This window comes from Rhinolophus ferrumequinum, chromosome 14 (genome assembly GCF_004115265.2).
Source record: "Rhinolophus ferrumequinum isolate MPI-CBG mRhiFer1 chromosome 14, mRhiFer1_v1.p, whole genome shotgun sequence".
Lineage (NCBI taxonomy): Eukaryota > Metazoa > Chordata > Mammalia > Chiroptera > Rhinolophidae > Rhinolophus > Rhinolophus ferrumequinum.
The window spans coordinates 56,354,325-56,884,840 of record NC_046297.1 but is presented as its reverse complement, the minus strand read 5'-3'; the positions used below and the strand labels follow the sequence as shown (position 1 = coordinate 56,884,840).

General features: G+C 41.7%; 2 protein-coding genes across 2 annotated transcripts; one reads left to right on the top strand and one right to left on the bottom strand.

Moving 5' to 3' along the window:
- Positions 1-66,570: 66,570 nt before the first annotated feature.
- LOC117033734 (homeobox protein Hox-D9-like) lies at positions 66,571-67,491 on the bottom strand. The gene has a single exon (XM_033125996.1). It carries the CDS (start codon positions 67,090-67,092, stop codon positions 66,571-66,573), a length of 522 nt encoding a protein of 173 aa, XP_032981887.1. The 5' UTR covers positions 67,093-67,491.
- EXT1 (exostosin glycosyltransferase 1) lies at positions 66,648-335,295 on the top strand. The gene is made up of 11 exons (XM_033126112.1): positions 66,648-68,221; positions 301,401-301,494; positions 302,996-303,103; positions 307,901-308,020; positions 315,345-315,477; positions 317,880-317,998; positions 319,285-319,380; positions 324,012-324,101; positions 329,340-329,500; positions 331,760-331,931; positions 334,761-335,295. The coding sequence occupies exons 1-11, from the start codon at positions 67,260-67,262 to the stop codon at positions 334,944-334,946; spliced, it is 2,241 nt and encodes a 746-aa protein (XP_032982003.1). The 5' UTR covers positions 66,648-67,259; the 3' UTR covers positions 334,947-335,295.
- The last annotated feature ends 195,221 nt before the right edge of the window (positions 335,296-530,516 follow it).

Here is a 530,516-nt window from a genome sequence, read left to right as displayed (position 1 = left end):
AGGAATATCAACCTTCTGTGAGAATACAAACTCAGGATAAAATCCTCAAATGGATTTCCCCCCTTGTTACTTCCAAATGCTTTCTTTGCCTGCAAACGTCACAGAATTGATTTTGGATAGGAACACTAAAAGACTCACAAAAGAACAGTTTTCAAGACCCCCTGGCACTTTAGCTTCACCAAGAACTCCTCTTTCCAGTGCATTTGTAGCTTCATTCTTTGTGATGTTTTTCTCTACATTCTTCAGAGTAATTTTGTTACTTGACAACTAAACTTAAAGCTGCTGTAGTCTCTTTTTGAACATCTAATCTTTGAAAATGACATATATTTCTTTATGCCTTAAAGGCTGTTTTTTATTCACCTTTCCCACAGCCCAGTTTCCCACCTTTCCCACCCCAGTTTTTTGCTTTGTGGATTTTTTTTTCCTTTTACTTTCTTCTTTTAACAAAGTTCTATTGGTAGATTTCAAGTATTCTGTAAAGAAGTCAAACAGAAAAGCGTAGTTATCTCCTTTTTTCCCCCAGTATTGACTATTATTCCTTCTGAAGCTTGATCTTGGTGAAAGCTTGATGCCCAAAAGCCTGTGGGACATGGATTTTCACCTCCAGGGGGTGACTGGTCAGTGCTACTAATCAAAATGAGGCCCAGGGGGTCATGAAGGAAGACAGACCAGGAGATACATCTGCTCAGGGCACAGCTGGGGACTCTATTTCAAAGACAAACACGTCCTGCCCCTTAGTCTCCTTGGATCACATCGAATCCTGTAGCCATAGAACCATTTTAGAAATTCTGCTTTATCGACGTGCATGACTGCTAGCACCATTGCACAACTTCAAGGTCAAAGACGGCCTCATTTCCATTATTTTGCCCTGGTGACTTATTCTAGGGTAGACACAGGGCGCATTGTTTCGAAAGCTATCAACTCGTGGGAAGTTTAAGGAGAAGTTAGCCCAGGGCACAGGGAGGTTCTGCCACAAAAAAGCAAAATGACTTGAGATCCTCATTTGGGAAGATGGCTAAAGAGATGGTCTCAACGCTGGTTTTCTTCTGGCCCTCATCTTGGCCGTGCAGGGAAAATTCTGGGCCATGGGGAAGAGCTGTTTGTCAGATCCAAAAATTTTAGGCTGAACTTCACCAGTGACAAATACAAAGGGGATGAGCCTTTGAATATGGGTCCAGTTTTAGACCAACAGCCCCAAGACCGAGAGAAATGACTTCCACAGAACAGCAAAGACATGGGTGTAAGAGGCTTTGGAAATCTGGAGTTTCATTAGCCACATAGGGCTACTTCAAAATCTTAAAAGAGCTCTAAGCATTCTTACTTCAGAGCCTCCTTTCCTCAACGACATCACACACTAAAACGGCACCAGCAGCACACGCCTAATAATAGAATTTCACAGTAACCATATGACGTGTGTTGAATTGAAGTTGACTGGTTGACCATATTACGTGTTGCAGATGTTGAGACATGATTTCTGATTACACAATGTTCATTTCATATTTGGAGTTCATGGTTTGGGGGTTTCAACTGTTTTGTTTTGTTGTTGTTGTCTTCCCAACCTCAAATCTTTACAGAAGCCTTAGAGAGGCTCTTCAATCCAGGCCTTTTTGCATTAAAGTACAGAGACAGAAAAAGCCCTACTGTCGAGAATGACAAGGTGATGGTTAAATTAATCCAGCGTTGGAGATACTCAGACCTAAAACATTTAAGTCACTGAAGATTCTGCTGGTTGCCTTGTGCATTGTGTGTAGCCTTTTAAATTTCAATCGTTTGGAACCAAGGAAATAAATAGGCTGCTTTCACATGGCTTTGCCACATTATCGTGCGCGCACAGCTACCCAATGCAGAATTCAAAGCGGGGCTGATGTAGCAGAGCACACAGACCTGTTTTGTGTGATTGCATTTAATCACCACCAGCACCCAAATTCTATAAAAATGGATTCAAATGCTTTACTCTAAAAGAGATTCTGCAACAAGAGATTCTTATAGATCATTACCTCTCTCAGGGTGGAGGAACCGATCTTGGTGACATAACCTTGAAGAAAAAATTGCTTGCCATTTAATGCCTCAAGCATCTGGTGGTGTTTGGTCCTGTGCCGTTTCCACCACCTGATGGGGGTCTCCTCCCATCTGCCCTGAGCTTAGCCTGGCCTCCCTCCACAATAGCACAAATACCATGAAAACACCTTTTTGAAGCTCTAAGTAGACTCGCTATTCAAGCATAATTCCGACGCTATGATTTGGATTGAGCACTATCATGAACCTAAATCAATTCTAATTCTTTCTATGTATTTCCGGTATATATATTTTTTAACCACAATCAACTGCATTTATGTTTGCACTGGGAGCTGCCTGCCAACACTGTGGCACCTTTTGACAATTCCCAGGCCTAGTTCCCGTACAATGTATTGGAGAGTAGACCAAGAATATGTTTTTGAAGTGCATACCCAGGTTCTTTTTCCCATCAAAAGGCCGCTATTTATACGTGTAAATTTAAAGAGAATGGGGGAGGGGGGAGGTATTCATGTTTGAACACTGGAACTTTGTCTTTTTTCATTGTAATTCAACTTCCACCTCAAATCACCAGAGAGAGAAGCTGTACCCTCTTCAGTGAGTGTTGGCCTCCACTGGGAGTAGTTGGGGTTCCACTTGCTTACTTCCACTCATACGCAGGCAATTTGAAATCTCTCTGGGGCTCTGAATGATCTCTCTACCACTACCTTTCCTCCACCAATAGAAAAATGCTCTCCTTCCAGGGCCATGTTTGAGGAGACTGTGGATGAGTTAGTGAAAAGAGTTCACAGTGCAGAGAGCTAAATAATGCCTGGTTCTTGACATTTCCCTGTGTGGGTCATGGTTGACACAAAGGCAACAAACTCGTCGGCTGAAAAGCCAAGCCAGAGCACATGTTGTGAAACTAATTCCACCAAAACTCTTACACCACTCAATCCTGCTACTGTAGTTCCAATTAATCCACCTATTTGATATCATTAGGCAATAAATTAAAAGCCTCATACAGAAGTTTAGAAAAGATTAACATTGTAACAAAATTACATACTGAGAAAAGAAAATATTGATCTGCTGTGGTTTATAGACTCGGGTTATTCTTAGGACTTGGTGGACACTGGTACTGCTCTGACGAAAGGGAAGAGACGTTTTTAATTCAAGAATACTTGAATTCAGTAGCAATTACCCATCTCTATGGGCCTCTGCTTATCTGTTTGGGTTGCTAGCTGTCCTGTCTTAGCAGATACGGTTGCTTGGAGGCTAAAATGAGCGAAGGGGAGAAGCTGTCCTAGACCACCAATATCTGCGATTATAGTGGTGATGATTATGGGTGTTGGTCAGGACGGCTTTTCCATTACTTTACACCCTCTCCTCACAGCTGTTATTGCTAAGACTCCATTCTGGGATTTTAAAAAGTAAAAGAAAGAATATAAAAAAGTAACAGTCAGCATTTTGTGCGCACACATAAGTACTTATTCCGTTATATGGAGGCTGGTCTGCAAAACCCACAGCCAAGACACACTTTTGTCTCCACTTCTCCACCTCCCAAAGGTTTGGAGCATGGTGACCTGGCTAAGTGACAGAGTCTCGGGCTTGGCAGGTGAAGATTGCCAGTCCCAAGGTTGGAGAAGACCAATGAAAGTGAGAAGTTAACAAATTGAAACAGAGAGCCATATCGAACTTCTTGATGAGCTACTGTATATGACATAATATTTCTTCTAGGAAAGGAAGAGGAAGAAAAATCACACTTGAGTATAAGACCAGTGCTCTAAATAGCCTATGACGGGAGGAAAATCTGATTAAAAATAAAAAATGGTTCACTTTTTTACAAACCCTAACAAACGTGGCTACACAAGCACATTCCATAACACAAAAGCCTATGTAGATGGTAGACATTTTTATAGCTTCCTTAAGTGAGTAGTTAAACCAGCAGTCTGAATTCTCTTAGTCCCATAAGAGTGGTTAATTAAATAAGTCTTTTCCTTATTCATTGCCCACAATTGTGGGGCTTTTTTTTTTCTCTATGCACCCTAGAAAAACCCGCAAGACTGGACTTAAGAGGACACAAGCAAGTTACGTGGTTAAATAAGAGTGCCTTTTCTGTTGGATGTTCATTTTAGTTCCCTGGATTCCCAGGGCATACAATGTTTAGAAACTTTTTTCTCTAAACGTAAGAATTATTGTGCACCACACTTTTGAACCACCGATTTCCATATCTTAAGCAGCTGTCAACTTGCCAATTCACTTTGGGTCTCCTTTATATTTTCTTATAATGTTTCCTTCTTTTGGGGTTGTCCTCAAAAAGAATGGGGGGCATGATGCTTTTTAAATTGATCGAAATGAAACTGTACAGATTTTTGCCCCCTTGTATCTATGGGCATGATCTCTATCAGGCTTGAAAATCTGCTTTATCATTTTGTACATTTGACGATTTTGTATTCAGCATTACTTGATTCCTTCTGTGCATGGCAATGTATTAAAATGTGGGATTTCTATTACCGTGTAAAAGTGTCTTGATTCTGATTTTCAACATATATCCTTGGAAAGAAATTACATTAAAATTTTTATTTCTATTTTCTTCAGCTCATCAGCTTTGCAGAAGAAAAAGAAAAGTTAACCGCATTTCACTTTCCCTGAGTTAGCTAATGATGCAATTCATGGTGGAAAATTGTCCTCAATTATGCTGTGTTTCCTGGAGAAATAATATATATGAAATGAATTGGTGGCCTCCCTCCAGCTCCCAGCACACAGAATTCCCCCAGCACCAAATCCCACCAGTGAGATGTCTATTACTGTTGAATGCTTCAGTGTTGAGCACAGCTGGGCAAAACACACAATTTGCTTCATCCCCAGATATGGTAACACCGTAGAAAGAGATGGGACAACCGTTCTTGGCCCACCAATTTGCTCTCACCCTGGAGAGCTTTAAGTGCACATAATGGCGTGATTAATGGCATTTCCCAGCACTTCCATGTCCCTCTCTCTCGACGGTAACCAAGGACAAGCTATCTGTACTTTATCAGTAGAGATCCTGACCTTCAAATAACACCTGCCCAGTAGATCTGGGATTAGACACCAGTTTTCCCGAACAGATCTGGCACAGCTCATTCCCTAATTCAGCAAACATCTGGACACACTCCTCTCAGCCATATATCTAAAAGATGCCAAATTTTTTTTTCTCAAATTGCACATACACACACACACAAATCCACTGATTAGTACGATGCACCAAATATGAACAACAGACCATTTTACCCACTCTAAACTACCGTTTTCACCTTTCCTTTCTTAAGGAGACATTGTACTTCAGGCCACCGTGACATTCCTGAATATGATGAATTGCCTCAACTTGTACTAGAGACACACTTCTTTCCCAGAAAGGAAGAGACACTTATAAATTGGCTGAAAAAGAAAGAAAACACCCATTACCTTTTTTATTACATGTTTACTGTAAATCTAATTTTGGGTTTTGTTGTGTGTTTTTTTCCCGGAAAAAAGTTCTAAAAATCATTCCAAAGCAAAACCTGTGATAACCTTTTACTTTAACTCAATGATTTAAAGTATAAACTTTCTAAATCTGTCTATATAACTTGTAAATTTACTCCCAGTTTCTATTCATACAGACTAAGAACACAGGAAAAATGGGGCAACCATTTTATCAGTCACCCTCTTTAGAAGATGTAAAACAAGAGCCCCAACACCCAACATTCTCTTTGTCTTGACCTTTCTTGGATCATTTCTGAGCATTCCTTCTCTTCTTCTTGTCTCCTTTTCTTATCATTTTCTTTGTTTCCCTCTGTCAGTTCTCTGCCTTTAACTTAACCACTCCCTTTCGGTGTTCTTGTCTTGATACTTTTTTCTGCCATACTTTCCACTCCTTCTTCTCATCCCCTTCTCCTTTCCCTTCCCATCTCAATCTCTCTCCTCCAAGCCATCTTATCCTTCTCTTTATTTTTCCTCTGTGTAGGGCAGGGCACATGTTATTTGTATTTGACCCTCATCTCTTGGCACATAATAATTGCTCAATAAATGTTAGGTGAACTTGTTGCCACATTCTTCCCAGCTCATTTTCCTTCTTCTATTGAGCCTAGCAACCCCTACTAACACTTCGTTAAGCAAATTAACTCATAGTAATAAAGACTAAATCCAGATTCATTTTCTGAAGTAGGTGAAAGCTTTAGATAGTAGGTTATTTAGGTAGCTTTTAGCCCATGCTAAAAGTAGGCAGACTCTCCTAGATACCACTTTGCCAGTACAAATAAAAGAGTTCCTGCCATCTCAGTGTTTTGGGAACTCTTACTTACCCGAGTAAACCTGATGGCCATATTTGGATCAAGGACAGTGATGTTTGTGAGAGGCTCAGATGAGGCCACCAAAAAATTTTGTTGACCTAAGATCATTCAGAATCTTAGGATCTTATAAAAATCCCTCCTTGAAACCTAGTGATGGAGGAATATTTTTCTGTGAGTCCCCAAATGATGTAGATGATGCTGGATCTGCCGGCAGTTTCTGGGTGTGGGCCGGGATCAGGTGTCGTGAGACCGAAGAATGGAAACACGGACCCAGGAGAGGCAAAGAGTTTTAAAAAGAGGATAGTTTATTGAAAGCAAAGGGTTAGAGCTACCGAACGGGAGGGGGTCCCGAATGGGAGTGGCCCCATGACTGAGGCAAAAGCTGCTACTTCCCTTGCCTGTTTGGGGAAGGGGAACTGTTTGAAGAAGGGAACTTGTTTGAAAAAGGGAACTGACACCTTCTAATGAAATTCGTCTACCAGGTTTGTTCTGTTTGCCCATCCTGGAGGGATTAGCAAAGTAACCCACTCTTATCTATCAGGTCTGTTTCGTTTGTCAAGCCAACAGGAATTTTATGATTAACCTCAAGGCCTTGTTGCATTTTGTCCTGGATCAAAGGAGTGATTTCAAAACCTGGAGTTTTAGGATATGGCTGTCTTTGTTTATTCCACCAGGGACCTCCCTGTCTACCTAGGGACATGCCAGCTAACCTGTATCACTAGTAAATGTACACTGCAGTGCTAGATATTTTGTGTCGGAGAGTGCTGTCCCCAGTGGAGAAGGTTTCTTATGGTAATTGTGAAATCATTTGGATTGTTAATACTCTCTTTCATATAAATCTATTTTTATGGCTTATAGGTATCGTATTTCTCCGAAAATAAGATCTAGCCAGACAATCAGCTCTAATGCATCTTTTGGAGCAAAAATTAATATAAGACTTGGTATTATATTATATTATATTATATTATATTATATTATATTATATTATACTATATTACAAGACCTGGTCTTATATTATAGTAAAATAAGACCGGGTCTTATATTAATTTTTGCTCCAAAAGACACATTAGAGCTGATTTTCCGGGTAGGTCTTATTTTCAGGGAAACATGGTATATGTACGTTGTAAAATAGCTTTTCATTACCGTTCATGATTGTGTACCTATGTTGAAAAATCAACTACAAAAAAAAAGCTTTTATAAAGGCAACCGCATTCTTCTGTTTTTGTATACAACTCAGGAGATGTAAGGTGGGAGAGGGTAATGAGAACTGTATATAGTTGTCTCACAAGAGATGATGTCCTCATTCTCATGAGAAATGGAAAACTTGCTAGGGTCTCTTTTTTTTTTTTCTCTCGTATCTCTGTCCTTTTGGTAGTTTAACCCAAATATGATTAAGTTCCCCCATTGCTGAATCCCTAGAGAGAAGTCCAAGAGGGAAATAAAAATATTTCCAGATTTTACTTTGTCCTTCTTGAAACTCCCAAAGCAGAATATGTGGGGGTGGGTGTTGTATGTTACACAGAAAATCCTTTTAAAATCTTTCTCCCCATCTATTCCACCCTCATTATTCATCCAATGGCAGTTGCTTTCCTTCCTTACCTCAAATCTTTCTCCCTCTGCCGCTCCCAACTCCCAACCAAGAACTGTCCCATCCACCAGACTTTTCTGGTTCTCATCTTCCTCTATACCCTCTTTCTTTCCATTTCCATTTTTCTCTTCTCACTCTCAGTCCTTTTCCATGCAATTTTCCCATTTGGCTTCTCCAGCTGTGTTTTTCTATATATTGCCCTGATTCTGTCTCCCAAAAGCTAGTAAATATTCATTTTTCTTTAGTGAGCAAGAGAGGGGAAAAGATGTGGTAATACAATATTTTTTCTGGATAATTTTCTTCATCAATTTTTCTTACTAGCCATTGTCCCAGGACTGTAGTCTAGATGATCAAAAAATGAAAAGTAGTAAGTTAATGAGGTTGCCATCGATGACTGAATCTCTCCCTCCAGAAAGTAAGTCTTACGGGCTTGAAGTCTTTTTTTGTTTATTCATTTCACAAACACTGATGGATCTTGTGTTATGTGTCCTGTGTGCCAGGAACTGGGCATGGTCTGGTCACCAGCTAAGTACTGGTGACTCAGAGATGAAGGACATTTTTCCTGTCCTTAAAGATCTATCATCCTAAGATAGAGAAATAAAGAGCTCTACAAGCCATTTCTTCTTTAAGAATCCCTTATTAAAATGCAAATATTTTGGAAGAATAATATTAGGTTGGTGCAAAAGTAATTGTGGTTTAAAAGGTTAAAAATAGTTGCAAAAACCACAATTACTTTGCACCAACCTGATAATTTAAGTCCCCGGCTTCCTGAGGTGCTGGGACTGGGGAGATAAGCAAGAACGTCCCATGTTGAGTAAGCTCTGACACCACAGTACAGCGCCCTTACCCCACTCCCTGAGCACCTAATGCACATTAGCATATTAAAGGCTCTGAGAAGTCCTGCCAGAAATAACCCTACCCATTTTTTCAGTGCAGCATTTTCAAAATTCATTGAAGCATCAACTATTTTCCCCAAGAGAAGACCAACAAACAATCCATAGAACAAGCACTTTTGCAAATGCTGTGCTAACCCAATCCTTAGCTTGACAAGCAAATATGTGATCTCAACCAGGTGCGTATAAGGTCCCTCAGGGAATCCGTGGTGCAATAAACGGACTCCGAGAAGGTCCGTTGGAGGAGGATGGAGGCCCATGGCGAAAACAATGGGCTGAAACCAAACTTGCTAATTTCTATGAATAAAATTAATTATGGAGCAGCTACTACATGGTCACCTCATAGCTCTGCCTCCAGCCATGGATGGGAGAGGAGACAACAAGAGGGTGACTTTGGCCCAAGCTCATCTACCTCCGGAGTTTAATTTTCTTTGTTGGAATATTGTGGCTTGGGGACAGATGGGCTCCAGTATCCCTTTGCAGAACAAAATGTTAAGCCCAATTATAACTTTGTACCACCTTATCTCCAATTTTGCTTTCAAAGAGAACTAGGCACACATTTAAAAATCTAGAAGCTCCAGTCCACTGCAGCTTACTTTCCTTCTTAACGCTGAAGAAGACTTTTTATTTTACATGTTTTTGTCTCCCAAAGTGTTATGGCAGATTTTCAAAGGAAACGACAACTTGGGCTACAATTTGAGCAATCACACAAGCACAAAGGCCCCACTGTGGGTAACTTCACCGACACAAAAAGGTATTGACTTTTATTGGTTAAGCCAAAAATCTTAAAAAAATTTTTTTCTTAGACGCAATGAAACTAGGAAAAAAAAAGTCATTCAAAGGATTTAAGAATAGAACTTGTGGTATTAAACTTGAAACTCTGGGTATTCTTCCATTAATGACACTGTATTGAAAAATGAAATTAGGGGAGTTAGAGAGAGGCTGAATTCAGAACTGTACTTTAAAGAAGGATTCAGAAAGATTCCCACTAACTCCCAGGAGATGATATTTCTGAAAGTGTGTTGGTGTGTGTGTATACATGCACAGATGTGTGAGTGTGTGTGTATGTGTGTGTACATGTACAGTATTAAAGATGGGGGATGGGAACAGAGGAGGAAGAACTGGCAAAGTTTCAAACAAAGACCTGATTCTCCTTCAGTCAGGTTGACTTCCTCTCTGATACTGGGCAAGACAGGGAAATCCCTGCCTTTATTTTCCCTTTGTAGTTGCCTCCATCACATCCCAAAATCCTTCAGTGATGTTGCTGTATGAAAGTCATCTTTTTTCTAAGTTTTTGTATGTTTTATTTCATTTCGAAGAACAAAAATTGTTATAACGAGAATTGGTCCTGACGAGCATGTGATGATGTCTCTGAAATACGGTTTGACTGACTCACACAAAAACAATGGCTATGTTATCTGAGTACTCACTGTAGGTCAAAGATTCTTGACATTACCTCACTTAATCCTCACTATATTCTGTTAGATATTACTATTCCCATTTTACAGATGAAGAAATGAAGGTTTATAGGGATTCGCTTGTTAAGTCAGATCCCATAGCTAACTCAGCCATTTCTGATAGGGAAACACAGAATCTCAACCATTAGACACACACATTTACTGAGCACCTACTATACACAAGGCACTACACTAGACAGTCCCTTGCATCAGTGGCTCTTGACCTCTTCTAGGTCACAAGTACTCATTTGCCAAAACAGAGTATTGTTTGTGCTCCGTTTCAGAGGTGACATTCCACACTGCAATGCCTTTTCTTAGCTCCAACTGTGTAGGAAAAAAAAATGTTTTAATTAAAACAGTAAAAAAGAATAATAAATGATAAATTGTACCACATTAAAATTAATAAATTCAGTTCACAAAAGAAACCATTAAGAGAGTGAAAATGTCAGCTGCAGAGTAGAGAAAGATATTTGCAATTACATATATTACACAAAAGACTTGTATCTGGAAGATGCAAACAACTCCCACAAATCAATAAGACAGAGACAAATAATCCAAGAGAAAGATTGGTTTTAACAAAAAAAAAAAAAAAAAAAAAAACAACGAAAAGATCACAAGTATTTTTGGAACTCTACTGAAAGCTAGTGATGCTTTCATCAAAAAAATGTACCCAACACAGACCTTTTCAGTGGGTTCAAGGACCTTGAGAACCCCTTCCCATTGTAAGAACTCCTGCCTTAAGTAACAGCAAAAAATTTAATTGGTGAAGAAGAGATGGTAGCAGAAGAAATAGAGCCAGAAATGACTTGGCCCTCAACACACAGCAAAGCTCCCCTCATAGGAAAAGGGGAGAAAGTCTTGATGCACTCCACAGGTAGTTACTGGGTGCCTCCTGTGGGAAGTGTCATGCTAGGCCGGGGACATGGCAGGAAACTATGCAGACACGGTCCAGACCTCATGGAGAATGTTGTTCAGAAGGGGAGACAGGTAAATAAGCAGGCACTAGATTTGTCATCCTAATTTTGCATTTTAGAGCTTCTCAATGCTTCCAAGGGCGTCCAAAAGACCAGCTAACTCAGTTCTGGTTGGATATAGTAAAGATATTGGTATTCCCCTTTTCTGTCTCAATGTGTAAAGTTGAAAATATAATGAGCACTTCTGTTAACAAAAATGTATTTTTTGTATTGCCTTTGGTGAAAAAGGAAGCACATAGACCCGTTCTTTCAAATGCTGATCCCAACATCTGTCCTCCAAAATTGTAGGAATGTATTCTCTTCAAATTAGGACTCTGGATTTTCTGTGGATAATAAGAATATCAGCTATGCCTGTTTGGGGGCCATTTCTGTTAAAATTTGAAATACCTTCTTTTTGTTCAATGTGTTAATTCAGCTGAAGTGGGGGGTAAGACGTCTATTCGTAGAAAACCAACGACACATCCTGTCAATTCTTTTTTTTTTTGTAATGTTTATATGAATGCTTTTACTTATTCATAACCCATTTATTTCCACAAAGTCGTTGAAGCAATTCACAAGAAAATACGCCATAAAGTAGAAAGCTATAAATATACTAACATCAGTATCAGAGAAATTGCAGAGCAATTAGAAGACGAAAACAAGGATGTAGGTTGTAGCCTATCTACTTTGGCCATCATTATTAAAGAGGAGCCATAAATGTCACGTCAGCCTTGGAGGCGCTCAAAGTGACCTGATGCAGGATTTCCAACATCCATAAAAATAAACATGGTGTCTGGTGGAGCAGGATACCACAGTCACATGAATTTTTAACTTAAAAGAGAAGAAATTATGCTTACCGTGCTTAGGACTCGACCTCCAACCCCCGGGAGTATGCATTCAGTCTTCTCTGATGACGGGAGGAAAACAGTTGGAGAAGAACCACCTTGGAGGAAGTCAATGATTCCTTCGCACTCAAGTCTGAGGAAAATGTCATTCATGTATCTTTCTAGGTGGGACCCTGAGTGAAGTGGTAGTTGGTGTCCCAGTGGCATGTGCAGTAAAGGTTTTCCAGCAGCTGCCTCTTATGATGTCCCTCAAAGGCAGCAAAGGGCACAGCAACTACGTGCCACCAGGTGGAAAAAAGTTCTACGAGGCCCAAAGTCACGTGGTCTCCACTTATGAGCTCATCAAATCTTAAGGGTACCTAAAGGATTGAGAATGAGAAATAAGCAAGATGATGTGCTTATGGCTGGAGCTCCCTAGCAACCAACCTCAATCATAGTATAACAGCAATCATGGTTGGAGCGTTTGCAATGTGGCAGGCACTTTAATGCCTTGTTTTATTTAATCCATACAATGACTCTTAAGGTAGGGGTGATCAGGACTCTTTCAGTTGCAAGCGACTAAAGCCCAACTCATACTATGAGAGAGAGAGAGAGAGAGAGAGAGAGAGAGAGAGAGAGAGAGAGAGAGAGAGAGATTTTTATTTGATGATGTATTGAATATTCCAGGGCTACCATGTTTCCCCGAAAATAAGACCTAGCCGGACCATCAGCTCTAATGCGTCTTTTGGAGCAAATATTAACATAAGACCTGGTCTTATTTTAATATAATAGAAGACCGGGTATAATATAATATAATATAATATAATATAATATAATATAATATAATACCAGATCTTATATTAATTTTTGCTTCAAAAGACGCATTAGAGCTCATGGTCCGGCTGGGTCTTATTTTCGGGGAAACATGGTAGGTGGAATTTGTGCCTCTCTCAAGATCCACTTTCCACTCAGTGTCTACTTTCTTCTATGAGTGGGTAAGATGACATCTCATGCGCCCAGGCTTACACAGAAAGAGACCATCTCTTACACCATTCAAGCCAATCCTGAAAGGAGACTCTGATCAGCCATTTCTGGGTCACTTGCCCACCCATTGGCCCGGTCAGTGTGTCCGGAGGATGTGGCCCTCATTGGCTGGCCCTGGATTGACAGCCACCTAAGAATCTCATGGAGTTAGAGGATGAGGAGTGTTGCCCAGAAGGAATGGACGCAGGGGAGACAAAAATGCCAGTCAGTCCCTGCAGTACGTAGTATTATCCCCGCTTTCCAGAGGAGAAAATGGGGACCCAAAATGGCAAATGGCAGAGCCAAAATGAGAGTATAATCATAATAGGTTGGGTTGTTCTGTGGTAACCAGAACTAAAACCTGAAATGTTAATGGCTCAGTGCACCAAAACATTAATTCTTCCTTACCTTCCACACCTGACTCGGACGGCGGGGAGGGGAAGGGAGGCTCCTCACAGAACTCAGGGACCCAGGCTGACAGTGAAGGTTCTAGCATGTGGAAAACTTGGATTCTGGGCCCATGAAACAGAAAAAGAGAGAAACGTGAAGCACTGCCATCGCTCACTAGCTAGAATTGGTCATGTGGCTCTGCCTAAGGCAAGATGTTGAGGAAATCACTAGGGCGAAGGGGTGCGAAGGGTTGTGGGTCCACATGGATATTTGTGAGTATTAAGTATCTCTGTTGTGTAGGTCTGTACAGCTCCAGACCTTTGTCTCTTAGCTGTTATCCCTCAGTCGCATATCCCTCAGGTGCCACAGAAGCAAATGTGAGTAGTAAGAATTTCTAGCCAGCTTTCCCTGGAGCAGCCAAACGTGAGAATAAAAAACAGATATTCTCATTGCTCAAGTGAGCCTAGGAGAAAGGAGAATAGCTTCAGTACACAGCAGTCTTACAAAGCTGGCTAGCACACTGTCCAAAGGGCCACGTCAGCACCCGTGTCTTCCCCTCAGGAGCCACAGAGCAGGGAGCTGACATGGAGACTGACCGCTGCCTAGAACTGAGTCCAGCTGAGCGAGAGCCTCCTTTAGGCTGCCAGGTACTGGGACAAACCTCCAAAGCAATTGTGCTTCACAGCCAAGAGTTATGTTTCTGAATTTAGCATTTCCCATGACTTGAATTCTCGACTGCAGTGACAACAGCAGGCTGTCAGAGAATGGCCCGAATACACCTGGATTGCCAGAAGTAAACTCCTGGTGGACGCTCAGAGCACTGTGTGATGGCTTCCAGTTTTCCCATTTCTTCAAGTTTGAATTCAGCAGAGGAACAGTGGTTGAGAAATTTCAAGAAAAGTGCACGGCAGTGTGGTGACAGCAGATGGGAGTATATACGCTGGCATGAGTGGCTGCCAGCTGGGCTTCTGGAAGGACCTTCCTGCTTTGCTGTTCTGCATGCTGAGAAGGCTCGTGCATCAGATTGTCACAGAACTATTTCCTGCTCACCATTCCAGTGTTTCCTGAAATGCCAGGTATGTAGAGAAGACTTTTTTCATCACCCAGCTAACCACTCTCCCACACAAACAAACCATAACAACAGAAAGCTATGACGTATTTCTCGGTGGGGGGACAAGTGAGGACAATTTGAATTTCACTCCACATTAAATAGTAGTATGATACACTACTACACTTTTTTGAGTCACAATGGCATTGTCGCTCTATGGGTGACTGTCGTGTTTTGGGGAAATCTTTGCTGGACTATTTAGAGATGGTTTCATGATATCTGTAACGTCGTCTAAATGGTTCAACCACAGTAAGAACCCACACATGTGTATATGCATCATAGAAAGACATGAACACGTAGACAGGGGAGAAAACGCAAGTGTGGCATAACGTTAATAATTGGTAGATTTAGGTGACGAGAAATGGGTGTTCGTTGCATACTGTTATTTCTACTTTTCCGTAGATTTGAACTTGTTCAAGGGAAAAAGAGAAGAAACAGAAAAGAGCCCCACTCCCACTTTCTATCCTTTTATCTTGCTTTATTTTCTGCAGAGCACCTACAATTCTCTGAAATTATGGATTTATTTACATTATTGATTACTGCATCTCCTTCTTCCCCTGGAATGTAAGCTCCTGAGAGCAAAGCTTTCATCAGTCTAGTAAACCACTTTATCCCAAGCCCCTGGACCACAGTGGCACTCAACAAATAGCTGTTGAATGAATGAATGGATGAATGATCCATCCAGTACCCTTGACCATGCCATATCCCGGTCTCCTTAGGGATGAGTCCGGGAAATGTGCTTTGAGCACCTCCCATGCCTCACAACCAACCGGCCCCCCAGATGACCATCGAATCAGCAAATCTGCTGATTTGACAGGCAGGGCATGTAGACCGAGGCACGATGCAGTGGAAGAAGTGTGGTGATGGGGATAAAATAAAGTAGAGGTTTTAGAAGCTACAGAAACAGGGTCTCAATGGGGACATGAGACGGGTCCACACAAAACAATAATGACGATGAGACCCCTGTTCGCTTTATGAAGGCACTTGGGCAAACCTCGGCCTAGTGAACCCTCAGATTCATCCTACAAGACAGGTAAAAGTATTAGCCTATTGACAGAGGAAGGGCCCAAACCAGAAAGGGTTACATGACTTGCCCCAGCTCCAACACTTTTAACTGGCAGAGCCAAGATTTGAACCTTGCTTTTCTGACTCAAAATAATTTGCCTTTTTCACTACACAGTGAACCATTTCAAAATATTATTCACAATGACTAACAGGCAACATTTTTAACGGCCAAGTGAGTTATATATGTATATACCAGGGATGCCAAAAAATGTATACAAGTGAACACTTTGGTCAATGTTACTCAAGCAATAGTTCGTCGTAATCAGAAGTGTCTGGATGCTGATGGTAACCGCTTTGAGCACCTTTTGTCATTGCAGAAGTCAAACGTGACTTGTATTCATCTTCTGTTATCAGTTTATATTGAGTATTACAATTTTAATACAGTTTTCCTTTCTTAAAATGTGTATCCGTTTTTTGGCACCCTCTGTCTATATACATACACGTACGCACATATATATACACACATACACATGCATATACTATTTGAGGATATATGCAGTAGTCAAAAGCACATGTCCAAATAGCTTATCACATAAAAGAAAAACAGAGATTACTTGTCTAAAAGAGAGAACCTTGTAATGTACAATGACAACTACTTATTTTGTCATTGAGATGAAGGTTCTAGACATACTGGTTTTGAGCTAAGCTTCTGGGCACTTTACGGCAAGTGCTTCTGTTTTTTAATCCACCTGCTTGCCCTTCTGCACTTCCACCTCCAGAAAGACAGTCAGCCCACCACAGTGGGTGGCCTCTGAGCTGTGACATCGCGCCCTGACAACGCCTAACACCTTGTAAGCTACACAGAGCCCTGCCTCAATCGATACTTGAAAAGAAAGCAAAAACAGAAATTTCGAGCATTATAAAAAACAGTGTTGTTCACTCAGGAGGTTGTACTCTTAACCATGAGTCAATACTACCACTTGCCCAATAGGAAAAGAAGGCTGGTTGGAAATCATCCTTCCTATCTGATGCAAGGAACAGAAAGACTGATTCCTAAGCAGTGGCACTTATTAAAAATCCAATGGTACCTTCTAGTTAGATTAGAATGCCTTTTGATCAAGGTTCAACTCAGGTAATTACATTTCCATCCAAATTTCCAATGGTCTCCAATTTGCTCAAACAGGCTTCCAGACTTTGACGGCTATAAAATATAGTGTTGAGCTAAAGCAAGGCAATGTTCAAATATGTATTTTATATTTTAGAAACCTAAGCTGAGGGAACTGACTATAAAGTCTACATTCAAGAGCTGTTGGGTTTCTTTTTGAGATATAATTAATATACCACACAATTCACCCATTTTAAATACACAATTCAATGTTTTTAAAAATACTCACCGGGTTGTGCAACCATCCATCACAATCGAAGTTCAGAATATTTTCGTTATCCAAAAAGAAAAGTCTGTACCCATTTGCAGTCATTTCCTGTGCCTTCCATCCTTCCTCTCCCCCAACCCCTCGCAACTACTGCTCTTCTTCCTCTCTCTATAGACTTGCTTATTCTGGACATTTTATATGAATGAAATCATACCCTATGGATCTTTTACGACTGACTTCTATTCACTTAGCATAATGTTTTCAAGGTTCGCCCATGTTGGAGCATGTATCAGTACAGTACTTCATTCCCTTTTATTGCCAAACGAAGTTCCATGATATGCGTATACAACCTTTTTATCCATTCATCACTGATGAACCCTTGGGTTGTTTCCACTTTTTTTCCCCCCACTTTTGACTATTATGAATAACGGTGTTACACACCTTTGTCTACCAGTTTTTGTGTAGATATATATTTTCATTTCTCTTGGATGTATACCAGGACTGGAATTGCTGGCGCATATGGTAACTGTATGGTTAACGTTTTGAGGACCTGCCACCCTGTTTCTCAAAGTGGCTGAACTATGTTACACGCCCATTAGCAATATGTGAGGGTGGCAATCTCTCCACATGCTCACCAACACTTGTTCTTGTGAGCATTTCTGAGGCTAGCCATCCTAGTGGGTGCGAAGTGGTGTGTCTTTGTGGTTTTGATTTGCATTTCCATAAGGACTAATGGTGTTGAGCATCTTTTCATGTGCTTATTGTTCATATGGATGTCTTCTTTGGAGAAATGTCTCTTCATATCCTTAGGCCATTTTTTAAATTTGGTTCTTTGTCTTTCCATTGAGTTGTAGGAGTTGTTTATGTATCTTGGAGGCAAGCCCCTTGTCAGATACAGGATTTGCAAATATTTTCTCTCATTCTGTCTGTGGGCTCTTCACTTTCTTGATACTATCATTTGCAGCACAAAAGTTTTAAATGTTGGTGTAGTCTAATTGATCTATTTTTTTCTTTTGTCACTTGTACTTGCACTGTTGAGTTGGAAAACCTTGCTTTTCCTACTGTGCTTTTTTTTTTTTTTTCCACTCTCCTACCACATTCACAACACTTCTGACACCAGATACAATAGGGTTTTTTCTCACACCAAGCAATGCTCTGACCCCAAGCAATTCAACTCAATTCTGATACCATCTACCTGGACATAATGTCAGATTCCACTAGCCAAGGGCTCAGTCTTATGAGACTGCCCCTACTTCAGATGCCAGTCGCAAGTCCAGGTTGCTACCTATGCCTCTGACTGGCTATAAATTGGAGGTTCCCACAATCCCCTCCTTGGGTTCAATCAATTGGCTAGAGCAGCTCCCAGAACTCAGAGAAACATTTACTTACGTTTGCTATCTTATTATAACAGGATATGCTAACGGATACAGATGAACAGCCAGATGAAGAGGTGCGTACATGAAAGGTGAGGGCTGAGAGGTGCCCAAGCACAGGAATTTCTGTCTTCATGGGGTTGGGCTGTATCACCATCCTGGTATGCGGTGTATTTATCAACCTAGAAGCTCTCCAAACCCTATACTGTAGGGATTTTTATGGAGGCTTCAACACTAGGCATGGTCAATCATTAACTCAATTCCGGCCTCTTTCCCCTTTCTGGAGGACAGAGGATGGGACTGAAAGCTCCAAGATTCTAATTATGCCTTGACATTTCTGCTGATCAGCCACCATCCAGGAGCCCACCAAGCACTGCCTCATTAGAACAAAAGATGTTCCTATCACCCAAGAAATTCCGAGGGATTTAGGAATTCTGTGTCAGAAACCAGGGTCAAAGACCAAACATGAGAACAAAAGATGCTCCTAGTACTTTTATCACCTAAGAAATTACAAGAGATTTAGAAGCTCTGTGACTGGAACCCAGGGGCAGAGACTGATACATACCTGGAGTGCCAAAAAAAATGTATACACAGTTTAAGAAAGAAAAAAAAAAACTATATTAAAAATGTAATACTCAATATATACCAATAACAAAAGATGAATACAAGTCATGTGTATACATTTTGTTGGCACCCCCATACATATATTTGGGGGAGGGGAAACTTTTCCCCTTCCCTCTTAGTTCTTCTGGCTGGTAGAATTATTTAAATGACATAAGGCAAATTAGCCGAAGAAAATCAAGTGTTAATACCTGCACAGCGGGGAATTCACATGAAAATTCCAAAGGCTGTAAGGCAAAATGAGGTATATATGTCATTGCGGACCAAGGAGGGGGAAGCAGGGGGTGTCTAAGACTTCAAAGGGAAGTAAGACAAATTTACAAGGGAATGAAAAAGAGTTAATGTTTAGTAAACAAATGTTTGCTGGGCTATCTTGAAACAATGGGGCGGGAGGATTTTGGTCAGATGGGCTGTGCTAGGTTCCTCCCTGTCTCCCGTCCCTAGCTCACGTGCATGTCTAGTTTTCTGCCATAGGAGCTCCCTTCCTGGAACAGGTCCTTCAATTCTTTGAGGCAGTAAAAGGGGAGGCTAAATATCTTTTTGAGTTTTCTGAGCTTTGATTATTTTCAGCTCAAAATAATGTTGCATGTCACCGGAGGTGCCAAAAACATGTATACACATGACTTGTATTCATCTTTTGTTATCAGTATATATGGAGTATTACAATTTTAATACAGTGCTTTCCTTTCTTAAAATGTGGCTACATTTTTTGGCACCCTCTGTGTGTGTGTGTGTGTGTGTGTGTGTGTATGTATGTATATATTCTGTTATTTTATAGCTGTACTATCCAAGAAACTATTGGCAATAGCCCTGAAGCTTGACTCTTATATTAGCTTCAAAGACTTTTTTGAATTTATTTTTCAATTAGAGTTGACATATAATAATTAGTTTCAGACATACAACAGAGTGATTAGACATTTATATACCTTAGGAAGTGATCACCACAGTAAGTCTAGTACCCATCCGGCACTATATACTTAGCTATTACAATATTTTTGTCTCTATTCCCTACGCATAGGTGTATGACCCACTTTGAGTTCATTTTGGTGTATGATGTGTGGTAGGAGTCCAATTTCATTGTCTTTCACGTGGTTATATAGTTGTCTCAGAACCATTTGTTTAAAAGACTACTTTCTCCATTGAACAGCTTTGGCGTCCTTGTCAAAATCAACCAGAGATGTAAGGATTAGGCTTATTTTTACATTCGCATGCCTTGCACACTCCTCTACAAGTTACAATTAATTAAATTGATGTATTTTAATTATTTGGGAAATACTTGATGTGCTCCTAGAAAATTTGCAAAGTGTACATAGACCTGTTAAAGATGATCTTAAAGATGACTTTAAGCCCCCTCCATGGTTTACAAGAAATATTAGTTTTCAAATAAGAATATTAAACTAATATATCTGCAATAATTATAAGAATAGTAATAGCTAGCATTTATTGAGCCTGGAGCTGTGCTAGCTCTGGAAGTATGTATCGCATTTAATCTTTATAAAAATTCTAGGAGTTCAGTGTACAATTCATTCCCCAGATGTGGACACTGAGGCTTACAGGTGTTAACAACTTACCTCACACAGCTAGTGAGTCATCTGTGAATCTCAAAATCTCAAATGCACTGATCACTCTCTGTCTAATGGGTATAACTTGTAGGTATTGACTGATACCAGATCTGAAAGTCTAAATGTTCTTTCAGGGTCTGAGAGAGTACAGTCCAAAGCAGCCCACTACAAAGTTGAAATTTCCTTGAAGGCCCCATGTTTAATCTTTACATTCATGCAAGATTTTCCATCTCCATAATAGGTGTATTTATTTAAACTACATAATATGTGTTGCTTATTTTAAGTAAAGCTGGCTCCTATAGGTCACACATTAGAAGTAGGGGATTCCTTTCTTTTTAAACTACAATCCTTTCTCCTGATCCTTTCTTTTTAAACTACAATTAAAATATTTCAGAAACTGTATGTATTCCCTCTTCTAAAACCCGCTAAGACTACTATATCCTTAATCTCCCCCCGAAAGAGCCCTTGGGGTCACGGATTCTGCTGATAACATTGGTGAGCTGACTGCTAGACTCCACGTGCTTCTGAAACATAGCCATAAAGCAATTTCCTTCAAGCCAATCTTATTTTCATACTGACTTACGTTATACAAGTGAAGATGTATTCCCACAGGGACAAAAAAATGTAGCCCCGACATGTAATTTTGAAACAATTGCATCTGCAAGAAAGCTTTTCCAATCACATATTTTAAAAGGAAATGTATCATTTTTGATGAAACGATAATAAAGCCAAACTAAGTCACAAGGAGAACAAATAATGTATTAAAACTTTAAATGCTGTGCCAGGATCTGCATTCCCTTGTGGAGTAGCTTCCATGAAAGGAAATGTGCCACCCATGTTCCCTGGGCTTTATAATGTCTGTTACTACTTTTAAAAGAAAAAAAGAACGTGTTCAAATGCTTAACGACTTAACGTGTGTTGATTAAGGATGATGTTTTAGGCAATTCATGGTTAGAGTGGTTGATGTGTCTGCTTAATAATTTTTGTATTTTCTTTACGGTGAAAATGGGTTCGTTCAATATATATTATGTCTTCATAATCCTAAATTTTCCTCTGGAAATTGATTTCCACAATGGGTGTTCAGTTTTCTGACATTGCAGTCAGAAAAGGAAAGACCTGCCAGTCCACTGATCTTAAAATTTAATAATTTCTGAAGGTCTTTTCTAAACCTATTAATTCAGCTTGATAGGGCAGCAAAAGGGAAAACTTCGTCAAGTATGCTTCTGCCCTATCTGGAACGTGCCTGACAAATGGGTGGAGCAAGCAAGCCAGAGGTCTATTTGCAAGAGGACTGAAATATATCTCAGAAAGAACCCATCCTAAGAGAAAAGGGTCAGAGCATAATGAGGAGAATCCAGTCAGAAAGGTTTGGTCCCGGCAACAAATCGACAGCAGTCTCAAATTGGATCGTTGAAGAGTTTTTAATAAAGACACTATCTACAAAAGTGTGGTCCAAATTTAGGGGAACCAGCAAGATCTGGTACCATGTCTCAGAGCTAACAACACTGAGGGAGGCCGGTCACTGGAAAGAGGACACAGTTGCTGGAGAGAGGAGGATGAAAGAATAAACATCCTGACCTCATTCTTCTCTTACCCTTTGTCTTCCTCTCATTGGCCAAACCCAACAAAACACCAGAGGGGAGGGGAGCACATTATTATGTCCACTTGGGTGGCAATGTCCTCCAGCCAAAAACCTCCAGAAACAGCTGTAATTGAACAGTTGGGTTTATTGCTCATTATAGTAGAACAAGAATGCTCACCACACAGATTCTTGAAGAGTCTCAGTAAGGGGACGTTAGAGAGGGCTTATTTCTAGGATCTGGGGGGATGGTGGGTAATTTGGGGAAGAGCTGTGAAGGGAGAGGCTTCGCTCTAAATTGGACACTGTCAGAAAGTGAGGCAAAAGCAGCTTCTTTATCAATTACAGCTTTTGCCTCACCTCATTGCTCCCGAATTCTAGATAAGATTTATTCAGATACCCAATCATAGAATTGCCACCCGCCCGCCTGACAGCATCCCTCTCTTGTAGCCAAAATGGTTGGCCATGTTTGTGGCTTGGACAATGTTCACGTTTTTCTCTGTGCTCCCTCGTGATTACCGAGTGGTCTGGCAGTCCCAATCCAACCTGTCACAGAGTCTTGTCTGGTGTTGAGTGCTGTGACTCCCCACATCCAGTCTGGCGTGTACTCAGGGAGGCTGATCCATGAACCAGAGGAAAGCAGCGCCTCTCTTCCAGGACGTAGTATCCGCGAGGCCTTGGGATTCTCCTGTTGAACCTAAAATTGTCACAGAACCTCAATACCCGATAAGACCACTGCAGATGCAAAGTTCTGCATGCAACATGATATCCGTGATCAGGCCTCATCTCTGAGCCCAGCTCTCTGTGGGGAAAAGTAGAAAGCGATAGAACTCATGGAAAGGAAAGCCACTAACAAGATGCTCTGCCTTGGCCTGCCTCCTAACAGAACATGACACAAAGGGAAGAGGGCCTTCTCTGCCATGTCACTACAGATCCCCAGCCCAGGGATGGGGGTGGGGGTAGGGCAGGTTTACCTTTGTGTAGGTATCTGGCAGAACTCTGGGGAGAAACTGCATTCCAGCACCTGATTGGAAACTGATCCTCAGGGAAGCAGAGAAGGCCCAGCAATTATCAATGGTCCATGAGCACAGAAGAGAATCCCCCTGGGGACAACCAGACACAATCACGGGCCTTTGCAAGAAGCTGAGGGTATTGAATTACATAGGAGGGAAGGACCAGAAAAACTGGGGCTTATAATTATTATAACTTTGTTAATATCCGTGGTCTGTGGAAGCCTAGAGGCTTACTATACATATTTTTAAACACCAAATAAACTAATTTTATAGGCATTTAATCAAAACGAGCTTCTTCTTGAGTTTGGCACCAGCGCACAATGCACTTTTAACAGCTTTGTGCATCATTCCCAACCTGTAAATATGCAGAATCATGCTTACTTGTTTATAAACTGCTTTGAGGTTTTTGGATGAAAGTCTCTTTTAAAGTACAAAGCATTAATTTTTGTGGGTGTGACAGAGCACTAGAGGAGAAATGAACATAAAGCAATATAAAAAATTTTGTGTTCTTCCTTGCTTTAAGTTGTTCGTTGCTTTCTTCACAGAGACACAAAAGCCCGTCTCCAACAGGAGATCTGGGGTTTGAGATAACAGAGCTAATACCGTGCTGTAAGTATGAAATCATAGGCTGGAATCGGCTACTCCGTACTTGAGAGTGTGAGGAATAAATGAACAGACAAAGCAGTTCATAGACATGAACTCCTTTCAGTAAGTTGCACTGATAATCTTGAGTATGTAAATGGACCTCTATTTATAGACCCGTTTTACCCATTTTGACCAGCACGAGCCAGGAAAGCCATAGCTAGAGTCAGTCATTACAAGTAACTAGACCACAAGAGAAAAATGTGCCAGTTGCTAGATGATGACTTTCAATCTATCATTTTAGGCAATAAATATAAGATGAAGTTATGAGGAGGTTTCATAGCTAAAACGGCTATTATTTATTGCACGGAACTGAAATCGGATGAAGTTGAGAAGCCGAACCTACCAACCCAGAAGCCAAGATACTACACAAGCAGACATAGTTCAAGGACAAATCCAAAGGTAAGTAGAGAGCAAGGATTTAGGACGAGGGTGGAGAGGATAAAAGGTTTAAAGAAGAAAAACTGGACTCGACTGTGTCACTTGGTATTGTGTTTCAAACCATAAAAGTAGAAAGGAAAAAACATTTTTTAGAATGTTCCCATTTCTGAGTAAGAACAAGAAAAATCTGTCAGCACCTATCAATCAATTACTTAGAGGTGGCAATAAGGTCTTTGGTACAATGGCATATGCAAATGCCACGTGAGACCTTGTGCTCCTGCCCTCTGAGAGCATAGAAATTAGTTTGGAAATATAGATAAACGCAAAGGAAAGGACCTTAATAACATCAGGCATTAAAATCTATGGGTAAAAAAAAAAAAATCTATGGGTTAAAACCTATGCCTGGCAAAAAATAAGCAGTCAATGCAAGCTAAATACCGTGTTTTCCTGAAAATAAGACCTAGCTGTACAATTAGCTCTAGTGTGTCTTTTGGAGCAAAAATTAATGTAAGACTTGATATTATATCATATTATATATATTATATTATATTATATTATATTATATTATATTATATTATATTATATTATATTATATTATATTACATTAGAACCGGTCTTATTTTATATTATATAACACTCGATCTTATATTAATTTTTGCTCCAAAAGATGCATTAGAGCTGATTGTCTGCCTTGGTCTTATTTTCGGGGAAACAGGGTAATAAAGAATTTGTATTAATTAGTGTAGTGTGTACTATAAGGGACACCTGTGGTTGGTTCTACAGGGTGGAAACTTTAGCTATCGCAAACCCAGCTGAGAATTACAAAGCATGAGAAAAAGCTCTCCCTCATTACTCATTTACTTTAGCAAGCCCAGTAGTCCACAGCAGCGGCTCTCAGACTTCAGCGTAGAGCAGAATTACTTGGAGAACTTGATAAAACACAGATCCCTGGGTCCCACCCACCCACAGAGTTTCTGATTTTGTAGATCTGAGCAGAATAATTTGCATTTCTAACGTGGTTCCAGGTGATACAGATACTTTTGATCTGGGAGCACAGTTTGGATTATAAGTAAATTTAAAAGCATGAAAAGAGGATACTACATAATAACAGTTAGCATTTACTGTGTACCCACAATGCCACTATGTTTCAATCCGATGTTCGATCGATACTCATAGAGAGCGTTTCTAATTTTCACGTATGCACAAACAAAACTAGGTATTATTTATTTCTATTTTACAAAGAACTAGAACTAGGCTCAGGGAAGTTAAAACATTTCCCCACAGCATGTAAAAGGAAGAACACAGACGTGAGCCCTGGTCTGTCTCAATCAAAGCCCAAGCTCTTTCCACCAGAACATTCTGCTTCTCTGCGAGGCAGCCAGTCACACCCCGGCTCACAGCAAAAAAAATCAGCTTACGGTGTTGAATGAGCTTGGACGTCAACTAACACACCAGAGAAAAGAACACAAAGTGCACAGCAGCCTGGGTCTTTAGGACAAAACAATACAGCCTGACTCTCGGCACACTGGAGGTAAGGGACCAGTGTTCGGGTGCGCGGTTTTATTGCTTGGGATGACCCTTGACAGTGGTGTGGCTGGCTGGGCCTCCCTGACAGCCCTGAATTTGTCACAACTGAAGCAGAAACTGGCTGGTGTGCCCTCCAAAATCCAGACAAAGGACAAGAGGACATACTTCAAAATGGCATTTTCTCTTTGAAAGACTCACATTTCCCCCATTGATCTTGACCCCAAATAATAATCCTACGCGTGAGCTGAGGGGGTAAAAACTGTAGAAATGTCAAGTCTCCTGACCATAACAAACACCAAAAAATAAGAAAGGAGTTTTTCCTCTCCCCACCATCCTCCTGCTTTCTTCCCTCCTCTTCTTTCTCCTCTTCCTTACATGAAGACGAGCCATTTGTATATGGTTGGAGGCATCGATCGAAATTGCTTGTTTTTGCTTTTGCATGTGCACAGTGAATTGTTGCACACCATTTGTTGGAAACTCCAATGAAACTCTTCCTCCACTTTGTTGAAATCAATTGACCGCGTGTGTGTGGGTCTCTCAGTTTGGGTTTCTGGACTCTCTATTTTGTACAATTGATCAAATTTGTCTACACTGTTGTTAGTATGACATTGTCTTGATTACCGTAACGTCATGATAAATCTCGAGATCAGGTAGCCTAAATTTTGTTCTTTATTTTGAAAGTGGTATCGGCTGTTTTAGGTATGTTGCATTTCCATAAAAGTTTCATGGATTTTGACTGGGATTGTGTTGAATCTACAGATAAAGCAGGAGAAAAACTGATATATTAAAAAATACCAAGCCTTCGGCTCTATGGGCATTATATATCTCATCATTTTCTAGTCTGCTTTAATTAACCTCAGCAACATTTTGTAGTTTTCAGTGTAATAGTGCCCCCTTCCTCACGGTTTTGCTTTCCAAGGCTTCATTTACCGATGGGTCAACCTTGCTCTGAGATTATCAAATGGAAATTTCCAGAAATAGACAAGTCCTAAGTTTTAAATTGTGCTCCATTCTGAGTAGTGTGTTGGAACCTCGCGATATCTGATCTGTCCCGCCCAGGACGTGAGTCCTCCCTTGGTCCAGCGTCTCCACACTGCGGACGCCCCTGGCCTGTTAATCACTTAGTTATCTAGCTGTCTTGTTTGTTGGATTGACTGACGTGGTATCATAGTGCTTGTGGTCATAAAACTCTTATTTTACTTAATAATGGCCCCAAAGTGCAAGAGTAGTGATGCTGGCATCTTGGATATGCCAAGGAGAAGTTGTAAAGTGCTTCCTTTCCATGAAAAGGTGAAAGTGCTTGACTTAATAAGGAAAAAGAAGGTGCACTGCACAATGGCTAAGCTCTGCATTAAGAACAAATCTTCTATGGTGAAATTGTGAAGAAGGGAAAAGAAATCCGTGGTAGTTTTGCTGTCACACCTCAAACTGCAAAAGTTACGGCTGCAGTGCATAAGTGTTTAGGATAAGACAGGCATTAAATTTGTGGCTGTAAGACATGAACAGAAAACGTTCTGATTGACGGCAGTGTGTTGTGCCAGAAAGCATTAAGCCTATGGGAAGACTTCAGCGAGGGATTCTCCTGAAATGAGTGACACCAAGCCATTTACTACAAGTAAAGAGTGACTACACACATTCAGAAATAGGTTTGGCATCCTATCGTCTCACGTCATCACAAGAAGAAGAAAGGTGAGTACAGTACAATGAAATATTTTGAGAGACCACATTCACCTAACTTTTATCACAGTATATTGCTATAGTTACTCCATTTTATTATTAGATATTGTTGTTAATCTCTCACTGTGCCTAATTTATAAATTAAACTTTATCATATGTATGCATGTATAGGAAAAAGATAGTATCTATATGGTTTTTGTATTATCTGTGGTTTCAGGCATCCACTGGGGGGGTCTTATCCCCCTCAGATAAGGTGGGTCTACTGTATACAAGTATCTTTTGTTAGTTTAGTCCCTAAATATTGTGAGTTTTATTTTGTTGGGTTCTATATATTTTCATGTTCCTATAAATACTTGCGAGCTTTGTTCTGGAATATGGTTAAGTTACTTGGAAATTGGAAACAATTTGATTCTTGTGGGTCTTGCTCTAAAGCTGTGTTATGCCGTTAGTGCAGGATTAATTTTTCCCCACTAGCGAAGTAAAACCCTTCTGAGCACTCTCTGCGTTATTACAGCATTTTCTATTCTTGCTGGTGAGAGCCTGCAATCTTCCTGGCCCTGTGTGAGATCTTAAGGGCTGTTTCCTGTAATCCTTTCAGATGGTTCTTTTCCCAGCCTTGAGTAGTTTTCTTACATACAGGTGCCGATCGTTACGCAATGGAATAGGTAAGGGATATCCTCCATAGATGCCCAGCGTGCTCTCTCTGCAGCTCTCTTCTCTTCTCAGGGATTCTCCCATGGAAACTCTAGCAGTTTGGGAACTTGGTTTCCCTGAACTCCCATGTTTGTCTCCTCAACTCTAGGAGACCACTGGCATCCACCTGAGTGGATGCTCCATTTCCTGCTCCAAGGCCTGGAAAGTCCAAGCAGTAAGCTGGGGCGATCACAGGGTTCACCTCGTTTGTTTCACATCTTTCTGGGAACGCTGCCCTTCACGGTCTGGTCTCTACTCTCTTGCCAAATTTTGTTTCATAGATTTGTATTTTTTTTTTCAGCTCTTTGAAGTGGGAAGACAAATCTAGTCCCTGTCATTCCATCTTGCCTATAGGTGAAAGTCTTCTCTGCCCTATAATTTGATTGTGCTATTTTTCTTTCATCCTATATTTTCTGTTTCACCACCTTCATTGTAACATTGTAAAAGCAATGATGAAATAGCTTGCCTTCATGAAACCCTGCTGTGTGCAAGGGCCTGTATCACGCACTTGATAAATATGATGTCCAACAACCATGACTGCAAGTTGGGATTATTATTTTTTTATTTATGAAATATCTCAAACATTTAGAAAGGTTGAAAGTAATATAAATGTCTCAATGCCTAGAATTGACAACACTGATCGCTGGCCGTATTTGCTTCAGCAAAAGCTGAAGTTTCCTTTGTACCCCTCCCCTGCCCCACATGCATTTCCGACTTCCTCTTTCTTGAGGTCGCCATTATTCTGGAGTTGGTGTTCTTCCCATCCATACATTCAAGGTAATACATTCAAGGTAGGCTAATTATCTCCATTTTACTGATGAGGAATCTGAGGCTCTGAGAGATTAGGTAACATGCCGTGGGTCCTTCAGTTTATAACTGGCAGAACTAGTTTTGGAGCCCAAGTCTTTGTCACAAAGCCATGTACTTCACTGGAAGATTATATTCGTCTTCCTGAAGTCCTATTCAGGTCATATCATTTCCAATTTTGATTGCTACCCCTGAATTAAATATATGTTTCTTATCTGGACTTCATAGGCCTGACAAAGCATGACTTCGGTGGACCTGGGTCGCTCCTACTCTACGTAAACCTCTTCAAATCATACAAAACCATTTGTTTTCTCCCAGTATTACCGTGAATTTTCTTGCTGCTGTGTCATGGCCTATATTTTTTTTCTCCACCTGGAATGTTCTCTTCTCCCAACTTCCGTAGGTTAATATCCATACACATCATCGATTCATTCATTCACTCATTCATTCACTCATTCACGTCAAATATTGATGACTGCAAAGAGTAGATGACCAATGGCTGTTTGAGTCTTTGCTCCTTCTCTCCATCTGGGTGACAGAATTGTCACTCAGAACCCTCTAGCAGAGCATTTTTTAATCTCTACCCCCAACATTTTGCCATCTTTTATAGTATTTTGTATACTTGCCCTCCCTCTTCTATCTGGTAACTTTCTGTATTACCATGAATGTCTACCGCAGCACCTCTGTACGTAATGGGTGCCCAACAAATACTTACCAAATTGAATGGCACACTCAAAATCTGGATATCCTGGGACGTGTAAGAAGATTGATAAATATAGTATTTGGTTTTAATTTACTTTCAGCTATTTAAAAAACATTGAGTACAAGGATTTTCTTAGACTAGTACATCCATAGAGCTCTTGTAAAACATCCAGTGTTTTTTCCCACATGGAGCCTTGATATCCAGTGTTTCTCCAACAAACCTCTGAAACACAAAAGGAAATCTCAACTCTGTCCTTCCACCCACAAGAAATGGCATTAACATCTTAAAGCAAGTTGACTGAAAGACATTTGGATCTAAGCAAGTGATATTAGGCCAAATTTTCATTCTGGTACAATCTGATGTTATCTTATATCACAGGTGCTTTGTTCTTTTTGACTTGAATGATTGTATGTTGTTATTATTATTGCTATGGAAAATGGCACTGAAATTAAAGGAGTGGCTATCAATGGGTCTTTTGTGGTTACTGACCTGAGGAACAACCTGCTTGAGCTGGAATAAAAAGTACAGTAGATTTCTCAGCTAATCCCATGCAAGTTTAGTGCCAATTTAGAGTTCCCTTTGCCTTCAACTAAAACAGAATAGTGACTTTGAGATTACTCATTACATAGGGCTGAAAATAAATCAAGTATTAATACTACGAAATGTTAATGTTAAGAAAAATTAATGTTAAGGAAAAAAGTATGCTTTGCAATACAAGAAGAATTGGTGGTGGATAGAAATGCTTGGATTTACTTCTATGCTTGTGACACATAATTTCACTCAACTAGGTGGATTAATTAAAGAATAAGAAGAAAAAGAAATAATCTAAAGGCAGAATAAAAATTCCAGGCTGCTTTACCTTATTCAACTCTGTGTGCCTGGACGGACACTGTTGATTGAGACACATACATTTTCGTTATCTATCCTTCTGGAAGCTGGACAGACTAGAAATGTGCTAAGGTATATTGTGACAAAGTAATGAAATCTCTGCCATTCGCACTCTGTCCACCCCGTGCTCCATTCCCTAGGTGTAGCAACACAGGCACACCTGGAGGCTCTTTCCCAAGGAGCAGCCTGGCCTCAACCTCCGTGAATCACATCTATTTTCAGTCCAGACCAGGGTGCATCACTGGGCATCTTTCTGGTGCCAATGTCATTTAGATCAGTGAGCACTGACTGAATATTTAATTGAGTACCAGATACAGCACTAGGTTCTACAGTGGAGACAATATGGTGCCTTGTTTTGCAGCTCTCACAACTGAATAGAACTATAAAGAACTTTAAGATACTCTATTAGGAGCCGTCATTCCATGGGACCCATCCCCTACCAAACTCCCCCAAAAAAACACAACAGGTTATTCAGTCACCTCATTCTGTAGTGATGTATCATCGGGTCTGTGTACTCTGACCATGAAATTGTTATTTTAATTTAGAGTTGGGTCCATGCTAACATTGGTAAAATTCAACAGGGTTTTCTACCCAGGACTTACTAGAAACAACGAAAAGGATCAAATGAACCCACAGCTTAAAAAATATATTAGACAAGATATACTAAATAGATACTAATAAATAAATAATGTATTTATGTTGTGTATACATTATACACAGTATTAAAATTTAATAACAGCCATAACTAATATGCAGAGCTAACTAAAATTTAGTCGAAGGTAAGCCGTCATGTGAGCAGTGACACCGGAAGGGATGTTGCCATCATGGTGGGGTCTGGTTCTTCTCAGCTTCTCTCCAGGCTCTATGTCTGTCTTCTCAGTTCCTTTGGTGTCCAAAATCGGTCCTATGTTAAGCCATTTGCTTCCTTTTTTATTCTGAGACTAACATACCATTACCAGAATTACCATTTTCTGTCATTGGTCTCAAGATTCAGGTTGTAAGCCTTCACTAGATATTTTATGATTCCCCAAGCTATTATTGGTTCTAACTTGCTATTGCACAAGTGTGTGCAGTGCTAGACCATATGGTCCAGCTTTGCACTACCATCTGTTACAGCCATATAGATTCCTTGTCTGTACTGAACTTTAGTGGTATAAGGAGTTCTATACAACACCCTGGATCTCAGGGAGGGAAAGAACAGCTTCCAGGCTAAGTACTTTCTGGAAAGTTTTCTGCATTGTGCAAATTGCTGATGCTCTTTTGCTTCCTGGGGTTTCTGTGAGTAATCAATACACGCACGTTTATGTGAGATTTGCACGATGACGACATAATGGACAAAGGCATCGTGGGAGAGAATGATTAATTTTGAAAGGGCAGTGATGTTTTATGGCAATAATTAGAAATTTGGGTCTGACAGAGGACCTATGGAAGGGCATTCCAGGCATAGAGAATAACAGGGACACAGACAATCATTTATTGAAGTGAGTGGCATGTGTAGCCAGTGTGATTGGAGCACACGTGAGTGGAAACGAGATGAAGCTGGAAAGGGAGCAAGATTTTGGAGTTCCTTGAACGCCATGATAAAGATTTGGGGATTTGTCTTTTTGAAAAAAACAAAATCTATCTTTTGACATTTGCTTAAGCAGGTTTTGACATGATTTAATTTGCCTTTTTCGAAGGAAATTGACTGCAGTGGAGTTGATGAACTGAGGCGGTAAGGGACAGTGGCAGGCAGACCAATTTCGGGTCAGTGGAATAATCCAAGTTAGAGACAAAGAGGGTCTCAATGGGGAAAGTAGCAGAGGGAGTGGAAGAGTACCAGTATGTCTTTTCGGATGTAGAGACAAATACCATGTGATTTCACTTATATCTGGAATCTAAGAAACAAAATAAACAAAACAGAAACAAACTCATACGGAGAACAAACTGATGGTCACCAGATGGAGAGGTGTTGGGTGAAAAGGGTGAAAGGGATTAAGAAGTACAAATTGCCAGTTATAAAAATAGTCACGGGGATGTAAAGTACAGCATAGGGAACATAGTCAATAATATTGTTAAACTGTGCATGGTGCCGGATGGGTACTAGACTTATCGGGGTGATCACTTCGTAAGGTATATATATGTCGAATCGCTATGTCGTGCACCTGAAACTAATATAATATGGTATGTCAACTGTAATTGAAAAATACATTTGAAAAAAGTGTATGAGGGATGAAGAAAAAGGAGGAATCAGGGTAAAGTTCAGGCTTCTGAATCAGATGACTGGGTATGTTGTGATATCCTTAATGTAGGAGGTGGATGAGTTTTTGCTTTGGGGGAATATGGAGGAAGGGGAAATTTAGAAATGCTTCTCTAGCCTAGAGTAATCCTTGGCTCATGTCCTGGCCTCTGGTCATCCCCTTTCTTAAGCAGTAACAAAGGGCAAGTTCATTTCCATGGTCAATGTGGGAATCGAGCTTAGCTCAGCCGATGCTAGGCAAGAATGCATGTGAACATGAGCCATCTGATAACAACCAGCACCTCAGTGCCAAGTCTTCCAGGTCTAAGTTACTTGTGTAAATTGACCTTTCTTTTCTCTGCAAGAAATAGATGGGATTATTGCCCCAGTCCTTCACTCCTTTCTGCATCCACACCCTTTGTTGTGTATCTCTGCAGTGCCTCCCACAAAAGGCAGAGTGTACTTTCCTTTTTCTTGCCTTTCAATTTGACCAATGAGATGTTAGCAGGTGTGACACAAGCAAGGGCCTGAAATGGGCATGTGCAGTGGGGCGTGCTTGCTCTTTTGCACTTCACTCATCACCATTATGAGAGCTTTTCCCTGGGTCGCCTTTTCCTTGGGTCGCCTTTTCCCCTTTCCCCAGGTTCAACAATGAACATTCATGAAGCAGAGCCACCCAAGTCTACATGAGGAAATGATTCTTTTATGCCGATGAAGTTTGATGTGTTTTGTTACACAGCGAAAACTAACTGATACAGCCAGCGAGTGAAAAATATGGTTATGGGTGGGGATTCTCTCAGCTTCTTTTCAGCCAGTTTAGGGTTGAGACAATCTGGCATAGCCCCATAGCAGCTGTAGCAACAACGATTGAGATTAGACAGATCTATTCACATTAATGATTCATATTCATGGATTTTCAGCCACCATTTTAAAAACCTCCACTTTTGATCAAGAAAGGCACTGTGCTTTCCTTCTACAGATCACTAGGAACAGAAATTTTACTACCAGTGGCAGACCTTTGCAAACCTTAACTACTCTTAAGTCAAGAAATTCTTGTTATTTTGAATCTCAATTTCTTATTCCACCCTAAATTCTTTCTTTGGGGCTGGGAGGGGGAGTTAGTTTTGTTTTCTGGGGATGGAGAATATCTGGTCAGATACCAACTTTAAATTCTTGAAGACAAGTATTAAGTAGACCTTTGGCCTTTCTTTCTCTGGGTAAACAATACAAACTCATTTAACCTTTCCTCAGAGGTTCAATTTGCCAATTATTTGAATGTTTCTCTGCTCTTTTCTGAACGCTTTTCTACTTTGTTATATCTCTTCTAAGTTGTAAAGACCAAAATTGGATATGGTCTTTACATCTGAACTGTTGCTAAGTGTAATCCCTTTATTTGGGGGCCTTTGAGAAGGTGCCAGGTCAGACACCTCAGGGTTGAATGAGCTTCCACTGCATAGTTACAGAGGGTCTGTGCTCTTCTTGGATTTCCCAGCCTCCTCTGGGGCTCCCCTTCTTGTATTGTTGGCATTGATTATTGATACCTCAAAGTTTTCATCTGTACTTGGTCCTTGCCATGGTCACTCCAAGTTGTAGATGATTTTTTTTTTTAATTCCTTCTGCTGAGACTGTGATCTGTATAATCTGGATCTGTGATTTCAAAGTTAAAGTAAAGAGAGCCATATTATGTAATTAAGAATGGACACACACCATTCTTGTAATACTAATCAAAGTTAGTATTATACTTAATTACTAAGTATAAATGCTAAGATAGTTAAATGATAGTTATAGCCTGCCCAAAGGAAAACTACAAAATGGTATAATTTCTCACTTTTATAAAAGGTCCCCCCCAAAAAACAATGAGGTGAGGAAAATTAACAACAACAACAACAATAATAATAACTAAATTTATTGTGTACTAACAGTGTTCCAGACACAGTACTGTTTTCATGTCCTAGATGGGCTCCCCACAAAATGACAAATAGGTAAGGAATTAGTGTGAATGGTTTCTTAAGTTGGGCTCCCAGGATAAACCAGGAAGGGAGTGGAGAAAACAGAACAGGGAAGGGCAGAAGTCAAGCAATTGTGCAACTTCAGGCATAGTCCCACAGTGGGAGCAAAATCACTTCTAGTTGAGAATTACTGGGATAAAGTCATCAAGACAGTGTGGTATTGGTGGCAAAATGGACAAATAGATCAGTAGTACAGAAGAGAGAATCCAGAAATAGACCTGTATATACAAAGGGTGCCAAAAAATATGTATACGCATTTTAAGAAAGGAAAAAACTGTATTATAATTGTAATATATACCAATAACAAAAGATGAATGCAAGTCATGTGTATACATTTTTTTGGCACCCCCGGTATATGGTTAATTGATTTTCAACAAAGGTGCAAAAGCAATTCAGTTGAGTGTGATAGTCTTTTTAACAAATGATGCTGGAACAATCGGTTGTCAGTGTGCAAAATATAAATAAATACATACATATATATATATACATACCTACATACATAATAAGGAACTTGGGTCCATACTTCACATTATATACAAAAATAAATTAAGTAAAAATAGGTCATGGGCCTAAGTGCAAATCTTAAAACCATGAAACTTCTAAAAGAAAACAGAAGATAATCTTTGGAACCATGGATTAGGCAGATTTCTTAGGTTAGTTATCAAAAGCACAATCAGTAGAAAAAAAATTGTATTACACGTCATCAAAATTAAGAACTTCTTCTGCTCTTTGAAAGACTTTGCTTAGAGAAGGAAAAGTCAGGCCATAAAATGAGAGAAAATATTTGTACATCGCATATCTGATGAAGGACTTGTACCTACAAGATATACAGAACACTCAAAATTCAACTATAAGAAAACAACCCAATAAAAAAGGAGAAAATATTTGAACATATGTAGAAGGCAAATAAACTTATTTTAAAATGTTCAACATCATTAGTCTTTAGGTAAATGCAAATTAAAACCACAAATTGCTATCACTTCACATCTACTAAAACGGCTATAATAAAAATACACACAATTAAAAGTGTCAGGGAGAATGTGGAGAAACTGGAATCCTCATAAATTGTGGGAGTGCGGAATGGGACACCCCTTTTGAAAACCAGTTTGTGCTTTCTTAAAAAGTTAAACATACGTTTACCATATTACCTAGCAATTCCACACGGAGCTATTTCCTCAAAAAAGGAAAATAAAGACTTGCACACAAATGTTCATAGCAGGATTATTTATAATTGCCAAAAGTAGAAATAGTCCAAACAATGTTCACCAACTGGTGAGTTGATAAAATGTGTTATAACCATACAATGGCATACGAATTAGTACATAAAAGTAACAAACCGTGATTCAGGCAACAATATGGATAAACATCAAAAACGTTATGCTAACTGAAAGAAGGCAGATGCAGATGGTCACTATTATCTATGTGAAACGTCCAGAAAAGGCAAATCTGTAGGGAAAGTATATTAGAATTGACTATGGCTGAGGGTGCGAATGGGGATTCACTGCAAACAGACATAAGAGATTTTTTTTTTCATCGGGGGAATGGTGGAAATATTCTAAAACTGGATTATGGTAATGATTGCATAACTGTAGATTTTCCAAAAATCATTGAATTGTGCACTTGAAATTGGTGAATGTTATGTATATAAATTATACCTCAGTGAAGCTGGTTTTTAAAAAGATCATATTGCATGTACAATTTTGCATTCCTCTTTTTCCCCTAAAAACTAGACCCTAAATGTTTTTGTTGGTGTCATGCAAGACAATTTGAAAGCATCTTTCTAAAACTACTTAATATTTCTTGATATATGCATACTCAAAATGTATCTAATAGTTTCCCTTTAGATTGTTTATGATTTTTTTGAAAAATAATGTTTTGTTACACCTCTTTGTGACTATTAACTGAATAACCTCAGACATGTTATTTAACCTCTCTAGGCTTCAATAGGAAAATTGGCATAATGAACAGTTCCTACTTCTTGAGTACAATATGGTTGTTCTGAGCTTATATAAGCACTTAGCATATGGTGATAGAAGACACCAACTAGACGTTAGCCATCATTGCTCTCATCAGCAATCATTATAAAACTTTAAATTTATGACTATTCTTCAGGATAGAATCATAGAAGTGAAATCTCAGGACTCATTTTTTAACAACACTGCTCTCTAAATTGGAAGTAGGCAAAACACATTCTTGGCTCTTTTCCTCCCTCTTTTCTGAAACTGGAAACTCAAAGTGATTCTTTAGATTCTCACTCTGATACCATGGTCTGATGCCTCTAAGATTCCATGGCTTTAAGCTGCTCAATCTCTCCAACCAAAATCCATCAGTCCTGTGATTTCTCCCCTCGTGGGGGGTGGAGCAGATGGCCTTGGATAAAAATACTGGGCAAAAGCAAAAGAGGGTAATGTGAATTATATTCTTCCTCAGAGGTAATATAATTGCCTTTTCATAAAGATCACTAGTATCTAAACAGCACAAAGAATTGGAACATTGGGGTCTTAAGGATTCTTTACTGATACGGAAGAAATGTTGGTAATTGTGTGTTCAAATCGCAGAGCACTTTTCATGTGGTTATGCTGCCTGAAATCCATAGCATGGTGTACAAGACTCTTCATTACTTACCGCCTATTTACTTCTCTTGCTTCATCTCTTGCTACACCTCCCTCCAATGTGATACTAAAATCAAACTGCAGACCTTGCCATTCCCCCCAAATCTGCCATCCTTTCTGCCCCTCAAGGCTTTAACCATCATGTTTTCCTGCCTTGAACACTCTCTTCCTATCCCTACCCACGTCATTTGACTAACTCCTACTTGTAATCCTGGCTTCTTCTTAAATGCTTGGAAGTGTTTCCCTGTCCCCAAGATGGAGACTGGTACTCCATCTTTAAGCTCCCATGGCACCCTGTCATTACTTTACTGGATTTAAATTCCCTGTTCATTTGCCTTCTTCCTGCTCACACTATGTGGCAGCCATGGGGTTGCATCACTTTGATCTCCCTTCAGGAAAGAATTTGCTATTTAACTGCAAGGAGTGAAGTTAGCTGACAGCCTCCAGCTGCTAATGCCTTCAAAGCTGCCTCAGCTTTCAAGTTGAGGCCGTAGTCTTTTAGGGCAGCCCCAGCCAATGACTGAGCATAACAGTGGTATGAGTGCTCACTCAGGACTTTTAGTGGGAAATCTTTGGGTTGGCTGAGACTTGGTCAGATCTGCATTATGATCTGAGGCTCTCTCTACCTCATCATACTTCCTCCCTCTTTCACGGATGTCCTATCTGCTTTTTGGTATAAAGGATTTCCCTGCCCAATCCTGCTTCCTCATCCTTCCACTTTGATGGTGTTACTCTCCAGTGAACTTCTCACACTCTTGGGTTTGACTCTGCATCTGTTTTCTGGTTAACCTAATTAAACACACTATGAGCTCTTTGAAGGGAAGGGCCACATTCTTATTCAAATGGCATCTTTAGCTCCCAGGACAGCCCAGAGTAGGATCTCAGTAAACAACCAGGAAGTGATGAAAAGATGCTCAAAGTCACTAATTGTCAGAGAAATGCAAATTAAAACCACAATGAGATACCACTGTGGTTCCTGTCAGGATGGCCATCATCAGTAAATCAACAAATAAGTGTAGGAGGATGTAGAGAAAAGGGAACCCTCCTGCACTGTTGGTGGGATTGCAAATGGGTGCAGCCACTATGGAAAATGGTTTGGAGTTTCCTCAAAAAAAAAAAAAAAAAAAAAAAAAAACCTACCTTCTGACCTAGTGGAATTCACTTCTGAATATTTATCCAAAGAAATCCAAAACACTAATTCGAAAAGGCACATGCACCCCTATGTTTACTGCAGCACTATTCACATTAGCCAAGATATGGAAACAACCAAAATGCCCATCTATGGATGATTGGATAAAGAAATTGTGTTTCATTTATACAATGGAGTATTACTCGGCCATAAAAAGGAATGTGACAACATGGATGAACCTAGAGGACATTATGCTAAGTGAGATAAGTCAGAGAAAGACAAATACCATATGATCTCACTTATATGTGGAATCTAAAGGATAAAATAAATGAACAAACGAAACAGAAATAGACTCATAGACAAAGAAAAAAAGTGATGGTTGCCAGAGGGAAGGGTGGGTAGGGAGCTGGGTGAAAAAGATAAAGGGATTAAGAAAAACATATTGGTGGGGCGGCCGGATGGCTCAGTTGGTTAGAGCACGAGCGCTCAAAAATAAGGTTGCCGGTTCAATTCCCAATGAACCAGCAATGGGATGATGGGCTGTGCCCCCTGCCACTAAGATTGAAAACAGCAACTGGACTTGGAGCTGAGCTGCGCCCTCCATAACTAGATTGAAGGACAATGACTTGGAGCTGATGGGCCCTGGAGAAACACAGTGCTCCCCAATATTCCCCAATTAAAAAAAAAAAAAAAGAAACAACTCAACTTTCAAGAAGTTTATTAAAATAGAAATACATATTGGTAATTGCAAAATAGTCACGGGGATGTAAAGAAGTACAGCACAGAGAATATAGTCAATAATGTTGCAGCAACTATCTATAGTGCCAGGTGGGTACCAGACTAATCCGAGAGAAATATGTAAATGTCTAACCACTGTGCTGTACACCTGAAACTAATATAAAATAGTATTGAATGTCGACTGTAACTGGAAAAAATAAATAATTAAAAAAAATAGCTATGGAATGGATGCATGTGTTAGTGTTCAACCCCGAGTGATGTCTTAATCTTGTATAATTCACAGATGCTGGTTAACATTCAAGAGCATTTTGATTTGAAGACTCAGATCCACTTATGAAATGCACTGTAGGAATGACATAATTGTGCATTTTCAAGTGGGTATTTTCCCATGGTTAAGTTTATGCCAAATATGTAATTTATCCCTTAGGATACTCCCATGGGCTAATGTAGCTGAGTATGAGTCATAATAGATATTTGTACTTGAAATCATACAATAGCTATAAAATTGTTATTTACTACCAAAATAGCAAATTTTAAATATTACTCCTTATGCCTGGAAATCTTATCAAAATGTCGCTTTATAGAATAAAATCCAAAGGCATTAAAAATCTTTCAAAATCTGGGCACTATTGCTGTGGCACTTGTCATACTACCATCTGTATGAAGTTATCTCCTTGGCTGGCTCCCACAGTAGACGGTGAACTCCTAGAGGGCGAGCATTCCACGCACTTCTCTCTACTTCATCCCTCCCCACTCTAACCTAATCCCCAGCATCTGAAAGAGCTGCCTTATACTGGAAAGCAATGGATTTCAAATACCTCAGTCAAAATACAAGCTCCATCTTATTGTGATGAAGGTCACTAATTGTGACTTCCACCTGCTCAATTTTATCCTTGTTTTCCTCACCTTTAAGAGATTTGGAGCTATTTCCTCTCTTCTCCTTTCTCTCTCTTCTTGTTCTCACTTGCACTCTCCTTCCCTCCCCCCACCTTCGTCCTTCCCTCTCTCCCTCCCTCCCGTGCTCACCCCCTTACTTTTCTTCTTCATCCCTCCCTTCTTTTCTTCCTTCCTTCCTTTTTTCCTTCCTCCTTTTTATTCCTCAAACTTTTATTAAATGTCTACTATCTCCTAGGTACTGTGCTAGGTCCTTCCTTTCTTCCTTCCTTCCTTCCTTCTATTCTTCAAACATTCATTAAATTACTACTGTTTCCCTGAAAATAAGACCTAGCCAGACAATCAGCTCTAATGCATCTTTTGGAGCAAAAATTAATATAAGACCCAGTATTATATTATATTTTATATTATATTATATTATACCAAGTCTTATAGTAAAATGAGACTAGGTCTTATATTAATTTTTGCTCCAAAAGACACATTAGAGCTGATTGTCCGGCTAGATCTTATTTTGGGGGAAACATGGTATCTCCTAGGTACTGTGTTAGGTCCTTCCTTCCTTCCTTCCTTTCCTCTTGCTTTTATTCCACAAACATTTATTAAATGTCTACTATCTCCCAGGTACTACACTAGGTACTTTGGAAGCAGCAGTGAATAAGGCAGACAAGACTTATGTCCTCCTGGACCTCATAGTAAGGGTGGAGGTTATAAAAAATAATTACCCAAATAATGACAATGTGCAATACAGTTAGAAGTGAAGGGTACAGTGGATGAAGAATGCCCCCTCTCAAAAGATAGCCTGTGAATTGAAGCCTTTTTATTTGTGAGGGAAAAAAAGGTATTTGCAGATGAGATTAAGTTAAGGATTTTGAGATGAAGAGATAACCCTGGGTTCTCTGGGTGGGCCCTGCCGACGCTTAGAGTTTGGATTTCTGGCCTCCAGAGCTGTGAGGGAATACATTGCTGGTGTTTGAAACAGCAAGTTCCTGATCTTGTTACCCCAGCCACGGGAAATGAACACAAGGGGGTATGTAAACAAGGTGCTCTAACCTAGGCCAGGGGATCCAGGAAACGACCGAGCATAGAACCTTGGTCTTCCATGTTTATCTGCCTTCTGTGTTCCACAGCACATCAGAATACTGTCTCACTTTCCGGACTCTCCATTCTCTCCTCTCTGTTTGGCACAGACTCACCTTCCCTTACCCAGAGAGTTGGATATTAAGTTTGATTTTTTACAGGTTTGATTCGAACAGCCCTGGCTGTAGATTTTGTGAGGTCTGTCCTCCACGTATCTAGAAGCACACCATTGAACTTCACCAGCCTGGGTATTTATAATGACAGACAGAGGGAGGCTGCCATGGCCCCCTCTGTCAGCAGGGGTTACTCCCTAACATAGGGCACCGTGATGTGATGTCACGTGATGTGATGCAAAGGGCACAGATGAGTCCCAGGAGTTTTGCATTTTACTTCAGCTTCTGATACCAGTTGATCGTGTGATCTTTGGCAGGTCTTCTAGGTTTTTGCACTTCAGTTTCCTCGTGTAAAGTGAGAGTTTAGGATGAGTTTCACCCAAAAGTTCTCTTCTGGCTCTAAAAATAATCGTAATTTCATAGTCAGACATTTTTATACTTGTGGGGGAAAATTATGTAAATTGACTTGGGGTCCTGTACAACTAATTCTGTAAATAAGAAGTTCTGCAAAACACATTATCTAAAAGGAAGAGGATCTGAACACTTAGGTACTGTGTGTCTGTTGGTTTTACCCAACTCAGATGATTCCCAATATTAGATACACAGGTAATTACAGGTCTCGACTTGGCCCCCAAATCACACAACTCAAGCTTTGGAAATTCACTTTTTTTTTTTTTTTAAATATATGAGTGTCATATCCATGGGTAAGCTTAAACAAGTAGTACAAGCAAAGTTATTCAACCAAAAGAAGTTCACCATCATACTTAATGAGATTGGCAATAAGCAGGCCCTGGCTAATGCCTGTGATGGATTATTCATCATGCTAACAAATCTCTGGGTCTGTGCTCTAGGCAGACCAAGTCTAAACAAGCCTCCTCTTCCCTCACTCTCACTCCCCACCCTACCGCCCGCTGTGTCTCTCCCCTACTATATGACACAGAATAACATTAGTCACTTATATACATCAATAGATATTCATCAAGCAGCCCACTTCTTTGCTTGTCACTGCAGGGATCAGAAATGTACAAGATATGAATGGTCCCTGCCGTAAAAGAGCTTACCTTTACAAAGGTACTCAAGCCTTCATGTCAGCAGTGTATTGTCAGGGCCAGTATGGGAGTACTTGTATTTGCTGTAGAAGCAGAGAGCAGGAAACAAATATTCTGGTCTGTTACACTGGAAGCTAGCCCATGGATCTAAGCTGTCCAACTTACCATGATGTTCCCAGTCCCTAGCACAGCCTGTTCAAGAAAGCAAGTACTCAATAGATATGACTTGAATGGATAAATGTATGGTCTGAAATGGGTAGAGATGGCCAGGGGAAGGTTCCCAGAGGAGACCAGAGTTAGTGTTTGAAGGATTGAGAGACATCAGATGATATGAGGCAAGAGGAAACTTCAGAGCAAAGATAAGCGTTTATAGAAGTGGACTCTGCATAGAGAGAAAAGTAGGATTTGGATGAAAAATGAATGCTGAGGTTGATTCTTAAACAGTTAAGTGTCATTTCACTTCATGGCTCATACATTGTTGAATAGTCACAGCCTGCTTCAACATTTGTCCATTTGGGAAGTGGAAACAAGAGGGTCAAGGACCTGAGAGAGAGGCATGGTCTCCCTCTGCGACTGACTTGGAGAAAGCTTTCCCAATGATATGGGCCAAGGATTGTGTATGTCCCTAAAACCTCCAAATACATAGTAAGCCTCTTTATTTGGGGCTCCAAAATTTGTGGGGCTATCAGCTGCTGAGCATAAGAAGGTATTGTTTCACGGTACAATGAGCTTGGGGTGTCATCCTAAGATATATGTCGTTGAGAATTGTCCCAGGGAAAGGCTATTTTTCAGAAACAGTCACAAGGGGTGGCCAGGACCATGTTCTCGATCCTGAGTCTCTCTAGCTTTCCTTTATTCTTCTCCTTGGGTTTGGGCCTCTAGATCTGAAAGTCCAGAACTAGTCGTTCTTCTTTGCTCACGTCCCAGTAATTGTCATGGAGTCAGGGTGGCATCAGTGAAGTATGAAGATGCTCCATTTAACCTCCATATGGCTTCTATCACTCACTGAATCAGAACTAACATTCTTACTCTTTATGTCAAAACTCTTCATCAGAGTTCTTTGGGTTACCTCATTGCTTCCCCCTTAACCTACATCTCAGTTTTTGCATTTGTAGTTCTGCATCATGGAAAATGAAACGTCAGACTGTCTGTTGGGAGGCAGCTTGGTGTATAAGGCATTAGCTTCTGTCACTGAGGAGTTCCCTGGTGCTCACCTGCCTAAGCTTCGTATTCCACCATGGTAAAAAGGGAGCAGTAACACCCAACCCGTCATACTCATAGGATGCTGGAGAAGACTTTGTAAAATATAAGGCAAATAAAGATGCAAGGAATTGTTTTCATTTTTGAGCCTTCTCGAAGCATATGGCATTCTCACATTACCAAGTATTTCTGGGCCATTATACAAATAGCTACTCAAATCCCAAGACTTTCATAAAACCTGAGTCAGGAAAGTGTTGACAATGTCTCTTGAATTTCACATTCTCTTAGAAGTTGCTTCTATAGCTTCTTATCTTTTTTGTCAGTCTCTAAATTTACTTCTGCCCCTGTGACTAACACTCTGGAGTTCTCGATAAATATCTGTTCAGTTCATGTCGGAATGACTGAGTGTTTATTAGTCAGGATAGCCTTGGCTGTACTGCAGTAACAGATAAACCCTGAAATCTCAGGGAGTTACCCAACAACACTATTTCTCATTCTTGTAAAATCTGATGCAGATCCTGGCGGTAGGAGCTGGCCTCCAATGACTCAGAGGTCCAGGGTTCTTCTGTATCGTGAACCAAAACATGGTTTCCAAGATTGCTGCAAGGAGGGAAGAGACGATGGAGAAAGCTCAGAGCTTTTAAATGACCCAGAAGTGGTACCTGTCATTTCCACTCCCAACCTACTGGCCAGAAGTAATAATACAGCACAACCGGACTGCAAAGAGGCTACAGAATATAGGGGAGCAAATGCTGAGTGTCAAAATATTTGCTGAGTGTCAATGATACTTTTCTGTGACATATGAGGTGTGACCAAAAAAATACGGTCAATGTTTAAATTTAAAAAACGTATTACAGTAAAAGACACATTGCCATTAATCCACCTCAAAATACTCCTCCTCGCTTCAAACACACTTATCCCATCAGTCTTGCCACTTTCTGAAGCAGTTCTGGAAGTCCTCTTTCGCGAGTGTCTTTAGTTGTGCTGCCTCGATGTCCTGAATCAATTCAAAATGTTTTCCTTTCATGGTCATTTTGACTTTGGGGAAGAGCCAGAAGTCGCATGGTGCCAGATCCAGTGAATAAGGTGGATGAGGACACACCGTAATGTTTTTATTTGACAGAAATTGCTGTGCCAGAAGTGATGTGTGACATGGAGCATTGTCATAATGGAGGATGAAGTAAAGACACGAAAGAGGACTTTCATATATTCACCGTATTTTTTAATCACACTTCGTATGTCACAGAAAACACCGTGTAAGGCCCTTCCTCTCAACAAGACTCACTGCCTATTACATCCCAGAGAGTGTTCTAGGCACAGGGAAACATAGCAATCCAGAAGACAGAAAAAGTCCTTGATTTTGTAGAGGGTACGGAGAGGTGAAAGAGTGAAAACATTTTGGCCTCACTCTGGTTTTATAATATCATGTACTGTTTATTCTTCCACATTGATTATTATTTCTTCTTCTACTTCAACCATGCTATTTTCAAAGGTGTCTAAGTTTTGAAAGAAAAGGACCGGGACCTTCTCAGAGCTCTGTGCTCCACCCCAGGGAAGTGAGACTTACTTCTGTTGTTTTAGCTCATGTCTGCTGGCTGTGAGGCTCAAAGCCCCTGTGGTTTCAGCTGGGAGGAGGGAAGAGGGAAGGAAGGCTTGGAAGCACTGCCTTCCAGCTGGACTTGTTTGGATTGGCACAGTCTCTGTAAGCAGCCGTGACTCCAGAGCTGCTGCAAAATGTGCTTATCACCCTAGGGGGTTGAGTGGGAAGGGGAAGGTCCCAGCTGATAGAAATTATGGAAAGGGGGGCCTCAGCCTTTTGGTGGGTAAGCAGGAGGAAGATATGGGGTCCAGCTTCAGGGTATGCGCAAGCTGTGATATTATCTTCACTATCCTTGCCAGATGGAATGGAAGCTATTGTTAGTTTCCATTGGCTGAATGGGAGAAATATGCAATTATGCTTCCTTCTTTGCCAGTTTCTTGTGATAATCCTTTCCTTCTATCACTGGAGCTTCAAAGAAATATATATTTTTGTAATTATCTGCCAAAATCCTGACACCAATCCCTGGGCTGACGTCACCCAATGTGGCTTGCTCCTCTAATGCAATGAGCATTTCTGGATTCTCTGCACTGCACTTGATACTCACGCTAGATAGTCTTGGCACCCATTTCCACCACCTCTGCCTCCAGTTTGCCTTATAGCACAGGGACCAGAAAGCTAAAACCTCCATCCCCCAGTCTCTCCTTGCAGTGGCCAGGAAAGCTGACCTGGGGACCAGATCAGAGGCTGTGGGGCAGCTGTGGGGATGAGAGTGGTTTCCTGTGGCATCCTGCACTTGGAGTGGCAGCTGCAAGGGAAGCCTTAGAGCCTAGTTGTGCCCCCTGTTTCCAGGACCTGCCGTCCTTCCTATAATTTTGTAAGTAATTTCCCTATTTTAAATCCTATTCTGCACAAAATACCTGGTTTCTGTTTCCTGACCTATGCAATGCTTCTATCCACTATGTCCCATGGATCGTCACAGACTACCGCCTGGCCAGTCACTCACTCACTAAGGGGTAGTCAGTATACTTCCAATTAAGTTTGCGAACTCATCCTAGAAAAAGTGCTACATACCTCATTACCGAATATCACCACAGTCACCTTTGAAGTACTCCCCTTGGGAAGTTATGCACTGATGCCAGCACCTAGTCCACCCTTCAAAGGAATTCTGGAACTCTTTTTCTGGAATGGCCATCAAAACTGTCGTCGTATTACCCTTGATGTCCTGAATGTCATCAAAATGTCTTCCTTTCAATATTTCCTTTCTCGTCGGGTAAAGAAAGAAGTCATTGGGGGCCAGATCAGGTTAGAAGGGAAGGTGTTCCAATACAGTTATTTGTTTACTGGCTAAAAACTCCCTCACAGACAGTGCCCTGGGAGCAGGTGCATTGTCGTGATGCAAGAGCCATGAATTGTTGGTGAAAAGTTCAGGTTGTCTAACTTTTTCCTTGAAGACTTTTCAGCACTTCCAAATGGCAAACTTAGTTAACTATTTGTCCAGTTGGTACAAATTCATAATGAATATAAAAAAAAATGTTAGCAACATCATTGCAGCAAGTTCACGAACTTAATTGTCCATTCTCGTGCATATTCTAAGACCCATGCCTTTATCACTATTCCCATTCCAGCTCCTTCCTTATCCTTTTAAGGCCCAAATCTAGTGATACCTCCATTCTCACCCTGACACTGACTCCTCCATTCCAAGCGGATGTCTATCCCGTACCTCTTCTTGTTGACTCATTTTGCCAAATATCAATATTTAATTTCCCCCTCTAATCTCAGCTCCACAAAAAGAAAAGGAAACATGTTAGCTCTTATGGGCAAAAGAAATGCTTTCTACTACATCTGCAGCCACCCCTCCTGTGTATTCTTAATATTTGTGGGATGGCACTGTGCTAATTTGTAGAACACAGCCCAGAAGGAAAACCTCCGTTGTTCAATTTAAGTTGATACTTCTCCTCCCGTCCGTATAACTCAGTGTCTGTAGGGCAATTAAACCACTACTGAGAGATGGGGATGCACATTCTGGTGGAGGAGGAACCCCTGTTACCAAAGAAATGGGGGAGAAAGAGGAAGCAGAAACTGTCTAGGAATTTGCCCACACAGGGAGCCCTGGTTTTACTTCCTTGCGTGCTGATATCACGTTCACTTTATTTTCCACATCTAAAGGCTCCTGCCATTATTTCACAGTACACATCAAAGTGACTCCCTGTCCCCCAATTTACACATCTGCAGCTGGGCGAGGGGAGCTAGTTCCAGGAGCAAAGATATCAGCTGTGCATATCACCAGCTTTCCTCAAAGGAAATCTTCGAAGTAATTTTCAAAGGTTAAAGAAAACTTGCCAGCCTGGAAGCTGCTGGAACAATCCAACGCGTACTTCATTTCTTTCCGATCTAAGGAGACAGCCTAAGGGATAGAGAAAATGTAGCTCCCTGGGACATCAGAACTCGGTGGTGAACATCTGGGTTTGCATCAGGAGAAACTTCTCTAGGTGGTAAAATGAGGTCTTCTCCTTAAATTCCACCTTGGGAACACTGGATCCAGTCCAGACCAGTTGAGGTATGGGTCTGGCTTATCAGTTCATGGGAATTGATGTGAGCACGAACAAAGAAGTCAGCTTCAGTTTGAAAGGACAAGGCAGGTGAACAAAATGTGAGTGGGGGTGGGGGAAGGAAGAAGGAAGGTGTCCCGTGGGAGGAGAGGGGGAAGGAAGAGTGGGGTCCCAGGGAACTGAAGGAGGAAGAAAGCAGAGATAAAGAACTTTTCTACAGTAGAAAGATCCTTGTTCAAGCCCTGTAAGGCCCAACTTTATAAACTCTTATAATCTTCAGTGGTTAGTCCTCTCATGTTGTGCTGGCCAACTGGCAAGTCCTTTAGAATTGTTGTAGTTTTTTCCTGTGTAGGTATACAGCAGGTCCTGAAATAATGTTTTCCTCAATGTCATTTCACTATATCATTGACGAGATGTTAGGAACTTAACTCTTGTTTAAATCAACTAGCCCATGGTAACATTGGTTAAGTTATACGTCGTTTTGCTAAAAGTCACAGAAGCTTTTGATGACGTTAAGTGGGGACTTAGTGTCCTTGGTTTCACACTTAGACTGCCAGCTCCTACATTCACGTCTCCAGTCATTTCTGTGTGGTCTCTGGACCAGCAGCATCACTGGGGAGCTGGTTAAAAATGCAGAATCTCTGGTCTCACATTAGCGTGGCTAAATCAGAATCTGCATTTTTAACAAGGTCTCCATAGGATTCAGTGCACATTCAAGATTGAAAGTCAGTTCCCTAAAACTCCAGAACTGAACGAGGAAGAGAGGACAGGGAGTGAGGGAGTGAGGGCGGAGGCTGGTGTAAAGGAGTGTGCTCTCACCGTAGGTGCTGTTCCTTGGAAGGCTAATGGAGGTTAAGCAGTAGATGAGCGCGTAGTGCGCTGCCACAAACCAGGAAAACTCGGCTATGCTGTAAGCCAGTGAGTATCCCGGTTTAGTGTACATCAGAATCACGTGGAGGACTTGTTGAAACACAGAATTCCTGGGTCCACTCCCTTCCAGAGTTTTCAACTCATTAGGTCTAGGGTGGGCCTGAGAATCTGCAAGTCTAACTAGTTCCTCGGTGACGCTGATGGTGCTGATTCAGGTACAACACTTGAGGACAACTGCCCTAAGCAATTAAGATACTGAGATAAAAGAATCTCCTTTCCATAAATTATTTGGGATAAGTATGGTCTCAAATCCCCTATTGGATTTGCCATTGGAGACTAGACCACTTTACAGTGACTTCCAGAAAGAGGTCCTCATGGGAAAACCCTGATGCATTTGGACCAGCTGTGTTGGGTTGGGAGCTAATTAAGAGGGATGCTAGAATGGTCCTGTTTTCCCAGCCATGTTATCCAGCAAACCCAGAGACACTGGGTTATTATACAGATGAGACCCAGAAGCTACCATTCATTGAGGGAGGTTTTGCCTTTTCATTACAAGGGAAAACTAACATTTCCCATCTTTCTTTCCACCAAAAGTAGGCAACCATAAAACCAAAGTCGATTTCTTAAAATTTAGTAACCTCAGTACCAACCAATTATATTCTGGGACATGAGAAACAGCTGTTGTAACATTAGGGCTTGAACAGTTTCATCTCAGCTATTTAAAGGGATAAAAGAGCCAATATTTTCATTCCCTTGTGATATTATCAAGACATGATAAACAACCAAGACTATAGTATTAATTACATTAATTTGGAGAGGAGCGAGACCACTTTAATTGCTCCAAGCTGGAGAATAATTTTTTATGGGCACACAATCATTCCATAAATTCACATTAGAAAGGGTACTTTGTCTTTTTCTATCAGCGGTAAAACTTCTGGAGACCAAAAAAAAAAACAAAAACAAAAACAATAACCACCCCCTTTTTAAGGTGGATTTCAATAGAAAAACAAATTCTCACTGTTGCCATGTGTCATTTATTGAACCCTGACGTGTTGAGCTATTTGATAGAAAGAAACATAAGAAAGGTATTTTTCTTGAGATTCATAACCTGAAAGAGGAAGTAGGATTGACAGCTGGATTTCAATATTTTCTCATACATAGAGTGGATATAGAGTGGGCCGCCTCCCTCTTAACGTTAAGACCAAATGAATGGTGGACATCCAAGTGCTTTGTAAGCTGTAACATCCTACAAAAGCAGAAGAGAAAAGAAGACTAGTATTTACTGAGTGCCTTTTACTTAGGGCACCGAGCTAGGTGCTTGACTGATCCTATTTTAATACTCCTAAGAAATCTTAGAGAAGTAAAAACATAGAAAGGAGAGAATGTACCAAATAGGTCATGAAAATGCCAATTTTGTCAATGTGGGAAATTGTTCAGAAAAATTGTATTGCTCAGATTAACGCGATGTATACTATGCACTGTAGCTCTCTCACCCCCAAAACACACAAGAAATACGTATAGACAAACAGGTGGTCACATTCTGCAATCACCCAAACATATCCTATGGTTTGGGTCATGAAAATATACCTAAGTAAATCTATCTACTAAGGCTCCCAGGATTAAAAACTCCATTTGCCTCCAATGGTTGCGATGGAAGGGGAAAATTTGGGTGGTCCCAGGAAATAACCCCCCTAAGAACTGTTGAATGTAGTGAGCGTTACTGTGGCTTTGGACTAGCATTTTATTTGGGGCCCAGGATATTCCATCCAGGTTTCTAGAAGTACTTGTTCTAGAAACTCTCTTTGAGCACAGCTAATAGTGTTGCATTTTGCCTGGTTTCCCTGCAGATGCTTCGCGAGTTACTATGGATCAGTAATAAGGAATGGGTTTTCCAATCCTCTCAATACTCTGGAAACTTATTGGAGGATAAGAGCGAGTCAATAGTCGACTAATAATACTCACGTTAAGGAAGAAGGGACTTGAAGAAATCAAACAAACGTGTAGGATTGCACATTCCTCCTTTGCTGGAATTATAGATACCGCATCCAACGGAGAGCACTTCCTGCAGTATGGTCACTGAATATGGTAAAGTTCTGAACCACAGGATTCTTTTTTATGTAGACATATTCTCCTAACTCAAGTGTCCAATAGGAGATAGCTTGAGTAAAATGTGGAACAGCCTATATGAATACAAAAAAATCCTGCGTTAAAATTGTATCTATCAACATGGGATAATGCATGAAATACATTGTATGAGAAAATTTCAGTTTCAACAGTGTTATTCAATTTGATCTCACTTTTATTAAAAAATGTATAAATATGAATGGAAAAATGGTGGAAGTGTTTATATGGAAATCTTAACATTGGTTATCCCTTGATAGTGGAATTACAGGTTGTTTTTATCATCTCTTTGCTTATCTACATTTTCTAGATTTTCTACAGTAACATATAACTTGTGAAACTAAACTTTTTTTCAGAACAAGTATGATTTTTCTTATCAGCATAGTAATAACTAATATTTATGGAAAGCCTACCCCTGGTCACTGTGCTTTACCTTTGTTAGGTCATTTTCTTCTCACAGTAGCATTCTGAGGTTGTTCTTTCATGGGAGAAGGTATTAGTCTAACAAAGCAAACAAATCAATATTAGTTGTTGAGTTTCATTTCTTTCTCCTACTCCTCCGTCAGCTGGAAATTCAGCTCTTCCTGCCTTCATTCTGGAGACAAGCTATCAAATTAGGACGAGGATGATCTGGGGAGGATACTGGTATACATATAAAGAAATGATTTATAGATATAGACACAGGTATATGCTCATTGCTGTTCCAGAGTTCAAGTTACCTTGGCCAAAAAAATCCTTTTCTAAGTGAAGGCAAATGGAAGCTATATAAATACTAAAACTGCTTCCAAAGAAATACCTTTATTTAAATTTAAATATACAAAGAAGGATGAAATAGAATATACCAAAAAAGATAGCCACTCTGTAAACCTGGAAAGCAAATAGGTCCCAGGCTAACAGATCTTCCAAAAGTCCTTAAGCATGTTCGTACACAAATGATCCTCCCCACATGCCATTTACTCTTGTTTTACGATGACTCAGAGAGATGATGGTATGACTGGTATCCACATTTGTTTTGGGTTTGCTGTTAACCAGTTGATAAAAGCTTAATTTTAGTAAACCCAGAAACCACGGCAGAGGAAACTTTGTGGCCTATTCCGTTTCCCACCTTTCTTCCTTGCGAACACAGTCTAAGTTTTGTTTGGGTATTGAGCAATAAGCTATTAGGGAAAGCAGGCTGACTTCTGATGGGTTATTATCGGTCTAAGCCAACATAATGGTTAATTTTATGTGTCCCCTTGACTGGGCCATGGGGTGCCCAGATGTTTGGTTACACGGACGGGGTATGTCTGTGAGGGTGTTTCTAGAGGAGATTACGTTTTGAATCCATTGACTTAGTAAAGGAGATTGCTTTCTCCAATGTGGATGGGCTTCGTGCAATCTGTTGAAGGCCTGAATAGAACAAAGAGGCAGAGTTAGAATAGATTTTCTCTCTGCTGATTGTCTTTGACCTGGGACATCAGTCTTCTCCTGCTTTCAGATGCAGGCTGAAACTTAGACCATCAGCTCTCTTGGGTCTCTAGGTTGCTGACTACAGATCTTGAGACTTCTCAACCTTCATTATCTGTGAGTCAATTCCTTATAATAAATCTCTTTCTCATAATAAATCTCCTCTTGGTTCTGTTTCTCAGGAGAACCCAGACTAATACAGCCAATCGTAGTCATTGGTCATTGTTTCTTTTTTGCTGGTGATTGATAGCTCTATGACCCACTTGTGGTCAATAAAATGTAAGAGGAATGCTGGGGGAGGGGATGTCCTGGAATAATTTTCATCTTTAATAAGGAGAGTGGCACAAACAGAAGCTGCTGTGGCTTTCCTTTCTCCCTGCTTTTGATCGGGGTTACGTGAGAAGCTGCCTGGAGCTGGGGTAGCCATATTGCAGCATTATTGCAGATGTCACTGACACATAAAAGATGGCAAAATGGGAAGCCGGGAACACCCTGGATTCATATCGAGATTGCTGACCTACTTCACCAACCAAGGCCAATTTCTAGACCACCTGATAAGTGAGGAAGCTAATGATTAGACATCATTAGAGCACTTTGAGTGGTGCTGTTTCTTGCATCAGACACTAGCCAAACAAAGAAAATGTATGAGTCTCTGCTATTGTTATATTTTGTTATTCATCTGTTTTTTAAAGTTTCCTCTTTATAATTCAACCACAAAATTAGAAACTGTTAAAAAAAATATGTCATTTGTTGTGTGCCGATGGGACACTGACAGTAGTCCCTGCAGAAGGACAAGAAATACAGAGAAATCTTGATCCCTTCTGCCAGTTAAATTATAGTCACATGGTGGTTGCTTAGTACATACTTTAGGTGGCAGAGGGAGAGGGAGAAGACACCCTCTTTTCTGTTAACCACGGGTAATATCAAGGCTGTTGAATCACTCTTAGACTTCAGTTGTTGGGGAAAACAATCATTCCAGCTTTTCCAGGGTAAAACTGGCTTTCTTTGGCAGGATGTTTTTATAGTAAAATTTATCTTTTCTTGTCTCCAACAAGAGAAAACTTTCTTTTAAAAGGTGTAAAGTGGGAAACAGTTTATGGATGGCATTGGCTGTGAAGCCCGAGGAGACAGGCATGCACACACAGCCTTGGGCCTCGGCAGCTGGCCTCCAGCCCCACCACCTCAGGAGACATGAGGCAGGGCCAGGAACATGGCTGGAATGGTTGCTGGGCCATGGGGTCCCTTCATTACCATAGGGCCACTCATTCTGGGACAGTTAAGGACTTCTCGTTACAGTCGAATAAACTGAATACTTGGGTGAAGGATTTAGTCCTGAAAATGGTCCCCAGCCAATAGGAAACCTATTGAGAAGAGGCAAATGGCTTGCAGAAATAATACAGCCATTGTAAATGTGTGCTTCCTTTTCCTGATTATAAGCACCACTGGAAAATGAATGAAAATCAACTTATTGTAAAGGAAATTCCATTCACCTATCGGCCTGTATCATATCAAAGATGATTTATCAGGCCGATTAATTTTCAGGTGGTGTTTATTTCTCATCTTTAACTTTAAAATGTTCTTCTCTCTTCCCAAACCTCTTAGTAAATTTACATTACATTACATTATATTAGGGATTGACACACTCCTTCATTCATTCATTCATTCATTCATTCATTCATTCAACATAAATTTAACAAGCACTTAACAGTGTGTCGTGCCCTGTGCTAGGTGCCCAGGACACAGGGGTGAAAATAGATCCTCCGGGTCCTTACCAAGCTATTGGTCCTTCTGAGACTTTTAGTGTGTAAATCAACAATTAAAATAAGATGGGGGCAACATCACTATAGGAGTATGGACAAGATACAGGAATGAGTCACACCGGATGAAATGATCACCTTCACATGGAAATTCAATAAAGGAAGACTTTCATTTCCTACAGATTCCTCCTACGGCATTAATAAACCTTGCGGAAGTGGTCCATTTTTGGTCAGATTTCAATAAACCCTTTTGTTTTAAAGCAAGACTCGGCTTAGACAACTTACCTGTGTTATTTTAATTAGCTTTTCTTGAGAATATGGGTTTATCTATTTAGCCATTCACTCAACAGAAATCACTGTACTCCGTTATGTACGTGTTGGCTAGTAGGGAAATTCCAGATCCCATTGTGAAGAAAGGAAAGAGAGGTAAGGACCGGCTTCAAGGGAATGAAGCAAACACTTGTGGGACTAGGTCAGTTCCATATTGGTGGCTTAGACAATTTAGGAGCCTGGGCGTCATGAATTGAAAATCAATTTCCTACCTTAGATGAAGAGACCAAATGGTACACGCCATTTTCTTTTCAATTAAGGGAAAGATCTCAGATCTTGGTGCTACATTCAAATCGGTAGCTGAGGTGCTAATAGAAACATTCCAATCAACCCAATATTGATGACCTAATTTAAGGCCATACCTCTGTGTGCCCATACAGACACGTGCACATCACCTATGTTCATGGTTTTCCAGAAATTGATTTATGGTTTAGCCAGACACGACCGAAAGCACTGACACTGTGATAACCTGCCGGCATCTTGAAGAGACTTCCTCCCTGGCAATCTCAACCATGTTACCCTGCGTTCCACGCCAAGAAAGGCTGATGTGGGAAATAAGCCTGGAAGGCCATGAGACGCAGAGACCCCAGCGGTGTGTCTAGTGGGAGAACGCACCAGAAGCTGTCAGCATGTGAGAAGCGGACATTTATTTTTAAGGGTGTGGGGAGAAAAATAAATTAGGCTTTGCGATGGGATTCTTCATTTGGGGGCAGGAGTTGAGAGGTGCCCTGTGCTTGTGTAAGGAATTTTTTAAAGAACACCCAAGTGGAGAACAAGGAGATATAATTTTTCTTGACACACCAACGTACAATAAGAACATATATTTAGTAACACTCGCCTCCCTGCGCCCTGAGCAGCTGTTCAGCTCCAGCAAGCACTCCTCCTTCCAGGCAGGGAAGGGAAGTGTGCTGCACGAAGTGGCTAGAGTTGCCAGTAGAGCTGGGGCCAGCATTCCAGAGCCCGCCCCCTGCCTTCCAGGCAGCAGGGAGTCAAACACAGCCAAGGGTTAGGAAGCAAGAGCAGAGAAATTGCTCCAAGGGAAGACCAACTGGAGAGCTCTGTTTAATTTAGGCAGGAAGAGCAAATCTGCTTTAATTTGGCAGTCACTCTCCGGTCAGGTTCTTAACGGCCCCAGTGGAGTTGAAGTTCACAGTTCTTACCATACCTCCTTAAAAGCAGGGAGCTGGAGAGAGAATCTCTTAAAATTATTCCTCTTTGCTCTGTGAGACTGTAACTCACTAGGCAAGGATTTTGACTGTCAGGGAAATGTTTTCTATCCCCTGGAGGAGAGACTGATGGGAAGTGGAAAACAGGATGTATCCATTTCAAGTCAGGCCATTGTTTTCCAAGGAGTGACATAGTGGACATCTGGTTTCCTCGGTTCATACTTACCTTCTTGCTAATTTTTTACGGGAGTCTTGGGCTTACAGGTGGCAGTGAGGACTGGCCAGGGTGGAGAAAGGCCATATGTAAATGTAATATATGATCCAGTGAAGGATAAGTTTTCACTGGTTCCTTCCTTCCCCCATCCCTTTCTCTCTCTCTTCCTCTCTCCCTTTTTCTCTTCCTTCCTTCCTTCCTTCCTTTCTTCCTTCCTTCCTTCCTTCCTTCCAGTATAATGTCTTGGTTACCCTCAAAGTGTGATTCTCTACTGGCAGCAGCACTGTCGCCTGAGAGCTTAGTAGAAATACAAATTGTTGGGCCCCAAACCGTCCGACTATGATAGGCAATCTCTAAGACTGAAATAATGGGATGTCACTTCTTAGATGAAGTTACCAAAAGACTTGTCTACAGTCTCGGGTGCACTCGCTCATTCACTTGCTAAGAGGGAAGGCAGCGGCCATGTTGAAAACAGCCTCTTCGGGAGGCTCACGTGGCAAGGAACTGATGTCTCAGGTCAACAGCCAGCACAGACCGGAGGTCTCCAATAGCCACGGGAGTGAGCATGAAATGGGATCGTCCCCAGTCAAGCCTTGAAATAACAGCAGCCCCTGACATCTTGATTGGAATCTTGTGAAAGATTTTGGGCCCAAGAAGTCAGCCAAGCTGTGCCCTGATTACTGACTCACAGAAACTAGAAGATAAGTGTTTGTTGTTTTAAGCCTTGAATTTCGGGTGACTTTGTTATGCAGCAATAGATAAGTAATACCACTAGTCAATCAGAAACTCCGTAAGTGGGGCCCCAAGGTGTGTATTTTAACATGTCCTCCAGGTGATTTTCATGCACGGTGGTTTGAGAAGCACTGCTGTGACTCAGTGAAGAGTAGAGGCTCTGGAGCCCTGTAAGAGATTGAGTGGTTTACTTAACCTCTCTGTGCCTTCATTTCTTCTGTATAATGTCTCTAACAATAATACATACGTTTAGCTAATGCAAAGAGGATTGAATTACTATATTTAAAGACCTCAGCATGTTGCCTCCCAACAGCAAGTCAAATAAATTTAGTGCTCATTCCTTCATTCAACAAACATAAGGCACCAACTAAGGGTCAGGCATGGTGTTAGATGCTGGGGTTACAAACATTAGTAAAGTGTAGCCCACTTCTCCTGGGACTCTTGTTGTGGGGGCAGAGTCCCAGAGAGTGGTTTCCAGGCTCTCGGCCTCGCGTGGAAAGGTGCTGGCTCGGTTATTAGATGGCCATCCGCTGTGATCAGATGGCCATCCGCTGTGGCTGGGTGGCCGTCAGCTGTTACCGGTTAGCCATTAGCCACTAACATAACTGCCGTGGCTGCGCTCGGGGGTGTGTTGGTTGGCAGAGCAGAAGATGGCCAGTTGTGGTTCCTGCTTCCCGTGTCTCCAACCCAGCCGCCAGCGAGAATATAATAGTCTGAGGCCCCCGTCCATGGCTCCGTGGGTGTTCCTTTATGGCCACACCATATCCTACGTTCTGGTGTGGGGAGCAGGAGCTGAGACCCCCACATGACACTTGTCCTGTACGGGAGATGGGCACTGAAAGAACAGACACAGTACAGGGTTGCCATGCCGGTATTGACTTCTGGAGCTCAGAAGATGTCAACTCATCGATGAAGGCATTAAAGAGAGACTTAATGAATGGCGTAGTTGGAGGGTTGGAAAACAATCGAGGCCACGGGCTTGATTCCCCCACACCTCACCTCCGTCCTGAGCCTCTCTAGCTTCCTCTACATGTGGAAAACTGATGAACCTACCATCACTAGCAGCCTCTTCAGCCCCGAGCTGCTTGAATGCAGGGCCATTTGGTCCTGTGTCCGGCTCCTAGATCAGGTAGCCTAGTGTACCTGGTCTTCAGGAGTTGGTATCCGCTCTTCCTTCTCTCTGAAAGCGTCTTCCCCTTCCCTTGCACTCCTTGCAAGGCAGCCTCCTTCTCGTCTTTCGTGTCTCTGTTGAAACGCCTCCTCAGGGAAGGCTTCCTAGTCACTCTACTTAAATAACACCTGCATTCCAGTGCATGTGTGACTTCCTGAGCAGCACTGGACTTCGGCACCTGTTCACCAGGTCTCCCATGAGCAGTCTTGACCACCTGTAAGGGCTCACACGGGTCTGTGCATCTCACGGGGTGCACACCAGTGCCCAGGGCACTCCCTGGGACGTGGGAGGTCTTTACGAAATATTTGTGATTGAATGGATAAGTGAAGAAAGGAGCATGTCCTTCCACAGCCCCTGGAACACTTCAGCATGATTTGCTGAAATGTCGATCTTAATCACGAAGGACATTAATTCAAATTCTGGAAGACAAAACTGCTGATAAACAGAACGTGAAACCAAGTCGCTGTAAGGAGCTGCTAGAACACTGGGAAGGGGTGGACGAGTGGGAGGCCATTACACCCTTTAACAGTTGCTAAGGACCGCCTCCCAGGTGCTGGGCGCTGTATTAAAAGTTTTATATGCATTATTTTATGTACGTCTGAACTAGTTATTATCGGGGGGGGGGCGGCAGATGGGGAAACTGAGGCTTAGAGCCCTTAATTAACGCGACTAAAGTCACAGCCGGTGTGATGTAGAACCCACGACTGAACCCACGTGGTCAGACTCCACAGCGCTTATGTTTAACCACTCCACTCTCCTGCCTCCAGTGGAATACAGCTCATTAGTAAATATTCTGCAAGATTAAACGTGTACACAGTTGAACAGCTATACGACACACTAACATGAGACTAGACGGGGAAATATCAGAAAGCTTTCTCAGGAGACCATCTGCATGGATGTGGGAACCGGGGAAGATTGAGCAGTCGCTCAGTGACAGCAGCCCCTTCCCCAACCCAGGGGTCCCACGTTGCTCCGAAGAGAGGCGCTGAGGACTGCAGTAGAGGGTCCCATCACCTCCAACTGGCAGGAGTCCTCTCACCCTCCAAAACAAGTGTGGTGGTCCCTTCCTAAATCCCAAAGGATTCCCATTCTCCTCGTTCAGGCAGGCGTAATAATTTACAGCAATTGGCAGTTCCTGTTGCAAGGAATTCCAGGATCAGACAGGCCAAGGAGGGTGACAGGTCAGGCCAGAGCTTAAATGGAGAAGTTGGGGGGTGGAAGGCAAGAATGGGGAGAGGGGAAATTTTACAAAGCAGTGGGGCCTGCTTGTATTGTGCCTGGAGCAGTCTTCAACTAGGGGTACCCATTTGCAACACGTCTCTACAGGCCTAAAAGAACAAGAGAGGAACCGGGCGTATCCAGTTTTAAACAGGACTACGGTCTGCATTTTTCTCATGTGATACGGAATTCGTGGGCCAGTAGTGAGGGTGAGTTACTCCCCAGTAGGGGAGAACAATTAGGGAAATTGAGAATTATGCTTCTGTGGGCAAACCCCTTCTCAAGGGTTACTTAAAGCCAGAATATATATTTTCAGTCTGCTTTTGCGGCATTTAAATATTCAGATTTTCAGAGAGACAAAGCCTACGCTGCAATTTACATAGAACTATACTGAAATATATTTAAATATTTGGCTTCTTCATACCTTTTCCCTTAGAGTCCCTGAGCTGTCTGCCTTTCTACCACAGAATCAGTCTCTGGGAAATGACGGATACAAGTGTCTGAAGAGACAGAAGTTGAGACAGGATTGCTGGGAGGGTGGTGTACTAGGGTGGACCTAAAGTTATGTATCGTTTTATAATTTGAGGAATAGTTTTCGTTGTTTACATTTCAAGTTTTCAGAATGATGGCTTATGTGGGCCAAAGGGGAGTCCCCGGTCACGCAGATTTTTGTGGATGTATGTGTGCATTTTTACTTATTTATAAAAGCTATAGCCTCCCTGAAACTAACCTGGAGACTTCCTATTAAAACATCAAGAATCCAGGATTCGTGGAAACAGGGAAAATTTGACTAAAGTAACCACCTTGGAGCGTCCAGTGGTCCGTTGAATAACTAGCTCTGTAGTCCATCGTATCATCCTGCCAAAAACAAGGTACCGCATATCCTATACACAGATCCACAAATTTAAATGATTTTGACAATCACAAAATGCACTAAATCACTAAAATTGGACTTTGTGTGATTTAACCTTCCTTAAGTGAGTTGGCAGGTACGTAAGTTTCTACAAGTTCTTGTGGTTATCATCATGCGTATCACACTTATTGTACCAGAGCAGCAAAGATAGTGCCAGGTGATAAAAAATGTCCAGTTGAGAGAATTGAAGACAAACTTGATTCCCCTGGGTATCAGAAGTTAAAACACAGAAAAAACAAAAGTCAAGGGAGCATCAACCGGCGATTGCGTAACAGAGTGTTACAATCTAATGGGGACAATTGGCTTGCATTGTGGGTGACTCCCTGATTTCATCACCTTCAATAGTTGACATCTTCATGTCTCCTCTTCTCTGTTACTCATCTATAAATGGATCTGCAAAGGTTAATAGGAACCACACAATTTTGACAAATTTAACCACTTCTCCTCTCTTAAATTACACCATGGAGCCAGTTTTATTACGATCGTTCTTTCCATGTCTGTTTCTCTCCCTGAAGTCTGAGTCCCCAAAGGGCAGGGCTGTGTGGCACATACGTGGTTAAAGGAAGTCTTTGCAGAAAACAGAAGCTAGCAAGGCAAGCAGGGTAGAGCGGCTGTGTCTTCCACCAGGGGTCAGTAAAACTTTTTTAAGGCTCTTAAGATGGCATCCAGACTTAGATCAGGGCAACTTCTTTGTCACCATTTGTCCCTTAGAAAACACCAAAAAGGGGGTGGCCGATCACTGAAAATAGCAGCCAGTCCCATGTTGTTAAACGCACACAAAAGGCATATAGCTAAATGTAAATCTATACGACTTGTACAATATCAAGCATTAGAGGTAACATCATACAGAGAATATCAATATATATCAAACACTGGAGGTAAGGTGATAGAGAGAATTCTCAATTTAAATGTGCAATTTTGATAAACACTAAGGCAAGCTGTCTCGCCCAATTAGCAATAACAGGCTAATTGTCCTCTGACTAGGGCTTGACTCTGATGGTTATAATTTCTGGAGCAGGAAAGCAGGACTTGAAGTTTCCCCTTTCTTCCTGGCATGCTATCCTGACTTACAATCATTGTTTTGGTAAGAAATAAAGACTTTAAAAAATATGTGCTAGGTATATAAACTTGACGCCCTGCTTTTCACTTTGGCCCTATTATCAGCTAGAGGGAGCTGTTAAAAAAAAATGGAAACCAGATCGTGTCACTCCCCTGCTTAGAAGCCCCCCCCCCCCCAAATCCTATTGACCCCACCAAAATAAGATTCCACCACTTCGCCGGCCTGCAAAGCCAGGGCACGCTAGAGTTCCTGCAGCTTCTCACCTCCCGCCCCTTTCCCTGGACACAGCACTCTCCAGAAACAGTATCCTTTTGCTAATGCTCCAACTCAGTGGTTCTCAGAGGGTGGTCCCTGGATCTGCAATATCAGCAACACCTGGGACGTTGGGAGAAACGCACATTCTTGGGTCACACCCAGACCTGCTGAATCAGAAACGCTAGGGGTGGGCCCCAGCAATCTGTGATTTAACCCACCCAGCTAGCATCTTCTGATGCCAGCTGAAGTCTGAAAACCACTGTTCTAATTCTTCCAGCTCACTTCTGCCTCAGGACCTGGGTGGTGGCTGGTACCAACTGGCCTGGTACACTATTCCCAGCACTCTTCCGTCATCAGTCAGACACCAGCGGAAATTTTAGCTCCTCAGAGAGTCCTTCTCTGATCACCCTATTTAAAGTGAGCCTGCCTGCTCCTTTTCATCCCGATCGTGCCGTTATCCTTTCAATTTCTCCATTAGACTCTCTGAAATTATCTTGTTTCTTTACTTGTTAGTTTATTATCTCTCCCATGAGAATGAGAGCAGACACCTTATCTATTTTTTATACTGTGGATCCCAAGGGCCTAGAACACTGCCTTGCATATACTAAGTTCTTAATCTTCTTCAATTAATGTCTATGAGGTTTTTTGATCTGCCTGCCCTGCGGAACAGAGAGGAATTAGATTCTCTATGTGAAGCTGCAGTGCTGTGGCAAAGCTCTGGCGTGGAGTCAAAAGATGAGGGTCAAATTCTAAAGTTTCCACTTGAAAATCAGCTGACTTTGGGTAAGTCATTTAACTAGATTAGTGGGTCTCAACCTGGGGTGATTTTGTCTCGTAGCGGCACTGAACAATGTCCGGACACGTTTTTGGTGTCACACTGGAGATGCAGGTGGGAGTGGGGAGTGCTATTGGTCCCTAATGGGTAGAGTCTAGGGATGTGGTTAAACATCCACAGTGCACAGGCCAGGCCCAGCCAACAAAGAATTGTGCTGAGTGAAATGCCAATAGTGCCCAGGCTGAGAAAGCCTGAGCTAGAGCCTTATTAGAGCCTTATTTTCTTGTTCATAAAATAGAGATAATATTCTCTTCCTAATTCATAGGGTACTGATGACACTCAAACAAAATTCTTCTCATGAAAGTATTTCGTAAATGACGAAGGGCTGTAGACGAGTACCCTCCGTGTCTGGCCCTAGGCCTTATCCAGAGCAGCTGCTCCATAAATATTTGTTCAAGGAATGAATGAATGAATGAATGCTCAGGAGCCCCTTCCCAGAACTGAATTTCTGTTTCCTCATTTGTGTCAGGGAATAAGGATAGTATTTGTGTCCTAGGAACCTTGTGAGGATCACAGAAACAATGTGTCTAAAGCACCTGGCTCAGGATTTGACACAGCCATCTAGATTTGTCCTTCTATCACCCTTGGTTAGCTTTCTTGCCTGGCTGCCAACCGGACGCCTGAGAGAGGCCCTCACTTCCACTCCAGTTTTCCTCCCTTCTCCATGGAATTTCCTTTTCTTCCCTCCAAGTCAAGTCATTTTTTTCAATCTAGTGGTGGAGGGCGCAGCTCACTGGCCCATGTGGGAATCGAACTGGCAACCTTGTTGTTAAGAGCACCCACTCTAACCGACTAAGCCAACTGGCGGCCCCCTAAGGTTACATTATAGATCTTTTAAACATTTATAAATTTCAATACTTTGTTTCTACATTTTAGAGTTAATCAATTAATCTTTCCTCTAGCAAATATAACTGTAGCCCCTTGCAAACCACGTGTGCCTTTGGTGCTATATACATGAAAAGTCTTCTTTGCTTTTTGTCTATTGGTGAGTTTTCCTTCTTCTCTTTTCCTTGCTGCTTATAATAGTCAATGACCATTCCAGAGTCTGTAAAGCATCTGGAAATGGTTGTGTGTTTGGTGGGTGATATTTCATGTATGTAATGCTGTTGACTTGCAAACATGACCTCATGCACTTGTGTCCATGTTTGTCCAAGAGTGTGACAATCAAATCTTACATTTGCCATGTGCACTGTGGATCGCAAAGGGCTTTCTCATGTATGATCCATTGGTTCTCATGGCTTTTCAGTAACCCAGTGAACTGAGCACAATATATATTATTTTGGAGTTACTCTTGGTTTTACCAGTGAGAATCCAAAACTTAGGAAGGTGTAGTGCCTTGCTCAAGGGTACAGAGTAAGTGGCAGAGCCACGATGAGAATCCACATCTTTTGGGTTTAATGTGTGCCACGCTATTTTCAGGTCTTTAGTCGGCCCTGGGGAAGAATTATTCCTGGAAAATGAAATTAAGCATGGCTTGAATCACTGGGATAGCTTTAGCTCTGTGTGTGTGTGTGTGTGTGTGTGTGTGTGTGTGTGTGTGTGTGTGACAGAGAGAGGTAGAAAGAGCGAGAGAGAAGGAGAAAGAGAGAGAGAGAGAGAGAACGGAACTCTAGCCTTTAATATCCTCTATTTGCCCTACAAACAATAGGATCAAATTGATAAATTAGTTCAACAAATACTCTACTTATTTAGTGATGGGCATTGTTGTAGCTGCTAGGAACATAATGGTGAACAAAATGATCATGTCCTTGCCTCATGGAGCTCACAGTCCAGCTGTAATTGATAAAGAATAATTAACAAGTCAATATATAGTATGTTAGATGTTGATTAGTGCTAAGGAAAAAATCAATCCGGGTGAGGGGATAGGAAAGTGGGAGAGGGGTTACTATTTTATTTAGGGTGGTCATAGAAGGTCTTAATAATATGGCGGCATCTGAGAAGAGAATTCAAGGAAGTGAGGAAGTGTGTCATATGGATGCTGGCAGAGGCAAGCATGTGCAAAGGCCCTGAGGCAGGGACATGTTTAGCATGCCTGAGAAACTGCTGCCTGGCTGGAGAAGAGTGAGTAGACTGGGATAGAGGGAGAGAGTTTTGGCAGGAAATAAGATGAAAGGGGTCTGGTGAGGAGAGGTGGTGGGCAGTTAGGGAAGATCCTGCAGGACCTTATATGTAAGGACTTTGGCTCTAATTCAGAGAGAGAGGGATCCTTTGATGGCTTTGAGCAGAAGAAATCACCATCTAATGTACGCTGTTAAAGGATTTATGATGAACTGATTTGCCTTCTGTTAACGATATTCCTCGATAGTAATATTTCCACCTCGAATAAGAGACTCAGTCCTACTTTGAGACAACCATGGAGTCTTTCTTTTCAAGCATGTTCAAGTGCTGTGAAGTTGAATTTTAGTCATTCATTCATTCAATTCATTCATTCCAATCAGTGATTGTGTTCCACCTGTGTCAGGAACTACCCTGGGCCTTGGGGATTCAGAAGTGAGTAAGGCAGGCAGGGCTCCTGCTCCTAGCCAGCTCCCCTTACCAGGGAGAAATACAGACAGTAAACCAGCAACCAAATTACAAGGGATTTCAGCGCATGTGAAGGGCAGGGAAGAAAATAAAACAGAGGGAGATGCCATGATGGTGCCATTGTAGGGGCTACTTTAGATTCCAGTTATATTTTGAAATGTTACACATGTAGAACAATTTACAGTTTACAAATTCAAAGAGGCTGGCAAGAAAAGTATTATTATTTTGACTTTTTACATGAGAAACTGAGGTTTCGGTGAGAGTAAGCCACATGCCCGAGGCAATAGTCAGTGACACATCTGGGATCTGAATCCAAGTTTTCTCTAATTTTCAGTACCAAAGTTTTTCTCACAATATGCACCGCTGTGGAATGTGAGAGGAAGCCTGGGGAGCAGTCAGGCGTGGGATGAGGCCATCAGCAATGCTTAGGCAAGGCGAGGGAGAGAATGCAAGAGAACAAGGACAGTAGCTGGCTCCCCTGAAAGTCACACAGGACAACTGGTGGGACATAGAGGGGCTGCAATCCCCACAACCCCAACTTCCACAGGTCCCAGATGCTCTGTCCTAATCTTAGCAGTCCCCTGCGTGTCATGTGCTTTCCATCACTGCATTAATCTGCACTGTAGCCATCGTATCTGGAAGATGACTGGATCCTCATTTCAGTCCCAGGCCTCTCCAAACTGTGTGGGGGTACAAGTCAGATCTGGAAAAGCTACCTCATCTTTGGCACAGCAGAAATAGGGAGAGGCTTCAGGAATGTACAGTAATGTCCCAACCATGCCCCTTCCTCACTTTATTAAAATAAATCTGAAACAACAAATGTCTAAAATTTTCCACTCAATCTGCCTTGTTGTAACTTTGCCCTTGGTCCACACCCACTGGGCTGTGCTTTTTTTTTTTTTTTTTTTTTTTTTTGCAGCCTGAGGGAAGCTGGGAAGTGTCTGTCCCCAGCTCTCAGACACTCCCATAATAAACAATCACTAAACAGCTTGCTGCCCTAGGCAACTGTTTGTCCAGCTTGGCGGGGCCATTTAGGCAACGGGGTGGGAGGTGTTCTCTGTAAAGCAGAAGTCAGGCTGGAGGCCAGGGGAGCTCAGCTTGGACCTGAAACAGTTTGGGAGCCTACACATCTTTATGGTCCTGGAACACCTTTAGAGGGACTGCAGGTCTTCATCTGAAATGTCCAGTGAAGTTCCCTGGGGGTGTGGAAGGACAGTTGAAGGAAGGACCAACCATCTTGCACTAATTTTAAATAAAATCATTTCCTGCTTCAAGTTTCCCTTGTACAGCTGGGACAGTTGGCAGTTCTAGTCATCCATCCTAAGAGACATCTTAAAAACCACCATCACCACAAAAAGAGTAACGTCACTTTAGGGAGTGGGACAAATTAACCAGTTTCTCCTCAGCCATTAGAAAATATATTTGTGTGTGTGTGTGTGTGTGTGTGTGTGTGTGTGTGTGTTTCTTGGATGCTTTCTACAGAATAGACTTTCTATAAAAGGGGCTTGGGCAAGTGAGGAAAGGACGCTCAGGAAGATAATGAGGATTTAGGATAGGTGTTTTCTCTCAGCACAGACACGAAGAATTGTAACAATGGGATCAGTCCTTTGGATTGTAACATTTCCTCTTTATTCTTGGAGTTTGGGGTGTCTCTTTGGGGGAAGGAAAAACAAAGGATGGGTTATGTAGGGAATAAAGGACCTATTTAAATGCTTGGTAGGAAATAAAAAATACTGGGCCTCGAGGGTAGAAGGTGGGCGGGGAGAGGCATATTTCTGGTTGGCGATCGCTTTCCATGAAGTCTTTTTTTTCTTCCTCCACCCCTCGGGCTCGTCCCACTGTTCCATTTTCAAGCATCCTCTCTAGGATCCCGCACACTCCCAGCCGCCGGCTCGGGGAGGCGCTCTCGGCAGGGAGCCGAGGAGACGGGATTCTCCAGGGCGCCCGGGGCAACCCGAGCAGCGGGGCCCGGGGGAGCGCCGGCCGGTCCCGGGCTCCTCGGCCGCCGCGGGAGCCTCCTCCGGGCGGCGCTAATTCCCGGCGCGTCCCAGGCCGGGGACCAGGCCCGGGTGACCCGAGGGGCCGCGGGGCTTACCCGGGGCCACCCCACGACCATCCCTCCCGACCGCCGCCGCCGCCACCACCGCGGCAGAGACACCCAGAGTCCCCGCGCCCCCCGCGCCGCGCCGGCGCCTCGGCCGCCGGCCGGGGGTTATGAATGGGCGCAGCGGAAGCACCGCCCACCCCGGACGTGACGCTCGGCCAATGGCAGCGCGGGCTGCGTGGATGGATGAGGTCAGCGCTGTCGTGTCGGGAATGGAATGTGTAAGTGTAACATTCAGAACCGGGTAACATTCGGCGACCGAACGCGGCGGTCGGCAGCGATCGCGCGGGGCCCTGCGAAGCGCCGCTCGGGGCCGGCACTGCCCGCGGGGAGGACGCGCCGCCGCCGTCACCCAGCGCCGCCGCCGCCGCCGCCGCCGCCGCCTCCAGCCGGGCCGCCGCGCGTCCCGGGGGCCGGCCCCGCGAGCGCAGGAGTAAACACCGCCGGAGTCTTGGAGCCGCTGCAGAAGGGAATAAAGAGAGATGCAGGGATTTGTGAGGTTACGGCGCCCCAGCTGCAAGATGCACTAGCCGGCTGAGCCCGGGGCTCGGCTGACTTGTTGGAACCCGAGTGCTCTGCACGGGAGTGCGGATGAGTTGAAGTTGCTTTCCCGGGGCTCGTTCTCCACGCTGCCGTGAGGAATCCGAGAGGCAAGGAAATCACTTCGTCTTGCCATTGATTGGGCATCGGGAGCTTTTTTTTTTCTTCCCCCCCTCTCTTTCTTTTCCTCCGTCTTGTTGCATGCAAGAAAATTACAGTCCGCTGCTCGCCCGCCCTGGGTGTGAAATATTCAGCCCCGCTGTCTTGCGTCCATTGTGCAGCCCAAAGATGAAAGACCGAAGGGGAGAAAGTTAAAGAAATCGCCCACATGCGCTGGATCAGTCCACGGCTTGGGGAAAGGCATCCAGAGAAGGTGGGAGCGGAGAGTTTGAAGTCTTTACAGGCGGGAAGATGGCGGACTGGAGCTGAAAGTGTTGATTGGGAAACTTGGGTGATTCTTGTGTTTATTTACAATCCTCTTGACCCAGGCAGGACACATGCAGGCCAAAAAACGCTATTTCATCCTGCTCTCAGCTGGCTCTTGTCTCGCCCTTTTGTTTTATTTCGGAGGCTTGCACTTTAGGGCATCGAGGAGCCACAGCCGGAGAGAAGAGCCCAGCGGTCGGAATGGCTTGCACCATCCGAGTCCAGACCATTTCTGGCCCCGCTTCCCGGACGCTCTGCGCCCCTTCGTTCCTTGGGATCCATTGGAAAATGAGAATTCCAACGTGCACATTTCCCCCCGGCAGAAGCGAGAGGCCAACTCGAGCATCTACAAAGGCAAGAGGTGCCGCATGGAGTCCTGCTTCGATTTCACCCTTTGCAAGAAAAACGGCTTCAAAGTCTACGTATACCCGCAGCAAAAAGGGGAGAAAATCGCCGAAAGTTACCAAAACATTCTAGCGGCCATCGAGGGCTCCAGGTTCTACACCTCGGACCCCAGCCAGGCGTGCCTCTTTGTCCTGAGTCTGGATACTTTAGACAGAGACCAGTTGTCACCTCAGTATGTGCACAATTTGAGATCCAAAGTGCAGAGTCTCCACTTGTGGAACAATGGTAGGAATCATTTAATTTTTAATTTATATTCTGGCACCTGGCCTGACTACACCGAGGACGTGGGGTTTGACATCGGCCAGGCCATGCTGGCCAAAGCCAGCATCAGTACTGAAAACTTCCGACCCAACTTTGATGTGTCTATTCCCCTCTTTTCTAAGGATCATCCCAGGACAGGAGGGGAGAGGGGGTTTTTGAAGTTTAACACCATCCCTCCTCTCAGGAAGTACATGCTGGTCTTCAAGGGGAAGAGGTACCTGACAGGGATAGGATCAGACACCAGGAATGCCTTATATCACGTCCATAACGGGGAGGACGTCCTGCTCCTCACAACCTGCAAGCATGGCAAAGACTGGCAAAAGCACAAGGATTCTCGCTGTGACAGAGACAACACAGAGTATGAGAAGTAAGTGGCTGGCTGAGGGGGTCTCTGCCGGATCAGCCCTGGGCCCTGCCCACCTTGTCCAGGTGTGAGATTGGGGCATTCGGGTGGGGCGTAGGACCCCTCTGTACTCGTCCTTCCTGTTCTGAGCCTGGCACTCAGCTGCCGGTTCAAGGTGTGAGCTGGCAGCTAGGAGCTGGGGACCCAGAGTTAGAGCTCTTGGGGCAAACAGAAAAGCCTGGAGCACTTTCCTGGGCCAAGTAGGTGACAGTGTCTCCCTCTTGCTTGGAAAACCTTCAGGGCCATGTGTCTCCTGTGAAAGGTGTGGGTTTGACCCAAGTTTGGAAACTGCTTCACCAGCAGGTGCTGGGAAAGTGTTTGTGGGGGGGAGGGGGGCGGGTGGTATCTAGGGACCCCAAGAGGCTCTGAATCCACCCACAGTCTGGAGACCTTCCCCCAAGATTGATGCTTTCTTTGCCTTTCTCACAAGCAGGGGGAACTGCTTTCCCTGGGATCTTCCTAGGCTCCAATTGTTATCTTTACTTGAGCCTTATATTTCTGTTAGCAGTGGAAATGTTTTGATTTTAGCTACTAAACTTTCTGTGCCTATCTCTTCCTACCCCCATGGCATTGACTTTTAATGAAGGGAGAATATAAGTTGGTTGGGGTGGCCTGTGAGTCTGTCTTTCTTTTCTTTCTTTCTCTTTCTTTCTTTCTTTCTTTCTTTCTTTCTTTCTTTCTTTCTTTCTTTCTTTCTTTCTTTCTTTCTTTTCTTTCTTTTCATTCATTCATTCATTCATTCATTCATTCATTCATTCATTCACGTCTATTTGTTTGTATGCATATAGCCTGTCCCCTTCCTAGGAGAAGCTGTTTTTAAAATCTGGGCCTCAGCCCCACTGCTGTAAACTCCAGTTGCTAATTTAGATTTCCCTATCCCTTTTGTCTGTCTATTTGCATGTAAATCGGAGACTGTTACTCTTTGAATGGGCTTGTGAAGCCTCCTTTCCCTCTGTAGTGAGGCACGTTTTGTCCCAGTTGCTAAGTCACTGAGTTGCTTACTTTGTAGCCTTTCTCACTCTTCCTTTTTCCTTCTCTTTGACAGTAACTGACACACAGGATTTGGGGTCAAACCTAGTCACAAACTTGCTTTAACTTGAGCTTGGCGGGTCTGTTTCCTAGTAGATGGGGTGGGTACCCCAGACTCACTTGTATCTGGCTGTGAAAGAGGTAGTGAGTTCCTGCAGTGCATTTCCACGTTACGCCAGTTAAGAACCAGAGCAGCCTTGTGCTACCCATGGAAGGAAGGGGAACCTCTCAGCTGAGTACAAGAGGAACTGGCAGAGGTTGGCAGATTTTGCAGTTGATTCATGAAATGTAGAATAGGGGAAACGCTTCACAAACCTGATTGGAACAGGGAAGCAGGAAGGGGTATGATGGGATAGAGGCCCTGAAATGAAAGGTTTATTGTTGTCTGTGGATTTCCTCAGACACTCGGGCCTCTGTAGGAGTGCTTGGAAGGGACATTAAAGTCCTCCTGTACTTGATCGGAGACAGTGGAGGAGAAAGTGTCCCACACTCAGATTCCCCAACTCCCGACACCTTGCTTTTCAAGCATAAGAGAAGCCTAAGGCTAGTGTCAATTAGGAATCTGTATGTTACTCTTCTTCAGGGGAAGTTATATGTGAATTTTGAGTGCAGTTGCAATGGATTAAAATTTTGTCACAAAAGAAACAAACTGGTTCGTGATGAACTGCTTTGTTTACACGACGTTTACATTGACCTATCCCGGTGGGTGCTTGTAAGAAAAAAAACGCTTATAGCCTTTCAGGAATTTCTTTGTCTGGCTTATGGTGGAGTAACTCGAGATGAAGTCTAACCTTTCTTTCAGTGTCTTCTAACGCAAGTCTCACCGACTTTTGTAGCAAGATCCTGGTGGTCTTCATTTTTCTAGAGGCGCTGGAGTTGAGCTCTTCCCGTAGGAAATTTGAAATATACATTTATTTGGGAAGCACCCTCAATCCAAGAAAAAAGTCCTACCTCCTTTACCCTCTTACTCCCAAAATAAATATTAAATCTCTACAGCCTCTGCTGAAGCTTTTTCTAGAGATTGGCAATGAAAGAAGGAGGAGTTGGTTTCCTAGAAACTTTAATTTTTGCTAATTAAATTTAATTTTTGATTTCTTTGTGATTGAGCCAAGAAATCTGACACCCACACCCTACCCTTGTTTTGGTTGATGTTTAAAGGCCACAAGGGGTCAGGACCTCAGACTTGGGCCTCATCAGAAAAGTGGCATTGAGTTAGGAAAGCAAGTTTTCTCTCTTTTCTCCCGAGCAGGGGAGCGGGGATTTCTTGAGTGGAGTCTCTTCTGTTTTTCTCACTGTCCGCCTTTTGCACACTCTCCAGTTCTAACCTTGTTTACTAGGATAGGATGGTGCTGCAGAATGCCTGGTCTATGTGCAGTTTTAACTCATTCCTCTTATTGAGTTGTCAGAACTCTGTGAAATGGTGCTTGCAAACATGATGTCCTTTTACTGTTGACTTTGGGATACACGAAGGTGAAAAATGAGCCCTGAACCTTGAGATTAGTATGCTAAGTGAAATAAGTCAGACAGAAAAAGTCAAGAACCATATGATTTCATGAACTGTGGGATATAAAACTGCAGGCAAAAAAGGAACAAGGCAAACAAATAAAGAAACAAAAACTCATAGACACAGACAACAGTTTAGTGGTTACCAAGGGGTAAAGGGAAGAGAGGGGTGGTAGAAGAGGGTCAAGGGGGTCAAATATGTGGTGATGGAAGGAGAACTGACTCTGGGTGGCAAACACATAATGCAATAAACAGATGAGGTGTTATAGAAATGTACACTTGAAACCTATGTAGTTTCGTTGGCCATTGTCACTCCAATAAATTAAAAAAAAAAGAAAAAGAAAAGAAAAGCAAGAAAAGAAAAGAATGAGCCCTGTAATGTGGCCAGAATGCTCTTGAAGAGGAAGTAATGCCTGTTGTGTTCTCCAGGGAGAGCAGCTACTATGCTTCCTATGCTGATGTTTTCTGTAAGTCTGCCTCGCATCTACGAGATGCAGAACTCCAGAAATCCAATGCTGATCTCTCCAGGGCTCTAGAGAAGGAGGTGATGTTGAAGGTAGTCTGTAGCAGTCGTTGAAGTTGGACTTTGCACAGAGACGCATTGTGTGACTTTTGATGTGTTACCTTGAATATTAGTTTATCCTTTCGCGGAATGGGTTGTAGACTCCTTCAGGGGTGCTCTAAGCATTCATCTGGTTGTGGCGTGTAAAAACACGATCAGTTTTCATCTACTTCTTTTTTTTTATTAGCAAGTACCTCTGAAAAAGCTTCAGTTTAATTTGCTGCCACAAGCAACCATATGTAAATTTGGTTTGGACTTACGGGGTCTGATAATTAGATTGAACATTTAGGATATCATGGCTCAGTTAGGATACTATAGGACATATGCAAGTGTATCAACTAAGAAAAAGTTACTTTTAGTGAAATTTAATGTTATGTGACAATAAAGATCTCGTGCTAAATGGTCGAGGACATTCATCTCACCTGCACTTTTGTGAAAATCAGACATTTGTTATTAAAAGTATAGAGAGCGACATGGAATAAAGAAAAACACTTTTGTAAGAGAGCAGTACGTTTTATCCAGAATTCCAGAATTATGTTAAAACATCCATTTTTATGACACTGATAATTAATTTTCGTCAGGTACGTATATTAACAGATGTACATGACACTGAGTAAAATAAGTTGCTGCAGTGATTAGATGATTCGTAATGAGGCTTTACAGAAATTCTTTCTATTTTACGTTCTTGGAGTTTCTTATGCATCCTGCCAGAATCACTGTATTTTTGGCATGAATTTCATCGTGCAATCCTTTCACAGGGCATTATTGTGACACTTCAAATTCGGCTTTCTGAAATAGAAGAAAGAGAAGGAAATGAGAGGTGGCTTCTATCTTTGACCCCTCCAAGGAAAGCAGTCGTGAATATTTTAAGCAGCTCTTCTGGGAACAGGCAGGATTCTGTGCCAGCCTTTTGGACATCTTTTCCTGTGTTTGTTGAAACTACCTCACTATCTTGGTATTTTTAAGGGTCTTGACACTAAGTGATCATTCAGCTCCAACATCCTCATCTTCCAGGTTTGGAAACTGAGGGATTGAATGTTCTTAAGGGATTTGCTTCAAGTCAGAAAGCTAGGTAGAGAGAGGCAGGGGTAGCCCTAGCATTCAAACCTTCTGAATTGTTCCCTCTGACCTACAATCTTCCACTGTCTGTTACAGACACACTTGCAAGTTCTGCAGACACTAGACTCTTATTGATGGTGATTCTTAGGGAATTTCTCTGGGAATCCTTTGGGAAGCTGATGAAGACTTTGGACAAACTTTGCAAAACAAAACAAAACACACATGTAACAATTTGTTATAAAGTTTTAGGAGTTGACACAGCCCCTACTAAAGAAGGGCATCCTCCGACAAACTCTTGCTCTAGGGCTTACGTTTTGCTTTTCATTGCTAACGAAGATGTCAAGATGTCAGTCCCGGAGCTTTTTAGTCTAGGAGTTTTTTGGACCTTTCAGTTTGGCCCTAAGAAGTTTAGGGACTAAGCTGGGAATTGACTGAATGGTAAGTTGCATTCAGGTGCATTTACAGCTAAAAGAAATTGTGCACAAGACACAGTAATTTTTAAATGATTATTTGCTTATTCCTCATTATCCCAGACTGTATTAGCAGACACCCTGAGCAAGTGCGTGGTCCAGCAAGGAACCTTAGAGGACGGTTTTCCTCCTCCAAAATGAAAGGTAGAAATTGTACTTCTCAGTTTTTGTTTGTTTTGTTTGTTTGTTTCCAATAGTTTACTTACAATTTTTTTTTAATTTTAATTTTTTTATTTTTTATTGGGGAATATTGGGGAACAGTGTGTTTTTCCAGGAACCATCAGCTCCAAGTCAAGTTGTTGTTTTCAGTCTAGTTGTGGAAGGTGCAGCTCACTGGCCCATGTGGGAATCGAACCGGCGACTTTGGTGTTACGATCACTGTGCTCTAACCAACTGAGCTAATCGGCCGCCCCATATTTCTCACATTTTAAATGTAAAATATTAGCACCTTTTCCCCAACAGGTGTATCAAAGCATTTCTAAAATAAACCACATAAGCACAGTTTAAAAACAGATAGGGCCACTCCTGTGCAAAAGTATGAAGTTGGCAAGCACGTCTCTCACTGAGGTTCTAGTTCTCTCTGCTTCCCCCTTTCTCACCTCCTCTGAACTCGCCTTTTTGAGAATACATGAGAGCCTCAGGTATAAGGACCCTACGAGTATAGGTTGGGGGGTTGTGTGCTACTTCTAGGGACGTTTGCATATTGATTGAGTGCAGTTCACCAAACGAAGGTTTAGAGTGGAATTTGTGACTTAAGTGAGGAGCCTGCAGGATTTTGTCATATAGAAAATGGCTTGCTACTACGGCTTCCACAGGCCCTGTCTCTGGGAGGCCACCTTTGGTCCCCATGACTGTGACAGCAGCTTTGGATGGGACAGACTTGGCAAAGGAGGAGCTGTCACACCCTCAGGTGGTGTTTGTTCTCTTTGTCTGAAGGCAGATGTGCCTCTCCAGAACACTTGTTAGAAACACCTGCCAGCAATGACCTTGAGTACCCTAATGTCACATCAGAGGTTGTGTTTGATAGGGTCTGGCTGCTGTGCCTCACACCCATCTTGCAGGGTGTCTTGACAGGCCATTTTACAGGTGTGTAAACTGAGGCCAGTTGTGGTGAGGTGCTTTGTCTAAGGCTGCCCAGCTTGCAAGTGGCTGAACTAAGGCCAGGTTTTCTGGCTCCCAGTTCTCCCATTTTCACTGAGGCTTGCGTCTACCTCATGACATTCACTTTTCAGCACAGCCTCTTCAGAACAAGCCAGGTCAGGCTAAGTGGTCATTGGATTCTGCTGTCTTCTGAACATGTTCCATGTTCAGACATGAACATGGGAGCTGGTGTTCCCCATGAGCTTAAGGACAAAGCGCTTTTACTTAGAGCCCTTTCACCTCTGACCATGTTCCTTTAATAAACAGGAGACGCCCTCAAATCCGGAAGCCTTATCGAATGCCTGTTACTTAAATTTACCTTCATTGGCTCTTTTAAGCCTTTCAACAACAGTATGAAGTGAGTTAAATCCCCATTTTACAGATTGAAATGCAGGCCCGGAGACAGTGAAGAGTCCCAAAGTCACATCTAGGGAATCCATGGCGGTGTTCTAACCAGGGTCTTAGATTCCCGAGACCATTCTCTTTCTTCCACAAACTATTACCATCTTAAAGAATCAAACAAAATGTCTACCTGTTTACATGGTAGTTATTAGTGAGCTCAGTGTAATTCATGTGTTTGTGTATCCGATCTGATTTCCATTGCTGTCCCTTATAAGCATGTTTCCCTCGAGGGGGTGGGAATTGGCTCAGAGATGTGATCAAGATGCACCTAAGTCTGACAGTAAAGCATTGAGCTCCTCCAACTTTTCTACTCTAGGAGCTTTATAACCTTGTCTACGTAGATTCCGCTTTTGATTCTCTCCTAGAACTCCTCTAAGAAAAGTGGGCATGGGAACCAACCGTGTATGACCTTGCCCTTGCTGATCGCACCGTGCAGGGGTGCCCTCTGTAGTTGTAGGTGAATGGTGAGATGGGATAGCAGTGACTCTTGTCCCCGGTGGACAGTGTGAGCCACCGGAAGCGGTAGAACCGCGGGAAGATTCCATTTCTGACAGAATGGGCCAGGTTTCTGGAACACACCCCACCACGCTGCCAAGTCCTCAGGCTCCCTACAGAAAAATGGTGCTGAGAAAACTATCAACATTATATGCAAAGCCTTTGTGGAAAACTGGGGAAACTCAGACGATGTGAATATGAACATAAATTTCTTCTTTAATCCCCATGGTAAGCGCTCCCTACTATTATTATTAAATGGTGTAGTCGGCCTGTTATAACACATATATCGGGAATGCCAAAAAAAAAAAAAATGTATACAAGTGGACACTTGGGTCAGCGTTGCTCAAACAGTAGTTCGCCGTCATCAGAAGTGTCTGGACGCTGATGGGAACCACTTTGAGCACTTCTTGTCATTGCAGAAGTGCAATGTGACTTGCGTTCATCTTTGGTTATTGGTATCTATGGAGTATTGCAATTTTAATACGCTTTTTTCCTTTCTTAAAATATGTATACATTGTTTTTGGCACCCTCTGTATATAGACTGCTCTATGATTAGATCTTTTTATTGCTCAGATCCAAGTGCCTTTTATAGATATGGTAATCACTACTTAATTAATAGTAAGTAAATAATGAATTCAGTACATTTTCTTTAAGTGCCTTGTTTGTGCCAGACACATAGGCTCAGGATCTGGGGCCACCGCAGGGAGCAAACTCCTGCTCGTTCTCACCTTTCTTGTCTGTTGGTTTTATCAACTTGAAATCAGGCTTTAAATGTATTTTTGAATGTTGCTTTTTTTCTTAACAGTATCCAAAAAAGCATTTTCCTCATTGACTAAATAGGAAAATCCTCTTAAAATATTAAAATATGATTTTTAAGGGCTGCATGATGCTTTTTTGTTTATAACTCATAGGTTTGTTCATAACTCATTATTTAACCATTGACATTTTCTTAGAGATTTAACTTGTTCATCATCCTTTTTTTTTGGTTTGTTTTTAATAAATAAGTCTGTGATGAATCTTACTGTATTGAGTATTTGTTTTCTGTTGGAGCAGGATCTCTCTCAGAAACCAACATAGAACTTCCTCTCCCTCACCCCCAACCCAGTCTTTTGGGAAGAATAGCTATTTTTTGAGGTGAGGCCAAGCACCCATTTCAGTGGAGTAGCCACCATTAAATGGCTGCTTAGATAAACATTTGTAGGTGTTAATTGGTCCTACATGGGGTCTTTGAAGCTCCCACAACTTCTGTTTCCTTTGAAGTTTTGTTTTTGTTGGAGCCATAAACCTCCATGCCTTTCTTACTGAGCATGCGTTTTCTTTCTCCCTGCAGTATACAGCCTTTCCTGGGTTTCAGAACCTGCAGGCTTAACCTAGGTTGATGTCATTCTTTTAGCTAACTGTGTCAGTTAATCAAGGCCCTCTTCCTATTTTCTCTTTGATTGTTGACTCCATGGTCCATTGGCGGTGAATTGGGGCATGGCTTCACCTCTGGGCATCCAGGTAAGGAAGGTCTGGGATTCCAAGTGGAAATGAAGCCCGATTGCAAGTGATTAAAAAACTGAGACAGAAAATAAAGGGAACCTACAGTGTATGCCTCGTTGTGTCAGGGCTTTTGCACTGTAATTGCCTTGAATGGCAGTGAGATTTGTGGGGCTGTACTTCCTCATTTTATGTGCCCTCTTGTCTTCTGGGAATCTCATTAGAAGAGAGCCCGCGACCCTGCGTCAGGGAAGGAACTGACCCACACGGAGTCCTGTAGGCCTCACTTGCCACGTCTGCAAATGGGGATCACAACATTCGTGCACAGGGTCGTTCAAATGAAGTGAAGGGTGTGAATGTACCTAGTAACTACTGATGTGGTCTACAAGGTGTTGTTATTATTAAAAACCATCTTCCAGCCGTTTTCTAACCAACCTCCGCGGTTCGCTTAGTGTCACAACTTCGCTGTTATCAAATAGGCCACAGAAATGACTCTGCTCATCTCTTCCTTGATACTTAATCCGCAGGACATTGTGGCCGGTGCCTTGGAAGCCCAGCCCTTGTTTGTGGGGGCCGTGGAAAGACCTACCTGGGTCCTTCAAGCTGGAGCTTGCAGGTGGGGTGGCGCAGGGTGGGAGCAGGTGGGGGCAGTCAGGCACTTACGTGACTCCGTATCTTCCAAGTTCCCTGGTTGACTGCTCTAAAAATGCAGGTTACCCCTTTTGCAGTTGACTTTGATGCCTTCATCAGTTGAGGGTGACCTTTGGGGGGACACCTCATCCGCAAGGAGCTCAGGTACACAGTAGCCTCACAGGCTCTTAGGTTGCAAAGAGCAGAAAATCACTCAGGCCACCTTAAGTACGTCACAGGATCGATTGTGAGGTGACATGGAACATAGTGAGCTGGAACTGGTTCCAGGACGTTCTTAGGATCCAGCGCAATACCTGGGGTTACTGGCTCCTTTCTTTCCCCTCTGGGCCTTTGTAGCTCCCTTGTCTAGCACTAGTGTTCCTGGGTGTGTCTTTCAACCCCTGGCCAGTCTTTTCTGAATCCTCTCTTCCAGGCCCTGGAGGAAGCCATCCTGATTGCTTTGCTGTGACCACGACTCCTTCTGGGAGAGCCATTCATAGGAGGCCAGGTCTTAGGTGTGATGTGACCTCATCATTGAAAAGATTGCCCCGTCACATGGCCATTCTTGATTTAATTAGTGGCAGTCCTTTTGCAAAGAACAGCCTCAAGTGGCTTCCTGGAACAGGGGACTGTGGTTGGGGGAAGTTGGCTGTGGCAGGTGCTGTTGAAGCCATATCCTGTTGGCACTGACCTGTGTGAGCCCCGTTGATGATGGTAACAATAACAGCTGGTATTTCTTGAGCGTGAACTGTGTGTGTTGAGTCATGAGCAGGAGTGTCTTCTGTAATCTCGGTGTCCACCTTCGCAGGAAGATACTCATTTTAGATGCAAAATGGAGGCGGAGAAGCTTTAAAAGTGATTTTCCTAAGAGCACGCACCTCGGGTATGCCCCGAGATCACCTGACTTCTGAAGCTGCATTCTTCACCGTAGCTTCGGCACAGCTGGAACTGATGTCAGGAAGGCCACACAATCACAGTGTGATTGACGGATAGAGAGTATCGTTTGGGTTTCTCACCTAGCATTTATTTCATCTTAAGTTTAGAGGGACACAATTCTCACCAGTTTGGCAATCTGGTTTCGCCGGGCGCAGTAGATGAGAAGCAGTAAATTTAAAGAGAGAGGGATTCTTGTAGACAGATCTGGGAAGAAGGGACAGCTGGCAAGCCGAATGCAAGGAAGCAGGCCAGGAAATTATAAATGTAACGGCCAGAAGAACGAAAGAAGCACTGCCATTTAAGAACAGCTGGCCCGGAGCCCGAGAGTGTGTCTGTCCTACAGACACTTCTGGAGTCTGCCTGTAAATCCCACCACCTAGCCCCGTGCCTGTCACCAACCTGAGCTTCTGTAAATATTTAATGGACTACCCCACAGTGCCGTGTTGACCCTGCGTGATCACTTGTGTACACTGTCCTTTGTGGAAGAAAGCGGAGCAACAGGAATGCAGTTTACAACTCCTTTTCCCCAGACGGTGAACAGGAAAGTGTTCTGGGGACTCCTAAGAATAAATTCTCCATTTGAAAACTTTCTACCAAGCTTAGCAAGTTCTCCCGTGGCTCCGTCTCCTTTGAGTTAGCATTGGGGTCCTGGTGCTGGCCGCTGACTCAGATTTCTGAGGTTTTATGGCACCTCTCAGCACTTGTGAGGAGAAGTCAGGTTTCCTGGTATTGTGGTGCATGCTTGTGATGCCAGTGATTCTTGATTGACAGGTGCCCAGAATGAGTAGGGCCATGGGCTCAGGTACAGAAAATGGCCCTGGATCAGTCTGGCCCGCCTGCCTGAGGTATTGGGGCATATGGCGGTTGGGGATTGGAGAAGGGAGGTGCCCATGAGAGGGCGAGGGGACATCTGATCTGTTACTGAGGGGTTCCCCGGGCAGGTCTGCTGGGGCGCATGTCATTAGCCTGCGTTTTCCACCTTCCCAGGGGTGCCCAGGATGGAGGCTGACGGGAGGAGGTATAGAATGGATTGCACACTTCCTAAATATATTCCAGAACCCTGACAGATGGGTGGAAATCATGTACAGCTCAGCTGATAAAAGATGTGACCATGCCGCCGGTGTACTTGAACTAGCCCCGGAGGCTTCTGGTAGTGCGTCACAGGACAGCAAGGTGAGAGTGCTCCCGCTCAGCCTGCCTGTCCATCACCAGCCTAGTGGCAGAGCCACATTGTTCCTCTGTCTCCCTCGGCTCTCTTTTTTGAAAAGCTGCACCCCACCCCCCAGCTCCATATGTTACCTCTTCCAGAGTCACTTCCTTGATAGCCTCAGACGTGGACAAATTCTCCTGGTATGTGCTCTTATAGAACGTGTAATACTTGCTGCAGCTGTGGTTTTCTATTCATTTAGCTATTTGTTTTTCCGTCTCCCCAGTAGATTGTACAGGTCCTGAGGGGAGAATTCATGTTGACTTTTCATTAGTTTACTAAACAAATACTTATAGAGCACCTACTATGTGCAGGCACTGCGGATGGGGATTCAACAGTGAGCAAAACAGACACATCCCTGCCTTCAGGATGTTTATTGCCTAGTGGCTGGAAGCTGATACCACGCCACTGATGGCTCATTAGAAGGTGCTAGATGCTGCGAAGAAAAGCATCTAATGGAAAGCGTTTAAGGCAGTGGATCCCTATCTAATGCGGCCCAGGCCTTACTCCCAGCCAGTCAGACTCTCTAGGCATAAAGTTTCAGGTTTTTAAAAAGCTTCCAAGGTGATGTGGATGCATGATGAGAGTGGAGGTGAAGGTTCTGCAGTTTAAACTATGGAGGGGAAGGGAAACCCAAATGTCATTGGGAAAGTGACATTGAGCTCACTCCCCAATGTATTGTCACAGCCTAGCACTGTGCCGAGGTATCCAGTGTGAATAAATGAAAAAAGAAATTACATTTATTTAACCAGTGGAAATGTTACCACTGTTGATCATGTATTCAAAGGATGAATTCTGTAGATATCACTGTCTGGTTTATAGCACAGACCTCCCTCGCATCCTCTAAGTTCTTTTGCATCATTTGCTGATTCACCGAGAGTTTTTTTTGTCTTCAAATGGGATGTTTCTGCCAATAAACCTTTTTTCCCCCAAGATAGTTTCTTTCTTTTTTCTTTTTTCACTCTTCTGTTGGATATGAGTATCAGTGAAACCAAATTAAAATGAACTGAGGGGGTTTACTGCATAATATGAATCTAAAGAATTTCTTACAGGGGAAACCATTATGGTCTTTTTATCATTTAATTTTAACAGTCTGTAGATATTGGGACTTTTTGTCCCTCCTTAATTGCAACTTTTTCCCCAAATGGTTGGTTGCATATAACTTTTGGCTTACATTTTTTTTTTTTTTGCTCAGGTTACATCCAAGCAATGTTAACTGATATTGAAGCATTGCTCCAGAGTATATAATAACATAGTGCTTAATTGAGCTATCAGACTTCTGATGAATTCATATTGAGATTTACCATTTAATTAAAAAGCAAAGGGGAAGAAAAAGCAGAGGGAAGGTGTACGATTGTTTCTCCCACTGGCCTCCATTTTCTGCCTTTAAAACCTGGCTTGTTTGTGTTAGCTTGTATGGGATTTTGCATCAAAGGACTCAAGGTATGTAGATAAAATGGAGGATATATCTCTATCACTTGGCTTCTTAGTAGGTCTTTATAAAATGGATTCAGATTTGGTAGCAATCCTGTGACACTTGATTAAGTCTGAATTATGTTTTATGTTTTTACAAAGCTTGGTAAGGTCATTTTCCCAAATGATTTTTAGGTCTGTGTATCTGCACCAATCTGAAAAATCTAATCAGAGGGGTTCTAATACTGTAATGCTTTTGCTTTGCTGAGAGGCAGAGAATAAATTTTTCTTGAAAACACCATTTCTTATATCCTGCATGCTCCTTTAAAATTCACACTGCATTAAAAAAGCCACCTTTAAGCAACACCTTTTATAACTGCATTTTTAAGTATGCAAGTGCAATGTTGCAAACCTGTAGGGCAGTCAGTCTTTTATTGATTCAAAAAGTAGAAATGTATAATATTTTCTGTACTTAGAATGTAGAGTTATATTACATATTTTTAAAAAATTGAACAGTATTTTATGTTAAGATAAAATTATATTCCTGAATGTTTAGTACAGTTGAAAGATAGAGTAGTATTTTTCCTGCACTTATTTTAAACTTAGCTATGTCTGAATGTCGCTTGTAGGATGAAAGAGGGCAAAAAAGATGAACTATCAAAGTAAATCATTTTGTATTGATACTGTTGACGTGTAACATTGTATTAGTTTTAGGCATACAGCATAGTGATTTGGTATATGTCTGTCTATATTGCAAAATGCTTACCTCAGCAAGTTTAGTTAGTATCCACCACCTCACATAGTTACAGTTTTTTTTCTTGTGATGAGAATTTTCAAGATCTGTTCTCTGAGCAACTTTCATATATAAAATACAGTATTATTATCTGTATAGTCAGGTGTTTCTGAACGACTGGAATTGTTCTGAGAAATGCGTCACTAGGTGATTTCATCACTGCGAACGTCAGCGCGCTTACCCAAACCTAGATAATATCGCTTTCTATACACACCTAGACTACATGACATAGCCTATTGCTCCTTGGCTACAAGCCTGTACAGCCTGTTACTGTACAAAACAACATGAGATTAAATCAAGCACAAGAGAAAAGGATGCAACAAAGAGACTTGGTAAACACGAGATGTGTGAGGCTGCTACCGGTGTAACACGGTATACTGTTTTACAGTAACCTTTTTTTTTTTTTTTAAGTAGAAAGAGTACACTATAAAATAATGAGAAAAAGTATAGCATAGTAAATACACAAACCAGTAACATAGTCGTTTATTGTCATTATCAAGTATTATGTCCTGTACGTAATTGGAGGTATTCTAATTTTATACGACTGGCAGCACAGTAGGTTTGTTTGCACCAACATCACCACAGACATGTAATGCATTGCGCTACAATGTTACAATGGCTACTGTGTCACTAGTTGATAGGAACTTTTCAGCTCCGTTATAATCTTATTGGACCACTGTCATAGGTGCGGTCTGCTGTTGACTGAAAACTTGTTGTGCGGTGCCTGAGTGTAGTTACCATGCTGTACATTTCATCCCCAGGACTTCTTTATCTTATAACTGGAAGCTTGTACCTTTGGACCACTTTCACCTATTTCGCCCATCCCTCCACCTCTTGCCTCTGGCAACCAGCAATCTGTTTTCTGTATCTATGAGTTCAGTTTTTTTGAGATTCCACATATAAGTGAGATCATGCAATATTTGTCTTTCTCTGTCTGACTTATTTCACGTAGCATAATTCCCTCAAGGTCCATCCATGTTGTCACAAATGGTAGGATTTCCATGTTGTCACAAATAGTATTCTGTGTATGTGTGTGTGTGTGTGTAATGTGTATACATAAATGTGATACATGTTTTCTTCATTCATCCATTGGTGGATACTTAGGTTGTTTTCATGTCTTAGCTGTTGTAAGTAATGCTGTCAGAAGAAATCTTAAGTTCCCATAAAAATAAGCTAAGAAACAAGCAGCCTTCAATTCAAAGTATGAAGTAGATATTCTAGGGCATGTTGGCGACGGAGCCTCTTTAGGCCTCAGCTTTCCTCGTCTGCTTTTCCTGTGCAGAGACCTATGAGCGTATTGCTGCTTGTGTACATACAGCGTATATCTTTATGTCTGTTGTGTGTTTGTCTGAGGAGTGAAGCGTGATGTTCAGTCATGTTATGATGGTGTCAGATAGTTTTGTCTGGAGGGAAAAGTAATAAGAATGTGGAAGTGACTTTGACGAGTTAGTGTAATTCTTGCATCATATAGATAAAGAAATGAGATCCAGGGAAATTTGGCAACTTGCCCAAGGTCATGTGGCCCGTGTGACAGAATCGGGAATAGAACACACATCTCTTGACTTCCAGCCATCCAGTGCATGGCGTTTATGCACATGGGCTCTGGAGATTGGTCGCTTGATTTGCAATAGAAGCTCTGCCATAGCTGTGAAATCTTGGGGGGTCTTACTTCTCTGCTTTCTTCCCTTGTAAAGTGGAGATAATAATAATTCCTACTTCACAGGGTTGTTACTGTGAGGATTAAATGAGTAATATTACATGTAATATACTTAGAACAGTGCGTGGTACATAGTAAGCACTCAATAAATAACCATTGTTACTGTCATTATTTTGTCTGTTCCGTTATACCACGTTAGACTTTTAGACTCCGATAATTTCAGACTTACCACTTGTGTGTGTTTACCATTGTTTTCATTTCATTTCTTTCATTTGACCTATCTGTTTACAGCTCATTATAATTGTAATGTGCAATATGATACAGTAGCTTGCCAGTCATATAGAAGCTCAAGGTGGTTTGGCAAGTGCCCAGAATTCCAACCACCTGTTGTAACTGTTGCCAAAATGCAATAGATTTTCATTTCCCGTTAAGATGTTCAACCAAGGATGCACATCACCCATATGACTTTGTTTTTTTAAAAAAAATTCTTTCTCCTTTTGCAAAAGTATCATGTTTCCCACCAGTTCTGTGAAGCTGAGTAATCACATGGATCTTCTTTTTCCTGCCTGTTGAAAACGCATTAGAAAGGTGGCAGATGTGCCAGTGGGATCACCTGAAATGACTTTCTGAGATAAAACGGAGCAAGATAGGAAGATAAAACTAGTTTTTTTTCTCCGGTACCAATTCAGGTAGCCAAACTGGGTGATCCCATCATGATGGGGCACTTAGCAAAGCTGGAAGCGATAGCAGGGAACAACTTGCTACTTTCAACAGTTCCTGCGGCTACTAACAATTGACGACTTTTAGGATGGCGTTATCAACAGCCGCTGGTGCTAAACCTCCATACCATGTTACGTGTAAGCAGTGCGTGACTATCCTTCATGATAAACTTCTCATCGCAGTCAGGTTGAATGTCAGGGGGCTAACTTTTAGCCGGTGTTGTGAAGACCTGGGAGGGTTCCGACACATCCTAACTTACGTTTTCATTCTTTTCTCTCAGGGGTCACAGCTGCAGTTATGAACAAACACATTGTAAAAGCTTTCTTGTAATACCGTGTCTGCCACCAAATCCAGATGTGATCTGATTCCTACTGGATTCCACACTGGAGCAGGGCTTATTGTGATGGGGGTGTGTCACAGGTCAGCCCTTGTCCCTTGAAACGCCACCATATCCAAAAAAGAAGAAAAAAGAAAAAGAGCATGTTAGAACAGGATTACATCCTGTCGTAAATCACAGACTCACAGAGAGTGTTCTTTAACAGCAGCTTTTGAAAAGGAGACTCTAGTGAATGGTTCATCCAGTAAACTGCGACTTCCTTTTCCTCATTTCAAATTTGATATTACTTCAGACAAGAAGCTGGTGTATATTTTCTGCACAACAGTGACGTATAGGCCTGTGTTTGCATGTGGAATAAATATTTAAAATCCAATTTTTTTTTTTTCCTGGGAACATTATTGGGTCAGTATTGGATATTATTTTCTACCAAGAATCAAGATGCTCTTTTTAAAAGTACTACTTATCTTTCTTTTTGGTTCCCCTCTTCTTGTCCCAAAGTCCTCTTATTGCTTCTCCAATAAATACAAAATAGCCCTTCTTTCTCCCAGTAAGCTGACTTGTAGAGTCACATAGCCATGAGATGAAACTACCGTATTGTATTTCCAGTTAACTCATGTAATTAGGTGAGGTGAATTAATTGGATTTTTTGGACATGTTTCTGAAAGCCTAAAAGACTCCGTTTTGGAATTCCCAGGTATGGTGGCTTGCGAGCTCCCTCTCTCAGTGTAATCCTGTTCAGGACGTGGCACAAGACCTATCATTTGAAGCCTGTCATTTGAGTTCCCCTTGGGGGTATAAAAATGGTCTAGTAATTTTTCAGAGAGCAGAGCATAAATCAGTAGGCTATTTGGCCTGCCCTTCAGCCCAGGGCATTCTTTGGTAACCGCCAGCCTCAGCGGCCAAAGCGTTGAGTAAGCCTTTCTCTGTCCATACTGTGCAGGTGAAATGGTGTCTAAGGGTTAGTTTCCAGCACCTGTGGAAGGACTCACTGAAGTTGTTCTCCCCGCTCTGGTCTCTCACCCAGTATAATTTTAGGGGTCTGGGCATGCAGGCTTTATGTCCTGTGGATCAGGGGATGGGGAAATTCTGCAACTTAGACTGGGAGCAGTTTTAAACCTTAGAGCATTCTACCTTGTGCTGTAATCATTTAGTTTTGATCTCTCTAGGTGTAGACACCTTCTGAGGGAAAGCTGGTTCGTTCTCTCTGCCTGCCAGAGTTCACCCCCCACTGCAACCGTGTGCTCCACAGGTGCTGAGTTAAGTGTTACTATTTTTGTTGATGAGCCCGTCCTTTCTTTAATATAGAAATTCTAGAACCAGAACAGATGGAAGCATATTCTGGAAGTTTCCATGTCCTTCTTTAGTTTTCTTTGGCATAGTCTTTGTCAAACATAGATCAAGGAAGTCAGACCAAAAAATCTTGGTATCAAAGTACACAGTACTTCCTTTCATGGTAGGAAAATTCACCTGGTAGCTGCTTTCTCTCTACCAGTTGCCTCCAGATAGCTTTTAATCACAGTTATTTGGATGTTTCACAGTTTTTAACTATGTGGACACAAATCGGTTAAATCTTGTCTCGAGACTTCTGTATTTGTTTTTAATCTGTTTCCGAGGCACTAGCACATCCTTAAGAAATACTTGTCAAATGAGTACCGTTGGTCATGGTGGCCAGTGAGTGCAGAAAGAAAGACTTTTGGAATTGAATTATTAGAATTCTTTAATTTTGTTTGGAATCAGCAGTCCAAAGGGCATGTGGGCATGTTAAATAGAAAAACGAGAGAGAGGAAAAAAAAAAGTTTAGAAGGACCCCGCCTCCCTTGAGGGTCAGCGTAGCATGCATCAAATTAGAGATTCACCAAAGTTAGATGATTTGCAATTTTGAACCAGTTTGCACTTTTGATTGTCATTTCTGTTCCGAGGAGGTTCCCAGTTGCATTCTGTAATATCCCTAAAAGCCTGCTTTATGAGCTTGAACTCCATGTATTGTGTAAGAGGGGCCTCAGTGCTTGGCCAGCTATACAGTTGTTTTTTAAAATTTTTCGATTATAGTTGACATTCAATATTATTTCATGTTCATTTTGGTATGGTTTCTAGTACTTCGAATCTTGCTTCTTTTTGGGGTGCAGGCTGAGAGAGTAAAGTCACTGAAGAGAATCGTGGTGGAACTCGCCAGGCATCTCCACAATAGAAGAACCCTCTGTTCATGCCTTTGGTGCTTCAGTTCCCCCTCGAAGGAGGGGACCAATTGTGCTGTGGGGACCAGAACCTCAGCCCTCACTGTCTGCTGATGAATGGGGCTCCAGCATGCTGTGCTCAGCCAACCACTTGTGGAACAATCAGTTTTCCTGGACTTCAATCCCGTAGCATATACGTATGCAGGAGGGGCAGGGGTACAATTCTGTGGCCTCATCCACAGGGGACATGGTTTCCCACAGGCTGATTTCAGTATCCACACATCATCCCTAGACCACTTCGTCCTTTTTTGCAGGCCTTCGGCGGACACTTCTCTGCAGAGCCCCACCTGGCACCTCCCACTACCACTGGCAAAGGATGGATTTTACACACCTTTTTTTCCTGGATACTTTCTAGCGGGTTATCAGGGACCATCAGAGGCACTTTGTGGCTGTTCTGAAAGCCCTCCCTCCATTATGAGTCACACCACCCTGTTCTTTGCTTCTTCCTTTTAGTTACTCTTTTTTTTTTTTTTTTGCTGTAACCCTCCCTTCTTCCTGTGAAGGCTTATGCTCACCTGGGTGCGCACGCGCGTGCACACACACACACAGAGGCACGCACGCACACTCTTCCTGTCTCCTGACCCTCCCGCATCCTACCTCAGACCTCCAGCAGCCATTCAAGTCATGTGGTTCTAGCTCATAAGCGTTCTCAGGTCAGAAGCTTGATTTTACATGAAACTTTTAAGATACAGCCACCCAAGAGTTGCAGCATCAACCACAATCTCATGAATGTTTCGAAAGAAAAAAAACTTTTTTTTTTTTTAAAATCCAGATTGCAGATTGCAGAAGTCATACCTAAGCCTTGTTCAAAGTTCCAGCATTACAGAAAGTGAAAGTTACCTACGTCTCCCATTCACCGCCTTTAACAGTTGAGTGTTTGTTTCTTTTTTCTAGGCAGGTAACATATTATTTTCTTGAAAAATAGGATCATTTTGTAATTTCTTTTTTCAATCACTTAATTATATCAAGCATGGTTCCATGCCAGTATAGATGTATCTCTCCCTTATTTTAACAGCTATAAGCTTATGAAAGTAATCATTTGGTTAGGTTATAACAGAGTGTAAAATGTGACATTTGATTTTGGTTACAGTCTCTGTATATTCACTCCTGATTCTTGTCCTGAGAACGAGGTGTACCCTAAATATTTTTTTTTTAGCAAAATGAGGTGTTTTTTTGTGTGTGTGGGGGATAGCTAGTTTAAATGCTTTACTTTCTCAGTTGCCCATTCCTGTTGAAAAATCTATTTTAAAGGCTGAAAGAGCATTTGGATTTTAATTGCTTTTTTTTTACTGCGAAAATAATATATAGTTTATCTTTTCCATGTAGCCTGAAGACCAAAGTCCACTATCCAAAAAGACTATCAGCCTTACGTAAAGGAATAAATGAAAGCTTTCCCTGAATCAGAAATACTCTGAGGTTCAGAATTGCAGATAGCCGAAAGTGAGCTATGACCCCTTATGAAAGTGTGATTGGAAAAGGTTTGTTGATATTCTTTGTGGAAAGTTGGTTGCCAGATACAATTGCAAGCTGTTTTACATTCCTGCACATGGTACTTTCAGAAGGTCTGTTTATTTTCTCTCTTGACATTAGTGAGTACAGACCATAACTGGCTAGATGATATCAAAGTCTAGGACCCGCCTGGAGAGTGGGTCTTACTATGATGTGATCAAAAGCAAACAAGAAAGCAAAAGCAAAGGACGAAAAAAAAAGTAAAAGGATACCACATTTTTCTCATTGTGGGACTAAAATGCTGCATGCTGAATTTTCACTTTCTAATTAGAACTGACAGTTGAACAGATATGATTTATTTCTTTGAGGTCTGGAAAAAATGGTTAAATTTTGTTCTTTTCTGTCTCCCCCCACTTTTTTTTTTTTTTTTTAAAGAGCATGGGTGTATTAAGTCAGATAGCCACTTAATGACATGTCTTTCTATGATAAGTGGTTGCAGGTTAAGTCTGAACCATGCTAGAAATTACTTTGTGCTTTTCTGATATAGCAGAAATGAACCCGGTTCATTCCATCTCAACAGCTTTACCCAAATGGGTCAGAATGGACTGGCCTGATTTCATACAGGAGGGCTAATACGGGGTCTGCTTTAATCCAGGTGCCAGTAAAACACATTGATTTTTTTTTTTTCCTCACCTCCAGCCTTTATATTTCCATGAACATTGGCCTTAATTTCCCTCCAGCAAGTCTATGAATGACCTTGTTCAAGTATCTCTTTCTGATTTTAGCTTCCAAGTAGTAAGCCTGGCAATGTTTCCTTTCTCAGCTCAGCCGGAGGAAAAAAGAGGTATTCCGCAGTTGTTGCTCGATACATTTACTTTCTACCTGCTGGCTTCAAAGAGTATTAATTTTTATGTGCTCCTTGTGCAATGTGTTTAATTAAAAGCAGTTCTATTCACAGAGGTACTTGTACAATTTTTTTCCCCCTGAAATGAATAAAACAAATAGGCATCTGGTATTTGTTTTGTATAACACGATCCCCATAAAATGAAGAATAATAAAACATAATTATCTGTAAAGGCTTGTTTTATAAGTCTGAGAATGGGCTTGTTTCTACCAGGTTTTTAAATTCTACTTGTACGATAAAGAATCTCTTTGTCCATTAATACATAACAGCATTAACAACAAAAGCTTCCCAATACGTACATGAAGCCAACTTACCTTTTATTAAGCAATTTTTTTTTCTATTACAGTGTACATGATGAAAGCTTGTCACCACATTCCTTCTAGGTAAACACATTAGATTGAAGGAAAATACTTATTTTCTGTTCTATATATTCAGTTCAATTGGTATAGCTTTATTTCTGATTTCCCCCCATAATTAATGAAACAATTCTATAGTCAGTTGCTGAATGTATTTAGGCCACAGACCACTCCGTGGATTCTAAAACCTCCTTTTGGAAAAGTAAACACTTTCAACTTTTACATTGGTTTGTGTAGGGTGATAGGCCTTTTGATCCTTGGTTCCAAAGCCCTGGCAATACCTGATAGTTATTTTGAAAACTTCATCTGAAGCTAAAGTTTTAGCGTTAGTATATGGTTAGCTGATGAAAGCATTTTGCTCAGTGGTATTGTAGTACTGGATTTGATGTCAGGCTTCGACTCCTTCCTAGAAATGGAGGTATACTCTCCTCTGAGGTTTTAAAAAAAAAAATCAGATGGTGGGCGGTATACAAATTATTAATTTCAGAGGTGGATTTGCTGTCAGAGGTGATGGCAGTGCCTGCATTCCTGGGGGTTCCTGTTCCCAAGACTTTTTATGTTTATCCAGCGCTAGGCACGAGCCTGGAAGTGGCGAATTTATCCTCTGAGGTTGTGTGTCCACTGCTGCAAGAATAAAAGAAGCAGTAACAAAGTCATGCAGTGCAGTATTTCAGGATGACAGTTTTATGTGCTTGTGTGATGTTGCAGAGTCTTGTATGTGATATCGACCCTTTTCTTTTGAATCAAAGCACAGGGTTTTACTGGAGAAGGGAGGCTTCAGAAATAACTGAGTCTAGCCCCAAATCAAGCCTCGAAAGAATTATCCCATTTTGTCTACTATTAAGCTAATTGCTTACAGGAGGTAAAAGTACATATATCTAATATTTATATCCAATGTGAAGAGTGGTTTCTAATTTTAGACTTCTAACCCCTTTTTACCTTATCTTTTTACGCTGAAACATTCATATTGTTATGAATGCTAGCTGAATAAAGTGGACATGGATACTTGGTTTCCCCTTCACGTTACCATCTATTGGAGAATGGCTAGCTTAAAATAAGCACATCCTCATCCAAAGGGAGCCTAAATATTCCAATTCCAGATCTGTAGGCACTTTGCATGCTTATTTGAAATACCATTTTTGAACATACTTGGCAACTTGAAAGTGCCCAATTAAAAAGCTCTGTAGAAAGAGGAAGTCTGCGGATGTGCAATTAGTCTTTAGGATTCAGAGTGTTTCCTTTATGTCTTAGAAGGCCATAATACGAGATCTCTGGACACAGTAGTTTTATGCAGGTGCTTAGAATAGAAAGCATTTCCGGGATGGATTATTTTTGTACTTTTGCCCCTAAAATGGTTTATATAAAGAGACTCCCAACTCCATCAAGATACTGGTGGTGTGCAAAAAAAAAACTGGTGGTGTACTTTCCAAAATTTTACGCAACTGATAACTATAACTAGCCATGTAAGTGATAGATAATACCTCACCATTATCCAAGAATGCTTAAGTTCTCAGACTCTGTATTCTGTTCGATTGACAGCCTTACCTCTCCCATTTTTTTTTTCTTTTAAAAGAGATGCAGATTGGGTGTCAGAGAATATGCCCAATATTGTGCTGTTCCTTCCTAAAAAATGAAGCCTCACCAAGTAGAGCCAGATGAGCCGTAAATTCTGAGATTATTTATAGTGTTTATTACAGAGAGACCAAAAACACTAAGCACTTAATAGCTTTCCTTATTTACAAGTCAGATTCATCTAAGGGATATTCTTCTTTTATTTTTCTGGTGCTCGAAGTGTTCCTTTAAAATAGATTATCAGGGAGGATACACAGTGACACAAAGTTTGGTGGCTGTAAAATGCAGAATGGATGAAGCTTTCCTTTTTTAATGCTCTGCAACAAAAAAGATCCATTTTTATTTAAGTAAAAACACTGCTTTTACCTAAGTGAAGCCTCTCTCTCTCTCTCTCTCTCTCCCTCTCTCTCTCTCCCTCTCTCTCTCTCCCTCTCTCTCTCTCTCTCTCTCTCTCACACACACACACACACACACACACACACACACACACGTAACAGGACAGATAAATGTATGGGAATATGTAGCTCTTATTTCCCAATTATATAATGGATCCATTCCATTAAAGTTTGCGGTAAAGTGAATGTCTATTAATGTCTGTTAAGTGAATTATTTTCCCCCTGTGACTTCTGTAGAAATGGTGTTGTCTTCCACTAGGCTATGAATATAAAATGTTTTCATGTAAGAATGCCAAGAAAAAGAACAAAAGAAAAGAAACAAAGAACACCCCTTTAAATACCATAAATCTAAAAGAAACACTAACTTTCTGATGAAGCTTCTGATGACTCTCAAAATATTGCCTGTCAGTGAAACGATGGAAATGACTTTAATAACAAAATGGCAGTATAGGAGAGTATCACCATGCTGAAAGTGTAACTTTTTTTCCTCACCCTTGACCCATTGTTCCCATGGGAGAGAGAACTGTGACCAAAGCTTTAGTAAATAGGTTATTTTCATAGCCTCAGCATTCTTGTGTCCATACTATATAAACTTGACATCCCAAGTTTTCTTTTGTTAACTTAAATATATAAGCTGAATATACTCACGTCTTTTTAAACATTTTCTCCTAACCCTTCACCAACTTGTTACAATGTCCTTGCAGGAAGATACATAATGCTTAACAATGTAAACTTTTACAACTCGTTAGCAATTAAGTATCATCTGACTTCCTTTCAATTAACCTCTATTGTGATGCAATATGGATTGTATAGGACACTGTGCTTTGGGCCCCCAGCCCAAGCACCTGATGTATGTTAAGAACTAACTGTCTAGGGGTGGCCGGTTAGCTCTTTTGGGTAGAGCGGGGTGCTAATAACACCAAGGTTGCTGGTTGGATCCCCACATGGGGATCTGAGCTGCACCCTCCTTAAAAAAAATAAAATAAAATAAGAACTGTCTATCAGGAAGTTACTGTGCTTAACACACACTATCTTAATTAATCCTTGTTTAAGCTCTGTGTGGTATATATTAGACAGATCTCCATTTTATAGATGAGGACCGTGAGGCTTAGACTTGTTAAATAACTTGTTCAGAGTCACTCAAAGAATAAGGCAGAGTTAGCATTTGACCCCAGCTCTGGAACGTGGATGCTTACATCACGCCATGCCCTGGGTCTAGCCTGGGCTGTGCTTTCAGAGTCATCAGAGACTTTTCAAAACACTGATGTGCATGGACTCAGCCTCTCGAGGACCTGGGCTCTGGGCTTCTGTGTCTGGAAGATTATACACATGACCCTGATGCCTGAATTCTATAGTATGTCCAGCTTAGTTTCTCACTTGGTTGTTGAATTGTTGAATGAAGATCTGACACCGTCTTTGAGCTTGCCGTCCCGTGAGGGAGATGGATGTGTGCATAACCAAGCCTGAGCAGGATGTGTTATGATAAGTTCTCTGGTAGTGTCTTAGTTGGTTCGGGCTGCTATAACAAAACACCACAGTCTGGGTGACTTATAAACAACACGGATTTACTTGTCATATTTCTGGAGGCTGGAAGTCCAAGATCAGGGTGCCGGCATGGTTGGGTTTGGGTGAAGGTCTCTGGGTTGTAGACTGCCGACTTCTCCTATATCCTTACATAGTGGAAGGAGAGGGGAATATCTATGGAACCTCTTTTGGAAGGGCATTAATCCCATTTATGGGAATTCCACCCTCATGATTACCTCCCAAAGGTCCCATCTCCTAATTTCATCACCGTGGGGGTTCAGTGGTTAAGTTTCAACTTACGAATTTTGGGGGTACACAAACATTCAGACCATAGCAGATCGTATAGACTTTATGCTCTGTAATAATCTAGAGAATAGTCACTTCAGCAAGTCCTGTTGATTCTAGTTCAGAAAAGTCCTTTGCATCTTTTACTACGTAAACCCTCTAGTTACCAGATAACCTTGGTCTAGGTTCTCCTGAAAGTTCAAGTTGGGGATCTTGAATCTTCCACATTCAGTGTGTCTAGGAGAACTTGTCAAATACAAAAAGACCAGTCATTTGTATTCCTTCAATTTTCTCTCCAAACTAATGGGTACATTCCTGAGGGGCCATCTTAATAGGGTTATTCTGTCTCAGTTCAGGGAGAAGGCATCCGCTAGGGCCAACCAGGCTGGTGTGATGGTCTTTGTTCTCTTTCACCTTTTTCTTACTGAGACCCATTGAGCAGAAGCTAGTGCTTGATTCCTGAGTTTTAGGAAACCTCTGTTGAGCTGCATACTATGTACTGGGCAGTGAGAACACCAGCATGAGAATGGCTAGTTAGGAGGCAATTAAACCAATCTAGGCTAGAAAGAGGGGTGTCGAGGTATCAACCAGAGCATAGGCAGAACACTTGTCTGGTGCGTGACCCTGGAGTTTAGTTCTTGAGTTCTTTATATGCAGAATGTAGGATTTACGGCCAGGCTGGCTTTGAAACCAGGTTCATTAAACACTTGGGTGACTGGCCACTTTATAAGAAGATACATTCATGGCAGTGGGGGTGAGATGGAGAGTGTTTAATAGAACAGTGTTCTCCATACCTGTTCTTTAATTGTGGAGGACTGTTCTGTGGATTTATATATTCATGCATTGAATACGCACTTATTAAGTGCTTTCAGTGTGCCACCCTCATTCAAAAGTCTAAATTTCAGGGGTAGCCGGACGGCTCAGTTGGTTAGAGCGCGAGCTCTGAACAACAGGGTTGCCGGTTCGATTCCCACATGGGCCAGTGAGCTGCACCCTCCACAACTAGATTGAAGGACAGCGACCTGGAGCTGATGGGCCCTGAAGAAACACACTGTTCCCCAATATTCCCCAATAAAAATTTTTAAAAAAAGGTCTAAATTTCAAACATGGTTCTTAGATTGCTCAAGTTCAGAGTTTAGCTAAAAGCACTGTTGTATCCTGAGAAGGAATTTTATCAAATTATAAGCTTAAAATAAAGGGGGAGTCTGTCTTTCCATCCCCCAAGCCCCACCAGTTCTACTTTTGGTTGCTCTTGTCAGTCTGCTCTAGGAAGTATAAAAATTTCTTGAGCCATAAGTACCATCCTCCACAGGGTGTCTTGATAACATAGATGGAGAAACTGGAAGAATTTAATCGTTCGTGCTAGCCTCACTGTTCTGAGATTTCAGACTTCTGTCCCTCACCACAAGCTTAATTCTTTATTTTCTGTTTTCAGTTTCAGAAGAACTTTAGAATGAATGAGGGAAATTCATTGAAGTTGGGGAGACTAGCAAAGATGTGATCGGTGATATAGATAGGGGCGACTTGTGAGAAAGTTATTTGAAGTTGAATTTTAAAAAACAGGGTCAGCTCACTCCTGCAGCTAATATAACATTGTACGTTAGCTATATCTGAATAAAAATCTTAAAAGAAATAAATATGGTCAGCTCAGTATTAATTGCGTTTAGCCCAAAATGGTGTTTTGGGGTGCATTTTCTGTAAGTTTGGAATGTTTTTGTTATAGAGAATATCGACACCCACATTTTCCTAAATTAGCCCATCCCTTTATTGCTGAAAAACCAATGCTGTGGACATCTGATAAAATATCCTTGTTTTAGCATATTTCGTCTTACTGTGACTTGATAATGGTTTTATTTCTAGAGAGTTTTGTTCATATTGGTTTGATTGAGAAAGAGCAGACAGATCTTAGTAGAAGACAATTTTAGAATTTTCCAAATAATAAAGTGAAAGGTTTACAGTTGTAATGTTAAGATGTCCTCTCAATGTGCACAGTTTTAGAAACATTCTTTTTTCCCAGGTGTGAAGAACAATGATTCCTAGGACAATGGTGAGATTTACCACATGAAAATTGTCCTTTTTGCATTGTCTTATACGTAGTGCATGATGTAAAGAGTTAGAAATAAATACACCCCTGGACACAACAGGCCTCAGCTAAAACATCTACTATTTTTAATACATTTTGCTATTTTTGGCCTGGCACGGTGTCTTAGGGTGAGAAAAGCCATCCACTTGCTTTGGTCTGAGGTCATATGTCGCTGTCAGTTCTCGATAACGGAGGTGATGATGTCATAGTTCTAAAATAAGTGAAAATGGACATTTCTTGCCTCCATGATTGGGGCTGCAAGCATACTACCATTTTTACGCTATTAATCACACTCTTCTTTTAGAAGAATTCCCTTCCCTTCCTCCTCCCCCTGAAATTAGATGCCATGATGTCATACACCTAACTAATCCATGGCGAAAATCCTGTCATTTTTGTTTTGTTCTCCGGCTTTTGTGACACTGTTGCGAGGCAGCCAAGTAGTGTAGGGGTTGGATTGAAAGAGAAAATGGAGCCGTGGTAATCCCCCGGGGACGAGGTAAGAGACTGTTAATACATTAATGGTAGGAGAGCTTCTGCAGAAAATCGGAAGGTACAATTAAATGGGGCTATTAAAAGCACGCCGGTATCAATTCATTAAATGATGGTGGCGATGTCAGTCTACTCCTGGGACGCAGTGTTTTCAGGGAGAAGAGCAGAAGCACAATGACAGGAAGACTACCAGGGAAGAGACATAGTTCCTTGGATGTCTGCTCCCCTCACTCCTTGCTTCAGGGCGGATTCCCTGATGAAAAGACTTATGGAAGGAAGGGTCCCCAAATACCCTTCTGTTCTACAGACACTGGGACTGAAAAATGGGCCATTTTGGGGGTGATCTGGTATTTCATTCTGAAGCACCCCTGATTTTATAGCAGATACCTGTGTAGACTACACCTGCTTGGATTAGAATATTTCTATTCCAAATGGATACTGAATGCACACCTTGCAATCTTTTGTGAAAAACTGCCAAAAAAAAAAAAAGTTTCTTTTTTCAGGGAAACAATGTGTTTTAAAAATCACTTGGCATCTGATTACCTGAGTGATCTCGTGAGAAATGTCAAGGCTTGAGTTTAGCCGTTCAGCGTGTTTGATGTCAAGCAGTATAGTTTGTAGTGTGGTGGGAATTCTGTCCTGGCATCTCCTCATGTCACTTAACTATCTCAGCCCCCTGTTTCCTCATCGTTAAAATGGGGAACCAAGTATCTGTCTTATTACAGTTGCTCTGTGAGATTAAATGAGATACGGAATGGAGAGCCTTTAGCCCAGTGCCTGGCGTAAGATAAACACCCCTCCCCCCAAATATTAACTAGTTTTATTATCAATTTAATTTTAGGACCAAAAATATATATCTAAAGACTTTATGATCTGTCTACTGAAGGGTTAGCCTTTGAGGAAGCTGAGCCCCAGGGGGATGAGTTCATTAGTGGAAGAGCCAGGATTAGAACCCACATCTTAGGACTTTTCACTGGATCTCGGTGCCTCCCCCATTGTATGGGGTTGTTCTGCATTTTGTAAAGGTGGATGTGCCCGTAAGAATTTTCTGTCTCACGTCCCGGGCCTTACACAGCTCAGAGGGACCACGTGAACGTTTCCATTTGGCCTCAGCACCTCCTCTGACCCCTATTATTGTATATGATGTATGACTTTTATATGTTGAAGAATGTCGTTTTCAGTTCTCCATTGCTCAGGTTCTTTTGGAGGCAAAAATCCATGCAATTTTGCAGGCAGTCTCATTGTCTGAGTTTTAAAGATCTACCTTCTGAGAAAAATTCGTATTTTTTTATTGTGCTTGAGGCCTGCAGAGCACCAGTGATAAAAGAAGGGCAAGTATTTGATTAAAACCAATCTCTCTTCAAGACTAATGTTTCGGTCTCCATCAGACCTTCTCCAAGGGAATGTCAGTATGGTTTTGCTGATGGCTACATCCAATGGATGGGGACGTAAAAGAAAAGTCAGTTATTTTCTTAATTCATCTATTAGCTTCCAGACTTATATGGGATCTAAGAAACGGTGTCAGATAGTAGAAGAAGCCGGGTGCTTAACAAATGGATGACAAGTCTTGTACTTCTAGGAAACCGCTATTTGATCAGATTTCAGGATGGTAGGAAGTTCCCATTGGGTACAGGCAAGTGGCGTTTATCAGCTGAACAACTCAGGAAGCATAGATGATTTGAAGGAGTGGAGGCGTCCTCTATGCAGCTTTCTGCATTGCCTTTGTGCCTCTCTGACGTCTCTGGGATAGTCACATTTTCAGTTCCAGTTGTTGCATTGCTATTTTCATGGCCCCGTGTGTCATCTACCACGAGCCTCACCCTCACCTAATGTTTTACTCACCTTTCTCTTTTTCAAGATTCGGCTATGGCACTACCTCTGAGGAAGAGCTTCTTCCCTTCCTCTGTCCGTCCATCCATACTGGCTCAGAGGCCCCTCTCTTTGGGATCCCACAGCACCCTGCTTTTGCTTCTTCTCCCACCCTTTATGATGCAGCATTATAATTGCATTCCAATCATCTGATTAGGGGGTCTCTCTTTCATATTACACTGTGAGCTCTCTGCAGACAGGGACCACTTTCGTATTTTCATCCAGTGCCAAGCGGGGTGCCTGGAGACAGCCAGTAGTGACTGTTCATTGAATATGTCAATGGATCCCTTTCTGCCCAAACCTGGCTTCCCTGAATTTGTATGCCCTGGTAACCTTTTGTAAATGAAACTATTTTGATATAATTAGCCATTTCTATTCTTCTTTTTTACTGAAATAATTTTTATTTTCACATCAATCTTGTTATGTCCACTCCCCACCCTCTCTACCCCCCCTGCACCTCACGTGGCTTATGCTTTTCTTTTTTAATTTTTGGAGGGGTGCGACGTACAAGACAGAATATAATGCAAGCTAAATCCAGGTCTATTCAACTTGGCTGGACTCTTTTAGCCTTCTAGAATGTTGAGAAGGTAATTAGTGGTGGTGGTGGCCGCGGCGGCAGCGGCAACGGGGAGGGTTTGAGGGGAGGGGAGGAGGTGTTAGAAGAAATGACTGAGATTCTTTGTATCCAAAAGAATGTTTCTCCTTGGTGATGAGGTAGACATTGTCACCCTTCTGAATACGTCCTTAAACAAAGTATAAAAACACCAGCCAGTGAAACAATGACCAGCTGCTCTCCCTTTGGGATTGCAATATCTTTATGGGTAAGTTTGAAATGGGTTTCCTGTTCAGGTCTTTGGCGAATCATAATGTTGAGTGGCAGGCTAACCTTTGAACTTTCTGTGGTTTTGACATCAAAAGAAATTCTGTGCTTCACCAAAAAACGTTTTAGTCAAGGAATTAATACTCTTAACGGCACAGAGTGAAGTTAGCATCAGACTTGTAGATGTGGTGGAAATTAGTATCTTTCATTTGCTCAGTTTATTTGGTTTTTTAAAAATTGATTTTTTTTTTTTAAAGCCGGGGAGGTCAAATGTCTCTAATCTTTCAGTACGTTGGCTTTAATACCCATAACATTATTTTTCCTATGCAAAATTGGATTTGATGGAAGGTTTTTTTTTTGATGATTTGAATATTCCCCTGATTATCCAATACATCTCATGGTGTTCATTTTACTCATGAAAAATCTCGACTATGAAGGAAATGTTTTTCGTAACATTTTTACAGCATATGACAACTTGAATAGCAAAAACTAGAATCTGTGTGTGCTTTTTAGCATAACTTTTAATGAAATTCAAAATCTTAACTCTTGTTTTGGCAGCAAAATTTTGCACAGAGTAGATTCTTAATAGTGAATTGAATCCAGTGTGACTGTTTTTTGTGGTTTCAAAATCTAATCTATGTTTCAGTTTGGCCTTCACGCAAGCGGTGTTTTTTTTCCCTGTGCACATGGAGATATGTCATGCTTGATTTTCCTATTCTTAATTATAAAAAACTAAACATCCATTGCTCAGTGTTTGTGAATACGAGTGATTTAAATCTTTCCAACATGGTGTATGTGATGATATGTAGTGTAACCTCAGGCCACCACTTGTCACCTTTATTTCTTTATTCACCCTTCATTTTTAGAAAGATGACTTACTTATTTATAACGTGCCATGTCTTTCATAATGACCTTTGGGACTGAGACTTTTTTTTCCCCCCTATACTGACCTTGATCTAGGAAGTCTTATTATTAAAATCTAGTCAAATGCCCCTCATTCTTCAACAGAAAAATAGTAAGTTATAGAAAGACAGGATTGGAAGGGAGAACTTGTAGAGTCAAAGTGACCTAAGAGGCATAACAAATTTTGTTTGAAAAAATGGGCAAGACTAAATCATAGTGCGTAGGGAGTCACGCTTAGGTGATAGAACTAGAAAGAAATGCAAACTAGGAGTACTATTAAAAGCAGTCTATAAATATATTACCAGTAGTACAGAGAATGAACACTCAATTTATGACAGAAGCATTTTGGTATTTATAAATGCTGTCTCTAAATTTTTAAGAAACCACGAATGAAATCAGATTGTAGGCTATAGGTACAGATTTTAATTATAGCTAATGTGAAAGTGCTGAGTTGTTGATAAAAATGTAAGGAATATTTTCTGAAGTGTAGACCTTGCACGAATACTAGAAAGAAAAGTGTCTCTTTTTTTTTTCCAGTTATGAGGTAAATTTATTATTGTTTTGTTTGCTATTTATTCCCTATGTTAATTTTAGTTTCATTGCTTTTTGGAATAAGACCTAACTCTTCTGCTCCATTCTGCTTGATGCTGTTATTTCTTTTGCCTTGTTCATTCATTCCACAAAAATTATCGAGCATTTCACTGCCATACCTTGTCCCGAGGCTACATAGATTAAATACCATGACGTATCCCTGCTTTTAAGAATCTCCCAGGATCTAGTCTTGAAGAGTAGTAGTAAGGACTCATTATTTTGCCAAGGTTTCTGAAGGCTATGGAGATCCATCTACAATGCCATTACTGGAGGACATGGCTTTTCTTGTTTGGTTAAAATATGCATTTTGTCCCTTTTTGGTGAGAATTGGCCCAGGGTGGTCTCAGTTGAATCTTCAGGAGGGAAGCCTCTGAGCTAGATCTCGGGGGATTGTGTAAAGCCTGGTGGTTGTCTGGGAGGGCTTGAGAATGCCCGAAGCCAGAAGCTCACTGCTCTTTGGTGACCTTTTGCCGTGGAGAGCAGAACCCTTGGCATTCCTAGCATACTACCTTGAAAGACAGTTTATTGCATCCTGGGACTTCTGGACATTGCAGGAATCATTTGTGTATGTTATTTTTCACAATCTAAACTGCATTTCTTGGAAGCAAAATGAACCTGTTTATTTAACTGCAACAGCTTGAGTATTTCTATACTATTTCCTTAATTGAAAATTCTGTGTGGAAACTGAATTTCATCTTCCTTTCCTTCTCCATATTTTTAAAAGAGGGGAAATTGGAACATTGCTTTCCAAACATTTTAGTAAAAACAGCCCTGAAAGTGAAATCTGTATTAAGTCTTTTATTATTTTTATTATTATTATCATCCTGTTTTTATTTTTCTATTAACATGACTTGATTTTCTGCCTGTATGAAGTCAAACGACAATTACTGTATAATTTCTGTTTGGTTGCTCCGTCAATACAAGATAAAAGTAATTTCAGTGAATATTTTTCTAGAAGGGCATCTCTATCTACTAAGAATTCCATCAAGTATTCATTCAACAAACACTTCTTCATAAGAGTAGCCAACATTTGCCGAGCACTTACTTTGTGCCAGGCATTGGGCCTCCTGAGGAATCTGTAAGGCATGAGGGCTGTGTAACTCAGCCCTTTGCCTCCAAGAGCTCAGAGATGGACGGACGGCGCACTGTGGGGAACGGGGCCAAGGCAGTTACATTCACAGGAGGAATAGTCACTGAGGGAAAATGGCAGTGCGGACAGAGACTCCGAGAGTAACAAAGAGGGGCTCATTGAAAATGTTTCAATGTTTGCATTGGTTGTTAAAACCCATCCAAAGCTGCCAATCACATCTACATTCTCTGGAACAAAAATAAAAAATGAATACAACGGACAGTGTTCAAAACTCCACAATTGACACCATTCCCTTCGCCTTCTAGAATGGGGATGTAAGAAGGTGGAATTTGTTTTTGAAACCTTATCAGAGAGGATGCCTCACATTTACATTTCAAAGCAGCCAAGTTTGTGTTCTGTGGTCTTTGAGGTCCCACATTGTTATATCATCAACTGGTGACTTCTCTGGGAGGTTCTTTGGAATTGTTTTTTTGTTTTGTGTCACAGATGGGCTTCCCTCACTCCTGTGTTACAGTAGTGGGGATATGCAAATGTACCGCCAACCTAAAGCATAACCTTGGCTGTATTTGTTTTCTCTTTTCAGCATCTAAAATGTCAAAGAAAACAAGAATAATGACCCCCTAAAGTACAAATAACAGCTCCTTCTTCCAAAGGAACTTATTTCTTTGTTTAAATAAAGAGAAACGGGTGTCCTTAGGAACATTATGTCGTATGCAGTGTCCTCTTACAAGAAACATTTCCCTGCCTCCCAGTGTGGGTTCCCTCCTGACGCTTCCTGAAGATGAATAGATCAGTTTCTCTTTTTTATGTACAACCAAAGTGTGAGACAAGGGGACACATCCCAACCGGGGTTCCACAAAGTAGAGGTCTTGCCAAGCCAAGCCTTGATGTGAGAATTCCCTGGCCCTGTCCTTTATCCGTCAAACACTGCACAGCCTGATCTCAGAGCCCAAGCTTTGGGTGTTTCTGAAAGCTTATTTTGCAGATGCCACTGGAAAGACGTCTCAGGTCAAAGATTATTGTACGTCCATTTTCTTAATCAAGATAGATGATCTGTTTCAAGAATTTGGACCTGAGTTTGCGCATGTCTCAGAACAATAACATCTGTCAAATGTTAACCATGTCATTAGAGTTGAGGGTTTAAAAAAAGAGACAGAAACTTTTAGGAGAAAAAATGTCCTGTAGGAGTGTGGAGTAATTGAAAGCCCACTTTCAAGTAGTGTTTTATTGTAGGCGTTGCAAATGACTAGGACGGTATCCATACCTACTGGAATGGGGCTAAATAAAACCCGTAGCCAACTCTCTCTTCTCTCCCTGAAATCCCAACCGCCTGTGGTCCAGATTTTCATGTTCCTCCCAATTTGCCCCAGAGCACGCTGTGACCCTCATCCATCTTTTTTGCATTTAACAAAGTTGTAAAGGGATTTATATGCTTTCCATTAGCCTCAGCAAAGCTGCTGTCATGAATATTTAATGGCGCACACAGTTTGTTTTCTTTTTCTTTCTTTCCCAGCCTCTGCCACCTCCCCACCCCTCCACTCTCCTTTAGCTTGCTAGGAGAAATGTAAATATCTCGGCCCCTCACCCCTGGCTGGGTCCCAAAGCCGCACTGGGCTTTCTCAATGCAAAGCCTTGACCCTGTAAGGCAAGAGATTTTTCTTTTTCTTCTCCGTTTCCCCTTCCTCCCTCTCTTTGCTGGAGTTGCGGTCTGCCTGCGTGGTGGCTTGGCCCTCTGTGGCGCGGGGACGGACTCACGTGGGGCTCTGCTCGGCCCCGGGTCTCCCGCACCCCCAGCTTTCCCCCAGCCTCCCCGGACGGGCTTTTCCTTTGAACTTCACTGAAGCACAATAGCTGCCCTGCAACTTAGCTGGGGCTCCCTCGGATGCATTCCTGACACTTCACGGGTCGCTGGTCCCTTTCTCTTTGCAACAGCAAAAAGGGGTGAATGTCTGGGACAGAAAATGACTTTTGAAGACACTGAAAGATTTACCGTGTCTAGAGCAGCTTCTGAACTTTGTGGTTGTTATCTCAGAAATATGCACTTTTCCTGTTGGGAACAGGTCATCACTCTCTTCCTCTCTTTCCCTCCCTCCCCTCATCCTAGCATTTACTTACGGAATTTCCCTTTCTCCTTTATGCTTTGTCTATTCCTGGGCCAGGGGAGTGAGAGAATCCTAACGATGAGGATCTGAGGGAACTAAAGAGCTAAATTGTTAACTGAGGTCTAAGGTTAAAGGCTGTGGAGCCCCCCTCCCCCTCCTAATGAAGAAAGAGCTGCTTGAATACACGGTCTCCAGGTACCTGCCCTAAGGGATTATTTGAAAGCTTAGATGAGGAAATCCGCAGACAATGTTTAACACAGTATTTGGCTACAGTAATTGCTCAATAAATATATGTTATAATTAATGTTATATACATGTACTCATTTTTCTGAAATTCCTGTGTAGTCTCAAAAATTCATACCTAAATCTTCCCCATTTAATTAATTGCAGAATAGAATAATGTTTGCGCTACTGAACTAGATTCTGTTTATCTTTTACATGTACAAATACAGCTTTCTTTTTCCATTGGTTAAACAAAGTGAAGGAGTATGAACTTGTTTTTTCTTTATTGGCTTCAGACGTTTACATTTTGGCTTTTTCCTTTCTCCATGTATCCTGGGCTTCTCATCAAACTTTAATCTTAGTTCCTTTGGATGTGATTTTACCCACCAAGCACATTTTTTAAAAACTTCAAAAGTAATGTTTCTTCCTGATCCAGAATGCAGGGTATTCTGCTGGCACTTCCATTGGTCTCCATACCTCTCCCACTTCCTCTGCTTATAACAGTAAAAACTCACTGGACCTCCCCCGACCTTAAATTGCAGACACCAGTGTTAAAACAAATATTGTAAGGTCACAGCAAACAGTGTCCCAAATGATATCTAACTTTCCTTTTAGTCTTCTTGGTGAAACTTTGAAGAGGAACTAGATGTGTGTAAGTCAGATTTATCCTGGGATATCCAGGGGTTATTTCTAACAGGAAAGAGTGAAAAAAGATCACTGCAGTTTAGGAAAGTCACCAGACAAATTTTATAGGACTCTGTGTTAATCTACCCTTAGGCTCTTATAGACTCATTCTCTTTGCTTTCCAGATAGGGTACTAGTGCTAACTGTTACCTGATGAGTTCAGTGCACTAACTGCAGGAATGAATGCATGTGGCTGTTGAAAGAACTGAAGGGGAATGCAAGTCAGATTTATCTTCTGGGAGCTTATTTATTTGCAGAAAGAAAAACATGTGACAGGCGTTGGATGTGAGGGGTTCCCTCTCTCTGCACAAATTATTTTTTACTAGATCCCTCTTAAGTGCTTATCTATCTCTGATGGACGCCAACCACAGCAAGCTTGATCGATGTGTCTGCTGTTTCATTTCTCTTCAGGTAACGTGAAACTGAACTAGGTAGCTTGTGGGTAACCTTCTCTCACAAATTCATAGTGGAGTTATAATCAACTAAAATACTGTCTGAAAGATTTCTGCATGGGCTACTGATTAAACATATCCTCTTCTCTCCTGTGAGGTGGATTTAACGACAGTGTTTACATATTTCTTTATTAAATTTCTTCCTAATGGATTTGACCCCAAATGCCAGCTGAAGAGATAATTTTGAAGTCTGCCCGTAAAGTCTATTAGGTCACTCTTGCCCAGCTTCAGACTTCCCTCAGGTTGGATACGCCTATTACCTGTGTCTTTTGCTGGTTATGTTGACAGAGCGTAGCAGGTAGGAACGCTACGGGTTAAACCCACTTGCCTTGAGTTGACACAGACCCATTAGTAGGTCCCTTTCGGTAAGAGGTCCCACCAACGGTGTTTTCCTCTCCATTTCCTTCACATGCGATGAGGCTGGCTGCAAAGATCTTGTCAAATGTCTTGCGAAAATCCCAACGTTGACGAACAGATCAACATTGGTGTGATTAGGCTGGATGAACAAAAAACCAATGTGTAGCCAGATCCATCTCCAGAATAAACCGATTTCCACATTGCTTTTGATCTTACTTATCCTGCTATGTATTCTGTAAGTAACACTTTTATTGCAAATATTAATTGATATTAAGTCAATGAGTGCTGAAGGCGTGATCACAGGGGCCCAGGGAGGATGGAGAGAAACAGAAGGGGTGTCTCCCTCGGAAGCTAGAGGCTGGCTGGTTCAAACAATTAGGTTACAATGTAAAGCACTGTGTAATTAATTGCTAAATTATGCAGAGCAGATTTTAAGTGTTATGGAATGGGAAAAATGACGCTTACCACATTTTTAATGAACAGGTTTCAGAACTGTTTCATGCCAAGTCTCTCTATTCTGAGGCAATTCACTACCATTTGAGACGTCCCTGTTTTCTAGAAGCAATGGTAATCGTTAATACTTTCTGAGTACCTGCTATAGGTCAGGGGACTGGTCTAAGAACTTGACTGCTATCAACTAATGAGCCTTACTACACAGCTCTGAGGTAGATATGCGTCTTTTCTCCATTTTACACACGAGGAAACCAAGATTGGGGAGGCTCATACCTGCCCAGCATGAGCTGTGATTAATTCCTTTGCCTTGTTGCCGTGCGTGGGCCTGTGGTGAGCATAGCTGGGGAGAGGCAGGGCTGCATTCTGGGAAGAGAACTTGGATTTTAATTCTGGCTTCCTTGGCCTGCTTACCTGTGTAGGTAGGACCTCGGGCAGGTTGCTTAACTGTCAGAGCTTCTCAACTGTAAAATGGGGCAGAATTGTTTGAAGGATTTAAATGCCCCCATGTGGTAGATGCTCAATGAATGGGAACTGTTATTTATTAAAAATAATGATATTTACTAACAATTGTCACCCCAATAAATTAAAAAAAAAAAAAGAAAAAAAAAGTAATGATAAAATCATTATCATATTCTCCATTCAAAGAGACCTGTTAGAATGGTACAGAAAAGGGACGTCGCTGTCTTGACCAGTATTTAAATGCCAAGTGCAATATGAGAGCTTAGTGGCATATTTGTGGAATAGATGGATGGCGGGCTGGAATAGGACAGGGATCAGAAGCATTCTTGCAGCAAGCGGAAGCAGTATCATTTTCCAATGGAGTTATTCTTAGCCTTACTCATCATTTGTTAATCGAAACAGTCCTTTTCTTAGCTGTCCCCTCTACCCTTTGTGCGGGCAATGGTCACCACGTGAGTTTTTTTCTAGGGAAAACACAAGCAAACACAACTGTCTCTTTCTGTCATGGAGATTTGAACAGTAAAAACTCACTGCATCATTATTCCAGACAACAGTAAAGGACACTGAAACATTGTGTCAACACAAAGACAGAACTATGTCATTTTATCCTGTATTAATACATTGTTGTATGGCAGGTACTATCATTAGATGGCAATCTATAAAAATGGCCCCTGAGACCAAGCACTGGCACAATTGTTTATTCTTCAATTATTTATTCAGTCCTAAGGTTCCAAATGCTGACAGACACTCCAAAATGCACTGCCTACCAATTTAGAGAAACCGAATGACGAAATCACTTGCAGACTGAAGTAGCTTTTTATTGACACTCTCTTGATTTATTTAAATTCTTCCTTTTCCAGCCTAACGATGTTTACTCTACCCACTTAGATGACTGAGACGAGAGACTGTTTTGTTCATAAAAACTACTTCAAAACAAATAAATAGTGTTTAGCCTGAAAGGGTCAGATCAGAAAGGGAGGTTTTAAAACAGCTTCTGGAACATCCAAATCACATTCTTAATATTTTATATGGTTTTATATTTAGATTGGATATTTTATGTAAAGTCTCTATTCCCTTTTTAGTGCTTCGACCTCTTGAGACCCCATTTCTAGCTGGGTTGGAGAGAACAGTTACACTTAGGCTCCATTTGCAGTAAGTAATTTCAATTTAATTTATCTCAAGGGAGATTACCAGAAAGATCCTGCCCTTCTCTCTTTCTTCTCAACATAAATATATTGATAGGTGCTGTTGTTGTGATTCCAATGTATTATTTGTACACGATAAAATGTAATTCCTATGAAGTTGCACTTAGCAGTCATAAAAGAATTAGTCTGGACTTACCTCCTAAAGTTTAAGAAATTGCTTGTATTTGTATTGACACTGAAGTCCAAAAATCAAATCTTTTCCCAGATTATATGGCTTTCTTCAGAGATCAGTTTCAGTTTTTCTTTAATCAGTTATTGTCACTTTTGATTTTTCGGTATCTTGGGTAATCCCCAGATGATCTCACCATCTAAGATTTCTAAAAGAAAAATAATTTTAAATTTACATTGACTTTAAAATACCCTTATGCCAAACACTTAATTGATTTGAGGGGACTGATTACATAAACAGAAATCCTAAGAGAGATAGAGAACTTTCAATGTTTTAGGAGGTATTTTTTTGAAAGAGCCACAGTGCTTACTCTAGGTGTGTGTATGTGTATGCATGCATTCATTCATGATACACACAGACACCCATATAGAAATTTATGGTGTGTGTTAAGAATATTGAGAATGCTAGATACAAGTAAATCAAATTTAAAAAAATTTTCAAAACTATATGCCTGGAGTAAAAGTGCACCATTCATGTTATTGTGTATAAATCACACTTACTGAACTTTAAAAACAATCCAAAGTTTTAATGATTATTTTAAACTTGGATAGAATCAGTTACATCTACTGTTGACACCAGTGGCAATATCAAAATGATTGCGTTTTTTGCAATCATTCTCATGGGTAAAATGGTGTGTAAGGATATCACATAGTTCATAAGGGTCTTGTCAGAATTAAATTAGCTAATACAGAGGGTGCCAAAAAAAAGTATGCACATTTTAAGAAAGGAAAAAACTGTATTAAAATTGTAATACTCAATATATACCGATCACAAAAGATGAATACGAGTCACATTTTACTTCTGCAATTACAAGAGGTGCTCAGAGTGGTTACCATCAGCGTCCAGACACTTCTGATGACGGCGAACTGCTACTTGAGCAACATTGACCGAAGTGTCCACTTGTACACATTGTTTTTGGCACCCCCAGTATAGTGCAGACCTTTGTTGGGAGCCTGGGTCATATAGCTCACCTGTATGGAACGATCATTATATTACTACATTATTGCTAGAGGTAGGCTTTCATCCTGAGTCTTACGAATGGTTTTATAGTACCATGGGTGGTGCAGAGCAGATGACAAAAACCGTTGCTGGTGCCAGTGCTATTGCTACACAGTATCTTTCAACATGCGACCTTATTTCCTGGAGGTAAAGTTGGTCACTCCGATGCCCTTTGGTGTTAATTTGATTTCTGCAATACCTGTCTTCCTGTCTGTCTCCACGAACTCTACCTATAGTCCTTCCAGAGACACACCTCACCATTCGGACTCTGCCAAAGTGGACTCTGTTTCCTTTTCAGCTAAACCCGTGAATTTTATGATTTGCAAGTGGGAGGAGGCGCTAGGTTTACATGATTGACCTGCAGCAGGAGTTCTGAGATAACCCATCTAGAGAGGAGAAAATGGGTTCAAGATAACAAAACAGGAACAGGCAGGGTACTGGGCAGCAAAAACACCTTGCTGGATAGCTGTTAGTGATTGACACTGCCCGAGTGCCAGGTACGAGACTGCCTTTTGGTTCTATTTGCAGAAACCTTAAGCTAAAAATGACAGGTTGTTGCCTCCCTGTGTGTAAAGCATTACACGCGGGAAGTTAACTTCTGCCACATAATACTGACAAAGACGAGTTGTGGGCAGATAGAAAAGATCTACTGTGTTTCCTCGAAAATAGGACCAGGCCTTATAGTAAGGTTTGCTCCAAAAGATGCATTAGGGCTTATGTTCAGGGGATGTCTTCTTGAAAAATCATGCTGAGGCTTATTTTCCGGTTAGGTCCTATTTTCGGGGAAACACGGTGAGTGCTTACTTCTATACTCCTGGTGTCTCATTCTCTCTTGTTACTTCCCACGACGTGCTTCTTCCACCTCCTCCAAGCTGTTTCTCTAAATAAGAACTGCCATTTCATGAACACTTGCTCTGAGCCAGACCCTGTGATGGGGGCGGGGGTATCCAGGGAGAAAGTCTTCCCGCAGGTAAGCTTGACTTTGTTCACCTAGCAGCAGTGTCCCAACAGGGCAACAGTGGAAGCTGCAAGACTTCTCAAACCTTAGCTTAAACTTCACAAAAACCAACAGCAGCAAACCAACAATGGCAATAGTAATAATGAAAACAGCGCTTCTAGGAAATTTGAGACCAATCTCTTGTGCATTGACCATCAAAAATATTTATGCTTAAAGATTATTTTAAAAATACTTGAGTGTGGTTTATCAGGCCTGGGCACTTGGGATAAGGTATTTTTTGTAACACATTCTCCCACCGAAGAAAGAGGCACTATGTATTTGGACCACAGGTGTTACACAACTTTATCAATTCTAGTTTCTATTTATCTTTCATGTTCCTGCTTTAGCCAAACTGTTTCACATGCGGATGAAAACCGATGTGACCTTTCAGACGAGGAAGATTTTAGAAGTGTGTCTACATTGTTGAGCTTTCTTTCAAGATGCAAAGAAGAGGCTGACTAAATTGTGTGAAGACTTGTTAAAGCATTCAGACTTTGAGTCAGGGAGACCTGAGTTCCAGGTGCAGCTCTGGCATGTATCATCTTCGTGACCACACACCTTGCTGCACCAATTTGCTTAACTACAAAATGGGAATAGTGATATCTCCGTTGCAGGCCGTTAGGAAGAGTAAATGACGAGAGTGTGTTTCTAGAGCTCTGACTACAATGGTGCCCATCACAGGTAGTCAGAAAGTTGTAGTTTGGTTATTCTTATAGTAAGTGCTCCGAAAACAGAACTCAGTGGCTACTTCTCGTAGAGGGTGTTACGCTCACCTTCCACACTGAGGAAATAAATGATTTACTTCCCTTTCATAGTTGTCACTTGGTTGATTCCACCCTGCAAAGCTTACATGCAGCACAGGGCTTCCGAATCGTGGATCACCACAGATGTTAGCAAGCTAAACGAGAATTGAGCAGAAGTAGCCCGCGTTAAGATAAGGTCTCTGATTTAATGTGCAATTTCTAAAAACCAACCGGCATTTAACGGACCGTAGCCCTGTTGAGATAAGACCTCTGGATAGTTACTTTGCAATTTTGGTAATTGGAGGAGGATAATTCCCATAATTTCCAATTAGTATTGATCTGACCGCTGCTTTGGTCTGGGATGAACCCCCTTTGTGTCAGTCCCGTTTCTTCAGCTGTGGTTTGCACGGTCCAGTTTAAAGCTAGGCTGTTGTGTGCTATGTCCACACGGGAGGGTTCACTGGACAAGGAATGGAGATTAGTGGGTCTCTCAGGCAAAACTGTCAGCCCGCCAATGAATGCCGCAGAGCTTACTTCCTTCCTGCTAGTTCCTTTCTCACTCTCGTTACTTCATCCCACTTGCTTCTTCCAGCTGGTCCAAGCTATGATTATCTAAGAACTGCCATTTAATGAACACTTACTATGAGCAGATGCTTTGCTGGTCGGGGGTAAGGGTACTTCAGGAGGAAGGTCTCTCCAAGAGGCTTGAAAGTCTCGGAGTGTCATTTCCACCACACTCTTGGTCAAAGCATTGGCCTGACTGAACTCAGAGCCAGTGAGGGTTGGGACTTCTGCGGCTTTCGTGTAGGCAGAGGATTATCGTGCCCTGTGGCAAACGATCTGCCAGAGACTTAGAGATGGCAGGTATCTTTTCCCCATTTGTCTTTATCACTTATGAGCAGACATTAATCAAAAAGATATTGGGTGGCAAAGCATTGAGTTTTTTAACTTTTTTTTTTTTTTAACGTTTTCTTCATAAAGTTTAGCTTCATGGAACACATATCCATAAAGCTCTAATTTTCAAAGAGGTGTGGTGGGTAATGGAGAAAAACTTTTAAGACAGTTCAGGACGGTGGCCTATTAGACCAGGAATGCAGAACTAGAATAGTCTTTAGCATCTCTGAGTCCAGTTTCTTCTCACTCCCTTCTCCTGATCTCTCCTCTCCAAACATGACAGCTGAGACTGAAACAGATTTCAGTCTCACGTCCAAAGAATGGGAGATTTTAGGGACAGACCAAGGACTGCAGCCCCACTGTCCAGTTGGAAGAATTTGGATGACAGGAGTGTTAAGAAATGCCCACCCACTAAATTTTAGCTGCCAAATTTTCACTACACACAGCTATGCCCAAATTCTTAAAAACTTTTCTTCGGTGGTGTTTAGTTTGCAAAATGTATGATTCAAACCCCTCTTTCTTTAGCCAATTCCCAAGGTGTAAGCTCAAATGTAGAAGTATTTTGTTTTTCCTGAGTACCTTAACAAAGTATGTAGTCTTATGACACGCACCAGCTTCTTAAAATTCATTTGATGAAGCCTCTGAATGAAAACCCTTAATTTTTTTTATTTTTCTGATTTGAAGCCAGAGAAGAAATAGAGAGTTTTTGTAGACAACTTTGTGAAATCATGGTTCCTGGTTTTTCTGGTCTCTTTGTTTCCACCATTTAATTCCTCACTTGATGTGTCCTCGTGTGCACGTTAGAGAGTTTCCGTTGGCTCCTGGGGAATCGAGGGCCTTTTCAAAAGACTCCATCTGGAGGCATACTTGAAAGCATATTTAAAAGTGTGTAGCTCCAGTCTTACTAAGTGTATGATATTTGTCTCCATGCAATAACAGTAACGTAAGAACTGAGAAGTTAACACTTCAAGTAACACCTACGGCAAAACAGCCTCCTGAACTTGGCTTGCCGTCTCACAGGTGAAGTCTAATTGGAAACTGAAGGCCAGAATTTGTCGTGAATGCTGCAGTGCTACGGATTTGTAAGAAGGTTTGCCATCTCTCACAGTTGGAATTGCCACAGAGAAGTGAAGCAATTTGATTCAACACCCAAAAGAGCAAAACATCTGCCTGTGTTAGAAAAATCAACCCATGTAGTGAACTTGGCGGTGACATTCATTGCCATGTTTCAATAGTGTCCAAACTGTGATTGTATGATTAGCACTTCAGCAAGCTTAGGAAAATGCCTCAGCTGCTTTTGTGAGAGGTAGAAAAATAACTAAGTAGCTGCTTTCAGTGAATACAGCAAGCCTTGTTGAAGTGTACACCTTTCATACAAAAACCTCTAGATGAACTGCAATGGAAAGTATGGGTTTGTGATAATTCTGAATGTTGTGTGATTGCCTTGATTAGCACCATAGTTACTAAGCAGATACGCACTTCTTTGTTTTAAAAAGGAACTTGAGTTGCTTTTTTTTTTTTTTACTGTAACTGTCAGTCGCTTAATCTCTACCGTCTTTCGTCTGTTTTTTTTAAAAAAATTTTTCCGCCTAATCTGTGCTTGTCAGTGATGGCAAGTTTTAAAAGTAATTCAAGTTAGAAAAAGAAAAAAAACAACTGTACAAGCCATCATTTGTCAAAAGTTTGCATTTAATTATTTTCTTTCAGGTGGAGGTGAGACATTTCCTTCTGCTTTCCAGATTTGCATGCTTGATGTTCCAGAAAGCTAGGCATCGATACATTGAGTTTATGAATTTATAATGACCTGGTAATAATTATGGGCAGTTGGGGAGTGGAGGAGATGAGTAAGTCACAGAAAAAATCTTAAGCAGAATAAATTGTGCATTCTTATTTTTGATAAGCAGCCTAGCCTGCAGTTTCCCTGCTTTCTTCAGTCCACATAGGGAACTTCTCTTTCTGAAACACCGATCCAATTAGGCAAAATTCATGTTGAAGAGCTTTATGTTCTTGCCCCTTTCCTATAGGCAAAAAAAATTGAGCTTTGAGGCATAGTTCTTTTTAAAATTGGCCCTATTCATTCTTCCCAGGTCATCCTTACTTCTATTACTCATCAGTATTTCACACCCCTGGGCTGGTACCAGGCTGTTTCTTCTGCTTTGAATGTCCTGAAAATCCCCTCCTTCCACTGGCTGGCAACAGTCCATTGATTTACATAGACTTAGATCAAAGGTCCTCACTTTGTTGAGTCTTGGGATAATGCCCTCCCCAATCCTCCCCCCCTACACACACACACACATTAGGTTGCCTATCTCAATTCCTCCTCTGCTTCCTGAGTTCTTGAGCAATCCTTTGGTAAAGTGTGGCGCGCCCTGTTGGTTGGGAAGCCTGAGTCTCCAAGTATCTGTCCCTCATACAGCTTACTCATCTTGGGACCTCTCGGCTCACCAGGGCTTGCCACGTAATAGGCCTGTGCCTAAAACTATCGAACAAGTCCATGAATGAGCATTGTTTAGCAGGCAAATCATCCTTTCATGGAACCTGTGTCAACTGGGGAAGGATTGTTGAGATGCAGAGACCATAATGCCGTGGAAGCTAGAAAAAAACACGTCATTGACTATATGTAGGTGGCCTTTCAGTTAATCTCTAAAAATGAATGAAATGCCACCTGACCACTGGTTGTGTTTGTTTTTTAATAAACCTCTACCACGACGAGCCATTTCCCCTCTCTAACTTTCCTGTGGAATGTCTTTCCTTATCAAGGTAATCATACTTTGGAGTTTTGAAATTTTACAATTCAATCGAAGTATTTTGTCATTTTACTACCTAAGGACTCCGACGCTTGCCCTATAAAATGGGGACAATGTCCTTGCTATTAATTTATCGCGAGGGAGACAGCATGGAAAATACTATGTGAGCTACGAATCTTCTGCATAAATGCACATCACTGTTTCTTGGACTGTTTACTAGAAACCAGCCGCTGTTTTTTAAAATCTGGGACTGTTATTTGGCTGACCAACTAAACCTATACGTATTTTACTTCGCTGGCCCTCTTTCCAATGACTTGTGGTTGAATCTTGAGGTTCAAGTTGAACAAAGTGCTTTTCAAACCACCACGGAGACCTAGCCAATCCTGCCTCTCACCCAAGAGTGTGCTGAACCCGTCATGGGGCAATTTACCTTATTTTATGTGTGAACAATTGGGTAGAAAGCTTGGGGTGTTGAACCTTGTGGGCTATGAAATGGTTTTAGGTGTGTAATGAGCCACGCCATGATTCTACACAGATGAGCAATTTTATTAGCACATTTTCTGGGAAATGTATTTGCTGGTTACTCTTGAACCAAACCAAACACAGTCTCCAACCTGCGTCACATATAACCCCCACTTTAAAGACCCTGGATTTACAAATGTCTCCCTTTTTTATTGTAGTGGGAGCCAAAGGAATCCCCTTCCCTGTTTGGCTTGAACGTGCTTTTAATTTAGGCATGGATTGTCTTGGTTGGTAATAATAGAACAATAACAGTAATTTGAGACTTTTCTGAGGGTGTATGCCAGCCCCCCTGCCAAGTTGCTTTGTATGTAGCATTTCATTCTTTCTCACTACAGTGCTATGACTGATTCTAGATGAGAAAACCAGGGCATTGAGGAGAGAAGTACCTTATCCCAAGTCCCCTGACCACAGTTTGCAGAAACAGACTTTATGTGGAGTTTCTGTGTGTCTCTCTGACACTGCTGTTTCCTCCTTTCAGGCTCAGGCACCGTGCCTGCAAATCACTTTCTCTTGAGAACATCCACTGTGCAGCCACTTCTGCTTTTCCTCTCACCTTCTCATGATGTCAAGGAAGAGAAAACGATACTAGGCACTATTTTTAATCATAGAAAGCAGATGCATAAGTGTCTTCCTCACTGCTTCCCTTGATGGAGAGTAACAGACGTGCTTGGAAGGTATGATTTTCACCTGGAGCAGCCGAGCTGGGTGGTGTTACAGCTTGTTCTTGGACGTGTTGATACAGCCCCTTAATTGCTCAAAGTATGTAGTTCTTCTTAATCTCCTTTAACCTGAGGGCTGTGCTACACCGTGACCTGGAAAACAGAGGCATTTTCAGCAACCCCAAATGTAAATGGCGCTTACCAGCAGGGGCCACTCAAAAGCACAAGACACCAGCTGAGAACCATCCTATAGCATAAAAGAGTTGAGAAAACTCAAACATCTCACAAAGGCCACCTCTTCCAGCCGAGCCTTGAGCCTCGAGCCTCAGAGGCCACTGAGAACTAGCCTCCTAAGATTATAGGTAGGTGGTTGCAATCTTGAATGTTTTCGGGGCCCAAACAGGTATTTGAGTGGAGCCTGAGTGGGGACTCTGCTACGCAGAAAAGTGGGGCTGGGTGTGGGGACAGAGCCCCAAAAAGCAGTTTCCAGGCTCTCGGCCTCACATAGAAAGGTGCTGGCTCAGGTAGTAAATGGCCATCGACTGTGATCAAATGGCCATCAGCTGTGGCTAGTTGGCCATCAGCTGTGGCTATATTAGAGCCATTGGGCACTAATATAACTGCCGTGGCTAGGCTAGCAGCAAATGGGGGCTAGCAAGAAGATGGTGGCTGAGTCTGCAAGCGGCACAGTGAGGGTTGAGAATTGTGTTGCTCCTGGTTCCTGTGTCTCCAACCCAGCCGCCAGTGAGAGTATAGTGGTCTGACTCCCCTACCTATGGCTCCGTGGGTGTTCCTTTTTGGCCTCACCATGTCCTGCGTTCTTATGTGGGGAGTGGGACCAGAGACCCCGCAGGCCGTCCCGCATGACACGGGGGCTAGGGACGGGGGTGGGGGTGGGACGTGAGATCATCAGATCTTTCAGGAGAAGGTGGGAATGTGGAATTTTAGGGGCAATCTCCCAGGTTTCAAAATTCGGAACCAATTTGAAACATTTGAAAAACCCCGAGGGCCAAATCAAACACTCCTGTGAGCACAAATCAGCTTGCAAGGACCCAGTTTGTGACCACTGGTTTAAGGCATGTTGATAAATGGATTTATTGGTAGTTGACTAAATGGAATCTGGGACTTATTTTATTTTGGGGGTGAGAACATAACTTACAAGAAGGAAGTCACTTCATCATCATTACTCAAGTCATTTGTTCATCTTGGAAAATACTGGAAACTTAGCAGTCTTGGTGGATGGCAGAGCCATCTCCAATGCTGGGAACGGTTGCTGTGAAGATCTGCAGGGATTCTGTGTGGTTCTAGTGTGTGGATGGGTCATATGTGTGGGGTTATAGACATGTTCTTCAGTGATCAGTGTTTGGGCCCCTGTGTCTGGTGAACTGAGATAGCCAGTGATTTCATAAGTAGGTCAGTAATATCTAGGCCAGGAGCTATGAACTGAGGTCTTTTTGCTGTGCTATCCTGTTTATCAGCCAGATTTCAAAGTAGTAGAACTATGGCGAGTGCGATGGGATTAAGAGATTTATGATGGCCATTGGCCCTTACACATGAGAGGAGCTGGAGACTTGAAGGTTTTATGGGGGGAGTCAGAGGATTAGAGAAAGTCCCACCTAGAGGCCACCCAGTAGGGACCACAAGGGGGAAGCACATGAGTGGTATCTCCAAGCCTTTGCTCTGTGCCTGTGTGGTTCCCACGCCTGCAGTCTGCAGCCCAGTGGCTAGTGGTGGCTGGGGCCACTGTCGGTCATCAGGGCCATTCATTGGGAAGACGGGGGTGAGAGCAGAAGTAAGCAAGTATAAACTGAGACCCATCGGGCACCTGGCATCTGTCCATTGACCTTCTAAGAGTAATAGACTGGACTTCACTTCTACTTTTCAAATCTCGTACAAGCTCCTGCATATGGACCATGGTGGGAGGGGTATCTCCCAGCCCACCAACCTGACAGCAGGAGTATCAGCATACTCAGCGCGTAAGAATGACTACAGCCATAGGACTGTGCTACTGAGAACTCCTGGATTCTCCCCTCTGCCCCTGAAAAACTTCCCACTCTAAATTATGAGACTGAAATAACAGGGTTTGGGACTCCTGCCTTGACCGGGCCAAAGTCGATGTTTCTCTGTTCAGGATCCGGCCAGCATTTTATCAAACATTTACATGCACGTTAACATGAATTAATTTATCGAATCAGAATTGCGTCCTGGAAAATTTTGGTCTGACGGGTTGGAGGAAAGGGGTATTTGGGACCATCATGCAGACAAGCAGAGGGGAGACAGGCAAAATTTGGAGGTTGGGTTAAGTGAAGCTGAATTCAGTTTTGCTTTGGGGCCAACCCATGTAAATCTCCTGTCTCCCTGCTTATCTGTCTGTCAATCAGTCCACCCTTTCATCTATCTATCAATCATACATATTAGGTTGGTGCAAAAGTAATTGCGGTTTTTGCAATTTTTTTTTTTTTTACCTTTTAAACTGCTATTACTTTTGTACCAACCTAATACCTATATCTATTCACCTTGATCCATATATATATATATATATATATATATCCATATGTTTATCCGATTTTATATATAGTATATTTATTTAACCTATATCATGCTATATATACATACATCAAAAGCTTTTCAATGGAAAATTTTAGGGGTTTTTGACCCATTTTATGTTGAGTATTTTGTATCAGGTAGCTATAGGAATCTCTTTAGAAAGAAATTTTAATTCTGGAAATTATCACACAAAGTCAACTCAAACCAGTCTTAGATGTCTGTGTCTTTCTAACCATTTAGTGAGATCATTGGTTTCTCACTAAATGAGGAGACACTAGGATAAATAAAAACTTCTGCTGCCTAATTTGTCCATTCTTTGCCTGACTACAGAGTTCTTGTTAGAGAGTTAAGTCTTTTTTAAGGGAAAATTTTTAAGTTAAATCTTTGATGAAGGGAAACATATTTGTAAGTTTATGGCTGAAGTTGGCCATTTCTCCCAAAGTGTGAAGTGCTTTTAGGTGATGCTTGAACTTTTTATTGAAATATTGGCTACTTCTACTTCTTGACTGGTAAGTGGTATGACTGCTGACCAAGATAAGGTAAATTGCTTTCCAAGTTGAGAACATTAATTTGGAAGTCCTAGAGCACAGAAACAGGTTTTTTTCCTCCTCATTTCCTGTAACTACAACTACACTCTTTCTTATCACCTCCTCCCAATTTGGTAGAGGTTTTTTAGTAAGTTTTCCTTGCCATGAAAATGGCCAAACTCCATCTTTCTTCCTTACGTTGTATATTTCTGGTATGTCTTTATGTCTGTAGGTGTGTGAGTGGGGGAGTTAGTTGGTGTAGAAGTGTCGAGAGATATATTATCATCAAGGAATATTCTCCTGAAGCAACTAAGCATTCTGGGTAGAGATAGCAATTTGCTTAGGTACAGATCACTGTAGATTTTTAAAAAGAGAGCAGACATTGATTGAACTCCTTCACTAAGTACTGACCTGGTTCTTTGGTACTCAATGAAAGGGTTGCCTGCTAATCAGGACCCAGGTGCAGAACAAAAGAATGGAAGTTGAACATTTGCGAATTCAACCTATGGCATGCATTCATTTAGCATGTATTTCTTGAGCACCTATTATGTGCCTCAGGCACTGGGCTGAGTACCGAGGGTATGGTGATGAGCAAAAAGAGAGCCCTGTTGGAGCTTACAGTGTAGCTGGGGAATGGACGGTAATCAAATGATTAGACAAATAAGTATATACATTAATTACTATGGTAAATGCTGAGGGTACTTGAATGGTATGATGGGAGCATGAATTTGGGACTTAGTCACGGGGTCAGGAAAAGCTGTTTAGGGAAGGTAGGGATTTGGGGTGGAGATGCACTGGGAGAAAAGACTGGCCTGTCTGCTATGTCTGTATTATTAAGCTATCCTGCAGCCCTCTGCATACTGTCATCAGAAAGAAGAAGAAGAGCCTTCTCGAGGGGATTCCTGTGCCTCATCCCAGGGCCAGTTTGGGGAAACGAAGTCACACCTCCAGGGCTGTGTGGTGACAGGGCACTTCGTCTTCCTCTGAGGAGCTCTTCTTCTCCATGCCCAGTGAGCTGTCCCCTGAGCTCTTCAGCTACACCTGCCACGCCCCCCAGGCACTTCATCCCCTGTCCAGGTGGGAAACACACACTGTCCCCCTCCAGGCTCACTGCTCTCGTAGAACTCTTGTCATCTGCCATGTCCTCCCATTCTTCTGAGTCCATCAATATCTAGGTAGCGTGCCTGTCATCTCTTTTGGTGGGGGTCTTACTGTTTTGTCTAGACTAGATCACCCAGTGCAGGATCCCTTCCTGGCCTTCCTCACAGATGGTCACCCAGGCTCAAATTACACCCGTTTCTTCTTCCCCCAGGGCCAATTACTTCTCTTCCGAACACTCCCTTTCCAGACTTGCCTGCGCATGTGCAGGTACATGGAGTGGACCTGAGGGGCTGGAGAGACCGGGTGGAGGGTGGGGGTGGTGGTGGGGGTAAGAAGCCAGTGTGCCAGGGGTATTTATCACAGTCTTCCTGGAAACGAGTTGGGTTTCACTAAATTCAGTCATTTCCTTTTCTCTGATGAATGAATAAATAGGTGATTCAGAGTGAGCTGCGAGTCAGAACTAGTTCTCACCAGTTCCGTCCTATTAGGCCTAGGGAAAACGCTTATATTGGATGTGGTTTTAGGCAGAATGTGTCAATTCTTCTGAGATTTGTATTAAAACTTCCCCCGCCCCCAAAGGAGGCATGGTTTTCAACAAGGTTTGAGAAGCACTGTGTTAGTTCATCTTTTGTTTGCTGTCTGATTTTGAAGTGGTAGGAGTGATCACTTAAGGTAAAATCAGTATAGAAAAATTAGGCAGAAATAATAGGAATTTCTGTTTGAAGGCAGAATGAGGCCTATTTTTCACAGTAGATATTCATATTAATAGTAATCATATCCTGTATTTATCAAACACTTATCATACATTGGGTTCAGGGGTACAATTGTGTGTGGATGGATTATCATCATAACTTAATCTGTACAACAGCCCTGTGAAGGAGGTACTATTATCTTGATTTCATACATAAGGAAAGTGAAATAAGGTTAAATTATTACTAGGGATGAATCCAAATGACAAGACAGGCCATCTGTCCTGAAAGAACATGTTCCTAGCTGTTCCTGCAACATGCACTCAGTAAGAGAGCAAGGTTTTGTTTCTCATCTCCATTTCTTCATGCTGGAAAAAGCATCCAAAATTTAACACAATTTCATAATATGGTCAAATTTTCCTTTGGATGCAGATGAATTTAAAAGAGAATTGTGACTTGTATACATATGTTTATAGCAACTTTATTTATAATGGTGTTAAGCTAGACACAACACAAATATCCCTTGACATTTCGCTGGATAGACTGTGGCATATCCACGCAATGGAATAATACCCAGCAATCGAAGGCAAAGAGCTATTGATACACCCTCACATGGGTGAGTCTCAAAATAACGTGGACTGAAAGAAGCCAGAGGAAAAACAAGAGTATACGTGCTAGAGGATGTCATTTATATAAAATTCTGGGACGTGCAAATTAATTTGTGGGTAGGGATAATAAAAATTTGTAGAGTGGAACCCTCATTCGCAGAGTGGCCCCTGAACCCCAGAGAGGCTGTTCTCGTCGGATCAATCCATCCGTGGGTGTTTATTGAATATTCTCCCAGGTGCCTTGTGGGTATCGGAGGGATGTGTGAGGCATAAGGTGACCTGTGCCTGGGCAGGGGGACCCATTCAGAAAGAGCCTGAGCTTGGGAGTCACTTGGATGTGGGGTTGAATCCTGGCGCTCTCACGTCCTTGGGGTGATACCTTTGAACTCTCTTTGCTTCTCTGAGCTTCAGTTTGGTCGTGGGGAAAACCACATCTTTATTTCAGGGCTGTCTTAAGGATCTAAATGTACATCAAATGCTTGGCCAAAGTATGGGGCACGTGGTAGAAATGCAGTAGCTGTGATCATTGTCATCCGCCATGCCAGCCGGTGGTGCATTTTAACGGGAAGTACAAATGGGAGATGCAGATTCCAGGGGGAGGAAATAGTTGCTGCCAGCTGGTCTTCTCAGGCAAATTCAACTTGAAATAGCTTTTGAAGCCTCTATAGGAATTAGATGAAGTGGAATGAGCTGAGGAGAAGTGTAGAGCTGGGATACGCCAGTTAGTGTTTTTGGGGGGTTGGTAGAGGGAAGTCAGGTAGGGGAAGAGCGAGAATGCCTGCTTACCTAGGAAAGATGGTTTTCTAGATAGTTTGGGGTGCAAATCGTCTATAAGCCTGAAGACAACGGAGGAGAAAAGGAATGGAGGGAAGATCTGATTCTGACATTGTTGACATTTTGGTCTGACTGTTCTTTGTCGTGGGGGCTGCCCTGTACCTTGTAGAATGTTTAGCTGTATTCCTGGCCTCTACTCATCCGATGCCAGTAGCTCCACTCTCTCTATCCAGTTACGACAATAAAAAAATATCTCCAGCTTGGGCCGGAGAGTGGCCTCAGCAGTGGCCACTGAGGACCACTGCTCTAGTGGTTAGACTAGGCTTCCCTGGCCATGATATTTTCTTTCCCTCATTGGAAGGGAAACAGGACTGGAGCTTGTGTAGTCATGGAATAAGCTGTTCTAGTCGTAGAGGTTTAGCAGAAGTACAGTGGTTCAGAGCTTTGATCAGGCGTCAGAATTGATTCATATCCTGGTTCCACCACTTACAAGCTGCACAGCCTTTGGCAAATAACCTACTTGTACTTCAGTTCCCTTATCGCTAAAGTGGGGGTAATTATAGTTCCCACCAATAGGACTGTTGTGAGAATAAATAAATTAAATTGTAACTGACACCACTAATTATTTGCTTAAAGAAAGCAGCCTTCTTCCTTTTTTTCAGAGGACTTTGAAAGCCGCCTGTGGGAAGACCAGGAAGTCTTCCAGCCTCTACCAGTCTTGAGTTGATTTTTAAAGTGCCCATCTCACAAAAAGACCTGTTAAAAAATTTGTTTCAAATGAAGGTATCGGAAGATAAATGTGGGAAAATGGCACTTTGTCTCCAGGCTGATACTTCTTCCCTGGGCCGACGGAGAGATCCTTGTGTTATTATGTAAGAGCCAGGGATCCTTGAGCAGAGCAGAAAAATGATAGCCAGCGCGTGAAGTGGCTGTCACTCGTATTGAAGTGAGTGGCTGTGTGCTGTAACAGAACTCACTTCCCAGAGTGGCTTTGGCTTCACAGAAATATCCGTTTTCTCGGCACTGAGGGAGACCACGAAGGGGTTCACAAAGGGCTTCCATTCTGATGGGATTTTTCAGTGACGCGAGAGACCCCGTGTGATAGCCCGATTCTCTTCTGTGACCATTTTCCAACCGAAGCCTTTTGCTGCTCGTACAATACACTTGTTTTAGAGGCTGCTTAGGAAATGCTATTAGGGATGTGTCAGGCTCCAACAAATGAGAAGTTCCTCCCCGCCACCCCAGCGACTGACGACTGGCGAGAGCAGTGCAGAGCCTGGCAGAATGACGGATGCCGTGGCTTATCAAGGTCATGAGTGGCAGCTGGCCCCATTGTGTCCCACATGCAAAGAAGGATCCCCTAACATTGCAGCAGTCCAGGATTCTCGCTCAAATTCCTCAGATTCCAAACACACAAAGGAGGTGCCCTAGTGCTGGAGCCACCATCCCCAGGGAGGGCAGGTTATTTTTAAGCTCTTCTGTTGCTCACTACCGACAGACAGATGGGCCTCCTCTATCCTAAATGCAGGCTATTTAATAACATTTGCTTCTTATCATTCACTTTCTTTACTCACTTAATCTTGTGAATCTAAACTGCTTTGGAACATCACCTGGAATGTTCTAGAACACACAGTGAGAATCACTCGGTCCAGTACTTCCTTTGGAGAAGTGAATATTAAACAGGGTTTAACGTTTTTTTGTTTTTTTAACCTCAAAGAATTGAAGCTTGTTCTATAGCCTAACACATACCGTCCTGTGAGTACAACGCTTGCATTAGTTCAGTTATCTTAAAAGTATGTTAAATCCTCTGAATAATTCAGGTTCATTTGATGGTTTCGCAAAGTTTATTGGGGTTAGGACTGACTCAAGTGAGAAAGACAACAGACATACACGTAAGCCAAACCAAAAACACGAGACTAGCAGGCAGTGAAATACCAGCAAAATGTTTACCCATGTTTTGTCATTCAGACATATTGATTGAAAAACAAAAGTGCAGAGATTTAAAAAAAATTGCAATGCAATTATTAGAGGGAAATGTCCTGAGGATGTTTTTTGGACAGGTTTTCCTAAACATTTCAGGCTGATAGACAAAGGACAAAAAGGATATTACCTTTTGGCCAATGTCTGTGGTACCTTCATCTCTGAATTGAGAGAGTGGCCTTAATTTATGTTCACTTGCAGCTCCTGCTCACACCCAGTGTTAAAAGTTGGACAGTGGTAAGGGCTACTTCACATGACCCACACATGACCTTAATGTGGAAGGACCCTGAGAGGGCAAAGATTCCCAGCGTCTAAGTCTAGTTTATTACCCTCAAGGAGGTTTTTGACACTTAGAAATGCTCTCACCCCCTCGCATACCTTTAGTCTTCAGGAGGTGTACGGTATGCTAACTCCCCTTTCCAAAGGCCAATGGCAAGACCTTTGGAATGAGGTTATACTTTATGTTGGGAATACATAAGCGGAACTAGCAGGCCACCCATGTGGAGAAACACAGCCAGAAGAGACAGTATACTTTCAGGAGCAATTTAGTGCATGATTGATCTTACTAATACTGATAGTGTAGTGTTTAGAGCTGACAGGTTTACTTGCAGCAACTGGTCAGTGTTTGGGAAAAGTCGCGGGAAGAAGTACATTGATTAGCTGGTAAGTTAGCTCTGCACTCTAAAAGTAGGAAATCAGCCCGTCATGGCTAATTTGGAAAGATGTTCATATGTCATATGCCTTACTCATCTCTGGTCAGGGTCACCTCCTTCCTTCGTTTTCCCTGCCCAGTCTATTCATCTCCTACTTTTCTGATTTTTCAACTGGTTTTATTTGATCTTCTTTTCCCTCCAGAATAATGAAGAGGCAATTGTGCTCAGGAAGCAAACTGAATTTACAGGATGCTTCAGAGATGTAAAAAAGGATGAATTTTGAAACTATGCTACTATGAGAACTCAATTCATTTTAATTAAGCATCACTGTATCTTCACATGCTTTGCCTTTTCTAGTGTCGATGGTAAGGATTTTTTTTTTTTTTAACATTCTCTGTGGCATGGTGACAAGACACTTGGCTTATGAGATGGAAATGAGGTTTTAAACAACCCAGGACATTTACCCGTCAAATTCTTAGGTCAAATTCTTAGGGCAGCAGCTTAATCTCCCTTCCTCTCCCCGCCCCCTCCAGAATTGAGAGGTTATCTCTGCATGCTGGAGAGCAGTGCTGGCAAACTATGGCCTGTAGGCTAAGGGTGGTTTTCACATTTTAAAATCATTAAAAAAATATCTGTCTATCTATCTATCTATCATCTATCTATCTATCTATCTATCTATCTATCTATCTATCATCTATCTATCTTGAGAGAAGGATAATGTTTTGTGAGATGTGCAAAGTATATGAAGTTCAAATGTCACTGTCCATCAATAAAGTTTTATTGGAACCCAGCCACATACATTCATTTCCTTATTGTCTCTGGCTGATCTCCCGCCACAATGGCAGAGTTGAGTCATTCCAACAGACACTGTGTGGCCTGGAATGTTTACTATCTGGCTCTTCACAGAAAAGTTTGCTCACCCCTGTGTGGAGGAAGATTGAAAATTGAGAACTATCAGTAAGAGAAAGTGCACAAGCTTTAGAGTCAGGCAGTATGGAGTCCATGCTGTGGTTTCCTCAAAAGTCAAATGATTACAGATTGTTCTACTTTAGAAGGTTTTGATGAGGATGAAATGAAATAATATAAAAATATGTTAATGCTTTATATAGATGTATTGTATATATACATAAAGTGGACTAATCTGTAATAATATGTATACTATGTACACACACACACACACACACACACACACACACACACACGACTCATAGGCCCTTAATCAATGTGTCTTTCCCTTTCAGTGTTACTAGTATTTCAAGTTCATTTTCTTACCTCAGGTCACTTGTTCAAACAGAACTATAGCAGAAAATACCCTTTTCCAAGACAGTAGCGGAAGAGTTAGAAACTCATCTCACACTCCCAGCGTCCTTCTTCCTTTATTCAGTGTCTGTCTTTCCTCCGCTAGCCTGGTGGCATTCAGCCCCGTGAGGACGGTGAAACGGCCTTTTACCTTGAGGCGAATAGGTATATAGAATTCATCTTGACCTTGAATGAAAGAAAAGCACGCCAGGCAACCTCCAGTCGGGAGAACCTGGAGAGACCTCTGGGTGACAGTAACATAGAGCATTGACCACCGGTGGAGGGTTTCCCACGTGGCTTTCAGAGCCCTGTGCAGTGTCTCCCAGGTGGACAGCGAGGGAGGTTCCTGCGAACACGTGGCCACCTCCACCTGCAGGGCTGTGTGTTTTTCTCCCCGTTAACAGGCTTCTTGTTAAGCTGATGTGGTGGCTTTCTAAACGGCATATCCAGCCGCCACCAAGAAAGAAAAAGCGTCTCTGCGTGAAGAAGAAGGTTCTTTGGCAATGTCTTCCTCTCTCTGGGAGCACAGCAAACAGAGAACTCCCTTCTTTTTGACTTAAGTTACACATATTTTCTTCCTCTTTTTTTCCTTTCCGAGCTGGCAGCCTTATAAGAGCGGCATTCAGATAGACTGCTCCAGGGATGCAGGGCATCATGAATGGGGCATTTCTTGTCCTGCTGGCCTCCTTGTCCCTTTGTGCTGCCTCTGCACCATGTATTATTAACCACCTTGCGACGCCGGAACTTTGCCCATAACCGGGTCCTGGATCCTGTGGGTTGCTGTCTGAATCTGCTGCTTGTCCAGTAAAATGAGTTAGTTTCTACTGTTTGCAGGGAAAAAAAGTCATCGGACTGTTTCAAACGCACTTCGGTTATTAGTATATGTGGCTCCGTAATGAAACAAAACTGGAGGTGATGCTATATATACTCATCACAGTTTGGGTTTTAATGTGAATTTGGCCCAGACTGTTGAATGGTGTGCCTATTTGGCCTTTTACTTTACTTGTTGCTAAAAAAAAACAAAAGAAAACAAAACACCAAAAAAAAAAAAAAACACCCAAAAAACACTTCTACCTTCTTATCTTTCTCCTTTTAAAAAAAATATTTTCACACGACCTACCAGTCCTAAGTAGTTGGCGGTAAAGTGGTCGGGTGTCATTTGAGCCTTTTATAACTTGGGATTTTTATTTTTTTATTTTTTTATTTGGAGGGGGTTGGATAACAGAGCTTTAGTTCTTGTTATTGGCTTATGATGATAGTCTGGAATTATTTTATAGATTGTGTTTGGCTGCCAGCATGGTGCTTGGTGAGATTAATTTGTGCAGCTTGCCATTGGATAAATAATATTCATTCCTTGGATCCTTGTTCAGAGGGATTAGCCAAGTGAACTGGAAAACATGCCTTTGCAGGAGAGCTTTCACTGTTTGTGATAATCAATGAACAATCTAGTGGCTGATTTAATTCAATTCTTACAGAACTAGCTGACTCATTGGCTCTTAATGCTTCTTAACTTCTGCTGTAGTGTTTTAATCTTCCGTTTCTTGCACATATACCAAAATTATAGTGGACATCATTCAGAATGGAACATTTCCCCTGGGACCTTGCTCTGCGAATTCAACATAAATACCTTGAGAAATGGGTTTCAAGAAAGTTGTTTTTCTGATGGGTCTGTTTTAGCTGCCTTCCTTCTAACGGGAACAATTACTTTGAAAGGGTAAAATAAACTTAGCTTTTTTGTAAAGGGAGGGTTACAACAAAATTAAAAAATAAAACGCGTGCCACCTTAGAGACCTGTAGGGCATAGAATTCTCCAAGCCCATACCATGGCTTTGGGTTTTGGTCTTGCATCCTTTATAGGGCTGAATAATTTATAGTGAAGCTTTTGCCCTGTGGGATGGCTGCAGCCTGTTCCGCCAGGAGGCTTCTGTGCAAATCTGCAGTTCAGATTTATGTATTAGGTAAGTGACTGCAAAATCGAGGGGTCAGTTTAAGAAAGCTTTCTTCCTTCTTGTCCTCCTTTGCCTTTGAATAGTTTCCACCTGGGTTTTGTTTATTTGAACAACGCATTGATGTAGGGAGCTGGCTAGTTGCTTATAAATTGTAGTAACGTGTTTTGGCTACTGGGAGCAAAGCAGTAAAGATCCCAGGTATTGGGGTGTGTGTGTGTGCGCGCCAAAAAACTGTGTACACATGACTTATATTAATCTTTTGTTATCGGTTATATTGAGTATGACAATTTTAATACTGTTTTTTTCCTTTCTTAAAACGGGGATACATTTTTTTGGCCATATATAATTTATATATATAAACATATGTTAGGTAGGGAGGGAGATAACTGATATAGAGAACTGAGAGAAATAGAGAGAATGGAGATATATAAAACATATGGATTTATTTATATAACTTATATATATAACGTATATAATATATATAATTTATATATATAAATATATGTACATAATATATATAATATATAATATATACATAATATATAAATGTATATATTATGTATATATAATATAAATATATGTATATATATTTATATATATAATTTTGCTACCTCCATGTACTAGATTCGGCTTTCGCTGACTCAGTTTTAGTCTAAGTTTAAATGGCAGGTGAATATAGGGATGCAAGATTGAACAAGTAAAAATATGGGATGGCCAGGTAAATTTGACTTTCAGATACACCGTGAATAATCTTTAACATGAGTGTGCCCCTGTATTTTATCCGGCAACCCTAGGTGAGTGTTGGAGAGACGGGTTTCTCTATCCTGAGGACCCTCAAGTTAGGTCTGGTGTTCGGAGATAATTGTGAGTGGCAGGTAAGAACGGGAAAAGAGAGTGCTGTTTATTAAGCATTTCTTACAGGAAGTCCTTTGTATGTAGTCCTCCGCTCCTGTGTTGTAAAGTCTTTATATCTTTGAAGATAAAAGTAGCTAATATATAGTGAGTGTCTTCAATGTGCTAAGAACTTTGATGGACCCTCAATCAGTGCTGAAAATAACCTTATGAGGGTTAAGGGCTATAAGGATTCCAAGTGTCTGTGTGTGTGGGGGGGGGAACTGAGCTGAGGTCATGTAGCTAATTAAGGGATTGTTTGGGGTTGAAGGAAAAGCATGCATGGGGGAGTGTCTCACTCACATAAGGTCACATAGTTAGTAATTAATGGAGCCGGCATTCCAGTGTGGTTCCCCTCACTCCAGTAGTTTTTACTTTTGCCGCACATTGGGACCTCCTGGGGAGCTTAAAAAAAACACCCAGATACCCAGGCTCTCTCCTAGGGAGTTGCTTTGAGTTGGTCTCAGATCACACTGGCCATCCAGACTTTTAAAACTTCCCGCAGGGCAGGCCATTCTTATGTGCAGCAAGGGTTGGGAGTGGCTGCTTTATCCCATTTTTGGAGTAAAACGAATTACTCTCCTTAGGAAATCTAGTCACTGCATGTGGTCATTCCTAGAGCAATTTGTCCCCCTCCTCCACAGAAATGCACCATTCCAAATCTGGCAGCTAATTTTTCATGGTCTTTGTTTCCTCAAAATTATTTTCAGGAAGTCCTGGTGAATATATGTTGGGGTATAAACAAACCACAAAAAAAGGACTTCTTGGGGGTATTCTGTTGATGGATTTTTTTCTGAGCGATCTTTTCTTTTCCATTCCTCCATTATACTTCCTGGAGGAGGGAATAACTCTTTGTTCTTCATTTAGCTCCAGCTGGGTACCAGGCTGGGTGTTGGAGGAGGCTTACAGATTAATAAAATGAGACCACTACCCTCCAGGAGGTTTCAATTTTGGAAGGGAAGTCTATAAATGTAATTCTAGGTTTAATTTTCTAAAAGTCACTTCAAGGAGTACCAAGTATTAAGGAATTCAGAGGTGGCAGAGGCAGGGGGAAGTGGTGTGGACAGTGGCCTCTGCCATCTGTTGTCTTGGTTTGACTTTCTGTCCCACCACTTATCCCCGTCCTGTCGGTCTCCATGCCCTCCTTGGCACAGGGGACATACCAGTCCTTTGATGGGAGGCCAGAGTCCGTTAGTGCCAGTGGAGTGTACACAGCTGACCTGGCCCAGAGCGCAGGCTCAGTCAGTATGAGCTGCCAGCTTCTATGTATCTCTAAGTTTTTCAGAAGGCCTTACTTAGCTTACACTGCTGGGCCTAAAGCACGACTAGTGAGTTACTGAGCTTCATCTATTATCCCTTGAGTTCACAGCGCCAAGAATTTTTCTTAATTTGGTAGCCCCGGAGGAGTCAGGAAGGTGTATGAATGGAAAGCGAGGCACACTTGTAGAAGATAACCTGTGGCCCAGTGGTGTGAAATGGAACACCAAGACTCTGGCTTGGCTAAAAAAAACCACACACACACAAAAAAACGGTATCTAAGCCAGAAAGAATGGGGGCCTTGACTAGCTTGAAGGACCCCATACATAGAAAGAGAAGAAGGCCTTTGAGACTCAGGCTTGATGGTGACATTCACAGACTGGTGACACAGGAGGAGAGGCTAATTGTTAAAGGGAAAATGATGATGCGTTGGGTTCTGGGAGAAGTTAGAGTGCAGCCTTCGTCATGGGCAAAGCAGGGCCACGTTCTGTGGTGTTATGTACGTGCCGTGATGCACGTTTGGGGATAATGTAGAATTTCTTTCTCTCTAATATCCGCTGGCTTAAGAGCTTGAATGAGGGAAGGTTCACACCACTACTACCATCCCATCTGTCCTTTATGTTGAACTTGTGCTTTCTTCCCCAGTATGTTTAGGTCTAAGTATAATACTTTGCATAGGAAATCGATCAATCTTCTATTACTGTTTGACCAATGGGGCAGTTGCTTTATTACCAGACAGTTTTGCAAGCCATAAATACTTCTCATATCCTGCGTATAGTTATTCCTAAACGGGAGTTAGAGTAATGAGGCATTTACTAATGCCAGGCTCAACTTACAATTCAGAAACAGACGGCAGATGACTCTCAAAGACTGTTCCCACTCTACATTTTTAAGGTCACGGGAGAGGAAAGCTTCCGTTTTTGTCACAAGCTCAGTGCTTTGTGTATGATATGTTGGGCCTTTTAGAAGTTTGCTGACGCTTAAACATTTATCTTTGCCAGTAAGGCCTGGACCAGGGGTTGGCAAACTTTTTCCTGTGAAGCGCCAGATAGTAAATATTTTAGTCTTTCTGAACCATACCGTCTCTGTCGCAATTGAATTCAACTCTTCTGTTGTAACATGAAAGCCGCCCCGGACGGTATATACACAGATGAGCTTTGCTATGTTCCAATAAAGCTTTGTTTACCAAAGTGTGAGGTAGGCTGGATTTGGCCCTCAGGCCATAGTTTTCTGACTTCTCGAATGGTATGTGGGTCTGGTATGTGGGTCGTGGGGGCAATAGCTCTTGTTTTGATTGGTCAATTCTTACCTGGGTGACTTACCTCTCTGCGTCTCCAGTTTTCTCAGTTGTCAAATGGGATTGATCAATAGAAGGACCAATATCATAGGGACTGTTTTGATGTTCAGTGAGATCACACAAGTAGTTTTGCATAGTAACCAGCACACAGTAAGGGCACAGAAAATGGAAAGGAAAAAGAAACAAACAAACCAACGGTCCATTTCAGCCTGTATTATACAGTAATCTTGATGTTTGATTGCAGTCATTTTAAGGTAGGAGGAGAGACCAGCGAAGCAACATTTTTGAAGGATGACTTAGGATCAGAGCTGTGTGCATTGAACAGATGTAAACTAATTATATTGGCTTTTTTTTTTATTAGTTTCAGTTGTACAAAACAATGTAAATAGTTAGACATTTACACCCCTCACAAAGTGATAACACCCCTTCCCCAATTTACTACCCCGCTGACATCATATATACCTGTTACAATTCCATTGACTCTATTCCCTATGCTGTACTCCACATCCTGTAACTATACATATATATATATATATATGTATATATATATATTTAATTATAGTTGACATTCAATATTATTCAACTTCAGCGTCAGGTGTATAGTGCAGTGGGTTATCTATTGGCGTTTAACAAAACTAGAGAAAGTGGGAGAGATCGTGGAAAGCTCCACATGGCCAATATTGTTTATTCCTTGGACAGTTTTTCAGAATTTTGTGTCATTCCCTTTCTGGAAGTGAGTTAGAATTTTACTTGTGTTTTGGCATAGATTTGGGCTCCCCCTCCCCGCACCTTCCCAGTAGCAGAGGTGTAAGAAGTAACAGTATTTTTTCTGAAAATGAAACGTCACGAGCCGTGTGCTCACGTCATGTGAGGTGTTGCTCCTGCAGACCTCAGTAATCATGGCGCTTTCAGTGAAGTTGGGAGAGGAATACATTATCTTCCTGAGACTTCCAGGCTCAATGCTAAGGCAGTATATATAAATGAGAGCTCGTGTGACACCAGTAGGCCATGGAAAGATACTGAGGGAATTCAGTGTGAGACAAAAGCCCTGTTAGATGGTGTTTAGCTAGTGGAAGCTTCATGAATGAGAATCTGGATGGGGAGCCTCATGAGTGTAGTTTATCTTGCCTGGGTAGAAGTAATTTTTGCCCGTTCCCCATAGGCATCAAGCTCCATTGTTGGTGGATAAAGGGTCTCCTCATTTAAAAACAGTGCACTCACTGCATCATTAAGGCAGGGATGTAGAGGGTGGAACTTTGTGGTGACAACCCACAGGGACAATAATAGCTTTCGGCTTTTGGTTTTGCTTCACACATCAAATAACCCACTAGTGAGGGTGATTTATTTATTCATGAAAAACATGCCCCACGCAACTGCTACTTGCGCCTGGCAGGCTTGTCGAAGGTAGTCAGGCTGATTGGTGAGAACAGTGATGGAGAAAGAGACAAGGAGCAGTCCCCAGCAGAGGGGTGGCAGTTTCACGGAGCAGGCATCTAGGGCTGTGGGGTGCATTGCCATATCCCTGGCCTGTTGGAACAAAGGGTGCTATGGAGTCAAGCTCAATAAGTGTTTTGAGTAAGTAAGCAAAAGCAATATTGGAGGAGTGCCTGTTGCCCTAAATGTGTCGGGCATCTATGCAGAGTAGTCTGGTCACAGAATGGACATAAAACAAGTGAGAATAATTTAATAGATGGAGGATCCGGCAAGAGTTCAGGTGGTGTAGGTGGGGCGCTAACTGTACATCTCAGGGTTCAGGAAGGCCTTAGACATGGTACAGGATGAACTCGGTCTTTAATGATGTGTGGAATTGTATCTAGTGTGCCAGGAAAAGGACAACAGGGAAGGGCATAACTAGCAAGAGGACTAGCCAGGCACACGCATGGTGGAATCAAAGAACAACGTGGACTTGGGGAATACGTGCAAACCCTCTGTGATTGTAGTGAAGGGCTCATGAGGAGAGTCGGGTACACAGACCCAGAGTCCCTTCGCAGGTGACTTCTTGACGTTCTTTGATGCAGGGACCACAACTAGATTCCTTAGAATCCCTTCTTGTGCTCTAAGTATCAAAGGCCATACGGGTGGTCCCCACCCTTAATGAGGAAAGTAACTTCTTCAATAGGGCAAACCCTGGAGAAAGAATAGGTAGGAGGAACCTCATTCATGCAGCTGGCCAGATCACCTCACCCAGCCCTGGGCCAGGGGTTGACAGATGTGATATTCCGCCAATGTATCCTTCCCTTTTTTTTTTTTTTTTTTTGGAGTACATCCAACATATGTTTTCCAGATGGTAGGAATTGACGTTTCCTGCCTTAAATCCTAGCTACCATCTATCGAGGAGCACAATTCATGGGCCAGACACTGTTTCAAGGGCATCATCTCCAATCTTTGATATGGAATTGTTATAATAGACAGCTACCTTTATTATCCTTCCCCCTGTTGCTTTGAGGCAGGGATCTTATCTGTTTTCTTCCCTGCTGTACCTCTCGTGGCTAGAAAGGTACCTGGCACATACAAGGTATCGAATTTTGAAGGGGGTAATCAAGTGCAGACATATTTGGCCAACTCACACTGGCTTTATGTGGGAGTTGGAGACCTGGACTGTGTGATTTCAAATCCAGATTTTTCATCCTGCAACTATATCACCTACCTGATGTCTAGGGGAGGACAATCCCACTGGTTTTGGACCTGAAGACTCCTTTTTACTGTTCAAGTTGTAGAATGCCCCACGCAAAAACTTTTGGCCATTTTTCTAATTTGTTGTGGATTAAAAAATGTACAGTAAATTAAGTAATGTTGAGAAATGGCTTTTTATTTCATACGTTTACAACAATGTATGTGTGTACTCCTAATTCCATCTACAGACAATGCTTGCTTTGCATGAGAACGATGTCCTGTGGAATCACCTGACTCCAAAACTGACAGGTTGAGGAACTTGTGGCTTAGAACATGAACTTCCACCCCTGGGGTCTGGGGAGGCCTGGGTCTGGACGGACTGACCCTAGAGTTGGAAATTTAGTGTCTCAGTAGATAGAACTCATGTGAAGAACTACTGCGGCTCCTTACTGGCAGGCACAATTCATTCCCTTCAGACATTTTCTAAGGCTTTGTCCTCCATACTGTGGGCAATAAGGAAATTCTTTGTCCCAAGGAGCTTGGTCTGCTGGAGGAGACAAAGCTCATTGGAAGTGGGGCAGAAGGTGGGAATTGCTTTAATAGAAGCTGTAAGAGCTTAGAGCAGAGAACTTGGGATGGCTGTCTCACAGGCTTATCTGTGGTCCTTGGATCTGGAAGAACACCACCATTTTCTGCCTTCTTCCAACATGGGTGTTCTTGAAGGAAATATACATCTCTAGAGTTGATCATGGCACTGACCCATTAGGCTTGCTATCTAATTTATGAAGCAAGGCAAAAAACATAGACAAAGGGAAGGAAGGTAAAGAAGGGAAGTAATGAAGGAGAGATGTTTGAAATAATTAGTAACCCAAACAAATATGCCTAGCATCTTCTCCCACCTTCATCTCCCAAGGTAACCAAAAGATAGTTTCACAAAGACACCTGAAGATCGTTTCTTACAATCTCCCATCACTTTAATTGCACTTGCGATTTCCATCTCTGGGGAACAAAGACACATGTAAGAAGAGAGTTGCCACGGGGTTGGCAAGCATCTGTGGTTTGAGGACTGGTAATTAGACCAGGAGGTTTTTTTTGAACCATGGAGCAATTTGTTAAAAATAATGTTTTAAAAAAAAGATAACACCAAAATCTGGTTTCTCACCATAAGGAGAAGGAAGGTTTCAGAGGTCAAACAAGGGCTCTTTCTGTTTCTCATTTTGAGATTTTTATGAGCTAGAAAGCTTCTTCATTAAGAGTAGTTTCAGCATTGCAGGACTGTATGCTGTGCTTTCACAGAGTTTTTGAAATGTAGCCATACTTCAGAATGAAAATGTGAAGTGAAAATGCTAACAGGGACTTAGGAGAAGTGCTATTATCTGCCTCTCTACTTTAGTGGTTTTGTTTTGTTTGTGTGTTCATTTATTTGTGGGGAAAAAACCATCAAGGCTGCCCAGTCAGTACGAGGGCCCAGCTGAAGGAAGTTGTAGACCTTTTCACCTTCCCTCCTAATTCATGTGAATTATTGGTGCTCACTTGGGTGTTCAGTGAAAATAATTCATCAGCAATTTCTTCAAAATTCTCATTTTTTTTCCCCTGGCATGTTGATTTTACATAACCTGTTGGAGGTCTTTTCATTGTGCTTCTGGTTCTTAATGTTGAAACAGAATATAGGCTTCACCTTGGAGTAAAAGAAAGACTTAACAAATAAATTATGTGGGCATATCTGGCCCAGCACACCTTTTTAAACATAAATACTCCCACTGTTCAGAATTAGGTGATGCCAATTTAACACTTTACGAAAGCTTTATTTCTAGGGTTTTCCATTTAATGTTTTTCTGACCACAAGTAACTGAACGGCAGGAAGCGAAACCGTGGATAAGGGGGCACCTCTGTGTAGCTCTGGTAGTGGGTAAGCTGGAATGCAGTGGGAAAAGGCTCACACTCAGAGATAAGTTATCATACAATTTCTGTGTCCCAGACAGGAGATGAAGGATGTTCTGAACTAATGCATCGCAGGAGGCAGAAAAGGAGAGGCAGCTGAGAGATATTTAGATGGCTGAGTGGATAGGGTGTGGGGGAGCAAAAAAGGTGGGAGGAGATAAGAGGGACTTCTGAGGTGTCTGGCTGGGTGAAACTGGCTGGAGAGTGGCATTAAGCACAGTGAGGAATCTGGTGGCAGATAATATGTTTGTGAACAAGTCAACTCTTGTACCCTGGGGGGGTGTGTATGAAGTTGTCTCTTAGCCAGCTGGAAATATACAAGTGGAATTTAGGAGGGAATTGGAATGCAGGAATAGATTTGGAAGCCACAGATATATGAAAACAAAAACAAAAAACAGAAAAAAACAAAACCTGAGATACAGAGAAGGAGAGGCAAGAGACACAATGGTAAGAGGTCTCATGAATGCTTAAATGTTTTGTTTGTTTTGTTTGAGATAAGGGCCCACACTTCAGATTGTAACAGCTGAAGAGATGAGTAAGTACTTTTCAGAGGTCAAAGAAGTTACAGAATCTGTTCTGAATTCGTCATATTTAACTTTTTATACTGAAACTGTAGAAAATTCCTAAAGAAGCTATTGTGTCAACATTTATTTATTTATTTTTTTAACTTGGAAGAAGTCCAAATACAGAGTATTTACAAATCTAAAGACTTGTTCAATTGGGGTTGCAAGTGTGGTCATTCCCATAACTATGTGGTAAAGAAGTTGTGTTTCTGAGAAAGATACATGTTTAAATGTACCAGTGAGAAAATGTGCCTCTTAGGAGTTTTGGAATTTTGATATCGTGTGTGTGTGTGTGTGTGTGTGTGTGTGTGTGTGTGTGTGTGTGTGTATTCCAACTGAGTTCATAGAAATTATATCTGAAATCATTGCTTTGTCTTCTGAGGGAAAAGTTTATTTTTGAAATAATAATTTTTTCTCTTTATTTCTCTAAATATTCTACATGAAGAGGAAATGACAAGCATTGTATCCTAGTTTTAAAAAGTTTGAACTTGGGGTGGCCGTTTGGCTCTCTTGTTAGAGCGTGGTGCTAATAATACCAAGGTTGCCAGTTCTATCCCCACATGGGCCACTGTGAGCTACACCCTCCTTAAAAAAAAGGAGGAGGGCGTTGAACTTTAGAAAAGGCAAATTTATTTTAAAAATTTCAAAGAGCTGTGTTATTTGTCAATAGATTTCTGGCAGATTCTAATGTAGGTTTGGAAAGCGCGCTGACTTCTGGTACCTTCAGACCACCTGGGTTTGTCCCCAGTGTTGCCTCTGAGGGTGGTGACTCAGTACCTCTGAGCTTCAGCCTCTCCATATGCAAGTGAGGAGAGCAACGCACATTGCACAGGATAGTTTCAGGATTAAGTTACATTCTGGATGAAAAGCATAAGCACAGTTCTAACCTGCCCAGGGCCGGTATTCCAAAAATGTTCGTTTCCTTTTCATTCTCTCCTTTCCAAAAAAAAAAAAAAAAAAAAATCATGCTCTGACTTTGTTAAGACCCTTTTGTTAACACTCTATTTTAACATGCTACTTAATATATTGTCAGAAACCATGTTTTCCAATGCATACGGTGCCATTCATAATTTCTCATTTTGCTTTTTATTTCAAAATATAAAACATATTAGCCTTATAAACTCACCTTTTGCTGTAACACCTATGACGGTGGTAGCTTTCTCTTTTTCTGGTCAAAACTGGGTCCCTGCTCTCCCAGTAACAAGTTGAAACCCTGTGTCCAAAGAGGACACGAGTACCATGCTTTGGCCATTGGCGGCATTATTTCTCCTGTCGGCAGCGTGTGGCAAGGGTAGAATCAGACAGGTCCCTGGCCACTGTGCCCTATTTGACTTAGTAGTCATGTCGAGTGTCACAGCAGCCTAGAAGCATAGACCACATCAGGAACGGAGCGAGAATTCTGTCCAGTGCCACTCTGTTCCACGACGCTGCAGGCCATCGGGAGCGTGGTGACTTCCCACAAGGACCCGAGGCCAAGGCACTCTCACATTCCCATCTGTGTGATCTAAATGCCATTTTGTTTTTCTGTCATTGACAAGGCTGCTGTTGTTTCTGTGGCTGAAAATGTCGCCTCCGATAAACAGCCTCCAATCCAGAACTCGAAGAGATGTTGTTGGCTTTTATCACTTTCCTCTTGGATAAGAAGATAGACTCAGCTCAGGCTCCAGAAATGTTGTCTTAAGATAGCTGGAAGGAAGTGTTTGAAATGGCACATGTGCTCGTGATTCTGGTAACCAAGGAAACATGTCCCCGATTCAAAGTTTCCTTTAAAAAAAAATGATAGTACCTTTTTGAGGATTGTCTCAGAATCACCCACAGCAAGATTCCAAAGAGATCTGAAATTAAACTAGGTCACTTCCAGAAAACTGTACCAAGAATTAACGAAGCACATGATGAAACACCTCTTAAAAAATACACTGTTTAGAAGAGCAACCCAATACAATATGATAGGGGATAGAATAGTCTACCATCTGAATAATCTGAGTCTTGCATCCATTGTAACAGACATTGAATAAATCTTATCTGGAGTAAGCTTTCCTCTGCTCTTGTCTTGTAACTTGTAGTGTTATTATTCTTAGTTTGCCTCCCATTTCCAATTAACCTTTATAGTCTCTCTATTCCTTTGATAACAGTGACTAAAATTATATAGTGATGCTTCAACCCAACAGCTACCCAGCTTGCAAATGGATTTTGCTAATACACATACCTTATGTAGAATCATAGACATGAGAGTTGAATTAGAACATAACCATACACAAATTTTTCCTTAAATGAGAAACGGAATCTTTAGGAAGAGTTACTTAGAGGCAGAAGCCAGGCCCTGAACCTGAATACACACATGTTGGTAATGTTCTTGACACACGAAGCTGAGTATTGGCACAGGTCATGTAGTGTTAACTCCCAACAGCGTTTTAACATTTCTTGATGCTACAAACGATTCTGAGCTCTGGAGAACAGGAAAGAAACACTGAATTCACAAACAGTAAAAGGATTAGCACAGTCCTGAATGTAAGGGTCTCACCTCAAATGCTACAGCAGTCAGACAGGCTTTACAAATATGTAGATTGGTCTGGAGCACAGGGAGTGGGCAGGCATTTGTTGAATTGCAGTGGGCACAAATACCTAAAATTACTTTACCTCTGAAGGACTCTTGATGGCCCGATGGGTAGCAACCCATGCTTTAGACTTTCTTGTTAGAAGCTATAAAATGAAATTGTGCTGCATTTTTCTAAGTGACATATTCATGATTAAAGAGATTGAAGTGGGAAGAAGTATACATAGAATTTTTGCTTGAGGGTCATTTTACACCTGATGCCTGGCTATTCACTAAATTAGGTACCTGGGAATAAAATTTCAGTTTAGCTTAAAAGGTAATTCACGCTCCGTGAAAGACACTGTGAAGTGCTGAGGGATTTTAAAGATACCAGATTGTTGGAGTCGTGAACAGACCCTGAGAACAAATCCGTGCTGTCCTGAAGCCGTGGTTCTCAAACTTTCGTGTGCTTCAGAGTCACATGAGGGGGCGTGTTACAACAGATTGCTGGATCTCACCCCCCAGATTTCGGATGCCCTAGGTCTAGGGTTGGGCCTAAGAATTTGCGTGTCTAACAAATGCCCAGGAGATGTTGCTGAGGCTGCTGTAGGGACAGCCTTTTGAGGGGCCATTGAAAGAAAGCCAACTATTTCCTTGATATAGTTATTCCCTTTACCTTGGCACTTTTATTTTATTCTCAGTCTAGTTGCTCAGTTACCGAAGCTATGGCACCTTATATAGAACATGCTAAGCAGTGATGTGCTGGTCAATGTTTAACAATTGGTTTTTAAGTTCAGGGAGGAGCCCTAACTTACAGTGTAGTGTTGCCATTTTCTGTGGTGTAAAACACTGCCACCGTGGCCAGTTTCAAGCTATCAGTACCTCATTAACCAGCTAGTATAGAGTCTGAAAAACTTAGCAATCATGTTTAGCACGCCCCTGAATCATAGGGAAGTGTCAGAGGTCACGTTGAAATTTAACCTTCAGAAATGGGAACCCTTTGTGCACAGTGGATGGGAAGTACATGGGTGCAGCCATTATGGAAACAGGCTGATGGTTCCTCAAAAAATTAAAAATAGAATGACCTCATGATCCTGCAGGTCCTACTTCTGGGTATAGATCCCAAGGAATGAAACCAGTTTCTTGAAGAGAAATCTGCACTCCCACAGCAGCATTATTCACAATAGCCAAGCTATGGAAGCGACCTAAATCAGTGGATGAATGGGTAAAGAAACTGTGAAATACATATAGACATTATTCAGCTATAAAATGGAAGGGGATCCTGTCACTTGGAATAACATGGATGAACCTGTTATGCATTATGCTAAGTGAGGTAAGCCAGACAGAGAAAGACAAATGCTTTATGGCTATCACTTATACAGAATCTAGAAAAGCCATACCCACAGAAACAGAAAGTAGAGTTGTGGTTGCCAGGGGATGGCGGATGGGGAAAATGAGGAGATGTAGGTCAAAGGGTACAAACTTCAGTTATAAGTGAAATTGGGGGCGGGGTACCTAACATGCAGCATCTGACTATAGTTAATAACACTGTATTGTATACTTGAAATTTGCTAAGGGAGTAGATCTCCAGTGTTCTCACCATCACTACCAAAAAAAAGGTAACTATATGATGAAAGAGAGGGAGGAAGGAAAGGAGGGAGGAAGAGAGAATGGAAAGAAGGAGAGAGAGAGGGAGGGAAGAAGGAAATTAATTTAAGCTTATGTCAGACCAACTCCTACCATCCTTTTGAGGGTCAGGTATGGAGAGGGAAAAATAAACCTGTTTACACCTGGGGTGTCAACTGGAGATGAGTGCAGTTGATGGGGAGTAGACACTGTATTTGGAAGCTCAAAGACTGGCTGCCACAGAAGACTTTTATTGGCTCTAAAGCTTTAATTTGTTGTTAACTTTGAGATTTTTCCTATGAAAAATAAACCCCTAATATTTTATCTTTTATTGAATGAAAAATTACAAATTGTGGCAACTTCAGGCCTGGATTCTTACCTGAGAACAATTAGCTGGAGCTGAGTCATTCTTTTCCTCCTTCACCTGCACCCCATTTAGACTGGGCAGGCCCTTGCCAGTTCATCCCCATCCCCAGGAGCTGCTGTGCTACACATCGGACCTGCTGCATTCCTTTCTTCCTTTACGGGCTCGCACTTGCTCTTCTTCCCTTTGCGTCATTTGAAGACGCAAATCGAGGAGAATATGCATCCTTTTTTTCCTGGGTACAAATTCCAGTGGGCGGAAGGCAACATCAATCACCTTGAAGAACCTTTAAAAATTAAGAGTGAAAGCCAGTCAGGTATCGCTTTTGTTCCTTCTTCAGTCTTTCATCCTCCTCCCTCTCCCTTCCCCTTTACTTTGGGAGGGGGGAGGAGGAAAGAGGAGAACCAAAAACCCAGAGAACCCTCTACTTTCTCTTTCTAAACTATAGACGTGGAGTCTAGATGAGGATATTCCTCATGAGAATACGTGCTTTAATTATTGTTTATCAAATACAAACACTTTCCTTTTCAAAAAGAATCCTGTTATTGTCACGCCAGTGTTTCTGTTCCCATTTTTTCCCAGCACCTTGAGTCTGTCCCTGCCCATGTTAACTTTTATATGCTCAGCTTTTGTGAGTATGGGAAAACACAGGATAGAAGAAAACCCTTCTCAGAAAAAACCTTTACCCTGCCTGAAACCACTCTGTGGTTATTTTATTGAGGGTGATGGAATGAGGGAGATGTTCGAAGAGTCTCAGAGAGAAAACACGGATATTCAATCTGATCATTATCAGATTGAGGGCTACATACTTTGGCAACTCTCATGAGGAAATATCCTGGGAATTTTTCTGGGTAAATATCATTGTTAAGTTTGGACAGTTTGCAGACTTTGGGCCACCCACATTGTATGGGGGCATAGAACTGTTTCGAGAAGTTGAAATGCTGTGTGTCAAGAGTGTGGGTTGAACTTGTAATTTAACCTGGGGAGAGCAAACGAATACTTGTGGGAAAATATGTGTGCTCAAAATCAATAAGGAATGTGCAAGGAAGTTGCCCTGTGCTCAGAGCTCTAGTTTGCAGCTGACGTTAGTACAGGGTGGCATTTGTCAATAGCAAAGTAAAGAACAGCGAAGATGTCGTTGACTCTGGGTCAGGCGCAGTGACTTCCTAAGGAACGCCGCTGTTGGCTGCATGGCTTATCACGTTCAAATGAAGTTCAGCTACAGATGAATCATTAGTAAGATTTATTAAGCATCTACTTTGTGCCATGTGTTACACACAGGAGTTTATCATTATCAAGACCCTCCCTTGTCAGAATGGGGAAACTGACTGTTGGAGAAATCAGTTACTCTGTGGTGGTCGCACAACTTGTGTCACGGAGCCCCGCTCCACCTGACTCCACAGTTTGAATCACACATTGGATGTGTCATGACCCTTAGAAGAGGCTTCCTTGTGAGTTTCATTTTTCATATTCATAAATGTTGAATCTACAGACGCATCTCTATAAAAGTTTCTTATTTTAAACTCTTAAACTGGGTACATATAGTTCTTTTTATATTGCATAGCACATAGCACATACTCTCTATCCAACTAGGCCTGAACATATTTTGATTTTTAATGTATACATCTTTATAACACATCTCATTGTACCTTATGTTTTCTTCCCTTCTTTTCCTTTTCTTCCTTCTTGTCGTCGATTCATCCACCAACAAGCCATATATATATGTATACAGTGCAATGTATATTTTAATCCCCTTCATTTCATTTAGGAAAATTAGAAAACACCAGGTTTTCCGACACCCCCCTAAGTAAAGCAGGCAGATTCCTATATTCTGTAAAAAGCATAGCATCTGGTGAATGGAGCATGTTAGAATATCCATTGAGAATTCTCTCATGCATCAAATTTCTGGAGCTAGCTGGTACTTTCCCAAGTAACCCGGAAGTCTGCTTTTATAAAGAATTTATTTTTCCTCCAGGCTACCGTATTTCCCCGAAAGTAAGACCTACCTCACAAATAAGCCCCAGTTAAGATTGTCAGCCAGACGGACACTTTAGTACCTTATGACGATGTTCCAGAAGATGACATGACTGTACTTGAATACATGTAGGTTGTTGTACATGAAAAAAATAAGATATCCCCTAAACATAAGCCCTAATGCATGTTTTGGAGCAAAAATTGATGTAAGACCTGGGCTTATTTTCGGGGAAACACGGTAAGATGTGTCCTTATCCTTTCTCTGACAAGGCTCTGGGCCAACCAGTGCAGGGTTGGGAGTTTTGGGAAGAGAGTGACTGTGTCAGAGGCCCACGCATTGGGGACTTCACCATCTGTCCAGTGTTGCAGGCTTTCATCGCTTTAGATGTTGTCCTCACCACCAGGGCCTTGGAGGGTTGGGGCCACAGCGCTCCCACTTCCTCCCACTTCCTCTTCCCCCTCTCGCTCTTCCATTACAGCTGCGTAATTGGTTGTAAAACTTTCACGTGTAGGTGAAAATTCATTTTGGCAACCATTAATTCCCACTGTAATTTATTTAGAAACTGCAGTGTTTCTATTCATGGAAAAATAAGCTCAAGCATTCAACAGCCTGGCTCATATGTGTTAATAATCGCATATCATTGCTAACTATAAACTCTGAGATTGCACTAACAAAAGGTACTAATTCCAAGACAACCAGGAAGGGCACTGGGAGCGCCTGCGAATTCCGCCCTTGCCATCTTGCCGGTTGTTCAGCTCCACTTACATGAGTGGGAACTGATTGGGGTGCTGATAAGACACTGGGAATTCTGGCGGGGAGTAATGGGAGACTGAAGACTTGTGGTGCTAGAAGGACGTGGGATGTGCCTGCTGATGGGGCAGAGGGTTTTCTTCAGATAATTGCTAGGAGCGCAGACTGCAATGGCAAGTGTTCTGACAAGGGTGCAGCTCATCACAAAGCTTATATGGCCCAAAAGGAATCCGCTGGCCTTTTGGAGCCACATTTCATGGAAGCTGATGCTCGGAGCGAGCGCGTATAGAGAGAGAGGATGGAGGGATGATCAGAAGACTTGGGCTTGAGTCTGGTCCTCTCCCTTACTTCAACCAAATGCCCCTGGGCCAGCTCCGCTCAACTCACCGAGACCCTCAGTTTCTTCCCCATTGTACAACATAGTTATTGCTTTAGGGCTGTTTGGAGCATGCATGAAATAATGTAGATAGGCGAAATCACGCCTATTTTGTAAACTCAAAAGCACTCTTTCAACAGGAGTAAGCTGGGTACCTGCCCTTTCTTCATTTCCTGAGGAGACAGACGCATGGACCCAGGGATGGTCACTGCAAAAACCTTACCTGTACTGGAGGTTCTTTCAAATAACCAACCCTGAGTAGTGCTTGTAGTTTCTCTCTTGAAAAAAAAACTTTTTATTAATAAGTCAGTTTATGGCCCATTGTCCTGGGGCTGGCTGTGCCTTTCTTGGGAACCTAGATTCCTGTGGCTGCGCATTCATTGGGTCATTACTTGGTACAGTCTGGTGCTGGAGAAGACCTTTCTCTGTCTTTCAGAGGAACCTTCTTGTTGGAGAGGCAGCGCCCAGCATGTGTGACTAATGGCTTGTCAGCGGTGTTAGATGGGACCCAGCCAGCCCAGTGAAGGGAGTCAGTGACTGGTCTGTAGTAGCTGACCCCATCTTCTCCTCCAAAGGTAAAAGGCCCCCAAGACAATTAAGTTGACTAGAACGGCATTTGTGGCTGAGCTGGACATCAAATGAAAGTCACCTGCCAACTACTCTTCAGGGGACTTTTCTCTAGCTAGTGGCCCCATGGGTCAGACTTTTCAAGATGAGGATGATGCCGAATATATTATCTAAAGGAGAGATCTCAGAAATTTATTTGACCCTTTTGAAAATGTGACAGTTTTATATTAAAAACCTATAACTAGGAGGCAGGTTTGCTATGTTTAATCGCATTCGATGAAATAAAAGGGGAGTTGAAAGAGAAAAGAATCTGGAGGTTGTTACCTTTTTGAATGTTTGTCAATCTTATGCCACTGACTCTGAATAAATAGAACGTCATCACCCAAGCCTTTGATCTTGGATTCTGGTGGAATGAATGCTGTGGCTGCAGCATTTTCTCTCGCAGCCCACACCTCACCTGGGACTGAGAGTATCGTGGACAGGGGAGTGTGGAGCATCTGTCAGCTACATGCTGACATTCTCTTAGCAGAGCCAATGTGGATCCCAAGAAGACTGTTGGGTAGACTTGGCCGCTGCGTCACTTGCTGTGCAGGGGGAAGACCTCCATGTATTTTCATTATTGTGACAGTGGCTGAGGGTATCTCTAACCATAACATCTGCATAACTGCAACCTTTTAAATTCAAGACGCAATCCTGACACTAGAGTGCCATCCTTTCCCACCCAGAATATGGCACCCCTTTTCTGCATGAGTTTTTCTCTTGTATTTTTTGCTGTCTGCAAAGCCTCCTCCAGCCAAAGATTGATGTGCCTGGATGATTTATGGCAGTGATTGTCAGGGACTTTTGAAGCCCATCCAATTTCAGGATTCAGGTTCTCATTTCTTGTCATTTATGGCACATTTGATGAATTCTCACTATCAGCTGACATGTTTCATAATTGTCAAAACTTTGATTGAAGTGGTATTTAAAAAAAATATGTGGAAGAGAAAAAACATAAAGCGCCTTCACCACATTTTTTTTTTCCTTTACCCCAGACTACTTTGCCTGAAGTTCACAGCCCTGTCATTTAGCCACTCAGCAACTTGCTGACCTTACAGACTGGTCTCCTCACTCTCCTTTGACAGTCTTGTGCCTGCATTTACTGGGCCTGGTGTTTTGCTTGTTTGGGCCTTTTCTAGCCCAGATGGTCAAAGCCGTTGAAAGTTGCCCTTTGGAGAAAGGTCCTAAGCTTTCCCTTCAGCAGTCTGTCAAGGTCCATCTGAGCTGGGCTTGCATCGATAGCATCAGGCTCTTTCCGTTATCTTCAACCTGGTGTGGTTTGTTTTCTTTTTTGTTTTCATTCCACAAGCCAAAATTCTTTGGCTGGAATGCTGGCTTTCCAGGTCCTTGGCTGCTTTCACAACCTCCTGTGCTCTGGTGTTCTCATGGGTAAGCCAGCAGAAGTCAGCCAGGCATGGATGTGGGTCTTCAATATGTAGAGCGTTTTGTTGTTTGCTTCTTCTTTTTTTTTTTTTTTTCCCTTGGGCCCTTCCTCAGTTTTGTACATCTTTCTATTCAGTGACTTGTTTTTTTTTTTTTTTTTCATAGCAGCTGACTCCTTTTCTTTCCCACTCTGTCCCCAGGGTACAGTGACAGTGAAATCTCTCCTCTACTTCTAGCTTGTAGTTTCTTAGTTTCCTTCCCCAGAAGCGCCGCTAATATCAGTTTCTTTTGTATCCTTCTAGAGATATTCTTGCAGATGGAAAGATGCACTCACATGCGTACATAGAAACACAGGCATATACAAGATCCAGATACAAGTTGAACTCATAAATGTGGGCTTCTGACTCTCCTGTTGAAAACACACCAGTATCTACCATCTCCCCCCAGCAATTGGAATGAGGGACAATCTCAGTGGGCCCTCCAGTGTTGATGTGGTTCGTGGGATCTGGTTCCCTTCTGACTCTCCAGCTTCCTGTGTCACCTGTCTCCTCTCTCTCTCAGTTCTCCACACCTGCCCCTTCCTCTCTCCTTAGTTCCTCAGACAGAAACCTTTTCTTGGGTCCTCATACTGGACCAGTCACCCTATGGTATGCTGCATGGTTTCCTGGACTGTCTGTCCATTTATAGCATTTATCACAATTTGTAAATTCTATATTTGTGTGATTATTTAGATAACATCTTTCTCCTTCTATCAAACTATAAGTTCCGTGAAGACAGACGCTTCTTTTTTTCTCTTTTTCTTTTTAAGCCCTCTTATCCCTAGAGCCTGTGCATTGCCTGGACTATTGTAGGGTCTCCACTGATAAGAAGTGAACGGATGAATGAATGACAAATCAGTGGACGGCTGACTGGATGGATGAATGCATGATGGGGACACTTTCTTTGGGTCAGGAGGAAGTGCTTTCTGGAAAACAGTTGTGCTTTGGTATCTAAACACATATTTCATCTGTGGACTCGAGGCCTTTTCTTTTTCTTGTTTCTAACCAATTCCTAAGCAGTCAGCCATCCCAGAAAGGTTGGTCATAAAACACTGTCAAGAAAAATCTTGGCAGTTATATAGGGTATTAGCTTACAGCACTTACACTTTCTCACCTTTCTTGATCTATTTTGGTTCTACTGTGGTTTATTTTTTTGAAACACAAAAGCCCCCTATTCTTATTTTGAAATTTCTCGCATTGTCATCTCTCAGGAAGGCATCCTGAAAATAATGAGGGGTAGGTCGGAGACAAGAGGAAGGGGAAAGTGAGTGACTGCCAAGCTGGACTTAGCAGTCAGTCCTCTGCAGGCAAGGTCCACGTCAGATACCTGTGTACCCAGCATCTGGCACAAGTTAAGTGCTTTAATATGTGGTGTGGAGCCGAAAAGTGACGATGAACAAATATGCAGGAGGAAGGGAAGAAAGGAAGAAATGGCACGGCTAATTCTGGAACTGACATTATCATTAACGAGCAGCTCTGTTTCTTTGTTCAGGTCTTGCTCCTAATAAGCTGCTGGAGATATGGTGCAGCCATTCTTTTCTTCCAATTTTCCATCGCTTTTTTTTCCTTTTTAGTTTTTTCATCTCACTCTTCTTCAGGGTTCATCTTTTGTGTCTAAAAAGAAAGAATACTTAAACAGGGAGAGTGTGGGGTCGGGGCGGGACGCCGAATTTTTTAGGAACAGCTCTGCCTCTGGACGTGGTGCTTATTCATTTTTGAAGACTGAGGATTTCGTTGATGACCACCGTGTTTTCCTTGTAGTCTCCGAGACAGTTTCTATTTCCATCAGTCCACTTCTGCATCTAAAATGGAAACGGGAGTTGAGCCATTCCTAGTTCGAAGCCCCTCTGCTGCTGACTGAACTTTCTTCTAAGCCAGATCCCAGAAAGGTGTACTTGTTGCTCTTTCCTACCGTGTTGATTGTGGCAACAGCATATTTCATTGCCAATGGCCGGGGAACATTCCTTCTTAATAAGAATTCCTGAGTTATTTATAATAGCTCATTATTGTATACCAGGAGCGTTATTGTATTTGAAGTGCTTGGAAAGAGTTTAATCTCTCTTAAGTAATTACATTATTTCGCCTGTTTACCTCAGTCTCCTCAAACTTCCTCTTTCTGTAACTAATAACAAAAGTCAACTTTACCTAGTAATGCATCCTAAGTCACGAAACTGTTTTGCTCTTTTATGAAACGTTTTGAATTCCTATATAATGGTCGGGTTTTTTTCCCCCAGGACATAATGGGACCTTGACCTGAAATTGTGTGTGGTTTGTGCCTTGGTTTATGACACCAGACGGAAGCAACAGACTTAAATCATCCACACTTGTCCCCCTTTCCCTACGCTTCATTCATTTGGCTTTTGACTTTCGCTAAAGTTCTCAAATATCAAAATACGTGCCTGGATGCCAAGCCTTATGTTACGAATGTTCCTGGGTTCAAAATATTTGACCCTCACTGATTTCTCCAGGCTTTTGCCTCAATAAATGGTAGGACACACTTTCTTTTTTTGTCATGAAAAGTAATTGGTTGTTTCTTTTAATCTGGCCAGCTGCATTCCAGATCATAATAAACCTTTGAAATTATTGAAATAATGAGCAACAATTATAGCTATTGTTGAGTTAACCTTGGGAGTGCATAGCTAATGCGAAGGGAAATTAAGAATGTATCCTTTTTAAAAAATATACCCTCCCTCATTCGTCTTTCTTTTGGTTTCCCCTATTATACATTTATATATATCCATTTCCCAGATACTAAGCAGGTTATTGCTCTTATGTGACACAATCGTACCTGATATGAAAGCTGTGACTGAACTTTCACCGATGGTCATGTACCCAGAATGTTGTGAGGCAGAAGGCTTACTGAAATTCTTGGTTTTCAGTCAAGGGTCTATTTTATTTGAGGTGGAAAATCCTTATGTGTGACCCGAATCTAGCCTCTACCTTCACTAAAATGGGTCGATTCACTAAAATGATCAAGAAGATGGTATAGATTCCGGATACAGAGCAAAAAGATTGGGACTTGAGAGTTGTAGGATGTAGGGAATAGGCAGGTAGCAGGTGGACTTGCTCACCAGATTCCACAAGGCTGGAACGAAAGGGCACCTCTCGAAGCTAGAAGGAGGTAGTTCAGTTCAAATAAAGGGAAATGGAATGTCTTTGCCACGAGGATAACAAGTATAGAGACCTCATTATCCCAAGCACCGGTGCGGTCTGGAGGGCTAGAGCTGTGTATTCTAGAATGATGTGGGCAAATCCCAAGGATGGCTTCTTGACATCCAGCAACATCCGGACAATACCTGAAACCTGTGAGAGCATCATCACGCAGGCGAACAATTCTGTTGTACAGAATATGTTTTGATGCCATTGTCAGCCATAAAGTCTGGTGGAAACTAGACTTCTGGTCAGACCCAGGGGAACAGTTTTTATGTTCTTAAAACTGGCCATCTTCCAGCAGTGTCCGTTTTACAGTGTGTATAGCCCAGTACCTGGACGTCTGCTTAGAAGTTGTATTTGAGTCATAAATTTTTAATGTCAAAACCTTCCTGACAATCATTAGCTAAATGTTTAGTCCGAAAGAGAGATTAAATATACATATATCTTATAACTTAGCTACCAAATGACTTAATCCAGTGAAGATTTCTAGGTTAGAAGTGGTTTCATAAGACTTTGGGGAGAGACATCTAAAGATCTCTCATTTTAGTGGTCACAACAAAACCTTTGTAATGCATTATCAGCTGCCTGCCATACGAATAATATGTTCATAAAAGCAACCCAAAGTGTATGGTTAGGCAGTCCTTACCAATTAAAGCCTCCTTCTTTCAAAGAAAAATTTTTAATAAAAGTTCATATTTGCACAATAAATGATTTATAGAGAAATTTTAATGTGTAAGCTTTCTACCGAGTCTAACTGAAATTAGAAAGCTTTGGAATGAACTCATAAATATGGTTGTAACGTACAAAATATACTGGAAGCTGTAAAATGTATAGCAGTTCATCACCGAAAAGGTAAGCGACACTAAAAGATGTAGATTTGGTTTAACTCTGTGCTTCCCGCAGGGCTTAGTGATAACTCTGTATGATGCTGAACCATTTGCAGAGTACTCTTTACATCTGTCACTTTATTTGATCTGTGTAACCATCCCGTAAAGTCTGATGAAGGGTAGAGATTCTCATCCTGGAGCAATGGTTGAAAACAGGCTAAGTGACTTGTTGGAAGGTCACCGAGAGAGTGAAGGGAGGGCTGAAGAACATGTAGACTCTGTGAGTCACAAATCCAGGCCTCTTTCTCCTCAGCCGTGCTAACCCATAACATAATACTAGTCGATCAGGCACAGTCCTGAAATAACCTCAGGCAGTGCTTAATGCGGAAAGGCATATGCTGCGTTTTAATCAAAGAAGACTGAGACAGCTGGATTAACTGTGTTAGTCCCTCTGTCTAATGCTGGGTAGCTGGATATTTGAAAAACCTCTCTATTTGCATCTTTGATCAGATAATACCCTAAGCGTCATTTTATGGAGGATTATCGTAGCATCTGTAGTGTGTTTTAGATAACACAATTAAAATAGTTCTGATTTTTCTCGATGCTTCTGAAACCACCTCTACCTTGGACACATATATCAATAGCTAGGTCTGGATTGGGATGTAGCACCAAAATTAAAAGCAGAGATACATGCAGAGAAAAGACCATGGGCTGACTCTTCTTAATTCTAGCAAGGGGGCAAATTTGTAAATAGAATCTCTAATAGCATCAGAGTAAACTCTGGTGGTGTTAGAGCAAACTGTTCACATGTCGTGTGGCAGTAGGAACTGAGACCAGATGGGTTGATTGTATCTGTCAGTCATTTCCAAAGGAAATTGTATTAAAATTCTCTCCAGACAAGCATTTTTATAAGGATTACTAATAAAGCTCAAAATACAGATTTTAGGTTCTCTTCCTTTATAAAAGCAAAGCATATTTATAAATGCTTACATGCAAAAGGTTTTTTTTTTTTTGAAGCTGTTGGAAAAGCATTAACATGACAAACACTAATTAAGGTAGAATAGAAGCGGAGATTGTGAATAATCCCCCAAGTTGGTAACCAGGGCTGACTGACTGACATGGCTGGGATAGCTTTTCCATACTGGACTAGTCGGGCGTCTGAAACTTGAGACTATAAATGAAGCGTCCCTCATGCTTCGGATGTATTGCTTTTGGTTATGTAACCACTGTGTATTGGTTGTTGGTGGTGAAGACAGCAGGATTTGGAACCTGTACTCCTGGGTTCAAGTACTGGCTCTGCTGCTTACCACCAGGCAGGTGTTTAACTTTTGCAACTATAAAAAGGGGACGCTACCAATATTTAATGAACATCAAGGGTTAAGAATAGTCCTGGCACAGAGGAATCTTCATTCTGTTAAGATCAGCATGTTAAAATGGTTGGGGATTCGGGAAAAGGAAGTTGAAGCCTGGAGACTTTAAGGCCCAGGCGAAGACCATTCCTGTGAAGATTTAAGGATTGTTTTTCTGGATCCTGATGATGTGAATGAATAGTCACGGAAAATGAATCTTTCCTGCAGTTGGACCTGAACCCACCTGTCGTTCTTCTAACTATTTAATGCTGGGTTACATACATTGATCATTATTCCTATTCTTACAAGCATCTCTCTGATTCACATTTCCTCTCTCTCTCTCTCTCTCTCTCTGTTCCCCCTCCCTCTCTCATACACACACACACACACACAAACACACACACACACACTTTTTTGAGTATAAGAGTTCAGGGGACTCAGAGTTACCTGTGCTCAAGATTTTGGTTTCCCCCTGTATAAAAATTTGAATCTATCTCTCCCATTTCCACCTTTTTTTTTTTTTTTTTTTTTGGTACTGCCCCCACCTTGCTATTTCCTAAGTGAAAGGGAAACGAATCAAAGTTAGGGAAATCAAAGGTTTCAGAAATGAAGAACTGGATTTCTAAAGCCACTCCCATCGCACCGAGTAATTTTGTGTCTATTTCTTTAAGATTCCCCCCCCCTCTCAGCCTGTAGAGCTACCAAAAGCACATTGATCACTTTTTACAGCTTTGCCGTGATAGGTGCAGTAGTTGCTTTTTTATTGGACCATAGATTGCAGCATTATAAAACACACTCATTCAGAGGAGTAATGAAGGCCATTTTTAATTGCACTTGAGAAGCAGGGCACTATTATTAAATTATACCTGCATCTGTATTGGAAGGAAGCGAGAGAAAACCAGATCATGTTTCTCTTTGGGATTTGAGGTTTTGCAGAGCTGAAGTGAATTCAGGGCTGCCTGACAAAATTTGAAAATTCAGCCTTTTGGGATTGTGAGTCAGACTGTCTCCCCCAGTCCTGTGATGAACCTCACACACCTACAACTATTGCAAATCAGACAACCCAGGGGTTCGGAATCTGAGGTTCTTCGCTGGTGGGTGATGATATACGTGCACGTACAAATAGCACACTGTGGCACAAAAGCTTGTTCGTGAAAATGTTGTGTATATACACTGAATTAGTTTGCTCAGGCCACCATCGCAACGTCCATACACTTGATGGCTTAAAACACAAACCTCACAGTTCTGGAGACTGGCAGCCAAGATCAAGGTGTCAGCAGGGTGGCTTCTTTCAGCGGGCTGTTCGAGAGAATCAGTTCGTTCCATGCCTCTCACCGAGTTTCTGGTGTTTGCTGGCAGTCTTTGAGTTCCTTGGCTTGTAGAAGCATGGCCCCAATCTCTGCCTTCATCTTCACATGGTGGTCTCCCTCTTCAAGTGTGTGAGTGTGTGTCCCCAAATTTCCCCTTCTTAGGACACCGGTCATGTTAGACTAGGGACCCCTTGTCCTCCAGTATGATCTCCTCCTGACTTAATTACATATGCAATGATCCTATTTTCAATAAAATCACATTCTGAGGTCCTGGGGTTGGAATTCCGACGTATGAATTCCAACATTGTATACACCTATAGATTTGTCTTTACTGGTATATGGATATGTCACAACATTCTTCTAGAGGATGCTGAGAATTTCTAAGAAGTGTGGGAATTACTTTCAAGAAAGAAAAATAATTCCTTGTGCAGTGAACAGCACTAATTTTGTTCTGACATTTTAGGGAAGCATTCTGGGAAGTGAAATTGCTCCAATGCATGGAAGATCCTGCGTGAGAGCTCACTTTTCTTCTTGCATTCTTCCAAAGATTCTTTTGGCAGCCCTGTACACAGTCCAGATGCCCCCATGTCCGGTGGTTTAGGCATGTGTGTACACGATTGTGCGCAGGCTTGTGCAAAGCCAATTATGGTTGGAAACAGTCGCTTAGCGGACAATTAGGTTCCTCGCAGTCATGAATTAGTCTGTTTTAAATTAAGATGGTGCAGATTTGAGTTGCTTTGGTGATTTGCAAAAGCCATTTTGGGGTTATAACTAGAAATGTAATCTTCCAATTAGGAGATTTTCTATCTGATATACCTGTTTGGTTCGTTGGACTGCAGGTCCATTTTAAGTATTTTTCAGTGGCTTTCTCAGCCAATGGCTAGAGTGTTTGTATGTCAGCCAGGTGAGTGGGGCTACATAGGCGGAATCCTGAATCTTTGGCCCTGACCCTCGCTTTCTTGAAGGACCCAATTCTGGCTTTATTACTGTTTACTTTAGCAACTCAGGTAAAAACAAGCATCACATAATTCTTCCATTGTGTATAAAATCTGAGGTTTTGCAAGAGAAAAAACAAAAAAACAAAAACCAAAGTGAGACCTGTTGTTTAAGTATGAAGTAATATTCTATCATTAACCAAGGCCAGCCAAGACACGCTCTTCAACTGGCGTACAATGCATAGGGAGAATGAGATAGATTTTACTTGGTCATGTCTTAGAGGTTTAAAATTCATGCTAAGGTGATCGCATTCAGATTGAAGCAGACAAATGGATAGAAATACTTGAAGTTCAAGATGATGGACATCTTATCCTTAGAAATATGATTGCCCCAGTCAGTCCGTCTGGGGTAAGTGCTAAATGTTTCATTTTCCCTCTTTCATTGGAAATTTTATAAACGTTCAGTGCATACAGAGAAGTTCATAAGTCACTAATGCTTGGCTTGATGATTTTTATCGATGTAACCAGCGACCAGATTAAGAAACAGAAACCCCAAAGGCTGCAGCATTTCTTCCAGCCACTCAACTCAATGTTTTGTGGTTGTGCTGACAATTTGGTTTTTCTACCAGGAGTAAATATTATGAATTTTGAAAGCATGCGTCCATCACGGTGTTTTCTCAGTTGTAGGTGAGTTTCTACTGGGCGCATTTTCATGCTTCTTACTCAACCCCCTGGAAACTGGGTTGAGCTCCTTAGAGCTGGACCTCCTGCGTGGCATGACACAGAGCAGGAGATGGCCGTTAGTGCTGCAGGGACAGTGTCCCCCAGCCACGCCCGGCTTTTTACTCTCCTCACCAAACTGAATTTCTGTGGTTCCTTGGAACCAAGACAGTCTTCTTCCACCTGATCTTCACTTGTTGTTTACCCATGCCAGGATGTCAGCCCCTTGCCTCTCCCTGTTATGTTAGTTTCCTAGGGCTGCCATTATAAAGTACCGTAAACTGGGTGGCTTTAAATAACAGAGATGTGTTTTCTCACAGATCTGGAAGCTAGAAGTCCAAGAGTAAGGTGTTGGCCGGGCCATACTTCCCTATGAAGCCTCCGGGCTTCTTTTGGAGCCTCTGGGCTTCTTTCTGAGTCTCTTCCAGCTTCTCGTAGCCCCAGGCATGCCTTGGCTTGTGGCTGCGTCACTCTAGTCTCTGCCTCCACGTTCACACTTCCCTCCGTGTCTGTGTGTGTCTCTGTCTTCACATGGCATTCTCCTCACAGAAGGACTCCAGTCATACTGGATGAAGGGCCCAGCCTACTCCAGTATCACCTCATCTTAACGAATTATTATCTCCCACAACCCTTTTTCCAAATAAGACTACATTCTGAAGTACTGAGGTTAGCACATGTCTTCTGTAGGGGGACCCAAGTCCACCCATACCGTCTAGTTTTCCTTCCTTCTTGGTTGTACGTCAGCTTCTCCGGGAAGTCTTCGGTGATGTTCCTCTCTCCGACATCTGGCTTTGATGCCCTTTTTGACACTGAAGAGTCCCTCATGTAATACCTTTTAGCATATCTCATAATTGTTGCTTTCTTTTTTATTCTCGGCTAGACTCTAAGCAATAAGGTTTAATGTGGGATATTTTAGAAATAACATCCAGTTCTTGGCAGTGTTCTATGACAGAAACGTGGAGACACTTACGCATTTTGATGTAACTTGAATATTGGCACCTGAGTCGTTTTTGTCATCTCTCTTTTTGGGGGAAGAAGTGACACTTCTCGGTAAAAGCAAAAGCTTGGGTTAAGTGTCACCCCCTCTATTGGGCTCTTGTTAGTGAGGACAAACACGGTTCCTACCCACATCCTTGGCTTGAGAGCACCCGGTTGTCGACAGATGTGGCATCGAGGGCTCTCGAGGACCCTAAGCTGCTTACCGACCCAGCCGTTTAGAGACTGTTTACTGGCCGTGGCAACATTACTTCTGGTTGCCTGTCTTAATTCATTTTAGATTAATCTGTCTTGTAGTTCGAAGGAAAATGAATTGAGTCAGTAACTTCAAGAGTTATGTAAAATCTGTACTGTGCTAAATAATTGAATGGGGTTTTATGTACGGTCTTGAAATTGGAATGTCAATTTGACACAAATGCTCCAAAACAGAGTGTTAGATGAGCTGATCGCTTCCTCCCATAAAAGCTTTGCAGCTTCCATGCCTGTGTCACTCTAGAATTTGCCATTCCCCTCCCTCGCAGACTATGCCAGGCCTGTTTCCCTTGAGGACGGTAACTTGGGGAAACGGGAGTCTCCCAGTGCAGCTAGCTCCTAGGCTTGGCATTGAAAGTCGTGGGTGATGGTGTCCAAACGTCAGTGTGCTGAACAGTCACCGGGGTCGTTTATTACAAAGGATACTTTCTGGGCCCCACCCTAGGAAATCCAATTTGGTAGGACTGTGGTTGGGACCTAGGAAAGCCCTCTGGAATCCATGCGGGTTCTAATGCTGACGTCCTCAGACCACACTGTAAGGAAGTACTGGTTTTGGGGACGTGAGGTGGAGAGTATGTGAGCTCTTGAGAGAAAACTCAACACAGTTTCCTATCGACTATATTTATGCATCACAACCAGAAAGACCAAAAAATACTTCTTTTGAGTGGGAGAGAAGGGATTTTGCCAACCCAAAGAAAATAAATTCTTGAGATTTCCCTGGAGATCTGTGGGAGGAAGGCTAAAGTATCATTCTTACCAGAAAATATATTTAAATATTGTTATCAATACCTTTACTCCCAGATGGGAAATATTTGAAGCTCAAAGAGCAGAGAAGACTAATATTTGTTGATCACTTAATAAATGAAACAGCAGCAATATTTGTAGTTATTATCATTATCTTTGTTTTATTTACGCTGTGCAGCAGCTCGGTGAGGTGTTATCATCACCATTTACAAATATGGAGCATGAGAGTCAGGTAGTTCAACTTGCCAAGGTTACACATTTAATTTGTGGCCAGGCCGGGATTCACACACAGCTCTATTTATCTCCAAAATCCATGGGCTTTTTACTACATCCGGTAGATTTAATGTAAGTACATGGTTAGAATTGCCAGATATAATACAGGATGCCCAGTTTGATTTGAATTTCAGAGAAACAATGAATATTTTCAGCATGGCCCATGAAGTATTTGGGACATACTTACACTAAAACTTGAGTGGGATGTGCTTATTAAAAAAAAATTTGTGGGGTATTCTTCTACTAAAAAATTCACTGTTTATCTGAAATTAACACATAACTGGCATCTTGTATTTTTATTGGCTAAATTTGGCAACTCTATCTATGGCTAGTGGGTTTCAAGTTGTAGTATCATACCCTCCTGACTTCTGACTCCAAGTCCATGCCCTTCTTCTTTCTGTCCAACTGTCTTATTGTTGCCCTCTAGCCTGTCTGGGCTAGAGGGAATGGCTTATCTACCCGAGTTTTCTATTCCTACCTAGGTAAAACATAGCTCAAATAAGAATAGGGTCTGTCTTGGGGCCGGCCCGGTGGCTCAGGCGGTTAGAGCTCCATGCTCCTAACTCCAAAGGCTGCCGGTTCGATTCCCACATGGCCCAATGGGCTCTCAACCTCAAGGTTGCCAGTTCAATTCCTCGAGTCCCGCAAGGAATGGTGGGCTGTGTCCCCTGCAACTAAGATTGAACACGGCACCTTGAGCTGAGCTGCCGCTGAGCTCCCGGATGGCTCAGTTGATTGGAACGCATCCTCTCAACCACAAGGTTGCTGGTTCGACTCCGGCAAGGGATGGTGGGCTGCGCCCCCTGCAACTAACAACGGCAACTGGACCTGGAGCTGAGCTGTGCCCTCCACAACTAAGACTGAAAGGACAACAACTTGAAGCTGAACAGCACCCTCCACAACTAAGATTGAAAGGACAACAACCTGACTTGGAAAAAAAAAAAAGTCCCAATTAAAAAAAAAAAAAGGGTCTGTCTTAAATCAGTGAACACATAGCCATAGCTCACTCTTTCTTCACCCACCGCGTGGATATTTTCATTTGCTTAGTTTTAGAGACGAGAGTGGGAGCCAGTGTCAGGCACCACCTTGGCGATGATAGAAAGAATAAGGCTACCACGTCACTACCACAAATTCAGGTAAAGGCTTTTATTTTGGGTATGACTAGAGTCAGAGCAATAAGGGTGAGTTTAAAAAACAACAACAACAAAAAACACACCTCCTGGAGTACAATTTTTGTGAGAAAAACAATAATTATATTTTGGTTCATGTTAGATTGTGTGTCCATTATGTGCCAAGCAATTTACATACATCATTCTTATACGCTGCCTGTGAGGTAGTGATTATTTTCACCCCATTTTAAAGATGTGGAAGCTGATAGAGCAGGGACGGAGGCAGCCCCAGGACTAACAGTCAAGACGCGCAGAGCTGGCATTTCAGCCAGGTGTCTGTTTCTCCCCCACAGCTCTGCCCTGTGCTACCACCAGTGCTGGAGCCTTCTAGCTGCGCACAGTCCCTCCGCTGGCCTTGTCCAGTGGCCTTGTGGTAACGTGCTCTCTGGATGTGGGAGGCCCACCGCCCTGACGGGCTTTGTGAGCTCTGTCTGAGTGTGCCAGTGAAGGAATCGGACTGTGCACGCAGGCACCAGCAAGTCATTCCCCCAAGGCATAGTAGTTACCTCCCAGGAACGAGTCACACCAGCAGTGCCTTTTGATACATGTGGCAAATTGGGAAGTTACAGTGACTTCGTCAGGAATTAGACCTTGGCCCAGGGGAAGCACTGTCACACCTCTTCTGGGTACCACGGAAGCTTCCAGCAAGCCTTCTTAACTCATGATGATTGCAGAATTGCTTTGGACTGACAACCAGCATCCGGCAGGCACTTAAAGCTTCCCTGCTTTGGGTGAGAGCTATCGAAGGCCTACATCTATGAGTTTTTCTTCATTAGTTTAGTGATAAGGAGATCCTTTCAATACAAGAAACATGGCCATGGGGGTCGTTCTTGCCGTGTAAAGCACTGTGGAGATGGAAAGTACCGGTGGTTCTGTCGTGCTCCTTCTGTGGCCCCTGTGCGAGCGTCTGCCTCCCACCAGGGCCAGCTGCGTCTGATGTCCTAACGGCGACAAATGTCCTCCCTTCTAAAACCATTTAGAAAAACATACTCTCCCCATTTTTAAGTAATTAAAAGGGTTCCTTGAAAGAGTGAATCAAAGATGCAGTTGGGAATTCATCTTTAAGTGAATATTAACTGTGTGTCAGGGAGGCATTGCCTGAGGGAAACCTGATCCTTGAGGACGCAAACGAAAGCCTTCCGTGCCAGGAAACGGGGAAAAGGGGGAGGTAAATGCAGGGCATTTGGAATCAGACACGGAATGATCCCCTTCCACGGTGTATGATTTGGGGTTGTCTTAGCTTCTTAGAACCTCAGTGTTTTTCATCTGAAAGAGCAGTAATAATGCTGATCTCAGAGAATCCTAGGAATTAAGTGAAATATATATAAAACGCCAAGCATGGTGACTTGAGCACAGTAATTGCTTAGTCCTGTGTTCACCTCCTCTTCACATCCTAGTATGGGAGTGGGAAATGAACTTTGATTCATCAAAATCTCTTTTTATAGGCAATTTTTGGAAATGAAAAAAAAAAACCAGCTATTGCTCAATTCCAGCTGCTCATTCATTCCTGTTGATAACAGAAATGTTTATTTAATAGGTGCCTGCCCTATTCCAGGCACTCTTCAGGCCACTGGGGATGGCGTGTAATGGGGCAGGCCTGGTTTGTGCTCCTCTGTAGCTTCCATTCCAGGCAGGGAGACAGTTAATAGACAAATAAGCAGTTGGACTGGACTTTTGTTTTATTTTATTTATTTATTTATTTATTTTTAAAATTTTAAAAATTATCAGTTTCAGGTATATAAACAATGCAATAGTTAGACATTTATACCCCTCACAAAATGATAACCTCCCTTCCCCCAACCTACTACCGCTTTGACACTGGACACAGCCATTACATTTCCATGGAGTGGACTTTTGCTGCCAGGTATCATGAAGAAAAATCAGGCCGGAAAATGGGATACGAGGGGACTTAGCTATGGTGGCCAGTGAGGACATCTCTGAGGAAATGGCTGCTTTGCTCGAGCTGACAAACAACCGTAGCTGGCCCGATGCATCTTTCCCCCACTGAAGAGACATTTCCTTTGGTGGGTCTTCCTCGCTCTCACTTTCCTTACCCCTCTTCTCTCCCTGACTCTATGGTTATCCTCCCAGCATCACGTTACCCGACAGAATCAAATTTCCCCACAGAAAGCTTCCATTAATGTCGTGCTCCCATCGGAGTGTTACCGAAACCTTGGCACCGTAAGAGTCTGCCGTGGAAGTAGCTTCTAGCAAAAGGAGAAACTGAAGCCTGAGATGGGATAGAGGAAGAAAAAGTGCGATGTGAGCCGAGAGCATTCTTAAAACTTGCATGAGGTTCCGTGGAGCCCGCGGTAACACTTGGGGGCCACTCTGTTGTCTGTGAGATTTGATGCCTTCAGGCCAAGGTAATGGAAGGCTCCCCGCAAACTGACGTGCTCTGTAAATAGGCTCCTGATGGTCCCGAATGCTAATGTCAGGAGTCACAGCTCGAAAGCTTCTCCTTCTAAATGGGTGAGATGGATTTCCAGAGGTCAGTGTAACACACCCAGGTAAAATTTACGTTGGTTGTCTCTGCAAGCAGCTGCAGTTGGAAATCTTCCCAGCTGGGGGTCAAAGTTTTTCTGTTTCTCCCTTGTTATTTTGCTGAGATTTGGGGAGAGGTGAAGTAGAGGTTGGGGGGAGGGCACTATTGTAAACCAACAAGCCTGAAAATTCACTGAGATCCTGCCATCTCTAAGTCGTAACAGCCACTTTTGACAGGCAAATGAAGACCCTAAGGGGCAAAGATTGCTCTTGCTCTAACATTTCATCTCTTTATAGTTTACCCTGCTTGTGGATTTGCCTTGTTAGCGCTTAAGCGTACCTGTAACTCTTGGCTGCCTCCTCAAACAGCCTCTTTCCCTCTTTATTTTGCACTAAGTGCACTTTTTTGGTGCAGCTACGTGTAGACCTGGTGTTGGTGTATGCAGTATTCCTTGCCATTATGGGGTGTGCAAGGGTTGGCCAGTATCTGGTCAGTACTTGCTTTGACCCACTCTCTTCTCCATCCTTTTCTTGAACTGCCCTCTGTGGAGCCGAGCCACCAATCTTCCGTGGCCTCATTACCCAGTACTGAAAATAGGGACCTGTGATCTTGGCCAAGTTTTTGATGTTTCTTCCAGGATTGAGAGGTAATCTGGGAAATGTAGTTTGGCTGCCAAGAAGTTGGCGTTTCTAGGACATTTTGGCGGTTTATGTAGAACAACAGACAAGAGTATTAGAACTTGGGAGGCGTGTTTTTTTTTCTAGAAGCAGCTCTGGAGCCACTCTCACTAGAAAGGAGTTCCCAATTTCTGAAGTCACTATTGTGCCATGGCCTCAGGGGCACCTTCAGTCTCTCTCCTTGCAAGTCAAAGCCCAGCCGCTTCCTTTCACATGTGGATTTCCCCAGTCTTCTAGGACTTCTGTTAAAACACTCCTTTCCCCAGTTCCTTTTAAGTGTCCTGGTAGTTTCACTACTTGGAATTTATCCTCTAGATCAGGGGTGACCAAACTGCGGCCCGCGGGCCAACTGCGGTCCGCGATCCATTGTGAATTGGCCCGCAGCAAATTCCAAAAATATATTTAGTTTACTTAAATAAACCAGGTGAGGCAATACGTACTTCACCTCGAGTGAGTGGCCCGGCTGTTGGTGTATTTTACCGCATAGGGCCCTTGGTGAGAAACGTTGGAAAAAGTTTGGACACCCTGCTCTAGATAGACTTACATAGGCATGAAATGACCTCTGTAATTAATCAATGATAGTCCCACCTATCACTGAGCACTCACCTAGTTTCTGGGAACTAAGGATTTTACATATTTTAAACTAATTTTATTCTTAAAGCAACTCTGTGAGGTAAGACTAATAGTGGCTTCCTTTCTAGATAAGGCAATTGAAGCAGGAAGAAGTTAAACTGCCACAAATGCTTAGTGACCCAGGCACTTTCCTTACATGATTTAATTCCACCGACCTTTGCATGATAGCTCTTATTGGTACTGTTCGAGGGCGGGAAACTGAGGCTCATGAGAACCAGCTGATGAGTGAAATGCCCAGCTCGGACAGGAAAACTGGCTGGTTCTAAAGCCGATACAGGTTTTCATTCCATCTCTCTGAACCCTTTGCATCTATTAGAAAAGACACCTGGGCAAATTAAGTTCAACTAATTTGATCAAACTACAATAATACATTTTACCAGGTTAATTTGAGGGCTCAATGATGAGTTAGTTATGTTTTAAAACGTAAATCTTAAAATACGAGACTCTCTTACTAGTGTCTTTCTAAAATGAATGCTTCTCTATAATTATTTTATTCTTTATTCCTTTGAAGCCTTTTTTTTCAAACAAATAAGACTGGGGAGTCCTTTTGTCTGGCTTTTGTGCTCTAGATTGTTTTGACAAGATTCAGAATCCTGGAAAAAAAAATGGTATCTTAACTTGGGGGTGGGGGCGGGCATGGGTGAGCTTTCAAGGGTTTGTGTAGCTCCATGAAACTGTTGGCAAACTTTTGTGTGACTTGATTTCCATGGGGACGTTTTCCTTGAGGGAGGAGGTTGTTTTAATCCAACTTAGCAAAGATATAGCAAAGATCCACTGAGGTTGCTTAGGAGGATGCGAGCTGTTCGTTGTTATCCTCAGAAGGTGTAACCTGTCTGCAGACATGTTTTCTATGGCCATCAGACACTTAAAAAAAAACCACACCACGAACTAATTGCCAACTTAACACTTGGTAGATTTCACATAAAATTCTGGATTCAGTGCTTAGGTAGAAAATTGAAAACCCTGACAACACGAGCCTTGCTTTTTTACTTGGCTGAAGTCTTCTGGAGTCACTTGGGGTGTGTGCTCTCTGGTTTGCCTCGAACCACAAAAGGCACAGCCAGGTGTTGTCTAAAGGCATTGGCTTGGCTTGAAGAGCAGTGGGTTCTAGTCTCTCTTCTCCCTAATGCAACTCTGATTTTTGGGTTTTTTTGTTGTTTTTTTTTGCACATGATGAAAATGAGACTCAGAGGTTAAATGACATCCGCCCCGGCTGCACATAGAAATGGGTTAGGACAGCATGAAACTTGAGCTTGGATCATCTGACTTTATTCTAATAGTTTCTCCACTGAACCACAGTTGTCTCCCCTTATTTTATTTGACCCTCATAGCATCAGTAGAGATGAGGAAACTATTATATCGATTTTACCGATGAGCAAACCAAAACTCGGTGCAGCTCTGAAAAAGGATGAGGATGGACCAAAAAGGCAGAGCTGGCATCTGGTCCCAGGGTTTCTGAATCCAGACACTGTACCTTTTTAGTTGGACTCACAAACTACAGAGACCTATATGAATTCCCAGGTTCTTTGCAGCCGAGACGTTAATGATTCTAGCATATTTGGTTCCAAACAGAAGCAGGAAAGGTGGAGGGACCCCCATTGTTGATGTTGTTTCAGAACTGGTCGGAAGTTCCTGGGGTCAAGCAGACAACTTGTAGGAGACTCATTCCTTGCAAGGCACTAACTGGCCTGGAAACTGTCGAGTGTGGCTAAGAAGTAGGAGAAATGTTAAGAGGGATAGCAAATGGCTTCCCAGAGTTCTATAAACTTTTATAGGGAACCTAGCTGTATACACCTGAAAGGATCTAAGCACCATTATAAAGGCTGCACCTCAATAAGTATGTTAACGTTGTAACTCTGTTCTTACCTACAGAGTGAAAAGAGTGTTGTTTTGCATGATACCACTTAGAGATGGCTGCCTGATGGAGACCTGTTGTAAGCCACTGTATAGTGACTTTTGGAGCATATTCATTAGTGCTGTGTGTTGGCCACTACATTTGTAAGGCGGAGGTTCTCTGCCAAAAATGAAGAAACATAGGGTTTGCTATTTTCCTGGATGGCCCTCTGTAGGTTGAAGAGTTTGCAGTCAGCCTACAGTCTTCACTTACACACCTCATTTAGATGAAAAAGTACAGAGAGGGTCTAATATCTCGAGAGACAATAGGTAATATACTGGTGAAGATCCTGGAGTCAGAACCAGCCTGGCAGGTTTAAATCTCAGCTCTGTCACTGACCAGTGTGTGTGATCATCAAGTTATTTGACTGCTTGTTGCTTCAGTTTTCTCCTCCGTAAAGCTGAGAAAATACAAAATTCATGCACCACAGAGTTGTGAAGTTCAATGAGATACATGTGAAAAATACTCAGGACAGAGCCTGGCGTATGCTAAATAATGCATAGGTATTAGCTGCTGCTGTTTTTGTCATTGTTGACATGGTGATTCCTGAGTTGCTCTGTTGTAGCCCACAGAGCTTTGGGATCTAGAGCCAAGAAACTGGTAGGCACGGATGCTGTAAATAGCGCCCCCTGGGACTTCCTTTCCTAAATCTTAACATGAGGACATTAGACTAATCCTCAATAGTCTGTCCAGCTGCAAACAAGTCTGGGTACCCTTCCACCACTAGAAACATTATTAAGCACTTGCTACTCTGTGAGGCTGGGACAGCCAATTGCACCTAAACCGCTGGCTGTCAAAAGACAGGTGACCTTGGGGAGGGACATGGACATCGACCTTGAGTTCTGACTCTGCCAGTCCCACCTCTAAGATCTCCTGCAAATGACTTATTTCAAGTGTTTACGTCCTCTACTCCCATGTGAAAGTGGGATAATAATACCGTCTTGCCACATCTGTGTGGGGAATGAATAGATGACATTTGGTGAATCCTTCGCAGAATGTGGTGGCTTAGTAGGTGCTCAGTAAGTGGCAGCCGTGCACAGTATTATTATGAATGAAAAATTTGGGTCTCAGATGCTGTAAACCAAAATATTTCCCCCCAACTCTTTAGGCAATATTGTTGCCTGAAATCAACAGTATATCTGAAGACAATAAATAGTGCAGATTGCATATTACTTGGAGAATGTGGGTAAACTAATTACATCTAGGCAGGGGGTGACTTGCTTGAGATTAAATCAAAAGGAATTTCCTGGGTTTGTGGTGGAAGGGAAGTTCACAGTGATGGTGGTGAACGCCAAGATGAGAATGCCAGGACACCGAAACTGTGGATGCAAGTTCAGGAATAATGATTGCAAGTGGTTGCAAAAGTGATCGAAAGATTGAGCAACGACTGAGCAGAGCTGAACACCTACACTGTATTCCATAGTTCAGTTTCCTTCCTTTAATGGCTGAAAAATTTGGTGTGCTGGTGCGCCTTCCTCTCCAGCCAAAGACGGTTTCATTTTTCTCTGTATTTCTGTCCACGCTCTTTTCTTGCCTGCATTTGCATTCATTCAAGACAGATTTATTTAGCTTCTACTATGCCAGGTCTTGGAGATGCAACCATAAAACACACATGCACATATGTGCTCGCACACCCCCAAACGTGTACACACTTGCGCGTGAATCCCTCCCTCCATAGAATTTACATTCTAGTTGAGGAAGACAGACAATTTTTAGAAAGTTCAATAAAATAATGTAGTTGGTTCTCCTTAGGATTGGTGTGTGGGTTTCTCTGTGTTTCGGGTTTTGTTTTTGCCTCTGCTATTTTGGAGGTTGAGTATTCTGTTTCTCTTCCTTGAGGGACCTTTGGCTTAACTATTTCAACTTCACAAAACCTCTTCAGACTCCTCATTGAAGAGTCTTATAGGGTTTCAGGGGGCAATGTTTGATCCACAATTCACTGAAAATTTTGTTCACATATTAGAACGTGGTAGTAATCTTGCTTTTCTGTTCTTTTTGCTAAAAATAAAAGTAGAGAGAAGTACATGAACATATATCTTGTTGGAAGCAGATAAATATGAAAATGTATTATTTAGGCTGCGCTGACGGTCAATTTCAAATAAATTCTGTTTTTCTGTGGGATTTTTTTTTTAAATTAGTTATTAGTGCGTTGGTATGTTTTATGTTGAGCAACATTTAAATTGGAACCAAAGCGGAATAAATGTGTACAGCTGACCTTTGAACAGCATGGGGGGATAGGGACACCCACCCCTACACCCCTGTATAGTCAAAAATCTGTGTGTAACATTTGACTCCTAAAAACTTTACTAATAGTTTTCTGTTGAATATAAATAGGACTTAACCAATAGTGTAAGCAGTCAATTAACACATATGTATTTTGTATGTTATATATATTATATGCTGTATTTTTATAATAAAGCTAGAGAAAAGAAAATGTTATTAAGAAAATCATAAGGCAGAGAAGATACATTTACATTGTTTTTTGAAAAACAGTCTATCTATAAGTGGATCGGCACAGTTCAAATCCACGTTGTTCAAGGGTCAGCTGTATTTTGACCAGAAATATAGGGCAAATAAAATTTGCTGGCAATGAAATTAAAAAAAAAAAATCTGGAGTTTTTGGTTTGAAATTGTAAATACAGTTTCCAGAATCTCTGAGTTTGCATCTCGCTGACTTTCAAAGGAACTGATACCTTGCTTTTTTCCATTTCTTTTCTTCTATCATTTCGACTCTTGACCAGATTCCCATAAACATTGTGCAAAAAGGTCTAATGGCGCCTGGGAATTAGCAAAATCTCATTTCTTAGTGGCACTTTAGAACGTTAGAAAATATACAAACAAATTTTAATTTAAATCTCTTCAATGTAAAGATGACAGTTAACAGTGCATTGTTTTTGAATGGAATTGAAAGAAAAATGGTTTTGAAAATAGTGTGTTTGGATATATTTGCATTGCTAGATTCTATTGCGAAAGATAATGTATGCTTCCCACCTATTCAAAGAAAACTTTCCTATATTCTTACTTTAAAACAACATTGGAAAATGACTATTTTACTTTGTCTAAGAATCTTCCAGCAAGAATTTCAGTGATGTCTTTTTAAAAATTCATTTGTTAAACACACAAAACCCCAATTTCTTCTGATAAATTTGCAATAATAACTAGTAGACTTTAGGAAAGTAGCAATTTAGTAGTGAATTTCAGTAGAACATTTTAAATGCAATTGGTGGATGGCATCTATAACCTTGGCCATGGTTATTTAAGTGGAACCCCCAATGCACTTCTATAATATTTCATTCACGTATCTTTGGTAGCTTTCTTATTCAGCTGTAACCCTCCTTAATTCTAAGTGTTGGGGGAACAACTCTGAATTTTGAACCTGGTCTTTGAATCATTGGCCTATAAAGTATAGCCTGAGTATAAAAATAATGAAGCATGTTCTATCACTTATCTTTCACGAAATTTTTCTTACTATTAAGAAGTAAGACAAAATTTAGTTTAAAATACTACATTTTAATTTTGTTCTTTTTTGGTACATTTCATGATACATTAATTTATGTTTTATGTTGGTAGAGTAGAGCACGTATATTACCTAAAAATAAACCACTATGTAGGAGCTACAAGTTCCTTTTTTTTTTTTTTAAACGATGGGGTGGGCGTACAGTAGGGAATTTGCAAAATCAGTGGATGAGAATGTATCCTACCAGTGCCAAAAGTGTAATAATACTCAGCTGTATGGTGTGTTTCTAACCTGGCAAGGATCTCCCAGGAACAGTCTCAACTGTGTGTTTTATTGTAGGTATTTCATGAATGACATGCATTTTTATGACCAATGAAGAAAATATACAGGATTACGGGGAATGATTTTTGTCCCTCCTTCATTCTTCCTTTTAGATCCCCTTCTTTAGGATAGGCTGGACTCCCAATTTTAATATGTAGACTGGGATAGTTTGCTTTATATGGGTCAGATGACATTCCTTGTATATGTAGAATCTCAGGCTCTTTGTTTCCCTCCTGTAGCTTTTCCTTCCTTCCCTCCCTCCATCCTTCCTTCCCTTCTTTCCTCTCTCCCTGTCTCCCCCTTCTTCCCTCCCTTTCATGAAGATAATCTAACTCCAACATCCATGATACACGATTTGCCAAGTGTTCTCTTTCTCGTGACAGCTCCTAAGGACTTGTAAGACGGGATTGGGGATGGCACTTGGCCTCTGCTTAGCTTTACTCACACTGCTGTTTTCCAAGGCCCTGTGAGATCAATGGTGCATGTAGTTCTAAAGGGCAGCTGCAGGTCAGGGCATATTTATTGCCTGCTGGGGCATGTTATTGACCAATAAGAAGTTAAACAGTGCCTGGCCACGCGGCTCAGACATTGCCTCTGAGCCAGAAGACAAGAGATCATCTCAGGCCACTCTCGTTGACACCCACAGGTGTGCAAATGGAACTAAGGCTTGCAGCTCTCGGTATCCCATCCACCTGTCAGATATCCGACTTATTTGGTCCTGGTAGAAAGGCTTTGCGACGTGGTGCTATGCGTTTTTTGACTCAGCCTTCCTCACGGGGGACAGGGGTTGTTCATTCTGAAATCTCAGCGGGTACACCCAAGTTCACTGCAAGATTTTGCTTGGGTGACATGTACTGGTTCGTGTTTTCGGATGCTGATGGATCTGTGTATCTCTATACACCCAAACCTATTTATAACGTTCTTGTTTGTGAAAATATAATTTAGCATTGAATGAGGGATTTGGGTAGCATTTGATGAAACAGAAGCACATTTTGCGTGTGCTTGGAAAAAACAAGGAATCCGAGAGGTGCATTATTCAGATAAAAGTCAAACTCTAAAACAAACTAATTAATTAATTAAAACTAAAGAAACGTCGTGAAAATCTCCTTTTAGCTCTATGCTGTATCTGAAGCTCAGCTCTGAGGGTTTATGTTCTGGCTGTGATAAAGAAAAATTCTTAATGAAGTTTTTAAAGAATGTTCCTCCTCCTTTTTTTTTCCCTAGGCGTAAAAAAGTACCATTTTTGTGAACTAATGAATGAGGAAGGAGAGGCTAAAGCAAGGAAAACAATAAGAATCCAGACTAAAAGGCCCTAAGGAGTAAAAACTAGTGTTCCCCACCCCCGTGCCCCCCACCTCCATCCACACACAGTGAGATACTCCTTTCATTTTGGTTCCTGGAATTGAAATCGTATTGAGGATTATATTTGCGTGAGCCTCACAAAATTTGAGATTCATGTGTTTTTCTAGCCACTGGCCTTAGAGTGGAAATTTTTTGCGTGTTAGAGGATATATTTTTGTGTGTGGGGATTGATCAGAACTGCACTAGGAGTTCAAAAGAGTATCCAAAACTAAAGCACAGATACATTTTGGATTCTGTTGTTTAATCACATTTAATGAACCTACAAAGATAATAAAATAGTGTGTGTCTGAGTGAAGCGGGGGGAGGGAAGGGGTTGGGGTGGCGGTGCCAATCTTTGCAAACACCTGCCCTTTCTGCAGCTCTAGTCTCTATATGACCCGAGTGTAGGCGTTAAATTCACCGAGTGAGTGCAGCACCTCGTATGAGTTTAACCAGACTCATCCTCCTTTACAATTGGACTCAAATATCGGCTTGTGAAGTTGGGCATTATTTGATTAAATTGTCATTGTTTCAGGTTGTGGGAGATGTTTTGTACAGAATCTGGTTGTTTTTAAGACCCGAAGTAAGGTATTCCATTATTTATAAATTATTCTGTGAAATGCTGAATTAGAACAGCCAACTTTACAAATGGTGGTATTTATTCTCAGTTACCATCGGTTTTTCACATTCTCTTTTAAAATCTCGCTGGTTTTCTACGTGCCAGCCTTTCATTCCAGAATCTCAGAAAGGATGAGGATGAAGAGAAAGTGAAATAACATTTACCAAGAGCCCGCTCTGTCTTGGGCAGGGCCTTGAACAACACATGTGTTCTCCTGTCTCGGGACCCTGGGGTGTTTGTGGGATTACCTTCCTTTTACAAGTGAAGCAAGGTGAGCTACTTTGGGGAAGGCCACCCAGTTAGGGAGTAGTCCAGCTGGGATGCAGTGCTAACTTCTGTGCTTATAATCCTGCTGCTTCAGTGTCATGAAAATGGGCTCACTGAGACTCATTTGGGTTTCCACCAGTTAGCCTTTGGTAAGAAGAGCCTAGAAGCTTTCTCCCATATTTAGCTCTCTTGTATCTGTGTGATGGGCACAGAGCACTTTGCTATGTATGCTTTCTTGTTTACAAGAAATGTTTCTATCAACAGAAACAAACTCCCTCCCTAAAAATGCAGAATTTACCCGTATGCACGAATGGCAGTGGATTCCCTTTTTTCAAAGAAGATGCTTTGTCAAAGCGTAAAACTGCCAGTCACAGCAGATAGGACAGGGAAGGGCTGCATAGTCAGGATGTCTTCACTGGGATGGGGAGGGGGGGCATGAATCCCCCTTGGGGGCAGAGGTAAGCCCAGGTGAAACTGTTTTGTATTAAACGGTAGGGATTCAGGGCAAGTGGATGAGAGATGGAGAGGCAGAAGCACCCATCCTGGCCAACTAGCTTGTTAAGAGAATAGCTTATTATCTCTTGTTAAGAGAGATTTGGGGAGGCTAAACTCAGCTGTAATAAAGGGTGCTCTATACCAAGGAGGGCATCTCAGGACTGTAATATGAGTGTCATTTGAACAGCCTGGAAGAACTCCACCTTGGCAGCATGCGAAACGGCCTGGGAAAGGCTTGGTGAGGGAAACCAAGGTGGGAGGTGAGATTCTGTGCAACCTGAGAGCACTCACTGATGAGAGCCTACATTTTGTGGAGTTTCTATAGGAGAGAGGAGGAGAATCACTGTTAGATTTTTTTTTTTTTAATTTTAAATTTGGGGTCTTGATGACAGTGATTTATGGAGGGCACAAGTTTTGCTGTGGGAAAGAACTGGAAGCATGTAGAACTACAGGCTACACAGTGCTTCCTGAATATTTGCTTTGCGACATTGGATTCTGTGTGATGACACAGGCCATTGGGATGTTGTGGAAACAGCATGATGCTTGGATGGGCATATTCATAGATTGGCCAGTGTGTGCCTTTGGGTAAAAGCTATATACTTCTGGTTTTGTCATTTGTAAAAGTCAGGACATTGGCTTGGCCCCAGGATCACCTGTCACAGTTCTTACCTAACCGAATGGTTGGGTATGTAATCTGTTTCCTTTATCTCCAGTAAAAAGAGAAGACAGTTGATTAATCCAGTAACCATCCATACTTGACACACAAAGGCAGAAGGTTTTTATAATTCTGTGGCTTTGTGTGCATTGGGCTATTAGTGGAACAGAAATGGTGCTTATTAACTTATATAAAATAATCAGACTGAGCTAATCTGAGCTAATACTTCTAGACAAAGGCCAGAGTGATTGAACCAGCAACCTTGGTGTTCCTAGCACTATGCTCTAACCAACTGAGCTAACCAGCCGTCCCAGAAGTTTTTATTTTTCTTGACCTCTTTCCCAAAACAATTTTTGTTTAAGTTAACGGCATGAAGCACTTATTTTTTAGTCTGTATCAAGGGTTGGCAAACTTATGGCCTAGGCAAACTTTACAGAAAACGTTTGTCAACCTTGGTCTATATTATTGAGTTTGGCTTTATTGTATCTGTTCACTTATCGTAAACAACTATAAACCCTTCCTAAATAGACGTGGGAGTGAGTGTGTGTGTGTGTATCCTAGACGGTCATATTGAAAGTTGACAATTATCTCTTCCTAGTGTGTTATGGAAATTTGAAGAAAAATAAACTAAAGTGACCACCACACACATAGGGAAAGGCCAGTGCCGAACTTCCAGGATGAGCACTTACGTTGTACAGACAAGCTGAAGTGCTGTCTTCCCTAACCAGTGAGCTATATCTCAGTGGACGATTTTGCAAGAACCACCGTTTCCTTCAGATGTGATCCCGTTTAAAGGCTGCCACTGTGAAAGGAGGTGTGTGTGTAACACACAGAAGAAACCAATGACATTTCAGCCTCTTACCTCTGTGTGTGCAAGAACAGAATAAGACCGTAGAGAAGTATTCCCAAGTGAAGGTGGTATACTGCTGGCTTGCACCCAGAAAAGGTACTGGTAGAAATTGGAGCTGCTTCTCCTATAAAATGTCAACTGCTCTGCCCAGAATGGGCTGAGGGTCAGTGACAGAGATTGAGTGTGCCCTTGTGTTACCATAAGCTGTGTCAACAATGACTGTTTGCCCTTTGATTGTTGCTTTTCTCATCCCTTTTCAATCCTGCTTTAAGGAATGTAGGAATAAAGTAGTTTTGTACAGGGTCTCAGAAGTTCTAATAGGAGCGAATGTTTTTCCAGTTACTCTCACTGCATCACAAATTACTCCAAAATTTACTGCATAAATAGCGGTTTATTTCGTTGACAGATTCTGTGGGTCAAGCCTTAAGACAGGGCAGAGCAGAGATGACTTGTCTTTGCTCTGTGATGTATGAGGCCTCAGCTGAAGAGCTCAAAGGCTGGGTCTGGAAGCATCTGAAACCGTGCTGTCTAATAGGACTTTTTGTGCTGGTGAAAATATGCTGTTGTCTGGACGCTCCAACATGGCAGCCACTAACCAACCACACATGGCTATTGAGCAACGGAACTATGGCTAGTGCAGTTATGGAAGTGAATTTTTAATTTAAGTGATTTAGATTTATATAGCTACTAGTGGACAGTGGCTATCACATTGGACAATACAAATCTGAAGGCTTGTTCACAGAGCTAGGTATAGTCTCGTACTGCCCAATATGCTAGCCACTAGCCAGTAGTGGAGAATTTCATTGGATTTGTCTCTATTGGAACCTCTATGTGACCTCTCCATGTGGCCTGTTCTTCCTCAGCATATGGTGGCTGGGTTCCAGGGGCGAGCTTCTTGAGAGAAGAAGCCAAGGGACCTAGCATTAGACGAAGCAATATGGCTTCCATGGTTTTTATTCATCGAGGTAATTACAAAGTCTCATCCAGGTTGAAGATGAGTGGCAATAGACTCCATTTCCTGATGATAAGTGGTAGGGTTCTGGAAGAGCATTAGGACTGGAAATACTGCTATAGTCATTTCTGGGAAATAAAACTGCCACAGTTGTTCCAGGTAACTAGTCCATTAATTCATTTATTCACTCAGCAGACACTGAGTGCCTACTCTGTGCCTGGTATCGCGTTACTTAAGGGATGGCAGTTGAAAGTAACGAAGCATAAATTGGAAGGGAAGTTGCGTGGGGAAGGTAGCGTCAGTATTTCCAAGGCAGTGTGGTATGTGCCGTGAGAATACGTAGAAAGTTGAGAAGAGACTATTAGCTCAGACACTGAGGAGTCTCTTTGAAGAAGCATCGTGGAAACTGGATCTTAAAGTCAGACCAGGCTGACCAAGGAGTTTGCCAGAAAGAGATGAATAATTTGGGCAAAAAGGTTGAGTATATTCCAAAGGAGGAAAATCTCACAGCTAAGCTTTTCCTGGGGGCACCTTTACTCTACAGTAGTCCTTGTTCGAGAAAGAAAACTGTACGGTTACCCTGCCAACCACATCCTTCATTTTGAGTGTGTGTCCCCCACCCACACGTGCATGTTGAGAAGTAGCCACATACCCAGCAGGTCAACAATCCAAAAAAATCCATAGCCCAAGGGGATAGCATTGATGAATTACAGACAAGTTGCCGGTCAGCAGGAAACAATGATTGGATTAGAGAATCTTCTGACCATGCTGACTTTTCTAAAGAAGGTCTGGCTCTGAGAGAGGAACAAAGATGTCCGAACACGTGGTCAGCCGTGAAAACAAATATTGATTGGCCCCTGCTGGGGTGCTGAGCTAGAGTGGGTTAGAGTCTGATGTCAAAAAATGCTGGGATGTAGAAAAACCATTAAAACTGTGCTGATTGACCAGAATCAAAGCTCCATCTATTTTTAAGATCTCAGAATTGAGGGTGAACTATTTCAACGAATGGAAGGGCAGCAGTGACGGTGAGAACCCAAGGCTGGGCAAAGGTAATTTCTCCAAGGTGGCCTCTGTTACTCTGGCTGCTGGTCTTGGACCGTCTTTCCCTAGCTCCTATTCTGCATAGCGTTTTTCTGGACCTGTGACTGTTTCTTCATGCTGTACAAAATCCACTTAATTGAACATGAATGACCAAACAGCTGATGTTCAGTGATGTTCAGATTTAGGATTCAGACCGTCGGCTGGGGGTTCTTATTAAACTGGTAGAAAAATGCTCTGGCTGTATCTGATTGCATCTGACTATTGACCGAGTCAGAAATATCTCCATCACTGCCAGATGTACACGATACTGAAAAGGGAGCAGTTGTTTTTTCAAGCAAATTAGACTTGTGAGCTCCACGGATCTAGACTGACTGAAGCAGCTTGTTCTTCCAGGAGGAAGGCTGGATTTGATGCAGTCATTTCTTTCACACGTACAGGATTTCAGAGGTCGGATCTAGAGTCCTTTCCACGATGATCGTCAACATCTGTGCCTTTACTTTGAAACCTAGGATTTTGGCTAGAGCAGAATGCTCCGATAAAACTTTCTGCAATGAGGAAATGTTCTGAATGGGCACGGGAACCATTAGCCACACGTGGATACTGAGTTCTTGCAGTGGGACTAGTGCAATTGAAGAGCCCAGTTCCTAAATTTTTTTTAAATAGCTGCAAGGGGCTACACAGTTGTAGGGTCTCCTTTTGGAAATGGTATTTGCTGAGGAGAGTGTGGGAACTTTTCTAACTCCCTAGTTTTTTAAGCAGTATGTTAACTCAGGACTTATTTCTTTCTTCTAGCAGCCATCGATGGAAAGAAGCCATGGCTGGGAGTACCACTGGCAGACTCAGGGCTGGCACAGGGGTAGAGAGGAACAGAATATGATAACTGCCCAGGGCAATTATGATACTCATTTTCCCAATAGCATTCTCTGCAAGATACCCAAGGGTGTATTGTTCGTGGGTTCAGTAGCCAAAGAAGTTTGGGGAAGGCCATGGGAATTGCCGTTATGCAGGTTTCCTTTCTGAACTTTCTCTCAGCCTCAAATATGCTATCCTGGATGTGAGTCTATAGATGAGGCTTCCGTGCCAAATGTATGTGATCTGAACAAACCCCTTTTGTCTTTCTGGTGTTATTCTATGAAACATGCTTTGGGAAATACTGGCTTCAACAATGACACTTTCTGCCACAACAGGTGATAAAACTTAAGGTGTACTATATAGGTAGCGACCCTGTCCCTGTCCTGGATTTGTGCTTTGAGCCTGATCATTCCTTTGCTGTGTTTGCATTGTTAGTTAACTCTTTAAGTGCATAAATAGCTGGGGCTGGCCTGGCTAGACAGCCTACCCTGCAAGGCCAGAGGCTCGGGTATATTCTTTCTACAGCTTTAGCACCTCTAGCCCACAAGTACAACTGGTAGGTACTTGTACCGAAGGCTTGACTGTAGCTTGCTCTTCACTCTCATAGAAAAGGGTGAAACTTGACATTTCTGCTGCTGCTGTGCCTCTGCTATTGGCATTCTGCAAGGTTCCCTTTAGTTCTTGTAGTTGGAGAAATGCCGGTGTTTTTCCTCTACCCGCCATTGTTCACTTTTTCTGTTCTTTTTTTAATCCTCATACAGATGTGTATACGAATGCATGCATACTTATTTTTCCAAGTTGTTTTTTTTTTTTAAAAAAAATATTTGAGCAGCCAGCAGAAGATAAGTGGAGCAGATCACAGCATTCTGGACATTTAATCACACGAGTTACTAAAGGAGGGGAAAAGAAAAAAAGTGCAAAAATGGAGAGAAGAATATTTCTTCCTCCTCCGCTTCCCCTCTCTCTCCCCTTCTCCTCCCCCCACCCTTCTTCCTTCTTTCTCTTTCTCAATCTCAAAATTATTCAACAAGTTATCCGCAGAAAACATCTGTCTCCCAAGGAATAGATGTACTTTGACTTTTGATCTCGGCATGTCCCCCCTCTGGTTGGCAGGAAGAATTTTTGCCACACAATAGAAGTGAAATCAGCAAGATGCTGTCTGTGAAGCTGAACTATTGAGCTTTAGGAGATGACAGTAAAGTAGCAAAAAGTGGCATTTTTCTGCTTAACGTTATCACCACTGCGGGATAAGAAAGAATCCCGGGAAGAAGAGACTCAGACGCTGGGATCTCCACTGTTGCCATGCCCTGCTAAGCTCCCCTGGTCTCACTGTCAGGGCCGTCCCACTGCCATGGAGTGAGAGGCATCTCCACTTCCTCTGCGTCAGTGGTTATCTGGCGTGTACTGATTATCTTGTCAGGAGACAAAGGATCTGCAAAGTAGGTGCCAGCGAAGACTTGTCAGCAGAGCCTCTGCAGGGAGGGGGAAGCTGGGAAGGCCTGGGGAGAAAATGTAGGGCTACTTATATAGGAGGCCTGGGAGCCTCTGCTTTGTTAAGAAGATTCATGGGTCTCGGAGGAGTGGAATAATCAGGGCTAGGGGAAGAATTTGGGCCAAGTCTTTGTATCTTAGATCCATCTGCTTAAAAAAAAATTTTTTTTTTAAGCTCGTTGAAAAGAGGAGGTCCCATTGAGGCTTATTTGAACAAATATTTGTTCTCCCTAATCATGTACCCAGAGCAGCTCTCCTGAATGTTTAATGCAAACCTTAATATTTACAATAGCATAAGGAAGAGTTTATAATGTGTTTGGGAGGCTTCTGAAGTTGGGGCCATAATTCTTCTTTGCACTTATATAAGACTTTTCTTCCTAAGAGACCTCAGCCATATTTACCTTAGCCACTGTTCACAGAAGTGAAGGGAGGAGATGAAGCTTCTGAGAAGGGAGGAGCCCCTGTGGGCAGCTGCCAACATGTTTTATAGGTGAGAGACACTTGTCTTTGCCAAAAGTTTTGCGCCAGCCACAAACCTTTCTTTCTGAGCAGGAATACCAGGCAAGCCAGAGCTTACAACTGCCTTTTGATATGAACAGCGAACAACGAGTGTCGTGTGGCAGGGCCAGGCGAGCTCTTGTCCCTGATGGTGGTCTTCCGGCTCAGTTCTTTGTCTGTGACTGGCCCTACCCAGCTCTTCCTTAGTCTCAAGATTTAGTGATACATGGAGGAGTCTGTCTGTACGTTGAAGACCTTGGAGTCTGGAAGAACTGAGTCTGAAACCCTCCTCCATCCTGTGTATGGACCTTGGGAAGGTTGTTTAACTTCTTGGTGCCTCAGTTTTCCCACCTGTAGAGTGGGTATGATAAACACCATTCACACATGGTTGGTGTGAAGATTAGAAAGAGTGTGCTATTCGAGCAACTGGCCTGGGATGGACCTTCGTGCCCAAGTGGTGGTTATTATTTCTGTCATCTCCTGTCAAGCCTCGCAATACCCGAGGGCCATCATTATTTTGCAGGTTGGATAAAATAAGGGCCTCCGAAACTATTTCCTGAGGTTTTTTTCTCCATGCAATTCATGGTGTCTGGCACAACACACACTGGGCAGTTAGGAGTCTTGGGTCTGCGCACAAGATAAGAGATTAGAAAAGAAGAGGTTCTGCCTGATGCAAGTAAGATCGTGTAGCATGCGAGTATGCCCAAGACCTCTAGGAAATCAGGTTGTGGGCAGTGATGGCACCAGTGCAGCACTGGATCTGTGGATGTGACTCACACTCACTGGTCTCAGGGCTGCGGAAATAGCGGTGGGATAGGTATAAATGGCTACTGGGCCTTAGCTGTCGGGGAAAGTGTGCCTTTAGGTGAATGTGTATATTCACGCTCACTTTCTACGAGGCCGGAATGTGTCACGATGTCTCCTCGTCGGAGGAGTTTGCTTTCCTCCCTTCTCCTTCTTTTGATTAAATCTGGTTTGATGGATGCTGTGCCTCGCGGTTGGGTAATCTCTGTTCTGTAAAATTTTGCTTACCATGAAGCCAGTGTTTCTTGTCTGAAGTCTTGAAACAGAATCGCTTTCCTTTTCTTAATTGGTACTGCCTTGACGGGCAGGAAAAGATACGGAAAGAGAAGGAGACCCACCTTGGCTTCCAAGGGGATCATTTGATATTTCCCATTTTTTCCACATAAGCCAACATATGGACTTTGTAACATTACTGGTGTCACAGGAGCTGTGTAGGTGGGAAAACCTCAGTCATCTTTTGGCAGGGCATGGCACCCGTCGTACCTGGGTACTCACAGCAAATGTGGGCAGATAACGAACATCTCATCCAGACCGATGATGCTGGTGATGAAAGCCGACTTCCTGTTCTGGACTCTTCTCTTTTGAGTGGTTGAGTGGGTGACTTTCACGTGAGAGAAATAGTTACCAAGCAGAATGGGCTTTGGCGTCCATCAGTCAGAAAGAACTATTGAATGAGTACTTCCAGCTCCATCTTGAGGTCTGGGCCACAGCAGTGAACTGGGCAGGTAAGGGTCTTTGTCTAGTGGGGGCAGATGGACAACAACCATGGAAGCAAAAATAAATATAAATAAATAAGACCAGGGGAGGGGAGTGGAAGGAGCAGGTACTGTAGGAGGCTTTTGGACGGACTCTAGACCATTGCAATTCAGCTTAGTGTTGGGTGAGGGCCAGGGGAGATGGGATATTCTTCCATATTTTGGAGGTAGATCTAGCGGAATTTGCTGGCTCTTTCCTCTGCTATGGCTTGAGTATGTTATTTAACTTCTCCTTAAAACCTTCATATGTTTCCCCTTCTGTAAAGGAGATAACCAGTAAACTTCACAGAGTTGTGGTTACAAATGCACATGTTTTTTAGTTGTTACTTATATAGTTATATGAGAATAAGCTCCTCCTTTCAGGGGGAGCCCCTTTCATCTCTCTGTGGGGCTACTTGTCCAGTTCTGAGGTGGTCAGCACGAATTTGGGCTCCTCTGTCCATAGGGACCAGCCTGCTGTTTGGCATCAGGAGTCAGCAGCTGCTTTCATTGCCTGGTCTACAGTGCGGCAGGAGGCCGGTGGCTGTTCCTGCTGCCATCTCTGCAGGGCCTGCTCCTTGCAGCTGCTGGGGCTGGAAGTCGGGTAACTGGGGGTAGGGAGGAGAAGGGCAGCCACAGACCTGCATTGTTGCCCTCCCGCTGCCTGGTCGGTTCTGTCCTCTCTCCATTTCTAGTAGCTCCCCTCACCTTCCTTGATGCTGTGTTTACCCCTTTAAAGTAGCAGAGCGCAAAGTGTGGCCTGAGGTCATTGTTAAAACTACAGACCCCTGGCATTACCCCAGATCTCCTGAGTCAGAATCACTGGGGCTGGGCCCAGGAATCTGCACTTTCTGATGAACTAACTCCCTATGTAAGCCTTGCACAACCTAAATTTTGAGACTCTCATTTAGAAAATTTGATTTTGGTTTGGGAGTAGTAATAGTAGGTAATTTTTGTTGAAGGTTATGATATGACACTACTCAGTGTTTTACATGGACCAACAATGTGAGGTTGAGCCTGATAATATGTTGTCTTAGCCATGGGGAAACGGAGGCAAAGAGGATTCAGTTTTTGAACCCAGATCCCCAGCCCTGCCCTTCACCTGTTCTCTTCAGCCTCCCTTAAGCAGTGATATTAGATGAATGAACCTTCTTATTTTAAACTGAGTGCTGGGTGACCTCCTGTTACTGTAAACAGTAACCAGAATATTTTTTAAATGAGCTTTAACTTACATTACAACCTGGGATTTGGCTCCGACTTGGACTTAAGTGTCCACCCTGAGGAAGTTATTTTAAGGAACGTTCTCCTTTGTTTACTTTGGTCAGTCAGACCCTGGTGTGTGGCCTGCTTCTCTTGCAAAATGTACCTGTTCTGCTGTACTGCCTGCCACGATCTGCTTCCACTGCCCTCTGCTTGCACCGGAATGTTTTCTGCTAACTGGCCAGCACCTGTGCAGGTTGAGTGCTACCTTCGATCTGCTTATTGGAGGCTGTGTGAAGAGACAGGGGAATCTGGGGTTTTCCCAATGTCTGGAGGTAGCCGAAACTTTTTTGTTTTGTTTTTTTATTTTTTTCAGTGATTCCAGGTTAGTGTCTGCAAAAAGTTGGCCATCAAAATAGGACCAGCCCAAGCAGGCTTGAAGATAAAAATCAATCATTCCATTCATAGCACCTTCTTACTTCAGGTTCCCATTGCTTCCAACTCTGGGGAGGAATTTGCTAAAGAAACGACCTCACACGTAACTTAAGGTAGAGAGAGACTTCCAATATGTATAGACATTAGGTTCATTAGAGAATATTATTTAGAACAGGATGGGTAGGGAGAGGGTTCTACTAACATTTTCTCCTTGCATCTCAGGTTCTGAACCTTTAAAAAAGTGCTACTTGTGTCCCCAAACGGCTCACGATTGCATTTCTGAAAGCAGTTCTGTTGGCTCTAACTGCATTAGGGCTGTGATCACATTGAAAATCCAAAGCCTAATCTTTATGAAAAAGTAATTTTAACATGTAATGGTCTTTCACACGAAACATTCATGAGTTTTTAATTTGTTTATAACAATCTCAAGATTTAAGACTAGTTGGCCCATTAATCGCTTGCCAAATATTTCCATGTCATCGGTATGCGTTTTACAAGCTGTTTATCATAAGAACTCATGAAGTTTTCTGGCAGGTTCTTTTCAGCAAATGTACCTGTGATCGATGTGTAGCTTTCTCTAGAACTTGTATCTCTTTGTTAATTTGCGTTTCCTCTCTCTATTCAAGTATTGGGTATTGAACACGCATATAAGAGAATGTGCCCATGTAGAAAATATACTTCTACTGTGTCTGGACTTATCTTTAGTCCTAAAGTTATTCTTTATATAAAAGGAGAGGTAAAGAAAGGCATTTTTGAGATGAGAGAGGGACACCAGAAAGTTTGAACTTCTTGCAAAGGAAATAAAGTTTAGCACTTCTTGCTCCTTATCTTTTAAGAGCACTTTGAATTTTTATTTCCAGGGGAAAAACAGACAAGAAAAGAAATGGGAAGAGAGAAGTCTCGGATTAGAGTATTTGTGTCTGTTGCTGCCCTAATATAAAGCACTGTGGATATTTTATTTTGATCCATAAACTCTGAAGAACAACATAATTAAAAAAAAAATATCTTTCTTGGAACATAGCCTCTAGAAACCGTTATTGGTAATCGCCTTTTTGTAAGTTCAGGACTTTAAAAGCTTGAAATTTGCTTTTCTTCAGTTTTTTATGAGTGTCCTGCTGTCTTTGGCATTGTGTGGGACCCGGAGGTTCAGTAGTCACCAAGAAAATCGGGTCAGAGTGTGGAAGTGTCTTAGTCCATTCGGGCTGCTATAACAAAAGTGCCACTGATTGGGTGGCTTAAACAAGAAACATTTATTTCTCACAGTTCTGGAGGTTAGATCAAGGCATTGGCAAGACTCAGCATCTGGTGAGGGTCTGTTTCCTGGTTCATAGACGGCCATGTTCTCACCATGTGAGGACCTGGAGGATGGGTCTAGGGAACTCTCCAGGCTCTTTTATAAGGACACTAATCCAATTCATGAGAGTTACACCCTCATGACCCAGTCATCTCTCAAAGGCTCCACGTCCTAATACCATCACACTGGGGATTAGATTTCAACATGAGAATGGTTTTTTTTGGTGGGGGTACGGACACAAACATTCAGGCCATAGTAGTAGATTCCAAAATGGTTGTAACTAGAGGTGTTGTTTTTTTCCTCAATTTTTCCTGCAAAATATACATAAGATACTTTGCATTTGGCTTGGGGCATTATAAAGTAAGTGTTCAAGTAAGAGGAAAAGTCAAATTTTAATCACCTCTTCTGGTCACCTCCAATCCTGTCCTGACTCCTTATTCCTTACACACTGAAGAGTAAAGGGCGAAGGGCAGAGTGAGGACCGCCATAGGTACTTTAAAGTGTGGAAATCAACTCCGTACACTAATATGCTTAAGGGAATGTACTTATTTCCTAGGGAACAGGATTCTCAGTTCCCTGCTTGAAGGAAATTAGTTTGTCCCATTATAAAGGCCAACTTTTGAAAAAATAAATACAATTTCTGGCTAGAGTTGTCAGCAAAGAGACAGACAGCCTAAGTGTGGTGGTTCATGTGCTTACCCTGAGGTGGCCAGGGTCCTGGTGGGCGCTGTGGAACATGAAGACGACATGACAGAGTCATTGCATTGTATAGTTATGGTGCCAAGATGTAGAAGAGAAAGCACCCAGCAGTGAAGAAATGTAGACGAGAGGAGCCCAGTTTCTAGGCTTTGTATCAAGAGCAAAACAGAGAAAGCTTTGAGGAGAGAGAGAGAGAGAGGGAGGGAGGGATGGAGGGAGGGGGAGAGAGAGAGAGAGAGAGAGAGAGAGAGAGAGAGAGAGAGAGAGAGAACGTACATACATACGTAACTGTAGGATAAGTGTAGGATCCTTTTTAGGCATCACTAAAAAAAATAGCTGGATGCCCTTTTATTCCTGGGGAGGGTTTGAAATTGAATCTTGACTTTTTCTTTTCACTCAGAATACTTAGAGTTACTAATAGTAATAAAATGTTTAGTATGTCTATTAAAGGAATCGCCTAACACTCAGGACCCACCACGTTCCTTTTGTAAAAATGGGAGATTACAGTAGGTTGCCGTAAAAGAAGAAATCTGCAGTCCAAAATCACTGAAATAAGGACACAACATCAGATTGTATTGTTCAAGCTAAGAAATACTAGGCGGGGGAAAAAAACACCCAAAGCTATACTTTATGCCAGTTTCATCGAAAAGTGATTTGTGAGTCGAATCTAACATGTTAGATTTGTTTCAATCATAGACATGATAAATTAGTTGAGGAACCCGCAGTTGATGAGATCTCATGTGTGAGCATAAATTTTGACTTCAAACAAATCTATTGAGTGTGGCCACACCCCCATCATTTCATCTTCATACTGTATATAAAGTTGCAAAAAATGGCTCAAGTGAACAGAGTTTATTGCTCTAATTTTTCAGCTAAAGTTTTTCTGATGGTTTCCTTCAAGTAACCTCTTAATCTGCACTCCGTTTCTTTGTTTTCTCCAAGGTCTTTCCTCTCTTTTTGCTTAGAGCACCCCGAGAGTGCAGACACTGGTTGGGCTACACCTTCCTTTTTGGCTGTTTTGCCACACCAGGAGCATTCTCTATGCCCAGGGGTTCTGTTCCGGAGATCTCCATGAAGAGAGAGGTCTGCAGCTATTGTACGATGCCTGGGCTAAGTGCGGGAAGTTTCCCTCATTTACAGACTGAATTTCAAGGTCTTCACTGGCAAGATCAGGGCCTACGTACGAGAGGCTTTCTCCCTGATACCGTGGGGCAAGGGAGGGAGGTAGGGCTGACGGAATGAAAGGACAACTGCATGTAAAGCAAAAGGGAGGTTGTGCCTTTGAGAGCTGGCAGGGTGTAGGAGCACAGGCTTGGTGAATACCCCAAAATGATCAGGACCACCCCCCGCGCCAGCGTCCCCCAAAGATTTGATTTCTATGCCTGGGTTCTTTGTATGACTTCCTTTATTCCGTGCCTCAATGTTCAAAGAAGAGTTGCAACAGAGTTTCTTCCTGGTTCTTGGGGAGCCGGGCAGGTGGGCACATCATTCTCTCTACCAACTTGAAGATCTTGCCTCGCGGTGGCACATGGAGCGTCAGAGCTCTGAGGGCTTTCCCGTCCCTAGTGTTCTCAACTCGGTTGTTACTTCTCTGGTAGCTTTTCTGGGCCTGGTTCCGGGGCTTTTCTGGTTCTTGATAATTTTTGAAGTGGTGGAAGAGTGAAAATAAACCTTTTTTATTTTACTGTTATTATTTACTGTTATTGCAAAAGAGGGTCACCCAGCCAACTTCTAACCAGCTGCATAGCTCTCTCTCTCTTTCGGATCTTTACCAGAGACTCTTTCCAGCCTGCCTCCCTCCATCCCGTCATCATGTTCGTTTTTATATGTTAAGCCAGATCATGGCATCCATCTGTTCGAAACCTGTCAGTCAGTGGCTTCTTAGCTACATGATGTGGCTCTGGCCACTCAGGCCACGGTCCTCACCGCGCTGTTTGCTCAGCTCACTCTGTTTCATCCACCCGGCCTCCCTGCTACCTTGACTATTCAAGACCTTAGGGCATCTCCCTGGGCCCCTGTTCCCCAAGGTACTTCTATCCTTCTTCACAGCCTTACCTTTTGTTCAACATCAGTTGGTCATCAGAGAGCCACCTGGGTTCCCACACCTGAGCGCATCGGCAGCCCCCACTGCCACCACCCCTGCCTTATTTTTCCTAATTACCACTTGCTTATTGTTTGTCTTTCCCACTAGAATGTGGGCTGCGTAAAAGTCAGTTAGTTCTCTGTTTTAATTAATCAATCTATCCTTAGCTCCCCAAACAACGCCTGGCACACAGTAGGGGCTCAATCAGTATTTACTGCATGGGGAACAGTGGGTTTGGGCATTTTCCATTCCTCAATTACACATGCTCTGAAAATGACACCCGGCGGGAGTGCGGGAAGAAGACATACAGGTACCATAAACAGATTCAGGCAAGAGAGAGAAATTCAGAGGCTGGGGGCCCAGGCAGGATGTGTAATCACGACGGAGAAAAATACTTCTGCTTCCATATGATCATTAGCTCCGAGCACAGTAACACATCTATTTTTGTAGCCTTTTGCAGGAAACACATGCATCCATTAAATCATTAGATTTACAAGTTCCTATTAAAACGATGTTCACGTTTTTTTAATGCCTGTCCTGTTGACCTTGTTTCTAAGGAGGACTGCCTCTCTTTTCCTGTAACTGCTGGTTGACGTTCAGAACGTGCGTTGCAGCTACCCGCATTGAGTGTGCGTGTTGACATTAGGCGCTTAGCCTTTAAGGCTGATATTCATTACTCATTCTCTCTTGCCCTGACTCGTGTTACTTATGTGAAGAATAGAAAAGAAAGACAGGCCTTGTTAGCTGTCTTCAAGGAGACTGCAAACCTTGTTTGATGGGGAGGCAGGGAGGGTCGTCTTAAAACGAAACTATTTCATTAGCCTTGATGAAGTGTCAAGAACATTTAAGTCAAGAGCAGTAGACTGGTGCTGGCTGGGGAGCAACTTTAAATTTGTTTTCCATCTTGTGAAAAGCATCATTCATTTTGAACAACTTGGGTGGAGGCAGAACTCTAAAATGGCCCCCCCCCCCAAGATTTCCACACCCCGGTATACACACCTCTAATCCTAGGTATTTAATCAAACATAAATGGAGGTGTTTCTCTGAAGAGTATTGCACACGCAACTAAGATCCTAAATAGTTGACCATAAGAAAGGGAAATGGACGCGTGAGTGGGACTGGACGCTTCTTCAAGATATAAGATGCAGGCCGTGAGAGGCATTTGACCCGAGGGAGCTTCTCCACTGCAGACTTTGAAGATGGGATGTGGGAAGGATGGGGGGTGTGGCAAGAAATGCAGGCGGCCACTAGCGGCAGAGTGGACTCTAAGTGATGGACGGCAAAGAAATGGGTACCTTAGTCCCATAACCAGAAGGAACTGACGTCTGCCCCGGCCATTTGTGCTTAGAGACGAGCCCAGGATCCACGTGAGAATGGAGCCCGATTGACAGGTTCTGAGAGACCCTGAGCCGAGAAACCAGTCATGCCATGCCTTGACTTCTGACCTACAGAACTAGTGTGTGCTAATAAATTGGTGTGCTAATAAATTGGTGTTATTTTAAGCCACTATGTTAATGGTAATTTATTACAGCAGCAATGGAAAACTAATACAGAAGGAAATCAATCTCATTCCGATTCAATCGGGGAAAAAAATAACTAAACTTTACAAAAATGACGTGCAGCTTGCTTTCAGAATGAAAGTACTTTTTTTCAGGTAGAAGCAGCCAACATACGCAGCCAGTGGTATCAAGCTCAGTGTCGCCTGCCTTGCCCCTTTGGGTCCTGGTTAAACGAATAAATAAAAGAGTATTTGTAATTAGTAGATCAACTGTTTATAAGTTGATGGGAGCTGCAAAGTAGTAGAGGAGACCTAAAATAGTTTCTGCCAAGTGTTTTATCTATTCCTGGAACAACCTTAATCGTGCATTAGAATTTGCTTAGTAGCTATCCTTTCTTCATAGGTAGACAGTACAAAGATTAGTTTCAGCCCTCCTTCTGGCTGCATACTGTAGTTTCTGAATTAGTCGAGTTGGAATTGATAGTCTTCAAAACAGAGTAAATAAAGCATTTAAAATTCCCAGTGTTTCTGGCTTTATATAAAGCAATAGTCTTTGATGAATATTATGATGTAGGTGGACATTTTTCTGGGGGCACATTTTAAAGTGGGTTTGCGTAAATGAGGTCTCTTTCCTGAGACTTGAGTGAAGCATCTTGATACCAGAAAGCTGTCTGAGTGTAGTCAATAAACTCATGAAAAGGGGCTTTTGAAAGCCAGCCGCTGATGCATTCCTGGGCTGGCTTCTGCAAGAATGATAGAGCAGTAACAGGAAGGCAATCAACAACTGCTGCCCGGGCCACCACCGTGCACAGGCCGCCTGGGGCTGCCCTCCCAGCAGGAGTGTGTGTTTGTTCTGCCGGCTGGGAACTGTGCTTTGGCCTTTTTGTTTACAAGAGAGAGGACAGCAGCCTCTGTCCTCCAGCTGCTGTGAAAACATTGTTGGAAAACCAGAGAGAAGTTTCCACTCAAGAACTCACCCTGGAAAAAACCACCCCGAACAAACAAACCTTCCTAATGAAAGACCATCTGGGTTAAAACACAGACCACTGGGTTAGAAACCAGGTGACAGGAAAAACGTAATGAGAATAGGTGTGTTTTAGCAAACTTTCCTAGTGGGATTTCCATATATTAAGTTGGCAGAGGTCCCAATGGTGAATAGTAGTGAAACTATCAGGCAGTTTGTATAGTTTGTCATGATGATTTTAGCAGCGGGATTATTTGTGTATGTTGGTTAAAGGATTCCCATCTTTGAAGCTCTCCCCCAAAGTGAAAGAGGTGTTCAGTATCTGGCTTAGTGTGGTCTAAAAATTGGGGGGAGATTCTCCATGTCCCAGAAGCTAGGCTAAGTTCTCAGTGGAATCCTAGTGAAGAAACACCACTGTCTCTGCTTTCATTTAGTTTGTGCTCTCCTGGGGAAAGGTAGAAAATACCAATGATTTTAAATTGGAATTTAAATATTATTGTACAGTGTAACCTTGTCATTAGAAATTTTACTGTAAGAAACTCACAGGGTATAGGTGCCCGGGGCAGGCCATGGGGAAGGCACAGTGACACTGAGATATGGCAATCAGAGAAGGTCTTTTTGAGAAGGGGGCATTTAAGCAGAGACAGGAATTCAAGATGAGCCAGCCTTTCGAGAGTGAGGGGAAGAATATTCCTGACTGGAAAAAAAACACGTGAAAAGCCTGAGTCACAAAGGAGTTTGGTATAGTCCAAGAAGTCCAAGGAGGCCTGCGTGGCTGGGACAGTGATCTTTAGGAGGGTGTCACCAGATGGGGATGGAGAGGTAAAGCTGGGTTTCCTTGCTCACGGTCTTCAAGGAGGTTTTGCGTTAGTGTCAGGGTGCAGGGGAGCCATTGAAGGTTATATAGCAGAGTAGTGCCATGCTCTGTTGTGCATTTTAAACATCTCTCTGCTTGCTTTTATGGAGAATGGCCCGCAGAGGGGAAGGAGTAAAGGAAGGCCAGTTTGGCAGCTCTTTCTGCAGGCTAGGACAGCAGCGATGGTGACTTGAATTGGGAAGTGACAGCAGAGGAGGCAGACAGGGAAGGATGGAGCAGTACTGTGATGAGACACACAGAGGGACTTGGTAATGACTTGCATCCTGAGAGCCGGGGACGGGGACAAGTGAGGAGGAAGGGCCAGCATGACGCCCAGGTCATTCCCCCGCTTCTTCCTGTTTGCTCTGCCCCGTTCTTCTGTATCATCATCTCAGGAAAAATGAGAATGAGCTTGTGAGATAGTTGCATTGATCAGTCAGTGCCAGATGCAGTGATCTAGAATTCTGTGGAGAGCTTCTGCAACCTCTGGGCCTGGATATCGAATGCTGGCCCTCTGTGAATGAATCACACATCCCTAGCTATCTTAGACAGGAAACTAAGTCATTTGCACCGCGGGCGTCTCTTCATTGTGGCTTTGGTACCTTTTCCATGGTGTCTACAAGCTCCACATGAAAGACTCCAGTCCCAATGCATCACTGCAAACACCTGTATTCACTCGTGGGGCTCTGGGGAGAAATACTGGGAAGCAGACACAAAATGAAACAATTTAGTTAAGTGAGAATTTATTCTCTAGCTTTTGTATGTCACTCACTAAAGGTACAATCATCCAAATAAATGTTGTTTTTGTATGTCTGTTTCCCCATGGCACTCTGTTCTATTACAGAGCTTTGGAAAGATGAAAAGAGTCACTTTACCCATTCAAAGGGAGGAATTAAGGAAAGGTGGAACATTTTATTTTATTATGGAAATCATGCATGTAGTATTAATTATGTGTTGCCTGGTCTAGTTATTGAACTGGAGGGGAGCTGTCTTTGTCATGTTTTTGTTACCCATTTTTTCAGTATCTGTCTGCCATACGATACTTGGGTGTTGTCCATTCTCTAGGGTATCTTTTTCTCTCTCTCTTTTTTTTTTAATATTTTTCGGGCATCAGATTCAGTTCTAGAATTTTTGCTACCTGCCTTACCATGACAGCCAGCTCCCGCCCTCCCCGTCGTCCCCCAAAAAAGAATCATTAAAATATGCCTCAGTAGTCAGTAATGAAGACAGAAATAAATGGTGGACGGGGATCACGGAGACTAAATGATCCCATTGATTTTTAACCCAACAGTGTAGCTTCCTCTGGTGGCTGGGGTCTGGGGGACTGTAGCGTGAGATGGTGGGAAAAGCATGTCTCTCGGAGTCATTTCCACAGGGTCCATGCCGAGCTGTGCTGGTTATAGCAGCAGACCCTCACATACGGACCTCGTCAACTCAGGTCTGTTTGCTCATGTGTAACATGGTAATAACGACACCCGTCCTACCTCCATCGCAGGTTAGAGCGAAAATCAAATGAGGGGGAAAAATCAAACAGGAGGGGACTTTGTCAGGCGTGCAGACTCCGTTACCATCTGTGCTCGTTAGTGTGATTTCTAGTCTAGTCATGGGAATATCGGGTATACCCCAAACCAAACCGAGCCTTTCCAGGGTCTTTTTTTCTGGTGGTCATCACTGCTTTTCAACAAGTGCCAATAGGTCAAACCTAAAAGTGTGAGTCATGCAGTTGCAACACATTTGAAGAAAGAGAATCCATTCTGGACTTTCCTGGGAATGTTTAGTTTATTATTCTTATAGGTGTCATCTAGTGGAGGAACCCACCACATCCGCATACAGAAACATTACCCAGTCGGGTTTGTTCCCCCATTAGTTTAGATAAATTCTTTTTTTCTTTTTTTTTTTAAGGGAGAACATTTCAGCTAACAAGCAGTTTTACGTAGTTGAATGTGACCTCTACATTCTTTCATGTGTCCTAGCATTTGCATTAAAATTCCAAAGGGGTGATGTACTGGCTGAAGTTAGCGGACAGATAGGGGATGAGAAAAAGTTAGGAACTCATTACTTAGTTTTTATTTTCGAATCACATAGAATAAGTACATGTGGAAAATATGAGCGTAATGATGTGGTTTCAGTTAGAGGCAGATGTGGTTGATAGAAGTCAGTAAAAGGTTGCCAGACGTTTATGTTTCACTGGGCATCCTGTGTTTCCTAAATTTGGCAACGCTACCGGTGAAGCAAGGTAACAACCACTTTTCTATGTAGCGCGTAGCTCCTACCTCTTTCATCCGCAGAGAGGCTCCTGTGCCTTCTGGACAGAGCGGATATCGAGAGGGCACGCATCCCACTGCCTCCATCCAAACGCATCCTCCTGTAAAGAGCCCAGTCGCTGAGTTAAGGCCACCTCACTGTTCATTATTGTGGTCAAGAATTCTCTTCCTGGAAATGAGTCCCGTATCAGCTCTGCCTGGTTCCTCATGTGCTCTTCTGTTAAAGGCACAGCTCCTCTCAGGGAGTTCTCAAGTTGGGCGGAGAAAGAAAACCTAGTAGCTGACTTCAGTTTTTGGTCCTTGCATTTGTAACTTTTATTACCTACCTACCAGGTCTTGGATACCGAATCCAGTTATGTATGATGTTTATGTGGATCTGATACCCTCTCTGATCCTTCATATGACTGAGGCCAGGCAGGGATTGAGAGGACCCAAAAACCCAACCGAGGGACTAACCGGTGTTTCATTTCATGCAAGGATTACCCGACCCCTTGTCCCATCTGTGTTCTGGCTCCTTTTACATGTGTTCTTTGTATCAGGTTTGCAGATTATTAAATGACTACTGTGAGCCCCACGTTATTCTTACCTCTTAATTTATTGACTCATTGTAACTTCAGCATCAGGCAATGTCTTTTCTTACTAGCACTTTCATGTACTACTTTGCCATACTACTTGGTATCCCTATGGAAGAAACACTTAGACATATGATAATCTATATGAAAAAAATCTCAGGATGAAGAATCCTTATAAACCGTACTGTACTATGCACTGTGGGTTCCCTGAGTGATCACTTCCAAAAGATTCTGCTCGCTGTATCCAGGGATGCAGAACTTAACTGCTCAGGGCCACTCTCCCTTCAAGGTTCAGACCTGGATTACCACCGATGACATCATCTTTTTTACTGTCACTACTTAGCTCATCCAAGAGGCTCCCTAATTCCACCAGGATGGCTTATCAACTCCCTCTTCACTGTCAGCCGTTCTGCTCTTACTGTGCTATTTTAGGATTCAATCTCCCATTTCAGTTTGTTAAACAAATTTATACTTATTTAAACTTTCATTGACGTGTAAACTCAATGAAGTACCAAATCCTACGTGTACAGTTTTTGTGCACATATACACCCATGTGATTACCACTAGATTTAAGACAGAATATTTTAAGCATTCTGTAATGCCCCTTATGTATTCTCTGTCAGTTCTTTCTTTTGCCTGTGTTTAGATTTCATACAAATGGAACCATACTGTATGTATTCTTTTGAGCCTAACTTCTGTAACTCAGCATATGCCTGTGAGATGCATCCATGAGATTGTATTTATCTGTGGTTCATTCTTTGTTCGTTCTCTTTGTTCAGTGAGCAGTATTTCATTGTATGAATATGCCACAGTACGTTTACCGATTACTACTATGGACGAACATTCTGGTTGTTTCCTATCTGGGGCTATTTATAAATAAAGCTTCTATAAATATACATATCTTTTGATGAGAGCAAACACTCATTTCTGTTGGCTAGATAGCCACAAATGCAATTTCTGAGTAGAAGGCTATTCAGATGTGATTTTTAATGGGAGAAATTGAATTTGATATTGAGAGTTATGCTTCATTGTAAGCCTTATGGGGTGCATTTTTCCATGAGTTGAGAAATACCTCTAATACAGGTCTGAATGTTTTTTTGCTTGTTACTCTTAGAGAAATTATTTCTCCCATTTACCAATGTCATTTTGAATACTAATTCAGGGGTTTTGTTTGTTTGTTTGTTTTTAAGTCCTCGCCTAGTTCTTTAAGCTCATTGGACTATTTTCTTTTTCCTCTAGCATTCAGATTATTTTTAGAAATCATAACATGGGTCCAGGGTCAACACTGTCAAGAGTTTCTCTTGTAAAATTCCTCCTGGGCTGACATCAAACTACAGATGACGAGTTGGCCAAATTACATGAGGTAAAACTAAAACTAAAGATGTTAATTTTTCAAATAGATTTATTTGGGCAACAGGCGTGTATGAAGCACTGTAAGAAGTCATCACTCTGTCAAGTACCATAAAGGATAGCCATTATTTGTAAGAAGCTGACAGTTTGGTAGTGGGGGGCAGAAAAGGAAACCAGTGTATGTGATGTCCTTTAAACATCACCGTGCATTCGAGAGGGGAGGATTGGAGGAAGTTAACTCGGGAAGGGTGGGAACGTGTGAGTATGGATGAGAGGCATCTGAATCAGAATGGGGACGCAGAGAAGACTTGCTGGAGGAGTACATTTGGAAGGAAGAGACATATTTTGGGAGATGGGTGGGGGTGAGGGGCCTGAACTCCAGCAAAGGGACAAAACAACATATTTAAAGGAATGGAAGCATGAAATGCCGGGGGTGCCAAAAAAGTGTACATATTTTAATAGATGCTATCTATATATTACTTTTCGAAGTTGAATTGAATTACGGTAGCAAATGTGTAGTGTGACATTTGCTAAAAAAAGATGGTGTTCATCAAGAGAATGCTAGCGTCATTTATTGTATTACAATTACAGTACAGTTTTTTCCTTTCTTGAAATGTATATACACTTTTTTGGCACTCTCTGTAGTATTATGCATCTAGTAGTCAGTTTAGGGGATAAAAGAGTTTTTATTCCATTGACGGTGCTATTGCTATACATATACTTCTAGAATGCCTCTTTTGGAATGACTTTCGAGCTAATTTTCAAACCACACCAGAAAATCACTCTTGATACTTTATACCTTTGACCCAAATGGTATTCCCCAGCTGGATACTCACCAGATTTGTCTCCTGAACACGTTTGGCTCATTCCAAAGAAACATAATCCGTCTTCAGAAGGTTTAAGACTTACCACTATTGAGTGCATTCAAAAGCTTGTGTGTGCCCCCGAACTCAGAAATCAATTCCAAAAGGCCAGTTGTGTGCAGAAAGCATTTATCATTGGAATAAGTCTATTGCCTCCTAAGGTTGAGGTTCAGTTTCCCAAAGACTCGGCTCTCAACCAAGTTTCTATTTTAGAGATTTTATGTCAAAATTGGATCATTTTTATATGGCGAGGGGTGGGGGTGGAGATGGCCAGACACAATGGATGTGCCTTACACCAAGCCCAAGTGCTTTTTAAGGAAGAACTCTATTCTGGTAACATTATAACTAGCCCTGGATTTGGTTAGACTGGCTTGTAGATCATGGAAACAAGGGTTATCTGAGAGACATGCAAAAGCCAAATCCAGGTGCTGGTATCAATCACCCTGTGCTATCAGCCTGATTTCAGCCAACAGAACGGCAGATCCGTGAAGCTCTAGAGCAGATGAGGAGGAACAAAGGAGGAGAGGGAGGCTAGGAAAGCAGAGAAGAGGGAAGGTAGGAGGTGGAACCTGGCGACTCAAGAAACTGGCCCAGCTCAGACAACAATCGGTTAAATGCCTTGCTTCTAGCTGTGTATTTTCAGTTGCCCTTTCCTTATTTAGTTCATCGACTCTTACTTAGTTCATCGACTCCCATGACATGTAAACAAAAATAAACCAAACGTCTTCCTACTGTCAATGTAGGTCGTATCTGTTATCTCCCATGTATTTGGTTAATCAGTGCTAGTTACTTTTGAAGAGGGGAATAGTTTTATGACCCAGTGAGGTGAGAGGGGTTGGGGAGAATGATAAATTTTTCACCTTATGTAAAGGTGAAAAGTGTAGTCGCTCATTTAATGAGGGACGAAACTATTGGGGCTGGTCGACACTGGTCTAAAAGCTTACTTAGAGCCCCACTGGGTCACTTATTTGTTTGCACTCTTCCAGTAGTACGTGTGAGTGGTTATCCTTCACTTGGCTTAAATAAAAACACGTATACCACATATTTGGGTCAGTCATCAAGTTCCAACATCAGTTTTTGCTAGTATCTTTCTTTCAGATGTTTCCATAGACTTTCTCTTTAAGGAGGAAAGACCATGCATTAAGCTAGTAGGACAACTGTTAATTTGCAAATAGCCATCAACATGTTTGGAGACGGAGATCCGGAAGGTTGCCAGAGTTTTCATCCATTTCTCCACACACGTGACAAATTCTCATACAGTTTGGGTTAGAACCACACTAAGGATCCACGAGTTCCCCCTGAGCCAAGAGGGTTTCCAATATAGCACTTGGCGATGGAAGGGGAAGGACTTACTGGCACTTTCCACTCTCCTGTCATGTTATCTTGTATCATGTGTAGCCATCAGTTCACTGTTTCATGAGGATGTCTGCATTGGGTCAAGGAGGAGTGTCCAGAGAGATTTCATCTTTTGGTACAGAAGCACCAGCTCTTAATTTCTGACAAAAATAAAATATTTTACAGTGTCTCTACAAGTTCTACAATGAGCACCGCATAGTTTGTGTCTGAAAACATCATTGAGCCTTAAGGCAACGTTCAAACAGGTCTGTTCTTGGTTCTCAGAATCTTTCTTTGCATTCTGCTGGAAAGTATGAAATCTATCGAAGGAAAGTTATTATAACACCATTTGACTCTGCATTTACCACCATAGTATGTGTGCCTGTGTGTGTTGTGTGAGAATATGCTGCCCCCCGCCACCCCGGAATGGAACAAAGGCACTTTGTGTGATGACATTGCTCTCCTGACATTGCCTCTCTCCCAACCATCTCTGTGACGGTGGTTTCACATATCCTCTTCCAGCAATTGACCTTTCCTGGGTTTACCTATTATTTACTAATTTTATCTGTGTCCAATGCCCTGGCCCCACATTTGCTTTTCAAGTAGAAAACGGTAAATATTCCTCTACAGTGTTTTACTGCTCTGCCAAATAAATGGGCAGATGTTATAAAATGTTGCACACCACTCAATGGATTCTTCAACTGCTCTCTGGAAATCTGGGAACTTCTACTAGTGCCAAACTTGATTTTATTTTTCAGTTGTTTAAGTTGTCGTATATGATGAATGGTCCTCTTGGTAATCCTGAGCATTCACACAGATCTCAAGAATGTCCTTCTGGAAAAACATCAAGACTATCGATAGCATTTGCAAAAAGAGTCAAACATTTTTTGACTCTTTTATTAGGCACCTGTAATTTATATGACTATTAATTCAGTGGGTTTTTTGGAGTGGAGGTGGGGGGAAGAGGAGGGATGCTGAGCGTTCTTCAGCTCTTTATCACTGGTATTAATTTGAATGACTTCTTTATTTCCTTGCAGTTAAATCATTAATAATTATGAAGAGTTTATAAACTTTGGATTTAATCTTCATTAACATGTAAAATTCAAAAGAGTCACTGTGCCCTTTGACTGTCATTAGACTTTCTCTAAATTATCCTCCAAACTGCCTTTCTCCCTTCAGCTTTCTGTGGTCCCGTTACCGCCGAGAGGTAAGTGCCATGCCCTGATTGTGATCAGGGAACACGCGTCAGTAACTATTTTGTCACTTTTAGCTCCTGCTGTGTTTTATGGTTTGGCCAAAGTTTATCACATAATTTCCACTCCAGGAATCTGCCCCCGTTACTCAGGCTTTGGGGGCAGGGGAGATGGAGTAGTATTGTGGGCGGGATGTAAGAGAGGCATTTTCATTTGAATTTCCACAGTGAGTGAAATGGTCTGGTTTAAGTGCAGGTGGTTACAGGCCACTCCCTTTCTAAACAAGACAAATATAGATCGCTTTGCTGTTTCAGGGAGCTGAGGACAAGCCCACACAGGGGAGGACCTGAGAGACAAGCCTCGCGGACACCTGGGAGTGGGGGGACTGGTGCTTGTCCACAGGCCAACACCTCCCCTCCCCCACAGTGCCTCTGTAGGGAACGGGGCCAGGAGAGGATGTAACAGGGTTTGAGGACTTTCTCTACCAAGAAGCACACTAGGTAATCCCTCATGTTTCCTCATCCTTCCTAGACTCTTGTGAGGTAAACCTTACTGCCTTTATTTTTCCAGAGGGAAAAACTGAGATAACCCAGGATTATGCTGCCGATACGTACCAGAAAGTGGCAGGGTTGGAATCCTTGTTCTTCAAGCTGTATAAGCTTCTGTGTGCGTGCTCTCTCTCACATGTGTTCTCAGGTCATTTAAGTCAGATTTGCAAGGAATTTGGGATCCATGTCAGTCAAGTTTGTAATTGCTAAATCATGATGTGACCACCCACATCAGCAAGAATTTCAACTAAACCACTGTTTCTCAGAGTGTGGTCTGTGGATCACATATGAGGTCGGATGATTAGGTCCATGAACTCATCCTAGAAAAAGTGCTACATGCCTCATTAGTGAATATCACTATGGTCACCTTTGAAGTACCCCCTTGGGAAGCTATGCACTGATGCCAGTGCCTGGTCCACCTTTCAAAGCAATTGTGGAACTCTTTTTCCAGAATGGCCATCAGAGCCATCGTCATATTACACTTGATGTCCTGAATGTCATCAAAATGTCTTCCTTTCAACATTTCCTTTATCTTCGGGTAAAGAAAGAAGTCATTGAGGGCCAGACCAGGTGAGTAGGGAAGGTGTTCCAATACAGTAACTTGTTTACTGGCTAAAAACTCCCTCACAGACAGTGCCGTGTGTGCTGATGCATTGTTGTGATGGAAGAGCCATGAATTGTTGGTGAAAAGTTCAGGTCGTCTAACTTTTTCACGCAACCTTTTCAGCACTTCCAAATAGTAAACTTGGTTAATTGTCCAGTTGATACAAATTCATAATGAATAATCCCTCTGATATCAAAAAAGTTTAGCAACCTTGTAGCAACACGTTCGTGGATTTAATTGTCAGACTGCATACATACCTTGAAATCACTTCGGGCCCTTGCTGAAAATGCTGATTCCTGGGCCCTCCTTACACCAAGTTCTGGGGGTAGGGCTGAGGTATACACTCGGGGGGGTTTTCTTCTGCACTAAAATTTGAGCCAGGCAATACAACCTCTTTATAGAGCTCCAATATAAAAAAGGGCTCGGGGATAGGGATGGCTAAACTAATACGTCTGCAAGCTGCCAGTTTGTGAATTTTGCCTAAGGAGCATCTGGTTTTATCTCCTTTTTTCACACAAAAGGAAACTGTGGTTTAGAGCGTTTAAGTAACTTGTTAAAATTCTCATGGCTTATTTGTGGTAGAGCGGAGACTAGAACCAGTTCTTTCTCCACACTATAGTGCGCTGCCTCCAGCCTTTTAAAAATCAGCTAATCAAGGAAACTTGGATCCATTTCAATCCTGCCAGTGACCCTACACTCAACATAAAAGATGAGTCCTGTGAGAATGAGGGTTCTGATTCACACTCATTTGAATGTTGAAAAAAACAGCGCATTTCTTCAGAGTTCTCTGTAGGAGGTGGAAAGATTCAATAAGCTAGCTAAAAAGGTTTCCATCTCACACACAGGCTCCTGCACACACACACACACACACACACACACACACACACAGACACACACAGCCTGGATCTGTCACAACATGAGATGAGGGGACTGGCAAACATCCATAACTTGTACAAGATTTTCATGGATTTTTCAGTATTTCATGGAGTTTTCAGTATTTGGAGGCGATTTCTTAAACTATGCATTGAAACAGTGCCATAAAGATTAAGCGGGAACTTCACTGTGGCCTCAAAAATAAGAGAACCTGTGTGTCTCTGGGATCCATGTGCATATATATATTTTCTTAAACTTTTTGTTTATTTAACTGTGTTTTTCCGGGATCCATCAGCTCCAAATCAAGTAGTTGTTTCAATCTAGTTGTAGAGGGCGCAGCTCACAGGGGCCCATGTGGGGATCGAACCGGCAACCTTATTAAGAGCCCCGCTCTCTAACTAACTGAGCTAACTGGTCGCACCAATGTGCATATTTTAACGTGAGGCGTTTCACTTTATGTAACATGGAGGGTCTCACACGATGGCTGACATTTTTAGTTTGTAGGGCTGAACACACTGGTTGCTATACAATACCAGAGAAACAAAAGCTGAAAGAGATTGCTTTGGAAAACTGTTCAATTCAGTTAAGAAACAAAGTCCTGAGTACAGTTTACTTGTTTATTATTTTTGATTTCTTGTAGAGTAGTGCGAAATGTACTTTTTGGGTGGGGGTTGATGGGGAAGAGATAAAATCTGTTCACATTGTCACTTTAGATTCCAAATAGTGGGGCTTCTCATAGAAAGCTTGGACGCTGCCCCAGGACTTTCACTCATGTATGTAACTGCTTTGTTTTGTTCCCTAATTGTTTCATTTGGAAAAGTTTATCTTCCCAGTAAACATGGTGAACTCCTTTGGACTGGGTTTGCTTTTTGCATTTTCCTTCTTTATACACCATCATGGCATAGAACCTATTTTTGTTTAAGAAATAGTTTGGGGGCACGAAAAGAGATACACATTTATTTTCTCTTTCAACACAATACTTTTGAGTGCCTTCTGTGTTCAATATTAGTTATACTCCACCCAGATTACTGAACACAGCAATATACAATAGGTAGTTGAGAGTCAAATATGTAGTGGTTTACATAAGGCAGAATGGGTAGTGGTTAACTAAGAGCATGTCCTTTGGGATGGGGCAGGATGAACCTTAGCCAGGATTCTTATTGCCGCCCCTTGTGTGCTTTTGGGCAAGTCGCTTAATATTGTACCATTCCACCTTAGTTTTCTCTTCTATGAATTAATAGTATTTACTCTCAGCAATGTGAAGATTATGTAGCAGAATGCAGAAGTAAGCACTCAATAAATGGCAGTGCAATGGCTGCTGTTGTTGTAGTTATTATTATTATTATTATTATTATTATTATTAGCAAGAACAATAACAACAGCAGTAGTTCCATTATTGAAGGGGGAGATCATACTGAGCTTAAGTGCTCATCTCATTTGAATTTTGACCTTTGGAAGAAATATCTACACTTGTTCTTTTTTTCAAAATTTGGCTTGTTCAGTTCATATCTACACTTTATGATATTTCCATTTTAAACATATTCTCCCAAGTTGAAACTTTCAGCATGGACATCTGAGAATGTCTCCTCTTCTGAAAGGATTTTTTTTTTTTTTTAATTTAATGACCACTGCTTCTTAAGTTTCTGGTCTGAGGAAAGGGCGGCATTTCTTGGCTGTTGGCCCAAACAAAGCCGTAACAATAGAACTGGAAACTGAACAGAAATGTGGAATTTGTGAGTGAAGAGTTGGTCATCTAGACAGCCCTCCTTCCTCAGACATGCAGGTGCATTCTGGGAAAGTTAACTGAATTCAAAACACTCACCTTGGCAGGGTCACCTCTGAGTGCCAGGCACAAAACAATAATGAGCTTCCTTTCTCATAATTCTTCTTTTCATGATTTTCTCAGCTGGATTCTTCAAAGGATTATTTGTAAAGACCTTTATGGTGTGTTATGATTTAATCAAATGTAGCTCGAATTTCCCAAGATGTGTTAATTATCATCTCCACACAAGTGCAACAGAGGAGGCAAAATGTTTTTCATTTGGGCAGGTTGAGGGTTTGTTAAAAATGTACGTAGGGCCATTAGGATCAAATCAAAATATAATGCATGGTAATTATGCATGAAATAAAAGATTACCTGCTGTTTAAGTAGCCAGTTTCCTGATAACATTGCAGTAAAGTCTTAAGGAAATTGGTTTCCCAATAGCAGTAGAGCACCTTAGTTAAGGGACAAAGTGAACTGTATTAGATTGAAAAATGAAAAATAGGGAAAAGAAAAAACAGATTTTTATCAAAATTATCAGTGGTTATTATCCTCAGTCTTAAATAAAAAATGATTGTTTTAGTCTTTCCTTGATTAAATGTAGAGTAATTTCTTTGCATTTAGTTAGCAATAGATTGGTATATTTCAGACTTACAAGAAAGAATAAATGTTTCATGTGAGAAAGAAAAAGCATATGTTAGCTTTGGTATGTGAGAAGAGTCAAAAGCCTGACTTTAGAAATCAAACAAATCCCAAAAGTTGAAACCCGTGCTTACAAGCTGTGTGACCTCCTCCATGTGACTTACCCTCTCTGACACTCCGTTGCTTTATTGGCAAAGTGGGAATGTGAATATAAGAGTCCTTGTTGTAAAGATAAAATGAGATTATGTAAATAAAGCACTTAGGCAGGCATGTTTATCGGACAGTATTGATAAATTATTGTTAGATGTGGTTATTATCAAATTCACCGGGGCTCTGCTGATTGCAAGTATTCTGAATAGCAAGAGGGGAAGCTTTAAACGTTGGCGTTCTCTACCGTCATATGACATATGTAAGGTAGGGATCTCACTGTGTGTGGAAATCAGGTGCTGCTGTGTGGACCTGCAATGATGAGGATGATCCGAAGTTTACAACTGTGCTGACACAGAGACCTTTCAGTGTCACCCATCGGATTTTTACTTTTCAAAGAGAATTAAATTATGAAATATACCTGTTTGTGATGGTTTGGCCAGCAAAACAGGTGATTTCTGGGAAGATTTTCCTGTCATAGACCCACCGTTGGTAAAGAAGAAACACTTTTTCTTGGTTGTTCCTCCAATAGGAAATGTGGACATTGCCCTTTTCTTTATGGTGGGAGAAGTTTCTGGTTACTCCGCATAGCTGAACTGTCTGTGTAAATAGTTAACACATAACTTAGGGTTAAAAATTGACTAGTTACAGAAAGTCCTTTTTTCCTCCCTCATTCCGAAAATGAGCTGCTTTTTTTGGATACTAGAGAAAAAGTGCAAAAGATTCACTGGTTAATATTGAACTTATCACATAGCTAGCAGTGTGCCAGTGCTTTCCCGGTTTGTAATCAGGAAATCACTGGAAGGAAAGAGGTAGAAAGAGATGCTTAGTCCACGTGTATTAGAAAACTATCCTTTATGTTCCCAGGTTTGGATGTGGTCTTCTGAACTGCATGATACCTATCTGCAAGAACTTGAAACTATGTCTTTGGAGGCTTCTGACCCCAAAATGCCAGCATCCTTTTTGGTGGTCTTTGGAGTTAATTTCCCCTTGTTTTTCATGTGTCCATTGAAGATGTAAATGGAGATATTTAGTACTCTGCCTCCGAGAGTCATCAAATTGGCAGCACTCGTTTGGCTCCAGGTTATTCACTGAACAGTCGCCATCAGCCTGTATGATCTTTAATATTCTGAGGCTGCTGACTGATGCTCAGCACGTCAGACATTCTGTAATCGGATACGAAACCGTTCTGTACTCGTGAGCAAAAGAAAACACAACACCTCATTTAGACCATGTTTTACCTTTACCTCAAGTTGCAGAGGATTTGCTGGTTGTCTCTTTTCCATGGGCAGTTTAACTCTCCAACACTGCGTATCTCAAGGCCAACATGAAGGATATTGAGAGTAAATTATGGTGAAATCATTTATTTCTGATCCCCCCTTTTCCTTTATTCAACAAATACTTGTTGAATTCCCAGTGTGTGCTGGGAGACATTCTTCTAGGCACTTGGCATGTAACGGTAAAGCAGAGATGTTTGTCTGAAACTCACACTCTTCCTGCCTGGCGGTTGTGCGGATTCTTTTAATAACCCTTTGACGCCTGTGATTGTATGCAGAAGGAACAGTTCCACCACAAGGCGAAATACTCTACAAACCATATTTTGCTGAATTGACCTCGTTTTCCCTCCTGAGCCCTACTGCACTTGCACACATGCCTTGCTGGGAGAAGGAAGGGAAAACAAGATACCTTTACTGCATAAGGCAGTGTTTGCTGTGATCGTACCAAAGACGTGTGTGACCCAGTCGCCAGTCTCCAGAGTTGGCATTTTATGGAATCAGCTTTGACTCTCTTTTTCTGGCCCCCACTGGACATTTCCTCTTTTTCCTGGCACCAAACGTTCTACCTCCTCCATAAATTTATGATTACGGCCGTTACTTTTTTCCTTCTCTTTCACACACCGTACGCTAGATGCCAGTGTGATAGCTGACCTCAGGAGATCCTTCCAGAAATGTAGCGGATAAGAATTATAAGCACTTCATTGGAATTCTACTAATTCTGGATTTCACATCAGCTGGGAGGGTTGTCTAGACGGAAGCTTATCTCTGCTTTCCAATGCTATCTTCAAAGATAATGTAAATTATTAGGATAGAGAGGAAATATTTAAAGTATATAAATAAACAAATGATAAAAAGCACGGTAATTCCCTAAAGCAGGTTGTGTGAGACGGTACAGTGGTTAGTACTTAAAATTAATATTTCATATTTTATAACTGCCACCAGCTTTAATCAGCACAGCCATTTATTCAAAATTACTGAGACCTTCGTCAGATGAACCTATCTCTCCAGTGGCAGGAAGGGGAGAGATGGCTTGCATATGACAGCAATTTATATTAAGGATAAGGAGCTACACACATCATACTCTTGGGAATAAAGTAGTTATCAGTGGCTAAATGTGACTTGTCCCGTTTATAGAAGCAGCACAAGCAGTTTCTGTTTTTCACAGCATACATTCCTAGAAAGAAGAATATTCCAAATGGATAATGGTTTAGTACAGCCACTGGGTAGTCTGCAGTACATTCTTGTACCAGGAGGTGGCGGTTCTTTTCATTCAGGAAGCTGATCCCCTGACCAAGATTACCTGGTAACTGAATGAGGGAGAAACCAATGACCCAAACTGACAAATGAGCTCTTTGAGGTGGCACTAGATCAATGGATAAGATTGGAGGCACTGGAAAGAAGGAATTGATTGCCCTTTTTTTCTTCTTCCCCACTGCACTGATCATTCCTAATTACTGTCTGAGGTCTCACCAAAACATCGCTAACTTGTAGGGGATACTGAATGTGGAATTCATAATTCACTTTGAGTTGGGAGGTCTCTAAGACCCCTTTCAACTGTGTGATCTGTGGTTCTACGCAGGGCAACCACAGGGGAAGATTCGTTTAGATACCATCTTTTAAGGCTGCAGCAGCTCAGCCTGTCAGGTAAAGATTCTTTCTGTTTTGGGTGCCTCTTGCTATAGGGACCTGTGATTTCTCTTGGATGCTCCCCTGAGAAAGAGCTATCTTTCAGGTGCAAGACCAGTGCTTGTTTTCTGCAAAAATGTCTGTCCTCAACAGCGTACAGCTGAATCTCACGTTATATGTGAGTTCTTGAAATAAGTGCAGGCAAGTTGCACGTTTGCAAGGAGCATCCAATTTGAAGAACTCACTTTAAATACTTTCAGGCATTCACAGATATAGACTCATAAAAGGTCAACTTATCTCATAATGATTCTTTTGGTATATCCAGGTTTCTATATGCTGGGTTTGCTTAAATTCACTATTAAATTCACTATAAAATCTTGGTTGAGAAGTATGTTCAAGTTAGTGACTAATGTCAAAGATAACTATTCATCCTCAGGCCTCCATGCTAGGATTTTTTTCCTCCTCAATCCTATGTGCTTCTTCCTTGACATCTGCTTCAAAATCAAGAAATGCTTTGGACAAGTAAATGTTCTGAAATTTGGTCAAAGTTAGAGTCTCCTCAATACCAAGGAAAATGGTATTGAGACTATTTCCTCATGGGAAAAAAAAAAAAAAAGATCGGGAACATTGGGCAAAGAGTATCACACCTTTTTGTTTTTCTTTTCTTCCTGCTGGAATCACCAGGGGAAGGGCGTAGCATAGTCTATGTCAGGCATATTTCACCAGTGTGGAATTCTTCCTTGTTATTATTTCAAAAAACAAAGGATTCCTTGTAGCCCTTGAGTGCACTAACACTGGCATAATTTGCCCCAGGCTTCTCATAAGTAGCAGTATTCAAAATTAAATGTCTAATTTCACTGCTTAAACATCCTTTGTCGGCAGAGTATCCAGGACGCTCATTATCACTTCCCCAAGATGGCCGCCTTAGGCTCTCGATGCAGGGAAAACCACATTGTGATTAAACTATCGTGGTGTTACACACCTGCTGTCACATTTTTCTCTGTTTATTATGCATGGTACTTAAAATTATGTACAACGCAAATGAAACTGTCTTTTCTAAGCTTCACTTATTTATCTGATTTCCTTTTCTACCTACTCTCAGTTGAGTTACCTCTAAGATGAGGTGATGGTAGTGGTGAATAATTTGTGTCTGGCTTAGGTGAATAAAAATTGGAAGAGACAATTAGGCTTGGAGTTTTTGTAAGTTTTTGGAAGAAAACAAAGGCACAGTGGGGTAAAATGTTGGGGGCCTGTTGTGTTTTGTATATTACTTGTACAAAAATAGGTTCAAGTTTTACCATGAAAAATGCAAGTTTTACTCACTTTGCAGATAAATCCATAACTTATCGTTTGATGTGGTATTTATTATGTACACTCACTGTACTAAATCTGATGTCCTCTCTAATGGTCATGACAACCTTGTAATGTCACACTGAAGCTTTGAGATTTTAAGAAACTTGACTATGGTTATAGAGAAAGTAAATGGCAACATTGAGCTTCTAGGGCAGAGGTGGGATGTGAACTTAGGCAGCCAGCATCCTTCAGCATGGGTTCCTGACCTCGAAGGCCAGGCTCCACTGCCTGATTCAGTGTGGTCTTGTTCTTTCCCTTGGTCTCTGTGATCTCTAGTGTTCTTACTTGTGAAATGGGAATAATACATCGTCACCACCGAGGGTGGATGGGAGGTTAGGTAAGATGATGGAAGGTGTTTATCTGGCATCTGCGTCAAGCAGGCGATGACGACGAGAGGACAGCGATGAAGATGATGAGGATGGTGCAGAGAACGGTCTCACTTAACATACCTCCCTCGTTAGGTAGTGTCCCTCCCCCATGGTTATAACTGGAGGGCATTTCTGGTAAAGAGTACCAGCTAGCAAAGGCTCAGAAACTCTTTGTTTGTGGGGGAACCTGAAGCAGAATGGAGTGATGGGTGTTCTACCCACAAGGCAGTGACGGGCAAAGGCGAGGCCGGGGAAGGAGGCAGGATTCTGGGCAGGGTGGGCCTTGTTTGCCAGGCATGAGAGTTCTGCGTCTCCTACAGGAAAAGGCCTGGCCCTTGGCGAGCTTTCCCCAGTGAATGCACTTTTCCTAGGCACTAGCCACTCTTAAGCCCTCACTCCAGATACAAGTGATTGCAGTTTCCCAGGTGCAAAGCAATGCTAGTTGGAGGAGGTGTCCAATGTTAGACCTCAGAGTTCATCCATGGGGCCCTTTAGCTGATGGGCCCCAGTTGATTGTAGTTAGAACTGGACAATTTGATATCGGGCAGTAACGGGGAATCGAACTGCAGATAAACTCCTCCTCTTGCTAGTTCTCAGAGGCTTCAGAGAAGTGACTCGTGTGGCATAGAATGAGACTGTTTCATAGAGAAGCCAGAGATGGTGAGTGCAAGACTGATGGAGGGAAATGCTGTATTTAGGAAAACAAGAAAAAAAAAAAATAGCTCTTTGAATCTATTTTTAGCTGAATAATTTACATTTTAATAAATTACTGATTTTTGATTGGGTGAATTGAAAAAAGGTCCAATTCGACGTGCAGGGACTAAAATGGATGTCTATCCATTAAATGCTCAATTAAATATTTGCTACCTAATTGACTTGAAGATTACTGTGTTCCTCTGGTATGGAATTTTTAGTTTATTGTTGTTATTGTCGTTTTAATTTGGAAAGCAAGTAAGCAGCTTAATAATTATATTAGAGTTAGCAATTTGAATAGCAGGAAAGATCAATTTTTGGTCTAGATTTGATTCAGAGAATACTTTGGTGACTGAGTTTTGTTTGGGATTGTATGTAACTTCAGTATCAAGGTTTCTGCAGTACCCAACTGTTGAGCGAGTGGGGGTGGTGAATTGTGTTTAATTCAAGTGTGAGACAATCCCGACATTAGTTTGGTTTTTTTGGGGGGGAGTTAAGGGTTTTTAGAAGGTTTTGGATCATCTGTGGAACTGTGACAACATAACTGTAGATTTCAGTTCCCAAGCCCTATCCACACATTCCAGGACTGTTTCTCACTTTTCCTCAGCGCTTGTTCTCCTGCATGCTCTGTGAGATTGGAATATTGCTCAGAGAGAGCTTTGTGCTTGAGAAGAGCCATGAGAGATCTCCCTTCTGCTTTAACTTAGTCCCCATCTAAATAAGTTTCTAAACCTTTAAAAATTAAGTGCACCTATTACGGAGACTTGTTAACAGGAACTCTTGAGGTGGTGTTTGGTTTTGTTCAAAAAAACTTAAGGTCCGTTCTCTTCCCTCCTCTCAAATAACCACTGAGTTCTGCATTTACTAGGCTTGTTTCTTTAGAGTGAGTTGATTGTCATAGTTGGTTAAGATAAGACCAGTTCAGTATCTAAAGGTGCTATTCTAAGAAAGCCCATTTCAACAGAAACATAAGTTAAGTAACTTGAACTGCACAGACACGCTTTCAACTTTGAACTGGAAATGAACATTTTTATCTTCTTTGGAGACTGGGCAAAGAAAGAGGGAAAGAATGAATGTTTTTCACTCCCTCCGGTCCATATCCTCCATAAAAAACAAAAAAGAGGTACAAATATTGTCACGTCTTTGAACGTCTTGAACGTCTTTGGTGCACTATTAAAATATCTCACACGTTTGTCCTGAATGCGTAAGCTGGAAAGAGTTTTGCTGTTTTAAAGACTTACCTGGGGTAGATCTTAAGGAGTTTACATGTTATAACCCCCTCACCAGACACACAGGCACACACGCACACACGCACGCATAACTGCCTCAGTCAAATGCCAGACCTTTTCGTATAAGGTTAGGACTCTGCAGGCACAATTTTATAGGGGAAGACAGTCCCGATGAGAACATTGCGTGGTACCTGTTAAGAGCTTGCTCCCTTTACCCTTCCGTTAAAAGTTTGAGTTTTCCCTCGCATAGCTTTTCTAATAGTCCCCACCAGAGTCATGGATTGGTAGAAGTGTATTAGATCCCTGATCATCTAGGGGAGGAAACTGAGGCCCCAGCAGTGGAAGTGACTTCTTCAGGGCAGGGCCAGGCCTGTGCCAAGGCTTTCTCAGTTCCCGTTTCCGGGTCTGTCACCATTAAAAGCCCGGTAGGGAAAGACCTGCAGCTGATAAAGGGCATCCTTTCTGTTCGGGGCAGGGGCAGCACAGACTCACTGGCATTCAAGGAATTATTGGCTGTTTATTAGAGGCCCTGACATCTCTTTCAGCGATTGCATTTAGTGGCGCTGTTTTGCTGCTTGACCGCTTTGCAACTTCGTGGAAAGTAATGAATTTAACCGGCTCCTCTGCTTTCATCTCGGTGTCTTAGCAGTCTTTGGAAAACATGAACAATAATGAGGTGATGCAGAGTACTCTGAAAACAGTCAACGCATGGGATTTGCTGCTTTTCATATTGGCTACGGTTTCTGGCACTTTTAAGATGCTTCCCTTTGGTTTGCGCATAACTCTGTGACTGTTAACACAGTGTTGGTCGCTGAGACACAAAGCAAGGAGATCCATGTCTCCGGAACTGTCAAAAGGTTCACGTTAAAAAGGAATTTATGACTGTTGTGTTAGCCAGGAAAAGTGAAACAGTATTTCGAACTTGCCACTTCCTCCATCAGGGTAGGAATGGTCTTGGTCTGTAGGATTGAATTTGGCTGAGCATTTTTCAACTCCCAGCCAGGGGTGTCTTCCCCATGGAGGCAGGTATTGTGAACCCGCTCTTCTGTGTATTCCCACCCCCAAAACCACCTGTTTCTCTCTTCTCTTCCATCATGGTGAATGTGTGTCCATTAGTAAGGAAATCTATCTTAGAAAGTCCATTGCATCACACTTGAGAATCTTAAGGTGAGAACGCAAAAGTAGCCTTTGTTTCTATTTAAAAATACTTCCTCGGAATCATTTGTGCCTGCTCAGAGGATGGTTGTTGGGGTCTTTCAACAGGAGTAAGGAAATACTATTTTTGCTTTTCTGTTTTGCTATTTTAAAAAATGCGTACTTATCTCCTTGGGATCTTTTTCTGTAGTGTCATCATTGATTAATAACCATACTTACATGCAGATATTCTAAAATCATTTTGATCTATTTTTTTAATTTGCTGCTTGGTCGTTGTTGTTTGAAGATTCTAACTTCTTTGAGTTTTGCTTACTACAATGAGAGAGCTAGTTGTGCGGGCGTTACAGTTGGGTTGGCTCATTGTTTAGGGGAGAAGAGGGTGGGTGATGGCATGCTGTTGGTGGCACGTTTGTTTTAAGTAAGTCACAGATGCAGAGAACTTGCAGAACAGTGACGGTTTTGAATTTGAACTCTTCTTGAGCGCTGGTGGGATTTAAAGTAAGGCTCCAGATTCAGGCCTGGAAAATGCTATGGTGGGGGAGCTTCACGCTTGCTTCATTCCGTGGCATTCCAGGTACTGTACACTTCTCCACTTGGCCATCTCAGCACCCCATTTTTGGTCATGAGCTGATTCTTCTCATCACATCAGGGCAAGACAGCTTCTCTTCGTTGGGTCCTCTCTCAGGAGCAAGGACACCTTTCCTGGAACCTGTCAGCAGACTTCCCTCAGCTTCATTCACCGGCGAGTGGCAGTGCATCATCACCATGATTGGCTCACCCAGCCCGCTCACCCCCATTCCTCTGAGGAAGAGCTGGGCTGGGGTTACCTCCCCTGAAGCAAATAGCAAATGGCTCTGGGAGGAGTGCAGATACACAGTGGAGATTCTTCTGAAAAGGAGGATCGAAGCCAGAAATGGATATTAGAGTGATAACCGAGATGTTTACCATCGCCTCAGTTTTCTCAATTGTAAAATTGTGAAAGAGGGAAAAAATATGTATATGTATATATTCCCCCTTTTTTAATATATAGCACTATATATATGTGAAAATGAAAAATATATATATATATAGCACTTACAGGATTATTGTGAGAATCAAATGAGTTAATACATATAAAGCATCTAAGACAGTGCCACGCACATAAGAAACATTCAATAAGTAATAGCTATAATCCATTGGTCTCAGAATAAATGTTAAATTAAAAAATGCAAGAGATGATAAAACAGGCGTGGGAATGACCGAACTACACGGCTACATAATGAACTGTAGTTCGAACTGGAAGCAAAGGCATCATTCAATTTTGATAATTTGGGGCTGGTCATTTGGGGGATTGAGGCCTAAGCATTTGAGTCTTTCAGGATGGCTTTGTCACCAGAAGTGTAGCCCACCAGATAGATGTGAGCTAGGAGGAGCGGAGAGAACAGAGCAACTGAGAGAGAACTCAGGGCATTGATTAGCCTGTAAGCTTTATTGGGGTTCACAGTACTGGAAAAAGCCATTTTCAGAATCATGGGAGCAGAATGACTCTCCCATTATCTGGGACCCAGGCACAGTTATGCTAGCTGGACGGTTTTATGAGGAAAGATTAAAACAGCAATGCATATATTTGTGTAGCTTGGCTAAGTGACAGCTGAGGAGGCAGCTGGGTTAGAGCTCAAAATAAGGTTATAGTCTACAGATCTCTGCAAGGCTTGAGAAACAAAAGAGGTAATTGTTATTTGGGGGCACAGTGGGGAAAGTGGGTGAACAGAAGAAAGGGAAATTAATTCAAATGTTCACATCCTTGCCAGAATTAAAAGCCATTATGTATTTGGTTTTCTAACTGTATTTTTCAGTCATTTACAAGCCATTAAATGTGGCTTGTCATATGTCAGTTGGTGAATAACCTTTATATTACTATAAAATTGATGAACCTCTTTGGTGCACACAAACCGTCTTCCATTCTTCCATGGCTTACCTCATTTAGCCAATGCAGAATCGAAAGAGGGGGAAAGGTATATTGAGGGTTTATTATGAAATGTCTTCTCACCCACAAATTTTGAGAGCTGATTTTGTTTTCCTGCTAAATTATGGATTCCTTGAAGGAACTGTGTCATTCTCATCTTTCCATGGTCACTCTTTAGCAGAGTTTCTGCAATGAAATACTCTATACATATTTGCTGGGTAGGTGTTGAACAAGCGAACCAACTATATTTCAAAGGTAATATGACACAAATTTTGTATTCCAATAACATTCTAGTATTTCATACTTCATTACCTATACAACAAATTATTGAGCTACTTCACGAAGATGGAATGTGGTGATATGTATTAAAAAAAGGAGGGGTTCTTTAAGACTAAATTAGAGTGGGTATCTATCCTAGGATGATCACCAAATAATCTGACAGAAGCCACTAGGAGCCACGTTTTTATGTATCCAGTACTTGTAATTTCTCATATTGATTCAGTTGACTCTTATCATAAGTAAGGCCCAAACCATCTCGACCAGGAGTCAGCAAACTCTTTTCTTCAATAAGCACATAGTAAATGTGTTTGGTTTGGTGAGCCATATGGTCTCCGTCATAACTGTTCAATTTGCCCATTGTGGCATGAAAATAGCCATAAATAATACTTAAATGAAAGAGCGTGGCTGTGTTCCAATAAAACTATGAACACTGAAATTTGAATTTCATATTCTTCTTTTGATTTTTCCCCCCAACCATTTAAAAATGTGAAAATCATTCTTAGCTGGCAGGCTGTACCAAAACAGGCAGCAGACTAGATTTGGCCATGGGCTGTAGCTTGCAGACCTCTGATGTGGACCAGTCATCTACTGAGTGTGCTGTCAGCAAAGGAAGTGGTCTATGTAAAGAGCATGATTTAAAAGAAATTAGGAGCAGGCAGAAGAATGGTTTGCCCGTAGCCATTTGCACAGACCTCACTGCAGTCATAATTCCCTTGGTTATTATTATTATTTCCCCCAGAGGCAGCAGATGTCCCCTCTGGGGGCAGCGTCCTGGCTCGTTCTTTCCTGTCTTCCAAAGGTCTAGTGCCTATGAATGAATGAACAAAAGAATAAAATAATCACTCACATTTACATGTCACAGTGGGTACTTGTGGATACTGGATTACAAAGGATGACATTTCTTTAGAGAAAAACATACAAACATACAAACAGGAAACCCACTTCAGAGAATCCGAAGGTCATGAAGAATACTCTCAGTTTGCCTAGAGAATCTGAAGGTCATGAAACAGGCTTTGTAGAACAGCTGGAAAAAGTGACTAGTGAAGGCGGGCTATGTAAGTAAGGAAATATGCAAATCATTTTAATATTTCTATTCCTAATGACTGGGGTTGCCGAGGAATTTCAGTTCTCCTCTTAAAAATGATCTGTCATTACTGATGTTCTAAAATGTTGCCTCTTCTCCTGCTTTCCAAGTTTACAGAGGGACTAATTAACCCTCAAGAAAGGTTTCCCTGAGGAAATTATCTCAAACAGTATTTCATGTTTTAAACTAGGAACGATCTTTTTATGTTTATTCATTTTATTAAGTCTGATGTTGATTTAATTTACCCTTATCTTAATTAAGGTCCAGAATTCAATGAGATGCCCCTGAAAATACAATTTTCCCCTTTGTTTAAAGGTAAAGAAACCCACTTTTTTTTTTCCTCCATGGATAGTGTGTAGGGAACCAGTAAAATTCTCCCATTAAACATATGATAAGGAACTATCTAGTTAGTGGGCTCAGTCTAGTGAAAGATCTGGGCTAGTTTCCATTAAAAAGTCAAGGTGGATTTGGACATTTTCTTTGAGCACAATTCATAGCTCATTCGTTTAATGTTCCAATATACTGATCTTTATCCTTTTTCTGTGCCTATCTTTTCCACCCATTTCTTAACCCAGTGTGTTCCTCGTGGTTCTACCAGGTTAAGCTGATGTAAGCCCCAAAGGGATGATTTGGACCTGACTGTGATACTGACACAAAACAGCTTTTCTTCCTATCATGGCCACTTTCATTAGTCGTTGTGTTGTGATATTTTGACAAAGTAAAGGTTCATTGTGGCAGGAGCTTAAATAAACAGAAATTGGACTCATACCCCTTTCCAGGAAAAAAATGGGAACAGCAGGCGTTATCTGATGTAATTAAAGTGTGGTGAACCCTGAACAAAGTACTCCGTGTAAATCCCCATTTGGCCCTTAGAACCAGTGGCTTAGAATCAGTTCAGTGAATTACCTGCTGGTTGGAAGGTCTGTGGCCTGTCCATGGGCATGTTGTAGATTTTATGGCAAGCCTACTAGAGATTTCCTGGGCCGAAATTTGAGAAGGATACCAGACGCCATTTGGTCTCCTTTCTCTGAGTCCCAGTTACCTTGTCTACAAATAGACATAATTTCATTACCCATATGAGATTGCTGTTGGGCTTAAAAAAAAAGGATTTTAAGTACAGTATTTAGCACAGTTTCTCATATTAGCAGATCCTCAAGAATGAATGACTGTTGCCTATTCTCTCTTTCCTTTTCTAAACAACCCTCCGTCCCCCAAGTTTTAATTTACAAAAGGTCTCTTTCTTCGCAGGTTGAAATATTTACCATATAACCTATTTCCTGTTTTACATTATTGGAGACTTTCTATCATTATTTATATATAATATAGTTGAGTCCTAATCTCAGTCCATTTATTTTGTAATTTTTTTCACAAGGGCTCATAAACAAGCCTGAGAGAATAACTTCCAAAAGTTTAGATTCTTTTTTACCTTGATACTTGTCTCTCTCTCTCTCTCTCTCTCTCTCTCTCTCTCTCTCTCTCTCTCTCACACACACACACACACACACACACACACAGAGGGTGCCAAGAAAATGTATACACATGTTAAGAAAGGAAAAAATTATATTAAAATTACACTTACGGTAACCACTTTGAGCACCTCTTGTAATTACAGAAGTCAAACATTACTTGTATTCATCTTTTGTTATCGATATATATTGAGTATTGCAATTTTAATACAGTTTTTCGTTTCTTAAAATGTGTATACATGTTTTTGGCACCCCCAGTGTGTGTATATATTTATATTATATATATAATTTTTGCAGGTGAATATATACATATTTTTTAAAGGTACTGACATTAGATTTACCTGCAAATTATAAATATGCCAACTATCTCTCTGGTCCTCTGTGATTTTTCTAATTCTCTAAAATATTTCTAAAGCTGCAAGTGTGTAGGCTTATGATGGATCCATTGACTTCAAGTGGATATTTGTTATTCAACCTAAATGTTATTCAGCCAGTTTCAACTGCCTTTTCTTTTATCTAGCTGAAACTTTTCTTTCTTCTGAGGACGATCTTATAAACGGCATATTTAAGACAATAGGATTAGAAAATTGATTGAAAATTTGCAGATTCATCTGGTTCAGAGGGTGAGAATGAGAGTGTGGGATATTTGTTTGCCAGGATACATTACCCTATGCCTTAAGCATGTTCAACGAGGAATATTAGCATCATTAGACCACATGTAAAATTCAGACCTACGAGTATCCACCCTTCCAGTTCCAAGTTGGAATAGAGTTGTCTTCCACTGGGGAATAATTTGTCTCTATTAATTGAGAACAAATGTGCATGGGTGTTTTAATTACACAGTAAATTAGGAGAATTTAAGATGCAGAATATGTGAAAGCCAAGAATTCAAAACCAACAACTGGAAAACATAAGTAGATAAACAGGGTAAATATATCGGCATACGAGTGCAAGCAGGTCCCAAGATAAAGAAGGAAAAAAAAAAACAAGATGGAGACAAATTACTAGGCTTTCACTAAAGCTCCTTTCAAGCAGAACGGATTCTGATTTATGGTTTACAAGCCATCATTGGCTGTACACGGCAGGTGGAAGAGACTGTGTTCACTGGGTTTCTCTTAGATGTCTGGCTTCCATGAGTGGCCTTTCATGCATCCAGTGAAGAATGAATATTCATTTCTTATGTGGATTTAAACTTTGCAGGAAACTTCCAGAGCAAGTATTCAGTCTAGGTCCATGGAATCCTGAGAGTATGTACAAAGTTATATGATTATGAACTCATGTGGGGAGAGGGTCTAGAACTTGCCTTAGATTCTCACTGGAGCCTAAGATCCTAAAATGTCAGCGTTCAAAGCTGCTGCTGGAGCAGCAATGAGGATATCTGTTGACTTTGTTCCCTGGCATTTAAGATTAACTAAAGTTGCCGTCTCATAAACTGTTATAGCTTTTTTTTTTTTCTTTTTCCAGGTAAAGAGAATGAGAATGACTTTTCCCCCACCCCACTATAGTGGCCAAAATACTTTCAACCCAATTTGATACTTCCTTGCAAAACCAACCTGTTTGTCTGTAGTTCAGAGTACCCTTCTTACCATATATGCATATTTAGCTATCTCTTTTTATTCTTTTTTTAATTGCCCTGGGCATATTAGTGTTTATTGCAAGCTACCTTAAATCCTTTTTGGAAGCAGGTGGGATATGAATAAAACACAAGGTCTCAGAGCGCTGGTTGATTGATTGCAGAGTGAGGGCAGTAAAGCATGTAGGTAGTCTCTCAACCGTCACTGAGGACAGAAAAATAGCTTCCAAGTGTTTGTTCTGCTGATGGCAGCTGGGAAAAGTCCTTTTCGAAAGAGAGTCTCATGAAAAGAGGAATTGGGACTTTGGCTGACCTCCGAAGTGAAACTAAGATAATTTCTGCCTTCTCAGTACTACTTTAGGCTAATTAGTCCGATCTAATTACTTACACACTTGTTTTTATGCTTCCAATAGGGGTCGTGTCCTTGCTTTTCCTAGTTCTTCTTCTACCGCCCCAGTAGACTTTGAGCTCCATAAGAATGCGGGCTTTCACACTCTTTCTATTTACCAGTTGTTCTTTGGGCAGGGCTTCCAGCATTGTAGACAAGAAGGTGATTTACGTTAACGATCAAGACGGTAATCGCCCATTGTTCTAAGTTACCAACTTCTGACTTTCCCGACCTAGGAACCTAACAGTGTCTGCTTTGTGGAGGATCCCAAAGTGCGCCTGGGAGGGGGAAAGGGGTTGTTTGTGGTAAAAGTGTCATCAACGTCCTGAAAGTTTCCAAAACTGAGTTGATGATTTGTGTTTTCCCAAGACAGTTTGCTGTGCCAGTGCTTGAGAGAGCCATGTTCCCTTTTAAATAGAGGTGAGTGAGTTTAATTCAGAGTAGCTGGTCCCTGAAAAATTATAACATGCCGTTGTGTATTTTTCATGCAAACACTATCTCAAGAAATTGAGAGACAGAAAAGGGTGACTGGGTAAATGTCAAGTATAATTTATGTGCTTCAGTTCCTGAACTAACTGCTGGATCTTGAGGCCACTGCAGTTGACACCATTTTACCTCTCTGTAACTGGATGCAAGGATTACCCACAAGGGTGATTATTTCCTAGCTTATGTGGATTAAGCACATCTGTGTATAATAATGTCTGCCTTTCCCTCTGCCTCAAAGCCTAAGTGGAATTAATAACTCATTGTGGTCCCTTTTAACAAGACAGAACAGATCTCTGCTTAAAGCTTAGGCGGTTCCTTTCTAACAGTTCTTGGCTCAGGTAGCCCATATACTTCTCAAACAGACATCCCATTAATGCCATGAAACTGGCCTCTGTGAAATGCTGATGAAGCACTTGTGGAAGAAGGAAGCATTCTCAAGGAGCCAGAAGTCAGTTCTTTTTCATTGCCCAACATGAAAGTTTCACTTTCCCCAAAGAAGATGGTGGAAGAAATCCCTCAGGACAGTGCCAGGTGGCGTAAGGGCCAATGATGAAGTCCACATGGGAACACAAGAAGTGAATGATTAAGAAACCATAGGCCTCCTGCCGGCCCCTGGATCAGTGTCTGCTACTGGTGGAAATAAGCTGCAAGCCTGCTCCTGGTCCTCAGGCCAAGGATAGGACCCATTTGTTGACGAAGCTTTTTGTCTGCTTTTCTTACGATCCCAAGCTATGTGCTGGCTCCTGCGGGTGGTTCAACTCCCTGGTTGTGTCTGGGCAGGCCCTGGCCTGCCGGCACCTTCATTCTGTGTGACTGGCTTCAGGAACAGGCCCCGGAGGGTGCCGGGATTAAGTACCACCCAGCGTTTATGTAGTGCTTTCCTGCGTGCTAAGTGCTTTGCCATACCCTTTTGTTGTCTCTCACTCACTGAGGTAAAGGAAGAAAATCATTACTCAGGCTTTGATGTCAAAGGGGAAACTGAGATAGGCAAGTCAAGTGCACCTCACAAACAAGTCCAGATTAAAGCTGACACCCTCTGAACCCCAATCATACTGGTTTGTATTAGATTACAGTTTTCCTTAGATAGAACAGAGGAATCTTATACGTTGACCCTTGTCAAATATTCTGTAGCTTTGGAATCTCATGGGGGAAGTCCAACATCTAAGAGAGGAGGATGGGTTCTCCCAGATCCATTACACTTGGCCCCCGCTGTCTAACTGGCCCCCGACGGGATTCCATGGAGTCCAGTTTGGGAAAATCTCTAGGGTCTCTAGGTGCTAAAATGGAGACGCATGGAGGGAGAGCCTGGTGATTTGATTGAGGACAGGTAACACGCAGGGATTGGCATCAGTCCCTAACTCTGCCACTTGCTGACTTTGACACCTTAGTTACCTAACCTTACCAAGCCTCAGTTTCCTCATCAGTAAAGTGGAGACGATAAATGGGATCATCTGTTTTATAGCCGTGCATATAGGCCTGGTCCATAGAAGTGCTCGCTCAGCAAGTCATGGCACTGTTATTACTGTTGTTATAAAAAATCGATGATAGTTGCACTTTGAACTTAGGGGAATAGGTTTAAAAATAGAAATAGTATCAGTAATAAGAACTGCCTGTTCTTCTTCTTTTTTCTTTAATTTTTCTTTTTTTTATTGGGGAATATCGGGGGACAGTGTGTTTCTCCAGGGCCCATCAGCTCCAAGTCATTGTCCTTCAATCCAGTTGTGGAGGGCGCAGCTCACTGGCCCAAGTGGGAATCGAACCGGCACCTGTGTTGTTCAGAGCTCACACTCTAACCCACTGGGCCATCGGCCACTCCTCCTGTTCTATTCATATGTGTATTTTTTAGTAGGCATTCCCACCATGACCCGAGTTTTTCCAGTTTAAAATTCACGAAGTGGTTCTTTGTTACCCTATCACATGTGTCATTTCTAAGTAGAGTCTTATGTGCACAAGTTGAGTTGTAGCTGGGCAAAGCTGTTACGTAATGAATGTTCACTTCTTTATATTCATCAAGTGGGAAAGAAATACCAAATCAATAGCTCTGAAGAGTAGAAAGAGAACAGTTACCGTGTTTCCCCCAAAAGAAGAGTTAGCCGGACCATCAGCTCTAATACGTCTTTTGGAACAAAAATTAATATAAACCCGCTCTTATTTTACTATAATGTAAGACCCAGTCTTATATAATATGATATGATATGATATGATATGATATAAGACCTGGTCTTATTTTACTATAATATAATATTATATAATATAAGACCGGGTCTTCTATGAATTTTTGCTCCAAAAGACGCATTAGAGCTGATAGTCCAGCTAAATCTTCTTTTAGGGGAAACACGGTAGAAGTGACTGAGTGGTGGGACAGCCTTTACTCCCTGCACCCATTTCCTTTCCCATACTAGTTAAAGGTAGAATTGGGGGAGATCAAGGAATGAAAACCAACAAACCCCCCCACTGCTCCTCATTTCCACTGTACAGAAATAGAGAGTTTCTGAGAGGTGATTGGAACTGAACGGCCAGTAAATAATGGGACAATCGCTGAGGGAACCAGACAGTGGGAGTGAAGCCATAGCTTAGGGAGGTTTGCCAGGTATAGCTGCTGGGGTCTTGGCATGGGTTACCCTGCAACCAGAGCAGGGACGACAGAGTAGGAGTATGAGGCCTAAAGAACCCGTTGACTGTCAAAGGAGATATCATACCCTGGCTACCCACTGACTGGCCTGTGGGCGGTTATTTCAAATGTAAATTAGAAACAAACTATGTTATTGCATACGTAATAAATATCAATGGTAAAAATAAAAATCACTCGTAATTCCACTTCTCAGATTTTCTTGTTGATTGTGATCTGTGTACCCATATGTGGATAAGTACACTGTGCAACCTTGCACGCATGTGCACACACACACACTTTTGCAAGAATACCATCACTGCTTCTTCCTTCTTTCACCCGACAGTCTACTATAGGTATTTTTTTCATTCTAGTAAATATACTTATATAAACATGTTTTTGTATGTGGTTATGTAGTATTCCTTGGCATATATGGACTATAATTTATCAAAATACTTATTGTTGGTCATTTGGTTTCTTGCAATATGCATCGTTATAATTAGTGATGCAGTTATAATAACTATAGACATTTCTTTATATCCCTCCTTGGACGTTTCAGTAGGATAAATAGTCAAATTGCCTTCCATGAAAGACTTCCGATTCACTTCCTTATCAGCAGTTTATAAACATCTATTTATCTCACCCTCTGCTGGTATCAGGTAATTATCTTAAAGGAAAAAAAATTATTCTGCGGAGTTTTTTAGACTTAACTAGGTAACTTGCGTTAATTTGTATGTTTATGATTACTAGTGAGGTTGCAAATCTTTTCATCGATGTATTGATCACGTGCATTTCTTCTTTACTGAAGTGCCTGCTGATGTCGTTTGCCTAATTTGCTATTATGGTGGCTCCATTTTTCTTATTTTATAAGAACTCCATACACATTCAGTCTGTTATCTCATTGTTGGTCATAAGTCCTGGCAGAATTTTCTGATGACAAGATGATCTTCCAGGAAAGACAATATCCTGGGCGCAGAATGATCCGCTGGAAGCAGGAAAAAAAGAAAACTCAGGTACCGCAGAGTCTTCGGTTCTTCACAGATAGGAAGCTGTACTTTGCGGGTTCTTTAGGGATTGGGTTACCACAAAGGGGGGGTGCTTCTCGTGACTATTTCAATATTGTTATATGTTCTCAACTGATATCCTTGGGAGAAAACATGCAGTTACTGCTTCGTTATTAGAACATGTGAGAGCAACAAGGAATCTTCTACCTCTGCCTTTCAGTAAGGATGGAGGAAGACAGAGCTAGATCTGCAAAGCAGTTACAGTGTAGTGTTGGGGTAGTTATCGTTTAAATCTGGACGGTTCAGGGCAGAATCAGCTTTGCGTGAAAGATTTAAACAAAACCGTATTTTAAAATTGCCTGGATACATACTTCCTTAGAAAACACTCTGAGAAGAAGGAAGTAGTTAGGCTTTCCGGTGAAACTGTTTAAGGTTTCTACATGACTGTTTTGACAAATACACATTTAAGAGAGATGCTGGGAAATTAGACATGGATTATTTCATTTTAGCGTCAATGTGTTTATTGATTATAGATTGGGAAGGATCTTTGTAATCACTGGAGAGGATCGAACACAGTGAACTCGTGTTCCGATGACCCATGGAAAGGGGAAGCTCACGTTTTCTCAGGAGCACTTGATTGCTATGTGCCAATCAGACCCCGGGCCACCTGATTTTTTATGCAACGTAAATTTTATTACATCAGCAGAACTTGGTGGATTTTTAAGTACAGACGTTTTCTTATCCTTCCTTCGTATCAACCACTGTGTCTGCCTCTGGGATATAAAAGACATGGGCCAGGTCTGCCCCGGGCCAGTATCATATCATAGGGGAGAGACCCAGCAGAGTTATGGTGAATAAATGAACGCCTCAGGTGTACAGGTGGTGTGATTATGGTCCGTGCACGAGGGGACAGAGAGGAGACAGAGAAAGGTGTGATTCAATTGTAAAGGGTTACCACTTCTCAGAAGACTTAGAAGAAGTGAACCTTGAGCTGAGTTTAAACAGGTGAGGAATTGGGGCTGAAGAGATCAATGTGTCCGCCATGTGAAAATTAATAAGTTTGGACATTAATGCGGCTAAGGAGGCAGCAGGAGGTGGCGGAGAGATCATGGGCCTTGGAAACAGTTCAGCCTGTGCTGTGTCCTGGCCCCTCGGATAGCCGATTGACGTTCTGTGAGCCTGAAGTCGTCCTGTCTAGAAATAGGAGCGTAATAGGTACCGAACGCGTGGAATTTGGACTGCAGGATGCACCTGGTGCCTGGATCAGTAAATGGCAAGCAGGACTAGTAGGTAGGGTCAGTGGTGGCATTAACAGTGTAGAGTGACACAGCGGGAGAGGGGTGACGACGGCTCAGCCACTTTGCCATTTCTCATGTGTGTCGTACGTTGAAAGGCATGAGGCTTGAAGTGATTTCTACCCTGTGTTTCCATTATAAAATGAGTGATCGCTTGAAGGGACAGTGAGTTTTGTGTCTGAGGCTTTCTGAAGGACCCATTCTGGAATAAACAAGGATTTACTTCGAGGGTGTGAAATATATAACGGAGCCCATCTGTGCCAGCCCCCTTTGGAGGCCTCTCATGCGTTTGGGCTGAAAAGTGGTCATTTACGGTCAGCCCTTTATGCACTGTGTGTGCGAAGGCCTTGGTTTGCTGCTGGAGCCACGAGTTTGCCCTCTTGCTGCTGTTGCTGCAGGTGCCCCTTTTACGTCAAACTCTCTCCTGGTCGCATGACCACTCACCACCCTAGATCCAACCTTACTGGAGTTTGCCCAGACCCCCAGCAAGTTAGGAACTCTGACTTCCGTTGCCTCCTCTAAAGTTGTCCCTTGGCTTTGCATTGCCTACATAATAAAAATCCAAGCATTTTGCCATGACATTTGGTAGTCCTGTATTCGTCAGACGTCCAAATCCACGCCTGTATCCCTTGCACTTGACCGTCTCTCTCTGCCTGGGTTGCTGCTCTCCCTCTTGCCCACTCTTGTATGTAAGGCAGAGGCAGGGCTTCAGTGGGGGATTCTTCTGCACGTGATTTATTGAGAAAGTATTCAGATGGAAACCAGTCAAGGTATGAGGGGGGAAGGATAGGACCGGGCAAGGAGCTGGGCAAAGATGTGGGTTCTGTTGTAGTTGAACTTCAGCCTGGGAAGCTCTGCAGCATGAATGGCCCCACAGAACTGGCCCACCTTGAAACTGGAAGGCCAGCCTTTACATCCCCACCCGCATATCAATCAGTCATTGGCAGCAAGCTGCCCTCTGTCTGGGTGGGAGAGGCCACCAACCAGGCATTTCCTCTAGCGGTGACGCTGTAGCCCCAGCTACCAAAGCAGTTCTCTGGAGAATTTCGCATCCAATACTCCCAGCATGGGGATGCCTGCACTGGCCCAGGAAAGAGGATCTGGTCAGGTCACCAGAAGTTTCCATTGTACCTGCAGTCAAACTCCTACTGATCCTTCAAGATCCAGGCAGATTCTATCTGTGTGAAGTTTTTCCCCAATCCCAGAAATCCTCATTCTGAATTAATGATGCTATCTATCGTCTCTGCTTTTTCTTTATGCCTCATCATAGGCTTTATCGTGACCAACCTTGTAGCACCATGGATTGGTTTAATGTCTGGCTCCCTGATAGACTAGCGAGTTTCTTCTTGAAGCCACACAGCTTGTTTGAATTCACCTTTTAATAGCTACTCCCCAGACTGTCCCCATGTATCTTTTTTGTAAAGGTCATTTGAATTGAAAAGAGCTGGAACATTCCTCCAGGCTGCCTAGTGCTTTGGCCCTAAGGGAATATTCCTTCAAGCCTTCCCAGTTTTTTGTTGTTGTTGTTGGTGGTGGTTGTTTTATTTTTGGGGGCGGGTGTGCGGGTGCTGGGGGTGGGGGGGTTTCTTCCGGAATACAAGCTCATTTTGCTGCTCTTTTTCTCCTCAGAATTAGCCAATCTCATAGCCATTGACATTTTACAACCCTATCTAGGTTTTATTTCTGGGCTAGCATTTTCTTCCACCTGCCCCCTGAATGTCACCTTACTTGATCACTGGTCAGTGCAGGCAGATAGCCTGCTGTCTGCTGCTCACGTGAGCTGGGCCCCAAGGGAGATGGGTGGAAACAGTACCACCACTTCTTGGATGACACTCTGGCTGCCACTCAGAATCTGGCAATTGGGAAATCCTGGCTCGTGTCATTTCATGCCATGGCTTATTGGTGCAACTGTGAAAATTGTTCAAAGGACAGTTGAGACATCTTTGGCAGACCCAAGAATCATTTCTGGTGATTGTAAAGGGCTACCACTGCATAGGTGGGTCTAGAACTAGATTCTGAAAGTTGCAGTGAAATGCAGATCCAACAGTGAAATGGAAGCATTCATCTGTTCATTCACTTACTCAACAATCTTTGTTCCTTGTTTTCTATTTGTTGCCTGTAGGGGGAAATGGATAAGATGTGGTCTTCACATTCAAGGAGTTTATAATCCAAAGAAAGAGATGGTATTCAGACAGATTTGTACACACCTGGCAATAATCAAGGGACTAGTGGGATATATACCACCAGGCAGGAAGTATATAGGGTACTGGTTAAGAATTTCGTCTGTGAAGTCAGAGGGCCATACGGTCAAATCCCAGGTTTGTGATTTATTAGCGGTGGGACTTTGGGTAAGTAATTTAATTTTCTTGGCTTCACTTTTCTCATCTGTCAAATGGAAATAACAATCATACCCACCTCACGGGGTGGTTTGGAAGGATGGAATAAGATGATCCATGTCAAGTGTTTACCCTGGCACAGTTGATAAATGTTAGCTATTATTATGAATGTTGTTATTGATGAACCAGTTCTTATGGCGGGGTCCATAGAGTAGGTGGAGTTTGAGGAAGCCTTGAATTTTCATAGGCAAGAGAGGCTTCCCATGGGAAGAAACAGCCTGAAAAAAAACGTGAGGGGATAATGCATTTGAGAATCAGCAAGTGGTGTGGATTTGAAACGTATTGATGAACGCTTGACGGGTTGCTGTGGGAATTGAAGCGGTAAATATTTCCTGAATATTATATAAATATAAATAATATATAAATAATAAATATATATTCATCTCTGAATACTATATAAATCTTTGGTCTGTAGATCTTGAATTACTTTTTTATGTTCATGCATTCACATTCACTTATGTTAAAGAATGCTCGTGGGCCCGGGGTCCAAATTTATCTGATTGCAACATAACAATAATTATGAGCATACCCCCTTTAATAGATGGGGGATTTTTAAAGATGGGCGTGTGCCTTTATCTGTGCCGTCCAGTGAGCCAGCCATAGGTCACATGCGGCTACTTAGTACTCGAAATGTGGGTGGTTTGACTAAGAAACTGAATGCTGTAGTTTTGTTTAATTTTCATTAATTTCAGCTAAAGTAGCCCATGTGGCTACGTGCTATCATACTGCACAGCATCCTCATCTAGAAATTATTCGGATGTCCACAGAGGGGACGTACACACGCAGAGCATTGAGTTTGGATTGGTGTGGGGCACGGGCGATGTTTCCTGTGGATACTTCGAGGACTGTACTGCCAGAAGAGAAGGATTACAAAACCAGCTGTTTATTTTGATCAGTATTATTTTAGAGAAAAATCAGGCAATCTAGGACTAGAGTAAGCAGTGCTCTAAGAGAGTGTCTTGAGAAATACCAGGCTGATTACTGAGCTACAGGAAGCAATTGTCATAATCAGGCTCTGTTAATAAACTATAGACCACAAGCCAATGTGTGTATTCTCTCTCTCTCTCTCTCTCTCTCTCTCTCTCCAACCCAGTGGTGCTCACTCTGGCACATAGTTCATAAGAGCTATTTTTCTTCCCGGCCTCAGCTTTTAAACAAATGGGGGAGATGGTGTGATCCCATTGAGTACAGGGGACAACCTTACAGCCTTCTTTGCGAGTGAACTGCTAATGAGGAAACCCTTGACAAGAGCGTGCTTTGTGTCGTGGCTTCTGGCCTCCAGCCAGTGTGTTTGCTTGCTGGGACGACTCTATTCAAGCTGGCAGAGTTGAGCAATAGGGAGGGGGCAGTATGAAGAAACACAGACTTCATAAATCAGGACGATTCAGCAAGATTCCATTTGAATTGAATCTGGGCCAGGGACCTGAGCGCCACGGAGTATCTGCGTGGAAGCTGACATTTTAATGATTTGATTAGTTTAGGACGAATATTTTTATGGGTTGTGTCATTGATTCTATTAAGTACGGAGTGAAGTTGTTACATTATGATGAACTTGCTCAGCTGTGTACAAGTGGTCTGTGCAGCGATTTCAGCCCAGGACCCTAAGGGTAATCTCCTGCAATCCTCTTAAAGAAAGTGCTGTTTAATGACTAAAGCTGTTAATCATATTAAATGCACGCAGTGCTGTGGGAAAAAGTGCCAAACAAGCATAAATTTAAAAAAAGTTTTTTGAATGAGCTAAATGTGCTGTTTTCCAGGGGGTGTTGGGTGGAAGAAGTTGTAAAGGGGGAGCAGATGAGGAGATGGGGGAAGATAGTAATAATAGCTGCAGTAACGGCGCTGTTGATTGGTCTCCTATGTGGCAGGCACTGGGTTGAGGGAGCGTATCAGAACACTTTGGGCCGCATGTGAGAGACTGTGCAACTCCAAGTAGTTTCAACAAGAAGGACAGTTTGTTATCTCACATAACGAGAACCGAGAAGGTAGACAATCCTAACATGGTGCTGCTTCTTGTTGTGTTTCATTTATACAGCGGGAGGCCCATAGAGCAGGATTCGAGGTTAACATCTTGGGGATTCCCTTGGTTTTCTCTAGATTTGGTTGTTTTTAATGATGTTTAATTGGAGAGGTAAAAATGGTAGCTGCTCCCATACTTCTTGACCAGTGGCGGTTTCATTGACTCATAAGGGGCCTGGGATGTAAGAAATCCCAAATAGATTCATGTGGCATCTGTGATGGTGGGACTTGGGGATTCTAGATCCACACTCCATTGGAAGCCTTGACGAAGAATAGGCTCCAGCCGTCACCTCGCCAGAATCAGGCAGGGGAATCCCCGTCCGGAAGGTTTTGGTTTGTGAGGTGAATATGAATATGGATGTAATCCCCTCCCTGCACCAACCAGCTATCCAATTTGTTTCCTTTGCACAAGTTGCAGTGGAATTACGTTGCTAAGTCAGACCAGCATTCTACCCGAGCAAGCATGGGTGCCCAGTTTTCCAAGTACACAGGTATTTGTGCGCTGATAGGCTGAGTTGAAGAAAAAAACAACCCCACTATCTCCTAAGACCTTCTGTTGACTGAGGCACGATTTTATAAAAGCGAATTCATTCATGCCCCTCTGCCTGGCATTCTTATGTAAACCAGGACCCTGGAGCTTTGAACGGAGCATGGTACTGTAGAGGTTGGTTTACGTGAAATATTATACCCACCCTGAAAGCTGATCACCTAGTGCTTTGACAGCCCAGGTTTTCTCTGAACCTGTGATTGTCTGTGTTAAGAGACTATTACAGAGGCGCAAAATTTTTCAGTATAAAATAAAATTGTGAATTACAGAAATACACATTTGCATTAGGCTATGTAAGAAAATGGAGTTTGGATGCCCAGGTGACTAAACTGGATTTTGTGCAGAAAAAAGAGTTGAGTGTGCGAGATGGAAGATTGGGTGAATAAAATGAGAAGCACAACCGTGCCGAACCCAGTTGACTCTGCCCCTGCAATGGCTGTGTTCTTTCTTGAGAGCCACCAGGGGTGGCAGGCGTCTTTGACTCCCCATCATCGCAGGCAGTTTGCAGGTCTTCATTTTAGAGATAAAAACAAATTGAGGCAAAGAGAATTTAATAAGCAACAGAGCGGATTTTCAAGCCCCGATCGGTTTTGATAACGAAGCTCATATGCTTTCTTCTGAACGATGCTCTTTTAAGCTGCGTTCTGCTGCCTCCCAAACATTCTCTAGGGTCGATGCGTGTCTGGGACCAACTCAGGGAGAAAGGGCTCTGGAGTGGCTTTGAGACTCCCAACCTCTGCTCTTAATCAGTTTTACATCTTGAGTTAAAACATACCATTTTTGTGGAGGAAAAAGTCCTGTGCTTTAAAAAAAATAAAAGAAGAAGAAGGGTGCCCACCGTTGTCCTGTACCACAGTGCTTGCTTCAGGTGGGTACCCTGTGCCTTGTGGAGGGAGCCGGAAGTATGGAAACAGTTCTGGGTTTTCCAAGTGCCCAGATGGCTGGCTTCCTGTGAAGTCACTGCATTCCTGCTTTCATTCTGTAGAAAGAAGCTGAAAGAAAAGCTCTTGTAAGAGACAGAAGAAAGCAAAGAAGGTCATCAAGATGAGAGGGAAGGGAAATGGGGTATGACACTCCGTGGAGGGAATTTCCCCAGTGGGTACTGTCTCCAGAGCTTCCCCACTAAAGCTGAATGGGAAAGTACTTCCTGGTCTCTGCTGAAGCCTTTGCCTGGACCCCTGAGACTCCCCAGATTCCCCCCTCTTTCCTCACTGGAGGCCCAGGGTCTGTGCCTGCCTCCCTCTTGTCTTATAAAGCCAGCTGTGTTCCATCTGCCTCCCTGGGTCCCTTCTTCCTTGCTCATCCTGAAGGCAAGTAACAGCCCTTTTCTTTCGTTTAAGATGTTTATTGCTGAGCACTCTGGGGAAATGGATGGAAGAAAACAAAACTCAACAAGCTCTCCTTGATCCTGCACTTCCTTTCTCAATTTAGCCCTCCACCCTTTCCCTATATGTTGAGGGAGACAGTTCTGAAAATTTACAGGTGTGTTCCCAGATGGAAGGGATTACAAAACATGGTGCTGAAGCAATGCATGTTGAAGGAGAAGGCACAGACTGTTCTGGAGAGGAGACATAATCTTTGTCCAGAATCCAAGACTAGAGGAGGTTTTGCTGGCTGGATTGAGGCAGAGGTTCCCAGAGCTGGAGCCAGGAGGAGAAGGTCCACTGCCTCGGGAAGAAGGCAAATTCAGGTGGGGCAGGGCCAGGTGGTGGGATCCCCACCGAGCCTGTGAACAGGAGGAGTCTGCACTCGGTCGTTTGAAAACAAAGTAAGAAGAGGAGTGCGGTGTGACACACTCAGAATGGGACAGTGAACAGAGTGGAAAAGAGGGCACAGTTATATTTTCTTTCTATGCCCTGTGCCATGCATTTCTTCCTTACTTCATTTGTTCATTCAATAAATGTTTATTGGTTACTTATAATGGGCCAAATCTGATTTAGGCACATGAGACACAACTGTAAATAAGACCAAGAAGGACCGTGCTCTCATAGGGCTTATATCCTAGTAGACAACAAACTAACCAATGCTTAGATTAAAATATCCCAGCGTGGTGAAGGCTCTGCAGAGAATTAAATTGGTTTATGATATGCTAGAAAAACGACTGGATCTACTAAGAACCAGGAGCCCACTCAAAGGGAGAACTTTTGAGGTGAAAAGTGAGTATAGAATGTTGCCATTCTTGTGAACGTTGAGGAAGAACATACCACCGAGAACAGCCCGTGCAAAGGCCCTGAGGCAGGCAAGAGGGTACTGTGTTCAAGGAATGACAGGAAGGCCAGTGTGCCTGGAGTTGAGTGAGCAAAGGGCCGAGTTAGGAATGTTGTGTGTATCCCTAATGCATGTCCTGGAGCAAGTTACTCAGCCTGTCTCTGCTGCTGTGCCCTTGCTGCCAGCTCTGGGCTTCACACACTGGATTTTGGGCGTCCACGGATGTTAATCCAAGTTCTTCCATTTAATGTTTTCATTTTGATCATAATCTTAAGGACAGTCATAGAAGCATTTTCTGGGTCATCTTGATGACTCTAGGACTGAGCAAAGCTTTGGATTTCATAACGATTTCTGTTTGTTTTTGGCACTTGGCTTGTGCCGAAGTGAAGGCCCAGGAAGTAGGGGCATGCTTCATGAAGAAAGATTTTTTTCGGTAGTTTGAACAGATAAAAGGGGCAGGGGAAACAAACTGTCCTGCACGTTTAGGGTGTGGGCATGCCAGACTCAAAAACCTGGGCCAAGCATACAGTACCATGTGAAGGTTACGAGTGGGACTCCCATTTTTACATGTCAGCTTGTCACATTTGTTAGAAGCAGTTTTAACAGTTGTACGCTGTAGGGGTCAATCCCCCCCCACCACCACTCAGTAATTGAATTTACGAGTAGATACCATGTAAGGCAGCTTTCAAAGCCTCAAAACTAGCCCTGTCTTCATTTGAACAAAACACCTTTGCAGATTTACCCAAATGACTACTCAGTAAAATCAGCATGAAGGGATTGCTTTCTGGTCTACATGTTGGTTAAGCTGAAGTCTGATTATCTTGAACCTGCAAACCAAACCTTAAAGTTCCTAATAACTTCTTGTTCAGCCTGCTTGTGTGAAAGAAAGTTAAAGCACCAAAAACCCTTAAGTACAGAACCCGGCCAGAGCCCTGTTGTTCTATGGTCACACTCAATGTGGACCACTGGGTTTTAGCAAATGAACATGATTTCAGATCAAAATAATTTAAATTAATTTGGTTTTTAAAGTTTTCTATTTGTGCCTAAGAAGTAACATCTCAATAAAAGTAATTTCAGTAATAGATCAATGCATGGGCATTTTCTTCTTCAAGTATGGTGCATGATTACTTACTTACGTTTGAGAGTCCCCACTCCATTTCACAAGCTAGCTACAGAGCATTTCAAGTGGTCAGAAATCTAGGAACCAAATGGGATGAAATGGAAGCTTTGGGATTCTGACTTTAGCCCTGGTGGAAACCTTGAGGGGTGAATACAGTTATTGCTATGATGTCCCAGTAAAGGAGTAGATATGATAAAGGAATGGGATTTTGTAGCATGTGGCTGTCCTTTTGTGGTGTATCTGGGCTCAGGTCTCTTGGGAAGCATAGTTTTGAAAATATTTATCTTCAGCCTTTCCATGTCTTTTTATTTTTGGTCTCGGAAAGACTGATGAACTTGTTAAAACAGTCATCATAGTATATATATCTAGCTAATAACTACCCTTAGGTGTTTGGTTTCCTCCTCTGTCCTTCCCACCCTCCCCTTCTCTCCTTCCTCCTTTCCTCCCTTACACACACACACACACACACACACACACACACACACACACACACACACACCATATATATCAATGGAGCTTATAATTTATAAAGATTTATCAATTCCTAAGATCTCCTTCTACCTTGTTCCTAATCATGCCTCCTCTGTAGTGTACGTCCTGGAAACGTCTCAATCTGCTTGGCTGTTGAAGACTCTGTCAACTTGTCATGTTGCTTATATAAATATAGAAATATATATTTAAAACTCGATAGACATTTTGCTATCACTTTCTCTTCTCCTCTCCCCAGCCTCTAGCCCTAATTCATTTTTAGAAATGATTTTGGGGGCTGGGGGTGGACCAAACGTGGATATTCATGGATATAAGTCTACCAGTTTTCCAAATGAAGTCTGTGTGATTGATTGGTGTGTAACTGTCCTACTCTTTTGGATATATGGATAAAAGAATTAACGTGCATTCAATTGCCTAAATCTGTCTTCCTAGCCTGGGGAGAAATGATGGTTGTCAATTGTGGTTCTTCCCTCCCTCTGCCACACACACACACCCCATATCATTTGGTTTTTTCATCTCTTCCTCTCAGGTGTGAGGATCTCAAAAATGTTGACTAGCCCACTTGTGGGGGTGGGTGACAGTGCGTGACAGGTAGCCTTGCACTTCTTGATTAATGACAAAATCATCCATTTGGCCAGCTCTTCCATGCTCCCATCAAACACATAGCTACAGATTGATACCTGTCTTGAAAGAAGCACATTCATGTGGCTGTGCAGGCTTTGCCGTTAGGAATTGCTGGGAAGCTCTTCATTCTTTGGTGCCTGTTTCCAACTCATCCCCTGTGACCCGAATAGAAGCAGTTCTGGGGAATGTGGCTTGGTGACGTACCAGAAAAATCTGTTGAGCCTGCTAAGCATTCCTGGGATTTTTGTTTTTTAATCATTATTTTTCATCGGCTCACTTATTCAACAAAGACTAAGGTCGTACTCCGTGTCTAATAGCTGCTTTTCTGGCTAGTCTGCGAGCATAACAATGGAAGGGCGATGTGTGTTGTTTGTGATTGGGTCGCCTGTGTCTTTCATATTGCCTAATATGGAGGAGGTGCTCACATTCATATTTGTGCTCGGAGTGACTGGGGGCAGTTCTCAGAGAACGTGACACTTTCTGTGACCTATGGGTCACCTGCCTGTAGAGCTTGGGGCTGGTGTCTCTACGTGTGTCTCTTTACGTTCCTTGTGGTCGCTCTTTCTTGAGCTCAGCACTGCAGGCACGCCAATGCAGACCCCTGCTTAATCAGCCTTCACCCATAGGCAGACAGCACGTTTTGAGCACTTACTGTATACCCAGCACGCATTCAGGCACTGGCCACGTCTGAACCCATTTTCTCCTCCCAGAGGCGTAGGAGGTTTCTGCTTCCATTAGCACCTGGGTTGACGAAGCCAGGATCAGGAAGGATTCAGACTTACCTCGAGTGATCCATCATAAAGCAGGCTTATTTCATCAACCCGGGCTCAGTTATTTCAGTTTTCAATTTGGCCTTGGGCTTTTGAGTTGTTTTAATGGGAGCATAACTCAAAGTCCTTGGCCTTTTCATGCTTATTTTAGTCTGTCACAAGCACTTGCTCCATAAAGAAATGTTCTCATTTTTACTTTTCTCTTTAAAAAGATGCCTACTCTGTAATGCATTGGTTTCATCTTTTTTTGTTTTTGAAATATTGACCGATGTGTCAGGAGACCCCGGAGGCTCTGAGCACATGAATCTCCAGTCATGTCTGACAGAAGCTCTGGCCCTGGCCTGAGGTTTCACGTAGCCAGGTGTCACCAGGAGGGGGACTTGTTATTGCTAATTTCTGTTGGATGTGAGATCTGAGCCACCGGCCAGTGAGATCTCTCAGCTTCCCTCAACTGTCCTGTTCTAAATACATGTTATTGCTCTTACTACCGTCGTTATTACTTGCAATCCCAGTTTGTTATTTTTCCAAAGAGGTGTTCCTTCCTGGAAAGATTTTTTTTTTTTAAATTTGATTTTTCGAGAACGTTTTTAAGGAAACAAAACGTCAGAATTTTTTGATTTGGAGCCTAGCGAGATACAATTTATTTTATTGCCTTTGTCATTCATTCATTCATTCTTTCATTCATGCATGTGTGTTCAACCAAATATTTACTACATGCCAATAATGTGCCAGACACTGTGCATAGGTGCCAATTTACAGTAACGAGCCGGGCAAACTCCTGCCCTGGTTCGCTGGGCTCATCAACTAGAGCTTCAACTAGTTGACAGACCAGTGGCCTTGGTTTTATCCTATCTTCCAGGAACTAACTGTTCCATCTTTGATGAGTCACCCAAATGTTCAGCTCTTCACCCGCAAAATGAGGCCTTGGCTTGGATGTTATCTGTCAACTCTAAAGGTCTAAGGTATTTATGATAAGGGATGTGCCACCCGTTGAAGATCAGTAGCAGCGTTGATATCAGGCCTGTTCAATAAGAGGCAAGTTGCTTTCTTAACTCGAGGCTGTGCTGAATAAATAATATGCCCTGTGTTGCTTCCAGGGTTTCTCATTTGACCCTCATGGCCAATATGAAAGGGAACTTTTCATAAGCCAGTGAGACGAATGCTACAGGTTTTAGCCTGCCAGCAAGACTAACTCCATCATTTACGAGGCCCCGCACAAAATGAAAATGTGGGTCCCTTGTTCACAAGTTGAGAATTTCAAGGCACAGAGCATTAAACTCAGCACGGGACCCTTTGGGGTCACTGCGTGGACCACACGCTCACGTAGCCAGCCCTACCTGCCAATGAATCTGATTAAAGACTGAACTATCTTTCTATTTTCTAAGCAGATTAAGTGGGGTACATTATTGTTTCCCAATGTGTTGTTATTTTTGTTTCTATGACTGTGATTATATTAAACGACACTGCTCCCTCTGCCCGTCTCTTCTTGTGGGAGTAGAAGCTCCTTGAAACAGGTACTATAGCTTCCTTAATTTATGATTTCCCCCAGCCGGATGACTGGTGTAATATGTCTGTGGAATGCAGTGCATGCAATGTTCATTTGTTGTAAGGAGAAATTGGGATTTTTGAGAGAGACTGCTTTTTCTCCCCAGGGAAATGAGTTTTAAAAATCCAGTTTAAAGAAGTCAAGAGTAATGTTTGATAAGATGTTTGTTGGAAGTTAAGATGGGCTGTTTGGCGAAGTGCTCTGAAATGGCTGTGGGCCTACACTGAATCACAGGGAAAAGTCCTTAGTGAGAGGTTTTGTTTTGTTTTAAGCCTTTTTGATGCAACACAAACCAGTATTTTTATGGCTAATTGGGACTTCATGAAAGATGACAGCCAGGTAGGTAGAGCTAAGAAAATCGGTGAGTGAAATTTATAGGTTAGCAGTGTTCGTAACTCTGCATATCTTCTGGGTGCTATTTTAAATCAGTGGTTTTCTTAGGTGGAGGATGGTTATTGCTGTGCGTATCCCACGTGGCAGGGAACCTACAAGAGGGCTCACTGAAGGAGTTATAAATTGCACTTATAAATGCCTGGATCTCAGAGTGTTGGTGAAGCCTCAGAGATGAGATTGATGAAATACATTGTGACATTCAGGGCTTTAGTTGCTAGTTTTTTTCCCCAGAATTTTTGGCAGGTCTTAAACCAAGACACATGAACATTGCAGTTATTTTCAGTCACCTGGACTCTAGGAAAATTTAGAAATCCGTCCAACTAGAAGTTAAGTATGTTTATAGGTAAAGCCTTTCCTATAAGCATTTTTGTTGGATATGGATCCTTTAAACTGAGCAAGCTGAACCATCTGCCCTCTTATTCTGTTTGATGACCCCTTCTTCCCTCATCGCTCACCTCAGTTTCCTAGAAACAAATTATGTTTATGAGCAAATGCATTTGGGTGTTTGAATTTACTCTGCGATTTTTGGCGATTCATGATATTTTATAGATTGAATTCGCAGGCGTCACCACCTCATCCCTGCACTTATCCCTGACTCTCTGCATTCGTGATTGCATCTGAATGATGCAATGGCACATAGCAGCAGGTCGGGGAAACTTGTCTGAAGCGCACTCAGTGAGGGCGTGGAACAGGAGGCTCCGTCTGGGTTTTTACTTGGTCCACCGTAAAAGGAACTCACCTGAGTCCTCATTCTTAGGACAACAGGCTGTATAAGGTAATGGTCAGTGTAGGTCCATTTTGGGGCCACTAAATCTGTCTACAATATTTTAAATACAAGAAGAAGGAGAGGATTGAGGAAAAGAGAAGTTCTACCACCGAGGTGAACTAACGGACAAGATCAGAGCTGGCCTTGGCCGTCTCACTGGGCTTGCGCTGCGGTTATCAATAGTGTCCTCCTGGTGAAGAGGCACACAGCTCCGCCTTAGAGCAGGAGTGTCACCATGCTGCCGTGAAAAGAATACTGGATTGAACCAGGAGCTATCTGGCTTGCGGTCTAGTCCAGGCTCCTCTGTGGATTTGACTTAGACCCGAGGCAGATGGTTTAACCCTCTGTGTCTCAGTGTCCTTAACTTTAAAATGAAGAAGCTAAAAGAGACAATGTGTGAAATGGCTATTGCAAGATACTATGGAGGAAAGCAATTCTTTGTTAATAAGCCCAGAATCACCTGGAATCATGTGCCTTACATAACTGGAAAAGGCTTCGAGAATGCTGTGACATAATGGTTACATTTGTCCATAGGCTTTTTGAGAGCAAAAAACTTTTCTCTGCAAACTTCTGCTCTGACTCTGAAATATGCTGCCACGTTTCCCCCTGTAATAGTAAGTTGTGGTTTTTTTTTTTTTTGGTTTTTTGTTTTGTTTTGTTTGGGGGCTGCGGGGTGGATTTACTCATCTATTCAATCTTTTAACACTTATGTGCCAAGGACTGTACTAAAAGCCTTGGAAAGAATGATGAGTACCACAGACAGAGCTCGAGTTCTTGTAGCTCTTTAGCCTTCTCCTGCCATGTGAGGAAAGCCACCGAAAATCGCATGGCTGAGGGGAGTGACATCGTGTTGATAAAACATTTCAAAAGCGTTCCCATTACTAGTTGAACGATATCCACTAGGGCTGGGGGTGGCATTAATATAATCCTTTCCCACCTAAAAGATTTCAGATCTATCTTCTGGGATATTTTCCTCCATGGAAACATGTCTCTGTGTTTATAGCGAAAATCATTTTGGAGCCAAAATTAACAGGACACATCCTTGGGATTTGTAGTTTATTAAGGAAATGGGCTGCAAAGTTTTAAGCCTCCCGTAGTGAGCCCATTACATATCAACATTGTGTACATTTCAAGAGCCATTTACGTATATGCTTTATCAGCAACTCCTGTCTGTGCTATAAAATTCTCTTTGAACTGGCAGAGTCCAATGTGCAGAGTAAAGGGATGTTTTTGCCTAATCCTTATCAAACTCGGGTTAGGTTTGATATCCTCCCGACCGTACTGGACCGCACTGGACCGGATTTCTCCTTCCTCCTTCCCCATTGCGTCACTTCCCTCCAAATCGGTAGTGTAGAAAGCACTATTTCTCTAGATTTCCTCTTTACTTGCTTTGGCCTTAGTGATAATTATTTTTCCTGATGTGTATGATGTAAGAAGGAAGCCAGTGTGAGGTCAGAAGTAAGACACATGGCCCAGTAATTACTGGCAACTGCTAATTACCTTTGTGCTCCGAAGATTTGGAAAGATGGTGCATAAAGGTGCAAACAGACAATCTCCTTTTAGCTTCTGTTAGCAATACACCCTAAGGGGATTCCACTAATTGAGCCTAGTTCTTGTTCTCCCTTTGGCTTTTATAGCAGCCCCAAATACCCCACCCCTAGAGTACTACCCTGATGACACAGCTGATGACACAGTAAGTAAATCTCTTAACTGTATGTGAGCTGCAGATCAGATTGGTCAGCTCCTTGTAGATATTCTAATAATGCTAGCCAAGTGCCTCGCAAAGAGAGGACATTCAATAGGTCACAAAGTGCCCATCAATGGACGACTGGATAAAGAAAAGGTGGTACATACAGACGATGAAATGTTACTCAGCCATAAAAAAGAATGAAATCTTACCATTTGTGGCAACATGGAGGGACCTAGAGGATATTATGCTAAATGAAATAAGTCAGATTGAGAAAGACAAATACCATATGATCTCATTTATATATGGACTCTAAAGAACAAAGTACATGAACAAACAAAACAGAAACAGAGTCATAGATACAGAGAAGAAACTGATGGTTGCCAGAGTGGAGAGGGTGGGAGAGGGGGGCTGGGTGAAAAAGGTGAAGGGTTTGAGAAATACAAATTGGTAGTTACAAAATAGTCACAAGGGTGTAAATAAAGTACAGCGTAGAGAATATAGCCCATAATGTTGTGACAACTGTGTATAGCGCCAGGTAGGTACTAGAGTAATCGGGGGATCACTGCATAAATTATGTAAATGTCTAACTACTATGCTGTACACCTGAGACTAATATAAAATAATATTGAATGTCAACTGTAACTGAAAAAAAAAAAATTAAAAATGATGTCACTGATAAAGGAGCGACAGAGAGGAATTGTTCCCAAATCAGGCAATTTCAGAGTTGGCAATACAAATTACCTAGATAGTTTCTGACAATGCAGATTGTGATTCCGTTGATTTAAGGTAGAGTCTAAAATTACGCATTTCTAACATGTTCCCATGTGATGTCAGTTCCTCTGATCCAATGGCCTCCTTTGAGTACAACGTAGGGACCAGAACCCAGCTGTTTGAACTCCCCATATGGGCGTCCTTTCCAGTGTATCAGCGATGGTGAATACACGTCCCTGCGTTTTCCGTCTCTCTTTTATGTGACTCCCTAATACTGACTGACGGTGAGCTTGTTCCCACTGAGCCCCAAAGATGCAGCGTCAAAGGCATCCCCAGTGGGGGGCTTCCTGCTGTGTGACCTGTTGTGTAGCTTTATTCCAGATCATGCTTGGAGAGGGGGGTAGAGAAGGTCACCCTTATTCTCCCTGTTGCTTCTCTAAGTCAGTTAAACGTATTGATAATCCAAAGTCCCACCAAGCATTTGCATTAGAAAATGTTGCCTCTTTATCCTGTGATAAGTCCAGTGAATGGTCTTTGCAGCCAACAATGGGAATTGACTGTGGCTGACTTTGCCAGAAAAAAGAAATTATGGAGGAATATTGGACAGGTCACAGTGTTGACAGGATGGTTAGGACTAGGCTGGAAAGAGTGGTTGGAACTGACAGGGTCCTGCTCGGAAACAGCCCAGGGACCCTGGATTCTGGGCAGTGCCACAACTGAATGCTGATTGGCTACCATGTCTGACCCTACAGATGTTCCATGTCTAACCTTACCTAGGCAACGGGGGCAAGGGGAGAGAGAAGCTGGCCTTTTCCTGCTTCTATAATATGAGACAAACCCTGCCCACCCCTAAAGACTCTCACAGTGGAGAAGTCCTCCATCATAGAAAAGAGGGATCCAGTTATTAAGAAGCCAAAACGATGGCAAGTGTCCACTGGAACTTTTATGCTCGTGGAAAGTGACTTCGCGGAAGTTTTTCGATGAAACTAAAGTTGGCTCCCAACCAACTCCAGTCACACAGCAATTTGCCCCCCTGTGCTTTTGAGTGCTGACTTCTACTGATAGTTTCTTATTACATTGTCAGCTTTTTGGGGAAGTACTGTATATGTTTTTAAAGCAAACTGCCAGGTTCCTTTTACATTAGATCTTGAGAGATCAAATCAGTTGGTCTCTTCAAATGAATGGGGGAGCCCCCTTTCTTCTTTGGGAAGGAAGACCCTAGGAAGGCAGGATTGCAGGAAGGAGCGTTGGGTGTGGAAGCGCTAAAGACGGCATGGTTCCCCACGACTGTTTTGAGAAGACATGTCTCCTTTCCAAGATCTGCTTCCTCTGAACCAAAATGGATCGTGTCTTCCCACAGCAAATCCAAGTGGCGATTGAACATTTACACTCTTACAGGGATTTAAGTGAAACTTTTAAAGCTGCGATCTTTGTTACTGGGGTAAAAAAAGAAAAATCTGACAAGCAAGATAACCCTCTGTGGAGTTTGACTATGTGGTTCTGTTTCTTCTATTACGAATATTTTCCAGGCAGATGAAAAAAATCATTTGAATGATGAATGTATGCCAACATAATCAAGGACAACTGTTGTGTCTGTGTTCTCTGACTCTCACTTGGCTTTCTTCTTAGGGGATCACAGATACAGACATAGAATTTGCATTTATATAAATGATGCTCATTCTGTGTACAGGAAAGGCTCCCTGTCTAGGGCTCAGTGTCCAGATCTGTCTGGAGATGGCATTTTCTGCCTCACCTCTAGGTTTGCTTTCGATACTAGAAATAATGCCTTTTATTTGTGTGGATCTCAGAATTTACTCGGCACCTGTATTTTGTTCCTTCATTTGATCTTCACTCTAACCTCTTGAAATTGGCCAAATGGGCGCTATTATTCTCATTTTGCCAATCAGGAAATGATGCCTGAAGAGAGCATCCAGATTACAGATTTCGAGGTAGTGTTCATAATGGCATCCTCCTGTAAAATTGTTACCCTATCGGATGTATGAACTGGCTGCTCTTTGCTCTCTTTGGTGAATAGGGTACCCCTTTGTGTGTCTCCTTGGCTCTGTCGCAGCGGCCTTGTGAGACTTAATGAGTAGTACCTGGAAGATGCTCCAGGATCCTCAGATAAAAGGAACACCTGTTAGTATTTACTATGAAAGTAGCAGGGCCTCTTTCGTCCCTGCTCCCTTGTTAAGGAAGCTGCCCTCCTGCAGGCTCCTGTGCTTTACCTGAAGCCTTTACTAGTCATTACTGTCCTGACCACCAGGGCGTTACTTTTTAAGCTGTACGTGCATTTTTAATGCAGAGGAAGGAAGGTAGAAATCACCTTTCTTGATGTAAAATGTTGAACGAGGACCTGTGACTGTGCTCCTGTGTTCTACAAATCTGAAGGTAGAGGTTGTTCAGAATTTTACATCTCAGGTGTTTTCCCGGTGGGGAGTGCCTGCAGATCCATGCTTAATCTTTTAGAGGAATAAACCGGGAGCAACCATGGCTCTATTCTGAACCAGCCGCTCCTGTTATGCCAGAACAGCTGTGGATAAGATATCTTAATAGCAAGAGATCTGTTTCCTCCTCCTCCTCCCTCAAGTAATCCTAAGATAATAATGCTGACCTACTTCCCCAGGCATTTGGAAAGAGTAACTAGTGAATGATTGTAAAGGCATTTTGGATGTATAAAGGCACGCTGCAAACGCTAACTGCAATAATCAGAAAGCAGTGGTGCTTTTTACTTCCCAGGAGATTTGTTATGATGATGATTTTCCACCGTGTTTTCTTTGTTAAGTGAAACTATTGCCCATGCTTAGGAGAGAATGCAGGGAAAGAACCCTCTAGACTAGGATGTAGGAATGTGTTACTAATTGGTGAATAATTTTGCTGTTAAAAAAAAATCTCACTGATGCTGTTAAAAAAATAGAAATTTGATACTTCCTTCTTCTGTTCTTTCTCACACTCTTTTCCTCCAGTCTTTCACCTCAACTCCCCAGTTCCTTCTCCTCCCTCTCATCACCCTTACCATAGCAACTGTCAATATTATGTGAAGGGATCTTGCCTCATATTAATGTGAGAAAAATAAATCAGACGTTAACAACTCTTCTTGACACGTGGCAAATATGTAAAACCCACATTCATTTATAAAATGTCATATTAGCTGACCTTCTAAATAACAGTCGTTTTAACTCACTGGATTTGGAATTTGGACTTGAAATATAAAATGATTATTCTTTTAAAAGTCAGGTGTCATCTTAATTTTCCCGTTAATGAGCACAAGAGTAAGGAGAAGTTCTATTTTATTTTTCTGTAGAGTTGCATTCTTGGTTCCCCAAGGATATGTGGAGAAAAACAAGGTTCTCCTCCACAGCGGAAGTCAGCTGTATTGAATCTAGCAAACCTGTGGATTTTTTTCTCAATAACTTTAAATGGTTCACTTAGAGCAGGGATGTCCAACCTGCGGCCCGCGGGCCAACTGCAGCCCGTGATCCATTTTTTTATTGGCCCCCAGCAAATTCCAAAAATATATTTAGTTTACTTAAACCAGGTGAGGCAAGACGTACTTCACCTCGAGTGAGTGGCCCGGCTGTTTGTGTATTTTCCCGCATATGGCCCTTGGTGAAAAACGTTGAAAAAAGTTTGGACACCCCTGACTTAGAGGAAACGATGCATGGTCTTCATGTTTGTCTACAGGTCTTCATATTCTATTCCTACAGTGTGCCCAGTGCATGGTGGCATTGATGTTTCACGTGACCAATAAGACACTCCAAAACAGAGTAGCTTGAAACAACAATTCATAATTTCTCAGAATCCCGTGCATTAACTGGGTTCTTTGTCGACTCCATGTGGTGTCAGCTGGGGTCACTTATGTGGCTGCATTCAGCTGGTAGCTCAGCTGGGGCACCTTGTAGCCTCTCTTTCCAACGGGAGAACTTGGACTTCCTTACAACGTGGCGGCTGGGTTCCAAGAGGCAGATTCCTAGAGACCACAAGCAGGCATGCTAAGCCACTTACGGGCTACATTCAAAATAGACAATGTCGTGTCTGCAGCAATTCAGCTGGTTAACGCCAGTCACGAGGCCAGCCCAGATCAAGAAGAGAGAAGATAGACTTCACTTCTAGAAAGGGGGAGCAGCGTACACATTCATGGAAGAGGCATTGATGGTGGCTGTCACTGGAGACTAGCACATGCCTTCTACCCATGCAACGTGGTCATGACTGTATACGTTGGACTATATTGCCAGGTGAAGATGATCAATGGAGCACCTTTGGAGCAGGAATCATGGTATTCCTCATGCTACTCATAGGACCTGGCACCGTGCCTGGTGAAGGGCAGAAGCCCACTGTTGTTGAACGAAAGAACTCTCTGTGGAATTTTAGGAAGTTGAGTCTAATATAAATCCTAAAAAGTCACATTGCTGAGAAATAGGAAATACCAATTTCCTGTTTGGTGTAGTGATGTCTTCTGTGTTCCACCATCTCATATTGTTTAGAGCTACATCATAGGAGGCTTTGAAGCTCAGAAAGGAAGTCATTTGGCAGATAACAGTGCTAATTGATGGTTTAGGTAGCATACCCTGTTTCCCCGAAAATAAGACCTAGCTGGACAGTCAGCTTTAATGCGTCTTTTGGAGCAAAAATTAATGTAAGACCCGATATTATAGTATAGTATAGTATAGTATAGTGCAGTACAGTACAGTAGAGTATAAGACCTGGTCTTATAGTAAAATAGCACCAGGTCTTATATTAATTGTTGCTCCAAAAGATGCATTAGAGCTGATTGTCTGGCTAGGTCTTTTTTTCGGGGAAACACGGTAGCTGGAAAGGACACAGGACTCTCCTCATTAACAGATTCCATGCTGTCATCTCCCCAACAGTATGCTGACCCAGCCTTGATCATCTGTGAATCCAGAAGGGCAGAGCATCATGCATGTTAAGAATTTAATAAATGCTAAGTCAGTGCGTTAGAGTGAGTGTGTGACAAGAAATGAGGGAACGGTGGTCCTGTATGGCAACAATGCCACCAAGCGAATACCTCTGGGATGGAATGTATGATTGCTCTTCCAGGCACACCCTCATCTCCTGTTGTCTTCTTTCTACTGGACAGACAGTAGGGATGCCCGTATTACATGCACGTAAGAATGTACAAATGTACTAATCCTGCCAGGTACAAGAAAACCTTTGAGTCTTCGAGGATATCTCATTAGCTCTGTTAAATGAGTTTAGACCCTCCACCTCAGAAATTTTGGGTGAGAATTTTATGAAAGCATATTAACAATGAAAATATTAAAGAAGTAAAATTGGGTTTTAGATTTTCCTATGAGGATTAGGATGCAGACAAAAAAAGACTGTAGCTACTGATCAAAAGATGTGTTTACGTTGTAGTAACTTATGAAAATTCTTCTTCTCCTTCAGTTTTCTTCCCACAAATATTATTACTAATATTACTCTTTCGGGAATGTCCAGAGAGAAGGAATGGATTTCGATAGGTATTCTTGAATTATTTGTATGCCCTTTTATCCATTATACACTGAAATATTAATAGCTTTTTCTTAATCAGTACTACTAATAAAAGACAGAAATCTGAATCCTTGGTTAAAAGTGCTAATTTCCAACCTTAATTCTCAATCGGTTTTAATGTCTCTACCTTTTCGTGACATTTTAATTATGTATATTTTGTCATTCTAAAAACTAAATTTCAGAACAATTACAGGTCTCCATCCTGAGAACTATAAATCTCTTAAAGAAAGAGAAAGAGGAGGCCTAGCTAGATTTCCCAGATAATGGATGTAGGGGGTGTGTGTGAGTGTGTGTGTGTGTATGTGTGTGTGTGTACGCTAGTACTCGGGCCCTGGAGACTAGTATCAGAATTACTCTGACCTAAAAATGCACTTTAGATTTTAACACACCTTCAGTAGAAGAGAGGAGAAAACATTTACCACACAAAATTATCAGTCCCATTACCACCTCCATGTCAAGGAAAGGAAGCTTTTCTATTACAAGATTGCAGCAAATCACACAGTAAGATGGCAGCCTCGTTAACATGGGTAAAGTTACTGTAATTCATGTATAAATAACTTTTCTGTGTCAAGACGTAGTATCATTCAGTCCCTCCTGGATAATGTCTTTTTCAGGAAAAAAATGGAAATGCCAAAATTAGCAGGTCTATCAAACAAATCCATAGAAGACAATGGATTCCGACTGTAAAACTGACTTTGCCAAAGCCCACAGCATCTCTGCTTTATAGTTTTAGGTTTTTATGTTCAGCCAATATTCCAGGCCTTATTTCAAATAGTGACTTGAGGTATTGTTGGCTTTGATCAGTAAACTGGCTGGAAACTGGTTTAGGGAGAATTGATTAGGGAAGGCTCTCCATAGTGTTTTCTGGAAAAGGGGCTATGTTGGGTGAAGAAAGTTTCTGTTCTTGATTTTATACCCAACTCATGGCAAAAGCCAAGAGGATCTTCTGCATGGTTCGGAAGGGTAGATTTTACCCAGAGTCCTTGGAAAGGTTGAAGCATCTGGGAGAGAGAGAGATGCTGAACTCCCATCATGCTCTGAGGCCCCCAGGACTGGAAGTGAGCCCAAGCTGTCGTTACTGAGCACTTCGCTGTGGTTTGATGTTAACTCCTAGTGAGAGGGCAGGCAAACAAGGGGGACCAGGACCCTTATGTGGACAGGGGGACGGCCTGACACCTTCTAACAAACGCTCAGTTGTCCTATTACCAGCTTAAGCTCTACTACCCATTATTCTTATCTCCCATCATTCTTCAGTATGGCTATAATTATCTGGAACCTATCATAGTTTTCACTTACTAACCCACCCAGTGTTATTAGCAATAGAGATCCTGGATTCCAGATGTTTATATAAATTCTGGGAAGGAATTTTTCTTAAGGTTGGTCTTGTTACATAATCATAATAATCATTATTCAAACTAAGAAATTAACATCAATACAGTACTATTAATTACACTGCAGATTTTATTTGGATTCCATCATTGGTTTTTTGTTTGTTTGTTTTTTTACTGCTTCTCTTTTTGTTTCAGGATCCCACACTGCAGTTCGCCTCCCTGTCTGCTTAGTCTCCTCCAGTGTGTCACAGCCCTCAGTCTTTCCTTATGTCCCATGATACTGGGAATAATTATTGCATTTCAATGCTCTTTCCAGCCCTTTTCTCTGATTTGTTTTATAGTTAACATTATCATACTGTAGCTATGCTTTTTTCAATTTAGCATCCCATTATAAGACATTTTCACTGTATGCCCTATTAAGTGTTTGGAATTTCTGCCTTCCATAAATTTCAGGGTTTGGTTAGTGATTAAATTCCTAAAGCCTTACTCATCACAGAATGAGTAAGCAACAGGGCTTCTGGTCCTTTTCTCCAACCTCCCTTGTCCATAAGAAAACTGAGAGGGGATGAGTGAGGGGCCATGCTGGGGGACACACAGATCATAATGGTTAAGAGAGAACTGCAGCCGTAGTTGGTCGGCATGTGGGAAACGGCCTTAAAACCTCCACACTTTACCCATTACACTTGGAATCAAATCCATTCCTGTTTCTGTGATCTAGAAGGCCCTCAGAGACCTAGCCTCAGCCTGCCCCCGTCCCCCCCCTTCTTCACTCTGTCCCCACCTCCCTCATTTCCTAGCCACCCTGGCCTTCTCTTCCTCAAACCTCCCAAGCTCATTTTTACCTCCCACCTCAGTCAGGGCCCTGGCTCTTGTCATTCCCTCTATTTGCAGTCACTTTCTGCTTAATCTTGAGGTTACTGCCTTCCTGCTGCCCATTTTGGCTTCAACTCCAGTGTTTAAGGATGGCTTCTCCACACAGGTCTTCCTTGGCTAGCTTTCCTAACATGGGGTGCCACCTGTCACCTTTGATCACTGAATCCCGGTTTATTTTCTTCCCCTCACCTCTTTCTGTTGGAGATAACCTCTTGCTTGTTGTCTCTATTTTTTTAATGTAAAAATAAGTGTTTATTGTGTGTAAACAGTAGTTCTCCGACCCTGTAACCATTGAACCTCACCTGTTCCATTTAAAAATCGGTTTTAAAAGCTGTCCGCCCCATTCTGATTTTCCTAAAAGCTTGTCACCGTAATCCTTGATTTTAATGATAAACATTGGCGAGACAATACCCAGGCTTATCTCTTCGAGTTAGAAACTGGCCTTGACATATTCAGTTTGCTTTAGTAAGTCTGCCCTGAATTGCTATCCCCGATAGAATGTGAGATCCTTGAGAGTTAGGATTTCATCTTATGCATACCCGTCTCCGTAGGCCCAGAGCCACGCCTGGCATCTATGAAATAGCTCAATAAATATCTGTTGACCGATTGAGTACATTTTCTGAAAGTGGTGGTTACAGGACGAGGAAAACTGTCCTTACCTTTGCTTTGGAGCATTTGAGAAAAAAATCTTCCCTGGGTCACCTAGTCAACAAGAAAATATTTGAGGTTTCTGTGCCAAGCACTGTAATCGTCCTTGTGTTAAAGCTGCCCCTCTCTTTTTCTTTTTAACTTGAATAGGGTAAGGGACAGATGGCAAAAAAGATGAGCATTTCAAAGGCATTTAAATGACTTGTCAGCTGTGTCATTAGGCCTTTGGTCTGTCCTCTTGGAGACCCCCTTCTCTTAAAGGTGTTACAGGACTTCTCTTTCCCAAACATTTGGGGTAGAACTGGAGTCTTTAAAGGATAATAAAATGCCATGGTTTCAGTACATTTCTACTACTTTTGACATCTCCATTATGACTCCACTGTTACAGGAGTGGCAGTGAAGCCTGTGAAAGGGCCTTTACCAATAGATCAAAAGAACGGAAGTGCTGAAGGCACTCCAGACTCCCCGGCCTGAAACAAAAGGTGCAGCCTGTTCCCTTTCCTGAGGCATGTGCCCCACCCCCAGCTACACTTAAGTTCTGAGTGGAGACCGGTCTTATTTGAGAGTGGGGGACAGGCTTTCATTATTTTTTTTAAAAAAGTGTTTTTTTGCAGTTTATGTAGCCAACTCTTTTGGCATGACTGACAGAGTCTGCTATAGATAAACCTGCTGTAGTGACTGGAAATGAACAAAACATATGTAATTGTGACCTATTCTAAACTAAGAGTATGACATTAAGAAATGCCAAATCAGGCCATTCAGCTGCAATTAGATATATAAAACTATCCTTTTCATTTACAAGACACAAAATCACTTCTGGCGTATTACCTTTGTTAATGGCATCAGTCTATTTGACAGAAAAGTACACACTGGAGTTCAAAGAAATCAGGTTGTTAGCAATAAACGATGAACCAGAATCTTTAAAAATTATCGGCATGCATGCAACTTTTTGTGGACCAGCAGGGATTATGCTTGTTTGATTTAGTGAACTGTATGGAGGATGAATAAATTCTAAAAAGGCTTGCTTGGTTTTTGTTCCCGTTTTGTTTTATGTTTAGTTCAAGTTCATAAAATAACCAAACAGGCTGAGCAAGAGTTCTTGAAAAGAAGGGCCCAATATGGACCCAGGAACCCTGGGACTGGCTGGCTCTCCTTTCAGTCATCAACTAGCTTAACTATTTGTGAATTGCAGACCTTAAATACCTCGTGAGGCCACAATTTCCTATACCTGACTAGTTCTAAGTTTTCATCATTTTTTGACCCTATTGTAAAATGAATTTTTTAGAAACTGATTTCTAAGAGATATACAGCAGCTTTAAATTTCATTTATTTTTTTCAGTTCGGTAAATAGTTTTCTTAAGGGAACAAATATCATCCCCCTAATTCTATATGATTAATAATATTTATTTGCTTAAAGAGACATTTTCGGTGTGGGGACAGAGCCAGGAGTGCAGTTTTCAGGCTCTCGGCCTCATTGGAAAGGTGCTGGCTTAGGTAGTAAATGGCCATCAACTGTGATTGGATGTCCATCAGCTGTGGCTAGTTGGCCATCAGCTGTAACCAGTGAGCCATTGGCCACTAATACAACTGCCGTGGCTACGCTGGCAGAAAAATGGGGGCTAGCAAGAAGATGGAGGCTGAGCCTGCAAGAGTGGATTGTGGATTGTGGATTGCAGTTAGCAAGTGGGTTTGGTTGGCTGGCAGAGAAGCAGACGGCAGGTTGCAGATCGTGTGGCTCCTGCTTCCTGTGTCTCCAACCCAGCAGCCAGCGAGACTATAGTGGTATGACTCCCCTACCTATGGCTCCGTGGGTTCTTTTTGGCCTCCTATGGCTACCTATGGTTCCTTTTTGGCCTCACCATATCCTGCGTTCTTATTTGGGGAGTAGGACTAGAGACCCCGCCTGACATCCTGCGTGACATTCGGTATACAGTATGTAGGCTCATTAATACCAAATTAAAACAAATAATACCAAAGTAACCAAATACATCTTGCCTAAATGAGTGGAAATGTTATGTTTGGCTAAGAATCAGGAAGTTATTTCTTTAAAGTTTAGCTCTTAGGTGACAAAGAGAAATGTAATCCACATCGGTAGATTGTCCCTTGATGTTACAAATGATGAAGTAGATATTTGTTTTCTTCCAAATGTTTTATAGCCAATGCTATCTTAACTGTTCAAGTGTAAAAAAAAAAAAAAAACAACAACAAAAAAACTCCACACACACAAAAACAAACAAAAACCTCCTACATGCAGCTGGTCTACTTCATAGGCTTAATAAATACCGGAACTTGCTAACAGGCTGATCAGCAAACTTTCTTGGTTGCTTTAAAAAGTAAGAGATTCCTAATAGTGGGTAAATACCTCCCAGTTCAATTGTTTTGAAAAGTGTGAATTTCACCAAGCAGACCTAGGGCGGATTCTTACGAAGTTAAGTGTGGCGTGACAATAAACTCAGCAAGCACATTTCATTAATTCATAGGTAATATGGTAGAGCTGGTGGCTCCTAAAAACAGCAAAGTGAGAGGATATTCCTCTCAGAATACCTCATTTTCCGTTATGAATAATGAATAGCGCTTTTTATTTATAAGTGTCCCTGTGGAAAGCACCAGTGTGCTCAGCAGCGAGCAATTACAGAATGTTATTTTAAGGTGCCGGTGTTCCCACTAACAGAAGTCCGAGGATGGGCAGGAAACGTGCTGGTTATCAGAACTGGGCATCACCCTGAAACAGACGGAAGCTTTGTGAATTGTTCCCCCAACCATTTGCACACAACTCTGACGCTAGGAGCCTAGAACAAGCCGAAGGGAGTATTCGAAAGCTGCGAAAAAGGGGTGAAGGTGGATCGAGGTTGTGGATCGGGCCATTTGGGAGGCCCGTAGATGGGCCGCTTGTCTTAGCCACTCAAATGCTGACAATTCCTTGCCACCTGTTTGTGTTTGGGCAAAGATCTGGATATTGGTCGACTTGCCCAGGTGAAAGCATTTGCTTTACTGAGGCTATCTTGTTGGATCTGAGAATTGTTTGGAGTTGGGGAGCGCAGGGAGAAGGATGTCAAGAAGGAATTCTGTGAGGAATGCTATGTCCTTTGCTGAGAATTCAGGGCAATTTATGGGTGAATGTGCAGGGTCACGCATGGTCTGGGTCATGGTAGTACTGAGAGGTGAGGAAAATGTGCTAAAATAAGCAGTCTCGCTTGTTTGTTTCCTGCGCTTGGAATTCTCCAAATTTTGAATGATAGCAGTTCTATATTAGCCGAATAATATAGGACGGGTTTGTGGGGTGGACGAAGACCTGTGTCATATTCCTCTGCCTTCTGATTTCATAGGTTAATGTCAAGTCGCCTTAAAATAGATGAAAACACACACTATTTCTTTCCCAAGGAGACAGTGTTTTCCTGTAAAATGTTTCATTCATTAATTTTTAGGTGGCCATGGCGTACATCATTTTTTTGTTTTGTTTTGAGGTATTAGTTGTATGTAAAAAGTTTAACACACGAGATGTGATTCTTCTGTCCTCTGAGGAATTACATAGGAAATAGTGCATGTGTTAGGGCAGAGTTTGCAAAAGTGCCCTGAGCTTATAAGGCCTTGGAGAGCTGTCATTGGGAGGACATTTATTCCTGGAGGACACTAATAGATTTCGACTGATGGCAACTCAGATCAATTAGTCATAGCTTCCTGAACTGCTGTGTTGAGAAGGATTCTATCTATTACTTACGTCTGCTCCCGGCATCAGTGTTGGGATGTGTGTTTGCCATTGCTGGTTTACATACTCCTCGGCATGAGGTGGATTGAGCAGTGTTTAGATGCATTCTAACCCAATGTTCCAAGAATTAAATCCAGTCCAAGCATTAAGCCAATCAAAATAGAATATTTGTGGAGCACTCACCATGTGTTACATGCTGTGCAGAACACAAACGTGCAAAGTTAAAATGAAGTATTAGGTAAGATATGGGAAGGTAGGGAGTGTTCAGACCACAACCACTGTGAGAATTAGGAGGAGGAGAATACAGGCCAGGGGTCAGGAGAATCAAAGAAGCTGGGATGCTAAAGAATGGCAGAGGGGAAGCCGCTCCTGTGGGAAACGGGGCTTTTCGGGAAGCAAAGGCAGCCAGCAAGAAGTGGAGCCTTTTCCGAGGAATGTAAGGATGCCAGCCTATTTAGAGAGATCGTTTGTGATTAGGAAGAAATGGAGCTGCCAGCTAGTAGAGGGCCTTGGAAATGAATTGTTTCCGTGGTCTTCATGCTACTCTGTTCTAGATTATAGGTCCTTAGAAGATAAGAAACTGGCTATCAGTCACCTTCCTTCATTCAGCAAAGATGTACTAAACTGCATGCCAGGCACCGTATTAGATACAGGGCTTCTCATAGACCCTGACTTGGAGGATTTTTCAGAGTGGAGTAGGAATAAGGGAGGATATTAATGCACATTCATACCCACAAGCCCCTTCAGGGAACTCACTGTTAGCTCCATTGTACAGAAGAGAAACCCAAGGTGCGGAAACGTCTTTAGCTTGTCGGCCCGCAGAGCTAGATTTGAATTTCCGTCTCTTGCACTTAAATCCTGGCTTCTCTTCACCGGAGTTCTTATAAGTACACTTCGATCGACTGGTATGTTATGGGTCCTTTTGATTTAACTTCTCCTTTGCCCAGATCTAGAGATAGAATGTTCTTGCAGTTCTTTTGGAAAGACATTTAAAGTAAGCATTTATATGGAAGTATAATATGCATACAGAAAAAGGCCACAAATCATAAGTTACAATTTGACCAGTTTTCTCAAAGTGAACACACCCTTTGTAACTACTACCTAGAGGAGCTTGCTTTTATTTTATTTACTTAAAATGAGTGGAAACTACCCATAGGGTATTATTTTGTTCCTTCACACTTCTTGCCCTCCATTTCTCCTTTCTCATTCTCTCCTATTCCCCTCTCCCCACTTCTCTTTTCCCCATTTCTTCCAGGCTAAAATGTTCCCTTGGGTTTCTTGATCATAGAACTTTGTCCCAAGGATTTTCATGAAGTGGTACAATGCCCTAAGTGCCCCCTTTCTGGGAATCACTTGGCTGATGAACATGAGAAGTGGCAGGAATCGTATGTGGTGATTTACTTCTACTTAAAGTCACATTCTACTTACATTTACCGTATGCCTAGAATGTACCAGGCACCGGGATATTTTAAAGAATATACATTTCACACATAAAGAAACTGAAGTTCAAAGAGGTTAAGTGACTTTTGCAAAGTTATATACAGCCTAGTAAATGATAGATTTCTTTACACTCCATTTTCCCTCAAAATACACCATAGATACCTGCTTTTGCCATCCTATCTGCTAAACGTACGTTTACATGCTTAAAAATAAAACTAAATAAACAAAAGAAGGGCATAGACATCCCAGGTTTGTTATAGGACCTGCTTTTTCTTCCCTTTCTTTTTTAGAATAAGAGCTCTGATTCCAGATAATTGCAGTCCTGGAAATAGGACAAAGTGTCATATTTTGAGAGGCTGTTCTCACGTTTCCACATCTCTGTAAGAGCTGAACTTGGCATCCTTGTTTAGTAACACTGATGGCTTGAAGCTGTTGCAACTGGTTTTCTTAGCAGAACCAGAAGATCCTGAAGAGGTACTAACAAGATAAGTCAGATTTCTCTGTGTTCTAGTTAACTGAAAAACAAATTTTAAGAACTTCAAGTCAGTTACCCATGTGCCTAAGAAATATTCTATATGTTCTTTGAATTGATAAAAATGAAGTTCGAGAGAAGGGTATCTAAGACTGACTGTTTCCAACTTCTGTCATTAGAACAACTCTTACAGTTTGAGTTTTTGGGGGGTGAGAGTCTACTTTATTATGTTTAGTGCCTTCTCATGCCCTGGCGAACCCAGGAATACTACCATGTCGAGATTGAGCCTGTCCTTTGAATCTTGATAAGAGGTATCATTTAATTTGATATTTTGATAAAGACTGTCTGTGTCAACTTGTAAGACTAACTTCTCTGTGCAAACAAGAGCCTCAACAAAGAGGAAGAAATGGGAATTTCAGTACAGGCCATCAGAGATTGAAAATAATTTCCAACACTAAGTCCTTTCAGGAATGCCATTTTGATTCATGTTTAGGTGAATAGATGATAAATCTGTAAATGCTTCTGTCTTTTAAGTGTCAGTTCTAACTCAGGGGTGATGTGACATTTAGGGAAATTTATAAAATGCTCTAATTTATTCATAGTAAACATAGAGTTTTTAAAGTGGGAAATGAGTCTTTTCTTTCCTCCCATCAGTCATCAGGGAGTTTTTGGCTCAAGGGAGCGTGTTCTGCAGATATCTGGGGAATCCGTGGAGCTAAATTAACACCTCTACCCTGTTCCTTTCTTAATATCTTTAGCAGTATTGGAGTGTTTGCCTCGCCACTTCCTACTTCCTCTTCTCCTTAGTTTGAGTCTTCATACATAGCTGAACATAATAAAACACTCTTCAATACCACAAGGAAATATACATGGGCTTATGCTCCCTTTGTGCAGGGCACAGCTCTAGACATACACAACGTCACGTGTATCAAGGGTTTAATAACTAACGACGGACTGAATGAATGACTTGGGACAGGGAAGGTTGGGTAGCTCAGTAGTAATAGACATAGCTCCTGGTTCATTTCTCTTGTTTGTGGAATAAAAACGTTTCCCTTTTTAAAAACTGGGAATTTGATGGGACAATGAAGGAACACCGAAAGGATTAAAGAATGAAATTCCTTTCACCCAGATTATTGAGTGTATTTGCGATGTCCTTCTTGGTGTCCTACAACGATGAGGATTCTGTTTTAGGATATATGCGCCAAATCAAGAACCTGCCTTTTTCCTTTACCTTAACAGAGGAAAAAGGAAAACATGAATGGGAGAAGATACGCAATGTATCGTTTCACCCTTGGGAGGGCCCCCTCCTCTTTGGACAGGGTTCATGGAGGCTGTAGCAGACCTGTGTATTGTTTTGTGGTTTTTAATGTCTGCTATCACTTTCTTTTTTCTTAAATCTATCGGGGTGACAATAGTTAGTAAAATTACTTAGGTTACAAGTGTACAATTCTACACTACATCATCTATATGTCACATTTCCTTGGTATGTTTTGCCATTGACCTTGTTTGGCTGGGAAGCCAAAGAAGTGCTGGGGAGCTTATTACCATCACCAAGCATGGCCAAGTATTCTAAAAGTCGATGCTTTGGTTTGTGCCAAGTAGTGCTGTGGAAATTGCTGGACTCATCACTGCTAGGTCTCATTTCTTGCAGATCAGAATTCTGGCTTCATTAGGGCTTAACACTGGGTCCTCTCTGCTTCCATGTAGGACTGAGTCTTGGCAGAGTTTACCGTGTCTACTTCCGCCGGAAGTAGAGAATGCTTGTAATAGCCTGTGCTTGAACCGTGGCGGTCCTGCTCATTAGCCGTATGTCCCTGAGCGTGTGACTTAACCCCGGAACCTCATCAGTAAATCCGAGGGTGGTATTCCCTACTTCTGAAAGTAATGATGACTTGAGGGAAAGTCATCAAATGTACGATTCCTGAAAGTGACTCACGCAAGAGTTGTGAGAGCGGAGGCTTAGAAACAGTAGACTGTGTGTTGGACCTTGGGTCTCCAGCTAACCCCAGGCCTCTGGAATTCAAGCCAAAGGACTTGAGTGCACTCACCTTGACAGCTGCAACTCAGCAATGCACGCGCACGGGAGTTTTCCCTGTGTGTCAGTAATGGGAGTGATTGCAGAGTAGAATGGAGTCTCACCCAAGAATTAGACTTGCGGTGAACACCAGCAGTGAATTTCATGGGATCAGCCATGATGCTCAGCCCTGTATCCAGCCATTGTAAATCTTGACTTGGAATGAAGTCAGTAAGCAACCATGTCCAGGTAGTCTCTGCCAGACGGTAACAATTTAATAACATTGTTTTCATCTTGCTTTTAAAAACAAAGAGCTTCCTTGCGGAATTTCGGAATTTCCGTATGTGGAAAGTGTACAAAATGGACCACATCCCATGCCTTTGGAGAGTGATGGTAATGATGGTCATAGCTGGGTACTTCAAGACCAATCCCCAACCTGTGTGTCATCTCTGACCATCTTTCCTCATCTCCAGGTAGGACTCACTTCTTCCTCCTCGTGATCCCACAGAACACTTCTCTCAAAGCACCCACCACACTGTGCAGAAATGAGCTGTTTGTGTGTTGGCTGATGACAGGGCCTCGTGAAGGCAAGGATCTTCGATGGTCATTTGGTGCATCCATCTCTTAGCCCAACACCTAGCATGAAATGGAAGTGCCATCCACCTGGCTGTGGTTGATCTCTCCTCACCAGTGCGTGAGAGGGCTCTCTACCTCATGTAACTCCAGTTTGAATTTAAACCGACACTTATGAGTACACACAGAGTGCAAGGTAACGTATTTTGACATACAGCGTTCTGTGCTCAAATTGTCACATAATAGAGAACAATTTTCCTCAGACAGACTTCCCTGATCTCCAGCCCCAAAAGGTTAGTTATCAACTACAAAACCCAGACAGCTGATAAGCTTTGATTTTGTTGGTTGCATTTATCTTGCTGCTCCTTCAAAACTGGGGCCTCTGTTGCTTTTGAGACATAATCTTTGGTCTCCCTCATCCCTCTAGATTGGATTAATAGATTTATGTAGCTGTTGAACACAAAGCTGCCTCAGAGTGCTTGTGTTTTAACCCAGTAGGAACCCAGCTGATCCTTTCGAAAGCAACTTCTAAGAGAAACTGATGTCCTGTGAACATGTTAGTGAGCTGTCATTGTGATTTTGTCAGTGGGCTCATCTCAGAGCAGCTGCAGACTCATTTTGAGATTGCCTAATTATTTATACACCCAGATTTCTCTCTTTTCCAGGGATAGGCTCAGACTGAGCTGGTTCTTAAGTACAGGAAGATAGGTTCTGAATGCTTTATCATTAAAATAGGTCATGGTTCTCTTACGTTTTCCAAAATCTTAAATACAAGTACTGGAAATTTGTATTTCTACCAGCTTCTAAAGTTGTAAAACTGGTCTTTAAAAAATTTGCCTTTATAGTGTTTGCAAATTTGAGCACATATCCCATTGTCTGTTTAAAATAAGTGTGTGTGTGTGTGTGTGTGTGTGTGTGTGTGTGTGTGTTTAGACGGAGAATGTAAATTTAATCCTATTAAGTGCTTATTCTGAAGACCTTTCTAGTGTAAATGTGTGTTTATCAGTATGGAATAAATGTATTCCAAAAAATAGAGTAACTGGTTTTTTATTCAAATTGCCTTTTTTAAAATGTAATAGTGAAAGCTTTATTATCAATCACTTTATTTTTCTCCACCTACACATTTGGAAGGTAGAAAAAGAAAGCATTTGGGGGCCAGGTTTTTGAATCAAAACAAATCAGAAATTGGCAAAACTGTAGTTTCCTGACTGTTTACTGACCTGATTGGTATCATTTTCTGAGCTTGGGAGAGCCATGTTCATTCATTTTTATTTTTCTTCTGCAGACTGAGTTTAGAAGGTAACGTGGAAACCATCTACCATAAATAAATTGCTGCAAGATAACAAACAGAATTGGAGTCTGTGCTTGCATTTGCCTGTTTGTTTTTTTCTCCCCTCCCTTAACACCCAGCTCTGCCGGGAAAAGCCAGTAGTATGCTTTCCAGGGTGTTCTAACTTACAGAGCTTCATGTGGTCCTCAGACGTTCATGCATTTTATAAAGATGGCATTGAGGGAGGAAGTGAGAATTCAATTCGTCATAGACGTATAATTTCACAAGAGCTAACTTAAAAAAGATGGGATTAAAATCACACTTAAACATGTGAGGATACCAGGATTCTGTTAGACTGCATTTCTAGGCCACCTCTATCTAATTCAACATTTCCATGGCTTTAAAATCCCTTATCCCTCTATTCACCAAATTTGCAAGATTGGAAGTAGGAAAGAAAAAAAAAGTGAATGTTTAGAACATTCCCAAGATGGCGTTGTCTGTCTCTCAGAGAGGCACTTCCTCTGAAGAACTGGCTCACCACACGTTACTTGTGAGAGGAAGGAGATCCAAGTAGAGACTCCAGTGTGGGCTTGTGGAAGCCCTGAGCGTATACTCAGCCAGTTTAAAGCTTTGGTTGAAAAAGATCCTAGATGCTTCCACTCTCGGTCTCTCTCCATATGGTGTGGAGTCACAGGGAGAGAGGAGTGTGTTGTGGAAAGAACACATGCTTTGGAGTCAGGACAAATAAGGGAGCCCATTCCTGACTTTGCCTCCTGGGCAAATGACTTCCCTTTTCATCTATAGAATGGCTATACTAACAATAATAACCACTGACGAAGCATTTCCTATGTGCCAAGCCCTATGCTCAATAATATTCTTACAACCAGCCTGTGAGGTAGGTTCTTGCACTCAAAGAGCAGTCAACTAGAGGCTTAACAATGCCCAGTGACTGGACAAGATGCCATCTTGGAAAGTGGTAGATGTGGGATTGAAACCAAGGTGTGCTTTAGATTCAGAACTGAGGCTCTTCACCCGCACAACGTTACAGATTGTTACAAATGTTCGTTGAAATCACACGTGAACAGTGCCTGGCACGGATTCTGGCACATAGTAGATCCTCAGTAAAGATGAACTTAACCTTGGAGCTAACATTCCTTGGGAAAAGCAGTCAGGCCCTGACTTTGCCCCATAGCTGTAAAAGCACAACATCTGTTACCTGACAACCCATACTTTTGAAATCACCTCCACTCAGGTAGGCGACGGGCAAGCCCTTGTACCCTGCTGGGTATGGTTTAATATTCTCATTTGTATATTGGGGGGTGGGTTTCGGCAGGCTGTAGACTATAGGTGCAAAAAGCCAGGTGCAGCTAGTTTTGTGCATTTTGGAGAGAACAACTAGTTTGGGTTAACTTACTCAGTGTGTCACTAGCTGCTGCTGTGGCATCGTAGAAACAAGCACAACCGTAGTCTCATTTTCTTTGCAATCGAAGACATACTTGCGTAGCGAAGAAATTTGGTGTACAGAGTAGCTGGCATGTGGGGGCATTTGGGAGCAGGAAGGATGCAGAACAGTGTCCTTGAAGATGCTGATGGGAACAGGGACCACTGGGTGAGGACCAGCCCAGCACAGAAGTTTGTCATTCTCCCTGGGGGATAAAGCCTGTGAAAGTGGACCCTTCATTTAAGCACAGTGGGGATAGAAGGCTGCTACTCTCTGTGTTTCCCCTGTCCTTTCTCTAAATGTAATTAAGAAGACTTTGAAGAAGGAATATCATGCTAAAGCCTAGATAAGAACCTCCCCAATTCCCTAAAGCCTCATTTGATTTTAATATTTTTCTTTTGGATTCCGCTTTGCTGCTGTGTGAGGGGCAGCAGGTGGAGAGGGTAGACGGGTTCCTGGGGAAGCAGAAACCCTTGTGGAAACCCGTTTTCATCGGGGTGATATCTTGGTAATGTAAGCAGTGAGAGTTGGCAGAGGAGTGCAAACTGTAGGATTAATGGCCTTGAGCCTAATTCCCTGATACCTTTTAAAAGGCCAGCTCACCAGCTGGCTTTCTCCTTTTGTTCCATATACACTCCCTCCTACATCCCTAGTGCTTTTTTTGTTTTTTATTTTTATTTTTGGCTGATTTTTAACTTCTTTGAATCTGAATTTTAGCACCAAATATGCGAGAGTTGTATGTATATGATCAGTTACACTAAAGATGCTTAGAAATTAATATACTAACAGGACAGCTTGATAATAACATAGGGGAGATGACTGACTTCATTGTAAAGTAAACCTGCGGGTTTTTCTGGTGCAAGTTTTTAAACAATGTAAACTCCTTGATTGTGGGTACTGACATGCACATACATTTATGAGTATGTGTATATGAACATGATTTTCCATGTTTAAACTCTCGAAATATATATTTTCGGTGTAAGTAGCAATAAAACCCAACACATGATATCAACGCTCATGACGTTCCAGATAAAATATAAGTTCATAACCCTATTCACATTTTAAAATATTACTGTTTTTCTCAAGTGCTCATTTATATGTCTTTTAGAAAACCGTGTGATTTTTAAGACAGAGAGACCTGTATACAAGTAAATATGTTTTGGTATGTGTGTGGGGGCCTTTGAAGGCATGAGTGTACAAGTAATGAGCGTTACTTTGGGTGCGGATGGAGACACCAGGTAGGAAGTAACACGAGTATGGCTTACTCCTGCAAACAGGAACGTGATTCGTGTTTCCAGCATGAAACCTTTGAAGTGGGGTCAGCAGGAAAGGAAGAGAAAGCAAAGCAGTCAGACGTTGTAGAATAAGAACATTTCTTGTTGCCCAGGTATTCTGGTAGACTTTGAAATAGCAGTCCCTAGTAGTTTGATGGGTAAACCTTCTCATTATTTTCTGTAATTTGCATTGTTATTGGAAGGTAATCAACGGCAACTGACATTTTCATAGGACACTTAGACCTGGATGGTCTTCGTGAGTTCCCTTCAGCCTTGTGTGATGTTGTTTACAGTTTGATTTTTGAGTGCTCCAAACTCCTTACGGTTCTGGCTGTGAGTGCGCTCTGCTGGGCCTGCTATGTTTTCTAATAGGATTGTATTTGCCATGTCCGTTAGATTACCTTCGTTCTTTCTGCTCTAGTCTGATGCCTGGCCAGTGTAAGCACTCAGTCAATGATAGCAGTTATTACAGGATTTGTTAACCAAAACATGGAAGCCTTTTTATAACTCTTGTCATCGTGATTGGTGTATGATCATAAACAACATCTGATATTTTTGGATTGTAGAATGCTTTTCCCAAATCACAGATAAACCCCACGCCGTCTCTGTTAGAGCTTAGCCCAAGCAATTTGTTAACAAATTACTCCCCATAACTTCACAGCCTTCCTTGGTTTACATCCATTTAGATCATGTCACCTAAGTTTCTCCATTGACAGTGGATTAGTTCACCCATCCGGAGGTTTTGCCAATTTGATACAGCAAGCCCACACAAAGCTTATAGACATTGTATTCTCCAGTTGATGCTTCATCCAGTCAGCCTGTTTATATTCAGTGAGACGCTCCTATCTACACATTTCCATGTTTATTTTTAGCTCCTTTCTCTATCACTTGCTGTCATTTCCCTTTGCTGCCTTCTCACCACCCCAAATGCCATTCCAGGATTAAAGTGGACATTGTGATAAAGGAGGCAGTGCCGTTTGGAGCGTGTTTCTTATAATGCATTTAATTTGCCACAGTCAGAATCAGCCGAGGTCTCTCTAACTACAAGTGACAGAGGTGGTAGTCTTCGGAAGAGACACATACACTGTCCATTCTCTGCTTTGAAACAGGACCCTGGTCATGGTGGGAAGGATGTGGCATAACTAATTCATAGTCACTTTAGATTCATTCCCAATAGGGACGTATTTCTCCTGTGTTACTTCAAAAGGAATTATAGGTAGGGTGATGGGAGCAAGCAGTATTTGGAACGTAAGTACAAACAGGGCTCTCGTCTTGGCTCTTTACTCCGTGGCCTGATTCTGTTCATTTTAACAGCATCGTGAAACAGAGGTGGAGTCAGGAGCCTTGAGCTACTCTCCGTTGCCTGGCTCGCCTCACCAGCTTCATATTAAACTCCAGCAAGACTGCTATGGAGGGAAATATTCCGAGGGGTATTTACTCCACTGCTCACTATCTGGTCTCCGTAAACGTGACCCGGAAATGCAGCAAGGTGGCAAGTGTCTCACTGCTTCAAAGCATGGTTAATTTCATGCCAGGGAGCGAGCAGAAGGCACCAGGGATTAGGGACAGACTCAGATGTTAGGCACCCCCAGGGGTTTATCGCCAGCTTGAGTGCAAATATCTTGAATTTATGTCGCTGTGCCCCATGGAGGTCAGCCTGGATGCTTCTTGCCTCACTGCCCAAATTCCATTTTCACCCAACAATTCTCAGAGGATTCCAAAGACCTTTTGTTTCTTCGTGCTATTCTCCCTGTAAGCTTCCCATATGGCCTTGGCATGGAACAGGTTGATCTAACTCCGTGGTATTAACAGCACGGCTTTGGTTGTTCTCGGAGACCTTTGCTTCTGTCCAAACAGCTTTTCTGTGCCTCATCTCTTGACAGATTAGAAAATGCTAATGTTTTTCCTTTTCCTTCCTTATACTTTTATATTCCTTTAGTTATTTGTTTAGCAGGGGGTTCACTTAGATAAGAAAGATGGCGTATCATAGCCATTTCTGTTCTGAAAGAAACGACCAACATGAGGGACGAGGAAACTTTGCTCTACCCTGAAGGTTTTTTTGGCTGGTCTAATAATCAAATAGACATGAGACAGATTAGCAAGAGAAAACGACCAAATTTAATTACATACGTGTGTATGGGAACCCCACATACATGAGAGGTTCTGAGATAGTCCGTTACAATGAGGTATATGTGGCGTTCGAGCTAAGGATGAGGTATAAGGCCACTTGGGATTTCAGAGGGGAGAAAGTCATTGCAGGACGATAAGAAAAGCAGATGTTCAGTAATTAGATGTTTGCTCTGCTATGTAGTTAGGGGAGAAATGGTATCTCTGATAATCTCTTATTATAAGCTAGACCCTTAATTCAAATTCTTTTAGGTAGTTGCGGGTGAAGGGAGGCAAAAGTTTCTCTTGAGCCTGCAAGGTCTTCGTTGCCTTTGCAGATTGCTCAAAACAATCTGCGTATCACAGAGGCACATCTTGGGGTGATTTGTTATGAACCTCTACACCAACTCAAGGAAAGAGAAGAGTATGGCATCCGTACATCAATCCATTCTCTCTCTCTCTACACACACACACACATACACACACACACACACGTATGTGTATGTGTATAAATGTGGCTGTAATGTGTCTGATACTTTTTCGGGAATGTCCAGAAATGAAACCGTAAACTCAGTTTTAAACATAGATCATAATTTGGAATAACGTGTTCAAAACCAAGCTCTTGATTTCTCCCTGTTCACCCTCCCAAATGTGCTACATCTGTAGTCTTCTCATCTTAGTAAAAAGCAAGTTCTTTCTCTCTTTACTGCTCAGGCAAAAAGCCTTGGTTGTGTCCTTCATGCCTTTCTTTCTCTCATAAACCACATCCAGCTCACCCAGAATACCCTATTTATTGTAGCTTTCCTGTACATCCAGCATTGGACCACTTCTTACCATCTCCACGGCTTTCCCCTACGTCCAAGCCATGGTCACCTCTAGCCTGATCTTGGCAAAAGCCTCTGTCTTGGTCCATTTGGGACACTACAGCAAAAATACTACAGACTAAGTGCCTTATTAACAACAAACATTTATTTCTGACAGTTCTGGAGGCTGAGAGTCTGAGATCAGGGTGCAACATGGTTGGGTAAGAATCTTCTTTTGAGTCACGGACTTCTGGCTGTGTCCTCATGTGACAGAGGGGCCAGGGAGTGCTCTTGGGTCTCTTTTATAAAGGCATGAATTTCATTCATGAGGGTTCTACCCTCATGACCTAATCACCTCCTAAAGACCCCACCTCCTAATATTACATCAGGCATTAGGATTTCAACAAGAATTTAGTGGGGGATCGGGGTGTGGCACTTTCAGACTCTAGCGGCCTCCTGTCTTCCATGTTTCCACCTCCCACCTTTGCCCCACTACAAATTCTTCAACACACAGCAGCCACCAGAGGGATCCTTTTAAAAGATAAGTCAGTTCTTATTCCTCCTCTGCTCACAAGCCACAGTGGCTTCCCATCTGACTCACAGTACCCTGTTTCCGCGAAAATAAGACCTAGCTGGACCAGCAGCTCTAATGCGTCTTTTGGAGCAAAAATTAATATAAGACCCAGTCTTATTTTATATTATACAAGACCGGGTCTTATATTGTAGTAAAATAAGCCCAGGTCTTATATTAACTTTTTTTTTTTAAATTAAAGTTTATTGAGGTGACAATTCTTAGTAAAATGACATAGATTTCAGGTGTACAATTCTGTATTACATCCTCTATAAATCCCATTGTGTGTTTACCACCCAGAGTCAGTTCTCCTTCCATCACCATATATTTGATCCCCCTTACCCTCATCTCCCACCCTCCACCCCCCTTACCCTCTGGTAACCACTAAACTATTGTCTGTGTCTACGAGTTTTTGTTTCTCATTTGCTTGTCTTGTCCTTTTGTTGTGTTTGGTTTATATACCACATATCAGTGAAATCATATGGTTCTCTGCTTTTTCTGTCTGACTTATTTCACTTAGCATAATAATCTCAAGATCCATCCATGTTGTCACAAATGGTACTATTTCACCTTTTCTTACCGCCGAATAGTGTTCCATTGTGTATATATACCACAACTTCTTTGTCCAATCATCTATGGAAGGACACTTTGGTTGTTTCCATGTCTTGGCCACCGTAAATAAATCTGCAGTGAACATTGGAGCACACTTGTCTGTATGGATAAATGTTTTCAGATTTTTTTGGTAGATACCCAGGAGAGGGATTGCTGGGTCAAATGGTAATTCTATTCGTAATTTTTTTGAGGAACCTTTGCTGCAAAAGATACATCAGAGCTGATGGTCCGGCTCGGTCTTATTTTCGGAGAAACATGGTAGTGTCCATGTCTCTTCCTGTGACCTACAAGGTGGTATAGACTGATGTCATCTTCCAACACTCCTCTTCCTCACTAGTCTTCCAGTTGACACAAATTCTCCAAACAGTACTAGTAAGAGTAGGAGTAGTAGCAATAGTAGTAGTAATTTTTTGACCAAATTTAAGCTGACTCTTGCTGGCCAGAATCCTCACATCAATACTCTCTTTGTAAGATCATTTACGTTGGGCATTTTTTTAGGTGGGTGCATTTGAGACCTGCTGACGAGTCCTGACACAACATCTAGAGTGGGCTGTGTAGTTTTTGGGAGGCTGGAATCTTCTTCTGGGAGTCAGAAACTCAGGAGATGGTTAAAACTGGGAACAGAAGCTACTGTCGGGTTAGCCTCTGCCATCAGTGAACTTGTGCCAAGAAAGCCTCATCAGCTTCTCCCTCCTGCTTAGGACCGTGCCCGTGCCTTCAGCCTGGTCCCTTTGATGGGGAAAGCCCTTCTGAATGTTTTCTGTGCCATAACTAAGAAAAAGCAAAGTAAACGCTGGCGTTTGGTGCTGCCCCTACACCGACCATGCTTGGCGACTTCTTTCGACTTCACATGAGAAACAGGTTTAACGCTAGTGAATCCCAGGTGATGACGTTGATCCTATCCACTCACTGTCTTCCTGCCGTGGAGCCTTTTTTTCCTCAAGGGCATTTCCAACAAAGCAGGATAGCTTTCAGATTTGTAAACTGCCACCTTATTATCTCCTATTAGTCAATTACAGCTGCTGAAGAGCAGGGTAAGTGACAGTATGGCAGATTACAGCAATTTATGTGCCGTTCTCATCGTCTTGTTCAGCATATCATCAGACTGTTTAAATTTAATGATAGGACTTTTACATGTATTTTAGAGCAGTTAAAGTTGTAATCAAAATGTTTAGGAAAACCCCTACTGACCTGCCTAAGTGCTTCCTTCTTCGGTGTTTCTTGTAATGCCTCGTTGTAATCTTTATTAGCAAAGCCTGACTCCAATTAGGAGAGGCAACCTATTTTCAAAAGAAAGTGGGGCTTTCTGGTGTGCGCAGGAAAGATGGAGCTGATTTGGAAATTTTGTACTTCAGATAGCATTTCTTTGGCAAATCAATTGCACGCAAATAAGTGCCATGTAACATAGACCCCCCCCTAAGAAAGTTGATAGTCTGTGGGGATAGAAGCGGTGTGTGTTTGTGTGACGTCAGGATGGGGTGTGTACCATGCCATGGGGAGCAGCTTGGAGGAAGGAGAGTTGTGAGTAACAGAGGAAAAAATAACTGCCCTCTGTTGTGTCCGGTTCTCTTTCAAGCTAAAGCTGATCGTTTTGGTAGTCGGGGCTGCAGTGAAAAACAAGAAAACCTCTGTAAAAAGAAAAAAGTTGAGTGCTTAGAATTTTGGATATTATGTAGCAAAATGAAATATTAAAGGACCTGTTACCTTGAACTTTTTCACACCTTTAGCTTCCCTGGTGGACGTGAGAAACTGTTGCTATTAACTGACTAACAATACCCAGTTTAGTCTAAGCTTCACTATGCTCTCTGATCCTCACCCATAATTACACACTCATACTCATATTTTTTGTTGCGTTCTCAGGGCGTGTCCTGTCAATCATGAAGTCAACAAGGCCTCACCTCCTCACAGTTTAAGCGCTAGGATTTAATACTAACCTCAGGCAGATGTCAGACCAGGTTTCTCAACCCTGATGTTATCAACATTTTGGGTCAGATAATTCTTTCTTGTGGGGGCTTTCCGGTATATTGTAGGATGTTATGCAGCATCCCTGGGCTCTAAGATGCAAATAGCACCCAACCATGCCCCAATTGTGACAACCAAAAAGGTCTCTAGATATTGCCAAAGGACCCACGGGAGGAAAAATTGCCTCCAGTTGAGGACCACTACTCTTGATGATTTAAACTTTACATTATCACTGACAAATAACTCAGACTTTTGGTGTATGTTTAACAAATACCACGGGTGCCAGAAATATGTATACAGGTGGACACTTTGGTCAACGTTGCTCAAGCAGTAATTCGCCATAATCAGAAGTGTCTGGACGCTGATGGTAACCACTTTGAGCACCTCTTGTAATTGCAGAAGTCAAAAGTAACTTGTACTCATCTTTTGTTATTGGTATATATTGAGTATTACAATTTTAATACAGTTTTTCTTTCTTAAAATGTGTATACATTTTTTGGCACCTTCTGTATTTAGTGAATCTCTGCTATACGTAAGTCGTCACAGGAGATACTGAAATAAGACACTATTTTTACTGTTTTGTGACAGTGTATAGTACCTGTTGGTGTAAAAGACATCCTGAATTTCATAGTAAATTTGGGGAGACAATTTTTTTCATCCATTTTTTTTTATCATATATTCTTTGAAAATTATTTCAAGTTGTTTTGTAAGGAAAAAATCACTATTTTTTTTTCATATAAAAATTGTACATTATGTGCCAGAGTCTATCTATAGGTTTCTCGGAGTTGGCAAAGTAGTTAAATCGTATGGGCAGTATATGCTGTAAAGCAGAACAATGGGGTCGTTTGAACTTTTCTATGTAGTTAGACCTAAGATGATTTTATATCTTTGGCACGTTGTGTCCCTTCCATAGTAAAGAACCATTGAATGCAAAGTAACTTTTGCATACTCTTTTCTGGGGATGGAAGAGGAAGTGGAATACATCTAATACGTCAACAATATCAAAATAGGTCCTTTCCTATATACAGCCATGGAGTTAGGGAGTAAAAATGATTGCTGACTTTTAGGAAATTGCATATGATTGTAGAGACAAAACACACATCCTTTGACATTCATGAAAGATTCATTGGGCTCTCTGGCCCCAGGCTCTGTACACAAGTGCCCTGGGGATATGATATCACATGAGAAACAACTGCTCTTCTTATGGAAATTATAGTCCGGTGGTGATAGATTCAAAAAGCAAATACCAATGCAAGCTATAGAACAGAGAGTCCCTGAGCCAAATCTGCTGTACACATGTTTTGTGTAGCTCACGGTGTATATTTTTAAAACTTGAATTAGTTGCATATTAGAGTGATAAATAGCTGTGAGTGACAGAAATCTCAAGGAACCAATGACTGGAATGAGGCAGTTGTTTGCTTCTCCGTCACCTAACTATAGGCAACTCTGCTGGTAAGGAGGCTCTGTTGATTGTTAAGGAGCCATGCTCCTGTTCTGTTGCTCCACCTTATTTATTAAATATATAGCTTCCACCTTGGGATCCAACATGGCTGCCCCACCTCCAGCTATCACAACTGCATTCCATCTGTTGGAAAAGAAGAAAAGAGATGGAGAAGGGTCCCTCTCTTAAAAGACATTTCCTGGCAATTATACCTTCCAGCTCTCTTGGGGCTCAGGGTCTCCTGGCCAGTCACCATTAAGGCTAGGAATGTGTTTGGATTGCTCATGGGAACATCATGAGTTTAGGTTTTTGTCTCAGGGGAAAAGATTGTTTTCTTAACAGTAGAAAGAGCATGGGCTTGGGCAGGCTAAGATTTGAATACAGTTTGCATTACTTTGGACACTGTTTGCATTAGTTAAGGGAGCAGAGGTAAGTGCTAATTGATAACAGATGTTACCAGAATTTAAACAAAGGGTGATATCAGGGACCCAGGCTGTCAAGGAAGGCAAAGGGAAGGTGGTACGCCTTGAACAGGACTTAATAGGAAGACAGAGTTAGGATAAGCAGAGAGGTATGGAACCCAAAGAGAGTCCACTGTAAAGAGATTCACACCAGTTCGGGCCCTTTAGCTAACACCTGAGAATAGGGATTGGTCAGGTACTTGGGTGTCCAACAAGCAGTCACAGTTTTCTATAGATCGTTTATCAGATCCATAAGTAACGCATATTGCGCTTTCTAGGAGATATATTTATATCTATACCTACACCTGTTTCTATGACTGACGGTATGTCCTGATGGCCTTCAGGGTTTTCGCAGAATCAGAAATATGATTTTACTTTATTCAGCCGATTTCCCAAGCTGTTAAATAACCAATTTTGAAGGTTTGAGACTCAGGCCGGCTCCATCGACAAGGATCATGAATCTGTATGAATGTAATTGTGTTATTTAATCTATTATTATATCATCTATTATTTTTATCACCACCATAATCTTGAGGCAGTTCATTACAGCATAAAAATGATAACCTCCATGAAAATGGCATGTATTTCTACTAACTTCATATGTTTGTGTAGGTACTGCAAGTGTGCAGAATTTTTGCTTTTAATGTGTTAGAAATAAGTATTCTGAGCTCTGGCATTATATTTTTCATAGCATAATCTTACTGTTTTCAATTTTTGGACAATAATCCTTCAAATTGCGGCTATTTGATCAAAAAGAGAAGTCAGATAAGCAATGAGAGAGAAAGAAACTACTGCATGAAAAGAATAAGAAAGGGATTGGAGATATTCCTAAAAACACGTTTTGCTTGGTGGTGGTAAGTCCTTACAGTATTTTTTGGCCTTTCTGAGTAGAGGCAGGATAAAGAAATATCTCGGAGTCATATAAATATCATTCTGAATGAAGTGTTAGCTCTAGTTAAAGAATCATTTGCCAATAGATGTCCTAGAGCAGTAAGGTATGGCCTGGAAAATGAACACAGCAATATTGGTTGTACGTTACAAAGGCAAGGCAAAGGTGTTCCCTTTTCATGAAAAGAAAGCCTTCTTGGTTGAACTGTTAAGCAAAGATTATATTATCGATGGCGTGCTTCCCGTGATCCATTTCGTCCCTGTGTTATAGCTGTGTAGTGGAGGCACAGAGATTAATAACATGCTCAAAGTTATAAGCTAGTAAATTGCAAACGGATGGCAATCTAACTTCAGATCCTAAGCTTTTTTTTTTTTTTTTTTCAATCCTAAAATTTTAACCTGCCTCCTGTGTTGTATGGGGTTTCTAACTAGGAAGATTGAAGCCCGTGAATAACGTTTCTCATTTCAGCAAGGTAAGCTGGTAGGAAGCCCCGAAACTGCTAAGCGAGACGAACGGGTTATATAATTAGCTTGGTTAGCTTGAGCACAACATGAGAAATGGAGCAAAAGGCAGAGATGTGGAAGGTTCGGCAGGGTCTGGCCCAGTGACGGGGTAAACATCAAGTTTCTATCTACTGTGTAGAGAATTGGACATTTCTTGGGCTCAGCCAATGTGGAAATGAACCAGTTACTTATGTGGTAGTACTTGCAATTGGATTCAGTAAATGTTTACTATGTCAGCAGCCCAACCACTTTGTCTTTAAGGGTAAAGATGTTCATACTCATTTTTGTGTGGGGGCCCCAATAGGTAGCTACCAAATATTTGTGGAATAAAATTGACTGGCAAGCACTTGGGTAGTATTTCTATTCGAGCTCACACTGAGATGGAAAGAAACTAAAACTGAAATCCTAGAGGCAGCCACCATGAGACTGAATTTAGTGCAGTATAATGCGGTCCACGTTGTACTACTACACCCGAGAGGATTGACTTGTGAGAAGACCAAACGTTCTTTATTCTGAGGCCAACTCACTTACAAGTTATAATTATATATATAACATGTTGCCATTTTTATCTCTATATTATGTGCCTGGCATTTAACAAATGCATCATCTCATGCATGGTTTATAACAACCTCATGAGGTGTATATTATTGGATCCGTCATATAAACATGAAAACTGAGACTCAGAGAGAGGTAACATAGTTGACTTTGTAAACAGCTTACAGCTTTTAACTGATAGGATCTGAAACCAGGTCCCATAGACTCAAAATTCTAAGTTCATGCCACCATTCCCTTAGGTGAAGGGCCAAAGGGCCAAGGTCCACTGCAGAAGACAATGGAAATTCTGTCTCTTGGGGAGATTGTGGAGTTGGGAGAACCCCAAGTATACACACCTGGATTAGAGTGAAGCATGAGGAGATTTAAAAAAAAAAAAATGAGTGAGTTCTTTTATAGTACAGCCAGTAGAGAGAAGCCTTCGACTTTCTCAGAATATGTGAATGGCTATCAGAAACACTGAGGTAGCACAGAAAGGAAAGTTTTCATGGAACAAGTTGGTTGAGGTGAGTCTTGTCAAGAATTCCAGCACTGCATTTTGAGCCCCAAAGTGTTTTATTTTCCATCTTCCTGATATGTCACCGTTTTGAATCTATAGGAGGTGCTGACATGTGTCTTCATAACAGCAAGTCATGAGAGTTGAGATTTTTTGTTCTTTTCCCTTTCATTTTCAGAAAAAAAAAAATCTGTTTTAACATTTCCCCTCTGCCACCAATACCAATATCAATATTGCTGGAACAACTTTAGATTTTAGATATTAAGAAAAATTGATTTAATAGAACAATTTAATGATGCTGTCTAATTGACATGTACATCTCCAGGCAAGTTCCCATCTGTTAATATTTATTTAAAATATTTACTGTTATACCTATACACAGCAGTTGGTAGCAATGCATTTAAAATGAGTGTTGATTTATTTGGTTTGTTTCGTAGCAGACAATGCCATGTGTATTGAAATAAGTTAGAAGGGGGTCATCATATCAGCTGACTCCTTAGCCTGATGTCTACATTATGCTGGACCCCATTTTCTGTATTTGGATAGGGCATTGTAGCTGGATGTTTTCAAAATAAACAACTATTTGTAGCTGTGTTCTTAATTCATCTCTAGTGTAGCACTTGGGGGGAAGAAAAACTCAGCAGACTGTATTAACAGGGAAGCCACATTTGTGTTACATTTCGATCCATTTAAGCTAAAGCTGATTAGCACTTTTTGAAAAGTGAATCTAAATCCTTGTGCTAATCAAGGGAAATTGAGCTATGTTGTTACGTGGGAGAGCTGGAGAGAATGGCTGTGATGGCAAGTTTCTTTTGTATTAATCATGCAACATAGAGCTTGGTTTCACTCCCACCCCCTTTCCCAACAAGCCCCTCTCCTAAGTGCTTGTTTAATAAAGCAACGCAGCAGGTGAATTTTTAGGTGTTAGTGGGATTCAGGTAGTTTCATTTGAGTGCAGTAGAGAGAGACAATGGAAGAGAATTTGGGGGTGCCGGGCCTATTTCCAGCATGGTGTTAAAAAAAGTATGTAGATTGTTATACATTAATGACAGTTATAATTTGAAGCATGAGGTGAGTCTTTGGTGTGTTTACTGTAATTAGTGGCTGTGCATCCTCGCCTGGTGTTTTAAAATGCAAGTTTTATTATTATTCAGGTACAGTGAGGCCAACAGATCAGGAGACGGTTGCTATGGAGTTACTGACAGTTCTCAAGCGGAGGGGCCAAGCCCTGCCACTTAGGGCCACGTGGGGAAGCTGCGGGGTTGGTCAGAAGGCATAGGGAACAAGGGGGATATCGGGACAGGAGTCTTGATGTGATTTCTGTGGGACGGAAGGATGAGGCACAGTAAATAGGTATAGGAGTGGCTAATTTGAATAATTTCAGCAGACTCTGGAGCATAGGGACTCTCGAGTTATCCGGTACCTAGCCTTGGGAAATACTGTCGTCCCCCTTAGCCAGTTTCACTTTCTGTGGTTTCAGTTATCCATGGTCATCAGCGGTCTGAAAATATTAAATGGAAAATGCAGAAAGGAACAATCCATACCTTTTCATCTGCATACCATTCTGAGGAGCAGGATGAAATTTCGCACCGTTCCACTCCATCTTGCCAGGGATGTGAATCATCCCCGAGTCCAGCAGCTCCGTGCTGTATATGTTCCTTGCCCGTTACTCACTTAGTAGCTGTCTCAGTTATCAGATGGACTGTCGCGGAACCGCAGTGCTTTTGTTCAAGCCATCCTTCTTTTACTTAATATTGGCCCCAAAATGCAAGAATGGTAATGCTGGCAACTCGGGAATGCCAAAGAGAAGCTGTGGAGTGCTTCCTTGAAGGGAAAACGTAAATATGTGTAGGAAAAACATGGTATACGGGAGGTCGGACAATTAAGTTCGTGAATTTTCCACCATCCACTTACACAGTGGAAAGTTTGTGAACTTAAATTGTCCGAACTTCGTGTATTGAGTCCAGTACTGTCTATGGTTTCAGGCATCCACCAGGGGTGCGGTGTAAGAGCCTGATAGAGGAGGTGGTTGCTAGTCCATTTCTAGGAATTTGCTAGCTCTGGAAGGGGCAGTCCTTCCAGTTATCAGCAAGGCCCCTAATGTCAAACGCACCGGAATAAAAGGACATTGTTAATATAGATCGTATGAAGCTGACTGCCCCATATACATTTGGTATTGATCACATCTAGGAAAAACACTCATCTGCCTCTGCCATCTCCAAATGGGTACAAATGCCAACAGCAGGAAAGGCCAGGGGTAGACTTGACTTATGGCGGATTTTAGTCTTTACCAAGCAGTGAAACCAAGGATAATCCCTTTCCTCCTTTCTTTTTTTTTGGGTGGAGGGTGGGGTTCCTTGGGAATCTGAGACTCCTCTTTGTCTTCCTGCTGTCTAGTGTGGAGTGACAGAAGCTAAGGAATGAGGTGGAGAAGGGAGAGGGAAGTATGATAATATTTAGTTTTATTCTTTTTGTGCTTAAACAGATTTAAGGAATTTTCAGAGCAGAATCTTGTTTCAAGTGTATGGCCATTTTTCAATTAGAGTCACTTATTAACCTTTACTTCCACAAGCAGAAGCTCTTGAGTTTCTTTGAAGACACAGAAAAGAGATTGCCTTCTTCCCTCCAGCCCTCTGCAAATCCCCAGTGCTATTCATAAGCTAGTTGAGAGGGTGACAAGCTCACAGATGTGAAGACAGAAGCAGATTTACACCTTTATGGCATGACAACTTTGATGTCTTACAGAGAAACTACCTTGTGTAATTCAAAATTTTAAATGTACATTCAAGTCAGATGGCAGTGGGCTGCTGTCTAGCCTAGACTCCAGCCGAACTGTGTTCTCTGAAAAGACAGCCACACAAAGCCGTTTGCCATAGCTGCCTACCCCTCCAAAAGGCCCCTCCAGGATGCATTCACTCCACTGCAACCATTGTTTAGCGAAGCGACTTTCATTATAGCTCTAGTTTGGATTTGTGTGGTTGTGTACAGTAAGTCCTCACTTAACCTTATCAATAGGTTCTGCGACTTGAAGTGAAAAGATGTATAATGGAACTCTTTTTACCATAGGCTCATTGATATAAACAAGAATTAAGTTCCTATGGCATCTCATCAATGTTATAATGAAATGGCATTGAAGGAAACATTATTTGAGACCTGCTGGACTAGTAAGGTATTGAGGGAGTCTCAGAAAGCCAGAAAGATATGTGGTACCAATAGAAGTGCCTTTAGAAGAGAGCCTGTATCCACTCAAGAGTTAGCTCCAGCCTTTTGGGATTGCCAATGGCTGTGATGATTTTGATGGGCTCTTATTGTTGTTTTCTCTGGCCGCACCATCCAAGTGCAATAAGGGTAAGTACTGTCTGGTGAAGAGCAGTTCCTGAAAATACTTGGAAGCGGGTTGTAAACTCAGAAATTGTAGCACAGAGGTCAAAAAGTCTATGAAGGAAGTAGAAGTTGATCAGAAGATGATGCCAAACAAATGCAACCTTAAAAGTTGATTTTTTAAAATGTTTTTTTATTTCCCAAATGCTGGGTGCCCAGGACTGCTCTTAAATGTTCCAGTACGTAAAAGGAAAATTCAAAATTACATTAGTGAACCTTTTTTTTTTTTTTTTTTTTTTTAAATTTGTAATTGAGGACAACATCAAACCTCTGGGGTGGGGTAACTGGGTAGGAAGCCTTCACTGAATATTGAGTGTTGTATTTTTATCTTCGTTGCTTTCTTTCTTTTTTTTCCTGTCCTTGATATTTCACGAGCTTAGGTCTTTCTTTCTCCCAGACAGCCAAACCTCCTTAAACAACAGTCTAAAGCCATATCATATTTTATACCCAGAGCACCTAGCACAGTGATAAGTATGAAGGACTATTTGAGTGACCCTAGTTTGGAGGAAATCACTTGACTTCCATCGTCTCTAAAGCTGCAAAGCTGCATGTCTCCATTCTACGGTGGGAGTTTTATTGCGGCTAATGGGGAATTGGTAGAACTGATTATGGAATGGAGTGGAGAGTCTTAATAGAAGTGACATTAAGACGATAAGAAATGAGGCTGTCAGACATCTCCTCTCCTCTGCCCCCAACCAACAAACAAACCTGACCCTTGCCATTTAAAATAAACTAAATATCAACAATAAAAATCCAACTCAATTGATTTTATCTGATTATAGTTTCCTTAATAGGCTTTCGTCTTGAGGTAAGTGTCAAAAGGCAAAAACATTTCCATTAGATTAATCACTGCCTGACTTCTTAATAGTATTTCTTATCAGAGTAATGTATGGAGTAGCTGCTTTATGTTGGAACAATCCCTTTGAATCTCTGGAAAAAGACAGATGTTTTGTTGGGTACAGCAGCAACTGTAGTTTGGGAGAAGCAATGGGCGTGGTTTTGTGGTTTCCTTCTTTCCAGGCCAGCTCATCATCACTTCAACCACAAAATCACTGCCAACCTTCAGAAGGGGAAAGAAATATTGGCCAACCTACATTTCGTTTCTTCTTCTTCTACTTCTTATTTTTTTTTTTTTTTTTTTTTTGAGAAGCAGTGACTTGGGTTTTTAGAGACAGGCCAGCTTAGCTGTGTTTGGCGTTCCCCAGTGTAGCCTTCGCAGAAATGTCAGTTGGTTTCTGCATTGCTAATTGACTGCATTAGGGTTGGCCTCTGTCCTGGAACCATAGAAGTGGTTTGCTCTACCAGTTTTTGACTCATCCTGCCTAACTTCTGTGTCACCGTGAAGAATTAGCGTCCCTCACCAGCCCATGAGGTTATTAGACAGTGAAGATTGAAATGAGTGGTAAATGCTGGCCAGCTTGCATTAAAAACTAAGAGTCATTCATTCATTCAACTAGTATTTATAGAGTTCCACCCCCACCCCCAAATTAGCCAGGCATTGCTCTACGAACTGTGGATTCATAACTAGGCCAGCAATTGCAAACTGTTTCTTTGAAGTGCCAGATAAATATTTTAGGTTTTGCAGGACTTACTGTTTCTGCTGCAACTATTCAACTCTGCCTTTTTTTTTTTTACATAATAGCAGCCATAGCAGTATATAAATCAATATTGGCTGTGTTCTAATGAAACTTGATTTATAAAAACAGATAATATGTGACTCAAAGTTTACTACCCCTGAACGAGACGATAATATTCTTGCCGTTGTTGAACATACATTCTATTAACCTGCATTTAAGTCCTAGGTGGGTTATATTCTATAAAAAGGATACATTCCTAAATACATCATCTAATTCAAAACAAGAAAAAGTCAGAACTTGAAAGCTTAGGTTCATAAGGTAAAAGATTCTTGAAAATATTAAAATGTCAGTAGAGCCAACCAGCAAAAAAACTCACATAAGAATCAAAACAAAGCAATATATATTTTTAAAAACATATATATTTTACCAAGTCATTACTAATTATGGAACATATTTTCTACATATGAAACATTCACAAGAAAACTAAACCGTCTGTAGCTTTTGATGAACTGACCGTTCCTTAAATGCTCTGAAGACGAGATGGAAACTTCTCACTACGTTTAGAAAGCTCATGAAGTTTTTAAGCTCAGCCCATCCTATCATATACAATCTACTGCAAACTCCATAAATAGCTTAGAAAAACAAGTTGTTCATAAATTTGGTGAATGCAGAGAAGTGTTCATTCAGTATACTGTCTTTGGTGAATTGGTCGTTCAGTGATTTGGTAGGTGGGTATGTTGCCTTTTAGCAAAAGGACCTGGAACTGCTCTAGGTACAGTTCTAGGTACATGTTGTGACTTCAAATGCTCTTTCAATAAATGGCTTGTATACATTGTGAATACATGCACGGGGCCTAATTTGCTAGTAGAATGATTATTCATTGTTTAAGTTATAAAGCTTATCAGCCATTCCTACATGGCAAGAATACTTCATTCATGAATATATGGAGAATGTTTGCTTCTGGAGTTCAAAGGCTGATTCAGTTCTGGCCTTTGTGAAACATTCCCCCCCTAATATTTTATTTATAAATTAACATTTGTAAATTTTCAAGCCTATAGAAAAGTTAGAGTTATTGTTCAAGGGACACCTATATGGCCTCTAAATTTTTAATCATAAGCGGTAGGTTCTTGGCGTCCAACGCAGCTAAAAAGAATACCAACTCAGATCAAAAAGACAACTTTATGTCTGCTGGGTTTCTTTGGTGTCATAGAATCACCACGCTAAGCCTTACAGTAACTGAAATCAGCATCACTAATTTTTAATGCTGGATATGAACTGGTATGGCTGAATCCTGAAGTTTATTGCTTGGCATGTTGCTAAGAAACTGGAAGGCCTAGGATGCCCTTTCGAATTGCTAAGGTATGTCTTTCCAGTATTATAATTCCATTTAATTGCTGCAGAACTGAAATTCAAGAGGTTTGTGTTACCCCAGCCTGTCTCCTTCCACCTGGCAGAGTAAAGTATCACATGGATCTCAGGAAGAATTTACTAGCTGCAAAGTAAAGTGCAGTCTTCCACACTGTAATTTCTTGAGTTCGTTTTCCTTCATGTGGAAAGACATGATTGAGGGGGAAAAGAAATTGTTTGACATATAACCACAAAAGGAAAAATTAGTCTCCTCGAACTTCTCCGGGCTGTTTTTGTTTCATTTTGCATCCTGTGCTTCTGGTCTGGTGAGGAATTACGATGTGAAAGGGAGTTATTTCCCTTCAGAAAACTCGATCACAATTTAATAGTAATCACAAGTTTGGGAAAATTGAAGGGTTGGAAATATTTTCTATATCTTCTTTGGGAGTCAGCTGCACTCTGATGAATGCTGCAACCTACCCATCTTTGGTGGTTTTATTCCCCATTCCTGCCTGTGGGATAATAATATACGTATTCTTGCTGCATTGACCTCCAGCTGTATTATCTGCTTTGGCCGATGAAATGTGAGCTCAGGTCATCTGTGCCACTTATGAGGAAGAGCCATTGAATATCTCGGCCATTCTTTCTGTCCCTTTTGCCCTGAAGGCAGTAATGTCTTAGAGGCAAAAGCTGCCCTGTAGCTTGGGTCCTGTAGTGAAGTTGTGTAGCGTAGCCCACAGCCGATATACGATGGCCGCGTTGTGGTCCAGATGCTGGGATCATTTGTTAGTGCGGCAGAGCTTAGCCCTACCTGACTGGCATGCCACCCTTATCATACTGTAATCCCTGTTTATAGTTCTCTGGTTCTAGAATGGAATCATTGAAAGATTGGAAACCTGGACTTGTGTGATTGTGGGAGGAAGGGAGGGCTTTGAGCGAGTTGCGTTTAGAACAACAAATTTTTCTGTCTTGCCGTAACTGGTTGTTTGAAAAGTCTGCTTTCCCAGATTCTCCTCCAATTAGCCCTTTGAAAGACTTTAAACTGAATCATAAGTGGCTTGGCCATCCTGAAGCTAGGACACCTAATTTTTAGAGCATTGCCTGTTTATTTAATGATAGAATAAAGGATCCATGCCTGCAGGAGTTTGTTTTCAGTGATGTATCTCAAGTGTCTGGCATACAATTGGGGCTCACCAAATATTTGGTGAGAGAATGAACTACCTCATTTATTTCCAGTCGGTTTCTCTTTTGATTTGATTTTAGTGAAGTTTATAGTCAGGATAATCACATTCCTTAACTATGTTTCTGTGCCTCTAATAGAAAATCGGGTTCTGCTTAATAGGCCGAATATTTCTTTCTCTTACGAAATTAATTGTCACCACAGATTAAATCACTGAGAGTCATGATCTTGGTTTCTTACAACCAAGGTGTTATCAATGACTTGAAATATTGCCTTTGCCTCACTTGGGGGGGGGAAATATATTAAAACTTGTAGTTTAAAAGAAAAATGTTGATTATGAGCTAGTACCTTGCCAAAATATGAGAATCTGCTTGATTTCCAATTTGGATTCGTCATTGGACCAGAAATGAGACATGTCACCCACCGTGTAGTGTTCGTGGCCTTCCAGAACCCTGCCCGATGTAAGCGGGAGGGGCTGGCTGTGTTTCCTCAGACTTAGCGTGTTCACTCATTTCCTCTGCTTTGTCATCCTTGGGCTGGTTTTCAGTAGCATTACTGTAAAATTTCCCACTGAGAAATTTCAACATGAAGAGGTTTTCTGATCTTTTTAAAATAAAACGGTTAAAAATAGACCTTGTGGGAACAGTTTTCCACTTGAAGAAGAAAATCCTGCAAAAATGTTTTAATGCAGATTTGGGACCTAATTATTTTTTCTCACCTCAGCTGAGCTGTAGTTGTTCTGCAGTGGGAACAACAAGTCTCGGGTTTTATAGACTGTGGTCAGCCAGACCCTCCCCTTCCTGTGGAGCTTTTTAATGGAGTTGGCCACCACTTGCTTCCCCTCCCCTCCCTGGGGCTTTCCTTGGGGCAGCGGGTCCATCTTTGAAGGCCTACATCGAGTCCCTCATTAATTCACTGACCTTCCCTTACAAAGCCAGCAGAAGCCTAGCCATTTCAGCTACTGTGGCCTCTAGTTATCGCAAACATTGCCGTCTGCGCTGGACAAAGGTGAAGCGACCAAAAGGAGAACCGTGCTCAAAAGAGACTCTGTAATTAAGATCCAGGGTCTTCAATTCACTCAGTCATTAGTGCTGGTTCCATCAAGCCTCTGTGACATGCCCCGAGTCTTGGTTAGTCTGAGGCATGTGTGGGAGCTCTATATATAGAAAAGCAGACTCTTGACTGGCCATATCGTTTCCTTATTTTAATGTTATTCCCTTCCCCACAGCCTGGGCGCTCTAATCTCTATGAATGTCTGCTTGTGAGGATTTCTTTACGGTTTTTGTTGTTGTTTAGTTCTCATACCTTAGAACAGTGCCTAGGACTTAATATGTATTCATAGTTGTTGAATGAAGACTGAATGATGAGCAGATAAATGAATCTCCAATTACTGGTGACTAGTAGTTGTTTGACTTTGGGTCTGTGTTCAGTATTTTACTGCCCTTTGGGTCCTGTATCAGGAAAGTGACACAGACAGAGAGAAAGTTCCAAGTGTTAAGATCTTTTGCAATGAGATGCTTTACCGTGGTCCACATCCATCATCATCATCATCATTATTAATATTTACCCTATGCCCTTAATTCTAACAGCAAGTAGAAAATTCCTTTTAAGAAATGCCAATAATTCAAACTCTATTTTCATGACAAGGAACGGGATGCATTTCTCAAAACTCCTGTCGGACCACGTGTGTGGGACATTTTAAAAAAGCCATTTTATAAGAATCCATCCTTAGCCTCTGGGTCTAGGGTTTAAGTGTCTTTTGAAGCAGAATTGGAATGTTTCTGAAACCAATTACTCTGTGCTTCTGCCTGTTTCTGTTGCAAAGTTCTCACTTTTCTTGTGCTCTTTCTGCCTTCTCTCCTTCCACATGTGTGTTCCTGTACATGTGTATTTCTCCTTCCTCCCCGATAGATAACCTTATCATCCTTTCCAATTCATTTCTAGTGTCGCTTCCTCTAGATACGGCCCTTGTGACTGAGAGGCTTCTCTATCTCGGAGCACCCTGATGTATTCTGAGCGCACTGCCAGCATGTAGTGTTTATCACCCTGTATTGTTGCTGTCTGATTAACTCAGCCCCTCTCAGCCAAAGCCTGAATATTAGTCATCTCTGCAGGTGGGCATCTAGCCTAGTGCCTGGTACCAACTGCTGCCCATAATACTTGTTGCGTGAATTTAATTGTTCACATTCTGAAGAAAGCTTCCGTTCAGTGCTTTTCATCACGAGCCTCTCGCTTTACACGAGGCGGTTGCCCTCTTCACTGCCTGGGAAGTTTGAACTTAGGGCCAGATGCAACCTACTGCAGCAGAGCCCATGGGCACTGTCCACGGCTTGTGTGGGAAGAAGGGCCAGATGGACATTTGTGGAACTGGGAACTTGGAATCCAGGGTCCAGATTTGTGTTTTCTCCGTTTCCCGTTATACAGACCCCGACTTACAAGGGTTCTACTTATGATTTTAAGACTGGTGCAAAATCAATACTCAAGTCAATAGAAACCGTACTTTGGATTTTGGATTTTGACCTTTTCCCGAGGTAGCAACTGCGGTATGGTACCCTCTCGTGGTGTTGGACAGTGGCAGTGAGCGGCAGCCCCCAGCCAGCCCCGCGACCACAAGGGGGGCAACAGATACTCTACATTGTGTTTATTGTTGGAGGACTTTGTCCACTTGTTGGCTAACGGAAGTGTCCTGAGCGTGTTTAAGGTAGGCTAGGCTAAGCTGTGTACGTTAGGTGTGTAAAATGCAATTTTGACTTACGATGTTTTCAACTTACAATGAGTTTCCTGGGACATAACCCCATCGTAAGTCGAGGCACATCTGTATTCTCTTCTGTCCTTTTTTTCCTCCTCCCCTCAATCGTCTCCCCCAAAGGTGGAACCTGACAACTGATTATTTGGTTCACCTAAGCATCATGGAAATAGAGCACAGAGAAGAGTGACCCCGACAAGTCACTAGAACACAGTTGGAACATTGCCCAAAACAGTCTTGCATGTGGGATTAGCCACCAGGGCTCTGAAATCACAGCTGTTGCTTTAGGAACAAGTGGCTGGACGGGACAAATACGGAGGCGTCTTCCTTCCCCATCCCCAACCTTTAGCCGATCATCGAGGCGGGTGAGTCCCAGCCTCCATGTCAAAGCACAGGGAAGAGTGCCACCACTGCTGGTGACAGTCACATCAGATCTCTGATACGTAGAAAACCTGGCCAACATCCTAACACTATTTTCCCCTCAAGATGCAGTTTAAAAGCTTCCCCTCTTGCCGCTGATGTGTCGAAGGAGAAGCTGGCTAACTGTAGGAGATCCAAATGGACCACTGGGAAGGAATTCCGGAGATAAAGCGATGCTAGAACCTGGCTAATTTGTAAAATGCAGTCAGTCACCTGATCTGTGATTTGACGACATGGAAGATGGAAAAGGGATATATTTACTAGTCTCTGTGATCATGGGTATTGCCATCCATCTGGATAAGAGGCCTTTTGAAGTTCATGTTGTCAATGATTGGTTTCCTACGTTTTTAGAGCGTTAGCAGATCAGTTGGGGGCAGGGACCTCTGTGATTGACAGCTCATTTAGCTAATTACCCAGGACAATTGGGGCAAAGGGAGAAAGGGTTGTTATTTTAAAGATATAGCAGGAATAGCACTGAAAGACTACATTGTCAAACACATTGACAGTCTATGTCCATTCATAACCATGCATTGTTAAATCATCTGCCAAAACCATTTTGTTCCTCTCTGCTCATTTCTGTGTTAAAAGGAAATGATTATTTAAAATTTAGTAGTTTCTCATGGTTAGAACAAACTGGACTCCTCATTGTAGCCACATTTACTCGCCTACTAATTAACACGTAAACCAATGCCGAGGCTTATAAGGATAAAGAGAATTGAGGTATCCTGGGCAAACAGATACCCGAAAAATTCCCCGAGGCCCAGTTGTAACCTTACATTTGCCACCCCACCCATCTTTCGAGATGGAGTAAGACAGTCATAGTGTGTGGCTTGGGTGGCATTCTAAACAAAGGAAACAAACCAGACAGAAAACCAGAAATACCAATTGAATCTCTTGAGAACTGATGAACTGTTTTCCGTACGAATGTCAAAATCCCTCTGCTCGTATGGCCATGTGCATCCATAGATACCACTTTAATTCTCTTCCTACAAGTGGGAGAGATAGGTCTCAATGGTGATTGCTGATTTTCTCTAGTTCCTTAACCCCTCCCAACTTCAGTGGAAATTATAGTTTTACCTTCAAAAAGAGTTTTGCGTATGTACTCTTTTACTGAACTATTATCAGCTGATCAACCCAAGTATGTACTGTAAAAAGTCTAAAACTCCAGCTTCTCCTTATTCCTTGTTGTGGGAAATTCAGAATCTATTATGTAAAATTCCATCTTGGCTTCCTCAACCCTAAATTGGACATACATTTCCTTTTAGTTTTTTAACTGCCACAATATTTGATTTGCGCGTGTTAAAGAGATCTTAGAAATTGAGTGAATAGTAGAATTTATAACAATTACATCTCAAACTGCATCATGTGATATTGCCATTTCTTTCTTTACCATATTACTAATATTAAAAATAATAATTTGTCTTTTGACTAAAATACCAATATAAAAAAATTCAGCTTTCCTTTTAATGCTACACAAGCAGCAGCTATCCAAACATCTCATGGTAAACATAGTAAAACCCACACTCTGTATTTTTAGGTAATAAAATGTACATTGAGATACTCTTCATTTTGTAATTTAGGTAATCCCTGTAACATTTGATAATGTTATTCTCAATTCTTATCTATAGCTCTGCAGTCATTGAGCTGAATAAAACGATGCAATGTAGCAATTAACATCCTATCTTTTTTTTTTAATCCACAAGTTCAGTAAATTACAACTTGATTGAGTAAACAATGTTACCTGCTGTGGCTGCTTTGTTATAGAACAGAGTTCTGCATGCAAATTAACAACAGCTACTAATTCTCAACATGAGAGAGCAGACTTTTCCTATAACTGAAACTTGCCTTCTCCCAGCCCTGGAAAATAGATTAAGGCAAACACATTGCCATATTATCCCTTTTCTCCCATTTTTTTTAGCCCCAGGCAACCATGCCCACCCCAGACCTACCCTAGGGGGGTCCTGTGGAAGCACGTGCAGCAAATATGCCTGTGTGTGTTTTATCACCCCTCTGCTCTCACGGTTGTATTTAGCAATGCTGCACCAAAGCATATGCAACCTAATCAAGGTGGACAAAATGCCAACTCATTTTCTCCTTAGGGGGTAGACATTTGTGTGGACCAGAGTATGCATAGCCACTCTTGCATTGCGGTAACCTGTGGTATTTCAGTGAGGTCCTGCTCTTGTGTACTGCATATGGTTTGCTGTCAGATAATTTAACACCCAAGGAAATCTGCCGTGAATAAATTAGAATATATTTGCAAATTAATTGGTTAATTAGATTTGAAATATCTCTGGGGAGCCAAGCTGAAACAGATGTGTGCAAAAGCCCCTCACAGAGCAGGGGATGAGGGCTTCTTCCTGAGCTTCCTGAAGGAAGAGTTCTCCTGTCACTTGATCCTATTGTGGGTGCCAGGAATTCCAATATATGCATTTATGCATAAAGCAGTGGAATGATATTTCTGACTTGGAGTTAATTGTTATAGGGCCATGCTCTGAAGGTGCCATCCTCTTCAAATAACCACTGTAAAGTGTCATTAGAGTTGATTCTTTCTTGATCATGTGAGGAAATCACATGGCGATACAGTTTCAACTAACGAAGGGCAGATTAGGGGATGCTTTTAAACACTCCTGTAACACATAAGCATTGTACATGAAAACACCAGAAAAAGCCAAAGTTTGACTCAAGTCTTGGAGTTCAAAATCAGCCAGTATTTGTCCTTTTAATTTTTTTTTGTTGTTGTTCTTTTACTGCTCTTCCTTCTATGGAATGGAAACTTGGTTGGCCTTCCCCTAAATACTGCTTATAATACTAATATGATTTTTCTAATCGGATAGTTGCAGTAGATTCTATTTTATTCCTCCATTCATTTTTTTTTTCATGAAGCATTTATGGTGTACTCATTGGGTCCTATAGATGGATGCTGAACACAAGTAGAATGACACAGTCCCTGCTTTCAGTGGGCTCCCAATCCCTTTATGCTTTGTGGAGTGGTAAAATGGGTTTATATTTCCTAGCACTTGTGGAGGGAAGAGGCAGCCCACTCTGCTGCAGGTTGCATGACAGGAAAATACATACAGAGTCTAAGATTGTTTATAAATAAGCCACGTGGCCACAATTAGGAACTCACTGTTGGCAGACACACTCTGTGAGAACTGGTATAGGTTGTTGGGCACTGGGCTAGAAGCTGAAAACATAAGGTGTGTCGAAGATATAAACAGCAACGTCAGTTTCTCTTTCCTCTATTTGCCCACTTGTTACACTGATTTTCAGTTCCCAGAGGATACCTTTCATGCCTAGAAAACCCTGAGCACAGAACAGACTGACAGCAACTATTGAATGTGAGAAGATGCCCAGATGTAGCAACTCTCAGATGTTTGAATAAAAGAGACCCACACCTGGAAAATCCTAGGGGAAAATTAGAGGTCGAAGATGGATATTTTGAAAGAGATGTCCTATGGTCACAATTAATTGTGTTAGTTTTAGTTTTGCTTACGTGTTAAGAAAAGTGAGCCATCACAGAAGTAATTTGTGAATAGTTGAGTCATTTTTAAAGTTTTTTCCTTTCCTAAATCTGACCTTTTTTTTTTTTTTTTTTTTTTTAAAGAGACAAAGCCTTAAAGGTACAGAAATGATAGTCTCATTTGAAATCAGTTCTATGAGCTTGGGGACCACTGCTCCTTGCAGCATGTCACCACGTATGTACTGTTTTCTTGCTTTATCTCCCATGATAAATGAGTTTTTTTCTAAATTTTAAAAAATTAGCTCATAGTCTAAAGGACTCTTTGATTTGATTTTCGTAGAGCTATATGATTTAAAACATAACATTTTTTCCAGGGGAAAAATATATTTCTTTTAATGTGAGAAAAATAAATATTTATGGAAAAAGAATTTAAACTCCACCTTCATTTTCTGAACAAAATCCATTAAAATGTAGTGTAATCAGATAGGATTATTTTAACATCAGAAACCTGTATGCTGACATTAAGATAGGGATGCCATAAAATGAAATGTTATATCGAAAATGGACTTTGTTCCTCCTGCGCTGTCCTTCAGCAAGTGCCAATGTTGCCAGGAAAAAAAGGAAGTTTATTAAGTTTGCCTCCTTTTAATTTCCAGGCATGGCTTATGAAGGGGCGATAGATGTTTTGGAGGATTTCAAGTCTCTGGTAATGGACTTCATCGTACACTTGAGACGCGAGCATCCCACTACATGCTGGATGCTGGGACTTGAACTGCCCTTTAGCCAATCCTGACTCAGATGAGAACTTACAGCTTGTCCTTCCAATCCTCTGGGTTAAAGAGACAACATGCTGTTTATGGGTAGGATCGCACTTCTTCATCTCTTGGGTTCCTTTCATTAAGTTCTCTCCCCTTCTGGATGTGGAAGCAGGCATGGAAAGGTTAATCAGAGTTCACAGAGCAGACCATCATGGGGTGGGGGAAGAGGACCGAGCCTGTTGAGAAGCCTTACGTACCAGCTGGAGGGGAGGCAGATGCTGGGTAGGGGGAGGTCTAGCCCGCCAGGCAGAACACACACAGCCAGGAACAGAGCTGTGCAAAAAGTGAGTTTTGGGCAGGTACTTGGCAGTTGGGAGGTCCTGAGGGCCCCAGGGCAGGTGAGTGGAAGAAGTCTAGGAACAGACCGACTTACAGTAGTGAGAGAGCACTTGGCTGCTTCCTGTCAGCTTTTTTGTGGTCTGACACTGGTCTCAGGCCTGCTTCCTGGGCTCGGATTTTGGCAAGACCCCAGAAGTTGTTCTGAGATATGGTTTCCTCAGTAGTGAGGATGTGTGGAAGGAGATATATATATATAGTTTCTTCCTACCTCTATTGCAAACACTACCAACGTTGACTAAAAGAACTTGACCAGAGGAAGCACCCATGTTGACCCAAAGGAGTCCCAGCACTGTACCTGAAAAACTGTGGCCTGGGGAATGTGAGGATTTGCTGACGGCTTTCAGTGCTGCCCCTAAGGCTAGGAAGGGGGATGACCAGTCCCACCCACGCCAAAGGCACTGGGGAGCTCCCCAGCCTGGAAATGGGTGCTGGGAGGGAGGTAGCAGTCATGCAATGTAGGAACCCACAGGGACGCCCCCGTGGGCTTTGCGCTGACATCCACTGTGGGCTCTTCTCCAAGAGGCTGTTCACCCTGGTGAAGGGCTCCATTTGCCTGGAGAAACATGTGGGAAGAGATACAGTTGGCTGGTGCTGGTGGTGGACCCTGGGGTCAAGTTCCTGGGCCTGTAATATAAAGTGTGGACTTGGTGTCTGGTATATGGGGAAAAGTCCAGTTACTAGAAGCTGAGACAAATAATTAAAAGGGCTAATGACATCAGTTATGTGCTGAATTTCTCAATCGTAAACCCAAGCTTCTCGGGGCTTCTGTCTTCTGTCTCAGAGGTGGACTGATTCTAGAACTTTGGGTTGAATTAAACTTGCAAATCGGACGGTCACGTGTTTCACTCTGGGGCTTTGAACACTGAAAGTATAGGGGACTAGCAAATTTATATGTCAACATACAAATTGGTTATTAATAGGCTGGTTGGTTGGTAGGTGTGTTTATGTTCAGAAGAACATACAGCCTCCCCATGAACAAGACAGCTTAAAACAAACAAAAAAAAGGCTAAAGAGGGCGGGAAGAAAGAGGAAAAGATGTTTAATCTGAAAATTGTAAAAGTCTGAAAATTGTTAGGAGTTTTTCAAGCCTATTTACCTCCAAGTCTCCAATCCAGCCAAGATGTTGGTGACTGAAAATCATTATCATATGACCATTTGCTGTTTGGAGGAGTGTTTGGAATGAGCTAGTTAATCCCATTCCAACTCATAGTGGGCAGGTAGCCAGTTCATACAAAACACCTTGATAATCCATACTAATTGGTTTGTCTCCATGGAGCAACCAAAATTGAATTGGCCATGGAGACTGAACCAGTCTCTTCTTTGAATTCTCCTCGTCCCCTACACACACACACACATACACACACACACACACACACACACCCTGCTAGAATGATTTTTGCATTTAAATAGCATCGGTTTTTTTCCCCACCCATCTTCCTGGACTATAAATTTCCCCAAGCTTTCTTTTTAAAAGCGAATGGATTAGAGGTAAGGAAACTAAACTGAATGTCCTTGGAGTCTTTTCAGGGTCATTTGTATTTTCAGAGCTGGCTTCATTGCCAAGGGTAGTAAGAAGTGAAGTTATCTGTGAACAAAGCAAAATACACGTCATGTTTTGGAAGGCCAGGGGAACAAATTCCTAGACAAAGATTCATACAGCCTAGAAATAGTTGCAGAAAGATCTACAGACCCACATAAACGTCTACCAGCCCACAGAATCATCTCCAAGAATGGCTAATCATGTGCAATGGAGAGATACCCAAAAAAGGATAAAAGTGTGGGTTTATGTAACTTTGATACCTGGTTTCTGAATAATAATCACCCTTTACACCTGAAAGTTGGCTTTCCCAAGCACTGACTACTTCTGGGCTCAGTTGATTCTCTGGGCATTTCTGAGAGGCACGTGGGATTGGTAGTCCCTTCCATTTTTAAATGTTCTGCTCAGTTGGCTAGCTGGGCAAACAGTGGTACTTCGTGGCAGTTAAATTTGAGCTCTCAAGCTGAGCAGAATCCTGACAATGTCCCTCACCAGCTCTGTGACCTTTGGCAACCACTTCACTGCCCTGTGCGTCGTTTGTCTTTATCTATCTATCTATCATCTATCTATCAATCATCTATCTATCTATCTCATCTATCATCTATCATCTCAACCATACTTGAGATAAGGTCTCTGCTTAATTGAAAATGATATTTTATAATTAAGTAACATCTTTTTAATAATGTTCAGTTTTAAATGGCTTAACTTTTTATACATTTGGGTTTTACATAAAGAAGGGAAACCTCTGTGTAATGATGTCCTATAATACCATCTTCCTTTCTTAAGTGATATTGCCCACCCCTGTTGCCCCCCACCTGAGGGTAAATTAAAGCAATATAACGCAGTGTAAACATTTGTCAGCGCAAATGCATTTCTGCATCTTCAGTATGTACATACACCTGGTTATTTACACAATTTATACGATTCATGCCATCGTCTCTAGATAGAATGGATTTAGAATACCCGCTCCTAGTAAATTTTGCTGTGAGTTTGACAGTCGGAAATAAAGAAGCGTTCCCATAATTATCTCTGTGTGTAGAATGTGGTAGACAGGGAACAGTGGGTGTGAAACACTCCCGCCTCCTGGGGTCCAAGAGGGATGAAGGAATTAGAGAAAGTTTCCGTAAAGTGCAAGACGAAATGAAGTTATTTCTAAGTAAGCCCATTTGATATTTGTCTTGCTCTGTAATCACAAGGCCTACCCAGCACTGAATGGAAGATGATCTGATAGTCTCCTCTTGACTGTGACTGGAGGGTAAAGGAGGCTTGAGTTGAGCTTCAGGCTTCCATGAAAAGTAAAATAAATAGGAAGGGAAATTTATAAGGGATTCCAACTAAACCAACAAATGTTTGCATGGGGTCGACCAGCACGTCTCAAGCACTCCTTCTGGCTCTCAGATGTTGGTTTGGGCTTCCGTCATGGTAACTCATCTTTTATCCAGATGAATGAATGCTAGAGACACGAAATCTATATAAGAATCTCCAGCTTCTACTCTTTTTTTAATTTAACTAAGCCAGGCATAATTGTCCAGTAGGCTACCAAATACAAATGGTATAACCAATTCACTGATTAGCTTGTGTGATTAAACAAATTACATTGCATAGAAATGATTATAAGATGCATTGCAGATAGAAACAGCATATCTTTTATCTTACAGATCTTACAGTACTTAAATAATTATTAATAAAAGCCAGGCAACCCGTATGGTAAATAGAAGTTAGCAAACCACCAGTTATTTCTTTATTTTAGTCAATAAAAGAAAAAAGCATGCCAGCTTCTGCTTTTTTGAAAAGTCTTCATATTTTTGGAAAAGGGAGAGTTAAGTATGGACTCTCTGGATTACCCTAAAGAAAACATGCGAGACTTGATAACCTAGCTCCGTGTTCTGCGGGGGGGCGGGGGGGGTTTTATCATTCGTGTACATAAATCACTAGATAGTGTCAAGGAAACTTTTAATATAGGGAGAAAGAAAAACGTGTAAACCTGTTCCTTCGTCTGGGAAAGAATGGATTTTCTTTTTAAAGTTCTGATTTTTGGAGTTTTTGCAATTGGTTTGGAACATGTACTTAAGGGTTTTTTTGTTTTGTTTTTTTAACGTTTTGCTGGAGTCCACTTTTCAGCATTACTCCCTCTCCCTTTTGAAGGATGGGATAAGTATGGAATCGTCGTACTATTAGGTCAGTGTGTAAAATTCTATGCATATGTTGGTGGAAGAGGTTGGAATAAATTGTTGTAGATTCAGGCTAACTGGCAACAGAAACTTTTTTCTGCCACATGTAAAACAACTTCCTTTTTTGTAAAACTGTGTCTAGGTAGTAAAGGCTGGCAGTGATTGATGCTGCCTCATCCTATGGCTCCTTATATGCATGTGTGAAATACCGCTGGGCTCCACGGGGCTTCTTAAAGAGATGCACTAGATCTCCTTGCAGCCATCTTCCTCAGCCTGTGTTGCTGACAGATCTGAAGTGTGATTTGAGGGTCTGCGGGAGGAAGGAGCCAGGATCTGGAGCCATCTGGAGCCTGGGAGAGTAAGCACACGGTGAACATCTGTTTGAAACTTGGTGGAGATATCTAGCGCACTGATTTACAGCCCTTTGGGGAGCCAGTGTTCTGAACCCAGACTCATGAGGAAGCTGGTGTCTGGCAAGAGTCGGGGTACACAATTGTGCTTGATCATCAGGACATATGATAAGTCTGTCTAGCCCGTATTCTCTGCCAAATTGTAGAGAATTCTTACTTGGGCCACATCGGTTCTCTCGCCCACCCAAAACAAAACAAAACAAACATGCAAGCAGACAAAATTTAAAAGCCGACTTATCCTACATCAAAATGTGCACAGTACTACTGAAATAAAATTGATGCTTCTGCGAATTATTAGCGTGCAGAGGCTAAGAGCATGCACTTTGGAATGAGACCACTGGAGTTCTAATCTGGGCTGTGCCATATAGTTGCTGTGTGACTGTGGGCAAGTCACTTACCTTGTCTGTGCCTTTGCTTGCTCATCTGTAAAAAGGGGATGCTAGAAATAGTGTTTACTTTTGGGGTTAGTTTGAGAAGTAAGTGAAGTTTGTATATGTGGGGAAACTGAAAATTAATACCTAGAAAATTAAACACTGTATAATTGTGTGTTTTGTTTTTTTTCCCTGGACCTCATGAGTGCATCAAAGCCAGGGACACCCACTTCCCTGTCAGACAAATGTCTTCGGCCGTTATCATTTGCCTTCCCTCCTCTGCCAACACCTCCACCACCACTGGCTTGGTTTCCCTTACTCCTTGAGTGTCTTAGCAATGTTCCAAATTGATGCTCTGCACAAATGGCCCCCACTTCCTGATATGTTCTTCCCACACACCCCTTTACAAAACTGGCTTCTCTTTAGCCCTCAGGCTGTTTCAATGTTGCCCTATCAGAAAGGGCTTTCCCGACCACCTAATCTTTACTGAGATGCTACCTCCCTTCAGTTATCGCCTCTAATGTCCACCTGTTCTTCAGCTCCCCACCAGGATTTATAGTCACATGTGACTTGCATTTGCATTTCTCCAGGATCTGTATCCCACATTCGATGATGAACTTCAGGGAGCATGTCTCATTTCTGTTTGAGTCCCCAATGCAATCCCACACAGTGTCAGCACAGAGTAGGCATTCTGTAAATACTGGTGCAAAGTAAGAATAAGTAAGTGACTGAACGGATGGTATGCTTTATAGTGTATTCAAAATGGTATGGACGCTACATGTCTTCCACCTGAGCTGGCCAACCCTGATTCTCTTCTAATCCCACTAGTCCCCACTCCCTTTAACTTACATTGTAAAGGAGTGAAAGAGAAATCATGGAGGTAATCAAATGCCTCCTTTAGAGAAGAGATACATCCTTCCCCTCCTGATTTGGTATCTTTTTTGGTTGGGAGCTAAGGAGGAGGAAGCAGAACCTACTCTCCAATCTCACCCGCCAAGTTCCGTGGGGACTCTTGCCGTGTGGATGTGCCCCATCTACTGGTCGAACTGGGTGGCTGCATTCTTAATGGAGGTTAATGCCCACCCAGTGTCTTTAAAAGCAGCTGAGACTGTGCTGGGGTTTCTATCACACACTATTATCCTGCTGGCAATAAAATTAATGATAACGAGTGTGGTTTGCTTACGGAGCACACAGTTTGGTATCCCCAGTGTCTAAAATTTCATCAGGGTTACACACAAGCAGTTGTGTGGCCTTTGCAAGTTTGAAGTTACAGAGTTTCACACTTGTGTCCACAGGTTAAAATCTGTAGTTTAACATCAATGTTCACTATTTAGTTGTTCCCTGTGTAAATTACGTTGACCCAAGTTGCAGCATTTAGGGTATACCTTCCCTGCAAGATATATCAAGGAGATATGGGCATCACACCCAGTTTTCAGTCTTTCTTTAGGGGGCATGGGTTTCTAAGATAAAGTTTTGGGGAGAAAATAGAATCTCCTCCCTCTCCTTACACACACACACACACACACACACACACACACAGAGCAGGGCTTACATTGCTTATTAAAAAGCTCAATAAGTAAATTGGAAAAGGTGGAATTTGCTGGTTTGTTTAAAGAAACAAATATATTTTAAAACAAGAAACGTGTCCCTTTGTCAAGAAATGTTTTCTATCTTAGCTTCCATGCCTGGATACCTTGTGTAAATTATAAATTAGCTTGTAAGGAGACTTTGCAAAGCGTGCCCAGCCAGTCTGAGGGCTGAGTGGGAGGTCCTTCTGACATTCTGCTGCTTTGCTGCTGCTGCTTTCATGTTGGGGATGCATGTCTGAATGTGAAGTTTATATACTTCACTTGTGCTACATCACAAGGATCCATCCAGCATATCTGCCCAATCGAATCTCCTCTCATGCCACGCCCTCCTCATTTGCACATCAGAAGTAGCAGGAAGAACACGGAGCCATCTTAATTCCGTTTAAGTTCACTCACTCTCAATTATAGGGCTTAAAAACAATTAAGTAGTTGCTAACTTATTCTTCCTCATTATTATTCCTCAGAGTCTCCATCCAGCCTCCCAAGGGGAAGGAAGGTTTTGAACAAGGGTTTTGTGCCTGTATGTTTGATCACTGAGTTATTGACTAGAGGATTTCAGTGACAAGTAAATTGAATGGACGTGCAGCTTGACTCTGTTCGGGATGATTTCAGACAGCTGCGCATGTGCTTCCCACCCTATTAGAGGAAATGAGAGGGAGAGAGAAAAAGCAAGACTATGGATGCAGTAACTTACCCAGAATGCAACAATCCGAAAAACTTAGAGGGATGGCCGGTTAGCTCAGTTGGTTAGAGCCATACAAAAAAAAAAAAAAAAAAAAAAGGTAATTGAGGCTTAAAAGGTTAAAAATAATTGCGAAAATTGCAATTTGGAAAAACAACAACCAAAAACCTGGACATAAACCATTGTAATGTCAGCACGCCTGTAAGTTCTGTGTGTGAAGTTTGAGTAGTACTCTATCGGAATTACCCACTGGAACGAGCACCAAAATACGAGTATTTTCAGTGCCCCATACTTTGAAAGATCTCATCTATGCTGCTTTTCTTCTTCAGACATCAACTACTACTGCCCTGAAGTCTGGCACTTTCTCTACTACAGGTTCAGACAGACCTTATTTGGACTCTGTCCTTCTTTACTGGCTGTATAATTCCAGGCAAATTATTGGACCTCTGTCAGTCTCTGTTCGGTTGTAAACTGGGGCTAACGGGACTAACCTCAGACTGTGACATTCAGATTGTTTCCCTCTGTGTAAAGCACTTAGCACGGTGCTTCGCGCCTGATTGTACTGTAAATAGTAGTGCTTGTTCCATTGTTCTCATTATGGTTATTTCCAGGCGTGGGGGTGTTATTTTGTAAGTCTATTTTATGTTTTTCACTAAGAGCCGTTCCTTGGACTCTTACCATCAGTTTTCTTACTCTAGGCAGGACTTTGATTTGAAGAATGGAAAATGGTATACTTTGTAACGTTTAAATTATATTTTCCCCAAACGTTTTCTTCCAGTTTTTTTTTCTAAGGGATTAGGAGCTTTAAAAATGCAGGTGGCAGTGTGGTCTGGTGTGGCCTCACAATATGATCTTTATTTTGCTGTGTCGGAGGTTGGGGGTAGGTCCTATAATCCCTAAATTAGTCTAGGAGGCAGATGGATGAAAACAAGTGTCTTTGTTGGCCAAATCCCAGTTGGGGCTTTTCTTTCCTTCCCGACTCCAAGTTAAACTAATGCCTTAATAGCTGAAATTCCCTCTTCACCCCTCTCACCTTAAGGACTGTTAGTCAGTGGGAAGGACTCATCACTTTGGCAGAAAGGTGCCTTCCAAGGCCTCCCCAGGCCAGGCCCCACAGTGGTCGGCACTTGAGGACTGGCAGAGGCCAGGACCCCTGGGGTTCCTCCTGCGCGTGCCATCCCTACAGAAACTCGGCGTCCCTTTCCTCTTGGTCCACTTCTACTTCATCGTAAGGCTGCCTCTTTCTGCGGTTAAGTCATTTCCGTATTTCCTGATTTTTTTTCTTCACCCTAGAGATGCTCGATGTTAGGGCAAAATACAGGCATTCAAGCTGCTCGTAGCGTTTAGGGAGTTGGGGATTTGGCTTTTAATTACTGTGAAAATATGATTATTTAGGGACTCGCACCATCTCTACTGAGCCCGTTGAATTTTGCAGCAACAGGAAAAGGGGCTCATAAATAAGTGCTAACATAGGTGAGTTGGCAGGTCCTGGGGGAAGAGCAGGTAAAATGAACTGGAACAATCTGAACTCTCTTTCATTAACTCTAATCAAGGCGTTAAGTCTCTGTTGCACCACAGCTTTTCTATCTGTAACATGGGCTAAGGTCTGCTGCCCGTTAGCTATTGCTTGGCAAGTGTGTGGAATCTAGAATCTTCTAACACGATGAGCGTGTTTAACAGAAAGTGCTTATCTGTTGACATCCAGGCTTTCATCACACTCATTTTTCCAGGCAGCAAGAAGCCCCAGCCTTTGTTTTACATAACAGCCTATGGATTTAGTCCACGTCGTCGCAAAGTATTTTTGACTCGTTGAGACGACTGGCTGTGGTATGTGTACTGTGCTTGTCCACATGTATTTTAAATTGTTTGATGGCCTTCACACCAAGGCCATGTTGCTGGCCTTTGACAGTTTGCTGTCACCCCTGCTCACAGTACTTCATCACCCCCAATCCTGCGTGATCCTGACTCTCCGTCAGGTCTTAGCTTAATCTCCCTCCTCCTGATTAGGTCAAATTCCCCTTCTATGTGCTGTAGTAGAACCATCCGCCTCTCCTTGGAACACTCACCACAATTATTTAATATCAGTCTCCCAGACAAGACTATAAATTCCACAAGATAAAGAAATGTGAGGATGACGAGGATTAATTTTTGCTCGCTCGGTACTTAATAGGTTCATAGCAAGTATTATTGTTAGGGTGAAATCTATGAATCAGTGAGGGAATGAAATGTCAGTGTCACCTGTAGTATTTATGTCTCTTCCCTATCATGGTGATGTGGCCTCGAGGACCAGCATGCCTAGCAGGGGCCCCCACACAAGTTTATTAGGTAACGAAATGGCCTGTTGTGGGTCTTGATACCAAAGGCCTGCAGTGGACTGGGAAAAGGAAAAATTATGTAAGTTCTTAGGAAGAGGCCTAAAGGCTTCTGGGTTCCAAATGTGGGCCTGCCTGTCTGGGATAAAATGTAGCAAATGAACGGCCAGTTGTTTCTCCCCTCAGGACCTGGGAGTAATACGTTAGATGGGGGTTGACTTTGGGAAGGATACCACCTCTACTTCAGAGCCAGATCAAAGACCTGATGTGTTGCCAAGCACATCGATGGCTAGAAGACCATAAATCAGCCCCATAGATTCCACAGTGGTTCTCACGGTGTCTCTCAAGACCGAGCTCACTTAGCTAGTCCACGGGACATGTCCAAGGAGCACTCTAGAAGGGAGGCAATGTGCACAACGTATAATAATTTGGGCCCGACACTCAGAATGCCTGAGTTCATATCCCACCGGCCCGCTTATTCCGTGAATTTAGACAAATTAGGTATAATCCTCAATTTCCTCTTCTATAAAGTAGGAGACCTTATACTACCTACCTCTTAGGGTTATTAAAAGATCAAATGGTCAAACAGACATAACGTGCTTTGCAGAGCGTCGGACAGGGAATAAGCTTACAATTCATGTTCGCTATAATTATTAGCCCCATTGTTATTGATTGTAGGAGCTTCCATGGCAATCCCAAGCGAGTCCCTATGAAGGTTTCTTCATCCTCCCCCTTTCAGATTATACTGGGACCCACAATTTCTTCATCCTGCCCTTCCTGCCCACATGCTTTTGGGTCAGACATCTACTATAAGCACCCAAACACAGTGTCCAGGAATGGCAATTATGATACCTTTGCCAGTACTGTCCAGGCCAACTTGAACTGCCTGAAAATCCATAGTGTACAGGGATTGGGGGAGTATGCACACTATACGCAGGCATAACCAAGAGAAATAATGCTGACAGTGTGTGTGTGCCCAGCCAGACTCCCCTGCTTTCTTAAACCATTTAAGCACACTTTACCTAATGGAACGTGTTAGGACTTCAGCAGCTTCTAAATAAAAGTTGGAGGAAAACAAATCTGAAACGTGGCACCAACTAAAACCCCCATACAATTATTTAAGGCAGCGTAAGCACTTCTACGGAAAATGGGCTCTGTTGAAGAAATAAGCAGTGTTCTTAGAGAATGAAACCTCATTTTTTTTGCCTTTAGAAAAAAAATCCTTCTTTTATTTTTAGATGTTGAATGAGAATGGGACTCCCAATCTATTTTCAAGCTGTCTCTTCCTTTCTCTGCTTGCTCAGAACTACCCTTTTTATCCTGCTTCTGCTCCTGGTAGCGGTATCTTGGGCAAGTTACTTGACCTCTCCTAGCTTTGCTTTTCTCATCTGGGATGTTTGGCGTGAACGATCTTTGTGGTGCCTTCCAGCTGTTAACATTTTTTTTTTTTGGTTTCATGATTTCTCTCCCTTGTTATGACTGAAAACACAAGTGTTGTGCCTTAAGCAGAAGATAGGAAAGTATTCATTGGTCAGGTTGAAAAGCCTTCCCTCTCCACCTTCCAGGACTCTTCGTTTGGGCCCAGTGTGTTACAGTTGTTTTTGTGCTAAGGGTAGGTTGGGTTTCATTTCTGTTTTTCTTATTTCATTTCTTAGACCTTATTGGACATACGGGCACTTGATCTCGGGAGAGAATACCGTGTCTTGACACACACCAATGCCCTTCCCCTTGGCATGTTTCTGGAAGCCCACAGGTGGGGTCCTGAGGCTGCCTGAGTCACTATTAATGAACCAAATTACCCAAAATGCTCCAATGGCTGCCTTTTGGCACTTGGCAGGAAACCCCTTTTCGTGTTAGTTTCAAGGTTGTCAGATATCATTATCCCCAAGTATTAAAGATTTCAAAGAAAGGAGGCAGTGTGTTTGATTTATAGAATGATTATCTAGCTTTAGCTCTCACTTGGCGTTAGCAGTGGTTTTGCAAGCACTCGAAAATTAAATCCATTTTTTATGGCACTACAAGGTATTATCTCACAGCAAATGATAATTAAACACCTGTGAAATCAATTAGCCCTTTAAGCAGAGAAAAAAGTTTTCCAATTATGTTTTCGCACCTCCAAAACTTTTATAATTCCGGAACCAACACTCATGGAAAGGGACATGGTCGATCGGTGTTGCGGGGTCAGCTTTCCGTAAAGATCGTCCCTAAATTCTGCTTTGACTGAATGCCAAGTAAAGGCACTTGGCAGTACCAGCTCCCTTCCAGAGAGGATGCGCTTGCCTTCGGAGCTGAATCTTAGCAGCAGCTCTCTGACACACAGCTGAGCTGTCAGCTCCTCTACAAAGAAAGTTACTCACTTTGTGTTTTGATGCCAAGTTTTACTTGACAGTTTATGTAAAAGCCAAGATACCTTAATGGAAACCAAGCAACAAGACGTTCCATGTGACAGAATTGCTCTCTCTTTAAAGGCTCTGTAGCCAACACTTCTGAGCCATCTTCATTACAAATTCCAACTCTGAAAACAGACGGGGTGATAACTGAAATCTAACAGTGGAACACTGGAAATCAGGGCCGGCCTCCCAGACCCACAGGATCATGTGCGTTTCATCATTGGCTCCAGTAATGAATTAGCTCTTCCAGATGCTTCTTTTGGAAGAGAATCTGCACTTCTGAAGCCCTGGATGGATTTGGGGTATAGGCCACAACAATTTGGGACTCGACAAAAGAGAAAAAGAAACAAATGATGCCATGCCTTTGACATCTTCTGCATTATGCCTCATTATGTACAAAGACCATTCCAAGAAAACGTTTGCCTTGTCCTAACACTCGTATGTGCTTTGGTTTGCATAATGCTCTCATGTGCACTGTCTCGTTAGATCCTCAGTAGACCTCGTTAGGTAGGCCACACTAATATGATCGTCCCATTTTAGAAACGAGCCTGGTTTCAGAAGTAAAGTGCCTTGCTTAAAATCAAACAGTTCATGACGAAGTCAAGACCAGAAACTACATTTTCGAGATATGAGTTTGTGCCGGTTTCATCCTATCTCTCTACATAAACATCTCTTAACGACATTCTTAAACAAGTTCCCCCCCACCCCAAACACATGTTTAATGGAATCTTGCTTTCATAGCAGATGGCATGTGGAGAAGTTGACGAATCTTAACATTAACCGGAGAAATAAGGCTGGTATTACATAAAACAAAGAGGAAAGAGAATGTTTCTACATTCTTTTAGAAACTTGTCGTATGAATTTTCCTTGCGAACGTGGCCAGCCACTTGGGCATTCTGACCCCCTAGGCATTCTTTCCTGAGGAATGAGAAAGAGATCTGACATTCACTCCACAAACATTTCTTAAGATTATTGTGGTCCAGGCACAGGTCTAGGAGCTGGGGTCACAATGGCGAATAAGAACAGGTTAGCTCCTGCTCTCCTGGAGAATACATTATATTCCAAGAGAAAGACTGTGAGCCAGTAATATTCACAAATATTATGTGTGAATTCGGACAATGGTACATCCTAGGACAGAGATGAAACAGGGCAATAGGACAGTGAGTTCCAGGAACACAGGCTGGTCAGTGAAGGCCTCTCTGAGAAGCAACTGTCTGAATATTGATATGCGTCTTGTAGATTTGGGAGAAGAATGTTCCAGGCAGAGGGCATAGCAAGTATAAGTCCAGGAGGTGGTAATGCGTACGGTGTGTTGAGAAACAAAGGAAGACGATGTAGCTGTAAGTGGTGAGTGAGGAGAGGGCAGTCAGAGCTGTAGGCAAAGGTCAGCTCTCTGTCGGCCGGGGCAAGAGGTGTGAATATCACCTGAGTGCCATGAGGAAGCATTGGAGGGACTTTCAGCCTGGGAATGAGCATTTTAAAGATATCTTTGGTGGCTCGATGGAAAATGGATTGAACCTGTAAAGACTGAACCTATTCTAGCCTGAAACTAATATGAACCAGAGTACGTTTCTCATTGCTCTGCTCCTGTGGAGACCCACAGGAGGAATAGAATTAAGGAGATATAGGAAAGAGGGGCGTGAGGACACTCTGGTTCCCATGGAAATACAAAATCCACTAGGTTTTTGCCTCTTTGTTTCCCTGGCATTCAGCGAGCTACCTGACATCCAGGAACTGCTCAGTGTTCATTTACCCAGTAAGCAAATATTGGGGCATGAAGGTATGTTCAGGACCATCTGGTCTACCTCTTCCCTCTCAGCTGCTTAATTGTTTTTCTCTGTCCCGCAGCCTCTTCCCAGAATGAGGCCACCTAAGAGTTGGCTAACTCCTTAGCTGCTTCTCAAGGGAAACTGTGCTGAGTAGAGCCGGCTGGAGGAGGAGCAAGAGGTGACTCACAGCTTCGCAGGCTTTGTCTCCCAGGGCACCTTCTGCCAAAGGAAATGGCAGAATCTAGATTCATGGGCCTTCCCTATCTCTAATGCCCAAATCCTCATGGGAAGGTGATCTGGTAAAGAAACAATGTGTGGCCTTAGGTCGTTAACCGTAACATGGGCTTTTATGTCCCATGGACACACACATCCACTCTACATTTATATATTCACATATCCCAATGGGAAAGATTAAACTGTCCATAGGCAACTCGCTTCATGCAGCTTTTATATTATGTTGGTGTCCTGTCATATCTTGAGATTGCACCGTCTCCACCTCCACAGAGTCCTGACGTCTCATTTGCTTCTTCAGCGCCAAGGGCCAGGAGTGAGCTGGCCCCTGACTGTCAGAGTCAAAAGGTGGATCCCAGGCAAAACTAGGAGAGGAGATGGGAAAGTGAGATTCAGTGAAGCAGCCATGATTTCATTAACTGTAATTGGATTCTCCAGGTATTTTATAATCACTTAAGCGCAAGGAGCAGAGGAAAAGCTTAAGCGCTGAGGAGGAATGCAGGGCATGTCAGATTCACCAGTGGACAGCCCCCACGTGGTGCCTACTCTGGTGAGGGGCACAGCCCAGCAGGAATTCCAGACATTCTCCTAACCCCAGGGCTTACCGAGGCTGGCTGTGCTGGCAAGAATGTCTTGGCTCAAAAAGGGAAGTGGTCAGAATTTTGGGGTTTCTTTGGGGGATGGAGAGTCACTGCCTTTGGGTCCATGCAATGTTTATCATTGCAGAGGCCAGGAAGAGGTTCTGCAGTGGTTTTTCCTCCATGTCAGACGTGGAGGAAGGTCAAGAGAAGGTTCGGTTTGAATAGTCCTGTGCATATATTCAACTTGATTTGCAATTACAGGCTTACCTTGTTTCATTGCACCTTATTGTGCCTCACAGATGTCTTGTTTGTTTGTTTGTTTGTTTGTTTGTTTGTTTTTATTGAAGGCAAGATACTCCACCAGTAAAAAGGTTATGACTTTATTGCTGTACTCATTTAAGTGTGGTGGTCTGGAATGGAACCACATGAATATCTCTGAGGTATGCCGATAACGCTCTTTATCAGGGCTGGTGAAATGCAAATTTCCCACCCTTCTTAGGGTACAGAGAGAAAACGAAATGTTTAACAAGTTGCCAGGCCTTTAGAAATAAAGACAGAAGAAGGGATAGAAAACGTACACATGGAAGACAAAAGTAAATAAATAAAAGACATGTTTTCCGAGCTTTACGTTGGGCTCAGACTAAACATAGGAGTGCAACTCATTCTAGAAGAACTGGCGTAATCAAGAGATACAATCATGATAGATTGTTGGAATGAAGGACTTGCTTCTCTTCTGTGTCTCCATTTTGCTTTCACAGCTCCCCTCCCCCCACACACACCTAAATGCAAACCAGTGGACACTGAGCACTTTGCATCCCTTTGATGGTTGTGTTTGGAGTAGCTACTGTAGGTCAGAACCTGGGGGTAGGTGCTGGTTCTACAGAAAGTTGGACCCTGGTGCTGTCTCGTGGAGTCCAGTGTAAGGAAAACAAGAAAACGGACCGCTTGATACAGAGTGAGCAACGGACAGGTCAGCCCGGGTGCAATGCAAGCACCAAAAGGGTCTCTGGGGGATCAGAGGCTTCCTCCAGGAGTGGAAGTGGAGCAGAGAAAAGAAAGAGGGGTCAGGGGAGAACAGTGGCCCTGCCGCTGCCTGCCCCCTAGGGACTTGGCCTGTCCCTGAGGAGGAGGTGCCGTCTGCCAATAGATGCTGCACGTTGCTGGGCCCTGTGCTGGTCATTTCAGCTTCAGGCCACACTTCCTGGCCCTGCTCCACTTGGCCAGTCTTCATGGCACAGAGCCTGGTGAAAGGTTAATGGTAAGATAATGACCTCGGGCTCCCCAGCTGCCCTTGGGTCTGTCACGGACACTGAGCTCTGCAGCCAGGGCCTTTGTGTGCCTCTTCTGGACCAGTTTATCCATCCGAGGTCATTGTGGCTGCCGGCTCTTTTCTTGTCACTCCCTTTTCTTCCCCCCTGTACCCAGGTAGCCCTTTATTTAGCATTTTCAGAAATGCTTTATTTTAACCAGAGAATGTAGACCCACACATCCTGGAAATGCATTGATCTCGGAGCTGTTTGAAATCTGGCATTCGTCACCCCAAAAGCTGGTGCCCTGAATCCTCGTCTCCTTTAGCAAGCCTCCTGAAATTAATGTCACCTGGCTCCGTGTCTTCAAAATCCGTTTTCACCTTCGCTGGCAGTGGTACTCCTTTCTAGGCCTCTCCGAGAGACAGCAGAACATAGTGTAATCCTGCCCTCCTTGTCCAAGCCCACAAAACCTTTGCTACTCTACTTCATCATCTGTAAAATGGCGCCCTTTCACATGTGGTGGTGCAGATAAAGTGCAGTAACAAGCACAGGATGCGGAGCACAGTGTCCTGCCCGCGGGACAGATCGAATCAGTGGCAGAATCATCCTTGTTACCATTGTGACTATTGATGGCTGTCATATTTTTATCACTTGCTTTTATGTACTAGCTGTTGAGCTGCTAGTTAATGAGTGGGAAGTGAGATGGTCTTCTACTCTTTTGAAGCACGAGGTGCCTCGGTACATGTATTTATTAATTAATATATGCAGGTAGCAATTACCAACTAGGCCAAGTTTAAAGTTCTGAGCTGTCAGCAGATGTTTAGGGTAGGGATGGGGTGGGGGAGTTGGACCTGATATGGGATTTTATCCAGGTTGTTCAGATGGGATGTTGGATTCCAAACCGCCTTCTGGCTCTCTCTTCTTCCCTGTGCAAAGCAGGTAAAATCATGTCCACCTCCTAGTGTGGCTATGAAGCTTAAATGAGGTAATGTGTGTGCGAGAGAGTCAGTACCTTCCTCCCCTGGGGGCCTTACGCCCCAGCCAGAGCCCACCTCCCTCCCTTGACTATATGGAAATGGATTTTAAATGGACATAAAAAGGTGACGGTCTTGGCGTGGAAAGCCAAGTATGAAAGGGGGTGAATACAAATGCCTGCCCCTGATTGGTGCTGAGCAACACTCTCTTGGTGGACAGCTTGGGATGGGAAGCTTCATTCTGAGGAACATAACAAAGAAATTCCTACTCCTTGATATGGCTGGGTGCCTGGAGCTTCTAGCAGCAGGGAGTGCTCAAAGGCAGAGAGCTGCCCATTGAGGCATCACACCACCTCCAAATAGTGAGCGCCTTTCCATTTGGGGAGCGGGGGGGTGGCGGGCACTGAGCGTCCCTGGGGCTGCAGCCAGTCTGGTCAGCCATACCCAGTACCACACTTCAGCATAGCTCAGCTGCATTTATCTCACACCAGGACCTGTAGCCCATTCATGTGCAGAAAGACTGTGTGAGCAGGTGGCGTGAAGAAACTGAGGCTCAGTGGTTTTTAAAAATGTGTTTATTCCTCTCATCCTGATATAATTTACCACAATACCTTGCGATGGCGCAGTGTGTTACAGTTTATACTGCGTGGACATGATCTCACTTGATCTTCACAGCTCTGAGGCTCAGAGAAGTTCAGTAATGTGCACAGGGTCACAGAGAAAGTAGTGGGTCCAGAACCCAATTCCTCATACAGGTTTTCTAAGTTCACGTCGGCTGTATTTTCCATTATATTCTATTGCCTCCCTTCAGCCGAAATGATAATAGTGTTTCCCCAATAATAAGACCTAGCCGGACCATCAGCTCTAATGCGTCTTTTGGAGCAAAAATTAATATAAGATTTTATATTAAAATAAGATCAGGTCTTTAATATAATATAATATAATGTGATATAATACCGGGTCTTATATTAATTTTTGCTCCAAAAGACATATTAGAGCTGATGGTCCAGCTGGGTCTTATTTTCGGGGAAACATGGTAGCTACCATATATGGATTGCTTCTAATGTGCCCAGGCTTTACTCAAAATATATCACTTAATTCTCACAATGTAAGTATGACCCGCATTTTGCCAACCAGGAAACGAAGATTTAGAGAACTTTTCCAAGATCACTGAACTTGAAAATAGCAAAGCTGAAATTCGAACCCAGGTTTGGCAATCTCTAAAGCTGCTTAACCACTAAGCTTTTAATTACTAAGCTCTTAACTACCATGCCAATGCGTCGCAAAATTTAGGGGGTGCATCATAATTACCTAGAGGGTTTTTTCATACGCAGAATTCTGGGCGCTTCTCCCAGAGTTCCTGATTGAGCGGACCTGCTTGAGCCTGAGAATTTACATTTCCACCAAGTGTACCAATGATGCTATTGGCACCTGCGAACCCCTGCATTAGGCCACACTGTCCCCCTTCCCCGGTTGCACTGAATTGCTGCCAGCAAAAATGTGTTTCATATGGAGGGGAAGGACTTTTATTATGCTTTATTACATGGCCCATTTTAAATGGGGTGTGTCCCATTCGTTATCTGATACAACTTTAAGGAGAACATTATTATGGCATGGAATTGTACTGGTTTCTAGGTTAAATTTTTATTGCATTTTTCTTTACAGTCATTTATGAGAACTGTTCTCTGGGTGTCATCACCTATACAGTGGGGGAACTTAATGCCCACCTGAAAAGGGTAGCAGAACCATTTACTAATTAAAGCTGTAAATTCTCTGAGATTAGTTGCCTCCCTCATCCTCTGACGTTCTTCCTTAGGATATCATGGGTTAATTCTCTCTTGTTTTTAAGAAGTTCATGATTTTGATGTGATTTACATTTCTAAACTTAAGTAATATCGGGGAGAATTAATCCTTTCAAAACGATTGCCCCCTCTCCCTTGATCCGTCATCTCCCCATTTTTCCCCCAATCCCTGTCCACTGGTAATCACTAATCTGTCCTCCATTCCTATAACGGTATTTCATGAATGCTATATAAATGGAATAATGTGGTATATATCTTTTGAGATTGGCTTTTTTACTTAGCTTAATTTCCTTCAGCTGGTTGTGGGTATCAATAGTTCATTTCGTTTTATTGCTGAGAAGTATTCTAGGCTACAGATGTACCACAGTTTGTTGAATCATTTACCCCTTGAAGGACATTTGGATGCTTTCCCGCTTGAGGCTATTAAGGATAACATTGCTGTGAACATCCGTGGATAAGTTTCTGCGTGAAGATAAGTTTGCATTTCTCTGGGACAGATGCTCAGGAGTGCAATGGATGGGTCGTATGCGAAGCCCATTGTTAGTTTTAAAAGAAACTGGCGAACCATTTTCCAATGTGGCTGCACCACCTTCCCTTCCCAGCCGTGATATATTAGGGTTCCAGTTTGGCTGCAGCCTCATCAGCACCTGTTATCATCAGTCGTTTTGATTAGAGAGAAGTGGTATATCACTGTGGTTTTGATCACCATCTCCCCAATGACAAATTATGTGGAGCATCTTTTCGTGTGATTATTAGCACTTTGTGTTTTTTTCTTTGGAACAATATCTCTTCAAATCCTTCATCCGTTTTAAAATTGTAGGATTTGTCTTTTTATTGTTGAATCTAAGAGTTCTTTAACTATTCCAGATCAGTTCTCTTTCTCGGATTTCTGATTTGCAAATATTTTCTTTCTATGGGTTGTCTTTTCACTGTCTTGATGGGAGATGGGACAGAGGGAGCCCAGTCTTCTTGACTGTCCTTGCCTGAACTTCTAGAAGGTGGAGCTGGTAGGCATTGGTAATGGAACGGGACGTGGCTCCAATGCCCCAGATGCTCAGTTCTTGCCGAGATTTGGTGGATTCTCAGGAACGAATGTTTTTCTATTTGTCATTATGCCCTTAGGACAATGTTCAGAAACTGTCAATGAATTTTTTCAATAATTATTTTTACCAGTTAAATTGCTGTTTGACTGTGGCGAGCGGCCACTGAGTTCCTGACTGAGTGCATCTGGAAGGCCAGTGTTCCATAGTGTACTTTGTACATAGTGTACTATGCACGTACCCCCAGGTGACATTACGCCTTCCCTTCTCCTCAGCCTTTTTTCTCCTTAGTGAGTGATTCTTTGGTAGGTCTAGCAACCGGAGAAGGATCTCTGCACAGCACTTGCAAAACAGGAACAATGCCTGGAACATAGTATTTCTTGAAAAAATGACTGCATAAATGAATGAGTTAAGCATCTAGAAGGAAGGAGATGTGAGAACATGAAAATGGAGGGAGGGAGGTCCACAGAAGGTGTGAGTGGAAGGGCACAAAACACCCTGTGGCTCAACTGGAACCATTGCCCATCTTCTTGGGGGGCATCAGTCAGTTATAACACAGTGGTATTTATAAGCTCATTGTCACTAGAGCATAGAAGAGAGGCTGGTTCATGGGCTGGGAATGGTTAGAAATCTGAAAATCATTGTTGCAAGTTATACATGTATGAGTATATGTTCGTCTTTGCATGTCATTATGAATATATATATTAAACACGTTGTATATTACAGATATGACAGACATATATACAGTAGTTATGGAAGGCTTTGGAGCAGTGGGGTGTTCTCAAAGGTCATTCTTCTTTCTTACCTAAAAATGATAACATAATAATAGGATATTCAAACTATCTTTAGTCTTCTAGCCCAGCTGGCCCATTTTGCAGATGACAAAATGGAGGCTCAGAAAGCTCATGTGTTGTGTTCATAATGTCACGTCTACCTAGTGGGTTCCTGATTCTTGCAAGAATACTCATTCCACGTCTCCTGTTAACCTCTTATGTGAACGAACCCAAGGTTTAATCACGTAAGCTTCATTGGCTGCATCAGCGAATATTCGTTCTAGACAACCACTTAAAATTCAACACTCAGGCATAACTGTCATTTGAGTTTCTCCTCTAACTTCTCTGCTTTTCCTCTCCCTCCATTCCTTACCTAAAGTAAATTCTGCAACTGGCAACTTTGAAACGTGTTACAATCCAGACTGTTAATAGGGTTTTACATTTTTAGCAGCCTAATGATGAGGATGTAGGATCCTCCGTGCTAGTCCCTCAGGGGTTTCTATTCTTGGCATTGCTTAAACTTTGCAGTAGCCTGAAGTATATTTGACCTTTTTATATGAAAAAACTTCAGTTTAAACTTTATACGTGTGTGTATGTGTGGTGTGTACACACGTATTTCCCTCTTCTCCATCGATTAGTTAGAAATTTAGACATTATCAACAATTGAGCTTAAAAATACTTGTCAATATTTTCCCTCTGTTTGGGGAGGAAAAAAAGAAGCCATTACCATCGTAATTTAATATTTTCTTCCTTAACTAAATTTGAGCCCTGTTAAAAATCTTTTCTATTTTGAAGTCTATTTTGCAGTTTAATTAATGCATCTAGGGTTTTTATTTTACTCTCAGTGGAGATATCTTAATCCATTCATAGTGACCTTTTCTTGTGCAAATTAGTTGTACACGCTTGTTTAAGCAAATGGTCCTTTGCATGATGTCTCTTCTTAATGACGGGTTTATAATTGAAAATTGGCTTACTCCCATATGCCTAGTTTGTATGAGAATATAAAAATAGATGTGGACTTTAAAAATATAAATGTATATATCAGTATCCCAGAAAGAGGAGGGAAGTATCCAGTGCCTTTGGGCTATGATTAAATTAGACTATTAAGAGTCAGAAAATGCTGATGACATATGCTACTGTCAAAGTCACACCTGTCTGATGAGCATTGGAAGCTCTTGAAAAATGAGAGTGATTTCGTCTTAGCTCTGAGAATCTGGGCCTTCACAGAAAACCAGTCATCTCCAGTTTCCCAACTTTTCCTAAATTCACAGTGAACTTGAAAGTTTGTGTTTGTGGAATGTGTTTGCAGAGAAATCACTTTTACAGGGATAAACCTTAAACAACATGAAATGCTCCTTATCTTTCCTGCACTTCACCAGCATAAAGAGACAGGTGACACTCGTGTTATAGTTCACATTTTTTTCAAGTGCAAAAATAGTGTAATACCAATAATGGTATGTGTGTGAAAGAAACAATCATCTCGTCTGTGGCCCAGTTCCCTGCATCCCCTATTATTTTAGTTTTATTTTTTTAAAGATTTTTTTATTGGGGAAGGGGAACAGGATTTTATTGGGGAACAGTGTGTACTTCCGGGACTTTTTCCAAGTCGAGTTGTTGTCCTTTCAGTCTTAGTTGTGGAGGGTGCAACTCAGCTCCAGGTCCAGTTGCCGTTGTTAGTTGCAGGGGGCACAGCCCACCATCCCTTGCAGGAGTCGAGGAGTCGAACTGGCAACCTTGTGGTTGAGAGCCCGCGCTCCAACCAACTGAGCCATCTGGCCACCAGGGAACGAGTGGCAGCTCATTGACTTCATTCTAGTTGCGGAGGGCACAGCTCGCTGGCCCATGTGGGAATTGAACCGGCAGCCCCATTGCCCAGAGATCATGCTCTAACCAACTGAGCCACACGTCCGCCCCCCCCCCCCCAATTATTTTTTTTTCCTCTTGATATTTCTCTTTCCCCCTTTCTTAGGCTAGCTCCTTCCCCTATAGGTCATGTCAGCCACTCTTACACGGGAATATTTGTCTGGGGTAACTGAAGGTTCTTGGTTAAATGTAGAAACTCCAGGTTGAAGGAGACTGAATGCTGTTTTGTACTGTAATGGAGGTTCTCTGAGTAGGTTTTAATAGCATGGTTTTATGGGCGCGGGACAAGAGCAGTCTTAGTTTGGTGAACGACGCAGCATTAAAAAAAGAACAACTAGCAGTGATTCTTTATTTTTTTTTAAGCGAATGGGGACAACACATTTCATCAACACACAAAAAAATCTGGTTTTGTAAGCAAAGGCTGAGCAAGCCAAATTGGTACTGGGACCATCAGAGTTGTTTTCTATGCATTGTTTGCAAATGGCCTTGATTGTTTTGTCCAACATGAAGGTTCACATTTGTTCTCCATGCAGCAGCCCCCACCCATGGAAAAGGGAGAATAGCCCACCCAGTATATTTCCCTAGTTGCTCGGGCAATTTCATGCAGGTGTGTGCCCACAGGTGTGCCTTAACCCCTCCCCCACCCCCCAATTCCTAACGGGTCTTTGTTCACTGATGTCTCCTCCTCTCCTTTTAGGTATGATTATCGGGAAATGCTGCACAATGCCACTTTCTGTCTGGTTCCTCGTGGTCGCAGGCTCGGGTCCTTCAGGTTCTTGGAGGCTCTGCAGGTAAGAGACCCAGAATATGGCTGAGGACGAAAGGCGGACTGGGTAGGTTGAACCTTAGCATTTCTCCTGGGATCTAAACAGAAGGCGTGGTTTGCCTTGAACACCTGAAATCTGTTTTCCCAAGAACATCTGCAATGTTTTTCCTAAGTGGGGGGCGCTGGGAGGATTTACTCCCTGCCTTTGGACGTGAGAAGATTCAGCGGTTGCACCCCCAGGGAGACTGTGTTCCTCAGGGACATGTCTGCAAACATAGGGAGGATCTGACGGCCACCAGGCAGCCTAACTGGACCCCTCATAGAGATCCTGCTCTTTTCATGGAAGCCAGTCTCAGGAGCAATGGAAATGGCTTATGGATGGTACTCCCCAAAAGCAAATTGTCTGCTCTGTCCCCACTGTCAGTCGTTGCTCAGTCCGTCTAAACTGTGAGCGTCATGCCCAGCAGGGTGGTGCTACTCACTCAGCCCAGCTCTTCCGAGGCTCTGCGGTTCACAGGTTCCGGCTGCAGCTCCGGGACCTCTGTGGAGTCTCTGTTCATTAACCTCACTCTGCAGAAATGCCTTCTCCTATTGAGACAGTTGTCTAGGTTTGCCACCTGGAAGCTGCAGCTAGCCTTCCTGGATTGCCTGCAGGCGTGCACTTCACCTCTCCACTCTTCTTGCCCTTGCTGCTAAGTACGTTCCTCCTCTGCACTCTGCACCTTGCCTGAATCTGTGCTTTTGTCAGTGCTTCTTAACTCTCAGGATTCTTCCCTGTGCTCTGACGGAAGAGGTCCCTTCTCTTGAAAGCCTTTTCCAGCACACTCTGTATGTTCTGCGAAGCATACCGTCACTGAGCCTCTTGGGATGTTGCATGGAGCATTGTCCTCTGGTTTGGATTATGAGTTTTCTGGAGCCAAAACGTTGTCACTAGCTTGGTGTTTCTTGGCTGTTAGATCACTGTGCAGGTAGAAAACTGGGGCAGCTGGTTTGGATCCTTCCACACTGAAGGGAGCAAATTTCTGGTTCAGATGTTCGCAAAGCATGGGGAAGGTACGTACCCTGGGATAGTTACATCCACAAAATGCTTTGTAGGGAATGCTGAGCCCTATTCTATGCTCTATTGCTCATGACTTTGGGGTAAAGCCTTTGCAAGCAGACTTGTGGCAGTTACATTGACAAAGCCGTTTATATTCAGGGTTGGTTTTATGCTAGGATTTTGTTGGTGAAAGATTTTGTTACAACAGTAAAACTTCTCCAACGAGGGCCATCGTCTCCATGGAAGTAAGGTCAGCCAAACCATATACTAGAATAGAAATGGGGTTTTAGCATTCTAGGGCAAGACTTGCAAATACTAAAATCTCGGCTGAATACATAAAACCTTCATGTGACTTGATAACTCATACAAGCTTACTTTCCTTCTGGCCTGAACAGTCCAGGATCCATGCGATATAAGAAATGCCCCTGATTGGAGTGGCTCCTGTTGTCGTTTCCGTCAGCCTCATGACGTCCCCTTCTTTTCACAGGCTGCCTGTGTCCCTGTGATGCTCAGCAATGGATGGGAGTTGCCATTCTCTGAAGTGATTAATTGGAACCAAGCTGCCGTCATAGGCGATGAAAGATTGTTATTACAGGTAAGGAAGGGGTTGTGGCCCTCAGCACATCAGTGGATTTTTACTGCCCCATCCAAACTTTCAAAGAAGATGAATCCAAAAGGTCAGCTCTATAAAAGAAATTTTATCAGGAGAAAATTGCCTGTGTCATGGCAAATATGAAGTCATTTAATATGACAACTGTGCATTTTGCAACACAAAATCTGCCCAGGTCCAGGGAATATATTAGGAAAAGGAGAAGTTGCAGGTAACGGGTATGAGCTTTCATGGTGAGGAGAGGGGTGCATCCACCGCCTTCGCTATCCAGAATTTTTAGAAATTATACAAGAGAGGTTTTGTGCAATCCTACAACTTCGTATTCCTCTCCTCTGTTTCTGTGTTTACCTTCAGATTAATTTTCAGAAAGAGAGAGGCCCCTAGGGTTGATTCTTATAATTAGTGCTCTCATTGCTCAAATGTTCCACTCTGCGTACCTGCACGAGTGTTATCTTTAAGATCTGTAATTGAAAGAGCAGCCTCTAATAAAAATGTTTTTTCTAATGCATTTTTGGCCACTTAGATTTTTTTTAAATTTAATTTTATTGCGGTAAGAACACGTAATCTGAAACCTCTCTCTCTCGATTTTGCAGTGTGCAGTACATTCTTATTGATATAGGTGCAGTGTTGTACAGCAGGCCTCTAGAGCTTTCGTCTGGCTTAACTGAAACTTCATGCCGAGTATGCCCTTTCCCTGCCCCCCGGCCCCTGGCAACCATGGCTGTACTCTTTAAGTCTATGAATTTGACTCTTGTAGATACTCTTTTAGATACCTCATACAAGTGGAATCATGCAGTATTTGTCTTTCTGTGAGTGGTTTATTTTCCTTAGCATAATGTCCTCGGAGTTCGTCCATGTTGTCCTATATTGTGAAATTAAGACTTAATGTTGTTCAAATGTCCACAGTACCCAAAGCAGTCTACAGATTCAGTGCACTCCCTATCAAAATCTGTGTGGCATTTTTTTACAGAAATAGAAAGGCAATCCGAAAACTCATATGGAACCACAAAAGACCTCATAGAAGCCTAATCAATCTTGAGAAAGAAGAGCAATGCTGGAAGCATCAGATTTACTGATTTCACAATATATTACAAATCTACAGTCATCCACACAGCATGGTACCAGCATAAAGACAGGCATACAAAGCAATGGAACAGAATACAGGGCCAAGCAATGAGTCCACATAAACATAGTGAACTAATTATTGACCAAGATGTCTAATAAAAGTATAAACTTCTCTAGAGCTGCCTGGGAGGGAGATATAATACAGAGAATTCTGAGGGCCGCAATAGTTGGTCACTAAGGATTTCCCAAGCCCCGTTGTGCAATAATCTTTAGGTTCTACACAAACTGTCAGGCTCCTTCCTCTGAAATTATAGAATATTTTTATGCTTTTCTTTCATGGCATTGTGTACGTTAGTTTGAATTACCAAAATATTTATAGAATGATTTTTTTTAATGTCCTTTCTTTGCTACCCAGAAAATTAAGTTTCTAACTCCGTTGTTGATTCTCCTTCTGTGCTGCTGGCTACTGTGCTAGCTGGCTGGGGGAGGGAGGCGCTATTCTCCCTAAAGTAACAGGTGACATGTATGTAGCTGAGAAGACTATGGATTAGGTAAGCCAAGCTAAACACCACTCCCAAAGCATTCCTTCTGCCTGCTCCTCTAGTCTGAGAGCTTAGTGGCCCCTGGGACCTCCAAAACACATGAGGAATCCATGGTCTCTGGCAGTGTCCTCCCCACATAGAGATGGTGGGTACCTAAAACATTTACTCATGAAGGCCAAACGACAGTGATAAATATGGTTCATTTCCACGTTGCCTTTTTCCTTTTATGATTTTGAAAAAATAATGCATGTTCATTAAAGGAAATTGGGGAAAGGAAGGGAATAGAAAATATGAGCCATCATTTCTCCATTTGCACACCAGTGTTCCTGTGAATTTGATGTGAATAAGTGGGGAGTTTGTCTCCGAGGTAGAGACCATTTCCGGATACTAAATTGTGGTTGTCCACTTTCTACCATTTCACCAAAATGGAGGTGTATTTCACCTTCCAAAGCAACCTTTGGCGTGACTCTGAAGATTTCGTTCTTCATTTTGCGGCCACCCAAAGTTGCTAGTATTTTCCCCTCTCATATGCAGTCAGTCTTTGCATAGCTGCCTCCATATTGAACAGTGACTGCACTGCCGTTGACAGTGGCTTTAAAGAGCTGGCAACGCGCCCAAATGTCTGCTCTGGGAAATGTTTTTGTTATGTTACAATTTTTCATTTCCTGTTTTAGAACAGCTCGGATGTTTTTATTTGCATACGTTCCCGTCATCAAGTCACAAGAGAGCTCCGTGTGGCTTTTCTGTATCTATTTTGGTAGATCCCATGAGTTTTGTTACCATACATGACTTTTTATTAAGACTTCATTGAGTTCTGCAGCTTCCAAACAATCTGGCCACATCAGAATTACTTTATCACTTTCCATACCTGTCTCTCAGGACAAGCCGATTAATAACCAACAGCCAAATGCCATTAAGACTTGGAACTCTGTCTTTTCAATCAGTTGGAATTATCTTCCGGAACACTTTGCAGAGCACTGTCAGACACTCGTATGGTGCACACAAACAGGTAGAATATATTTCACTTGGTGTAGGAACATCAAGATGTGACTTAATAAGAGAGGGGAGTATTAATCTGTGATAGTCCCTTCGTCCGTTCATAACCACTGCCTCCTTAATTTTCTGGAGACCACAGAGTGATAACAGCTTTCAGCCGTTTTCTAATGGACTGGTTCTTCATGCCGGTGATGAAACAATGAAGTCAACTTACATAACACTGAGAAAATAGCACTGACATTTAGAAGAGGTCATGATTATGAAAATCGAGCGGAATAATGTCTGTCTTTGGCAATCTAGGTAATTTTGTCAGTGAGTAAATAAAAATAAATTTGCTTTGACTCCTCAAGCATCCATGATATAAATGGTTTCTCTACCTTCTCCAAGGATATTTTAGTTCCGTTTGAACTGAGCTCTGGTTTCAGGCTCACGTGTGCCTGCCAGTGTTTCTCCTTTACCTGTCACCTTCATGCTTCTTCAGTGTTGGGAATCCAGATACACACACTCTGGAGCACAGATTTACCATCTGCTTTTGGGCAAGGCCAAAGCCAGTGAGCTTGTTCTTCTGTTCTTATTGTGAAGGTTTTTTATCGCTCCTCTTAGAGTAATGCTACCACCTCCTTCCTTTCCTGTGGAAATTCAGATGTAGTCTGAGTCTCAATGCCATGGGTAACTTTCTTCTTAAAGCAGCAAAAACAGCATTCCCATTTCAACCCAGGCCCCATGTCTGATTAGTTATGCATTAGGGAGGCCAGCATGCAGAAAAAGGTGAACACAGAAGGGCAGTTGCTTATCAAAAGGACACTCCGCTATGCGTATAGACTCCATCAATGAAAGAGACCTTCACCTGAACATGAAGGTGGGACGCAAGCTCAGGCAACTCACCAGAAACCCAGGAAGTAGCACGTCAAAGCTGGTCCAGACCCAAACGACTTCACATGCAGACGTTAAGCAACGGGTCCACCTTTGAATAGCATCACCCTTGTGTCAATAATAATCACAGCAGTTGTAACGAATGCTATATGAATTAAGCTTCCCGTGCTCTAGGAGCTTTGCTAACACTCATATGATCTTCGTTACAACCTTCCTATGTTAGTCCTGTTTGCTCTTCTTAAGAGTAATGTACCACCTCCTCCCTTCCAGTGGAAATTCTGATGCAGTCTGCGTCGGAATGCCATGGGTGACTTTCTTCTTAAAGCAGCAAACACGACATTCCCATTTCAACCCAGACCCCCATTTTGTAAATGAGGAAATGGAGTCTTTGAGAGATCAGGTAATTTGTCCAAGGAAGCACAGCGAGCAAACGGTGGGGTCCAGGATTCCAACTTGTTCTGTCCAACACCTGTGTCCCATGCTTAACCATTAAGCGACATTGCTACTAAAAATAGTGGCATTCCTATGGTGGCTTCAGATGGCCATGGTCAAGTCAGCTCTTATTTCTTAAATAACTGCTACAATGAAAGCTGCTCTCCTAGCCTTAAAATGAACAGCAGTATGGACAGGACCCAGATCCCTCCTTTAAAATTGTGTAGCATGGTAGAGAGCAGGGATAAATAAACACGCATGTGGTTGGAAAGATTGCGTTAGATTGGGGTTCAGTGCTGTAGCCAAAAAGAGAGTTCTGGGGAGCGGAACAGCTCTGGGGAGGTGGGGCGGGAGAGGTAGATGCACATAGAATTGACTAACTGCAGCTTTAGATTCATTGGAGAGGCTCAGAGACTTTCCCTGAAATGCCCTTGAGTAGGTAATAATGGGGAGTCCCTGGCGTGTCGTTAAAGCACTTGGGGATGATGTCTGCACCCCCTAACATCATCAGCCGTTCCCCAAGACCTGCAGCTCCTCTGTAAAATTTGGTTGTCTGTGCGCAGGATCGAGGATTTCTGGGACTCAGAGGGGAAAACGGCAATCGCTACTGTGAGAACACCCTACACAACTGATAAACTGCCTCTGAATCTTAGAGGTGAACTCCCACTTTCATGCATGAAAGAAAGGTCGTTAAAGCTGATTCCCAATAAGTGCTGTTTTGTACCTGACACCTCTTAAGGGCTTTTGAACCTAGTAGGTCTGTATGCTGGAAGCTGAATGCTACAAAGAACAAAAGCCAAAGTGGGTTATTTCGATCCAATGGCATCTCATTGTTTTTCAGTTATAGTTATTATGTGTTCACCTTGTGTTACAGATTCCTTCTACAATCAGGTCTATTCATCAGGATAAAATCCTAGCACTTAGACAGCAGACACAATTCTTGTGGGAGGCTTATTTTTCTTCAGTTGAGAAGATTGTATTAACTACACTAGAGGTAAGTGGGACCACTCTGCTCTCTGTCTTGAATAATGGTCCTTTTTACGCTTCTCTCAGCCTTCTGCTTTGCTGGTGGTGATGTGTAATTAATTGGTCAGATGGGGTAGAACTGCATTTTCTGTGCTTGGATGTGACAGTTAACCCTTTTTTACCTGCTCCTCCATGCCCAAGCAAATACCTCCATCACGGACAAACTCCACAAGGGAACACTGACCTGAGGAGAAATTACACTCCTGACACACAGATCAGCTCTGTCCCACATCACTTCAGGGATATGTGGCTAATGACTGTCCTCCTGCCACTCATACTTAACGGGCATCTTTGGAAGACATATTTCTGGAGCCCATTTAGAAAACACATAGTGACACATTAGGGGGGAACTTTTCTGCCATTCTAAAAATACGAATCCTTTACTGGGCACCATAGGCCAATGGCATTGGAGGACAGCAAAATTAATTCTCAAGACATACAACCCAACCAGCATTCATGCTGCAAGAATGTGTTAAGAAGACAAAAAAGATTTCACCATCTGGTGCAGAAAGTGTTAAACTTTATGAAACCAGAAAATCTTCTAGGCAGGTGGGTGCCCATCTTCAAGTTGCTTTTCTTTTCCTTTTTTTTTTTTTGAGGCAGGAGGCAAAAAGGAAAAGGAAGCCAGGAGATGATTCAAATCTTTGGAAATAGAGCAGATAGCAATGGCCTGAGGCTACACCCAAGTAGCACAAAGAGCTAAGAAAAGATTTAGGAAACTGCACACTCATGAATTACATGCTTGTAGGAAGGGAAGCAGAGGACCTCTGGTGAGGCACTGCACTGAAGGGATTCAGAGGTGTTTGCATAATGAGGCAGGGCCATGTGTGGCCTCACTTCTGCAGTATTTACTTTAGAAAAGTGATTACTGCTCTAAAAGTTATCGTGACTTGGAGCAAACACTGAGAAGTCGAAGTAATACCAAGAAAATTGAAGTCACCCTGGTTTGTTCCCATCGCAGTTTTCTTGCCATCCCGGTGTCAGAGCCAGTGCTGATCCTGCCCCAGGCACAGTGAGGCATTTACTTACCTACCTGGAGCCTCCCGTATTTCCCCGAAAATAAGACCTAGCCAGACCATCAGCTCTGATGCATCTTTTGGAGCAAAAGTTAATATAAGACCCGGTCTTATACCGGATATAATATAATATAATACCAGGTCTTATTTTAATATAATATGCTGGGTCTTATATAATATAATATAATATAATATAATATAATATAATATAATATAATATAATACCAGGTCTTATATTAATTTTTGCTGCAAAAGACTCGTTAGAGCTGATGGTCCAGCTAGGTCTTATTTTCAGGGAAACACAGTAGCTTGGGTTCCTGCTCTTACCTGGGGGTATGCTCTAATCAGGTTGTCCTCTCATGAATGGTACATTTTTTTTTTTCTATCCTGGAACCAGGTGAAAGGGCTACTTAGGACTGAGGTCCACCCATCAAAGTATCAGCTTCAGATTGGCTTCAAAAGGCTACCTTATTGCAAGCAAACTTCTCATTCCTCCAAAAGCACTCCTTTCAATTAAAATTGATTGAATCTTCTCTTTTGTTCATAGCAGCAGATTTGAATATGTAATAGATGCTACCCTTTTCATTTCTTTGATCCTGTCCTCCATCCAAGACCCTTCCTAGACCCTTCTTAAGGAAAGTTGAATGTCAATTTTTTCTTTTTTCCTATTGAAATAAGAGTGCTTTTTATCAAAGAAATGCATGTTAATTTTAGAAATAATGGAAAATACTGAAAGCATAAAAATAAAATATTCTACCTTTGAAAAATCACTATTGTCATATATACACACGCATAAACACATATATTAGTTCTTTGCTATGCAAAGGTATAAATATGTTGTCATTTCTTTTAATTTAAAAAGGAGTATTTCTATTCTTAGTTTATAACTGTTTTTCAGCTTCATAATGTGCTGTTAATATTTTCTCATGTTATTAGATTTTTCTGTGATTATTTCTGTGATTATTTTAATGTCTATATAATACCCCATTCATGATATCACTTAATTTCTTTAATGAATCCCCAATTTGAAGATTTACAATTGTTTCTGGTTTTTTGTTATTATATACATTGTTGAAGCACAAAATTATTGGGCTGATTCAAGATTACCTCCTCAGGATATTTCCTTGAATTAGATGTTCTGGTTCAAAGGCTATGCTGAATGCTAAGATTTCTAACATGAATTGTCGATTTTCCTGCAATAGAATTGAACTAATTTATACTCCCTCTAGCTTACATGAGAGGATTTGTTTTGTTTGATATTTCGTTTATTCACTTTTACCAATATTGGATATTGGATAGTGGATATTGGACTACTCCCAATATTGGATATTGGACTACATCTGTAAAAATGACAAATTACTATTAATTTATATTTCTTAGGCTAGTAGTAAGAATGAATATTTTTCATATATTCCTTACTTAGGCAATTCCCAAAGAAATAGAAATGGCCACAGAGTTGTCCCACTTTTTCTCATTGTCAATAGCTTATTACGTTAATGTTAACCCTTTGACTCTTTTGTTGCAAATGTCTTCCCCCAATTGCTGGCATGCCTTTCTATTTTGTTTATGATCGGGCAATCTTTTCATCTGTGGCTTTTCTATTTGCTACTGTTTAGAAAGGACTTTTCAACCCATAATTTTGTTTCTATACACACACACTTATATTATTTCTATACACACACACGTTTATTTTTTTACATTTATCTTTTTAATCTAATTTACTTTTATGAGTGATCTGTATTGAAAGTATAACCTTTTTCTGTTTCAAGGACAAATTGTTATGTAGTTGTCCCAATGTACTTCTTCAGTGATTCTTTCCTCCGTGTTTTCACATGCCACTTTTAAGAAGCGTTGGGTCTGTTTCTGGCCTTTTCCTTTTGCCCTATGTGTTGTCCACTGTAATACTCCTAGATCACATGTTTTTTGTTGTGTTTTTTTTACCCTGTATGCCATCCTTTGGTGAACGTCTATTTATTTGACCAATTTGCTATTGTTGACTATTAATTATTTATTTCTGATGATTTATTTTTACAGATATAGATCCTTTGTTTAAGCAGTGGCTTCTACATGTATCTTAGACTACATCTCTATTTCTTTAGAATAGAGTCCTTGAAGTGGGATTACTCAACCAAAGAACCTCAGCATTTCTAAGGCTCCTGATATGTGATGTCAAATTACTTTTCAAAAAGGTTGTATCAGTTTAGACGGTCACAAGCTGTCTGGGGGAGACCCTCCCGCTGCACGCTTGTCAGCCTTAAGGACCATCATTTAAACACACACATACCCAACGCTGCTAATTTAACAGATGAAAGATGGTATCTCATTAATTACATTTCTTTTGAGTATGGTTTATTGCATAGATTTGGTCTCTTGCCTATTAAGTTATTGATGCTAAATTATCCTGTAATAACAGTTGGATGTGTTGTAGTCATCAGAATAGGAATTTAAGTCAACTTCTTTTTATCTTTGTGCCTGTAAAGGCTTTCTTCCCCTTGGATTGCAGCCATGTTGTTCTTCAGCAACACAGTTGTTTTGAAAACACTGCAAACCATATACTTCATTCAAATTTATAGCAACTGTCAAATATCCTTGTATAGTTCCAAGATTAGATTGTAACAATTTAACCTGTCAACCGAATTGCATGAGACCCCCTGCTTTCTGGATATTCTGACTCAGACTCTTTCTTCCTTGCTTGATGTAATTTTGGCCGTGAGAAGGTGATTACTTAGGTTTGGAGATTAGGAGTCTTAGAGTTGTAGGTAGTGTTTAGACACAATTGAAAACAGGCCACCTCTTCCTTCTCTCCAATGCTAGGGTCAAATTATTAGTCCATTCTGTTGCGCTCCACTCTGTCATACGAGTATTTGGGATTTGACTACTACAGTATTGCCAGGGTGATTGACATTTCCTAGTTTTGCAACGTGCAATTAAGGAGCTATTTAATCAGAGCTAGGCTCTTAGAAGCTTAGTTGTGTGTGTGTGTGTGTGTGTGTGTGTGTGTGTGTGTGTGTGTGTGTGCGCGCGCGCGCGCGCGCGCGCAACTTGAGAAGGAATAATGAGGAAGGACAGTGGTAGAATACTATAAAGTCAGTGTTCCTTCATGGATTTCATGATTTGTCAGAACCCTGCAAAACAGTAACCTGGCACAGAAAATTGAATCATAGGGATAGCTCAGTCAGAAGCAGGGTGAGCACAGGAATAGTGCATGACATTGTAATAATATATAAAAACAACTCAGGGTAGCTTGGAAAGCACATTTTTCATGGAGTTTTATGAAGTCTTCATTCTCCATTTTTCTCGTCAGTTATCTAACCATGCACATTTAAACCACAGTCTTGCTAATGCTGTTGTACAATGAAATTGTAAAACCAATAGGTAATGGAAATAGAAGACTGCTTTGGCTTGGAATGAGGTGACATATGGTGGCACTGTGTGTATTAGGTAACATTGCATTGGTCAAAAGACCAAATCAGGAACATGCAATGACTGTAACCTATAACCAGTAGTCCATTATTTGTAAAAAAGATGGCACAGAACAAAGAGAAATAAGGAGGCTGTCATTCTTCCCATCAAATTCACATTAATAAAAAATACTGTTATTACTGAGAGTGCTATTTGGGAATATACTGAATTAAAAAACCTTGTATTATTTGTGTGTGCATATATAAATATAAATATACAGATATATATATAAATACAGATATATAAATCTATATCGATCTCTATATCTATATATTTTATTGTTTTCCTTATAGCCAAAGAAGTGTCCAATCTCTAAATGTAATGTCTTTTTTCACAACAATAAGAGGGGGTACTAAGTGCCCTGAAGGGAGCCTGGGAGGTGTCCAGTGTAGCAATAGGAAGGATTGAGCTTTAGGAGAGGGACAATAAGATCTTTCTATTTGGTGAAATGATAGCTATACTCTTTCAAACTTTTGAGAAGGCAAGTTGATATAAACCTTTTAGAAAGATATTTGGTAATAACATGAACATCTTTAAAAGTAGTCATACCCTTTGACAAATTTCTTAAAGAAATCCTAAATGTAGAAAAATTTAATTCGTAAATGTGTTCATTGCTTTGCATGGAAAAAAATTGCACTATTGTTGGTCATTTAATAAGTAAACCATGAATACTATTAGCAATATGGAAAGATATCTATAATACATATCTACGATATTATGGCTGTGTGAAAATGGAAAAATCTATGCCTAGAAAACGAACACAGGAATGAGATTTTTTATTAATGGCAAAAAACAACAACAAAAAAATTAAAACTCAGGCGGCTCTTCCTAACAACTCTGAGAGCTTCTTATAATTAATGCGATGTTTTATAGTTTTATTACAAAGGAGAAAAGTGAGACATAAAAGGGGACCAATTGCTTGACCCAGTTTAAATTCAACATTTGCTGTTGCTTTCACACCTTTGCTGATATCTTCCTGTCAAGATCCATTTGAAGAGAATATAAAATGCTTATTGGTATTTCAGAAGAGTACTACTATAACTTATTATTGTATCCTTGAATTTTAAAAGATAGCGATGTTGTGATACTCACCCAAAAAAATCAATGCCAATGAGAAGCATAGCACCCTGAGACCTGAAGTGAGTGGTGACGCATTTTGTGTCATTTCTGAGTCCATGCCATTTGTATATAGGTCAGATTTATGATGATATCTATTGTCAATTTACTTTGTGTTTTCATATCCAAACTTATTGAAGTGACTACATGCTGGAAGGTACATAAATTTGGACAGCAAAAAAAGAGAGGATCTAATTGAAAAACTATAAAGGAAACTAAACAGACAGTAGATTTGAACAGATAATAAACAGCTGGAATAAACGGTGTACAAAGTGAAATGGCTAGCCATGTAAAAACCCTTCATAACCATGACAATTTTCTCATAATTAATCCCTAGACAATGACATTTTAACACATCTCTGCTATACCACAACGAGTAAACATTAATATTTTAGGTAGATTCCTGAGGTGTCCACCATATTAGAAACCTCTATCTAGCCATATAAAATTAGCAATTTTGATCTGGAGGAAAGAGAAAATGCAGAAATCAGTGAACAAAGATATTTGAGTTCTTCTAATTTTCCTCGTTGCTTCCTTTCTTCTTTCTCATTAAGAAATATAAACATGATAAGGTTTGCAAAGACAAATGTAGCTCACTTTATTACTTGCCTAGTCACCATGTGGGATGAGATGCGAGTGTTAATCACCTTAGCAAATAGTAAAACTCCATTGAAAATGGTCTGTACATAAAAATCACATTTCATTAAATGGGGACCTGGAAAATGATGATTTAGGTTCTAAATCTCTTGAAATATAAAGCAGGCGTTCTCTTTCTTTCTTTCTTTCTTTTTTAATACAAAAAAGAAATTGCTGAAAACATGAAATTCTCTGTCAAGTTAATTATTTGCCAAATCATATTTTAATGAGTGGTTGGTATAATTACAAGAATTTGAAAGACACACAGAAATCTGTAAAGTGGACTAATCACATTCATCTGACAAATGATTCAGGATGGGAGACTGTTTGACTCTGAATGTAGAATTTAATGATCTGCAAGGTCCCAAAGTCCAAAGAAACTAATGAACTAGCTTGGCTATTATTAGTCTTCATATGCCATAGCTCTTGTCCTGTTATGTAGGATGTTTTAAATAATTGTTAACTCACTACTTTTTAGGATGAAATATAGGAAAACTCCAGTTAACCAGTACCCCAAAGTCCTACAGTTGACTTTGAAAGGAAAATGAAATATGACAAGCAAATAAATCTGCTTCCTGAGTTAAAACAACAAATCAAAGCCTCACAGCTTCTACTAGAAGGTAGAGAGCAAAGTCCTACCTTCAGTATGCTCCCAGATCAGGCTTCACATGGTCTACCTTGACATCTCTGAGAATGGGAACAAATCTTTCTGATGTGGATCCAGACACAACTGCTAGATGCTGAGCCATCCAGGAAACCTTTCACACTCTCTTTTGAAATGAACATAAACTCATTGTTATAGAAAGACAAGATAAAATGTATGGTTAAACTGAAGTTTAGTTAGGAAATTTGATCAGCCATAATTCATCTCTTTCTCTTGCTCTCTCCTCCATAGCTCTGTTACTCAATTTGTGTCCCAGACATTTTTATAAGTGGAGAATTGGGGGGCGGGGGGGGTCACTACTTTGAGTGTCTGCATCCCTCCAGTCTGGATTGAGCACTATCCATATCAAATACCGTCAGAGTCTCATCCTCACCATGTGCTATGTTTTCGTTTTCTAGATTATTCAGGACAGAATATTCAAGCACATATCACGTAACAGTTTAATATGGAACAAACATCCTGGAGGATTGTTCGTACTACCACAGTATTCATCTTATCTGGGAGATTTTCCTTACTACTATGCTAATTTAGGTAAGTGAATTCCTTCCAGGGAGCTACCCTTGTATATCCTCCAAATGTTGTCAAGCTTTGAAGCCCCTTGATTTTTCTATTGTGCATTGGAGATTGCTTTCTAGAGCCCTGTCATAAATGGTGTATCAAGGTCAAGAATTACAAATCCAGCAGAGCTTTGCAAAGTGGGAAAAAAAAACCCAAAAAACAAAACACCTTTCTTATCTGAGCAGCTACACTTTGTTTAGTAAAGTCATTTCATTTTGAGAAACAGGCTCCCAAATTATGGATCATTTTGAACATGACAATGGTTAGCTATAATTTAAAGTCTCATCGTATATAAAATAGAGCTAGAAGATCTTGCCCTAATTTTTTTTTTCACAATCCCAACTTCTCACTCTCATACTGAAGAAAAATTGAATTTATAAAGGGAAAGGAGAAAGATTTAAGAAATATGACAAGGGAGAAATTTATCACTCATTCAACATTTATTATGCTCCTCTTATATGCTACGTTAATGCAATACTAGGTGATAAAAAGTCAAATGAGATGCAGTCTCTGCTCTCAAGCAGGTTTTAATTTAATCCCAATGGGGCAAAAGGAAATGAGCAGAGGGACAAAAGTCTACAAAATGCTACTGTATTGCCATAGATATTTTTGTATTTGGGGCCCCAGTTGCTCTAGTAACATCTTAGTAGATATTTTCCCTCATTCACAGTTCCAAATTTGAGAAACCTTGGGATAGTAAAGCATCTTTCAAGTTGACGTGGTAAAAAGACTCTGGATTTTCCACCCAGTACTGACATTCTCCAATAATTATCTCATGCTTTTTTGAGCTGCACGTATTTAGCTGATAAGATGAAACTTAAAGAAATTCATGGCCTGAAGTATCAACCAGTGACAAAGAACCCTTTAATCCAAACCAAACCTGTTACGGGAACCATATCAAAATCAGTAAATGGTTCACCCCAGGCAATATATTTAGAATTTAGTAATTTTCACATTGAGGCAGTATTTGATAAAATTTCTACATATTTCTTGTAGAGAATTAAGATCTTAAGTTAGCGCATAATGTGTAAATGATGCTTCTTAAAATGTCATAGAAAAATCAAAAAGCAATGATTTGTCCTCACTGTTAAAAAGGGAACTCTCCATCAGATTTGTTCTTGATCCTTAGCAGAACCTTGAATGTGTATCTCAATAATGGGAAAGTTAGCTTCTTTCCAACATTCAATTAAAGTACTAATTGGGTGATATAATTTGCTCTACAAACATTTGTATAATCCTTTAATATATATATAGTCTGATTCTTACCTTATTGTGTCAATATCAAAGCTTAATTTGAATGTCCCTGCACTCTTTTGTTCACATTTAAGCTACTAAAATGTGAAATTAGCGGATCTAAACTAATGAAGTTTTGGAACTCATTTTAACTGATCTCCAATTTCATAGTGAGTTCTTACAGAAAAACTCATGTGGGTGAGATGTCACCTCATTTCTTTCTCTTTTGCGGCAGTTTTGCATGTTTGTGATAGCTTTCTACCTAAGGCTTCAGAGCACACAGTTGGCAGAGGTCTAGATCACACACTGTATCTCTCAGCTATGTCACTGCTACACAAACAAGAGATTCTTGGGAGTATCGAGCCTTCCGCTCCAAAATAATGATGATGGTGATGGTGAAGATGATAGCAGCTAACAAAGATTGATCACTTGTTCTGTGCTAGGTCCTGTTGTAAGTGCTTTGTATTCATTAGCTCACTTAATTCTCATAACAACCCCAAACGTTTGATAGTATTGCTATCAACCCCATCTGACAGCTGTGAGAACACAGGGGGTTAAGCAATTTTTCCAAGATCCCACCACCACTAAGTGGCAGAACTGGGATTCAAAGCTTAGTCAGGCCCTGGATGCTGTTTTTTTGTTTGTTTCTTTTTTAATTTTACCACTTGCCAGTTATTATTTGAAATAGTAAAAATCAGACAAAAACCCCCTAACTACATAATTAAGAGTAAGACAGATATAAAGAAATACACTGCAAGAGTCCATTTACTTAAATGCTTACTAAGATGTAAGCAAGTAGAGTAAACCCTTTCTTGAGTTTGAGAGGGGTGTGTGTGTTTAGCCTTTAGGTACCTACAAAGCAGAAGGAAGGTCAGAGATATGCATCCCCAAGGGAAGAAATGGATATCAAAGGAAGAACCTGGAAAGGGACACTGAGCTGTAAATTATCAAGGTCTCTAGACACCGGCAGCAGTTAACCAGCAGCTTTTCACCTTGTGTTTGTTCTGTCAGGACATAAGAAGCGAAGGAATAATATGCTATAAGGGAACATTAGCTCCAGGGTGAGGCAATGGAGCAAGGAGAAATTCTCCAAGTCTTGTTTTTCAGTGCTTCATTAGGCTCCTCTCCCTTTTCTGTTTCAGGTTTAAAGCCCCCCTCCAAATTCACTGCAGTCATCCATGCAGTGACCCCCCTGGTCTCTCAGTCCCAGCCAGTGTTGAAACTTCTCGTGGCTGCAGCCAAATCCCAGTACTGTGCCCAGGTGAGTGGGGGGCTGACAGAGCAGCACCTGCCTCCTCCCGCTTAGTGGACCAGAGCCTCCCACTGCTTACCTGCTACACACTTTGCTCCCTGGGGCTCATCTAATGTCATGTCCTCTTACTCCCCTTTCATTTATCATGCCTTGTTTGTTATGCCCTTTTCATCAACTTAGAGGTTCTTGGAAATGAAATCTGCCACAGGTAGCAAGTGGATTGCAAAGAGATCTTTGCACTGGGGTAAGGATAAAATATATATATATATCAACACATTATACATTTTTAAAGAACATATTTTATATATATGTAAAATTTTATATGTAGATATTTATATGGATATATGGATATATACATATATATACACAGATATATACATATATACGTGTGTATATATATGCACACACACACATACATATATATACACACACAAACACATTTTTGAAAGAATATATAATAAGCCCATTATTTTTCTTTTAAATTCCAAAGTGCTAAAATAACAGAAATACCACTGGGAGGACCCAGAAAATGAAGTTTCAATGAAGAAACAGACTTGGTGTCAAGTGGTATCAACTTTTCCTTCACAGCAATCGTGACTAATTATAAAATTGGGAGCAGATTATATCTATGGCAATAATGTTTTCCCAATCAGTATCACTCCCATGCTTTTTACCAGTGGTGTTTCTGATTTGTAAATTAGTTTATAGAAGAATGAGGAAAGCATGAAGTCATGTTGAAGTATGCATTTTTGAACAAAACACACTTATTAAAAATACTAAAGTCACACAATCAGCAGCCATTCTGGAGAATCCAAAACATGAGCTCATGCTAGTTCTATCTTGGATTCTTTGATGTCTCCCACATTGCCTGGTGGAGTGCAAGGTCATAGCAGATATTGAGATGTTCAGCGTACATTGGTATTTAACTCGATCAGTGTTGTTATCTCATTCATCGTCATATGATCAGAATTTAGGAAACCACTTTATTAAGATCCTGCAACCCTGAAACTGTTTTGTTTGTTTTTTTCTCTCCAGCTTTCTCTCATCCCCTTGATGCAATCAGTGTGTTAGGTGACTCTTTTTCGCCTCTCTTTAGTAGTTGTTGAAGCGATCAGGCTCTGAAGGTTTGAGTGGGATTGGGCTCAAGTTAAAATCAGTTTTGATGTCTGCCATCCTGCCTTGCTTGGCTTTCCACGTCCTCTCTCTCTTTGTGTCTAGGAGAAGAAACGTTGGGTTGGAAGCCTTATATAAATCCAGCCTTACCAAGCCATCTAATGATCCCTTGTTCCTTTCAGATCATAGTTCTATGGAATTGTGACAAACCCCTACCAGCCAAGCACCGCTGGCCTGCCACTGCTGTGCCTGTCATCGTCATTGAAGGAGAAAGCAAGGTAGGACTGGTGGAGCCACCATGGGACCTTCATTTCCCCGTGGGGCACTTTGGGAATGGGCCCTAGATGTCTTCCCTCAGCTCCCGGGAGCTGCTAGCCCTGGACGATATTTTCTAAAACTGTACCTGTCTCTGAATGTCCTCAGCTTTGACAGTCATGGGCTTTCGAGATAGGGCATCCTGGGTCCCTACTATTAACACGTTAGGAGATTTGTGACCCTTTCCTTCTCAGCTTCCTCATCTGCAAAATGGAAATCACAACACACAGCTCCTAGGGTTGCTCTTAGGATTAAATGAATTCAGGGCCTGTCCAGAGCAGTCTTTCTATAAATGATGTGGAAAGAGATGAGGCTGCTGACGACGGTGGTGATGGATGCATAGGGTTTGCTTAGCTGATGACTCTGAATGAGTCGTGTCTTTCAGGATAGTGCTTCTTCCTCACGTTTCTCTTTAGAAGGACATTTCCACCTTAATTTGGTTTTAGTGTCTCCATCAGACTCTCACGAGTGCTGCCTCGCTGGTTCCCAGCTTCCATTCCTCAGTTCATTTCGCCGAGAACTGAAGGATTATCTCAGGGCCCTCAAGGGACTCTCCTCGCTAATGCTTCCAATCAACATTTGAGGCCTTGTGTGCTCTTGCCTTAGGGGGCCTTCCCAGTCGTCGTTCTCATTGTTTTCCCCTACGGACCTTGTCCTCCAACCAAAGTGGCCCACTCACGATTATCTGAGTCGCACTGTGTCCCTTCCTACCTCTCGTTTCTGTCTTTCCCACTTTGCTGTACGTCTTGACCACCCCTCTCAACTCTTCCTCTCTATTGTCAAACTTCCCATCCATTCTTTAGGCCCCTGGTCACATGCTACCTCCTCTTTCAAACTTCTTCCACTGTCGGAAGCCAGAGGTGAGCATCTTGTTTCTCTGGCTTCCGCTCGTTGCTTTCTTGGAGATCTTATCCATTGTGAAATTAGTCACTCAACTGAGATTGGTGAAGCATTGTCACCTAAGAGACTTCCTTTCTCAGTCCCCAATGGGTCGGATCCAGAGAGATTGTCTCACACTAAGTAAAACGCCTTTGAGCCAGAATAACAAAATATCGATTTCTTAGGTTATACCATTTGAAATCATCATTTGACTCACTAAAAGTGACAGTTTCGTGTGGTTCACCCTAGTACAGTGAGACTTGGAACTATCACGTGGACGAGATGATCAGTGCATAATCTAGTCACTTCCAATGTATGGGTGCCTACTGTGTGCTGGGTGCTGTGCAACATGTTGGAACACAGTGGGAAGTATGGCAGATATAGTCATATCATTCTTAGGACTGGATTCAAGCACCATGATTATCAGAGAGCTGCTTGGTAAGCATTTCATGAGAAAAGGAGGAATTAGAATAATCACGTGCCTCCTGGCATCTCTCTTACTTACCCTTATGAATAGGTGTGTTTCCACAAAAAATCTCCTGCCTACAACCCCTTTTATCTCTCTCCCTAATTGCAATGCCTGAGACCCAGAACGGTGGTCAGATTAACTTGAATTTTGGGATGCTTTGTTTTTTATGCTTCCGTGGGTGACTAGATCTCCTTCTAGTAGATGACTTCCTTTGAATATGTCTGGATATTCAAAAAGGATCTAATTTGACGGACTCACCAGGAGCCATTCTGACTTTTGGTTAGTACTGCATTTTTATTCACAGACTTATGGATTGGTTTTATATTCTACTCTCAGCGAGGAATCCCAGTTTATTTATAAGATGCTGATGATAACAGTAGTACCTGTCTCGTGGGCTTTATCGCACTTATGTGTCTTGTAAGATACCTGACATTCTCCCAACCAGAACTATATTTGGGCTTCTGGCCACTTGTTGAGTCCTAGCGTCCACTAATTCCGATGGGGCATGTGGTTCCTTTTCCCTTTCTCTCACTGTCCTGGGATTACACCACCTGGAAAAGCATTTGCGCTTGAGTCTTGCTTCAGGCTCTGTACTCCAGGGAACCTGGGCCAAGGCTTGGGCCTATTTTAAGAATTAAATGAGATACTGCATTTCAGGTGTTTAGCCTTGTACCTATTATACACCAAGGGTTTAGTGACTGTCAACCAGTCTTCTGGGAGGCATTATAATGTTACGGTTTATTTCATGAGTCAGACTTACTTTTGTGTGACCTAAGGTGAGTTATGTAACTCTCTATGCTCAACCCTCCTTCAGTAAATGGAAACAATCATAATCCCTAACGAACAGTGTAGCGCAAAGGATCAGATGATCTGTAAGTAAATAGACTCAGAAGTGTGGATGCAAGTGGTAGGTGTTCATTGTGTTTCGTATAATTACTTATGGACTTTTTTTGTCTTTCCTATTAGGTAATAAACTTCTTGAGTCTTGGTCATTCCCTAGTCATATTTATTAATTCTAGAGCGGGTTGGGCTGCTACGTGGTGGTGAAATATTTCTTAAATGAACTAATGAGGAGTATTCGGTTCCCTCAGGATTTGTAAGTACCTGGATTCCTTTCATGCTAATCCATTCAACTTTTGGGATGTAGCTGAGGCAGGGTACTTGAAAGAGAGCCTCGAGTTTGTACACTAGAATTTGGTAGTGGCTGCTTCATGGGCTCTTAATCCCTGTTGATGAAGCAAGTTCGGAAAAAGGAAATGGATCTTTTTAAAACCAGTGGTTGGGCACCAGATGGAAAAGAAGCCACATTCCCTCGCATTCCCCATTTCAGATCTCCATGTCTAACCTTGAGTTTAAAATTGATATGTTTGCTGGTTTGGCTGCAAAATTCTATTTTGAATTTATAGGCCTTGTCTCTGCAGTTCTCCCCTGTAGGCTTAACAAGGGAAAGGTCAGGGCATCGCTAAGCTGGCAGCTAATGGTTTCTGTGTTAGTCAGGAGACGTGTAAACAGAATCGGGAGAATTGCTTCAGGCTGAGATTTCTGAATACCGTGTATATGGGGCTGCTGCTCGCTTTGTGTTTTATTTTATTTTGAAAGCCTGAGAAAGGGGGAAAAAAAAAAACTTGACCCAGTTGACATGCATTTTATTCTGACCTACATTTATTCTGTAGATACATTCCTGGAGCTGCCAGAGATGGATTGGCGTGGGTACCTTCCATCCTTTAAAGTCATAAGCCCTCTGGTAGTCTCAGAGGCCTGTAAACCCAACCTGAAACGAAGCCTATGGATGAACTGGCTTCTTGATGTAAATATAGCTTGGGCATCTTTTGGTGGGGGCGGGGAGTCCTCAGATTTGTGGAGAATATACTCTTGGCAGCCAGATTGGAGTGTCTGCCATTTTTCCCTTTGTCGTCAGAGTCTAGCTGCTTCATTCTGTGGCTTTGGTGCCTTGAGAGTTGATGGCAAGTGTGTCTTTTCTCCTGAGTCTCCAAGTGTGAATTCCGAGAGGTTGTCATAACGATCACTGTGACTTCCAGACGAAGGTGGTGAATGCGAGATTGCCGTATGTGCCACAAATTCACTTTTGAGGTCCTTTTCAAACCTGAGACAAGTCGAGCATATTGGCTGAGGTGTCCTATAAAATGACACCATCCGGGGTGAAATGCTGGTGGGGTCCACTCGGGACAAGACACTTAATGTTTCTGTGCCTTAGTTTTCTCACCTATAAAATGGGGTTTTTATAAATACGAAATGGGAGGAACTACATAAAACACTTGAAACATTGGCACATTGTAAATGTTTAAAGCTTGTGAGTTAATCCTGTGATATCATCATCCTTACCGTTATTCTATGGTACATTCAGCACAAAGGTTTCAGCTGTGTCTGTCCCAGAGCAGTCTCTCCATTTTGCATCTGATCCTCTTGTCTCCCAAGCTCCCATCCCCCACACGTAGCTTGCCACGTTTTATCCTGGAATTGCCCAAACTTTACTCATATACTACCTTCGCAATTTTCCTAAATCCGTGGGCCATCTGTGATATTGTCTATCTAATAATTTCTTTTTAAATCAGCTTATTTTATGTTTTAATGAAACTATTATTAAATAACTTGACTACTACCTTTCATTGCTATAGCGACTACTGTATGTGAGTATCCACTTTTTTCTAATCCATGCTAAAAGAAACGAATAGTAACATTTTTCACTGTTCCCGTGGCATGTGTCCCACACTTGGACGTCCCACACTTGGACGCGCAGCTCCGTGCATCCAGTCCTTCCTGGCCTCGGAGTACTGCTTCTCTCCTCTGGGCCTTTGCATCTCCTGACAGCTCTGTTTTGCCTCATTTCCCTGTATAGCTGCTGAATTCCTCTCCATCAGGGTCCTGTTTCAATGTCCCTTCTCCTGTGAACCCTTCATCTGCTCATCTCCTGTTCCCCTGGCAGTTTCCGTATCAGGCTAGGCCTGACCATCTGCGTCGTGCTGCGTCTGCAGACAGGGGATGTCCTCTTTACCTTTGTGCTCTCTTGACTCGCAAGGTGTCTGCACACAGTAGGTACGCCAAATTCTGGCGCCAATAATTCTGCACTGATGAGTAATGGACGTCTTCCCTGTTGACGGGTGACGGGGTGGTAGGACCTTCTCTCCGAAGGTTGAGGATGAGGAACTGGTCCTGAAAAAAAGTCTCAAAATGTATCTCTCTTTTTCCTAATTCCTTCCTTCCTGCTTGTTTTCCGCTTCCTCCCAGGTGATGAGTAGCCGTTTTCTGCCCTACGACAACATCGTCACAGATGCTGTGCTCAGCCTTGACGAGGACACCGTGCTTTCAACCACGGAGGTAAGCGCCCACCTCTGGGGAGCGGGCCGTGAGTGGGCTCTTCGGGCGTAACCCCAAACCTCCAGGTGCCAGCGCTTCTTTTCCCGGTGCCTTGGCTGAATCAGAAACATTTTCGAAACTTCCTGCAGAATCAGTTTTAATCAACCCAGGTCCTGTGAGCACCTTGCCACCACCTGGCAACCTGATGAGGGCATCTTCCCTTTTGTTTTCGCTGCTAATTGGCTCCTCATTTGCATGGCTGTACCTCACCTCTCCTCTCCTGCCTGCCCTCTTTTTTTTTTTTTTTTTTAAACAGCACAGCTGCTGGCAGGTATGCTGAAGCCCCAAGGGGAGGTGTTGGGGGGCCGGGGGTACCTGTTTAACATTATCTTGAAAACACACTGTCCAGACAGAGCAAACAGTCCCATCCTTCCCCAATTATTTTAATGCCTGTGTGGGTGTGTGTCACCTCTGTTAGGGAACACTCTTCTGGCTTCTAAAGGCAGCTTTTCTGTCTTGGCTTAAAGTGCTCATTTCCTTGTACCCACACAAGCAAACGGTTTCACTTTAAGCCTGAGACGGAGATCCCTGCTATTTGAGACATTCAGGTATGTGTGCCAAAAAAAAAAAAAAAGATTGCACAGAGAATGTGTGAGGAGGAAGAAAGAGAGAAGAAGAGAGATATGATAGAAAACCAGTTTTTACAACTCGAATGAGTATTGATCTCTGAAACCTGACTTTAAACCATAGAAGGGACCAAAGACAGTTCTATAAAAATGTAGTATATCGGAAATAAATTATTTATGGTAGCTGCTAAAAAGCACGGAGCTACTTCTACCTTTCCCCTCCCTTTCTTTTTCCCTTTTTATTCAGAATCATTTTCCTTTCGATTTAAACATGGGCACTTCCCAGCATGCACTTTCCTGGATGCCAGTCTGGTTCGAACAGCCTGCTGCCCACACAGCCAGGACACGTGCTAACCTAGGCTACCCGTCTCAGTGTCTCTTTCTTGAAATTCCATGGATGCTTCCAATATCCATCAAATACAGTTGAACAAACACTATATGCAAGGGCAGCCTACATAACCCCAGGACAAAATGTGCTGGGCCTCACCTTGATAAAATGCTTTCTATGTAGCCGAAGCTCTATAAATACTCCGTATTGAATGAATGATTGGAGAGATGCATGCTGAGGGGATTAAAGTGTGAACACACTGCCAATTGTGTCATGTTTAAAGTGTGAACACACAGCCAATTGCAGCAGGAGAAAGGGGTGGGTGGGAGGCAGACTAGAAGATATGCTTAATGTTCAAAGGGAAAGACAGCTATGGAATACAGGGTATACTACACCCAGCTTGCGTTTTTCTGCTGCTTCCTGCAAGAGAAGCTGGCAATCCCAGAAGCACATTCATTCAACAAGTATTTATGGAGGGATTTCTTTGTTCTGGTCTCCATGCCAGGTGCTTTGATTACACAGTTCCAGCCTGTAGCCATCAGAGTCTTGGCAGCCAACAGAATTCTCATCAGGTGGTTTAAATGAAGGGCTTTAGGATTATTTAGAGAGGTGGGTGGGGTTAAAGGACCCCCCCAAGAGACAGTGAGCCACCTGGAGAGTAGCAAGACCAGGAAGAAGCTCCCACTCCTAGGCCTGAAGGAGCCAGGGAAGGAAATAGTGTTTCCAGAGTCCCCAAGAGACAGGACTGGTGAGAAGAGGCTGCCTGTGGAGGGACGTGGCAGCTGCCAGAACACTGGTGCCAAAGCTGGGAAGGAACAGGGAAGAAATACCCTGACCTTTCTCACGGTCCCATCTTTGTTTTCCTGCTCTAAGCCCCCACTGACCTAATCCCATCAGCCACCATCCGGCAAGGAAGGCCAGGTTGTGCCACCCCTAGGCTTTCATCATCTCAGAGTGTAGAACACGGCAAGAAGGGGTGAGAGTGGACCTCGGAGGGCACATACAGAAAAGGCATCCGACTGCCAGGGTGGAACCTATGGTCAAGACAGCTACAGTACACACCTAAATCATTATCCCAGTTCCCAAGGTATCTAGCCCTCTTCTCACAGCTTCTCCTGGGTACCAGACAAGTAGTCTCACTCTAGGATTTGTTTCTCCCTGTCCCATGGTGATGTATCCATGTGCTGGTGAGTTTCTTTTCAAAGAATAGCAATTCCAGCCATTCAGCACACCCTGGGAAGAACATGTGTTGGATGTGAAGTAATTAGACGTCAACTGCAGGTTGAAAATGATACATAAATTTAAGGAGGCTGGCAGTCTGGTTTACTGTTGCCTGCTGAGGAGGGGAGGGGTTGTGTCGCCTAAAATGGCTAAGGACAAGGAATTCTCCTTTCTCTTTTTTTTAGGGGAATAAATGTTCATTCATTTTATTTCCTCTCTAAGGATTCTTAGCTTGTTAAATGTCTCTCTGTAGTATTAAGGAGAGATTTTTAAACAGCCTCCTTTAAAGGGTATTAGATGTAGTTGGTTTCTGGTTATTTACATTTATATGGGTTGCAGCAAATTCTCAAAAGCAAACAGATGTTGGTTTTGAGGAGAAAAGGCTGCGAGCTGACCTTTGCCTTTTTTGATGTGTTAATGATCTCATGACAGCAGAAGTATCACACGAATTCCAGTTTTATCTGAATTTCCTTTTGAATTCCTTTGAAACGACTTGACTCAGCTTGGAGACAGTAAGAAATTCATGGGATGAAAACACCCCATCAGGTTCTCTAGTTGTTGCCAGTGCATGTGTTTCCTTTGCAAAGAATCATGGAAAACCCCAACGAGTGCTGACGTCCAGGCTGATTCCTGGACGGGCTGCATAATAGACAGTCCCATCCGTTGGCACCGTTGGTATTGAACACCAGAGATACTGGGCAGGTTATCCCAGCCTGATCTCACTGTCCTGGCACATACTGTCCACTCCCCTGTTGTCTTTTAACTGGGAGATGCCCCGGGCCCCACCAAGCTTCCTTCGTGTATGCCTCACCACCCTACTTTCCTTACCCCGGATGTCATAGTTTGGGGGAACACGCTATATTGTTAAGGCTTTCTCATCTTGAGGTAGGACGCCAAACTAGATTTTCATAACATGTTAAATTCATGCCTGTTGACCACAAAAGTGACTTGTAACTAGGCCCAAAGAATTTAGAGATAAAAGGACCCTTACGGGTCATCTAGGCTTAATGTTTCCCAAAAGATGGTTTATGCACATGATATGGTTCCACGGCATTCGTGGCAAGTGTGTGTTTCATTTTAACCATTCCATATTCACTTGAATGCTTGTTAGAAAAGGATATAGCCAGCAATCAAACCTAGGATTTCACTGATATATTTACTTACCGAGGATGGAGCAAGTGGGAAAATTATTTTAAAAGAGTAGGCAGTTTAAAGACAAATATTAAATAAGTTGTTGAATGTGTGGTATCGGAATGCGACATGGGGGGTGATATTATGCAGATAATGACAGCTTGGGAAATACTGATCTAGGCCTATTTGCTTTGTCTTTTCTTTTAATTGAGGTAAAAGTCACAGAACATAAAATTAACCGTTTTGCACTGTCATTTAGTACCTCCTCAGTGTTGTGCAATCATTATCTCTGTCTTATTCTAAACCATTCTCGTCACCTGTGAAGGAAACCCCATCCCCATTGGTCAGTGACTCTCTAGCCTTAGGAACCACCAGTCTGTTTTCTGTCTCTACGTATTGGCATATTCTGGACGTTCCTGTCAATGGAATCGTACAACATGTGGCTTTTTGTGTGTGGCTTCTGTCACTCAACATCGTGTTTCAAGTTGGTCCATGTTGTCACATGTATCAGTATTTCATTCCTTTTTATGGCTGAATAATACTCTGTTGTGTGGCTATACCATATTTGGTTTCTTCATCAGTTGACGTTTGGGGTTGTTTCTACTTTTTGACTGTTGTAAATAGTTATTTGCTCTTCTTTTAAACTTCTGAGAGGGCAGGAACTGGGCTTGCCATCATCACTCAGTCCCCCAGGTACCATCACAGTGCTGAGACGTTAAATATTGGTGGAATAAATGAAATTTCCATTTTCTTTGCTTATCAAGAAAAGGTAGGGCAAAGGTTGTAGGGTGAATGTATAACCTGTATGAAAGATTGATTGCTTTCAACACTATAGTAACAGAGCTAAAAGAGAGGCTTTGAAGAAGTACACATCAACTCTGAAACCAGGTGCCCTGGGTCCAAATCTTGGCTCTGCCACTTACTAGCTCAGGCAAATTATTTGAATCTCCATATACCTTAGCTTCCGTCTCTGTAAATCTGCGACTATAAAATTACCTTTTCACAGAATTATTGTGAGGATTAAATAAGTTAAAATATGTAAGTCTCTAATAACCATTATAATAACAATTATGAACATTATACAGTTGTTTGCTGTTACTGTTTTTATGTTCACTTTCTATATATTATTTTATCATTCATCAAATAATCATAGGAAGTCAGACGTGAGTTTACACATTTGAAAACAGACTATTTGCTAATTATAAATGTTAGTTTATAGCAGGTTCAGAAGTATCTGCTTTGGGTTATTGTAAGCACTGGAAAGTCATTTAGCTGCATTTCCTTTAAAATAATCCTGTGGCTTCACTTGGCCTTTTCCCCACTTGATCTTAGTGATTTTTCACTGTGGATGCTTTTACTAAATTTCTTTTGCACTGTGCATCTTCAAAGCTGCGAGGCCTGAATTACTGTTTCTTTATGATGTCTCCTCCGTGTTCCTGTTAGAACTTGGGTGCTTTTTAAAACATCTTTTCTCTTGCTCTTAAGAGGATGCTTTTATTCTAGTCATTTGGCTTTGCTGTGTGCTGGTTATGATATATGCTGTATTGTCATACTCTGGGTGTATACAGGAAATCTCTCGTTTATAAAACAGATGTGTTTGTGCCTTACACAAATCAGTAGTCACATGTACTTTTGGGGGTGGGAAAGCAACTGCTTTTTGACTTGTTTTTTTAGCTTGAACAGACTGGATTTCTAAAGGACAGATCTGCACATGTTTTTTTTCCTTCTTTCATTTCTGCACCAATCTGAAGTTTCTATAACAGAAAACATTAAAATGTGCATAATTATGGGGCAAAATGTCAAGCAGTTGGTTTAATTTGCTGATGAATACATGGAACCAATGTTTCTCAACAGTCCTGGGATTTCGCATTATGAATTAGCAGGGGAAGGTAATGTTTTGTTGACATTTGTTAACACTCTTGATTGCTTGTTTGCCTTGTGTTCTGTCTGCAGGTGGATTTTGCCTTCACGGTGTGGCAGAGCTTCCCGGAGAGGATTGTGGGGTACCCTGCACGCAGCCATTTTTGGGATAACTCTAAGGAGCGGTGGGGGTACACCTCCAAGTGGACGAATGACTACTCCATGGTGTTAACAGGAGCTGCTATCTACCACAAGTGAGGACTTGACACATCTCTCGTGTCTGGGTTTTTATATCGCTCCTTATATTAGTTTCTGGCTGCTGCATAAATAGGAAACTCGGGCCAAATCTTGTTAACAACATGAATGGAAAATTAGTTTGCATCCCTCTTCCAGCTTTTTTGATGTGGCCAACATGTGTCTTTGAAACCAATAAAACCTCTTGGCTTATTGTAGTTCCAGAAATTATGGCAGAGTAGCATCTTCAGTTCATTTGAAGTGTGAAGACATACGCAAAGTGTATGGAGTAACTGACTATTTAGAATAACAACAACAAAAGTAAATACTTCATTGAGCATCCCCCAGACACTACTTGGGATTTACCATTGAGTAAATAAAAAAATAAAAAAATAAAATAAAAATTAAAAATAAAATACAAAATAAAAAATAAAAATAAAAAATTCCCCAACTATGTGGGTCTTATATTCTAACAGGGGGAAACACAATATACATACGTAATAATTCTATAATATATTCAGGTGAGAAGTGGTATAAGAAGAAGGTAATGTGTAGAGCAGGTAGTGCCAAGGAGAAGGATCAGGAGTGCCAGAGGAAAAGGGGCAGATGGGGGGTAGCCGGGGTGACCCTCATGGAGCAAGTGAGATTTGAGCAGACATTTGAAGGAAGTGAGGAAGTCAGCCAAGAGAATGTCTATAGGAAGAGAGTTCCCGCATAGGAAACAGCGAGAATCAATGTTCCAGGGCAGAATAGTGGAGGAATATCAAGAAGACCAATGTGACTAGAGTGGGCTGAGTGGAAAGCAGGCGAGAGAGGTCATGGGAGCCCAGATGCAGGACCTTTTGTCCGTCATGAGGACTCCACTTTCCTCTAAATGATGTGGGGTTTGAGCAGAGCGATCTTAATTATGTTTTAGGTGTCCACTCTGGATGCTGTGTTGAGGGTAGGCTCAAAGGGGGCCAGGGTAGAAGCAGGCAGACCTCTTGGGAGGTGATTAACATTATCTAGACAAGAGATGATGGAGCCTGGGACCAGGAAGTGAGCAATGGATGTGGTCAGTAGTGATCAGATTGTGGGCATATTATGAAGATACTCCTGCATAATGTCCTGACAGATGGGACATAGAGTTTGATGACTCTAAAGTTTTTTGACTTGAAGAACTAGAAGGATAGAGTAGCCATCAACAGACAGAGAAAGCTGTAGATGGAATAAATATTAGAGGACATGCAGTTCAGTCTTGGGGATGGCAAGACATCCAGAAGGGTGTGTTGAAAAAGGTCAGGGATTGAGATAAAAATGTGGGAGTTATTTGCATATATTAGTCTTTAAAGCCAGGGACTCAGGTAAGGTTGCAATATTAGTGAGTACAGATGGTTAATGTTCCTGACTCAATCATTAATGAAATCCCTGCTCTTCTGCCTTTGTAAGATGAACAGAGCCATCTTAACCTAGTCTTTTTTTAGTAAAGAATAGAGAATCTTGCATATCACCGATAGAGTTAGAAATGCACAAGGTATAAACGTTTTGGCTGACTGAATCTTTATCTCACGATTCCACTTCTTGAAAGTTCATTGTTCCTTTTCTTCCTGCCCCTGCCCTCAGTGAATCTGACTCACTTCAATATTATTTTTCTATAAATATATGCTATATGTCCCTTCTCCCCAGAAAGAAAATAGGGTGAAAAATAGTTCAAGAAAATTGTGGGTTCTCCATAATGATTGACCACCAGATTAATTAGGCTTTTGCTCTTAACAGTGTTGAAATATAAGGTTCATAGCCCACAAAAATAGAACCCTACATATATTGTTGGACTCCGAGTTATGGGGTGGTATTGAATATAGTTCTGATTACACCAATAATTAACATTGTAAAGCAGCTTATAATGATACATAGATATATATAAGTAACTTCTCTTGCCATCTAAGTATTCTGTTTCTTACCAACCTAGTTGATAGTAACGTTAGAGTGGTCAAGCAATATTTGCCTCAGTGTGTATCTGTGAACCTCGTTTCCTTATCTGTAAAATGAGGATAACAGTGGTACCTACATCATAGGTTCTTAATAAGAATCAGACGCGGCGTTTGTTGTAAAGCACTTTAGAACGTTATCTGGCATGTAGTCGGTACCACAGAAGCGATAGCTCTCACCATCATCGTCGTCATCATCCATGATATCATCATCCAGGGATTCAAAGAATGGGTATGGGTTTTCGGCCAAAGAAGATCACTTGTCCTTCTATAATGATGGCCCCCTGGGAAATCTCTCTTTGGTTTGTACAGATATTATCACTACCTGTACACCCATTATCTGCCAGCCAGCCTGAAGAACATGGTGGACCAACTAGCCAACTGTGAGGACATTCTCATGAATTTCCTGGTGTCTGCTGTGACAAAGTTGCCTCCAATCAAAGTGACCCAGAAGAAGCAGTATAAGGAGACAATGATGGGACAGGTAAAAGAAGGAAAACTCTCCTCCCTTGCTTTGCTTGCTGGTGCTACCACCGGAAGTGTTGAGGACTCATTGTTCTTCTAGGAAGCGTAATGAGATTACACAAAAAAGGTAGTATGTGGTTGGCACGTGGATAATTGGGAAGGCATAAGTCTAGGGTATCTTTATGTCAAGAACGTAAAAGCTTTCAGATGACCTACAAGGTGGCATGAGAAAGCCATAGCTTCTCCAGAGTTTAAAGACCTGCAAAGAATTTATGTAGGTTTATCACTGGTGCTTTGTTTAATGAATAGCTAATAATACTTTTAACACAGTCCTCTGGTGATTGCTGTTGAGTTGGGTGAGCACCATAGTGGTAGACCAGGAGTCACAATATTTGATTTTCAGTTCTAGAACCAACATGTATAAGCTGTAGGCAACTCAGTTGCCTTCGGAAACTCATGGGACTCATCTTTAAAATGGAAATGGTGAAATCTACTATATCTCACCCCTGTGAGATAACCTGTAGGAAATATTTTTTTTTAAAAGTCAAGTATTGCATTGAGTCATAAAAGTTTAGTCCTAAAGAAACTTGCAAGGAAATATAATCCAACTTTCTCTTTTTACAAATAAGAAAACTAAGACCCAGAGAATTTAAGCATACTGCTATAAGTTGCCCAGTATTAGAGACAAAACTGGAAGTTGAATCCCAGGCTCTGTTCTTTCCACTTCTTGTCCTTCCACACCCCAGGGTCCTGTGTCAGGATGACCTGGATATGCTGAAGCTCATCTTCCCTTATTCATCCCAGACAAAGCCCAGTACTATAAAAAAGAAATCATGTATCTTAAGTACGCGTAAGGCCATTTAAATCTACCGAATTTAAAGCATAGAGTATCATCCAACAGCGTCATAGAGAGTCAGCCTGAAACGACATGTTTTAACATGGTTACATCAGTTCAGTTGTGTAAGGTTTTCCATATTCTAAGAGTTACTGAAAATCACATACAAAATCTAGCTTTTGCAAGGGAAAACTAGCCAGGCTTCTTCATAACACAATTGATGGTTTTTCATTCACTAAATTTAATCAGAGCAACAAATTTACAGGATGTTAAGTTTATTAAAATTTAGTCATTCAATAGTTACTGAGCATGTACAGGTTATCAGACAGTGTTCTAGGTATTTGTTGTGACAAAGCTACTGTCTGTCCTTAGCAAAGAGTCTAGTGGAAAATTCTAGTTCCCTCTAAATACTAAAGGAATTGCAAGAATTTTTAATCTTTAAGGCTGAAAGATGTATCGAGTGTCTACTATCTATCCAGGCATTTTCATATAGATTCTCTCATTTAAGGACACAGAATTCGTTTAATATTGTTTCTCCGAGAGTTCTATGAAATTCCCTAAGGTTATATACTAATTAGAGTAGATTTCTAATAACACATGATTTCTTAGGGGTGGTTTTATATCCTTCTCATAGATTTGCCTAATTCGACCAAACTAATATTTCTAATAATTTTACACTTTTTTTTGGACAAATCTAAATTTAGCTTTAGGTCTAAATAGATGTACCTCATTAGATATATACTGTATTTGCCCACTTTTCTCATCATACACATATGTTTCTTTAATTTTTGTATCGTAAAGTAAATGATAACAGGCTGAAGGTTGTACTTTTATTACACTGTAAAAGTCCCTTCTCTAATATGTTGGTTGACCCCAAATAAATGTTAAACTCTAGAGACAAAAAAGATACTTGAATGACTCAACAGATTTTTTTTCTCATTTTTAAGAGAGAATAAGAATGGACTGTCTGCTGTGATATGAACTCAAATGGTTAGCTTGATTTGATACTTTGTCTGATTTACCAAGCAGTTCTTCTAGCATAAATGGTAAAAAATGATGCCTGAGTTCTATCCCTTTTTAGCCTGAAACAAGTAATTTTAACTTCCTTGAACCTACTTCCTCATCAATACAGTGGGGATGTTATTATCTGAGTAGATAACTTGACCAGTTTGATGAGGCTCAAATGAACTTCACGAAAACACTTTACAAATCGTATTTCGTTTTTCTGCTGCTCAGAGGTAACTTGACATTTGTATTTACCTTCAGTGGTTACTTTCAAGCATGTAGACACTTGTGGTTTTAAAGTGACTCTGGTTGATTTTCACAGTAAAATGTTCCTAGTTGTCTAATGACAAAAAGGAGTTTGTGTTGTTTCCCCATAATTAGGCAGCCTGCCTTTTCCTTGTTTTGTAAAAACACGGATTCAAAGACATTATGCTTAGTTTGTCTGATTTAAATGCATGCATGTCATTTCAGGCTTTCTTTTATGCCAGTGTCAGTCATTTGCATGGTCTAAAAATATTTAACCAACCTTAGGAGCAACACAGAGACCTAAAGAGGTGATAGCCATCTTTTCTCCTTACCTAGAACCCACCAAAGAAACAAGAAGGTTTTAGAATACTATCTCTGAAACCACAAACACATTGTTAGTCACAGTATTGGATCCGAAGTGCAAAGAGAAGTTTTCTATTTAGTGACCATAGTAGGTTGAAGTTCCACTGGTAAGTCATTCACTGAGCAGAGAATTAAGTCAGTCAATATAGATCCTTATTTGTGCGTATGTTTAGCATTGAGAATGGTAGCGTATCTTGGGAAAACCTTCTGTCCAGGATGGAAACCAGGATCAGTGCTTGACTTTTCAGCAGGCACAAGGATGGAGGGTCGGGGCTGTTGGTGGCCAAGCCAGACCCTGAGCCCTGCGTGTGCCCATGAGCCTGACCTGGTTTTCTGCAGTGTCTCCATCTCATCTTGTCCTTGGCTCATTGTGTTCCTTCTCTCTCTCCCTTTCCCCAGACTTCCCGAGCTTCCCGCTGGGCTGACCCCGACCACTTTGCCCAGCGACAGAGCTGCATGAACACGTTTGCCAGCTGGTTTGGCTACATGCCGCTGATCCACTCTCAGATGAGGCTCGACCCTGTCCTGTTTAAAGACCAGGTCTCTATTCTGAGGAAAAAATACCGAGACATTGAGCGACTTTGAGGAACCTGGCCGAGTGGGGGAGGGGAAGCGAGAAGGGCCTGGGGTCAAGCTGCTCTCTCTTCCCAGTGCAGATCCACTCAGCCGCTGAGCCAGATTGTGCCAAGTATCCAAATAAACTTATATGAACAGAATGACGAAAAAAAAAAAAAAGGCCAATGGGAACTCGACTCCTGGCTCCTGGGACTGCACCAGACTGCTCCAAACTCACCTCACTGGCTTCTATATCCCAAGACTAGGTTGTGTACAGTTTAATTATGGAACATTAAATAATTATTTTTGAAATGATTGCTATGCAGGTTTAAACTTTTTTAATGATCAAAACTATTAAAAACCAGAGTTCTTTCTTTAATCAAAATTGTGTTGGTTGTGACTGTTTCAAAGCTGCTAGTCCTCTTCCCACAAACGTCATTGCCATTGGTCATACAGGACTTCCCGCGGTTACAAAAGCTCAGACCTCATGGAAAACACAATGAGTCACTCTATCCAGTGTCAAGAAATAACTGTGCATAAGTTAAGACAAGTTCATTATTCAACTTGGCCTGTGCAAATTGTTTTCCATTTCGAATTTGCAGATCCACTTGAGCTTTTATCTCTAAAATGTCGCTGCATGAGAGAATGTATTGTGACTTCTAGGTAGACAGTTCTAACTGAAAACTTTGAAATATGTAAGTATGTCATCTTTTTCATTGGGGGGTGGGCAGAAGCTAGTACACACTAGTATATAAGAACACACTAGTATAATTCAGAAATGTTCCGTTTGCACGAGGAACCAAACAACCTACCCGCATATTAGAGAGATGTTTCCACCACAGAAACCCAATCCTTTTCAGCAGTGTGGACTAAATGATACATTCAACCGTGAACATAAGTCTTCTTAGAGCTGGGGAAAGCTTTGGTTTAACGGCAAAGGAAATATATCGAGAATGAGTATATGGTAAGGAACAGATTATTTATGAGACAGGTTCTTTCATGTTTGTGATAACCTCACATTTCAAAAGCTTCTCTACTGAGAAAGAAGTAGTCAGGTATCAGTTCTCACCACTGAACATGAGGATTGATGGGAATTCACTGAGGGTGGACCTCCTCATTGGGGCTCTGATGCCATTTTTTGTCCAACATGATTTTGAGCAAGAGTCTGGCAAACAAAATAATCAGAAACAAATGTGAACACTGTTTTATTTCATTTTCATTTTTAAATCTGGAGTTTAGTTGTGCTTCTTGTGAAAAAAAAAAATTTCTATCCCTGAAAATTCTTCTTTGAGCTTCTTATTATTGTAATAGTGCAAATACAAACTAACAAATATGAGTTAAGGGATATATATATATATATATATATCCCTTAACTCCACTGTAAATGATGGAAAGGAAACTTCTGATATTAAATGCTTTTTTCTACTTGGAAGAGGCAAGAGAGATTAGAGAAGAGAAAGACATTATTGGGTCTTACCATTTCTTATGCCAAATAAACAAGAAGCACTTTAGTTTCCCCCATCCAAAAAAACCTCTCATACATCTCATAAATTTATTTCCAGTGTTGTTCAGAAGAAAATTTCATCTCAGAATTATGTTCAAATAACTTCAAGTGCCTGTCTCAGGTCAGGGGAAACCATAAATCCAGGAGACTGTAACTTATCTTTGCTTTGTAGACAGCTGGAAGAGAAAGAGGAACTTGTAATGAGAGTGCAAGGAAGGAAGGTGTTTTAAACAACAGCCAAAGTAGGTGTTTGCCAAGGTCCAGAGAGGTGACTCAGCATGCTACCTAGTGACAGAGCAAAGATCAGAGCCCACATGTGCAGACGCTGTGTTGTGAGTGGTGCACAAGTAATAAAGTTTGAAAGAAGGGGCTTTCTCTCTGGCCTGGTGATTCTGAACAGATCCCTCCATCTCTCATCCCGTGTGACCCAGCCTTAGCCCACATTCATACATGTGACATTTTCTCCTAACTGGATGTGATTATCTTTTATGTATTTGTTGCAAAATAATTCTTAGGTCCATGGTCCTTTCTGTAAAATGTCCAATCTATTAGTTCTCATGCATTTAAGCTGCAGCTCTCAGTGACTTCAAGGGGGTCGCAATTAATCCTTAGTCATCTGACCTTTACAAATGCCCTATTTCCCTGAAAATAAGACCTAGCTTGACAATCAGCTCTAATGCGTCTTTGGAGCAAAAATTAATAGAAGATCCGGTATTATGTTATGTTATACTATACTATATTATATTATGTTATAGACCCGGTCTTATATTAATTTTTGCTCCAAAAGACGCATTAAAGCTGATTATCCGGCTAGGTATTATTTACAGGGAAACACAGTGTGTATTGAAATTAATTTTTTTGGACTGCCAAATTATTTGTGTATTTTTGTCCTTTGTAAAGATGAGTGCAGCATTTTGTTCAACGACACCAAGCCCAGCTGAAACTCATGTTGTTGCCTTGACTTGCAGAGCAGCGCTTCTAATCAGACCCAATGTAAATGGATTCAGGGAGCTGCTTTACCAGATTTACCTGTCACAAAGCTCACAGGGCATATTCTCTACACACAATGTGTGTTGCTTGAAGAAAACAAAAAAGATGGTAATTATACATGAGAACAGGATCTGACACTTCAGTCACTTCAAAAATTCATGGTATCATTTTATGTCATTCTCAGAGAAAATTTCTTTGGGATGCTAGCTAATATGTTCTTTTCCCTCTTGGAACATACAGCTGGGAACCGAACAATGCTTAGCAAATTAATGAGGCCCAACGGTAAGATGTAATTTGAATTCACTTAGGAAAGAGTTATATTTCACTGCAGCAAGTTGACAAATCGTAGCCATCTCTGTAGGATGTCAGGAGTTATCTCAGCCAACTGTAATGATAACCAGAGGTCCCTAAGTGGGCCAACATGAATTGGTAAGAAGCCAAGAACAGAAAGTGCAGTGCCGACCATGTAATGAATTACATGCAGAAACTCCAGACGGCACTGGACCACTTACGATTTCCACACATCTTTTTCCAGTTCCACATTAGGACACATGATCTTAAAAATAATTTTTTTAAGCTGGCTTATGTATTTATATATATGAGAAGGCTTATGAATATCAATTCAAGCTTACATGTACTGTAAACATATCATCTTTGTTGAAAACAACAAAATGACCCTAAATTGAGACTGTACGGAAAATTCATGAAATGTTGTAGTCATGTGACAAAGGATAACAGCTAGGTGAACGTATCTGGACGTATCAGCACATAGTCCAATAGGATGCTTGAGAAGAAAGTGGAATCTCTTGCACTGGAATCTTATGTACATTACAGTTTCATTTCTTCTTATTACAAATGGTGCTCAAAGAAGGATAAATCTCAGTTGCTTCCTTCTGTCTTCCTTTTGGAGTGATTTTTGTTTTTCATCTACAGTAGGCTATGTTTGCCTTTGTTTTAGTGGTTCTGGAATACATGGTCACTTGAAGGAATATTATACTGGTGGCCTTTCATAAAGGTTACTGAACTTTAATCAGGGGTGAGATGAATGAATGTGAACAGACCTATATACTGCTCTTGATTTAAGAATTAGTGAAATTTTAATCAAAACTGTTTAAAGGACGGGAGTGGGGAGAAGGCAGTGAACCTTGGGGATACGCTGAATAAGGCTCTTGCTGGACAAGTTGAATTATGGATTCAAATGCTGAGGCAAATTTCCCAGACCTGGAAGTATCTTATATTCCCTCAGGTCTCAGAGCACCACTTTTAACAAGTACCAGTTATTGCCATGAACTCTCAAAATCGTCCCAGCCTAATACCCTGTTTCCCCGAAAATAAGGCCTAGCCGGACAATCAGCTCTAATGGATCATTTGGAGCAAAAATTAATATAAGACCCAGTATTATATTATATTGTTATATTATATTATGTTATATTATATTATATTATATTATATTATATTATATTATATTATATTATATTACATTACATTAAAGACCCAGTCTTAATTTTTGCTCCAAAAGACGCATTAGAGCTCATGGTCCGGCTAGGTCTTATTTTCAGGGAAACACGGTAGTTAATATAGTCAACATGCAGTTGTACGTTAGGACCTCAGTTACTGAATTCATTTATCTAGTGTCCATCTGCAGCAACTATGGACAAAAACATTTCTGATGGCTTTGTCACTCTGGACCGGATTTAACCAGGAAAGTTCTTTCACTCCGAGCCTCCTTTTCTTGGGCTTGATGGGGACAAAGTTTTGACTTGAGTCCTCAGTGAATATGCATCGGACTGCGCTAGACTTGTCTTCCTCCCTCCTCGAGCTTCAGCGTGTAGAGATTCGATTATTCCTTGACTCCAAGTCTACCTTAAAAAATGGGATCAAGAATCCCAAGAACATAGCCTCTCCCGTTAATTCAGTATCGCTGCAGAAGCTCTGGATAGAAAAGCTGCTATGTACAACATAATCTCGATAATGGAGACGATTCCCAGAAGCCATTTCCCTTTTCTGTCCTTTCCAAAAATCAAAGGATTTTATTTCCATGATTTTTATTTAGCAGGGGCTGTCTGTAATTGTCACTGGTCTAGAGTTCCAGTATGTTCCATATCAGGAGCCAGGATGAGCTCCCCAAATTGGGGACTTCTACTGTCCAATTAAATAAGTGAGGAAAGCTGTGTTATATTCTGGAACAACAGACAAGTGGCAACCATCGAGAAAGCTACACCCTCAGACTAGCATGGTCTCACCCTCAGTTAAAATTCAATGAAGCTACCCTTTCAGTGACTCTATTTTTGTAATGATTTGCCTTTTCGGCCTCAGAGGCCATTTGATTTCTGCAATAGTTCTCTGTTCTCCTACAGGAATACATCCCTTTACTTTTGGTTGTAATTATTACTAAATTAGGACCATGTAACTGACCTGGTTACCGTGTAATGAAACTTGTGTATTTATGTTGAGAGAACACTACATATATGATACGTGGAGAGGTAGAAGAAAGACATCAAAAACTGAAATTATTTTAGGTGCAAATTGTAAAGCAAAGAAATATATACCTTATTTTGTATGCAATGTACGTTTGGGACCGTTTTCTAACATGTTGCCAACTTTTTTTGTAGTATCACCACAGGTCTTTTCTGAAGTGTTTCATTCGTTCAACCCTATTAATAAATTAGTACGATTAAGCCCTGAGGTGTGAGAGCCCGTGAGAGAATTCAAAGCCATAGATCTTGATTTACTTCATGGACCTGTGTCACTTTGTGTCTGGGTTTCGCCATTCAAGATCGATTGTTTTGTAGAGAGTGTCACGAAAGACTTTTTCCTTCCAATTTATAGAAGGAAAAAAAGAAAGACGTTATGAATACATGACACGACTTTTCAACTGCGTGGTTTCCATTCCATCTTTTTTTTTTTTTTAATTAAAGTTTATTGGGGTGACAATCGTTAGTAAAGTTATATAGATTTCAGGTGTCATTCCATCTTTTCTGTTGTCTGCAGAAAGACGTGAGCTCGGGAGGATTCAGTGTGCTTGTATGGAGATTCCAGGGGAGACAGGCAGATGCGGTTGGACCACATGTGCTGGCTGGAGGTCCAACTCTCGGAGCCTGGGGAACACGGAGCTGCCAGCAGCAGCCATCCTCCAGGCCAGAGGCAGCTGGTGCTGTTGGAGGCAGGCCAGGTGAACGGTGGTGATGGGCCCAGTTCGCAACATTTCTCCACGCGGACACTGGGACAACGCGGCTGGGCATCTGGAGCCTGACAGCTGTGGCCGTTACCCCCTTTGGTTTCAACTACTGCGTAGCACTCATGAATTACCAGCTGGCAATGCATTTATTAGACTAACTTTTCTCAAAAGAATTTATAAATGGTTCCAGGTGTGAATGCAGCACCATGACTCAGGACCACTGCAGTACTGTTGTATGACAGTGACGACCCCCTTCGCATTCTCCCGTTTCCTCCTTCCTTGCCAGTGGCATCTCCTCCCCATATCTGTGACTCTTCATCTACCCTCTCTCTTTGGATCTTTTTAGAGAAAGGACATCGGTTATTAACATCCCGTATTTGCAGGGGAGCAAATGCCCAATTGCATTTGGGAGTGTTGATTTGTTTTATGACTTCAATTGAGTTTTATGTTCTGTATTTCAGTCTGTCCATCTGTAACATGGTGACTTAAAAATATGTTTTGACCAATAGTTTCTGAACAAGTCCCACATATTGAGCCCTGTGCTAGATGCCTCTGAGGGACTAAAGATGGGGGAAAAAAAAAATCCTACTCCCTCTTCTCAAGCAAGAGAGAGAGAGAAGTCAGGGTGAGTTTGGACGAGGTAAGTCTAAGGCAAATCATCAGAGGAGGCTCAGAAAGGAATATGCAAAGTCACAGGTTCCAAACTGGAACATGGCTGTGACAATGCTACTTGTAAAATCTGGCCCCACAATGTGATTGATGACAGAATCATCCCCAAATGCGAGGACAAATGAAAAAGGCTTCTTGGAGAAGCAGCTTTCAAATTCAGTTCAACCCTATCTCATGGACATTTCGAGGAATGTGGTAGTATGCAAAAAAATACCTTGAGCAAACCTACCTTATAAATAAAAGATGGTGTTTGCTTTATAGTCTGAGCATTTCCACCACGTCTAGCCATGACCTGAGAAAGCGCGAATTTATTTCTGGATGTCTGAGTCCTTTGACATTGGCCTCCCTTGACATCATGCAGTCTCTGATTTTCAGGAACTCAGAATCTAGGGCTTTGGGAATTAGGCTACATTGCCTACTGTTTGAGGCTCAAATATGCTTTGGAGGATACAGTGGAGGAGCTCACCTACTACAATGGATTCAAGGGTTTGGGGTTTTGCTTTTTGCTTGTGACTTCACTCAGAGGTACTGTCCAAGTAGGCTAGTTAAAGGTCTTTGGAACACAACCTCCTGGATCTGAATCCTGCTTCTGCCATTTGGTAGTTCTGTGCCTTATAGAAATTGCCTGCCCTCTTGGTGCCTCAGTTTCCTCAAAAACAGTACTAGTCTTTACATCATCGGATTCTCATGAGGATTAAATGAGTTAATAAATGTCTTAAAATAACACCCGGTACATAATAAGAAGTGTGCAACTCTTACCTATTAGTCTTAGTCAATATTTTGCCAAAATGGTTTAAGAATCTTTCCCTTCACCTGTTAAAGAAGAAACATTCTAAGTTTAATGTTTAAGATATTAATTCTGACACACATTACACTGGTCTTTCTAGTGTCACAGGCACCTCTTGTTTTCAATTATAATCATGTTTTAATGCCTATCAACATGAAATCACCCTAGCACTCAGGAATGGGCACGCCATCAGCAGAAATTATGCACAGTTGAATTTTTCTTTTCTGGCTGAACTTCTTTGAGGAATGGTCTGTTTCTCATTCTCATTTAATGGAACATAGTTGAGGTAGTTCAGGACTAAAATGAAGTTTGGGTGCCAGTTATTCTTGTTTCTTTTCTGGTGGCTTCAATTATATTAAGAAAGAAAACGTGTTCTTGCCAATATATAAATTATTTGCCAAGTTTGAATTTCTGTTCCAAACTGAACTGTAAATAACCTCGTTTCCTTGGCTAAATCTACTTGTAAAACAAACCTAAAATGTGTCTTTAATCAGAGAGGAACAGAGCATCCCATCTTAGAGCAGGAAAAAAAAAAAAAGGTTAAGCTATGAAGACGAGAACTTGGAGGCTATTTTAACTGTTCCCCAAAGATCCATATATATATGTTATTTTATAACATGCTTTTTAAAAACTTAATATATAGTGAACATATTCCCATGTCATTAAATCATCTTGAACAATCAAACTGTAATGAATGCATAGTACTCCACTGTATGACCGTTCTATATTTTCTTTACCCATTTCCTACCTGTGGGATATTTAGGTACTTTAAAATTTCTTACAATTATGTGGTGAATGTTGTAATCAACATTTGATCAATGTGATTCATGATGTGGTAAATATTCCTAAAGATAAATATTTTTTCACATCCATGACCATTACTTTAGGATAAATCAGAGATATGAAACTGGCAGGTCAAATGTTTTAAAGATTTTAAAGGCTTTTTTTGCTACATATTCACTAAATATTTCAATATATTATAATGCATACTGAAGGAAAATTTAAACTTACCCAATAAGAAGCTATTCAGAAAATATAATAATTCTGCTTTGGCAGGCAAATTGCTTTAAAAATTGGGGTTCAAGGAGGCAAAATTCACAAAGGGTCATCTTCAGTGGCAAAAAGTGTTCGATATTATTTCCCCAAAGGGATTAAGGTACTGTGTGAACCATCTTCTTGGATGTTGGAAGTTATCTTCTATGTAACATGTCTTGTCTTTAGGTTGAAATCCAGAGTGAAGAATGAAGCTTCCCTTTCAGATATTTTCCTTTTCCTCCTGGTAATATCCATATCAAGTAAGTTTTAATAAAGCTTACTTGTGTGTGAGTTCTCGGTTTGTATGATGCTGACCTCCCCGCCACCCCCATCCTGACTCTCAGGGAGTTATGTATTTTATCAGGTCATTGAGACCCTATTCTAGGTTGTCTGTTGGCACTTTTAAGGAGGAGGCAGCATCTTTCCTCTAGAATTATGTGCATAATATAATTCAGTAAAGATTACACTAATGGTAGAGCTAGGTGGGAAGGGTTGGAGAGTAGGCATTTAGCGTGTCTTAGGGAGACTTCATTGAGATGTGCATTTAAGAGACATCTTAGGAAATAAGTAGGAATTTAACTGACAGAAAAGAGTGGAAAGGGCACTCCTTACAGAAAGATGTGAATACAGACACCCTCCATCAGAAGTATGTAGCAGAGGGAAATGTGAGAGCCTACATTTATATGAAAGACAGCATAACACAAAGATTTGGTTGATTCAGTTTGACAAGTCTGAGGATGACTGCTTGGCTGAAAGCAGGTACTCCCAACAAAAGATAAAGTAAGTCGTTGTAATAATAATAATAGTAATAGTTCCCTCGATTCCTGTTTTTCTCTCCTCCTAATACCAAAGTTTCAGTACAAAACTCTGAAATCATGGCGCCTATCTGATTCTATGGCACTTACCAAAGAAAGTATGCAAGGGTAGCCAAACTCATATTCTTTTTCAACGTCCTTAGGAAAAATCTGTCCCTGAAGACTGTTGAAATGTAGAAATGGACTCCTATTTCTGGTTAGCATATAGATATTTGCAGAAGAGCTTCACTCTCCTCCTTACACTAAATACAAGTCCAATACGCTACAATATGGTAATTTAAAGCCTGGCAGAGAGCTGAAAATGCAAAAAACTTAAACGAACTAAATCTTAGGACGAGACAATCCATTCCTAAGAGAAGAATATCCCGTGACTGCTTTCATCCTAGCATCACCAGAACGTTACTCCATCTGAGAATGGAGTAAGGAGAAACGAGGTGAACTGCTAAAAACCTTTTAGCAGCCATGTGTGAACTAGCATGAGGGACTGAAATTTTTAGGTGACCTGGTGGCATATTGATATGCACCCAGCTGCCATTTCTTTTGGTGAGATCTTCTCCAAGGGTATGCAGCAGGATGCTGAATGCTAGATGCAGGACAGGACTGATGTAGTCCCTGAGGCACACACTGCATCTTCACTGTGTGGAAGGACAAAGCAGCACCTTTCCTAAAAGTACACTGGGTGCACCATAAGGGGACATTTGGAACTTAGGAATGTAGATTTTATGCTACTATGGGATGCTAAAGCAATTGTTTTTCAACACTTTAGAGTCTCAGACTCCTTTGAGAGTCCATCAAAGCAATGACTTATGGCCCAGAGAGCTACATGCACACAATATCTGGCATACTATGAAAGAGTTTCGTGGACTCCCTGAATGCTCTCCATGGATGCCTAGGGTTCCATTGATAATAGGATAGGAAATGCTTTCCTACATCCTCAAAACTATAGAAAGTTATAGCACAAAGAACCCACCTCTTACTAAATAAGACAGTTGTGTTTCTTAAGTGGTCTTCCCAAACACTGGATTTTAATTTTGTAAGAACACTTCATCCTCCAGTATACATGATGTTTCCACTGAAAACAGCATGACAAATCCCACCAACCCTTCTGTTACTTTTGGCTATCCAAACTGATGGGCGTGCCCAAGGTTAACGCAAATCGTGACTTACCCATGGTCCTAAAATGGGGTTCAATTCATCGGTCTGAGAATTCTCACTGGGAAAATGAACCCACTTCTAAATCCAAGTCACTCTGAGTCAGGATTGAAGGGATTCTCTCAGTGTTCCTGCCCTTCTCAAAGGTCTTGGTGGGCTACTCAAGTCAAAGGATCAAACAGTGTGTAAACATTACCAAGAATATAAATCATGCGGTAAAACCATTTGGTAGAAACAATTGCCTGCATGCCATGATGATGGGAGAAGAGGCCAGGACTGTGGGCTGGTACACATTTTGTATTTTTGACAGATGTGGAAGATAATCTGTGGCTAATTTGTTTTTCTTCATGATCCCAAACCCTTGGCCTAGCTCTGGTTTAGACTATCTATGAATGGCTGTAATCTGACCTACTCTTTCCAATAAATGAGTATGGTATTCCACCCCCTTCCTGAAGTAGGAAGAGAACATTCAGGTTTTTCATTGAATGGCATATCTACGAGTATGACCAATCTTTTTCCAACTTATTTGAAGAAATAAATCTCTTTAAACCAAGCATATCTCAGAAGTATTATATGCTAATTTCTTCCTTTCATGTCCTAACTCCTTATTTTAGCTGCTAGATATTGGCAGAAACCAATCTCTTTAGCTATTTTTTGCATAACATTGTCTAAATACTTTATTTTGAGGCCCTTTTATTCATCCATCAACTTGTATAAATAAAGCCTCAACTATTTAAAGGCAATGAAGTATGTCACTGTCTATCACTGAATCTTTAATTACAAACACAACGGTCTTCATGTTATTTAGGTGACTACCTTAGGCCCTCTACGTGGATGCCAAAAACTACTCCCAAGATGGTGACCCAAAAGCTAAGTATCCTTTGGTGGTTAGCGTGGGTCACATGTCATCTAGGAGAATCACCTTACTACATTACTCAAGGTGAGTCATAGCTCTTGCACAAAAATTTCCTTTACCTTGTTCAGTTATGATTATTCTATTGTTTTCTTCCAGAGTAAGGCCCACATTTTTATGTGAAGTTAGGACGGCACTTGGGTGAGGTCATTTATGATGTGAATAAACGATAAGTCATGTGGGTGAGTCCTGAGTAGCCAAGAGTGTTGGGCTAATTCCTGACCTCTTGGGCTGGACCAACATCTCTTGAATGTATCTGCCTATCAGCACCACTAAAGGAGCTTTAAAAACTGTATAGATTTCTAAATCCACATCTAGAATCTGATTCAATAAGTATGGGGTTCTGTCATCTGAATATTTTAAAAGATGACCAGACATTCCTGATATATATGTCGTCACCTTTAGAATTATTTCCTATGCCAGGGTCCATAACTGTTTTGGGTCATTGATGCCTTCCAGAATCTTATGAAAGCTATAAGCCCATTTCTTGGATAAATGCATATATACAAAAAAAAAAATAAAAAAAGCATAAGGAGTGCTTCATCTCAATAACATGTCTGATCACATCTGTCTGCTGCCATAAGCACTCAATGTTTCTCCATTGCCTAGGTGACTTTGTTCAAACTCCTTTACGTGGTTTGCTGTGTTTCTCATGATCTCTTCCCTGAAGCCTCTTGTGTCTTTCCAAGTTTCCTGTTTGAAAAAAAATCATTACCCATTCATCTATCGAAATCTATGTAATTTTACTAACAGTTGTCACCCCAATAAATTAAAATAAATAAATAAATCAGAGAATAAATTTAAAAAAAAAAGAAAAACAATCATTATTTTTGGTAACATGGACCTGTTTATTGTCACCTGCACATATTTTTCTGTTTTCAGCCTCCTTACCTTTGCTTAGGTTGTTCCTGCTGCCTGTATCCTATTCTCTTTCCTACCCAAACCTACGCTAAATAATTTTCACTGATTTTTCAAGGTGGAACTGAGCTAATATTTTCTCCAACATTTCTCATCCATTCTTCCCAGTCCCTTTCCTAAAGCATATTAGGTCCCCTTCACCTGTTCTCCCGTACTTCCATGCATATTTCTTTCACAGTACATGGCACATGATGCTGGATGTTTCTGCTGATGTGCCTGTCTGGCACAAGATGGGGAGATAAGTAAGAGCAAGGAGAGTATCTTAGTCACTGTGGCATCAGTGATTAGCTAGTGCTGACCTAGAATTAGCACGCAGGGAATGTTTATGGGTAACGTGGGAGGCTTAGAGGGGCTCGTTCAGGTGCGGACGACTAAGCATCTTCTGCAGCATGGAAGCCGAACAGGTGGTTTGCAGCACATTTTCCTGAGGTTCATGCATTTGTAGAACTGTACTTCTGAGCCCAGACAGCACACTGTGTCTTGCCAATCAGAACACCTAATAGGTTTCTTTCATTTTTCTCCGGTTATCCCCCAATTTTAGTAAAATAATTTTTAAACATACTGGACCTAGTTTCTGCTATGCTGTGAGTCAAGGGCAGAATTTATAAGAAGAGCAGAAGGTTCAAATGAATAATCTCTGCCTTCCCACATTCCCCAACTGGAGGATTTTCTTTCCGTGCTAGTCTTAAGAGAGCTGTTTTTTTTTGTTTTGTTGTTTTGTTGGTTTCCATTAAATAAGGCATGCATGGCTCCACTAGTCATTCATTTATTCTCATTCATTTAAAATTATTTGACTATCTATTTTAAGTTTAATCGTCTTCTTGGAAAAAAGCCCTTAAACTACAAAAATTAATTTACCAATCATCGGCAAGTTCTTTCTCATCTTCCGAACTACTACTACCACACACACACACACACACACACACACACACACACACACACACACTGGATCTGGCTGCAGGAGGTGTCACTAAGGAAGGACTTGCTTCTCTGAGGCCCTGATGCTTTCTGTTAACACAGAAGAGTTCTGAGGCTGCATCGGACATTAATCTTGGCCAGCCTAGCACTCAGGAAAGAACACTCACAGGTGAGGCAGGAAGCTGAGGCCCTTTTGCCTCTTCGGTTTTTGACATTTACTTTCCTCTTCATACCACCAGATGGGTGGTGGTTCATCGGTGGATATATTTAGCAACCTGGAACAAAAATTACTGTACTCTGGAGAGAGGAAGGGGTGAGTGTGGATGATTGTTTAAAAAAAATTTATTATTATTAAAGAGGTTAGACTTTTTCTTTCTATTTTTGTAGTTTGTGTGCAAAGTGGCCACCTTAAAACCATGCAATGCATTAGGAAACAGAGTATGAGAACACAAAGTAGCCTTCTGGGTAGGTCTGCGACTTGTTTCATTGTGGTCTATTGCCATGGGTGGGGTGTATTGACAGTAGCTTATACCCTGGTACTGTTACACAGAGGTGCTCTATCTAAACTTAAGGCTTGGGACTAGATGTCTTCCAGCAGGGTACTTGTCTCGGGAGGTCAGAAAAAGCATAAACAATGTCCACATCAAGGACAAGGGATGTCGTGGACCCGGGTTAGCATATTTCATTATCAAAACTAGAGAGTGGGTAAAAGGACAAGAATATTCCATAGGATGCAAGTATGTCACAAGATAAGAGAATAAGATACTCAGGAACAGGACATACAGTGGTATGGGAGGTGAGTCAGGGGACATCATTCAAATCAAAGGCTATGGACTTCCACTTCTCTCTATGATGGTGTAGCTTGGAGTGGACAAAACCCACAATCAAGAATAAATAGAAAAGCACGAAAAATCTGTTTGAAAAAATGGGAGAGTTTTCAAGGAAGGCAGGGCTTGAGGGGCTTCAATTAAGAGGACAGGGGATCATAAGGTAGTTCCGTTTCCAGTTTTTTGCGATACCTCCATACTGTTTTCCAGAGTGGCTGCACCAATCTGCATTCGCATCAGCAGTGCATGAAGGATCCTTTTTCTCCACAGCCTCGCCAGCACTTGTTGTTTGTTAATTTATTGATAGCCCCTCTGACCAGAATGAGGTCATATTTCGTTGTGGTTTTTATTCGCATTTCTCTAATGATTAGTGAAATAAGTCAGATGGTGAAAGACATATACCATATGATCTCACTTATATGTGGAATCTAAAGAATAGAATAAATGAGCAAACTAATCAGAAACAGTCTCAGAGACATAGAGGAAAAACCAAGGCTTGCTAGATGGGAGCGGGGTGGAGATGAGGGAGAAGCTGAGGGGATTAGAAAACACAATCAGTAACCACAAGATTGCCACGGGGATATGAAAGACAGTTTGGGGAATACAATCCATAATGTCGTAAAGATTTTGTAGGGTATCTGATGGACACTTGTCTTATTAGGGAGACCACTTCATGGATGGTGTAGGTGCCTGACCACTGCAGTGTACACCTGAGGCTGAATAATAATCAATGTCAACTATAATTTGATATGGAGTACAGCATAAGGAATAGAGTCAGTGGAACTGTAACAGCTGTATACGATGTCAGAGGGGTAGCAGATTGGAGGAGGAGGGTTATCACTTTGTGAGGGGTGTGAATGTCTAACTATTACATTGTTTTGCACACCTGAAACTAATAAAAGAGAGAGAGAGAACAGGGGAATTTAATAATGTAAGCGTAATAGCCTGTGCCCCACTTTTCCCAGTGGAGCACGTGCCTATTCATAAGCTTTGCAAGGCGAGGAGCTGAGCCATTGGGCAGAGAAATGCCATAAGGGGCAGAGATCCAATGGAGCTTGTGGAAATCTCATGGTGCTGAACAGACAAATACTAGGTTTGGGACCATGAAGGCAGCCATGGCTTGAGACATCAAGATTCTGGAGAAAAGGAAAAATGGCCAATAAATGAAGTAAAAGTCATAGGATACAACCACGTGGAGTTTTGGTAACCTCCTAGTACGGAAGGGACAGAGATTGTAATCCACGACCCATGAAGGAAGAGAGGTTCTGTTAAATACCCCAGTTGGGACCCCTGAAGATTAGACGTTAGGACCGGAAGCAAAGAGAAAGAGACAAAACTTTCAAAATCTGAAATCTAGCCTTAAGACTGCTAATTGGAATGAGATCATCTACTTCACCAGTTTCACCATTCTTCTGTCCTGGAGTCTGCTTGATCAATCATGTGTCACACAAATCACCCTCTGGGACTTCTGAGTCTAAGACAGAATGAGCTGGGCCTTTTGGAGTCTTCTCGATTGGCGTGCCCACTCTGTGAGAAGCCAGCTGCCATGAAGAAGCCTTACCACATTGAGACCACAATGTCTCAGTCAGGATTTGAGGGATTCCAGGTACGGGTCAATTCTTTGCTGGGAGCCAGAGAGGACAACGTGAGGCGTGCTTGGGGAATCCCGAGAAGCCCTGTGTGAATGAATGCTAGGATAGGAATCGGGTGGGGTTTTCTGCTTTTTCTGCTTTGGTTTTGCAGAGAAAGAAGACTCATTGACGTTTCTCAAGCAGGGATGTGACAGAATTGGAGCGGTGCTTTATGAAAATCAATCCAGCAATCATTAGAGTGGTTTGGACAGCAGGCCGATGAAGGTGGGTAGACGAAGTAGGAGGCCATTTTAACAATCCAAGCAAGAGTTAATAAAGGTCTGAACTGAGGGGACAGCAAACAGAATGGAGAGGAAGAGGCAGAAAGCAGAGAAGTCAAGAGAACTGACAGGTCTCGACAGCTGATCAGGAATGGGCTGTGAGGAAGAAGAAATCTTCATCCTGACAGACGCTTCAAGCTTGAGTGAGGGATAGATGGCAAAGGTATTAACAGAATGAAAGAGTGGAGGGGGAGAAAGTGCTCTGGAGGTGCAGTTGGGATTTAGGTTCTTCATTGACTTTGGTATTGCTTCTGGCACTTTGATCTTTGGGGGGCCTTTACCCCTTCTCCTTCCTGGACCATTTTCCTCTGCCCTATGGAATCCCACACCTTCGAGTCTAATCTGATCTGTTAGTTGCTCAAGTGCTGTGGGGTATACGTGGAATTCTGTCCGGAGGCCTTCAGGGCTGGGGCTCAAGGTTCGATGAAGCCTGAATATGGTTCTAATTTCTTCATTTGGCTCAATGGCTCTTCTGCTGCAAAACCTAAAGAGGATAATGATTCTCTGAGCCAAAGGATGAGGGTCAATTGCCTGGAGAGCTAGGCTCAAAGAAAGCAGCTACCAGCGCCAAGACATCTGTAGGAAGGAGCTAGAACTTTCCCAGCATGCCCCCACCTATCGCCCAGAGAGGCTCTGCAGCCGAAAGTCCAAATTTGGCACTCATCTCGGTTTCCTCCTGAGAATGCTTGCCGGATAACTTTCTGAGCTGCTCATCTACTTTAACGAGCAGCAAAATACTGTTTGTACTAAAATAGTGGCTGCTAGCATTCCTGGAGTAGCCCCAATTACGTTTAATGTACAGAAAGGCAGGACAAGGAAGGGGGTGGTTTTTATACAGAAAGACCTCACTTGATGTTAATAACTTATTCTTGAAAATTCTAGGACAAGAACTTTTCATCTTGGAGCTTCTTTTAGTGACTATTCAGAAGCTCACTATTGAAAGGAACCACTCGGTCTTTGTAAGGAAAGAAGTTGTTTAACAATGTGACTAACAATTTTTTTCCTTTACTTGTCTGGGAAGTTTTCATTTCTTCAGATAAGAATTAGCATGGTGGACAGGAAAAAGCATGGACATTGGGGTGACCCAGACCTCGTTCATGTTCCATTGGGCCACCATAGTGGCCTACCTCACATACTTTCCACTTTTCTCCTTAACTTAAAACAGCAGCATTTCTGTGGTTCCAGAGTGTCCTTGATTGGCTTAAGATAATCCCATGCCCCTTTGCCAAGGATTGGTTCACGAGTGGGCATGTGTGGGGACAGAGCCCCAGAGAGCAGTTTCCAGGCTCTCGGCCTCATGTGGAAAGGTGCTGGCTCAGGTAGTAGATGGCCGTCAGCTGTGGCTGGCTGGCCGTCAGCTGTAACCATTGAGCCATTGGTCACGAGTATAACTGCCGCAGCTACAGAGGGAAGCCAAGGAGAGTGGAGGAGAGTGGAGGAGAGTGGAGGAGAGTCCGTCGGTTGGCAGCAAAGCGGACAGCAGGTCGCACGTCGTGTGAACCCAGCCTCCAGTGAGACCATAGTGGTATGACTTCCCTACCTGTGGCTCCGTGGGTGTTCCTTTTTGGCCTAGCCACATCCTGCGTTCTTATATGGGGAGCGGGAGCGGAGACCCCACAGGCCGCCCTGCACGACAGCATGTGAACCCAGATGGGGGCCACTGAGAAGTGAAGAGTGGTCTGCTGAGAGATTCTAAGAAAGTTCTTGCTCACCCCTTTAGGGCCACCTTCCTAACGTGACCTGTGACCACTAACTGCAAAATAAGAAGCCACCATCTCATGACTGTGAAAGGAGTTGTCTTTAGGGGACAATGAAACCATGAATGCCTGACCAAAAGAATGTGAGTCCTTGTGCAACTTTGGGGCTTCTAGATAGAGTCGCCCTAAATTCTGTATCACTTCTGAACTTGCAGTTCTGTGAGCCAGTAAATATCCTAATTGTTTATGGCTGTAAACAATTGCGTCATTACTGCTGTTACTTGCCTCAGAAAGCAGCTTAACTGACACAGCCACTAACTAATTGGCAGATTGTTTCACCACACCAGCCTCAATATCCATATTCATGAAAAAAAAGGAAGTAGAAAAGGAATGGAGAGTTTTGGAAAAGATGGCGGTCTACCAGTTGAGCTGTGGTGCTTGGATGTCATCATAGTTCACTTCTCTCCTGTTGCATTTCCACCGATGGCCATGCATTCTTCCATATTGATTCACAGGTTTCTAGTTAGACAAGATCCAGTGACATGACGATATAATTGTATGTTCTTGATTCCTAAATGACCCTGGTCTTTGACTCTACTGGGTATTAGATTTTGCTGCTGAAGTATCGTTACCTTTGCCCCAGTGACCTTTCGTGGGAAATGTCTTCTGAGTCTCAAATAGGGCAGCCTCAAATAGAGCGGGGAGCCACTGAGTATCCAGACCTGTTGGTGTGACTACTTTCTGCCGGCTGTCAATAAATGTCTACTTGTGTGGCTAGATGTGGTCTGAGATGCGATTTCATCAAAACCTGGGTATCAGCTGCCACTTGCTCCATTTATTCTTTTATTCACTCTAAATATTATTATTGAACACCTACTGTGTGCCAGATACTTTTCTAAGCCTTAGGGATTGTATTAGATTGTTAAGGCTGCCATAACAACATACCACAGCCTGGGTGGCTTAAGCAACAGAAATATATTTTCTCATAGGAGGCTGGAATTCTGAGATCAAGGGGTTGACAGGGTTGATTTCTTCTGAGGCCTTTATTCTTTACTTGTAAATAGCCATCTATGTCTGTCTTCACATGGTCTTTCCTCTGTATGCATGTCGGTGTCCAAGTTTCCTCTTCTTAGAAGGATACCAGTTATATTGGATTAGGGCCCACGCTATAGACTTCATTTTAATTTAATTATCCTTTAAAGACCTTATCTCCAAATATGTGTACATTATACTGGGAGTTATGGCTTTAACATATGAATTTGTGTGTGTGTGTGTGTGTGTGTGTGTGTGTGTGTGTGTGTGTGTTGGGGGAGTGGAAGGGGGGACAGGGAGGAATGAGGCAATTCAGTCCCTAAACCAGATACAAGACAAATCCTCAGATTCTGAGATTTGAATGTGAGCTGTTTGCTCACATTGAGATGTTCTCTTGTTTTGTTTCCTCAGTGAAGTGATGGACTGAAGGGTAGTAAACAGATGAATTTTTAGTGGCAAAGGAGCTCTTCTAGGTAGGAGTTCTGTATCCTTCCTCTTCTTTGCAAGAAACTCTGATCCTTTACACAAATATGCCATTACTCATTGACAGTACATCCCATTACTGTTTTTGCTGATACTATGCAAAGCGATAAATTTAGCCTAACTCTCTGAGTTGTAGGTAAAAACGCATTTAGAATTACAGAAGAAGAAATAGCAAGCTGTCTGCAGAAATGTATTCAGTGGCAGGATGACTATTATCCATGGAGATTATGTTTAACTATAGCTATATTATGATTGTGGATCACCTTTAGTAAGCATTTGTTCTGTTACAGGCTTTGTGTTAAATGTGTTATATACCTGATTAGGGCACTGAACAATGCCTTGATGTCATCATTCCCATTTTTTCAGATGAGAAAATTGATACTCAAAGAACTGAGGTTATCTTGCCCAGGTTTTGGTCCTCTGTCTGGACCCTTACAGAGCCTGTGCTATTAACTACTGAGCAGTACTGCTAGGAAAAGGTGGCATTGATTTCTGTTTAGGGAGTCATGGACTAGGAAGTGGTAACTGGTTGAGCTTTGCTGAACTTTAAATTCTGTCACGCGAGCTGGAAGGGACTGATGAGATCATACAGTCCTTGCTCAAGGACATACCTTAGGTGAGTTAAAAAGACAGAATTAGAAGTTTGGTTTTCTGATTCCAAATCTGGTATTCTTTAATTTATCCCATGAGGTCCTTTTGATTATTCATTTACCGTATTATAATTATTATGATAACAAAACCATAATGTTATTTTTCAGAGTGCCTTTTAGTTTTCAAAATATTTTCACCAACGTAAATTGGAAACAAAACAATGGGCTTTAATTGACTAAACAGGAAGTTCATTGGGTTCTTCCAGGCAAAGAGGAATTTAACCATGATGAACTGGGAGATGTCTTGGTAGCCATGTTTCTCTCCAATGTGTGTTGTTTTTAGCCTGGATCCCAGCAACTAAGATTGAATAGAAGAAGCAGACTATAACTCCTTTGGTCATCACCCTTAGGCAGAGAACAAAGCTTTCAGAATCAGGACACACAGGACCCAATACAAAGAGCAGAACTGCAGCTCTTTGAGGAAAATCAAAGAGAAGTGATTTCAGGGGAAAGTAAGAAATTAATATAACAATAAGACTTGGTGGTGAGCAACAGAATCCTATGCTGGCTAAAAATCGTGAGGAGAATCAAAAGAAATGCATTGTCCTGTTGTAAGGTACTTCATAGGATGGAAAGGAAGGTTGGAGAAATCCAGCTTAGAACAGAGGAACTAGGCAATTCCAGATTGTCTCAGAAACTGAAATGAATGAACATGAGCCGTATTTTTTGCCATAGCTTCATTTCAGTCAAGAATTAAAATCCCAGAAGAGAAAGTCCAATTGGCCAAGTTTAGGTTATATGCCTGTCCTTGACTTTATACTGCGGTTAATAAAAATACCTGTAGAGGTAGCCTCCAAGGACAGCTTCAGGTGCCGTAGTGAGAGAGCAGGCAGCTGGTGTTATCACCTTTCCCACAAAATGATCTCAGGACCCCTTTATACTCTTTAACATTATTAAGGACCTCCAGTGCTTTGGTTTATATAGATATCATATTAGAAATAAAAACTAATACAATTTTTAATATTTATTAATTCATTTCAAAATAAGAGCAATAAACCCATTGCATTTTAACATAAATGGCATATCTTAAAAATGAAAATAACTGTATTTTTTAAAACCAGAACCATTAGCAGGGAGAGTGGTGGTGTTTTATGTTTTTGTAAATTTCTTTATGCCTGGCTTAATAGAAGACAGCTGGATCCTTATATCCGCTTTTGCATTGACTCTGTTTTGATAGTTTATTTTGATTAAAGTATTTGAAGAAAAGCTGGCCTCTCACAGATGTGTAGTAGGAAAAGAGAGGAGCATTTTAATGGCCTTTTTGTTAATTATGGAGATTCTTCTTTAATATTACACCAAAACTCAACAAGTAGTAGTTTCTTAAATCTTTGAAAGTGTTCATGCTTAGCTACTCTAAAATCAATTAGTATCTCTTGTACTCTTAAGTGAGTCTTTTCCCCATGCATGGTTTTGTATCATCATGCATTGGTCATTTGGAAAATATTGGTTCACTGAGTTATACAGATCTTGCAAAGTTCATGCATTTCATCTATATATAATATGCAAAATCATAGTGATCAATATCACTACCTATCTCACCAGAAAAATATTTAAGCATTGGAATACTGTCAATCTCATGGTGGCAGATACTATGTTTCCTAATGTTTTTTAGATTTCATATGAAATATTATTAGTAACAAAAATATACTAGGAAACATAGTATCAGTTGTTTTCCTTGAAGTGACAGTCACATTTCATTCATTTTTTGAGAAAGTCGCTTCTCAATACTCTCGTCTGAATAACCATAATTTATCTGTAAGTCATTCTTTCTAGTCAAAACCGAATTCCAGAAAATGAAACCAAAATGGTTAATCCAGCTCACACTCAAGCAATTGCACAAATGCTTTTCTTCAAGACAAGTATCATACTTCCACTGTAGCTGTAGCTTTATGTGTACTTCCCATTTCACCACAAAGAATATTAAAATGACATGTACCAAGGTGCCAGGGCTAAATAAATTAATAATTCTTTTTTTAATTGAGGTAAAATTGATATATAACTTTATATAAGTTTCAGGTATACAAAATTATATAATAATTCTTATTGCTTCATCAATGAGAATTTTAAATAAAACTAGCTTATTATTTTTTTTGTGTGTGTGGTGGTGAAGAGTATAATATAATGGTCACTAGTACCATTTGGTGGCACTTCCTGAATTTGTTCAAAAGTATCAGTGATTTGACTCACTATTATTATTATTACTATTATTATTATTATTATTATTATTATTTTGGCTTTTCATTTGGAAATAATGTTAGACTTAAAAAAATTCAAAATAATAACACTAATACAGAGAACACCCAAATGCTCTTTATTTTGATTCACCCATTTTTAAATGTTTTACTCCCTTTGCTTTATCATTTGCCCTCACCCCTCTCATTTTTGTTTGCTGATTCATTAGCAGGTAAGTCACGTACATCATTGCCATTTACCCCTCAATATTCCCATTTGTAGTTCCTAAGAAGGATGTTCTCTTTAGTAACCACAGTATAGATATCAACTCTATAAAGTTACATTGATACACTATTTTTATTGCTCACATTCCAATTTCATCAGTTGGCCTAATGAGGTCATTTGTATGCACAAGATTCAGTGTGGAGCCAAATATTACACTGAGTTCTTTTGTCTCCTTTAATTTAAAACATTTTTCCACAATATTTTTTTGTTCTTTTAAGACACTGACATTTTTGAGAGTAAAGACCATACTCCTTGCAATATTGTGATTTATAAGAAATATATATTTGGTCACTCAGATAACCAAAATATATTTCTCATGTATATATTTTGGTCTTTGTCCACAATTCCTGGTTCATAACTCCTGAAACCCTTACAAGTTTCCAAGTATTAAGAATGATAAAGGTGCCTTTTGTTATGTAATTAAGGTAACTTTTGGAAGCACCTAAGAATAGAGCCTGGTTGTCAGAAGTACCAACCATGTGATTCAAGGATTGGAATTTTCAGTCCCTGATCTCGGGAGAGGAGAGAGGACTGAAGATTGAACTAATCACCAATGGCCGGGACATAATCAGTCATGCCTATGTAATGGAGCCTGTGTAAAAGCCCAAGACAATGGGGTTGGGAGAGCTTCCGGGTTGGTGAACATGTGGAGATACTGGGAGAGTGGCTCATCTGGAGAAGGCATTGAAGCTCCATGGCCCTTCCTGCATACCTTGCACCATGCATCTCTTCCATCTGGCTGTTCCTGAATTACATCCCTTTACAATAAACCAGTGATCAAGTAATAACGTGTTTCTCTGAGTGCTGTCAATCATTCTAGCAAATTCATCGAACCCAAGGAGGAGGTTGGAGAACCTCTTATTTATAGCCAGTCGTTCAAAAGTACAGGTAACAATTGGACTTGCGATTGGCCTCCTGAGTTGGAGGGTGTCATTGGAACCTTTGATCTATGGCCAGTTCATCAGAAGCAAAGGTAAGAACCGGGGCTTGCAGCTGGCATCTGAAGTGCTTGTGTTTGTGTGTGTGGGTTGGTGGGGGGAAGTGGTCACTCTTGTAGGGCTGAAACTTTAACCTATGGAATCTGATACTATCTTCCAGTAATGTCAGAGTTGAGCTGTTCTTGGACACCCAGTTGGTGTCTGAGAATTGTTAGTATTTGGAAGAAACCCTCTCCCGATGTTAGAATTCAGTCCAAGACTCTTCTATGCCTCCATGAAAAAAAAAATTCTTCATTTTGTGTTTGTCTAATGTTTCATTGTGATTGGATTCAGCTTATGCATTCTAGGCCAAAATCCTGCATAGGTGTTCTCAGGAACCACATCTGGAGGCTCACCACTGCCATATGTCCTTCATTGACGGTGTTAACTGTGATCCCCAGTCAAGGTGTGGTCTGAGTTCCCCACTGTATAATCGTCGTGCTTTATTTTTCTCTTTTACCACAATAAGTAGTCTATAGGGAGGCATTTTAGTACCATGCAAATATCCTACTTCTCATCAAAATTTCCCTGTAGGGGTAGCATCCATTGAGGATTTTTTCCTGATCTAAACTTTATTATGAAGGTTGCAAACCTTCATATTATTATGAAGGTTGCAAACGCTGATGCTCCAACTCCAGCGCTCCTTCCACATTTCCCCATTGGCTTTGGCATTTCACTGTAAGCAAGAACCCTCTCTTCTCCCCCTCTTTTATATGTATATGTCGGTCTGTCTATCTATCTATCTATCTATCTATCTATCTATCTATCTATCTATCTATCATCTATCTACATATTATCCATAATATCATGCATTTATCATCTATTCATCCATCATCTATCTATCTAATTTTATTGATATAAACCCATGAATTCTTATTTTTTTCAATTGTTTATAATACATTCCCGTACTTCATTATTTTGGTTTTAAAATTGTCCCAGATCTGGCAAGTGGGAGCCCTCCAAGTTGCCTCCCATGTCATTGTGACATGTTTTAATCACTTCTTCTTTCCTGAGCACTTTCTCCCTTTCTGATACAGGTTGTTCCCAGCTCATCTTGTACCTACTTTGCCCCAGTCCCTGACTCAGCTATTTCTTCAAGGAGGCCTGGAGCTCCCTTTTCGCTCCCATTGTTTTTGTACTACTGGTGCACATGTCAAGTAAAAGGAGCGAGTCAAGCCTTAATGTTATTTCAAACATGGTTTTGACCTCTTGGACTTCCTGAAAGTGTCTCGGGGACTCTCAGCGGTCTGTGTGCACTTTGAGAATTATTACTGAATGTAAATGATGCATCAGTTCATTATACACTAAGGCATCCATCATTTACCTTGTATGATGCGCGGTACCACAGCTTCGTTGAGGAGCCAAAGATCCTCATTTAGTAGCTGTGAGATCTTGGTCACTCAGCTTCTCTGGCCTCCATTTTTATCATCTGGAACGGACTTCCCAGGACTTCTGAGGATTACATGAAATAACCCACCTACATGCTGGATGCAGGGACTAATATAGAGTGAAAGCTTCATAAACGATGCCACTAAAAGGCAGATAACTTGTCTCTTTAGTTCACATGTGATCAGGTAAAGGAATGGTCCTCAAGAAGAAGCAACACGAGGAACCTCACGCACAGCTAAATCTGAGTTAGTTGATGAGCTCCTGGACTTTCAGTGGCTGCTCCAATAGTGGTCTTGGGAGAAGGGACCATATTGTCTGTCTGTGAGAGAGATGTGAACTGCGGTCAGAAGGCAGACGGTGGTACAGCATTGTTTCCCAGATGGTCACGACAAGATCTTCTATCCCACATGCCCTTTTTACAAGGTGATGGTGCCATTCCTTTCATTGAGAAGTGGGGTGTACAATCCCTCCCCTTGAATCTGGGCAAGCCTATGGCTATGGCAGAAGTGCTGCTATGAGACATTCGAGGCTCGGTCATACAAGTCCATGCAGCTTCTACTAGGGCATCTCGGGATGTTCACTCTTGAAACCCAGCCCCATGCTGTGAGGAGACTCCAGCCACATGTAGAGGTTCTGGCAGACAGCCTCAGGCGATGTCTCAAATGACAGCACCAACCACCGGACATGTAAGTGAGGAAGTCTTGAAGATACCTTCAGTGCTGCAGCCACATGAGAGAGCCAGCGAAGCCCAGTTAGCCCTCGACATGAGAGAGAATAAGAAAATGACGTTGTTGTTGTGAACTAGTACATTTGGGATGCATGTTTGCACAATGATAGAGAATAGTGCCTCCACATAGGTGTGCAAGGCTAGGAACTAACAACGGGTCACCTGTACCCAGGTAGGTCATAGTGATATGGGAGCACTTGTACACACTTGGCGAATACCCCAAGAAGAGGCCTGATGAAGAAAGACTCTTAAGAAACTTATGCATATCAAATACTGCTGTTTTCTATCCAGATTGTAAAGTGAGGAGTAGGTGGTTTCTGGCACTGGTGACACTCTAAGTCCCAGTTGAGGCAGCTGTGGATATCCCTCCTCCCTCCACTCTTTCCTTTCCATTTCTTTTCCTCGCTTCTCCTTTCCTGTACCACTTCCTCCTCTCCACTTGTCCTCACATTCTTTCTTCCTCCATCCATAGCAGTTTGACTTAAAAAAAAAAGAAAAAAAGGAAAGAACTTAAAGTGTGAAGTGAAACCGCCTGGGTTTGAATGCACTTATTAGTTACTGGCTTTGGGAGAGTTATCCTTTCTTTTCCCCCATCTGTAAATTAAAACAAATACAGGCATACCTTGTTTTATTGCATTTTGCTTTATTGCTTTTCACAGATTTTGCATTTTTTTTACAAATTGAAGGCAAGACCCTCCACTAGCAAAAAGATTATGAGTCTCTTTGTTGCGAGACTCGCTGTATTGCTGTGGTCTGGAACGGAACTCACACCATCTCCGAGGTGTGCCTGTACGAACTCCATAGAGTCATTGGGATCATGAGATGACATTAAAAGCATTCAGCACATTGCTAGGCACACAGAAGATCCACGATCCACATTAACTTGCTTCCCTTGATTTAATCACAGCCAGTGTTTTCTCCTTTGCTTTCTCCAAAACTCCTTGGCTGCTGTCCTTAGATTATCCCATTTCACAGATGCTGTTTTGTTTCCCCTCATGCTTTGCTCTGCCAGTGCCCCCAAAAGACCTATAAATTCCAGATGCCGAGAGAAAAGCCCTTGATTCCAGCTGAATGCACAGATGATATTCTCTAAAATGCAGATGGCACATTAGGTACCTGTGGGAAGCTTGTGTATTGGATTGGAAACAGGCAAAAACAAAATTTTTTTGGCAAAAACGAGCTCCTGGTAGAGGACGGGCAGACAGGAGCAGAGTCAAAGGAAGGCTGACTGCTGTTGCCAACACCTTCTGCAACCTCTTCTGGAGCCCAAACCTCTCCCCACAGCCCAGGTATAAATGAAGGAGATGTTTTTCAGTGAAGAGGGGGTCATTTATCTGAAGAATAAGGATAGGAGAGGGAGAGCTAGGATTCGAGGAGACAATATCTTGGGGAACAGAGTTGAAATCCACAGGGGGTTTAATTACCCACCTTTGTGCCGGATGCTTGTGCTGGTTCAATGGGCCTGATCCGGCCATGAGTGCACAAAATCGATGAGGGTTGTGAGGGCAGATCGAAGGCACCGCGAGGAGAACTGTGAACTTTCCAGTCCAACACAGGCAGAGGCTGAGCTGAACGATGTGCTAGGACACAGCCTTTATCTAGACATTTCTTAAGAACAAAAACTGGTCAAACAGGAAATTATGTTCACAAAGACCATTGCAATAACCACGTAGGAATTATAACTGCAGGTCAGAGAGCAAGAGCTGTTTTTGTCCGAGGATCCTCTCTGATGGGTACTTTTCTATTTCTATACAAATCTTTCCCTTTTGGCACTGGTTTCTATTTTCAAAACCCCGATCCAAGTGTTCATATGGACTCAGAGATTGTTCGTTGCCAAAGAGATCCTTAGAGATCGCCTAGTTCCACACTGTCATTAGTTTTTGCTAAGATTACGAAAGCTCAGAGAGGTCTAATGAATTCCCCAAGGTCACACAGCTTGTTTGGGGTGAGGCCAAGGCTAGAAGCTTGGCTGCCTGACTCCCAATCCAGAGCTCTTTCCCAGTCTCTGTTTTCTCCACATCTTCTCAAAACTTACAGATTCTGCACTTTCTTTGCTCAAGTACTACTCATGAAAAATATTTATTAGATGCCACCAGCCAATTCTACGTCCACATTTTTGCTATAAGTGAAGTCATTTCCCCCTTCAGGGAGGTTCCTTAATAATCTGAAATACAGGAATACTCTTTCAACACAGGTCATAGTTCAGCAAAAACTAGCTCAAGGTTGTTTATACATTCATTCGATAGATATTAATCACCTGCTATGTGCCAGTTTACTGTGTTAATCACCATAGTTTCAGTAATGAGAACAGAGAAACTTAACAGATACATACACAGCAGAACAAGACCTGGCATTCATAATGGACCATACGTTTAATACATTGTGGGGGAATAAAGAGAATGTGTTCTGTGAGGGCTGAGAGGTGGTTATTTTTACTATGAATTAGTCAGATATTATAATGTCACATGGCTCATAAAAACCCATAGAAGAATCAGAAAAAGAAAGAATATATAGTGATTTTAAAAATGACTCCCATAATCTATAAGGACAAAAATAAATGGGAGTGAGGTATTTAAATGAGAATTTAGAAATGTAAATTCTAGCTTGAATATGGGGAAATGTTAACTGCCTCTGCTCATAGAGAACTTTGCACAAGAAAATGAGCTTCAGGTACAATGGGAGAGATGGTGGCTGGGCATATCTGTGTTAAGTGTTGAGAAAGAAACATTTCTTAACACTCAAGGTGAAAAACCTAGGCTTCGGGATCAGGGCAGAATCTGTAGAGGAGGAAAAAGCTCCTTTTTTTGTTGGTCAGTTCTTTCCTTTCAAGTTCTTGGTCAGAAACCGTTGCAGTGATTGCCCCCAGCCCCACCCCCGCCCAAGGTTTAGGAAGAGCTGTGAAATCCCTGAGGACTTGTGGCCTCTGAGTTCCTGCTCGGCCCCTCTGGGCCTGTCCATAGGCATCCAGTCCCATCAGACCTCCCACAGTGAGAGCTGGCCCTCCAGGTCTGAGCCCGGGAGTGCCGTCTGGCGGCCACCCCCAAGCGGTTCCCATAACACAGGTATTTAGGGTCTCGTCCTTAGAATGTGGTTCTGGGCTCAGCAGGAGTAGCACCACCCCAGATCTGCTGAATCAGAATCATTCCAGTTTAATCCAATCCCCAGTGATGTCTATGCATGTTAAAATTTGAGAAGCTTTGTTCTAGAACACTGGCAACCAAATCAGACAGACTTGACTTCAAAGCTTGGTTCTGTTATTATTAGCCGACTCTGACTTTGGCTAAGTCACCTACTTTATCTGAGATTCAGTTTTCTCATGTATAGCATGGGGACAAGCGTTCTTACCTCTTAGGCTCTCAGAAAGGTTTTTTCCTGGCTACCTCACTTCACCTGGATCCTTCCTATTTTATTCACCTCAGTCCTTTATTATATTTTTCTTTGAGAACCATTATTACAACCTGAAATTACTATGTCTATACTGTTTTGCATGTAAGTTCCATGAAGGCACAAACCATGCTTATCATGTTTTTTTTCTGGTATTCTGGGGCCTGGTACATTGCTTGGCACCTAAAGGCTGACTCCATATTATTGTAAGGATTAATTAGATAATGCAAGAGAAACATTACCTCAATGTCTGACTTGGTGAACATATTCACTAAATGGTAGTTATTGATAAAAACCAGTTGTATAATTTGTGAAGCCCAGTGCAAAATGAAAATGTAGGGCCCCTTGTTAAAATATTACTAAGAATTTCAAGATGGAGACAGCAGAGCATTAAACCAAACCTGGGGCCCTTTTCAGAGCTGGACCCTTTACAATTGCACAGGTTGAACATCCAGGAAGCCGGCTCTGGGTATTGATAATAGTCCTAATATTGTAGTTATTCTGTGGGAGATGTTGTCACCTCCCGAGGATGGGACATCTCACCCTTCTCTCTGTGTGTACTCATGGCCAAAGCCCCACAGGCTCACGTTGCTTTCCTGGGCTCGGTTGTCCCTCCTTTACCTGCCCAGATGAAGAGGCTGAGAGAGAACTCGAAACTTGAGAAAGTACAAAATGGACTCTGTCCCGTCGGCCAGCCCTAAAGTATTGCTCGCAGCAAAATGCTGATTTACACCTGACTGGTAAATGTGGCATTCATTGAATCAGCAAAAGTTCTGCAAATGTGTGCTAAACAGAATTTTAAATGAGTTTCCATAATGCAAGTACATATAATGTATGGCTTTTAATTTACTTGATAATGTAAAAATACAGTCTGAGATGAGGAATGAGGCAGACAGAGTCACTCAATTCTAATGTAACTACTTTTCTTTATGAGAGACTGAAAATTAGGGCAGGACTCAGCATATAAAGCAGCTATGAGGAACTGAAGCTCGAAATAGGGGGTGGGGGCAGGATGAGTTCACTAGAAAACAACCAGCCTGGTGCTGGTTCTAGGACCAGCTGAACGATGGGAACGCAATTACGGTGAGTCCCCCTCTGATCTGCAGGTGCTCTTTCCCCAGTTTCACTCAACCGCGGTCCGAAAATATGAAATGAAAATTTCCAGTAATACACAAGTCCTGCGTGTTAAATTGTGCTCCACTCCGAGTGGCGTGACAGAAGCTCGCGATATCTGCTCCATCCTGCCCAGGACGGGAGTCCTCCCTTGGTCCAGCGTCTCCACGCTGGAGATGCTGCGGCCTGTTAATGACTTTGTCGTCGGCTTGGTTATCGGGTTAACTGTCACAGTACTGCAGTGCTTGCGGTCACGTCACCTTGATTTTACTTCAGAATGGCCACAAAGCACAAGAATAGTGACGCTGGCCCTTCGGATATGCCAAAGAGAAGCCGTAAAGCGCTTCCTTTAAGTGAAAAGATGAACGTTCTCGACTGAAGAAGGAAAGAAAAAAAATCGTTTGCAGGACTGGCTCATCTCTGTGGTAAGAACGAATCTTCTATCTGTGAAATTGACTAATTTATAAATTAAACTTTATTATAAGTGCGTATGTACAGGAAAAAGAAACAGTATTATCCGTGGTTTCAGGCATCCACTAAGGGTCTTGGAACTTATTTCTTCTTGGAAAAAGGGAGCTAATGTACTTAAAGCCAAAGTGAATTGTTTCCAGGGTTCCCAGCCCTGCTGGGTTTCAAATGACACCCTTACTGGGCTAAGTTTTTTCTTTCAGAGCCTCACACTCTTTAGGTGTTAAATAGGGGAAAATCACCCACCTCCTGCCTATATCTCATGACGTTGTACAGAGAAAAAAGAATGTTGCTCTTGTGAAAATGCTTTGTTCAACATTATGGCATACACAAGCAAAGTGGTGTAGTTCACAGAAACAGCACTGGCCCAGAAGTCAAAAGTCCTAGTTTATGACGCAAAGTTTTCTATTTATTAACTGCCCATCTTCAGCACTTTGGAGCCGGGCAGATTGGCCTGGGTGAAAATTCCCAACTTGTCACTCTCTGGCTGTGTAAACTTGGGTAAATTCTTCATGTTCTTTCAGCCTCAGTTTTCTTATCTGTAAAATGGGGTTGAAGTAAATCCTAGGGAGTACAGGCATACCTCAAAGATATTGAGGGTTTGGTTCCAGACTACCGCAATAAACCAAGTACGTATTGCAGTAAAGAGAGTTGTAATCCTTTCACTGGTGATGGTTCTTGCCTTCAATTTGTAAAACACACAACATCTGTGAAACACAATCAAGCAAAGCACAAGGTATGCCTGTAGTTAGCACACCTGACACCTGGCAATTCCTCAAACCATTCTTCCTCAGCCCCACTGTCCTGCTGATTGGGGTATTAGATAACTTCAAAGCCCTGTCCAGCCATATGATGTTCCTGTGTGCTGTATGCAAGCTGTGGAAGCCTTATTGCCCTGTCGTTCCTCGTCGTCCCATCTGCTGGCCCCCAGTTCCCAGCAGTTTTCTGGTTGTGGTGCTGGAGGGTCTTTTTGTTCAGAGTCATTTGCTAACTACTCCTTCCAACGATATTGACTTGTAACTATGGTAGGAGCCTTCTCGTAAGGGCTTGGCTTGAATGGAGAGATTGTGAAACTCAAAGAGCTCTCCAGAGGCAAAAGAGCAACAGGTGGGTGGAGTTGCTATTCAGAGACACCTGGCCCTACTGGCTGTACCTTCAAAACACACAGCTCAGGCACCACATACTCATGAGGCTCACTTGATCCAAGGTATTAAATATCTATTTGGCTAGAAATGCAAGTATATCTTAATATTTCTGCTCAGCCTTAATGATTTTGATAATGACCGCGGTTCTGCCATCTATTATTCTGCACAGTTCTCAGCGTTACACATAGGTCTAGTAGACACAAATCCTGGTGGCTGCAGAGGTCATGATTTCCCCAGCACTTGTGCGTGTGGTTCCCCAGCCTCAACTAACACCAGAGACTACCCCACATTAGCTAGCTCTGTGGACACAGGACCTAGGCTGACCCAGTGGCCATAGGTTCCCCTCGTCACAGTGAATGGGTCAAGAGAGATGGCCGAGTGACTCAAGGCAGGACAATTTTGTCCTTTCTCTAGGTTTTTTTCAACAACCTGGTAAACACAATGAAAAAAATGTGAGGCCAGAATGGTCTACAGCCCAGTTTCTCTGTTGGCACACAGCGGCAGAAACAAGACAGATGGATAGCCATACAGAGCACACGGATGATGTTCTAGCCAGAGCCATTACTACGCTTTCCAAGGTCCTATCATTTATAAACAGAAGTCTTCACTGTTCAATCTGATACAAACATTCATTTGGATGACAAACAAGGCATTATTTCTTTTGGAGTCATGGTAACAGGTGATATTAGAGGGCACAGAGTAAGGCGTGGTGATTAAGCAGAAGCTGGGGGGTACAAATAACTCTTGCAAGAATATTGGTGGGGAGAGGAAAGAGAAATCAGGAAATAGTATGTGTGATATTGTTATATAATAAATATATGCAGTAGACCCTTGAACGGATTGGGGTTAGGGTTGCTCCCCCACCCAGTGCAGTCAAAAATCTGCATATAACTTTGACTCCCAAACTTAACTACTAACCACCTACTGTTGACCAGAAACCTTATTGATAATAGAGTCAACTAACACATATTTTGTGTGTTATATGTATTGGGTACTGTATTCTTACAATAAGCTACAGAAAAGAAAATGTCATGAAGAAAATCGTAAGAGAAAATACCCTTACAATATTTATTGAAAAAAATTCATGTATAACTGGACCTGTGCAGTTCAAACATGTGTTGTTCGAGGGTCAACTGTATTTTTCCCTTGTTGCTGGCATAGAATTTCTAAAACCGTTGGAATTTCCTGAGTAATGGGGGGAAAAGTGTCTTTTGTTGTTCTTAATAAGCCCTTTTAACCATAACTGAGTATATGCTAATGAGGTGACTTTTGGTGGATCCCTAGATAGCTTCAGGTTGAGGGCTGGTTACCAGAGAAACCAATCATGTGGTTAGGGGCCTGGCACATTTAGCCATACCCTCTGACCTTTGGAGAAGAGAGAGGGGCTGGAGATTGAATTAATCACCAGTGGCCAGTGATTTAACCAACCTTGCCTACAAAATTGAATCTCCATAAAAACTCTAGGCAAAGGGGCTTTGAGATCTTCTGTGTTGGTGAACCCATCCACATGCTGGGAGGGTGGCACACCCCAAACTCCATAGAAGCAGAAGCTCCTACTCTTGAGACCTTGTACGTCTTCAACTGGCTATTCATTTGTATCATTCGTAATATCTTTTAGAATAAACCCGTACTAGTAAGTAAAGTGTTTCCCTGAGTTCTGTAAGCTATTGTAGCACATCCCTGTACCCAAGGAGGGGGGTATGGGAACCCCTGATTTATAGCCAGACAAAAGTATAGGAGGCCTGGACTTGGAATTGGCATCTGAAGTGTGGGCAGTCTTGTGGGACAGAACCCTTTAACTTGTGGGGGTCTAACTATCTCAGGGTAATGTCAGGATTGAATTGAATCATTGGACACCCAGTTAGTGAATTAAGAATTGGTTGCCGGTGTGGAAAAAACCTACACATTTGGTGTCAGAAGTGTCAAGGTATTGTGAAAATAGCAAATCTTGTTAGTAGGGCAGCAGGCTCAAGGGAAAGTATGTTTTTCAAGGTAGAGCAGAACTTTAAGTGCCTGAATGATCTCGATTCTCTTTAAGAGAGGGAGCGGGTAACCAGTGTAGCAATGTGTCAGGAGAAACACAGAAGAGAGAGCCGGAAGAGGCAGTAGCATTGGTCAATAAGGGAGACACTTTTTTGAGAGTGCAGGAAAGGAAGAGAAGATGATAAGAGAGAAAATCTGAGCGATGGAGACAGTCGAGAGAGCTTATGCTAGAGGGGCCACAGTTTTCTCATTGAAAGAGAAGAGCTGAGAGTTTAAATTGTTATTTGCACAGAAACGGGTCCCTCTGATGCAGGGGCTATGCCTCCATCTGCTCCCATCCCCAAGAACCAAGGAACGGAGAGGCTGGTGGCAGCAACAGACTTCAGGAATGACAAGTCTTTTGGGATTGATGTCTACATTATAAATGATGTGTTGGCATTAACTGTCATATCTCAACCTCCCTCCCATGGCAAGGGTATCTGTTGAGGCTATGGGAATATACTCTGCTCATGGCTATGAAGAGAAGACAGGTTCTCTTACGTCAGTGAACCTGACAAAACAGAGGGAAGCAAGGGGCCGTTTGCCCATGTAATCTTTCTTTCATCTCCTAGTCAACTGCTGTGCCAAGGGGAAATTTTCTGATCTGGTCCCACTGGAATTGTGGAGAATGATTGCCATGGCTCTTTATTATTCTGTGGTTCCCAAGATCACAGACTCATATAAAGCCTTAAGGGAGTGTCACTTGCCTTAAAAACATTCTAGGGGTATACTCATTGTTGCCAACTGAACTTTTTGTTTTCAATTTGGCTCCATATCTAATTGAGACAGTATAAAATGTAGAGGTTAAATGTTCTGCTTGTAAAGTTAGGTGGACCTGGGCTTAAATCGCATTTCTACCTCTGATTACCTTGCATGACCTTTTCAAAGTTATTTAATCTCTTTAATATTCCATTCTTTATTGGTAAAATGGGGTAATGAAAATACCTATTTAATCTGCTATGAATATTAAGTGAGAAGACATATGTGAAATTGTTAGAATATATCTTGGTAAACAATAAGTACTCACATAGCCAAATTCAATTAGATAGCTAGTAAGAGAATGTAGGGTTCTTCATTCCTTCATATATAATTAGGATTTGGGTGTTTCTTGCTTTTTTTATTTTTTAATTTTTTTAACCTGTCACAAGATTCCAAATGTACTTTGGGCATTTCTCAATACAGTTAACCAGGGAGGTCAATTTAAAACTTCCTTTACTAAGTTTATTTTTAATTCAGTGACTTGTTGAAAGGTAAACCACTAGATCTTTCTGGTCAGCAGTTTTATCATATGCAAAATCTAACCACTGGTAGTCATCACCTGGTGCATTTTAATGAGGATTTTCTAGGTCAAATTGAAAGGAGTGCTGTGATTGATTAGTAATGTCTACCATGGCCACAATAAGGGTAGTGACTTCACCTCTTCCTTGTATGTGCTGAATCTGCATAGACTCTGACGTCATGGGTCACAGATGTACGTCAGAGGCCAAGGAATGTTACATAACTTCCAGAATTGCCAATGCTCATGGAGAAGGTCCCTGCTAATTTGAGGAGACTTGAGAATTGGGTATCATTAAACCCAAGGTCACGGAACAGTGGATAGCTATAGTGAGAAGGAAACATTGCATTTTGCAGTTTTATACTTGGAAAATGATAGTGCAGTATACATGTGTAAATCTGGAGCCTAGAATTGAAAGGTTTAAGACTGTGTCTACATGACCTCAGGGACACTGTTTGCAAGTTTAAAAAAAAAAATTGCCAGTCAACTGGTTGCTGATGTCAGGACTTGCCCGATTTCCTGCTTCTCTGTTCCTCCCCACAGCTGGATCTACTTGAATCCCACCTGCAGTTCAGCTGCTGCCACCCCATACTCTGAACTGAATCCTTCTTGCTGTTGACAGGGATTTTTAAGAACTTCAGTGGGCTTGCAGGTAATGTAGCATGGCCCACCCTGGTATCTAAGCCAGCTCTGCTCCAAGTCAGCCCTTGAGGGCTGGGGTCCACCTTTTTGATGTCTCTGAATGCAGTCTTGTTGTCACCCCATTTGCTCAGGTCTTTGAACTAATTTTTCCACTAGATTCTGTATACTCACCTGTCAGGATGTCCTGTTACCTCTTTCTTCCACATGTCAAATACTTTCTTAGATTATAGCTTGCATATTTATTAATAACGAGGATTTTAACTTCTATAGGCAGTGGAGATAATGTGGGCTTTGAACTCAGCCAGACCTAAGTTCCAATTTCAGCTTGGCTTTTTCTTAACTGTGTGGCATTGGACATGGGGGTCAATTTTCTCATCTATAAAATGGGAATATTGATAATAACATAGCAGGGTGTTATATCCTGGAGGAAAATAGACAACTATGTTGGAGGACCTAGAACAGAGTAACTGCTAACACATGAACAACAGCAAAATACAAAAAGCTATTATTTATTGAGCAATTATCATGTAGGAGGCATTGAGCCAAGTTCTCCCATAACAAACTTAATACTATGATCCACGTCTCACAGATGAAGAATCTGAGGTTTAGCAAGGTCAGCGACTTACCCAACATTACCCAGAGAACAAAGGCCAGAGCCTGTTTGTCCAACTCTAAAGCCTACCCTCCTTTAATGACACTATGCTGTCAACAAGTATTATAGGCGTCTTCCACCCATTTGGATGAATTTTCTCCTTTACTCTGAAGCTAGGTTTGTCCCAGGCATTTACTATACCCCTCTGGACATAAATGATTACAAGTTTCCTCTTCTCACTTCCCTCAGGATGCCACAGTCTGTTCCCATGGAACATTTTATGGCTGACCGTGTCATAAGATCTGACATCCTCAAGTCTATTATACCAAACAAATTTGAGTTTTAAAATATTGAATTGGTTTTAGATACAGCCATGGGAGTAATTTTAAAATCTGGGCTCCCAACCAACAAAGTAATTTCCCTTTATTAATGGAAAAATAAACATCTCCTATAAAGATGGCTCTTCCTTCCATGGCTCTTGTCCTCAGAAATCCAAGGCTGGGTGGGCATCATTCATGGCTGAGGATGTCATGTGAGATTAAGTGAGCAGATTGTAGACCCAGGGCAGACCTTATGCACAATAGTTCCCTCTTATCCTGGGTTTCACTTTCAGGTACCTGTGGTTAACTGCGGTCCAAAAATATTAAATGGAAAATTCTGGAAATAAACAATTCATGAGTTTTAAATTGCATGCTCTTCTGAGTAGTGTTCTGAAATCTTGCACCATCCCTGTCTGTCACCCCTTTGTCCAATGTATCTATCCTGCAGACATAGTAGCCATCTGGGTTATCAGATTGATTGTTGTGGTATTGCAATGCTTGTGTTCAAGTCACCCTTCTTTTACTTAGTAATGGCCCCAAAGCACAAGAGTAGTGATGGTGGCAATTCACATATGCCAAAGAGAATCTGTGCAGTGCTTCTTTTAAGTGAAAATGTATGTATGTATAAGAAAAAAAACTGTATATATAAGGTTCAGTATTATGTGTTTTCAGGCATCCACTGGGAGTCTTGGAACATATCTCCTATGGATTAGGTGGGGTTACTTTATGTATCTGCTTGGCCTGGCCCTGTGATTGTGCTTCCTGCTCCCTTTGTTCCTATAGAATGTTCTTTGTCTTCTCATTGAAGTTTAGGTGGGGGTCACGGAGGAACTACTTTTGCTGAGTGTCTGTAGCACGCCAATGAATTGTGAGGAAGTTACTCAAGAATTGGTCACTTGAAGTACCAAACAACCATCCAGGTGATCTGGCAACAGAGCACAGGAAAAACTATACTTTATTGATCCAAATATTGTACCGGGTACTCGGTATACATTATCTTATTTCATTATCCAAAAATCCTTTAAGGATGTCATTATTATTTCCATTTGTACAACACTGTGAATCAGAAAATTAAATAACCTGTTTCAGACTAAACAGTTACTAAATAATGGTACAATCCAACAAACTTTGTAATAAGACCCGCCTTTTGAACCCAAAGTTTAGATAGTGAATAATGAGTGTAAACTCTCAAGACTAGTGTCGAAAGTTCTCATTGATTCAATACCTATTATATCAGATACACAATTAGAATCTACCCAAAACTGATGTGAGTTTATAGCCACAGCCTGCAATTGAGAGATGCCGTTCAGCTATTTGCATAGAAATAGACTACAATTATTATGAAGTATAGTCCATTATGGAATTCAGTTTAGCTTGCATGTTAGCTAAAACCATAAAGTCAGATAGGAAAGAGTTAGCTTTATCAATTACATTTTTGTGAACCCAGCTTTGTTTTCTAAGTTTGAGCCCTCAATTGATGTGCTCAAGGGAAAGAAAAATACCCATGTGCTAAAATTGTGTAATCAACATTGTGGGAAATGAGATTGAAGTTTTTGAAAGTTTGGGTTTCTTTCTAAAGAATGTGCCAGAAATCTCCACCATCACTTTGATTTTTGGCTCTGATCTCAATGTTGAATCAGTGCTTGAGTATCAACTTGTGGGCCAAGGGTTGGATAGTATGACCTCCCTGAAGCACCAGAAGTTTCCTGGAATCAAGACTCACAGCTCTGGCTCTTTCTTTGTTTCTTTCTCAACAATCCTGGCAGCCATTCTGTGGGGAGCTCCGTAAGTGATAATGTGTCGGATTTAGAGTTAGAGATGGTTCTGAGAACTGATGTTGTCATTACTTACGTGAGTATCTGTGAACAACTATTTTTTTTTTAACCTCTCCATGTTTTACAACTTCCTTATCTGAGAAATGAGATTTGTACTAGCATGTACCTTATGTGACTGCTGTGACAATAAAATGAGATCATGAAGGGAAAGTCTTCAGTATAGTTCATGGTACATGGTAAATCACGTGTATAAAAATCATTATAATTGCTAGAGGATTAATTTTTAACATGCAGAACCTAATAAATTCCGTGACCCATGTGGTCTAGTTACAAACTTGTGTGTCACATTCAAGGAAACATAGTTCTACACCGAAAAGCAGTTAAAAGTAATAGAAATCTTCTATTTGCATTTTTTGGAGAACATCAAAGAGAATCCCATTACTAAGTCACCTTCACACATTGTAACCTCACTTTTTCTTTTTTCCTCCTCCAATTTGCTTACACCCTGTAACTGTTCCAGTGTCTCTTTCTTATAGATTTCAGCTCCAAAAAACTCTTTCTTGATAACTAGGTGACAAAGTTTTTTGATCTCTCATCTCTTTACCCCTCTTTCTATCATTTTGTATATAGGTCAAATTAGCTTCTCTCTCAGTAAGCGAAAATCTTGCCTTAGTAGGATTGGGAAGGAGTGGGAACTGAGCAGGCAACACAGGATTATTTATAGTGGGCTGGAGGTGGATTGAGGGTGGCTGTGAGTACTCATAGACTAAAAACTTTACTTACGTCACATAAATATTTCCAGAGCAAGGAAAGTTCTGGCTCCTAAGCTGTTCACTCTATACCTGAAGCCCTACTTCATGAGGAATGTTGATGCATTTAACTATGTGGAGAGGAAGAAATCAGTAAAAAAAAATAATCCTGCGTCAATGAAAGATCTTTCCATATTAAAATTAAGTGAAGGACCTGGCAAAAGGAAAATTCAGGGATGACATGATGACAGCCTTAGATATCCAAAAATGGCCAAACGAGAATCAGTAGAATTTAGAGGAGTGGACTTTTAGCTCAGTTTAGTGAAGAATGTTCTTATAGACAAAGACGTTGGAAGACAGAATGAGCTTCCTTGGGAGGCCATGAGTTATCCCTGACTGGAGATATTTAAAATAAGGCTGATGACTTCTAGGCAGACATATTGTAAATGGTATAAAGAGTCCAAGGAAGGGTAGGTGAAATACAGAGGTCACTTTCCATGCTGAGATTCTGTAAGTCTGTTCATGAGAACAGAGTTCAATGCATACTTTCAATATTGTTAACTTGTAGTTCCTTATCTGAGGTCCATTCACTCATGACAACTGAAGAGTAATTTTGTTTTTTGGTGTGATTTTTGTGCTCTAGTGCCTTCTCTGGCCCTGTCTCTTCTCTCCTTGAAGAAGGAAAGAAGCATAGTTCTCATCCTTACCCCAGTCTAACTCCTGTGAAATGGTTGGTGTGAGTTCAAACATCATTGCTCTTCTTGCCAGTCTAGAGGCATGGATCCAGCAGAGCAGTAGTATGGATTATGACACGGGTCATATAATGACCACATGTCTAGACCTTAGGAGCTTTATGCTCTGTCCAGGCTCTTGTCCAGATTCTGACACATTCTATAACTCTCATCACACCTTTAGGTTTCCACTTCCTTGTCTTTAAATGAAGTATAGTAAGAGCTTCTTTCTACGGGTCCTGTGGTTCTTCCAACTCATGATACTAAGGGTCTAAATGCCCCTCTAGTAGGAAGTAAAATGACTTGAAAAAATTATTAGTTAACTGAGGCAGCATCTGGAATCTTAATATTATACTAGTCAATTAATATTCATTATACACTCACTATGCACCACATGCTTGCATGAGGAATGTAGCAGCTGATAGGGCAGAGGAGGTGCCTGCCTTCACAGAGCTTACATTCTGGGCGCTATGGAACCTATAGAAAGTTAAATAAGTAGACAAGCTCATTTCATATTATGAAGAAGGTAAGACAGAGTGTTATGCTTGAAACTGACCATGAAAATCAAGAACGGCCTGTCCGAGAAAGTCCATGTGAGCTGACTTTCAAATTATGACACAGGCCAGCTATATAAAGGTATGGGAGAGAACAATGAAAGCAAAGGATTTTGTTTTTCTCAAGGAGCAGAAGGAAGCCCATTGTGTCTAGAGCATGCTGGTGTGGAGAAACCAAAACGGTAGAAAAACTAGGGGGCATCCAGGTCATCAAGAGTTTAGGTTCAATTTCATGGGTACTGGGTGGCCACTTCAGAGTTTTCAGCAAATAAAATCATTGATTTCTGTGGCATAAAATTCAAGAACCACTATGTGGAGAATGTATTGTAAGGAGAACTACACGTGCAAGGTGTAGTTCATAAGAAGTTTCAATGCAGGGCTAGAGTTGGCGTGATAGTGGCCTGGGTTAGGTGGAAGCAGGAGAAGCAGAGAGAAGAGCACGCGTTCTGAAAACATTGAAAACATTGCAGCAGAGTCCGTATGATGGAGTAGATAAAGTAGTTCTCCCTCATCTGCAGTTTTGGTTTTCCTTAATTAACCACCATCTGAAAATATTAAACGGCAAATTCCAGACATAAGCAATTCATAAGTTTTAAATTGCCTGCTGTTCTGAGTAGTGTGATGAAATCTCATGCCACCCTGCTCCATCCTGCCCAGGATGTGAATCATCCTTTTGTCCAGTGTATCCACACTGTAGACGTGAGTCAGGTAGTAGCCATTTCGGTTATCAGATCAACTGTTGCAGTATTGTAGTGCTTGTGTTCAAATAACGCTTATTTTACTTAATAATGGCTTCGAAGCACAAGATGTGTGGTGCTGGCAATTTGGATATGCCAAAGAAAAGCTGTAAACTTCATCACAGGTATACTGTACAGGAAAAACCACAGTGCATATAGGGTTTAGTAGTATCTACCGTTTCATTGCAGGTCTTGGAACGTACCCCCCACGGATAAAGAGGAACTACTGTACATGCTGGGGAGCATGAGACAAAAATAGGAATTTAGGATCATTCTTTGGTTTTTCTCTCTGAGCGCTTTAGAATGGATGTGTCATGGGAAAGGAACAGGTATTATTAAAAATAATAGTGACTATCACAATGGACACGTATGAGTATTTGTGACATGAGATCTGTGGGGGTACCATTGCCTGTGTTGTTGCCTGCTTGTATCTCCAGTTCAATCAATTTGTTGAAAGACAATGAATGTCAGACACTATTTTAAGAACCTTGCCTGCATTATTTCTTTTAATTCTCAGTAGGTATTCTTTTACACAGTGACTCAGGAATAGTAAGGAGCTTGCCCAAGATAACACAGCTAATAAGCTACAGAACCAGAATTTAAACCACCTCCATCTGATTCCAAAAGCCGGGTTCTTAATATCTATAAATTTATTTTTTAGCAAACTAGCCGCGATACAGGGAGGTACTGATTGGTTCTGGGCACCTGAGTGGTCGCCCGAGAGGTCTCCTCAGGAGATACCATCACAGAAGTATCACTATGAGGAATGACATTATTTATAAAAAGGGGATCTGAACCTCAACTAAACAAAGCTCCATATTCCAACTCCTACTAACCACGACCGTAGCAAGACTTTAATGTTGTTTCTAAAAGCTGCGTTGGAATTCTCCAATGTTATAGGCACACAGTGAAGCCAAAACCGTATGTAAAATAAATAATTACCAGTCTAGTCAAGGGGTATTTGGCTTTTTTAACTGACAGAAATAATTTCTTCCAGTAGACAAAGGTGGCTGAAAGTGCAGCTTCAACCACCTAATGACAGCAAAGAAAAAAAATTTCTTAACCTGTGTGTAATTATCAGGATCTATGCACGCTAGGTAACATGTTCTGATTTTCTATAATTCTGCAGCCAGTCTCATCTTCAGAGATCACAAATAACCTTTAAAAGGGAAACTTCCAGCCTGATTCCAAGAACACGAATCAAGTTGAAGGAATATGTTTTATATTTCATCTCTTAATTCTAGGAAGGTGTACTCCTTTTCTTCTCTTAAGATATTGGGAATAAGGACAAAAATTGATGAAAGCATGAGAATTAGCCAACTTCTATGGTGACATGAGGATATTACCAGTTTTCCATTGTTTTAACCATCATTCACTGACAAATTGCAATGCTGTATAATTCCATGTTTGTCTACACTAGGCTGTGAGCTCCTTGAGGGTTGATCATATCTCATTTACCTGCATATATTCTATGAATTAGAATGTGTATGGCTGCAAGTAACAGAGAAAAAAAAGTCAGGCAAATGTAAACAATAAGGAAATATATTAGATTACAGAACCGGAAACCCAGAGACAGAGCACGGTTAAAAGCTGAGTTAATGTGGTGATGCTGACCCTGTTTCCCTACAGTTCTTTGGCTCTTGCTTCTCTGTTTTCAAACTGGTGGCAAGATGTGAGCAGGAGTTATGGACTTCATATCCATAACATGGCTATAACCAGAGGAAAAGGGACGTGTCTTCATGTGATGTTTTCTTCAGATCAAGGAAGAACTTTCCCACAAGCCCCCAGCCAACTCTCTTTATTTCAGTGGCTACTTAGGAATAGACTACTGACAATATGAATGGGTTTGCCATGAATCGCTTAGATGGCTCTGTTCCCCTAACCATATGGCTGTTATCCTATGGAGGACTGCAGGGAACAGTTGAACACTGTAAGGGAGACAGGCCCCAGTGTTCTCCACCTGTGGCCAGTGCTTAGAAGAGAACTTTGTTGAGTGAATAAGTGAATTGTCGTGACCCCCCTACCTGAAATGCCCTTTTCAGACTACTATATGTATAATCAGCACCTTGTACGTGGCTCAGTAGTTAATTATTACTCTTTGTTATTCTTTGGTAGTGTCACATATGTTAGTTTTGTATTAACAGTCAAATGTTAGCTACCTAAAGTCAAGGTCCATGGCAAATGCATGTTAGTTGACTGAATAAATAGTGCTTTCTTGGTCTCCTCTCCAGGGTGGAGACCAGGAATAGACATGTAAGACATGTAGTGTGTTATTTGTGAGTTTGATTCTCTAGTGAAAAGCAAGGCATATGCTGCTTTAATAGGAAACCAGTTAAAAAAGGGAAAAATACCTTTTCTATTGAATTTAAGGCTCTCTGAGGCTCAGTTTACATAAGCTGGAGCCAACAAGAGATTAATCACTGGATAAGAAAATCTCAGCACTTGCTACAATGGAGTGCTCTGCATGAGGATAGTGTGTCTTCATATGAGAAACAAATGCGTTCTTCTTCGTCCGCTGCAGTGAACTTGGCATGGGTTATCAGGTGTAAACTACCTGGAAGGGGAGCGGCCCTGGGAGGATGAGTTGCAGCAGGTTGACTGAATTGTCCACACGGACGTCGAGTTGGCAGAAAAATGCCTCACAACTGCTAACACTTATTGAGCAATTCTGTTGTGCCAGGCATGGTTCTAAATGTTTTGCATATGAATTATTTTATCTTCGCGACAATTCCAGGAGGTGCTGTTATGAGCACCCTTTGGTAGATTAGAAAATTAAAGTTTAGAGAAATAAAATAGTTTGCCCACGTCACACTGTTAGTAAATGGTGGTGTTAGGATTTGAGCTCAGATAGGCTGGCGTCAGAGCTTGTGGTCTTACCCACTATTGAAGAAGGTCTCAAATTCAAGGCTAAATACGAAGGAGCAGTCATCGGCAAGAGTACAGACTAAAAGGGTAAAAAGTGTTCAAGAAACGAGAAATGAATTAGAGCAAATGGTTCAGGACTAAATTGTGAATAATGCAAAACATTGAATGAAGGCCTTCTTTTTTTGAAGCCAGGGTACAGTATGTTAGGGGAGGCAGTCCTAATGACTTACAGTTGGTATCTAGAGCTGGATGGTCTCTTCCCTATATAACTTATGATGTAAAAAGGAAGATAAGAATTACCGTGTTTCCCCGAAAATAAGGCCTAGCCGGACAATCAGCTCTAATGTGTCTTTGGAGCAAAAATTAATATAAGACCCGGTATTATATTATATTATATTATATTATATTATATTATATTATATTACATTACATTACATTACATTACATTATACCGGGTCTTATATTATAATAAAATAAGACTGGGTCTTATATTAATTTTTGCTCCAAAAGATGCATTAGAGTTGATTGTCCGGCTAGGTCTTATTTTCGGGGAAACATGGTATGTATGGAAAATATTAGTAAATTATATAAGGACATAGATATTCAAGAGCAGCTGAATGGACATTATGGATTATATAGAGATTGTATGAAAGATCTTTTTTTCTGTTGTCATCATTTTATGTTTTATGCAGATTGCATGCATTGTACATTGTATTCCCTGGAGTTAGAAATTCCAAGTGTCATGGGACATCTTTCCCTGCAGTCTATGGAATTACCTTTTTTTTTTTTTTAATTCAAATTGATTGGGTAACAGTGTTCAAGAAAACTACACAGGTTTCAAGTGTACAATTCTATCATACATCATCTATATAATGCATTACGTGTTCACCACCCAGAGTCAGTTCTCCTTCCATCATAGGGAACTCTCTTTATGAGCAGCACTGTGAGAAGGCAAGAGTGAGCAGCTCTGGCTCACCTGGCTGAAACGTGCCCAGTGGTACTGCTCCGTGGAAGCCTTCTCAGCCTGACTCTGGTTGTTGGAGGCTGTTTACGTGGGCCTTCTGTGAGAAGCCTTGTTTCCTTTACTGTATTTGGCTAAGACAGCCGTCCTGTGGGTGGCTTCAGTATTAAGTTTGGAACAGAGGAAGTATAGCAACACATGCCAAGAATTGAATTTTTATTTTTAAAAGCTGCTTTTTACAGAAATGAATATCTGTGGCCCTCCCTGATTACTGGAGACCCACACATGGGAATCGGTGTGTGTGTGTGTGTGCATGTGGGGGGGTGTGACTTGGGTATCCTTTAGTGACAGGTATATATTCAAGAACTTTTCTCAAAGGGTACCACTTCCTTTTGGGAGCCCTTTACAAGCTCTCAACCTCTTCTTTGTTGATCTTCTTCCTGTCCTGGTTTCTATCATTGTGAATAAGCCTGTGACTGTGGTAGATTGCTTTGCTTTATGAAAAAGAAGGTGTATTTTGTTGTCCCACATTCAAATGTCTTGTTCCTCTATGTGACCACTGAGATGCAATAGTTCAAACATAAGTCTGGGAAGTGGGGTTGGTGGAACAACTCAAGACCACCAGCACCTTACCCTGTGGCCTCTGGGAAAGCACTCACTTATCCTCTGCTTCAGGTGGCCCTTTATAATCCAGGATGAGAGCATCCTTGGAAGACATGCTGAGAGAAATGATACAGCAAACACTGGAGATGTCTGCACAAAAGAAGGCCTAAAGCACCAATGGCACCCTTGCTCACCCATCCCACCAACCCTCACTCGCCTCTCTTCATTTGTGAGCTGCGAGAGTGCCCTGATTGTTAGGAGATGAGAACATTGGTGCTGGCAACCCGGGACTTCGAGGTCAATGAGTGGGATTTCCAGATCTCAGGAATGCAAGGCAAAGCTGACCCACTGAGGGTGGGAGGAAAAGGCATATGTTTCTTCAGCTGTAGCATGAGGATCCTGACCCAGCGCTGTGAAGGCTGTGGGCACAATCAGTGTACTAGCACTGGTGTAGCAGTAGGGAAGTGATTTGGCTTTGAGAGGTCTACCTTCCCCATCCCGAGCTCTGGTTCCTAGGACTGGAGGCATCTCCCTCCAACAAGACTGTACTGCCAAGCTGCCTGCTTAGAAGGATTTGGAAGCGTTACAGAGTAGTGTCTTCATCAGACACCTGCCAGGGCAAGCTCTGCTCGGGATTGCTATCCAGTTGGCTGTGTCCGCCTCTGAAATGTGCTTTTAGTTAAGTGATGGCTGCACTTGATTTTTGACTTTGCCTAACACTGGGTATTAACTCAACACTCAGTTTTGTTAGCTGTTAGTCAGTGTTCTGGAGGCAGGATTGTCATGGCACTGGAGGGAGGTCCTCACAGCAAAGACTGCGTCCCAGTGCTTTAAACATCAGTTTCAGATGTTTGTCTTTACCCAGGTGCTTGAAAATGGGGAGGGTTGGGAGGTACAAGGAGGGGCACTTCTGCCTCTTTTCTTGAAGGCTTAAATCTTTCAAAGCTTTCAAGTGATTTCAAGGATACTTTAATTTGATATAAAATATATCACAAAAAGGTAGAGCCCAAGAGAACAATGTGCTCTGACTCCAGAAATCATACTTATCAATTGAAGGAAAAGGGATATGTGTAACTTTGATTATTGTTTATGTATATATGCATTTTTATTTATTTATATCCACCCTCCAGCAAGGATGAAACATAAGGAGAAAGGGAGTTGAATCTATGAAGATTCCAGAATTCGTTAGAAGAACAGTCCTGTTCTCGTTTTCCAAGGCTGGGAACACAGAGGACCCTTTGTGTGAGAGATGGGGCACACATATCAAGAGTCAAGGTTAAGACAGACGGGACCAATGATGTAGAAAAACCAGGAACTGTAGAGCAAAGGTGCTACAGATTAAAATAAGGTAGCAGGTGTCAGGATAAACATGGCTCCAGAGACATGTTGGCCTATAGAAGAAGCTCATAATTCCTTTCCAGCCCCAAATTTTACCCTCAAGAAGAAATGTTGATAAAGGATGAAGGACAAGATCATTTACTGTTCTCCTCACGAGACTGGAATGTCTTTTCTAGCAACTAAAGGGGATGAGTCTCAGGTCCCATGCGGCAAGAATTGCTCTGGAGTCCTCTAGCATCTCCTGGAATCTTCTTTCCTCTTTTTCTTACTCAAGACAGATGCAGAAAGAAGCCCTGAAGCTGCACCTGGGTGGTGACTGCCCTACTCTAGGATGCTCTGGAGTTGTCCATGGGAACAGCTAACAGGGGCACATGCTAGGTGTCCAGCTTGTCTTGGCCTTGGTATGACTGTCCAGTGACTTCTTTTGCCTCATCATGGCTGTGGGTCCTGGGGGTGAGGTGGGGGGAGGGTGTTGCCTTTAATCTAAATAGCCCTTCACATTGTCTGGCTTCACTCATTAAGAAACGGACATGGAGACTGATGTTGGAGCTAAATTCTCAGGAGTAAGACATGTTTTTTCTGGTCTTCTCTGCATGTATCTTCTTGGGTTTCTTTGAGGAGGGAGTTTGTAGGAGGGCAGATTCAAGGATTTGAGATTCTGTATTTTGGCCAAGTGTAATTTTCTCAATATCTTCCTGTCATGTCATGATTTATGGCCCACAGAAGCTGAAGAGGCAGAGCAAGGAATTTGGACACAGGGCCAGGATGTCAGCAACTCAGAGAGCTATAGAAATTAAGAAAAATTGTTCATTCATTCTCAGTCATTCAAAAAAAGTATATCTTGGCATTGTATAAAATGTAGTTGCAAATTTACCTAAGATAGGATCCTGTTTAGCAAAAAGGTCACTATTTAGCAGAGCAAAGGGACTTTCAAAAGAATAATTATCAGTGGGAGGAGTGCTGTATATAACACAGAGGAGGGTTAGTAGCGAGTAGCAACAGTTAGGCAGAACTCCAGACTCTTTCTCCCTCCTAAAATCCCATCCCCATTCTCCTGTCCTATCTGTCTTTCCCTCTTTTGTCTCTTTGTAGATTTTTATTATTTATTTATTTATTTACGTATTTATTTATTCTAAGGAGGGCACAGCTCACAGTGGCCCACGTGGGGATTGCACCGGCAACCTTGGTGTTATTAGCACCACACCAACCAGCCACCTTTGTCGTTATTATTCTTAATATTTGCAAATTTAAATATCTGTAACACATTTCAATGGATCTAGAGATTCTGCTGCTCAAAGCTTTCCCAACTTGAAAAGCCATTGTGTACGTGTATGGGGTGGACTGCTAAGACCAGTCCACGGTGGGCTCCATTTTTCTTTGGTCTCTTCTTGGACTTCTTTTTCCCCTTCAGGTGCACTAGTAAGGCACACAACCAAGTGGTAGGTGTGGGTCTGAGGGAAAAAGACAGAAGGACACTATAAGGGCCTTCCTGCCAACACAGGGCACATTCTTGATGTCATGTCATCTAGCCTAGCTCATCAAGAGTGGGTACTGGCCTCTGGGGTCCAAGCCGCAATTAGTAATGACACTGACTGTTCTTGGCCCTGTCCCTTGCGAACACTAAGGAGTACGGCTGTGACAGGAAACACAGGAGTGTTTCCCCATTGGTGATTTCAAGTCTGCAGTGGAACTGAGGTGGGTGGGTGGTAGCTGAGGATAAATCAAGGATGAGAATTCCTGTGAGCTATGGTGTGTTGAAGAGGATTTCTTTTCCTTTCCCTCCTAGAAGAGAGAAGTTGCCCGGTGTTTAGCATTTACGTCCCCCCAAAAAACAACCAAAAACATATGTTTGGGAGGTTGGGAGAATAATGGCTAAAAACTGTGGAAAGATTGGTAGGATCCCTTTTTCTTTATCCCTCCAGTCAAGAAATGCAAGGCCCAATCCACGGGCATACAGTTTCAGTTAAGATGAATAAGCTCTAGAGATCTTCTGTACAACCTTGTACCTATAGTCAAAAATAACATTTGTACACTTAAAATTTTGTTAAGGTAGATCTCATGGTAAGCTGGCTTATCACAATAAAATAAGTAAATGCATAAAGACAAAGGAGGAACAAAAAAAAAGACATGCCAATCCCGGGCTATGGAGGTGGGTCAGCAATATCTTCCTGGTGTAGAAGCAGTGTCCCCTGGGTGGATACTTTAGTAGTAGAGGACTAGTTGGAATCCTAACTTCACCACTTATTGGCTGGACACATCTTGGGTAAGTGACTTAACTTCTCTGAGTCTCAGTTTGTTCATCCGTTACATAGAGTTATTTCATTTCTCACAGAGCTATTATATGGACAAATGATATGCTATATATCTATACAGCTAGAGCCCTTGGCACAGTCCGTGACACTTAAAAAGATCCAAATAAATGATGCTTTTGCTGTGGTAATTAAAGGATAGCCTTGTTGGGAACTGGGACATGAGCCAGCCTTCTCAAACTCTCAGCATAGGACAGAGGCAGACTCTCTTCGTCTTGATGGTTCAGAAAGGTGGCTATTGGACTGGAAAAGCAAAGCTCAGTCCACATCCTTGCGATTTGGGTTATCTAAAGCTGCATAACGACCCCACAACAGTGGCTTAAAATAACGTTTCTTCATGTCTTCATTGTTCTGCAGTTTGCCCAGGATTTAGCAGGATAAGCTCACGTCTGCTCCATGTTGCAGTGGCTAGCATGGCTCCTCTGGAGAGGCTCAACAGGGGCTGCGGGATCCTTTTCCAGGATGTTTCACTCAGCCAAGAGGGCTGACGAGTTGATGCTGGCTGTTGCCAGAGTGCTCAGCTGGCGCGCTCAGTAAAGGCCTCAGTTCTCCTTCATGTGCTTCTTTGGGCTTCTCATTGCACGGTGGCTGGATTTTGAGAAGGCATGTCCCCAAAGCAAGCATTCCAAGAGGCCAAGCGTTTTTTTACATCTTGGTTGCTCCTGTCCCGTTGGCTAAAGCCAATCCTGTGGCCAAGCTGAGGTCAATGTGAGGATGGGGGGAGGAGGGGATGGCACAAGTCCTGGATGCCACCATGCATGGTTCGTTTGTGGCCACCACAGTGAGGTTCTAAAAAGTAAGTGAGAAGAATTTACAACCAAAATTCTATGAGTTCAGAGCAGATTCTCTATCCACCAGCATCTGTTCTTCATCGTAATAGATCCTTATGAATTATTCTTTCAATCAATGCACGCATGATCTTCAAATAGCCCTGAAAAGTGCCAGGCAGCTTTTGCTAATGTGCTACTTCCCTCATCCTCCATTTTCCAAAATATAAACATTTTAGATTAATGTACAAGGAGTCCAGGGAGGATTAATGATTTGGGTCTAATGTGTGCAATTTTCATGAGCCTGAGCTCAACCATCTAAAAATACCCTCAAATGGACTCATGTCCCCCGTCCCCTGGCATGAATAACATTTTTTTTGTTGTGTTTTTGTTTTTTGTTTTTTTTTTTTTTTTTTTTTTTTTAGTTTTATTGACAGGGAATGAATTCTCTGAAACCAGCAGCAAAACCATTGTATTTTACTGATAGGTGTACATTACCTGAATAAACGAATAAAAGGCTTTATTTGCAAGAGAAAAAAAATCCATTTTGTGATTGAAACAACTTGCTCTTTTATAGCTTGTAATATTAATTAACCTGACTTTTTTTCTCCCCTTTCAAAAGAGCATATTTTAATTGTTGTCTTTTCCATATCCCTTGTTTTATGTCTGTGGTTTCCAAATTGATACAGGGCCTACTAGTAATATCTTAAAAATAGGCTTGTACTACTTTTGAGAAAGACTATTTTCAATTAATTATAAATGATTTTCATTTCAAAACTCAGAAACCTACTGTGAATCCTGAACCTAATATTTATCTTCTCTAATTGCATGAAGGGGAAGGCAGAAATAAATTTGGTTGAATATGTAATTGGCATGCTTGTATTAAGGTTACTACTTTAGCCTATTTAGGCTTCCCAGGGAATGTACAGAAGTCTCCACTCCCATCAAAAGCTTTTGAATTCTTTGGCATCAAATGGTTTAGGAGTGGAAATGTGCAGATGACAAGTGGGGCACCCACAGAGAGGAACCGAAGGGAGGAAACCAAAGGGAGGAAACGAGGGAGCAACTCTCTCTTGGGGTCCTCTCCACAAGTCTTTGTGTAGATCAAGTCGTGCTTGCAAATGTTCCTTGTTGCTCATTTCTCCTAGAGCGACAGGCATGAAAACCACTGCGACTTGCCCACACAATCAAAATTTTGCTTTCTCCTTTTCTTCCTCTTCCCTCCAGCTGAACCTCCTTTGTTTTAGACCTGAGTACGTCAGCACATATTACTCCATAAAATGGATGACACCCTTACCAAGTACCCGGCACTGGAAAATGCTATTTACGAAGAAGTAGATGTCATTCTTCTACTTTTACAAACGTGGAACCCAAGATGTAGAAAGCTTACGTGATTTATCTAAAGTCACACGGCTTGGCCCGGAACTTCATTCTAAAGTCCATTCTTTTTTTCCAATGATTACTTCATTACCTTTCATGGAAGCACGAAGAAAGTTACTAGGACGCATGAGGCTAATTTGTGTAGATAATTTCTCTAGGCAAAGACATGCTTTGGAGGCAGTAGGGCAGGGTTTTGAGAGCATGGTTTAGGGATCAGCAGATGCCAGATCTGTCTTTGGCTCTCTGTGTGACCTTGACAACTTATTTCATTTCTCTGAGCCTCAGTTTTCTCATGTGTAGAATAAAAATAATAATACCAGCCTCAGAGAGAAGCACAGTATGGTGGTTAAGATTGTGACCTATTTGGAAGTAAGAGAAATGAAATGCTGATACATTCTAGAATATGGGTAAACCTTGAAAACATGAAGCTAAGTGACACAAGCCAGTCTTGAATGATCATATATTATTACCTGATCCCATTTTACTAAATGTCCAGAAGAGGCAAATCTGTAGGAACAGGAAGTTGGTTAGTGGTTGCCTACGGCATAAGGGCATGGGGGATTGGGAACTGACTCGCTAAAGAGTATGGTGGTTGTTTTTGGGATGAAGAAAATGTTCTCAAGTTGATTATGGTGATGGTTGCACAACTCTGAACATCCTAAAACCCATTACATTGTACAATTAAATGGGTGAATTGTATGGTATATGAATTACATCTTAATAAAGCTGCTATTTTAAAAAAGAGTGTGGTCCGGGAGCCAGAACCCTTGTCTACGTTTGTATCAGACCTCCGCCAGTCAATACCCAGGTGATGGTGGCTCCATTAAATAACTATGCTTCATCTTTCTCACTAGTAAGGTTGGGATCACAGTACCTTTTGATGAGGATTTGTGCATCAAAGCACATGAAGAGCATGGAACAGTACCCGGCACCCATAAGCTCTTAACAAATGCCATTGATCTTTTTCTTATTATAGTTATTCAATGCATGCAGCATCTAACCTGTGAGAAATGCTCAATCAATGGGAGCTCCTGGTAATAGCGACTGGGGTTGTCAAGGACGTCCTCATTTACAGGAATTATCTGAATTGTAGAAAGTCTGTGATGGGACTGCTTCTGCCGTGTCCGGTATAACAGACCTACAGAGCCCACTGTCCCTCCTGCCCAAGAAGCCCTGAGTTCTGGATTCCAGTCCTTGTCTCTTGGCTCCGTGCCCTCGATCACGTCATTTGTCAGCAATTCATGTTTTGCTGTCATCATGCGGACCATCCCCGGGGTGACCTCTGCATCTGCCGTGCCGAGGCTTTGTGCAGGGTGAGATTGCCCACTCCCTGGCTGGGCAGGAGGGTGCTATCAGTGCCTAGCAAGCTTTCTTAGGAAGGAGATGCTGAAGCCTGCTTCCCTGCTTCTCAATATTCAAATTCCTCAGTGCTGACTTGTACACACTTGCAATCTGTTCCTTTTTCTGGCTTAGCTTCAGGAAAACTTGAAGCCAAGATTTTGCCCAAGAATGATAATCAACTCAGTTCAGGCTACAGATAGCACACATCCCTTCTGTTTCCTTCAGATGAACTGTGCTCAGTTTTATTCTTAAACGATTTAACGTTGTTTCTCAAATCCTATGAGGAGCAGATGGTGCCAGAAACCTTCCCTTAATGAAAACATGGAAAACATAAATACGTTTAGAAATCTCAACGATGTAATACCTGGAAGTCAAAAGGATGTAAATGGGCTATTTTTTTTTTTTTTTTTTAATTCCTAACCGTGAAGGTCATCTAGAACCTACATAGATCACTCAGAGCCAAAGAAAATTTAGGGATGAGCAAAAACGATGAGGATTAGATTCGTGAACCCATTTTCTCCACTGTGTTCATGAAACTTTTGGGAGCCTTGAACCTCTGAGCCAAGAGAGGAAACCGACATCCTTAGCTACATGAGAGCAGAAAGGTGGAGAACCGGTGGAAGGCTACGTCTTTGGCCCCTTTCATCGCCTACCTTGCTATTTGCCAGGGAGAGAAGTTGCATGTTGCAGGCATGATTGACAGCACTGGGCCTTTTCCTGGACTGCATTTTATTTTTTTTTTAAAGGGGTGAGTTTGCGTGAAAGCCTCTGTGCCTCGTGTGTCAGCTGTGAGTCATCACTGGAGCCGGATCTGTCATGGAACGCCAAGAGCCTGATACAGGCTGATGTGTTGCTTTGGCCAAAAAATCTGGGAGAGCGGCATTGTGATAATAAAGTTGCTTCTTATTTGACTGCTTTTGTTTTAAAATAGAAACTTCTGTTACTCACAAGAAGGTGCCAGAGGCTGTTTGCATCTCCTTTTTCTGTGCAAAAGGGCTTGATTTTTAAGCAGCCTATTTTTATTGTCCTTTCCCACCTATTACCAGGACAACATATTTTTATTTTGAGAGCACTGGAGTCATGTTTTCTGAACTTGAACGTTAGTGATGGGCGATGAGGCGGAGGTCAAAGGGATGGCCCAGGTGGTTGCCTTGCCTTCTGTCCTATTTGGAAACTGGAAAAGAAAGTCACACTTACAGTGAAAATGAGAGCAGCTAAATGTGAAACTGCTGGAACCCTGGGAATGAATTCATTGCAGTCACTTGTACCGAGTACCTACTAAGGGCAGGGTGCTATGCTAGGGACTTGGGAAACTAAAAATACTTCGACATGGTCTCTGAGTTCCAGTGAGGAGCTAATGGGGAGGTTGAAAAGGAGACAGGCCTGCGACCAATAATGGCAATGAATTATTGTCCCTATGCTGGCATTACGTATAGGTTATGGTTGGAGTACAAAGGAAAGGACTGTCCCTTCTCCCTGGGGGGGGGGGAGGTGTCAGGGAAGTCTTCATATTGAAAGTGACATTTTGAAGCTTTAAAGAATAGGTCTTCACCTCATGGATAGGCCTGGAGGGCATTTTGTTGCTTTGATGTTTCATCCCAAAATGACATCAGGGAATGTGTCGAATGCAACAAGGATTCTCCACTGTAAACAACAGCAAGGACAGCACTTGACATGTCATTGGATCCCTGACATATCACTCGAGGGGAATCAAAGAGAGACTCTAGGGTTTATTCATGGCTACAAGATAGATCCATGGTGCTACCGATATTTTGGGCTGGGTAATTTTTCTGTTGTTGTTATGGAGGGGCTGCTCTGTGCTTTGCCGGATGTTTGGCAGCAAGTCTGGCCTCTACCCACCATATGCTAATAGTACCCCAACTCCACCAGTTGTCACAAACTGAAATGACCTCCAGACATTACCAAATGTTCCCTAAGGGGTAAAACTACCCCCAACTGAGAAACAGTGGGCTGGAAAGACAAGGGGAACAATTCTGGAGCTGAAGAATGGGAATTGTGATTAGTAGAACTTAAGAAATATTAGACGTTTGTAGGTCTACCCAGGGTTTTTTGGGAGAATTATTATTATATCAACAAAATCCTGGCGTTACTCACCTGGAGAGCGATGGAGAATATCAGAAGAAGCTTGGTGACACATTAACACCTGTGATTCAGAACCTGTGAAAGTCATCAGCAAATGATGAAACTCATACTTGAAACCACTGGTTTCCTCAGTCCACCGTCATCCTAACACGTGGAAAGAGCAGATCTTTCCCAGTTGACAGCCACGTTAGCGCTGTGTTACATTCCACATCGGCTTCTCTGAAGGATACCAGCCTTTCTTTGTGAGGTGACCAAGTCTCACCAAGTGAATTTCACTTTTAAATCAGGCCATCACAAACGTACGCAGCAAATGTGTCCAAATTCATCTGGCCATTTCTGCATGATCTGGTAAGATACATGCAGGGAGCAGTTCCATTTTAATATACAAATGTGTTAAGGTCTATTCAAAGCATTGAGATGGAGGCTCCTTTTTTAGAGCCGTACCATTATGGAGCATGCAAATAGGAGGGACACACAGTTATGCAAGCGCTCATGGAACAAAGATTAGAATGCTTGGTATTCTTAAACAAGTGAATTAATCTCTGTGTCTCAGTTTTTTCCCTTGTAAAATGAGTTCATATAAATATGTTTTGTTTTGTTTTCTTACAGTGTTGGTGAGAATTGAAAGGAGGTCATCCAAGTAAGCCATCAGCCCAGTGCCTGGCATTCATTCAGTAAGTACTTTATACGTGTTAAATGCCATTTATTATTGCCAATATTTTAAATGCTATCATGATATGCCTGGATGCTCTGGATGCATTGAAATGGATCCTTAATTGCGAGTGGGCAGTGGGAGTCAGGAAAGGCTCTGAGTAGTGGGAGAGACCCAAAGGGAGTGCTGAAGGGTGAGGAGTTAGAAGCTGGGTAGAGTGAACGGGACAAAGAGGCATTTAGAGCTTTATTGTTCTCTCCGCTGGAATGACCTTCCCTAGATATCTGCTAGACTCCCTGCCTTCCTCCAGCAGGATTTTGCTCAAATGTCATCTTCTTTCTCATTGAGGCCTTCCACCTACATCCTATTTAAAATCAAACTTCTCATTCTTTCACACACTATCTTTGTTGATTTATTTTTTCTCATCAGTGCAGGTTACCAGCTGACATTTTACTTCCCACTTTTGTTTATTGTCTGCTAGTAGGACAGAATTTTTCTTACTTTTGCTCACAGCTATATAGCTACCATCTGGGTTCTAGAATAGTGCCTGGCACGGAGTTGGAGTTCAATAAATATTTGTTAAATGAATGTGTTCCAGGCATGTGGGCAGAAGCATGGAGGTAAAAGAAAACATCTGTTTAGGGAAATGAAAGTAATTTAATATGGCTTAAGTGTAGAGTGTATGCTTTGAAGAAATACCAGACTAAGCTGGAGAAGTAAGCAGGGACTTGATCAGAGAAGCCCTTCTTTCATCTTGGCCTTTATCTGAGGAATTGCTAGAAGGTTTTAAGGGACTGCTCGTATTTTTATTCTAGTAAGCTCATGCTACCAGCAACATGAGGGAGAGAAAGCAGACTAAGCACAAGGAGAGCAGTAAGTCATTTGACTCTTGTCTGTGTAGGGGAAAAAGGATGAGGGCCTGAACTGCACATAGAAGATAGAAGGAGACGTCTTTGAAATGAGGAGGTTGAAGTAGCAAGATGTGACAATCAATTGGAGGAAGAAGATACACAGAGAGTGAGGAATCCAAGATGATTTCAAAGTTGGGCATTTAGGCAGCCCCTAAAGCAGGCCTGTGCCCAGGGCTTAGTCCATCTGCTATTCTGGCCTGAGACTTTGAATCTGGAGCGAGATATGCAATAAGCTTGCACCTCTGGAATGTTCCAGGATCCTCGAGTCAGCAGCAGTGCCCTGCAGAGCCGTACAGGTAGCCATCCTGAGGCCATGTCTCTGACTATTGTCCTTTATGCTTATTTGCCCTATGGCTTTGCCTTTGTCTTGCCTTGGATTAGTCCCGGGAGCAGACATTGAGTCTAGGATCTGAGTGCAATTAGTTTCTTAGGGAGATGATCCCTAAAAACACTAGTAGAGGAACAGGAATAACAAACAGGGGAGGCAAAGCAGTCAAGAAAGCAGTCACAGTTATCACTGTGATCCTCTGGGGCTCACTCAATTGCACTGGGGACTTCTGGGAGTTTGGGTCCAAAGTATTCTCAAAATGTGGTCCCAGAACCAGCAGATTCAGCATCACCTGTGAATGTGTTAGAAATGCAGGTACGCAGCCTCCACTCGGACCTACTAAGTTAGAATTTCTGGAGATGGGGCCCATTAAACTATGTTAGCAAATGCTCCAGAGGATTACACCTTAGAGATAGCTTCCCCGGACAGCAAAACGTTGGGTGTATTTTTCTACCAACTCCTGTTTCTTTTGGCCATTAAAGATGAAAGAATAATTAGGAAATGCATGGTTGCACTGGAGTCTTGAGTGAATTGATTTGGCATTTTGAGGTACGTGATAATTCTGTTGCTATGAAGTACTTTCCACAATCACACCCAACTTTGGCTCACAAGGTAATGTTTTCAGAGCACTGTGGGAAAATTTGGTCTTATTCTATTTGTTCCCTGGCTGGGGCCCTATTTCACTAGCTGCCACATATTTCTTTTCACACTGAGACCTCGTTTCCTTGGGCTTAACCTGTGTTTCATTAGGCATCGTTGACAAGAATCAGAGAGAAAAAAAGAAAACCGGAAGAGGTGCAAAGTAAAGTTGGTATACTTGGACCGAGCTGAATGACAAAGGCCGGTGGCTCTTGATGTGAAGTTTTAAATGACCTTGGTTAGATTTTGGAAACATTTCATGAAACATCATCGACTCAGAGGTATTTGAAAGGAAGATGGAGGCTGTCTCACTAGTAATCCAGGGGCTGGTGTGGGGAGAATTCTGTTTGGAACTTGGCTCTTTGGTTGATGTGCTCACTCAATTTCCAGAAAGCATCTCCATGGTAGGATTTGATCGCTACTCTCTGGTCCTCACGTGGAGATTTCACTTGGTTACCAGGGCTAGTGAAAACGTTAACACTACAGATTTGCAGATGGCACCTGTGGGGAGAAAAACCTACTGCCCAGAAGTCCATAGCACACAACCGAGGGAATATTTCTCTACTCTCACTCAACAAGGCTTCTTACATCCCAGTGTGCTGTACTTTTGCAGATAAATTTAGCCATCGGGAGAGAGAGGAGATGCCGACAACTGGGGTTGGCCTGGAAGAGTGATAGGCACCCTTCCTTCTCCCACATGCTCATCCATCATTAGAATTGAAAGAAAATCTGTCCCTCATTCTTTGAGGACTCAAAGCCAAGCTCTCCTCAGTGACAGTCAACAATAGTTAATTCGGCCGGTAACCGAATCTCACTCCCTCAATTTTTTCTCTTGTCTATTTTCATTCTCCCTAGGGGATCTCCTCATTTACGGGGCTTTACATACCATCTACACATTGAAACTTCCAAATTTCTGTCTTCATCTCAGCCGTCATTTGATTGTGCTGCACCCTCAGACATCCACCTGACTGCTGACAGCTCCTGTGGATAGCTCCTAAAACTCAGCTTGTCTAGCAGGGCACTTCTGATCCACCTGCAGGATCCGGAATGGGCTCCTTCTTCAGAGTTTCCCATTTCAGAAAAGTGCACCTCCATCCATGCAGTCACGTGAGCCAGAAATTTGGAAATCACCTTTGTCGGTTTCCTTTCCCTCACCTTGGGCATCTCTTCAGTTACTTTGGGTCGTTGATTCTACCTCTAAAATGTTATCTTGAAGCCAGTCACTTTTCTCCATCTCCACTGCTCCCACGATCGGCCAAGCTCTAGCCTCTGAACTGGTCTTTCCGCAGTCTCTCTGCAGTCCATTCATTACGTGGCAGCCAGGGTGAACTTTAAAAATACAGAACCCATCATGTCCCTCTCCTGCTTAAAAATCCTTTGATGATTGTCCATTGCTTTTAAGATCATGTTCTAAAGATCTGGAAGGTCCTCTGTGATATAACTCTCCAGCCTGATCGCTTGCTTCTCTTTCACTCAAAATCTTTCCTGATTCAAGGTCATCTTTTCTCTGTTCTTAATCTCAGTAATTCATCTCTCCCTCTATATGTGACTTTTCTAAAGGACGCCTTCCCTCGTTCCACCGAATGGTTTAAAGTAGTTTTTCTCATGATCTGTTGCTCACTCAACTTTTTTTTTTCACAGAATGTATCAAAAGTATAGTTACAAATTATCCATATGATTACTTACTTACTATCTATTGTCTGTCTATCTAGTTAAATTCTGGGGGGTTAAAGGTGGCAAGAGAATTGGAGTGTCCAGGGTGAGTCAGGAGAGGTGGCTGGTATGGTGAGCCAGTGTCAGACATTGGTGTGGAGAGACTAAGACTCTTCCCTCCTCTCTTTTGTGTACTAAACTATAGAGAAGAGACACAAGGATCGCTAGTCAAATAGGATCGAAGCGTCTATTTAATGGTGCTGCACAAGTCAGTCATCTCCTGTAGTTCAGAGTTCCTGGGAACCTAGTTGGAAAAGCTTACCCACCTAGAACCTTGGGCATGATTCCTATATCCAGTCACTGGTACAAGATGGAGGTAGAGGTAGAGATGGAGATGGAGAGAAAGAGATAAGGGGAGAGAGCGAGAGAGAGATGCTATATGGTGCGGAGGCCCTTTCCACACTGAGACAAGAAGTAGAGAAGAAAGATATTTTCTGCCTGAAAACCCAAATGTCCAAGGGAGCGAGAGGCCACTTTGAGGAGACTCAATGAATGGCAACTGACTTATTATCCTGGCTACTACTCCCTCTGTCCTGGGGAGAGAATAAACCAGTGGCTGGTGGAATGAGGGGGCTAAGTACTCATTCTCGTATGTCCCTCTAATTGGAAGGTAACAAATGTCCTCTTCCAGTGAAGAGAAGAAATGTGGTTTCTCACCTTGTGGCGAGGAGGTTGAATGTTATCACATGCCCTATTAGCACCTATGGAGAGGATCCTCAGAGTTTTCTCCTTTAATCTATCAATATGGTGATTTCCCATTGTACCTCTTACCTGTATTCTTTATATCCCTTTTATTATTAGATAGTTTTAATCTCTTTATGAATCAATGTCTCCAATAATTTTTTATCTCTTTGGAGGAAAGACCACAGTTTTTCATTGTTGTAACTCCTAAGTCTATGCACATTTGGGCACATTTTATACTTAGTAATGTTTGTCAAATGAATATGTTTGTAAAAGAAAAAGTGGTCAGAATATTTGTAATATTTCAGCTTTTAGGAGGCTCCCTGTCTCTGCTGGTACGTGTTCAGTTCCCAGACTCTTCTGCATCATTAATATTAGCCCATGATAATTATAATTATGTAATTCTCCAAATACTCCATGAGTATGTATTTTAATACCCTTTATTCTCCCTAAGTAATCCAAGGAGAGACAACAGGCAATCATGATTCTAGGCATGCAGACTATACATAGATTTTCAGGACCATTCTAAGCTTACAAAAAAAAAAAAATCTCTAGCTTGTTGCATTATTTTCAAATAATGAACCAAAGTAACTAACCTCCTCATGTCTGTCTGAATGGGACTATGCTTTTTATTTTTTAACCCAGGTTTTGTGTGTGTGAGTATGGGGAAACACTTTGAAATCAGAATAACTAGTGCCTTGCTTTTAATGAGGATCCAGAAATAATGAGATCATGGAACCAGCATGAACTTGATGCTACATAGCTAATTTAATCCAAGAATTTCTATACTACATAAAAAGACAAAGAGCATAAGCTCCACTGAGGTTTTTCTCTCTCTCTAATGATGGATTTACCCAAACACAAAGATGTATAACACAACTGCTCATGTTTAAAAATAAGAACTATGTTTTTCTCTTTGCTGTATGATCAAGGAAATGTATCAGTCCCCAAGACATGACCAAACAGCGTCAAAGCAGGAGTGAAAATGTAGACATTCTCTGCATAATACTTCGTAAAGTCACCAGGAGATTATTAAAAGATTTGAAACCAAGCACTACAGTAGTAAGATTCCTAACAGGGGAAGCTTAGTTGTTATGAAAGTCACATCTATATGTTTGGAAAGGAGGATGGTTGCATGGAGAGCAAAGAGAAGGAAAAACAAAACAAAACATTAAGTTACTAAAAAAATGGGATTCTCAGTCTTCAAAAAGGATTTTTTTTGAAGATTGTTGTTTTAATGTAACTTTTAAGAAATTAAGTGAAATAGGATTGGGAAGAAACTGTGATACTGAGCCATAGGAGCCTGGCATCTGTGCTTTTGTTTGTAGGGTGAGGGACAGAGGTGTCAGGTGAGCATAAAAGAAATTCAGGCTATTTGGGCATACCAAGGAAGTGCTGGGAGCAATAGCCTTCCACCATCTATTTATCTGAGGTGGTTTATGTGAGATTAAGAAGGCTTCTTTTAAAGAGATTTTTGCCTTGATCCATGAAAAGGAAGAGAGTTGGAAGACATGAGAGGATCAGAGTGTCTGAATCCAGACTCACAGGTTCTGTTGGTGTCCCCCGGTGGGGCAGGGTGATGGGGGGGTACGGGGTCTATGGCTAGAAGTTGAAGACCCATTTCTACCAGGAAGACTTGAGAAGGAAGTAATCCTGTTTGGGGGAACTACGGAACAATATATGATGGAGACTGAAAAACAGACATCTCTCTAGTTGTGAAGGACACTGCTTTGACATTATAAAGATTTGCTTATGGATCACAAGAAATTAACTCAGCCTGAGCCTGAGTGTTGACGTGCTCGTCCTTCAACATCTTCTTCAAACAGGAGCCTGGTGAGGTGAATATTAAAAAGGGGGGAATAGTTGATGGGCCACAGCACTGGGAACAGTCTCGTTTTTCCTTGGGGTTCCTTTTCCTTTAATATGCAATGCTCCTGAGATGGATAAACTATTTAGTCCTTAACGCTGAGGACACAGGATAATATGGGGAAAACATGGGACTTAGGAGAATGGGGCACTTGATGAGGAAGAAAGAGTACAGGCAGAGAAAGGATAGGATAGATCACACATTTTACTGACGTTCCAGGTTGGTGTAGGATAAGCTTTGCTCACAACCATCCTCTGTTTTCAGGGTGTTACATCCATCTTCAGAGTTCTCACCTAAAAATGCAATTTTCCCTTCTCTGACCTTACGAATTCAGAGTGAAAGTATTCCTGCGAAACTTGAAACCAATATATTACAACACAATGTGGATTTCACAACATGATCAATTCTGGGTGTGCGTTGGCCGTCATACAGATCTTTTATCCAAGCATGACAAGGTGCTTTATGCCCAGTCTATATTCTTTTCCACCTTTTGCAATTAATGGAGAGAAAGGTAGAGAGGCAGCTGGCTGGCTAGAAAACAGAGGCAGAGCCAGAAATAGAACCTAGAAGTCTAACTCCTTTATTCTTTCACACTCTTTCTAAAATTATAGGGAGGGTTCCTTTCTCCTCCTTTTCCTTGTCCCTTTGCTCTTCCCACTTGTGACTGTTGTTCACACCAGGGCTTCATGGAAATGATTGCTCTGGAAGTGAAAAAGATAAAATTGTGAAAACAAAGTCTTGAATTTTCAACAGCCTATATTCTTGGAATGCCAGAGTGAGATATTGCTCTTCATTTAGAGAGACGGGCAGGATTCATTATGAAAGTATTAGCAGGAGGTTTATACTCGTATCTAAGTCAGAGATCACTGAGCTTTGTTGCCTATGTTAAAACTTGGTGTTCTGACCTACAAAAATGGGTGTAAAGTTACATCCATGGTAGGGTTTGATGAGGATTAAATGGGATAATTTATATAAAATGCTTAGCTGTTTTTAATTTCATGGCTATAGACTAAAGGAAGAATGGTACCACGTTACAACCTTCAGTGTAACACAATTCAGATAATTCTAATTTCATCAGTAATTCCTGTGTGCCTATTTGAAGAAGTGCCTTCTGTTCCTGGGAAGAGGAGCTGATGACTGAGTTATATTAAGTTTTGATTCTAGGTGAGTGATTACGGAACCACTGTGGGGGAAAGCAATATACCAACAACAGTGTTGGTACCTTTTTTATTGGGTGTCTCTTTAACATAGTGATTCAGAGCATGGATTCTAGAACTAAAACAGAACCTTGGATCAAATCCCGCCTCTGACTCTTTCTGGCTGTGTGACCTTGGCAAGTGTCTTAATCTCTGCGTATTACCTAATAATACCTATGTCATAGAGTGGTTGTAGGGACTGTAAAAGTTCAGTTCATGTAAGACATTCAGAGTCATGCCCGGCCTAGTGGTAAGTGCTCATTTACTGGTAACTCATATCCTTCTGTGTAGCAGTTTGACCAGACAGGATGTGCTGTCATCTAGAGGGTTTGGCTGGCTCTCTATCACAGCCTTACAGGAGGAAGTACCGTGGTGGGTCACGGTGTTCTAGAATCTGGTCCTCCATTTACACATTCAGACTCACAGTTTTGTATATGCACTGAAACTGCTAAATATGATGGCTTATATATATATATATTTATTTATTTATTTGCCACAGTAAATATAACTGCTGTGTTTTGTCCTGGTTAAAAGTATGGACCTTAGTGATGTGTGTTAACGTTGCTTTGGCTCTGACGTAGTTAATTGCCGTTCTTGGGCAAATTCCTTATCCCATCTGTGCTTCAGTTCCCTCTCCTTAAGAGTAGGGTCCTGTGAGTACCACCTTTTATGGAACGTGACGAGGATTCCACGCGATAATTCATGTAACGCACTTAGTACATGCGGCAAAAACTATTAAGACACGTCACTTTCTAGGTTCTTCTTTCTGAGTCTTCAGGCAGACAACGCGTCTCAGCTTCCGTGGCAGCTAGATGTGACCACTGGAAGGTGAACACAGGTGGCATGCATCACTTCCAGACTGGCTCAACAAGCCTCCCGTGTGGCATCTCTGCTCTCCTTGTCTATCCACCAATTGAATTAATGTCTCCAAGGACCTGGGGAGTGGGGCTAGAGGGACAATGACGCTGATTATAGGAGAAGCCTAGGTTCCTGATTGAATATGTGGATTAGAGCCTCCCTGTTTTTTCCCACTAAAAACCCACGCTCGACCATCAGTGAGGAAAGTTTAAAACTTTTATTGGGATAAGCCACTGAGGTTTAGGGTTATTGAAACAGCACTTTTAATTTATCCTGAGTCATACAACATAGTTGCTGGCTGATCAAAATGATGAACAAATGTTAGCTAATAACCATTGTCAGAAATCAGCTCGGGATGCTCATATTCTCTCCCCATATGTGGCTCCACAGATGGGCAAGTAAATAAGGCCTCTGGACATTCCTCAGAACATTTCTGAGCAAAGGAATTAGAACAAAGGGAGGTGTTGAGACGCCAAAGCAATTTCATCTGTGCAACAATGATACGGGCAAACTCTACTTGTCCCCCAATAGTGTACTCCTTTCTATTGACTGTCATGCTTCTGCTTTGTAATCCAAAATCAAGACCGGGCTAGGTAAATGCTGATGCATTTTTTTTCCCTTTGGGGTAGCCTTTTATAGATGGCATACGCCTCATTCCCATTCTGCTTGCTTGTCCTGTTTTTTCAAACAAGATTCAATGCAGTTGATGAGGTATTAGCTCTGGCCAAGTTATCGAGAATCCATTTTTTTTTTTTCTGTGAAGTTGGCTGGCCCTGATGTGCCAAACTAATGCTCTGTGTATGCAGTCTGAGATCCGCTCGTATAAGTTGTACTTCCTTGAGACTATTTCCTAGTCACCTTGATGGGAATTTGGGGCATTTGCCCAAACTCTGTAAGAACCAATAGGTTGACATTGACAGAGAGGTCAGGTCACATTTTAGGCATAGACTTTTAGCAGGTGTATCTTCAGAGAGTGACCTCAGTTTTAAATTCTTAGTCACCTCACTTTTGCCCATACTATTGCCTCACTGATTTGAATTCCGTTTATATTTTGTGCCCTTCACGCCCTCACTGAGGCTACTTGACATCACTAGACATTCTTTTACATCTCAGCATTCCTAGGTATCTGCCAGCTCCTGGGCTCATTTTGGGTTGGTGCTTTCAGAAGCTTGGCTATCTCCATGTGGTAGTTGGCATGATTTATTGGCCCAATACAGTGGAAACAATGGATTCTTAGAGATTTACCATCTGGACTGTACTATCAGATGAGCTGGAGAGAGCACTCTAAAAAGGAAAACATGATAAACTTATGACCTCTCATGACAATAATTCTGTACAATTCAACATTAATCATTTACTGGGTGCCGAGAAGTATAATTATGAATTAGTTGCAATTTTGTGCTGGGGGAGCCTGTTAACATGTGGGGGAGAAATAGGCTTCTTCTCTTTCTTTTGTTTTTAATAGCTGACTTGTTTTTGTTTGCTTAATACCTAAAAAATGCATAACTTTTGGTTTGAGCTTTTTAACTGAGGCATAATTCATATACAGTGAAGTACAAAAATCTTAGGTACAAGGCTCAATAAATTTTTACATACACTGGGGGTGCCAAAAAAGTGTATACACATTTTCAGAGATGTCATCTATGTATTACTTTTCGAAGTTGAATTGAATTACGATAACAATGTGTAGTATCATGTTCGGTCAAAAGATGGCATTAATCAAATGAATGCTAGCATCACCACGAGACAGGCAGGACGGTCAAAGAAAATGGCAGAAGCATGGTTGTTGTTTGAGGAGCGCAAGACCATTTTGAAGTGGTATTTGAAATTCGAGAACATTGTGGAAGTACGATGACAATGGAGGCGTGAGTATGCAACAGAACCTCCAATGCACCTACCTACCTAACAACTGCACACGTTCGTGATAAATTTGAGACGCATGGTGCTGTGTATGATGTGTACAAGGGAAGACCCGGGAGGGCTTGCACAGCAACAAGTCCTGCTGCTTCTGCTGAGGTGTTGGAACACTTTACACACTCGCCACAGACGTCTACCAAACAATGTTCACCAGGCTCATTAGTGTCTGGACGCTGATGTCACCATTTTGAGCACCTCTTGTAATTGCAGAAGTCCAACGTGACTCGTATTCATCTTTTGTTATCGGTATATATTGAGTATTACAATTTTAATATAGTTTTTTCCTTTCTTCAAATGTGTATACATTTTCTTGGCACCCTGTGTATATACACCTATGGAACTATCACTCGGATCAAGGCACAACATTTCCAGCACCTCTGAAAGCTTGCTCATGCCCCTTATTAGTCAATACATACCGTTCAAAATATATCTCTGATTCTGTAGATTAACTTTGTGGTTTTCGATTTCGTAGAAATGGACGCATATGAATCTGTTTGTAGACAAAATTTGCCTAATATTGTCTGTAAGAGTCATGTTATTGAGTGTGACCATAGATTCATCCATCCTGTTCTTGGATATTTTTGTTATTTCTAACTTGGGGATTTTATGGTAGAACTACAATGAATATTCTTGTACATGCATTTGTGGGACATAACCACTCATTTCTGAGGGCTGTATACACAGGATTAGAATTGCTGGGTCATAGGAACACATGTTTGCTTTAGTACATATAAGTGAAGGGTTTTCTGAAGTGTATCACTTTGTACTCCCTCTAGCAGTTTGAGAATTCTGGTTCTCCATTCTCACCATAACTTGGTTTTGTTACTTAGTTCTTTAAATTTTAGTCATCCTTTGATAGGTGTGCTGGTATATTATTGTGGCTTTAATTTCTTTCCCTTGATGATTAATACATTTGTTTATTGACACTTGTATATTCTCTTATATGAACGGCCTTTTAAGGATTTTGTCTTTTAAAAAGTTGTTTCATTTCTTATTAATTTGTAGGAATTTTATTTACATATTTTGACTGTGAGTATTTTGTAGGATATATGTACTGTAATATGCTTATAATTTCTGTGAGAACCGAAATGATGGCTCTCTTTTTTCCTAATATTGTATCTTCTCTGTTTTTTTTTTACCTTGATCAGTGTTGCTTGGGGTTTATCAGTTTTGTTACTCTTTTAGAAAACACTTTTTTTGTCTTTGTTGATTTTTCTCAACTGGTTTTCTGTTTTCTATTTCATTTATGTCAACTTTTATTGTTATTACTTCATTTTTCTACTATCTTTGGGTTAACTTTTTCTTTATTTCTTAGCTTCTTAAAATGGAAGCTTAGAGCATTAGTTGTAAACCATTTTTTTCTAATCTATGCACTGTAGCTTTATACCACACATTTTAATACATGTTGTATTCTCATTGCCATTTGGTTCAAAATAATTTCTAATTTTTTAATGACTTTTATTTGATCTTTGGGTTATGGTTGTAGATTTGCTTAATTGCTCTTTTAGTTCTGTCAACTTTGATTTATACATTTGGAGGCTGTGTCAATTGCCTGTCATTTTCAGGCAATGACAAATCTATATCTTCCTGTGGAGATATCCCTTTTATTATTATGAAATGCTCTTCTTTTTCTCTTACCTTGAAGTCTACTTCATCTGATATTAATGTAGCAACATCATCTTTCTTTTGATTAGGTTTGCATTGTATCATATTTTTTCATTCTTTTACTTTCATATTTTTTGTTGACTAATATTTAATTTCTGTCTCTTGTATACAGTATATATTTGATTTTTGTTTAATCTAGTGTAACAACATTTGCCTTTTAATTTGATTTTTAAAAATTATTTATATTTAATGATTTATAAATGTACAGTAGTACCTTGGTTTTCGAACTTCTCCATTGACAAACATTTTGGCTTATGAACATTGTAAACCCGGAAGTAAATACTTCGGTTTTCGAACACGACTCAGAAGATGAACGTGTCACACGGCTTCCGCTGAGTGCAAGATCCTGAGGCCTAGCTGCCGGCTGTTTTCGAATGTTTCAGAACTCGTGGATTATGTTCAAAAACCGAGGTACCATTATAATTGCTGATTTATTTATGCTTACCATCTTATTTTTTTAGCTTATTTTTATTATACATCTTTTTTATTCATTATTTTTCTTGTTATTTTGGATTAATCAAATGTGTATTTTGTAAATATGTTATATGTCATAGACTCCACAGGTATTAATATGATTGTTACTTTAATCAGTTAATATTTATTTTTATATTAATAGTTGTTACCAGAATTCTTCTGATAAAATCTTGAGGTCTAGGTGGGGCCAGATTTACTTTGCACCTGTCAAAGGAAATACTTTGCTTAATTCTTGATGAAGAGGGACAAGAAGGAGAAAGAGAGGGAAAGTAGGAGCCGAGCAGGAGCCGGTGAGATGGCAGAAGGCCAACCACTCTCTGATATGATCCCTCCTCAGAAGTACTCAAATCTTATGTAAATGCTACAGAAATGTTGAAGTGCTTGAAAAGCAGGTACTTCTTGTAGAAGAATTTATTAATTCAACCATTTTTTATTCATTTGTAAAACGTGCACTGAGCATGTATACAGGTATGGGACTGGTTGTCTAGTATAAAATGATACAAATAACATCAAGCTCCTGACTTCAAGGAACTCATAGTCTACTAGGGGAAGCGTGTGTAAATAGATATGAAGAAATTCTCATTTTGCTCAGAAAAAAATGATTTGATAATTTGATTAGGTCTCCTACCTCTCAAAAATCTTCACTAGATTTCCGTTAGACTTGGGAATAAAATATAAACATCTACATGATCTGCTACTACCTGTCTCTTTCCTCATCTTTTATGGATACTTTCTCACTGACCTTTTTTCCAGGACACACAAAATTCATTACAATCTCAGGGTTCTTGCCTTTATAGTTCTTTCAGTTTACAACACTCATCTCAGGCTTTACACAAGGCTGATTCATTCACATCTTCAATCTCAGCTCCGGCATCACCTCCACAGGCAGTCTTGCCTGACCACTGTATCCTAATTCATCACTGTCCACACAAGCAAGTGAATTTCACATCACCGCAACCTGAAATCATCTCATTTATTAATTTGTTTTGTGTTCTGCCAACTAAGATGTAAGCTTCATAACTTGTCTGCTTTTCTTCATCTATGTGTCTCAATTACATTGCATATAGTGAGTGTTCAATAAATAGTTGAATACATGAGGGCTTGGGCTTGGAGAAGGATGTGGCCACCCTTCCCCCATACTGTATACTTATTTCCTTGTGGTTTCTTCATTCTATAGGGTCTCAGAATGAGTCACCTCAAGACATGCTTCTGTGGTATGTGGATTATTTTTGAGCTAAAGACAGTGAGACCCTGAAGGCTGTTAAACTGAAAATTTTTAACTCCCATGACTGAATGTCTTTTTGTAAGAAAGGTTTTATTGAGTCAAGAATGCTAGCCAAAAGACCGGATTTGGGGCGTGAAGTCTTAACCACCAACAGCATGGCTAGATAGAAAAGACAGAATGTCCACTGTCCCAGAGTTTTGCGAGTGTTTTTTACATCAGTGAGGGGAAGGAAGAAGAAAGAGGTAATCCGAAAGAATTTAGATGAGCTATAGACAAAGGGGTGGGGACAGGAAAAAGAGAGAGCTCTGGGATAGCAGAATCCATGTGAACAAATGTCTGCTCCTGTAGGTTGGCTCGGGGCCAAGGTGAGGGATACTGAAGTTAGAAGGTGCCTAGCTAAGATAATCGGCAGAAATAGCCACCTGGAAATTAATCTAAAATTCCAACAGGCAAAACAGGAATGTGAGAAGTCTTTTGTTAGCTGGTCAGTAGCCATTAACATTCTCATAGTTCTGTCTCTTTCACTGTCCAGCCACTGTAAATTAATTTAGAACATCTAGGAATTTTTTCCTTAACATGGCTCAAGAGAAACGTCTGCCCCCACTTAACTACCTAGAAGAATTCCAATTAAGGGCCTTGTCCATAGTAAGAGATTATCAGAGATAACCTTTTTTTGACCCATCTATAGGTCAGGGCAATTACTGAGCATCTGTGTTTATCATCCTGGGAATGACCTTTCTCCTCTCTGAAGCCCCGCGATGATCTTTAGCGCAGAATGTCTCATTTTCCCTTTCTGTCTCTGAACCTCTCATGTACGTGGGGTTTCCATTTGTATATGTATAATTAATTTGGTTATTTTGTCTTGTTAATCTGTCTCATGTAGATTTAATTATTAGACCAGTGGAAAGAAACTTGAAGGGTAGAGGAGGAACATTTCCTCCCTGCCCCCCACCACCCCCAATTCCAAAGCCCTGATGGTAGTTGGTGGTGACAGGGTTCTGGAGGAAATTGCTCTGCATAGACTGTGTGAAGAACCTGAGGAATTATTTTACTTATGAAAGAGAGGGTGAAGCATAATGATTGGACAGAGAAGATAACACAAGTCATAGTGCTACACTGCTTGGCTCCTTTTGATGCCCTTCTCCCCAAATTATGAGACTCGTGAATACCTGGTATTGAGTGTAGAAATCAAAAAAGGTGTCGAGTTTATTCTCAAAGTGGTATACCGATAGACAAAAGCAAAACCAGAGGAAGCTGAATCTTGAGAGATAGAACAGAACAAGAGATGTAAAACTTGGGAATTAGCAAAAATATTGAAAGGGTACTTCCTGAAGCCCTAGACCTGAGGAGCCTCTCTGTCACGGGGTAGGGAGATAATGAAAATCTCTGATACATAAAGAATGGTGCCATAATAGAGATACGTACAAGTGTGGAGGAAATGATTAAGACTGTCCACCAGATGTGGGAATGGGCTTTGTTGTCGTCTTTTCATACTGGACGTAATGACTAAGAAAAATCTTGAAGAATCAGTCGATGTTTTCCGGGTAGAGAAAGTGGTTGTGAGGGAAGAGTTGGTCAAGAAGAGAAAGCAATACGTATGCAATCATAGTGGTGTGCATCAGCCTTCATTAAAAAAAAAAAAAGAAAGAAAATCATTCAATCAATCCTTACAGCATGTGCACTAACTGCCAGGCTCTGGACCAATCAGGGAACTGCAGGGGTTCAGATTGGCAGCAGAGTAGGATAGACGGTCAGAGCACAGGCTTTGCTCCCAGACAGACATGAGTTCAAATGTCAGCTCCACTATTTCTGAGTTGTGCACACTTGAGCAAGTTGGTCAATCTCTTTGTGCCTTGGCTTTCTCATCCATCAATACTTGCTGTGAGTATACATGAGAAAATGTACGTCCAGCGCCTTGTCCAGAACCCTCTGTGTGATCAAATGTCAGCCACCAGCGCTCACTTCCGTGTAGTTAATGTGGTATTGGTGTAATAAATGAGTTATATATCACTTGTATGGGTGTACAAGATCATAAACGTTTTGTAACCACTTACGGGTCTTTTGGTGAGTCATTTATGGGGAAAGCAAGAAGCTTTTCCAAACTTCTCTCCTGAGAAAAGGGGTGGGAATTCTTGACCTCATTCCATGGGTTATGAAGAGTTTTCACACTGAGGCAGCACACATGTGCCTCTCTCCTGGGGGCTGGAGAGAGTTGCTGGGTGGCTACATCTGCATCACAGCTTTTCTGGGGAAACTGGTCACTCCCTACTGATTTGTTATCATGTTGCATGTGTCTCCTCCCTTCCTTTCTGGAGCTGTTGCAGCTGTTCCTGGAAGGAGACCCAGTTGAAAGGGGTGGTTATGGACCAGGAACAGCTGGGATTTTTAATGATCTGTCAGCAGCTCACAGCAAAGTTCCAACACCCTGAGGTAATCCTGGGGGAGGGGGAAGACTCTGAGGAAATGCTGACGATACAATAAGCTGAAAGCCCCTTTTGAAATTTGGTGATATCGCTGTTGAGAGACTAGCAGGCTGGAAAAGGACATGGGGGAGGCATCCTCTCTGGGGATGACCAGAAAGCAAACAAATAAGATCCTGTGGGAGACTTCAGGATGGGCAGTAGGGGAAAAAATCCTGGGACCAGGAAATTGCAGGCTCCTAATTAGCTGGTCAGAGCAATCAATAGTCATGTCGATTGTCATTTGCTTGCAAATTGCACACCTGGTGTCCCTCAGAAAATCTTGGCCTCACGACTCAGATTGCCTCATCTGAAGGTTATGAATAATGATTACTTTCTGTCTATCACCCGTCACAGTAGTAACCCCACGATCGTTTATCTCTGGATTCCAAAACGGTACAAAGGACCCAGCAAGTTAGTATGGAGAAGTGGGAGGCCGAGTGGGACATCCTCTTGCAGTGTCCAGTTTTCAGGAAGACTAATAATGAGCCAAGAGATCCCAAGCCCTGGGCTTGGTCCCAAGGGGGGGGGGGGTATTTTAAAATTTTACCACACTATGTTTTTCAGGGCTTTTTGTTTGTTTGTTTTTGGTTGCAAATGACAAAAACCCAACTCAAATTAATAAATGAGAAAGTGTTTATATCCGTGGAAACTTAAGTCTCAAATGATTTTGTTTATTGAATAATTCAGAGGATGACAAGCTTTGGACATGGCTCAATCCAGAGGCTCGTGAGGCTTTCAGGACTCAATATTTCTCGGTTGTCATCTCTTAGTTCTTCATTTCTCTGTGTTGTTCCTTATGTGGGAGGTTTCCCTCCACAGGTGGCAGAGAAAGCTATTAGTGACTCTAAGCCTTTATTCTACTAGCTCCACCAGTCCAACATAGAGAGGGAGCCCATTCCCCAAAGGTTTCAGTGTAAAAGCGTGGAAGGCCTCTCAGCCAAACTGCATTACGTCCATCTTGGAGTTGGTCCTGGTGCCTCTTATTAGCAAAGCCTGAGTCACAGGTGAGTCCGAGTCTCCTTGGAAAGGGTAATAGAATTATTTCCATATAAATCACACGAATGGAAATAGGAATGTGATGGCTCCCTGATGGAAAACTGGGGTCCAGTAAGCAGAATGTGAATAAATGTGTGCTGAGCAGGCAAAAGTTAAAGATGTTCTACTCCATGCCTAAACCCAGTTTCAAATCTGTGCTGCTGTTCTAATCATGAGCCCACATACCAGGAGAGAAAGTCTAGTTCAATTCAATTCAACAAACATTTACCAAGCATGTGGGAGGCCCTGGAAAAGGAAAGATGAATGAATCATAAACTCTGCTGTCAGAGATCTCACAGTTCAGTGACTAAGACTACAGTAGTCTGGGAGAGGGTCTGTAGTGGTGGAATGGACAAAGTCCCATAAAAACACTGAGAAGAGAGTATTTAACATAGATCGATGGGTGGCTCTGGGTGCTGAGCAGACCCCAACAGAGGTTCTTTAAGACTTTGAGTCTTGAAGTTTGAAGAGGATTTTATTGGAGGAACTAGAAGCAGGGAAAACTTCCAAGCAGAGGGATTAGTGTATGCAAAGGTATATAGGTGTGTCATAAGGTTAAACATGGATGACACCAGACAGGAAAGAACACTTGTTAGGTTGTTACAAAAGGCCATGTGAAGTTATAAATTCCTGAATTTGGGTAGGGTGTGTGGTGGGCAGATTCTAAGATGACATCCAATGATCAACGCCTTTGTATAATCTCCTCCTCTTTGGATGTGGGTGGAACCTATGAATATGATGACATATTGTTCTGTGATAAGGTTATTTTATATGGCATGACTGACTCTAACAAAGAGAGGCCTGGTGGGCCTGGCCTAATCACATGAACCCTTTAAGGGTAGAAAGTTTTCTCCAGCTGGTAGCAAAAGAGGAAACCAGAGGTTTGAAGATGGACGTGTTCGCATGGAAAATACCTGATGGTGCCCTCTAGCTGCTGACAGCAAACCCCAGCTGACAGCCAGCAAGAAAACAGGGACCACAGTCCTACAGCCACAGGAGCTAGACCCTGCCTGCAACTCTAATAGAATGAGCTCCAAGCTTGATTATTTCCCTGAATCTTCAGAGAATAGCGCATCCTGGCCGGCACCTTGATTTTGGCCTTGCAAGACCTTCAGCAGAGAACACAGTTGAGTCTGCCCAGCTTTCTGAAATCCGGGATTGCGAGTGAATGCGTAGGTGCTGTTCTCAGCTGCTAAGTTTTTGGCAACTTGTTCTGCATCAATAAAAAAAATAATAATAATGATGGAGGTGAGAACAATGAAGAGTTCATCATTAAATTGTACCTGCTTGATTTTAAAACTCTCACAGAGGTGTAAGTTCCTTGGGGCTGGGATTATGGCTGTTTTATTTACCAGTGGATAGCTAGCAGCTACCACTCTGCCTGATACATGGAAGATAAGAACCAGTTGAATGAATGGATACGTGAATGATCAGTGCTAACCACATTTATGTGAAGGCATTGCTTTGCACATCCTCCAGTTGCTAATGAGTGTATAACCTGTCTTAGTGTGCAATGCACTACCTGCAAGGCTGAATTCCCAAGATGGCCCACATCACAGCAGCCAAGTACACATTTACTCAGCCACCAAATTATTTTGGAATGCCTATCCTACACATAGGGATGCACTCGGCTTTCTTCAGGTAGAACCCAGAAGCTAAAAAGACCTGCCTCCTGTCCTCAAGAAGATTGCTGTCTTATGGGACGGGAGTCAAGATTATCAAAGGGAATATAATTAGAGGCAGTGTGTTGTGTCAAGGAAACCAAGGGATTTGTGATGAGAAGACATGGGTTTGAAACCTGGCTCTGCCACTCACAAGCCAAGCAATCTTAAGCTATTACATAAGCCTTTTTGAGCCTCAGTTTCCTCATGTCTCAGGGCACAATGGTAATATTTATCTTCTATTGCTGTTGTGACACTCATACCAAATGCGTGGGAAAAACAATTTGCAAACTATAAAGTTATAAGTCCATGTTAATAATGAAATGAGATCACAGGTGTGTTATAGATACCCTAGAAAGTGCTAGAGAGAAAAGCAGAGGAAGATGCTGATCCCAGGGAGTGCTCAGGCATGTGAAAGGACTTCAGGAACTGTTGCACAAAGTCTGCCTTGGGTTGAGATCGCGAAGTCATGGGTGTGGTTCGGTAGAATGAGACACGAGCACGGAAAGGGGTAATGTGTCGCTGGGGCAGAATTATATTCAGAATTCAGTTTTTGAATCACTCAGTGCACAACCTTGAAAGACTTTTAACCTGCTGGAAACGAGCCATGTTCAACAAGTGCTGGAAAATTTGGCAAACTAAGAGCACAGCTACCTTGAGATTCTTGTATGATTCAAGGATTCTGTCTTTTTACAGTGGCTGCAGCAATCCAGTAACTTCTGAAGATTTTGGAGAATAGTTCTGATCTAAATCAAAAAGCCAATTGTTTGATTAATTACCAAACACTTCCTTGACAGGCTAATGGGGCCAGCCAATCAGGTCAAACTGAATTTATTTCCTACCACAAAGGAACGCCTAGAAGCAGCATCCCCTTGTGTGGCATCACAAGACACTTGCTCCATTATTCCAGACCTTAGGTTTGAGGTAGTCAGGAGGCAGAGCAGCTTCCTAACTCCTGGAATGCCTATTCCTTTTCTGTTTGGTAAACAACTAACCACATGTTGACAATGCAGGTAGGGGCTGAGGTAAGAGGAGATACTGAAAAAATATTTTAAGGTAACTGCAGGGTAATAACAGTGGCAGGAAGATGGTAAGAAGAAATCCAGAATGGTGTGGGCAAAAGCTTTCGGCAGACTGAATCAGCTACGGGATAATTATAAACATCTGTTGGTATGTCTGTTTTATATCCTTTCCCTCTTCTCTTCTCTGGGGTTTGGGTGGGGCTAACCCAGTTTGCCCTCTCTTCTAGCCACAGGGGTCGGCATGTGACTTAGATATGTCCAGCAAAATAGCCAAACCTCTTGGTCATAATGATTCAAGAATGGACCTATGTCTCAGGCTGGATCCATCAATCCAAACACTTCCTGATCCCCCTTTAACTTTCATATCAGGGAACATATTTTTTGTTAGGCGGCTGGGTTGCTGGGCTAAGTCTTGGGCTCCGATTCAAGGATTCTGTCTTTTTACAGTGGCTGCAGCAATCCAGTGACAATGGATTGACAATGGAGTGACAATATAGAGAGACACATCTAACATATGGAGAGAGAGAGAAAGAGAGAGCCCTGCTGACTTATTTTGGACTTCTGGGTCTAGAATATCTGAAGTCACTTATTTGACTTCCCTGTTATATAAGACTAAAGTCACTTTTTTTTTCTGTAAAAGTCAGTTTGTCAACCCTCTATGGCTTGCAATTGAAAATGTTTTAACTCATACAAGTACCAGACTCAAAGATCAAAAAGCTTCCTGCCTTGGCAGCACCCACATAACTCATTAGTCTAGAGCAGGGGTGTTCAAACTTTTCCCAACGTTTTTCACCAAGGGCCGTATGCGGTACAAACAGCCGGGCCACTCACTCGAGGTGAAGGACGTATTGCCTCACCTGGTTTATTTAAGTAAACTAAATATATTTTTGGAATTTGCTGCGGGCCAATTAACAATGGATCACGGGCCGCAGTTGGCCCGCGGGCCGAAGTTTGGACACCCCTGGTCTAGAGCTGTCTGGATATTAAAAGTAAGGCATTAGTCTAGATGTTAACAGCTACCAAGATTCATCCATCCATCAGTAAGCATTACTGAAGTAAGTACATGCATGCATCAGGTGCTGTGGATGCAGAGGTTATTATGACACTTTTTTGTCTTTGAGGACATCACAATTCAAGAAGATATATACGATCAAATCACTAACGTCCACAAATGTTTTGAGAGTTCAGAGCATGATGATTCCTGTTGAAGATTACTCCCAAAATAGGAGAAAGATACAAAAAGCTGATTAAAATGTTTAAAACATGGTTCTTGCTGCTCGTGAGTTTGCTGTTAGAAAGGAAGGGCGTTCGACAAAATGAAATGAAGACTCCTGGGCTAGAAAACAGTGCGGGGTTGAGTGACAGTGACAGTGTGGGTATAGTCAGTTGCTGTAGAGCTCAGGCACAGGAGAGATCCAGGAGAACTGCCAATCATCTGTGAGGGTTTCGTGGACAAGGTTGGCCTTGGCTTTTAAGACTAGGTTGGATTCTGACTGGCTGCCCACAGTGCAGCTGGGGACTTTAAATCTGTGGGTAGACAAGCCGGTAAGAGAGTGGGCAGGTAGCACCAGCCAAGTAAGTCAGCCTTGCCTGGTTCAGGGGAGGTTTAAACAGTGCCTGAGGTGAGGATTTGTCCTTAACAAGGCCTGGATATTCACAGATCTCATGATACCTCTGTATTAGAGCAGATTTACTTTCCTCTGTAATAACAAAGCCCTGAAATATCAGTGATTTAAACAAAAGAGATGTTCGTTTCTCTCTCATCATTCTGGGGCTGACATGGTTTCTCCAAGGTTCAAGGACTTAGGCTACTATTATCTGTTATTGGCTTCCAAAAGGGTAGTGCTCTTGTCCACATGATGAGTGAAGGCTCACTACTATGTCTGAGTCTCCTACAGGAAGTGAGAAAGAAAGGGGAGGACACACATCCTTCCCTATAAAGGTAGGACCTAGAAGTACATTCATCATTACTGCTCGTATTCCATTGGCTGGAACTCAGTCACATGACTACAGCTAGCTAGCTGCAAGAGGGGCTGGGAAATGTAGTTTTCTTCTGAGCATCTATGTGTTAAATCCCAGGGATTCCAGACTTGAGGGAAAGAAAAGCATAAATTTTAGGGAAAAACCAGTTACTGTTACAGCTTTCTTTTCCAGGAAGCCATTGGACGGTTAATGACTAAGAAATACATGCATTAAGATTTTTAACAAGAACTAATCCACTTCTTTCTTTCTTCCAGCCCTATCCATTAGCCTCCTAATAAAATTAGGGAAAATGGAAGGAGAAGAGAGAGAATAGTTGTTGAGCACTGTTCCAGGAACTTTCTGCTGTAGTTTAATCTTCACGCCACCATTATGAAGTAGGCATTAATATCCCCATTTTAAAAATAACAAACTGAGATTCAGAAACAGGAGACAGAGGTGGGGAACTAGCGTACAAGTATTTGATCCATTAAAAAGAACCAGACACATTATATTCATAAAATATGCCAAGCATTTAATGTTTGTTAACTCATTAGATCCTCACAACTCAGTCAGATAAGTATTGTTTCCTTTTACATATGGGAAACCATAATTGGTAAGATAAGCCTGGAATTTGAATTCAGGTCTAGCCCCAAATGCCAAAATATTAGCATTGTACAAACATGCCATGTCTCACCACTGTCCATTACAACTTTTGTGTGTGTGAGTTAATTACTTTCTTCCATCATTAATTAATTAATCCATGACTTCAAGAAAAAAAATTTTTAAACACCCAGGGTATGTCAGGTTCAAGTCTCTGATTTCCTAGAGCTTACCTTCTAGACTGGGAAATATTCATCCAGTAAAATAAATACTTATTGTATGCTTATTATGGCTCAGATTATGTTACAAAGACAAATAAGTACAGTGCTTGGCATATAGTAGTACGCAATAAATATTGAACTAATTAAAGACATAACCCTTAGGGACCTCATAGTCTTTGAGCTCAGATTCAGAACAATGTGAATTTGGGAAAGGGTGTTCTGAACACTACCATCTTAGCTACAGCTCAAACCAAGAGATTATCTTTGGAAGTGCCGGGTGAGGAAGAACGGGTGGAGTCAGGTCTGTCTTCTCAGTGTCTCACCTCTACATTCTTCTCTGAGCTCCCTGTGAATAGGATCTGCTCTGAAGACCAAGAGCACGCAGAACCCAGGCAGGAAACAGGACCTGAACTTGGACCCTGTGACCAGCAGATGAGTTCATTCCATGGGCCTGTAGGAGTTGCCTTCTTGTACTTAAAAAATTTGGTCATGATTTCAGGGTGACTAAGGGCAACTTGAGAGAGAGGAAAGAGACAAGAACGCCTTCAAAACATCTGCATCCAATTATCCTTGGGTTTGGTAATGAACGCGAGGCATTCCTGGATCAGATGGGCCCAACATGAGGAAAGTGCTGCTGAAGACGTTCTGTTTATTACCCTTTGTTTTCTCTCCACCTCCCATCTACCTCTCCGCCCGCTCCCTCAACCAGGCTACTTCTGAACCACGTATAAACTTATCTGTGCTAGAGCCAAGGGTAATGGTGGCTTTGCGATGGAGAGTTCTTAAAGGAAGAGATGAATTTTAATGTATGGATGGGTGCCCAGATGGAAAAAAAAGTACGAAAAGGAGGAGAGAGCATTGAAATAGAATGTCTCTGGAATGGAAAATGAAGTGGGAAGGTGATGGGATTCTCATTATTTCAGGCCTCTCTATGGGGCTGCTGGCTTTTTAGGGGACGATCATTTTCTCTATTCCTATCTGATGGTTGGGCTGCTGACAGTTGGCAAGATAGTGTCTGATTCTGAAACAGGAGAAATGGAGGATAATAGCCATTCTTGTTGAACTTGGTGCCATCTATTAATCCGTCTCCTAATGGGACTGTGTTTTTAGTCGCAGGAATGGCTATACGTTATTTAATAAAGGGTATGGGTGCACACCTCCATAGTGGTATCAAGGTTGTAAGCTCTGTAGTGGGAGACAGAAGATTCAAATCAAGCAAGCAAAGCAATCAATCCAAAGGTTTACATCCAAAAATTAATGTTAACATTAGCTTAGTCGCCTCGGAAAGTTACACACGGATTCCTATGAAGCTACCACTTAGAAAATCATTTTTGGACCTTCTTTCTCATTTTCTGTTCTTTTTTCCAAATTACCTTTGCAGCCATGGATTGTGCCTTTCAACAAAGTAATGCTCATTGCTTTCTAGCTATTCTTTGTTTTAAAAATATATTTGCATATTAGGAATGGAATTACAAAAAAAGAAATATAGTTGATATCATAGCGTGGAAAAAGTAAAACTGCAATTTTTGAATTATAAAAGATATATTAAATACAATTATATATTAATTGTAGAAAATTCCGAAAATTATAATCAATACAAAGAAGAAATTAAGAATTTTCCTATAATCCCAGCACTCAGTGAATGACACTGGCTATATCTTTTTGGCTTTTTAATGCACACATGTGGCAAGTTTGATGACTTGTTCTCCCTGCTCAGGTGGAAGAGAATAAAAATATAATTTTCCTACTTCTCCCATTACACCCCTTCCACTTCTATTCTCTTTCAACACACGTATATTTCTGGGGGAAAAGAAAGAGTATATAAAAACCACTCTTGCCTTCGTATTCTAAGGTTTAAGCTCATCTATGTGGTTTTGTGGGTTTCTGCGTGTCTGAGTGTGAGTGTGTACATGTATGTGGATTTGGTTTGAGGGATAGAGATAGACAGTTTATTTGAGTCTTAGGGATCATTGAAGAAATAATCAACCAAGACCTTGCTTTGGAAGATTAGGCTTATCATGGAATTAAGGCAGAATTGTCCTATAGAGGAAGAGAGAGAGAGAAATTGGAGCTTACATTTAAAGGGGGGCGTGGCTCTAGAAGAGGGCCCTAGAAAGAGGTGACATTTCCAAGAGAGGTTGAGAGGAGAGGATGATGCAAATTCTCCAAAGGTCAGAGGCCTGCATCCCTTCCACCTCTGGTGGTGTATCCCTGGGAACAGAACCCTGAGCAGCACTGGTCTGAGATCAGTGGCAGAAACCTCCTGGAGCCAAGCCGATGACAAGTCCAGTTGATCTGAGGGTACCTCTCTTCCCACCTCCAGACTGCAGCCCTAGTCAATATCAAGGTATTTTTTGAACACAATAGAAGCAGCAACTGTGGTTTAAAGATAGGTGCCTCTTCCATTCCTTGGTATTACATTAGCCCTAGAACAGTAGGAATATCCAAAGTAAGGTGTGTGTATGTGGTCAGGGATGGGGTGGGGGGTTTGGGGGAAGAGGTAGAAAAATAAAGAAATGTGATAGTTCTTGCACCTGTATGGAAGGAGCAAAGTCATGCTTGATATATATGTGGTTTTAAAACACAGTAAGGTTGAAATCACATAGTATCACGTATCATGATCATTTCATGCTGTTCCGTATTCTTTTGCAACATAATTTAAATAGCTGCATGGTAACTCATTGTGTAGCCAGAGTTAAATTTGTCCACTTCCCTACAGCTGGATGTTTAGGTGGTTTCTACTAGCCTTATAAAAATGTCTGAGATAAACAATACTATTGCTGTATATCTTTTTTCACATCCCTTATTTCAGTAAGATAATTTCCAAAGGAATTCCTGGGTCAAGGATTTTACAGAATTCTAACGTTCTTGAACTCTTGATAAATTGTCCCACAGAAAGGAAGCATCAACTGACTTTTCACCAGGAGGAAAGGAAATTGCCTATTTCCTGGCACTCTTTTCAATTCTGGGAAGTAACATTTATCAACCGTTGACAGTTGAATGGGTGAGGAATGATAGTGCCATCTTTTAACACCATTTTTTTAAAAATAAAGGGGCAATTATTTCTGTTAATTGCTCACCTTAGTTTCAGACTTTTGACTAATTTATAGACGGGATCCTCCTCAGTAGATGATGAGTGTTTGCTCTGCTGAGGACAGATCACAGGATGTGCTTGCTGTCTGCCTTCCGGTAAGATGGCTCCACCTGGATGCAAAGGAGTGAGCGGGGCTGGGGAAGGTCTCTGGCTCAGCAGCTGTTTGCCAACCACACTTCTCCATTAGAAGAGTAGGCATGCGTCTTGAGGGGCAGCCAGCCTTCGTGGTGGCAAGCACTTGCAGACTGTGCTTTTGGATGGGTTCCTTTACCTGGCTCGGTCTCCATGTTCTCATCTATTACATGAAATAAGATAATCCTATTTACCTCCCTGGGTTGTTGGAGAACTAACTGGGACAGTTCATGTAAAGTGCTGAGCACAGCGGTGGCACTAGTAAGAGGGCAGAAAGTGTCAGCTGTTATCATTCACATCTAAGTCTTTATGTGGGGGTTCCTATGTTGGGATTTACCTTTTTAAAATTGCAGGCAATGTCTTATTTTATTATTCCATATACGAGGTCTGCCAATTAAGTTTGCGAACTCATCCTAGAAAAAGGGCTACATACCTCATTGCTGAATATCACTACAGTCACCTTTGAGGTACTCCCCTTGGGAAGCTATGCACCGACGCCAGCGCCTAGTCCACCCTTCAAAGCAATTTTGGAACTCTTTTTCTGGAATGGCCATCAGAGCTGTCGTTGCATTACCCTTGATGTTCTGAATGCTTCAAAATGTCTTCCTTTCAAAATTTCCTTTATCATTGGGCAAAGAAAGTTGTCATTGGGGGCCAGATCAGGTGAGAAGGGAGGGTGTTCCAATATAGTTATTTGTTTACTGGCTAAAAACTCCCTCACAGACAGTGCCGTGTGAGCTGGTGCATTGTCGTGATGCAAGAGCCATGAACTGTTGGTGAAAAGTTCAGGTCTAACTTTTCATCTAACGTTTTCATCTAACTTTTCATGCAGCCTTTTCAGCACTTCCAAATAGTAAACTTGGTTAACTGTTTATCCAGTTGGTACAAATTCATAATGAATAATCCCTCTGATGTCAAAAAAAAAAGGTTAGCAGCATCGTTTTGACTTGATTTGGACTGACGGAACTTTTGGTTGTGCAGGATTGGCTGACTTCCATTGTGCACTTTGATGCTTTGTTTCATGATCACGTTGGTACACCATGCTTCATCACCACTGATAACACAGCCCAAAACAGCGATTTACTTCTCCAAAAGGTCTTGGCAAACTTAGACTCTCCTTTGCTTTTGTTCATCACTGAGCTCCTTTGGCACCGTTTTTGCTCACACCTTTCTCATGCCAAGATTTTCAGTTAAGATTTTCCTAACTGTTTCTCTATCGATGTTTACTTGGTCTGATGCACTTCTCACATTCAGCTGATAATTTTGACACACAATTCGTTGAACTTTTTGCAATGTTTTCATCAGTTCTGCTAGTTACTGGCCACCCAGACCTCTCTTCATCAGTGATGGGTTCTCTCCCCTCAGAAAAATATTTAATCCATTTGTACACTGCCGTTTTCTTCATGGCATTATCCCCATAAACTTGGACTAACATGTCCCTGATTTTACTTTCACTCTTGCAAGTTTAACAAGAAATGTCATGTTTGTTTATTGCTCTAATTTAAACTCAGACATTCTCAGGATGGCACACAAAACACGCAACAACAATAATGAACGCCACTCAGCAAGACACTGCCACACGTCGACACGAGAACAGCTGTGAGACACTGATATACCAAGGTTATGAAACCTTACTGAGCTGTTTGTACAGTGCTGCCAATGTAAGCTCATGGCGGCAAGTTCGCGAACTTAATTGTCAGACCTCATATTGCCACCAATGGTTATTGAATATCTACATAATGCACCAAAGTGTCCAGACACTTGGTGTGAGCATAATAGTCGGGAGGGTGCGGATGGACACTAACATGCAGAGATGTGGTAGAGAGTCCAGGCTTGGTCAATAGAGCAGATGGAGCCCCACACCACATAATGAGGGTGGACAGCTTCTCCAATATTTATTGGCATTTGATTTATTCTTTTGTGAATTTCCCAATTAACTCATTTGTTCACTTAAAAAGTTTTTCCTTGAATACTTACGGATGCTTTTCGTATATTCTGATTATCTTTTGAAATGTTTTATCATAGGTATGTAGGAGAAAGACAAAGATATCTATCTATCTATCTATTTATCTATCTATCTATCTATCTATCTATCTATCTATCTATCTATCTATCTATCTATCTATCTATCTATCTAGATTGAGTTAGTTTGCTAGGGTTGCCAAAACAAAATACCACAGTCTGGGTGACTTAAACAATAGAAGTCTATTTTTCTCACAGTTCTAGAGGCTCCAAATTGAAGTTCAACACTTTAGCATGTTTGCTGTTTCTGGGTGACTCTCTCCTTGGCTTGTAGATGGCTGCTGTGAAATAATAGAAAAAAATATGTATTAGTCTCTGCTCCTGGTTGCTGGCACACAGCTCCTAAAACTGTTGTAATTTCCTCAGTGATAAGAGCACTAGGAGAATCTTTTGTTCCCATATTTGGTCGTTGGGCCTGGTTCCTAACACAGAGCTTCTAAATCCTTTGGAATTTCCTGGGTAATAGGAGTGTCTTCTGTTCTTATAGGTGACTCTGGGTGCGCTTCTGGGTAACGTGAGGATGGGGACTGGTCACCAGAAAGACCAAATCATGATTAGAAGCTCGGAAATTTCAGCTTCACCCCCTATCTTCTGGGAAGGGGACAGAGGCTGGAGATTGAGTCAAAGACTGATCATACCTATATAATGAAGCCTCCATAAAAATTCCAAAAGCACGGGGTTCTGAGATCTTCTAGGTTGGTGAACACATCTATGTGCGGCGAGAGTGACACACCCCAACTCCACAGGACAGAAGCCCCCGTGCTTGGGACTCTTCTAAACCTTGCCTTGTGTTATCTTTATCTGGCTGTTCATCTGTGTCTTTTATCATATCTTTTATTATATAATAAATTGGTAGACATAAGTCAATGTCTCCCTGAGTTCTGTGAGCTGTGGTAGCAAATAATCAAATGTAAAGAGGAGGTCGTGGGAACCTCCCAATGGTAGCCAAGAGGACAGAAGCTGCGTGCAACTTGGGGACCGGCTACTTATAACCTGAGGTAGGGAATAGTTTAGGACTGAGCCCATAACCTGTGGAATCTGCTGTAACTTCGCTTAGTGTCAGAACTGAATTGAAATTGCAGGCACACAGCTGGTGTTAGAGAATTGGTTGATGTGGGCAAAAACCCCACACATCTGGTGTCAGACGTGTTCTATGTGTGAGTAAAGGAAAAACACAGGGAGTTTTTCCTAGACAGCGGACATCTTCCGGTATTTTCACATGGTCATCTCTCCATCTGGGCAAGTGTGCCCTGGTGTCTCTGTGTGTCTAAATTCTTCTTCCTAGAAGGACACCAGTCAGATTGGACTAGGGCATACCCTAAGGACCTCACTTTAATCGAATCTCTCCTTTTAGGGCCTTATCTCCAAATACAGTCACCTTCTTAGATACTGGAGGTTAGGACTTCAACATATGGATTTTGGTGGGTACACAGTTACACCTATAACATAGATACATACCGATACACATGTATATGCACAGACACAGAAATTAAAATATCTTAACATTTGTCCATGATATCGTCCCACTTAGCTCCTTTTTTATTTAGTGAAATCAGGTATCAAATTGAGTTTTCTAAAAACAGAGGCTGAAATGGAGATTTCAAGTGAATTACTCTCAGGTAGGATACCAGTGATTTACTCTCAGTGAACGGTGGGAGTTAGGATGGGGAAGGGACAGAAGTGAGGATGTAGTTTTGGGGTAGGCCTCCGCTTCACAAGGGTGACAAGAAGAGCTCACAGAAACAACGGCTTCAATCACCCGCCAGTGGTTAATTCTCCAGGGAGCCCACGGTTGCAGTACCTGCAGAAGCGGGGCCCTAGCACTCCCAAGAGTAAAAAGACCTCAGGGGACCTGGTACCACTGGTGTCTACAGCATCACTTTTTACTTCACGCTTCCTGAGAATTGGCCCATAGGTAGAAGAATGCTCTCCCACATTTGCTCACATTTCCTTCCAATCTTTTTACGTTTTAACAAAGTCTACTGGGAATTAATTTTTCTGTCTGGTGTGAGGTAGAGATATAGTATGATCTTTTCCCCATAGCTAATGCATTTTTTCCACACCAGCCACTGAAATAGACCATCGGGGACTCCCAGGGCCAGAGTAAACAGGAAAATGCTACCAGGTGCTGACCTGGGTATGGACGTTGAAAGAACAGGCTTTTGGCAAAGTTCTCATTTCCAGCTCCAGGCCTCCTTATCTGGAGTCTAAGAACAAGTGTTCAACAACCCGCCTCTACCCGCAGAATGAGCAGGAAATACAGAGAGAAGGGATGAAACTTGGCAGTCAGGAAGGGGGCTTATATCCAGCCTTGATGTTTAGCCCAGGAAGCGAGGTCCTACCATCATGGCTGAGATGTGTTGTTCGGCGGATGGGGAGGCTTGGTCCCTGACCTCCTGGAATTGAGACTCTGAGAAGATGAAAACGTAAGCCTTTCTCACTGAACCTTGTACTCATACCTGCTTTTCTTCCTCTGCGAGAACATTAGGAATCCTTGGCTGGTATTTGCAAATACACGTCTAGACTCCCTTTCTCCTGGAGAAAGTGGTGGTCACTATTGCATTTTCTTCCTTAAGGAAAGCACTGCTGCCTTGGCACACAGTGTATTTTCCTCCTTGGCAAATCCTGAAAAGACACATTCATTCATCTTTTCTGTAACGTCCAACTCCTCTGGCAAGTGACTTCCCTTCCAATCTTGGGAAAACCCTGCTGAGTCTTTAGTGGACCTCTTTATTCCTTTTAGAGTAGAAAATAATGGTTCTATTATTTGTCTGAACTTTTCATAAAATCTTCCTTTCGTCCTGTACTGCACTTTTCTTATCTTGTTGGTACACTCCTCACCACCAATAAGCTTCCCTTCCTCCTCAGGAAGGGTACTCAATGTGTATATTTTTATAACTCCTGTGGTTTTTTCTTATCTCTGATTACTTCATGTTAAATTAGCTCAGTTTGGCTGGGGGGCACTCACACACATGATTGCTTTAGTGAGCGGTACAGCGACCTTTCTGGAAAGGTCTCCTAGTACTGCTGATGAACTATCTGAAGAAAAAAAATGCTGACTTAAGCTGAGCATGTGACCATGTCAGGGATGGGAGTGGGACATATCCCTGACTTCAGACCTATAATTTGCTGGCTCAGTTAAGTCTCCCAGAAGCTAATGTAATAGGAAATCAGGCCTCCTTGCCATAGTAAAGAAGGAAGTAGGGTTACTTTCCATGGCAAATGATAGCAGGCAATCATTAAGTGGGAAAATGGTCAGAGAGGTTGGTGAACTTGCAAATTGAGGTTATGGTTCCTTCGAATCAGCATGAAAATGACTTTGTCAGGGGCGTAGGCAGTGGAGAAGAAGGAGCAATGATCTCTGGGTCCAGCCCTGGGCCTGGAGTATCACTGAGGCAGCAGTCATTCTTCCTCAAGCTGCCAGTCATGCAGCTTCAGTAGGCTAGGAATGTTTGGAAGATGGGGCGAATATGTCCTGTTTGAGCCTGGGTTTCACCCCTTAAACCTTTTCCCCTTCCCTCCTTCCCTCTGTTCCTCCTTTCTCTCTTTCCATCTCTGTGTTACAGGTTCAGGATAACACTGGTTCAAACTTGTGGTGAAGTAGGTCGTTTTTCTTGTCTATCACTTCCTCTTGAATTGAGGCAGTCTGCTTCTCGCCTCCGTCCTCAGCTGCTGAGGGCCCTCGTATTTGCTCTTCCTCGCCTTAAATTAGCCCCTCTACTTCCCCCAACATTGTGTATTGCTTCTGTTGACTCTTGCAACTTCTTCAAAACATACCCATAAGGGTTCCATCCCCGCAGGACCCTGATGATCCAGCTGGACAGTCTGCTGAACCGTTTACCTAAGGTTTTACAACACGGTACTGCTTAACTTAGCAGTGGCTTAACTCCTAATCTAGGAATTTCCAGCATCAGGAGAGCAGTTTGGAGAAATTTTTTTTAGAGGATGCCAGCATTGGAAACCAGTTATGGCAACATTGTCAGTGGAGCGTATGCAAGTGACTGCCTCCTTTCAACGCATAATTTTCAAAAAGTTTTTAAAAAGATGCAAAATACCTTTTAAAATACCTCATGTTAAAATATTTTTAAAGTTTTAAAAAAGATGCAAAATACCTTTTAAAATACCTCATGTTAAAATATTTTTAACATGAGTTCATGTTAAAAATGTAATTCAGTTCATTAATGAGGGAACCAATATCATGGCAAAGCTAATTCAAGGAAAAAGAGAGAAACTAGGTATTTGTAGACAATGAAAAACAGACTGTCAGAATAAGATGTTATACGAAAAGTAAATTGTTAGAGAAGATACAAAGTTGTATAATATCCTATACAGCAATACTACGACTGGGCAGAAATCATTTGCATGTGTACTGGATAAAAGAATACAGGTTAATTTGAGAAAGTGTCCAGGCTCTACTCAACAGTAAGGAAAACATTAAAGAAAGGTGTGTTCCCCTAGGTGATTGAATATCTTTGCCTGAGAAACATTGTTGTAGTGTGACACTGAAAAAGACATACTTTCTTTTTTCCAAGTTTTGGACACACACACACACACACACACACACACATACACACACACACTCGCATATATATTTTGTATCCGTATGTACATATACTATACATATATTTGTACCAGGCCAAAAAACGTATACACATGACTTGTATTCATCTTTTGTTATCAGTATATATTGAGTATTACAATTTTAATGCAAATTTTTTTCCTTTTTAAAAATGTGTATACATTTTTTGTCTTTCTCTCTCTCTCTCTCTCTCTCTATATATATATATATATATATATATATACATACATATATATATATGTACATATGTTTATATCTATATATAAATTCTCTGGTACTTGTACCTGGATACTGCCCGCCAGAGATTCTGCTTTAAGGCGTGAGGCGTAACCTGGACATCATAATTTTCCAAAGTTTGCCCTGTCAATGACCTCTATCCCTTCCCTTAGGGGAGACTTTCTGTAAAAGGATAGGAGTTTCTTTTACCTCATGGGAAAGGAATCCTGCACCATCTTCTTCCATGCCTCAGGTTTCACGCGTACAGATTCTCCTTGATCTTGTGGTTCTTCATTACAAGGGCAGGATATCCACCAACTGGCTAACAGAGCAGAACTCCAAACCGGCGGAGATTCACTATTTCCCACCGGGAGTCTGGTAGCCTCATAAGCTGGGCTAGCCAGTTTGCAAAGAGCACCTGGAGGCACAAGCCTCCTTAACCAGGGGAAAGATCTCGTGTGTGTGTGCAGCTGGTGGCAGAAAGGGCAGCCTCGCACACGTTAGGTGTCCCAGGCATGCTCTGCACAGACAGCGCCACTGTCGGCTGTGTGTGGATCTTTTATGAAGAGCCGCTGCTCATTCTCTTCTTGGAAAACTTTTAAGGCCATGTGGCTGCCTTGATCCCTTTATCCTGCAGTTTCTCAGCTATGGATGTTATTTTCACCTCTCAACTGCACTTTCCCCCTTTCCATCCTGTTCTTCAATCCCATAGTAGGTGTTGGGCTCAGTTTTCTTCTATGTCTTTCTCCTCTGGCCTGGTTTCCAGGACTCCTGTGACTTTTCCTCTCCATCCTCCCCAGGGAGGTGGGAAAGGGAAGCGAGTGTCCAAGAAGAGAAGGCGACACTTACAGAAAGCTTTGGAAATACGGTCCAAGCAGGAGACTGTTATGGGTTAGATGGTGTCCCTCAAAATTCGTACGTTGAAGTCCTAATTCCTAGCACTTGAGAATTTGATCGTATTTGGGAATCGAGTCATTGGAGAAGTAATTTGTTATGATGAGGTCATTACTGTGGAGTCTAATCCAGTAACTGATGTCCTTATAAACAGGAGAAATTTGGACCCAGAGATAGACACACACACACACACACACACACACACACACACACACACACAAACACACACACACACACCTGGCTTCATGTGAAGATGAAAGCAGAGATTGGGGCCATGCTTCTACAAGCCCCAAACACCAAAGATTGCCAGTACACTGCCAGAAGCTAGGAGAGAGACACATAACAGGTTTTCCTTTATATCTCAGAAGGAACCAACCTTGCCGACCCTTTGATCTCTGACTTCTAGCTTCCAGAACTGTGAGACCACAAATTTCTATTATTTGATCCACTCTGTATACTTTGTTGCAGCCTTCGAAAGCTAGTACCAGGACCACGAAAGACTGGGCCCCGCTTCCTCTTCTGCTTTTCCCTCATGCACGAGAGAGCGAGAGAGCGTTTCTCATGTTGCTTGGAGATGTCAGCTGCCCTGGAGTTGCCTCAGGGGCCAGAGGAGGCCTCCCTTTTTCAGCAGAGCAGTCCTGCATTTTGTGTTTTTATACCTTGAGCCTCCATGTAAAAGTTCATTTGCAAAACAATTCATCTGCCAAAAAAGTTAGGAACCCCACAGCTACCCTAACAACAGGGACTCTTTTTCCAATATTTTGTGAACCTTCCAAATGTTCTCTTTCTAAGTGTTTTCTTTGTGCTGAACGATGATAAGTTCCCTCTCACGATCAACTGTTTTCATGCTGCACAATGGACCTGCTTCTGGAAATGTGGGGTCAGGAGAGGGCAAGTATTGAGGCCGTGAAAAAACTGGCCTGTGTTCCCATGTGTCAGGAGGCCAGCTTTACACCAATCACTGTGCAGAGAGCAGGGTCTGGGAGCAGCATGGCTGGGTGGGGTGGTTCCGTGTGGCAAGGGGAGCGTAAGAATGGTGATGAGCTTCACTACTGAGACAGGTCTTCCTGGCCTCATGTTGGTTTCTTAGCTGGCCTGGACCCCTGCTCGACCCCGCTGGTCCAGGCCGCTCAGCACCTTTCTGTCCCCTGTGGGCACTGTACCCCTCCCTTCAAAAGCAAGGGCTCATTTGTTTCCATCATGTGGTGGGAGCTTGGGGCTACCTCCCCTGTGAGCTGCTATGGCCTTGGAAGCATATTCTAACCTTCCCTCCCAGAAATCTTCTCATTGACCCCTGCTCCAAATCCACTCATGGAACAGCGTGTCCAATGACACTTTTGTAACTACACCTGGGACCACGGGAGCAGGCAGTGACGAGCTGAGAAAGGGAGCAGCCTCAGTAACAAGAAATACACATTAGCACTCGGGCCATGAACGGTTCTAAGCGCTTTGGCGACAACTCTATTATGTAGGTCCTTTTATCCTCATCCAACAGATGATGAACTTGAGGCTCAGAGAGGTTAAGTAAGTCGCTTAATGTTGCATGGTCAATACGTAGCAGAGGGGGACTCCAACCCAGGCAGCCAGGCTCCAGAGCTCTGCCCTGAAGCACCATGTTACATCACCTTAATGACGATTCACATGAGTAGAAGGTCTGAATTGCAGGCCCAGGGGAATGTATGCTTGGGTGTGTGTCTGAGGTCTAAGAGAAAGCGCTGAAAACAGTGTGGAAGGTGCAGGTTAACAGTGATTCCCCAAAGTAATACGAAAGTTGCCGTTATACAAAGAGCTAAATAAGGCCTATAGTAAGTGTGGAGCTAGCCTGCCATTGGGAGCTGGTTTACCAAACACAAGCAAGGAGCAGATTATAGCTTCCCCTGGGGCCTCAGGCCAACCTAAAGGAAATGTTCCAAACTTGAAAGGGACCCCGGTCTATCCACAGTAAGGTGGCTCTCCCTCTCCAAAGAAGGTGATAAATAACCCATGCACTGTATTGCCATGTCCAAGCCTAAATTTCCTGGGAAGGGAATTTTTTGACAAGAACTACCTAGAAATGCATGCAAACAGAGAATTATTTCCTATAGGGAGTACATATTTTTAATCCCATTCGGGTTGTGAAGGTCCTTCCTCTCCAGGTTGTGGGATCGAACTACTTTCCTGGAATGATAGCTAGCCTTTGCCACTCGCACAGTTACCTGTGCTACCCCTTCTCTGGGGATGGGCTTTCCGTGTGATTTCCACGGCAGGGCCTGGGGTCCACCTACACACTTGATTGATGGCCACAGCTGCCTGGCTAATTGGTGTGTGGGTCCTTCCTGACTATAGCTTCGGCTTTATTGAATGTCCTTCTTTACTTGGCCCTGCTCTGGTGGAAAGTGCAATTGCCAGCTGCAACAAGTGGTCCTGTGCGTGCCAGTCCAGCCCGGCTGCCACTGTGCCAGTGAAGTAACTGGAGCCGAGCCTTTGTTGGACCCACTGCCGGGCTGACTGGGAGTTTAAAAGACACAACAGCTAATAGGCACGGAAAGCAGTGGTGTCTCCCTGGAGGCGCCGGCAGCTCCCACAGGGAATCGATATGGCAGAGCTTATTCTGCTTCTACCATGGTCCCTTTTCGCCAGACGAGACTGGGAGGGGGTGTCCTCGGAGGACACTATTCATTTTACATGGAGAATTGGAGGTGCGACCAGAGGAAGTAATAGCTGCTGTTTCAAAGTGCCTTCTGCTGGAGATTTTTCATGAGGGGACTATCGACCAGCCTCTTCTTCTAGAGAGGAGATATTCTCTTTAAAAAAAAAAAAAAATTCCACACATGAGTTCCAGTCAAATAACTGTGAGGTTGTCAGCGCTCTGGAAAGCAAATCATGGTAAGCGTGAGGACTTGCGGCTCTGGATTCCACCCCTGTCTCACCGCTGCTGTCTGGGGCTTCCACAGGCAGGTGCGAAAGGGAAGTGGAGTACTGCTGCCAGTGCGTGAGCTGCACCCGCCAGCTCTGGGCACTTTATGTGCAGCCACAACTGACATGAATTCGAGATCCGGGCCCAGGAAACCCAGGGCTACCGGCATCCTTGCTCGGTGGAGAAGCTCCGGAGAACATACAACCCCATTTCTCTTCAGTATCAAGAAATACTAAAATTTAGTTCTCAGTTTCTGCTTCATTTCTGGTCTTGGTGGAGAAAGCGTGAGGTGGTGATGACTCTGCCCTAGCTGTCTGAAGATAAGCTGGGCCTTGGGGGTGGTGAGAAACAGTTGGGTACCTCTCCTATAAGAGAGGGCCCCAAATACTAACCATAGCTCTGGAGGGAGGAAGAATCAGTGAACCTTGGGGATGTTATTCATATTCTCTAAATGTCCATTTATGCATCTAAAAATGAAGGAAATTATAACTGCACCAAGAATCGTTACAGGGACTGATTGAGCTAATACACACATATTGCCAATGTCCAGGACTCTTGTGTCCATAAATTGATGGAGTCACCCTGTCCTATAATGCACAAATAAAAAAGTCCAGAACCATATGATTTCACTGATATGTGAGATATAAAACTGAAAACAACAAAGGAACAAGACAAATGAAGAAACACAAACTCATACACAGACAATAGTTCAGTTCAGTGGTTACCAGAGGGTAAGGGGGGCGGGGGTGGGCGGCAGATGAGGGTAAAAAGGGTCAAATATCTGGTGATGGAAAGAGAACTGACTGGGTGGTGAACACACAATGTAATATATAGATGATGTAATACAGAATTGTACACCTGAAACCTATGCAACTTTACTAACCATTGTCACCCCAATAAACGTTAATTAAAAAAAAAGATGCCCCAACTTGTTGGTACCTGTAGGCTGGGAGACCCAGTATCTTCCCCCCCGCCCCACCTGTGGGAATTCACACAGCACCTATTCATCTCCTGGTTGCCACTCTGTTTTCTGCACAAATGCCAAATGTCCTATGTTGCTTAGGTCTCAACTCACTCAGTTGGGCTTTTCTCTCAGCCCCACTTGACTTCATAGTGGGGCTCCTTCCCTTTTCCTTTGTTTCCCCAGGCTTTTCTGGAGCATCAGGCATTTGGGTGTCGCAGTCCTTTAAAGAACAAAGTTTTCAGATCACAGCAGGTGCTATAAAGCTGAGGGTCTCTCCTGCGATGGCTGTCCCACTGGGCAATGTGTCTACAACTCCTGCCCTGATGAAAAGGCTTGCTCTGCCCGTGTTGTTTCCTCCCAAGCAAGGGCATAGATGCCTCCCTAATTCCTTCTAGCATAACTGAAAATGAGCATAATGAAGGCCCAGGGGCACTGGAACTAAAGTACCATGCAGAAGTCAACTTAGACATGGCACAAACTCTTACTGCTTTGGGGTCCCTAATGAACCTTATTTTTAACCTGCTCCCGTGTGCCCAAGTGCACTTCCCACAACCACAGGGAGAGATTGGATAGCTGCAATTCTTGGAAAACAGACCAAACTTCCTCTCGATGCTAGAGTGGGGCAGGAAGATTTTCCTTTAACTTGGTCTAGAACTTACCGCTGAAGTCTCGCTATTACCCACCCAGGGCAAAGCACTTCCCAGGATGGTCTATAGTGTCAATATTCATTCCCTTCTGGAGAAATACCATCTTAACGGCAGTCTGGGATAGGCCGGTGGTCAGACAAGACTTCTTACAATCGTCCAACATGGGTACAGTTCTCAAAGTCTGAATTACTTGGCCTTCCTCATGGGTGTCTTCCTATGTAAATGTACAGCACTTAGTTCAGTGCCAACTAAGATCATCACTGGCAAATTGTAGTCATGGTTACCGGTTATTGTTGTGACAATGATGGCAATGATGATGATGAAGATGATTGCTGAACAACATCCTGGTTTTAACCACTGTATACCTGGCTTTGCCTTTCCTGCAGTATTCATTCCCTTCCCAGCACCCAGCTCCCCCTTGAATTTTGCTGCGAGGCCTACTACAGCCATGTTGTCCTGCCCTGGGACTTATTTTCCACAATTAGAAATGGAGAGTGTTAAAATGCATACATTTCAAAATGCTTTGCTGTGCGAGCATTCTTCTGTATTTCCAGATTGATCTGCGTGCTCCTTAACTGTTTACCTATTTATAGAGGGGGATTTTCCATTCACCCTTGGTACTGAGAGTTCTGTTATTTCCTTGATTGATGTAATAGACTCTGCAGACACACTGCAAGTTTATAAACATCAAACAAATATGCATTTCTAATGAATTATTTACATTGTGTATGAGCATTAGTGCAAGTGGTTTTGTTGAAGTGGAATTACAAGTCAACAATCAGGGCGAGATGAAAGGAGGGGACTCTTTGCTCACTTCCCGTTAGCTGGAAGAAAAGATTGCTGGGAAAAGTGAAGATTTTAAGAACTTTTGTATGAGGGGAGGGGAGGAGAACTGAAGGCATTTTGACAAAGAGAAAATATTAGAGTTGTAGGGTGTGGAACAAGAGAAAAATTAAGATGGGGGTGAAAGAAATGGTGAATTTGGCTGGCTGGGTGAGCTTCGTGTAAAGCAAAAGCCATCAGACTCCCCCACCATAGGCCATGTTTGTATTGATGTCCAGCAGTGTTACGTACTTTGTAAAAGAAGAGAACAGAAAATATTATGGAAATAATAATAACAGTGATCCTAGTGATAGCCAAATATTTTCTGAGTGCTTACCATATGCTAGATCTTGGACTATGTGTGACCTTATGTAACCATCCCAGTATGCTAATGCAAAAGGTAACGTCATGATTTTCCCTTTGTCCATGAAGAGACTGAAATGTATTATTGCTAGCAGCGTTCCCAAGGCCACACAACTATTAAATGTTGGAGCTAGAATTCAAATTAAGGCTTGTCTAAATTCAAAGCACTATGCTGATTCTTATGCACTAATTCTTAAATAAATAAATACTATGCACATCTAGAACAAACTTTACCCTGCGGATATTCACTGAGCTCTCTGGTTGGGGTGACCTCTTCGTTCATAACCTTGAAATTTTCTCTCTTCTGAACATGGACTCTTAAACTCGCAAGACTTTCTAGAGAGTCAAATCATTTTCTCAGGAGTTGACTGTTTCCTTTTCTTGCTGGAAATTATAATTGGGTTGACTTCATCACTGGTAGCTAAACTTTTTGAATTACATGAGTATGAAGAAATGTTGATATGGTTTTCAGAACAGGAAAGTTTACCTATTATTTTTATTTTTCCTCCCTCCATGCCCTCCTCTCTTCTTCCCTCCCTTTCTCCCTATTTTCCTTCCATACCATGTTAAATAAAAGCTGCCATTTGCCTTTCATGTTAAAAAAAAAAAAGTCTTGCCTTTCAGAAGAAGTAACACTTGCAAAGTTTTACCCTGAAGTAATATTAGAAGGGCAATTTCAAACAAACAAATTTGGTGTCATTATCAATAATTGAGCATTTTTTATATGTCGAACATTGTGCTTAGCACATACATTATTATCTCACACATCTTTGGAAGAAAGCACTCTTATTATGTTCAGTTTAAGTGATATTATTAGCTCCAATTTAAAAGAGAATAAGCTGAGGTTTTCACTTGCCCAAGAGCACACAGCTAGTACGTGATGGAGGCAGCACTGAATCTAAGCTGCCGGATTCCAAACACCGTGCACTTAATCATAACACCGTATTGCATGTTACCTGGGGAAGAGCCAGCCCTGCCAAATCCATAGTAGATATGAGTAATGGTTAGCTGCTAGACATCTGTCCATCTCTTTGTCCATCCATCCATCCATCCATCCATCCATCCATCCATCCATCCATCCATCCATGCATGCATGCATCCATCCAAAAAGTATCTATTATGTAGTACAAACAATATATTGGCTTTCTGAACAAGCGGGAAAATGAACTGCTTGGAGTTTTCCATCCCCTTAATAATCTGTGATGTGTCTAAAAAGGATAGAACTAGAGGAAGGATGAGCTGAAAGAAAAAGTCGAGAGCCTTGTTTCTCCAAATAATTAAGGTAGTATATGGCATAAGTAGGTAAAAGATTAAGGGGCTGGGCAGGCCATTAAATGTAGGGTCGGAATGATGCATGTCTTATTTTCTGTTTCTTGGCACTTTCCTTTAATGGGGACAGGAAACATGGTGAGAGTCCCTCAGTTTGTCCCACTTTGTTTCTGTGATAGCAGGCTCAGCAGATTTCCCCTTGTAAACACTTGCTTCTATGGACTCCTACCTGGAAAATATTCAGCAACATTCCATACCTACTGTGTGCCAGGCACTGAATAATATGGAGTCCCTTCTCTTAAGTAGAACTCAGTAAATGATAATTTTCTCATGTTTTATACGGGCATGCTTTCCAAACGCTGGTCCAACAACTGTATGCATCAGAAGTATCCATGGAGCTTTATAGCCAACACTTTTTTTCTCTTTTGGGATCATCAGTAGACCCAAGTGATTAAAGGCAGACTCTGAAGACTTGACTGCCTGGGTTCAAATCCTAGCCGTGGTCAAGTTACTTAGCCCCTCTGGGTTTCAGTTTCCTCATTATGAAGGATGAGAATAGCAGTTTCTAATTTATATGACTACGATGAGAATTTAGAGAGTTAATATAATACATAACTGTCTGCCACATAGTTAGTACTATAGATGATCAGTTATTATATTAAAAGTATAAATCATGAAACAGCTAAGATGGGCTGGATGAGAATTTGGGGGGTTGAAGCCCAGGATCCTTATTTTTTCAGGTATTCTAGGTGATTCTGCTTCTGGATCTTGTTTTGAACCCAATGACACAAAGCCAGTGAAATAGTCATAAATATGAGTTTGTGTCCTAGGTTTATTTCTCTCTCTCCTTTTCACCAATTGCTTTTACTCCTTTGTGTCCTATTAAAAATCTCACTTCTTTCAAACATCTTTTTCTTGTTTGGATTCTATTGAGTCCTCCTCTTAAGATGTAATGTTGATGAGAAACTACTACTCAGAAACTAGAAGCTGATTCTTTCCCCTGCATGTGAGCCGTCTTCCCTGGCTGTTATTCACATGGTTTGGTTGGCCCTGTGAGGTTATAAATCCCTTGGCATAGACCCACTCCTATAGGGTTGCACACAGTCAGAACTCAATAAATATTAAGTTTGGTAATGATCTAGGCACATAGTTCAAGCAGGTCCGATTATTCTTGCTATAGTCATTTACAAGGACTTTATTCAACTGATGGGAGTAGTTTTCTTGATATCAGCCATCATAAGTAAGTAACTATTCTATATTATAAATCTTAAAAATATAAAACCAATGGGGAAAAATCACATAGTAAATAAAATATTACACATTTTGGTATACTTATCTCTTCTCTATCTGGGACTCACTGTCTCCATAATGTTGACCACACAGCCTATGTAAGAGGAACAAAATCAGGAGAGAGTTCTAAGACAAGCAAGAAAAGCTATTAACATGCAAATAACTCTATGCAATATCTTTAGAAGCTACAGATTGGCTTTCTGGTCAACAACCATCCTTAGGCTATAGAGAAGTTGTTCCTCTCCTGCTTCAATCATTGATTCTAGAGGGGGCTGCCATCCTGATTTGTCCAAGATGTGGGTACAAGACCCATGCTGAGTCAGTTTGGGCTGCTATAACCAATGACCATAGATTTGTTGGCTTAGAAACAACAGACATTTGTTTCTTACAATTCTAGAGGCTGAAAGTTCAAGATCCGGGTGCTAGCATGGCTGGGTTCTGGTGAGAGCTCTCTGCTAGCTTGCAGATGGCCGACTTCTTATATCCTCACATGGCAGAAAGAAAGGGTGAAAGAGCTCTCTGGGGTCCTTTTATAAGGGCACTAATCCCATTCCGGAGGGCTCCACCCTCATGACTTAATTACCTCCCAAAGTCCTTACCTCCAGGTATCATTGTACTGGGGGCTAGGATTTCAACATATGAATTTTGTGGAAGACATAAATATTCAGTCCATTGCATTGGGTCAAGTAGAGATTTCCCCTGAGAGTTCCTGCATTGAAATTACTGATGAAAATCATCTAGATCTACTATGGCCATGGCCGGCCTCATGCAGTTGGTGGTTTAGAGAATAAATCCAGCCGGCAGAGATGCATTGCTGAGAGATAGTGAACGGGAGAAAGGGAGTCATGGCAGCATTTGAGGCCCTGGTTTTAGTTCTCTCAGCCTTATTCCTACCCCATCCTCTCTGCAGTGTAGTATGTGATGTGACTGCTTTCTCTTTTTTGCTTATATTAATAGAAATTGGTTTCATTTGAGTGCCATGACGTTCTGACTTAGTAGAATGGAATTAAGTGTGGGGTTGAGACTCTGTAAAATGTATTCTTCTATTAATATAGCTGTAGCAGGATACATTTTTGACGTCTAAACAGTGTCACACTGCTGGATCACAGCAAGGTAGGGGTTAACGAACATCTCTAGACATTTTCCAAATAAATTACTGTCTAGTTACCTCTGCTTTCCTGTAATGGCACTTAACTCTTTCAACTAAATGCAAGATTTTATCTTTATCTTTCTTTAAATTCCATGTTGGTGGTTATGGCCCGGTAGTCTAACTTATGTCAAGTACGAACATTGATGTTTGTCATCTATCAGATCGTCTCTCCCTTCTGAATTTGTGTCATCTGCAAATTTGATATATGTGTATTTTACATCTTCATACAGGTATGTAAGTTATACAAGTTTAAAATGTTGAAAAACAAAATGACTGTTTTTGACCTTGTAACTGTCCTCCTAAGCATATATCCTCTCACATCTGCCCAAAGAGGCAGGTGGAAGGATGTCCCTTGCAGACTTGGTATAGAGAAAACTGGGAATAACCCTAATATCCAGTGACTGACAGATAAACAACATGTGGGTGAGTCACACGATGAACTGCATCACTGCAATTAAAAGAAGTGAACGGGAATGCGAAGGCTGAACACTGATTGTCCTGAAAACGTGTTGGTGGCAAAGGCATCCTGCAGAGTGACATGATGGACAACGCAATACGATATCGTAACAAAATGTTATAGGACAAAACGTTAGAAGTGCTCAGTCTTGGGTGGTAGACACATGGGTGATTATTAGTATTGCAGACCCAAAGTTTGTGTCTCCACAAAGTTCGTATGTTAAATCCTAAACCCAATGGGATTATATTAGGAATTGGGACTTTGGGGGTGTGGTGTTCGGTCACGAGGGCAGAGTCCTCACGGATGGGATTAATGCTCTTTTAAAAGAGCCCCAGGGCCCGCCCTCACCTCTTTTGACCCTGTGAGGTGACAGCAAGAAGACAGCCATCAGTGAACTAGGAAGTGGGCTTCGCCAGATACCAAATCTGCTGGCACCTGATCTCAGATTTCCCAGTCTCCACATTGTGAGAAATGTTGTTTTAGGCCACCCAGTCTGTGGCATTTTGTTATAGCAGCCTGAATGGACTAAAACGATTATAGTATACTTGTGATTTTCTAAATAAAAAAGAATTCTAAAATATAGTCTTTGGCACTGTGGGGACAGAGTCCCAGAGAGCAGTTTCCAGGCTCTCGGTCTCACGTGGAAAGGTGCTGGCTTGGTTATTAGAACCATCAGCTGTAATCAGATGGCCATCCGCTGTTACCGGTTAGCCATTAGCCACTAATATTACGGCCGTGGCTACGTTGGGGCGTTGGTTGGTTGGCAGAGAGGCAGGCGGCGGGTTGTAGATGATATGGTTGGCAAGTGCGGATTGCAGCTAGCAAGTGGGGTTGGTTGGCAGAGAAGTGGACGACAGATTGCGGCTCCTGCTTCCTGTGTCTCCAAACCAGCCGCCAGCGAGAATATAATGGTATGAAACCCCCATCCATGGCTCTGTTGATGTTCCTTTTTGGCCGCACCATATTCTATGTCCGCCCGCCGGGAGCAGGAGCTAAGTCCCTGCATGACAGCCACTCTAGTAGCAGCGTCCATCAAGGTAATTGACCTACTTAATAAACATTAAGAAAGCAAATGAATTTGGCTTGACATGAGAAGTTCAGCAGAGAATGGCTAGGTACTCCCCAGTCCCATTCTTCTTCCTGGACATAAAGGAAAATCACCTTTACCTGTGTCCCTTGTAGTTGGATCTGGGCCATGTGACTGGATTCTGGTCTGTGGAAGGGAGATCAGGCCATCAAACTCCCTGCATGATCCTCTGTGCTCTCCCTCCTTTCCATAGTGACAGTGGGAGCCTAGGGATGAAAGCAGTTACCACTCAGAAGACAGCCATCCAGGGCAGCTTCCCCACCTGCAGACTGTGATGTAAAGGACTGATCAACCTCACGTGCATTAGTTCACTGACAGCCAGGAGATTATTTCTCAGCACTTAGTGTTGCTTAGCTTTTCTACAAAGATTTATTCATTGAGAGAGTAATATTAAAATATTAAAGGAAAACAAGACAGAGACCAGTCTACGATCCAGAATCAGCTTTTAACATATTTTTCCTTTTCACTTTCCAATATCATCTATGGACACATTTCAAGAGAGTTTTGATTAACTTGTTGCAAAATTATTTGGAATAATTAGTCCCCAAAACCAAAATTTTTGAAAACTTTTCCTTTTTTTTTTTGAGAGTTATTTTAGGATACGTTTTGGAGGTTATAACATATTTAATTTTTTTCCAAAATAATTATATCAAATTGCAATAGCATCAGCAGTTTTCCTGTAGTATTACAAGCAATAGCTTTTAACAATTTTATTTTTTACAGTGGAAATAGTTGTACCTTCCAGAAATATTACAAATGAAAATAGTTATACCTTATGAAAATGTTACCATCTCCTTTGGGAATTTCAGACGATAGAGAAAAGTTTGAAGAAGAAGAAGAAAGTAAAAAGCATCCATATTGCCTTTACCCAGGACCCATGAAAACATTTTGGTGTGGAGTCCTCAGTTATACTTGTGTGAACACACACACTCATGTACACACACACTCATGCACACACACAAGGTTAATTGTAAATGTTCTCTGTATAACCTACCTTAGCGATATATTACAAACATGTTTTATACCAAGAAATACAGATCCATGGTATCATTTTAAATATGAGCTGCCTTTTTTGGCAGCCACTAGCCAACATAGCTATCTAAATTTAATGAAATCAAAGTAAATAACATTAAAAATTCAATTTCCTGTCACATCAGCCACATGTCAATGCTCAATAGTCACACATGACCAGTGACTACTGTGTTGTACAGCACAGAGACAGAACATTTCCATCAGTGCCCAAAATTTTGTTGTACCAGCACTGTTATAAATTTGTAAAGGTTTGCATAGGTTTATTGAACAAATCCTCTATGCTTGATATTAGGTTATCCCTAGCGTATTATATTCTCAATGCTAAACAATAATGCAAGGAATGTTTTTATAGCAATCTTTTGGCAGATCCATAATCACTTTCTAAACTCTGAGCTGGGTCCTCACTCCAGCAACAATGGCACATGCCAGTTACACCTCTGATTCAGCTCTTACCATACTTATTTCCTGATTTTCTTTCTTTGACTTGTAAAACACATGCGGATTCTGTCTTAGTCCTTTCAGACTGCTATAAACAAAGTATCATAGACTGGGTGGCTTAACGTATAAATATTTATTTCTCACACTTTTGGAGACTGGGAGGTCCAATATCAAGGTGTTAGTAGATTTGGTCTCTGGTGAGAGTCTACTTCCTGGTTCACAGGCAGCCGTATGTTCCCATGTGAAAAGGGGTGAGGGAGTTCTTGGGAGACTCTTTTTTATAAAGGCACTAATCCCACTTATGAGGGCTGCACCCTCATGACAGTCACCGCCCAACGGCCCACCTCCTAATACCATCATATCAGAGGTTAGGATTTTAACATGAATTTTGGGGAGGACACAGTCTACAGCAAACACCTTGTCATCTCTTGTTTTAACTATTGTTTCATAGACCTATTTTTCACCTTTACTGTCTGTAGGTGTGTAAAACAATTATTGTCTTTCTTTCTACTCTTTCTGGAAGTAAATTCTCAGAAACACTCTCTTCATTTACCTTTTACTTCTGTATAAGTCAGTATAGGCTAGGTTGTGCTACAGTAACACAAATTCTCAATGTCGTAGTGCCTTAGTACAACTAGGTTTTATTTTTCACTCCTGCTATAGCAGGTGGCTGGGATATTAGTTATCTTCACTCCAGAATGCTAGCTGATGGAGTAGCCACCATCTGGAAGTTTCCAGAGATAGAGGGAGAAAGAACTTGGCAAATTCACACACTAATGCTTATCATTGCTTCCCAGAAGTGATACACACGACTCCCACTAACATTTCAATGATCAAAACAAGTCACACCCTCCTGCCAAATTCTAAGGAGATGGGACATACATGGGCCAGGGAGAACAACCAGAAATATTTGATAAAAAACATTAATGATGCATTCAATATTTATTTCTCTTCTATTAGTTGCAAAATTTTTGCAAAAGTGTAAAAAATTAGTGGTGATAATAATAATACCTAATATTTACTGTGGGCTAAACATTTTGGTACGTATTTTACATACTTACTTAATCATCACAATCTTCATTTCCTTCATGATGATTACCCTCACTTGATAAATGAGGCATAGAAAGGGTAAGCATGCTGCCCAAGGTTATATAGCTAGTGAGTGGTAGAGCTGGGATTCTGATTCTAGAAACTGTATGCTTAAATGCTTCCTACATTACTTTGTGTTGTCTTTTACATTCATACTGATGGTTTTCTCCTTACTCATCTTTGAATGGGGCAAGTTCTAGCCAGATTTACTGTCCCTAAAACACACATACAAGGTTGGACAATGAAGGTCGCGAACTCACCTAGAAAAAGTGCTACATACCTCATTGCTGAATATCACTATAGTCACCTTCAAAGTACTGCCCTTTGGAAGCTATGCACCAATACCAGCACCTAGTCCACCCTTCAAAGCAATTTTGGAACTCTTTTTCTGGAACGGCCATCAGAGCTGTTGTCGTATTACCCCTAATGTCCTGAATGTCATCAAAATGTCTTCCTTTCAATATTTCCTTTATCTTTGCATAAGGAAAAATGTCATTGGGAGCCAGATCAGGTGAGTAGGGAGGGTGTTCCAATACAGTTCTTTGTTTACTGGATAAAAACTCCCTCACAGACAGTGCTGTGTGAGCTGGTGTATTGTTGTGATGCAAGAGCAATGAATTGTTGGCGAAAAGTTCAGGTCATCTAACTTTTCAATGTAGCATTTTCAGCACTTCCAAATAATAAACTTGGTTAAGTGTTTGTCCAGTTGGTACAAATTCATAATGAATAATCCCTCTGATACCAAAAAAGGTTAGCGAAGTAATTGTAACTAGTTCGCGAGCTTAATTGTCAGACCAATTGTCAGACCTCGTAGGTCAGCTTCCTTCCACAATTATTTGGGTGCTACTTGGCATCTCCCCATAGAAAGTAAGTGGAGGCCTGGATGAGGTAACATCATAAGACGTTATCAACCCCAAAATGGTAGAAAGGCCCCATGAGCCATGGATCTTGAAAACCTGGGTACTGCATAACTTTTCTCTGTTGAAACTATTGCAAAATTGATGGCTTCACTGAGCTGGGGGAGTATCCAGTCCCTTGGGGAGAGGTCTTTCCAGTTCTGTATTGAGCCTTAGGCTTAGGGCGAAGGGACACTGTCAGAAATAATTCAATTAGGAGACAAAACCCTTGAAACTGTGGACTTTCTGCTTGATGGGGCTATAAATATATGCCCCTCCCCCACCGCTACCTTTCCTTGTTATTCATATTTGATTAAGCTGTATCTCTTCCAAAGTATGCCTTTGCTTCTAGATCTCACCACTTCAAAACAAGAGCATTTCCCCCCTCAAGCCCACATTCACCTGACTAGTGTCACTATGAGAAAAATGGCTAGGCGTGGCATGAGGCATTCTTTTCCTTCCCTTTCCAAGGGCTGGGAACTGGCCCTAACTATAGAGAAATTGACTCCAAGTGTGATCATTTTCCATCAGCTCTTGACTCATGGGCTTTCATAATTTCCTTCCTTCAGCTGCCTTTGAGGAAAGGTAGTTAGTTACTTCTCTTCATAGTTGGTGCTGAAACTGGCAGAAATTCCCCCACTTTGTGGCTCTTTTGTGGTGGGCACCATTCCCTGGTTCCCTGCTGGCAACTTTGTGTTCTTACCCTTGCCCCATCTCCCTCCTCTGTGGTCATTTCAGTGATTTTCCTGGAGGGGAATGGAGACTGTGTTTATGTTGTCATCCTTCCTGTAAGTCTGTTTTTTATTTTTTCAAACATTTTTTAAAAACTTAGCAGATGTTAAAAAGTTGCTTAAATTTGCATTTCTTGATTACAAGTTAGCTTGAACATTTTCCCAGACATTTGTTTCCTATTTGTGTTTTCTCTTGTGTAATTTTTGTTTGTTTGAGACTTGCTCATGGAGCAATTGGAATCCTATGGGTAGTTTCTAAAAATATCTGTATGCATCTTGAGATCATGAAGGAAGTGTTCCTTTCTGTTATTTTTGATGCAAAAATATTTTATGTTCAGTTATGTTCCCTTTTCATTTTATAATGGCTTTTCTATTGTGTTATCATGGTCTTTCCTAATCTGTTTACCTGTTTAGTGCCTGTCTCTTTTCTCTAGAATGCAGTCACCTTGAGGGCATGGGCCCTGCCCTGGCTGACCTGTTTCCACTGAATTCCCAGTATCTAGAATGTTGCCTGGCTTACAGTAGTTGTTTGATGATTATTCTTATATAAAAACATATTTGATTGCTTCAAACCTTCCAAGGTGATCCTCTCTTCTTAATGTTAGAAATCTTTATTTTTTTCCAGATTATTTGAATAAATGAAAACATTTAAGTTTCTTTAATTTTACTGAAATATACCTATGTTGTTTTCCCTTCACGTTATTATCTTGAACCCCTTACATTATATGATGTTGATATTTCCTTCTTCCATATTTTTGTGGTATTTTTAAATCATGTGTTAAATTATTGTATTCCATGTATTAACTTTCTGAGTTCTGAAATATCATATGGGTTCCATTATTATTGCTTAGAATAAGTTTTAAAACAGATTTCATATGTTTAATTTTCCCTCATACTTTTTCTTTCAAGAATATTGTTCAATAATGATATTCATATTCTTTCAATTTAATTTTAGAATCATTGGAGGGGTTATTACTGATGGTTCCTCATAATTACCACCATCTTTTCTAAATGCCTAATGTTAATTTGTTTATGGATTGACATCAAACCTACCTATTTGCCATTTCCAGCATCTACTTTTCCCCACTTCTATTACAAGACTTTATTTTCCCATCTCTGAACATTTGAAGCCTTTTCCACTGTTCACGATTGCTTGAGTGTTGCTAAGAGTAGCCCTGAGATTGCACCTGTGAGGTTTTTTAGTATTCTGGAATGCAATTCTCTTTGTATTATTGATTCGAACGTATTCAATGAATGAAGTGTGTTTTAAACTATCTTCATTGATATCTTAAATTGTAATTTCCACTCTATGCCTTCCACCCTCTGCTTTAAAAACATTAACCATAGTTAAATCAGAAAACTAACTCATTCCTCTTTTATATAGCCATCCATTCACTTTTCTGCATTCATTCAATCAAAAAAGGACTGATTTCTCAGGTTCCATGCTAGGTGCTGTGGTCATAGTGATGAGAATGGACATGGTCCCTGCTCTTGTATAGCTTAAACTTTGAGGCTTTTTTTCTTTCCCCAGTCCCAAAAATAACTAGAAAAAGGGATGGAAAGAGATAAAAGAGAGAAAGCCACTGCAGTTTTTTATCTTCAGCTTTCTAACCAGAACAGTAGAATTTTTAGAGGCACATTTTAGTTATTTCTCCCAGTTTTGTCATTTATTCCATAGTTAATCATCAAAAATGGGTAGCAATCAGTGGGCTTGAAGAGCCTTGTCAGACTCTCTGCCACAGCTGGGATGTGTGTTTCAAGACCACAAACCTACGCAATTGCTTGGTCAGGTCTGAGCTCCTAGAAGAACCTTAGCAACCACCTGGATGAGCCTCTTCTCTTTGAGGAACCAGCTGTGTTCTCCCTAAAAGTATGAACATTTCAGTTCTTCTTAGCAGTCGGTATAGGACGGTCTTACTTCATTAGGAGGTTTGAAATTAATCTCTGAAAGAGGAAACTATTGTGCTTTCACCACTTATCTTTTCTTCAGTCTTATATATACTTTCCCAATTCTTACCATTAATTTCTCTATTCCTTACCAGGTTCCTTCTGTGGGTGATGCTTTAGTGATTTCTGTTTGTATTCGCTCTACCATTACATTTTAACAATCAATTGTCTTCTCCTATTAGGGTAGTGTGAAAGAGTGTTCCTCAACCCTTTCATTCGTGTTCCTTTCGTTACAGATAACCTAAATAGCAAAAGCAGTTAAGTCTTCAACATGAACTTTCAAGATCCCTAAAACAATTCCTTTGGTATTCATAATTTTGCTGCTCAGATTAACTAACTCTCTTCCCCCAACCCAGGAGCTCTTTCTATAAACCTTGCAAGTAGAATTTAGGAGAATCGAGTTGTTTATCATGGAGGTTATAAAGTTGAGAGACCCAAGTATGGACTGGGCTTCTGGTATACATCGGAGTTGACAAAGGAGGTTAGAAGGAGATTTAAGCTCTGTAAAAATGGCACCATCTTAGAGAAAACCCAGTTGGATGCCCTGGGATGACCAAGTCTAAGAAAACTCACACCAGTGAAATCAGTCTGGAATCTGAGGCAGATCCACAACCAGAATCATTAACACTGTCCTGATCAGCACTTTCCTTCCAGGAGTCAACCATATATTCAGCAAGGCAGCACTTTTTAATTCAGCATCTGCAATGTGCCAGAGACACTGCTGGATTCTGAGGCTATAAGAAATAAAAGAAAAACCTGGACCCTGATATTAGGAATCGTATACTAAGGAGCAGATAATAATATACTGGATAAGATGGGCTGTGATAGAGGAAGTGCAGAATGCTATACAAATATACAGGGGAGGGAGTCCCCAAATCCAGATTAGGTGTGTTGGAGAAAGCCTTCTGGGAGAAAATGACCTCTAACCTAGAAACTGAAGGTGAAAAAGTTATTAACTAGTCAAAAGTGAGATGGGGAATGATCTGAATGGTGGTCCTACCTGAGGGAACAAGGGAATATAGAGGTTACCCTCAATCTGTACTACATTTGGGCCTTTAATTCATTGTAAATAAATTGAAACCAAGATCTACTTAAAATCTAGCATATCTATCCAGCTACAGAGTGGAATTGCATTAGCCTATGAACTAGAATACTCTGAGTCCATTAGCCAAGGCTCTGCTCTCCCTGGACAGTGCTTGGTTGGATACTGCTAATATTGGCCTTGATGACTTGCTTTTGTGTTTGTTTTCATAATTGACCAATTTTCCCCCTTTCTTCACCCAATCCCAAGATTGACATAATCTCAAAGTTGTAATAATATATTCAAATAAGTTACCTCAAAGTTTTTTGGCCTGGAAGCCATCCTGCCTCCATCAAGGATCTCTACGTACTATGTGTATTCTGACTAATAGTTCTCAGTTTGCAATCTGACTCTCAGACAATCTATAATTCTGTTGCTGGGAGTCATCTTATTTTGGCTTTCCACATTCTTGCACTCCTAATCTTTGCTTTTCAGCAGACAGAGAAGAGCACAAATTTAATTTGGAATTACATGGATTTTCTATACAAAGGACCAGTGTCCAGCACTGGATATTGCCCACCACTGATAATAGTCAAGCATTGTTTTGTGATTATCTATAAGAAATGGTACAAATGTGATTCCAGCAGTCTAGAGGAAGTTGACTCTATTTTCTAAAGATTCTTCAAACCTTAGATTCTTGTTTAAAATTAGCAGAGATAAAAAAAATCAGAAGATAAATTTAAGAGTTGACAGAGTCCAGTGGTACACAATCTCTGGAATGAAGATAAAAATGTCAAGAAAAAAGGATATTAAAGGCTACTGTTTTCATTGTATGGAAGGTGGCAAACATATCTTTAAGAAACTTCTGGCTCAGTAATACTGCAGAAAAATCAGGTCACAATGCATTTTTTTTTTTCTACAATGCACTTTTAAAACTCTAAGATGACCTTTCTGGCCTGTCAAAATTAGAGCAGAAATTTTTAATCATACTCAGATCTATTGACGTTTTATGTGCTGAACTTTTTTGGAGAAATCAGGGGACAATACGCCATTATAAAATTTCAGTTCTACTTTTTGTCTCTTGCTACTGCCATAACTTTTTGTCAGACTTTTTTTTTTTCTTTTTTTTTTTTTTTTGTAAGAACTGCTTTAGAAAATGTCATTCTTGAGATTTTTGGTCTATGTTTTCAGGGTTTATTGTTTTGGTTAGTCATCAGATGGCTCTGTGACACTAATATCAATATATAACAGAGCTATTGACGAAGGAATTCCATTGACGTATAATGTTGATCATTCATACGCAAGTGTCTAGACTTCTTTGCCATAATGTGTTTTAGAAGATAGCTCTCCCTCCTTCCCCACTTTGAGATTTTCAGAAACTTGCGCCTTAAGAGTTACTTGACCTTTGCCCTCTCTGTATGAGGGAAATGAAGAGTGATTTGTCTGTGGGTAACCACAAAATGGTTTTTGGTTATGAACTCATCCAGAGTTGACTGGCCAATGTTTGTGCAATGGTGACACAGGGCCCTGAACACCGTGGGTGTATTGAGAGGTATCTGGAAAATGTAATGTACTTTAAATTACCAAGAGGTAATTTGATCTGAATAAGGCAACTCCAAAGAGAGCTCATTATGTTTCACCAAACTGCAATTGCAAACTGTAATTGGATTTCTTTTTAAAATGAACAGCAAATCCTGGGAAGTGATACATTTATCATTTTTTGTCAATTCCTTTCTAGAACTCGAAAACTAGGCTCAATGGCATACAGTGTCACCCCCTTAGGAACAGAGAACAGTCTTCAACTCAGATAGGTAGGCAGATATTGCTGTTGCTCTTCCCGTCTGCAAAGACTGTTAATGGGCCTAGAGCAGAGGGGACATTATCCAGTGGGCAGTTTTAGAAGGTGAATCTGAGAGCAGTGTTTAAAGAAGTTTGGGGGACAGGAAAGAAATGAGAGAAAGAGAGAATACGAGACTGTTGTCTTAGTCCGGACTTGTAATGTTGGGTGTTTGGACCTGGGAAGGGGTGGTGGGATTGGAATGGAAGATGTGGGTATGCGTAATAATTCAGGGTGACTGCAACCACAGCACTTAATAACTAGGTGCATATTGGAGACTGTGTGGTGGAAAGAACCCTGGGCTAAGCACCAGGAAGAAAGGTTTTCTCAGGGCAAGGTTCAGGTTTAGTTTTTCTCTTTTATAAAATAAAGGAATTGAACTAGAATGATCTCCAATTCCTTTCCAGGTCTAACATTTTAAGATAGGAAGATGTTAAGACATTACAAATTTGCTCTTCATCCCCTGAAGAGAAGTGTGACATATTTGGTATCATCCTGACTTCTCACTGGCACCCTGGCACCCCAGATAGATCCCTGGCTAATCTAGGCCCTGAGTTTTACAGGCACATTGACCGTTATGGTCCCTCTCCAGAGTCAAAGCTCATCTACCCTATGATGTACTTTTGTTACTTATTGTGTCCCCTGAATTGATTTGCAGTAAAGGATAAATAGCCTAGGGTGTCTAATGCATTTTCACCCTCTTGGGGATGATAATATTTGATCTTTGTATAGTCAGACCAATTTCAGCAACATTCACACTTAATTTAGACTTCTCAGGAATACTGTGAGGCATATAAATGTTGGAGGTGGCAGTATGTCTCTTTTACAGATGAAGAAACTGAGACTCGGGTCAGTTAAATAGGTTGCACAAGGTCACAGAGCTAATAAGTGGCAAAGGCAGAATGGAACGTAGGCTTTCTTACTCCAAGTCCATTGCACTTTCCGCTTTTAGCATATTTGTGGACATTTTAAGTCCCTGGGCAAGAATATCAAGAATATAGAAGCAGTATGTTGATGCCAATTGATGGGCATGTGAACCCATTCAAAGATCCCTATTTGACCTGTTTTGTTTTTTCTACTTCCAAATAGAGTACCTGCAACCATCTCATTTTGCAAAGTTCTAATAATATTTTACCTAGTAATCCATAGCAATAATGATCGTAATCACACTTTTCCCCTGACCATCCCAAAGAACGTTTAGTGTATTAATGTTGTTAATTAATCTTCATGACATCCTAGCAAATGAAGCAGATTGCAAGGAGGACGTCCCACTTGGCTGACTGGGAAGCTGAGGTAGAAAGCAAGGTTACAGAGCTGCCACAAGGTGAGGATAAATCGGGAGAGGTGGTGAGCCAAGAATAGCCTATTCATAGCGGAAGCTGAAAAGTCTATTGGGAAGGGGCTGGTGCTAGAAGATTCCTGTTCAGGCACCAGAAAAAAAATAAAAAAACAATAACCTGCTGCTTTAAAGCCAAGCTTTTCCTCGCTTAGTTATGTATCAGTACTTTTTATTAATAATTCACTCTTTCTCTTCTTCGGGGTTCCCACCCTTTAGCAACCGAGGTGACTCAATCTGTCTCTCGAGATCATGCCTAATTGTCCTGCCGATGACAATCTCCTGTAGCCCTGCAGGGTCACCACCCCCTTACCATCTCTGAGACTGGGACTCTCCAGTTTTTAATAGGTTCTCAGGCATTTGTCCCACTGGTCTTCCTTTTTCCTACCCAGGGACCTAACACGGAGTCTTGTCTTTACAGCACACATTTCTCCATTGGGAGGAAGAGCATTGGTTTCCAGGGTTGTATTTCAGTATTTTATTTTCCTCAGAGAGAAGATTGAGTGACTTCATCCCTCTGTGTTCAAAACGATGATTGTGTCCTAGCCACGTGCTCGGCCTAAGCTCTGTGTGGTTTCTGTGGTTACTGGAGCTCTGGGGGACCGGCCTGTGCAGCAATGACTGATTGCCCTGTGGCAAGTGAGAAGAGAGTTGTTTCTCTGTGGTGGGGAATCCGGTTACACTGGGGGGAAAGGGAATGGGATTCCTGGAGGCTGACAGGAAGACCATACTTATCTGTGGCAAAAGGAATGATTATGTTGCTCCGTTGCTGGGAAATGTGGTTGCCTTTAACCTTGAGCTCAACCAAAGAATCCTGTTATAATTTACTTTGACACGGTATTTAAATCCCCCACAATAATTAACTATCTTTCAAACATCACCAGGAAGTGGGTTATCCAAATAATATTACTCTGATGGTAAAAGTATCTTTACAAGCCCAAGCCACTTAGCTCAGCAAAGAGAAAAAGGCCAAACAAAATCCCCACTAAAACGTTACCAAAATATTTGCTGGCCCTCTTTTCAAAATCATCTGTCACATTTTCTTAAAAGCATCATGTGACTCAGACAAGTAGGACCTGGGACAGGGCCCAGGTAATCTTTTTACAAAGTATTTGCTCAATATTGACCTTCTGTGACTTGCAACAAATGAAATGTTAGAGGAGAAGATGAAAATGCTGGCAGCGTTTTTGCAGCTTCAAGGGCAGGGATGGCAAATAAATGCTATACAGGTTGCCACCTGCTATTCCCAAGTTCATGGCAGACATCACTAATGGATCACACCACACTTTTCCCTGCTGAACCTGTTCTCAATTCAGTCTTTCTCATCACGGTACTAAGCATACCCACAATCAAACTATATGACTTAGTTCTCCAGTTGAAAACCATTTACCATTCTGCTTTAGAGCAACCTGACTTGCCCTACTTTCCTCCAGAATAAAACCAAAGATACAGAGAACCCGGGCGTAGGTGATAAGCCGGATGGGCTGGTACGAACATAGTTCAGGTATTTTTCAAGAGATCTGGGTTAATCTGAAGATTGGGGCTATGATAGAATTTTCATGCCAAGGCTCCAATAAACAAAACATAAATGAGTTCTGCATCCTTTCCATAGAGATATAACTCCAACCTAACCTCATAGAGAGCAGTCCCCAAAGCTGAGAGTGTAGATGGAGAAGAAGAAGGGGACGTGGCAGTGAGAAGTTGCTGCCTGGGTTTGTGTTCCTGAGTCACCAGGACGAAGACAAATACTAAGAAGTTTGGAAGCTGAGTGACAAATGCTTTCTCTTGCTCTTCACATTCTTTCTATGTATCTATGTACCTGTCTATCTCTATTAAGGCCAGAACTGACCTTTTCCCTGTGAAAATCAAGGAATCATATTCATAGCGTATTTAACATTTTCCTCATTTAAAAATTATGAAAAAGTCTGACCCCAGGCAAAACTGAGAAGTAGTCCTTTCCCTGTTCTATCCCCGGCCAAAAAAACCCAGTTTTACCTTTGTCTTGTTCCTTACAACATGGTGGCTGGTTTCTTCTGTGTGATTCTTTTGCTGGAAAAACAAAATCTCTTTTCCCTTGAGGCCATTGTTCCTGCTGTTTCCTCTCCATGAAACATCCCCTTTTCAGGGCTCACATGTCACCTCATCCAGACACCTGCTTTGTCGCCCAAGGACAGGTAGTTGTCCTCCTGTGTGCTCGTTCAGTGTTATCATGTATCTAACAGAAATGGGGAACCGTCCTGTTCTGCTGTCAGTGCCCATTTGTTTGTCTTGTAAGCTATTTAAGGTCAGGCACGGTGGCTTATTTATCCTCGTAGCCCAGGAGCTCGTCCTGGAGTATAATAAGGGCTCAATAAATATTTGTTGAATCAAGGGGGAAAAATGCTGATTTAATAATCTGTACTCAGATGTTAATGTCTTGCCTTTTAGGAATTTTTTTTGCGTTTATAATAGAAAAGGGCAGGGATTTTAGCTTCTTCCGTTCACAAGCTGGTAGGGCACCTATTTTTTTCCAGAGGAGCTTTCTGACTCGTAGGGTGACCAAGTGTCTTGATTTGAATGGAATCGAGGGATGTCCACGGATGTGGGACTTTCAGTGCTAATATGGGGATGGTCCTGGGCGGATGGGGATGGGGCGCCACCCTACCTTTAGATCAATCACGTAAGAACCACCAGTGCTTCTTATATACAGATCAAAGCAAATTGGACCATGCTCTTCTCATAGAGTTCAGAAGCGATACCACAATTAATAACCTTATTGCCGATATTTTTCTTTTTCCTACCTTTCAGGTGATCATTGAATTTTCATTTATAGCTCCTGTGGTTTCTCAATGGGCACGTAAAGGATATTGATTAAAATCGTCCATCCCTGCCTGCTGTGTCCACAGAAGGCTGTCAATCAACGTGAGGAATTCATAAGAGATTCAGTCCTTAGAGGGCAGGGGCTATAGCTGTTTGTATAGTCACAGGACGATGGCTGAACCAATGCTGCTTTCTCATCAGGGCCTTTTCATGCCAGTAGTGGTGATGAGAGGAAGAAGGGTTTCAAGATTGTTAGGCATACACCGAGTTACCAGAAGTTATTCAGTCCGGCTAAGAGTCAAGGACCCTTATGCAAACACACCTCGAATAGTCTTCCAAGGAATGTTTATATGCTACAGCTAAGCAGACAAGTCCTTGCCTTTGTCAAGTCTGCAGGTTTCTACCAGAAAGAAGTCGAACTCCTTTTCCCCAAAGGGGAAAGGGTTGGCTGAGGCCAGCTGGTGGGCACAGCTGTTCAATACCGGGATTTCCACATCCAGACTGTCAGGAAATCAGCTCTCTGGCCAGCAGGCAGCTGTGCTCCAGCTGTAATGGAGCAGAGCACAAATGGCTGTCCCAGAAGACAGCTGAGTGTGAATCAGATCCCTGCTCCCAAATGCTCAGTCCTCTCTGGAACACTGAGGTTTTTTCCAGGAGCATCACATGACACTAAGTAGGAATGTTGTCCACACTGTGGCTTGGCGAAGCTTGGAATTTTGCAGAGTCTTGTCTCTTCACTGTACTTTCCTCGAGAAGTTCTATTCTGGGCCAACTGGAGGCCTAGGGCAGAAGGGGCAGAAAGAAAACATGAATACAGAAAGGGCAGTGCCGTGACTATTCATTCAGTCAGCAAATATTTACTGAGCACCTACTTTCCCTTCGTTGTGTGTTCTCTGTGGCCCCGGGCACGTAATAAGCAGTTTTATCTGTGACTTTCCTTACGTCTCTCCATTGGGTCAGGCTTGGACAGGATCCTTGAGAGGTACAAGGGGTAGTGAGTTTCGAGATAGAAGCCTATTCTACAAAAGGAATACGTTTGAAACATTTTTTAAAGATAACATGTTGATAAGATAATTACTAAAACTGTGATAATAAGACGTTAGAAGAAGTAGTACACATGCAAGACAGTGAAACGTGGAGAGAAGAAGGCAAAGCGAAGGACGTCAAAGATGGACTGTGTAGCCCATCCCGTCCTCCTTTCCCCACCATCGTCACCGTCAGCTTGCTTTCCTGATGTTGTTACCTGGATTAGGCTCTTTCCCCAGTGATGCTTATCATGGCTGTCATTTCTGGTTTCATCTTGGCTCTGGGTGGAGGCGACCCCTTAGAATGGGAGTGGTAACCATAAATGGTGACATCCCCTTAGAATGGGAGTGGTAACCATATATGATGACATAGCACCATTTTTGGTGCTCCCCACAGAAAAGAAGAAAGGATTTCTCCTATCCTGGCTACTATTGCTGAGTAACAAGACAAAAAAAAAAAACTTAGAGGCATAAGACACCCATTATATTTTGCTCACAGATTCTGTATGGCAGGAATTAGAACAAGGCAAAGCTTGTCTCTACACCATTCAGTCCAGTACCTCAGTTAGGGAGGCCTGAACACTGTGAGTGACGTGATACATGGAGCCTGGCATTGTCTGGTGGCATCTTTACTTGTATGTGGTCTCTCTGCATGGACTACTTTGGGCCTCCTTACAACACGGTAGCTGGTCTCTGAGAGCAAGTGTTCCAAGACAGCGGGAATGCATAACACTTTTTATATACCCTTAGAGCTCAGTTCTGTCCTACCCTGTTAGCTGAGGCAATAACGAAGTTCTATTCAGGTTCAAGGGGGAGGAGACATCAGTTGAAGGGGGAATGTTAAAGTAACATCGTAAGGATGAACAGCTAGGGCGGTAAGTATTGTGATGGTAAAGATGATAGGTATTGCTGTGATTGTGTGGGAAAAATACTATCTGCCACGTCTTCCGAAGTTAAAAGTTTGATAAAAGTGGTTAGAATTTAGGCAGATTGGGGGCATGGGAAGCCATGATGTTTTCCTTCTGACTTTCTGAACGTGCACTGCTGGTGAGGGCTCCATCTCTTCGCCCTGCAGTTGACTCTGCCATGATTGCACGTTCCTGTCTTTGTCAGATTACTTTGATTTAATGTTCCAGGCATAATTCTACTGGCACCTCGTTGATAAAATCTTCTCTGATGAACCAAGATAAAATGAATCATACATTTCTCTGTGCTCCACATACCGTGTTTCCCCGAGAATAAGAGCTAGCCGGACAATCAGCTCTAATGCGTCTTTTGGAGCAAAAATTAATATAAGACCCGGTCTTATTTTACTATAATATAAGACCCGGTCTTATATAATATGACCCAGTCTTATATAATATAACATAAGACCAGGTCTTATATTAATTTTTGCTCCAAAAGACGCATTAGAGCTGATTGTCCGGCTAGGTCTTATTTTTAGGGAAGTAGCTAATATGTAATAAGCACTTTTCTATGTACCAGGCATAGTTCCAAGTAATTTATGTTTTAAATAATTTATTTTTACCAGCAAGCCTATATGGTAAATGAACATTATTATTATTTTACAGATGAAGAAACTGAGGCACAGGATTAAATAACTTGGCTAAGGGCATATGGCTTAAAAATTGGTGGAGCCAGGGTTTGAGTCAGAGTCGGGCAGTACACCACACCTACTGTGAGGAACTATGGGAGAAAGACTTCAGAGTGAGGTGTACAGAAAATCTTTACTAAATCATTTACCCAAAGAGAATAGGTAGAGGATGGAACCAAATTCCTGAAACCTTGGTCATTTCAGTTCTTTCAGCAACCTTAGACACCAACTTCCCCTCACGGTGTCCAATGAATCAAAAATCAATTAAGTCAGACTAACAGGAAAAAAATTCCAGCAATACAAACCTATTTTTAGAAGAGGAACATAAGAGAAGCCTAGGTATGCACAATTTTAAAATCATTATTTCATAAATATTTCTGGGAAGTCTGGGAAGGGTTAAGGATATGATCGTCTCTTTGCTCCCCATGGAAGAGAAGCAGAATTTTAAATAGTTTCTCGTCCCCAGCTTGCCAGTGTTCTGACTTCGGAGGATGTCTGTAATTGCTCAGAAGCCACAACCTTCTCTCCTTGACAATCCTGGCAAATTATTTAGGCATTTTACATTTTCTTTGCAGCTTTCCCTGCCCTCCCTACCATCCTCCCACCCAACATACATCTGTGCAGTTGCTAAGCATGAATGTGGCTTTGTCTGACCTCAGACTCGAGGCACCCTTTTTTAAGGAGTGTCTAAAGTGAATGGACAAGAGATGCTCAAATGTCATTGGCTATTCTTAAAATAAAATAATGTTAAGTCTCCTCTGATTGCATGGGTATTTAGCATCAAATATGCAAATGGCTTGTTCGTTTGGAAAGAGTTAGTACTCGAGATGCCAGGTATTGCAGATGCTCCCAGAAAGGGGGAAACTCAAGCTTCTCAGACACAGAGATGCCATCCTGACCCTTTATTTCTTATAAGAGGCTTTCCAAAGACTGTGTGTCCCCAGGTTTCTGCTGTCAATACTGCTACTACTGCCACAAATCTGAATTCCCCCTCCAAAGTTTAAGTGAGGTTATAGTAAGCCATGAATTGCTTCCAACTTTGGAGATCCAACACTCACTCTCTGTCAGAGGTGCACAAAGTTATCCAGTACCGAAGAGGCAGATTAAAATGCTTACCTGACTCCACGTTGGAGGAGGTCATCGAGAGGATGAGATCACAGGTTAACCTGAGAGCCCGACCCAGGCAATCCGAGGCTCCCGTCCCCTCCCCGGTCCTTGGAATGTACGTTCTGCCCACTGTTCCCACAGTGGGAGCTGTTTCAAGGATGATTTGAGAGTGTAAGGTGTTACTGAGACCATCTGGACTGAACAGGTGATTGAGCCCCGTTAAGGCTTCTATATAAACTTTTAAGATTCTGGCTGGTGGGTGTGGAGATCTCCTTGTTTTGTGGTCACCCAAGACAAGCCAAGTATGAAAATTCCCTTCCTTATTAAACCTGCCAACTACTACTAATCTGGAATGGTCTTCTTCTTTCTTTCGTCTCTCCTTACCCTTCATGCAGGGGTCAAGTTTATGAACCAATACTCCACGTAGCCAATTCCCTCTCATTTTCCCTAAGCCCAAGGTTCCCAGCAGGGCAGTCATCGGAATACCATACTGTTGTTGCCTTACAATTCATCTTTTTATAGCCCTACTTTCTACCATTTGCCTCTGATTGAATGGTAGAAGTTTATAAAAATAATGTTTGGAATCAACTGTGGGGTTTGGGGACTGAATATGTCAGAATTTAAGATTTATCAAACTTTCAATGAGTTTTCCCTGAGGAGACTGTTAGTCTTCAAAAGTGATCTTTATAGACAAGTGTTTTCTCTTTGATGAGTTTCAGTCCAACATGGCTGCCTCATGGCCATTTTTATACTCTCCCTTCCTGATTCCTTGTGAAATGATTGATTGTAAATGTGTTCTTTGCGCTCAAAATCATCGATATACTTTTGTTTTCTGTTGTAACTTTTTTCTATTCTTTTGACGCTCAAGTAGAATTTCAAATACATCATATTGGCTCTGCCTGTGGCTACTTCATGCTCAGCTCAATCCAGCGGTCTGGTTCTGGAGAAGGGACGCATGGCAAGAAATGCAAATTGCTGTACTCTGCTCTCAGCCATCAAACTTCCTTTGTTAACATTCTCATTTTCCATTGAATGAGCTATTGTAGCTACAAGCCCATGGTTCCACTGCAGAATTTGTAGCACAGTAAACAAAGTGTAAAATGTATGTAATGAGGACTGCCTTTAATTTTCCTTAATTGCCCATTGAATTACAGCCAGCATGACCTTGCCATCAACATTACTTTCTCAATGCATAGTCTTGATGTACAGCAACTTTTTCTTCTATGACAGGTTTATTCCTTTGTTGAAGAACTGTTTAAGCGGTATTTCACTGTACGTGTGAAGATGTAATTGGGCTCTGGCTGGTTTGTTCACTTAATAGGTGTGGTAATTATTACATGTCCCTTTTTAGTATGTGGGCTCCTTATTCCTTTTCAAGTTTGATTGCTTTATCTGGGGGCATCAATGGAGTCACTCCAAAATAACATCTCTGGGAAGATGGACTGTAGATTTAGTTCTCTCTGTAAGCTCAGCGCTGTGGCACGTTCACAGAAAAATAGTGGCTTCCTATCAATTAAAGCTAAAAAAAATGCAGTAGGATCTGTGCCTAGGATTATTTTTACTTAATCTTTAAAATATTTTTTTTCTTCTAAAAAAATATATATATATATATATATTTTTTTTTTTCTCAAATGGCAGGGATGATCTCTAAAGATATTGACTACTTACCAAACAACTACCAAACAGGAAAAGGAAGCTGTACCCTGGGATCAAGTTCCAACAAAAACATTCACGATGCTGGGTGATATTACTATCGCATGTCATTGAATCCAAAATTATTTTTCATTTTATCTTTGGCACTGCCAACCTTACTCCTAGCTGATAATCTATTTTCAGTATTGTTCTTCATATTACCGGATTTCCTGTGTCTCCATTTGCTTTCTTAAACTGTATGTTGAACCCACGCTGTATTCATCATGAAATTCAGAAATATCAACATAAATCAACATAAGTATTGAGATTGGGTAGGTCTGAGAGCAGGAAAGATGCAGAAGTGTGGAAGGGACCAGTGATTCTGGGCATCGCACAGCAGAATTCAGTGAGTGAATCCCCAGCAGTGATCTGATCTGTAGGGTCATTCGCTTGGGTGATGGCAGTGTGGCATCACTTGCATAAGCAGCAGGATTGGCATTGATACAATTGCATCGTGGTGACAGAAACCTGGCTGGGTGTGGTCATTGATGGTGGCTGTTTCAGTGACCATGTTGCTCCATAATGTATAAAATAATGCCAAAAAATGTATACACATCATCCATAATGCCAAAGAATGTATACACATTTTAGGAAAGGACAAAACTATTAATATATACCGGTCACAAAAGATGAATACAAGTCATCTTTGACTTCTGCAATTACAGGAGGTGCTCAAAGTGGTTCCCGTCAGCGTTCAGACACTTCTGATGACGGCGAACTACTGCTTGAGCAACATTGACCAAAGTGTTAACATCTCTTAAAATGTGTATACATTCTTTTTGGCACCTCTGATATATCCTCAGTGAAGACAACATCAGTAGCACAGTCTTTATCAGACAAAAGCCATTTGTCATAGCGTCTTCAGTGGGTACCAATGGTATGGCTGACATATTTGGTGTCAGAAGTAATGAAAGATTTCACCACAGCAGTTAGAAAGTGGAGAGAAGAAGAGCTGAAACACTGTAATCCCCACTTAAACTAGTGTTCCAAGGAAGATAGTCACTACGGATTATCTGTGGCTAAGCTTCAGGTATAGGGTGGGGAAGCTATTTTTCCAGTCGAGCTGATAGGAGTAAAGTCAGAAAGTCATAGTATATATCTTGTGAGATTGTGGTATCAAATGCAATGGTAGGTGTAAAGCACATAAAACAATACCTGGCACATATGACGAAGTAGCTAATTTTATTAATATAAGATAATAATAATATGATTATTACATTTCCCTCTTGTTAAACACTTATTAAGTCCAGTGACTGGACTAAAGTTCTTTCCTTGCATACTACAGACAAAAGTTTTTATGCCACAACTTTAGTAACAGTTATGAATAGCATCGTGTTCCCTGCAAATTCATAAGTTGAAGCCTTCACTCCCAATAGGACCATATTTGGAGACAGGGCGTTTAAGGAGGTAATTAAGGATAAATGAGGTCATAAGGGTGGGGCCCTCATCCAATAGGACTAGGTGACCTTATAAGAATAGGAAGAGACACAGGAGTTCTCTCTCCTTCGCTGTGCACGGAGAAAAGGCTGTGTGTGGGCACAGTGAGCAAGTGCCATCTGTAAGCGAAGGAGACAGGTCTCACTAGAAACCAATCCTGTTGGCACCTTGATCTTGGCACCAGCCTTCGGAACTGTGAGAATGTAAATTTCTGTTGCTGAACAGACCGCATGTAAGTAAAGATACCCCTGGTCTGCAGTATTCTGTTATGGCAGCCTGAGCAGATACTTACATACACTAAAAACAAGCCTGAAAACCACCCTTTGCCCCACATCTTTTATTTTCCATAATTCATTCTTTCTTCCCTATGGCTTTACTTCTTGTTCTCCTACTCTACAGATAGGGAGGACACGTGCCAATGAAAATCTTCTTGTCTTTCTGGTTTAAAATGAACTGTTTGGATATTTATTCCCAAGCAGAGGAACACTTACCTCTTCTTGAGGTTTTAGGGCATGAAGTCCTTCTGGTCTTTTTCTGGGAAAGGGTTTGTTCTGTAACCATTGCTGGAGTGTCTACAGTGCAGTGATTTGTCTGCATGTCACATTTAAGGCCTGGTGATTTCCCTCAGGGTCGATCGGGCCTCACCTTAGCTATTCCTGGGGTGCTGGTCCTTCCGATCTGGCTATGACTCCTGTTCCAGCCTTAGGGCTCCTGGAAACTTCAGTTTGCCCACAGACTTTGGGAATGGGGTGGGGGAAGTGTTGAGCGTAGAGGATGCAAGAAGGTTCTCTCAACCTCTTCTACCTGCCACTTTCCTAGATCACTTCTACTCCAACACCTAGATACCATGTCGACCTTTTGCCATGTAGACTCAGTTTATCTGTGAAAGGCATGAGCTCTGGGGAGGTAAGGGATAAGCACCCTACTTTGTAATCCTGACATTAACTAGAGGGTTTTAGGTACCCCCCGACATTGACCTCAAGGTGACAAAATGAGTTCACTTATGTCTGTCCTCCAACTTTTCTTCCCCTCCCATTCTCTCCTATTTTATACTCAACTCTAGTGGCAGAACTGCCCTTCAATCCAATCCTCTTTCTTCCCCACCTCAAGGCTCATGCTAGAACCCTGTGCTCCAGTCTTTCTCGCTTTGGCTCTTAATTTATAAAGCTCTGCTTTTGGAGTTCAAAGAAATCACCTCATCAACATCCTGGATTCTGAAAGTTAAAGGCACTTGTCTTTAGCCTCTTGTCTTACCCTGAACAACAACCATAGACCTGTGTTATCAAGTTCAAAGCCACGCAATGACTTATTTGATCTACGATGTTCTATCTTTCCCCTCAAACACCGAATGCCTCAAGGGTGACAGGGACATGAGCCACAGTTAAGGGTTTAAAAGGAAAGGCAATTCATCAATTAAATATTTTTAAACATACTCTCACTGCTATATTCTTCTCTTAGAAAATCTTTCCACATTCAATCCCCTCTCCAAAATATCTTTATCTTGGCATCCTCTTCCCTTCAAAGGAAGTGGGAGCTAAGGTTGTCTAGATTCTGTTTTGATCCTCCCTCCCTCTTCTCCACAGAGTTCAATCAATGACAGCAGGCAGAACTTTTGGGTGGAGGAGAGAGAAACGACCTTGAAACGACCTTGAATTACTATAAGGTATTAAGCAACTTTTTTTGGGTTAAAATCTAGAGTAAGCAAAGACTTTCTCTCTGACTCCACTCCCCATCACCTCCCAGTGACCATTTTGTCTCTGGTCTCAGAAGGACAAAGAGCAGCAGCAGCTGAGCAGAGGCCACCAGAGAGTGAGAGCAGGCTTCATGCCATGACCTCAAGCTTACTTCTTTGTAACCCAGTCATGAGTTGTCTTTCCAGCCTAACTTTGGAATCTAGTTTCTATCTCAAAAACACAGCTTGTCCAAATCATGGAATTGGTGATGTGTCTTGTAATGTCCCTCTGGAATCTCCCTTCCCTTTCCAGGAAATCTTCTGGTTCTTCCAAATATTTGTTTATTTATTATTTTTTTAAACATGCATATTTTACTTATTAGAGTCTGATATATATATATAATATATATGTATATAATATATATTATATATATATGTATATATATTAAAGATTTTATTGGGGAAGGGGAACAGGGCTTTATTGGGGAACAGTGTGTACTTCCAGGACGTTTTTCCAAGTCAAGTTGTTGTCCTTTCAGTCTTAGTTGTGGAGGGCGCAGCTCAGCTCCAGGTCCAGTTGCCGTTGTTAGTTGCAGGGGGTATAACCCACCATCCCTTGCGGGAGTCAAACCTGCAACCTTGTGGTTGAGACCCCGCGCTCCAGCCAACTGAGCCATCTGGCCACCCGGGAGCTGAGCGGCAGCTCACTGACTTCACTGTAGTTGCAGAGGGCGCAGCCCACTGGCCCATGAGGGAATCAAACCAGCAGCTCCGTTGCCCAGAGCTCGCGCTCTAACCAACTGAGCCACCTGTCCGCCCTCTTCCAAATATTTAGATTTCAAGAAATGGGCTTTCAGGTTGCTTCCCTTGCTCATCCTTTTCTTCTTTCATTTATCCCTGCACACTGTTCCTTAGTAGGTAAAGAAAGCAGAGCTCCAAGTCTAGAGTTTATCAATAACCGAGAATCCCTACTTTACTGACTGGGGAGAGGTTGGGGAGATTGGCACCCTTCCAGAAAAATCCCATGATTGGCTATATTCAATGTCCAATGTGGGATGGGCATGAGTGAGGAGCCTAGGTAGCCTCCCAGGGTCTTAAACACCCTAGTATATATGTGTGAAGTACTTGAGAGTTCCCCAGACTCCCAAGAGGGCTACAGCATTGCAGAAAGGACTGGTGCACAGGACTAGGTCTGAGGTCAGGAGAGGGAAGCTGAAGAAGGCAAGGATCTTTTGACTGGAGGCATTGGCTAAGATAGCCAGCCAAACATCACAGCGATCAGGCAGGACCAGCTCTATCTGAATGGATGCCAACTTAGGATGCCCAGGACTTTGTGGGCCCAACTTTGCCAGAACAGATGAGAAAGGAAAGAGGCCAGCCACCCATGGCCAAGCAGAATGAGATGTCTCAACTGCAAACCAGCAAGGAATGGAAGCCAGGACATTATATCACACTCCTGTCCACAAATGTATTCCCATTCAGGTAGAAGGTGAGGTCCAACAGGGTAAACCTTAGAAAGAATTGGTTCTTACCCAACAATGTCTGAGATTTGAATGGGATCAAGACTGAGAAAACTATACTTTAATTTGGCTTTATAAAAATCATTGAATAAGAATCAAGTATTTTATCAAGGATCAAGAATTCTATCACTGAATGTGATAACATATGTTTTGCTATAGGCAGACTGGGAGTTTATACATTCAGTTGAGTTCACTTATAAAAAAATAAGTGACTATTTTTTTTCAAATTCGGGTTTTTATATCTACCCATTATAGTTTAATATTTTAATATACCCTTTAAGGAAATTAGGCTCAGAGAGACGAAATAATTTGCTCAAGGTCATGGTTAGCAATTGGTAAAGCCAAGACTTTCATTTACCTGGTATCAAATGCTTCGTTGCTAACCGCTATGCCTAAACCTCGGAGTGATACGGTTATTGTTTTTATCCTCTGTACTGTTTTTCATCCATAGGAGGGGGTCACCTGAAGAATAAGTTATAACTATATCCTGTTGTAAATGTTCTTTATTTGCTTTGTCCTTTGTTATTTTTTTCTCACCTTCTTTAATCTCTCTGACTTTGTCCCTTGTATTTTATTAGTCCTGCATTTTGTCCTTCGCTTATTACTCCACTGAGCTCCCATGGTTGACAAGTGGTTCCTCTCAGACCTGCCTTTGCCTGTCCCAAGATGTGTGGCCCCCAGGATATAACCCATATAACATGGGGCCACCTAGCCTGACATCTTTCCATACCTTAGAAAGCAGAACATGAAGGCAGCACTGTCTTTGGATTTGGAAGCCTACAAATTAAGTTTATTGGGTTTGAAAGGTCCGGGAAGGTTGAGTTTAAGCTGAATGGAATAATCATCTTCCAGAGAAGTAAATTTACTTGGCGGGTTTCCACTGAAATGGATCTAAAAAAAAAAAAAAATGTCAGATGGAACTAAAACATTTAAGACATATGGTGCATTAACTAAATGTTTAAACATTTGCCTTTAGCTGCGTGAACATATCATTGATGAGATGAGCTCAGTCAGCTATGTTGAACATATTTGACTGAATCACTGTCCAGTTGAGAGCTCTATTTCTTAAATCTATTTGATATAAGCCATCCCCAGATGCTTACAACAGATACCAAATACGTGTTATAATTTCACTGCTGAATGCAAATGCACATAAAAATGAAGGCTCCAAATGGGAAAATGTATCTGTAATCTCGGTCATTACCTTTTATCTGAAATAGGTTCTACAGGAGAAGGGTGCAAAGAATATCATTAGAGTATCACTGCATGAAGCAGGGAAAGTCACTGGAATGCCACCACCCTATTCCACTGTCTTCCAGAAAGTCCCTTAATGGTGAGCAAATGGGCAAGTGTGAGCCTGTACCCCCTCACCCCATGTCCATAGCAGGCATTGTTAATCAATCACAACACTTGTTTCCTGCTGAGCCTGCACTTGGCCTGAGGATTTTTCTGCACCTAACACTCCAGGAAACCAGCTCCAATTGATCCAAATAGGCACTTAAAAAGAAATCTACTTGCAATCTTCAGACAGAACAATGATAGAGCAGTTGGGCGTTTCAATGTCTGATATTTCTAACAGATGTGATCATTGTGGGTACTAGACCATTTGGGTACTGTTGGGATTTCATCCTTAAAAGGATGGCTTTGGGGACCCTTGGGTTCTGAAAGACTCCACTAGGACTTGAATTAGCCTCTGTCTGCTTGTATAAAGGGCCAGTCTTCCGCCTTCCAGGCAGACTAGTTCCACATGTACCTACATCTCTCCCTCCTTCATACTCTGAATTTCACAAGCTCAGTGAAAACAGTGAGGATTATAGGGCCATTTGAAATAGAATGTGATGGGGAACTACTTGAGACCCTAAAACTAAGATAGTCACTTAAATTCTGGAGACTACAGAGAACTTCCTGGAGTAAAAATGTGTGTGTGTGTGTGTGTGTGTGTGTGTGTGTGTGTGTGTGTGTGATGGAGGGGACTTATATTTAAGGTCTGATATCATATGCATTCATATTTCCTACATAGGCTGTAAAACAATAACAGCTACTGTTTACGTGTACCTAACAAGGTGTTAAGCACCAAAGGACATTCACTTACATTTAATCTTCGTAACATTCCTCTGAAGTACAATATCCCCATTGTATAGATGATGAAACTGATGTTTATGATGCTAGGGAACTTATCTAAGATCACACAGCCAGCACACATCTGTTGGATAGAGTCTTGATGGAAACAAATGGCAAATTCTAAAAGATCACTGAAGACACTTTAATGAATGAACAATTTACAGAGGTGAGGGTAGAATTAAGGGAACCCATGAGGGATTGCTCCAAAACTTCCAAAGCTGAGTTTGGAAACCTTTAGCACCCTAGATACAGTGTTACTGGAACAGCAAAAACTTGTGTGAGAGATCCCTGAATGTGAGCTCTTGCCTTATAGAGAGGAAGTTCCTTTACTGCCCAAACCAACCATGTCTTGGCTGGCTGACTGGGGTAGGGGGCGAGGAGAGCCGGTGCCTTCCAGTGGCCAGCTCTACCTGGGGGCCACAGGTGAAGGAGCCCAGAGGAGCCGTCCATAGTAGTCAACACAGACCAGAGAATGCATCTCCTGGGCGATGAGATGAATGAACTTAACGGTGAGTGGCAGTTAAACCCAGTATTGCTCTGCACCCGTTCTCATAACTGCTACTTTATATTCCACTCCGTGCCTGGGGTTTAGGAGGTCTAGGTCTAAACATAACAGCCAGGGCTTGCTTTTACTCCAGAGGAGAGAGGAAGAGAAGTGACACTTCCTGAGTGCGCCATGGGAGAAAACACTGTCCTTGGCACGTGACAAATGCTCAGTGAGTCCTAGTTGTTATTATTTCTTCGTCTTCCTTCATTCTTTGTCCACTTCTCCCTTTATGTGCCTTAGTTCCTTGAGCAAAGTGGTGGTACTCAGTACGAAGAAAGTTGGTTTGCAATTTCTAATGCTTGACTTATAGCATCTTGTATATAATGAGCAACGAGGTGGGTGGGTGTTTATTCCCAATTTCCAGAAGAGGAAATGGAACCTCACTGATTTGAAAGCCAGTATTCTTCTAATACTGGAAGTTTCCACTAGCAAATCAGCGGGAGTAGACTCTTACAGTATGGGGGCGGCAGGGCAGGGGAAAGATGACTATTGAAAAAAAGATGGTAGCTATTTTAATAATTGTTAAATTTATCCAAGATTTGCCAAGGCATAGATTACCTTAACTGTTAGCCATAGAAGGTTCTGGTACCATCTCTCTCTCTTTTTCTGCCTCTCGCTCGCTCACTTTCTCTCTCTCACTCTCAGTTTCTTGCCTGTGTTTTCTCCTTTATTCCTCCTCACTCCTTTTTCCACCATCCCCCACTTTTTTCCTTCCCATTGTCTTCTCTCTTTCCCATCTCCTTTCCCCATAATTTTTTTGTTTCCTTGTTTTTCTTTTACCCCTGTCCTCTCCAAAGTGTTTGAGATATAGCTTAGCGGTTATGACTTCAGTTTCTAAATGAAAACTGCCTGGATTCAAGTCCTACTTTATTAAAAATGTGACTTGAATAAGTTATTTAACCTCTTTGAGTCTAAGTTTCCTCATATGTAAAATAGGATAATAAAAACACTTGTAGTGTTGATCGAAAAATTAGTAACAAACATGAAGTACTCATTACTACAATTATTGTTCCTCTCTCTTCCTTTTTCCAACTTTTCCTTTCACCTTTCTTCCAAAACTATAGTATCAGTGCCAACATTTTTGCTGACTTGTAAATTAATAAAATGGCAGAGGATTGGTCAATTCCATGAGCCAGTTGTAGAAGCAAGATGCAATGAAACAGCAGGCAGCGTTGGAAGTGTGATAAGGAATGCTTACATATGAAAAGGTTGTTGTTCATGTGTATTTTGGATTTTTTTTTTTTTTTTTTTTTTTTTTTTTGTGGTTTGAGAGACTTCTTGAAGGCAATGTACCTATCACATTCAATTAAGAGAGAGCAGCAGCTGCCTCCAGGAATAGCAGGCATTCCTGGGGAGACATCCTTTTGGATGGGAGCTGCAAAGACCCATGGGTTGACAGAGAGTTGCATAATTGTTCAGTATTTAACTCTCCCTGGAATGGCTCAAAGAGGGAGCTCTGTGCGACGTGAACTGGTGGATAAATAACTCTGGCACTGAGCTCCACACCATCTGCAGACGTTGCAGAAATGAGCAGGGGAAGCCAACAAGCTGTGAGTGACAGAGATTAATCTTCAAAGTCACACAGGCATGTAGTTCTGTTTGGAATTCAGGCAACACTGGAGAGTGTCACAGCCCCGGAACATTTCTTTGAGGCAATGAAGACATTTATCAGCCATAACTCTCAGGTGACTGCGAGTCCTGGAATCCCTGATACCGTCGAATCAAAAAAGAACCTAGCAGAACAACACTTCCTTTTGAAAGCAGGAGAAGCAGTAAGAGGGTTATGTTCAATTTTTCACTCAAGCCAACTCATCATGGTGCCTTAGAGAAGCTGACCTACCCCATTTTAAGGGCTGGGAAGGAAGCAGAGAGGGTCAGCCCACCCCACAGGCCGCACTTCTCCCAGGTGGCAGATGGACTTCCTGGTTGGGGGTGTGTGGCCACATAACTCTTAGACTAAAAGGAGATGTTTAAAAATTAAAATTATGCTTTTGGGAATATTTACTTATTGATCAGTACATTTGCTTTTCTAAACTGTATTTGTATTTGTGAAATAGCTCCATTGGAAACACATTTTAAAAAATAAAATTATGCCTAAAAGTAAAAATAACACATGTATTTACATATAAGCAAACTAAGGAAGGCTTTGCATTGATTACTATGTTGATTACATGAAACATAAAAAATAATGCAAACAAAATAACTATGCTTGACACACTTTACATACTTGAATCAATTTATTGGTATTGTCTGTTTCTAATACCACTTTTCTGGTGTTCTCAAACATGGTCTCATTTAAAATTTTATTTTATAAAATTGCCTGCAGTCTTCTTCTAAGTGTAGTTTATGGCTAATAAATTTTGAATTATTGGCATATTTAATCATCTCATCTGTGAATCATAATACGTTTAGTAGAGAAAAATACTCTCTTTTCAGTTACAGAAGTACCTGGGAAGATATGAGAAAATAGTGCTCATGGATTAAATTTTCAATTCTGTTTTTAAAATCATAATGTGTAAATATGTCAGCCTAAAAATATTCACACATATTCTTTTGGCTTCCATTCAGAATATCTTTCTTTGAAAAATATTTTAATCAAAGTTTTTCAATTAAATTGTCTCCATGATTCTTTTGAATGTTTCTTCAAACTCAGAAGCTGCAAAATCATAGGCATTCTTATTTTCACTCCATTTCAGTATAGAATATAAATTTAACCAATTAGTAAGTTCCATCAAGAGTCTCACGACAAGTTGGAATATTCCAAACTGCATTATAGAATTTCAAATTTAAGTCTTATATGCAGCAAGAGTGTTCATCCTTTTATTTGTTCACGTCCTTCTTTGATATTTTAATGAGAAGTTCAGTGTTAAGTTTCATTAAATCATTACTTTCAGGAAAATGTGCACAAAGTAACTATTAGCTTATGAAAGAGATGCTGTTTTTTTTTTCAGTACCTTTGCACCGTAAGTATCGATATGGTTATGAAATTCATGGCCCCATATTAGATCTCAAGAACCAGCAAACATTATGTGCAAGTTATGTGTTTGTCAACTTTTTTTTTTTTTTTTTGGTTTCAGGTGTACAAAACAATGTAATAGTTGGACATTTACACACCTCACAAAGAGATAACCCCCTCTCCCTATCTACTAGCCCTCTGACACCATATATAGCTGTTACAATTCCATTGACTCTATTCCCTATGCTTACTCCACATCCCGTGAACATGTATATATATATATATATATATATATATATATATATATATATATATATAATTATAATTGATATTCAGTATTATTCAGCTTCAGCTTCAGCCTCAGGTGTACAGAGTAGTGGTCAGACATCTACACAGTCCATGAAGTGGTCTCCCTAATAAGACAAGTGCCCATCTGACCCCCTACAAAATTTTACAGCATTATTAATTATGTTCCCCGAACTATTTCATATCCCTGTGGCTATATTGTGACTTTCTAATCCCTTTACCTTCTCTTCCTTCCCTTCCCACCTCCCGTCTAGCAGCCCTCAGTGTTTTTTTCCCCTATATCTCTGAGTCTATTTCTGTTTTGTTTGTTCTTTTATTCTGTTCTTTAGATTCCACAGATAAGTGAGATCATATGGTATTTGTCTTTCTCCGTCTGACTTATTTCAACTTTCTTAAGAAACAGAAATTCAGGACTTAAATTTTTATTAGACATGTGTTTTTCCCCCTAGAATTCACTACTGCTGATGCTGATGAGTCATTTTTAAGCTTTTTTTTTCAGGTACAATTGATATTCAGTATTACTTCATATAAGTTTCAGGTGTACAGCATAGTGGTCAGATATTTACATGATTTATGCAGTGATCCCCCATTGAAGCTACCAAACAATAACAGAAATAAAATGCTGTAGATTTAACACGTATAATAAATGATAAAACCACTGTAGTAGGAGCTACTCTCTACACATCCTACAGAAGGACTCTCAGTCTCTATTTCCCACACATTTTACACACACCTGATCTACAGTTTCCTGAGTTTCTCCTGCCTCTGTTGGCTTTGTGCATGTTGTGGTGCTATAGCACTAGCCATGACCATTTTCACTTGTTCTCTGTTTACTTGGAATGGACGGCAATATGGAATACTTTGCCACTAACACCACCAAAGGCAGAAGGAGTTCACTTCTTCCCAGGCCCTAGTGTACAAATCGCTTTGTTTCCTTTCAAGGAGGGTGCCACTGCATTGCCTCTAGAAAGGGTCAGGAGAAGAAAGAAAGGTCATCTCTGATTGCTTTTCAAATATACCCAAGTATTAAATTGAAAGCTCTTTTTATGGCATGTGCATTTCACATAGAGATTAGAAGAAGCCATGGCAGAAGCTGGAAGTAAAAGTAGAAGCCTAGAAAATCCAGTATGTTTTAATACAACTCCTAATAATAACACGTTCATTGAAATGAAAAATCTGAGACACATGCTAAACCAGATGGAATGCTGGGATACTAGACATAAATAGAGACTGTTGGGGGCAAACCTAGATATGTGCTTCCCCTACTTGGCAATTAAGAACCCAATCTTTTGACCATCCAGGACCAAATTCTGGCTGTATCCATTAATAGCTGAATGACCGTAGGTAAATATCTACTCTCAACCTTCTCATTTGCAAAATGAGGGCCAAAATGTCTGCCTGCCTGGTGTTATAAGGAGAAAAATGTATGAGCAGTGCCTACAGCAAAGACCAGGTACACGAAAACCGTTCCCTCTCTGAGAGAGCGCTCTTGTGATGATCACCACGCTCTTACCAATGATTTATTGGGCACAAATGCCATGGAATGATTGCGACTCAGGCTGATTTTTCTCATAAAAAAATGAAGCAGGATCAGAAAGAATCAGGACAAATAGAAAAGGGAAGAAGAGTCAGTAGGTGGTAATGTAAGGTAACAACCATGCAGTAAGATGGCTTAAATTTGTGTCATTATCCCTTCCAAACGGGGAGAACCATGATTTATTAAGCACTTCCTCTATGTCCAGCCCTGGAATGAATATTTACTCCTTTTTATAATGGGGCTATCATATCATTTTCAATGACGCTTTTCCTGTAACTGCGGCATGGCATGGGGCAGTATTATTCTCATCTCCATTTTATAGAGGAGGAAACAGACTTCAGGAGGTTAGAGAGCAAGAGCTCACTCACAAGGAATGCAGTCAGAAATAAAACCTGTGCTCCTACGTCCACACTTTTTTCTTTTTTCCCTTCTGACTACTTAACTTCTCAGAAGTTAAAAAAGTCCGTAGTTTACCCACATCTGGTGTGTCTAACACATGATTCTGTTCAGCCACACTAAGTAGGATTTTATGAAAAGATGGGGCTGTCCTTTCTATGACCAACTTCAAAAATTTATAAATCCTTAAAAGCCTGTCATGCATGGTTCATTTCTAAATTTATCTAAACAGCATCCTGGGCCTATTTGTAGTTTTTACCTATTGGCAAAAGCAAGTTACATAATGTCTTAGCCATAAAGCATAAAACTCGCCTGTGCTGCAGTAACAAATAACCCCCAATCTCAGTCGTTTAAGGTAACAAAACATTATTTCTTGGTCATGCTATCTGTCTATGGCAAATCAGTAGAGGTTGACTCCTCCTCAAGGTAGTAACCCAGGGAATCAGACTGACAAAGATTGTTGCTGCTAGTTACCAGCCAGAGGGACAAGAACTCTCGAGGATCTTGCATTGTATGATCTAGCTCAGTAGGGACACATTCATATCCCTAGATAATTCATTGGGCAAAATTAGCTACATGGCCCCAACTAAATACAAGGGGGCCAGGAAGTACAATTTTGCTATGTATACACATACGGAAGTAGAGAAATGAAAATATTGGGCGAATAGCAATAATCACTGCTACACATAAAGTTACTACAAATGTTGTATTTATTATTCTCTCTTAATTATTATAAAATGCCTTATTTCAAGCTTCAGGTGGTTCCCTCTACTCAATACATTCTACTATTAGGCAAACAAATTCTTGTTCACACTTTTTAAACAAAATTTCTACCTTGTTTCCAATGGAAGAATATTGGGTTTAAGAGTCACTTATGTCTTTTCTAAAAAGTTCTTTTAAAAAAATGACATCAACTCCTAGCTAAGGGGGATTCCTTAAGGAAATGTGTCATTTTCTTGTCTAAAAGTCAATGAGCTCAAAGAAAAATAAGCGTAGGGCTGAAAGGATGTGGAATAAAAGACCCAGTTAATGCCTAAAAGACGCCAAATTGGAAAGTGTTACTGTTCCTTGTATCATCCATCACTGCAAATGGCTCAGCAGGAAAAGACTATCTCAAGCTGGCAGTCCTGCCATAGAAATAGATCATTTCAATAAGGGTGGCAGAATTGCAGAGCTCACCATGGCCAATGACAGTCCATTGACTAGTTCAGAACCAAAAAATGGTAAGAACTGAGTGAATGAAAATTCAATCAAGTCCTAATCAAAGTGAGGTTCAATAAATCTGGGATATATTCTTGTGTTGGATTTTTTTTTGGTCTCTAAATATTAATCAGCTGTAAATTACTTTCAGGTTATCCATTCAGCTTTTAAAAATGAATTGGCCTTTTCATAGAAATCTGTATTCAATGGTAAAGATGGAATGTAATGACCTTGGCTTAGATGTACTTCACAGAAGTGAGCAGTCTTTCCTGGCTGCATTCTTAGCACATAATAAAGAATGAGATTGCAGCAGACATTTCAAGTGCATGGGGCTGGGGACATGCAAGACAGAGATTGGGAACAAATTCCACCTTCAGGACATTCAGTGCCACACGGAACATTCTTGATCATGTCATAATTAAACTCCTATTTGTTAATCATGAAAAAGGATAATTCCATTCAACAAATACTTATTGACTGTCTACTAAAAGTGCTTTGCATACTTCAGTGAGCTATCTGAGATGAAAAGTATTATTGTTATGACACTGTACTTGACAACACAGGTCAACAAGAGTAGGCAATGAAGAGAAAAGTGATAAAATAATAAACTGATGGGTTAAAGTATTAATTAAGAAGATTTCTGTTTTGCAGAGTAAACGTATGTCCAAAGCAAGTATTGGTGAAAAAGCAATGTCTCACTTTCCTATCTATGTCAAAGCACATTTTAAATATTACAGAACAGAGAATACACTTAAACCTAGTTTTATAACTATGTGATTCTAATGGCTACAACAGTCTAATTATTTATCATAGCTGATTAATTAAGAAAGTTTTTTTTATGTGTTCTTAATTAAGTCAGCATACTTAGATATCATATAATTTAAGACATGGACATGATTGCTTATTGGTCAGCAATTCATAACTATTAGATGTTTGAAGAAACTGATAGAAATATCAGGTACTCGAATGCAACAGTTTCATAAAAAAAGGCCACATGTAAATGTACCTTATAAAATTTAAAATTCTCCAAATTATTATTAACAAAACAAATTAATGGCACATCAAATGTAAAGAAATATTTTAATAAACTTATAGTAGAGGTTGAAAATATATCTGATTTCATCTAGCTGACGTAATTATATTAATGTCTGCCAAAATGTATTTTAAGGAAAAACTATTACTAGATGTAAAATGACCATTAAACAATGATAGAGTAATGATAATTGACCAGAAAGATGTAATAATCCTAAACTTGTATGCACCAAATAGCGTCAAATACATACAACAAAAATTAATAGGACTACAAGGAAAAAGTGACAATTTCACTATCAAAGTGGGAAATTTTAATATTTTTCTTTCAGTTGACAGATCAAGCACATAAAAAATCAGTTAAGAATGTTGAAGACTTGAATGAAACCTGATAGACATTTACAGAACACAGCATCCAACAACTGCAGAATACATACAGTTTCCAAGCAAACATAAAAGACTGATGAAACTTCATCATGGTTAAGCCACAAAATTAGTCTCTACACATTTCTTTTTTTTTTAATTAAATTTATTGGGTGACAATGGTTGGTAAAATTACATAGGTTTCAAGTGTACATTTCGATAATATATCATCTATATATCACATTGTGTGCTCACCACCCAGAGTCAGCTCTTCTTCCATCACCATATATTTGACCCTCTTTATCCCCTTCTACCATCTCTCCTCCCTGCTTACCTTCTGGTGACCACTAACCTGTTTGTTGTCTCTACAGATTTCAAAGAATGGACATCTATGGCAAAGCCCAGCTTGATGTTCACTAACTGTGCTTCCTCTTCCTGGGTCCACAGCTAAACTACATTTTACAGCCTCCTTGCATCTAGATGCGAACGTGGGATACGTTTTAGTTAAAGGAAAGTAGGTAAAGGTGATTGTACCATCTCTAGGTCTGGCCCCTGAACACATCCTACGTGATGTCTCTGCATTTGCTTTCTTCACACATCAGCCCCCTGAGAGTAGCAGGGTGTCCAGTGAGGCCCTAGGGGGCAACGCTACTAGATACATTTTGCCTCAATCCCTGAGTTTTTGCTTAGAGGACAGCCACTCAGGAAAGTCTACCCACCAGTTGCTTCATGTGAGAAATAAACGTGTGTGTGTCTGTGTGTATGTGTGTGTGTGTGTGTGTGTGTGTGTGTGTGTGAAACCATTGAGATTTTAGAACTGTTCCTTGTAACAAGTAGCTGAGTAAAATAATATTATACCAACTGCATTCTCTGACAAAGTGCAAGTAGAGTTAAAAATCCAGCATAAATAATAATGAGAACAAAGCTATATGATTGGAAGTTTAAAAAATACATTTTTAAACAAATCAGGTGAAAGAATAATTGACGAAAATTAGCATGTACTCAAAACTATGATAATTAAAACACTAATCATCAAGATGTGTAGGTAATAGCTTAAACAGTATTAACAGGAAAACACATAGTCTTAAATATTAACATTAAAAATAATGAGGCCTCAACAATACTGAGCTAGGTTTCTAACTTACGGAATTAGGAAAGTGACGGCAGGATGAAGATCAGAGCAGAAATTAATGAAATAGAAACCAAACACATCATAGAACGGATCAATAAATCAAACGTTGATTTTTAAAACTGAAATGTAATTCACATACCATAAAGCTCACCCTTTTAAAGTGGACAATTCACCAAAGTATTCTTTAGTATATTCACAAATGTATACAACCATCATCACTATCCAATCCCAGAACACGTTACCTCAAAAAGAAATCCTGTACTTATTGGCAGCCACGCCCCATTGCCCCCCCCCAGCCCCTATCAAGCACTAATCTAATTTCTGTCATTAAGGGATTGCCTATTCTGGACATTTCATATAAATAAAATCATACAATACGTAGCCGTTTGAGACTGTTTTCCTTCACTTTGCATAATGTTTTTAAGTTTCATCTATGTTGTAGCATGTATCAGTCCTTCTTTTTTTTGATGGTCAAATAATTATCCATTGTACGCATGTACCACATTTTATTTATCTGTTCAGTTGATGGATATTTGAGTCATTTCCAGCTTTCGGCTACTATCAATAATGCTTTTATAAACATTCATATGTATATATAAGTTTTTGTGTGGATATATGTTTATATTTATATATATCCAAGGGTGTATATAGGCATAAAGGGTGTACATGTTTATACTTATGTATACCTAATTATTTTGGATACATACCTAGGAGTAGAATTGCTGTGCCTTATGATAATTCTATGCTTACGTTTTTGAGGAACTGCTAAACTGTTTTTCCTAGCAGCTGTACCATCTTACATTTCCACCAGCAATGTCGGAGGGTTCCAATTTCTCCATATCCTCACCAACACTTCTTACTTCCTTTTTTTTTTATTTTTTACCATAGCTAACGTGAGTTTTAGGTGGTATCGCATTGTGGTTTTGCGTTTCTCTAATGAGTAATTATGCTGAACATCTTTTCATGTGCTTATTAGCCCATTTGTATATCTTTTTGGTAAAAATGTTTATTCAAATCCTCTGCTCATTTTTTAATTGGGTTATTTGTCTTTTTTATTGAGTTGTGAGAGTTCTTTATTCTGGATACTAGGCCTATAAGAGATATATGATTTTAAAATACGTTCTCCCATTTGGTAGGTTTCCTTTTTACTTTATTGATGGTATCATTTGCTGCTGGAAAGCTTTAATTTTGACAAAATCCAGTTTATCTTTTTTTTAATGCACACGCTATTTCATGGGTGCCCGTGTGCCCAGCGCTGACTGCCAGGGCTCTGTCCCTCCCCACAAAGCTGTGACTCTTGGTCTCATCACCCTTAACCCAGATGTGACACACAGACACCAGTGGAAGCCACACGTGCAGATAGAGAAACCGGAAGAGACTGGCCTCCCTTTTCCCTGATGAGCAAACAGCAAAAGTACGCTTTAAAATGGAAAGACGTTGTCAATAAAAGAAAAAAAAAGAATAAATCTTAAGAGAAAACCCAGTACAAAACAGGAACGAATGTCCTTAAAACCAAAGAGCTATGTATATGCTTAAAATAAAGTATTAAGTAAAAATACTACATTTTAAAACCTTAAGAAAAAAAGTTTAAACTTCAAGGTGCTTTCATGTGCTGGACCATGGGATCGCCCCACTTGGTCTCTAGGGCTCCGCAGGCCCGCGTGGCAGAGGGTGGGCGCGCTCGTGGCCCCACCCACCATGCCAATCAGGCTTCTCTCTTCTGGGCTCCTCTACGTGTCAGTGGAGGATGGAGAGCAGGCAGGCCATCCCTCAGTCCGTCCTGGGGTGCTCAGGCGGCACTGTATGAAGCTTTGCCGACCCCTTACCATGTCCCCAGTTCCCTGTTCTGGGGTCTCCTTTGGAATTCAGTCTCTCCCCTACGCCAGTGCCAATGGGAAGGCCCAGCCCAGGCGGCCTTGCCATGAACTGGCGGCTCCTCCCCGCAGGCCTGGTGGGCGCAGTGGGGAGGGCTGCTCCTTCATCACACGTAGGTGGGTGCCGGTGGCTGTGGCAGCAGCTTGGCCTCTTTGGGGCCTTGGTGGGCTGCTTGTGTACCTTCTCCTTGGGGACGCCATGGCTCAGGAGCCAGCCCGTGAGGTCCCTGTGCGTCAGGATGGACCCCAACATGAGCTTGCACGCTGCCGGTTGGCTCTGGCACCAGAGCAAGCCGACCAGGGCTATCTGCCGTCTGGATTCCCATCACCGCCTCCATCGCCGTCATCTCCTTTACCAGCGACAGCTGTGGCTCAGAGGGTGTGGCTACAGCAGGCGCTGCTGCGGGCTGTGCGTGAAGGGCGTATCCTCCAGCTTGTCCTTGTGCGTGGGCCACTGGCTACGGCCCAGAAGGCAGGCGTGGCGAGGGCCGCCCGCAGTAGAAGATCCAGTCAAGCCTGCCTAGCCCGTGCACCAGCTGGATGCTTTCTTCCATGGTGGTCTGAGGGCAGCTCAGTCGCTTTGAAGTGCAGGGAGGACTCCCAGCGCCGTCGCCAGGCCAACAGCAGCCAGGTGAGCAGCGTCTTGCCACGGTAGTTGAAGGTGGCGTTGCCGGTCAGATTGTCCAGCAGGGGTGCAACCTGGAATTCAGGGACAAGGCCCGGTCCCCCTAATTCTTACACTCGCAGGATCCACGTGTGACCAGGAGCTTGGTGTAGGGGTGATACTGGTCACGCTGCCCTATCTGGGTGGGCACCAAGGCTCTCCAGGCCATGGCCACAGCCACCCCTGGAAGGAAACAGAAAGGAAGCCCACCAGGGGCACTACCACAGGAGCCAGTGTTGGCCTGGACCTTGACTTCTAGAGGGACCACCAAGATGGGGTGGTGGGCAGCCCCTCAGCTTAAAGATGCAACCAACCTTCCCGCTCTTCAAAGCCCAGTTTATGTGCTTTTTTATTTTGCTTGTGCTTCTGGTGTCATATCTAAGAACCATGCCTAATCCCAAATCAGGAAAGTTTATACCTGCTTTTTTTCCCCAAGAGTTTCATAGTTTCTGCTTTTTATATTTAGTTACGTTATTCAGTGTAATTAATTTTTTCTGTATGTTATGACCTAGTGGTCCAACTTTGTTCTTTTACATGTGAAACTCTAGTTGTCTTGGCATCATTTGTTGAAAAGACTGTTTTCGCCCATTGAATCATCTTGGCAGCTTTGTTAAATTGACCATAAATGTATGAGTCTATTTCTGGACCGTCTTTTCTGTTGCATTGATCTACTTGTCTATCCTTATTCCCGCACCGCACAGCTTTGATTACTACAGCTTTGAGTAGTAAGTTTTGAGATTGGGAAGTGAGAGTCTCTAACTTTGTTCTTCTTTTTCATGATTATTTTGCTTTTGCTGAGTCATTTTCATTTCCATATGAATTTTAGGGTAAGTTTGTTAATTTCCAGAAAAAAAATAAGGTAGCTTGTATTTTGATAGGGATTCCACTGAATGTGTAGATAATTTGGGGGAGAATTGCCATCTTAAAATATTAAGTTTTTCATGAACACAAATGTCTTTCCATTTATTTAGGTTTTTAAATTCTTTCAGTGATATTTTGTAGTTTTTACTGTGAGAGTCTTGCACTTATTACTGGGATAAATCCCACTTGGTTGTGGTATATAGTTGTTTTTATATGTTGCCAGATTCAGTTCGCTACTATTTTGTTGAGAATTTTTGCACCTGAGTATATTCATAAGGTATATTGGTCTGTAGTTTCTTTTTTAGTGATTTCTTTGGTTTTCATATCAGGGTAATATTGACTTCATAAAATGAGTTGTGAAATGTCCTTCTGTTTTTTGGAGAAAATTTTTGAAAGATTGGTGTTAATTTTTCTGTAAACATTTGGTAGTATTCACCAGCAAAATCATCTGGTACTGGACTTTTCTTCATAGGAGACTATTTAATTACTAATTCAATCTTTTACTTCTTTTAGACATATTAAATTTTCTATTTCTGTTGAGTCACTTATGTTAGTTTGTGTCTTTCTAGGATTTTGTCTATTTTATCTAATTTGTTGGCACACAATTATTCACAAATTTCCTTATAATCATTCTTAATTTTGTTTAAGGTTGGTAGCAGCGTTCTGTCTTTCATTCCTGATTTTAGTAGTTTTAGTGTTCTCTCCTTTTTGTCAGTCTAACTAAAATTTTGTGAGTTTTGTTAATCTTTTCAAAGATCCAGCTTTTGTTTTCATTGAGTTTTCTCTATTCCATTTTTATTCTCTGTTTCATTTCTTTCCACTCTAATCATCATTATTATTATTGTTATTATTATTTACTTCCTTCTGCTGCCTTTGTGTTAGTCCCATTTCTGTTTACAGAGAATATGGCTTAAGGAGCAGGGTAGACTTTAGTCATTCTGGATTTTCAAGAGGGTCATGAAGAAAAATGTTTGCGATGAGCACAAAAGTGACTTTTGGACCTGCTTCCTCACAGCTAGATGAGATGGTATTTTAAAAAGCATTGAGAACAGAAGGGCGTGCTAAAGAAGATAACCAGTGAATTATTGCAGTAGGATTAGAAGCTGAGCAGACCTTATTTTTGGCAGGGAGATTTGGTTTCAGGTAGTGTGTATGTAAGTAAGTCTGTCAGTGCAGGTGCACATGATAACCAATGCTTGGTGTTAGCATGTTGCATATAGATCAGTGACCCCACTTACCAAGTGCCTACAGACAAGTGGCATGGACACATTACAGGTATAGAGAATGTTATCAGAAGCAACCAAAACATCACAGACCGAAGCAAGACATGTTTGCAGTGTGGCCAAGAGAGGACGTACTTTCACATCCTGGGCAAATCAAGAACCTAATGCTGAGAAAATTGATGTCATAAGGAAAAATGATTCCTGAAGTGGCTTTTGCAGGGTGAAAAGAGTTGAGATAACACATGGGACACTAAATGAAAATTTCAGAATAAATATCTAAATGGACCAGAGACATTATAAATTAATATAAAGAGCCTTTGCATGCTGTCTCCACTCAAAATTGTTTTGACTGCCATGATCAAAGAGATCCTTTGACAAGCCAAAAAAGGTTTGACTTAGGCATAGCTTGAGAAATATTAGTGAGATATACTGGGCATGCAAGGTGTGAAAAATGAAGGCTACAGGTAGGTGGGCTTTAGCACAGAGCTGGAAACTGCTCACAAATTACACAAACCAGAAAAAAAAAATGCTCTGTGAAGGAATTGTGAATCAAGAGAACAACTGAGATGGAGGTTGGCTTCCAATTATAGTGTCACAACTTAAATGAGAAATCTTTATATTTATTTACAGCAATGCCTAGGGCAAGTCAGTCAACTTTGTTGGTGGGAAAGTTGGGCGCAAATATTGCTAAGTGACAGAAATTTAAGTGTTAGAGTGCATTAACCTTTAAATGTGGATTTCTCCAGGTGTCGGGGGAAGGCAAAGCATAGTCAAATCACACGAGACCTTTTTATGTATTAATACTTAGCACTCTGTTAAGTAGTGTGCCCAATGAAACGGACAATAAATAATGATTCCGGCCCTCACAGACTTTATATTCTAACGAAGGACACACTTTCAGGGTGAAATCAGAAGATAAAAATACGAGGCCGACTAGCACACTTGCTTTTATGGAAGGCTCTCGGCAAACTCACTTTCTGTGCCCTGGGAAAGAACCAGGCACCTGGAGCGCCTGCTGCCTACCTGCACAGGGACCCTCGTTCATTCTTCTCAATTCCTCCTTGGGCTCCTCTTTGAGCTTATATGCAAAAATTGAAATGATTCCTACAAGGGCTTTGCTGCGAGCTTCCTACAAATTAAACACAGGACTTGAAAGAAATAAATATTGCTTGGAGCAAGAGCATTGAGAACTGATAAAAGGGCAACTGATAGTGAGAAAGGACATCTAAAGGCTTTCAGAACACAGCTCTGAAAGAAGCAGCCGCCAAGGGCACTTAGCGTAGGAGAAAGCAAGTCCAATGGCTGAGAGCCCTGTGCTGACTTTCCCATTAAGAATATGTTAATAGCTTTATATATGTGTAACTAAGCTGGAAATTGCATAATAGGTTTGAGAAATCTTTCCATCAAAATTAGTTCAAATACAACCTTTTGGCAGGCGGAGGCAGTAGGCCTGTTACCAGGACAAATCACAGTGGACCACCTCATTACCCAGCCATCCTGGAGAAATGAGGCTTTACTCCGTATCGCTGAGTCTGCCATTGTGCGGTGTGGAACATATTTCTTATATCATTATAAAACAAAGTTATAATAAAATGCGATTTTTGCAATATCACATCTTTTATACGTGGTTCCTAAGGCAGAAAATCGGTCACATTTCTGGCACACTAGCAGAAGAAGAGTCTAGATCAAATGGCTTATTAAATAGATAAGCTCAAATGAAAATAAGTATATGTTTCATGTAGGCCTTCTGTTTTCATATTCGAATGCAAAGTTTTTCAATGTTCTGGGATAGTGCACGGCGCACGTCTAAAGCCGTAGTAGTGAATGTCATGACTCACACGTGTTTGTGTTATAAAAGGAAAACTGTGCATCTAGATTTTCAATCAGAATGTGACGGTGGCTTCCAATGATGGCAACACTGATTTTGAAGGAAAAAAAAAAAGATGGAAGGAACAGTAACCCAGGCTTAAGCAACAGCAGATTTTTCTCTTATCGATTATCCATTTATTTTGTGGGGTTTCAACAGTGAGAGAGACCTGAGAAGCCATAAAATCAATCCCTCAAATTGAAGTTGAAAAAAGCAAATCATCTCTCCTGATTGGTAGTAATTAATTTGGGAACACCTCAGTTCCTCTTCCCTTAAACAGTTCTCATAGGGATCGAACTTATGTTAGTTTACTTATTGGATTCATCCTAAGCACTCAAGGTGCTTTTGAAGGATATGATACAAATTGTTAGCATCACTTAACATTTATTGAATTATAGCATTGCTGTAATGACTTAGAGCAGGCACTACACTTAGTGAGAAATGCAAGATGTTGCTCCCATTTTATAGAGAGAGGAGCCAAGGCAGGCAGGTGGGGGAAAGGCTCGCCAAAAGTTGGACAGAAATTGTGGAGACGAGGAAAGAATCCGGTTAGGTTTTCTTTGGTAGATTGCTCTTTTTACTTGTACATAAGCTGAGTTTGCTGGGAAAATATATCTCAGGAAGAAAACAAATGTATTGAGAAAAAGAGGAGTTAATTCTTGGACGCTGGAATGGTACTTGGGATGCTTCAGCATAAATACTCAGAGTTTGCGGGGTGGTTGGTGGTGGTTAAACTCCTGTATTTATTTAGTTGTCATTCTGTTTGCATTTGTCACTTGGTCTCTGCCCGTGGGTGTCAGTCACTAGCCAAGGAGAGGAGGGAGGGACAGGAAAGAGAAATAGCAAACCCACGTTATTTTTTTGTAAGTGTATTAATGGATGGATATGGTACAATTTTTTTCAGTGTGGAAACTCAAAGGTATGTGCCTAGTTTTATTTCAGAAAACATTTTGATTGTGTCAGTAGACCCAGCCAAAAGAGAATTTATTTAAAATCCTCTTTTCTGATTGGAATGAATAAAAGGGAATCTTAGACAGACGTCCATAGGATTTTAGCCTCCCAGTTTTGGGACCCTCCCTCCCCCCACACCCCTAACATATGCAGACAGAGCTGGCTCTCAGCTCTTTCCATGCTATTTCCATGATCATGGCTGCCCGCTACTCTATGAAATTTTCACCATATGCTCTGGCTGAAGCAGGTTGTTTAGGGCCCCAGGTTGAGGTTTCTGTATGTGAAGGGGGCATGTGTCTTTCTTTCTTCAGGTTGGGCCCTGTCAAACTCTGTGCAGAGTCATCCTTGAAAGTCTATAAATAGGATTGTAATCCTCTGCACATCTTCCTGTGAAATTCCAACTTTTTCGTTTATTTCGAATAAAGGCATTTCTACCGAAGGAGAAGAGAAAGGGATTGGGGAATGATGAATATTGGAAGTTGATTAATGTATTAAAAACAAAATTATTATTTTTGATTCATGATTTCTGAAAAAATATATATATGATGGTTCTTCGACACAAGGAAAAAGATGAACAAAGAGAAAATCTTCGTTGTTTTATTGATCGGCTTTAATTGTATTTTTCCATCTCAGAAATAAGCTCGCACAGAAGCTGCTGCCTGTATGTGCTAGATGGATGGATACTTCTGTATCCCCATCATTCCTGTTGCTTTTGCCATTCCAGCCCTTTGTCAAAGCAGCCTGTTCTAATACAAACAAATATCATACAAAACATCTAAAGGTCTTTTGGTTTCTAAATGGATACACATTTGTTACTGAACTAAAAGGAACATTTTTTTTTCCCTAACAAAATCTGATTGTTTCAGGATAAAACATAATATGATAGCTCAAAATTATTGCATTCCTAGTGACAGCCCTGAATGGGGTGACCCAACAAAAGGATCCAGTGACAAATTAAAAACAAGAGTAATAACAGTTACTGTGCTCAAGCACGGGGGTGAGGAGTGATAAACACACTCATAGTGTGTGTGTGTGTGTGTGTGTGTGTGTGTGTATGTATATATATATATATTTCAAGTACAATTACTATCATAAGAGATTGGCACATATTTGACTTGGAGACATGATCAGGGGAGAAAACAGTGAATATTTGGGGAATCAAGAAGAGAAGGCCTTAGAGAGGGGTGTAAAGAATGTCTAAGCAGGAAATCGAGGCCCGTCATTCCAAAGGTGGTGAAGCGGGGTGTGTCTTTGGGGAGAGAAGGTTGTCTGTCTGACTGTGGGATATGTTTTCAAGGGATGAGACAAGGAAAGAGGAGCCTTATTGCGGAGGTCTGAAACATTGGTACTTGAATTGGTAGGCAGAGGTTTTTAAGCATGAATGTTAATAGGTTTGGCGTATAAGAAAATTATAGTATGAACTGGCAAGACTGGAAGGGAGGCAGAATTAGCAACCCGGAGAATTTTGTAGTGGCCGAAGTGAGAAATCATGAGAATCTAAGCTGAAGGAAAAGCCCAGATTTCATTGACTATGTCTTCACAAAGCCATCACATCTAGCGATTGAATATGCCATAGATCTCTTAGAAAACTTAATAAAAATCTCTGGAAACCCTCCAGAAAAATAACAGATTTGCACATACTCATGAAATGTTGCTTATAATTTCATGGGGTTTATAGATCCCTGAGAATCAGGGACCCTTTAGAGACCTGTGACTACAATTTAAGCACCTACAAGTCTGATTTGATTGGCGTTTTAAAAATGAGTCAATCAGTTATATCACAGAAATTGTGCAGCATTTTGACAACATGGATCAGCATTTCCTAGTTTTTAAAATAACCTGGTGGAGAGTTTGTGGTCAAACAATTTTGGAATTTGCTACAAACTCTATTACCCTCGGAAAGATGAATATCACCCATCGTCGTGTTAAATCTCCTACAGTAATGAACACCGACTTAACCATTTACTTCAGCACTTCCTGCCATTGATCCAATGACTGCCAGAGCCTGTCCCAGCAGTCTTCACTCAGGAACAACTGCTAAATGGGTACAGAGTCTTTAGATGTAAGTGGGACTCAGGCTCCATGGGCATCTAGTCCTCTGACAGCTGCCTTCACCTCTCCCAGCCCGCCTTACTGTGCACCAGGAGACAGATATTCGGGTTTTTGCCAACTATCTGTGTGATCTGGGAAAAATTAAGTACCTCAGAATTCGTATCTGTAAAACGTGAGGGTGTGTGGTGTGAGGATCTGTGCTCTAGATCGGTGTTTCTCAAACTCGAGCGTTTATTAGTCATCACGAAGACTCGTTAAAACAGACTGTTGAACCCCTCACCAGTTCCCAATTCAGGAGGTCTGTCTGTCTGTCTGTGTGGGGCCTGAGCATTTACATTACTGTGGACTTTGCAGGTGGTACTGACACTTATGGTCCATGGACCATACTTGGAGAACTGCCGCGGTAGCATTTTTTGTGATCCTGTGAACAACTCTGCCATTTAAGTCATTTCCTCTCCAGAGCTGCTGACTCACTGCCTAGCTGCTCCTGGTTTGTGTCTGAAGCTCCACCAGTTCTCGGTGCATGGATGGATGGACCGTTGGTGTTTTCCGAGGACGACTCTTTAATGCATCATAAATGTATTTTTATTTTTAATTTCACATGTGTAGAGGACACTAATGAATTCCGTTGCTGTGCTGCAGATACGGTATAAATTCAGAATTTTTAGGATATGTCATATTTGATGAACCCAGCCAACATACGTCTGAACTTGGTTGTACAGAAGACCTATTGACATGACATATCTCTTAGGGCAACGCTGTTCTTTTTAACGTGTGTGTTAACGGAGGTGCTGTTTAAACGTGGAGAGGATTCCCTCTATTCAGAATGCATGTGAGCAACTTCTGCAGAGCCAATGCTAGGACAAAATGATGACATTGATGAAATTTGACTTTGGGGTCCCTTCACTCTGTGTTCAATCCCTTAATAAATATTTACCCGTTGTTGGCATGCGTATAAGGCATTAAGCTAGATGCTTTGGATAATACGAAGATAAATCAGATCAAATCCTTGCCCGTGCTCAAATTTATAACCTACTGTAAGACCTACGACGTGTATGTACATTCCTGGAGACAGTGAGCAGGGCTGTTGCATTATTGGCAGGGCTTAAATGACAGTAAATCTAACGAGTGATGTGACCTCAGACAATTTGTGTGACTCCTTTGTGCATCAGCTTCATGATGGTAGTTGGGAAAAACAGTAACCCATAGGATCAACTGTGGGTTCTTTGTGAAAACCCAAGTAAAACGCTTTTCACTGAGCCCAGAATATAGCATGTGTTCAATACATGTAGCAGTTTTAAAACTATCATAAAAGCAGAGAGTGACAGATATAATAGATAATTATTGGTCGCTTACTTTGTGATGGCTGTCGAAGTCAAAGTTTTTCATGTTACTGTCTCATTAGTAAAGTTTTTCATGTTATTGGCCTCATTAGTCCTCACAATGTTTATGAATTGATAGTATAATTTTCTTCATTTTGTAGATGAGAAGCAGAGCTCAGGGACCTTAAATAATTTGCCCAAGACACTAGGGCTTGTATGTGCTTTAGCTGATATTTAAGCAACAACATTCTGGTTCCAGGGCTTGTACCCTTAACCACTACGCATATGTATACTGCTGCTTAATAAACACTCTGGGAGGGATAAACATGGCATTTGGGGAGGTCAGAGGTAGGAGCGAAGACGTCTCTCTAGGAGGAGCTGCTAATACAATAAAGGTTTAACATGTGAGCTAGAACTTGAAGGATAGGGTGCTTTGGGCGCCGTGTTCTCATCCACTCTTTTCCTGGTGGACGTACTGATTTATTCAGTACGTATGTGGTTGGTGCTGGCAGTGAGTAAGACGCAGCAGTGAGTAAGAAGGGCACAGGGTTCCTGATTCAGCGCCCCCATCTTCATGGACCTGGTGATCCAGAGGTGGAGACCGTGATCCGGCCAGTACTTCTTGGGTAATTGCGAAGGAGAACTTCAGGATGCTGTTTAATTCAGGAGCGATGACCTGAGGACTTCCTGCTCCCCAGGCTGTGCTACATACATTCCACAGGGACACAGAAGTGAGTAAGACATGGTTTTCTCCCGTTTTGTAGTTAAACCTTTCCTGGGAAGTACTTGATGTTCTCTTCGTGTTTCTTGTGGCTGTATGGGTTCCTTGCTGGAGGTGCAGTGTCTGTGATCTGCAATCTACTCATTCCAAGTTGTTTGTGATCTCTTAATTTTTAAATAAAGCCATGTGATAAGATAACATTTTAAAATTATTGATGGATTTTCCCCCCATCTCCAACATTTATCTTTTATCTCTCTCTTCTACCCCCTACCTACATTCATGCAGCTAAAGTTTTGTATGCAGCTTACCTAAGGAAATAGATATCGTAGGACAGAACATTTGGGGGGAAGGTGTCTTTTTGGCTGCAGTTTGTATAAGCTTATGGCCTCAAAGGGAGGACTAGGCCACTTGGCCTAACTCACCCCAGTGGGAAAAGCCTTCCCGGGCAGATAATGCCTCTAGCAATATTGGGAAATGATTGGGATTCCGTTTCTGTCACTTGAGCTGTGAATGAGGAATTGAAGAAAAAAATTCAGTTACATTACAGAAAAATAAAGAAGGTTAATACTTTTTGCCTGATTACATCGGTAGACGATATTGGACTCCAGTGCACTGGCTCATGTTAAGGTTTATAATCCTTTCCAGGTAATCTTGGATTTCAACAGAGACTCTTGATATTTATGCACTTACTCAGCAAATATTTACTGAGCATCTACTATATGCCTGGTAGGTGGTAGAGGCTAGTAGTACAGTGTGGAGCCAGAATAGACACAGTTCTTGCTGAATAATTTTTACCTTCAAGGCAGAAAGTGATTAACCACATAGTTACACAAATAGATGTGAAATGAGAAGTGTGAAAATCACCACTGATGAAGAATATCGGGAGTGTACAGCAAGGGGATCTGACCTCATCTTGGGGGAGCTGAGAAGCCCCTCTGAGAAGTGACGTTTGAATTGAGACCTGAAGATGAACAGGAGTTAATTAGGTAAAGAGGACGGGAGCGAGCCGACGTTCTTGGCGGACAGCATCAGGATTTTCGGCCCTTCATGTGGTGGTAGAAAAATATTTTGGTTGGGGAGAGGAGAGAAAGAGACTTTTGATCACAGAATGAGGGCAGCTGCCCACATCCCATGTTCTCCTGAGTGTGAAGGTGTGTTCTGTGTGTGTAGGTGTTGCTTGTGTGTTTCTCCCATTGCGTTTGTGCGTGTCTCCTTGAGGTCTCAAAGCCCAGGGTGGTCACGGCTAAGCCCTTCGTCTTTGCCCACACGCCCCTGCTCCTGCGCGTTCCTTCTTGACCAGTGATGGCTCAGGGTTTGCATTTTGTACAGGCCCAAACCCTCAACACCATCCTTCCCTCATCCTTCTTCCTCATCTCTTGTGTCCAATCGATCTCCAAAGTTTCATCAATTCTGTCTCATTAATATCTCTTCTGTCTAATCTACTTCACTCCATTTCCAGTGTCACTGGCTGAGCTCAGGGTGAACACACTGTACCCTGGCTCTGTGCGTACTGAGCTGCTTTAAATTCTGCAAGAAGCTGTCCCTTTCCATGTCTCCAGGCTTTTATGCATATCTCTCACTCTGTCCAGAATCCTCCTGATGGTCCTCCGCTCAGGCACTCGCGCTCATCCCACAGGATGACTCCTTTGAGACATCTTCCCTGACCTCCAGCCACAACCATCGTGGGGATGAGGTTGGCTTTTCCTCTTCATGTTCACTGGAACTACCTTTTGCTTCTCCCTATCAATTATCTGGTTATTCAGCTGTCTACACCTGGGCTGTCCAATATGGTGGCCATACCTGTGGTATCTATGACGCACTTGAACTGTAGCTAGGACTAATTAAGATGTGCTGTAAGGATAAAATACCATATTTCAAAGACATAGCACAAACAAGGGCAGAATGTTTAATTAGTACTTTTTAAATGCTGGTCACATGTTGAAATGATAGTATTTTGGACATATCAAGTCAAATAAAACATATTATGAAAATTGAAATTCACCTGTTGCCTTTTACTTTAAAATGTACTTACGAGAAAATTTTAAAGTATGTATATGGCTCACATTTGTGCCTTGTGGCATATTCCTGTTGGATGGAACTGGCCTACTCTAAACAACTAGGGCAGGAGTCATCAAACTATGACTAGTGGGTCAAATCCAGTCTGCCCCCTGTCTTTGGAAATAAAGGTTAAGTGGAACACAGCTAGGCTCATTCACTTACATATTGTCTGTGGCTCTTTTCCACTATAGCCGCAGATTTGAGCAGTTACAACAGAGACCATATGGCTCACAAGCCTAAAATATTTACTACTTGGCCCTTTACAGAGTAAGGTTGCTGACCTCTGTCCTAACGGGCTGGTACTGTATCTTATTCATCACTGTATCTCCAAATCATTATACAGGACCTGGCACACAGTAAATGTTTGCTGAGTGCGTAAATATTTATTGAATGATTAAGTGTCTATCTGAAAGATGTTTGTTGAGTGATTACAAGTCTGAGAATTGTATTGGCAGGATCATTACTAAAATTAGTTTATGACCCACAGTTGTGGTGACCATCTGACTGAAACTAAAAATTGAAGTATGACCTGAGAAGTAGGTATGTACGTGGGTAATAGTTGTATACAATGTTTCAAATTGGAATGCTCATGAAAAACTCAGACTTTATGGTCCCTACTTCCATCATCATGAAATATCTTGATTTCAGAGTAGATAGAGATATCTTAGCTGTGGGATGGAGTGTTGTAAAAGTGAGAAGGAGAATCATCTCATAGGTTGGAAGTTTGGGTTAAGGGTTTAGGGGAGAATAACCGTTACTGTTCTGTCTGACCAGTCACCCTGATAAGGAGATGTGTGCTCACTTATAGAATGGCATCTGAAAACTAGAGGGGGGTGTGGTGAGCAGGACTAAACCCATCAAAAGAAGAGACTCCTGAAAAAGCAATGTTTCAATCCTTGCACAAAAGATCCTGATCTTCCAAAACAGATTCCTTGATGGAACTTTTGTGTGGGTTCATCAACAGGCACATTTTCCTGGGAATTGAAAGCAGTAAATCACATGGAAATCTGAGTCTGGTTTGTGTACATGGGAATTAATTCTTGTGTCTTCAAAATGGGGGTGAGAATGAGTGTTGGAAGAAAATTAAGTACATCTTCACACTGTGATCCAAATATACTCCTGTCATTTACTCTCCGCTCTCAAATCTGCAGCTGTTAGAAGACACAAAATCATTTTCTTTTGCCTTCTCTGTCAAATTGTTGATGAAAATGATTTCACAAAATTGAAGCAGCCAGAGTTACCATAGATGAGAATCAAATTTCAAGTCTTGGTTATGCAACATTATCTCATCTCATAAGAAGCAGTCATTTTTTAAAAATCATAACATTTCTCAGTGTTGAATTGGATCTTTTCTTTTTTAGTAATTAAAGTTGTAAAAACAACTAGATGTATTCATTGGAGCAGGTAAATTACAAAGGCTTTTCTGAAGGGAAGCAGAGAGTTTTATTAGAGCAGATTTGGGAAGCCAACAACAGAAGAAAGAGTAATATTCATTAGTAAAATATGCTATCAGTATAGAAAGAGAAAATTAAATATTTGATGATTTTTACTTTAGCTGCTTCAGAGAAATGAAGGATTATGAAGTAGATAAGATCACAGGACTATATCTGTTCATCTATCCACCCACCTACCCACCCATCTATTTATCCATCTACCAATAGTCACTTACTAAATTTATTAAATTACATTTATTAAATTACTATTTGTCTAGCTCTGTAGTAAATGTTATAGAAAGTCTAAGGGAAACAAAAGGTAATTCTTACCCTTGAAGATTTATAGAATGTCAGGTGTGAAGATACTTCAAAGATGATGTAATTCAGCACTCTTTTTTTGAGATAAAGAAATAGTTGTTCGGTGATTTGCAGAATGTAACAATCAAAGAATTATATAATGGGCCACAGGACACTAGTTCCTAGTCCAATAATTTTTCCATTTACCAGTTGGGTAAGTCAGACATATTTATGTACCTAAAAAATTAGAAAATGAACAATCCCAAGTCATCATGTAAGCAAGTGTGGGATTCTCAGACATGTCCGGTCTATAGGACTTTGAAGAATATCCATTATTGATCAAGATAAAGGGAGTATTGGAGGGTATAAGTGAGCTTGACTTCAAGGAAATACAGAGTTTGGGATCCAAATGGTAGAAGATATTCTAGGAATGACAAATAAAAGAAATAAATGCAAGAGGACGGAACCTAAGCAGAAGAGAAGAGAAAGTGAGGGAATTAAGTTAGATAAGGATCAACAAACATGGGGGCCCTGAGTGGAGCAGAGGGCCTCTGTGGAGAGCTGCTGGGAAGAGCTTGGGTCAACGAGGTGAAAGCCATCTATGTAAGCAGGTTGAATGCTGCCGAAGAAATTCTTTTCTATTACTAAGAGACTAAAGGGTAAGTTAGGTTTTTGGAAGATATACACACTGTATTCCCACTCTAAAGAAAGACAGATTATTCCTCAAGAACCCAGCAAGGAACCCAAAAGGAAAAAAAATCATTCTGGCAAATTAAATAAATATGGCGGTAAGTGTATCATGTTTCATTTTTCATATCTTCATATTGCACACCACTTCCTGATGTTTGATCAAAATTTACTAGTTTGGTGGGCAAATCTAAATGAGGATATTTGGAAAACCCACAGAAAACTAATAATATTAAGGATATCCACGCACTTATTTTTGGAAATTCTCAATTTGTACTCTACTAGGGTTGGATATATTTTTTTAAAGATTTTGATGTACTGCTCAAATTACTGTACATGTAGGATGAAATGCATCCTTAAACACTGTGCTGTAACAGTAATATCTGCAAATCACTCAGAACACCATCACTGGCAGACAGTAAATATTTTATATCTTATTGAAAAATAATATTTTCCTTATAAAGTATTAGAATCATATTCCTTTTAGGCTCTCCCCAAAAATCTCCCTTGAGAGCCTTAAAAAAACAACTTTGCCTAAAGCTTCATCATACAAATTTGCCGGCAAATTTTCAGGGCAGGAGGTTTTGGATTGGATTTTAACTTCCATCAATGTGACGTACTCAATTCTGTCCTATATCATCACTGTGTATTGCCGTTGCATGTGGAATTGGTATGGAAAAAGAATCTGTAGCTTTTTACTTTTTTTTTTCCTTTCTAGTTTCTTACAAAGTAAGGAGAACATTTATATCTGCAAAAATAATGCCAACCTTCAGGTATTTTTCCAACTCCATTTCTTTGAGCCTGTAGAAGGTGGACTCGTTAGTATGACCAGGCTCTTTCAATTGTACAACAGTCACTGCCTTTATTTGCATAGTTAACTTGTCTTTCAGTGAAGTGGGACGAGATGAACAGAGGGAAAACATGGACATTCATTGTCTGTTGTGACTGAGGAAGTGAACCTGTAGAGTATAAGTGGAGATGTGACTGGCCCTTTATCTCTTGAAGGCCTGGCTTGAGTAATGGGCTACCTTAACACTTTCTTAAACATTCTTGCTTGTTCTTTTTCAAGCATCTGATAATCTTTCAGGGGAAATAGACGTGGAAAAAAATTGTATAGTGGAAAAAGTGCTATAAAGTGGACTAAACAAAGCACCATGAACATACAGGATTTGCCCTTTTTTCCCAAGTTGATAGAGCAGGTTCTGTCAGCTACTCATTTTAGTTTTGGATGTACACTTCTGAAAATGAGCAGGTGTGTTCTGCTTAGACTGTGATGCGGAGTTACTGTCATTCTCCTCGTCCTCAAGTATGGGCGGGATGTTCTGAATGGATGATATTATGGACAGCAGGATCTTTCTATGCTCTTACACAATATGGCTAAGGGTGTGGGAAGCTGGGCACTCCAACTTTGTTGGCAGGACAATGTGTCATGGAGGACATTGGTACACGTTCCCTGAAAACAGTTTCATAATATGCTTCAGGAAAGCTTTGTGCAGCTTGATTACTACTGAATCCCTAAAGCCTAAAATTCAACTTCAGTAAATGAATAAATGCTAAAATGTGAAAAATTTTGCATAGGCTTTGATCCACAAATTTTAATAAGAATTAGAAATCATATGAACTTACTATTAAGATTTAGCTATTAATATATGAATATACATTATATTATTTATACTAAAGGCTCAAACTGGCTCATTTAGGTTTATCAATATGGGATTGAGTAAAAATTACATTACATCCCTTCTATGGATGATTAGGCAGTCACGCATGATGAGGTTTTAGAGAAATACATAAATGATACCAAAAAAATGCATGAGACTGTTTTATAAGCTGGTCATAAAACAGTGCCTAGAGTATTAATCCATTGTAATAAGATGATAAAATAAGTGTTAAAAGGATGTTAAAGACACGAGTTCACCAGAGGCTCAGGTATTGCCTCTAATAATCAAATAACTCTAAAATTTCAGTGGCTTAAAATGATATATAGCTATGTGGCTACTGTGAGTCCACCGGGAAGCTCTACATATGTAGCTCAGGGTCCAAGGTGAAGCAAACATCAGCACCAATACTGATCACTGTGCCATATGGGAAAGAGCTCCGGAATGTTTCACACTAGGCATTAAATGCTCTAACATGGAAGTAAAAGATACCACTTCTGCTCACAACTCATTGGCCAGATCTAGTCATATGCTCCATCAACCCAAAAGGGAGCAAGGAATTACCATCCTCCCATGTAATAGGGGATGAGAGAATTAGAAATATTTGGTGGGCAGCACTACAGATACCACTCAAGGTCATGAATATTCAATCAGTCTGTACCTGGGGAGACACCTCCAAAGTCCTACCTGGTCAGCATATCAAACTTGAAGCCCATGATTTCTAGGTGGTGTGGGATGAACAGGATGCGACTCTTCTTGACTTTAAACCAAATGAAAAAATAGGTTCAAACTGGCTGTTCCCCCCATAGCTAGGACAGAAGGTAGCATAGGGGTAGGGTGTCTACAACATTCCCCTTGGGAAAGGGGAAGTCACTGGTTCATACCAGTTCTGAAGTCTGACCACAAACAAGTTCCAGTCCCCTTGGTTGGGGGTGGGGGGTGGTGGGGGGAGGAAAGTTTCTTGATTAGGTTCTGATTGGACTCTGGTAAGGGTTCTTCAGTCCCTTGTTTTCCATGGCCCTTGGCTCTGCCCTTTAGGGGGTCTTTCCATTCTTATGATTTGCCTTGGCTGTAGCTGAAAAGTGCGTCGTAGAATGTGCCTTCCTTCAAGGATGAGACGCTTTCTTAGCTTGCAACTGGCTCATAGAAGTTTACAAGCTCCACTGTTAAAGTTTCTGTCTTTAGACTACACAGAACTGCTACAAACATTTTTAGAGGTTCATTGTTCCTTTAGCTGTCCAACTTTCTCAGAAATTTAATGAGCTTTTCTTTCTAGTTGATTTTGGTCAGCTCCTTGTGTCAGTAGCCACATCCACAGTTCTTGATTGAGACATAACCTCTCTCTGTTTCATTAGAACTGCAGGTATCTGAAGCCAACCAGACTTCATTGGAAGAGCTACAACTTTAGTCTTTTTTGTTTGTGCTATTTTGTCCAAATGAAAGGCGAACTAAGTGCCATCTTAACTCATTCAGAAGTTCAACAGTGGGTGTGAAAACCATAGCCTTGATTTATTCCTGGACGTAGGCTGAGTTCTAATCTCTGAGTCTTTCACCAACTGGTATAAGAAATAATTGCCTTTTCCAATTCTGCAAATCTCCAAGTTTTCTGGACCATCTTTGTTACTTTCCATACTTGCTTACAAGTCAGTTAATTCTATTCTTAACTCCATCTTTTCATTGTGGTATCAGAGGCAGCCAACAGCAATCATCACCTGCCAGAATAGTTCTGTTTCCCAATCACTTCCCGTCAAGCTATAAGTTCACAAAGTACGTTACCTTCGTTTTAAGGTATCACAGGTGACAATTTTTCAAAATAGGTAATCTGCGAGTAGATTGCCATCTTTCCAGCTGCAAGCAGAGATTCCTTGCTCCTGAACACCTGATCATCAAGCCAGTGCTGTACACTTTAGGTTTTCGAAACTGTGTTAACCTCCAATTCTAGGCACTTATATTTATATTGACTAAGATGGGAGAGATCTAGTCATCAGTTTTGTAGGCCCCTGAAATTTGATTGTCATCAAAAGATTTTGTCCCAAGCAACTGGAATACCCATTCAGACTTGTAAGAGATGATGGGTAGCAGTGCTGATTTGTGAATTTAAAATTGGACATCTACTTAAGCAGCTAGGAGATCGGCGTTCTCTAACCAGAACATATTATTCCCTGAGTCTGGAGACTCCAGATACCAGTATTTTAATGTGAGTGTTTCTTGGTTACTAAGTGTTGGTGGATTGCTCAATCATGAGGGGATATCAGATCGTTTGTCCAATCTCTGTAGTAGCTTGACCTCCCTTGTAGCACCAATACAGCTCCACTGCTCATTGACTGGGACTCTTCCTTTTGGACAGGGCTCCTTTCTTTTTGCTTACATTCATCACTGGGAGCAGAGACACACAACAAATGGTGAACACAAAACAACACTTATCACATAATGTAAGTGCTTTAAAAATGGTCAAACTGGGTGAAGGGACATAGTGGAATGTGGAGGAAGGAATGGAGGAAGAAAATTTCGCCACAGTGGCCAGTGAAAGTCATTCTAAGGTGGTGGCATTTGAGCTGAGGCTCAAGTGAGGCGAAAAAGGTAATCATAGGAAATCTGCAGAAAGGAAATTCTGTGTAGAAGGAATAGCAGATTCAAAGGACAGCGGCTTGAATGAGTTCAGTGTGTTGGGAGGATAGAATGAAGGCCAGGGCTGCAGAAGAACGGTGAGGAGAGAGGTAAGGGCCATGTCTGAGAGACTGGCACAGGACGTGTCAGGTATAACTCTGTTGGACATGTTGAAGAGTTTGTGTCTTACTTTAAACCCAGTGGAACCATGGGAGGCTTTTAAGAAGTAGATCAATTTGATCTGTTTTTGGCTTTAACAAGATCACTCTGGCTGGCTGCTGTGTGGAGGGGAAGAACGCAAACAGCCCGTTGCAGCCCAGGTGTGAAATATTGGTCACTTGGATTTGGGCTGTAGCAATAGAGATGGTGATAAGTGATGGGATGTTGAAAATACTTTGGAAATAAGATGGCAAGATTGGCAGATAGATTGTTTGGGAGAAGTGAGGAAAAGTGAGAAAATGTTTTCTGGCCGAAGAAACTCAGTGGTAGTGATACCATTTACTGTGATAAGGAAGAAAGCTGGGGGTAAATCAAGAATTTTATTCTGGACAAGCTAAATTTGAGAAGTGTATTAGACAGCCAAAGAGGCGACATCAAGTAGGCAGTTGGATATATAAATCTAGAGCCCAGGGGAATGTTAAGAGCTGGAGAGAGAGACTTATGAATCACCAGTACAAAAATGTTATTTTAGGCCTTAGAAGAGGATGAGATCCCCTAGAGAAAGAATTTGGAGAGAAAAGAGGGTGGATGATAGAATTCAGGATTAGCAGAGGAGAAGGAACCAGAAAGGGCAATTGAGAAGGTGCAAGGTTAAAGTTGGAGGAAAATCAGGAGTATTCTGAAAACCAAGTGGAAATATTTCTGTAGGAAGAAAGCCCAATGCTGAAGGTTGATTAGTGCCCTAAATCCCGTTTCCTGCTTTTCTCTCTCTCCAGCATCCATGGTACCACGTTCCCTCCACCCCCGGCCCCACCAGCGTTTGATCCTGCTAGAAAGGAGGCTAATTATGGAACAGTGTGTGTTTGTGTTATGATACATTTTTGTCAGTTATATCAAGTGGCATCCTGATAGATCAACTGGATCTTGAACCCACGTTGACATCTCTGGTGATAAATACTCACAAGCTGTGGAATGTGGGAAGGTTACTTTAACTCTTAGAGCCTTGGTTTCCTCATCTGTTATCTGAGGATGACAATACTCATACCAGAGTTTTGTTAGGGCAGGATTGATATAATGTATACAAAGCGCTAAGCTCAGGGCCTGGCAGAAGGTGAGCATATCACAAAGGTAGCTTTTATTATTTCTTCCCCGACATTGATCGGCTAACTATGGAAACGGTCACGGTCAGGTAATCCTGGGAAGACGAGTTGGTTAACTTCTTAGAACTACGTTGGAAAGATACCATCTACATCCATTTGCTCTAAGATAGAAGCTACATGCTCAACCTAAATAAGCAGGTGCCCCTTGCTGCCCCAACCCTCACTAGCAAACGCTCACCCTTTTCGGTCAGGATGTGTAAAACTCAGATAAGTGATGTTTCAAGAGATGGAGTATCAGTGATAGAAACATACCTCTGTGCTTCTCTCTGAAGAATTATCCCGGCCTGGCCTGGAGACTGGTGGATCGGCTGCCGGTGAGCAGGTCGGGTGTGGATGACGCCTCTGCAGAACCCAGCGAGGGTCACGAACTCCATTAAGATAAGCAGGCATTTCCCCACCTTTGGGCAGTTCACAAGCCTGTCTTCTCCCTTGAAGCACAAGAGAGTGGGTCAGGGATATAATAGAACAAGTGTCTTGGCTTCATTTTCTAGAAAATGAGCCTTAGCTGCTCTGAGAGGTTTTTGTTAAACATAACAATTCCTCTGAAAAACGTTATAATTCCCCTAGGGTTCCTCTTTGTGCCAGCCACCTTCATCTGAGGAGGTGAGTGGGTGGTGACGGTAGCACTAGAGTAGGTCAGGGGGTCAGTGCTGCTGGAGGTCTGTCAACCTCCTTCCTGCAAACAGACACCCGCCTGCCCCACCCCTTGCAGTCTCTTTGGGGGCATCTCGTCTCAAATTTGGAAATAATACTCTTACCTGCACTCCTCCCTCAACACACATACCTATTTTTCAGTTCAACTTGACCTGTTAGATTTGTTTTTCCTTGAGGGGAGTCATCACTCTGGCCCAATTATGAAAAAGGGACTATAGCAGCTGTGGAGCTGGACTGCCTTGGTTTGAGTCTAAATTCCATCATTTAAGATCTCTGACCTTGATGAAATTGGCAAACCTCTCTGTTTTCTCATCAATAGCATAGGACTGTTTTACCTTAGTACTATTAAGTCTTACATTAATGCTGATGGGATATTTCATCTATTTTATGCAGGAACAATGAGAAGCTCACTTTAAGAGCCTTCTTCGTGTTATTTTCACTAGTGGTATTTTACATATCGTTGGTGGTTTAAATATTTTATTTCGTCCTCTCTGATGCTTTAAAAAAGGAAATACCATGTTAGGAGCATCTAGGAGACTAGCTCCATGATAGAGTAAAGGATAATGACACCTCCTCTAGTTTTATATTTATGAGAACATCTAACCCATCAAACAAAATGTCAACACAGAGCTGGAGTCACTTAACTGGGTATGTTTATCTTTAGGGTGTTTACAGCTGCATGCAATAGAAAACTGTGACAGAAACTGGCTTACATAAGAAGAAAACAGATCTCACAGAGCTAAAAGTCCAGAGGTAGGATGGTGTAGCCATATTCTGGAGGCTCCATCATTTCCACTTTCATGGCACTCAGAGGAGTGTCCTTGCCATCAGACTTGTCCCCCTTTGGTCATAAAATGGCTGTTAAAACCGCAGATATCACTTCAGACATAGCCATGTCTAGAAAAAGGAGAAGGGCCATTTTCCTTATGTCTCTTTCTTAAGGGATCCTTTGGATGACTACAAGAAGTTGCTGACGTTTGCAACCTTCTGAACAGCCCCTATGATTTCCATTCCAGTAGATGGTCTCAAGAGTTCAGCATAAAATAGCTCAACAACTTGCCAGCTCCACATCCTGGAGTCCTTGCTTCTCTCTGCCCCTACCTTGTGTGTGTGTGTGTGTGTGTGTGTGTGTGTGTATGTGTGTATAAATCTAATTGGCTTATCTGTCACACATAACAGAAAACAACTCAAGCTGATTTTGGCAGGGAATACATTTATTTAAAATGTACTAAATAGTTCCAGAATGATCTTGAATTTTCTTTGGCTATAAAAGGACATTAGGACAATTGGCAAATTTTGAATAAAGTCTGCAGATTAGATAATATGTCTGTATAAACTTTTGAAAATTGTGCTGTGGTTATGTAAGGGAATTTCTTTTTAGCAAATGCACAATGATACTTTAGGGAAAAGCTATGTTTGCGATGTACTATTATATTAAACAGTTTAGAAAAATTACACACACGCGCACACACACACACACACACAAGAGTAAAGCAATGTAGAGTAATATTCACTCACATTGGGAAGGTGGCTGATGGGTTTCCAGGAATTCTTTGAACTGCTCTTGTAATTTTGTGTAAATTTGAAATTATATCCAATTAAAAATATTTTTGAATGATGCAAAAAGATGCCAGGTAGGGTCGCAGTGCTGCATGAGTTCCAACGACTTGCTTTAATAAACCTCTAGACAAGAGGAAGACACTTAGTGCACAGCTAGCTTCAGAGGAGCCTAGATTGCAAGAGATCAAGCCCGGAAGGCATGAGAACCAGAAACAACGCTCTAGATCACTCCATGGAGCTGGACCCCTGTGTCAGAACTGCCACATCCGTGACGTGCTGGGCATTGCAGTTTGCACCACTCTGTGGCTAGAGCCCCACACCCTCCACCATCAGCCCAGTTGCTGCTGCTGCTGCTCCCCGCTAATTAATCTTTGTGCCACAGCCTCTACTGCCTGGGACTTGTCTCTAGGACCTTTGCTTTTCAGCTTTGCCACGTTAAAGTCAGAGTCCAGGATGCAGGAATCAGATTGCTAAAGCCCCAGTCGTGGGCTGAGACCTAGATGCAAGTCAGGCTTGTAAAATGAGTGTCAGGAATTTGCGGTCTCTAGAGTGACAACCTAGTTCTGCTTTGCCCCAGAGGGAGGGATTCTCCGAGGAGGAATGGATTGCAGACACTGTGCAGCCCACAGAATGACAGTGTCCACTGCAGGGTGGTGTTTTCAGTTCTCTCCCTTAGGGTGTCCGAATACACTCTGGGTGGTGTTCCCTTGAAGGTAGAAGCAAAAGGAAATGTATTCCTCTCAACTTGAAAGGAGTAAAGTATTCACAGATGTTGGGTCCTAACTCTCACATACACTCATGGTGGGGTTAATATGGAAGAAATTATCCTTGATGAGATTTAACTAACTCCTGACATTATATGCAGAAGTTGAACCCTTTGTTTTCAGTTGCATTTATTGTATTCTGAATGTTCTTCTTCTGGATAGTGATATATTTTTTGTTTCCTCTCACATGCTTTTTAAGGTTTACCCTCTTCTGTCTTGTTTTGATGAAAATGATGGGGTAATTTTGCTTGATGTTGATATGTTTGCTTCCAGTCCTGTCTCTTAAGAAGAAAATCCAGTCCTCAGCTATGGTACAGTAGCAGGAGCATAACACACACTTAACATATTTTTGTTTCTTACTCGAACCTTGTTTTATTATATAGTATAAATACAATTATATAACACACTATGGAGGTATTACTGTGGCCTAATAGTATGTTAAGTGCTGTTTGTGCATTAAGTGTTAAGTGTATATATATATATACACACACACACACACACACACTATATATATATATATATATATATATATATATATATATATATATATATATATTTTGCTCTTCATTCTTATAGGAAATTAAAGACTCACGCTTCAGTTAAGGAAAAAACAGCCATGTCGTATCATTCTTAAGTGCAAAATATTTTTTATAAATGTTCTCCGTATAAAACGATTAGAGGAAAGTAGAAAGATAGGAGACATTGTACTCTGAAAGTATTTGACATCTGGTGGGAATTGTTATGTTATTTCAAAGGGGTTGAGGGAATTTTAATGTTTCGTTTGGCAGTCGGATCTAGAGATGAATTTAGCTGGTCCTCAGTAGTGCTGGCCTGTTCCTGAGAAAGAGATGAGTGAGCGTGAGGACGTAGAAAGAGGGAGGAAGAAGTCTTTACTTACATTCCTTGTGGGATGATTCAGGCAGACAGTGTGAATTATGGGAGTTATTGGCAGCAAGTAAGTACCGCCTAAGTAGATTATTGCAAAATGCTTTAGCTGGGGATGGCTTTGAAAACCACTCATCAATTACAGAGAGTACTTGGTATAGTAGCACGAGTATCCACGAGGGCTTTTGTCCAGGAAATTTGAAGAAACCTGTTATCTCCAACCTCCTCTAACCACCTCTTCCTTCATGGGGGACCCTTCTTACCTAAAGACCTCACCTGTTCCTAACAAACCTGCCATGCCAAACGGTAGATGAATTATTAAACAATGCCCAAGGCAGGACAGTGACTTTAAATCGTCGCAGAAATGATAAAGACCAACATTTGTCTTTGTTAACCCACTGAGTGATTCTGTGGTCTCCAGTCCCAAGTGAAAGGATCCAGTTTGGGATTTCTAGACACCAGAATCACATTGGGGTTCAGCAAAACTCCAGATTTCCTGAGTTACTTTAGCCATAGTTGTTGCTTACTTGAGACAGGAAGTAAGATGAAATGTTAAACTTGGTAGGCACATGCATCCATCTAGGGGCAGCAGGTGATAACTGCCGCTGCTTGAGTATATGTAGTCATTCATGGTAGCTCGGGTCCATGGACAGATACATGGAAGATTCATGGAAAGCCTTCAGGATATTCATGAGTCTATTCAAAGTATAAGAAAAATTTTGTGTGTATTATGTGCATTTATTTTTCTGAGAAACATCCATTCTTTCCACTCGTTGGATTCCCAAAGGGATCCAGGACCTGGGAAATTTTGGAAATAGTCTTCTATGGTGAATGGCACAGATCTTCAATGTGGGATGTCTCTAGCCTGAAGCTAAGCGAGGTTAAAGGGTAGAACAGTGTCAGTTTCCTTGAGTGCTGCCTGTAAGAAATACTGAAACATGACTGGATTCATTTGAATAACATCAATTCATCTCATTCCTGGATATTGCCCTTGAGTGGAATTAAAAACAGAAACTTTTTTGACTTATCTTCAGAGTGTTTTTGTAAAGCACTCATGTAGATACGTGCAAAATTCTGCAATTAAATGATGTTTATAGTGCTACGCATCCTGGAGACCTAAGTGGTTGTTTCTTAAGGAATCTTATTTAAAAAACTATAGTTGAGTAAACCAAAACAACAAAAAAATTTGTTTTATTCACATCTCTCATAGAAATGAAAAACTATCCATGTCATATTGTATTTCTCATAGCTTCTACCGCATACTCCAATTTCCTCATCGATGCCACAGCTGTCCCAGAGCCCTTCATAGGGGCAACCCTCCAAATTCCCCGTCCCAGGCCAGGCTACGTGTTTATTCTCCTCTCTCTGGTCTTCTCCCTGTAGCCTTGCTTTTTATGATGTAGATCAACTTAGTTGCTTAGATTTAGTCCTTCCTCCTGTCTTCTCTTTCTGGGCCTGTCCCTCTCCACATATAGTCCAGATTCTGCATCATAAATGTTTTAGTACCTGGGCTGGACAAGATTCCCTTTGTGAGCAGGAGAGGTGAAAAAGGGAGAGAAACAGGAAATGTACACTCCTTGTTCGGGTTGCACATGGCAGACAGAGTGCTGAATATCAGAAATGAGTGATGTATCTCATTACTTAATTTTTAAATCTTATAATATGCCTCCCAGGTAGTATTCTGATTTGGAAAACCACAAAAGAAAATTGACTGTTTAATGCTTTCCAGAATTGTTTTTAATTTTTCTTTCTTTCTTTTTTTTTTTTTAAGAATTCTGCTTCAAATTATGGAAATGAATTGTCAGTGAATCTGATTCTGGATGTCGTTTTCATTAATATAAACCCAGTTCCCTTCTAGCCCTACTAAGAGTTGATGAGCTCATACGAATCTTTTCACCTGTGCCAGGTAGCATGCTAGACACTGGTGAAATGGAGATGAAAAGGCTCATCCCAACTTTCTGGACAAACAGACAAAGGGGTGATTACAGTGTGAAGATAAATGCAGCAGTGGGAGTGTGTATACTGGACACTGGGAACCCCCAGTGGGAAGCATCTACCTTTGTCTACAGTTAGCCTTCGGCTGACTCCTGGAAACGAATACACATTAGGCAAAGGTGAGAGTTTAATTGCAGAGGGCACACAATGCACCAAAACTGAAGGCAGGAGAGGGCATAAGAAGGCATGAAAATATGGAGCTAGAAAAAAAACACTAAAAACAAAAATGACTAGTCAGGTAGCTTTAGTCTACCCAGTAAGGGATCTTTGTTTTCCTCATGGGGAATTCGGAAACATGGAATTACTACTCCATAACCGCCATTGCAGAGCTTCTCAGTGTGGCCTGGTGACTGACTGGGTAGGCCCAGAGGTCAGACTGTCTGGGTTCTCGTCTTCTTGCAAGTAAAGTGCCATTGAGCAGTTTATCTGGCTTCTTTGTGCATCAGTTTTCTCATCTATAAAATGAGGATGTCTCCTTCACAGGGTTGCAGGGAAGATTTAATTAACCCATGTAAAATTTTTAGAATTGTACATAGTGTAGGTATTACAGTACGAAAAACATTAACTGTTATGTGCATTTCCTTTCAAACTTCAATACATTGAATGTTCTGCGACATTCTAAAGTTTGATCTTCTAACAAGCTTGGCCTTGGGACTAGACAGGTGGATCAGACACCCCTCTGTACGTGGTAGGAAGCATAGTGTCAGCTGTTCTCTGTTCTACTGTATTTCCTCTACTTGGAGGAGTCATGATACCCAGTCATTAAACACTACTAGCCTCTGAAGATAGTTGATAATTAAACCATTATTAAGCACTAATATCTGGATGTAACAGAGTTTTCAGAGTTGGGAGCATAGCCTAGAGGGGATGGGTCACAAACCTGGTAAGTTGAAAGCACAACGTGAAAAATATAGGAATAAATATTAAATTTTGTCTGTAGCTTAATATGTGATTTAAAGCTTGTTGACGATATACATATTCTTTATTGTTAATAAAACACTTTAACATGTTATCTTCTTGGGTGGTTAAAATGATCCCAAGAGGTGTAGGTACAGCATATTTTACTATTAAGAAGACATCCAAAATAAGGAAACGAAGGCATAGATGAAGACAAATGTGGCAACCTTTGTTCTACTGCCCCTTCAAACCCATCCTCCATATCTAGCTCTGCAGTGTTTTTGTAGAGAAGGGAAGAAAAGTCTAACATCCACTTTGGAGAGTTGCATGACTTCTAATGGAGTACTTGCTGTATTTAACAAGAAGTTACGGTTGCTGGTATTATTCTTTTCTGGTAGTATCTGCTGCCCTGAGCAGGAAACTTGCTTCGGATGTATGTATTATTCATATTTATTAGCTAGCCCATTACAGAAAACCTTTAGAGTTACAACCTCATGTTTATAGACACATAGGAACAACAAGGGACAAAGAAATGGATTTGGAATTTATTCTGTGAACATTTTTATAGCTTATACTGTGTGTAGTTGGGTAGAGTCACCATGAAGTGTGACCAGTAGGGGAAGGTGTGAACTGCCCTTATAGAAGGTTAAATAGAAATAAAATGAACAGGAAAAGAAACAGAATAAATGAACATAGCTTTAGGTACCATATTTCTATAGGTACTATCAAGTAAGTGGAAATGAGTGGCTGACAGAATATCTCATAACCTCAATTCCCACTTAAAAAATATGCTCTCTAAACTCATGAGTCAATCCCTCATGACTCATCAAAACCTTTATAGGATAAGCAGGTGGCGAGAAAAGAGAAAATAAAGAGAGACTCAGATGGAAACAGCCGAGTGTAAGCTCCATGAGTTCAGAGACAAAGTGTGCATTATTTGCTGAATCTCCAGAGCCTAATATGAAACATTAGTAGATGCTCAATAAATATTTGCTCAGTTTATGAATGAATGGATACCTGGATAAATGCCTGACTATCATAGGACTGGAAAAACATATCATAACATTTCCCAAGGCGAGGGGGACTTTTGCAGTGTATTTTTGTTTTGTTTTTTGATACTTGGCAGGTAGCACATAATAGGTATTCAATAAATGTGGAAAAAAGGAAGGAAGGGAGGGAGGAAAGAAGGAAAGGAAGAGGTTAATCTCATAGGCTCATAGGACTGGAAGGAAATTTGTGAAGTCATTGGTCCCTCCCTTAAGCCTCAAGCAAACATCTGAGTATAGAGCAAAACCAACCAATCAACCCACCAACCAAACAAAAACTCTCAAAGAGGTAACATTAACTGAGGGTTGCTAGATGGGCGGGGGGGTGGGGGTAAGGAGGAACGTGAGGGGATTAGAAAACAGTCAGTAACCACAAGATGGCCACGGGGTTTTGAAAATTAATCTGGGGAACGTAATCAATAATGTTGTAAAGATTTTGTAGGGTATCTGATGGACACGTGTCCCATTTGGGAGACCATCTCAGGGAAGATGTAGATGCCTGATCACTGCACTGTACACCTGAAGCTGAACAATAATGAATGCCAACTATAATATTATGTATATATATATATGTATATATAGGTATGTATACATTTACAAGAGGCGGAGTACAGCATTGGGAGTGGAGATAGTGGAAATGGGATGGCTCGGTGCGATGTCAGAGAGATATTGGATGGGGGGCGGGGGGTCCACAGTGTGAGGGATATAAATGAGGAACGTCTAAGGAAAAAAAACAAACAAACCTCATAGACAAGACAGACAATAGTTTAGTGGTTACCAGAGGGTAAGGGGGGTGGGGGGTGGGAGATGAGGGTAAGGGGGATCAAATATATGGTGATGGAAGGAGAACTGACTCTGGGTGGTGAACACACAATGTAATTTATAGATAATGTGATACAGAATTGTACATCTGAAATCTATGTAATTTTACTAACAATTGTCACCCCAATAAATTAAAAAAAAAAAGTGTTAACTAGTCAATTACAAAGAAACAAAGGGCTAGAATTTGAGAATCCTGGCTTTGCTGATTTTTCCATCTATGACCTTGTACAAATTGCTATACTAATTGGACCTCAGTTTTCTTCTCTTCAAGGGAAATGAAAAATCACTGTACTACAGAATTTTTATAAAGATTAAATAAAATAGTGTATTAGAATGTGTTCAATATCTCAGTAAATCTTTATGTACAGAAAAAAATTCCTCTAATATGCTGAACTGTTAATTCTTAATAAATACGCTAAGAAAAGATTTTTCTCTGGAATTCTTTAAGAGAAGAAATGCTAACTAAAATTACAAACATCTTTTCTTAAAATTTAATTTATGGAAAAACCTAGTTCTTTTGGTTGGTGGCATGTCTTAAAGGATTTTGCATACTAGGAAAAGCGCTTGAAAATAATATAGCATGAGAGTGTAAATTATTTGGCATCAGGCTGTCATGTTGTGCCACAAAAATTCCTCAATATTTAGTTAAAACCTCCAACAACTTAAAATTTGGGACATGTCAAGAACATTAATTAAGGATGTAGACTAGTTGTTGGAGAACTTTGGCTGTCAACTCCAAAGCCAGACTTTCTCTCCTGGTTCAGATTACTGGGAAGGCTTTGAAAGAATGGATCCAACTGCTCATATAGATGCCTGTGGTTACAGCAGGAAGTGCAGATATTAGTGTCTATTTTGATGTGCTCTCCCTGTCTGAGCTCTAGAATAGGTCTTTTGAAGGGTCAGAAATGGAAGGAAATGAAAAGCCTGTGAGAGCTAACAGCCCAGGAGGCTCTGGGGTGTATGAGAAGGGTAGCCTTCAATCCTGCAGATATTATAGCTATGCCAGGAGCTACGTAAAGTTTTAAAAATATTAAATAAATGAAACCAGTCCTTTTAGTTTCTTCTACTACACCCAGTGCCAGGTCTGGGCAAAGGAACAAATTCACTGACAAGTGATATATATCAGGGAGAGCCACCCAAATCCAGAGACATACATAATTCTGCCTCCGTCTGTTCTTGGTTGACAGTCCCTTGGATAAGACACAGTCACTTGGCTAAGACATGCCTACCAGGTCAAGTGTGGTCATGGCGAAAGTTGAGTTTCAGTTTCTCCTTGTCACCAGTGTGCTTTCATTTAAGGGATCCCAGAGGGAAGGGACATTTGTTTTCTCAGACACTGTCTTTGTGCGCTAGGAATGATCATTTTTCTGTCCCTTTGACTGCAATTTTATCAAGTCACACAAGGAAATATCTCATCCTCCTCTGACCTCAAGTAACCTCAGCACTTAACTAAAAATCAGAAAAAATATGAACAGAAAATCAGTATTACAGCTAGCAAGGTCATTTAGTATGATCCAGTCCCCCACCCAGACCTCATTTTATAGATGAAAGAGATGAAGACTTGAGAGGAGCTGTCACCATGTAACTGGCTTATGATCAGAACCCAAATTAGAACCCCGCCTGTTGGCAACCAGGCCAGACTATTTTCTAGCATTCCTAGCTTGAGAAGCAGGATGCTCTGAAGATGATGAATTGAATAGCAGAAAAGAAGGAAACTAGGAAAAGCCTACAAAGAAAAAGTCTAAGTAAGAGATATTTGCAGATTGAGTGCAATTCTAAGAAAGCAAAAGTATTTGATATGTGTGAATAAAGTGAAAATTAAAGGAGTCTGTTAAATTTTAAATGCTATTAAATGGAGTGAGCACTGATAGCCTTCCAAGGAGATAAGTGAATGAATGAATGCATGGATCAACGATTTTTTTTTGTCTTGATATTTCTTGTCCTGAAAAATCTAGTACTGAACTAGTCAGGGATATGAAAGAGAAGGAGGGCAATGAAAGTCTGTGTGATCCTCCCAGCTGCATGGATTTTGATCCATGAGAGAACAGATATGTGTACCTTTATGGGGAGAGCTGGATCCAAAGATTGTGGTCTGTCTGCATAGGGAAAGATTGTGGTGTGTTTGCAAGGGAAAGAAAACAATCAATGGAACTGAGAAGAAAATGGAAATTTCACTTTGTGCTTATCAAGAATTGCTGAAGATTGGAGCTATATGAGAATAGCTCTGAATTCCCTGGGACAGGTCGATTGACTGAAACATCTCAAGCCCTCTGGTTGTCCATGAGGCCTAGTCAATCAAACAGCCAACTGGTTGACCATTCTGTTAATGGGTCAATCAGTTCAAATGGTGAACTGGTGGGATGTGATGAATGTAGCCATTGTGTCTCTTCATGTATAGATTCTGGAAAATGCCAACTTTTCCCGTTGGATAAATAGTCCTTTGAGGTTATGATGTTGAGATGTGCTGATTCATATGGTATATCTATAGAGTGACTTTTTTGATGAAGTAAAGTTTGGCAGCAATCCAGAATAGAATAAGTAAGACCATTGGACTAGGTAGGCTCCAGACTAGCCAGATCATGGGGAAATGTACTTTAGAACAGTGCCTGAGACGGTAGACTTCACATGCCAACTGCCTGGTTTAAACCATGCCACCATTATTTATTGGGTTTTTGAATAAGTTACTTAACCTTTTGTTTTGTCAGTTTCCTCACCTGTAACGTATAGAAATAATAATTCTGTCCTAAAATTACTGTGAGGATTGAGTTAGGAAATATTTATGAAGGGGTTAGAAGAGGGTACAGCACAGAATAAATGCTCTATAAATATTAATATTATTAATCTAATTTAATTATTAATAATAATTAATGTTATTTAAATATAGAAAGCCCTGCTGACATAGGAAATGATGGATGAACACAATATACACTTTAAACACATATGTATAATAATATATAAATATAAGATTATTACTGGTGATAGTAATATTACTAGAGGCGGTGATTGAGGAAATACTAACAAGAAATCTTTTGGCAAATAAACAAAAACTCATAGACACGGACAATAGTTTAGTGGTAAAAATAGTTTACCCAGAAGGTAAACTGGGAGGGGATGGTAGATGAGGGTAAAGGGGATCAAATATATCGTGATGGAAGGAGAAGTGACTCTGGGTGGTGAGCACACAATGTGATATATAGAGGATGTGTTACAGAATTGTACACCTGAAACCTATATAACTTTACTAACATTGTCACTCAAATAAACTTAAAAAAAAATCTTTTGAGTTATTTAATCTCCCCAGAACAGCAGGTAACAATTAGCTGGAAACTTGGTATCACCTAGCTTTAACCTTAGGGTTTACGGAGAAAGTGGTTGACTCCCTGGTTCAGTGGGCACCACAAAACCACTACAAATATCACTGAGCCTCTATATAAGCTCAGAGATGAAAGAAATATACATAAAATATGGTTCCTGTCATCAAGGCCTATATAGACTAACGGGGAAAAGAGCACGCAAACCACTGGCTATAATCCGTACTATTTTCTCAGCCCACCGTGGGATCTTTCACTACATCCCCCACCATCTCTGTCCTCTCTCCTCTCGCTTCACTTAGCTTAGGAATCCTGTGGCACATCCTCAAAACTCCACGTTCTTATTCTTTGTAACCTTTATCATTATTATAATTTTAAAATTTATTTTTGCAATTTGAAGTTTCATACTTGTCCCAGCCCACTTGACAATAACTTCCTGAAACACCAGACCATGTCTGCCCTTCTTACTGCCAACTCCCCAGTGCTTAACCCAATGCCAAGCACAAAAGTACTATATAACTATTTGTTGAACGAATGAAAGGGAGGAGTCCTGCCTAGTGGAGCTGGGGGAAGGTACACAGAGAAGGAACTGGGCTTTGAAGGGTACAGAAGAGTTCAGTGGAGGATATGCATGTTTGAACATTTAAAACCAACTGCACGCTCCCAAATAAGTCAACTGTTGGACTTGATCTTACCACATGGGCTATTTATGCAACATGTGTCATCATTTAGACATTTTGGAGAACTGTTTACTAAGCAGGACAGGCCGACTGCTATTCCTGGGTCAGGCGTCTGAGTTCAAGTTCTCTTTCTGCCAGGTCGGAGCCCTGGACCTGTGGCTTAAGTCCTCTGAGCCTCAGCTTCCACATCTCTATAATGGGACTAGCAACATTCACCTCCACTGAACTGCTGTGAGGATCGAGCCAGTTCATGAGGGGTAAATCGGAAGCATGTGTGAGTCCTGCTTACTAGTCTACTCGGCCATCACTGTGTTTGCAGAAGTCATAACCACAATGATACCAATAGCGCTTAACAACTGCCTTTCCTAAAACACTGACCCATAGAAACTCCCACAAATGGCAAGGCCGTGTGTTTTACAAACCAGGTTCTCCATTAAAGGGAACCAGCACATCAAATGAGACAGGAGCTTGTCAGCTTTCCCTCCCTCTGAATCTGGGCCAGGTCTGTTGCCGAATTCTATGTTAAATAACAAAAGCACTGACCTTCAATGTCTTGCCACAGATCAACCACCTATTCAGGGTAAGATATAGCACAGTAGTCCCCAAGCTATGTGTGTTTTTTAATATACTTAAACCTGCAAGTGCTTTGTGTGGCTGCTTTGCAAAATCATGAGAGCTGAAGTATTTGTATTTTAATGTTTATCCCCAAACTGGCCTGCTGTTTTCAAATTGCCCAGGAAACGAAATGTTGAAAATGGAAGGAAACCAGCATAAACTTGATTTAGAAATGCATTGTTAGTAAGGCAAGCTGTGGGGTTCTGATACTTTTAACAGCACCATAAAATGCTCATAATTAAATAACTGTTTTTCTTAACACAGTTATTACTATTTTTTCCCCAGCCACTTATGTAAAAACATTTAATGTTCATTCTTTTATTATCAACCAGAGACTCTTGGAAAGAGATAACTGGTCCCAGAAATTGTTGAAAATGTTTTAGTAATGGTGTCCTTTACAGAGAGGAAAAATGTATTCGAAAACAAAACCAGGCTCTAGCTACTTCCTGCCGTTATTTTTATTGGCAGTTGACCCACAAATAATGATTTATATGGAGGAATGACATACCATGGATCTGCTATATGAACACAGTGGTGAAAGCAATAACCAAAAAGTTCACTGTGATTATCAGTGTCTCAGACACAATGGCAGAGCATGAAGCTACCAGCAGCTGAAAAGAGAGAGACCAGTTTGCTGGGGAACCACAGAGCAGCCAGGATTCCAAGTAATTGAAATGGGAGCGAGGAAAGAAATGGTACCAAAAAACAGCCAAGATTTATAGTGTCACTACTGTACACCGGCGTAATTTATACCGTGTTTTGAAAGCCTCACACCAACTGTGTGAGATGAATGTATAGCAGAGGCAGCTTAAGAGCCATCTCAAGGTTGCACTGGTAGGACGTGGCAGAGCTAGGACTATGTCTCCAATCCGTGTCACTCACAGTCCGGTTTTTTTCCTGCTATGTAGTGAACAATACAGAGATCACAAAGGTAAGCTGTCAAGGCTAGGATGTAATGGGGAGAGTTCTGAAACTGGCAAAATTCATGCAAAGGGGAAAAGGTTGAACCATGGTATCTCCCCAAGTATGGGTGTGGGTCACCTGCCTCAGAATCACCTGCCTCAGGATCAGCTACCTCAGAATCACCTCAAAAGCTGTTAAAAATGAAAATCCCAGCCCTTGCCATTTTAGACGATGGAATCTGAACCCCTAGGTGTGGGGCTCAAGAATATTAGGAAATTCATTTTCCTCCAAGAAGGTGATTTTCACACAAGCTTAGGAATCAACCGTAACCATTTACATGTCTTAATTTGTTCTCTACACTTACCTTGACAGGAGTGTCCTTTTAGGAGACGCCTCTCATGACACTACTGTGGGTGAAACACATTTTAAGAAATGTTGGCTTATTTTTACACAATTATAAACCTCTCTGACTCATCCATCACGTGAACATGGGAGTTCTAGGAACATGAGCTTGAGGTTACTATACATTTGTGTGGTGTGATGGACAGTTATAAGAGGCATTCAGTAAGGATTCATGTTTCTGTACCCAATGGGAAATCTGTTGTCAGCCCACACTGTAATCAGGAAGCATTTTTTTCCCCGCAAGAGTGAAGTATGAGTTATCTATTGCTGGGAAACAGATCACTACAAAACTTCATGGCTTAAAACAAACAAACAAAAGAACAGATGGATATCAAGACCGCGATGCTGAATGCAAAAGCCAACCACAAAGGGCGATGAATTATATGACTTAAATCATAGAACATTCTTGAAATAACAAAATTATAGAGATGGAGAACAGATTGGAGGTTGCCACGGGTTAGGGATGGTGGGTGGGGTGGACGTGACTGTGAAAGGGGAGCAGGACAGACCTCTTTGTGTTGATCGAGCAATTCTGAATCTTGATTGCTGGGTGGTTACATGCATCTAAACAGTGGATAAAATGGCATAGAATTCTATACACACACGGTACCTGGTTTTGTTTTTGGTTTTGATATTGTTCTGTAGTTATGTAAGATGTACCCATTGGGGAAAACTGGGTGACGTATACATGAGACCTCTCTATTATTCCTGCAATTCCCTGTGAGTCTACACGTAGTTCAAAATAGAAAGTTAAAAAACAGAAAAACAAACAAATGGTTATTATCTCGTAGTGTCCATTAATTGCAATGGTGGGTGCATCTGGCTCAGGGTCTGTCATGAAGTTTCAGTGAAGCTGTGAGCTGGTACTGAGGAACCACCTGATGGCTTAATGGAGGATAATCTGCTTCTAAGGATATTCATGTGGCTCTTAGCAGGACTCAGTTTCTCATGGATCATTGGACTGAGGACCTCAGTTCCCCACTGGGTGTTGGCTGGAGTTCTCCCTCCATTGCTTGCCACTCGGGCCTCTCTATAAGTCAATTCGCGGCATGGCAGCTGGTTTTTCAAGCAAGTGAGAGAGAGTGGGCAGGCACCCAGATGGCAGCCGCAGTCCTTTTGGAATCTGATTTTGGAGGTGACATCCCATTATTTCTGTCATAGCCTCCTCATTAGAAGTGAATCAAAAAGCCCAGCCAAGAACACTCAGGGGCAGGGGCTGACATAAAAGCATGGACATCAGGAGGTGGGGATCCCCGGGAGCCATGTTAGGGGTTGTCAACCACAAGGACAGTTGAAAAATATCCTTCTTTTTGACACAGTATGAGGAAATGATAGAACACACACAGGAAGACTGACAAAGCTCCAGCACTGAGCAGCCATTCTACAATTAATACCGGAGGCAGGCCGCTGGTAGTTTTCAGTCTCCTGAAAGAAGCAAGCCTCCGTAACAGTAATTCTGTCAAAGACTGTACTGAGAGGGACATGGGTGAACTCAGAAGCAAATTCATAAGCAAATATTAAAGATTCCTTGCAAATAGTCGTAAAGGCCCTGATATGACGGGTAAACACTATGGATAGTTATTTCAAGATGTGCCTGATTTATGCCTTTGCAAGTTGGGGAGGCCAGAGGCAGGGGAAGGCTAACCAACAAGCAGTGTACCTCCATGCTTAATTTGCTAGGGTGGTTCTCATGTTCTCATGGGGACTGGTCCCCCTAACAGAGGGCATGCTGGTTGTCCACTTCAGTCAGGGGAGAAACTTCTAAAGTCTTAGAGCCTTGCAGACAAAATACTCTACTCTAGGCCCCACTGAGACATAAAACATAATTTGGCATGGACAGAATTGAACTTGGGTTGAGAATTGGAATGGGGCTGTCCTGCCATTGGTTGGCTAGGTGGGCCCCTGGTAGTTAGATGCTGCACCTATGGGCTGCTGATAGAGGAATATTTGGGTTGTCCCCAAAAGCCCAGACTTGCAGTATATCTACTCCATGGGCAAGACTGTCCAACTCTTTACCCCACAAGATACTACATCAAAAGTGTGACAGCCTCAGCTGTTAGCTAAACGAACCCTGAACAGACTGCTCTGGAGTATTGAACATCAAGGAATGGCTGGTGAATTTCTGCAGAAATGAGTGTTGCCAGAAGTACTGGGTATAGTATGGTGGGGCCCTGGAGTGCGTCTTCTCTTGAGCTAGTAGGTGCTGAGTGCCAGTGGTGGAAGGGCCTTGCTGGCCAAAGAGCCAGAATTATGGTGGCCATGGTGATAAATGGATGTGTAAGGGCGAGTGTGTGCACGTGCCTGCCCCATATCAGACATTATCCACCGTCCCTGGTGGGATTAGGTGGGATATAACTCAGTCCTTGGTGGTTTTAAACTCCAATTGTGTCTGGAAGTTCCCTGCTAGAACCAACCCGTGCTTATCTCGCCAACCACGTCACACACCCCTCTCTCTTCATTCTTGCACATTATGCTCCAACCACACTACTCTGGGGTCACTTGCTCAGACATACCAAGCTTTTTCTAGCCTCCGACCAATTCTACATGACATTACAACATGTATTTCCTTCATAGCCTTTATCACAACTCACAATGCTGCTCCTGGAGTGCTTACTTTTTTGGGGGAGGGGTTTCTTTCCTCATAGGCAGTGAACTCTGTGATGCTGGGCCCGTGTCCTTCCTTTTCACCGTTGTATTTTGGCATATATTAGACACCCAATCAATGAATACATTCTTGAGTGTCGTATAATTTTCATTCTTTTAACATGCAAGGTCCAAGGAGTCAGGGCCAGGTAGATAATTTACAATTGGGGTATTTATCGTAGTGTGGCTAGTCAGTGAGATGCATAGAATGTATAAAACTAAATGAGGAACAAACAGAGGGGAACCAATGAAAGAGGAGCTGGCCATATATTGTCAGGGTGTTTCCTGAGCCAAAACGCAGGGTCCCAGCCTTAACTTCCCGTGATGGCAGACGTGATTGTGATGGTGTGGCTGAAGAAAAAGAAATAGCAGTTTAGTTAAATTAGACTGTTCTCAAGCTGTAGAAATTTACTTTGTATAAAACTGTTCAACCAGAGGTATGAGAATAACAGAGGTACTTTGCTATTCCAGTCTTGACAGTTGTGAATGGTGTTTATCGATCCGTTAACAACTATTATGATCAGTGGCACACAAAAACTATGTAATGTACTGCAAGAGCTTGAGAGCCTAAATAGTTAACCCATGGTATTTTGTTTGCAGAATGGTGTATGTTAGAAATACCTACTGCTGAGATCCGTTTATCTCAGGGAGAAGAGGTGAACTAGCTGCTTATAAGCATCGCCACTGGTAAAGATAGTTGTGTATTTTGGAGAAGGAACGAGGCCCTTCGAACAAGGGTCTATTTAAATGTCTCTGGGGAAACTAAGGAGCACAACACTTAACTGGAAATTTCACACTGGCAGAGAAAGCCGGTACTCCCAGTATTTGCGTTTCTCCCTTTCTTCCCGGATGCAGTACTAAATGACATTTCCCAGACCCTGCTCATTTAGGTGGAGCCACATACCACAGTGTGGGCAGAAGGGAGGGAATGCCACTTCCTGCCCTGGCCCATAAAACCTCTGCATGGTCCTCACCTGTGATGTGAATGAGAACCAAACTGTTACTGTGCTAGGCCACAAAGATTTGAGGCTATCTGAGACAGTGGATAGCCTTCCCTGGCTGATACAGCCATTGTTCCACAAGACACGGTCTGAAATCAAGACTTTCTCCAGAATCTCTGATAGTTCCGAGGACACGCTTCATTGCCTTGAACACAGGAACGCACTGCGGGATGGCCGCCAGCTTGTGTTGACAAACAGAGAACGGTGTAACGTGAGTGGGTGAAAAGAGACACTTGGCCACTGTCATAACCCATGGCTTCATTTGTGTGCGTTTGTGTTTATGTGATGCCAAAATAGAGGTCTGATTAACAGGTGCACATTTCGCAGTATTTGGTTATAGCCTAGTCAGTCATAATATTTACTGGGAGAGGTATTCCTTCTCCTCAAAATTTCCTTTCATCATTTCAAACCCTTGCTTATGTGAAACATACAAAGTTGTATTGAATCTAAGATTCAGGCATAGGAGGCATGCTGTGTCTCATTTTAGTATAAGGATCAGTGTTAAGGTGGAGGGGAAAAGAAGCATCAAGGAAACACTGGAGGAAACAGACTTAGCTCATCTTACGCAGTGGGGGAGGACAACTGTGCAACACTCTTGGCAGTGGATGTTCTTGACGAGTGGTAATAAAGAACCACAGGAGTTCAGAGGTGAATGTAGGTCCCATTTCCTGGAAGCTGAGCGTGAGATGGGGATTCTCGGGCAAGTGAGTTATTGAGGCTGTTCTCGCAAAGAAACCTGTCCGGAAGTGAGGGAAGCAAGATGGTGCAGAGGAAGAAGCTTTAAGCAAAGATGTGGTTTCAGGGGAAGTCTAACCTCATCTTGATCTCAAGGCGAGTGGTGAAGCATGCATGGTACCACAGAGTTATGCCATCTTAAGGCATCAGACAGTCATTGGCCTGAGGTGAGGTCCCAGACATTCCTGTACAAGGCGGCCCCCACTGACAAATGGCAGTTCTCCAGAGAAGGCTAGAGCTAACATGAATCAGTAGCCATTACTCACACTTTCTGGGAGTTGAGTGCACTGCCTCTATGAAGAGGATATGGATGGGACCCCAATCATCCACCGCTGTCCCCTGTTTGCATTGCTCAGATTTAAGTAATTCTTACATTCTGTTTACGCCATTCGTGCAACTCTCCTCTAAGATTCTGATTGATCATAGTTTCTAGGGAAACTTACAAGACTGGGGCTTAGTGAAGGTAATATCCCAATGTCTTAATTGGTACACATCATCCCTGCTGCACTACCTTTCCTAGATTACCCTGCCTCTCATGTAGACCCTTTGCTGGTCAAGGTGTCTTGCCTGATAGGGTGACACAGATCTTCATCCTTGGGAGTGTCCAAGCCCTTGGTTCCCAGGCTCTTTTCTAGCTATGGTTGGTGTCCTGGCCTATTGACAACTAAACTGAGCGTGATAGTACCAAGGGGTGGCCAGCTTGTCCTCTGAGTCCTAACCATGTTCTTACCTACCCTTATCATATAGCAGTACCTCTATCTCTTAATGATGATTAAGGTCAGTTACCTCTGTCCACCTGGCAAATCCTTTCTATTCCTTTTGGTCTCCTCATGCAAGGAGCCCAAAGCGATGGGGCAGGAGCAATAGTTTTAAGTCTAGTGAGACTTTCAATGGATTCCTGATGGAAACATCTTCTCTCTGTGAACCAGGACCTTTGCAACCACACAGAAGTTATAGGCGTGAGAAGAACAAATTCCTAACTAGGTCATTGAGCGTGATGGAGAACACGACCATTCGTACTTTATCTCTTGCTTCTTGGACTCATGTATATTCTCCTGGTTGCACACAGAGCATCATGCCTCTCTTCTGCCTTTCCCTTGGGATTTGATGTTTTTAATTATTGTCTTGGCTGAGAAGTTTTTGCCAACAGTTAAATATGTCCATTCAGATTATATGTTTGATAACCAGGCCAACAGCACCAGGTGGTTCCAGGTTTCCAGTAGACAGACTACAGTTGTTCTGTATCAGGAGCTCACTGATTCTTGGTTCCACGTGAAGCCCTGCACTGCCATGTGGGCCATGGTAGCACTTTGGGTCCAGGTATTAGTATCAACTTGAATCTAACACCTAACAGCCCTCAAAAGGGCTGTTCTCTTTTCCCAGTATATTGTTCCTCAGGGAAAGAACTATAGGTCACTCTGGGGGAGGACTGTGTACATTTGCTGTGGTTTTACAGAGTCCTTCTCCTTCAGTTGATGGAGTCTAGGTTTGAGAATTGGCGCAGCTCTGGCAACTTGGACAAGGATCGTGATTGTTCTTTGGGGCAGCTGACCTCAGCCTTCTGTTTACCCATCCTTGATTTATTTTTTGTTTGCTGCTTGTCCATCTCTTTTACCCTTAATAACACCATGTTCTCTTAGCCAAATCGGTAGGTCCCTGTGGTTCAGGGCCTCCTGGCAACAATTCCAAACTGCCTGCCAGTTAAGGTGATTACCCCACCTTCCTTCGGAGGGCTGAGTGCGGCCACTGGCCTCTGTCCTTCTGGACCCTCTCCCCATTGCCACCAGGGACCCCGGCTCTATAACAGCGTGGCCTCCTGTCACTTCTGCTCTATAGAGGACAGACATCGATGAGCTTCTCAGTAATGCTGCTGGCCTTTTCATCAGAGTCCTGGAAAAACAAATGATCCTCAGAGCCTTCCAGAGGAACACAGCCACAGGTTCCTGGTCACGTAGAGGAGGTCCATTCTTGCACGCGTACTTCTCCGAGCTTTCTGACCCTTTCCTTCATACTTAGCTACTGAAATTCTGGAATCTGTTCTGCATCTAGTATGGCCATTTCTTTTTCCAAGCTTCTGAGAGCCGTGCCTGCACTGTGTCAGGACCAGTGTTCAGGCTCTTACCAGGATGTTGTCCTGTGGCATGTGAGGGGTCCCTAGACTGATAACTTATCCCTATCCAGCTGTATATTTCACTTCCCTCGACAGCACCCTTAGGATGTTCTCCCAGACTTACTCTCTGGATCAAGGTCTAACTTTTCCCGGTCCGTGTCCTAACTTTGGTTTGGGAGACTTTTCAAGGCTGAGATTCAGTCCCCTCTGAAGTTCTCTAACTCTTGCAATCGGGTTCAATTTTCAGCACAATTGGCCTTCCAGCTACAGGAGACGGGGGTCTTTTAAACATCACCACGAAGGCTTCCTGACATTCACCGCTTGCTTTAAACTGATGATTCATCTGCCTACATCAATATTTTTCTCTCTTTAAGACACAGCTGCCCAGTTCTTCCTCAGTACCCCTGAAATGTTGGGGATATTACACGGAAGTCAGTGCATGCCTTTCTGTCTGTGTCACAACCTAGTACATTGTAGGTGGAAAATGCGAGTTCGTGTGCCAGGTAAAAATGTAGCTACACATGCCAGGGCTTCTCAATAATTCATCTCCCTCCGGGGATGGGGCTTTTATTACCATCCAGCGCTGAAAATGGGATTCTTGTGCAATTAATTTATTAAGGGCATGCTCTTGGGAGAAACAATTAAAAGAAGTGAGGATGCAGGATATGACAGGACGAAGCCAAGCAGAGATAGGGTTCAGCTAAAGCCTGCTGTGACCCTGTTCCCACAGGGAGCTATGGTGACTGAATGACAGCATAGAATTGCCCGCCTTGAAGCCAAGGGACCAGACTTTTCACCTCTTTGTATGTTTGAACCATTCTGTCATTGGCTGTCATCCACTCCCAGGCAGGGGGTCTGTTACCTTTCAGACAACTATAGGTGAGGCAGCTCTTGTCAGCTGAGGACAGTTTTCCAGAGAATGGTGCGTCTATGTGCCCTTAGAGGTTGACATAAAAGCTGGAGGATGGGTGCCACCACCTTGTAAGGGGATCTGGGTGAGCGGCCAAAACATCTGGTAGAGTGGGAGAGGTCTCTGCAGACTGAATGATCAAGGAAGCTGCCATATTTATGGAGACCCTTAAAGAGTGAGTATTATCACCGTGATGCTTGATGTGCCAGTTGGTTTTGTGATGCATCTGTGCATTCACACATTCCCTTATGCATTCATTCCGCAAATATGTATTATATGCCTGTTACGTGGCAGACACTGCCCCTCTCGGCACTGAGCATGCAGCAGTGAAATAGGCAGGTGTGGTCCCTGACCTTAGGGGGCGTCCAGCCTAGTGAGGGAAATAATTGCACCACCATTACAACGGACTTGCACTGTGTGTGCAGTAACAATCACTAGTTGAACCATATGCATTCAGAAAGAGAAAGATTGAACCATTAACTGCGGTGGCCTCTTCCTCCCAACATCCACTCAACGAATGCAGTCCCTGGCCTGAGCAGGAGACGAGAGATGTGCAACAGCTGTTTTCTCAGTCAGAACTTAGCCTAAATAGAACCTAACTGCCATGTTGGATATTATTCTCGTTCTTTATTTTTTTCAGTTTCATGTTTAAGGATGGCTTCTTCCAACTACTGTTGGAATAAAATGATGACAACACAGAATATGAGTGGAGGGATGCCCATTTCTAGAAGCTTGTGAGTAGGTCTCATGCACATGACTGGATGTAAAATTTAAACTTGAGTCTAGATGTCTATAATCTAGTCGACCCCGTTTTTATAGGTGCCTGCCAGCTCCAGAACAATATTTCCCTGACCTGCCTTTTTCCTGAAGTGCAGCCTGTGTGCAGCAGGTTAAACCTTGGAGTGGGCAGGTTTGGGGGTGGGGAAGCGCTGGTTTCTTTAAAAGACAGCATACACATAGGGCTGTTAGGTTTGTTCAAGCCCAGACTGATTTGCTGATTCTGGGGCCCTGGCCTCAGCTTTCCACTGGGGGGTGAGAGCTCAGTGTTTATATTGATTGGCTGAAGGCGAGTTTGAGTCGGCTGATGTGTGGCGATGCGGTATTGAGTTGTTGGGTTGTATTTGTGGCTTGCCTAGAAATGAAAGCTTTGTATTGGATTATTGTGCGGATGGGTAATGAAAGCAAGTAGTCATTGCAGTTATTGATGGCTTTGTGTTTGGAATCAGCAACTCGGGTGCGCGGGGCTAGTTGATTTGTTAGATTTAGCCATAAAGGATGAATGAGAATTAATTGGTGAAATGCTTGTTAATAGATCATCATAATGCATTCTTTCCTTGTCTATTGGAGAAAATTTCAGCCTTTGAAAAGGAATTGAGAAAGATCAATATTCTATTTGAAGCTATACGTTTTACAAAAAAAAAAAAAAAAAAACTATCAGGGTCAGAGAAACTATGGAGTTCCATGACATCTACTGACGGTGGGGAGTATCACAATTCAGGCTGTGCTCAGAGATTCTGTCCCCCACTTATGGATACTCATCACAGATTCCTGCGTGTGGAAATACTGTGGTTCCGGCCTCGGAAACTAGAACCCCGGTGCTGAAGGTCCCCGGTTAGTTCTTACTCTTGTGGGGATTGGGTGGGAAGTGGTCAGGTCCAGGCACTGGTATTCGATTTAACTTCTTCCCGGTTGAAGGATGATGCCAGCTGCCCTCTTCTAGCCCTGCCAGAGAGCAGCCTGCAAGAGATTTGTGGGCTGTATTGTACACAGGAGCAAAACACATCACTGTCTTTCTACCAAAGGGGTGCTGCTCGCTCTCACAGGGCAGAAATCTAGCATCACTTCGATGAAGCTCAGACCCAATGCATCTTGGCAGAGGAAATTAGATTCCCAGTGTAGGCAAGGATTTACGGTTCTTGCTGTGTGCGTTATCTGTTGCCACGATTATGCTGCGGAAAAACAACCACAAACGTCAGTGGCACATGTTAGTAAACATTTAGTTTTGCTCGTGCATCTACAGGTCAGTGAGGTGGCATTGCTCATCGGGGTCAAGCTCGGCTGACCTCAGCTGGGCTCGCTCATGTAGATAGCTCATGTGTGTAGATAGCTAGCCGGGTACCTGGGAGGGATGGATGTCTGGGATGGCCTTGGCTGTGATGTGTTGGCCCATCCTCCTCCAGCAGACTAATCCAGGAAGGTTTGCCAGATGAGACAAGGTCTAAGAGAGCAAAGGGCAGCATTCAAGTCCTGTGCAGGCAGAGGCTGGGAACTGGCAGGCTCTCACTGGCTCTGCATTTTTTTGGCTCAAGCAAATCACAAGGGCAACCTAGATTCAAGGGGATGGAAAGAACTTCAGAACCCCACGTAAAGGGCATGGATTCAGGAAGAGATGGAGAATTGGAGCCGTTTTTGCCACCAATTTACCACACTCAATTGTGCATAAAAACTCCAAGTGAAAGGAAAATGTATTGCTAAATGGTTTCTGATAAGCCAGTCAAAATCAAGCTAGACCTGTGTGAGAGGAAATCAGTACTGATGTGTCCGTCCTTCCTGAATTGAATTTGTAGACTGGCCACCCTCTAACATAGGCAGAGTTTGTCTTCAGTATCCTGCTCTCCTGTCTTTGATTCATCCTTTCGTTATTTTTCTACTTTTCAAATCTGCTATTCAGCAGTGTTTAGGAAATAATTATTTCTGACAGGGGTTGCGATGACTGATGAAATGTATTGATTGCCACCGTGCCTTTCCATGGAGTGAACCAAAAGGAACGGAGGGCCAGCTGTAGAATTTCAGGCCTTGGGCAATAAGTTGGAGCTGGGCAGGAAGCGCCCTACTCTTGGAATTGCTTCCCTGTGCAAGAGCAGGGCTCTTCTGTCAGAGATCTAGGCTCTGACGGGGTTAAACTGCTCCGTAGCTACATGGGTTTTGGCAATGGACGTGATCTCTCTGAGCCACTGTGCCTTCATCAATAAAATAGGAAAAATAATATGTACTTTGAGACTTCGTATAGAATTCAATGAGGTAATGTAATGGACTCTTTGCTGTGCCTGACAAAAAGTAGACTCACAGCCACGTTCATTCCTCCATCACCCCATTCCATGTGTCTCTCTGTCTGTGGCTCAGTGAGCAAGGCTGATTGTCCTGTTGTGGCTGAGACTCACTGCCAGGGTAAGAGAGAGGAAGCAGCAAAACTGTATTGGGTGTCTCCCTATTGGCATGTACTGTGTTTATTGGTCACTGATGATATGACCATGTCTCCGGAATGGTCCCCGCCAGTGAGACATTTATAATTTGCTGGTGCTGAAGAGTGAGAGTGGGGATTTGGGCCTCTGGCTAAGGAGATCAATGTCCCATCTCTACCCACTGTCTTTTCCAGGACATTCACTAGGAACCTGATTGTCTAGAGAACAAAACACCCCACGTTGAGAGCCGGCCGAGCCAGTCCGTGGGTTCAGCAGTGGGCAGGGCCATAGGAATGGAAGAGGAACTTTGTTGGAGAAACGTGAGTGAGTGGGGTAAAGCTCCTACCGAGAGTCCTATGCACAGTAGGTCCTCAGAATGCTCGCTGTCTTCCTCTTTCCTGCAGTGGCCCCAGCTGAGACTCAGGGATATCAACTTCAGTCCCAAGTGAACGAATTAAAAATGTAAAAGTACCCAATCATTCAAATAACTAAAGTATGAGTTCTTGGAGGGCAAAAACTTCCATGTCTGTTCCATGTGTTTTTAAAGTCTACTTCACATATACATACATACACATGTATATGTTTATGTACTTTTAAAGATGTATTATTCTAACGGATAGCATGAAAATGTCCTTTGGTCGTGATTGGACAATTCTGTCTCTTGATTATGGTGGTTGTTGCACAATGTGTACATGTAATAAACTTGTGCAGAACCACACATACACACCTATACAAATACACACATATGCAACTGAAAGCATGCAAAAATCGGTGCAATCAGAATAATTTCCATAGATTGTACTAATGTTGATATTCTGACTTTGATATTGTGCCATAGTTATGCAAGATGCCACCATTGGCAGAGCTGGGTGAAGGGTACACTAGACTTCTCTGTACTATTTTGAAACTTCCTGTGAGTCTATCATTAATTCACAGTGAACAGTATATATGTTTTTTAACGATGTTAGTGTTATTTATGTGCTCTTATAGAGACTGTCCTTCCCTCTTCAGTATAAGTCAATCTACCATTTGCAGATCTTGCCCTCCTGAGGACAGAAACCCGGTCTTGCATACTGTTGTGTCTCCAGGTCTAACCTGGTATTCAGCAAATAGTTACCAAATTATTGAAAGAGCATTTGAATGAATGAATGAATGAATGAATGAATGAATGAATGAATGAATGACTCTCCCTGTCTGAGGAATCTAAGGCTTGGCTTAATTAGTTAGGACAATTAACTGACAGTTAAGGCCACTTGCCTCAGGTCACACAGTTAGTGGTGGATTCAGGGTTTCCTGGCGCTATACCAGGAAATGACAACATTAGGCAGGCAAGTCCGTTACACGCTGTCTGGTGACAGTGTATTAAACTGGAATGAGTACCCATCCGGACTGGTCTTCACGGGACCACATTTATCTGAGATTAAAGCGAAGCAAATAAAGCCTTGCTCATGGTGGGCATTTTGTTTCCCCAGACTTGTCTGTTTATCTATAGCAGCAGGACAAGATGGCCGGATGTGGGGGACACCACCAAAGATGAAAAGCTTGTCATGAGGATCTGTCACCTGCCACTACTCATGCAGGGTCATTTTAATACTATCCTCCACGTTGCTTTCCATCCACAAAACACTTGATAGCCATTATCTAATTCTTCTTTGATTGTATTTGATAGCTATCCAGTACATTGCCTTTCAATAAATGTCCAGAAAAGAACAAAACCCCTAAACTGGCTCAGCAAGCACATGACATCATGACAGGCCAGACAGCACTTTCCATGTTCGTTGAACCAGGATTACGTGGCTTTGGAGAGCCGAGCCCTGATAGGACAGGAAATGCTATAGGCAGCAGAGAAAGGTGACGCTGTGATCATCCTGCTCCCTGCTTCAAACCCTCAGTGGCTTCCCTTTGCTTTTAAAGTGTAAGTCTCTTGCCCAAACTCACAAGGCCATCGTTACCTGGTCTCTGCTTTCAGCACCAGGTTTTTCCTATGTCAGACTCCCAGTCGCTTTCCACCCTCTGGTCACCTTGGTTTTTTCTGGATTCCCACATCCACCTTGCTCCTTCGCACACCTGAGCCCTTTCCCTGAATGCCATCCTCGTTTTCCTTCCCTTTCTTACCACCTCCTCAGATTTCACATTCCCCGCTCTAACAATAAGTTTTTAGGAAAGACTTTTCTGACCCATAATCGGCTGGATTAGCATATCTTACTTTCTCAGAGTACTCAATTATTTCTTTTGCAGCCATTATCATAATTGTAATTAATCAAAGTTAATTATATAATTAGCTGTTTATCGTCTGCCTTCTCTATACGAGAAGCTCCATGGAATTCTGTGGCAAAAATGCGAACAATAAGTATTTGTTGAGAAAATGAATCCATGAATGAACCAATGAATTAATATCACGGATTTAAGAAACGGTGGGAGGAGGTGAGTAATGACATCCAGAGTAATACTTCACGTACCCTCTTAAGCTACTAAGTCAGGCACCTTTAAAGAAGTTAACATGTTTCCCTAGCGGATGGATGAATAAACATGGTACATCCAGACAATGGAATATTACTCAGTACTAAAAAACGAGCTATCAAATCATGGAAGGACATGGAGGAAACTTAAATGTATATTGCCAAGTGAAAGAAGCCAGTCTGAAAAGACTACATAGTGTATGATTCCAACTATGTGACATTCTGGGAAAGGCAAAACTATTGAAACAGTGAAAAGATCAGGGTTACCATGGTCTGGAGGAGGGTAAGGGGTGAAGAGGCAGATCACAGGGGATTTTTAGGACAGTGAAACTACTCCATATGATACTGTGATAATGCATACGTATCATTATATATTTGTCCAAACCTGTAGTTTCTGTAATACCAAAGACGAGCTGTAAACTATGGACTTTGGGTGATTACGATGTGTTGATGTAGGTCCATCAGTTGTAACACGTACCTATACCACTCAGTGGAGATGTTGAAAATGGAGGTGGCTACCCACGAATGGGAGCAGGGGATATATGGGAAATCTCTGTATCCTCCCTTCAGTTTTGCTGTGAACCTAAAACTTCTCTAAAAAATAAAGTGTTCATTTAAAAAATGCCAATTGGGGGTGGCCGGTTAGCTCCGTTGGTTACAGCACAGTGCTCTTAACAGCGAGGTTGCCGGTTCGATCCCCACATGGGCCACCGTGAGCTGCGCCCTCCACAACTAGATTGAAACAACTACTTGCCTTGGAGCTGATGGGTCCTGGAAAAGCACACTTAAATAAATAAGTGTTTTACAAAAAAAAAAAAAAAAAAGCCAATTGCTTACCCCAGAGGCTGGGGGAGGGGGAAGCGTGGGAAGTCCCTGTTAATGGATGGGGTCTTCTGGGGGATGTTGAAAAGGTTTTGGAAATAGAGGTGATGGTTGCCCAACCTTGTGAATATACTAAATGCTATGGAATCATTCACTTTAAAATGGTTCATTTTATGTGTATGTTATGTGAATTTCACCTCCATGAATAATAATAATAAACACTTCCCCCAAATCTTTCCTAGCAAAAATGGCCCATGAAACAGTGGTTGCTTCATGATATTGTACCTATGGAGATGAAGTTAACTTAAAATTTTAAGAGAGAATTCAGGAAAAGAAATATACAGGTTATCATTATAAGTACATTCGCTGGTTTTAAGAACTCGTTCTCGAAGAATGAGTTAAATAGGCTGACCAATATTCTCACTTATAATTTTCTACTTAGTAAATTACATAATCTTGGATGTAGGAGTGTAATCCTTTAACATGAATCTCAATAGAGTAATTTTTATTTGAATGAGAAAACATAAAGCATAACAATTTTAATATTTCTTGAATTGACACCCATATAAAAAAGATGGCTTGCTAAACTCTGTCGCCTTACATATGAGTTTTTTCTTGATGGCACTTACTTTCTTTCCAGCTTCACTTTGCATCTTAGAAATCTTACACTGAGTTCTATACAGGAGGCACTTGTGTCACTGAAGACCTTTTCTTTCTTCTTTTTCTTTTTACCTTCCTGCCCAAGTCTCAAAAATCCAGTTTTGCTCCCACCGAGGATTTTTATGACAAGAGTACTTTCCTTCTCATGTTTGTGCTAGCTTTCATTTCTGAATGCCCCACATCAACTGTGAAAAGATAAATAGAAGCATGGCTAATAATATTAACATATATGGATGTCTTCGCTTAGGCTGACATAACAAAATACTGGGTTGCTTAAACAACAGACATTTTTTTCTCGCAGTTTCTGTGTCGGGAATTCCAAGGTCAGGATGCCAGTCGATTGGGTTCTGGAAAGGACTCGCTTTTCCTGGTTTACTTATTGCTATGCCCTCACATGGCGTTTCCTCAGGGTACATATGTGGAGAGATGGAAAGAGAGATGGAGAGAAGAAGAAAGGGAGAGAGAGGGAGGGAAACAAGGAGGGAGAAGGAGAGAGGGAGAGAGACAGGAGGGGGTGAGTAGTCCCATTGGATTAGACACCACTCTTACGACCTCACTTAACCTTAATTACCTCTTAAAGGCCCTGTTTCCAAATACAGTCAAATTGGCGTTTAGGGCTTCAACTTTTGAATTTTGCGGGGACACAGTTCAGGCTGTACGATGGTAAATATTAAAAATTTCCCACTGAATTCTCAGTACATGCTTTATGTGGATTTACTTCATTATATATTTTCAAAGCAAATCACGTCCATTATTTGGTTGATGTTTGATTGATGGTTGATGTTTGATTGATGGTTGATGTTTATGTATTTCAGATTTCAAAACACTGAGAATTAAGAGATAAAAGTGACTTTTCAAAGTCGTATGGCAGAGCATAGACTCGGACTCAGATTTTCTGTTTCCTTTCCACTGCAGAGCTATGTTCTCCAGTATTATTTGACATGGAACCATTTTTTTTTTTTGGAATGTCAGTTGTTACCCTCAGGAATACACTTAGGATAATCTATGTGTAATTTTATAGCTGTGGAATTTGTAGGAAAAGGCTGAACTAGAAATCCCCCAAGAAAATGAACACCTGAGAATAACCGAGAACTCAGGGATCATGTTCTGTCTTTAGGAGAAATTGGCAAACCTCTTTCTCAGATTTCATGTCGTATTTTAGGGTTGGCGTCATTAGTAGGAAGGGGTGATGTATGGCAATTCCTTTGTTCCGAATTATGTTTTTTTTATTTAGCCATGTTGACAGACAGATTCCATCCTCTTCTGAACTTCATATACACAGGTCCCATTTTCAATCCCTCCTTTGTCCATAAGCACCCTGTCACTGTTCCTGAAAGTCTGCCACTTCCTTCATCACTCCCCTTTAGCTCCCTGCTTTGGTTCCACTTTCCTCCTCATTTGCCTCTGTTTTACTTTGGGCTGCTGGGCCTGACCCCATGGCACAGCACTTAGTTTCCGTTCTTTCTGAGGTCCTACTTGGCATGAAGCCTTTCTCTCTGGTGTCCATTTATCCCCCAAGGACAAGGCTTCACTGCCAGCTCCCATCCTAGCCACCAGGCCCCTCCAGTCATGGGTGACTTCTGTTACTGTATTCCTTTGTTTTAATGGGATGGCCTTATTCTTTGGGATGGAACGAACTAGCTTTCTGGAAAAGACTCCTCAAGAAAATGTTTACCAAACCAAAGTAAATGCTTTATCTGAGATGTCCATGGAACTCCTTAAAATGACTCCCTGCAAAAGGTTCACAGGAGTCAAAGGATCCAAGCAGGTGAGATACAACAATAGCGTGAAACCCTCCCTATATATAATCCTTTCTTATTCATTTTGTATGGTTTAGAAACACATTTTGGACACAGAAAGGGAGGGATACGCGAGTATAATTGTTTATTTTTCTATGAGTTGGGCCAATTTTTTAATAATTACGTTTTTAAAAATTAAGTTTATTGGGGTGGCAATGGTTAGTAAAGTTACACAGGTTTCAGGTGTACGATTCTGTATTACATCATCTATATATCACATTGTGTGTCCACCACCCAGAGTCAGTTCTCCTTCCATCACCATGTATTTGACCCCCTTTTCCTCCTTCTATCGTCTCCCCTCCCCCCTTACCCTCTGGTAACCACTAAACTATTGTCTGTGTCTATGAGTTTTTGTTTCATTTGTTTGTCTTGTTCTTTTGTTGCTTTCAATTTTATGTCCTACATGAATGAAATCATATGGTTCTCGACTCTTTCTGTCTGACTTATTTCACTTAGTATAATAATCTCAAGATCCATCCATGTCGCAAATGGCAGTAATAATCACATTTTGTGTGAGTTGAGTCAATTTTATATCATTTTATTTTTTATTGATATACAAAAAAACTGCACATATTTAATGTGTATAATTTGATAATTTCGGATATAATCGTGTACTCAAGAGAATCATATATTTTTGAAGAGGGAGAAGCAGAGAAGTAGAGCAAATGTTTAAAAGGAAAAATGTCAGCATCCTTCATTTGACTCTTGGCTCGGGAAGAATCTCTCAGCTTTGCAGAAAGTATCCAGTGCATTCTTTCAAATAGGAAAAACACATACATTCTCCATATTGACCTAAGCCTAATAAAAAGGAACAACTGAATTGTAATATTGGCTAACGATGTTGAGCACTATGCACCGGACAGTGTCCTGGGGCTTACCGTATTACGGACGTTGAATTTGTACTTGAAAGACTGCTGTCACATCCTCTCCGTTGGCCTCGGCTGGTCAGCAAGGTGTATGGGTACAAATTGCAGAAGTCTGATAGTGTACCAGCAGCAGGCAGAACCTGTCTGTGCGGCTTTGCTTGTTCAAAGTTGGGGAAGAGGCTGGTTGGGCCGGCTTACGTTATTCTCATTGTGTCTTGTCATTTGTTTGGGCTGCAGTTTCCTGCAGTGCAATGCTGTGATATGGGAAGCAGAGCCTTTGGGCCCAAGTTCTCCGTGTCGGGGCTGCCAAATGCACTGTCCGCAAGATGGTAGGGAGAGACTTCCTTTCGTGGGGCCTGAAACTGACACTAAGCCAAAGGCATCTGGAGGCAGCTGTTTCGGATTTGATGCAAATGTGACTCCCAGTCTGTCAGGCTGTCTCTGACGATGATTGACATATTTACTGTTGACAGTACAAGGTGAGCCCTGAAGTCCTCTTAGATATGTGGCTCTTTGCCTCATATTCAGGGAGAAAAAGGAACATGGGGTTTTGTTCCAGATGCACATCTGCCTGGGCATTTAGGTAAAAAAAAAGCAAAATCCTCCTGAGACTTCTCCGGGCTTCTCTTGACTGACAGCCAGCTTAGAAGTCTTGTCATCTACACATGGAAATCTTCTGGAAGTGGCATATGTGGTGTTGATAGAAGGAGTTTAAGATCTCATGTGTGATGGTTCTTCTTGGTTCCTTGGACCATCACAGTTCTTTGTAAGTTTAGGTTTCTCGTTGACAAGTAGATAACTTTCCGACCAGAGCTGATGAGAAAAGCACCAACTAGAAGTCACATTCCTAAAGTCATGGTAGCCAAAGCTGGTTTGGAGAGGTTTTTTTTCCCCTGTTTTGGCAAAGTCCAGTATTCTGGCCAATCTGGCAGTTTCCAGCATTGCATTCCTCAGGACATATGGTTTGCAGAATATTAATAGGTGCCAAAACAAGCAAAAAAACCCACTACTTATCTGTAGTCAGATAAGACTGGAATACTCTTCTGCCCACGATGTCTCACTTTTTGAGTAATTTTGAAGCATAATAAAAGTTCTGAGAAGTTCTGCAGCCACGATGCTTATATAACTTCAACCACATCACCCCTAGTAATTGACTGTGGAATATTTTCTGATAGCATCTATCTGTATCCTTTAAAACCTATTAACATTGTGCAGGATGCATTTTGGAAAATACTCACCTAGGGGGAAAAAAAAGTCTCACATTCCCTGAAATGGGGCTTCCTCAATGTAATCCAGCAACTCTAACTGCGGAAAGACAGAAGAAAGATGTGGGGCTTGCCTGGAAAAGACAGGCAGGGGCCTGTGAGCAAGGGAGAGGGTAGCTCGTGATTTAGAGCCCAGCAGTTGCTCTGCCAGGTCCTTCCTGCCTGTGATATCTTCCCTGGTGACCCCATCCCAGAGTCACTTCTATTTCCTGCTCACACCACTCTTTGGCTAGTGGACTCCACTACACCGAATTCTATAATCACAATGAGAAAGCATTTGAAACACCTGAAAAAGAGAAAATCCAGCCCTTATGTTTTAAGTGATGAACAACCAGGGTAAATATTTTAAGTTCGTTTTTCACACGCATAGATCACACGATGACATTTTTGTCCGTATGTGGAATCACTGGGTTAAGGGGGATACGTTTTGTGAAAACTTCTGTTACGTATTACCCAAATTTCAGAAAAGTTTTACCGACTTACACGTCCGCCGGGTGTGTAGGAAAATGACTCACTTATTCTGTAGTTATTTTTAACTCATTATATGAGCACTGGTTCCTGAGAATTGGGAGGAACAAATAGAGACTAAAGAGAACACACAAGGCTGCCCCCTGGCAACCCTGGGTAACTCTGGGGCTTTCAGGGCTGTGGGGTGGCCTGCTCATAGTAGGCTGTTTTCAGCTGGCTTGGGAATAACCCAGTGCAACATGCACGAGTTTCTGGCACTTCTAGACAAGTGTTTTCCTGGCCAGTTCCTGCCTACACACTTAACTGGGTCTCCACATGGCAGCTTGACAATAGCTTGGTATTTATATGTGTGATCACCTCACCCTGCAAATCCAGAAGGTGCTAGCAGCAAGGAAGGCACCACCCAGCAGCCAGGTCTGTGTGTGACGCTGTTATCGAGGTGGGCAGCCCATTTGTCACAGTCATGCAAGTTCTTCTCGTCAAACAGGACTGGGAAAGGAATTCTGCAGATCCTGGTATCCCCCAGACCCTGTATTGTCAATCTTAAGAAAAATAAGAATAGTAGCTAACATTTATTTAGGCCGTACGTGTCCCAAGCCCTTTATATGCATTATTATCCAGCAGCCTGAAGGATCCTGTTAAAACATGAGGTCACGTCACCCCTTTTTGAAACACTTCCGTAGCTTCCCATATCACTCAAAATAAAAGCCAAAGTCCTTATGATGAATTTCAAGTGCCCTACGGTACCCCTCCCCACCTGCCCTTGTCCTCACCTCACTAACGTGGATGAACTCATCTCTTGCTCATCTGCTCCAGCCACACTGGACCTCCCCAGTTTTCCTCAAACACCACTTCTGCCTCAGGACCTTCGCATATACTTCGCATATACCTCAGGACCTTCGCATTTATGCCTAGAATTGTTTGACAACCAATGTCTCTAATTACCTACCCACTGTCTTCTGTTCTTTACTCAAAAGTCACCTTGTCAGTGAGGTCTCTCTGGACAGTCTACCAACCTGACTTTAAATTTTTCCTTTCCTGATTTATTTTTCTTCATAGCATTGTAACATGATCTATATGCTGTTTCCCCCATTGAATATAAGACCCCTGAGGGATGAAGTTTGTCGTTTTTGGGTCATGGCCGTAGCACTTGGAAGAGTGTCTGGTATGTAGTAGGTGCTCAATAAATACTTGTGCGTAAATGAATAAACTCACTAATTCCCCCATCAGCCTTAGGAGAAAGGAGCTATTGTTTTCTTTATTTTTCAGGTAAGGCAACTTAAACTTAGAGACGTTCAGCAAGCAGCCAGGAAGCAGTGGCCCTGGGTTGAGGCTGTGCTCTGAGCGCTCTCCTCTGTCTCTCTCTGAGAGAGCTATGAGAAATCAAAGCCCTCCATGTGCACCTCATGAGGTTCAGCCTCCGTAGCCAAGCATCCAGGGCGACTCAAGGTGGTGCCAACCTAAGTTTCCCAACTCAGCAGCTGCCCTCAGCCATCACACCCTGATCTTTAGCCAGACAGACCATGATGTGGCCACCTGTGTGATTTTGCTTACACGGCTCCCTCCCTCTCAGGCCTGTTCAAGTCCTTTCGCTACTTCTAGGCTCAAGTCAAATGCCACATGTCCATGAAGCCCTCTGAAGACCCTGACATCTATTGTTCATGATGGCTACACACAAGGACCGTGTCTCTTCTGTAGTTCTTAAGGAGAGGCCACTTCTGTTTGACCTATGTCTTTTCCACATGTCATGTGGACACTCTCAAAAACATCTGTCTACCGTGTTTCCCCAAAAATAAGACCTAGCTGGACCATCAGCTCTAATGTGTCTTTGGAGCAAAAATTAACATAAGACCCAGTTTTATATTATATTATATTATATTATATTATATTATATTATATTATACCGGTCTTATGTTAAAATAAGACTGGGTCTTACATTAATTTTACTCCAACAGACACATTAAAGCTGATTGTCCAGCTAGGTCTTATTTTCAGGGAAACACCGTAACAAACACACAGGCACAATGGAGTGACACATGTCAGAATGGGCAATATTTCCTTACACAGGTATCCTTACAATGCATGAAAATAGAGTTTGATACTGAACATGAAGTTACATTTAAGAAAGAGAAGGATTAAATGGCATGTTGGTTACATAAAAACCACCCAATCTACTCAGCACCATTTAAAAATCAATCAAACTGGGTGTTTGGTTGTTTGACATTTGTAGACAAAACAAGAAGTAGATTGAATTTCCTCTGTTTTATGTGGTGTTTTTTGCTGTTGTGTAAAATGCTCTTAGACATTTAAGGTACTTACAGACCATTAATCTCTTATTTCTTTCAGAAATATGTAACTGTGTAACAGATTGAGGTGTGGAATGACAAACAGGAGAAAGGGAGGACATATTTAACACAGATACACATCTGATGATATTTCACATACCAGTAAATAAGAACGCACTTTAAAAATTACATGTATAGTTTTAGTTTGCACGTGACAACAGAATTTAGTATACTGGGCTAGCAGGAGGAATTGGGAAGCTCACCTCCCTGGTGGCATGCCTCTGTAATCTCGGGCAATTGACTCAGGGAGTAGTAGTAAGCTTTGTAACCTCAGTGACCAAATGAGGACACTACCATCCACACCTGACTGGCACAGGCATCTTTTAAAACTAAAAGATATTTAAAAATAAAATAATAATTGATATACGAGGTTGGACAATGAAGTTGCCAAACTTGTTGCAGCGATGTTTGCTAACCTTTTTTTTGATATCAGCGGGATTATTCATTACAAATTTGTACCAACTGGACAAACAGTTAACCAGGTTTACTATTTGGAAGTGCTGAAAGGCTGTGTGAGAAAGTTAGACCTGAAATTTTCACCAACAATTCATGGCTCTTGCATCACGACAATGCACCAGCTCACACGGCACTGCCTGTGAGGGAGTTTTTAGCCAGTAAACAAATAGCTGTATTGGAACACCCTCCCTTCTCACCTGATCTGGCCCCCCAATGACTTGTTTCTTTGCCCAAAATAAGGAAATATTGAAAGGAAGACATTTGGATGACATTCAGGACATAAAGGGTAATACAATGACAGCTCTGATGGCCATTCCAGGAAAAGAGCTCAAAACTGCTTTGAAGGGTGGACTAGGTGCTGGTGTTGGTGCATAGCTTTCCCAAGGGGAGTACTCTGACCAAGGTGACCATACTGATATTCAGCAATGAGGTATGTAACACTTTTTCTAGGATGAGTTCACGAACTTAATTGTCAGACCTCATATATGACACTTATGAAAATCAAAATACTGTAGAAAGCCAGATGTTATTCTTTCCCCTCTGCAGTATTGCTTGACATGTTTAATTAGTTAATCAATCAATTAGTTAATTTAGTGACCTATCACTTTAATTCCATGTACCTACTCCTGAGTCGGTTGCCACCTCTCCTCCAGTGCCTTCTTTTTCCTGCTTCCCATCTTTAGCCTGTTGCCTCCTTCTCTCTCAAAACCCAAACACAGACTGGTGGGTCTGGAGGACACAGATGGGGGTGCTGGTTGAGCTGGAAGGTGGGGAGCACAAGGTCGTCTTAGGCTTCTAGAGAATTTCACCACAGATCTTGCTTAGGACAAAATATAAAATCAACGATAAGAACTTTCATGAACTCCATTACTACTTGCTTTGCCAGCACTACTTTTAAAAACTGTATTGTCTAGTCAATCAAAGTATGCATTTAAAGTTATCTACCAAAGATTTTGTACTTTAGACCAGGAAACCGTGATGACCAGCCATGTTCAATCCTGAAAACACCTCTAAATAAAGCCCAGGGGCTTAATTAAACCAATGTAGTCTTATCTTAAGCATAAATACTGACCTACCAAGAATAGACTCTTAAATTGTTTTTTCCTCAGCTCTGGGTTTAAAGAAAGCATTAGCATCTGTCTCTAAAGCTAGATCCAAACCTGGGTCTCTAGACCATTATCTTTGTGACTCTTCACAGAGAACCATGAAGACAAGTATCTATTGATAAAATTGATTTTTAAATACCTGTTGAAATTCAGTTAAACAGGGCTTTTTTTTGTTTTTGGTTTTGGTTTTGGTTTGGTTGTTTTTCTGCAAGACTTCTCTGAGCCATTAGCAGTCTGAGCCAAGCATTGTAAATCTTGAAGGGCTGAGGACATAGCATGTAATGTTTCCCGAAGTTATTTGACCATGGAACCCCCACTCTTTTTTTTTTTTCCAAGAACATCTGCAAGATTAGTTTTCTGTAGAACATTCTGGATAATACCAGTGAGAAGTATACATGTGGATGCTTTCTGTATGAGATGCATGAGCATAAAACACAACTTTTGCATGGGGGTGCGTCCATGAGTGAAAACTCATAGGCACCCGAGACCCTTAGGGGGCCGATTTGGGACGTGAGCCAAGAGAAAGCTGAGTGAAGAGATCCTGGCTTTCCTCAGAATGCGAGAGAGAAGACAGGACATCAGTTTCGATTTGTTAATTAAATCATAATGAACATAGAGTTGATTATAATAAATGTCAAGTCATGAGGAAGAGAAGACATTTGCACTTTTTTTACACCATCAGGATGGAATTGAACTTCTAATTTTCATCTTTCTTGCAGAAATTATTTAACTACCACTGACTTGGCATTGAAAATTCCACGAGATGACAGCTCTAGGATGTGCAACTTCAGTGTCTGCTTAGATACGTTGCTATTGAGACAGATGCCATATGGGCATCTTTTTGTGTGTGCTTCCAGCTGCACACACAAAGTGGTCAGAACAACTGGTCTGGCTGCCGGTAGAGTCCTGACAACTCCCACCTCCCGTTACCCCCCCGACTGAAGTGGAAGTGACTAAGGCCAGTTCAAAAGGAGAACCTTTGTTTGAAAAGACAATAAAGTTTTTCAAAAAGGTGTTATTTTGAACAGACCTGTGTGCTCTTAAATATATCAAGTTGCAGGGGTGGGAATGGAAATTGTGTGGTGCAAAGACTGTTTGGCGAGATGAAGTTGGGCAAGGCTGTTGTGGGTCCTTCTTTCTCGGTAAAAACTGGGGGTGGGATGGAAAAGTATCCTGGCCGCAAGGACTTTATTATGGAACTGTAGGGAGAGAGCTTTCCCTCTCTTGTGGAGTCTCACCAACTCCATCTGAAGCACGGCTCAGAAGACCCTCACCTGTCTCTTCTCCATCCTATCTTAGCTTCCCTTGGAGAGTGAACTCTGCTCTGCTTTTCCATTTAATCTAATTCACACTGTTTGAGTGGACCCAAACACAGAGAAAGTAGAAGTCAGGACTCTGAATTGGCAAATTCCAGAAACGCTACTCAACCAGGTTTTAAAAGAACAGTAATAGCAACAAGAGTGAGAGAAAGAGATGATTGTATTGTCACGTGTAACTAAAAATACAAGAGTAGGTTTCCTTCAGGCACCTGTATCCAGGGGCTAAAATGTCTTCAGGGAAGTATCTCTTTTCTCTCAGATCTCTTGTCCTGTGCTCTGGCTTCATTCTCACGTAGAGTATCCCTTCATGGGCGTAAATGGGCATTAGTGGCTCAGGGTTTTATATTTCATCCATTTGGCACCCCCAGTAGAAAGGGAGTGTTTCTCTTAAGTCCTAAGATTCATTTAACTTTCCCTCAAACAAGTGGTAGGAGACACAGCAGTGGGCAAGACAGGTGAAGCGTCTGCTGGTTTCTGGTTGGCACCTCACTGGAGTGAATTACCTGGTGTGTGTATTCTTGAGTCAGTTGCATTGTTTGGGGGATTGAGGAATGCTATGTAGCCAGGCAACGCCTGGATGACTCCTGCTGCCATCCAGCAAAGCAGAGATTTTGAGGAAAGCTTCCCTGGTCCCCAGTATCTCCACTATCTAAATGGAACTTTTTATTTTCTCACTTCATCTTAAGGCTAGAACTGTATGGGGCAACCTAATTATCTTCTCCAGCTGAGCAATAATGATAATAATAATGAAAGTAAATGCTTATTGAATGGCTTTTGCGTACATTAAGGTATGTAATCCTTACCAAAACCCATTGGTTACGTACTCTTTATGATGCCCATCTTGAGGACGAACAGACTGAGGTACAAAGAGATAGGGAATGTTGCCATGGTGCCCAGGCTGTAGAGAACTACAGAGAAGCTGGGACTTACTAAGGATAACCTAGCAGTTAATACTTCTTTCTGCCCATCCAATTCTTTTCCCATAGCAAGGGGAGAAAATGACCTGGAGGGAGTTTAAGGGAAAGAGAGAGTCGTCCCTTTTAAGCAGAAATCCCACAAGGTGTATTTCACCTCCTGTAATAGGTATGTTTCTAAAACATGTTTCAAAATCTCCCTTCTACAAATCAGTTCCTCTTTTCCCTTCGCGGTCTTTGATAAAACACCCAATGAGGATCAAAGAGTCTTACACTGTAATGGATTTTTCGAATGGATGATGACTTAAAATAATTGGACCCTGGTGGCGGCTTGGGGGTCTTTGTATGAGATGGTGGTTTTTACTCCAATGGATGATTGTTAAAAATGGGTTCCCACCTATGAAGCCATCGACCTCACTCTAACTGATAAGGTGACTCCATCTTTTGTCACTACTGTGCTTGTGTTCTTATAGAAT

Bases quoted from the DNA above. Each gene is read 5' to 3' on its own strand.
- LOC117033734 (XM_033125996.1), bottom strand. From the start codon at position 67,092: ATGTGGGCGATTTCTTTAACTTTCTCCCCTTCGGTCTTTCATCTTTGG.
- EXT1 (XM_033126112.1), top strand. From the start codon at position 67,260: ATGCAGGCCAAAAAACGCTATTTCATCCTGCTCTCAGCTGGCTCTTGT. The intron at 68,222-301,400 runs GTAAGTGGCTGG...CTCTCCTTTTAG, and splicing joins GACAACACAGAGTATGAGAA to GTATGATTATCGGGAAATGC. The intron at 329,501-331,759 runs GTGAGGACTTGA...TGGTTTGTACAG, and splicing joins GGAGCTGCTATCTACCACAA to ATATTATCACTACCTGTACA.